We start from the raw sequence: 556388 nt of genomic DNA, 5'->3' as shown, positions 1-556388 counted from the left end.
CATGTAGAAGAAAAAGAAAAGAAAAAGTTGATGATTTAATAATACGTGTAAATCAAAAGCCGAGAACTAAAACCGATGAGAAAAAAGGCCAACTGGTGGATTTGACAGAATTAAGAGCATTGAAAGACAAAAAGGTAATTAAAGTAATTTTAATATTACGAGAATAACATAACATTAAAAATAACTAGAAATTTTATGTTTATTGTTCTTAAATACAGTTCAGAAGTAACACTGTGAAACTTATGATAAATTGCTATATTTAATACATTGCCTGCCATCTATTATGAAGTAGAACTAACTATATAAATTATAAGCAAAGTAAACGCTATAAACTTTATAAAGTTTATTAATCACTACACCAGCTCAAAAAAGAATTCTTTTTAAATAAACAAATAAGTATCAACTTATTAAAAATATATACGACTAAGTGATATAAATGAATAAATTATAATCCATTACTTCATGAATTTTTAGATAAAAGAATTGAAAGATGTTGTTCCATTGCCAAAAGCAGAGAAACCACTGTTGCTAAAGAGAATTTTTCCAGAACCATTGATTCCACAACCAGCAATCAAGCCCGTTATACCATATACAAAAGTTTTTACAGATTTTAAAGAAGATTAAAAATATTTGTTGTCCAAGAAAACAATTTCAAAACTACTGCGACCTACATACATTAGTATAGTTAATAGAGTGACTCGATGCTAAATAATAGTAAATGATATTACACAATCTGTAACATTACCGAGTGTATATATTTAAATAAAATTTGTTATCTGCATCATAATTTGTTTGTTTTAATGTGAACATGAAATCAATCTATTATATGTGATTTGCATTTTATTACACCGTATTTTTGATACAATATTGACTAAGATGTCAACTCTGCTAGTGATATTATAAGTAATAATACATTGATTAAATTAAAACGGTTTATACATAATATGTAGCTGGGAAAATTTAGAATATATAGCAAATGTATAACGTATGGATCTTTTCGCTACATCCTGACATATGTACCTATACGTTGCTCGAATAATAAAATTCAGTTCGGTAGAATTGATGTTTTTATTAGTCTTATGATTTAATGGTATTTAATTTGCAAAATTAGTTTGAAGAGTATTACAGTGACAAAAAAATTTATATATTTATATATATTACTATTCATAATATATTCTTAAACTATATTGTATTCAAAATATTGATTTATCTGCTGAGTAACGAATAATAATGTGTGATTAATTGACTAGACAATTTCTAACTTTTTGCATTCTTTATTTCCGCAAGGATTTATTTATTAGAAATGCTCTAATAAAAGTAAAGGTCACGGTCGAAACTGTACCAAGTAGCCCACCAACATTAGCAAAAAAAAACGAACCAAATCAACTACATTTTTGAGTTACATATTCAATAAACTGGTTATTTGAAATAAAATAAAATAAAATTATATCAACTAAAGTATAATTCTGCAAGGAAATAATGAATTACGAGCATTGTTTGTGGGATTGTCGATATAATACAATACTAGTTTTTTTTTGTTTCATGTTCAATGTTAAATAATGTTGCAAGTTAACACAAACGCAAAGTCCGCATTGAAGAAATACAACCATTCTTCAATCGTTATTTAATGATTTGTTTGAAAATGAAGGTAACGAAGGTAATGAAAATTGGATAAAGCAAAAAAAGTGATTAGAAATAATCTTGCTTACCATGTTTGACTTGATTCACACAGAAGCAAACAAAGAAATTAATGAGTTTCAGAATTATTATCAAGGTTTTCAATCATTGCGTAAGTCAATTCTACTAAAGTAGAGGACTATCACTGAAAATGTATGCACTTGTGAAGGAAATTAACTTTTAAATTGAATTTTGTTTATTATTCCAGATAATTCCAGATTAATCGTCAATCTTTAAGTGCATTTTTAAGAAAAGTATTTTAAGTATGTAAGAAATTTAATTCATTTAATTTAAATGTCGCAATGTGGTTCTCAATCTTTTGAAAACGATCTCTTATTATCACTACGAAGGAATGCACCAGTTGTGATGACGCGCTAAATTTACTACACAGGCAAATATTCGTATCCTGTACGAAGAACTTACCACGCAATTCTATGACGTGCGATGTTAACGCTTTAATCTCCGTACATGCCAAGCCTCGTTCTTCGCATAGCATGTGGCGGAGATTTCGTCGTAACCATAACAAATACGAGTAACAAAATCGAGCGCGGACGCGGACATCACAAGAAAGTAAACTCGCCGCGTCCACGCCCGAAGGTCGCACACTTGAACATACTCCAAAAAACCCTTGCTATAAATACCAAAATTCGACTGGTCAAAAGCATCAGTTCAATTCAGTCGACAAGACAACACAGACCTAAACCAACAAAATCAAAATGTTCAAATTGGTGGTGTTGTCCGCTCTCTTGGCCGTAGCCTCCGCCGGCGTAATTGCCCCAGTGTCATACGCTCACTACGCTGCCCCAGCCGTATCCGTCCCAACTGCCGTCAGCTACCAATCCAGGACCGATGTGCACAGCAAGCCTGTTGTGGCCGCCGTTGCCGCCCCAGTCGCTGCCGTTGCCGCCCCAGTTGCCGCCTACGCTGCCGCCCCAGTTGCCACCTATGCTGCCGCTCCCGCTGTTGCCTACTCTGCCCCAGCTGTTGCCTACTCTGCTCCAGCTGTCTCTGTCCCAACCGCCGTCAGCTATCAGTCCAGGACTGATGTGCACAGCAAGCCAGTCGTCGCCGCTTATGCTGCCCCCGCCGTAGCTGCTTATGCCGCTCCCGCTGTTGCCGCCTATGCTGCTCCAGCTGTTGCTGCTTATTCCGCTCCAATCTCTGCTGCGTACGCCGCCCCAGCTTACGGTTACGGATATGGTTACAACGCGTGGTAAATTCACATACCTGAGGAGGAGTTCGAGTCACTTTAAATTTATTTAAAAAAGAGAGTAATCGACTACTATTGAATGATGCAAAATTTTGATCCATTTTGTAATATATGTAAAGTTTGAAATATGTAAATTAATAAAACAGAAATTAATTTATCTCAATTATGTTTTGCTTATTGCCAAATAACCAAGCTTCCAAAACCTAAAAATTCACAAATTGAGAAAAAATTTAAAAATTAATTAATTTAGAACTGATTTTAACAATTATTGCACAAGATACCTAATAACTGAAGCAGCATTTGATGAATAAATTACCTAAAGCAAACGATGTTAACGAACGTGTAAACGCACAGCTCAACTAAACAATGGTTACCTTCATTCAACCTATAATTTACTAATTCCCAAGAATCATGGTGCTTAGTTATAACACCAGCATATAGCGTTTTTTGCATAAAAGTGTCACAAACACTCACACACACACATTAATAAGGTCACTGCTGAAATTAAATAAACAATGTCTTTATATCAAAATTTCGTAGGTTCTTCTAGCAATGATTACCATCATTATAATCATTTTTCGTATTTATTCGTGTGTGACGTACAATCATCAAAAATCTTTAGAATTCTTTGAATAATCATTGAATCGTTATAAAGTGGCATGTATTTAAATTTGAAGCGCTTAATAAGTAATCAATTTACAGATGGATTAGAGCATGAAATACCAAGTCAATTATTCCAAGGCCCAATGTTAATTGAACGAAATGATGAAACGATCGGTAAAGATATGCGTGCAGGTACAAAATTGAATTAGTTTGGAATCGCGTAAACGTAGTGAACATAAATTGCAGAAGTCAACGCCATTTATGGAGATACATACCATCACTGACAGATTTACTTAGTATGTAGTATATTTAAATTTTTAAGTAGTTAGATGAATATCTATTAAATTTTAAAATGGCAAAATTTCAGGCAATCATTTTGGGATATAAATAGATTTTATTCAATACTTTTCTAATAAATAAAGCCACCACTGCAGTTTGAACAGTTTATCGGTACGTTTAAGATTTGAAGGCAGAGGCTATATTTATGCATACGATCTATTTCATCGATTACATGAACTGCAATTACACGAACGTTGAATTAAACGTGTCCGAGCGTCCAGGCAAGTATGTGAAATACTCGCCAATGCTGTGACCAACAATGCGTGACCACACTTTAGTTTTATTTATTAAAAAAATACTCTACCTAAGCAACACATTCCAAGTTCAAAATTTAAAAATTTTGTAATGAATAATAATGCGCTAACATCGCCTGGCAGAACTACAGACACATTGAACATTTTGAATATAAAATTTGCTCGTTTACTGCCATTGCGAGCGCATTAATTATGAAATAGTTTTGTTGGTGTATTTGGTAACTTGCTCTTGCTCTTGTTTTCGTTCTACTTGCATACCGTGATTTTCACTCGGTCGATGGCAGCGATTACCTTGATTAAATAATGGTCTTGCGTTGCCGCGTCCTCCTGTATAATTTTCACACAATTGCAATATTACTCATTCACAGAGACGCAATTCGTAATTGTGTAATAAACGGTGCCTTGCGTTTCTCACTTCTTTCAGCCGAGGCGTATGCCACAGCCACGCAGCAAAGTATAAATACGAACAGCGAGTGCCCGAAGAGCATTAGTCAGCTATCAGCAATCCAACAACACAAATTCACCCGGCAAAATAAATCAGTAAAAATGTTCAAGTTGGCCGTATTCGTAGCAATGGTGGTCGTTTGCCAGGCTGCTCCCAAACCTGGTTTTCTTCATCACGACTTTGCTTATCCAGTGGCAACAAGTCACAGCTCCAGGATTGACATTCATAGCAAGCCGATTGTGGTCGCTGCCGCTCCAGCCATTGTCCATGCGCCCATCATTCATGCACCCATCGTGAAGGCGTACGCCCCAATTGTGAAAACTATCATCCCTGCGGCAGTGTCCCACAGCTCCAGATATGATGTGCATTCAGCTCCTCTTGTCTCCTACGGTCATGGTTATGGACATGGATACTATGGTCATGGTTTGGGATACGGACATGGTTACGGACTTGGATATGGCCATCATGGACTTTATGGTCATTACGGACATTATTAAAACACAGTGCTATGAGATTGATAAGTTCTCCAGAATTGAATTAGTTTAAGCTACACTGGTCAGCTTGTTTGGCTCAGGCTGAGTAGGTACTTATAGAATTCTGTTCTGGTGGTGTCTGATGTATACATGATCTTGCCGTCCCTTTTTGTATTTATTTGTATAGATATTGTAAATATTCATTTTGTAAAAAGTTTATAAAAAGTATAAAACAATGTGAAAATGTTATAAAAATATACTATGCTGTTTTTATAAAACTAAATATTTTTGTCTTAATTTATTACCTAGTAAAAAATAAATAATTTTATTTCATTATCAACAAAATAATTATAACTTGTAGTTGAAAATATTAAACGTATTTTTTTGCAGTTCAGCAATTGCTACATTATAATTCATTTGTTCGTAAAAATAAAATGTAATAAAATTTAAAACAAGAATTAAGTTTTCGAAAACAAAGATAAAAAATTATTTAATTATTTTAGTTGCATTTTTCAATTTAATTTAAATGTTGTTAAAATTTGTTTGACTTGGGGTGCAAGGGCTGAAAACCATTACATGTAGGTACACTACTTCGTACATAATATAATATGTAGGTAATTAGTTTGAAACAATTTATTATTATCTTGTAAATTCCTTTATATGCAATTATATTTCTGTGAATGCCTGGTTTACTACGCATCTGAAAATAAAACACCCAATAACAATGTTGATTTATTTTTCCTGTTGTTAATAATAAAAACATAACATTTGAGAACATGATAAACCTTGAAAGTCATTGTGATACACTTTTTGCAAATCCAATTATTGCTATAAATGGCATTCATGTTCGAATCACTATTCACATAAATTGTATTAAAAGTTTATAATTAATTACCAAAAACCACCAAACGCCACATGCGTATATAATTATTTAACTAAATACACTTATTCAAATTTATGCAAAAAATAGAATTTATAATTAATTACATTACAAGCCTCGAACCAAAATTGATTATATTAATTGAAGTTCATAATTTTCTCTTAGCGTGATCAGGAAACAAGTTTGTACGGAGTCGATATAAATAAAAATAACTACCAACTACTACAATACGTGCTCAAGTGAACTGAGTTCTGCAAGTTATTGCTGCACGCAAATCTATAAGTAAAAAGCGCTTAATAGAAGCAATACAATCGAATCAGCGGATGTTTATGCACTGAAGGTTGAGTGTATCAGGCAAGGTTGTTCAAATTATGTATGTTGAATTATTTGGTGATTTTAGAGTTGCCGTTTGCATACGCCCAACAGTTTTATGAAGTCGGTTATTAAAAATACGTTAAGAAAAAGGTAACATATAATGACAAAAGTTGTTTTAAATTTTGTCATATCCCTAATTTTGTAAGTTTTGAACACATTCTATATAAAATTAGGCAATTTAAACCAGATGGCAATTTTTTATTGTCTTGCCAAAAAAGTCATTGCTAGCAGTTTTACTGTGACATTTATTACATTTTTTCCATACGGTGTTATATTATAAGCTCCTTTTTTTCATTAATTAATCAGAGTAACAATTTTAATTATCACATAGTATAATGTTGCAACACAATCACACGGTTCACTTTTCATTATTTTCTTATTTTATTTTGTGTCCATAAATTTGCATCACGTAAATAATGCTGTATTTTCTTGGGCTGTCGAACAATAATAATTGCGCTGGATTAAATCGTGTTTACGACGCATTCTTATTTTTTATGTTGTTTAAGTCACTGCGACATTAACTCAGTTCAAAATGTTAAGTACTTTAGTTAATTTTATATTTAATTAAAGAAGATATAGTACTTCATTATAATTTTGTGCAAGACTTATTAGTGTAGTTAATTATAATTTTGAAAAACGCACGGTGTACATTATTATTATTAATATGCACTATCTGCATATAATCTACAGCTAATTCACTAATAAGTAATAGTTTTGGAATCTTAATGCTAATTTTGCGAATCTTAACACACGCTAATAGCTTATCAAGTTTTTAATGTTTAAAAAAATGAATGGTTGCAGTTGTGTAATCAATATGATCTTGGGGCTTCCAGGTCGCGCAGTACGAGTATAGTACATATCTCCTTGCCCGAGAAGACAAGATCACATTAATGTAACGCTCTGATAATCTCTTTGGTTGGTACTTACAAGCATTCAACGCTGATGGTATTACATCTTGGGGCACGGACCAACAAATCATTAATTTAATAAAGCAATCAACATCTGTCAATTTTAATGAAAATAAAATGAAAATAAATTTAACCAATGACTGAAAAATGTTATAAAGTATGCAACAATCATTTCAAGAAATGTGTAAGTGAGGTAGTATAAAATTTTGATAACCTACTGGCAGTGGTTGTAAATTTACCAAATATTTAAATACTGTACTGTGTTTGTTACGAATTCAGTACTGTTTGTTTTTATGTGTTACGCCGCGCGTTTTCCATTTCATTTTCGATGTCACTGATCCACTTATTTCAAGTCGCTTATTATGCACTTCACTAAAACAAAAGCGAATAAAAGTGTGCAATTGCACACTGCTGGTTACATAGGGGTTACATACATTGTAGCGCAGACAAATAATGTGATATTTAAGTTTCAGGTATGCACTTGTCTGTGCTCTGATTTAAATATGTATGTATATTCAAATGATAAACATAAAAAACGTTATCTTTCTTTGCTGTTATTGTTGTTCGTATTCTAATTATGCGCTCGCTGTAACGCACTCAAATATAGTTACAGTTGCGTGAGATATATCAATGCTTATTTAATCTTTTGTTTCTGCGCGTAGTCCGATATGAATACAAGTTGTTTTGTACATTTTGCAATCATAAAAATTAGTGCGTTGTCTGTTGTGTTTGCAGACAACATCTTAAACGGTTTTTAGTCATGTTTAGTAATTATTACAGCTTTTGCTGCGTAATTATGACTAAACAATTCTTAAACGGAACTACTGGAAGTGTATAAAAGTATGCTTTGCTTCAACAGTAGTTACTTTGTTCTTTATGTATTTTTTTACTGCATTAACTTAAAATATACGTTATTTTAAAAGTAAATAAAAAAATGTGATTCAATTTAATAGAAAATACGCGAATTTGCGACTAGTAAAACATTTGATACAATATATGTTAAGAAAACTTTTATTTTAATATGACAGCATATATAATATAATGTTTAGAATATCTTGTTTGCTTTATTTTGTATTGCAGTAAAAATAACCGTTACTGGCGAGTGTTGATCCACAATTTATTACAAAGCGACTATACCAAGGTGCATTTTAAGTTGCATATGTTATAAGTCGGAAAATGATTTAATGGTGCGCTCATTCAAAAAAAGTTGAGTTGTGAAATTTTCAGAATTAAATTGATTAGGACTAATAGCAAAGTGGATTAATAATATAGTTTGAATTTAATTCAAAGTACCTTAATTTGCTATAATACAATCTGATTTTTTTGTTTAGGCACTAAATTACAGCAGGTTATTTGAGATAATGTAATATATACCTCATAATGTAAGTTAAGAAGTACTTATGATTTAATGCAAATTATGTATTAACAAGAAATATTATATTCCATACACAGTTTATTTATCTAGCAAACAAATTTAATATTACTCCAGTATTACTTAATAATTATCAATGTAATATAAACATTTTTATGTGACGATTGACAATCCTCAATGTTGGTTTTGTTCATGCCTACGTAACTTAACACCCAGCCACAATTCAATCGTGCGTTAATCATTTTTAAATCCGTCCAAAACCTGTAGTGTTTGATTTCCGTGAATTGCTCGCAAACGATATCAACACTCGTTTCTTTTCTCCAGTCATCCAATCACAACAATGTGTTATTGCGTGCGTATAGTCCACCACTCGTTAAAAGCGCCTCTCTCGTCAGCTTTCAAGGTGAAAAATAACAACAACAACCAGACTTGGACAAGGAGTCCAAAAACTCGTGAGCATGACGAAAATTTTTGGTATATAAGTTCCAGTTTTCGTCGGTAAGAGCATTCAGTTCTCGTCTCTTCGACAACACAGACCTCAAGCAACAAATTAAAATGTTCAAGTTGGTGGTGTTGTTCGCTCTGATGGCCGTTGCCGCCGCCGCCCCAGGCTACCTCCATGCCCCATTGGCCTACAGCGCCGCTGTTGTTGGTAGCGTGCCCACTTCCGTGAGCCACCAAAGCAGCTCTGTCGTCCACAGCGCCGCTCTTGCAGCTCCAGTTGTACACGCCGCCGTTGCCGCGCCCGTTGTTCATGCTGCCTACGCTGCTCCAGTCGTCCATGCTGCCCCAGCTGTTGCCGCTTACGGCTACGGACTTCACGGCTACGGCTACGGTTACCACGGCCTTTACTAAATTAGATTTCGATAAAGCTTAATCATTATGGCAATTTGTTAAAAATTGGGCAAAATGTACAAAAAAATTACTGTGAAAATATATTAAAATTATAATATTTCGGACTGAATACTTTGATATTTTATTTCATACATGCATTGTAGTTAATAGTTTTTTAGCAAACGCCCTTCGCCCTTACAATTGTTTTTCTTAAAAAAATTTATTAGAACTTAAAGCAAATATACAAATTGGATATGGTAGGATTTGCTATAATAACATTTTGTTGATATTTAATTCTGAAGAAATTCATTAAAATTCACGAATTTCCCTACAAATTAAATCTTGAACACGCATATTATATAATGAACCAAACAACAATTGCAGCTATCTAATTTATATGTGCATACTTTCAACCATGCATTACAAGAATGAAGAAATTTCTCCGGTAACACATGCTGCATTGCATACCTACATTCGTTTAAATGCAAGCAAGGTTCATTTTTGATGTAAGATTCACTTTTGCGTAAGTAGAAAATTGAGGCTAAGGTGAAGGCTGATTTCACGCTTACACTATGTACATACAAAGTCATAAAATATACTTCAACAATTTGACCGCATGCTGCGTCCTGATGAGGTTATTGACTTACGCACGTATTTAATCAACAGTTAAGGTGTAGAAAACGAGATTTTGCTACAAATTCTTAAAATTTAAAAAAATGTAATTACATGAAATATCGAATATCAAATATTTTTTTATATTTTGTATTTATTGATGATCATAATTAAATATGAATATATTTACAATTGCAAACGTAGCTATTTCATTATCAAAATTGTATGCAAAATTAATTTTCAAGTATTAAATAAAATAAAGCAGGTTGAAGAAATTGCTAAGCATAGACCACAGAATTACTAAAGATAAGAAAAAGTATAATGAGGAACTTTGAAAAAGAAGTTTAGATAATGCAAAATGTAAAAAAAATGAACAGAACTGGATGTTTTTACCAACCAGCGTTAAAAGATTGATAAGCCAATAATGGACTGTCATAAGATACGCCGTTAACATTCAATTGAGCAGAGTTTTGAGCGGTGTGACTCCTTGAAACTTGCTGCTTTGGTTGCACACGAGCCACAACGATTTCGGATTCATAATCATCCTCAATATCATCTTCAGCTTCATAGCGCTCTAAGGTTTCCAACCCTCCTTCCTGCTGTTCTTCCTCCTCCTCTTCCGGTTGAGGTTGTGGTTGAACTGGTCGCTTGTAGACACGACGACCAGCATTCACATCTTGAAAATAATATACTACTGGAGTGTACGTGTACTGAATGTCACCAATTTGTGGAAGTTGGACTGTAGCCAGATCAGCATTTTTTGCTTTGGTTTGAGGTGGTGGAGGTTGAACTTGGGTTCTTGCGAGCTTCTGAGGGCGACGAATTTGCGCACGAGGTTTCTGGACAGGCTGAGGTTCTTCTAATTGGATTTGTTGGAATTGATAAGTTTGCAGTGGTTGGTATTCAAAGTGTTGAACAAGGGGTTGAATTTGTGGAATTGGTTCAGGTTGTTCTTGAATTTCCTCAATATGTTGTGGATTTTCAGCATGTTGCACTCTAATTTGATAACTGAACGATTCTGGAGCAGGTTTGTCAATTTTTTGCTTCCGTGTTTGCAGTTGACGTGGCTTGGAAGCTTGTTTTTTGACTACAGGAGCGGCATAGACAAGTGGAGATTCCACAACAGTGGTTGGAGCAGCATAGGATAGAATTTGTTGTTGAGCTACAGGAACCACATGTTCTTCCGTCAAGTATTGTTGAATCACAGGAGAACTTTGAATTTGGGCGGTGTATCCATGATGTAACACACCAGCATTACAACCGACAACGGTAAATACGAACACCAACAACTTGTACATTATATATCAAGTGCTCTGTGTTCGGCTATGCAAAGACTTCAACTGTGATTTAAAATCGGCGACAAATCTCTTTAAATAACTGCAATCTGAATTTTATCAAGGGGAAACGGAATTTTTGGTGCAGTTGCATATGTGACAATCAAGAATCAAACTGAAGGACGGCTAGTGACTTATAGAAATTTCGAGTTCACATTAAAAAAAACAGTAAATTGCAGTAAATATTGTGTGTTAAAAAAAAGATACAAAAACACAGTATTTCTTTCCGATATTAAAATATGCAAATATATAAGCTTATCAGCTTCATTAATAGAAACTACTTTAAATTTGATTACTGCTTGTGTTATTTATATGCGGTTGTTAGATCACTGGCAATTTAGTATTATTCAAACTAAAATAAAATAGCAATCAATATTTAACAACAATTTAACAAAACTATAAACTATAAACTACTATAAATATCTATTTCACTAAAAATGTATCAAAACAATACGTACATTCAAGGTGAGAAATAAATATTCTCACTTCTGATTATAAATATCTGCATTTCTTACGAGGTTTCTTTTTGGATCATAACAAAAGCTTCATCTGAATAGCAAAGTATAAAGAGGACATTTTTCGAATCTCATACAACCATTTTATAAAAGTAATTATCATGAATTCTGATATAAATTTTCATTAATATACTAATTTTGTTAAGGTTCTCGAATTTGATAGACGTCAATTTAGAATATGCAAAATTTTAACAAATTTGTTTCAAATAAACTGTGATATGAAAAAGTTTTCAATGCACATATCTGAAAAATGCTAATGTAGTTATTGCATTCATTATTGCTGAGGAATACATTGTCAAACAAGAACTTTACAAAAAGCAATTTAAACACATTTAAAATTAGTTTTTTGCATGTTTACGACATCTGTTTTTGAAGTTACAACCTAAGTCTATATATCTGTTCATAGAAGCAGATGTCATTTCTTTCTGACACATATAAATATTACATAAATTATTTGTTTGCTGAAAGTAATACTTAAATTTTGAGTTCATTAATAGGAAACAATAGAACAACTGAATTATATCGGGTTCTTGCTCTATTTTGAATGGAGATTTTCAAAAGCGAAAAAGTAGTTTTGGGGGTTACCTATATCAAATTCGTCACAAAGTGGCGGGCGTATTACTTCAATTCACAATTTGCAACCGAGCAATCATGCATTCATGACTATCTCAATTGCTAATTTTCAACTGATTGAGTAATCAATGCTGATCTCCATAATTGAACTGCGCAGTATAACTCGGTGCTTAAATCCGTTCAGAGAACGTTCGTATTTTATCTTATAGTTTGAATAGTCTTTAATTCTTTGGGTAAAATTGCCACAATTGTATATTGAATCATTTTAAAAAATGTATTTCTGAATTTGTTTGATGAAAATTTGCATACATTACTCAAATGTATATAAAAATATTTTAAATTTATTTTTTCAATTATTACTAAACATAATGACCATCTTAATACGTGAAATGTAGATACTTATAGACTTTAGACTTTTAGAAATAAGTTTCTATGATTTTCTTATGATCTGGTCATTCAATACAATGCATCAAATCAATCAATTCACTTAAGCCCACCCCACTCCCCTAACAGGTTTAACCAACTTTGCTGCCGCCCAAATCTCCCACTATTGATAAATATATACTCATCACGCATTCGCCCAGTCCCATATCATCGGTATATGAGGTACCGATATCACCTATACAATAGTAGTTTGAATGAGAAAGAGAAAGAGTGTTTGGTATAAAAGTTATACTTTTCGCTGATAAGGGCATTCAGTTTTTATATCGGCGGCAAGACAGACCAACGCCATCGCACAAAATGCTTAAGTTGTTCCTGGTGTTGTATACTCTGTTGGCTGTTATCTCCGGTTACTTTCCTGGCTACTTTCCAGGTGGCTATGGTGGTTATGGTGGATTTCCGGCCATTCCTCATCATGACATGGTGGTTGGTGGTTACCCAGGTGGTTACCCAGGCATGTTTCATCATCCGGTACCCTTTGGCGGTTATGGAGCTTATGGCACTCCCCTTCATTACGGCGCTGTTTCCGGCGGTGGTACTGTGCATTTTACAACAAAATCAACTGTCAACACCAAGGGAAACTATGTTACCCCCGTTGTTCATGCATCCTATGCTAATCCGTTCGTAACAACTGTGGTGGCTTCAAATGATAATGCCGGGACCAGTCGAAGATCTGGTTAACAATCTGGTAGAGGATATAAATAGTATCCAACAATAACTGACTTATAAATTATATTTTTACAAACCACCATGATTCTGACACGATATAAAACAATGTGCAGATATAAGATAAAACGACAAATATATGAAATACTATAATTAACAGCATGCTTTTATATATTATTTTATGCAAAAATGTGTATGATTAATAAAGTAGTATTTGATTTATAATTGGCAACATTAGTAAATATTTTATTACTTCCTACAGCTGATTTCTATTGAATTGAAATTAGCACCCCTGTTATGTTAATTTTGAACTCTTTTCCTACATTTATGAAATTCAAATTGCTCAAATTACTTAAATTATTATTAATACTATTCTTTAGTGTACATGTGGGCTGACCCAATATCCTTATCAGTGTTGTGACGTAGCTACCGCCCACATCACCACCTTCTGGTTTACGCCAACCCTCTAGCTATTATGCTCCGCCCTAAGTTAAATTGGAGGTAGTAATTCAATACGAATAATAATGGTATATAAGGTCAGGTTTTTGCAAACTGCGGTATTCAGTTTCTAACTTTACAATCAAAATGCTCAAGTTATTGGTGTTGCTGTTTCTGGTAGTTTTCACCGTTGCATACCCCGGCTTATTATATCCAGGCTATGGTTACGGCTATGGCGGTTACGGTGGCTATGATGGTTACGGTGGTTATGGTGGCTACGGTCTTGGTTATGGTGGTTACGGTGGTTACCATCATGCATGGGGTGGTTATCCAGCTTATGGCCATCATACAACAAGCTACGGCTACCCAGGCTATAATGTGCATCATTCGGTATCTTATGGTCCCTCGCATTACGGCTACGGAGGCTATTCGGCTTATCCTCATGCTCCGATGCCCTTGTGACATCCAATTCACTTTTGTGGAAAAATTTCTTTGCATAAAGAGTAAAATTATATGAAAATTATAAGCGGAATAGCTACATTTTATTTTATATTGGTCCAATTCCTTTTTCAGTGCAACTTGGCGGATATAAGTTATAAGTTACATAAGGAAGAAATAAACTTAAAACTGAATTCACAAATGTGCTAAAAATATGTATTTTAAAAGAATATTTCAAATAAAATGTGAGTAGATGAAGTACTTGAATATTTTTTTCCTTTTTACATCGAAATTGCGTTTTACCTCTTCACTGCATTATCTGAATACAAAACTACCTCAAACTCAAGGGCTCATTTCTCAATCACAATCACACAAACAACAAAGGTAGTGTACAGATAAACGAAGAAATGCTTTGCCACGTATAGATATTTTGTCCGTTAGGCATCCTCAGTAACTTCAAAAACTCAAATGAAAATTTGATACAAAATACTAAAGTAATATAATACATGCGACATCTGAAGAGAAATCTTAACGTAACGTAGTCTCTGTATTGATCCATGCAGTTGCAGGTTCCATTTATTTATGTTTCTGTACTTGACGGACAGATGGCCATACCAATTCTACAAATTAAATGATTAATTTTTAAGGTAAATTTACCTTCATTTGTTTACCTTTATTGCAATTGATAAAAACATCATTGCACTTATGTAAAACCACTATAAATTTCATAATATTTAGTCGAAACTTTTAAATTGCATTCGGTTTGAAATTACAAATACATTAGATAATTTGGGGTTTGGAAAAGTAGTACATTGAGAACAAACAGTTCGCAATGCCGTAAAAGAAATAACCAGCCAGTCGTAAGAAGCACTCCTCAGCCTCAAACGCAATTATGATTAGATTTGCATCTTTTTAAAGGAAAGATATTGCATCTAGAAATCTGCAGGTATTTGTATATTTCAATCTAAGTTGAATGAGACATCAGGTTTGGCGTAAAATTGATTCTTGTTTGTTTGGGGTTGCACAAAATGATACGTTTTTGTATTGGTGAAACATGAGAATGTAATCGTAAGAGCAGCAGTAGCTTCCAATAGCAGCTTTACCAATTTCAATTTCTTATTTTCTCGTTCATTTCACATGGCTGCATTAAATTATATAAGAATTGGAAGATAATGGACGTGAATTAAATTCCAAATCTACTGCGGACCATCTTTGCTAAGCCCTGAGATGCTAACATATCAATGCAGTAGCTTGACAAATAATCTTATCGATTACTACTCTTTCATAAATACCCCGATTTTTTTTTTGATTTTCACATTAATTTTAGGAAAAATTGTATCGATCTAGCATATGTACTTTGCCTATAAACATCCAATATCATGTTTTAATTTTTTTTCCGATCAGCAAAGCATGGTTCCACATTATCCGTTTGATTAAAGTGGGTCTTAGCAAAAATGTCTTAAGAAAATATTTAAAAAAGTCTGGAAGTATTGGTAGGTATATTGATTTACTGTATATATTGTAGACGTTCAAAAAGAAAAGAAAATAGAATCAGTTTATGCACGGCACGTTTAACCCTCCATCAAGAATGACCGGTCAGCGGCAAAATCAGCTCAACCTGGGCTACCTATCAATAGGTATCACCTATCAATAAATACCTGCAAGTATCAAACTCAGCTTCCACCGTCCACTTGTTATGCTCCCAGTATTCCACACAATTCCGAGCATCTAGAGTCTCAGGTTGAACCGCAGTGAAATGGAAAGAATTGCAGGTTATATCACAAGACTTACTGATCTTGCAAATATGTGTGATAAGAGCTTTGATCTTTAATCTAATGGGTATCATATCCTTTGTTTAATTTATTGTGCTATTTAACGAAACAAAAAGAAAATTGGTCAATATAAAATGAGAATCTTGAATATAAATTTTGATAAATTACATTATCGATTACGTTATCATCAGATTTTATTTAACTTTATTCCATAACAGAATACGTAGTTATATTGAATCGAAATATACCACACACACCTGCACGTGATTTAGCTTTTTACTTCATGTCTCTTTTACGATTTCCACCTTCTCTTAATTTCATTTAATGGTGAGCAATCGAAAATCTATAAAGTGGCAGTTAATATGTGTTCTTGTTCGCTAAACCCAAAATGGAAATAGTTCAAGCATTTATTTGACCATTACTTGGCTAACCCTGCATGGAATCAATTTCGGTTTAACCTTAATTAAATTACCCCGGCTAAAGATAAACGTCCTTTGTTATTGAAATATTTAACATAAAAGAAAGGTTTTTGCTAATACCATTAACTGACGGTTAGTTTTTCACCCTTGGAATTGCAATATCATAAAGACAGACTAAGAATCAATCGTTTTTCTGCGCTGTGGCTTCTTATTCAATTCAATTTAAGTAATGAAGAGCACCCAATAGCAATAACCACAGTAATTGCAAACGTAATTCTAAATAACCAATTACCTATAAAATGACCTTGCCATTGGATCATAATTGTTACATTGCACTCATGCTGTTCCATCCTCCAATCCGACATCAAACAAGTAACAATTACACACCTGGTGGTCTCGAGGAACGTAAACTTCTTAATTAATCTTCTTATTGTTCGTTTCAATTGACCAGTATTACAGATCTAAAGATAAAACATTCTTAGCTACTATGAAATAGCCTACAACATCAACAACGAATGCTGTGTACAAGAAATACGCTATACGATATAATAAACTTAAAGAAATTAAATTGTCACAGAGTAGCATTTAACCATTTAAAATCATACGTGATGCGAAATCAAAACGACATCTAACTTATTCCTTTCGCTTTCGACGCGATAACCAAACCCTGAATTGTGTAACTTTTTTAGCTTTGGTGGTGCTGAACCCTGGAGCGTCGCCGTTGAGATAAAACAATTTGTGAAACAATTTGTAATGATGAAGACATGTCGTCGACAAGGCAGTCTTGCTGGCTTCGCCGTGGCGCAGTGCTATGGAACGTGCCTAATTCGTTTTTATTACACGCCCTGTCGTCTTAGAACTTGGAGTTGAAGAGGAACCAATTTCGAAGCAATTGTCAAAAAATTCGATACGAACTGCTCGACTTGTCTGTCGGCGAATTCGCGGTCCACATCGTAGATGTTTCGTGCGTTTAAAGCATCTTCAATTGGGGAAACCCTACGTTGTATGTATCATGATACATGACAGTGGACCACTCGGCTGGATAATCGGTTGGAATATAATGAAACCAATATGTTATTGACACGATCAGAATTTCAACAACTTATTTACAAAAGAAACTCGTTTTCAATAAAAAAAAAGTTTATTTTTCTTCTTCGTTTGATAGTTTGATGAGTAATGTGTATACAGAGAGAGCATTTTTAATGGTCTGGAATAAAACAAAAATATTCTGATTAAATGATCACTACAATTAAATTTTACTTAATCTGATAAATTTCAGACGCTATACAACGCTATACAAAAATATGTGTAATGGAGGTTAAAAATAAATTATTTAAAATATTACCCCAATAAATGCATCCATGTCAACTCTATAATGAGCTGCATTAATTTGTTGGGCTTTTTGTGCTCTGAAAATAATGAAGGACAAATCTCTTCGTAAATTTGTTTGTCCTTTTAAATACCATTTGACTTCAAATGCTTTATCGGCGACACTCAAACTCTACAAATAATTTCTGTTAGCGTTGGACAAAAAATGAATAAATTTGATACCTACTTGAGAGTATATTAATGTTCCACCATAGCTATACATGTATATCATCATTACTAAAGAACTTACTAATAAACCATAATTACTAATGTGTTCCTTATCTGGAGGTAACCTATTTGAAAAATATATTGTATTGAGTATCTGAAGGATATTTCGATAACTCCACCACTCACCCATCAATTGTTAACATATACAAGCTAAATATTATTTGTCCTAGTGACGTAGTGAATTTTATTAAAAATATTGTTGATGTTAATGAAGCGTACAATTGGACAAAACTGAAAATTTGTCAATGTTAAACAATTGTACTATTATATACCTACTATCAATGAAACAATATTTATTGGTACCTGATAATCGTATTATGTTGATCCACAATCTCTTTTAACAAATAATGATTTTCTGCTGACAGGGAGCTTTGATCTAAAGCTGCGTTAAGTAGTTCAAAAGCGATGTATAATTGAGTTACAAATGATAAAAACAGCAAATCAAAGCCCATTAGAACTGGCAATTGGGTAAAAATTAAATTCAACAATTGAAATGTTAAATTGCCGATGTAACACACGTCCGTTTGCATATTGCAGAAATCGTATTGGACGTAAGGCAAATTTCGCCCAGGTGTGAGCAATGGGGTCAAAACAATGTTCGTGCAATTTAAGAAGATCATAACAACGAAGCATTTAATTAAAAAATATCCTTTGTTGCTGAATTTTTGAACTCGACTTTCCAAAACCGGTCCGAATTTATCCCATGGCCAAAAGTCGTTCATTATTTCTAAAAGTGCTTTGAAGTCTTTGTGTTTAAGCGAGAATACAACAAATTCCCAGAAAAGCTGAAATAATCGTAAAAACACTCCAACAGGCATGATTTTATAATACAATACTCACAATAAATATTCCTGGTAAATATACAGCTTTAGTCAAACTCTCAATACCTTTCCAGTTGAGTACTATTTCCAAAATCGAGAGTAGCAATAAACTCCCACTGCAGAGTATTCCTACGATGTGAAAAATTTTTGTGAATTTGTTTTGTTTATACGGATTAATGCATCCCAAGGACATAAATTTTTCACCAAATTTATTTGAGGTGGCAACACAATTCTATCGTTTAACCTTGAAACGTCGATAGACATTGCGTTGGTTGTGATTCTTATGATCTAAACGTACTAGGTAAACTGTTTGACTGACAGGATAAAGATCAGTAAATTGGGATATTGATTTTTAGAAATAATTGGAAGCACCTAAATTATCATAAATTACTGTAATTGGACAAAAAATATTTTTAAAGATGGTTCATGAATGCCGAAATTATTTATATGAATCAATAGTCGTAAATGCTTTATTGATTAGTGCATAAAAACCACCTAACTTCATACAACAATTTAAAAAATACATTAGTGCATAAAAACTCAGTAAAAGTGGCGTAAATAATTAACTACGTATAATTTCTTTGGATATTTGTTTAGCCATTATTTCATCAGCAGCTAATGTTGCTAAAAGCCCATATACCGAAAACACATTTTGCATTGCCTGAAAAAAGTCATATTATTTATCAACTAATTATATATATGATGTAAAACAATTACTCTGACGAATGCCTCCATGTTTAAATGAAAATAGCCAGCAGTGAAAAGTTCCGGCTTCTGTGCCCTCAAAATAATGAACGCCACGTCCTTACGTAGCGACGTCTGTCCCTTTTCGTCCCATTTCATGGAGTATGCCGCCTCGGCTACACTCAAACTCTGCGCATGAATTAATTAATCATGTTAGAAGCGCACCTCATTTGATAGAAATATTAGTTTTACTTGATCATAAATAACGGCACCGCCGTAGCAGTACATGTAGGTCATTAGCACCACTGTCACGAAGTGCAGGCCATAAGTTTTTATGTCCATCAGAGAAGGTGGCAATCTGGAATAAATGTATTTTTGATATTTTTCTCAATCAATCATGCAATCCATTTCAACTACCCGTAGATTGTGAGCATGTACAAGGCGCCGATCATTTGGATCATAAATCCCATGTATTTGGCCAAAAATAAATTTGACATCCACGAATCGAGTGATTTTACAAATCTTGAAACAAAACAATATTTTGACGTATAGTTAAGGTATAAATTATTAAATTTATACTTACTCAATGATTACATTATGTTGGTCTACAATGTCCTTAATTAAGTTGCGATTGTAATTTTCCACTTTAGAATCTCGTAGGGCAACTTTGAGTAATTCAAATTGAATAAAAATTTGTGCAGCAAATGCCAAAAAGTACAAATCGAACGCAAATACAACTGGAACGTAGATAAAAACAAGTTGGCCAGCCGATATAATAAAGTTAATGTGGTAGCAAATTGTGTTATTGGCCATATCGCAGTAATCGTACTGATCGAATATGAGGTCTGGCGTGGGCATTAGATATGGTTCTATTATCATTATACTAACATTGCTTGCAATTAACCAAAAGTAAAATCTTATAAAAAAGTACCATTTGTCACTAATGGATTGCATTTTTTGGCCAACTGATGTGCCAAATTTGTCCCATGGCCATAAATTTTCAAGAAGATCAAACGGTTTTTTTATTTTTGCCGTTGCTATCGCATAGAACACAAATTGATAATTTTTCTGAAGATAAAGTTATATTATTTACTCTAGGTAATTATACTTATGATATAAATAAAAGATACTCACTATCAAGATGCACGGTGTAAAACGCATTTTGCCAACAGTTTCAACCCCATTAAAATTCAAAGTTATTTCCATCAAGTGCATTACCACTACGTACGCAGAAATAATAAATGCAATTACTTGATAAACTCGAGTATATATGGTCTGTTTATACGGATTAATTTTTACAAAATCTAAAATTTTTAAAACAAATCCTATTTGCGGCGGCGCTCCCTTCATTTTGATATAAACAGAATCTACTCTAGGATAAAAGTGAATCAAAATATTGTTTGGACAATTTTTTTTGTGAAACTTTATATACGTTCTAATATACATTAATCTTTGATATTAGAATTAAAGTAATAGGTTGATTTTATTTATTTATTTTCTTTGTATAATTTTCTGTCATCATGTTATTAAATTTCTTTCAATTATTGCGAATTAAATCAAATTGAATTGATTCACTACATAAGAAATGTCAAGGTTAGATAATAAAAACAAAAAATTCATTAATATCATAATAATCCTTTCAATATAAAATTTAAATTAAGATGTCATAAAATCCTTACACTAAAATATGTATCATAATATTATAAAATTACTTTACCGACCACCAAAGACTATAGACGTAAATAATAAATTTGATTGCTTCATTAACTTCATTAAACCTGAATCAGTTAATTAAATTTGAATGCATCCCAATTATTGAAGCACGAGCATTATTGAGCAATTGTATATATATGTAGACATATTTAATTAAGTCACATTAATATGTAGATAAAACATACAAAAATAAAATTAACTTATATCAATTTGATTAGAATTTAATTTATTTATAGTATATTAAGTATTACGGGGATAAACGCGAGTTTTAGTCACGATATTGATTATTTAATCGAGTGTTTAATAAAGTTTAGCTACGTGATGCTTACGCTATTTTTCTACTTCCACTCTATTTCCACGTTGAAGTTTTTGTATTTGTATTTATACATGAGTATAAATCTTCGAAATTCGCTTGCATTCTACTAGAAAATGTATGATTATAAAATACTTTAGTCACGGCCTAGCCCATCCGTGTTAAAAAAAAAACAACTTTTTGTGTCTCAAAACCGTAGAAAAACTGTGGCTTTAAAGGTAGAAGTCGAAAAAAATATTTTTCACTTTTTTACTTAATATAACAAATAGATTAAGTGTTTTAGCAAAAACTTGAAACTAATACATAGGCATATTATACTCAACTTTCAACACTTGGTTTAAAAATCTACGCCAACACTGTGCACTATTTATTCTATAGATGCGATAAATTAAACGAATGTGTTTATAATTAACAGTAACGCGCTCCAACTAGAATCTAAAAAAGCCTGGAGATGCACGAAGCATGCGTGCATGCACATCGGAAAAAACGCAAAGCGCTCTGTAATTTCTACACCATGTACCAATGTACTTCCAGGATTACTGTGAATATACGTAATGTTTCCAAATATGCTTTAATTCTGAAATTTAAAACCACTGATATTATTTTACTATATTTTGTTCATGTAAACTCGTACAGAAGCAAAAATTGCGCAAAATTAGAAATAGATAATTCTGTTTATGTTGAGCTTGTCATAAAACTGACTATGTTAGATCCGCACACCCATTATAGATCAAAAACATAAAAATTGCATTTTCAAACTAGAACAAGTAGTTTTAATTGGTACTTATAGTAAATATATCCTAAACTAACACGCATTTGACATCAAAAACATTTTTTGTATTGGTTCTGTTTTTGGTACAATATATTAAATGCACAATATACTATATTACAATATTAATAATATATATTAGAAAAAAAGATTTGTCTAAAATAAAGATAAACATATCAAAAATGTAAAGCGAAACACGTTTATGTATTCCTTTGTATATACTATCCAAAACTTCATGCTCATATGCCGTATAAAATTGCACGTATAAAAGAACGCATGTTATTTTAATTTTCATATTTCACTCATGTGCTGGACTTTGCCGCGCTGGTCGTAGTGGTTGAAAGCCGACCAAAGGCCGGCATGCCCTATTCTTCTATGAAGTTTACCGCAGCACATCATGTAGTACAGGTGTACTCGTTGATAGTAACACAAAGGCAGCGCAAACGCAATACGCAACTTTTCATTACGCCGAGCGCAGTGGCGGACCTACGCAGCAAATACATGGCGAGGTGGCGCACGGGCAAAAGGACTGCGATCAAACCGCAGTGCGTGTACGGGCGTTCGCTTTCTCTCATGATGAATGGCACGTTAACATGCATCCGCTTTTCTATTTTGCCGCGTACCGCTACCACCGGCGCCGCCGTTGCGTTTGGCTTTGTCTGCCCACGATGCGATGCACCTATTTACATGCACCCGTTGTTTATTCGTACATTTGGTATAAAATTTACCAATTTATTTTGTGCACACGTTTGAAAATGTAAACAAATTAATTATCTACGAGGCATGAATTTAATTAGCTTGCGTACCTGCATAATAACGGTCATACGCGCCGAGTTTGGTGATGCAAGAATGTAATTCTTCGTCTGCCACTGTTGTTTCAATTTATATCAATTCAAGCCGTTGTTTGTTCGTACCAGAATTTCGTTACCTTTTGCCGCGAATAAGCCTTGTCTGCTTCGGTTGCAATATTATTTCTACGGAGATGTAAACATTTAACTCTCCTGTTTGCCATGTTAAGCGAAACTGTAATTCCAACAGCAATGGATTTATGTCTGATGGTAACAATCTATTGCTATTTTGCAAAATCTATTTGCTTAACAAAAATTCACGTTATTATTTGTTAGTGTTTTAATATTTTCTCAATTTTTAATTTTTTATAAGTTGGGAACATTCATCAAAAGTACGGATCTGAAGGTGCACGCAGAGTGAGCATTTGTCTGCTTGTTGATTTGTATATCAGCTACGTTCTAAAATTCAAGGTATAGCTATAAACCATGGTCGCGCGTACGTTGAGCACAAACGTAGCCGCAAAACGGCATATATACCTGTTCGTATTTTAATTACGATCTCCTAGGCTCATGGATATACGTGCGGGCATTACCATTGTGGTTATGGGTACAAATGTGAGAGAACAAGATTGATGCACCATAATAAGCGCATACGCACAGGGTTATCGTGTGTAAATGCAAGATGATTCAAAACTCAGTCAGTGAAATTATAGAAAATTGTTAAATTAGCAATTAAAATATTTATACCTATATATTGAGGCATGTTACTGCAAAGAATGGAAAAAAGTAATTTGGTTATGTTAATATTAGAAGTTTTCACAGGCAATTTAATGATTTAAACATTTAAAGAGTTAGTTTTGTTAGTTTTGTTAATAAATTTTGTCCATATTCTATGGACTAAGAAAACATTTTTAACTCAACGTTGAAAGAAGTTAATCTAATAAAATAGAAAAAATGAGAATATTATAAATGTTAAAATCATTGTATCTAAAAGATTTTTTCTTATTTTTTTTTAACTTGGTGGTCCAAGTTTAACCCCATCAGGAGCACATTTACTTAGTCAAAAACACTTGAATAGAAAAATCTTTTAAATGATTATAAATTGTAGATTTACTAGTTAAATTGAGTCATATCATGACATTAAAGCAATCAGTGATACTCTTATTTTTCTAGCACTGAATGAACATTTAAAATAATTACCGGAAAACACTTGGATACGTTTGAATAAATTATTCCTAGATCTCAATTAAATCGAAGAACTCACACGAGTGTCGACAAAAACCAGAATAATAATTCGATGAAATGAGAGATACCTACGTGGGTTCTTCGCTTGAAATAAACGGTTTGGTTTCTTCAAAATACAATTCATTTAACACTAAAACGAAACCGACCCGGTTGGACCACCAGGTTAGATGCACATAAAATCTTTTATTAGTGAATCACTATCGCACTCTGCTACCAATCAAGACGGACTCCACTTACACTAACGGTTGACTCCAAGTGTTTACGCACAAGTTAATCTAGAATATAATCAGAAATATTATTATTGCATTTTATTACCATTTATAAATTGCAATGCCCACCATGATAGTCAGACTGCCTCTGTATGATGTAACTGTAGACTAAATTGACTTAAGTTACGATTGAGTTTTAGTGAATTAATTACAATTCTTGTTTAATTAAGGCAAAAATTTATTAAACTGTATAATTTAAAACTGAAACATGGAAGTTTAAATTGTTTTCTTTAATTGTTAATGAATGCACAAAGACGGTAATAATCGTTAGAGAATTGTAACGATCCGGAAAAGTGTGTCTTCTTTAGCTCTTTGTACCTGATAGCTTAACTCGAGAATACAAAACGCTCGGGCTTGTTAAAGACCATAATTGGCGATTTTATTGTAAGTAGTTTTAGTTCATTATATTCTTGGTTGCCAGCTAAACCTCGGCAAGGTAAACCTCGTGCTACCGTATCATTGGCTTTATTAATTCTATATTCAAAGAAGCATTTACTTTATTTCATTTTGTTTATTTTGTAGATTTGTCTGAGATAAGAAGTGAAAACACACAGTAGCAGTAATTAACAAATTTATACAAGCCAATTAATTATCGAAAACTTTGAACTTTAGCTACGATTGATTAATTAAAGGAAATTATTATTTCTTTTCGATGAATTTCTAAGAAATAAAATTATATGTTATTATACCACATATGATAAGATCATTGTTTATATTTTTTTAAATATCGTTAAGTTTTTGGAACAACTATATCAAGATAATCCTTTACTCTACTTTTTGTTTGTTTAAAGCTGTTATAAGAGTAAAATAAATTGAATTATTGCAAGTACGGTTTTGATTAAGTATAGAGTAAATAATTACTTTGAAAGAAAAATAATTACTTAAAATCGTAATGTATACTTACTCGGTCTATTTTTCTGTGCTTTATAGAAAAATATTTACAGGCAATTCTATTTTAAAGAATCAATGAACATTGACGCACACTTAAGTTTAACTGGTACTGAAGCAATTTATCATACTACCTAGTACCTACCTACTTGCCAGCATTGCAACTGTTTGATTGCAAAACAATTGTATTAATGTGCTTTTATTGAGAGCAAGTTAAATACACACTTTGATTGCATTGTTACCGAGAAAACAAAGTCACAATGGAATATAATTTATGATGTGTTATTAAGTACGTGTTATTGAAATACACTTCATAAATCAATTAAAGTCTGATGGGGAAACTGTATTTTAAACGTTAGCTGTTTTTTATAGTGGTCAAGTAAATAAAAACTACATTGAATAATTCATGTTTTCCCTTTAAGGCGAGAAGAGATTAAGAAATGTTCACACCGAACAAATTGTAAAAATGCTCAAGCCGCGCATGTGTGTTCACACACGCCTAATACACAGGCTAACAGTAAATTATGAGTGGTTTGACGCTAATCCCTTTGAAATCCTAATTTTATAATTTTGTTTGATCCACTGACTTCCATAATTTATAAAAATCCAAATTAATTTAAACCGTCATGTTAATTTTATCTCATTCGTGTAGGAGTTTCATCTCTATTTGCTAAAGGAGGCATACAATATACATGTGTGTATAAAAAAATAAATTAAAACGCTGTCAGATAGGCATTACGTTCATCCGTGTCTTTTTCAAAAAGGATCTACTGTCACATTCTAGTGCTGCGTATTATTCGTCAGTTTTATCTTCTTAAACTCCTGCAAGCTTAGCACTAAGCGCTGCGTTGAGAAAAGTGTCGAACTACTTTTGATAAAATCATAATCATGGACATACTGAAATGTGTAGCGCGTTTATATGTTTTTATAAGTAACGTGAAATAATTGTAATTCGTGACGGTTTCCTTTTTACTGTGCGACCTTTAAGATAATCTGCTCGGCGCTTTTCGGTGCTTAATTTGATTAGATCTGTGGGCCCGTGTCGTAGCGCCTTTGAGCGCATCAACTTTTTGTATAGTATTTAATTTAGAGTTTCGGATTTGTATAAAGAACCTATTATAAGTGAATATTAACAAAAAACATGTTTGGTATAACCGGATATTTATACTGACACGGAAAAAATTCCATAGTCATTCTCTAATCATTTTAATATTTTTAATAAATTTTTGAAAATATTGTCCTGTCATGTTGAATTAGAAGCTCACTATTTTAATATGTAAGCGGGGTAAGCTGAGGCTTTAAAATTTAATGTTTAGTAGATATATTGCAAATTTGACTTCCTGCTCTGCTTTTACTCGGCGAGGCGCGTTGTCGGCAAGCATTTTGCTTGATTAACAACCCACTAAAATTTCAGGGTATTAACAGCACAACATCCTGTACCATTTCCTTCAAGCTTCCGCTTTCAGCTTCCCACTTATGTAAAGAAAATTTGCATCCATCTTTTTTGCAGGGTAATTAAATTACCCACGAGGCCTAATTTATCCTGTAATGTTTTTGAATTTATAATTAGGCAAACATTGTTAGCAAATAAATTAATAAATCAATTTTGTATTTAAGTTATTTAATAAATTGCAGAAGCCGACAAGATTTAAAAGTAATTAAATTAAATTATATACAGTTTGAGTTATTGATTCGGAATACTGTAGTCAATCATTCATATAATTTTATTTTATTTATTCAATTATTCTTAATAAAACATTATAGTTTTAGACATAAAATAGTTTTTGCATATGTGTACATGTATTGTCTGCCGTAGCGATTGCACTCAGGATAAGCTGGCGCATGAAAATAGAGTAGTGGTGGATAAAACAAAAAGCACGGCGCGGGCTGCGTTGATGAGAATTCGAGAATGCGCAATTTGCATCAGAACACAAAACTATCGCGATGACGCGGTAATTAAACGCCCATCCATTTGCCGGCGCGATGCTTGCTGTTCAAGTACTTAATTAAGAAGTTTTCGTTCTTCCGTCTGTGCATACCCCACATCGTTGCATATATTAAATTGTTCTTGTCGATTACACTACCCAATGAAAATTTTACTTGTCATCATAAGAATTGGATTGTCAAAACAATCCTGCCCGAAAGGTTTATTTTATTTATTTATTTTAAGTTTTGTTGAAAAAATTTAATATTATATTACATTAATACATATATCCTTAAGGCATTCGAAAATGAAAGGTTAAAGCACCAAAAACAATGCGCGACGTAGAATAAATATTTAGCAAGCGTATTGTTCGTGATATACTAAATAATATAATTACACACTTTGTAAGTTCATGAGTTTATCTCATATTTACTTATTATTGTTATTTGTTAACAAAACACCTTCAGGGGTAATGAAGCAGTTGGAGCAAACGCGGCTAGAGCTTCTCATTAAATGATGAACAAAATAGAGACTATTATTTAATAATTAATGTTTACTTTTTGTGAGAGTACAGAAAATGAATATTTGAATGGCTTGTTATAATTTAATGTGTATTTAGTTTAACCTCTGGCACTTTGAGTCAAAAACTATCAGCAATAACAGTGTGAACGGTTCAATATACGAGGAAAGAGTATTAATTACAATAATAAACATGTACATACGTAACAATTAATTATGTTAATAAGTACTTGTTTCCATTGTTGAAAATAACATCTACAATATAGTTATACCATATTGATTGATAACTTTAATCTTCCCGGGGCCCGCGCTGGCTCTCGACGGCCCTGCAAATGGCAAAGAAGTCTTTCAGGAATTTCGAAAATATTCAAGAAAGGAAAGTTGTTACGAAATTCGGCAGGGCAGCTAGTCAATCTATAATATCAAAATGAATCGCAAAATTTGATGGTAACCGCATAACTCAATAACGCCTAGGCCAATTTGGCCAATTCTTTTTTTTTTTAAATGTTTGTTTAAGTCCAAGGGTGGTTTTTATGTTGAGATAAATTTGAATAATTGCCAGGAAACTGGGAAAAGCTAAGTTTTCCTTTTTCAACTGATAAACGAAACTGCGGCTTTCCTCGATACATTTTTGTTTGATTGTTTCATTTCGTGTTTTGTGTAAATACTTTACACTTTACAATTCGGGGTGTTTTAGTGAGCCCCACTAATATAATTTGTTCTTGAATGGGTGGACAAAGTTCGTGGAAACGAAGATACTTTGGTCACCCGATTGGGACCCCACACATCGCCCTATCACCAGGGTGACTTCTGTTCAGGAGAAAAAAATGCCACATTCCAAATCTTTTTGACAGAACGAAATCTCTTGAATCCGCTAGTTTAATTAATAAATTTTCAAGACGAAATGTAAATCCAAATATTTCAAGTGCGATTTTGCTAGATTTAAGTGTTTTCTATGTACACTAAACCTTTTCTGTGTATGTGGTCAGGTAGTGGTATTGATAGACTTGCACATCACCTTTACTTGTCGTGTTTGGCTCTGTGACTAAAACATTTATCAGTGTTTGCATACAAACAAATTTTTATCGCGCAAAATTCGTAAAATCGTCGCTAGTCGTCGCTACATTGTCCTCTACGTAGTATTAGTCGTCGTTGTACGGTCGGTTAGTCGATACGCGTTTCACAAGTCGTCTTGTTTGTTAAAATTGTAAATAATTTGGAACATTGCGGTAGATTCGATCAACAATCAAGTGAATTTGGTACTAATGGACACGTTTTATGTTTCGTTTTCAATTTATAACGAGTGGAATTTTCGGGAATGTGCACTTCATATCTGTTGCAAGTGAGTTTCCGTCGGCCGTCGGATATTGAGCGTTATGTTAGTGAGTTTATAATAAAATTACTTAGTGGATAAATCATTCAATCAATTGTAGGGGAAGACTTATTTTTATCACCACGCCTTTGCCGCCCTCGGAAACACCCACAAAATCGGCTTTAAAATTTGACAATTTTTATTATTTTTCATGTTTCGTCGTCGAAATCGGCTCATAGCTCGGGAACGCTTTGCAATTCATTTTTATGTTTGTAAATAATACTTCTATTTCGGAAACAAAATTGTCGCTACGCTGCGCTAGGTGTATCAAAATGTTGTATTTCAGTTTTTTATTTACATCGCGTTCATAGATTGGCCTTGTGTGAAGTAGTGTCTTATCTATGTTTACGTTGTTCATATTCAGCCTTGTCGTGCGCATGTTACTTACTCTTTGCGCGCACGCAGGTATATTCTTACATGATAAGGGGTCAGTTCATTTTTACCGTCGGTTGTTTTGTGTGCTGCGCCTCAGCTCGCCACGATGCTTGGGTATTTCATATAATTCGGTAATTGTGTTTCTTAATACGAGTACAATCGCATACCGCCAGTAATTAGCGGTAACAGAAGTGTATCGAGTTTTCGTAATATCGTGTGAATTCTTAAGCGTGTTTCTGAGGCCATATTCAATTTGTGCGCGCGTGACCTGCCGTCGTCCGACAGCCACCGTATAATTTTCAATTTACGGATTTTTGAATTGGACTCGATGCAATAAAATCCAAGTAACGCTTTGCCCGCCCCTCAAAATGCTACCCAAACACACTAAACTTGACTTCAACATTTGGCAGTTTTCAATTTTGTTCATGTTTCAAGGTTGAAATTGGTTTTTATTTCGGGAACAGTTTTCATTATTGGGGTGTTCACTTTTTAGTTTTGTAGAGGAGTCATTTTATATGAAACGACTTTTCCGCCTCCGGAATTCGGCCGGGAACACCTTCAAAATTGGCTTTAAAATTAAGCATTTTTCAATATTTTTCATGTTTTGTCGAGGAAATTGGCTCATATCGTTTTTTCTTCGTTTTTTATTATTTCAAAAGAAGAGTCATTTAAAACGATGCGTATTTGACACCCTCCAAATTCCGCCGGAAATACCCTCAAAATTGGCGTTTAAATTAGACAGTTATTAATATTTTTCATGTTTTGTCGTGTTAATTGGTTCATATCTTGAGATCGGTTTGCGTTATTGGGGTGTTCTTTTTTCGTTATTGTAGAAGAAGAGTCGTTCAAAAGTCGGAAAGTGGGGTCGAACTTTTTTACTTAAAATTTTTCGGTCGAATGTTTTTGTTGAAGCTTTTTCGGTCGAATTTTTCTGTTACATTTTATTCGGCTGAATTTTTTGTTAAAATTTTTTTGGTCGGCCATTTTTGTTAAATTTTTTTGGTAACATTTTTTCGGATACATTTTTTTCTTAAAATTTTTTTGGTCGAATTTTTTGTCGTGAAAATTGGCTCATATCTCGAGAACGGAATTTTCCAGATTCCATATTCCATGATTTCATTCTTTATCACCTTGTATTTAAATTTATTGCGAGATAATTTATTAATGGGAGTTATATAGAAATTTGTGGATGTGTGCATAATAGTGCAGAATTAAATTGACTTACCTTAAGTTGCCTTTACCGGGGTTTGTGTATAAATAACTTTTTTATCGCTTTGAACTAGTTCCATGCTGGGTACACGGTACGAACGTTCGATCGTTTCAGACTGTTCCTATCAGCACGCGTCGGTCCACCTTTCTTCTTTTCATTTCAATTCAATAAAGTGCATTTTGTTTCAGAGATTAAAGTCAGGACCTAATGATAATAGATGTGCATTGCGTTTTACTATTAATTTGTACGCTGAACATTTACAAAATTCGTGTCTTCATTTGTGTGTTAGTGGTCCGTCGGCCATGGGATTAGTTCGATGCTGAAAATATGAATTGAAATTATTTATACTTCAGTCAAGTACCAGAAGGTGTAATCAACGTCTGCCCTCGTCATAATGTAACATTTTATGTTATATCCATTATATTGCTTGTATTGCGGGACGGACTTTATTAGTACGAAGAGTAGTGCGAGTTCTTATACATATGTTTTGTTTTGTTTCAGTGAATTCCTAAATTACTCGATGCAGGGATAAGTTTGTAAATATTATTACAACATTATTACATTTTGCTTTTTAATCGCGTGTAGTGAAAGTATCGTTATAGGTTAAAATTGTCGCCTGCCGTCGGATACATTTTTGGTCGCGCTGCAGAAAGTTGGTTTTACTATACCTATTCGTCTTAAACTTTTGATTTTCTTTTTGTAACACCCTGTATATCACTTTTCCATTTTGCGATAAATGTGTTATGTTTATTGTTGCAAGTTTCCTTTGCAAACATGTTTTTTGGTAACACCCTGTATATTAGTTTTCCGTGATAAATTATTATTTTCTTGTGCCTATGTGTTACTGTTTATAATTTGGTATATGTCTGTATGTGTGCGATTATGCAGGTCGTAAGACTTGTTCCTAAATGGCGACCTTAATTTTCAATGTATTTTACATGTTTGTATTGAATTTGTAAATAAAGAATTATTAAAGGAGGTTGTGACTGACATCATTTGTGCACACCCTTGTATCATTTCAGGTCCAGGTCAGAACTGGGAAAAATATTTTTAAGTGTCCGCTCTCTTGAGACGACTTTAAACTTAGAAATATTTTAACAAGACCTTATAAGGATTGTCCTTATAAGGAGTTCCCTCTCTCTAGGGGTGATCCCCCACCATAAAATTAGTTGATATGCCTGAGAATCCTGGGGATGAAGCGTAGAGACATCGTAGCTGTAGGCTGGGCCGGGAGCATTGGACGCACCGAAGCCGTCGACCTGTAGACTGTCTTATAACACGTGGCCAAAAAATTTAAAAATCTGATTAGAAATCTGATCCATACATGTTCTATTTCAAATATCTCCTCCTCTTCTCTATTCTTCTCTGCTATTCCTTCTTCTACTTCTCCTATTTCTCTGTTCTCCACTTACTCTTTCTTACTTCTCTTATCGCCTTCACGTGTATTGCAATTTCTCTGATATTATATTTCGTTACATATGCAACCCATTGTTTATATGCAACCCAAATTACCCCTGTTATATTTATATTTGAGAAAAACGCGTTCTGCACGTGAGATTCGATCCGAGTTTACTAGCATGCCAGCAGGTGCATTTATCCACTCGACCACCGAGTGATTTTATCAATGTTATTTGATTCTTCTATTTATGATTCTACTTTATTCAACTTTTTAAAACAACAACAGCTATATATTGTACACGCTCGACGCACTTACGATTTATATGGAATATGATTTAAGACATTAATCCTGCAAACGGCAAAGGGGAAATCAGAAATAAATATGAATGAGTATATATTATTACATTATGTTTTATTTGCAATATTAAAAACTACATACATTTATTTAAAATCGAAAACAGCTCTTAAATCTCCTGAAAGTAAAACTAGTCTTGACTCCTTGTCACAAGTGCTCCTATACTTCTTCAACAGGCATCAACGTTGTTTATTTATACAAATTAAAATACACAACACAAGGTGCAAGCAAAAATTAAAACACGAGCAACTACAACACAATACAAAACATTTACATATAAAAACGAATTCTACGTGGACAGTACAACAAACATGTATGTACACATTAATACATAAGACAATACAGCAAAGTCACAATTACATAATACAAAGAGCAATCAAGGAAATGTGCTCGAGAGAATGACACGTACAAACACAAATCTTCGCGAGTTAAAGCTACACAGCCACAGTGCGGCAACTGCCAAATTCCTTATCGCCTTACTACCAACAAATAAAACGCACGGCAATTAGTCCGACCAGCAATAATACAATACTGTAAAAGTCGTAAGCAATTAAACGTGCAGCACAATGTAAACTCTTGATAGCCTTTTTTATAATGACGTAGAAATATGTACAAGAAGGTGGGTTTTGTGGTAAATGACTGGATGAGTGTAATCCGTCCTTAAATTAACAAATCTTAGTAAGTATCGTTATAAAGAGCCAGCCTATGGCCAGTTTTGCACTGCGTGTTTTGAAAATTGCAAGAAAAGCGGCCATTTTGAGGCAGTTACGACCGACTTTCGCGGTGGTTCAGGGGTGCATCTTAAAGTCTCTTTCTTACCCTATAATAAAATCGAGGAATTGCTAAAATATGACAAAGGGTTCGCGAGATATGGCCAGTTTTCCACCGCGTGTTTTCAAAATTGCAAGAAAAGGGTAAATTTTAGCGGCCATTTTGTGGCAGTTACGACCGAATTTCGCGGGAGTTCAAGGGTGCAACTTAAAAATACACTCTTACCCTATAATACAATCGAGAAATAGCTAAATTATGATAAAGGGTTCCCAAGATATGGCCAGTTTTCCACCGACTGTTTTGAAAATTGGAAGAAAAGGGCAAATTTTAGCGGCTCTTGTGAGGCAGTTACGATCGAATTTCGCGGGAGTTCAAGGGTGCATCTTAAAAATACACTCTTCCCCTATCATACAATCGAGAAATAGCTAAATTATGATAAAGGGTTCCCAAGATATGGCCAGTTTTCCACCGACTGTTATGAATATTGCAAGAAAAGGGCAAACTATAGCGGCTCTTTTGAGGCAGTTACGACCGAATTTCGGGGGGTTCAAGGGTGCATCTTAAAAATGCACTCTTACCCTATAATAAGATTGAGAAATAGCTAAAATATGACAAAGGGTTCCCGAGATAAGGCCAGTTTTCCACCGCGATATAAAGATATAAGCCAATTTTCACGACGATACATGAAAAGTATTGAAAATTGCCTAATTTTGAAGCCAATTTTGAAGGTGTTCCCGGCCGATTTCAAGGGATTATGCCAAACGCGTATCATTTAGATAAACTCTTGTTCTACAAAAATAAAAAAGTACACCCTAATAACGCAAACCGGTCCCGAGATATGAGCCAATTTTCAAAACAAAACGTGGGTGTTCCCGGTCGAATTCCGGGGGTGTCAAATGCATATCGTTTAAAATGACTCTTTTTCTACAATAATAAGAAAAGAAAACCCCAATAACACAAACCATTCTCAAAATATCAGCCCGACCAAACATGAAAAATATTAAAAATTGCCTAATTTTGGAGCCAATTTTAAGAGTGTTCTTGGCCTAATTCCGGGGGTCTCAAATGCGTATCGTTTAAAATGACTCATTTCTACTAGTTCTTTTTGCTAAAAAATTTTGGAAAACAATTCAACCGAAAAATTTTAACAAAACAATTCGACCGAAAACATGTTAAGAAAAAAATTCAACCGAAAAAAATTTAACAAAAAAATTCGCCCGAACATTTTTAAATAAAAATTTCGACCCCGCTTTCCGACCGCAAAATTTCTACACTAAAATTTGACTTTTTTTCCACAATAACAACAAACATGAACACTCGAATAACGCAACCATTGCCGAGATATGAGCCAATTTCCACGACAAAACATGCAAATCATTGAAAATTGCCAAAGTTTGATGCCAATTCTAAGGGTGTTCTCGGCCGAATTCGGGGGGTGTTAAATACGTATCGTTTAAAATGACTCTTCTTCTACAATAACGAAAAAAGTACACCTCAGTAACGCAAACCGTTCCCGAGATATGAGCCAATTTCCCCAACAAAACATGAAAATTATTAATTATTGCCTAAATTCGAAGCCAATTTTGATGGTATTCCCGACCGAATATAGGGGGTGTCGCAGGCGTATCGTTTAAAGTGACTCTTCTTCTACAATAATGCAAAACGAATGCCCCTAACGCTAACCGTTCCCGTGATATGAATCAGTTTAGACGACAAAACATACATATCATTAAAAATTGCCAAAGTTTGAAGCCAATTTTAAGGGTGTTTTCGGGTGAATTTGGGGAGTGTTAATTACGTATTGCTTTAAATGACTCTTTTTCTACAATAACAAAAAAAAACACCGCAGCAGCGCAAACTGCTCCCGAGATAAAAGCCGATTTCCCCGACAATACATGAAAAATATTGAAAATTGCCTAATTTTGAAGTCAAGTTTGAGGCTGTTCTCGGTTGAATTCTGGGGGTGTTAAATGCGTATCGTTTAAAATGACTTTTCCTCTACATTAAGAAAACAAAGTGTTCCCTAATATCGCAAACCGTTCCCGAGATATGAGTCAATTTCTACGACAAAACATGAAAAATATTGATAACCGCCAAATTTTGAAGCCAATTTTGAGGGGGTTTTCAACCGAATTCAGGGGATGTCAAATGCGTGTCGTTTAAAGTGACTTTTCTTCTACAATAACAAAAGAAACACCGCAACAACGCGAACCACTCCCGAGTTATGAGCCAATTTCCACGACAAGACATGAGAAATATTGAAAATTGCCTAACTTTGAAGCCAATTTTGAGGGTGTTCCCCGCTGAATACCAAAGGCGGCAAAGTCGTCTCATATAAAATGACTCTTCCTCTACAAGACTAAAAAGAGAACACCCTAATAATGCAAACTGTAAATAAAAAAAAAATTAAAACCAAATTCAATGATGAAACATGAACAATATTGAAAACTTTCAAATTTTGAAGTCAATTTTTCGTGTGTTTGAGTAGCATTTTGAGGGGCGGCGAAGGCGTTACCTGGATATTATTGCATATATTTGCATATTATTTATTTAATAATCCGTAAATTGAAAATTATACGGTGGTCGTCGGACGACGGCAGGTCACGAGCGCACAAATTGTATATCGCCCCAGAAACACTCGATACACTTTTAATACCGTTAATTACTGGCGGTATGCGATTGTACTCATATTAAGAAACACAATTACCGAGTTAAATTAAATACCCAAGCATCGTGGCAAGCTGAGGCGCAGCACACGACCCAACCGTCGGTAAAAATGAACTGACCTCTTATCATGTAAGAACATACCTGCGTGCGCGCAAAGAGTAACATGCGCACATCAAGGCTGAATATGAACAACGTAAACATAGATAAGACACTACTACACACAAGGTCAATGTACGAACGCGACGTGCAAAGTTTTGATGCACCTAGCGCAGCGTAGCGACAATTTTGTTCTATAAATAGAAGTATTATTTACAAACATAAAAATGAAAGAGGCCTAATATTTTGAACGATGTCATTGATATTAAATTACAAAGCGTTCCCGAGATATGAGTCGATTTCCACGAGAAAACATTAAAAATAATGAAAATTGTCAAATTGCCTATTTTGTGAGTGTTTCCGAGGGCGGCAAAGGCGTGATGTTAAAAATAAGTTTACCCCTACTATTGATTAAATGATTTATTCACTAAATAATTTTATTATAAACTGACTAACATAACGCTCAATATCCGACGGCCGATGGAAACTCACTTGCAACTGATATAAACTGCACATTCCCGAAAGTTCCACTGGTTATAAATCGAAAACAAAACATAAAACGTGTCCATTACCACTAAATGCACTTGATTGTTGATCGAGTCTACCTACTGCAAAAGTCTACTACAATTTTAACAAACAAGACGACTTGTGAAACGGGTATCGACTAACCGACCGTAAAACAACGACTAATACTATGTAGAGGACATTGTTGCAACGACTAGTGACGATTTTACGAATTGTGCGCGATAAAAATTTGTTTGTTTGCAAACACTGATAAACGTTCCAAATAGTCACAGAGCCAAACACGACAAGTAAAGGTGATGTGCAAGTCTATCAACACCACTCGCCGACCACATACCTACCTACATTGAAATGTTTAGTGTACATAGAAAACACACTTAAATCTTGCAAAACCGAACATGAAATGTCAGGATTTACAATTTGTCTTGAATATTAATTAAACTAGCGCATCCAAAAGACTTCATTCTGATTTGGAATGTGGCATTTTTTGTTCCTGCCTGTTTTATAGTCGGCGTTAAAAAATCTCCTGAACAGACCCGTCACCCTGGTGGGCAGTGTGTGGGGTTCCGCTCGGGTGACCCGAGTATCTTTGTTTCCAGGAACTTTGGCAACCCATTCTAGAATAAATTATATAAGTGGGACCCACTAAAACACCCCGAATTGTGTCACATGCAATACTTAGTGATCATAGATAATTCAACATTTTACACAAAACACGAAATGAAACAATCAAACAAAAATGGATCGAAGAAAGCTGCGGAATTTGTTTCGTTTATCAGTTGAAAACAGATAACTTAGCTTTTTCTCGTTTTCCCGGTAATTAATCAAATTTTTCTCGCCGTAAAAACCATCCTTGGACTTTAACAAACATTTTAAAAAAAGAATTAGGCAAATTGGTCTAGGCGTTGCTGAGTTATGCGGCTACCATCAGATTTTGCGATTCATTTTTATATTATAGATTAATAAATAAACATTTTTTTTTAAATGTTGGGAGATTTAATGTTCAACTGTCACAATTTATGTAGTGGCAAAGCAATGGTTTGAATGGTCGTGGTGAATTAAAATTCCTCAGCTATTTGTGTAACTAAATAAGATATTTCCTGTGCATTACTTATTTCTCGTTACTTCTTGTAACTTCTTGCGATACCTTGTTATTAGATACTTACCGAACATGCGACTTCATTATCGTCAATGTTTGTTGCATTGTGTTTGACATTTTTGCCTTCATTGCTTGTACCTGCCTATATCTGAATTATTTTTTGTTTGCTTGTTAACTTTACGCGTATTATGTTTTTGTTGGATTTTTGTAATAAACGTTGAATTGGCAAAAGTAAAGATATACACGAAACTACGAGTTAAAGTTAAAAGAATGAACTTTACGCTGGTAGTACTGTTCTCACAATAAATCATTATTTGACGTTTGTTTTTGCACTTGTACACAGAACACCCGAAGCAATATGTGAATGTAATTGGCGAATCAAAAACCATATTTCTCATATGGTTTTTGTAAAAACATGCATCATGTTATTATCTGTTTATTGCATGAAGAATTCAAATAATAATATAGCAATAACCATCCGTTAAAAAAACAAATATTTTATTCTTTTTTCCTTTGCTGGTATAAAGGTGAATCAAGGCTGAATAAGAATTTGACGGTGTCATAAATATGGACACCGAATGCCCAAATACATGAATAATAAATGTGTTCGCTTGATAATTACGCCCATCCCTTTTTCCGCTTATTAATTGGTCATCCTTTTGATCGTCGTTGCGCTCAACCGCACAGTTATCGTTTCCATCGTTATGGCATTCTGAAAAGCACAATGCTGATGGTGACTAGCAACGCATCAGCTGGTGTCGAATTTAGAATTGAGCTTGAATGGTTGAATGAAAATGGCGTAACGACAACAGATATTAAACAATAAAATTCTGCACAAACGAGACACTTTTACGTGATACTCGTTTGTGGATTGTTAAAGAATAATATCATAAATGTGAATTAATAAATTTCGAAAAAATATTTCATTCCAATTGAAAACTTATTATTGACACATTTTAGGTCCAAGAAACACGAAAATAAAGGTAAAATGAATTTTTACAAAAAAATGCGCAATCGAAATCGAGAGCAAGTTTAGATTAAACATTGATTTAACAATCTAGTAGCAACTTTGGTGGCAGATGGCAGCAGTAGTTTTAAATCGGTGATATTCTTTGTGAATTGAAATTAATTTTAAGATCTAAAATCATTTTCGGATGTGTATGTCAGATAAAATATCAAAAGTTGTAAATTACTAAATTATTTTTCTTTTAAACATTTGCATGCATATTATAAATAAATTTAATTATTTTAACACGCGGAATTTTCGAATGCCGGGCAAGCGAACAGTTGAAAATGTTAATCAACGTTGTTCCGCTTGTGTAGTTTCAATCCTAATTAAATAACTCAATTTGTGTCATTATTATAGTGATAATTTAAATTATCATTCCGCATCCGATGCACGTGCTCATCGCGGCGTACGTCACATGGCATGCCGCCCAAATTTTCATCGCATTCTCTTCTCGCTTCCCTCCACAAATTGACACGAAACGCCCAATGCCCTCATGCCTCCACACAACAGTCATTGCGTATCCACACATAGACCTGATATTCGCAAATTCATTAGCCGTTGTTTTGCGCTCACTCGACGGTTTAATTTGGTGTCGCTTTTCCAAGCGACATTCGTAGGTTGAATTTTTGGAACTGCTTGAGGTAGTTAGTTTGTTTCATTGTTTCAAAGAAGTATATGCACATTTAGGTTATCTATATATGTCTATGTGTCAGTATGTGTTAGAATTTCAGTATATTTTTAGAATTGATGAACTGACAGAGTTTATTATGGAATTTAATTGCTCATATGTTGCTCAAATTTGATGATCCAACGTTGTGATCATATATTGCATCTCAAGCTTATTCACAAGCACATTTATTCAGGTTTACTTCAACTTTTACATAGGTACATAATTCTCTATCATTACAGTAGAATCTTGATAACTCGAACCTTGTTAAGTCGTAATCCTCAGTAAATCGAAAAGATATGCTATTCCCTTCCGCCGAACCCCGAACGACGCAGTAACTCGAATTTTTTAGACTCAGTAACTCGAACAATAAGTTATTTCCCTGTGAGGCATTACTCGTTCATTTTAATACTCAGTACCTCGAACTGCAAATTCCTACCTCAGTAAGTCGAAGTTCATAAAATAAATAAATGTTCTATGAAATTCTGCCTTTTTATGTCGAAATTTGATGAGTCAACTCTTCATATCTCGAAATTCTTGTTAAGTCGAAAACTTGCTATCTCGAATTTTTTTTGGTTTCCCTTGACATTCGAGTTATCAAGATTCTACTGTATAATGTAGGTTCATCACAATCACTTGCTATCACCTTGGCCTTATTGCAAGCTGTCTGCTCCCTTTCCGAGAAATATACTGACACTAAGCCGAGGCATCTGTTTTAGAAGACCCTTTATGTACGTCATTATCTTCATAAAACATGCAAATTTCTAGTTATTTTAACGTGTGGATTTTTATCACTGATATATGGTCACAAAGTTTAAAATTTGGTCTGATTCTTGGGCCTGCATGACCCTATTTCAAAAGTTTGGTGAGTTTTAGAAAGTGATCTCGCAACAATGTGGAAATGTAGAGTCGCACATTTGTGCGGAAGTCGGAATACGTCGTTATATATGAGTGGCTTTTATGAAGCAATTTGTCCAAGGATTTTGGGCGCATATATTTCCCCAGCTACTACAGTTTATGTACTCGTAATAAAAGCTGATGGATTATCCGGACTGCACTCACTCACTGTGTGCTCAACCACTCAGTTACAAGTAGCGTGCTCCAAGCAATCTTGATGCTTCAACTTAACATGCAACCAAATGAACAATGTAACAAACTTTGCATGTATTAAAATACTGTCTTTTAGCTATTGATGTTTTTCAATACAGATATAATAAAGTGCAAATAAAGATCAACGAAAACTTGTCGGTATTATAAAGTAACACTAGACAATCATCAGCGCCTGGCTTCCAGGCAGAGCATCATCTTCATACGGGTGGAGCTTATGACAGCTCGACCCTTAAAGCATACTTCGGTTATAATAATGCGATAATACGAAAGTTTATACGACGCAAGTTTGCGTTAACCCCCAGGACTACATGTAACACGATGTAAAATCAACGCGAGTTATGTTTGGCTGCCACCGACACCGACGGCGAGTGTTGGATGACTATAGACATCATAGTCAGCGCAAACGCGAAGACAAACACACCACCTCGCGCTCGTTTCTTTGCTCCGCAACGAACATCCGGCTCGCCGTGCTCGATCAAACATTTACGCGATATGCTCGCCAAGGTAATATGTACAATAGGGCCCGCTTCATGCCTGCAGCAACACGGCAGATTCCCGTCTCGTTGCCGTATATAATTTATTAATTGGTCCTGCTGTTGATGTATAAATTCAAGTTGGTTGACGAGGGTCCCAGACGCTATCCTACAACACCAGATTGTTCGTCTTTTAAGACAAATTAGTGCTCTAGTTTAATTGTCTGTTTGTACACTTTATACAACGAGACTGTAACTAACAACTCAATTGCATTGTTGTCACTATGCAAACCATAAAGTACGTTTTAATCAACGTGTTTTTAATTCAGCTTTATTCCTCTTGTTTAAAGTTGTAATAACTGCATTCGAACTTAGGTTGCACGGTATTTATAAGAAAAGTTGGGGTTGCATTTATGCAAAGCAAAGTGATAATGTAGAAAACCACATTCGGTTCATTTGCTCGTTATTGAATGACTTATTAAGCTTGCTCGTTGTAGCTGGAGAAGGTTCATCGCACGCAGACGCAAACCGGTCATCTTTAATATCTCCAGCAAGGTTAGATTCACTTGTTCGGACACAAACCCACCTTGTCCGTTTGCACCTGCCGCTCTCAGTCGCATGCGTATAATTCACTACTACAGACGGCAGAAACGCAAGATGTTCAAGTGGGCCGCCAGAGATTCATCAGCATCAGGCAATGGAAAGTTAATGCGCAAGACGAGAAGAAGTCGTTTGCGTCTAGCGAACAAAGTGGCTCTTTAAAACTGGCTCAGCTTCTTCCTGTTGCTGGTTTTGCGATCTTCCAATGCGCTCAGCTTTTGATTTAACATTGCACATCATGTCTAACAAAGCGGCCCTTTGTACAGGAGGCTGCGGTGCCTCTTCTCAATTAGATACGATTGTTAATGGGATTACGACTTGATGCATGATTTTAAATTCGCCTGTACTGGAATTTTAATCCAAACATATCCTATTTGTGATATGAATTTACGTGACTATGAGAAAATGAAAATTGCATTTCTAATTGATATTTTTACTGCATTTTTTGTTTTCAATTTACTACCTTTACTTGAACGCAAATTGCTAAAGAAAAACAAATAATATTATGACTTGTCTGCGAGAAGAGCACTTTGAGACAATCTGTGGGGTACTGTAATCATTGGAACACGCCGTTTCTCTCGCATTCGGTTTTTGAATCAGGATAATGCAAACATTTAAATTGTCAATTAAAAATAATTTACGACAATCGACAATTAACTGCGAGCGACCAATCGATTTTCTCTGTTTTTCTAACCTTGCGAGCGTGCGCGACGCATATTTGGTATGCGCTGGGTTATCTTAATTTAATGGATTTTGAATCAATTTACTTTTCGTATCGGCGTTTAAATTATATGTATATCTTACGGTTATCATAGTAAATGTGCTCCTATTTTTAAATGTATCATCCGCTCCATCTTGTTTGTACGGTTTAGGTGCCTATCTCCCGAAGTACTTTAGCACTTAAATAATTGGTTCTTTTATTTATGTGAATATCTACGCGGGAAAACATTAAATCACTATAAATCTTTAAAGTTAACATTGCGCCTGCGATAAAATAGATGCTTTCGGAAAGTGAAGTAAGCGATGAAAATGCAGAATAAAACAGTCAACAAAACAATTGTGTCAACCTGGTGCGCTTCAGGTTTAATTCAAATTATTTGTTTGCTAAAGTTGTTTTCGTCGGATTCAATTAACATAATGGAAAACAATTTACTGAGAATTGAGTACATATATTCCTAAATCACCTAAACCATAAACATAATGTCAAGCATTCCATTATAATGACATTATAATTATATTAAATGCGGAATAAAAAAGCCTAGAATATTATAGAAAATACTAAACTTTGTCGTATCATCTAAAATTTGCATAATTTACGACCATTAAGTATATTTATACTCAGTATTATATTGGATCATAAAGAATCTAATTGATTGGCCATATCGACAATTTACAATCTGCAACTAAAACCAGTGTGATGCGTAAACTGCCTTTTTATGGATGGAACACTTAGAGCACTACTGAACATGAAGTACACAGCAGTGCAAGCAGGGACTTGAGATTGGTAACTTGATCAAGTATAAATTTCCAATCAAGCTGTGCGTGCATCAACTTTAATTCTGTTCTTTTTTGGTTGTTTGAAATTGCGCACAATGGTTTATTTGTTATTTATATATAAGTTTTACCTTTAATTTGTATGCATCGTAGCAGATATGAAATATATTTAAATGATACAACTTAATCAAATAATGTCTAATTCGTATTATGTTTATAACTAAATATTTATCTGGATTGACTTACTTTTATTAGAATGTAACTGTCTAATATAGACATCTATATACAAAAAAATGTTCGGTTAGATTGTGTATTCATCAAAAACTGGCAAAGTTCTGCACCGATAGAACATAAATTGTACAACAATATTCAAACTTGGTATAAGTAATGTATGAATTTATTTTCCATACCAGTAACATCATTAAAAACTAATGTTTAAGGTTAACAACGTAACAGCAAACGCGTCACCTGTCGGGAGCGAGGGGAATAATTTGAATTGAACCGTCTGTTTGTTCCGGCTAATCTCCGTTTACGTCTGAACAGATTCCGATGGGAGTTGTACTGATAGGTACCTAGGGTTAACAGTTACTAGAATAACTAAGACTTAGGTGATATTCATAAATAAGAAGGTATGAAGGACAAGTAGTGCGTGTGCAGAATTCTAATAATACTTGTAAACAAAGTAAAAATATATTTTGATGCGTATGATTCCACTGAATATTAGTTTTTTCACTAGATTGACAAGTTACTACTAGAATACTGTACAAAGACGTTAAAAATAATATTAAACAAAATTGACTTAAGATACAATAACAAATTGAATGCAAGTAATTTGAAAATTAAAAATAAAGGAAAATAATGAAAAATTAAGAAGCAATTTATACTCAACGTCTTTCTAAAAAAGGTATATACCTAAGCACAAGTCCGGAGCACGCTCTTAAATTAAATTTCAACAAACCGTCAACAAAATTCTGACATATTCAATGCCCACGCCACCAATCCCTTCCAAACAAAATTTCACATAATTCAATCGTAAATATATAACAAATGTGTCCGGAATACGACGAGTCTTCAAAAGGATACATTTGTGATGCCGTTTACTTACCTGCCTTGGGCATCAGCATATCAATCTCCGAAAAATACCAACGCACGGCACGCAAACGAGGCGAGAGTAAAAATGCCGCATTAAGCCCGCCAATTCAGCCTCAGTCCCGTGGAGCCACCCACTACTGATGCAAAACAGAAGCAGCAAGGAAAATATTAGACACCCATACACAAATACAAACCCGAGCGCAAAAAAAACACGCCGACAAAAATACAGTAATAGAAGCATTACAAAAAGAAACGCAAGAAAAATCCATTACAATTGTAACGACTGCAATTCGTTCTTTTCATTTTATGTGAAGGGCATTAATCATTTTTCGTTCCTCGTGCACCTCCCACTTCTCTGCACGGTGGAATATTTAATTTAATAGACAACAATTTCATTCATTTTTCTCGCTTCCCGCCCGCTTTCCTATGCACGTTTGCCCCGTGCGCCATTATTTTTTGTTTGTGTGAACATTTTCAGCTCTGTACCTTGGAGCTTGTTGTTTTTTTCGTAGCGGCGGCGTCTGTTCTTTCACTTTGTGTCATGCCTCTGTTGCCGCTACGTGCCGGGTCATCATTTATTTCTTCATAAAGGTCGTTAAATGAAATTTTAAAAATGCACGCCGGTGGGTACGCAAAAAGAATACAAATAGAAAATCATGCATAATGTAAATTGTGCCTACATGATATAAAATTTCAACCTGTGTTCAAATTCAAAGTCAACAGTAATTACAATTTTACGTTGACTCATTTTCTCTTGATGGTATTTTTTTACAATTTTAAATAGATTATAATAATCATAAATCAGAAAATATTAAATATTTTCATAAATTTTGATGACTTATACCACTTCAATTTGAGTTATAGCTCTGTACACCGGATCCTTCACTGCAGGTTCGCAAATCCAACAGGATTGAAATGTGTCTCCACGCTTTTTATATGCATGATCACATCATTGCAAGTCTGAGACTCAGCGCAAAGCTTGCAATTCGCATTCCACAACTTTGTGTAATTTAATCAACACAAGTAGTAGTTTAGTCGGACGGTCGCTGCCACCATGCGAACATGCCGCCTGCATAAACCACTCTCCAACGAGGGTGCACACCGTCCAAGTAAGAGAATTCTTCTCGCAGAAGGCAAGGCTTCTTGACAGATAAATTTACTTAGTGCCATAATCCTTATTCGTTTCTCCTCACTTTGCTGCCTGCTCACTTGTGAGCCTCGTAATTTTTCTTCGTCGTTCTTTTTTTCACCCACGGCACGGGGAAATGAATGTAAGTAAAAGCAAACTTGCAGTTATATCCTGCGCCGAGTCCTGTAACTAGGAGTCACTCGACGTCAGAGCTTACTTCCCCTTACGTCTTGCGTTTCGCAATAATGCAACGTTCTTTCATCTTTATGGAAATCTTTTTTTATGTTAGTCTAGATTGTCTCATAATTATCTCCAATAAAGTTTATACAATGTGTATAGTGAATTTAAATTGTTAAATACCATTCTAGATATTATTATGAGCCTTGACAGATTTGCTCATGTAGCAAAAATTTTAACGACGAATCAAACGTCAGAATCACATCAAGAAAATAATTATATTCCATTTGGTCGTATTCAGCACTTTTTGATGTCGACCCGGAGAGTGCAGTTTGATCAAAATCGGTTACATATAGCACGTGAAAAAATCCATCAAGTCGACAATCGCCAAAAGCCCTCGATTTTCACGCCTCGTCAACCGCCCGACACTGCAACAAATTAATTGCTTCCATCTTCAATCTTCCGTGCGCCACACGCCCGTTCATCCCCTGTATGTCCGCTTTAGAATATAACAGCGAACAATCAATTTTCCCTCGGCGCCTAAGCGAACGTTCCTCAAACAGTTAAACAGCGCTAATAGTTGTAGTGACGCCTGTATTTGTGACGCCGCTTCCGCCCGACTTCCACAGAATAATCAAGGAATAAGCAATAATAATGCGCACCTCGATTAAAGCAAATGCGAGAAACCGGCGATGAAAGATATGAAACGAGCGGGTGGGTGCAAATAGTCGCGCGGAAGTGAATGTAAAAGTAAGGACGTGCCAGACAGCGCGTCGCAACCTGCTAAGCGAGAGCTCGCGCGGCTCCAATTGGAGCCGTCGTGCATGTCGAGGCGACTAATTCAAAGTCGCACTGATTGCGTCGCCGACAATACGAGCAATTTGCCAGACCATTACCTAATTGACTGCTGACTCCGCCGGCTCCTATTAAATAGTAATTCATCTCGGTGACAATGCTGCCGTTGCTGCTTACATCCAAGCGCTGTCCATGCACCCGGCTCCTTCACCAACAACACCAGCGCCACCCTCGTCATCATCACAAGCAAGAGCGACACAAACTAGTCCTTCGTTATTATAATGAAACTAAACTACTGCAACATTGTCTTGTATAAAAGTTCTTGTTGTTCTTGCTATCCAGACAGTAGACAATTAAATATTTAGGAATTGCGGACAAATGGGCCAATTTTAATTTATTTATCCGCTAATACGAAAACGTGCTCATATCGTTAGTCAATGATGAATAATGCAAAGGGTATGAAATATTTAATGTATAGAAAATGAAGTATCGCAGAAAAGCAAGTACCATGCGTACACTTTGGGAAAATTGCTAAAATAATAAATTAGTAATTTATTAATGAACAACTTTTCGCATGATTTATCACCGCGCCTAGTGGCAACATGCAAAAGCGACCGGAGCGATAACAGGCCATGGTACACTATACCATGTGCCAACAGCTGACACCGGGCTGTGTGTCCTGCCTGCGTGTTTTGGTGCGAAAAGCCGCAAAACCTAAAACAGGAAGCTCAACTTTTGCGTCAGCGTATCGCTAATGCAGATTATGTTTAATGATTTATCAAAACAAGATTGCTCTCATTTGTTATACATTAATATAGTTATTTTAAAGCTAGCGCTGTAAAAATAAATCAAATTACTGTTACTTAATTTCATTTGGAACAAAGGTTGAATTGAGTTTTTATTCGTCCATTAAAAGTAACTGCATTACCTAACAAATCCATTAGGTGCAATTCAGGTTGCATTTCGTCGTGACATCGAAATTTTAAGTGGTGCGACATTAGATTGGTTTTGGTGGTGGCCGTGGTTTTACTAGAATTGTTAATGATTTGGAGGTGATTTTAACTATTCATGAGTGCTGACCGGTCGTACAGAAAAAAAACAGTGACTAAAAATAATTCTAAAAATAGCTGTTTTTACCGCTTTATTTGTCATATATTAGAATCTAATTGAATTCTTTTTCAATTATGATTTTCGAATATATGATCTGTGTTAAATATAAGTTGCATAAGCTGAAAAATATGTTTTTAAATGACTACGGGGACTAAACTTTTAAAAAATATTCAAATTAATAAACATAGAGTATTTTGAGGGAAAATTCTGCCCTAATAAATATTAATAAGTGTAAATTACTGGCAGTACACGCAATGATTTCTAATTTAATTACAAAACAAGTATAAAAACGGTTTTATTGGAAAAAATGAAATTTAATATATTTTCCGAAAAATAAAATACAAAAATTAAATATTCAAATATTTTACTCTCATTTTTTTGTACCATAAAAGTTTTAATTTAATATGCTACTAGATTTTTTGCAATGGTTCATTTATTTTTGTCTTGTAGGGCGCAAAACTTGCAGCACCCATGAAGAAAGCATAACTTGGGAAAGATTTAAGTTGTGAGCGCGGAAGGCGTCATTAAATTGAGATTACGTTTCCGCTTTATCGCCGAATTCAAAATTCTTGGGCGCATTAAGTTTTCAACAATCGAGCAAGGCCGAGAGCGAGGTGTCACACGAAGAACATTAGATTTTGGTTGAAGAAAGTGTCAACACACGTGCACGAATAAGCGGATGCAGTTAAAGATAACTCAACGCATACTTTTTATGTAGAGTACTTGAAGATCGCTTTTGGATCACCATCTAATCACAATAAAACGTGACAGGTTTTAAATGTTCAATTTCATATTATTTTCTGTCTGCCACATACTCTGTTACCAAAACATGTTTCCATCAAATACGCTTGCCAAATCTTACAACTGATTAACTATTAATGGGAAATTCCAACATGTTTCAAAATTCTGCATTCCGAAGTCATGTATTCCACTCGTTGCATCTAATCCTGCCAGGACCCGGATGTACTAGATGACGCAGGAATAATAATGATGAATGAGGTTTTCCTCGAAACGAAGCAACGTTATATATTTCTACCCACAGGTACTTAAGCAGACGAGGTGGGAAACTTAGGACGACTTGGCAAGGAATAAGGCACTCTCAAACAGGTTGCTTGACACATTACGACACTTTGCAGTAATGTGTATGTGCGAACATGCTTAATATACATAACTTCCTTGGCTGGTGTGCGTGTCAAGCATGTTCGTACACAAAACGGTTTCTTTGCTTTGCATTTGTTATAAGACCCGTTGAGTGATACTATCTGGTCCTAGGTAGGCTAGAGATGAGATGGATGACACATGTATATGCAAAGCGCTCGATTCTGGGGCGTCGCTGGCGCAGGTGGGTGAACAAAGCGCCTATACAGGGAGTTTGATCAGGAAGTACATTAATAAGTCATACATTTAAATAACATGCTTCCCAGGGGGAGATTATGGACAGGCATGGTAGGTCAGGCCCATGCATATTTATTATCCTCCCAGTATATTCTCTTTGATTTTGTGTGTTGGTAATGTTCGCACGTCTAACTAATTTATACTTTGGTACAGAAACGGCTTAACATTTGATTAAATTTAATAATTTCTTCATAAAATTTTAAGGAACACCAAAATAAATGCAGTGTTGGTATATTCAATGGAAACCATATGATAATAATTTACACAATGCCTGGAACCAATCCTGCAACCTATTTTTCAAAATGTCGACGACGAAACGACCATTGACATGTAAATCTCAATTGGAGTTATAATGTAGAGGAAATGTTTCGAAATATCTTCAAATCATAGATATGATTGCGTACAAATTGGTTAACTCGCTTTTGTTCACCATAGAAAATGATTATTAAGCATAAAAATTGTTTATTATGAATAGATACGATGAAATGTAGTTTTTGTGATTGTTTCATGGGTAGATTTGGTGAAGTTAATTAAAGTGTTGCTGAATAGTATCTAGGAATTTGCAACAATTATTAAATAATGTTTAATATCACGCCCAGTATTTGCACAATGCGATACACTGATTGCATAACGTAGTAGCCTAACAATGGAGAGAAATCAGCGTATAAAGTTGGCCGTGTTAGTTGCGAATGTTGTAGGGCCAGGAATCCTTTTGTTCCTGCGCGCGACGGTCAATGCGATTGCATTTCCATTAATTATAATTAAATCCAATTCCAACCATAATTAACTTAAATCCTAATTTGATTAAAAATTTGGTTATTCTGTGTTTTCGCACTGTCCGTCGTGTTTTTATTTAATCATCCATTAATTCAATTATATTGTCGATATTGCTGGATTTTGTTTCAACGGGTAGACAAAATCATAAATAATTATTATTATATAGGTATACTCGTATATAAATTTTATTCCCAGTTTAAAATATCAAATTTAGTAAAACGATTATTTATTGCATCCTTGTTTTCGGCTATATTTACATTAACATTATATGCACCAACAGGCAACTTATTATCACACAAAATAACTTATTGCTAATTTATTCATCACTTTTGTTAGTTTTAATGTTAGAAAATTGTCATTTTTTTGTTTGTGTAGCAATTTACTGTAGTTATAAATATTTAATATGGTTGTTTATCACTTAATAAAATTATCTTGTGCAAAGACAAGCTTAATATATTCATATTTTTTATTGATGCAAGCACAACATGCGCCCTATAATAAATCAATTTAATTACCACACCAATCATCAATCAATCAATCCTCACGTTGCAAAAGAGCATTCGCACGCAGAGTCCGCTCCATTGTTAAAATTGTCATTTCTTTTCTTTCATTTTCCATCTTTTCAGCCTCCTTCCCTACGTGCTTCCGCTTTTTTACTTGCGCTCAATATTTTCCATGCAAGAAATTTCCGGATTGAAAGCAGCACATTTTCAAACAGCGGAACAAAAAAGATGCGGAAAAACAGAGACATTGTACTAAAAGCGATAATAACTCATTAAAACCGTGATTCTCTCGCGCTTTCTTTTCAGCGAAATGAGTAATATCAGACCGATCAATGTACGCCTGCAACCCGAACGTGAAAATCAGAGTTTGAAGACGGCAGGCGGCTCGATGATGGGGAGACGGAAAGGTACTTTTTCGGGAAATAGGCCGACCGGTTGGCAGGAATGATTTCGGGCAACCGGAGATTCCGTGACGCTTTTAAGATGGTGATTAATGAGAGACCTATATAGGCGACGTTTGGGGCGATGCTCGGCGCCTTCTCATCATGATACTCGTTAGTTCGTCTCGCACACTGAGAGATTAATAACGGAAGTGTTATTAATTAACTTCTCTCGAACATAGAACGAATACTTTTTTTACATTTTCCCCTTTCCTTTCGTTGTACTTATTATTTTATGCTTTTGAGCTCCCCTTTGATACTAATAAAGTATTTTCACGATTTTACGTTAAATTTTAATTGATATGTTACTTTTAAAACTTGTATTGGACAATAGTCTGAAATATTTGTTGTTTGTTACAATCAATACCGACAGCAAAAATTAATGTGCACTAATTGTAATTTTGATATTAGTTTCAGGAAATTTAACAAACAATTTATTAATATTCATGAATATCCTGATACTTTTGTTAAATTGTTTGTGTAAACTCGAAAAGATTCATTGCAATAAGGTATAACGCATCCGATACATCTCTTCCTTTCTAGATGTACATCCTTAGTAAAACACCTGAATAAGAAAAGTAACTACAATAAAAATTTTATTACCTTAAAATACGCTGACCTAGAATATGGGGCAGTACGTACCTTGACCTGTTTTCGTTCCATAATACAGAATAATTCAGAAAAAAGAAAATGCATTCAAAAAATGTTTCAAGGGTTCTTGGACCAAAGCAACGCATTAACAGATTATATTTAATCATCACTAGGTAAACACAAATATTAGCCAGATTTCCTGGAATAACAATAAATACAATCTCGTGTATTCTAAATTAATTAGTTTTCAAATATTCAAATGTCAATTATTATCAATTACGGAAATGCTATTAAATTGCACTGAATTGCGTTGTTCAAGACAATTGATTTCAGAAATTAGGTTTAATAGTTCCCAGCAACAGATTTAATGACAGTACTGATTTAACGCTCACCTAACGACTCAATTGCAAACTAAAGGCTTGATTTGTTTCGTTGCAATTTGCAATTAACGGATACGGTTACATCGTTTATTGCATATAAATCCGATTCATTTTCCCTCTTCACAGTCCTAACAAACTACATTCACATTCAAAATAATTACAACCAAACCCCGCTATCGTCCATTATTTCACTTTAATTAACTCAAAATTAACATTAACAGCAATCGGAATGTACAATAACTGCAAGCAAAAAAATGAATTATCCCCAAATTTAGTTTACCCGTCAATACAGCAAATTGACCTTAATAGCTTTATGTTAGCTCGTACATTACTCAGCAACTCGTGATATTCATAATCATCTGTTTCACTTGTACCTATTTGTGATCGATTTCATTGAAAGCAAATTGTAAAATACGTAATTAAATCTAAGTGTTTAATCATAAACTGGTTATAATGATCTAGAGCCTGATCGTATATTTCATTACTCACTGGGTCAAATTTTAGTAGGTACCTACATCCAATATGGATAATCATAATTGATAAATCAATTTTGATGTGGTTGTTTTAAGCTTACGCTAGCTTAATACGTGATGCATGTACAAGCATATATTAGTTGTGATTGTTGACAAGTTTGCTGAAACTTTCTTGTAAAGCACTGTGTAAACCGGAAGCACATAAACAATACGGTTTTACAGAACGGCGCGCCGAGCAGGAACGAAATCACTTCTTATTAATTAAATGCAATTACGACCACGACTGCATTTGACATAAATTTCCGCACCACACTTATTGGTTGCATTCGCGGGTTTTGTTTAAGCAGGCAGCCGCTTAAAACCGCAAAGCGTACTGATAACATTCGGAGAAGCGCAGTGCTCTGGCTACAGCGGTGGTGCCGCGACACTCTTGAACACGTCGGCTGCATTTGATACGGCCGTTCGAGATAAAGTTTTAATGCGGTTTTAAATGCCACCCTTATACGCCGAGTGCGCATTTAAAACTTATCGCCAAGGTTTTACCCTACTACGTATTTTGTCGACCTAAAACACCAACCAAATTTTCGAGCTGCTGCTTTCACAATGTCACAACTCGGCTTTTTTTTTTCATTTTAAATAACATTACAATTAAAAGTAAATTGTAAAACTACCTAACAATTGAATTATTTGTACTTGTCTTGTAGACGACTATCTCAAAGCGGATCATCATCGTCAGTTTAGTTTATGTATTAATTATAATCCTAATTAAGTTTCCTTGTTCAGTTATATGCTACTATTAATTCATAACAAAGGTACCAAACCGCTGTTTCATTAGAAATTTGTTAATGAATATTTAAAGCCGCTTCAATGCTAATTAATAGTAGTTAATGTGGTGCACTTATTTTAATTAACAAAAAATCTAACTTTCATTATTCATATTCCATCGCATCCTCATGCCGCCGTATCATCCTTGTAGAACAGTGTCAGACTTCGCTCTGTAGATAATAATGAAGTATAATCAGGTGCTGTCTTATAAATGGTTTTTACATAAAAAGCATTATATTTGTTTTAAAAGAATGAAGGTTTTAGAGATATGAATCTCAGGCAAATAAATCCATCGTAACGCATTGGTGTATGTTATTTCTTTGTTAAGGTTTTTCTGATAAAACCCAGGAGGGAAATATGAAAGAGGGCATCAATCCGGTAAATCCCCTTATTTTCTCTGCTCTTATTTGTAAGCGTCTTCAGTGTTTACTGGACGGTTTAAAACACCCGTTCAAGGCGCCGTTTTGTGCGCGTTGTTATTGTGCAGCCTTGATGATAAAAGATTACCGGCGCATATGCACCGGACGTTGCCAGCGTTGTGCAACTCTTGCAGAAATCGAGTAGAATGACTTGTCGTTCGCGCGCGCACACGTCAGTTTACACGTTGCATTGCGCACGCGGTTTCAGCTTGTTCGAGGCGATGTAGTTTCGTGAAACAAGACGAAGAGAAATGAGCGACTACGAGCGGGAGCAACCTCGGACTGAACTGCATTCCCGTGTGGCAGGTGCAGCCGCAGCTACGTATTTCCACTTCTTTCGCATTACCTTGCTTCACTTGCATTGGTTTGCTAAATTTGCGCAGGAATACACAAAGCACCATGAGAGGGCAAAAAACAATAAAAACAGAAGGTAAAGTGTAATAAAACAGCATAAACACATTTAATCCAGACTTTTCTTTAGAGACTTTTATTTTTGTAATAATACGCACACACACGAACATGTATGAGGTGGTTATGATAACAGTCGCTGTAACTCAATACTCTTTTCTGTATTTACAAGTGTGGGCATAAATAATCGCTGTTAAACATAAAGCGCAATATTTAGTCAATTAGTCAATTGTTTTTCATTTACCATTTTTTCTCTTTCAACAATATTACCCAGCAATAAAAGCAGTACCCCAATGATATTTCGTAATATCAGGTTCATAGCCAAAAATATCACCTACATTGAATCATATTTTTGTAATTATGATAAATATCCTAAACAAAATTAAAGGTGTTTAATAATTACACTTGTACTACTTTATACCGCCGGCATGCTTTGTAGTAGATTCTGGGTCTATGACATAACCATCGAAGTGAAACAAAGTATAAGTTATATCTACAATTAAGAATAATTACAAACCGTAATTAATTCGAACATAAATTAATGATTAACCCATAATCAGATGTAATCGTCGTGCGCATCCACGTGATACAGATCCATAGCTTAATACATTTAATATCCTTTTATGCAGCGTCTCCCGGCTCAACGCTTATCTGCTTAATCCCTGCCAGACTCTTAAGGCTAGTCTTGAATAGGCTGGATTTTTAATCGGCTGTCAAGCTCACCTCGGTACGTCGCAATAAATAAAAATTCTCCACGCAAATCCAAACAAACAAAACTACTTCGGCACCGATATTAAAGATCATTAATGCTAGATAATAGAGAGCAATGGTAATAAAAACCGATAAGCAGGCAATTAATTTCTCTTTTAACATTATTATTGATGCGATTATAATTAGAAGAAGGCCGTCGGTCTTTGGGCGCAAAGATGTGTAACGTATTGGGGAACTGGTACCATTAGAAGTACTTAGGTGGTTGCATGTACCAGTGCAGAAGTATTTTAAGCTGGATTTGTCTATATCTAATGATAGCAGAGTTTGCGGCATTATAATACGCGCTTGAACTTGCGACGCAGATGAACGCATTACACTCATAATTTATTAGATCTAATACAATCTGAAGCTAAACGATTAGTGGCACGGTCGGTTGGCATAATATCGTTGTGCAGGCATTCGAGAGTAAGAAATTACAGTCAAGTGAACAGGCGAGAATTGAAAAATAACAAGGAAGGAGACAATTAATCTTGCATTAAATACGGATTAACTTATAATTTGTAATCAAGTTACCTGTATGATTACAACTTTTTGAATTATTGGCAGAATGCATGCTGGGCAGAGTTGATTTGTCAAGAGTAAGTGTTTTGGTTGGAAATTCATGTAAAGTTTTGCCACCCAAATTGTTCAAGTCTAAGAAACTTGTAACTAACAATGTAAAAATAAAGTACAGAAACGAGAATTATACACAAGAACAATACAATTGCAAAGTGCATATGTGACCTTGAGATGGATATGCATGCAAGGGCATAAAAAGAAACCTCTTCTGAGAGATGTTCGAGGTGCATGAAAATACAACGATAAATCAATTTGCTGATCTGAATAAAGGGAGAAAAGTGGGAAGGAAAGAAATTGGTAAATAAAATAAATTATACAATATAAATCCATGCGTTTCAAGTAAAAATTAAAAATAAAGTTGCAAACATCGCATGGTAGTAGGTCATAACCTACAAAATTGCACCTGACTGGTTTTACCATGCATGCCTTTTCAACAGTTACATGTTTGCCGTCGGTTAACGCTCACCCCAACGACAGTATTTGCAGAAATGTGCGCGGCGCGTACTGCTGAGTTGGTGGTGGTGTGCCCGCCGCGTTAAGACGACGATAAGATGGCAAATGACGGTTATTAAAGCGTCAAAGCGATTTTAATAAGATGAAAAACGGGTGGCAACGTCAACGTAAGTGGTGGCCACCCTCGGGTCGCTTTCGAAGCGCCACTTTAACAAACATACGCCGCACGTAAACGCCGACCAGCCTACGAGGGGTGGCAAGCACGCGGCCATTTCGCAAACTCAACGATAACGCGTGTGATTTAGTTCTCGTTGCTTTTTTTCGGTTACTAACGCTGGATTTATGTAAAAAAATATTTAATATTATAAATAATAAGCACGTTTAGCATGTTTGCGTTTTTTGTGCAAATAAGCGATAATTAAAGTGAGAGGTTGTAATTTATTATTTTTTCACGTACTTTTTCCTTACCACCTACCACCAGTGATTGAAGCGGGAATAACAATTTAATTTCAATGAATTGCATATTTATGCATAATTGAATTTGTTTATTACGCTCAGTTAATTACAGTGACTGTGAAAGTCATGGGCAGGGTGGAGAAAAAGAATGTGAAATGTAATTTAATTAAATGTCACCTTGCCAGCGACGCGAGGGATAAAATAAAATAAAAAAGATTAAAAGAATTTTCGATTAGTGACTTTCCTTTCAGCGCTTTGTGCACAAAGTCGGTTTTAATTTTTCCCGGCTTTTAAAGCTTTTGCATAGATCTCGACGGCGCGTTCATGTAGATAAATACGGGTCTTTAGCGCGGCACCTATTTCAGGTAAGGACCGGCGCGCAATCGATGTTGGCGGCTCTAATACGACGCGCCGCCGCGCCCGCCGAGAATTTGCATAATAAAATCCGACGACGCGCTTATTGCGCTTTAGCATCCCTTCGAAACTATTGACGCTATTTGGGTCGAGCGCATCGCATGCCGAAGCGCCACCCAACGACCAACCGATGACGTCGGCTGCGGCGGCTCTAATCTGCTTCTGATGATACCACCCGATCAAATTGCATTCCAAATAGAGTGCTTAATATTGATTTGATTAGTCGTCATCGTGCGCTCGCCGCCACCGCGCGACATTACGCTCACCGTTGGCGTCGGCGGGCGGGTGTGAGGCGGACGCGTTGGTATGCCTTTGGTAGGCCGCCCTTCGATGCTGTGCTGTCGTCGCAGTTGTGTCACCCAATCATTAGCTTACTAATACCAAATTGGATTTTGCCTCGCGGAATTCCACATTGCTTCGTGCATACATTGCTGTTCTATTGCGGTAAGCAAATTATGTAATTATTCTCTGCACGCACAAAACAAATACTAATGGAGCACATCACATTAATCCCGTTTATTCCATCTAAATTGAGTTAGTTTCAACGAGTTTTTAGTCCTAACAGTGTTAAATTCTGCCTACAATTTACAGTTTACTTAGAAAATTGCTTAAATAGAAATTATAGAAATTATATTAAAAATATCAGAATGTGATCTTTGTTTTTATTCCCCAATACAATATTTTATCAAGCAGCACATGTTCATGGACAATAAAAAGAAAAAGAAAAAAAAGTACGTAAACTCACTCAACTTTAATGCTTTTCAATTAGCTATCCAATGTGCGCGCCCAAACGTACCAGTTTAAATAGCTAATTTTTCTTTTCAATACTCTCCCGGACGATCATCAAGTTTTATGTGTCTGGGCTACTCGAAGCCGGTGAAATTAAATCGTTGGAAGCGCCTTAGCGCCATTCAATGATCACGCACTTTGCCCGCGCAGAAGTCTTTAACGCGCACGATTCACTTACGAAAGTGCTTACAAAAGCTGCCCGGACGAGTAATGTTCACGCAACGACACGCCCCGCCCATAACTATACACATGCGATATTGTTCTGGTCTGATTAACCCGCTACAGAGTTTGCCTAGACGAAATGAGAAACAAGTAAACGATTTTTAGAATTTAATCAAAAAGATCTATTACATGGCCGCCTGGTACAACATACACTGCTTATAATATGCTGCGCTTCAATTAAGTATAGTGTAGCCAATGTACACACACGCTGGTTTTATGTTGCACCTGTCATTACAATAAACCAACATGGCAAGATATCAAATAATGAAGAAGGAGGAGGCGGGGGAATAAAAAATGGTTAATCACTTCCACAAAACTATATGGTGGAGTTTTTCTTCATGAAGAGGAAATATTCGCCACATTAAATATTCTTCATGTCGCTAATGTTTCATTTGTACCATTTTTGTATACATTATACAGTTGGATGTTAAGTAATGTGATATTTTTATGGTTTTATTGATAAAATCTTTGAATTAATGATTTCTTATTTGTACTCACCTACAATGTTCTGCTGGTTATCTTGTTAAAATCTTTGCACATCTTTCTAAAAGGTGTAATTATTTTCGTTGACATTTGCAAATGTTTACAAATGTTAAACGTTAATATAACTAATGAATGAAATTTTACTCATATTTATTTTAAGTAAGGACGTATATTGTATTAAAATCACAAATATATTCTTTAATATAATGTCAATTAATGTCAATTTTTTAATTAAAATAATTTAATTTCGTTTTTAATTATCGAAATTTATTTACATAAATTAAATTGATCTACGCAGATTAATATTTAATTAAATGTTTACGATGCAGAAAATTTGATTGCATTTTTTATTCTTCGCAATATAAATTATTGTAATTATTGAACTAAATATTAAATGTGTATATTTATCAGGATTGTATTTATACTTTTTACTTTTTAATTTAATCGAATTAAATCGACATTTGTAAAAATTTAGATTACCAAACAACGTGTATAAAGCATACGCCTTTGAAGAAATAAAGTTTTGTTTTTCACGTTTTTGCGTTGCAAATATTTACCAAACAGATAAAATAACTCTCCCCCGAAAGAAATAAATATGAAAAATATATATTCCGGGAACCTGTTTAAGCTCCTTCAACACGCCGCATTAAAAAGAAAGCATAAAATGGAAAACGTGTGCAGAACTTTCTTTAATAGTGGCGCGTGTTGGTGCAGGGAAGGAAAAATATGAATAGATTCTTGATGAGTTTGGGACTTTGCAACTTCAAGGAGAACTTTCCAAATGTGCCAAAGCGCCTCGCGAACTCGATATTGCAGGGTGAGGGAAGAATCAAAGAAATGCAATGAATGAATGAAAGAATCAAAAGAGGAACCGCACGTAGAGTGAAAAGAAAGTTAACATCGTGTGCGTATACAAGCAATCGCGAAGAACTTGAGCGAAGAAAATATAATGCTCTTGCTTTAATGGTTGCGCACTTATTTACAGATCCAAGCCTGTGTACAAAGTGTTTGTCAAATGAAGTACAAATTGCGTGAACACTTTGCATTCAGCAAATCTTTATTAAAGCGTGCCTAATAAACCAAAAATCATTTATGAAAAGCAAATTTATCGACATGCCCTACAGAGCACTTGATTTTGATTTATGGATAGTTGTTTTATGCCCTTGTATGCTGCATTAAGAGTTCAGGATAATCTTGTAGTCTGGAGATTTTTTCTGCCGGACTTTTTCTCGTGTTATATTGATGCACAATGCGCTTAATTTTTCATGAAACATCTTCATTAGTGCAGTGAATGCCTTGGGAATGAAGGAAAAATAAATTAAAATATGCAATACATTTTTTGCGGTCTTTTTATGAACATCAATTATGATGTTATTCAAATTTTAGATACAAGAATATTGTAATTTTAGTTATACTTAATAATTGTAAAATCAAAGTTTAAGTGATATTATACTTTAAATTGTTTCGAAAATTCAGTTTTAACAAAAATTAACGCTATAATCAAAATTAATAAACATATATCAATATTTAAAATTTGCAAAATACTGAATCCGTAGTGTTTCTAAATAATTTTAAACTATTATACACTGAATACAAATTTGAAGTTCTTTAGAATTTTCGCTCTGTTTACAGTGCACAATATACTTTTCTCGACTTGCTATTTGTTCTTGATTGTAGTGTAGTTCCTAATGTTTCAAGCGAGAAATAGCAGGTGAATGTTGATGTGCGCCTAAAGTTATACATACATATATAAAATCGTAATTAAAAGTTAAATAAGTTCCCGGCAAGTTTCCGCCAAACGCCGCGGCGGAATTAACTATGGAGGGTATCCGCAGAATCACCAAACTTTAGCATTGCTGCCGTTTGTTATATTGTTGTTTACTCGTTTGCGGAAGTTTATTTTTATCTTTCACTTCTGGGATTGAAACTAAAGGACTACAGTGGATAGTTGTTTTATTTTGCGGTTGGCTTGGTAGTTTGCTACTTGGAATTTGCCATTTTCTGCACCGACACGTAGAAAAGGTTAATTTTTATAAGTGAACTTGTAAGTGTGCTTAATGGATACCTATATCTACTTGAAACGTGTGAGATTATCGCCGCAGTGTTAATGTGGATATCACTGCATATCCCATTATAATCATTGTCATTGACTCTTTTGATGGTGCACCTGCTGCTTTGTTTTTGTATTAAGACCGTTAGGAATTTAATTGGATTCTCGACGAAATTGCAATTGGTGTAATGCAATTTGGGTTTACAGTGAAATTAGATTTTATTTCTTCTACTTACTTTTATAGATTTTTCCATCTTGTTTTACTTATTGTTCAAGAAGTCTTATCAGTTAGTCAATTCTTCTTATGCATTAAAATATTAATGCATAAAGGAAATGCATGAGGAAAATAACCTACATCAATATTTTTGTTTTATAAATTATTACATCATTATTTAAATGATGATAGCTTATATTTCTATAAAGTTTCATATTTCACCTAGAACACCGTTCTGTGCCATATTAACCTACATCCTCCGTAATGGAACGCATCAGCATCAGGATAATAATATTAATTGCATTTTAATCCTCCCGGAATTAATTTGTACTAAGCCGCAGCGATTACTTAAAAGTAATCTACGTATCTACGTAGGTTACGTCATCGTTTGTTATACCTGCCGGAGGTGAGGGGCAAGCGCTATCAGTTGAAAGCGTAAATTGATGAGACATCGCTTAATAGTGTTTCCATAATTTCACAAACGACAATTAACAATTGTTTGATATCGCAATTTACATTTGTAAAGATGCAGTTTTTGTGGCATGAAGTAATAGGTTTTTATTTTGAAGTATTAAAATTTTATAACAATTATCAATCAATCAAAGTTGAATTGACCATATCTACAATAAATTACATTTAAGAATATCATTAATGAAACTACTTAGAATTTAACTCTTTGCCAAGAGCGCCGACTTTGAATTATTTGTTCTTGATTCATTAGGCAATAGAACCGTTTGAGTTAATGTCTGAACTATATTGTTCTATATAACCTGGAACACAAAGGTAATTTAAAGTATATCATTTTCATAGTTGCATGTACTGTCCGTACCGCCGAATTGATCCATAGAAATATAAAATAATTACAATTCTTTAAAACGCTATACGATCTAAAAATCTTTTTTTTTTTCAAAATATGTTTTGCCTCAAGATGAAATATTTAATTGCACTTTTAGTTTGAATGCTGTTTCTATGACATGCAACGAAATTAAAGTTTATAGAATAGCAAACAACTCGAACGGAAGAAGTGCCTCATTAACAAAGAAAGAACTGTAATAAATTAAACTGAAATACCTAAACGTGTATGTGCAAGTAAAAAATCTAAGAAATGTTGCACAGAATGTTCAAGAAATAGTGGAAGTCTGGGTTATTTCCTATGAATGAACTCGCCATCGGTGAAAATGAATCAAGAATCAACAATGTCTGCGCACGTACAAATGCACAAAGCACCGGAAATTAAAGAAGGAATTGACAATGTGAGGTCTCGGAATGTAATTTTGTATAAATGTAATCAAGAAACATATCATGAAGTTCACAAGTAGGTACGTCAAATAAAGGAATTATTTCAATTTCAGTGTTATTAAATTATAACTACCTATATAACCAATCAAGGTTGCCTTTTAATAAGTATTCATTGAGCTGTACGTAGCAAAATAATTATTATATTTTATTAAAAAACAGCTGTTCCTATATTTAGTTAATTATTAACTGTTACAGCAAGGGAATAATTTTGAACGACAAAAATACGACCTATACTTTTGGGAATTTTCAGAATGTCCTGATGTTTTATGCATGGGATTTTATGATTTGTTTTTGTTACTTTTTAATCCAATTTTGTTGCGTAATTTATTAAGCACAAAGAATATCACATTTTGCTGCTACTTTGTGTGTTTGCATCAATTCTCGAGTTTTAAAGTTCACGTGCGAATCGGGCATAAAAGCCGCACATGCAAATTCGCCGTGTATGTTGAAACGTAAAAAGAGAGTACATCACTTTGCCTTCTGAATAATAATTATGGGCGGCGCGTGGCTAATTATGGCCCTCGTAAAAAATAGACCCTTCCGACCCTGTAAAAGTATTAATTACCAGATTTATCATCACGTACCTAGATGAAATGCATACGTTCGGTCTTCATAAAAAAATGGAATCCATACTGAATGTTTTAAATTTGATAATGAATAGCTATAGATACTTGTAAGTAAAATAATGCTATTTTACAAACACTTTGACGTAAAATTAATTTTACGCAAATTTTTATGAACCGGTTTTTATTAATATTTTCATTAAGTACGAAAAAAAATTGAATTTTTATCAGCTATTACCATTATTTGATCATAACTGAAAAGAGCTATTTTAATATGTCGAATTGTTATCACATTATCACATTATTAATATTTTTTGATACTACAGTTACACGATTTTAATTTGACAAAAATTTATTACTAAACTTTATGATCAGGGCAAATTATAATTATTAGCATTCTTAACAAGCAAACAGAAAATGTTTTTTTCATGAAACTTGTAGAAAAATAATTAAGAAATAATTAGTTCAAATCGGACGTTTCCGAGTACGTACCCATGTAATTAGTCCTTCTTTTAATGACAAGTGAACAACATAAGCATTTAAATTGTACTTGCGTATTTTAAATGGGTTTCCTTTTTATATGGTTACCCGTACTATAAAATTTAGTGGTTGTGTAATGACATACATTTTTGCAACGAATTCATTTAACTACTTTGAATTTTATTTTCCTGCGTGGTCATTAGTTTTAAAATTGTGGAATAGCTCTCAACAGTTTTCAGCTGTTGGACAAATGATTGCAAGTGTTGCAGTGAGTACCAACTATGACAAACATAGATTAATTTATTCTAATTTCATAGAAAATATTAATTTCTAGCCAAATTAAAAAGGTGATAATAATAAGAAATTAGCTAATAATTTTAGATCGTAAGTTCTTTAAATGTGTGCGTAAGCAAATAATTTATATTTAGGAAAAATGTTGTTAAATCGGTATTTATGAAATGTGGTTGCCAAATATATATTTGTTGAGAACATACTGTAATAGTAAAACACGTATACACAGCATGCGTTCATTTATAAGGGGCTGCACATTTCGTTTCGCTTCCATCGTCCAGTTGGGCTGAAAAGCAGTTAGACGCTTTTGATGACATGCTAATTGCCCTCATGTGCGCCTCGTAATTTTACGCCAATATTTGCATTTTAACAACTTAGAAAACCAACTCGCCGCCGCGCCGCCGCCGCGAGTGTGTATCGCATGGTGGTGGTGTGTCGGTCTGCATGTGAAACTTTACAACTTCGGGGAGCGAACAACAGTACATATGTTATGAAACGTACGCACACATGTGCATTCCATTCGATACGTTCACGTGCACGTTAGCCCGCGAATGTGATGTAACAACAAAATGCATAACGGTTAATGACTGTAATTAGGGTAAAAAGGAGTACGGCGGATTGCTCATTTCCCTTTACGCGTAGAACCAGCGTCCAGTTTAACGCTCCGCATTCAATACCGACCTAACTAATAGGCATGTAGATTGTATATGCTTGTTTGAAATAAAATTGTGGGACGTTTTTCACTTTTTTTGCGAAATTTTGTTAGCCATGCAGTTTCTTTTACACACGGACGCTCAATGTAAGTAAGTACAAGTTACTATTTGCTGATCTAATTGATATTCGGACCCATTCTCTTTTCCTTGCCTGCTTTGTATTCTGCACGATTGTTCCAGTCAATTGGATAGATACTGCGCGTAGTATTGGCTTGATTATATTAACTATTCTTGCCGATAATACCGAGTTGGACTTGATATTCTTAGAGATTATATTTATACATTGTTGTTAGGTAGTTGTTTACAGTTTCATAAAATTATATGATTTAATTAGTTTATTATGCCTATAAATAAATAATTAAAATTTGATTATGCCATTGATGCGCTATTTATTATTGGACATAAAATTATGTTGAACATTCAGTATGTTAAAGTACATGTATATCATCCAACTTGCATCCAAAGAAAAGTCCGGTTGGCTGTGCCAAAAACATCAGTTGCATGTCCTAGCGTATTGCCTCAATGCAGGAACTTAAAAAACCCTTGATTGCACTGCAGTATGTTAGAACGTGAACAATAAGAAAAAATCAACTCGTTTTAAACGCTCTAAGTACTTGCTTATTCTTGATTTCCATAGGAATTATCCGAATGATTAGTTTTAATTATATTGTATTTTTTCTTGGTTACGACAGGTTGTCAGTATTAAATAAATGTATTCTATTAATGAAATGAAGACGGCATATTTACCAAGCGATGGGAAATGGTGGTTGGGGGTGGAAGCACTTTCTCTAATGGCCGACCGGATGCTCCATCCGCGGGCATCGGATGCGCATTTGACGAGCGATACAAAACCTACAAGCTTGCGTGAGAATCATTAATCAAAAAGCAAAATTATGGGATTTTCTAATTAACGATTAACAGCGCGCACTTTTTTTTAAACAAAGTACTTTATTTTTATTCTGTTCAGTACTAAAATTTAAATAATACTTCTATATGATTATTTTTCTTTATTTTTGAAAGTTCACATTTCAGTTTTAAATGTCCTTACATTAGAACGGCAGTGACGCCGAACGATACACCTTTATTGTTTGGCAAAATCAATTTGTGATACAACTCTAAGCCAAGGGGGAGAGCCTAAATTGGGCTAAATGAAAATTAATCGTTTCGCGTTTAATTGTCGACCTATTAAAAATGGCCAAGCCGGCGCTGGCTCGGTGAGGTTTTTCAGTCCGTATGGTGTCATCGTTTTCGACTCTATACGATTAAATTGAAAACGCTACCGGGCGATGTCGATTATAATTAGTTGAATTTCGTTTTACCATTTTGTGGATTTTGCGGGGGAGCCTGAATTTTTGTTATTTTTACTGTGCGAGCATGCGGCCATTCAGCGTCCGCTCGATCATTAATTACCCGACACATGTGGTCGCAGGGATTATGAAAATCATTAAATAGAACGCATTTATCAGCGGCTGAACTCTTGTGAAGGCTGGTCGAGTTGAAATTATTGATTACTAATTTATTTTATACTTATTGAAATCTGTCGAATTTATGAAATTAGTAAAATACTTTATGGTCAGAACAACCAACACTGTTGCATAATATCGGGAATAGTTTCAATTCAGAACCGTTTTGAGTTTGTGAATCCATATGTTTAAGTACAAACGTATATTGCTATAAACGTGTAAACAATTGAGTATTCTACTTTGGATGTATTTAATTTATACTCACTTCACCGTAACTTTGAAATATTTAGTTGTTAGTTCAAAAAAGTATAAACGTATGTTACATAAATCAAAAAGCGGAAAAATATCTGACAACTTAAAAGCCTTTTGTAGTTAAAGAGTATAAACGCTAGAATTCAGTTTTTTGTTTAATATTCGAGGGCATATACGAAGCAAAGCTTACAGAGAACAAATCCGTGTACAGAGCACTTAACTTTTAACCCAGTAGTTGTAATTTCCATGAAAAGCTGCTAAAATGTATCGTGTATTGCTACACTATTTTCCAAAATCACAATGCAAGTGCCAGAAAAATAGTTGCACAAATAATATTGTACCAAAATACATAACTTTAGATACACATTTATACAATGTTACATTTTCCGTATATGGGTGTATAATTAATCATTTTGTGTTATAGTTAACGGCTTTCTATGACCATTTGAAGGATTCAAGATTGGGGATAAGTGCTGCTTCTAAAAACCGATGGGCACGTTTCGGGCTATTAAATACGTATTTTTCGAGTTTTTTCAGCAGCAATCCCAACATTGGTCTCGCTGGATGGCGGTAGATGTTAGCACCGGTGGACAGCTTCAGCATCAGCAAATTACAATTTTCTGAATAGCGCTCTAAAAGCAACGTCCTTCTTATTACTGTTCTTTCATTCGCATTACCTTAATATAGCTGTAAAAGTTCTCATGGCGGGCGCGTGTGTTGTAATTCGGTGACGCAAAAAGGAGCTGAAAAGAAAACCAGGAGAAGCAATATTTTCCTTGGAGTAGGTAGGGTTGGTTGGTATGTGGACGCCTTAAATGTTTCATGCCACAAATTGAGTGTTCGCACTTAAAACTGGCGTCGGCGCGTTCGGGGTGCGAGATATAGTATGCGGCCATAACAAATGTTGGTAATAAGTTTGTCAATAAAACGACCTCGTAATAATACGTTATTGATCTTAATCGTATATTACGCGCCTTTTTCGATTCCACTACCAATATGGCGAAAGGGTAAGCTAAGCGTTATTATGACGAAATGAAGTTGGCGGAAGAATGTTGCGTCGATAACTGTGCTAGTGGCAAAATTTCACGTTAAAAGGTCACCAATAAATGTGTGACCATTCGTAAGTTTATTCCTTGAATCTCTCATATAGGGTATTTCGTATAATTTTGTATTTAACATAAAAAACGTTAAACCAGTGATTCTGGAATTTACCAAAAATCTCCTATTATTCGACTAATAGAAAGCAATAATCATACCCAGAAAATAAATTCAATCCATATACACATTTTCTTTGCCTTGTTTTACGATCAGCCTGTAAGAATTGGGAGTCCCCTATAAGGGTATCAGATAAATTACGGCCAATTTATATCGCAACCGCTGCTGTTGAAGGAACACTTCGGCGGCGCGCGTACTTTCACGACAATAACCCAAAGATGCTCATACGTCGTCGACTTCGACAAGGGCCGCAATTAAATTGCGAAGGATAGCGGCTAGAACCGCAACCTTACCGCTAACCATTCGACTAGGGCTGCTGCCACTAACGCACCTATTACTAAGCTAACGCTTAATTGTTCCTTATGTTTCTCAATATTGCAGGAATTACTAATAGATCGAAAACGTTTATTTTAAACCAGCATAAAAATTATTCTATTTTTTAAAATATGCTTTTTTGCGAGCTTCCCAATGTTTACAAATTTACTAGATAATCTGAAGCTATTTAGAAATAAATTTTCACTTGTCAGATTTAAAAGAAATAAACATACGCACGCACTTGTGCATACCTACGAAAGTGAAATAAATCGAAAGTATCTAAAATTCTCATCTTTTTTTCACTGGAGGTCTTCTTTCGCCTCCTTAGAGCTCATTCAGTTTTGATATCATAATCTGATGCACAGAAATGGCAGTCCTACATCAAGAATATATTTGTCAATGATTGTTTTATTATAAACGTTTACATCATTTGGGATTGTTACTATCATACCTATTTTTGAAGACAAAATATAACATTCTTCTTGTACATAACCATATCAGTTAAAATGTTGATTTTATGGATACAACGTAAAACTCTGCACCCCACGTTTGTGGTGGCATAGCGTCGTCGCGCGTTCTCGTAACAAATCATAAATAGCGGAGAACATGCAATGTGTCAACCAAATATGAAATTATGTTCTTAGCCCATAAATCACGAACACGCCAAGCCTTTCTCGCTAGTTAGCATGCAGCTCACTGAGGCTTTCTATGCATGCTTCGCGATACACTTTTATATACCGCACCGCAACTCTTTCGTTCAGTAAAGACATGTAGGTACTAGAGACATACCATTCACAAACAAATTAAAAATTATTCAAGTTTCACTATTTTATTTCTATCGCGAAAAATTAGCGAAGGAGAAATACAAAAGTAAATATGAAAAATGTAGAATTTTAGGATAAACTTTGTTGTGACAACAAAAGCAGCTCGTTTATGCCATGGTTTCTCAACGACTTTTCTATCTCACTCCCTCTTTTCTTCCTGTCTCATCTTCAACTTCTACCCTCGTTACCCCAGCACAGGGAAACATTTTATTAATTTCTATAACAGAACTTATCCGCGCAAGTGGAAGAAACAATTTGTGTATTCAATTAAACTTTTTGACAAAAGCAATTTCCTGCTTCACGGCGATGCGTCGCACGAGCTTTCCAGTATCTTTGCGCTTATTATTTATTCGTTATGTTTTGTAACTAATGTTTGCAGCTTTTTCGGCGGTGGTTCGTTCAGCACGGACGTCGACATGATCTTCGTTTAAGGTTTACGCATTTCGCGCGACTCAAATTAAATTTAATTAATTACTTACACTTCTTTAATTTGCTTGCCATTGCTTTGCATTTGTAAACTCTTTTTCTTATTATTTTTATCATTCCAAGCACATTTCTGCATTGTCAACATGCCAGTTATTTTTCGTAGCTTTTAAAAAAATGTTCAATTTTTAAGCGAAGTTTACTTACTTGACATTAAATAATTTTGTTTATCGCCTTGTATATTAGTAGTGCACTGCGGTATTGTTGGCGGTAATGTGAAACTAGTCATCGTCATCCTGCGTCCTCGAACAGTCTGGAAACTCCCAGCAATCGGAGCAGAAATATCCTGGCCGATTGTACTTCGTACGTTTGTTGGCGCAAAGCAATTCGCTGTAATCGCAGCAAACTCGTAGATATTGTCTATGAGAAAATAAAAGAACGACCCGTCCACGTCGTGTGCACTTGTGAGTTGTGGCGGACCACAGCCGGGACGAGGACCACGCGTGTCTGCGGAGAGAATGCACACTGCACTTTGCCCGCTTGCTAAAATGTGTATTGTGCGAAAATTGCGCTGTGGAGATTGCAGGAAAGTCGAATATTCGTTTTCTATATTTCAGCTCTATTCGTATGTGGGCAGAGGCGCTTTTGTTGCCCATTTCAAAACATTACGTTAACGCATTTAGTCAACCAACCAACCAACTCGCCATTGGTCGTTCCGTGCAAAGGGAAACACAATTAATCATTGAGGATCATGGAAAATACGAGTGGGTACGTGCACAATTTATATAATAAAATAATACAACTTTCTAGGTACAATATTTACCAAATTGTTGTGCAAACTGTGCACACTTTCATTATTGATAGCTTATAATCGTAAAGGCTCTAACGTTCCGGATAAAAACTGCAATTTTGTACAATATATTAACTATTGAATGCTAGTAGCTTGTTGTCCTGATATTTTTTGTATGGAAAATAAATAAATTGCAGTTTAGGCTATTGGAAACTCACACATTATATGCCGCTGACTACCTACGAGAGCATAAATGTGACATTGTTAAATAAAATACATGAATACACACAGCAGCGGCATACGATTACGATATTCGGATGATTAATTACCGGCGGGCGCACTTTTACGGTGAAGATAATAAATCATTCGATGATCTTCGCTGTGTGCGCCGCTAATGCGTCCGCCCTTTGGTTGACCAACGAATATATTCACAATCTTTTAGAAATTCACACAATCCATTTTTCGTATACATGCACACCGTAAAATGTGTAATTTCCGATGATTGCGTGAAATAAAATATAAATAATTGATATTGTACTGACTAAAAAATTGTTACTTGCAACATGCTAACTAGTGAATTATTGTGTCATTTTTGTAGTTATCGTCAAGCTGTCCATTTATTAGGTCAAAATGTGACATGTCAATGAACAATGGTAACATAATTTTTTTAAATTGGATAAAATATTATAAATTGTTAATATTCACATTTCAAGCAAGCTTAGTGAAGAAATGGACATTATGGTTATAAAAAAATCACTAGAATCGTACAAATCTTCAAAAAACGGAAAAGCCAAAAATTCGTCTGAATTTTTCTTCTTTTCTTCTAATTTGCATTTGTTTCAATCATGAATTTCAGTGATAATTTTCTGATTTTTTGTTTTAATAAGTATTTTGGAAATTTTCATATCAAAATCTTAAAGACTAATTTTTAAAAAAATTCATATGTTTATTCAGATAATATTATCTGACAATAATAACTGACTAATATTTGATATATTTTCATAATGTCCATCGCTATTTGTGCATTCCAATTTAAATTTTTAATCTATCTGCATAAACCACCTGATGTCAAGATGTGAAGTTTTCTTCGCAAGTTGTAGGTGGTTGGTGCTTGCCGCATGCCGAGTATAAAAATCAAATAAAACATTTAAGATGCCATTTCCGACTCGGCGCTCGCAGGTTGTTTCTTAGCCTCATGAAAAACTACTAGTTATTTATTTTGCTTATCCAACCTGGTGAGAAGGGAGGCAACAAAACGCTGAGCACAATTCTGAGACTGACGGCATCGTCGTCCAATGGGCAGGAAAATGCATACGTCGCCGAAGTGCATTGGCATGCATGTGAAATGTTCGTGCACAGGATAATAATAAGAAATAAAAGTACGACACGTGTACACTGCTGCCACCTTTTTAGAATATTTATTCCATTCTGAAGCCAGTGACACCTTGATGAAAATATAATAACTTGCACGAATGTTTTTTACTCTAATTTGGTTGGTATCATGCACAGACTTAAAATTGATTTCGAATTCATAAATTTATTCCGACGGTATTTTGACGTAGAGTAAAATATTTAACCTTTCAAAGTTTCTTTTATTGGGGTAACTGTTGGAATATGCCTAAAATATTAATTAAGTTGTTACCTCGTAGTCCCTCTGTGTTGGCTTCCTAACTTTCCAACAGACAATGATACATTTCTTCTAGGTTGATAAGATTGCATGAAGAATTAGAATAGAAAAGTTGAATTACAGAGTGTTTGGCGTGTCTGCATGTCTATTTACGCCGTGTAGGTTTTTAAATCGCGACGTGGCGTCGTCAACACGACGGCGGGCAATCGTTGATTATTTCGGGTGGCCGGCCCCCTGTTGACGCGATAATGAACTGTTAGGCGGAAACAAACTGTTAATTAATAGAATTTCAAGCTTTTTACCAACACAATACGCGTTCTTGCGTGTCACAATAGCTTCTTGTTCATGGGTTACATTGTGCGTTCCAAAATGTTTAGATTTTTATCAATTAAGTATTTAAAGTTCCACCATAAATAGAAAATACAAAATTTAAATTATTACGTAGTGTGATTTAATTATTATTCTTTTTAAATTTCTGAATTGTTTAATTAATTCAACCTTAGATCAAAAATTGTAAATCAGTTTATTTTATCGACGTGAATAAAAATCTCTATAATAAAATAAATTTAATAAAAAATATAACCACGTTTATTTATCCGAAACACTAAAAGTACATACTCATATGACGAGCGCTCGCGGAAAGACAAGTAAAACAAGTTCGACGAGATGAACTTTATGCGACTTTAATTAAAATCCATAATTAAAATATAATGGTTCCGCGAGGCTTATGCATTACACATTAATACACCCATATTTTGTGTATTGTGAATATCTGATATCAGCGCGGGGAAGTGTGCAGTGAGTTTTGTTTCCACACGGTTTCCGTAATAAACTTTCTTCCACGACGTAAAACAAACAATTAAACGCCATGACTTTATACGTCCTAGTTTTCATTTGATATTCGCACAGCGAGTATTTTCAGTCGAACCCAGTAGGTGAGCAAAGTTTTCGGTAATTCTAGGGAGCGAACTTGAACTCTTGATGGATTTGCCGCGTCTAGAGACTGCGTGCGCGCGAAGATTATGAATATTGTAATACTTATTGTTTTTTGGATTTAATTAAAACGTCAGAGCGTATTATGTTTTAAATTTTGGTAATTTACTGGGAAGTTTGACAACTTTCCTCATTTTCGCGAATGTTTAGATGGTAATTAATGTAATTAAAATTGGAAAAACTTCATCAAAATAATTTGCATTAAAGAAACTCGTGTCTTAAATCGATATGATCCTAAAATAAAAACATAATTACTTGTACTTAACTGAATAAGTAAATCATTATCTAATGTATATTTCTTAAACTTTGTCAGGCGTAAAAAAATTGATAAATTATGAATCAATTTATTAATTTGTGCAGTAGTACACTTTTCTTGTAGCCAATATTATACAGCGGCTATTACTTAATATTATTCAACTATCCAAATGACCATACTTAATTTATTACATTATACTTGTAACCACCGGGCAAGTTGCACCCGAGCACTAGTAATGTGAGAGTAGCTGTGTTTAAGATAATAACTCTTCACTTCTATTTCATACCTACAAAAATGTATATCATCTCTGTTTTTTCTTCTCCGCTAGCATCATCTTCACTTCTTGCCCGTCGCATTCTTCCACGCGCCATTAATAATCCCAACCGAAAAAACGTAATTAAGCACGCCGCACCATCCAAGGCAGCAGTTATTATTTATTATTAGGTAAACTAATAACTAATTTCTAATTCTAATTTAAACTAAACTTTAACTAATGCTTATTTACTCTGTTAGTACGCAGCCACCTTTGGTATCTCAGGTAGAATCTCCATGGTGCAACGTTGCTAACAAATTAGTTGAAGTGAAAGATGTAAATAAGTAATGAATCCGATGTTCACATAGTCGACAAGTAGCCGAGCGGCTGAAAGGAAGATGGAGATAATAAACACATTTCTATTTATATTTATTATGCTTTTAATAATGAGTACGTGTTCACGGCAAGCGTGAACAAGAAATGGTGTCCGGCAAGGCTGGTGTTTTTTCTTCGGACTATTTAAAAATATTCGGTGATGCTTTGAATTATTTGATACACATTTGCTTGAAAAGCCAATGAATTGCACAATATCTCAATGAGTTTTTTCTATATATTCTATATTTTTTATATAATTTAGTAAAATTATATTTCATTTGTAAGCTTGCAAATAAACCGCTATTGTATACACATTCATTTATTTTTGAGTCCTCCGACCAAATTATTCTAATATGTCTGATTCCTACTCCATGGAAAACCACAGCACGAACGATGCTGTTCCCTGAATGGAGGGTTTTCAAATCTATTGATAGCAGCATTGAGATAAGAAAAGGTCGGACTTTAGACGGACGGCTACACGACGCTCGCTGGGCCTATGTTATTATATTAACTCGCATCCACTGCAATACAAAGTGTTCCATAAATTTATAAACATTGCAGTCGAATTATATTTATTGGTATATTATTAATACCACTCGAACAATTTCTGCTCGCAACCAATACATGTCTTTTGTCCCGCATTAGGCCCGGATCACCCACATTGCGGACCCAAGGGTCACGCCAAAGATATTAAAGGTCCGATTACACTTATAATGCACATAAACGCCATTGGTAAAGTAGGCCTGAACGCGAAACAAAACGCCGGAAAGGATTTAACCAAAATATGGAAATTTGGGAATGAGATACGCAGTGATTACAAATTTCCTAGTAGAAATTTAAAACATCGGAATAACAAACAGAATGAATGAATAATCCATTAAATTTTGACCTTATTTTTTTATTAATATGTAATATGTCTGCGGGCGATGCAAATGATGTACCAATATTTAAGCAAAATTTTCGAAATTTCATTTTTCAATGCTATCAATAATTCCATCAGTGTGTGCGCAATAAGCCCTTGATGTGTTTGTACACGTTACAAGATTACTCGCATATATGCATGGTTCCTAGTGTGGTACATGCATAAGCTACGCATACAATGTGTGTCTGTTATAACGTAATATCGCAACATCAAAATGTCAAATTTCAGATTATTAATGTTCGGCTCTGTTGTGATGCACACACAAGGATGGAATGTAAACATGCGCTAATGTTGTTATGAGTATAACACCCAGGCAGGATGCAGGGAAATAGACAAATATATTTAATTAATATGTTACAAATTGTCAATATATTTGAAACACTTTGTAAACGTAAAGAAACAGAAATCAGGATCCGTAGAATTACATCAATTTTCAAAAATGAATATTAATCTAAATATTGCAATTGCAATTTGATATCCAGGTATTTAACAGATTTCAGGCATATTTAGTGTGCTTATTAATATCTAGTAAACATTTAGAAGATGCATTCCATTTACGAACGATGCGACTAGGTAATCTTCTCTAAGTATAACAATAAGGTATTGCAATGCAGAATCATATGCCCGCATCTCGCGCATTCAGTTTACGAGTAATCGTGAAAAGCGTGTGGTCGAACAGCGTCTAGTTCTACATGCAAATAACTTCTAATGCCTCACAGCCTGCATACCAATAGATTCCTGCGGCTGGTCACCCCTGATGTTCCCGCTTGACTTCGATTATCTTCATGTTCCCATCCGTCCTGCTGCCCACTCCGCCGGGGTTGAATATTTGGTTCAGACATAACGAAGACCATAACATTATGGATAACGCGTATTTCGTACTGCTAAAGTCCACCAAGTCTCCGCAAGTTTTAGTTTCTCGACTTGAACCATAGTTGCTATCCTCTAGCTAACTCGCGCAACTTGGAAGGAACTGTCGGTAAGTTGGTGTTATCCCTTCGGATTGTGTGTGCAGCAGCAACGGCGGAATGTGTGGTGGACGAGTTAGGCAACTTGGGGACATGGCCATGTTGAAGAAGAACGGTTACGTGAGATACACATTGATGCATTTCTATTATATCGCCGTTATCAGGTTTCCTACAGCGCGTATATTTGTTTTAATATTGAATTAGAAGTTTACAGGGCATAGCTAAGATACGTCTCAGTGATAGGGGAAGATGTTTCCTGTTTGAACATTTTCTAAAACAAAAAGATTACTTATTTATAAGTGGGATGACCTGACTCTCAGTCTGATGCTGCGTGTCATCACTTGACTGCCTCCTGTTGTTCCACGGCTTTTATGGATACTTTTATATCCGAAGTAAGACGTTATTTTTTATTGTTACGGCCTATGCTTGGTTGGGTCCACGGCGCAATGACTTCCATCAGAGAGGCAGACACCCGAAGAGCTCCATGACACTCGACGCGAATCTCGAGAGGATGCCTCTCGATACCTATCACTCTTTTGCACTGCTCTCTCAGGTTTCCCAAGTCAAAAAGGTGTTTTTTCGAACGGAAGTCAAGTGCACTCCTACCTTATCGATATATGTGAATACATAGATGCAGAGAAGTATATAAAGCTTTTAAGTCTTTGTCTTTCTTTTGCCACATTTTAACGAAGAAACAAGCACCGCATGCAAACGCGAACAAAAACCAAAGAACTAGAGCAATTCAATGAGAATGAAGGTATAAAATAACAAATTGGGTCAAGATGCTTTCGACTCCAAAAAAGACGAGATGATATCGACAAGTCACTTGGTGCAAAACAACTAATATTGTTTTTAATGAAAATTTGATTTCATACGGAAGCACAAAAAAATATGCAAACGCTTTTACTTCCTGAAAATTGTACCTACTTGTTACTTGCATGAAAAAAGTAGACGCCGCAAACTGACGGACAAATTGAGGTAGCAACAACCGACACAAATGATTCTGGAACGTGTCGTAAACGGTTAAATACGCAACTTTTTTCATCCCGTGTCCATCTTCCTTCCAGTTCGCCTCGACTTCTTCACCTCCTCGTTGGTGGTCTGCGTTCTTGTATTATTTTTCTTTCCGACATCGAGCATCATGCCGCCATTTCGTCCTCTTAGCGGGCGTAGGTGCTGGCGGCACTTTTAACGTCGCACGTCCGCTGCGCGCACACGTTCTGAATCTAGAGTATAACCGGAAACAACTCGCATCGAACATCCAGACACACGTGCACGTTGACGGGACGATTGCGAACAACCACGTGCGATTGTACATATATATACCTATATACACTGACGCCAAGCCTGGGTCGCAAACACTACGAAACCGCTATTCACCCACCCATCCAGTCGAATCGGCAGTGGCAAGTCACGTCGCTAATGTTACGCCACTTCCTTCTCCTTTTAAAGGACGATCACTGTCACATATTCAGGATGCAGCCCACCAACCCCATCCATCTGTCTATCTATTTTGGTACGATTACAAATTACTTCAAATTCGCAGTTGCCAACACTTGTCATTTGACCACAAGGTATAACTCTTGTCGGGTAAACTGAATTAAAACGTTACACTTGTGTTATGAATTAATGACACTAATGTGTCATTTTTTTTTCATATTTAATGCCTACACTTATATCCAAAGTAAACAAAGCAGTTGATTTCTTTCTGCTTAAATGCACGTGTATTTATACATTTCGACTGTAAGCAAAGATAAGAAAAACGCATGCCGTTGTGGTTTTAGCATGCATTCGCGGCACGTTCATGCCCACGGCATGTTTCTGACGCATGCAGAGCGAATATCGTCACGTGAACTCCCAACAAGAAGCCAGTGTTGTGCTACAAATGCGCGTATCTTATTGCAAAAAGTCTTCGATTGTTGCGATTCTGTCGCAAATCGTACATGCGAATTTATACTGACGAATATTTGAACTCGACGAATATGCGGTTTGTTTGCTAATAAGGGATGCTGCATGCACAAGTTCTTGCCGAATGTACCGAATTTAAGCAAATATATACGAACATATAACTCAATAAAATCAACAATTCGACATAACTACACGATTTCAAGTAAATATCCAATTCATATTTCTCTTTTTATATTTTTTTGCGAATAGGACTCTTCTTACTTTCTATTTTTCGCCAAATTTATTGGTTTAGATATATAGTCAATCCAAACGTAACTTGTTTTAAGTTTGAATTAAATTTCAGTCCTTTGAGAGCAGTTTCTACGTTTATTAGACTCATCAAATACGAATATAAAGTCTCATTTTCTTTGGGAAAACTAACCCGCGTGAAAATTAAACAATTATACAGTTTGACAATGGGTACCTTATACTTTCAAACTAATTGAAATATATTAACATACCTATATCTTACATATCTATCGCCTTGGCGCTATATTGCTGTCTATTTTTTTCTTTTTCATTTTAATCTATCTGCATCCGATTATTGGTCCCATGCCAAGTTGTTAATGTATTAGATTGTTGAATTCATGAGGTCGTGCTTTGAAATGCATTTAAATGTTATGCAACACTTTCGTCGATAAATAAGTTAGGCACAGTGAATTATGTATAAACAATTGTCGACAAGGCTTCAAAAGCACTCCGCAGCCGCTAGTTGCTAGCTGGCATTGTGCTAACAACGGAGGTGTGCATTTATTTATTAGGGTAAATGCACCGCTGCTGTAAATGTTCGGTGCATTCACGCAGCGGTATCCGTTGTCCAGCATGGCCGCCGTTGTTGGTCTAACTTTGGCGTCGGATGCGGTCGAATTTGTTCTGATGGCCTGTTCACTTGTATTCTTAACATTAGAATACCCATACAATCAATTTTTTCTGCTAACTTTTAGTTTATATAATTTTTAAGCGTGTTACTTTGGTATCTGTTATTTTATGAGGATAATATGGTAACGTCGCAAGTCGAATTTTGAATAGAGAAAACTTAATTTTCTGGTATCAATTTAAGAAAAACACTTAAACTAAAATTCTTAAAAATGGAGTAGATCAAATATTTCAAACAAATTTATATGATAAGAAATTGGACAAAAATTCTATTCTTGTGAGGTCAACTTTTATATTAGCATTGTAGGGTTAAGGCTTTAGCGCGTGGCCCAGCAGACATTAGAACAGCGACACGTACGTGCGCATTTGTTTAGTTTGCAATAGTGCAGGGAGCTGTTGTTCATATTTGCCCGCCGCGACATGCACACAATGGCGAATCGATTTGTATTTTGTCGTAACATTCATGTACAACCAGCAGTGTATAATTGTGATGGTGTGGCGGGCGAATCGAAGCTCAATCTGTGTTCACCCTCAAATGCATCGCATCACGCCGGTTGCCTGGTGGTGGCGGTGCGTTTCCACCTGCAATGCAGCAAAATTATGTGCAATAGTCACTTTATCCATTTGACTACAGCTAGGAACTGCTAGGAGCAGCAAAACAAATCTAATCTTTAAGAATATTTCGTATTGGCGTGATAATGACATTGGAGCGTTTTTTTTTGTGTGCAAAATTTGAAAAGTGTTAATGCATTCCTCATATGATTTATTTCTGTCGCGCTCAAACAATGATTTATGCGTGAATATTTTGTTCCATTGTCAAAGGTCCATGATGTTCCTGATATGCCCATTAATTTTAGGCGGAATTAATAGGTCGATGATGGTGTTCGTGTTTTTGTTAGCACTTCATTGCCTCGCATTAATCTACTTTAACACATTACAAATACCTTTTGCAAATCCAATAAAAAAGGGCTTTGCACTTAGTTACCTGGTGAGCAGATAGCTATAATAGTTTAAATTACACATCCACATTTCAACATTATGATGATCCCACCGATAATACCACTCCTCATATTTTGAATTATGCGGAATTTGATTAATAGCAACTTGAATTCAACTCAGCACCGTGCGATGCAACTACACGTTAGGCAATAAATACCCCAGTAACAAAGCGGGCGGAATTCACTCATGCACGTCGTATTAACCAACAAATCACGACGATCAATGAAAAGACATTCCGCTACAGAAGGAACCGCTGAATCTGATTCCGTGCCACGCTTGTACTCCGCACGACAACAACACAACTACTTTACTCGCGAATCAACAACATTCGCACTTCTCCACTTTATATTAGGCATTGGGAGCTGACGGCGCGATTTCCGAATCGATACATCTGTAATCTGAAGTTACACATTTGCGCTCAATCGGGCTGTAATTGTAATTAACAATCCTAAATGTTCAACGTTCGATGTCCGATGAAATCAGTTGTGCCTTGTACCAATATTCGGAATAAGTGCAACATGTTTCGTGCAGTACCTAGCGAAAGACAAGGACAGGAGTAGATGATTGCCCCCCAAACAATAGCATGTTGTGTCGATAGGTGAATTGAGTAGATTGAGTTTTGCCCCATCTGATTTTAAATACACATTTGGACAATACATGATAAATTTAAAGATTGATGGATGCTCGGGGAATATAGGTGATGTTGTCGCTTTATTTTTGATTAATGATTAATAGGGGATGTGATATTTCTGCTGTGCTTCTTTCGCAACGTGTTAATTTAGGGTATTTTAACCCTAATGATAAAAACACAAATAATTGACATAAAACTTCTTGAAACCTCTATGAAAAAATATTAAATCATTCACTTTTTATTTCGAGTTATTTTTTTTTTAAATATTAACATTGTGATTTGTGAATGTGGTTTAATTTAAATTAATTTTTATGTGTGCTAAGCTTTGTTTTGTATGCAACGCATACAACAGCGTTAATGCTATTTTTTCATGCGATTGTAAGTGTTTTATTTGTTTTCCCTCTAGCTATCACTAAAATATACGTGTTGGCCACAAAATTCAGGCCTCGGTGTGTGTTTATTTGCAAGATAACAAAAAAAGGGGTTACTACAGAATGTTCCAAACGTTCCAAATATGTCCCAAAATAAACACGCTCCTCACACATTGCGTTAATATATTCATGTCGCCTAGGAAAAGAGTGCGAAATGTATTACTTACAGTCACACCCGCTGGTTTATCTCCATGATTGCGCGGGTTGATGCGATGCGTCCTGAGCAAAGCTAATTTAATTTTTAATTTATGTCAACATGCCTATTTGGTACAAAATTCAATATTGAACTAAAAAAATGTTTAGGATTTATGTGAGTGCACACGAAAAGAAAACGTGGCTGAAGCATTCGTGGGTAGCGCGCACGTATGTGCGTTTGTTAACCACGAGGGCGGGAATAACATTCCGGGCCGCACGTACTGGCCGACGAATACAAATACGCTGATTTGTGAAAATTCTTACGCATGCACGATAATCAATTTCTGGGTCGGCGGGCGGGCATGAACACCGAGGTGAGCGTGTGTTATGGCTTTGGACAAAACAGCTTTGTTTAAGTTGGTTAGACGAAAAATACGGGTGTGAATTGTAGGAAAATCGAATTCTCTTCAAACAAACAGAAATAAAGAGTTTTGTTGGATTTTTTTTTGATAATATTTTTTTGTTGGAATTTTAATGTGGCGAGTAATCAAATCATTTCTGCTACTTATAAATAAATAAATATTCTCTTAAAACATAAATTTGATTTTGTTCCAACATTTTGGTGGCTGAATTAATTCACTTTATCATTCTAATTCGCATATTCTTCTACGTCTCAAAAATAATTCGTTGATTGTCAAATTGTCATCTCGTTGATATAGGACCGAAAAGGACCCGCAGGGAGCCGCAGGATGGGTCCGGCGTCCGCTTCGATCGTTTACTCCATTCCTAACCAATTCAGGGCATGGCGGCGAGCCGGAAGTCTCCGGACGGCCTGTATCCACGGACGGCGTGGATAAGTTGTGCGAAACGAGTGAACCGTCGACGGCGGGAGCGGTAGCAGCGGAAAGTGTCCCTCCTGTGGCCCGGTTCGTGGGTCACAGCAGCACTTCGCTTCTGGCCGGGATTAGAGGCTATTAGTAGAGAATCCATGTTGGAGAGTCCTGTTTGCGTCCGATTTTCACACTCGCGCATATACCGGGCGTGAAGCGCCGAAACTACACCGCCGGCGCATTCGTACATGTGCATTGCGAGAAATTTATGTCACTAGTGAATTATTATAGTCGGATGATAAATGACGTTTTACTAAATACGCATATATCTAACAATTTCGGTATATATATACGGCGTTGCGGAATAGAATCAAGTGCCAATTTAAACTTGTCTAATTAGGATTAATTTTGGTTTGGACTTTTGAGCCACAATGAAACACAAAAAGTTTCACAGCAGAATAGTTTGAATGAGCGTTGCGCCTTATTAATATTTTCGCTCGTATTTGCAATAGTTTGAAGGACGCTGTGTACACGCGGGCGGCAGTTGCAAGCTGGAGAGACACTTTAACAAGTTGACAAGTTGAACGTTATTGCTATTTAATGTTTCCAGCTTTCCACCATTTACAATTTTCGATTCACTTATTACAAGTTGGCGTCGTTCGAAAGCTCGTGATGACGCAAGCTAAGCTTCATTCGATTCGTGTTTGATTGCCAATCGTATCATTAGCACATCTTATTCTACAACAAATTTTTACAGTGCAACTTCTCAGCTTATAAATTCAAGCTATGAAAACATTTTGTAGAGAACATTTGCGCCGTGTGTTCATGCTGCAAGTAAAGGTTACTAAAATAAAATTAATTAAATTTATTAAAATAATTTTGTTTATATTGGCTATAAAATCAAAATATGATAATTCAGGTATATTATTATAAACTAATTATATTTTTACGCAGTATTACAAGAATACTTGCGTCGTTTAATTAACAATGATATTTATGGTTTAAATATAGAGATATCAATTTTATTTTCATAAAAATTGACTCGCAGTTTTATTGTAAAATGCTCGTTGCTGAAAATTCAAGTCAGGTCAATTTTCAGCCTTTTGCGTTCTTTTTCCAAAGGCAATTCTCGTAATAATTAACTGAATAATGAACGCAGCGCCAATATTTCACGCCGATTGTAGCCGTACGTCACGGTATGTGCCGGCGCGAGAAAAGTTCATCCCCGGCAGTGCGCTGCTGGCGGTAGCAGCAGCACCGGCGGTGGCAGCGGCGGAGGCGGCAACGCACCAACCAGCGCTTGCCGAGCAACCACGAGCACTGAACCAACGTAGTACTACGCTCCGAGCATACGGAGAGAAAGGCTTTCCTCATCTTGGCGCGAATGCGCCAGCGCGACTTTTCACCGGGTTTCACCCCGAGCGCCGGCAATGCTCGAATTCAGGCTCCAGTCCGCACTTGGCGTAGGTCCGTGACGGCATTTTTGCGCTACCGTGTCTCGCCAACGACGACGAGCCGCGCTCGAACGTTGTGCATGTGCGAACCGATTAATTAATTACATGCGCATCTAAAAACATGCTCACTGAAACTTAACCATAAAATATTAAACGTATCGTAAACCAAACATATTATAAAGTATCACGTTCGTAACTGCCTAATATCAAATAAATTAATGTTGATAAATATACGCCTAGACTAGATAATCCACAGGGTGTTGATGAAATTTTAAGCAATTGTGTGTCATTTACTAATTAAAACCTAGATAACTACATCAAGTTTGTGCTAATCATTATCAAATAAAATAAAATCAATTATAAAACAAATATCTGCTTACATAATAATATAACAAAATTATCTAAAAATAAATTTTTGAAAATTGTTCGCGTTTTATCGAACAAAACATTTGTGCAAATAAACAAAACATTTCATCAGAAGATAGTTGTTATAAATCAGTAGCAGTTTGTAAAAGCAACAATTCTATTTACTGAAAAAAAAACTTGTTAATATCGAGGTGATTAAATAAACAAATTTGTGTCGTTCGCGCGAACTTTGCATCCAAAACACCGCGGGTGAACACTAAAAGGGAAACTGTGCGAAGCTTGCGACTTTTTCAGTTCACAAAGAAAAGTTAGCGAGAAGTTCCTCGCTCAAAATCAAATGCCCGAGATTTGCGTATAACAAATTTCGAATTCCGAAGTTTTCTTCGCCATTCTGTGTGTCGGGACTTGGACCAACAATATTTGCGCGTTTTTGGTATCACCGTGCCACACAAATCGGGATTACAGTTTGTCACACATCCTTGACATAGGTAAGGGTAAACCATTTGAAGAAATTGATTTTCGGAACACATTTATTTATGTACGGATATGATTGAATTTGTCTTTTACTACATGGATAGACCAGATGTTTTTATGCAGTATCATTTCTTAACCATTATAAATGTTTATTTAATTAAATAGATTTTTGGTTTTATACGTTTTTAGGGATGTCATACAGTGCTCTATATCAAGTTGTTTTTCACGTCGAACTAAAATGTATCCATTGGTAAAGCGCTTTCCGGTCACCATAAACTCATGTATAAATGTGGCAATGTGGAAATGTGGCGATGTAGAAATGCTCCGCGTGCCGCTTAAAAGAGGCGAACGAAACGAACGGTTATTACGTCCATTCGTTCGTTCGTTTAGTTCAAACTAAAGTGTACAAACGAACCACTTCGTTGCCGGGCTGTTAGCAGACTTGTCGGTTGTAAAACTACTAGGAAAACGAGCGCTTGCCCTCCAACGGGGATAGCAATCCGTTTAGTTATTGATTAATCCGTTAACGCTTCCTCAACGCGTATAACTAAACCATACCCTCCACATCTCGCCGATGGTTCGATACTTTTTTCACCCACCGGCGGCGGCTAGACACTTCCGCTCGACGTCGATTCGTCGAATTTATGCATTATTATTACACAGTCGCACTATTATCTAATCGTTTGTTGTGTACATTCAATCATTTTTATTTGCCGCATGCGGAACTCGTACCTACATGTTTTTCCGACACAACAGAAAGTAACAAAAATCAATTATTATGATGAATACGCGTACATGTCCTGAGGTTCGACGCGTTGATGCTGTGTTTGCGTGTGTACAAGTCCTCATATTTTTTCACGTTACGTGTAGGAGAGTGTGTCAGAAGCAACACCTTTTCGCCGGAAACGCAGCCGCCGCCGAAGCGGTGTGATGTGCTTGTTGCGAGGCGAGGAAGTGGCTGGCACATTTTTTAAACTCGTGATACCTCTCGCCTCCGACGCTATGCATCAGGACCAGGGCTCACTCATATATTTGATTAAATTTTTCCCTCCATCGGAAGAAGGAAAACTTATATTGCGAGTTGGCACCGCCACATGTATGGCAGGACCGTACTAAATCATACAAAATTCCATGATATCAGAATATAATTATATATCAGCTAGTTTAAACTCTTCGAACTTGAAACAGCACTAACATAACATGTGTAAAAACTTGTCTATGTGTTGTATTATAACAATATTGTTTATTAATCCTGCCCTTTTGGGTACGGCAAAATTTCTTTGCGTTGTTGGCTAAAGTCAACTTTAGGCGGACTTTTGGCAAAGAACCTCGACACCATCAACTTTCTACTCCACCTACTATGACTTTGCGTGTGACTCGTATCCAACCACAACTTCCATTTTGACTTCGACACCGTCACTTTTTTTGAGTTTGTACAACGGGTATGGCTGGTGACATTTAAAGGCTGGGGTGCCAAAAAAAAAACTCGACTATCTACACATCAGTTGGAAACGTCGTCGTCGTCATAACCTCCTCGTCGCGTGGTGTGGCTTTCAACTTAATTAAAAACTCGCGAAACGAACGAAAAGTTTCCACATGTTAAAACGCGTTTGTTCGTCGGGGAAATTTCCCTATAGGGAACAGGTGGACGTTTAACAAAAAAAAAAGGTTCAATATTAGCAATATGGCCGGGAGCGAGATAGGAAAAAGAGCGGAATGGAGAAAGAGTGCTCATAAAAATTAATTTTTATCACTTCCACTTCATGTTCCTAGTGGCTACTGGGTGTGTGAGAGTGTGTACATACTATTCCATATTCAAGTGTTATGAATAAGGAAACGTGATGTAATAAACGCAAAAAATTCACTCAATATGGTGCCAAATATTATAACCTACAAAAAATCTACATATTGGTTAATTTGCTCAAAAACTTTAATTCTCAATTGCAATCAAGAGAGTTTGTAGTGTAGTTTATAAAAGAGAAAGAATTTATTTTGTCTTAAGTAATTAAGCAACAATTCGTAACTTCTTACTTTAGTTTTTAAAATTCATTAATGTGTACACGTCTCTCCAACCTAGTAGACATTACATTCAATGAATGCAACTAGAGTTCAATATAGTATGTGACTCCCAAGCTTGAAACATGATTGGTACATATCGTATGAAATTGCAACGCCGTTTGCTCGAATAAGCATAATAGAATATTTATGTATGCATTATTCCGGAAATCCTTAGATCCTCATGGAAGAAAATCAAGTATTCCTTTCAATACGCTTTGCATTACTTTTTACTTCTGTTGCACGAGGTTGGAGCAATGCAAGTCGGAAATAGTGATATTCTGCGAGTAGCTTATGACTGCTTATGTTGGTAATGCATATAGAAAAGTTTACATAGGCAATCGTTTGCGGACTATTCAAACAGCTCCATTACATTTTGATCGAGATGGTACGCTGTAAGTTTAAATAACATAATGCATTTATATCAGTGTATTGGATAATATGATAAGGCATATCTCCGTTCATTCGTCAAATTTGTTTTCCTACTTCTACTTTTAAAGCGCCAGTTTTTCCATAGTTTTGAGTGACAAAAAGTGGTGCTTTAAACATAGATTGCCAAGGCCGTGACTAAAGTACTTTAGTTACGGACTTTAGTCACGGGGTGGAGCTTATACCTGCGCACTTTACTTTACTTTAACACCATAGGAAATAATGAAATTTTGTATTATAATTAAAAAACAATTGTTAGTACGCCAACTTTTTAATTTTTGATTAATAATCTACATATATCAGTAGTATAATACGTGATATACGAAAATCTTTACAATTGCTTGGGTTATACAATTTCTTGTTCTCCGGATTTGTTTCATAAATAAGAAAACAAGGTGTTAAATAGTTTGATGTAAATATTACATGTACCTTTAATAGTGTAATTGAAGTACCGGCACTCAATTTGGGTAACAAGACGCTCACAACAATTTGCACCCGAGCAGCAAGCAGCAAACTAAGTGAAAAACGGTCGAACAAACTTCTCCACCACTTCCAATAAGTAAATAACCAAGAAAGGTGGTAATAACGTGAATAAAAGGAACATAAATTGGCGCGCTCGTGTTCCGACCCAAGGTGGGCTAAGAATCGCTTATTATTTCTTATTCGACGCGTGTAAGTACTTGCAGGGGGGCAAGATGCGGTAATGTGCGGTCGGAGCGCACCTTTCTGCGCCCGCCACCGCGCGTGTATTTTCCGAAACGTTTTTCGATCGGAAAACGGCTCGACGCTTCGTGCAGCCGCCGCCGGTCACGCTATTCACTAGCGCGCGGTGGTTAAGCCCACCCACCAAACCGTAATCAATGTATGCGCGCGGCAAGCAGGAACGACCACGGCAAACCATTCACTCAATAACGCTAACTGAAAATTTAGCGATACATCCGAGGTAGAACCTCAAGTTACACTCATATCTAAACCTGTATGTTGTACTGTTTTGTTTCGGTTGATTCATTGCCATCATTAAAATTAAATTAAATGTGAACAAAAAAAATCTCAGCCGCGTCAAGCACGCTGAAATATTTATACCGTAATCATAGATTTTATCGACGACGTCACACGTTTCTACAAACCCGGCGCACAGCTCGAATTGTCATATAGTTAATGTGTTCCGCGTTACATAAAATATGAATTATTATGCGAGCGCCAGGCGACGATTCTAATATTGCAACCATTTTTAATCCGCACCTATGGCCGACGAAGTGGGTGCAACGTGAAAACAAAGAAAAGATCGATAAAAAAGCACGGCGCACGATAACATCGCATAATTTATTCACGTTTTTATTGAAGTCTTCATTAAGTATTCCGTACGTACATGTACATACTCCTCTGGCAGGATACTGCAACGTTGCAGGAGCTTAGTGTATGCGCGAATGTAGTGTTGTGAGTTTGTGCTGCAAATGTCTAGTGTTGCCTGCACAACGCTAGCGCTGTATCTCCAGCTACATATTTGCGGTGAATTATTAAATTTTAATTAGTTTTATTTGCTGTATAAGCTTGATTGTTTATTCTCTTTCTACCTGCTTCTACACTGGAAACATTCATAATACAAACAGTGTTATTTTGTCTCTTATTTTAATATAATTATAGTTCTACAACTACAATCATCTTGTATCACCTTAGATAAATTATCTGATTCATGAGTAGGCACCTGCCATCAACATTTTTCATTTCTTATAATAATATCGTGTTTTTTATTATCCCTCGTTACAGTTATTACACATGTTCCTGTGTGATACACACATGTAGCGGTACTTGCTACCCTTGCTCCCCCGGACGTAGGTAGCAAGTTCGCTTGTTCGTAGCATTCGAGGCGCGATGGCAGGAAAATCCTTGGATCGATAGAAAATAATCTGGAACAACTCGGAAATGTTACGAGCAAAGTTTCGACTTGCACATGGCCACCGCGATCGTGGGAAGCGCAAAGACTAAATTCACTCACCTTCATCTTCTGATCCTCAACATAGACACAGATTTTACAGAAAAAGATATATATTTTTATTTGTAAAATTTACAAATAAAATAAAAATAAAAACATCACCAGATAAAATTTGCTTCACATAATTTAAAAATTTACCACAAGTTTTGGTAAACCGACACCGAAAAGAAAATTGGTTTATTTTGTGTCACCGGGCGAGTACATACATTTAAGTTTCATCTAATTTTTACGATTTGCTTCTCAATTTTGCCTGGGTACATTTTTCACATTCTGCCACCGCATGCATGCATTTTTTACGTTCGCTTTTCGGTCGCCGGGCAGCCTGTTTATATGAAAACTCTTTCAGCATATACTTCGTCCTGTGGTGTGCTCGAGCCACCCGGTCACATTGGTGCACGGTGGGTGCCGTGCTCTCCATCAAAATAAATGTTTCATCGTGTAAGTTATAAGCGTACATGATGAGATTTATTCAAAAGGACGAGATCCCGCGGGTGACATTCGGCGGGTCGCTCCGCACTTTTCTATCCGTGAGCCACATACCGCGGTGGCAGAGCTTTTTGAAATAGCTCCAATGCTCGACGAGCAGCTTTCGCAATCGGTTTTCTGATGTGCTGCATTCCAACATTCTTCAACTTACTTATTCGATTTGCAAAGTCGTATTTTTTTATGTTTTATTGTTGAACTAGGATCTTAATTGATTTAACGGAAGGAAAAATTTCATATAAAATATTTTTTTAGAAAAATCATGGAATGCAGATATAATTTTTTATTATTGAAGTAAATGAGCTAATAAGTAACTCTGAATATTTTAAAATATTTCATGTTACCATGGTTGTAAAGTTTAAATTAAATTTAAAATTTTCTACTTTTTGCACCAACATAAAATTATATATAAAAAACTCAAAACCAATTTGAACTACCAAATAATCCATATTCGCAATATACATATAATAATTTTCCTGAATTGTTGATGCCAAAGTTAAGATGAGTTTGGAAATTTTCATATCTCGCATGTGTGTCCTGAAAACTTTCCGAAAATACGAAATTTCGGCTACCAACGCACGCGTTCAATCATAATAAACATAATAAAGTTTTGATGTTTGGCGAGCTGTGTTGTAAAATAATGGTGTAAAATTCCTTTTAAAAATATTATTACGCGACTGCATCTACATAAAATTGGCGAGCGTGGTTCGATACGCGCTCGCAGTTGTAAAATACAGATGTGTTGGGGACGATGGGGGTATACGCAAAACAATTTGTGTGCTTTGCACTCATACTGGTTGGCTGGGAGTGTTTCAATCGTGCATTGCTCGAGTGCATTAGCGTGTGTGTGCTCCAACATCGACGAAAATGAGAGAATGAAAACATGGCATATTTCGATGCACATTATATTGGATGCACGTTGTACAAGGAAAACGCATCTGGCGACTGGGGGCGCATATTGTTTATTAATCGTTTTGACAAGGAAGGAGGTAGTTTGGATATTGGCAGCATTTTTTATCATTTTAAAATTCACACCTACTCCACAACGAGAAATTGAATGTAAATTGTTCTACAAAAAAAAATATTTTAGTATTAGGAAAACTAGTGCTGATTACGTTAATTGGTTATAATATGGTATGTGGACACAAGCACAGATACTTCACGGACTTCATAAACATGAGTAGGAAGTAATATTGCAATGTCGCGTGCTCATGTCACTCGTGCGATTGGACGTTTGACGACTTCATAAACATTTTTATTCCAGCGTCACTACAGCACAGATCTCAACATTACTTTCATTTTTATGAAGTTGATTAATTAAAATGGTTATGTATCAATCATTTTTTAATATTGTTTCGTATTTCCCTTAGAGATACAACTCTAATGTAAAGTGAAGGGACTACGAAATTGAAACACGTTTCATGCAAGCGCTGCAAGTTTCTGGTGCGCAACCGACGGCGAAATAAATTCATGTTGAATTTAGAAAACAACGCCACTTCGTTAAGTTGCGCCGAGGCAAGTTGTGGCGCAACGGCACCACCGCCGCCGCCACTACCATCGCCGCCATCGCCTTCAAAAGTCATAAATAATAATTAAAACAAACATTTCGCCGCAAGATAAACTCTCCAACGCCAACTATTATTAACTTTTATAGTTAAGTTAGTCGACGGCCGGTGTTACAAAAGTCATAACTTGCAAAAGTACCAAACTCGACATCCCGTTGCACCTAGAATCACAAATATGGAACATGCGCACAAAAAGTTTAACTTAATAGTTAATGGCTTACCATATTTACGCTAGGTTACAAATTGTGGCATTATTTTGTCATAATACAACAAATATTTGAAACAATGAAAAACAACAAAGTGAAAAATAACAAAAAAAAACGGCATAGAATCATAAAATAAAATTGAATACTCAATTTTGACCAGCTGGGGTTCAATTATAATTTAAAAATAACAAAAAAACGCAATCCTAATGCCATTGTTGTTTCATGGTGCTAAAAATACTTATACAGTCATTAATCGTAATAATGAAATCAAACTGTGCGTGCCTTCAATGCTGTTTTGTTTTCTGTCCAATTTTCCTATACTCCACATTCATTAACCACAGCATGGCCGACCATTTCCATATCCTGCGCCTTCTACCCAACACCGTGTCGTGTATGAAATTTAATGACTTAATGACTTCGTTCAACTCCTAAATTATAAACTACCATTAAACCATCCTTTCCAGGTCATTTCTTAATGACCCGGACGATAAAATAGTTTAACAAATTGGATTTGTTGGCGGCGTAACGGCATTTCGTGCGGGACGTCTTATTAACAAATCTAAATTAACATTTGATTCGGCAACAGTGATTTGTTTTGATTTAATTTAATTTCCCATTCGCTTACATGATTCGCTTTCCTGTCGAGATGTACGAGTAGTGTAGTGATTTTCGAAATCGAGTTTACCACTTTCCCGCGCTCACATTTGCTCTCTCGCCTTGCTTCCATCGTTGATTGTGAGAACATTTGTTGTATTGTTTCAATTGGTAGCTGGCGGCGGCAGAAGTCAGGCCGGCGGGGCAGCGGTACATTTTTAACGTCGGGTAATATTGTTAAGAATGTCAGTCGGAGGCAGTGGAAGAAACTCTACACGCCGTACAATACAAAATCAAGTAATAGCGGCGGCCGGGAAAAGTTAAAGAAATTGCTACGATGTTTGGTTCGCGCCGCGTAGACAACGAGCAAAGGAAAAACCTTTGCGTTGAGAACGTAGAAAAAGGGTGGACGCAATCGAGCAGTAGCGACAGCGAGAGCCAAGAGGCTAGCTATAGCGTATAGAGGGAAATAGGTGCAACTGATTTTGATTGTGATCGAAACGAATGAAAGCCGACGCAACGCTGGGAACGAGGCCGATGCAGGGGTTCGTTTGCTTCAATGCGTCCGGTCCGATTAACGCTTCGACGTTTTTCCTTCGGTTCACACACAACCTACACGGCACAGACGCCACCATTGCGCGGCTACGTCGTCGACGACAAACTGACTGGCAAACAATACGTTAAACGTATAACGTATAAAGCTGCAATCCAATAATATTATCGCCAAACAATAAAACTCTCACTCACTCTTTTCAAAACCCAAAGCTTGAAGTAGTCGGCATGGAGTATAAACGATGCGATCGATAATATGGTATGTGCTATTGTTTACTGACCCCGCCATTTCGCTGCGTGACGTTTTCATTAAACCAAATGTGACGAATATTATTCTTAAACAAACATATAAAATTGCAGTTTTTGAGGCGTACATGTTATATAAATGCTTTTAAAATCTGCTTTTGTGAAATTGTTGAAGCGTTAATTTTTTTGATTCTTAAGCAGGAAGCATGGTCAATCTAAGTTTTTTTTTTTGCTTCTAAGTATTCTTAACTAAAACAGGAATGATGTTATTTAATAAAAAAACCTTTCAAGCAAAACGGTAAAAATTACAATTCCAGATTCTTGTCACCGGATAATTACCGGGTTGAAGTACTTTGAGACGCTTTATTGAAATATGACCGCACATGCGAAGCTTTATTAGCTTATTAATATGTAAATTAATAACTTACCAGCGCACCAAAGATAAAGAATAAGGTGTAATTAACAGCACGCACACATTCTGCTGCGTTTATAAAAATAGCATTTTATCACAACAAATCAATGCCAACATCTTCGAAAGCTCACATATAACACACAAAATATGCTAAGGTCACATAATGTCGTAAATCAATTCTACTTACGCAGAAAACGTAAACTTTTTTTGAAGTTTTTTTTTTCATGCTAACAAAATATGAAAATTTCGGCTAGGAGCCGAAGTCAACTCTCCGGAGGATAATGATTTCTAACTCTGCGAAAATGTATTCGCAAACAAAAAGAACAAATATGCTCCAGATCCCACGCTGTATTGTTTGCGTCATTAAAAATTCTTATCGTGCTCCGGTGGCAACAACGGATGATCCTTCACTTTTAAATTTGCCATTATAATTTTCCACCACCACTGACAGCGAAACAGGAACAACAACAACAACCAAGGCAACACAAATAACAACCGTGGAAAAACTTTCGAAAAACTGTCAAGAACATCCTTTCGCATGCGCCCACTCCCGCCTCGGTTTCACCCTTGTTATCCAGCCGCACTTTGTTCTGCCCGCACACGCGCCGACACCGATGCCGGTATTTATTGTTAAACTTGTCCTTATTTATTATCGCCCAGGGTATAAATAAGCTCACTCGGTCTTGGTGCGACCATGCCCGCAGTTTCATATTCTTATCCTTTGAAGTATCAAATTATCTATTGCAAAGCCTTCTTGTTTACGCGAACACCTACCTCGAAATCCAGAGTAGTCGCTGGAGGCTGTGAATATCTCAAAGAGCTTTGAGGAATAACCGGACCAAAATTGATTTTTAAAGTTTTTTTGTTAATTCCATAAACATAGAATACAAAATAACATATAATGTGTGATGATCTAGTGCAACGGACGAAGAAATCACAAGCTCATAATGTTCTTGGATATTTGGGTAATAACCATTAAATTGAGCTTATACGATTCGGTGAAAAGCAGGCAAACAATGTCTATTGTCACATCTTGTGCCCGAATTGTTTGAAGTTCTTTATTATTCGTTTACGTCTTGTTCTTGATGTATCTCCGATTCACCGAGTGTCATTGGAGAGTCAAAATCATCAGAATTGAATTTTAAGTTGCTGCAACACTGTAATTTTTTTGAATTTTTATCAATAATAAAGTGCCTAAAAACATGCCATAGGAAAGTAAGTAATATTTTTACAATGTAACATTTAAATGAAACAGTATCATCCAGAACTGTGCGATTGATCAAATTTCACAACATTTTGAACTCCCTGTGTTGAAAATTTTATTGGCTTGTGCTAAATGGTACGTAGCGAAACGACGTTTATAAATACCTCTTTCGTTTCGGGTTGGTGCTGATGCCAGCTCAGAAAATTGGGAAAATTGGGAGAAAAGGCGAAGAACAAAAACGTCTCTATCACAATGCCATTGCGAGCTCCGCGACGATTGCGAAAATCTTCGCATTCTTCGCCCCACGTTTATCAGTCCAGCTATGTTTAAACAGAATTTTAAGTGGGACATTAAGAAATTATGCTCAGTGTCTTTAGTAGGTTTACAAAACCGGATCCGAACATTTTGTTTCCGTACGATGGAAAAATTGGAAATTGAAATTCTTATATGCTGTAAACGAAATTCTAGCGGAAATGAAGCGTGCATTATGCTATCTTGTTTATTTTTATTATTTGCGTTAAGTTATTTTATATTATTGAAAATAAAATTAAAATATCGCCTTTTATATCAAAGTTATTCCAGTCTTGAAATGATTTGTTATACTGACGGATTGATTTAGAGTTTAGACGTTTTAGAGTTTCGTTTAAACCACATTTCCGAAATCTAGCGGTGCGTGCACATGATTTTGATTTTTCTCCGTTTATTGCATCGCTCCAACTCGGCCGTGCAATCATCCACAAAAATGTGAAAATATTTACGTTTCGTTTTTTGTGTTGCGTTGCGTGTTGTGTTCGCTCCCTTTCCCTTGGTTTGATGCCGCAGAACTCCTTATTCGAATTTAAGAACAAACGATTGTATCACGTGTGTTTTCTTTCGGTTCCGAAGCATTGGTGGCATGGTTGTATTTTGTTTTTAGTCGTTGAAGAAATCATCAAAGCGAATTTTTCCATTAGATTAGACTTTCACCCACTACAGCAGATTTTGCAGATTCGAACAATACCTTTTTGTTGTAATTTTTCTTTTGAGAAAAAAAACTGCAATTATTTTCAAAAATTCTATTTCTGTGATATTTTTTACCTAATACTAATGACGATTTGTTTGGTAAATAACTGATATTAGCTACAATTACATTGTAATGTGAGTATTTTGAAATACCTATCTATGAACAGAATATATTTTTTCTTAATTAAGACGATTCCCAATCATTATCAGCAATACCATCTAATCAAATTAGCAGTTAGCGGGGTAATAACAATGTTTGGGAAAGGGGATAATTACCTGTTTTGCCTGTCCGTTATCGTCTCATTATCATCGTCGGCATCGAATTACTAGTCAGTCCGTGGTGTACATGCACACTGACTTGGATCATATTCGTTTTGTTTCCGAAACAGAACATACGAAGCGTTTACAAGCTGTCTGCACATTTGCCACATTCGTAGGTATTCGTTTTGCAATGAGCGCGCATGCATAAGAGAATGCCGGATGTATAATGGAATTGTTTTAGAAAGCTCGCCCGATGGTGCCGGTTTAATTGCTTGTTTCATGCACCATGACGATGGCAAAGCACGGCAACTGTTTGTTGGCAATTATCGCTATTATCAAATGTTCAAACGTATAAACGTACGAGTGTGCAATAAGAGTAAGGTTTCACAATTTTTATTTGTGTAACATGCAAATTAACATTTATTGAAGCCACTAGAAACATCAATGTCGCATGTATGGGGAAGCGGAAATAACAATGTACTTCCAGCGACCGGAAAAGATCTTATATGTCTGCGCATGCACTTGTAACTGCACTACAATCGTATAGTATATTGGGGTCATACAGTGAAGACGTTATTCTGGTAAACAATTTACTACATTGCAGACTTGTAGATTTTTTTTTACAAAAGTTATTACACTGACATAATATAAAAATATCAACATTAAAATGTCCAAATATGTACCTAAATGTAAAATTATTTGAAGTGGTGAAATCCTTGATTTAATATAATATATAATTTCAAAAGCAATATAAAAATATTTTTAATAGCGTCAGTTTTATTAAATTTTTTAATACACACAAAATGTCAATGATGTACCGGCACCAAACGCCGTGCCAGGACGTCCGCAAACGTTGTATTCAAAGTGTTACACATCACAGTCGTCCGTGTCAAAGAGCCGCCGCGTCGCGTCGAACTAAAACGAAATAGTACTTCCTTCAACGTCGCTTCCTCTCAGGCTATCATGGGAAAACATGGTTGAGCTCGTCGTATTCCCTCGAATCCGGTGTGACGGACGTTGCGAATGTGGATTTGGCCTTTCGCTTTGGCGCTGGGTTTGAAGATGTCGGACAGAGGAAACGTCCAAGCTAATAGCCTCGGTGGTTATTCCGCTTCACTTCGCTCCATTAGCACGCATTTACACGCAGTCGACTAATTTAACAAATTTAATGCCGGGAAAAAAGAAAATTGCTTTGTACAAACGTTATAAACACTAATCAATACGCAAATACTTTGTTCAATAGTAATCGTTCCAATTATTACAAATGATCTCGATTAAAACAGTAATTTTTCCTTTTTTTATTTGCGAGAAAATATGCTTTAAATTTAATGTGGTAAGGTATATAATTTTAGTCTATTTTTGTTTTTATGCAAAACCCTTTTTAATTCGGATTAAATTCGCAATACGTTGGCATTCAGCGTCGCAGGCGTTAACGTTGATGGGCGCCAAACAATCCCCGACGCTGGATTTGGAAAGCAGGCAAATCTCCGCTCTCATTTCGGAATGATCGCCACATCGTACCGCGTCATTTCACACGCAAGATTTCACACGAACATTGTGTCTCTCCGAACGCGCCCAGAACGATGGGATTGTCCCTTGTCGTTTTGTTTATTTGCATGAACGGAAGAACACGTCCATTCAGTAAACTCAGCGAGCTACGAAGGTTTAAACAATCGGAAATAGAAGAAGAATGCAAGTTTCCACAGTTTGTTCAGAAAAATTATTGAAGTGCTTTTTATTTTAAGTCTAGAAGTGTAAATGTGTATGTAACTTTCTAAGGACTACAATAATGTTCTGTTTCTATTAATAATGAAAAGTCATCATTTCAAAATAATGGCCTGTACGCTTGAAAATGTATGCGGATAGTCCCAGTAATTCCGAGATGGTCTTAAAGCGTTTTATAACCAAGATGAACATGCAACAACGGTAATGTATCGGTGACAAATGCTCATAATGCTGTAGTTGACGAGAAACACTAAAGCTTACTTCTCTTCGGATTGGGCGCTGGGTCCTTTGAGTCCGTTTTAGTAAATGCGCTCATATTACGTTGACGGTATAACAGCCTCTCCGCACTCCATACATATGAATGGTCCTGCTTTCGGTAGCCAAGCATCCGACAGGCAGCGCTTTCCTTACCGGCTGCAGCCCGAGCAAAACGAGAAGTGAGAGCTTAATGCAAGGATTATACTCTTGTATACTCTCGACGTCGGACGTACAGCATCGCTCGACGACGCCGCCTCGCCACCGGACTTTTGTCTCTTTGGACGCGTTGGCGACATACATAATTGGGCGTACTCTTGTGTAGTCGTTATGGAGTCTTTAGTTTTCCGGCAACTGTACACAATGGCGAGCAGCGCGCAGAGATTAGAATTGGAAGGATTCCGTGGCGTGGCGTCACTTTTGGACTCTCCCTAAGGAAGACTGAACGTTGCCACAGCTTTGGGCCCGAAAGGGATCTAAAGATCGGAGCGAAGGTTTCATCATGGTTTTGTGTTTAATTATCGGAATTGTCGGCGTATCGTCGGGGATTTCCAGTTTATATACAACCTCTGCATTAGGTATGTGCGCGCACACATCAGCCCGGAATTAAGAGTCAAGGATTTTCGATAGGATTAGTAAGTGGAAACCATTTCTAAAAACACATACTCTTCTATCACAAAAAAAAGGATCTTGTATTGATTTCTACTTTAAAGACAAAAAATATATAGGCACAAATCGGAAATTCCACACCAATTCGTTCTACATTAATATTTTGAAAATCCGATTTTAATAATAACCTCTCATAGTTTTGGTAAAAAAATTGCTATAATTAAATATTTAAGTAACTAATACCGTTATATCAATTTTCGCAAAATTTGGCCTAATTTTATTAGATATTCAGGCTTTTTAATAAAATATTAATGCTCAAACAAACAAGACAATGGAATCATCAAGAAATATATATTTGTTATTTTTAAACTACCATATCTCTTATAGAAAAAGCTACTCAAAGGTCTAGCTGCATAAAATAGCAAAAATAGATTTTTACACCATAAAATATATCATCTGCCACGGAGATAAAGACTATAAGGTGTATACTACGAGTATGTTTAGCCTATTTTCAAAGTAGGACATATTAAATATAGTTAGTAAGTTCGATTAAAGACTGAATTTAATTTATTCTCTTTTCATGAAGTGATGATGTCTTAATCAGTATACCATTTTAGCGTTTGCCAGCTTGCTGATGACAAAAGCTCAAAATGTAATGAACGCGAAAGGATAATAGTTGTCAATGATGTTATCTACGTTGTCATAGCGTTTCAACTTGCTACAGTTGAGTGGCGTCGGCAGGTTAGCATGTCCAGCAACTTGTATTAATCTAAATATAAACCTTTTGGTTACATCATCAGATAAATTTCTTATATAAACTGACTCTCAAATATGTACGCAATTATTTATTAATTATAAATAGTGCGCGTGAGTATTTTAGATAATTTTTAAAATTACATGAAAATTATTACTACGATAACTAAAATACAAATTCAAATATAATATAGCAACACTGATTATTTTGCTAGCTTGTTATTCTTGTCGTAGTATCATGTGTACCAAATAATAAATGTGTGTTTTAAGTTATAACTGAAAATATAATGTTAACAAAAACTTATTTTCATAAAATAATTTACCTTTGTTTGACGTTTTTCCTCATTGTGTAACGCGTAAAAATAATTTGTCTTCCGGAAGAGATTAATAGAAGAAAAATGAACAAATATACGTTGGGGTTGGAATGTGCCGCGTTCGCCAGTTGCTGGGCGCCCTGCTCCAGCCGGAAAGAACGAACAAAAATAAACCGAGTATAATTAATTAATTGTTTGGTCAATCAGTGGCAGTTTCCCTCGAGTGGAGCTGTAATAAATTAATGGACGTAGTGGCTGTCGGTAGACTGCGACCCGCGCTGGCCGGTCAGCCCTGATGCTGTACAGTTTTGGCGGCGCACACACCCCCAGTCGCCTCCTCGTCAGTGAGTTGGTATGTGCGTGTCCGCAACTAGTGCGCCACCAGCATGGCCATCTCCGTCTGGCGGCTTTCTACCCGGCGTGCTACGCTTCGGAACACGACGTGACGTCCACGACGTCAGGGAGGCACATCAGGAACACATTAACGAACTTAACTTCGTTCACAGGACAATAGAAATTTCCAATTTGCAAAAAATAGAAATTTTCAAACTTTCGTGGTTAGTCGGACGTTACATGTCAGAAGAGCAAACTGTTAGAAAATTGCATTTTTTTTCATAACAAATGATCTGAATCAGTGTGAACGAATTCATTTCCTCATTCGTTTACACAATAAAACAGCACATTATTTCCGCATTCACTACATTCGCTCCCGTTTAGATGTGCACATGGCATTGTGCGCATTGTGTGGTGAGCACAACCAAAGGACTTTTTTGACCGCTTTTTTTGCGCATTGTTTTATTTCGACTATATTTCCTTTATTTTCATTTTTCATCCTGCTGTCTGAGCCGTCATGTCGTTTTCGGTCCCACGCAATCAACACAATCAACAACAATCAACGGGGCTTCGATTTCCCACCAGCCCCGGTACGCCTTTATTTTTCCACGTCAAACATCCCAACGCCCATCACAATTCGCATTGGCATACATATGAACATTCATCCCTATTATGCTCTACTAGTGGCCGAGAAGCACTGTTGTGATTTATTTAAAGCTCCATGTTTGTTGATTTGATTCTAATTTATACTCACGCCAACTCGTTATAAACTATATTGGATTAAAAAATAACCTGGTGAATTCCATTTTGCGATGGGAATTACAAACTCATCTATGAAATTTTAAATATAAATATTTGTATAGAAAATTTATGCTGCAATATAAAATGTCTATTAGTACTTGATTTTATTCGATGTGCCAGGCGTGTTGGGAATGCTTCATGTAAAGAAAAGCCTGGCAGGAACAAAGCGTCCGTTTGGTGATATATAGAAATGTCTTTCACTTGCCAACTTCACATATATATTTGCCCTTTCTATCTGCATGTCGCGTCAAGCGAAACGTTTCTGTTATATTGAGTCTTTAGAAGAGTCTTTACTAAGCCTAGTGTAAAGTCCTTTGTGTTTTCTCTCATCTTGCACTAGGCTTAACTTCAACCTACAAACGCGTACTAAACGGATGGTGGACTGTATCATCAATATAATACAATTGGTTTACTACTGGATTGTTAATACATGTTTACATAAATTACTTCTGGTTTTATAATGATATAATAGTATTCTAGTTTTATTATAACGTGTGTAACTACTCTAAAATTACGTCAGCATTGAAGTCGGTTGTGCCAATGCAGATAAACTAAGGAAAAGAACTGAAAAAGAAATGTTGCAATTTTATTGTGATTTTGCATGATCCGATAAGATGAGGCTGAGTCGCGGCGTTGGCGGCTGCTGCTGGCGGAGGCGCCGAGCGCTCTGAACGAATGCCAGGTCGACGTACAGGCGTTCTATCTCCGACAGCCTTCGAGAGTCGGCGGAATGAGTTTGTGTCCTGGCGCAATGCGGTACTGGGAAAGGTAGGCATGCCGCCGCCGAACCGCAGCGCTAAGGAAGCTCTCGCTTTGTAACGCCGGATTCGCCATCCTAATTCACAATACTCGTCTACGTGTGGTTGCCGCCTGGCGTGGCGATGTTCTATCTAACGGCAACACGTATATGTTTTATGAGCAAATAGTTTTTCAGCTGTTTCAAATTATATGTGACTTTTGAAATTAACTGCAGTAAAATAAAGACTTTTAAATGTACAATATATTCACACGTATTTTAGTTTTATAAACCATTTTTGCTCTGCTGATATTTTTATCCCAACTGTGTTTAAAGCAATTCCACTTTGTATATGCAATTCGGTTGGAGTAAACAATGAGCTCCGTTGGTTGCTTGTTTGCCGAAGCACGTCTGAGCATTCTAGATATTTGGCGTGATGCATCTTTCCATAGCGCTTCCTTCCTCTTCGAGAACAACGAGTTGAGAATCATTCGCAAATACATGTGACTATGTGACGATCACTAAGTCGCGACGAAACGCATTTCTCTCGCATCGCGCTTGTCTCACCAACGTTCTGGTATCGAAGCAAAATGCAAATCCTTTAACAAACTTTATCATCTATTACACCGTTTTGAATTGTAAATTTCTTTCCTTATCTCAGTGCTACGCGGTGTTTGGGAATGCAACAGCAAGCGCCAGCCGAGACTACTGCATTCGTATAGCGTCGCATCGTTTGGTAATGTTTTCGCAACAAACTCCCGGCGTATTCTTACACGTAGTTCCGCGGAATGGAAACAAATGTGAAAAAAAGAGAGGGCATGTTGTAATGCTATTAGTATTTCTGCGGCAGTAAAAATGAAACTGCAAACGAAAAAAGCAAAAGTTACTGTCGAAAATTGGATTTGAGTTGCTCGCTAATTGCGGCGCTCAATCAAACTTTCTTTATTACAAATGTTTTACAGGAGGATTTGGTTTCGTTATAATTTTGTAAAGGATCAATATTAGGGGGTATTTTGATTAAACCGTTGACAATTGACATTCTATTAAATTTCACAAAACTTTTCTTTATGTATTAGTCGTTTTAGTATTTGAGAAATGCACTGTAAACTAGTAAACAATTATTGACGTTGACATTTCGGATTGTTGCGGTTCTTGGCATTGCGCGCGCGGTCTTTGGAACCAACATTCTGACGCATAGTTTTGCGTTTACTTGCTCGTTTGCTACCAATCATCTATTTGCCAAACATCCAACTATCTAACGTACAAGATCTGAAGCTTCAAGAAGTTTAGTCAATTGTGTTGGAAATAGTTAAATTGCAACAGCCAGAAGTCGAAAATTTTGACTAAAATTTAAAAATTTCATTTAGAATTATATTCGAAACAAATGTATTAGATTACATTTAATAACCTACAATTATAAATAAATATTAACTATAAAGTCAAGCAAATATGGGCAAAACGGTTCTTTCAATCAAATGTCATTGATTTTGGTCCTTAGTATGGTTTTTACTTTTGCCAACGACCATGCGCCATTAATAGAACTAGGCGGGTTATAATTAATTAAAAGCCACAGAATGACCTGTCACGCGTTTATAATATGAATAATGAAACACTAAACGATATACAAAACGGCTCCGGCGCCTCTCGCGTAACCAGCGCCGTGCAAGAGGACAAAAAAAGGAAAATATTAAATTGTGTAACGGTCAGCAAGGAAAGAGAGTATAGGGTGGAGAGGAAAAAAGCCGGTCGAACAAAAAACAGCTGGGCCTTCGTGCCGTCACGAAAACGTATAGTACAGTGAATTTCCGAAACTATTTTCCCGGCTCGGCCCGGCTTCCATAACTGGTGGGTCGTGCGCCGGTTCCGGGTTGTCGTTGTGCATGAGCGAAATGAAAATGAAAGAATAGCAGCTCAGCAGCCAAACAGCGAATGATGGAGTAAAGGGCTATTTGAAAGGAAGGGATGATGGAATGATGGTTTGTAACAACGGCGAAAAAAGGCCAAGCATTACATGCGTCGCATCCACATACCTTTCGTGCGTATGTGATATAGTGAGCTTTCCACAAAAAATAGAATTTGCTGGTATTTTTTGTAGCTTAACAACATCACATAGTATGACGCGAATGAACTTTAATATAGCCTAGGCTAGTTCTGTTTTTAAATTAATTTAGGATTGTATGTGATTTACAAATTAAAAATGCAGAAATAAATCAATGTTTTTTAAACAATATTCTTTTACTGCCACACTAGGTATATTCTGATTTCCTAGTACACACAAAATATTATACGAATGGCGTGCGTGCATTCGTGCCTTCTTCTCGAGTTAATAAAAAACTCAGCCGGTCTATTCTCATTCTCTCGGGTTGCTGGGTTTGCCATCCAGGATTTTTATCTATGGCCTGGAATGGCATTACAAGCTAAGGCCATAGTATGCATGAAATGAGAATTGAATTATAGTGAACAAATTTCTGAGTAAATTCTTCCAACGGATTCTATTCCATTCCACAGATTTTGCAATCGCTTTCAAATTTGATATATTACCCAGAATAAACTATTTTTCTATACTGGTAGCGGATAGAGTCTAATTTGCCGGTTGGTGAAATGAGTAGCGCTTATTTCACAAATTTGCAACCCTAGCTGACAAGCAAGACGACACAAGCCACACAACCATGCACACTGGGATGTTGCAATTACATATACGTACAAGAGTTTTTGTTTAAGACCGCTAACACTCCAAACCCTGATGATGAAGCGGCATTATAGGGTAGCCTCCTTAAAACAGTTGCAGTTCTTAGGCGCTGTGGAACACAAGGCAGTCGGAAGCAGCTGAATAAGCTGTACAAGACGCTCCGCCGCCGACGTCGCTGCGCGTATGGCAGATAGCGATTTTATGAACGGATTTATGGCGGATTTGGTTAATCTGTGTACACAGGAGTCCCAGATACCGCACCGGCACAGCGTACACAGCCCATCCCCTTCTGAGATGCGGGCTTCTTTACGCCATACCTTTAACTACAGAATTCTGGGCTGAATCTAGCTCACCATCAATTCAATGCAGAAGAAGCTGGCTACATTCACCGTCGTCTCAAATATTCTTGATTCCAAAGCCGGGCATAATGCAGAATTGGCGCATGTTGCACCAACTTCATGCTTACCGCAGCAAGTTTCATATTTATCACCTATTGTATACACACAAATATTTAAACTGAAAATTTAAACAATGTAAGTATGTGTGTGTTTTATTAATTTAAGAATATTCTAGTAAAATAAAAACTGCTGTATATCGTACTAGGTTCCTCCATTTCTTACACACACACATATACACGTATATAATAACGTAACAGTCGGGCACATCTACCTTCTTCCATGCCTTATCCTTTGGTTGCCTTTCACCGCGCCTTTGCTTTGCTCGTATTGTTTTCTTTGTCGGTAGCTTCATTATGGACTTTAGCGATGGCGGCTCGTAAAATGCTTATGATATGGATATGGAAGAAAGCAAGAGAAGAGCGGATTAACTGACTGAGGGCTTCTTCCTTTGCTAATTTAGATTACATTATCCAGGCCATAACTTATGGTTTTCATTTTCATCCTGTTTTATACCGTGCACAAATCTAAGTTTCTGCTTACTCAGGCAACCCCTTTGTCTACAGTCTGAATTGAAAAATTTAAAATTAAAAATTTTTTTTCAATAATATTTAATGCACATTAGTATATACTGTACCTAATTGCTTTCTGTGAATATTTTTTACTCAAATACCACGCAATCCGATGAAAAACATAGAGAAAATAAGTTGGCGTTGTGCAGCAGCACTAAAGTAGAATTTATTTCCGAATTGAAAACAAACAATTGGCTAATAGTCGGATTACCGAGATTCGCTTTATCTTAATCCCGTTGTATTTACGAGTTGTGTACGTGTGCACGCACACACAGGTCGCATGTCCCTGTGATTCAAGTCACAGCGCATTGCCAGCAACAATAGAAGCGAGAAAAGTTAGGCAGAGTGAAAAAATTGTGGCTAGGCAAGGGTGCAAGAGAGGTGACCGTAGAAAAAGTCGATAACTTTTTTTTTCGTAAACTAGCGTATACAAAACACGCCGACAATGAAATTCGAAAGTGCCGGTTTGTTTGTTAGCCGTACTCGAACCAAGTGTGCACATAAAAAATCGATCTCTTTTTAACTCTATTTTTACAAGAAAAAGGAGAAATAAGGCGGACAAGAGGTTTAGTTGAAATTTATTTTTGGCAATTACTCTTTTACAAGTGTTTTGCTAACAATTAATTTATCTACACTAAATACTGTTTTCGTTTAACACTTACACAATCTTAAACGTTTGGAATAAATATTAATACAATTATTTTATTCAATAATCCATTATATGGATTAATTACAATTAATTAATTACAACACGTTTAAAATTGACTTGGTATCAAAAATATTACATATTTCAATAGGAAATTTTGTTGCGCATGCATTATCAAATGAATTAATTCATTATTTGTTATTTAGGCGCTTTAATTACACTGGTAATTTAATTAATTTGCAAAAATCCGGGCTCAAAGCTGATTTGCCGACTAGTTTGATATGGCAACCAAGTAGTGGTTATAATTCGATGAAAAGCTGTAAACGGATTATCTATTCGCGACACTAAATGTTATTTTGTTGCAGTCTATTGATCTGGTCGTTCATTGCCAAAATTTGCAGCAGAATACATAATACTCTTGTTATATTGCTTAAAGTATTTTAAACATAATCACTAGTATATTAATGCACTAATTAATCAGTTATGAAGTTGTACATGTTGATAGATTAGCCAAATAATATAGGCGAGTATACCGATTAGTATATTATAGTTTATAAGTGGTATATAATGGCGACGTTTTGAGTTAATTAGCCAAACGACAGATGATTGTTTTTATGCCGAGCGTTGCTGATCGTATAAAGTGGATGCGAAGTGCGCCGTGAAATTTCGAATCATGGCTGAAACATTTGACGCGTTACAGCGTGAAACGCGCTGAAATAATTACTATACTACCATGCAGAAAATCAATTAATAACAAACAATATTCAATTTATCACAAGAATGCTGAAAAATTAAAATTGCATTTTAAACGTTTCTACACAGAGAATACTAAATATATTGTTAAATGGGAAGTAAAGGGTTGGAAACTTATAATTTTGTCGTTTTCGCACACTTTGAACCATCTTGTATATCAAACGCTTGGCATATGGTGCATGAAGCGTCAAAATTCCAACGCCGAATTTGACAAGACTCCAATTCGTGAATTCCCAAATGAGGATAGGCGGCAAATGTACAATACGTAACCAGGCCTTGCCTGATAGATATAAATTGTTTTGTGTGTCGGGGCGTAGCAGAAGTTGATTGCTCATTTGGCGCGAATTGTTGCCGCGCCGTGCGGGCATAATAATTTTCTTGGGTTTTGTTCATTTCACCCGTCAGCGGGTGAATGTGCGTAATGAACATTGTGTGCAAATATAAAATCCCTCATTGATAATTATCTAATTACGTATATGTTTTGTGTGTTTCAGGTAAGCAATAATTATGCTCAAACCAAAAAAATAGCAAAAATAGGGAACTGATGACGCTGATGAATTCGATGAGTTTGAAGGTATGAAGAAAATTTTTATATTTAAAATTCTCATTTGCATTTACATTTAAATTTGTATTTATTACTGGCGCGCGAATCAGAGTTATATCTGCAACCGCACCGCAATGCAAAAGGTATTTCCATTAATGCGCGTTGCAAACGGTGACACAGGCGCAAAAAAACGTTGAAGAGAAAAATGAATAATTCATAGTGGCTCCTTGGTCGCTTTATTGCAATGTTTGTTGTTTGCAAGATTCCTCCTCATTTGTATAATTGTCAACTGTTTCATATTCACCGCGTCAGTTGTAACTAAAATATTCTTTTTGTTTAATATATATTTTTACGGTATCAGTTTACCGCATGCTCGCGTAATACATTGATCTGAGGCTGATACCGTTTTTCGTTCTACTATATGGCGGTATTGATTGGAATAAATTTATTTGGCAGCCAAACACTCACTCTTAAATAAAAAGAGAAGAGTTCTCGAAAACGAATTCAAACGCATGCGACAATGAACGTATAGACGCTGTTCGGTCGCTTGGAAAAATTGTACGAACGCATCAAACGTTAAATTTAAATGGGCTTCACAATCGAATTCATTTCCATAAAGCACGACGAGGAATGCTTGCATTTAGAATGATGTTTTTATTTCGATGCGTACTCGGCGCAGAGAATACAAAAATGTTATGTTTGCAATTTATTTATGAATGCACTCCACAATAAAACACGGATCAATAAATCGAGCGCGATGAGGGAAATTCATCAGGACATTATTGGAAAACACTGTACAAATGGAAATTCCCATGCAACTTTACAATTCGGTTTTATCATTAGTTGTATACATTTTGTAATATGCTTTAACACTTACACAACTTTAATTAAGCAGAACCTAAAAATTCACGATTATATCCAACACAAAATAAATTAATAGTTCAGAAAAAGTCAAAACAAATTGATATCTTTATTTTTTATCAATATTAAGTTTCAGAGAGATTTATTGATTGTCTTTAGATGCAAATTTTTAAACTGAAATTTTCTGTTTCTTGGTCGTCACTACCAAGTGAACGGAAACAAAAGAAAATATTAAACAATATACGACATGTTAATCTCATAAAATTTTAGGTAGTACTCATAAACATCCAGAGTGCCAAGCCATATTAATGAAATTAAGTTTGCTTGGTAAAAATACTACTGCACTATAACAAACAAACTTTAGGCATAATAAAATAGCGAACAGTGACTACGTGTACACATTAAATTAATAAATGTTTCAGCTATTTAAAACTCCGCCACGTGTAATTATGAAGATTTTAATGAGTTCCCGTCGCATAAAACTTTGCACGCGTCATTATGAGTTATTAAACACTCTTGACAAACATAATAACCCCTAGCAATTTATCCGCCAAGACAGACGTAACATGTGCGCTGTGCGCGGACAATACACAAGCAACGCGAAGTTGCACACATAATTGCAGTTGAATTTTACGACGCTTTACCGGGTCGCATAATACAACAAATCTTAGAAGACATCTCGAGAGTCCTACCAAGTCGTTTATGTGCGCCACGTGAAGATGCATAAACTATACGCTTTCGCGTGCGTCTCTCGCAATTGCACACCCTCCGAACTTTCGGTCATACCTTCCGCCATCGCAATGAGCCGCAAGCTGTAATATATTCGTTTAAATACTCGCGAGCGGGATGTTTGCCATTCGTGCGCCGAGCTTACACTTCACAAACGTTTGTTTGCAGGTATTCGTCGTGTTTACGATACTTGCAGACATAGCAGTCGAAGAATCACCACTTGAGTTGAAGGAGAAAGAGATGATTCTCAAACATGGGCGCCTTGTGGAACAGATGATATTACCACACGTATTGCACGTGAGTGTACACGTGCGAGTTACGTGAGGTTACAAGATGAAGGAAATGCTGCGCCGGCACGGTTCTCCAACGCTGCGAGGACAATGAATATTAAGTGCTATTAATTTCGGGGAAATTATCGTTGTCGCAGTGCACTCGTTGTCGCATTGGGTCGTTGCGAAACGTTAGAGTCTTCGTCGCCGGCGTCGTCGAATAGTCGTTTTGTTGGTTGTTTAATTTATTTAGTCACAGTTAGTTACGCGTACTTCTGCTTCCATAAATACGTCTCGCAAATATGGCTCAGATAATATTTAGTACTTAATGTGACAACAAAATTTATCACTTTCCTTAGTGTCAAAGTTTCAAAAACTTTAACCTACTAGCTTTAGACTTGGTGGAACTATTGTACAATTATTACACGTTCCTAGTTTCAAAATAATTTGGGGGATTTAAGATACTCTTATATATAGATTGTTAATAAAAACGCTGTTTTAATGCCTTGCGACGGAAATATCGATTCTTTGGTTTAATTGGTGTTTTGGTTGTCTAGTCCAGTCGGTAAAATAATGTTTACCCACTTGTGTGCACAACAGTCACGAGACGCAATGTGGCGCCTTGCCCGAGAGCTGTTAATTCGCGGTTGTCGCCTAAAACTCGAAATTCGGTTGACGGGCGCTCCGGTCGGGGCAATTCCTTGCTGGTCGTTCCTCTTTCGCCGACCGCTTTCCAGCTTGATTAATTCCGCCAGTTTTCAGCGTTTCCACACAACGCTGCGTTATATATTGTTGCATTTAATTTCTCGCCGTTTGCCTTATTATTTACGTAGCCGCCAACTATACCAAGTGTCATAAACTGACATGCAGATGATACAGTAACTTAAACATAGAATAGCAGACATATAATTAAGCGAATAAGTAGAGATAGGTTTCACTTAAAAATATGGATTATATTTACACCTATAAAAATAGTTTCTTTTTAAGATTTATTCATTTTGAGGATATTCCATTTTATCATAAATTTGCACAACCAGTGCGACACCCAGTGTTAGTTTGTGGTGCCCTCTGCCCTCTTGTTGGTTTCGTTAGTTTTGGGATACATATTCCAGCTCGAAACCGTTGTTAACGATGCAACCAACAATGAGTTTGCGTCGACCCGTTTTGCACGCGCACCCTTTGCTCACGGCCATTCAAACATGTCCAAACAATTGTTTTATTTGTTGAGAAATTTTGCTCTCCTATAAATGGAAAGAGTCAATTAGTTGTGAAACACGTTGTGTGAACGGTAGTTTTTGAAAATGCACGTTTATTAGTTTTTGCAACAATAACAACAATACGCCGAATTTTAATTAATTTCACACATTCAATTTGTTTTAAAAAATGTTTGGGTATATCTAATATTCCAAAAACAAATTTAGTGCTTCCATAATTTATAGCTTGCTGAACTAGTTGATGCAAAAAAATCAAATAACCCATTATGCCAAATATAAATATCTGATGTTATTAATTCGATTTTCGAATCATAATGATTGGCAAAATGACATAAATTTAAGGAATTTAAGAGAATATGCGAATTTAATTTATATGTTGGGCTGCGTATGTTTAAAAAATATATTTTTGGCATTTTCATATTTTAGACAAGTTATTTTATTGCATATTTCAGTGTTTGGGCAGAAAGGGGATTACACACGGTTCTATATGCATATACATGGCAGTTGCGTTTTTAATTATCCTGCGCTATGCGAATGCCTTCGCTGCATATCGGTTTTGCAAGCATGTCGACTTTTAGAATTTCATAGTTTTGCAGGGCCTTTTTCATTTACCATTACACATTTACCATCGCCGCGGGAAAATGCGGTGCAGATAAAATTTAATTTAAAAATAGTTTGCTCCATTATTTTGCATCACGTGCGTGGTGGGAGGTGAAAATATAGGGTGGAAAAATTGGCTGCGGTTTCGCCACCGACTTGCATGTAAAATGTACATTCAACTCATATTACATGACACTTAAATTGAGGAAAATTTTAACCAAATCTTGCAAAATGCACAAAAATGTCAATACCTTCAATATTATAATATAATTCTAATAATTCAGTTTAGAGACATTAGTAATTACTTAATTACTGTTAATTGTTTTAAGAAACAGATCAATTATATTTTAAAACAAGTTGTTTAGGAAAATGATTTTTTTTTCACTTTTTCCTTGGAGAATTGAATTTTGACTTTTAATTTACTCTTGATTTTAGAATTCATCATTTTTTTCACTTACCTATATCAATTTCCTTAGAATTGTTCGGATTGTTTGGTTTCCGTGTATTTTCATTTCAATTTTTCGCGGCGCATCAGAACGAGTGTTTACTTGGTTTATTTTTGTTTGCCCACGTTTCACCGGCGGGTATATTTATTTTTCAGCTTTATTTATTTATACGCCCGGTTTGCATCCGATGCGGAGCGATGCACCTTCACCAACTGCCAACTATACCTACATTATCGGTGGTACGTGCGCCGCCTGCGCGTTTCATACGACGTGCAAGGGTATGTGCAACCATGCTTGCCATAAAAATGTGGTAAAAGTCCGTAACTCGTTTCGTCTTTGAATATAGGTATACGCCTACACTTGCTTTGGAGGTTCTCTTGTGTGCCGACTTTAGTTATTTGAGAACGTATATTGTTTGCAACAAAGAGATAATTCAGCATGTGTGGTGTCGTAGTGGTCTGTTAAAATTTACGGTTTTGGATTACTTCAGGTTTTTCAATTTTCTAGAACAAGCCCTATAAACTACTTTTGATTCATCCTCACGTAAGCGCCGTATTTATAGAGTTATGAAAAATGCGCAAGATATGTGGGCAAAGGCAATATTTTCCAGCTAGTGCATAGTATCGCTATATAAGGATAGAAAACAATATCACACGAATACAGTTAGATGTAAACAATATACTCGTAATCAAAACTACGATAATAATTTTCTTAAGCAAAAAATATATTCTATAACATAATGCGTTGCCTGAAGATTATTTTTAATTAAATTACAGGTAGCAGAAAGTAGGTTAATTTTTATTCTTATTATTTCTATTATCAATTTTGTGAAAAACATTTTTTGGTGCATTAAATATCCTTTAATTGATTTTACAGTTTTGGGTTTATTATTTCCTTTCAATTTGTCTGCAATCCTCCCATTTAGGGTAGAACCCTAAAAGTTTTTCCTTTGCAAACTTTTTGTTCGCCTTCCTGAAAATATTTAATTCTCTACCAGGCCACGAATGATGGGCAGAAAACATCTTGGACCTGGCGACATTCCGAATCAAAGTTCTATATTTTTATTTCCACGTCCCTTCTTTCCAGCTTGCTTCACTTGGTATTAACGCGATAGCTACAAAGCGAAGTCAGTGCCGATTTTCCAATGAATCTCGCCTGAAACCCAAAAGGAGGTCGGTCGACGGGGCTCACTCCGCAGAGACACTGCGAAATACTTTATTTTTATCGGAATTTGCGCTCGCGGCAATGCCGCAATCGCCGCGAGTGTGTGTAGATGAGCCAACGAGCACGGACGCAAAGTTTGCGTTCTTGCGTCGTTGCCATGCCGTCTTCGTGAGCAAAGCCAGCGCCTTTTGTGTATCCCAATTCGCACACTCACTCACACCCACAAACACACATACATATTAACGCATACATACCGGTAATCGATCAATCTAATATCAATTTAGTTGGAAATTCGATTAGTTTTTCTAGATGAGATAATGTTTTAGCGTAAATCGGTTTTCGCAATGGGCCACGGTCGGGCTGCAGTTTTTTGCCACCTTCTTCTTTCGTTTTTCGCGATTTTTTGTTGCGCGAAAGCCGCATCGACCCAAAACCTCGGTAATTTTTTATCACAAGAGGATTATGTACCGTTGACGCATTGCAAATATTCAAAATGTGGAAAGAAAACGATGGGAATTTAAATGAAATCAGATTGGTTCTTTTCCATTTTATCAGTTTATCCTGCTTAATTCTTTCTACGACCTAATTTCAACCATAAAAAATATACCTTGGTAATTTTTTGATGTTTTTTTAGGAGTAAACTGTAAATTCAATCAAAACTTTAATCAAAACACATTTTTCATTTGTGTTACTTTGCTTTGAACATTTAACAAAACTATTTTGTTAATATTGCTATTGTATATGAATTATGAAAAAATTAATTCTACTGGGTAGCTACCACCAACGCAGATTCTTCGATTACAAAAACGCAAAAGTGGCAAAGTTGGAGGGGAGAACAAAAAATCTGGGTTAATTCCTTCGCGATAAAATTTATAGCACGACGCTTTTCACGGCACAATACGACGTGGCTGGCGATTGCTTCTGCATTTAAATAAATGGAAATAAATTAAAACAATTGAACGTTTCACTCCGGTACTAGATGCATATACAGAACGCCGACCACTTTAGCACGAATGAATTTAAATGATAAAAACGGAACAAAGCGTATACAGATAATTTCACAATCAGTGAATTAAAATCCACAAAATTATGTAATACTTTATTTATTTGTGTGAAAAAATCGGAAACAGAAAATAAGTCTAAATATAGCATACAGTACATTACTTACAACGTCAAAAGCATGCGGAAGAACGGAAGCTCCAATCATGCAATTGCTTCGCACAAGGAATAAAACGCATTCGCAGTTCTATCCGAAATTCCACTGGTTCGTAACACTTGAAACATGCAAGTAGTTACTGTTACGGCTATCGCTTCAGTTAGAAAGGTTGCTTTGAGCATACCTACCAGCAGAGTTCAACGAATTTGAACTTCATTTGCATTGCGTTTAATAATGCAACATCAGCGCAGACACGCAGACTGAGCCTTTGTTAATTTGTTTCGTCCTTTCTAAGTAGCTAATGAATGCAGCTATCCGGCAAAAAAACATCAAACAATGTTGCCAACTTTATAAGCAAAGCCCAAGTTCAGAAAAGAATAGAAAGTAAAAAAATCTGCAATTTCTTGGTTTATTTAAAAGTATTGCTTCATATTTTTTTCATATTTTCAGATGAGGTTGTTGATACTTAAACATCTTTCTCGGGAATATAATGATAATAAATTTGATCCATTAGTGATTGCAATGCGAAGCAGTACGCTGCGTGGGTTTTCCTTTCCGACAACTATTAAATTTGCTGCACATCGTCTTATTTTACCCCCATTCTATGGTCTTTCCTGGCTGGCTCGCAATTGACAACGAAAAGAGGGAAGACGCTGCGGGGCGCATCACAAACAAAACTAATGCCAAATCATCCATCTCTATTAATTCCACATCTTAGTGTGCCGTTATGCTCGACTTGTGCACCACTACCAAGTCGTACTTCTGTAGATTAAGTTTCATAGCTGTTAACTGGAACGTTTAAGATAAAATTACAAACAAAAAATGTTGATTTCAATCGGTATAATACAATTTGTGTCTGTAAGTATACACAATATATGAATATATGAACGAAATTGCAATTTTTGTAGACAGGCAGTGACAAACACCAAATTTAAGAGCCTTAAGACATAACCATACTCGCAAGGTGGTTTGGTTTCTAAATAAACCTATCTACGAAAGCGGCATCGTATGGAACTCCGAGGAGTGAACGCTGTGACATAAGTTTGTCGTGACTTTTATGGCATTGTAAAACATATCTGCGAAATTCATTACCCCAAAAGCTTATATCTTGCGCGGTATAAATTTGGAGACGCGCTCACATGAATGTACCATCGTAACGTACTTACGTCGCCAAGCCCTGCTATGAATCAGATCAGGCGTCGCATTTTCCACAGAATTCTGGCTACTTTTACAGGGATAATGTATATAATGATGTGATTTTGTTTGTAAGAATTACATTCAAATAAGTTCATACTCACATTTTCAGTTTTTAACTTCAACTGCTTGATTATACAATATTTTTGCTTTTAATTGTGGTTTAATGTTGTAATCTTCTTAATCAACTTTATTTTTTCCAATCTTTAATTAAATTAAAACCAAGATGATTAATTTAGTATATCTGCAGCTAGATTAATCCCATGTAGAATACTTTCAGTCGTTCGCGTTTATGCCTCTTGTGATTGAGGACCATTAATCATAAATTACTTGAATTGCGTCGCGCTTAGAGCGCTGATAGTTATCCATAACAAATCGATGAATTTCCTTCTTCAGTCATGTAATCGCAGCAGCACTAACAAGAGCGAGAAGCAAAATGAGCATCACGTTCCCACATGTTGCTGCTGCTACTGCCAGATGGACACGTATGCAGAACCAATACGCCGATAACCGCTCATAAAACGCTTGGTTCGGATATACATCGATAACCGTGTTATAAATGTACATTAAATAAGGGCACACGGGCATGTCAGGAGGAGGAAGCCGGTCGTGAATCAAGTAACCAGACTTCAGCGCTGGCCATAAATGTTTAATGAAAGGCAAACATTATCTTTTAACCCTTTCATTAAGGCCCACCGCGCCGACCCTCCAGACAGGAAAGCTTACCTTGAGCATGTGCTTCGAATTCGAAACTATGAACTTTCCCAAATTTACTTCGAAAATAATTCAAATAAAATAGCTCTTAACAATACATTCACTCTTTTTATTTATTTTTTAACATAATTACATTACTAATATTCTAATATCTTGTGCCAAGATGGCTTAAATATTTGTAAATTTAATTTCTATCTCGAAGTTTGCAGCAGTGCGGCGAACCGAGGTGCCGCTATAATTATGTTTATATTAATTATATCGTTATACGTCTAGCGCCCGCCGTGCTTGCAACTCTCAGTTGCTGTCTCTTTACGATTCTCGCCCGGCTGCAACATTAAAGCTTCACCGTCTGTTACGTGAACAGCGTCGATTGGCGCGAGCGTATCGTCCGCGGCCAGGTAACCGATACGGAGATTAATATTGAATATTAATCGAATGCGCCATTGAGCCCGCGCATGTCCCAAAGCACTGCTGATGTCGGCGCTGGTGTGGAAATGCGGAATGTGGATCGAAACGATGCGATTATATTACGCGTACTGAGCACGTACCCTTCATATTGACTGTGGATGTATGGGCATTTAATATGCCACAATGCACGAGCGTTGCTAAAGCCTCTGCAATGTGAACTGATTATGTTAACGTTAGCGTTGCCATGAGTGTTGAACATGGAGGCGGAGGTGTGCAGCAAGCTGCCGGCGAATGTGAATTCGTCGAGGTTCAATGCGGGTTTGATTGTGGACGTAATGCTATTAACGGTTAACGAAAACGAAAACATTATCTTATAGTTTACTTGATACAAGATCAAAACCTAATCTAAAATGTTGCCTAACCCTTTCTTTAAAAATAAAAAAAAAATACGTTTCAAATTAATTATCTAGAAAATTTGAAATTCAGAGTAAATTTCCATTGTGTACATAAATTTAATTTGAAAGGGTGACAATCGATGAATAAATATGTGCGAATCAAGTGGACCATGCGGCAAAATATACAGCAGCAATCCAAGGCCTTGGTGTGAATGATTGAATGGGAATCCACACACGTGCAAAGCTATGGATCGCTGCATGATCGACCTGCGTGAACCGACGTGAACCCAAATTTATAAAATGTGTCTGAACGTTTGGAGTAATGCGCACATTGACCACCCCTTGCACACCTTATAAAACGAGCCATCGTTTGTTTCACGAAGCTAGCCTGAAAGCTTACATGAGAAAGTAGATTGACCCTAAACAATAGACCTTACATGAATGCAAAAGGACATTTTCAATGCTCGTACACTGAGCGCATGGTTTAACATGAAAATGAAGTTTGTTTCAGTCGTTGCGGTCAATCAAAGTCATGCACTGAAATCGAGAATTCCTGAAATTATTGAAAATTATTGCGAGTTTTGTGATTTAAAAAATGCAATGTTGTTCAAAATGGTGAGAACTGTGACGCAGAATGGCGGCGCTATTGTGTGGCGAGGGTTGTTGATGAATACCGAAGCAGGCAAACAAATGAAAAAATCCAATGAATAATATTCGCGGGTAACAAATCGCTTCTGACGTTTTTCCATTGAGCTTTGTATTTGTCACGCGTCGCAGCATTTTTCTTACCTTTCATTCTTCCATATTTCCACTCGTTTTACTACTTCAATCTGTGTGTTTTCCCTTACCTATTCCGCCATTTCTCGCTCGTATTTGTTCACGAAATTTTCTGCTTTATTCATTCCGCCATTTCGTGATATTTTTCTACGATTTCCGATTTTTATTGTAGATGTCTACGAACGACTAGAATATTTCGATACCACGCGTCGATTTTAGTTATGTTTCTCTATGAATTTTGCGAATAGTTTGACAGATATTGCGAGTGTTTGAGTTTTGGTGGGCTTGTCGCGTGGTGGCGAAGAGTGGGTGTTGCACGTGTGTTTTCTCCTTGCCTCATTTCTTGCATATTTTCGTCGGTTGCCAGATTGGACCCCGCGCGCTATTGTGTGCGACTTTTCTTGCTCGATTTACATAACCCGAAAATTCGAATGCACGCCGATATTTACCTATGGGAATTGAGGCGCCGAGCGCGGCACATTTTTTGTTGTAGCGACATTGTTCCAATTTCTTGACATTTTTGTTCTGCATATATTATACTGGGCGTTGTATCGTATTCTATAAAATAATATGCTAATGTAAGATGCCATATTTTCATTGTTTTACAACAAACTACGGAATATTTCCGTTCTAATACTTTATACGTAGCGAATAATGAAAAAATAAATTACAAAAAGAATAAAATGGAATTTAGCTACAGATTGGGTGGAAACAAATAAAACATAAATAAAAGTGTGAAAAAAGGGGTTGTATTGTATTTGTGGTAGAATTAGGTAGTAGGGTGGATATATAGGGTACGCGTAAGGTAAAACATTTCGTATTTTCAGGAAGATGTAAATGTATAATACGCCATAAGAAAGAAAAGGGGCAACCGCGCATGCCGAACGACCTGCGGCGGCAGCGATGGTGAGGGTGGCAAAGGCGGCAACACGCCGGGGCCCCGAATTAGGGTTTTCCGCGTTTCCGCGTGTTTTGTACGAGTAAGGCATTCTTATCAGGCAATTAGGGCCTGCAAATTCCATAGCATTTCGCTTTCCATCGGCTCATCGCCTTCTACAGTCTCTGCGCTACGCGAAATTAAACAGCTACTATGGGAAAACAACAATATTAAACAATATGAATTAATTTGTTAATCAAGTAAATAGGTAAAGTCAAAGTGCACAAAATGTACGTGCTGAATTAATTCATGTTTCTTAAAATTTGAGTCAAAATAGAATAGTTGTTTGGAACGCCAAGTAGATTATAAGTATAGTCGCTATCTTCTGAACCAGCGCGCTGAGTTTTTAGCTTACACCTAACGCCGAAACTAAAGAAAACTGAAGAATAGCAAACGTGCGAAGATGAGGAAAGCAGTGCGCATCGTTGGTGAGCACAGCTTCTCCTTACGTTACTCCGGTTCGAATTCAGATAATGGCAAAGTAAATCCAGCTTTTGCCTGATTGCACAGCGACTTCTTCAGTTTCAACTTCAACTACCCTTGGCAGCGTTTTACTTTTATAGTTTTATTTGTAGATTGGTATGGAATATATTTAAAATCGCACGTGAACGTCGAGTGGAAACGAAATTAAAATTTAGAGAAAATTCCATTACTATATTTTAACAAATTATTTTTTCTGATTGGATCTATAAATTATTTAAGAATATGGGTAGTAACAAATAAAAGATTGTAGTTTCAAAATGTTGATATATACATATGTTGGTTAATGACTGCGCGAGTCAAATATTGAACGGATATCTAAAGAGCAAAATGCTGCATGAACTCACTAGAGAGGCACAACCGAAGACAGCTGTTGGACGTTTAGATGTCTGCTAATTGGAGTTTTCGCCATCCACCCAATTAAGCTAAGGACCGAATTGCATATTCGCATTTCATATAAATGCATCTGCATAGTTACCGAGAGGGTATTTGCCCTGTTGCAGGTTTTCTGCAGAGTTACCCTTTAATATTTTACCATATTTGTAAACATTTACGAGTACATTTCGCTTGCTATTCATTAGAAAAGTTTGATTTGGGTTACGCTTTAAAATGACAACGAAAGCATTTCAATACTCGTTTAACTTTAATAAGTGTCAGGAATATGTATATGTTTTTCCAAAAGACCCACAATATTTCTTGTTATAATAATGTAATCTAAAATATATACTATTATATATCTTTAATGTATGACAAACATCATTAATTAAATTACCCTCGTAAAGTAGGTAGAGTGGCAAATGATAAAAGCAACTTTAAACTAACTTTTACATTTCGGTTAACAACATAGGTACAGATTGCAATGTAGATTTTATTTATCTAAACCCGTATTATTATATTACTGACATCGAGATAAAATAACAACATAATAATAGGTCATTTTAAATTGAGACATCAAGCAGGAAATTCATATTAGCTGTAATTTCAAACTTAGTTGTTTAAATGTGCCCTATAAAACAAAGTTTCAATGTTCTAACTGCAAAATTTTCATAATGCTTTATTTAACAAAACTAATTTTGTTTATTATAATCAGTATGTTTGAAATAAAATGTATTGAAGTAAATATGATACTAATATGAGTTTCTTGATTAATTTAATCTTATAAACATTTTAGTGGAAAAAACAAACAACTTATTCGGTAAAACTTGAAAGAGTAAATTTGGATAATTATGATCGCCAATATTATCATCTGGTAGAATTCAAGTCGTTCAAAATAAATCGCAAAAACTTCGCTTTCAACTACACCCAACATCTGAAACGTTCTTACAATTGGACAGATAAGGTTTTTCAATTTTATGAAAAGCAATTAATATTGCACTGTCATAAGTTATCAAGTCTAGTTTATTCCCACGGTGGTTGATAAAACAGCATTGATTGTTTTTCGAACCTTTATAGTAATATTAATATATTATTTATATCCTGTAGGTTTCGGTGCATATAAGAGTATTACGTAGTGTGAGTAATGAATACCGACTGAACCTTGTGCATTTGGAATTTCATTATTGTGAAATGATCAAACGAAGGTTTTTCAACGTAATGGAATTGCAGTTTTTGAATGGCACAGAAGTCACATCATGTCCTCTCCAACCAATCCGTTATATAAGCAACAATCAACAATTTCGGGACGATAATTTACCTGCTAATGTGCCTGCTGGTTCTTATAGACTACGATTTATAATTACGTTAGAAAAAAATGAGATTTTAGCATTGAGTGTGTATGGTAGTGTTATAAATAATAAAGCTTGGGATTAAATATTGGAACTAAACGCTTTGTATGTCTTACTAAGCAATACGAGTTAAAAATATAAATTAAGAACAAGAACTTGTAAGTTAATAAGTAACAAAACGAAATATGAAACATTATAAATAAAATAAAAATTACTTTTACATTTACTTTACCCTACTTTATTCACATAAAAAACATTTAAAACATTACTTCCGCAGAAACAGAGCAAACAGGGGCGTAGCTACCGCCGTATTTGCCGTATCAATTATACGGGGCCCCCGGGCCACGGGGGCCCCCAAAGTGTGTAAGGAAAAATATTTACCTCCATATAAGGGCCTCCAAAAAAAATTTTATACGGGGCCCCGACAAGGCACGCTACGCCGCTGAGAGCAAATCACATATTATTTCTTGCAAAATAACAATGGAATAAAATTTTGAGTAGCCAATGTTTTAACAATAATACTAATAATATTTATTTGACGTAAGATTAACAAAATCAAAAATATTCTCAGATGCAAATCTAAATGTCTCACTAAACTATAACCAAGTGTAATATGTATTTAAGTATTAAGTATTGCAGATTGTATCTACCTATATGGTTTAATTATGGTGCTTTACATTTATTATTAGTGTCCCATGACAATGAAACAAATGGTTTATATTATAAACTTTTATACAGGAAATGCAATAGGTTTATAATATCGACTTAAATGGCTACACTGATACTGATCTACATTTGAAAATAATTGCATTTTTTGCAATAAAATAAGTGTAGGTATAAAAACAAATCTTCTATGAATAATAGAATGTATGTGCAAGACAATGGCAAAGTTTACAATACTAATATTTTTGATGTGTTTAATTCTTATTAATAGTCTAGAGGTAAAGACAACGTGATGAACATATCAGTTATACATTGAAAATTTATCTATTTGTAGTGGGGCAAGCAAACTACGTATGATATAATATTTGAACGAGCACAATTAGATGGTTTTGATAGATCAATCTACCATGAAGTGACAGTAACATCGTTTAAAATAAATCGCAAGAATTTTGCGTTTAACTTCACCGAACATCTTAAGCGTTCATTTGAAAAACCTGATAAAGTTGTTGCAATTATATGTGTTTATGTATCAATATATTACTATACTGATTTTAGCTTATGGTTCAAATAGATGTAATACGTTTTGTAAGCAATGAATACCGACTTAAACTACTCCAGTTCAATATGCTTTTCTGTGATTTGCTGAAGCGGAATTTTTACCATGCCTTTGACTTGCGATTTAACAATGGGACCTTGGTCCAGGAATGTCCACTTCTTCCAATTAAATATGGAATTTTCAATCAAGAAATTCGCGCTGACCAATTGCCACCAAATATTCCGGTTGGTTCATATAAATTACGATTTTTGCTAAAACTGGCGAACAAAGAAATAATGGTAATAAGTGGTTTTGGCGAAGTTGTAAATAAAAAAAATTAAACTTAGTGCAATAAGTATATATAAGTACATTTGCTCCATTTTTGTAACTAGTAGCTTGCTATAAAGTAAATAATGTTTTTAATATTTATTACGATAATATATGTATTCACTGGATTTTGATGATCATTAGCTTGATATTACCAGCAAATTTGGCGTTATAAATCAGATAATATTTTTAATATTTATTTAATTGTTGCAAATGTTATTGGGCCAAACTTTGATAATTATAATAATGACTTTAAAATTACGGATCCATCAAATTATTCAAAGTATCAAAATATTTTACTAGTGCTGGTTCCAGTCAAGTACAATGTGAAGTTCTAATAAAAAATTATACATTTCCAGAAAAAATAATAATGTGTAATTTATCAATTATTATTATATTTACTGTTGTTATTATTTCAATTAAAGGTTTGGAGGTAAATAATATGCGCTGGGTATATATTTATTTTACTTTGTTTCATTGTGTGTTTATTTTGTTTGTTTAGTGGGCCAAACAGACAACTTACAATGTAAAATTCGAACGAGCGGAACTGGAAGATTTTGATAATTCTACCTATTACAATGTTACACTCAAATCGTTTAAGATAAATCGCAAAGAATTTGCAGTAAATTTCACTCAACACCTTAAACGCAAAATTGACAAATCTGATAAGGTGAATGAGAGTTTGTGATTCATTAAATAATAAAACTATCTAATATTAAGGTAACTTAATTAATTGATTAATTTGCAGCCTATGGTTCAGATAAAAGTACTGCGACGTGTTAATAATCAATATCGATTAAAACTATTACAAATTGACATGTCACTATGCGAATTGTTTAAAAAACAATTTTACGGCATTGTGAGTTTTCAGGATGTAGATGGGAAAAATGTTACAGATTGCCCATTATATCCGGGCAAATATGTATCTTATAATCAGCGCATTCACGATGAGAATTTTCCGCCAAATATTCCACCTGGTGCATATAAATTGCGCTTGGCATTTTTATTAAATCAAAAACAGATACTAGCATTTAGTGGTTCTGGAGAATTAGTTAACAAGAAAATTTAATGAGGCAAAATTAAGTTTATCACCTTGGGCATTTTAATAATTGGTTAAAGTGAATTCAAATCATTGTTAATAAAATTTAATATATTTTGTTTTTAAAAAAATTGAAGAAAAATTGAAGGTGGTCAAAAATCGCAGATAAGTCACAAAGTGAAAAACATGATGTAATAGGTTTGACTGTTAATTACTACACATTTAGTAATGTCTTACTCACATCAAACTAAATCTTCTTGTATATTTGCTGTTTAAAAAATAGCGTTTTTACCAGATTGTAGTTTATAGTGCAAATAAAGATACACTTACAAAAATCATGTAATTGTATGCAGGACTACCACCTTAGGCGAGGGTACGAAAAAATATGCATACTACCCATTACATCAAACAAAACATTTCTGTTTTTAACATTAATATTTATCTACTTCCAACTTTCCACAGTTTTTAGTTATTATTTATACATTATATTTATATATTGCAGGAAATGTATGTATTTCTATTTTTAATTCTTATTTAATTGCTAAAGATACCTATCGCAGTTGGGTACCAATAATTGCAATTACATTGAAATGAAAAGTATTGGAAATGCATCAACTACATTCAAAAGGAAATATTTTTCTACTATTCCATAACGTCCTTTCAAGCAGTTCAAACATGTTTGTTTTTACGAATTTAATACTTTATTTCATGTTGTATAATCAGATAAAAGGAGTAGAAGTAAATATATTTTTTAAATAAAAATGAATTAGAAGTTTATAACTTATTTTATATTTTAGTGGGGTAAACAAACATCGTACTATGTCAAGTTAGACCGAGCTGAATTGGATAGTTTTGATACTGAAGTATTTCGTGAAGTGGAATTCAAATCGTTTAAAATAAATCGCATCGACTTTGGATTCAACTATACACATCATCTTAGACGTACTTTGGAGAATTCAGACAAAGTTTGCTTTACATCTATATATTTATAATGCATATATTATCTAATATTTATTATTTACTAGGCTATTGTGAGCATAAGCGTTTATCGACGTGTTAGCAATGAATATCGGCTAAAATTGCTGCAGTTTGAGTTGCATTATTGTGAATTGATAAGAAGACATTGTTATCACGTTTTGGAATTGCAGTATACTAATGGTACTGCGGTGACGGACTGTCCACTGTACCCAATACGTTATGTCAGTTATAATCAAAGTTTTCGCGCTGACAATTTTCCGCCAAATGTGCCTGCTGGTACTTATCGATTGAGGTTCGTTTTAAATTTGGATAAAAAAGAAATTTTAGGATTAAGCTTCTATGCTGATGTGGTGAATAATAAGAAAACATAATTTGATAAAGTTGGATTAAAATAAATATTCATATGTTAACACTTCAATTTTCTGTTATCTAATTTAAAAGTTGTGTATTTGTAGTTATCTCAACATTTTTTATTAGTGATTTGCACTGTGAATATATAAATTTCCGGAAAATAATTCGTTTTATGGCTCAATTTTCCTTTCTTCGCGCTCCAACGATTAAACGATGATTTCTTGCATTACAAAGCACCAACTTGTTAACGAGCGTTTTACTAACGCACTTCGGCATCGCTATATTTTCCCCATTTTACAGTGCGCCGACAACGTGCTTGGTTTTCTCTCTTTACATAGCACGGGGCAAACAAACACAATCCGATGATGGGCGCGCGCATAAAACCAGACGCGAATACGCAAGGTGAAGGTAAAGCGCCCAGCTGAAGATACATAATACCTAATTAAATTTCACATGTACAAGGTACTAACATCCCTCGGCATCATCCACCCAATAAACAAACTTACGCCATCCGACGTTTGAAGCTAAGTGGATAAAAGGCTTTCCGCAGTTGGGGAGGTGCGTAAAATTCATTTTGCACAGATTTTCCACGTATAAATAACTAAAATATTATATATGCAAGATATAATTATTTTAACACACAAACAAAAAATATTGTTTTGATGTTACAGCATTCTTATACGCTATAATAATCTTGTTTTTGTTTAACGGGGGTGATTGTGTAAACACCAAGTATGTTGATTGTACATCATTGAGTCATACAAGGGCGGCGAACGTCGGTCGCGCATCGTAATAAAGAACGTAAATTAAGCCATAAATATTTTCCCGTCGAAACTCCGCCCGATAAATCTGAAGATAACCAAGTTTAAAACCGCCGCCGCGTTTTCTATCCTGCACCACGGCCCCACAAGCATCGCTAATATACTCGCCTACCTTGGTGTACATGTGCGGCGGTCGTTTGCGCCGTTTTTAACAACCTGAGCAAAAGGCAGGGGCTGGCGTTTGTTTTTGCATGGACGCACGAAGGCCGAGCGCACTCGAGGCGTAGATTAACTAACTTTCGGCATGGAAGTACCAACAAGAACAACAATCATGAAATGAACGCGCAACCCTTCCAATAAGCGATAAAACATTTTAGTCTATTGAACAACTTTGATAAGACAAAAAGTATGACAAGATTTTCATTGTTCTCACATATTAATTTCTTAGTGTTATTGGTAATCCCACATAATTGTTATCAAATAAACTATCTAATTTAACATAATGCCGATTATAGATGTTGAGCGTAATGTTTACGACATAGCGGAGGGAAGAAACACTACATATACTTTCACATAAACTGAGCAGACGTTTTATACATCTTTGGATTAGTTGTTAAATTTTACCCTTTGCTGTTTATCTAGCGACTTTCGGTGTTCATTAAGCTTAACGATTTCCTAATTAAACAAAATCGAATAGTGAATTTCGAAGTGTTTGCGCTAGTGGCGGCATAGCTGTAAAGGGCTCTTCATCAAACCCGTGAATATAAAAGAGTTTGTGTATTATTTTATGCGTTTTTTTATGTCTACGAATTGGGCCGCGACAACCCAGGACTGTGTCGATTCTTTGCTTTGTAACGTTCGCGACGGGTCATAAAACGTTGAGTTGCTTCGATTTTATGAGCGTCCTCATGGTCTTATTTTGAAAATCAAATCGATAGATTAGGTGTACATATAAATCGCTAACAGAATCAATAAAGCATCGCAGGCGTTCTGCATATACCACCAAAACGACTGCTCAGCGTATTATTTACATAAAACGCGGGACCCCAGCAAAGCGATAACAAATATTTTATATCGGTCATTTGTCTTTTTTATTTGCTTTAAACTTCAATAATGTGAGTACAAATCAATAGAACAGGCCAGCAATAGGAGCAAAAAAGTGTAAAAAATAGAAAGAATACCAGGAATTATTCGGAATGGCAAAAATTCGCTAACTTTGATTGATGCTTATAATTATTGCTTATAGTTCTTATACGTGTTTGGAAGAATTTTGGAAGCATCGCAATGAATTAAGACAATAATGCGATTCCGGCATGCCAGGGCGCATTTGAAAAAACCGTAATCTAGACGGCTCGGAATCGTTTTTGCTTAGAATGTATTAGAAGAAACACTTGAATTCTTCTTCATGATAAGCAAAACATGCGATCGAATGAAAACAGCGATTCGTAAAATTCTTATAAATATTATTTATAAATATTTATATCTTGCATCAATTAATATTTATGATATTGATATTTGACTTGATCGTGCACTATGAGTAAATAATCGTATTTTGATATTTTTCTCAGATGTAATAGTAATCCATTCTCCAAGCGTGGGAAACTTCAATAGTTTTTACCCTATAATAAATCTTGTAATCCCAGTCCACAATACCTCATTTACTTCTTGTTGCCGTCTTACTTTTATAATGCAATTATAGGAAAGACACTCCGAGATAAGCAATGCACAAAAAAGAGAACTTGTATAAACTTTGCGGATACAATCGGGACTCGGGGAATATTGTTAAGTTACAACCTTCATTCCTTATTTCTCTTATTTTCTTTGACTCACCTCCTTTTATTACGGCTTCTCGTTTTTGCGTAGTTTCCTGCGATCATCCGTGGGCAGTAACTTTGCTCGACCTGCTAGAAATACTTTTCTTCAAAGATCAAATAAATACTAACAAGTTATGCGGAAACACGATGCAAAAACGGTGACAAAATACAACCAAGAGTGAATGAACTTTTATATTAGAGTTTTAAAAAAAGTTGGAACAAGAGGAGAACGCCAACGAAACAAGGCAAGTTGAAATTGAAGGAATGCAGCAGGAAGAGAATAAGGAAATATATATGAACATGTATACTTTTAGGCGGGGCAAAAGGAACGCGACAAAAACACTGCACACTCTCGAGGGTGGCTAACGCAACTAGAGAAAGTTGTAATGAGTTTTTGTGTTTTACGGTCAGTACGCTCTCAGTACCTGTATCTCAGGAGAGCATTAATTCACTTCGTAAAAACATGGCTCCTGCTATCATATTCATTTCCACATCAGTAACCACAACAAAAAAAACGCACCTTCATAACTGAGAACTGAGATGCTCGTAACTGAGTTCTTTATTAAGTTATTTGATAATAACATTTCTCCCATGGAATTTGTGGGTTGCGTAACAAATCAATTGGGAAATATCGACGTCAAGAATGTTACCAAAATTAAAATCAGCTTACGAACCAAGGCGTCAAATTTTCGCAATGTCGATTGAATTGAAATTCTTGGTCAGCTCGGCAAATTGCGCGCAAGCCTTTCCAAAGACGAGCAGAACGTTTGCACTCGCTTTGAATAAATATGGAAGATCAAAAAGGAACACTTACACACCGCTGGTCGAGAAACGGCGGAACGCTTGTCCTGGTCGTCAACTTTACTTCTACTTCTTGCTACAATCGGTTCGTCGGCGGCCAATTTATCTTCGTTACACTCACTTCGTGCGCCTCTTCTGTTGTTGCGCTCTTTGCTTCGTCCGCTGGCCGCCGTTCGGTGCGTTACGTGAATTTCATCCTGAATTCCTTCAGATCAATCTAGCGCCAGTTGCATCCCTTGAAGTCTTTTGAGAATCTTTGCGAAAAGAGACGAAAACGACCAGAAGAGTCGGCCAGTGAGCGGAAGAAATTCTTCTTGAACTCGCTGGAAAATCGTTCGTTCTCCGGACGTTTATTACAACGCCAAACACATAACTTTACACAACTTCAGAGATACTACGCCATTCGGCGCTCGGAGAGAGATTCCTCGGCTTGGTGTGTATAACGAGTTGATTGATCAATATTAAGTTTCGAAATTGCTGCCCCAAAATCATCGTAGAGAAAAATAAAAATATTCTTCACTAGACAAACAGGCATTACTTTTCCGAAGAAGAAAAAAATGTATTGAGTAAATTTATCTGTGAATTTAAAACTTAATAAAACTGAAAGGATTAGTCAATCATTTTTTTGCTCGGAAGCTTCTTAAAACTGTGAATATTCACTACCACACTAGAATAATTAGATCAACATTGGCGGCTGTTCTTTGGCAACATCGCAGGACGAGAAAAGGGTGCTAGGTAGAAGACGTTAACTTCCTAGCGTGGCTGAATAAGGCAAAGGCCAGCCGTTAAGATCGTTTAAGACGTCGAAGTAGCGCAAACGAGCGCTCACTCGCTCGACGGCTTGTCAAAGAAATTGAATTATTTAATAATTGGTCGGCCCTTTTTGCTTGCGCCCGCTTGCCTTTTTCAGGCTTTGCTTCGCTGGTAATGCGTTTCGCGAGCAGGACGAGGGACCGCTTTCCTCGACCGTGTTTCCGCACACAGGCTCGTTAGGGCCGACCGTTTTAACCTGCGCTCTTGCCTTTTTGTTTTTCTGCGATTCCGTTTAGTCCTCGACACATCGTATGATTGCTTGCCTCTCAAACAGGTATTCTTCAAACCTTAGTTTTTATATAATTCAATTCAAGCTTAGAACCTTGTTTACTCAGTAACAAGTCACGCAATGTCTTATATTGGAGATAAAACTTTAAAATTTAATTCAAAAATGGGTTTTCTGGAATTCAAGTTCCATTATGCGATTTGTGAGCGTCGTGCATAAATTATTATTCCCGTTTTTAATTAAAATACAAAACACACACATAGGCACGCATTTTCAGGATTGCAAATAAAGGACGCGTTCCACCACCGATGGCGGGCAGCCGCCGGCAAAAGTTCGAAGGCCGATGTGCGAATTGCGAAACCAGGAGGCGGGAGAATTAATTAATCAACGAATAAATTAATCAGAAACTGTGGGCAGAAACGTACTGTATACGATTGGCCGTTTATTCAATTTTTATAATTTCATTAATTAAGTTCGCTTCGTTTATTCAATTGAAAATTCCAAATGCAATGTTTCATAAATTCTTCCTAAGAACACGATATTAGATTAAAAATAAGTCGGTTTTTTTAAAATTAATTTTTAATTAAACACGATAAATTCGATGCTTGCACAAGATAAATTCAATTAATACAACGCAATTAGATGGCACGTAATTCGGATAGCAGCGGAAATCTTATTTGCACAAATTGCAAGACAATTGGAATTTCCTACTGTTCGACAAGTTAGCTAATTGATATATCAACTCGATCAAGTCGCCTCTCCGACGCCAGCGTATCATGATGCTCCTTATTCACATCGGCTCTCAAAATCAATTCAATAGATTCATTCAAGTCGCAAGTTGCATTCTGTCCTGTCCCTCTTTCTCTCAGCGAGAGCCGGGCGACGATGTTCAGTATTTGATGCTTGATTCCTCTTGACGATTTCCACGTATACTTCCGATTCCACTTCACATCATCCGAATGTTATCTGTTCTACGAGCAAGCGTTCTCGAAAGCTTTATCTGAATCTACAATGTATAGTTTACAGTGATAATGTCTCAGAATGAGGACACTTGTGTTTAGCATGTTAACACAAGTGGCTTCTAGTGCATATTTAGCAAACTGTTAGAGAACGATACTTTTCCCAATCAAATCATTTTGCTAATGATCATTTGTATTGCACTTAGTGGCTTAATTTTGTGATATGAATTGCCTACAATTATTCATCAATATATCTAAGCTATTGCATCAATTAGCATCAATTAATTAATCAACGATCAATCTCATCTCAGGTAGCAGTACGTATGGGAACGCGGCGGCATTGTTTGCAAGTTTGCTTACACAGTGTCAGTATATAGGTTATGAATAGACGTGACTTAAATGCTTACCGGATCATGTGATCAAAGTGCAGTGGTTAGTTATCACGGCGGAAGTGGTTTCAATATTATCAGTTTGAGCTTCGTTGATTTTAATTAGCAAATGATTTCACATTTTAATTGATTATTTTATCACAATTTCTATATTGCGTTAATGGGAACGTTTGCAGTGGCTTAGGGATTAACTTATATGAAAGGAAGGTGGACGCTAAAACCAGGACGATTGCCATTGAGAGTATATAAATGTATTGCCTTTCATAAGAATGATAACGGCGGTCATTTTATTGGTCAATATTCTTAGTGGAAAGATATTGGAATGAAAATGTTTACAACGCTTCCTTCTTCCTATTTCAATTCGAAATTGTTTTTTTTGGTATTTTTGAATATTGAAACAGTATTTTGATTTATATTTTTATTTTCACTACGTGCCAGTAAATTTAAAGCATATACAGAATATAGCAGTAATTTTCTTTCATCTTATATTGTCCACTGTCAGCAACAGACAGCGTTGTTTCTTTTACACCGTAATATCTTTGTTCGCTATACATAATATCGATAAGCTCCCTCGTGCCAAAGTCGCAGGCCCAGACACCACTGTGCTTCCCCGTCGGTTTGTTTAAAAACAAACGCGGGCGCTGAGCAAACGAACCAACGAACGCTTTTCCGTTCGACAGGGTTCAGCTCCCAACGCGGCGGTTTTCCTACGAGCATCTCGTTACGTCACCGCCGCCGACGTGCTCGCCGACCTCTACCACTAGCGGCATACACTCGTTTGTTGCTTTTCCAACGCCCGGCCGCCCGACGGTTTCGCCCGTGTTCGGCGTGTAATTTAATTTTCAACAAGGCTTTATGTTTTAATCAATGCGAAATGGGATCCGGAGGCTGGCGGTAAGGTGGCAGCATAGCGGGTCTTCTCTGTGAACCAAAACCTCTTTTTCCCTCAGTGCTCCTGACGCGCCAAAAAAACACATGGCGTTATTAAAAATGTTCGCAATTTATTCATGTCGACATGCAAATACTGCCAACTTTAATGTTACTTCTACGCGAATATTGCGCGCTAGGTCTTGACTTCAATTCTTGTCTAATGGAATTCTCTCTTTTCTAGTTTTTGTTTTTAATATTTTTATTGTCATATTCTCGAGTCGCTCGGTGCAGTGCGCGCGTTCTTGTATGTAGATAAGTACGGAGAGCTTGTAAGAGGAAAAAGAAATTGCGTTCCGACATAAGGTCATGTTTTCCGACTATGCTTCGCCATTCCGGTGCAACCGAAAGAATGTACACAATTGTAGCACCTAGAAGCTTGCGGAACGCGGAATGCAAGGAGCTTACGTTATCCGGGCAACATGCGAAACAAAACGACGCGGGAGAATTTACGAACTAGAACATAGGAACTGGCGAAGTGTTAACAGAAAGTCCACATTGTATAGAACGAATATTAGGCGGATACAATTTCTTATTATGGTTGCATTAGCAGCAAAAACGGTAATACTCGCATTGTGGAATAATAATATTATTATTACCTTGGAATTAAACAACAAAAAACAACGAAAATTTTGTTCTTTAAAAGCATTTAATCCATATATGAAAATAATATCTCTTAGCTCTGGGAGACGAACAGTAACGCAGGTATTAAGCTGGAACAGTTTTATATACTACATCTAAAGTACACAAAATATACAAAGGAATATATATGAGTTTTATCATATATTCCAAACATTTTCCTTTATACTATGTCTGGTAACACTTGATATTCCTTTGTTTTCTTTGTGTACGGTAAATGCATTATAAAAAACTATAAAGTTGATACTGATCGCACTGTGAGTTATAAAATATGAAAATACTAATAACTTAATCTCACACACAACTTTTTCAACTTCCACCTTTAAAGCGCCAGTTTTTCCACGGTTTTTAGTCACAAAAAGTGGTACTTTATCTTCAGACGGCCAAGCCGTGAATAATATTCATTATCTACGGGCATTATGTACGGGACGGAACTTGTGCCTGCGCATTTGCCTACGGAGCAACACAAGCCCATATGAAATTCCGTGCAACTATGTTTGCAAACACTAATTTTTAAATTTTGATTTACAAACCACTACTTGCCCAATAAATGAGTCATTATTGCTTGTTTAATATTGGAAATAGTAGGCAAATGGAACGGATAGTAACCGACTGAATTTGCTGTGGGCGCAAAGGTAAAGATCAATGCGGTTGAATCAAACTGCATCGAAACCAGACAGACTAAGTAAAACGGAAATGGAAATCAATTTAGTTTGTATAATTTAGTCACAATTGACTGAACGAACCGCAACGTGGATATAGAGGTTTGCCCAGAAGCGTTAGCAACACGCAGTTGCTCCACTCGGTTGCTATGTACCCAAAATATAGCACCTAACAACCGTGCGAGAGCGATGCCCACGAGACGCCCTTGGTCGTGGTCACTCACCACTGCAGGAAGTTTTCGTATCGCAGCTTTAAGGCACAACCACAGCGTGATGGCCAGCATCAAGACACTACCACTCAAATCCATCTTCAAAGGATAACCAGATGTATTAATTTAGTCGAATATCCAGGACTCGCCTACGCCTATAGCCTAATCCAGTTCAATCTACTCCCAACCACCATGTTAGCTGATCAGAAAAGCGTCATATGCATAGGAAAACTGTGGATAGCAACGAAGCTCGCAGGGTAGGCCAAACAGATTTAGAAAAACAAGCTTGTGGGATCATAAAAAATCACAGGAAGACGTATATTGCTGGCAAGTGTCTGCCAGGTAAATCTCGAGGATCACGAGCACCAAGAGGAAGGCAAAGCGGCTTTATTCCCGTGCCAGTCGTTCTTCTTCTTCACTCCCAGCGCCACGCTTTTTTTGTTTTCACGTTTTTCTCTCCCGCTTTTAAACAAGCTGTCCTTACGCTCCCTTCGACTCGCTAACTCCTTGCACCTACGAGCAGGGAAATAAATCCACAAGCGCACACCCGAGACTCGCGAAACCCCAGCAAACCAGATGACACTATGCTGCACGGAAAGGAAATGTGGCAATAAAATCGCTACCTGCTTTCTATGTTCGAATAGAATTCTTAGATTCAGTTTGATTGATTTGTCCCTGAGATAATATACAATGCGAAGAAAACATTTATGCGCATGCTAAAAGTCGAAAAAGCATGCTTACAATATAATTTCTTTTAAAATACCAATTTTTCAGGTGGCAACCAATTTGTATAATAACAATTATATGCATTTTTTGAGTAAAGTTAACTGCAAATTACAAGCATAGAAATATAGATTATGCAGGGTCGTATTATTCGACTTTAGTTAATGGCAGAGCATTAATAGCAAAAAAAAGTTGGTTTCATTTTTGTTTTAGCTTTGTTTTAAGATGCTGAATGTGACGCCGATGTGGTGAATCTAACCGTATCATGCGTGTTGCTTCCAAACATGTATAAGATTTATCGAAACGTTTCAGTTTCTCACTTGTTCAGTGTTTGCTTATCGTTTATCGTTCGTAAGTAATGAAGAGAAAAGCGAGGGAATGTAGCATTAATTCAACGATGCATAAGGAATAGTGTTTGCATTGAATTATGATAAAAAAACCTCTTACTATAAGCGAATGAAATTGAATCTCGATGCAGAGTTTGTAAAAGCAACGATAGAGTATACATGAAATCATAGACAATATTAAATTGGAATTTATTAAATTATATTAATAGTAAAGTTTCAGGTTTGAGTAGGAAAGTTGTGCAATGAAGATGGATTAACGATGATGCCATAAATAAATGAAAGGTATACTCATGATAAGAACCCACCGCGGGAATCTAACATCATAATTACAAGTTAAATTAATTATGTTGTCGGGCAATTTGATAAAAAATTCTAGATCATGCTTTCAATTATACTTACTTGACACTTAATGAATTAAAGTGTTATCGGTTTTATTGCTTTATTGTTCATAATTCCTGCCGATTCAATTCTAAAATTTGTATACACAATAAAAATCTACATAAATATCATGTTACAGTAATTCAACGTCTTTTATTTGGTATGTAATGCCTTTATTACTGTAGTGTTTATTAAAAACTGTTTTTTAAGAAATATATTTAAATTGAAAATGGCAGTTAACAGTTAGAAATTTGGCTGATTCAAATTGACTTCATTGCTTTTTTTAATCCTTTTACTTTATGTTCTTCTATTTACCATTGTTTTCTCGTGTGGAGCCTACACATAGGCTACGCTTTATTTTCCATACTTGGTGGACTTCTATTTTTCGCTGCGAATTGGTCTGAAAAGCGTGGCGGCGTCGGTGACACACAAATGGAGAAGTGAACTCAACGTCAGAGTGAAGTGACTGCTAGGCAGCGGCTAGGTGCATTTTGGCATCTCCCCCATTTCCATTGCCGTTTCTTTCATTCTTCTGTGTGATACGCCACTCTATTTTTACCTTTTCGTGCATTTTATGCGAAAAAGCTATAAATCACAATTTTCGTTTGGCGGAGAGCGCGCACTATTCTTGCTCTTAGCACAGCCACTGCCATTGTTTTCAATGTCTTTTTTTATAAACCTCATGCGTATTTCACTCAAATGCAGCACGTTGCTCGAACTGTTTTGTACCTACAAAACGGGCGCTAGGAAATATTCTACAGGGCGATTTTATTTTTTGATACTGCAACAAATTTCAATAATTTGGTAAAAATTTTAAAATATGCTGATTTTCATAAAATTCATATTTTACGAGATTTTTATACATTGGAAGAGATTGTATTTGGCAGCCCGTTTTTCTTTTTACATTAGGTAACCTATCAAAAATTCCAGCAAGTTTTCACTTTAATTTTTTTGGCAAAAAGTTTGTACCAAAATTATACAAATTTTACCGTATCCTCTCCCATAACAATACGAATGGGAGCTTCTATGTTTGTATGTTTGTTTGTGACGTGATCACACCGAAACCACTGTACTACGAATATTTTTGATAAATTTTGCTGCACAGATGTTATCCGCCGTGGAAAACTAAGTAGACTAGTTGTAAAAATATAACGTGCAGTAAAATAAAGAATATTTGAATTTCCTTCATTCAAAATTGAAAATTTTATTGGCGTAGTCGATATATAACATGTCCAGAAAGTAAGAAAAAAATTAGTTTGCTTACTTTTTTATAAAAATCTATACGAGAAACTCGTAGGTAAAAGCTTATACAAAATATTTGAGTGCTATTTTCTGATGTTCATGCAAATATGCAAAATAGGTCTTTTATATCACTTAGAATAAATGTGCACTGTATTTCACAAAAATAGGAATAGTGAATTTGGATTTCTCTTGGGTGTTTCACTCCTCAAGCCCAAGAGTGCACATCAGACCAGCGTTTCATCAAGTGAGAACGCTCGGTTATTTTGATTAATGTGCCGCGCGTCGAAGGCGCCTCCTGACGTTAAAGAATACCTTGTTTCGACCGGATCATTAATCCATTTGCGTGTGAGCCTCGTATTGCGTTCCGGTATTCGCCCCTTCTCGTTCGCTAGTTTTTCATCTTCCTCCACAAATGCCGGCATTGCACGCACAGGCGTACTGCGACATATTGGTTTGGAACTGGACACTAATGAAGAAATCACTCGTTATCTGTCACAATATTTACTTTTATACGGAATACTCTCCGAAATACACGTAATCGCGTTAGAAGAACAAGCACGGATGTTTTGACGATTATTTCTAGATAAACACGAAAATTATAAAAGAAAGCTTGTTCGTGTGACACTGACGAATGTCAGAAATTAAACGCTAAAGGGAATCCATGAAAACACGAAACTTGATATCTTTTTAAAGAGTTTCTGGAAGCAAGAATTAATTTCGAAATTATTCAAAATAAACGACATACAATTAGGCGGTACGGTTTATCGGAGCCAAAACCTGCGGGAATTCTGTATATATACCGCCAGGTGCAATGAGTGATAATAAGGTGTAATCAGGAAGTGTGTTTCTCTATTTAATTTGTACGTATTTTATTTTAAAAAACCCAAGTTAATTATTTTGTGTATTTGACAATGACAATCAATTTGTAATTAGTTTCTGGTGCTTGTGACGACTTGGGATGGCGATTACAAACCTCCCCCGTGTGCCATACGCAATGTGGATATGCACAGCGAGAGACATTTAACGCGCACATACAAAGGCCCTTTGACCGCCAACGCCATTGCCGCAACCGCCGCCGCCACCATCGACCTAATGAAATTACGGCAAATTAGTGAGAGAGCGAGTTGTTAGTTATTATTGAATCAGTTAAATTAAATAATAAGTCAGACACAACGTGAAGTTTCCACGGACTAGCGGCGGGCGGCCAATTGGGGCCGCATACGTGCTTATTGTTTGGTTGGCTCCGCTCTGCTCATACGCTCGTTTGTATGATCATGACATGAATTTATAATTTCCGGCTGGCACATTATCTTCCTGGGTTTTAATTTTAATTCTTGCGCTTGCTCGGTGTCATGCAATGATTCAGATTTGACGATGCTATGGCACACGCCAGATCAAAAGTTTGTTATGTTGACACATGGCAACAAAATATAAATAATTACATATGTTACATTTGCATAATCTAATAACATAACATCAAGAGTGACACAAAATCAATTCAAAATTTAAAAAACAATTACGACAATTAGAAAACATGTTAAAAATATTTGGTGGTCTATATCAATCAAAAATAATGCACTTTATAGGAGTATTCAATTTATATTAAATTATTGCGCTTGCGTTTCACATTCAAAATTTCGATTATTATTATAATGCAATGTTTTGAATGCAGCATCTTATCATAGCTGAAGTTATTAAAGTCATCATCATTATGGTGTCTAGAGAAATATGAATATGTAATAGAAGTGTGTGCATGCGCTACGTTTGCCCTGATTCCAACGACGTCGGCATCGTTCGTTGTTTTAATGAATTTAATTTAATTTCCATTCACCATTAAACGCCCCATGTTTATGTTTAATATATTAAATCAGACGTTCTTCCCTTCGTACGGCCGCGCAATGAAGAGAACTGCTTTTCAATTGTTCTGCATAAAACCAAGTCATCTGTCATCTTTCATGGTGTAAATCAAGAAGTGTTTAGCCCTAGGCTGAGAGCTACTGAGGCATTTATTCTTGAGCTTCTGCATAAAATAATAGTATGGAAATATCAATGCAGTAACGTCTCTGGCGATGTGACGTTGAAAATATAACCGTTAGTTTCATACTTGCTCACGTCAGAACATAATTCAGTTTAATACCGAAGGAAATTATCATTTTGAGCACGGCTCTGTTTAAATTTAAAAGCCATCTAATATCAAAATAATCACTAGCAAGTTAAGCTTGCATTTTAAGATGGTTGTTGATGAGATTTGGATGTTTGAATGTGCATAGAATGAGGTTTTGTGGTGTAACAAGGAGTTGTGATAGTTTGGAAACGAAGGAACGCGGTTACCAAACGGGCCGAGATAATTTATATTCCTTGTTCAACAGCGGTGATTTATCATAATAAAAGCGAATTAGTTCGACGTCAGCACGCACTTACTAATCAGTTAGATACATATATACAAATCAGATGCCGCCCGACGAACGTTGAAGACGAAACTTTATTCCCGCCGTTGAAGCGTAATTGTACTGGATTTTCGATGAACTTCATGTATGGTGTACTCCGCGGCGAGTTGATTTAATTATTTTAAGTTAAAGTCTAACGCTAAATGGATGTAGTTCATAGATTTGTGGTGCTAATTGACGTTTTGATATAATTTTAAATCCATTATGACTTTAGAAATTTAATACACGTCATAGTCTAACACGTTTTTTTCTCAAAACTATTTATTGAATGGAACACATTTTTCTCAGAAATAAAAAGTACTCAAAAAATGTAATTTTTTTCAATAAATCTTAAAACAAAGCAATAAATTATAGTACAAACAAGTTTAAAAGTACCCACTTCATAGCGTATATTATCACGTTGATCGTGGACTTGATATTTATTGCAGTTTTAAACCCTAAACTTCTAGTTACGCACCGACAACGCAGCTAATCTATATTTTATAAACGTGCTTATAGGACATAAAGCAAAACAGAAAAAGGCGGAAGGGCGAAGGACCAAAACCACCGTCACCCATTTAACCAACGGTTACGGTTTCAATACGACTTCGCCTTCATCCTTCTGCGGCACGTAACATGAGCGAAGTGCGCGCAGACTGGCTTCGTCGCACACGTGCATGCCAACAAATTCCATCGCCTCGCCGCCTCCTATATTCGTGCAATATTTACAGCCCTAATGGGACTTTCCCCCAGATAATAATAATTTATAGTAATAGTAATAACATTTTCGTATATTTTCCTTTTAGCACTCGGGGCGCTTTAGCCGTGCGCCCATGTAACTACTAAACTGCGTTTCGTTCTTTTGGAAACGCGCGCCCACACGATTGCTGCCACCACCTACACCGCCGGCGATTACGCGGGCATTTTTGTATTTCCAGCAGGTGAACATTTGGATGTGCGAAAGTTCCTGCAACCAGCGGCAAGTTGACAAATTATTTTCGGAAATGCCCCAAGCTACTTAGCAAAAGTGTCTTGGTACGTTTAAAACTGTAGGTTTTATTTTTGTATAATACTTTATTGCAGTCTAAGAGCCCGTGCATACCTACCTTGTCTATCTTCTAGACCTTTTAGAAGTATCCCAAAACTCTCTATAAAAATTGACATTTTTCAAAAAAATTTAAAGAATGGCATCCTACGCGATCCATATTTTTCTAACCCCCTAATCTTTCCAGAAGTGCCCTAAAAAGCACTTTGAAAATAACCATTTTTGTCTCAAAAATTTCATTTTTGGTCGAATAACAGGGTCAGAAAACTTAAAATACAGGGTGTTTTTCACACCATGTTTTCAAATTCTTTGAAAATTGATAATTTTCAAAAGGCATTTTAAGGCACTTCCGCATGGGCTGGAAGATTGATAATATATGCATTGTATAAAGGGACTCTTGAACTTTAATATGGCGGTGACAAGTTCTAAAAAAATCAATTAGTTTTTTGAAGCACGCCAATTATTGAATAGCATTTTAGGGCACTTTGAGAAGGGCTCGAAAATCAGAAGTGCATGCATCGTGTAGGGAGACTTTCGAGCTTTAAAATAGCGGTGACTAACTTTTAAAAAGTAATTAAATTCGCGAGATACAAGGTGTTTTCCTCACCATGTTTTCAAGTTTTCTGAAAAATGCCATTTTTTAAAGGGCATTTTAGGGCACGTCCGAATGGGTTAGAAAATTGAAAAGGAATGTATTGTGTAGGGAAACTTTTGAACCTTAAAATTGCCTTGACAAACTTTATAAATTCAATTAGTTCGCGAGATACAGGGTGTTTTGCGCAATTTCTAAAGAGAGTTTTGGGGTACTTTTAATGATCATGTAGAGGAACTCTCGAGCTTTAATATGGCGGTGACAAACTGTAAAAATGTCAATTTGTTCACGAGATACAGGGTGTCTTCTACACCATATATACATACTTTTTGACAAATGCTACTTTCTAAAAAACACTTTTGAGATTTTTCAGAAGTTTTCAGGGGGTTGCAAATGTATGCATCGTGTAGGGAAACTCCCCAACTCGAACATTGCGGTGAGAAACTATAAAAAAGTCATATAGTTCGGGAGATACTGGGTGAAATGTTGCAGACCACAATAAAAACAAAATTTTCCAGTATTACGAAAAATCTTTATCAAAAGCAACGTGCCGAAACCAGGGATTGAACCAAATACCTTTAGTCCTTCAGTCTAACGCTATCCCATACAAATAAGAAATTTCGAATTCTGAAATACATTTAAATCAAAGACACTCGAATTATTTTGGTGTGATACGGGATAGCTTCTTTGGTACAGCATTCTTTTAAATTTTTTTGAGAAATGCTAACTTTAGAAAGTTATTTTAGGGCATTTCCAAAGGGTTTTGGGGGTTTTGTGAATAGACATTTTGGAGAGAGTCTCTTGATGGATAATTGGAGGCTGTAAAACTGCAAGAACTTTAATTTTTTTTTTGATTATTAATACAATAGAATCCGTTTATTATGACTCCGCTTATATTGACCAACCGGTTATTATGACGTAACTACACTACGAAGTTTGGTTTTCATATAAAATTCTATATAAAAAAGTCGGATATAATGACTTCTCTTACAGGGACATGTTGATTCCCGACGACGTTCGGCACGTGGCTCGTTTTTGTTTTGAATCTCAGTAAGTAATTAACGCTTGAATATCATGCATTGTTTTTCGTTTATTATTGTGAAAAATAATGTCATCTCAACGACGTAAAGCATTTACAATTGAGGAGAAAGGTGCAATAATATGCAGATTAGAAAATGGAGAATCTAACTCATGTCTCGCAAAGGAATTTGGCGTGGGTCATTCGACAATCTCAATGTTACCCAAGTGTCTAGCTATGAGCAGCGCAGGTTCTATTAACGTTAGGAATAAAATTATTGGTACTTCTTTGTTGGCTATTAACTGCCAAAGGAATCATCCAGGTTTCATAATTGGGGATCGCTCTTTACTGTGTTGGGTACACACATAGAAACATTTTCATCTTTCCTAAAATGACGAAAGTCTGGCCGTCATGGGCTCTTACTCTATAGATCATAACATGTCTATATTTTCTCATTTACTAGATTTACTAGATTAACCTAAATTATTTCAAAAATGTTTTCATGAAAATGTTAAACTGGACAGAACAATCAAAATGATTGAAAGAAAGAAGATTTTAAGTTGATGTGTGTGAATCAAATTTATGTTCAGCATAACAAGCACTAGGGTGCTAACAATTGGAAATGATAAAGAATTGTGTTGCCGAACGCTTTCGTATGCCAGTAGTGCCAGAATTGCCGGTGGCAACATGGCTGTCGATGTAAATCAATTGAAAATTGTTCTGATGACAGACTTACGGGTGCGTAGAGGGCGACTAATGCAAACGTGAAAATATTTTGACAGCACCCTATTGTCCTACAACATTTTTGTAAATCCGATGTGGTAAAAGTAGGATAATAATGTTTTCTCTTTTTATTCAAAATATTTTTTTCATGATGACACTTTAAGTTTTACAAAAGTATAATATACATTTGTGAAGTTTGTTGAATGAATGTATAGTAAAAACATATATAATTGTTAAATCTTGAAAGGTCCTTAAAAGGGTTTTAGTGTATTAAAGCTACCTTACAAGTGCTTTACGTAGATTTATGTGTGGTAAAGTGTTTGAAATTCGACCGAAAGTTGCACGTTACACCTACCAAAGGCGTGTAACTTTGAAATGCGAGCAAACTAAAGAAACTAACTAAAATTTGTTCGCAGTTTTACCTCACCATAGTAAATTATTACCACGAGTTGTTTTACGCCCAATGCAAGAGTTTCGAAAACAAATTATTAGCCAATTGCTTCCTGAGTTCTACATTCAATTCTCAATGCGGTAAATTAAATTTTGTTCCCATAAATTGTAAGAACAAAACCAAAAACTCCTTATATTTGATATCAATTATTAATAATAAACCTAAACAATTCTTTGTGGAATAAAATATTGAAAATACAATTGTCACAACTGTACCCGCAATTTAAGATCATTGCCTGACAGTAAATTGCGTTTATTTCATATTAAGATATAATTTGAATATTTTTATTGAATCAGGATGTACGTGATATCATAACTTTGATTTACAGTTGTAGTAGTTTGGCTTCTGTATGTATTTGGCTGGCAACTAAGAATACTTCTTCGTCGTGCATAGACAGTGCTTTTTTTCGTTTTTCTTTGGGAAAACATAGGGTGGGTGGCAAAAATGGAACGGAAATATAATAAATTTTTGTTTGCTCGTCGTCGGCCTGCTGATCTGCACTCTACGGCTTCGCGTGGCTGGTGTGCTCGTGGTAGGCGGGCAGGCGGAAAGTGAAGAGGCAAGTGGCGCGAGAGGATAAACAATAAATCATTCCTTCGACTCCCGATTCGTGCAGGACCGCCGATGCCTGGGTTAGCTGTCGATGAAAGACTGCCTCGCGATTTCCGAAAGAAACGCGAAACTAAAACCAACGTCCACCGAATGTAACCTAAAAACGCATTGTGATGCAGTTACCTCTAACTGATTAAATAAATAATAAATTTGTTAATAAAAAATATAAAAACTTATTAAATTTAACGTCGATTTTATTAGTCTTTGTCTATGATTTTTTTTGCTTTCCGTCAATTATTCATTACACAGCAATTCATTAAAATTTGTAGCAAGAAATAACATTACTTTTTCGTGAATTTTTGCTAACACTATGTATGGCTAAGTGAAAAACCTCTGTGGCTTATCTTAACAGGATCTCCACGTTCCGCACGGTTTCGACGACGTGGTGTTGTGAAAAACGTTCTAACCATGCCTCTTTTTTCAAAAGTCAGCCCTTGTCTGGGCCGAAGTTTATGTACTCGCACAATCGGTTTTTATTGAATATACTGGGCACTTGACTGCAAGGCGTACGCTAGAAATCGGAAAGACAAAAAATATATCGAAAAAGTTTAATCGGCAGTCTTCACGAAAAAAAATCAAAGAAACTTTATGACTTGCGAGTAACACACAAAAAACAAACGTGCGCGGCGTGTGACACTGCTGAGCTCCTTTTGCAGGTTGAAACTCAGCAAAGAAAACGAAAAAAGGAACATAAAACGAAGATGGCAGTTGTAAAAATCAGGAAATTAAAAAATTCTACAAAATTTTTCCAGAATCACATTTCACAACGTCCGGAGTATGCCCATTTGCCTTTATCAAAAATTGACGTCAGCTAACATTTTCTTCAATTGAGCTGCAAGATTTCATTTGTTCACGCTAATTCCCGAAGACTTAATATATTATGATGTCGTCTTAAAACTTTAAATTTAATTTGGGATTATTTTACCTTGCTAGGATTGAAAATGTCCTGTGTTATTCTGTGTAAGGTATTTGGTTTATTTGCATTCGACGTGAAGAAAAGTCAAATGCGAACAATAAAATTGACGACGGCCTACGAATAGGGGCAAAAAGTGCTGGCGAAAGGGCTAGAAGAGCAGACAAAGCGACAAGAAGTAAGACCAGCAAAGGAATAAATTACAATGAGATTTTTTACTGGCGTAAAAACCGCTTCGTCTTTTTTGTCTTCCTCTTCTAATTTCGAGCGAGGGAATGTTTAAGGTCGAATAAGAAGGAAAATGTTTTAAGGTTCCTCACATCCGGGACGCCCGGCGGTTGCGCTTCTCTTTATTATTTCCGAGAATTCACGGCGTGAATTAAATAACTTTGTACATTCTTCTTTTGTCGTTCCTTTTTTTGGGTATTTATTTTCTCCTTTACTTGATACGAATTGTAGGTAAGGCCAGGTACGAATCAACATTTCTTAAATTTGGTACTTACCTCAGCTAACCAATGCTTTGTTTTTTTCTCCTTGTATTTATTTGTTTGTTTTTCTTTTTGTGGAAGCGGGAAAGATTTTCTTAAATTTTTATAGGAAAAAAGGACAAAAGGTAAAAATCGTTACTCACCGTAAAGGTTCCATCTATACGAATTGGCCATTAAAATCATGTTAGGTGTTGCAAACTGGGGTCGGCCCTTGAATACATATTCAATCCTAGCACTAGTAGGAAGTCGAAAGAAGCCCACGAGAAGAAGCTCGGGCAGTTGGAACCAATTTTAGATTGTGTTCACCCAACTCGTTTATACAGTACGTTTCATGGAATCCAAAACTGCCAAATCATTATTTATTTAAACCGGAAATCACTAACGATTTCATATACAAATAAATTGTGTTAATCAAGATAAGAACATAACAGCAATTGATGTCTTTATGTAATGTCATTGCTTAAAAACTAGTTCATCATTAGTGTTTCAAAAAGGTGCAAATCATCATGATACCGATAATGAAAAACATTCACTGCATTTAAAAATGAATAAAATATTACTTATTGATTTTTTGGATCAGTGAATAAATAACTGTCAGTTGCTGTACATATTCGCTGCCATTCTAAGTTAGAACCTTTAATTTCACTGACTAAAGTTCAATAATCTTTCAAGTGCACAGTTCTTTCGATCTTATCAAAATACGGGAATGAGTTCATATAAAATATTCTATAGTAACATTCAAACGAGTAGATTTGTTGACATCAAAAGCTACTTGATGGCTCGAATAGATATAAGGATGATTTATCTACATTCGAACTATTATGTCACCATTATTCGTCGTTTTCTTAGACGTTAGATTCTATATTAATTTAATATAATATAAATTTAGATATAAATTAAACAATTTCAGCAAAAAAATGAAATGAAAGAAAAAGGTTCAGCAAAACAAAAATTAGAATTTGTGAGGGCTCCCAATTTAAATGACTTGTCTGTCTTTGGGTCCTTGCATTGGATTACACTCCACTTCTGTTTTGTTGTAAATAATAAATATAAGTAATTAAAACAGAACTAGCATTTCAAAAATCCCCTTGTGATTTACTGCGAACAAAAAAGATAAACTTAGATGATAGGTGCACAAACGTTTCTTGTCATAAAACTATTCATAAGCTAGTTGAATGTCCAGTGGAATATGAAGCGCAGATTTTGCTCTGACACATAAAAAAAGTTAAAAGTCAAAGCTGTTTTCGGTTCACTTTGTATGGTGTATTTGTCTGTAAACATATCGCTCCTGTACTTGTGCTACTACGAGCGTTTCTCCTTCTGGTCTAGGGTTCCGGGTTCTTTTTTATAGTTCATCCCTCGAAAGCGAAAGAAAATTCAATTGCGAGGGTCGCGTTTAAATTTAAATTGCAGTTTATATGGAAAATACAAACGCGAATTGGTAGAGGCGTTGCCGTCAGCCCAGAGGTATATCTAACGGACCTTTTCAATACAGTGTGTTCCCAATCGGCAATGAATTATTCCAAAACATATCGTACACTTCGTAGTTCCATGCATTTACTTATAACCAAAAATATTCATTGTTGATGTTGGGTGGCATCATTTATGTGCTCGTAATTGCTGAAAATCTTTTTACTTTCTTGCATGTCAGAAGACTCCAAGTGTGCGCAGAAACATGCCAAAAGGCGATGTGGTAACAGGTCCCAATAAATGCGAGTTGAAAAAGAAATGGGAAAGCTAAAGCCCCATGTGGAGTGTTTTACATTCGCGTCCTTGGCTGCGGTGCGCATATTCCACACGGTTACCGAGAAATGTACGACTTCTTTACAGATATTGAAGGATATGGAAACACAGAAACTAGGAGCGGCGGTGGAAATGTGCGCACGACGGCAGGCAAATAGAGGAAAATAGTATGGAATCGTGGGTGAAACAGTCGAAAAAAGTAACGAAAAAGAAAGGAAATTGCTTCGGATGGATGGACTAAGGTAATATGGAAATGTGCGCATCGAAATGGCCCGAACTTAAAGTGGTGTCATAAAAGTGAGACATTGGGACATTCAAGGCGACGTTTTGGATGCGCGCCGCTGCATGCGACCATCGATATGCTAAAATTGGTTTAATTCAATATTCTTTACAGTCCTTACAGACTTTTCTACTCGTAATAGTTCTACCTGTATGTGCGTCAATATATTTACTTAAGTGCTATTGAAAAGTATTTGCAAATTGTATCTTATTCTTTCATTCCTCCAGTTATTTTCAGTGAATTACAAATGCTGAAAATAAAATTTTCATCGCAATTTTCAATCGAAAAAAATGATTAAATAAATATATAAATTTTATTAATAATTGATTTATAGGTATTAAATAAGTACATTAATATTAATCTTTTTTCATTTGTTTCAGGTAGGTACGGGGTTTTTGCACATTTCCGGATTGCAAAACCAAGATCTTAAAAGTACTCTAAACCAACAGCAAGACTTACTAACGCGGTGAACGTATTAAAAGTTTTTTCCCGGCCCGCCGTCTCAAGATCTTTTATTCCCCCGTGTTCTGTACTTTTACATTTTTATTAATTAACTTATTAAAGTGCTAATGCAATGTTGTGCTTAGATTAAGCCGGATTTCCAGCTAATTATTATGCAAAAACTTTTACGAAGCTTATAATCTTGCCCTCACTTTCTTCGCGCATCTATAATATTCTGATACAGTTCTTCCACGGGCTTTTCTTTTTCCTTCACGCCAAGACAGGTTACACCAGCATTGTCATCGCGCCGGTAAAAGTTGCATTATTAAAGGCAAAAGAAAAGCATGGGGGTTAATAAATGCGTTAGGGCGTCAGATGTGCTCCACGCCATATTCCTGGTTACTTTTTATCGTTTTATGAAAAGGTTAGAATTTTGATTATAAAATGCCATTTAATAATAAGATAACTTTTTTGCCAGTTTGCGTCTGTTCGTGTCTGTATTGTTTTTCCGCTCGGCGCGCACCCGACGAATGGCTGAAGATAAATCCGCGGAAAATTAACTTATATCTGTGAAAGATTCGCTCTGCAAAAATGAGAAGAAAAGGGAAAAGTAAGAGGTTTTCATTTTCATATCTTTGTGCTTCATTATGTCGGATGCGTTTGCCGTCCCAAAGTGCCAGTTGGGCGTTCTTTTATGTGGCGCGAATAATTTGCCTTGATTTGAGATGAGACATCAAGATGCTGGAGGAAATTGTCGGAATTCATTATCTGTCAGGTTATTTTAACCAAATGAGATAAAATGTGGAAAGTATTTCTGTTTTAGTATAAGGTTTATTTTATATCACTTGTATTTCAAACAGTATTGAACTGAGTGGGCACTGTCCGCAAAGAACCGTATTCCGACGCGAATACGGTGGCTGCGATGACAGTTCCCGAGAAGAATTTTCCTCCAAACATCCCTCAAGGGACCTGTTATCCTTAAAGATACCAAATGTTCACTTGTCAAATCTGATTCTTGTTTTTCCCGTTTTGCCTTCTGTCAAAGAAGGATGTCTCGAGATGTGCATTTTCATGTCGCAAGTAAAAAGGAAGCGATAGTCGTAAAGTTAAAGTTAAAACAAGTTGAAATAAAAGGACGTGAGCATGTCTTTCGATATGGTGTGAAGGAATTATCTCGTCCTGCTTTCTTTTCGCACGAGATAAGACAATACAAAGAAGAATAAGAAAGAAATAAAAACCGAAACAAAAAAGGCCCAAAAGCGAAATAAAGGACAAACAAAATTGAATAAGTTGCAACGCAAATGCACGAAGAGCGAATGGAAACTCGGCAGGGCGACATAATAGAAACTGAAATGAAATGAAAAGGTGTTTCTCCGCTTCTGATTTATATAAGAAAATTTGTTGGAATTGCATTGCGTGCGTTGGAATAAATGCGGAAATATGGAGGCAGATAAAATGAAGAATAGTTTTTATGGGCAGAAAATTGCGTTTTTATTGCGATAGAAAAAGGTCAAAGAACTATAAAAACAAACAATCAAATAACAGTTTGCTTTACCTTGCATTATGAATAAAGCACATATATTCAATCAAATCTATCAAATATATACAAAAATAAACAAAAAATCATATATGGTATAATGTGTTTGCAGGTTATACCACATATATATTTAATATAGGTATACCTACATAGTGAAAATTTACTCCGTTGTAGTAAAAAAAATATTCCTGCTGACTGACCAAAACAAATCTCTGCGAAGCTCAAAAAGGGAAATTTTAATATTCCTGTAATAAATATTTTATATTTATGCGTCCTTGTCGCAGAATGAATTTCAACACGTCGCTTAACATGTAAATGCCTTGCCTTCGGTGGCGTTTCCAATATTGAATTTGTATACGACTCTTGGTTAGGTATTGAAATTCGACAGTTTTTTTTACGCGCGCTAGTTTTAATGCGACTTCTGAAGCTCTCCGCCGCCATTCGAAATACTTCGCCAAGCACACTTTACTACTTCTTCGCCGGTCGATGATACAAACAGAGCCGCGGTGCGGCACGGCACGTTTTTCACTCCATTTTTTATGCTTTCTACAAGCGCTGCACGCTGCCGCCGCCGCCTTCGTCAGCAATATAAAAATACTCCTTGTCGTTCGTCGTCCATGTATAATTCGCATGTCGTCGCCGACGCTTTATGCGCCTCGTTTGATCGTAAAAGTTAAGGCACTCGTGCTCGATCCGCGGGAAGCATTACACGCGAAAAGCCGGGCTCTTCGTCCGGGAAAAAGTAAGGAGTGTGCTAAAAATGTATGTGCTGGACTACCTCTATTTGGCAAATGGTATTGAAATTACACATCGCCTACAATTCATTTATTAATATTTCTACCTGGGGCAAGGGAGCCACGCATACGGGATTTGGTAATAAAATATATATTGATTATTTTTTATGTCGTGTTTTTCCTCGCTGGAAATTTGTTAGAGAAATAAATATCAGACAATAAAATTGCTCGAATTGAAACGAACCTATCCAAACACTACTTTTAACACACATTCTTTTTTGATTTACATAATACGTATTGGAATTCAATTAAATTGCTAGAGTTTACTATGAAATTTCCATATAGTTCATTCAATTGTAACGAAATGGATAACCATGATGCTTTGCATATAAATATTTGTTTTGCCTGTTCCTCGTTTCTTGTTTGTTTTTCTTTGTATGCGTTTTGTTCAATTTATTGAATTTATATCGGGGAGTAGACTGCACTAAACAGAATATATTAATTAAAGTCTTTTATGCCGATATTTCAAAGCACTAATAAGTACAAAATCATAAAACCAATTTATCTAGTTGTATTTTTTCTCTGTGGCTGGATGTTGGAAAAGTTTCATATTGAAAAAACGCGCTAGAATCTCGTCGCCACTGTCCCTATTGAAAGCAACCAACATTGCAAGAGAACAAACAAGAACTCACAAGACGAGCACGGCGGCGACGACTTAAGTTTTTTAATTAAGCTGAAAAAGTCTCGAAAAGGACAGACGCAGCATAGACACACACTGCTTTCGAAAAGGGCACCAAGGCGTCAAAGGAGCAACATGCCGGCGGTGGCAAAGCTGCCACGATTGAAGCAAATAAAAGATGAACAAAAAGCAAAAGAACGTGAAGAAATCGTCCGAGATGAAGTACCATAGAAGAACGGCAACTTTGTCGACGTGTTTATTTCACCCATCCTTTGAATTCATAGAATTGCTTGCGCAATTTTTAATTTAAACAATTGAATAGATTTTTATTTTTTATACAGTGTGTACAATATTGTATAAACTGTAAAGTCGTGTAAATTATACGCAGCTTGTAACTCTTAACTAAGTCTGCATAAGTCGTCGACGATGCGGTGTCATACGCTGTGAAATAAAAACAACACCCCCATTAAACCATCAGCAGACATTAAGAGCGCAAAAGTCGTCGCGAACAAGCGCCTCGAGAGGCTTCAAAGGCGTAAGACGCTGAAGGGAGAGGTGATTGCGACTCCAAAAGGAAGACAAAAACGTAGAACAACGGAATAACACTGTAAACAACCCCCACAGACAACTACACGCAAAGATGAACGCCGGCGTTGCGCATGCAAAAGACGACGACGCCGACGCCAGCGGCAACGGCTTGATAATGAATAGTGTCGCGGCAATAAATTAGCCGCTTTATACGGCGGAATAAGGATGTTTTAGGCGCAAAGTGTTTCTAAGCCGTTACACTAGCTGCGCATATTAATACAGAGTGGTCGCAATAATTCCTAACCCATAAAGTGTTCACATGGTAGAAACATTCAAGTTTTGGTTCAACTCCAGTTGATTTTCAGTATAATTGCAAGTACTTTGCAATGGTAAAATTTAACATACCTCATTTTAACACCTATTGAAAAACAATCTAACGTTTTCAGAATTAAAGTATGTTTAAACTATAAATGAAACAAAAATTATATTAAATGTACATGTAACCATTAAAGGTTAATTTTATCATTTTGCACACGCTGTATAGAAAGCAAGAAATTACAAATGAAAACGAATTCTCCGGCTCATAAAGTTTAATGTTTTAGTTTTAGCATTGAAGGAAATTACTCGACCGCCATTTATGCTGTTACCGGCCCGTTTTCTCGTCCCTTATTCTTTGCGCCTTTGCTCAGACGTCAAAGAGCATTCCCGAAAACACGACACATTTCCCCGTATACTACCTGCCCACTTAACCACACCCACGCTTCATTATACACTTATAAGTCAAAATGTTTCAGTGAGTCTATTTAAATGTTAAAGCAACAAGAAATAGAAATAACAAAAATTAACGTATGCTGCAGGTTTACAGTTCACTTAAATCTCTGGAAAATACATCTACTCAGATATCAGAAAATTTTCGTGGATGTAGCTTGCAGAAGTAAACTTAATTGTAATTTAATGTAAAAAATAATTAGATGCAGGACTTGGGCGGAAAATGCAAATTCTCCTCTCTTCGGGGCACGGAGATGCAAAAAGCGGGCGGGTGTAAATTTTAAGTTTGTATAGTTTCTACGCGGAGCTTCCAAAGGAAGTTTTAAAACTGCTCTAAGTTGAAAGTTTTGCGTTATAATTAATTTCAACGTGTTGAAACACCATTCCGCTTGATTAATTTTTATTGCATCAGCGGATGAGATAATCAAGGACAGAGAAGAACTAGGAACCATCGGGTTTTAATTACCACCTCCGCTTTATTTCAATGAACCCTGCAGGTAATACTCTGCTTCAAAGTATCAAGCACCTAAAAAATATGTTTTGTAATTTTAGATTTGTTTAATTCGTTTGTTAACCTCAAAGGTAACAAAATTGGACATTCAAAAATAAATTGCATGCGAAAAAACGTGTTTCCGTGTTTGTTTTAGTTCTTTTTGTAAATGTTTATCGTGAAATTTACATGTGTATGTTTTCTGTTATAGAATCACAACTAATCAATATTGCAAATTACTTTCATTTCACTTGAAAAACAGTGTAACCATGATTAATGGCGACAAATGATGATTCAAAATACGCATTCGTTCATTACGCCATTACACGAGTTGTACAAGGCGATAAAAAAATATCTTCGACATTTAATGCCGATAAAAAAACTCTCGTTTTTATAGGCAATTAAATGAAAATTATAAACCGTCGTAAAGGCAAACACGCTGGCCCCATCTATATAATTTAACAAACACTTGAAGCGTTGTTCGAATCGCCGTAGCTGCGGAAAAATCATCCGAGGATAATTACAAATGTCGAGGCGCGCCAGTCCAAAGTTACGATAAAAATCAAAGCGATATTCCAGTATTGAGGCAATAAAAAAAATCACCTATAATTGATTGTTTCGAACGTATTATCGGCAATTACTCGCTGCCATGCGACTAATTTCTATCGGCAAGCACCACAGCAGCAAACATCGTGGATCGGACAGTAGTAATAGTTCTCTGTTGCAACATAGTAGATATTTACGTTGAAAAACGTATTGGTTACCACTTTTCGAAGTAAATATGGTGTATGATATAGAATTATTGCCGGCGTTATCGGCTATTAGAAAAGAATCCTTGCAGGCGCAGTATCAAATAACAACAATTGAAGATTTAATACGTACTTTAACATGGCTACATTACACACTTCATGTTGGCAACAGAAATACCTCGCTATTTTCCTCAAAAATTTTAAAGTTACTTTATGATTTTCTTGTTACCACATTAAGCACACGACATGTTTTAGTTGCAAATCAACTGTAGAACATATGTGCATTAATTTATGGCAAATTTTATCGAATGGCGTTTACGCAACGCGCTAATTGTTTCCTGTCTACACTTTGCCTTTAAATTAGTATTAACCGCTAGGTGGCTAATCAACTGAGCCTGCTTATAATTTTTGCATATTTATTTAATATATCTGCTAAAGCGGAGCAAGCGCCGGAGAAAAAGTTTTATGTTTATCGCGGTAGAAAAATAAAAGGCCGCAAGTCGCAAACGTATTTCATCAACGGGCGGTGCAACGTGTTTAGTGTTTAAAGAATATTTAATATTGCAAATATTCATTTCAGGCTCCATTAAACAACGTGCGCCGAACAATTAACAAATCGTAAAATTCCAATTGCTTTGGCAATTATCGCACTCATGTTGTTTACTAATATCGAACTCTTTGTATCGTTCCATGTACAAATACGGTTAAACAAAGAAACCAACGTTTCGAATTTATTTTGTGAACAACGACGTACAATTCCCGCTTCTTATGAAAGTATAATATAAGTATAAATTAAAAATCTATTAAAATCTATTTTTTCTACCTCCACCTATAAAACACCAATTTTTCCACGGTTTTTAGACCCACAATCAGGTACTTTATATATACCGACGACGAGTAAAGTACTTTACTCACGGGCATTATCTACGGGGTAGAGCTTGTATCTGCGCATTTGTCTATAATGCAAGAGCAGACCATACGAAATGCCATACTCAGCCAGTCAAACAAGTCAAAGCACATTCGCTCGCTACGTTCGCTCTCAATCAATCTCGTGAGTAAAGCCCTCGCATAGCCATTTGATACTTAATTTACTATTACACAAGGTCATGCTCTATATCTAATAACTAAGTATGTGTTGGATTGGTGCATCCAAATATATGAAAGAGAAGTTTTGCTTAGAGGCGTTTTTTTAATTGTACATCAATTTTTGTGAAAGTAATTATGCGGTGTATATTTAGAAAAGTTATTAAAAACTTTATAACATATTTTATGTGTAATATTTTATAAATTTATGAAAGACATAAGCAAACTTTTAACGGGGGTCTAACAAATATTCTTACTTAAACTTTCTAACTTTGCGCGTCAATTAAAATCGTTTCACGGTGAAGTGAGAGGATGAATGACGAGAGAGCGCTCGTAAAGCTCTCCCCGAAATAATGTGTCACACTAATGTCACTCACTCAGTCTGCGAGGTGCGCGAGCTTAACGTCGAGCATGCTCGTCCTATATTATTACTCCCACCGCCTCATAACTTATCCATGCACTTATGGAAAATAAAACTTTACCGAGTGTTTTCCCCGATCCAAAAGAAAACTAAAATTCGAATTGTTTGGCATTTTAAAAGCAATTATATTACGCAAATTTACTTGATAATTTGATTGTTTATTCAAAATGTCAATGAACAGCAGTTGCATTAAGTTTTGAATCAATAGATGTGAATTTGGATGTGCCTGTAGCTCGAGAATTATATGGCGAATATTGTGGAAAACTGTGTCATAGCTTAATGTCTCCCAAATGTGAAATAACCATCTACACACTGACAACGCACCACGCTGCTATACACTCAGCAACTTACAACTTATCCGGCCGCATCGCAAGCGTACATTTTCCACTTTTGCTCATTACCACATTTAGCATTTAACCCATTCTCGGTGAGTGCGCAAACACGCGCGTTTCAGCGCACTGGACTAAACCGGAAAATGTCCGTATTCGACTATCAAATATGCTCGCAGTGGAACACGATGCTTGTGCGCGTACTTCCTTTTAGTTACCTACCAGCTAGACACTGCTAGACGGTGCCGGCATAAGTAAACTTTGTACTTTGTACTTTGACTTTAACAACATCCAACTTCTACATTTGCCTGGCCCCGGAGCTAGTGTGTGTGCACTTGGTAATGATAATGCAAGCAGTTGGCGGTGCAAGTAACATCCATCGTATTTTACACTTTCACACTTCACGCCTTTACCGTGTAACTTTTCTTCGCATCCTTGATACGATTCAGACGGTTATTTGCATGCTGCGTACCATGCACGCCAACATTTTAGCACTTGAAAGGATTCTTCCTTCTGGTCGATGGAGTAAATTAGGAAGTAAATCTAGGTTGTACCTAAACCTGAGCGTATTTTCTTATATTGCATATATTATATGAAAACATTACGTTAAATATGTTTGCATCAACTTTAAGCTGGTATGTGTTACTCACACGATGGTGGCCTGGTTGGTACAGACGTGACTCGCGACAACGACTCCTCGCGGTCCGGAAAGTTTATACTTTTGATAAACGCTCGTAGTTCGTTTCACATTCGCGACCGGGCCACACGTTTTGCAACCCCTAGAGCGATGTATAACGCAAATGGCAAAGTTAGTCCTGTTGCCATCAGAACGAGAAGTTTTATTAACCCCTAAAATATGCGCGCTTAATACCAAATGTGGACAATTTCATAACACTAATGCACTATTATTACCACGTAAAAGAGTATCTTTTCAAACACTCAGTATATACTTTTTTGTGTGTGTGTAAAATTTCCCTCGACGATTAGAACTTCCTCCCGCAATTCTTAAATGCTTCCCAGCGTATTAATGTCACCGGAATTTCTATGCTTCCGAAAATAGAAAAAGAAAAAAGTTTTTAATTAGTCTACTTTCTGGTCTCAGTTGCAGCGACACGAAGAAAAATAAAATTGATTTAACTATAAGTCAATTCTTGCCGGGCGCTAATCGGCAATAAAACCTTCTAGGGCGCCGGGTGAAAGTCGGCGCAAAGTTTAGAAATTTTGCAAACTTTTCAATTAGAAAAACTTTCCCCTTCGGGGCGTTGTGGCTCGTAGAGGTGTGTGCCCACGGCTCACGAAGGCATAAGTTACTCAAATATCGACGTGCTCGGCGGCGGGTCGGAATATTTACAACTCGGTGAGGGGAACGCAATTTCGCGCGCGACGCTCCAGACCGATTGCCCCAGCTCCGTCACACGCTCAAACAAATATATCTTGGACGAGAAAAGCCGCAAGTTAGACACTCGGCATACGTTTTCTTCACTGGGGCGTTTTTTATTTTCTTTTAAAAGAACAAAACTTTTAGACCTAAAAATACGACAATTTTATTTGTTTAAATTTACAGTGAATACATAATTACTCTTGTCTGCTTTTGATCAAAATATATTTTTTAAGCCGGTTCTGGAAATTGAAACGTTGGTAGCTTTCTTTGACAGGCGCAGGTTTCCGGCAAAGATCTATTGCCATTTGCGCCAAGTTAATTTGTGCCTGCGAACTTGGGTACGCAAATCTGCGCGAGAAATAACGGCGCGGAGAAGCTCTTTAACAAACATTAACTAACTAACGACTCTCCCGATTGAACTCGCGCTAATCTATTGGTTTTCCTTTGTGCCCGTCTTTTTACCTCCACCCGTTGCGGGAACACTAATAACAGTCGAACGCCACCGCCACACTGCGAAGTTTCGATGCCCGGCGTTCCGGCCAGTAAACACTTCGGAAAAGTTCAGCAGCAGCAGCGTTGGTACCGGTGTCGGCGGCGGCGGACGGTGCACGTCGGAGAGTGAAATACGAAGACGTCAGCCTGATTCATTTCCACTACCGGAGACATTAAAAACACGCGGTGGTCGCCGCAGACTAAACGTATGCACCGACCCACCACCACAAGGCACCACTGCGCCGCATCAAGTCCACCGTAGTAATTGCAATTTAAGACGTGCTTCCTTTCGAACACTTGACTAATTCGCCTAGTTCCCATTCTGTCAACTGGCTAAATCAAAGTATCAACAAATCACCGACGAAGTTGCACGTTTTATGATAAGCACTCGTGAATTAAGCTCCGTGAGACTGCTCGATGTTGCGAGACAATTGATTAAACAAATTTACCACCGATTTAACAGCGGAGCACCACGGTGTGTGCAAATTTATATATTTACACTTGGAGATAATGTCTTGATAATTTCGTCGAGAAGCTATAAATATTGCAAGCTGACTCATCAACGTAATTTAAACTTGTGCAAATCAAGCCGTAGACCGGACGTTCGCTCTTTTAAAATACCTCGAAGCACGTCAACTTTAAAAATTGCGTGGCGCGAAAAAAGTCAAGTTGCATTTCGTTTCCATAATAAGTGCGCTTTATTTCAAGCACATTATCTTGCGTTGGACTTGGTTGCACTGGCCGCTTGCTTGGGCGGAGGTGCGGAAAGTCGTAATCGTGATTTCAGTAACATAAGCCAAATGAATTAAATGCATTGTTTTCACAGATCATAAGTTAGCGCCTTCCGCGCCTTGAGGACCACGCGGTTGTAAATTACCGTGTAATCAATGCAACGCAATCAAAATAAAAATGTGGAATAAATTACATAGTTTAAAAGGAAATCAAGAACAATAGACGGTTGAAATTATTTTAGAGGAGTGTTGAAATACTTTGTTCTCAGTACATTTGCTTTGAAAATAAATATTTGATTAATAATGGCTAAGTATATTCGCATGTACAGAACAATGTTTGATGACTAATGAATAACACATTACTTTCACCTTTTTACAACTTAATACATAAATTTATATTGGCGTCGGGTATATTTTGAAGCTGCTTTATAAATAATTCTTATTTGAGCATTAGACACGTTTTATTTTGTCGCTTGGGTATTGATTTTTGTTTTGGTACACCTACGGCTCATGTGTAGTAACAGAAAAAAACAATTTGGTATGTAAAAATTAATAATATTAAAATAAAAAAGAATAAATGTCCACCTCGTAGACAACGGTATTTTAAATACGTATATCATTATCATTCAAAGTAACGATTAGCGTGTATGAAAGCATCTTTAATTTGCAATTTCCCGTTTGTCATTATCGAAATACCAACACTAACACTTACGCTGTTTCGCAGTTTATAAATCAGCTCTTCGATACGTAGTCTTAATTGTTGTGTACTTACTCTAGCAAATTTGTAAAATTATTGATCGCCCTGCAATGTTCTGTTGCAAGCTCTCGCAGTCGTAAACAAGTACGTCGACACCAAAACGTTTCTTCATAACTCTAATATGCATAATATCCAGAGCGTGTGAATAGGTATATGAATCACTTGACACAAGGTCTTTTCCTAGTCATACCTGCCTAGGTGTATCTATCGTATCCACCGCTCCTTCGCATATCTACTAGACTAATGCTAATCCGCTGCGTATGCAACAATTATTCAACTACTCGCATCTGCATATGCTCGTAATACTCTTACATGTAGTAAAACGCCGGCAACGTATATCTTAATAACTATGCACACCAGCCCAGGAATATCTACCGGTGAAATGAACAAGTTAGGAGATGAAGAGTTTTACGTTCGACGATACCACGGCATATGCCTACTCGCTCGCATGTGCTTGCATTGAATTCAGGACTTTTATTCGATCGCGTTTAGCATTTACTGTTATATTCTGAATTGCTTTGCGAATTGCTGCACGAGCACTTTTGAGCGGGGAAAAGGTTGAGACGATGCAGGCGTGTATAAGTTATGAACGATAGACATGTAAGTTGATATAGAGCGTAATGAAGGCATAATACTCATATTAAGGTGGTTAAAAATACACAACAGAATTGCATCTATTATTTGTAGTATTGATTGTTCTATTCTATTGATAGTGTACAGTAGGTATGGAGTAAAATTACCATTTTGTAAATTTGTGATTACCTAAATATAAAATATGGGTTGACAAAATGTGTAGCCATTAATTGAGAATCAATTATTAACAAAATTTTACATATAATATGAAATAACTTAATTTAACTTTAACTGGCAAAGTTGAATTGTAATCAATTAATTAATACGGAAATAGAATAAATATACAATATTATTTAATTAAACCACATTCCTAGCAATTAATAGCAATCGCAATCAATTTTCGTATGAATATTGATAATTTCCTGGTTTGATGACATGCGTCTTAAAAGATATAATCCCAGTGAAAAGTTCATCTCAATACTAAATTCGTGATCAAAACACTTGAGAGGCACATTTAACTTCAAGAAATACGGGCTTCTCATAATTATGAACAGAGGCTTGTGAAGCAGGATGCACCATCATATTATTCGTATTTACCCATCACTAATTTTCATAAAATGAATGAATATACATAATGTCATGTTGTCCGAGTGTATCTGATAGAATATTCTACGTGCTCGGGACACGAAGAATTATTCTATCTAGTGCGCAAGATGCAATTACAAGAACGGTCTGATTATATGCATTGAAATTGAATTAGATGCATTCTGAAATTGAATCACATTTACCTTTTACGTACGACTCTGTATGATAAATTTCTTTATTTCATTGCTTCCCCAATGCGCGCATGTGCCGACTACATGAGTGTGTGTTTAATAACAAACGTGATTACTTTATTAGGCGTCATTATCATTCCGATCCGATCTAGCGGAGTACATCTCAATCACAATCTCGAAACTAAGTAGTAATCGCGCGCCGATGTTGCACGGCATACAGAAGCCAGAAGACATTTATTTAGCCGCGTACCGTGCATCGCCCGCCGATCGTTAATTTACGAATGACACGCTTTATAATTTTTATAACGTTGTGTAATTGTACTGCTGTGTCTAATAATCGTACTCGCATCGGGCGATCGTGGGCAGTCACTTTTCTTGAGCGTTTGATATGTGGAGTGGGTACTGGTAATTTCCGAGCAATCACATTTTCTTCGCTTGAGCGAAACAAAATATTTATGCAATACAGAATGGTCAAAAAAACTTGTTAGAATTATTATTTTTTTACTTTTTTAGTTATTACTTGATTGTACGCTCACTATTTTTAAAATGTTTGATTAAAAATTTTTGATCATATTTTAGAAAATTTAGGTAATACACAGTATGTGTATTTTGCTCTGCTATGTGACGGCAGAAAATTGTCCATAAAGAAATTGACGGCCTATAAAGATAATTCGAATTTTAACTACCGAATTATACAAATTATAAAACGGCGTAATTTTATATTTGAATAAATTGCGAACTTCCATCATAAACGCCATGAACGGAAGCTGGACGTGAGCGCGCGCTCGCGCGTTTCCAAGAGTTTAAGAGGTTGGCCATAAATTTGTTCTAAATAATAAAGTAATTACCACCGTTGCACCAGCGATGGCACCGTCTCTCTGCAACAGCACTAGTAGCAGTTTTCCAATCATATTCAACATGCACCAATAAAATATATTTTCATACGCGTGTTAACCGTGTGTTTGAAAACGGCAGCTATCTGAAGCTATGGTGAAACGTACAATTTTCATATTTAACATATTGAGTAAACACATTTTTGTGCAATGTGTTTGCTTCATTAATTTATTTTATGTAAAGTAATCAATAAAAGTCGAAAATATTGCAAGGATAATATACGCGAGCAAATTTGTTATGCTAATAGTTATTGCAATACGCTTAGTTTGCACTGTATATTAGTTAGGAGATCAATTATAGGTATCGGGTTTTGTTTTGTTCCGTAATTGATATGTTTTCAGACTTATAATTTATATGACAGAATGCTGATTTTCATTGGTGTACATCCATACAAATGCATTTTAAAGTTATGCAGATGGGATCATTTGTTTTAAAACTTGAAAAAAATTTTTTACTTTCACTTTTAAAGTGCCAGTTTTTTTTTCACGATTTTGAGATACAAAAAGTGGTACTTTAAACACGGACGATCAAGGCCGTGACTAAAGTACTTTAAAACAATGAGAATATAAACACACTAACAATTTAGTTGTGGAGAAAACTACGCCACTAGAAAGTGTAAAACAAGAATAAAACCATTTTCACCTCAGAGACTAATCAAAGATCTAGGAAGTCTTCGACGGGTGCCCTCACAATTCCACCGCTTCTGCAGTGGTACGGAGCTTGCATCGAGAATGCTTTTTAGTTACATTGACTCAGAATATCAGTATGAACAGAGTCGGATTATCTCATATTTTATTCTACCCTCACAAAATAATAAAAATCTAATAATCCAAGAAAATTAGAGTTACTTACTTAAATCATTAACTTCAAACCATTTTTGTAAAATAAGAAAATATTATTAGTATTTTTAACGTAAATGTAAAGTTTTTGATATTTGATAACTGGATTTAAATCCGGGCGTCTTTTTAACCATTTAACTTTTGCATAAATACACGAACGGTGTTTATCTTATTTGCTTATTTATATGAAGTCGGGCGTTGTAGATGTAAACGAGTAAATTCACATTGCGACGGCGAAGACTTCATCCGAACATAAAATACTTGCAACATGTAGATCGAAGAACTCGTTATAGGTACGTGCAGCGCCGGCGAAAAAGTAACAGACGCAAAAGGCTACGAGCGGACGAACAACGGTCCTGTATCCGGTGCGAGAGTGGATTGACTTCTTGGATGGACACTAAATATCAAGAAGAAATAATAAAAATTTTCAGACAGTTGATTACTGCAGCAAACTTGATTATTACTTACTTATTGATGCACACTGGAAGTGCATATATGTCAGAACAGATATGATGTGCTACAAGATGAAAAAAGTAGAAAAATGTATTTTTAATGCATATTGCCCCAAGATACTTTAAAATCAGTATTAAAGTATCAGTATTAAACGATATATACTAAATTCCGATTAAATTTTGATTCTAATTAAAGTAACGAGGCGTCAATTGGCAATTACGCTTATAGTTCTGCGCTTCAAGTGAAATGCAGCAATTTTTATGGGAATTTTTATTCAATTTATTATTAGTACACGAGCTGGTCAGGAATGTGAAAATGAGTAATTGATAACTGATTATTATGAATGTTTTGCTGTATACTATAAGTTCAGAGTATAAACGACTTTTTAATTGAACTAACCAATTTATTACACACTCATTATTTATTAAACAAATTACATTTAAAAATAGTTATTTTAAAGTTCGTTTTGATAATTATAATAATATTTGAAACGGTATCTATCTAAATAGTAAACCGCATGTGCAAAAGCACCACATCTGAATTAAGTACTCTTTGTGCTTCGAAATTATTCGGCCGTCTCTATCGCCGTTTGTCCTATTTACCACATTACTCTCTGGCCCCGAATAGCAACTATTATGACATACTATATAAACGGTTTTGTCTCTTGTCATTAATACACCACAGTTGCATTGTTGCTCCGCCAACTGCAAGTGTGCAGCCTGCTGAACTCCATAGGCGGATTAATATGCACATTTCATTGTATAGTTTTGTTCGGACAATTAATCCAGTTTAAACTAAGCGGTGGCGCGCCGCGTCTCGAAACGAGCTGAGTATTTTGCTCATGCTAACAATAAATACTAATAAACCAACAGCCGTAATGAGAATAATGAAAAGGCGTACTGACAATCGGCAATGTTGCAAAACATACAATGCGAATGAACTTAGCGATTGAGATCTTTGTAATCCTAGATTGCTCCATATTAGTGCCGATCGAAATTGTATGTAGTTTTGGTATTGATACAATCAATGTAATTTTGAAATCACTATGTAGGGGCTGACAAAATTGAATTTTAGTTTATCAAATTTGCCTTATACTGGTCGGTACAAAACCTATAAAAACAGACAATTTGAGTAGATTTAATTTTAGTTGTTGATAGCAACAAAAAGTACCTACCAGAGACAAAACTTAAGCTAAAATCTGACTTACATCAATTTCTCTTTATTAGTACCACTATTCGAAGTTTTGTTTTAGATTTTATTCTTCTAACTATGCATCTATCGCATGCAGATGACATATAATTAGGAGAATTTAATTTTCGCCTTACTATAAGAAATATGCAAAGCATACTTCTGTTGCTTTTTTTATAATACATATACCTAATTCTCTGGGACCGTCATTACCACCGCGCACAATGTTATCGTTTGCAATGTTGATTGCAACATTCAACTAAATAAATAACAATATGCGCGAACTGCTTGCCCGCTCACCCATTGTCTCCTCGAGATCTCGTTCTGCCTTTTTCGCCGTCTGCGCTGGCTCCCTGTTAGTCGTGTTCTTGTTTACTTCTTGTTACTTAACCCTTTCGGACTTTTCACCGCGTGCAGCATTTGATTGCCGAGCCGTGTGGCCTAGCAATGCGCGCTTGCTGCTTATTCATACAACGCAAACAAGGAGCACGCTGCATTGCAAACACGCATTACAATAGATGGCAGGAATATATAATTTTATAGATGATAATCTGTTAAATTGTGAGACTTTGCGACCTCCATTCCGACAATCGCGCCAAAACAAGCATTCGCAAGTTTCAACACTTTGAAACTGCTCTCAACTCGAGCACAGGTATAATAATTTTAAAATTGCTGAATATACAATGCCACATTAAACTTTTGCATTACTGCTTGTATAGTTAAGTATGTTTGAGTTAATATTACATTGACATATAAAATTTTGCTCTAGATCTACATTTCTACAGTTATATTATACATTTGTAAAATTTGAATGCAAAACCAAAGAAATAATGACACACATTTAAAAATGCATAACAATCAATCTGAAACTATTGTAAACGCGTATTTTATGCAGTTTATGAGTTAAATCCTGTAACAACGTTTCGACAAATTAATACAATAACACTTTCTAAGTGAACTAATAGATGGCGCTGTATGTTCCGAATAATGCAAATTTATAATATTCCTAAGAGAATAAATGAAAATTTAATTTACAATGCTGGTACCCACCGATTATTTAAAAATTGTCCTAGAGACGAAGTTCTCTGAAAAGAGTAAGCTGGAAGCTGAGTGTCGTGCCTACTAGGGAAACATTTGATGACGCGAATCGAAAAATTTGCACATAAAGTGCGAACGACGTTAACAGTTGCGTTGGTTCGCTTGCTGGCTGTGGTCGGACTAGCCTGCAACCAGGATCCTTGTCCTTTCCGTTTTGGCTCATTGTTTTTTCTTCTCGGCGGCGCGAAGTGCCGCGCCAGCTGAAACCGCGCAACGACTGAAAGGCACCGTAATTGGATAATCTTTGAAATGAAATTGGCACAAATCGGATTAAAATTTGCATATTTTGACTTTTATATTTTACACTTTGCATTTTCTTTTCAAATTATTATGATCATTATATTCACTAGTATATTAGAGCAACCACAATAATCATAAGAATTTCACGCTGGTTCTTACCTTCAACTTCTACAACAATTATCAAATATGAAATTATATCGTTTTACGGTAACTCGTATACATTCCGGCTTTAATTCAAATTCAGAATGGGAGTACCTTCATATAATAAAGTACATATTTGTAAGTACATTAAACGTAATAATCCGTACAATAAATCGTAAAACATTGAAACCCTTTTAGTCGGTTCTAATGCATTCGAGAAATCCTTTATAAACGTTAATAGTCGGTGTAAGAATAAACCTCAACATGAAATACTTGAAGCCTTATGTTTGTTCATTCTATATTGAGACGTTAATAATGCAACACGTTTAAAAGAATAATTATATATGGTCCTGCTGCTTTTAGCATAAATTAACAGCCATTTTAATTATTAATTTATTTCATTTCATTTGCATCTTAAGTTGTGGTTAGAAAAAATTATCTGATTAAAAAAAGGAAAGCGACAAAGACAAAGAGAATTAATTAAGCTATCGGAGATAAAATTTATACTGTTAATCTAATAATCGGCATAATCAATGTCCGCACACCTGATTAATTTACTATTATCTTAATTATTACGTTCGGCATTAAGTAAGTCGACTTAAAGTTCAAGGAAATCCTGTTTAAGTAACTCAGAAGTAAGACGCTAACTAGGCTTTCATTAACCGTGCAAACTTATCGAGCAACCGATTACAAGTAATAATATCTATTTATATTTCAAAATGTGCATGTATAAATGTATAATAAACTTATTGAAATTTACAAATATTGTCATAATTTCTGAAAGAATTTGCAATTTAGAAAATGATATTAATCACTAATTATAACAGTAAAGTTATCAAAGTAAACGGTTTTATGGTCACTGCCTCAACATAGTTGGTTTACAAACAAGTTGTTGTACTTTGCTTCTTGCCATGATCTGCAGAAACCCACACAAAAACCAAAGTACACAACGCAATCGAAGGTGATTTGCATATATGGCAAAAAACCGTTGAACTATCAACAAGCGATCTACCTACGTGCTCCTATTTTTTATATCTCCACTAGTTCCACTTTAATCGACGGGCTTATAACACATAGTCGAATAGATACGCCGAAGATAATAGTGTGCGGAACGAGAAGACAATAAACACAACATCAAAGTGTCTACTTGCAAATCATTGAGGATGCAAATAACTGATTATTAGATGAAACGAAGAAAAGCATTAAATGCCACTAACAAGATCGTCATTTAACAACAAAAAACGTCTAAGCAGGGCTTACGTCTAAGCTGGCATTAACGTACATTGCTTAAGCAGGAATAAAGGCATAAAAAAGAAAGGTTATTACCGCACGCGGAAGCAAGATACATTTTAATGACATGCAAAGCTCTTTGAGACGTACAGAAATAGGCGTCAAAAAATCATTGAACACGCGTGATCGTGCGGATGGACGTAATATATCAATGTCGCATATTAATTACGAATTAATCTCAATCTAGATGCGTGTTCCGATCATGTGTTGACATGTTTCGCGGAATATCATTTGCTTGTGGATGACCACAAACTATTTAATCGACTTTCTCATAATTTCTTTCTAAATGGTTCAAAATATTCACTTCCAACATGTTTTTGTTGCACATTTTATAATGAATTACAACGTATAGCAATATTTTAAGTGTGGGCGTAAAATAATACACCATTGCTAATGCAGTTGAGAGACACTAATGTACAAACAACACAAACACGTCTTAAAGTGTTATTGCGTTAATGTTTGCAGATACGGGCGCAAATAGCTCGGCATACACAATCCTTCGAAGAACTCTTAAAATTGAGCGTAGCAGTGTGGCATATAATTAAACATATTAACTGTTAATGACCTAACAAATGGAACCCAGAGTAAACCGAAGCATGCCGAAGCATTTTCTGCATGGATGCAAGCACTTTCAAAGTATAAATAAATGCACGCACGCCAGTGAATAATATTGCATAAAGTCGACCAAGAATGCCGCGTTGATTGAAGTAATTGTGCAATTAATTAATCGCCTGCCATAATTAACCACAGCCACATGACACTAGACAGTGTGTAAGCTTGGGTAGAAGTAATATATAAGAAATGAAGTTTTCACGCACAATTAAAAATGCTTCTAGTCAGTGAATGTCGATTAATCGATTAATTACTTATTGCTCAATTCCAAACGAATAAATAACTTGACATTTATGAGATCGTATCATTCTGCACAGTGTGCTTGTGGATTTTCCTTCTTTCATAAATAATTTCAACGTAATTTCATATCACATAAATAATATCGATACTTAGGTGCGGAATACTAAATTATTGTCTTGCAGTTATCAGTCGGAATAAGGGGAGTTATACCTTCCCGAAACGATGAAATTTTTTCCTCCTAGAATATATTCTAATCAAACCGCTTGACTTCCCGGTCGTTTTATGATCCACGAGCATAAACTTGCGATGAACAGCTATAACAACGTCGGCGTCGTTGCATTTGCATTGCACTTGTTACTTCTCACCGCGTGCAAGTTCGATTTTTACGACCTTCAACTATTACCGTTTTCTAGTCATCCGATGTTCATCAGCTTGTACTCCGACGGGAATTTCTATTACCATCGAGATCGTATTGAATTGTATCAACTGTAATAAAGAGAGCTGCTTAATGGACCTGGTGTGCACTTGACGTTGGGATAAAGGAAGACGCAGTTTCGGAGAGTTGGTCGTGGGGCAACCGGACGGAGTGTTGGTATACGAGTGCGGATAATAGAGGCGAGCTCGCGATGTAGTGTACGTAAACTCGAATAACTACCTAACTGTAAATATGGACGGAACGAAGTACGCGGCTGCATTTAAATGGGGGCATTCTGCCTCTGGCGAGCTTCTATATGCTTGTGCACGTTCATCGTTCATATATTCAGGAATTGCCAATCTGGTCAGACTGACCATTATGTCAATTCATCAACGTTTATTTGAAGCAAAAATAGTTGTTTCTAAGTGCTCGGATTGACAGAGGGAGGATAATGTTAATCTTTGAGTTACGGTTACCTTCAAAGAAAAAAATTCAATGTATGTGGCAATTTCGAATTGCTGAATGTTGTTCACAATTTTAAAAAAATATTTTCCACTTAATTCCTTATATCCAACTATCACACTGAGTAATAACAATTAAATAACCAGATTTATACTTTTTATAGTTGTCCATAAGTGAATTGATATCTTTCTGTTATTACATTATCTCTTAATATATACCTATCGCCAATCTGTGAACTCTACCACTGTTCGGTTTGTTGGCATTGCCTAAATCTACATATTTGATCGCCAAATATTTGTTAAATGTTCGGCGGTATTTGTTCTTCCCATTTGATCTGTTTGTCTTCTTCCATTCGTCTATATTTCCGTCACATGTTCTCCTATTTGTATCTATGATTTTCTATTTTACGTGGTGTAGCATGTCCAAAACTAAACTCAAACTAAAACATACACTATAATAACATGGCTGTGGCTTTTACTCTCCTGCACGCAAAAGTCTTGCATACATTTAAACAGATGTGTCTTCTGCAAATAACTCTCAAGTATAATTCATATACCGCATATATTATTGCAGGTGTTTTTGAATAAGCATATACATACCTACTTATATCATTTGTGTGATAATAATAGCTTTTTTCAATAAAATGTGTTTATTGTCCGTTTCTCATTTCAATATCAAAGTAGTGAAAAAAGTGAAAAAAGAAAAATATAAATTATGATATCATACACAGTTCACACGTGGAAAAATCGATAAATTAGCTTAATTAATCTAGCACGCATGCATTATTCATTCAGAACCAAAAATAAATATGCATTTCACGCTTAATGCTGGTACTACAAATAAGTGCGTGCATGAATTGCGTTCGAAATTCAATTGGATTCCACCATCGGTTTCCTCATCGATATGCGTTGTTAATACAGAAAATATGTTAAGTAACAACACGTATGCAAGTGTTGTCCGTATGTATCGACAAGTTTCGGAACATGTACGATGTACGGACGTCAACACTCGGCCACGCGGAAAGATTTATACGCTCACTTCTCGCACACGGCATTCCTATCGGATCCGTGGTTTCATTCTTCCACCATCGGCTACATGGTGATTCCATTCCCGCCGTTGTTATGCTTCTAGTTGCGGTTGCGTGTTTTAATTGTTGAAAAGTAGATATAATAAAACGCGCGCTGAATGAAGAACGATGCCTGATCTTCCCAAACTCGGATAAGTGATTCCCGGCTCGAATTAGAAAAATATTAGATTAGTGACCGGCGAAGATATATGGGTCCCGTACAGCGAGGAAAAGAGGATGTAACTTTTTCGAAACGCTACAATGAGAAATGAATGAATATCTAAGCAAGACGCAGAGCAGTCGAATTTAAGAACGGTGCGGCATTTGCATTGGCATCCAGTTAGCCTTAATTTAAATTTGTTCGTTTTGGGTTCTTCTTCTTTGAGCTTAAACTCGAGCCGAGTTCTTTTTCTGATTATCTGATTATTCCTTCGGCGTTCATCGGCTTTAGACTCTCTTCTTGTTTCTCGCTTCGCTCTTATTGCACACTGTCAAGGAGTTAAAATACAGACAGTTTCTTTAAATCCGCACTAAATTAAATGCCACTGATTCATAAAGTATATAAATACAAACACGTACATCAATTGATGTGGAAAAATTTATTACATTGGAAATTTATTCTTGAGAGGTGATTTGATACATTCGGTATATAGGCGTTCGTTATGTCAGTTTTAACTAATAATATTCAGGTCGGAATCGATTTTTATGGCTTCCGCTTTTGGTTATTAAATTACCTTCGCTTGCCGAGCTGCCTTAAAGATTCCTCTTGGCGCTTCTTCATCGTCGCAGTGCAGACTCCAGCACATATAACTGTAATCCATTTATACGATTTTCTACAAATATTTTAACAAACAAAGAATATAGATTGCAACAGATTGATATCTTCTTGATATTAAATCAACATTCTGCGAAACAAATCCAAAACGCAATAAATATAATATACAAACATTTAAAGTTATATTTACGTTTACAAATCAAGGTACCCGCAGATATTAAGATACACATGCAATTAAATAATATGCTTTAGTTGACAATATTACACATAGTCAGTTGGGTTTTGTTATATTCGAAATCAAGCATTTAAATCTTTACGATTTCCCATCGTACAACCACAATATGTGATGTAGAGTGAAGATTGAAGTGTGACGTTGCAATTTTTGTGCCGCTGATTACAGCCACTTTCAACGAAAACGAACACTTTCTTTAAGCTCCACAATGGTTTCAAATAAAAAAGTGATAATGGCTGAATGCACTATGATTATATCTGGAACTTATGCTGGTACCCAGTGCAATATCGTTGCCAAGTGCATAAAGCACAATTATGTTTATGGTGCACAAAGGTAGAACCACACGTATGTAGCATGTCAGGACATTTTCTGAGACTGTAAAAGTCGACAAATAAATAATCAGCGAACCAAGCGAACTCCAGGAATCAACGAACCGACGAGCGCGGACATTATTTCAAAGCTAATGCCCGTGTCCACCGTCGTTCTTTTATTTTTAGAAGATTTTTCTCCAGGGCGGCAAGTTGCAGGTTGCTCTCTAATAAATTATCGCAAGTGGGCATTTAGAATAATCGCTGGAACAATGTGCACAATGTGTGTGATCGCCCGTGTGGTATATGCTTGTCGCCTCGTTTGATTTTATTTATGATAATATTTACTTTTATTGCGTGTGAGTAATAGCCGAGTTGAAGTTTCTGCTATGGTAAAGTGCAAAGTGCTTTTTACTAAATTTAACTTGGTAAAATCGGTTAATTTTTTAAAATGAGATCTTAATCAGTATGAGCTTAAATAATACATTTTTGCACGCTAAATTGAGCTGTCAGTGGAAGTTTTTAATTTAATGATCTAAAAATGACAGTTTTAAGAAGAGTTTCATTTCGAGCCGTTCGTAATTTTAGTCCAAACCAAATAACATGGAAACTTCGTTAGAAGGTCAACAACATCTATATCGAATCAGATAAATATCGTCATCACATCCTCTGCTTCGTCTTCGTCGCCATCGACCTCTTCTTCTTGCTTTTCTTGTTTTTCGCTGCGCGCAGTTAAAACGTGTTCGTCTTCCTGCCTCCGCGTTGAGCTGCTTGCTGGAGTGGATGTTGGGCGAAGTTATATATACGCAGCGTGCATGTTCATCTCGTTTAACGTCTTCACTTGCCCGAACTGCGCATCGGGCATTGCCGGCGTATGTGGCCGGTCGCTTGGTCGTCGTCGTCTTCATCCTTCAATTAATTTCAGCCCAATTAGTTCGTTTATCAAAGTAAATCTCCCAACATATCTCGCGTCCGCCGTCCCAGTACATGGTATCAGAGCTGTTTCTCTTTTTAGGTCTTCTTAGTTGAACATTTTAGGTTCGAACTCGTATACTATCGAAGTTGGCTGATTAGAGTTGCTTGACGGCTTTTCAAGTTTGCTTCTTCTTTTTTCTTTATATTACCTCCGATTTTTTTACATTTTCAGTTTAATATTTAATTTTGGGTAGTAAACATCGATGACTTTTGTATTAAATACTGAAATAAATTCTCGTCACAGTGTCCTCAACACAATTGCAGTCAATCATCTTGTCTTGTCTTGTTCGGTAACACCGTAACAAAATTGCTCAACGACAGGAAGATGTTTATGACATCAGAATTAACATCTCATTCGTACGACTGTTTTTATAAGACCAACAAACTTAAACTTGCAGCGAAACAGAGAATATGTCAAGTACAATATTATCATATGCGTTCATAAAAACTCTTCCTCCACATGCGTTTTTTTCTTTGTACGTGAATTCACCGAATAAAAGAACGTGTGACTGAATCTTTTGTCGTTTGTGATTGTCACTTGCTGATGTTGATGTTGCCTAGGATGAGCTAATGAGATAAAGACTCAGAAAAACGTTAGATCCCACTTCCCGCTCCTAACATCAAATAGTTTACGACTTTTGAATGAGAACACTACTTAAACTGTGTTTTCCTCTTCCGCTTCTAAATCCAAGATTCCTGCGGTACTTCACATTTCACACACTTGACCAACTGAAAATGAAACATAGCAAATTAATTATATGGAATATCCATATAAAAAATAAAATTAGTAATAATCGTATAAGATACGGATTAATTTGGTATTAATCGAAAGTATTCATAACGGCATTTGGGGTTTTCAATAGGCAGGCACGATCAAATGCTCAAACACATTTAGATGTTTATCGTATACTTAATACCTGAGATTTTAGTTGTTTCAGGGCGTCCAGAATTCCATACGTTTTTGACTGTGTCGTGCTTATGCCATTACATCATGACCGCTTGGTAATGAAATCAAAAATCAAATGTGGGTGGCAATGTCACGACTGATTTAATTTACCAAACGAAAATAATTATATTTGGTGAATAAGCCGTTTTATCTAGCCAAATTATTCGAATATCTAGATCTATAAAACTTCCAAATTATACCAGTATCATTTATGTACTACAAATTTTTGTTAAAAATAAAAAAAATCGCTTATAATTAAAAGAAAGAAGATAAGTTTACATGTAATTGTTTAATAATTACAGGTTATTCAGTTTGAATCTTATTAATTAAATGTTGACTACAGTTAGAATTTGCCCATTAACTAAACTTTATAGGTATAAACATGTTCACATAAAAAACGTTTTATTTGGTTAGCAAATTGATGTTCGTGTTTTTATGTGACGCCAAGCGCAATAAATTGTATTTCGTCAATAATTTTGCTTCTTTGTGCACATACGCTAATAATTTTTCATCTTGAGTTCATAACAATATATATTATTTTAAATGGGCACTTGTTGAATACATCGATATTATTCTATACGATTTCCTCTCCTCTGTGTTCGCATTCAAGTTGGATGTTTCCACACACTTCTTATGCATGAGAAATGTGAGAACGGCTTGCCAGGTGAACCATCCAAAAGAGATATACGCATTAATTTAATTAATCGATACCGAAATCAATTTATCATCTTTATAATCGGTTGCCTTTATTATTACTCGCATAAGTTATGCGTGCGCGTACAATCGAAGCGATGACACTACCTACAATTGGAGCCACAAAATATAGTGGGAACAAGAAGTTTTGAGAATAATGATTATCTGATTATTATCGTCAATATCACTATCAAGACACATACTCTGGTATGTGCGGTGTTTCATGTGAATTAAACAATTTTTGTTTAGTCACACAAAAGAGTGACCACATAAATAATGAAGCAATATTAATTCATGATGTTTAATATTTTTATGGCCGTCGTTTGATAATCTGATGACTTAATACACTTTATACAATGTTTCTAGATGCTATCGCCATCACTTTATATTATTTATTATTCATTGCTTGATTTACATTTATGCATCGTAAATATTACTTGGATTAATCACCAAATTATTCAATCATTTATTTCAATTTTAGTTATAATCGGCTACTGTCTAAATTATTGTTGGGATATAAAATTAGACTATAAACTTTTCCTAATAATCTTTTTACGACATTAATCAATACAACAACCATAATTTGCAAAATTGCAACGTTCGAAAGTTAATATAATATTGTATAGTTTTAAAATCCATATTAATATAAAATGTAGCTTTTAATTTTCAATTTCGGTATGTCATTTAATTAATTACCTGAGTTGAAATTATTATAATATTGTCCATATTGTTAGTTAATTGATTTATTCACAACTCCATATCGATGCCTTGATTATTAATTATAAATGATTTGTGTATCGTATGGGCCGGGGATTTTGCAACAGTAACAAATTGTTTTCCGTATTAATAAACATACATCACGTGCTAAACTTTGCACTGCACGAGTTTACATCATTAATTTCGAGCCACACCACCGGAGATAACAATGCAATTTTAATTTACATTTAAATTAAACTTTTTTCATACGCGCAAAGCGTGCGTTCGCATTAGATGGCGCGTATGTTTGTATAATGAGCTCAAGCAGATTTCAATTACGAATATTATAATGCGTTTCTAATAGGTTAAAATATATCGAGCACAAGAAATTAATTACGTTTCCCGAGCGCGAACCATTCATCAATATTTCGTGGCCTATTTCGCTCTGATCAGCTCACTTACCACACAGCCAGACAGAGCGCACCCTACGCCGGAATGATTCAATAAACGCTCTCTTCGTCAGGCTGAGTTTACGTTCCATTTTCGTTCGGTTTTCGTTTAATTTTCGTTTCGTTATGCACGCTGGAGTATAGAAGATGGCGATAGTGATGGCGACGGCGATGCTTCATGCACTCGGCTAGCTCGTTGAATTTTAATCGAATAAGTAATTCGGTTCACGCTGTTTCTACACGATTGCTAACATTATTGGTAACATTACCTCGGCCGGCGTATGCATGACTCACTCGCGTCAATGTTACACCAGTCGAGTTTCTTATTGCTTACCTGATTCTTAAATAAACCTCATTTAAATTGCAAAATTATATACTGACTATGCGTTGCGAATGTTTGATTTCTATTAAAATATTATATTTCCTCCCAATATCACATTAAATAAATGCCCTAGGATTTTTAAAGGCAAAGGAGGTTGTTACCCTATTTTAAAGAAAGTTTGTGATAAAATTTTTTTGACACAAGTCGCAAATTCGCCACTACAGAGCTAAAAATGTAAAAAAACAAAAATTAATTAGCATTGTTTATTGAATGTTACTATAAGATAATGATCAAAGCAGAGCCATATCACATTCCTAAGTTTTTAATATTAATTCAGAGAAATTATAACGAATTCATTTTAACTTTAAAATTATAAGTATATTATTTTAACTACTACTCAAAAGTACAAAATATTGTATGTATTAAATATTTTTATAGCATCACAAACTACCTACCTGTCCAAAAGCATTGATACTTCACACGAAATTGAACAATCTTGTTGACTTTGTAAGTACGCGTTTATTCAAAAATAAATAAGTTGCTGACATTTGTCACCACGCAGGGGGGCAAAACTAATGAACAGCACGCCGTACAATCACCAGTTGAACACTTCCTGAAAAACACTTCAACTAAATTGTGTAACACGGAGTCGACTAGACTATCTAACACGAAGCGTTTTGTTTTAACATGTTCATCCAATAAATTAATAGTAACTATGAAAGCTTGTCCCGCCAGGAAACTTTTACGATTTTAGTTATACATGCATAGAAATATAAAAATAAACTAACAATTATGTAAATGCTAACTCAGTGACAAATAGTTAAAACTGAGCCGTGAACGCATATCCTTTTACAGTCTTCAATTAAAACTCAAAATTAAGATTAGAATTTGATAAATTCCACATAAAAATCAGTAGCCGGTTGTTTACTGTTACGGTGCCGCACGGATGCTACTGGAACTTGTAGTTCTTACGTAAATTTCTATCCTAGCAAACGAAAATTGCTCCATAAAGATATTTGATCATGTTAGGAAACTTGTTTCGTAGAAGCGCTCGATACTTAGAACTTGGGCATTAATGAAGTTTGAATATTTTAATAAAACACATTATGCTTTTAATGCATTTTCTCCAGGCGATTTTAAAAGTCTTATCAATGCGTGTACAACTTGTAGGTATTTTTGTTTCCAACTCAGAGTTTTCAATGTAAAGCAAGACTTAAGATATGCAAAACGTTGCATAATGATGCAAAAACCTGCAGGTTGTAAAGCTTATTAGCAAATGATGATTGAACCTGGCGATCATTTCTTTTAAATTGCAATAGGCAAGCAATTTGGTGCGATGTGCATAATATATCGATGTGCTGTTCACACAGAAGCGCGCATGCAACCATACTGAATAATTTAAATAATTATTTTATACTTAATCTTCTAACGTGTGCAATTCATTTTAGTAATGTAATCGCGTGGCAATCTTGCAATTTCAAGTATACATATATAGGCCTCATCTCAGAATTTTATAGTTTGTTCTTATTTTATCACATTTTGAACGCATGAAGTAAATTAGATTAAAAGTAATTTAAAGCGATTCCAGATTAGTATTTTGATAAACTTAGTTAAAAGTTGCTTCTGAATAACTCAAATGATATGAATCATTAACGTAATCGGGAAATGTTGACGCGGTGCACCTTCCAAGTAGTCATATCTCATCAATTAGATTAGAAAATATGTAAAAAATCTTTGGTACACTTGTGGTATTTCGTTTAATTAACTAAATCGTCTAGTAGCTAAAAAATCTACTTATAAAAGTGTTTGAAGTTCATTAATTTTTAAAGATGGATGTGATTACAGAATATTGCATATTAAATGAAAGGAATACAGCTTTTGAACCCGCCGATTAAAAATTTAACTTTATTAAAATTGGCAGCGGAGAAAGAAAATCTTTGATATATAAAAATGCTCACAATAATACAATTAAATTAATAAATATTTTAATAAATAGATGGCGCTAATGTATTGAAATACCAATTTTTCAGTTTGCTTCTTTTTCTATTATAATGGACTTTAGATCTCCATTATTAAATTATAAATATCACAAAATAAATTACTGGAATTTTACATATTTTTTTGTTTTTGGAGAACATCATTATTGCATTATTTGTTAGCTCCGTTTTGAGCAAAAAATTAAAATGATAACATGTATTTGCCATTACGGTAATTACTTGCTTTACATTTGGTTGCACATGAATAAATGAGTGTCCTTAGTTTGAATTGAAATTTTTGTTTGCTCATTAAACTTCCAACACCTACATCAAACAAAAAGCGCCATAAATAGAATCAGTATAGGTATATATTATCAATTTTTAACAATGAAATGCAATTTGCAATTTAATTTTCAATGTTGGTTTTAAAGAACGGTGTTTAATAAATATGCCAGTACCTACCTATTGCATAAAAACGAATATTTATTGTAATCATAGTTTATTAAGCAACATCATTGATACAATATTTGTATTTTCATAAAACAATTCTGAATTATTTGGTTTTATTAACGTAAATTCTGTGAATAAATAAAAATTAGTTTGGTCATTTGAGGTAATGTTTATTTGCCCTTGGGACAGATTGCGTTTAATGGATACACCACAATAAATTTCATATGTATTTATTTCACTGTAATTCCATTTACGCGTAACTGTTTCCCTGGAATATTTAAATAATCATAAATTTATTGAGTTATAACAAGATTCTAATTCTTATTAAATAAATTATGCATTCATATTTGTACATAATATAATATAATACTTTAATAATTAAAACAGCAAATTAGATTAAATTCTAGTTTATTGTCATTTATTGAACTGCAGCATTTGTTCATTATTAATTAAAATAAGGTAATTTTTATTATTTATTACTTATTATTTATTTATTAATATTATTATTAGTATTATGTTTATTATTATTATTTGTTGTAGTTGTTATTTACATCTTCTAATTTTTGCTTCGCTTGGGAATATTCTGCGAGTGTTCACCAGTATACGATAAGAAACATACGATAACAAACAAGTTTAAAGAAGGCAGTCTACACATTTTGACATGTCCGCAGAATTAGTCAGTACACTACTTTTATTTGTAGACTTCAGTCGCGTGAACTTATGTGCTGAATTATAAGTGTGTGATGTGTGCCTCGGTGATTATCTGTTGTGGACTTCTCGCAGGTATTACCACCAATATTTAAAACTCGGCTATGAAACACAAGTTCATTATGTTTGCTTTTTATTAAGTTAACGTGATCATTGATATTGATTATTTCTATTTTACAACGTGCAGTGTTACAAGTTGATTTGATAATTTGACATGTTGCGTCTTTGTGACATTGTAACACTTGCAACACTTCTCATTGTAAAATGGAAATAAACAAATTAATTACTTGCTGCGTATTGTAACTTTCTGCCTCACTACCAATGCACTAAAAATCGTTATGTCCTTCGTGTTTGTACTTCATTTGTCTCACTGAAATTCTTTTCAAATGCATCCAGTCCAACGCCATGGTATCTAATTTCGAGTAATTTACATTACCAGCACACCACAATTATAGTTAAAATTAGAAGCCACAGCAAAAATGCTCAACACATATTACCAATAGGTGTTTTAAATTTTCTCTGTGGCGCATAATATTATTTTACATTAGGTAACATCTCTAAAAGCATCAAAACATCAAACAAAACTACATGGAACCAGCTCCCAGGTCCATATCGCTATAAGCTAAGCTTAGAGAATTAATTTCTTTGCTTCCATCTACCACACTCATATACCTATCGCTGGTAGCACTCGGTGTATGCAGCGTAATAAGTAATAAGTTGGGTTTCTTTCTTTCAAAAGAATGAAAAATATGCTGCCGTTTGTGGTGTAACGGCCGATATGTGTATTGAGCAATTTAAGTGAATATTAGAGGAAAAGCATTTTGTCTTTGTCCCAGTGAAAAAGAACCCACGTATAAATGCATTTACAAGGATATGAGTGCCGGTTCGTGTTCGTGTACCATCTACGACGGTGTATGTTTAATGCATAAAACAACATGCTTTATGGTTATTCTTTGCCGCTGGTAGCAGGTTGGCCGAAACTGAAGTAGAACCGGAAGCCCTGGGCGCAAAAAATAAAAGCTACATAAGCGGCTTACCCAAAGTGCATTTTTCATATAAATTTGTACAAAGCTTTCTTACTATGAAATTTTAAATGAAAATTTATTCTTAGAAAAAATTAATTAGGACCTATTATAAAAATTGTAATTATTTATTTTTACTTTCAGGGAAATTGGTAGTTCAAGAACTTCCAGATTGACTTAAAAGGGTAAGAATTGTAAATAAAACTGCTTTCATTGCATGAATGATTCAATTTACAAAGCATCTTTGAAATAGTGGATATTATATATTCTACAGTGAACTATTTACGAGTAGTAAAACTAAGAAAAAAAAGATCAAGTGTATTTTCATTTCATTTGTAGCGTATGTTGACGAAACTATGAGCAATAAAAACACTGATTACGTGCTATTTACGCACGTTTGTGTCTCATTTCGTGTCGTAAAATCAATTCATAGCACAATTGACACATAAGTCTGGTTACAGTCCTAAAGTTGCCATGACGTATCCGAGTACAAAGAGCAAAAACAAATTAATCGAAAATAAATGAGCATCGTTCACTTATATCATTTTTCAATTTCGGTTTTACAAGAAGTGGCATTATTACTGTGACCAGGTTAAAAACATGTCAAAAATTTAAGACTCTGTGACACAACATGTTTAATTAAATCCGAAAATAGATATCCACGCAAAATATACGAGTATGCTTTTATTAAAAAAAAAAACATTTAAATTAATTACATAAAAACTTATTTTCCAAATTATGTTTGTCTTAAAAATAAGCTTTGGTATTTTAAATTCGGATCAATGCACCTACTTGTCCTGAAAATAGGTGAAAATACCAAAACACGTGTGCTACTGTAGTCATGGATGTCGTTTTAGGTTTTAGCCTAATTTTGATAGAAATTTATTTGTATCCGTGCCCACAAAGCTAAACAAAATACTAGAAGCACATGTTTACCCTACGATTAGGCGGAGTCTTGAGAGTTTTGTGGTTAGTACAACTATTTATACTTTTCTTTGAGGTTAAAAACACGAATGTAGTCGGGGTTCCTGTAACAAACAAAGTATTAATATTATTTTTAAATAATAAAGTTACGGGCTTTACAAATTTAGTTGCCTATACAAAAGGCTTAACATTTTTGTTAAGTTTTGCAGTTTATTTAAGCCAAAATTACTATGCCAGGAATATTTCCCATTAAAAACCAAGATTAACTATTTGTGTTAATAGAGAAAAGAAAAATGGTAATTCCTGCTTGCTTTAGGCGGAAAGTTCGCGCTAGACTTTCCGGATTCACTTCTGCTGCCACATCTACATCTCTATCTGCATTTACGCAATTGTGTATTGTCTTCCAGCCACGCCGTCTACCTTGAACAATGTATTCACGAACGCTGCTTTCGGCGCACTTTCAACGTTCTATCGCTCTAATCCTTTGGCGAAATTCCCTTAATGCAGACGTTAATTTACTTAACAGCCTTTTGCTACTATTACTCCTTCTCTCATTCTTCGCGCTCTCGTTGTTTCCACTCCTTTCCGCGCACCATGTAAGTATTAGTTTTGGTCCTCTTCTACAGTTTCTAATGCTTGCGCTTGTAACCGTGCTGTTGCTTAGCTGAAAACTCGCAAGCAAGATACATGCAACCGCGGTACCGTGCGCGCATTCTACCCTCGGCGTCAATGTATGTGTGCGTTAAATACTTCCATATACTCGCATTCTATAATGGAGCGCAACGTTTTAACGTAGCGTCGGCCTCTCGTCGGCGGCGGCGATGGCTGTGCGGTTCCATAGATGCGGAGCAAATTGCGGCGCCCTATTAACCTCTCATACGTAGCATTCGCCGAAGGATTCGCGCACAACCTTGCCGCAGCGTTGGGCAGATTAATACTCCTAACGCTATTAGCTAATGGTTAATGGGTACAAGAAAATAAAAAGTCGACAATGGAGTGCACGAAAACTGGGAAGGGGCAAATTGATAAACATCTACTCTCTGCAAACCAAAACAAAAACATTTTCCCAAGGCTAAGTGTATTTTTAATGTGGATTACGATTTCCCATACGCATTACCACACGAATTTGTTAAATTGAAAAATTGCATTTTATTGGTAAACTACGTTTTGTTATTGGGACTCCTAGTATTGTATTTGGAAAAATTGGAAAATTGAATTTATGTTTAAAATTTGGCGATTGTGTCACGTTCCTAGCAAACGTGTGTGCTGCTGAGTATGGTGTAAGTTTTAGATTATCTTACAGTACACAATGGCAAATTGTAGCTCCGGAATAAACAAAACTTTGTTGATTTACCGCGCGCATTCCACTCACCCCTTCATAAAACCTCGACGAGCTTTTCCCCGACCGAACATAACTCCGCGATAAACACACGTCTCCACAGACGTGCGTCCATGCCCCGGCTCACAACAATTCCGATACAGCTCGAAGGGAGCTCCCAGCAGCTCTCAGCCGGCCGGAATCAGTGATGCCCTCGTTGCCGACTTCGGTTTGCGCTTCTTTACGCGCACGCGGCGACAAATAGAATACGGGAGAGCAGTTATCTGCGTTCGGCTCGATGTTTATTTAGACATGTTATTGTCTAGGGCGCATCTTAACCGAAACGAAACGCCAAACCCCAACAGCAAAGCGCCGCGCAACCCGGCGCGGTTCTTCTTCTTCCTGTCGCTTTACGCTCCCGCTTATATTGCTTCCAGCTCCCGGCACCACCAGCCGGCAAAAGCAGAAACTCAAAACGTTTTCGTTTGTGTACTTAAAAGTTATTCGCGCTCGAGTAACGCATCTACGAATACAGGAAGCAACGGCGTGGTGCTGTGGCGGTGCGCAGGCATCTAGATGTGTGACTTAGCGTTGATACGTCGGCTTACGGCATGACATTACACATACATTTATATGAAACAGATATGTGAATCTGATAGATATGCGCGGAGCACACGCGAAGGATGAAAGCGGCTCGGCGCTGCGGGTGCATGCATACATTATGTAAGGGTTGGCAAGACAAATATGCGAGGTTTGTAATTATCTGCGGTGTAATTGTCAAAGTTTGAACAGATTCCGCTGCTGATACATACAGCGCACGCTAACTTATGCCTCGGTTTTATTTGATAGCTGTCATAAATAATAAACATGAATACATTATGTGTGTTTACAAAATATGATTTTTAATATTATGAATTTAATAAAGGGATCTGCAAAGGATTTTGAAGAAACAATTTTAACCTCTAAAGTTGACATTTACGTTGAATGCAGTCCAATAAGTTAAATTCCACTATCAATATTTGAGTATTAGTAAAAGTTTACATATTATCATGTTGTCAAGCAAATCGTGCCAACAAAATCCAAAAATACTAAACTCAAAAATATACTAAATTCATATTAAGTTAAATTATAGAAATTTTTAAATTTTAATAAGCAGATTGCAGTTAAACTAAGGAATAAAGTACATAAATCAATCAGTTTAATTTTAACGTGTTAATTGCTTTTGCTGGGCCGCCTTTTGCCTTCTGCGAAAAGCCGTTGCAAATTTGAATCACAGTTTTCAGAAGTTCTCATAAATACGGTGCCTTATGATTTGTTCGGCAAACAGTAAACAACAATAAAAAATTAAGAACATATATTCTCGAAGGTAATTAGCTGATTCGTAAATTATATTTTGAAGTTACATTGAAGTAACTTCTTGACATTTATTACTAAATACCCTCTTCTGGATTACATGGCAGATACTACCTCATAAACACTAATTTATTTACGGTTGCACTGAAAAATTAATTGAAAATTAAACGCACCGTGCGATTATAAATCATATCTGTGAAAATAAATCAAAGTTGCAATACTTTGAGTACCTTCTTCGATTTTTTTCTCTTTTCTTCCTAAAAGAGGTGGATTTGTTGGTGCAACTCACACCACACAAAAAGATAACACTTCATACAAGTGAGGGCCTTCCCCTTTATTATTGCGAATGGCAGTTTCTAGCTTATATTAGACACCTACTGATGCCCCCTAGTGGATATAGTTGCGACTCCTGTAATAGATTTTAATGTGCGTTTTGTGCGGTTTGATGGGATGAATCTAATCTAAACAGAGGCGAATCTCTATTAAGTACTAAGCTGGCAGTATTTTGATTCTATTAAAAGTGACTGTTCCGCCTTCTACCAGCCACCACTTCCATTACTTTAGGCAATAACAGTAAGACAAAAGCCAAAAGCGTCTAGGGCAAAGTCTAGCTTGCATTCGACGCATCCCCCAATCAGTGTATCGCTTCGGACCGAATTTCACTTCTGGCAACACAACCGGCCTCACTCAAGCGCACCGATGAATCGTAATAAATAACCAGATAAGTCTTATCTAGAAATGCTACACTCACGGATCGACTATCACTCGCAGCGAAATATATAGCATTGGGGGAATTTCTAATTAAGTAATTGAATCGAATCATAGTGCGAAGATTTTGGCCCGAATTTGAAATTATTTTGTATATATTTTTGATTGGTGTCAATATCGACCATTAAATTCGTTTGTGGGATGTATTCAGTGATTTGTAGAGAGATTTAATGGACTCGCAGCAAACCAATTGGGGCCTATCAGCGTAATGCCTTCTACATCCAGTAGAAGACGTTCGATACTTTCAATTAGTTAGATAAATCCACGTCGGGCTAATCTTATCTGTTCCTAGTATTGATAAAACCAGCCAGACACTAAGTAAAATACCTACCTTCTCAATGAGCTAATGTAAAGATACTGTTTAAACGAAAAACAGACGCCATAAACTTTAATTCCGGCGTTTGGTCCAAAACATGAATCTCACGCATTCACGCAAAAAGTGAAAATGATTGATATCAATATAAATGTTTGCTCAAATGATGATCAATGAAGCATCAAAAGTATATAACACAGGATGACGTTAGCAACGCTTAAGTTACTTAAAAGTTAAAATGTATTCTTTTTTAGTATTTCTGGTGTTTCAAAAGAAATAAGTGTCCAAACGTTCAAAGTTTTCAATTGTGAAGTGATAGATTATACTTGAACATTAGAAAGAAGATCCTAGTCATGTCTCGCATAATTAAGCACGATTTATTTTCGGTTTTAAGTTTTTAAGTTTTCAGATTATTTTATTCTATCAATTCGTTGGTCAGTTTGTGTGTCTGTCTCAAATTTAATCATAGGAAGCGAATCACTTTGTTTTTCATTATCTGTTCAGTGTTGGTCATCATTGAAAAATCACTGTAAATAGATTATCCAGTTTTATTTGAAGTGAGTACTTATTTTTCCATGGCTGTTTACACGAAATGCATTTCATCCGGCTTGACAAATAAAACGTTCAGATTACTTTTAAAGTCATTTTATCAAGTAGATACCTACTTATACCTATAAATGGACACAATCGAATAAAATGATTATGTTATAAAGTAGAAGTCGAGAGTAGGTAATGTTTTATACGCAATTACATATTATTTTAAATGCTGTAAATTTTTTTTATTTCACCGACATTCGTTTTATTGCTTTTGATGGCATTTTATTTAATAAAGAACTTAGTTTTTATGAACGTGTTCCATTGCATGTATTGTACTGTGGCAGGAAGAGGCCACACGATGCTTCACATGGACTATAATATTTTATTATGAAGTGGCACTCGCGCAATCACGAATCACGTCCATCGGCCGAACGAAGCGCACCAGTTGAATTTTATTTGTCTCTAGCAATAAAAAGATAATTAACTGAATCAATGACCGCCGCAGAAATAAATAAAAATGAACGTTCATAAACATAAAATATTTACTAATTAAAGAGGCATTATTACTGATTGATCATTATAATATAGACCGGTCACCTCTTACGTTTAATTTCTTCCGAGATCGGTTTAGCATAGCTTTCCTGTGGCTAGAGCTTTGGAAACTTTTGAAAACCGAGGCAAACACGCAATCGTAAAAATCGGATTTAAACTTTTAATTTCTTCTTGTTTCTTCTCGTGCCACACGATGATCCTCTTGTTCGTACCGAACACATTTTTTTTATTTGCGCTCCTGCATAGCCCTCCAATTAAAACTTTAATTACACCAAATATATATGTATAAATAAATTTAATTCGCCTATAAATTACAACCGAAGCTATGACTTTTATTGGAAATAAAATAAATACTTTTGAACTAAATATGATTTTTGTTGTTTTATGTACGCTGCGTCTATGAAAATTAGTCAAAATTAAAATATTTCCCAAGTTTAAATATCTTCAATCAATTAGAAACATTTTTTAGATAAATTAATTACCTAGTAGTTTATTGTTTCATTTAAAAATCAAAGTTCTGAAGTTGTTAATCATAGAAACAGTTATGGATGATTTTTAATTTCACTACGGAGGTAATTAATATTTCTGTATGCACGAACTTTAAATATACAGGCACGTCTTGAAATTTACCCTTTTTACTTTATGAATTAAACATAATTACAAATTTGGCAATAAAATATTTAACATATTTGCCTGATATAAAAATCTAGTATAGTCTAGGTGCTTATTCTGATTATAATTTAAAACATTTCAGCAACCAGTGTTAGCAACTTCAGTATTTTCAATTAGGTGTAACCAAAGTCTTGCGATCGGCATAACAAATGTATGCAATTGCAACGTATTTAACTGCTCTTAGCAATCGTGTTTCGCTGTACCTGCTCTTCACTGCAACTGCAATTGCAGCTGGTTTGCACGCCTGTCGATATTGAACTCGAATTTCATTTTTCTCACATTTCTGCAAGTCTGTATTTCCTCCTTTGGCTTCGCGCGGCAATCCGGCTGACTAATGGTAACATCTCTCTGTGAGCGTATCTAACAAATAAGCATGAACTAGCTGTACGTCCGTGTACTTAGTTGTTAAGCGTGGAGAACTGGTAAAAAGCCGCTAACGCAAATTACACACACACGAGACGTTAGTCTGAGTTAAATGCCAATTCATAGAGGATGTTTTCCAGTGAGTGGCGCCGAAAAAAATTGTTGATTGATGCGTATTCGAATTAAGCGAATTAATTTCCATCATTTGCTTCTTCATACAGATACGTAATTTTAGTTGTAATTTAATAAAGTTCAAATTGATATTACTTTTGGGATTTTGCAGAAGAGGTAGAGGTAGGTAGTTTATATTTCCATATATTCGTTAAAATCTAAATCCAAGGTCTGAGTCTTAGCACTCCAGAACAAAAACATCGTCCGGATGTGGTCAGGGTCTCTCTCTTCTAAGTGTACCTGCGTTTTCGTCTCTAGATAGTTGGTTGGCTTCGGGCTTGTCGGGCCGGTCCGACAGAGTTATTACGCAGGAGTCTGTTGGCTTCTACACTCGCGACCGCGACAATGATCGAGTTCGATTGAAATGAATGCTTCGCGACGTCACTCCGGAGGTCGAAACTTCGGGCCGCGTCCTCACGCGGGCTAGCACCAATCAGATTAGCGACCGAACAGGTTGAACCACTGGACGCCGTCGAATTCGCCTTTTTGTATAATAACATTTTCCAGTTTCGATTAAAAATTAATAAAATCGCCGCATTCATCATTAGTTGTAATGCGTCTCTCGTCTAATACGTCCCAGCAGGGCATCATCTTCGCCGTAAAGATAATTGAATCAAATTGATCCCTTGCCAAGTCACCAGCGCCTGTGCACAAAGAATGAAAAATGGCAAAGCGCTAAAAATTGGTTCATTGCAAGCCTCAACCTAATTGATAGTTAAACACATGTCCTTGGTTTCTCGTCTTTCAGGACCCCGTAGTAATTGGAATCGCAATTGTTGCGCAATTGGTGGTTGCGGTTAATTAGCATCTAATTGAGCCCTCATTGAGCAAACGCTGCACGTATATACAAGTGCACGGGCGCGCGCGTACACACGGACGCAATAATTACATGTTTTTGTTAGCGAGCTTCGACGATGGCGACGAAGTCTGGCGGTTGTTACGCTGTTTGCGCAAATTTTGCACGGTTATTCGTCGTTATGTGCGCGCACTCGCATTACGAGTTGGCAAAAGAAATTCGCGGTTTTCTAGACTGCGCGGTCATCCAGCCTCTGTCGATAAGCATTGAAAAACGGCGTGGAAACAAGAAATTCTGATAATTATTACCTCGGATTTCTGAACTATCAGCTACCTCAGAATCTTAGGAGATTCTAACAGATCATTCAACTATAAACTCTTCATGGGTAATTTTTTTTATCACGTAACTAAAAATATATTAAATTATCAATGATCATTGGTTAATTTCTATATAATTAACATTCAAATACAAACACAATACCGTAATTTATATATAATCAAAAATTTGTGACAAAATTAACAGATTCAGTAAATAAAATTATTTTTTATTTTTAATATTTTAAAATTTAACAGACAATGAATATCTAAAACGATAGCCTGCATAATCTGCTCAAAAAAATATATATGAAGATTTAAAACTAACATCAATGCTAACTTAACGGAAACAACTTCCTTTCTATTCAACTATCAAAAAATCATCAGTTCATCAATAGTCGGATTAATATTCATCGATGTGTTTTCGAATGCTTAAATTGAGCACAGACAACAAACATGCTAAAACATTGTAAACTACAAACACGTTTGTCAAGGAAATTCGTCATATTAAATTTGAACATTTCTATGATTTACATATTACACTATTTTTGTCAGGTTTATACATCTATTGATGCTCGATTGATACATTAATAATACTATCACCACAATGTTGATAATATAGTCATAGAAATGTGGCACAATTTATATTGAGGGTTTTAAATTTAGAGGATGTATTGGTATCCATTGAAAGTGTTGCCATGTCATGGCACTCCCAGTGTTATATTCACCTACTTTGTGTCTCACGACGAAGAGTTGATTGAGCCGTTAAAAACTATCGATGACAGGACGGATGAGCGAAGGAGACCGACACTCTTTCGATTCACATACTCATAGAAACCGTTTAACGTGGTTATTAATAGCGCTGTAGTTTAACATACTTTGAGCCACATTTTTTTTATCCTCACTTTTCGTCTTTACATTATCTATCAGATACGATACGCGCCTAATCATATATTTTTTAGTTCGGTTAGTTCGGGGATATCTGACCGTCCATCTAATAACTGATATTATAGATATTATACTTTAAATCATCTAATAACTAACGATAAAAGCGTGAAAAAATCTGAAATGCAGCGCTTGAATGAACAAGTTGAGTTAATTTTTTTATCGCCGATATTAATAATAATTATACATGTACGAAATGTAAGCGTTAAAGTTAAAGTGTTAATTAATAAGCACTCTCACGCCGATTCGGTGGTGGACCAAATCTATATAATTAAGTTAATTATTTCAAATTTAATAGGGAAGAATATCATGTAAAATGCGTGGCGAGAAACGTTTTATAGTTGCCTTAACGTTTGAATCATGAGATTCAAAATGCAAAAGAATTATTTAGATTAAAAGCAAAAGCAACTTTGAAAACATGAACTAGTTTTATATTGTTAATATAAAGTTTTTTTAAATTTCTGTTGTACCTACAATGTGTCTTATGTCTTTATACGGGTTGCAGTAAATAAATTAAAGTGTCAGTAGAAAAGTTAGAATATTATTTGCTGCCGCAAGGGTAGTCATGAGAAAGGGTATTCGCGCGAGCGTGCAGGATTTCCGGAAAATTAAACATCAAAAGAAAACAACATTCGTCCTTATTGCGAGCGATTTCATGCCCAACACAATCGTAAGTTATAAAAATATCAAGGACAAAGCCCTTCGTCTAATACGGATGGCAAAGCTGTGTGTGTGGGTGGGTGTTTTTTGTTGTTTGTTTTATATTTATAATACTCTATACATGTTGCGATCAAAGTCTTTCAAAGAGATTTTATTTCATTTTGGTGCCCGGCAGGTGAATATCTGATTCAATGTTGCTTTATATTTTTGCTGCTGGCGTACGCTTGAAATAAGTTTTTAATTAAATATTTTTTTCATGTGACAAGTACAACAATTAATTTGGTTTCAATGTAACTAGAATGTGGATGATTTCACTTTTAAATTAAAATACTTTAATTTAAAAAGTAAAATTTTCAAAACATTTTGTGCTTGTTATTGACTGCTAGGCATTCGGCCTAAAAGATATTAATGTATGACTTTTCAAAATTGTAACTTAAACTATTTTTTGTTTTGATATCAGAAAACAATACGCTGAGATTCAAAAACAGAAATAGCTAGTAAACTATTTTCACATTCCAGGCCGTAATATACGTTCAAAATTAACATTCACCCAGTTTTTGTTGTTATGGTAGTTTTCATGTAAAGTTTCACAATATGTACTTGTACTTATATACAAACGTTCAAGTACAAATATTTCAAACCCATTGTTTTCGTTTACACTCTCACGATTATTGTTCCCATCGATTTCTACATCTGCAAAGAACAAACAACAGCACACTGAATGCGACACGCATAACTCATGCTTTCCATAAGTTTGAACTGCTTTCGCATTGGCGGAATGTAGTGGTTATCAAAGAATAGCAAAGGCACCATCGCGAGATCGACACCGAAACACACAACCTTCAAACAACAAGCGCCGACAGCACATTAATGAGACATCAAAGGTGTTTTTCGAAACATCTCTGGTTGATTATGCTTAAAAAAACACCGCACTGAACAACCGCGACAGCAGAAAAAATATAAGAACACTTCAATGAAACTGAAAATGTATGCCTCACATACGTACCTACGTGCAAAACATGTGTTTACCAGCAATTTAAAAAACAAAGGGAAATGAAAAATGCGTTAGTATAGGTGCGTCAGCAATGTGAATGAAAGCCAAACACAGGCGCGACAGTAAATTAGCAAAAACTTGAACAATTTAGCAGCGTAAAAAAATTGGAATGTTTCACATACGGAGAGATGTGATGCTGTGCGAGATGCAATGGGCTGGTGGTCGACTTGGATAGGTCAAGAGCAATCGTTTTTTTTTGTTATAATCGCATTTTGCAGTACCTATGCGTGGCATGCCGGTCGAGTAATGTGCTGAAACAAAGTGCGGCAGTGGTAATTGTATCTACGCTATTGTCTTGAATTACATCGGGCACTATAAGAAGGCAATTTTTCTCACAATTGAGATAGTTATAATACGCATTTTACAAATCGTTCAAAAAAATTTCGTAATTATGTGCATTTTTCACTTACGTGCCATGAACTAAGAATTTTTAGATGTAACTTTCATTTCAACACTATATAAAAATATCTTCCAAAACATTTGAATAAAGCTCCAGCTAAAATTATCCTAATTGGTCGCTGAGTTTAAATTGTACCAGTTTGAACTCGGTTTAAAAGTGAACTCAGACCGAAATTAAATTAATGGCCCATGAATGTGCAATATTTACATTCATAAATGACCATATCTGCACGAGGGGGTACAATGCACACAGAACATTTCGATTGAATGCTTGGATTATGCCTATTTCAAATTTAGCCACGCAATGCATTGCTGCAAACCGCCAGTGCATTCAGTGCGAATTAAGGCAAATACTCTATTTTGTTACTGTTTGTTACGCCCAATGAGTACACAAATTATGGAGAGTTTGTAAAGTAAATAATTAACATTGACTTACGTAATGTTTGCAATTAGTTCGAATGTATGCAATATATAAACATTTTTATTAAGTGTTCAAATTATGACTTAATTTAGAGTATTAAACGATTTTTAGAGGTAAATCGGTTTTACGGTAAAATTAGTAAAGATATTGCAACGTTGTGTAAGCATGTGTTTATTGCTGATGCATTTCCACACAAATCCTATGTATCGAGCAATATCGGGGGTATCAAGCTACAAGCCCATTAAATTAGGCATTTTGCGAACGATAATTGGACGGATTTACGTTTATTAATCGAATAATTTATTATTTATGGCATTAATTGGTATATTAACGCTATTTTTGCAGTTGAATTCATGTATACCAGATTTTAATTCAGTTACGATGTTTCCCTCGTCTTATTCCAGGTTTTTAGATCTTTAATAAATGCGCGTCACGTGTGATTGTTGTCTTGATTAATCAAACCATAATTTTCTTACTTTTTGACAAAATAATCCACCACTGAAGCACTGAAGCAGTTTTCAAGCGAAACGTAATTAAATTATGGCGTATCTGAAAAGTATGAACACCTTTATGGCGTTGTGCTTCTGTAATCTTAATGGTTACCATTAAACAGGTGTAAACCAAATTTTAATTTACTGGCTATATCACGCCTGCTAGAAATAATCTCATCTTTAAATGGCTGAAAACGGATCATATACTTACGTAATATACATTGGGACTGTATTCCTTGTTTCCTAATAGTGCGATTAAGTTGTATTGGCATAGGCCGTAATAGAAGTTTTAAGACGCGCCGCAGACGTGTCAGGTTAGACGTGTTCAAGCCCGTAATAAATTTTATTAGCTTTAGATCATCGCGCATTAAATGACCGAGTATGCTTACATCTCCGCTCACGCGCAGCGTCAGAAAGGAAGGACTTCTCCGGGTTCGGGCTCTCATTATTCGTACATCAACGAACTTTCAGCCGTAACGGCTATAAATGTAACACCGATATGAGAATTTTCACTCCTTCTATTTTTACATCGTTTGCTCATTATTTACGATGATGACGCCGTTGATAGTATGTGCCTCTTGTGATAAAAGACCATTTAGAACACTTGCCATCTAACTCGCCGAGATAGTTGTTCATACATACGAAAGGGATTAAAATAAAAGTGTCGGTAATATATTCGAGCATATTGAGAAGTCATCGAAGCAAGTGATACTCGGCGCATTAAATTTTTATTCAATTAGACGTGAACGTGAAGCGAGCAGGAAAACATCAAAAATCGGCTTGAATTTGGGTGATGAAATTTCAGGCTGCATGTAGATCGTAGGTAATTGGAAACCAATTGAATTTAAGTACATTTAAAAGTAATAGGAGTCAATCGAAAACTGTCCAGTCAAGTGTCGCGTTAGTACCTACAACAGAAGCGTAACTCTCTCTCTCTCTGAGACGCGGCGATATTTGAAATTAAATTCGTTTTTAGGCAATGGTGCGTTGAAAATTGATGCGTTTTAAAATATTATAAGTGTGGGTACATGTCTATCTAATGATAAAATTATCGTGAGTAATATAATAGCATTATAATTTATATCCTACCTTTTGTAAAAAGAATTCTTATGATGAAAATTTAATGTAGATAAAAGCGATAAATGTAATATGCTAAATTACTTTCAATAATTTGTATCAGTATACCTACGTTATTATCATTACTCGCATAATAGCATTTATGCACTACTTCAATCTATTAAACTGTGTAGTACATCGATGGCGTAAAATCCTCTGTGATGCAGGTCATGATATCATGTTAGCACATAAATGTACAAAAATGCGTTTACTACCAATTCCGATTGCCATAAAATCATTTTATGTCTTCAGATTGTGGATACTAAATTGATGATATTAATGTGTAGCAAAATTACAAGAAAGAAATATTATTACTGATTCAAGAAGACAAATATATAATCACATTCTAGGTAAAAGATTTCTGACAGAAAAAAATGTCTCCACACTAGATAACACAACAAATTATATAAAATGTCCATCAGAAAATTCTTAATTGTAATTGTTGTCTAAAATAGCCATGACACAATAAAAATATTTGATGGAAAGTAACACAAACACATCGGAAGAAATTATATATAATAAAATTATTTGCGCTCTGGAATTGCATTCGAATTATTCTTCCCAAGGCGAGCAGGTTACCTTGTGTAACATACATTTCACACTGCAAGCACATTTTACTCTAAGCCTGCCAACGTTCTATTTAAATTTTTATATTAACTTAAACAGTGTGACCAAACTTTTAAATTGTAATCTACAAAGTGTGGCTATACCTGCGCACATTGTATAAACCTTTGTTCTTGCAGAACATTAAAACCACATTTCAATGTTGAATGTTGTATGTTGTATGTCAAATTGTCATGCTGTCACTCAATGCAGCCGAGTTGAATTGCTTCAATTGAATTGCATCGCTTTGTGCTGATCACAAAACGCGCTGCGATAATATATATAATTCGTTTAATGACAATGGCCAAATGATCATTATTGAATAACATAATGTGAATCAATGCGAATCGTATCGATGAAAATCATAGTAAATCTACCGATTTGCAAACTTGAATGCAATGCCACTTGGCACTTGCTTTTCTATCGTGTGTGCAACTTGCACTTCATTAACACTTGTAACTCATGCTTCGCATTGCACCTCCTGAGTGGAATCCTTTGAAATATCATACCAGTTCCTATATTTTCAAATCAGGTTCAAGACGATGGCAGGTAACTGGTAGGTCTAGTCGGGCAGGTCGCTTAAGTCTTCGCATATCATCAAAGTCATCAACGCCATCACTGCGCAAAGCTTAATCCCAATAGTAATGCGTAATTTTTAATAAGTCTATTTATAAAGTCGCATCATTAAATAAAGATGAATCGCGTGCAGTTAGTGTGCACATTGGTGGTTATAGCTCGTAATGGACATCTCGAACGACACATCATCGACTCACGCATTAAGACGTAGGGGCTCGTAAGTGTCAAGAGTGGAGATATATACGCATCGCCGTCGACGCATTTGGAAAGTTGATTCTGAAGCTCTTTTTGCATTTTGCGTGCATAGGCAGTCGGAACAAATGAACGTCGACACATCTTGCAAAAAATTATTAGTATGTAGCGAGGCAGAAATCATTTAAAGACAATGAACCAAGAATAATCTCTTGTTATACGCCTTTTTTTTTTCTATTTTTAGGTTCATATACGACAGGTATGCTCAAAATTTCTTGTACACTCTTCAATTTAATACATCATGAAATAATCATGTATTTATGTTTTTCTGGTTCAACATGTAGACGTAATTTCTGTTTACATTGATCAATAATGCGAAGTGGAAGCTTACAAATTATAATTTTCTATGATATTCAACTTCCCTCTTCCATGAAACGTATCTGCTGGTAGTATTTATTATCGTTACAAATATTATTACTCGGCGGTCTCAGATGGCATTAGCTGATATTCGCATGCGCGTTTGCCAAGCACTCCAGTGTTTTATTTATTGCGCTCACCCAAGACTCCGGTCGGCTCCTTCCCATGTCCACAAATTGCCATCGGTAATCATATACAAACATGAGCCTTGTGTCCGTCTATTATTTGATTATTCCTGCAAGTCAATGATACCCACGTCCATGATGGCATATAACATAAAATGAATTCAATTTGCCGCATGTATTCCTGGAATAAATATCATACTTTTATTTTAAATTAATGTGTGTTGACGTGCGTAACTGATTCGAAAAATTCATTACATACCATTTTAACGACCATTCGCATGGCTCAAATAAAAAAAAACTCCTTTAACTTTTCCCTTTGGTTTGTGTGGTTTGTTAATGTATTAGCGAATGTACTTTGCTTTCGTGATAATAACATTGCAAACTCAAACCGAGCAAACTGGGGATACAAATCAAATAAATAAATAATTAATTGTCGCCAGGAAAAGTTTGTGCTTTATGTTCGCATTCAGAGGTGGAACGAATATTTAACTCGACGTTTTCTGTTCCCTACGATATTGTACAAAGCTTGGTCGAGTGTGGATGGTAGTTGAAAAAGTTTGTACACTGCCACCTTCAATTTCATGTCTTTTGTAATTTTTAGATTTATTCTACGAATTTATTTCTTCCGGCTGTGTTAGTTTTTTCAATCCGATTACATTAAATGTGGTTCGGAAGCAACATACAAATGTATTAATTTGCTCGAACTCAAGTTTGAATTTGTTCTTCAGTTTAATTGGTAGTAGTGCATTTTGCGCTGGTAATCGTAAAAGTTGAGCGTGTTGCATGTCGTCGACGATTCCAGTGAAAGTTCCGCTTCGCTGGGGTCTTTTTAGGGTGCAAATGCAGGGCGGGCGACAGGCACTGTTAATTAAACCGAAAATGTGAATATTTTAAAATCCCATGCATCAGAAAGCATGCATGCGCCCTGCTAACAAATGAACCTAAATGAACCTAAATGCGGTCGGCTCGATGCACACACCATCATGGGGGCTGCGCGTTCCGACTGTTATTGTTTTCTAAACTGTACGAACGCCGCCAAGAGTAATCGCACCATCGCACGCGACTTTCTTTTCATTACGTTCGCTGTTGCATTGACTTTGCATACACGAGTCATTGGTACCTGAAAATTATTGCTAAAGTTCGTTTGCTCAGAGCTTAAAACTTTTTACAAATTACCCCGGTGCAAATAATAAACGCGGGTATCGATTTTGTTGTTTATTTGGCATCCAAACTAACAAACAAGAGCAATTTGCAAAATACATAAAATGTTTGTCATCGGATATTTTATTTTGCTTTTTGTGTACATTTGCCAAAGCAAAAAAAGTTGCTCGCTTCGTTTCATAATAATTGTTGATTTAATTTTTACGACAAATACGATTTGCATGTTAAAGTAAACATGTTTGCTTTTACTTGTAGATATATTTTTGTTTTTATAAATACTAACACAATACATATATGTAGATTTTACTACTGGAACGTGCTGGCTTTTAGTTTCACTGTCTGCTTTTAGGATATAATAATAAAATCCGTGAATTTTGTATTTTTGAAAGTTTTAAAATTTTCAAGGGAATAATTTTTACTTGTCGGATTCCTATCTCATCAAAACTTTCCGCAATCCCTGCCATAATGATAATGATCGGGCTTAAGTCTGTAATTTGGTGTACCTAATCCGCGTCGATAAGAATCGATGATATACTATACCTGACTCCGTGGACCACGTTACCGTGGCGATACCAATCCAGTTGCATCGATGCCACCGCGTCTGAAGATCACCGAAAAAAGAACACCACGATCAGAAAACGAAAACCACCGCACCTCAGACGACGATGCGGCAGTATTTCGATATCGATGTTTATCAAGATCCGCGTTATCGAATCGTATAATAGAAATCGAAATAATGCACGTCGCCGAAAGGGAATCTCAGCGGTAGATGCATCAGCGTTTGCTAATTATTTCACGTACTTCATTATCTTGCGGCCTCCTACTCACGTCCGATTCAGTTCGAAATTAATGAGCAATATAACGCCGTAATATCCATCCAATCAAATTTAAAATATAAAATGTGCTGTATTTTTTGTGTTATTTTTATTTTGTTGTAGAGGTGTGGGTTCTTTAGTTGTTTTTACATTGCGAGCTTAATCCCGAATCAACTATTAAAATTCTAACTGAAGAAATCATTGTCGAATCTTAAAATCTGCACGCATAATTCTTTCTCTGATACGCTTCGCGAAGTAACAGTGAAAGCCAGTTCGAAGTAAGTGTAAACGGAAACGAATGAAAATATCTGCCTTTTGGCGAATGTGCAAGTGGTGAACAGCAATTCCTATTTCCGATTGAAAAGTCGCTCGCCTAACGCGTCCGAAAAGGGTACAGCACCGCCGACAGTGGTGTCTTTACGTTTGTGCTTTGTGTCGACGTTGGGATATCGCTTAGAACGGTGCACGGATCTTTATCCTTTTCATTTCGCGCTGTCACAGATTGATCGCGTTGTTAAGTAGGAACTTTCGACGGATTTCAGCAATTTCCTTGATTTTAAGATATCGACGAACCTTCAACTTCAGTCTTAGAGTTGTTAACTTTATTTGCCGTAACTATTCAGTTAAAACAAAGATTCGATCCAGTGCTGACAAAACTTTTCGATTCTGAATTATGAAGCAATCACCTTAAATTACGCGCAGTGAATCAACGAAACTGGCTAATTTAATAATTAAAAAAATTTGAATAACATTTTTATAGTCTAATTTAATTTTGCTTGACTTAATTAATTAATTAGTTCATTCCGTGCAAACCTGAAACAGTTTCAATGAAATTTTGATTCTCGAAATATATACGAGTACATAAGATTATATAAATTTAAAAGATGACAAGATAGAAAGAGCGTGCGAAGTCATATGTGTTTGGACTTAATTTAAAGCCAAATGGTTGGGTTGTCCAGGTGAACATCTAATAAACGATGAAATTACAAATTCGAATGTGGGACCATTTCGACGCTCTGGAACCAACAATAATTAATTGATTATTAAACCAGTTACGAAATCGGTAATTAACTAGACTTGGATTAATGTTTTCTGCGGTTCTATCCCACCGACCCATTAGACTTCTATGTGTACCGCATGTACAAATACAGCGGCTGTTTACTAAACAATCTCACAACAAGACATCCAGAAGTACAGGTGTTTCTAACACTGGGTATATTCGACATGTAGCTCATTTAAATAAATATGAGAACACTATCCGCGCACTATGAATATTAAACGAGCTAAACGAACTGGACCTGCAAAACCAACCACGAAATCAAATTAATTAAATATTTTTTGTATTTAGTCAAAATTTTTGAATATTTTAGAATAAAAGGAATTTCGTATTAATAGCCTCTTTATATTCATAGCCAAGTCCCTTTTTATATCATTTTTTTTTGTGAAAACAATTTAGTTATTCAATATTTAGCACGAAGTGATTATTTCTATTTAAATATCTCGCTATTGCACCTTCTATAAACTTTAAGTGCGGTAGTAAAATGTGAAAAAATAAATTGTACGGATTATATAGTTTATTACAAATGCTTAGGAACGTTTTTTTGAAAAGTATAATCAGCAAATACTTCACACAAGCTCACTTTGGCCCCAGCGAAATGACCGGGTCAAATGCTTAGTAAACATTATGTATCATTCATCTGATGTACTTTGATTAAGCAGTAAATATTGTAGATGGAATTGAAAGATTTTCTGTAATAGTTATTTAAATTTCAATCAAAGTCTAACTTTAATATGACATTTTCCTAATACATGTTTAATGTTGTGGACTGAAAATTGTCAACTACTAAATAAAATTGCATCACTTAAATCATATTTACGTCCACCAGGTTTCTATAAAGTGCGTCGATCCGTTAAAACATATTCATAAAACCTGTCGTTTCTACATATTATAATTTATAATTTATGTATTTATGCATACGACCTCTGTACGCCAACTAAAACGTAAACTCAATACAAATTTAACTTCAATCCGAATCGACCAATTTCTAAACTCAATACCGATGAAACTGCCAGTACGTAAATGATACAAAGAAACGTGTATATTTATATATGCGTAATTTATTCACGATCAAATTCTTAAGAAATAAAATCAAGACTAACTCGGCTATCTGCCGACTACCGAAGATATCCACACTGATTTGTCACGCTAGATTGTTAACACCAACTGTTTTAATATTCTAAGCCACAAAAACGTTATATTTATGAATATACATGTATTTGTGGTATAAATGAACTTAACACACTGTATATCTGTTTTTTGACTATTCCGAAATTACCAATCTCCGCTTTCAATGGAAATCTAAAGAATGCTTTATAATTCACCAATATTCCGCCGATGATCAAGCTGGTGTCACTATGTGTGTCCACTTAATTATTTTCGATTTATATTTATATTTATTTATTAACTTGACCGTAAACGATTTGGACGACGATAATAGCGGTCCGTAAATTGAGAACTATCAAGACGCGGGGACCGCGAACGCACAGTCCAAGATCAATCTACAAATTTTATTCGATATTGATATTGAATATTCTGGTTTATTTAAGTCGACGACAAATTGAAATCCAATGATTGATCATCGAGTCAACTTTTTAATGCGACTAATAACGTACGCTTCCTTGCAGTTTGAGCCAATTAATTTTATTATATATTGACAATTATAGTTAAAATAGTCTTGATCGTTTAGTTTCAAAACTCACGGCTTCGAATAATCATAGAGTTATTAAATAAACTTTAACCAAACTTTGTATAAAGTTTCATGTGATTCAATAATTAAAACGGTAGAGACTTTGAAAATAAACAATAAATTACGGTTTATTATCAACGGCATTTCTATCAATTAGAGTTTATTAACATCGTGCTATTTATTCGTTAATAAATTTGATACAATAAACGAAAACAGTTTAATTAAGGTCATGCTGACTAAACATAAATAAAGTCACTCAGAATTTCATTAAGTTTTTTTATAAACTTTATTATTTGTTATTTGATGCAATCATTGAACAGGTTCTATCTGGCAGCTATCTAAGAATTTGTATTTAAGCGATTCTGATTACTTTCGTAAAATTACAGCTTTTTTCACCTGCTTTTGTTTGCACGCAAATCTACCTTGCATGTTATGAATCCCTGCGATTTTAATTGCTCATACCGGTTTATTGCACACTGCTGCATGTGGATAGTATACATATATGTACATATAACGACTGTGTAGTTGAAACTGGACCACTTCTGTCAATTATACCCTGCATTACTTAAGTGTTCGTCAACTTCTCCGTTCATCTCCAACGTGCGTTCACGCTCTTCCATGTATGCATCTCGCGCGTGGCTTCCTTGTTCATCACGTTTGCTTTTATTTCAGTTTCAGTTTTAATCATCTCGGACTCCAGTGAGCAAAATCTTTCGTCGTAAAGTTATATAGTCTGTTCCATGTGAGTTTCCTATGCTGCAGATAAAGTTTGTGTTCAGTATATTCTCGTGGAATTAACTGTAGATGCTATGCTGCACTTGGTACTTATTACGTTTTGCTGTTTGCTGGATGCTGCTGGTTGGATATGCACGCCGCGGTCGATTTTCAGCGTACGATTGAACAGTTTATCTCATTTCGACGCGTCTTGCCGGCGCGCACTGCCGCTTTTTACTCGGGTAGATTTTTAGTAAAGAGAGCAAGCAGGCAACGCAAGGCACCGTCCGTAATTACAGCGTGTAGAGACGCGCGTGGAGTTAATAAAGGAAGTTGTTCATTGCCGTAGACGCACACACGGATGCAGATGGAAGCAAACCACAAACGCATTTACACATTGCTTCTGCCTGTGTGTGTGTGTGTGTGTGTGCTGCGAGCGGAAAACAAGTGCAGTCGTGTGGTGGCGGTTTGTATTGGGCTTCGCGGGTCGGCGCGAAGGAATCGGACCAGGGGTCTACGCTTTCGTCCTTTCTCCGGCTTGTTCGCTTCATGAATCGTTTCATCTCTCACCTCGTTTTGCGTGTTGTGCATGTATGAACACACCTAATGCAAACACATACACATAACTGACAGGTATAAAACTGACTTCTGAAGATCAGAGCATGCCATCGGGTTTAGTTGCCCTTGGGCGGTAGTTTTGGTTAATGTTTTATCGTGTGGAAAATCAAAACACAGCAGCATCGAATGTACTAGAACCAATGGTCTCTTTCTAAAACTCCCAATAAGTCATAGCTTAGAATTTGTTTGTTTGAAGTGAGTTGCAAATTAAAATTGGGGATGTATGTGTTATCGTAAATGTGCACATTTGCCAGGTAAATGTACGTATTTTTACTCTAGTAACATCTGCACTCAAAAAATGTGTTTCTTTAAAAACACAAGAGGACACTTCTTAAAACTTTTTGAGAAAACTTTGTACCCCTCCTCCCCAATTTGCCCCATCTTGATTCAGGCTTATTCAATATCCCTCGGTTATCTTATTGTGGAAACTAACATAGTTTAAGGCAAAATGTGATTTTCCACCACAATAATGCCACTACTACATATGCATATCCAAGGTATGAAGCTAAAGTATACTTTGAAATGTATAATGATATGTCAAAGAATAGATCTATGCCTTCACCGATTATGTAACACTCAACAAAAAAGACAACTAATAATACCCTCTACTTTTACTGGCGGCTTCTGTTGCTTTATCCGCAATCGATCTACAAATTATCGGACAGTGCTTTTCTTGTACAACCACGCGTTCCTCCGTCTTCTCTCAGGCACTTACGCTCAACTCTTCGACAGGTCGCCTGCATGACTCTATAGCATTGTGTGACTTCTTGCATCTAATTTCATACCTTTCGCATGCAAAATGCCGGTGTTTAAACTATGCTCAGAGTGGAAATAAGGAAGTAACAAGATTTGCAGACAAAAAAATTGTCTCCGCAGCGTTAATCATCGCTATATAATTTTCCACTGCATTTGAATATTTACTTTGTGAGCTGCTGGCGCGACATTAATGAGGCTTACATCGTTGCATGGAGTACACTTCAAACAGCAAAGCAGAATATAACCGGAATTATTTAAATTATTACACAAAAATGCTAATTATAATAAGGAGGCATTTAAGCAATAAAAATAAAACGTGCCACTGCTGCGCACAGCAGCATTGTGAGCTCACAGCATTATACTAAAGTGAAATTTTAATGGAAAGTGCGTTGTTAATTGTACCACAAGACGCGACACAATTGATGCCAATTAAAATATCGTTATGGGAATTACTTGAGAAAAATTGTGCTGCGCGTTAATAAGTCAAATTGATTAACAAATTAACTGGAAATATTACTACGGGCATGTCACATAGTTTCGTAGTCACACGCGTAAATTATCTTTTTTGAAGTTTTGACTTTGATGCAGATCACATTTCGCATAAACACGCTAAACGTTAAATTCGTGTATTATTAATTGGCTTCGTTTGTCGGCATGTTCGAAATAACTGCGGTGGTCTAGGTAATTAATTATTTTTTTCAAACAAGTAGAATCACATTTAAATATCATATATTTTTAATAACGGCCTATTATTATAATATATTTGACTACTAGTGAAATTACTTTGTTCTTTGCCGCAATCGGAAGTAAAACCGCTTTCGATTTTGCTGCAAATTTCTTCACTAATAGACATCAAGTTTATATTAATTCCTTAGAATTTGATAATTACTGGTCCAATTATTTCATATTATACGCTTGGTCAATTTTGCCGCCCGTGCTCGCTCAGTACGAAGAATTGAAATGCTGAAAGTTTTACTTGCACAAAATGCAAGTTGTTAACGACGATGCTTACGCGATGCCGTATTAGGAGCAACATGCTCCTCGAGGATGCTTGTTGTGAACATAAAACACTGCAGCTCGAATTAGACGGAAGATGCGAACATGAAACATGCGACAAAATACTGAGGCCGAGGATTCATGGGCCCACGAAGCGCACTAAAGTACAGACCAGGCCATAGAGAGCACACCCTTTCGCTAAATGCGCTCTTAATTCCGCCCGGAAACGTTCTACTTAGCTTAACTAGCCATTATAGCGGCAGCTAAGTGTTCCTTATTTCGGCGATAAATAACGCGCGAGCTTAATGAAAATATTCCCAGAGACAAATTGTTTCTCCTGTTCGTCGCCTTCGTTGTTTGTGTAGTTTTTTTTTCGTCAGCGCCGCGTCCACTAGCAACACTTATTTTATATTTTATCTCGTCGGGAGGCGTTCATCGTTTTCTGTTTTGTCATTTTTGTTCCCCAGTTGTAAAAAGAGCTTTTTTACACGCACAAGCATCCTCTTCGTGTATTTTTTTTGCTTGGGAGTTTGGCATTGTCTCAAAGTGTATGAAAAACCGAACAGTGTAAGCCGCTCCATTTGTTCGGCGGAATTTTTTTCTTCCCTTTGGGTTATTATTTTGTCTTGTGAGGCGCGCGCGCGTCGAGCCGTCCATTCGGGTCTTCATCATGTGACATAATTGAACAAAAACTGCCTTTAAGTATTGTTTTCAAACTTCGCTCCTAGTTTTTTACACCGCCGTAATTACTTATACTGCTTATACTTCCAAGTCTATCATCAGTATCGTTTAGGTTCTTAGGTACTTTTATTTGTCATTAGTGTACATAGCTTTACTGTACATTTATTACATATCAAAACTCCAACAACACTTACGCTTAAGCTAAATCTGATTTTACCGTAATTGCTGGGTGATATAAAATATCTAGTAAAGTATTCTTCTTGAAAAATTCCAATAAATAAAGTTTAACCACTTTTTGTTGTTATGGAAGGTTTTTTGTGCGCTCGAGCAACGAAAATTGAGCTTGTTTTATTCATTCCGAGTCGACGAAAAGTCATTTTTTACGCACAGATTTGCCATTAACTCACTACTCAATTCGCAAATCGTGTTTGGCTGCTAGATAGAAGACGCAACCGACTGGTAGTGTGTGATGTACACTGGTTGTTGCCCAAATGTGCCAAAACATTAAAATCCTGTTAATATTGAGCTCTTTAAGGAAGAATCGAACTATTAATAAAAAAATCGAGGATGTGTCATTTAAGCAGACATGAATAATGTGCCAATTAATATTTATGTGTGCTGAATATTCATAAAAGTTGAAACATTGCTTAAACTGCTTATATACCACCGAACCTTTCTGCGGAATCATCAATCACAGGGAGGACTCAGGATAACCTAGGCTTTAGTTAGTATGTATATCCAATGCACACGAGACGCGCGAGTCTTTTTATCACGTAACATACACCAAGAGTGGGTCCTCGTCTCCTGACGTTCTTCGCCTCACTCTTGACAGTGTCTTTTTTTTAGTTACTCGCCCGTCCTATTGACGTTCTCCTGAATTTTAAATTTTATTTGTTAGTTATTGCGCTTGGTGTGAAAAATGTTGGAATAATCATCACCTGCTCAAAATTGTGCGTAGATATGTATTAACGACAAATGTACACGCGTTATCAAAAGTTACGAAAACGTGCTCGACATAAATTGACCTATTTATTGTGGCGCAATAAAAATCCTCCCTAGAGCCGCAAAAAATGCACAAATAATGGATCCTTGAGCACCCAGATTTAGTTTACATTCCTTTGCAAAGTGCTAGCCGTTCAACAAAAGTCAAAGCTAGCAAAAAATGTACTATATGATAACGTATCAGCAATGCGCTTAAAAACTGAATTTCTCGACGAGGATTAGACGGGCCAATACGATAAGTCTTCAGGTGAATAAAAAATATAAACCTTTGCTAGCGAGAGCGATAACAATGGCAAAGAGCTGCAAAAAGCTAAAGAAGGTGAAAATGAACGTGGAGGTCGTAAAGTTCATTGTCTAGACGTGTTTGTTTGCAATTTTCCGAATTAACCAAGACCAATCTAGTAATCGAAATGATTCGCTTTTACAACCAAACCTTTGCCTTCTTAATTCTTTATAGCTTTTGCCTTTTGTTTCGGAGATTTTCGTTGATTAAAATTTAAATGAAGCATTTGCTCGTCAGGTCAAAATTAGACTTTTTTCATATTTAAAGATAACACTTGTGAGGCTGAATTATTTTGTATAAGTATTTTGGAGATTCGTGGGAAATAATTGTCTGGAGCTGGGAATAAAACAACCCTTTATTTGATTTTATTGCACCCAAAGCAATAAAGTAATAAATTAACTTCACATGCGTTTTAAACCGTGCCAAGATTGTGAAAGGTTTAATAAACACGCATTAATTTTAATACTTCAACGCATTCCGCGTGTAATAATTAAATTAATACTTTTAACATGTACTAAGTTGGATTTTAAGCTTCTACTGTCAAATAATACATAGTGTTATTGTGCATAAATATGCGGATATGCTGATAGGTATATAAATAACAATGCTGACTTATATATGAAATATAAAATTTCATTTTATTAAAAATGTGCTTTAGAGAATTCATTTCGTAGGTCCTAGAAGATGAATTGTGTATTGCAATAACCATTTGATGTGTGCGTTTGTTTGCGTCAAGTACAAGCTTCTCGCTTTACGTTCTCGCATCTAGCGTACGAGTTGCATTCGGAAAACGCAACCAGGACTCCCTAAATTCTTCCGGTTACAACGCCGAAACAAGGGCATAACTGGAGCACTGCTGGCAGGGCGGCGCATTCTCGCATCTCCTTCTTTGCGAGCTTCGCGTTTCGCGCTATCTCATCTCACAGAAGCATAACTCGAGAATTAGATGGATTTAATTCCGGCATATTCGAGCAAAACGCAATGTTTTATGAGAGCACTCCGGCACTTGTTACGCGTACCACACCAAGTATGATAAAATATTCATAGAATTTCTTATTTCTTTAAAATAAAAACACTATGTTCTTGTCATTGACCTGTGATGTTACTAAATGTGAATTACTTTGTGGCTCTAAGCATTATTCTGAGAATGATAATATCAAATATGTGATCGGAGATTTCGTTAGTACACTCTGTATACGTGTTAATAGTAAAACGAGCCATTTACGTTCCATTTCGCGTTGTTTTGTTGTATACGAGCAATTGAAAGTGCAGGCAGCGCGCAATAATTTGAGAAATGTTCCCGAGAATCATGGCGGAAAGAGCGAAAAGAGTGAAGGGCCTTTGTTTCGCCGTCTCGCACTCGAATCTGAAGCATGATGAACGAGGTGGCTCAGGAACCTTGGGAAATTGCAGCGAAATGAGTGAAATGAGAATATTTCGTCGCCGAGGATTTCGCATGCGATGTGTGCACTTTCCGGAATTTTCCATGCGAATGGAAGATCTTGGCTGTCCCGAGCGTTCCAAGCGTACACCAGTTTATCACACCATAGACGCCAAAGGTATAGAGGTATCCGATTGCAAAAAGTCTCTCGTTCTAATTGTCGTAATTGTATAATCGTTATCGCCGTAAGCGTTTCTTGCTCTGGAATCTTTAAAATCCTTAGCATTTAAAGTTGTTTTGAGATTTTCTTGCACAGGTATTCACAAACATAAAAGTCACATTTTTTAATCCTATAAAATATAATAATATATAATTTGCATATTTCTAAATTTGCATTAGAACGAATTTATTGCTTTCACAATTAATAATAATTCACATAGTGACAGACTTGACTTTTGGTTAGGTTTGTTTTTAGCACTCTGCTGTGACTCTGCAGCTTTTGAGTGTGTTATTCGGCTGGCCAACAAACAACCAACGCAACAAATCATGTTATATTGCAAATTAATGCAATCCTGACACGCGGATTAGCCGCATCACTGGTGAAACGATATAATTCATATATGATGTCTTCATTTTCCTGCCAGATAAAAGCTTTTAAAAGCTCGCATGAATCATGTAGGTAGTTTAGAATTAAAGATTTTGTCAATTGCACGTTTAAATTTTCAGATTTATTACTCGCTAGTTTATCGTGATTCGATAATGTTGATTACTAAACATGAACCACATATTTATTTTGGCATTTGCTCAGTAATTCTGTGTGAATAAGGAATTATCTATTATTATTAGTCCATTGTATTTTTTGAGTGTATATAAGGTTTCGTATTGATTATTCATTAAACGCATTTCTCATTATTTCAAATTCCAAGCTATACCAAAAAAATGTTGTTCTACTTTGACACAGTTATAACTACAACAATAAGTTCAAAAGAGTATGTTGTGAACACCAGAATAAAGATCAATATGCGTATTATACAAATGACAATCCAAGCAGGTATGATTACACGCATAACAATGGTTTCCACTTCTATAACGTGAACGTATACGGCTTCACATCGAAAACAAAGTATGAATAATCCAAAGGCTAGTAAAGGTAGCTGGTGTAATTAAATTTGCTTTGGCGATATTATTTATCGTGTATCTTACTCAATGCTTCCAACTGTAAAGACCACCTCATATAGAATGCACAAGTCAATTCCTTTAAACACCGTTTACATCTTCTTTCGTAATCCTAATCTGTACCAAGCGATCATTGTTTCTCTGACCGGTGTGTTTTTTCTTGTTATGCCCTTTAATTCGAACGCGCATACATTTCTCGTTCTTTTCGATGGCTTTAATCCGGCCGCACTCGTTCACTTAACTTTCATTCCACGAGGCGGCGGCGGCGGACTGGGTAGAATAATAATTACGAGTGATTTGTGCGTTGTGGAGATAATTACCGGTGGTGGTTCTTTATTATTTGTTACAGAATGCACCAACAGCATCCTGAGCCAGCGCGGTCGAGCTTCTTGACCGACTTGGGCATTTCTTGTTGTGGCACAATTTGCACCAGCAATTCGTAGCTAACTACCAATTTCACCTTCGGCCGGCGACGTGCGACCGCAAGCAACACAGGAAGGTGGATAAGGAAGGTGGAACCAAGCGAGAGATTAATCAAATAATCAGCCGAAGCGAACAGCGCGAGAAGACAACGACACGGGAGCACTTCATCGAGACAAAGGTGATTAATTACATCTAGTTGTATCTTAACCAGGCACAATCATTTAAAGTTCGGAAAAATACGAGTATGTGTGCTGTGAGAGCATTCAGTGACATTTGTCGTTGGTTTTTAACAGTTGCGTTATTTTAAAATCAATTGTTCGGAATTTATTTACAAGTAATTACTGAAGCTGTAGGCATGTTTTGAATCGGATGCATCGCACAGAGTAGTTTTCGAAAGTTGGAACGTCGAAAAACAATTAAATGGAATGAATTATGAACGTTGCGATTGTACTGTTGATGATGTTTGCAGCAAAGCGATACATTATTCCCTTTCGTTTATTATTCGTTCGCCGAACAACAGCAACCAGTTTTGTGATTTTCAATTAGAATCGCGGCACTCATTAGAGATAAAATCAATCGATTTGTTTGTTACCTGACGTATTATATGTACAAATCGCCCCATTCACGAATGCATGCGATTCGTGCATTCAGAAGCGATCAGCGCGTTTTCCGGGCTCGGCAAAGAAGTGTGATAAAACGCAGCGATATTCATTTAAAAACTAATCGAATTCATTATTACTAATTTTTAGTACTGGTTGTCTATAAAACACTACCGCGTATTTGTCCTGGTTACACAAATAAAACTGTACTTTAAAAATTGAAGCATAGGTTGTAATTGTTGACATTTGACAACGAAGAATTTATTTGCTAATCTGACAGTTACCAATCGGACCAATATTTTGTTTTATGAACACGTCAAGGGAAAATTTGTCCTTTGAAATGATTTTTCATAAATTCGAGTAGTTGCCATGTCAAAACAACACTTAATGAGTTAACAATAGATATATATTCCATCTTGATTAATGATTCTATCTCACAGTATTTAAAAGCATTGTTAAATTATAGTTTTACCACCTATACAAAGTGAAAACCATCTTTCCTGTCGTGCAAGTGAATTGAAAAGCCGATCGATTGTCCCTGCAATTGCCAGTAGCCTCCCTTTGTTTGATTAATAGCAGTAATTGATAGTCTGCTTCGCAAGAGAACAATATTAATGGACATCAATTAAAAATAAGAAATATTCTTGACCCATCTTGGAATATCAAAATGAACAAAACATTCTCTTGATGACATTTGCATAAATTACTTACTGATCAAACACTATCAATTAAAATAAAGCTATAAATAATCTGTAAATATAACAAATTGCTCAAATGATTATAAATTAATACATCTATTAATGTCAAAACACATACATGTGAATTGATATTTACGCTTAGCTCATTATGCTACTTCAAATACATTCTCTTAAAATCGTGTGCAAAATCAATGAATGCGCTCTAATTTTAATTTCAACCTGGGTAAATTCAAAATTTCCCAAACAAAAATGAATCATACATAATTTATGAATTAATGCGACGTCCAGGTCCTGGACAATTACAAATTGTTTTGCCAAAATACCATTCATCTATTACATTTACAGATATTTTTGGTAATGATTCGGCACCATTTTGGGTTCATTTAATATAAATATGTAGCTTCATTAATATTGTAAATCATTAAACCCAATTATGATCAATTCATCAATAAAAACACAAATCTCAAGTTTTTATTAAACTTGCAATCGTTCACACTGAAATTTCAATGAAATCAAATGTTGTTTAATATTTGCCTTTGTCAGATTTCAATCTGGGAGTTACCGTTTTGCAATTTAAATATATTCACATTTTAATGATTTTAATAGTGCAATACTATTATGAAAGATCTTGAACATTAAACATAACAGCACTTTTGCACGTAAAATTTGCAAGTCTAACATTATTATAACATTCAATTCACTTTCAAACATTAACATTTCAGTTTTCATTTTTTGCATAATGTTAAAATAATTTTATTGCAATCACAACATGAATAAATAGAATATAACTATGTTTGACCAATACAAATATCAGAGGATAATTCTCATGAACTTTACTCAATTATTATGCACTTTGAAAATTTATGACGCATATGATACAATAATAAGATATTCTTCTTATCGATAATTTCCCCGATTATTTCTCCATTAGTATGTAATTGATAAGTAAAAAATCATGTTCACACGTTGAACACCAATCAAAAATGCCTTTCGTAATGCCGCTGGCATTAGAAGTGTGAATTCTATTAAGTGCGTTCAATTCCGAGACATAAAACACCTACAAGTGCGCGCCGACGCTAAGATTTAAAGAAATGCTCGTCGCACGCCAGAATCATATGTATAGTAAAGGAATCTATAAGAATTTATAGAGTTGTAAATTATATTTTTATGGCGACAACTTCGTGTGTAATGCAGAAAAAGAAGAAAAAACAACTACAGAAGCATCCGTCGCTTCTTTTCTCGTTGAAGTTTATGACTTACTTGGATATTTAAGATTTCTCCGAAAGGCTATTATAAGATCTGAAATGGAGACAAATTGAAGGGTGATTAAGGCTTTGAAAGCAAAATTAAGGTCTATATTTTAAAAATTTCCATGGCTTCAACAAAACATTCGTGATATTTATGACTTTTGGACTTTAATCACGTTACACGCTAACGTCACATGCCATTCATGTTAATTAAAGTGTTGATTCACGTCTTGTTGGTCATGATACAACCATCAATGAAATTAATACCTTATAGTCAATAAAACATATGTGGTCATCTTCGCGGGTAAAAGTGGACGGGAATGCAACAAATATTGAATGATACGATTCAGTTGCGTGTTTTTAACAATCTCCGCATTTGTGGTTTGGGGTTTCCATTAAAAAGTGCAAGAATATTTACTAGTATACATTCTGAGTCGCGACAATCTACAATCCCTGCACGAAAGAAGTAGCTGTGCTTGGAAACCGCAAAAGTGGTGACGACCACAAAATAACGAAATGACGGGACATCAAAGATACACAACCGGATTTTACAACTTGCAACTTTTGAAAATTATCCAGACGCGAGACTTCCAGTTCGAACGAGATCATAAGAGGTAATCTCATCTTCAGTACAAGTTTGAAGGCCTGCAGGGAGTCTGATTATAGAGATCCAACAGGTCACAATGCATGTGGATATATTTTAAATTTAATAAACGTCACTCGAAATGTTCTATAAAATGCGAATTTAATTGTTTACAATGTAAAATTAATTAAATTTTTATTTTTGAAAATTTTTTCATATTTTACTTTTTAATATGCTATTTTGCATATTTTGTTTCATGGTTTCATTCCGGGCTGCGGTTACGAACTCAGTGCAAGTAAAACAGTATGAAAATATGAAGAAAACATTACCTTCGAGTTAATGGCAGCCGGTCTGCATAATAATTATTGGACACGATTTTCTATTTTCTCTATGATTTTATTTTTACCTTTAATGTGATCATCTTTTCAGGTTTTCATGCGGCTAGCGCATTTTTATTCTACCATAACCGTGTGGTTGGTGTTTCATTTGCTTTCATTACTATTTAGACTTATGCTATCTAGGTTTCTACGCGTTTGTTTTTAAGTTGGATTTCCACTTACAAGGTGCCCCAAATGATTCTTACCCACGTTCAAACTTTTTATTAATTTTGGCAAAAGTTCTTAAAATCAATTTCAAGTTTATATTTTGAAGTATTAAATCTTTTAAACCAAGTTAATACAATATAATTAGTACAACACATTATCAGATCACTTGGTGTTTATTTTGATGTATATTTAGTTAGTTTTCTAAGTAAAACGGGTTCTGGTGGTAAATGGAAAAAATAATTTGCGAAACACGCACGCATCGCGAATTGAAAAGCTGTTGCTGCCGCTGAGTGTGGTGGCTGTTGACTAGTGCGAAATAATAAAATTCATTCAGGTTTTACGTGATTCCTATTTAAATTACGTTGGCAACCAATGATTTTTACGTTTTCTGGTGCGTATCAGGTGTATCAACACGAAACCAGTCAGCAAATCAACAAATTCAAGAGGTTTTATAAAGTTATAAACCAGATAGCCACCAAGCCGGATTAAATATTATGTCTTTTTCATTCGCCAATGAATGTTTCTACTACAAAAAATAAGTGATTAGCACAAGTCAGATTTAAATTATTGATTTCATAATATTTTTTCTTGTTTACTTTATACATAATATTGTTTATGTAAATTAAAAAGAGAAATTATTCTCCCTTCATCAGTAAATAATAGCGTAACTCGTATAAACAAAAAATTAAATGAGATATCAAAATTATGCACAACTTTTGCTATTTTAAAACTTAAATAAGTTAGTAATAGTGAACTGTGTAGTATATTTGTAACAATCATATTCCGTGTGTGACGTGTGCGCGGCATTGGTACACTAGTTGTAGATGCTATCATTTAATTAGAATTTTTATCATTAGACCAATTATAAGGCACGTCCTTTATGATTACCACAGTAAACTGTAAACTTTTCTCATATATGTGAATATTGAACCAGCTACAGAACGTTTTCTCCCTCTTTCCTATACGAACTCTCTGATCTCGCCTGCACATTGCCCCAAGTATTGGCAGGAAGGCAGGATCATAATAGGAACGCAATAATAGTTCATATTTACATTCGAAATTAATAACTTGCCCATTCTTATCACCGTCGAATCGCTACCATATGTTTCAATATGTATCAATATTGTATTGTAGATACAATATCGTGACTCGATAAATTGTTGATATTTCCTGCTGGGTACACTCGCACGCTTAGATTCAATATTGTGTTCGCCGATTTTGGACGCGCGATCTCAATCACAGAAAGTTACAAATCAAAAACCAATCGGTTTCGTCGAGCAGAAAATTGTTTTATAAAGTCTATCTATCGGAAGCATTAATATGTCATAATTTATGACGACGGAAATTATCTAATGCCTTGAGGGATCACTGTAATTGTTTTTTTTGTTAAAGTTATTATATGTCCCAAATAATCCATTTAAAGAAAAATGTGAACACAAAATAGTAAAACAGTTTTTTCTAGGTTAGTCAAGAATAGCAACTTTGAAAAATGTTTATTTTTATGTCACCAACTAAATTTACGCTCAACAATCTACTTGTTTACCGCGATTAATATAAATCATAATTATAAAGCTTTTGACACTATGATAAAAACTGAAGGCATAAACTAAGGAAACGTGAATAGTGTTGTTTATCCTGCATTTCTGCACTCGTTGCTACGAAGAAAAGAAACGTTTTTCCGGTGGAGACCTGCGGTCAACACAGCTCATATTTCAAAGTGTTTTGTTTGCAACAATGTGCATCCTCCTGAGACGGGTAAAAATCAGGTTATACCGTTTGCCTGGAAATTTTAATACCACAAACAGAATGTAAATCTAACTCGTACAGCCAGCTGTTTTCTTTAAATCAAATACATCAACTGTATTCGTAACATTCGATTTGCAGTCATAATAATATGCGAGGCTGTGCTTGACTCCTTAGCAGAGTGGCAACAACTGAAGGAAGGTTAAAGTTTCATAGGCTGTTAAATCGGCCTGTACGCGCCAGCGAGAAGGTGGAGGAGAAGGCGGCGAGGCAGGAAACGGCCGAGTTGATTTATGCATTTTTGTGCTTTATAGTCCTTCGGCTTCTTTTTCTGTTGCAATCTATGACTGCCTCTGTTGTGTTGCTGTCTCTTTAAATTACATCGTGCCCGAGTCGCGGTTTAACTGTTTGTTATGTACTTCTGTAGTTCTCTTGTCTGGTAACACCGTTAGCTTGTTACCACTTAACACGATTATATATAAACGAATAAATAAAATTGTTTTATGAATGCAATTGCGATATTTCTTTGTTTGCGATGGCCTTGAAGCCTGAATCTTCTTAATAATTTGGAAACGAAAGATGTTTTAGTGCTTCATGCTTAACGCCTTTCGTTAATAATTCATTTATGGCATAAAATAGAATTTACCACAGTTGGTATTAAATTAGTCATACGCACCATGAATAAGTTGTGTAACGTTGTCGTTGCAATTAAAAGTTGCAACATGTGCTCATTTAGTAACTAAAGAAAATAAACCTGCAATATGCAAAACTCAGTTTTATTGTGCGCTTGATTAATGCACGTGTGTTGAGTGTATTTGCGTTTGCCATATCGAATTGTAGCATTATATATATAAATCATAAACTCATTTGTAATTTAAAATCACCAAGATAACTTACACTCACACACACTGCATTAAAAGTCATAAAATAAGGTTAGGTTTATATCGCCGCATAAAAATACTACTCCTAAATGGGAAAATGCAAAGCTTCCAATTGAAATACGAAAGCGAAACTAAATTGATAAATAATTTCATAACAAGTGAAAGCAAAATTTTGTATGGGTACAAATATAAAGTTAATTACTATGCTAATTCTATTCTTATGTCCGCGTTATGCATTTCAGAATCTCATTTTATAATGGAAGTGAATTTTATTTAATGACGATGAGTAAATTTCGCTTAGGAGATAGGACATGCAACATTGTAGTTGTTAATGTTGATGATCATTAAAAAAATTGTCATCATCTATGACTTAACACTTTTTGTGACAAAAGAATTATAGTTGTCGCAAATTCACACGATAATTAAGATTAGGTTTTTCTATACGGCGGTTAACAACAAATGAAATATTAATTTCATGTTTCTTTTTGTTATAAAATAACAAAGTAGTTGTTAGAAAACAATTTAACTTTCGTTAACTTTTACTCATGCAATTGGACATGCAAATTTATTTTGCATTATTTTTTAAACACTTTTTATTTTTTTCAAATTAAGCACTGTTGTAATAATGGTTGGGTGCTGTTTTTAGAGAAAATACTTGCGCAAGTACTTCACGCGTGGAAATAGATTGTTCACACATACAACGATTACGGATGCTCCGAAAGAATGCATTGCACTGTAAGAATTTGTGAAGTGAAGATAGTTGGGCGCTGATTATTTTTAGCTTCCCCTCGCGTTCAAACTGCCATTCGATACATACGAGTATATTCCACATTCCCGCATCCCGTTGTCGATTTGTGGACAATTCTTGCACACCCTCGGATGCATCAATTATAGGATGTTCGAAAATAGAACACCGGAATTGAATGTGGTTCATTTTAATCTATAAATACGGACTGATGTATCTGATTCATTGAAAGATGGAAAGCTATTATTTTTTATATTAAATCGAAGAATAAAACTTTTCTCATATAGGTCAAGGCCCTTATGAGTTAGGGTTTATACTCAGTGATTGAAAATGGAAATTTTCCGATATCATGATTTTCCTTTTTATTTCATCACCTGAGTTGAGTGAAATATTTATCTTCAATATCAAGGTTTATTTGTTCTTATTCGTTTTCGCGGTAGCGCAAAAATTATTGACGTGGATAATTATTATATTTCGTGTTTTCGTATACTCAATATGAAACTCAATGCTTGATGTCTTGCGGTGAAGTTAACGCGGGGCAGATTGCATGAAATCCAAATCGACCTTATAGTCGTGTCATCGGTTATGATATGTGACACGTGATACTTAACGTGGCGGCACGAATATCGTGGGGTCCACTTTTTAGTCGCGTTTTGTAAAGAGTATGCGGACACAACACGTCGGTTGTGATCACACCACATTCGCAATAATAACGAATATTTTGGGCTCGTTAAGTAAACACAACAACGCAGTAATAATATGGCGGCTGCGCGTACAAATTGCTCGGCCATTTTCTTTAACGTGTCTGCATCAATTTTTGTTTCATTTTTCGTGTCTGAACAATTTGCACGCTTAAAACGATTGCATTTTTTCTACATCAGCATGCTGTGAAGCAAAACAATTTAATAAATAATTTTTTTAATTTAAAAGAGCTGCAGCAAATAATATTTTTCAATTAAACAGCCGAAATACCTAAAAGTAATTAAAGCGTTGTTTAAAATTAAATTGCTGTTCGGAACGTCTGGCGCTGAATTGTATAATATTGTATTTATTATGACTGACATGTTTGTGTAGTAAAATCAATAAACATGTATTTACTCCACTATTGCGCAGGACTTTTAGACTTTATATTTTCGAAGAAATAACAAAATTGCCAGAAATAATAATTTGCGCGTAGAAAGTTGTAAATAAATTGTAAATTCACGTTATACATACCAGGACATTTCAATGAAACACCAACTCTCTAAAATATTATCAATATTGCAGCAAATCACGCGTAACATTTTTTTGACATTTTTAAAATGAATGAAGTCGAAGGGCTGATTTTTTTACTGGTGAGTTCTATATTTAGAGACAAATCTCTCCCCAATCGACACACCGTACATTTTTGTGGGTTTACTTTAACTGTCTTAAGGCATGCGTAAGTGTACAGGAAGTACGTCATGTCTAAAATTAAATCAATCAACTAATTATCGTCTTGATTTAATAATATATTAAAATATGGCGTTTTATATATGCGTATATATGAATTACACTAAACATTGCGGATGAACAGTAATTTTGTGTATCAATAGCTTGAATCTAACGGATTTTAGGTTTATATAAATGTAAATTATATCATAAATGTGTTGATTAATTATGATTTTTCGGCCTAAATAAGTTTGGAAATTAACACTCCATGTGGTTTGTTATTATCAATAACAACTACTATTGCTGATTTCAAACCGCGCTCATAGATAGTGACCTAGATATGTGTCAATTTGGCACGAGTCTACCATCACTATCAATTAAACTCAAAAGGAACAACGTCAAGTCGGTCGGTGGCCTGAGGCCGACCTCAGGATATATAACTTTTGAAATGACAAAACAATTAAAGGTAATGAAACGTTTTTGTCGGCTCATCCGCGCCTGCTAGAAGTAATAAAAGTTTCAAACTTAAAAACTTTAAACTTCCTTAATTTTTTTCAATCCCATCTTAAGTAATACCGAAGTACCTCGCAAGTAACTTTTCTGTTCTTTTCGTTTTACTCACACAACTTACTTTTGGCAGTTTTTGCTTGGTGACGCCTCAGACCGTATCATCAAAGTCAGAAAAAGAACATTTGACGAATCCCACTCATTCTCAGTGCTATTAGTTATAGCAAGACTTTTAAAATTTAAAGCTGTGATCCATTTGTTAGTTTTACGCTGGCCGATCAAAAACGCACGCCGTATTAATGTGTTGTTCAGTCCAGGGTCGGGAATGCCGCCGGTCTCGCGCGTTTAACGGTTCAACAAGCGCAATAAATTTATAATGTGCTCGCATCATACTTTTTGCTCCGAAAACTATCCTCCCGGCGGCGGTCCATTTCATATCCGTCTGACATTGATGATGATGCTTATGCTGCTATTGTGTTACCATTCATTCAGAAGTCGAAATTACTCGTAATGTCCGCACAGCCATTGGACTCGTTGACGGAATATTTGGCTTTGTTTTGACTTCCTGTCGGCTGGATACACTTGAATTGACCATTGCGACACTCGCTTCTTTACTTGTGGTTAATATAAAAGCGTCTGTGGCGTGTGATGAAGCGGCACAAAATAATTGAGAAATTTTTGAAATGAAAACATTTCGCAGCACTATAATCTATTTATTACAACTACCTGGGAAAAACTATAAATTCACTTTAGGATGCGTTTAATTAAAATGTGAGACAAGTTATTAAGTTCGGTTTAAATGGCAAAAATAAATTGGTACAATTTGTCTGCATTCCACTGCGTACGTTTCACTTTCATCATAATTTATAAATATTATTACCAAAAACGCGTTTCGTAGAATGTATTATTGACTCGGATGATTAACTCGACTTGTGTGCAAACAAGTAATCATCTAATAATAATTCGCCTAATTTTATTCCACCTCGTTGGCGCGTTCGCACTTTATTCTTCGGCACACTCACATCGCTCTCTACTAATTCTTCTAAATCGTTTCCACCAGCGCGCAGGCAATCGTCGGAGTCGTCGGTGTCTTTACTTATTTATTAGTACTCGTGCGTTTCACGAAACGCACGTGAAACGCGCTTTCGGCACGCATGGGAATGTTGCTCGCTTATTAGTCATGATTCGTAATTATCACCCGTTTTCTCTAAAGTGCTGCTTTTATTTCACCACTCAAATTCTCACATTCACGTTGTCCCGGTGCTAGCAATAAGCGATAGACAAGGTTGATTTTTATGATTTTACATCGTTTTACACGGAGGCGCTTTGTTTTGTCAATAGCACACTCTAACACTTCTAATACTGCTTGTTCACGTGCGATAAATGTAATGCTCTTGTTTCAACCCATGATTTGGTGTGGCAACGTGGCGAGTCTTATAAGAACAATAGTTTAATAATGGTACTTGAAATAAAGCAAGCGCTCTAAGGATTTAATTTTACACATCAGCATATAGTTTTAAACCAAATTGGTTTTCTCGGTTTTTCTGTTGATTATAATCAATTTTTCTTAAAGAATCTGTAGAATAAATGTCTGGGTTTGACAAAGTACTTTTTTTTTATTCTGTTAATTTCGCATATACTGATTTTTGCAAAGTTCAGCGATAAAATTAATTTTAAAAAAATAACTGCTTCTTACCCGGATATTGTTATAATCACGACCACCGTTTACACAGGATGTTTTTTTACATTCTCTATCGACAAAGTGAGAATTTCTAAAGCGTAATACGGAAACGTAAACTGTCATACGTAATAATAATTAACGACAGTTCAGTTTCCTGTAATTTTCACTGCTTCTAAACATTATTATATACCGGGTGTTAAAGTGCGCTTCAAAGCTTCACAAGTGCCACACGAAAAACGTATATTATTGAGCAATTAATAACGTTTATGGCTTGTGTGTTTAAACTACGGGAGATATTTAATTACTATGCCCATAATATGCAGAAATAATACTCGTATCTTAAAGATACAAAAGATACAACTTGAGAATTTTATGCAACAATTATCGCAAAATAAAAGAGAAAAATAATAAAATTGGGTGATTTTGCAATGATAATTAAATTTATGTCTCTTATACAGATACCTAACAGCAAATAATATATCAGATTTATTTCAAAATTTTATTTTGTAAATTAAAATTTGAGTTCATATAGGTATACATAGGTATTAATATTGCGAATGAAAGGTGTAGTGTTTTGCTGTGTCGCGTGAGTACTTGTACTTATGAGAAATTTAAGACCTATACAATGCACTTTTCAAGTAGCCGAGCGTAAGAGCGCCGCGCAAGCTTTCTTTGCTTTGCATTACTTTAAGAAGATATTTAGGTACTTAATAACAGCGCGGATGGTTGTTTTGGCTGGCAGCGAGACAGGCATACTCCTTGCCGATGGCCAACTTACCTCACAGATTATGGTCACGTTCGGGATAGAAAGACATATTTAGTGCTTCGCTCAATTTGCCAGCGCGTCGACGACGAGAACTAAGCCTCTTATTTCTAAGTTTCTTTCTATCATCGTGCCGCGACACGATGCAATTCTGACCACTTGTTGCGTTCGCCAGGCAGAAAATTTTCATAATTTTCGGCTACCGCAATTGGCAACTCGTGTCGTGCAAGAATTACACCTATTACACACGCGCATCGCATGTCGCAACCTTGGGCTATCCGTGTACCTAGTCAACGAGCATGCATTAACATAATAAGGAGTAACAGTTAGGATATGTTTAATCAATGCGCAACATGTGACAGGCAAGTGAATCCGGCACTAGTTGGGATTGTTTTTAAACGAAGTGATGGCGAATTGAAAGTTTATTTAATAGCTGCAGGAGTGATTTTGGTCGGCGTGGCTTTAATTTAGTTTCTTTCGCAGGTGAAACCAGCATGCAAGCTGTACAAGATGCGCAGTGCATGTTTTAACTATCCGGTTTGATTTGCTCTGTACTCTTTGGTTTCTTTCCTGCGTGATTCTGATGTTGATGCTGGTTTCTTGCACTTGCGAGATGCGCGGAGACGAACGGCAAAGAGACGAAAGCGACCAGGCCAGAATGAAATCGCTTGCACCTGCCGACTGAGAATTTATAAACTTATTATTGCAACAACCAAGAGAGGAGACCAGATACTCCATGCGTGTATTTTATATGATGTAGAACTTTTCCAGCAACTTCTCTGCTTAATATCAACCTACCTTCAAAATATGCTACGGTGATTTTATACAATGTTTATTTAATAAACTGTAACCAGATTTTTTATTGCATCACATAATTTGATTAATTTGAATATTTCCAAAGTAGCAGCGCCATTATTAATAGTTAAACGCTACCGTTTATTAAATTAACATTTAATATTTAAGAATAGTTACACATACCAGTGCTGCAGATGCCGTGGGTCAATCGATTGTTATCTTTCACGGCCGCATGAAGGCAAATAAACAAGTGAGATTTTATTGTATCGTTCCCGACGATCTCCCGAAGACGTAACACACAGTACGCGCACATTATCGTGCTTGAGATGGGAGAAGTAAAAATTTTTTGTCGCATCCGTCTCTGTCTTGAGATGCGGCATAGCCCAAAGCAACAACCAACGCAAACGTAAACATCAGCAGGACCCGAAAAAAATCATAAAATTCGAAAGAAATAATATGCGGCGGATGGCGGCGTCGTAATAACGCTTGTTTTCTCGCTATGTTGATGTTTACAAAAGCGACTTTTGTTCTTTTATGGTGGCCGCGCGTTTTGGAAGCGCCTGCCTACTTGTACATTACGAGGGAATTACGCTTAAGATGCCGCGATGTTGTGACAATCACCGAATTATTACTGTATCCATGAGATACTACTATAAATTTTATCATTAGATTGCCGGCGGTGGCTTTGGAAGCGCTTTTTCTTTAACTTTTAATACGGTGAAGACGACTGACAGTAAACACCGGCAAATTCTTTTGCTATTGTTTGCATTTTACACGTTTTGATTGAGCCAATGTGACAATTTGCGACGTTGTAAATAGTTTTATAAAGTTACATAATTGTAACTTTAAATACATAGAATTTTCACGTCAGAAAGTTCAACCAGTGAAAATATCAATGATAAAGTCACTAATTGCGATGGTGAAATTGCGCAGAAAACAACAATTCGTAAAAGAAAATAAAAAAACACGCACGAGACAGTACTTCGTGTAAGAATACAGCGCGCAATTGAGGACAAGAGCAGATAACTTTTGCAATTTACTTAAATTTGTTCTGCGGTTTTCGTTTTACTCTGCGTGCTTAAAAACGCAGCATGCAATTATAAAATTTAATTAAATTGCAATTTAAGAATAGTTTCAACATTAAATTATTATTTACAAAAATGAAGTAAAATAATTGATTATAAGAGAGATTAGTTCAAAACACAACATGTTTCCCTAATTCGTTTAACGTCTAATGTTTACGACCTGCATTCAATTTTGCACCACAGCATCTCTCCGGAATCCATATCGCCATATGTATAATCTACGAAAGACAAATGTTCTAAACGCGATGCATCTGTAGCGCTGTCTTGCTCTCTGCTCGCCCGTGCGTCGAGTTGGTTAGCAATTAAAGTCGTCTTCCGCTGCCGTGGTTACAGCACTGCTCTCGCTGCCGCAACGACCTGCAGCGCTCGGTAATAAATATTTTATAATCTTACACTCATCAAAATCCTACCACTGCAGTCCTATGCAGTGCTCTGCAAATACTGTGGTGGTGCTTGCGTTGTTCTTTTTTGCCGGTCGATATTTTTAACCAACAATCAGGGCGTAGTGTTTCGTCCCGATGATGTGTTCTGATGGCGCATTGGGGCGAACATGATGAACGAATAGATTTTCTAGTTGTCGTTTAGTTGCACAGCCTGCCATTTTGGCCTCCGGTCTAGTTACCTGCGCGGCGTTAAGGTTACACAATAAATAATCGAATTTACGATTTCGCTTCAACGTCCGCGGTGCAAAGTTTCGTATATTCAATACTAACACCAATGCTATTATAGAGGCTTCAAGCGCCAGTATTTCCTGCACCGCGAATGCGACCGTCGGTTTTTACGATTGCTCATAAAAGCCATTGCTAACGACAAGTGTTTGTTAGCTGCTACTAGCTACTAACATGCAACCAAACATACGCATTCCACATATTTTCTATGATATATTGGACGCGTTTCATTTTCGGTTTGGATATTATTATAGTTTCCAGCTCAATTGCACTATGTAACAAGATATTAGTATTAGTTGTCTTTTTATGCAGCAATAGGAAATCAAAAATCATAATTGGTACTAAAATAACCTCAAAGTGTTTGGCACCTGACTTTAAATTATCCACTTAATATGCAACGGCCGTGTAATTATTTATGAAGTGTCGGTTGCATCAAAAGTTGGATTAACAAATATTCCCTATTAATAGAAAGCTCAAATTAAATTAAGCTCTAACTGGAAGATAATTTCAATCAAGTGTTTCGTCTAGCAAACGCAAAAGAAACACAAAAATTAGTACCTTTTAATAAAACAGAGCAAGGAAGACTGTGCAGAGCTTAATTTCGTTCTTCGCCATGCTTAGGTACCTAACGAAATCGAATACCAGAATTCATCAACTCCCGCGGCGGCATTCCGGATTAGTTTAATTTCCACATTTATTCGATTATCTCATATCTAAATAGCGGTCCCAAACTGGATCAAATAAATTGCTCCAATTTGGATCCGGCCGACCGTTGTGCAACACATAGGGATCCGAACATAAGTCTTTTGATTGTCGTCTAATTAAAAATAAACCGTCAAAGTAAAAGAGTCGGCGGCCTGGCGGTCGGATACAACCACCGCCATCGAAATTCGAACAAATTCCCTTTCCAATAAAACCGCCTCATGTTAATTTATCGTGTCGTTGAATTTGTAGATTTGTAGCTCTTATTTATTTTATTGCTTTTTCACATTATTTTGTCTTTCGGCTCGTGTGTGCATCGGAGGTTGCTTTTATGTATAGCATCATTTGTTCTTATCTAAACTGTTTTGTTGGCTTTTTTCTTCTACGCCGCAACCCTATTCTATTACTAGTTTCGGTAAGCTTGAAGTGTATGATGTGTGTTTGGGCAGCGCTGCTTCGCCCGAACATTAATGCACTCACATTCACCCACTCACACATCGAAAAAATGCCGACAAAGTTATCATTTTTAGTGTTTACGTCGGCATGGGTGTTGATCATTCGGTGGCACTTTGGTTTCTTCCAGTTTATCACTTCTTTACATATTGTCATGCTTGAAAATTTACCTAGGCGTCGCAACTGCAGTACTCGTACATCGTGCAGTATGTAGTGTAATATTTAAATTATAAACGGTTAATTAAATAATTTTCCAGTCAATCGCTTTGTTTTTATAACTTTGCAAAAATGACAATTTTTAAGTTGGTTACCTACTAAATTTGTGTTTATGCAGGCAGCATTGCCTATTGTTGTTTTATCTAATCAACTTCTTAATACGTTTAGATTACAGAATAAATGAAGTTGTTTCTTGAGTTGTAGCAGTTTCTTGTGAGCATTTTACTCACCATCATTAGAATCATGAGTTGCCTGTTTGTTTAATATAATAGTGCCTAATGTTCTTCATGCTTTAATACTCTGCGTATATGCATCGTCTTGTTGTTAACATGTAAAAAGCTATAAATCTGTTAGCTTCTTGCTGTAACGAAGCAAGAAACAAGGAAAACCAACTGGTAATACCAGAAGCTTAACAAAAACTTCAAACGCAATTATTACTTAATTTTATTATCATCGTTCGGCAAAAACAATTGATTTCGTTATTAATACCTAACCTAAAGCCACATTTAGGTTATGTACTGTTGCAGCATTTATTCAGTATCATAAAAATGGTTTCGGCTTGATTCAACTTCTCCGTAGTTGGTTTTAAGTGATCTTAAACTTTAATGGTTTGTTTAACTAACCAAAAGCAGCGCGAGCGTACACTCGTACTCAACATGAATATTTGTTTATGCAACGAAAAATTAAAAACGAGTTGATATAATTATGAGGTGAATTTATTATGCATGATAAAAACCCACATTATAAATATACCGAGCGCATTGTTTAATGTTGTAAGATGCAAACACGCATTAAGCACGCCTGTTATTTGTAGTCTCGTTTGGAAGGTTCTAAAATATGCCGCAGCTATTTTTGAGTCAAAATATTTATGCTTTTCAACGCATTTCTTACCCGAACTAAATATCTCTTTTATAATAGTATGGATTTTCTCTTTGTACTTCTTTTTATTTTGTTATGAACTTTTGTAGTGCATTATGATGCAACTTGTGTTTGAAGTTCAACGGTTTTTGAAAAATGCATCATTTGACTTTAGGAAATAATCTATCCTGCTCATAATGGCAGTGGAAACAGTAATGGACCTAATAACTATTCAAATTTTTCCTGGTTTACTTCTTTCTCTAATTCTGAATCCATTTTATTATAATAAAAGTGCCGCTCTGTGTGTTCGTACAGTTTTTTTCTTAATTTCAGCCGACATGGGTGGGCATCTTGATCTAAATTAACTATATCCTTTACTTTACTTTTTACTTCTCTTTTCTATTACGATTCCTTTGAGCCAGACCGAATTTACCAAAAGTAATTAAGTATCAACTGCGTCACGTTTGAGCCGAATATGTTGGTATTTACAAAACTGTTATTCGAGTTAATAAGTTCTCAATTATTAGCAATAAATTATGTTTATGTTTAATTATTTAATTTTAGTTTTAAATGTTCTGCAAATTAAGTCAATGAAAACAAAACAAAAACGGTTGCATCGATCTGGCGCCATTTTTAAATAACAAATTTGACTTCTTTTAAATATTTGTTTATGATGGTGAAACTGTATTATGTTTAGTTAAGATTTAATTCCCAATTTTAATCAAGTTGATAAAAACCTGCTGAAATCAAAATAAATACTTTGCTGTGTTTTGTTTGGAGTGTGTTCTTATCGCAGTAACGAAACCTCATATTTGCGATTATAAAATTCGGCCGCTTATTTGCGTGCACAATTTTCCGTATTTACTTATTATATTCGTCATATTAAATACGTTTAGTTTAATGCTTGCACAATGAGCATTTGCGTTTTTACCATGGCGTACTTCAGAATACGGTCATAAAATGCGTTTGTTTTCATTTATCAAACCCCGAAGTCGGTTTTTTTATGTTCACCAATATCAAAAACTGATTATCCTCTGATATAACTTAAGTAGTTGCGCGTATAATGCAGTGGATAACTCAATCGAAAGACGCATGTTTGTTGAGCCAATCGGTACAAGAACTATTTACATGCGGGCACCACATGCGACAGTGATGTTTTTCGTGCTCGCACCCAGTTATTCTAACTAAAGAGGGGTGATTTTATGTTCAGCACATACATTCGCGCACTTATAAACTTTTATATGCCTGTCGGCAATTAAATCAGCGCGCATAACATTCGAATATAACTTTTACTATGCACGAATATATATTACTCAGCTCACATGTGTAATTTGATTAAAATACTACGCATATATTTTTATTAAACTGGGCAGAAAAATGGAAATCATATTTCATAGTCTAAATATTCAATATTCATATATTTTTATTTATTTCAGGTATGTGCATACTTCAATTACCCGTTTACACGAGACTGTAAGTATAAAGTATGACTATATTATTACGCATTACGAGAGCAAATCAATTTGGTCTACTTGAATAGATTTCATGGGTATTATGCGTTCCATCAACCCTCTAATTTGTTATTTCAATCGACTGCCATGTAGATCCTTAATTACGTCCACACCTCCTCCAGTCCTCTCCTGATTTCTACAAACAAAGCAGCCTTGGCACTACTGGCTCCCCCATGATGACACTGGTGACGTTTGGACAAACCCTTTTTTTTTTCTTCGAATAAACCCCCAAGTAGTCGTAGGCTGTAATTAAAGTCGGGATCATGACTTTGCAATTATTGCGCGCCCATTGAAAATTGAATTGCGCGAGCACTGCATTAGACTCGGCGAAGAGGGTTGGTTGTTTAGACCCGATGCTGTGCCCAAGGCACAAGTGGCCTCTTGGCCGTACGAGTCATATGCTACTAGAGCACGTCGGCCCGGTCATATGTGCCTTAATTGACACGTGTGTGCGACTACATTATTTTCATTTTTGATTAGTGCCTGCGGACATCCCTTGGCATACGTAGCTAAGCATACGTAATATCCACTATTTATATTTTTAGAAAAATTCGATTTTTATTATTTTAAAAATATCAAGTTTTAAATATCACTTATCTTTTGATACTGCTTAAGATTCAAAACACAGTGTAGTCGCGGGCTTGTTTTCAATGCGAAAAGCGCAAATGGCGGAAGAAGAAAGAATTTCAAAGGGAACTCATTAATTTCACATCAAAAGATGCTCTCAAAGTTCTTGTTTTCTTACTTGACATGCACCATCAAGCAGACACATACGCACATTACAAACGAATTCGAAAAAGATGAAAAACATTAAAAACAAATAATTGTTAGTCAAAGTTTTCACATAAAACAAAAATAAAATAAAAATCTGTTTTTTGCCTAAATTGTGGATTACATAATCCTAAGAAATTTAAGTTTGCATAGAAACTACGATTAATCAAATTTAAATTTTGCAATAATTTGCTTACGTATTTATTATTATCGGTTTGTGATAAAACTTTCCTTTGACTAACAAGATCCAAGTAAATCATAGAAAATAGTTTAAAGCTGAAATCATGTTCGATGATAATCCGCAGTAATTTCTAAATTGTCTGTTTTTGTGGTCCTTCGAAATTGGAGGATTTAAATAAGAGAATTGCGCCGGTCGCTCGTGGGCAACACGTTTAAGTCAACAAATCGACTCCTCCGACTAACTCGGTTTCTAAGTATAGGTATGCGCAGCAGACGCACGCATTCGACAGAACAAAAACGCAAACGAGCCGAAAAAACGTACAATACAATCAAAGTTCACCACATTAAGCTCACTTATATAATCAGCCGCAGAGTCCCCAAGGGAAAACAAAAATCATCGCGAGAATCAAGAAATTAAGAAGGTCCAAGATAAAATAAACGAGATGCTGATTGAGCACACGATTGCCACATGGCGTAGATATGCATGTAGTCTAGAAGAGGAAGGCACGTTATTAACATTCTTCGTGTGAAACATGGATGGTTAAAAAAGGTTTGAGGAAAAAATCGAGACAATGTCAAAGTGGAAGGTATTTTCTAAGACCGAGGCAGTTAGTTAAAAAAGCATTTTCTTATTTTATCTAAAATCTAAAATGATTAATGATTCCGATATGTATAGGGTTTCATTTGCTGCAGAAATAAATACATTCAATCGTTTGCTGATGTTTAATTGAATTAGGGTTGAACGACTCAATAGTTTAGCATATCTTAAATGGTGTGTCTCGAAATGCGCGACTAAAAATACACCGTCCAGACGCATTTAAATCCTCGGAACATGAAAGTATAAGAATGTTATATCCTCTCGCTGTGTGCATGTGCTGTAATGCGCCATGCTCAGACACCAAATCTCCACAAACGCGAACGTACTTAAACTAATAGACTGAAAATTGATTCTTTTTACTTTGAGCGCGTACCTTGCACCGCAGACTCTACATACTTATGTAGTGATCACAACAGAAACGTATTTAGTACAGCAAAAACAGATTTAAACAAATTACAAAATATATTGAACACTCATTATTTATATGACTGTCTAAATTAAATTTCGTTATAAAACACAATAAATGGGAAGGTGATTATTTGTTGTTGGAAGTGTGTAAATGTTTAGTACAGCACTGGTAGTTTGAGAACCGTCACTAGCCTCACAAATTACGATCTAACAAACAAAAAGTTGCCGCACACGCTTCTTTCTAAATCAGTCGAAACCTTACTGTTTCGTTACTGAAACGATCTGTTGCAGGACCATTGCACTCTCGCCGGCGGCGGGCTGTGCGTTGCGTGCGCATCAGTCAGCAATACCTTTTGTTGACCCAGAATAACAAACGGTGTTATTTTAGAAGAAATTAACGGCGCCGACGAGCAATGCCCGCCGACCTGCCGCCAACTAATTTTGAACTTCGATTAAGAGACTTAGAATTTCTGGAAATGACCAACCAGGAATTCAATATATTCGGGAACAAACAGATACTTTTAAATCGACGTACTTATAATGTTTTAGTTTTTTTCTCTTTCATTCGCGGCATTATGATAAAAAAAATGAATAAATTGATAGATGGTGTTTGGAATTTCATACCTGTGTAATTCTGAAACAGCATACATGAAATTATTTAATATTCCTGTCTGGTAATACGCTCATATAGGTGTCAATTTCACAGCGCTGCTATTTTGCTATCCGACATGCCGCATGTTTGTTCACGCAGAAAAAGTGTTAACGTGTAAAAATAATGTGTCATTAGTACATCCACCTTTACATCATCCGCTGCCGATAGCAAACGCGTTGATGATGATGACGGTCCGTTCTTGCACACACGCGGTGCGTGCGTGAATTTCACTATCGCGATGATAGCAGCGATTCGAAATTGAACCAGTCCGGTCCGACGCGCGCCGATATCAATACACAGCGAGGCAGGGGGCAGAGAGCTCGTTGTGCATGCATCCCGTGTCCTTTCGCTGCGGCGGCGTCCACGTCCGCTGGTCGCGCGCATGCATGCCAATTCTGCGCGCTTCACATTTGTCAGGACGCCGCCCGAGTAATAACAATGTATGAACGGTCGTTCGCATGTCTCTCGTGATTCCACAAAACATGCCGTTTTGTTTCACATTTCACACATATGTACGCGCGCGCCAGCAGCAACGTGCGCGAATGTGATGTGCTTTATGGGCTTGCAGTATGATGTGTATTTGTATCTGTGCGTACCTTTGTGCTTTTTGATGCCACGCACGATGTGCCCATGTATTATCGCAGCATTAGGACCTAGGTAGTATAAACGTACGTACACTGCGTACGATGTGTATGAATGACCTCCAATGCTGAACAAATGTTCATTGTATGATATCGCGACGGGGACTGCCGGCGTAATTGTAATAGAAAAATGTGTTGGTCAAAAAATAAAACAGCCGACATGATAAATCTGAACATGTTATGTTTCATTTCATGCATTCGTCCTGTTTTATGGAAAACACTATCCTGTAAAAAATATACGCAAGTTAATAAATAAGTCATTTTCCGAAAACTTAAATCATTGCTATTTAACGCTATGAATTGAAAAGCACATACAGTTTGGTGGAAAAAAATTAGGAAATTAAGAGCAATTTACCAGTAATGAATTACTTTTTTTATATTTTATCATTAGTTCATAGTAGGTAGATATTAATTGAATGTTCATTTTTATTTATTTATTTATTTATAATTATTCCATCAATTTTTATGCCTACAAAACGTTTGCTTTGATACCGTTTACCCTTTTGTTAATATTACTAAAATGTTACTAAATTGCCACAAAACAAATATTATGCTGTTCTTTGTAAATGCCATGTGTTGTTCGTGCCACCTTTGACTGGTATGTTAAACGCTAAATTTACATTTAAACATGTAAATGACACGTGGAACACATCATCATCACGTAATAAAGTAATTAGAGATACTAAAAATTAACACGCAAATCCTCTGTTCGTCAATATCAGATTTAAAAGAAATAATTAAATTTTTGATTTGACAGTGATGTCTTTTAAAATTGCTAATAAGATTCTCCGGAATATACGTGCAGGTAGTAACAAATTTGTTTTCTTTTTAATTCTAAAATTAGTAGAAAATTGTTAAAAAGCGAGGAAACATTTTCCGGAGCGTTTGAATTCACATTACAACCTACAACACAGAGGGTTCAACAATATTGTAGTACGTTAATTGACTGAAATCGCTTTTTAATGCAATTTCGCGGCGTACTCGCCGTTTTTCCCTCGATTCGAAAAATTACGTGCTGTTTTTGTATTCCATTTTCCTCTCAATTTCAGCGTATTCAATGTCCATTCCAGCAAAATGTGTGTTTGTCCTTGCGTAACTCTCTACATTGTGTGAACCTACATTCTGAATTGATTTTTTTGGTCAAATTAACTTCGTAGAGAATAATGAACATACCTACTAGTCTAGTAAATACAACACAAAATGTTAATCAAGAACAACGTGTTGTTGTATAGTTATTATTGTATACGACAACTATAACTATACCTACATATTTTTATATGGATTCATAACATATATTCGTGCATTCACTGCTGAATGCACAATACTAGACAACACAATAACCTAACAAACGAAATAAAAACGAAAAAAAATTACCCTTCAACGTCTGCCTATCTACGAGGACGAGAACGTCTGCACACATGACAACGAGGCGCGAAAAAATTGTGTATTTTAACTCGCCATATAACGGCGCATAACGCATAGAGTGGAAGTGTAATGTTTTCAATTTTCCATCAAGCGCGCATTTTTTCCTGCCATTGAAGCACACATGTGTGCTACATCCTCTCGCCATTATACACTTACTGTTTTAGTCGGTTTCCTCGATGTTTGTAGTAGCATATTTGAATCCGAAAGCTACGTGCTGAAGCATGCCGCATGCAAACAGAACACTTTTTGGAAAATTCATTTCAGGGATAAATTTGAACAACAAAAGCATTCAGATGAATGTGTAGTGCAGATAAATGGAACAATGTGAGGATTGTATTTAACCCACTACAAGAATTTAACATTCACAATAAATATAAATAGCGTTTACGTTTTTGGTTTTATTATCTTCTCATAGAATATTATAAATCAATCATCATTCATATTAAAACATAATTTTTTAACGAATATTGGATTTGAACAATATATGCACTTTAGAAACATGCACCGGCAATAAAAGATTATGTGCATGCATGGGGAAACATCAATGAATATGAACAACGTGCCCCACTAAAGCCGTGAGCCCTAGCCGCCTTCTGCAAGCGCACTGGAATGCAATAAAATTGTTCGACTCATGTTTGCTGGTTGCACATATCGACGCCAGCAGTAATGCCAATATGAAATTTATTTCACGCTTTCCACCCTTCAATTTCAAAACACACCACGTCGCTGCGTAATCCTCACCTAGCAAACACTGAACATTTTAAAATGTGTGAGAAATGGAATAAATCTTTGCCATTTATCAAAAACACTGCGTTTGACGTAGCTGGTACATACTGTAAGCGAGGGCCGTGATATGTGAGGCTATTGCATCCAGACTTGAATGGCTGCAAGGCCTGTACCCACGTTTGGGTGGGTGGATGGTGTAATGCGCACCTGATGTGTTGCCGAAAATTGAATAAATGGTTTCGCTGCAATGAAGTCGACGACGTTTGCATGCTCGCTCGCTTCGTGTGTATTGTATAATGTGTAATAATGCGAATGGAAACCCGCAGCACTCTGAAAGCAAAGGTAGATGGGGTGTAATGCCATGGTACAGAGAAAGAACAGAGTGCGCTTGCGAATGCCGAAAATGGCAAGGATGAGAAGAGCATAATGCGATAAGTGTTATGAGTTTGTACACACATTGTGTGAACAGTACTCTTGCTATGACATTCCGGACGATTTGAATATTGATGTGTAGTGGAATTACGACGGTGGATGTAAAAGCAACGAATGGCTGGAGCATTGGGAAACAAAATTTTTGGATTCAAACCATACGTAACGTAAACTATATTGAACAACAGAACTTATTAAACTTATTAAACAGAACTTATTAAAGTTTTTGAAAAAAATAATTAAAATGATAAATTTAAATTATTTATATTTGTATCAATCAAATAAAAAAAGTAATTTCATGCAAAACGTAATGACATTAAGCCATTACAAAGATCTGTAAAAATAAAGGAATTGTTTAGAAGCTGCAAACAAGCCGGAAATTGATGATATTAAAAGATTCTTCAGGGCTTATTTAATTTGACAGGAAAGCACGCTGCATTGCATTATAAGCAGGATCAGTTACACGTACGAAGGCATTATATTCCAAAGGAGCTTTGGCTTCAGGAAACAAAGGCATACACAAAGAGCCCGAAATAAGAGTTTGAGTATTTTTATCATATTTTTTATTTGGATTTAGCAATGTCCTAGCCTTAATTGCCTGTTGTCAACTGGAAACGTGAATAACAGAATACACACAAACATTTATGCGTTCTCTTCAAAAACGAGTAAAAGCGTGTCCGGTAATAAATATTTTATTAAAACTGCAAACTCCAATGACACAGCAAAAAAAACACACAAACGTTATTAATCCGCATTTTCCTGCTTTGCGATACTGCGAATGAATGTGTGAATAAAACGTCCAATTTATTTTCTGTCATTTTGTTTCATTTAACTCGACTTTAATATATTAAATATGTTTCGGCTTTTCTTCGCCAAACATGTCAAAAAGGCGATGTGAGAATGAAATGGAAAATTTAATTTGGCAACGTGTAGGTTAACAAACGCAAACACACGGCTTACACTTTTCCACAATCGGATGGATGTGCGAGATAATGCGAATTTAAATTTGAATTTGAAATTTCTGCCTGACAAATGAAATATGGCGAAACAAATCAACGCTATCATATCATTTTTTTGTCTTCTAAAATTGTCTCGAACACTTTCACAGTTTGAAATTAGATCTACGCTTTAAATGTTGGGAGAATAATTGATTCTGTTTTCCATTTGCAATCAGCTCCTGAACTCAGCAAAACATTGGCCACTTTTAATTAAATAGTCAAGCTTATATGAATATTATAAATTGATGCCCATTTGACGAGTCATGAATGGACGTGATGGTTTTCGATAACCGTCACTCCACGCGCTAAAATCGAAATCAATCGCAACTGCAATATTTTAACTTCGTTGCAGTCTCAAATTAGTGTTTGCAATTTGCATAGTATTCGCATAAATAAATGAGTTTGGCTATTTCTAATTAAAATCCGCGTGTACGCTCGTTTGATATTCATTTGATACTGTCATACTAATATCGAATTATTCAAAACAATTCAATTTTGCACTAATTATAACTATTTGAAATTTTGACAATTAATATTTCGGTATTGACACGTTGAGGTTTTGGGATATAGTTGCAAATTCTTCATCATAAAATGTTTCATAAATAATTATTTAATATTCATTATAAAATTATTTCATTTATGAAAAATTGAAATGTTTAAGGCTTAGCATGAGGGAAAATAGAAATAATTATGCCTACACTACAGTTTCTATTTTAATTTTACCGAGAAAAATGAAATTGCTTAAAAAGGCAATTCAGCTATATATTTGCCTATTTATGAAGCTGAGGTCTGCACCCGGTGGCGTTGCCAGGGTGGCGAGTATGTTTTCGTTCGTGTTTGCTCGTATTCAAACCAGCGAGCAGTTTCCGGGAGGCGCAGCCAGCCACGGTTAAAGTGCACAGCGTAATAGTAATACAGAATGAACATCAAACGTGAGGCATTGCAGATCATAATGTGCGAAGTGTACGTAGCTTACCACCCGTCCGCGCACACCCACGCGCACCGAGCTGCTGCATGGCGAAATTTGCGAAAACGTATTTCGAGGTCGACGCATGTTAACAAATAATGTAGCGTTTACTGCCTGTGGGGCATTAAGTACGTAGAGCCGTAGAGCAGCGCAATCGAAAAAGCAAGCAGCGCCTCGTTTGTGCTTCCACCGCATTCATTCAGAAATGATCGAGGCAAACGATTCGGAAAATAAGCGCTAATAGCGGTGGCAAATCGTAAAATCCACATGTTACAAGTGGTAAATAAAATGCAATCTTGTTAAGTTGAAATTTACAAAAATTAATTAAAACCCGTTTTTATTTCGCGCGCTAGTTTTCTTTTTGTTTACAGGCTGACGTACTTCGTATATGGCAAAGTTCTCAAGCTGCTCAAACATATTTATACCATAATATTCTCTATGCATAACAAAAAGTTGGTTTTGTGGTTTTACCAAAATGGGGTGTGTGGTTCGGCGCAAGCAATCCCCTCACTAGTTCTCGGCACTGATAGTTTTGGCTGAAGGGGTGCATGTATACGAAATTGAAGCACCGAAAAGCAGACTCGAGCCGAGTGAAGAGACGAAATTCGATTTTAGACTCGTTTCAGCGTCTCCCTGTTTGGCTTGCCGATATATCTTCAACAATTTAGACAACGTGCTATTTGTTCAATCGCTCAAAATATTGCACACATTTTTTTATTCTGAAATTAAATATTACTGCTACTGAAAATTCTTGCAGTTTTACTAAAATTGTGATTGCATGGTTTAAAGCAAATGTGAAATCCTATTTCAGTCAGCCCCCCACATGCGGCACCCGTGGCTCTGGAAAGAATTTTCTCCAGATTAGTTTACAAGTTCGCGTGCATTGCATATATTACTTCACGCCTGTTTTACGCTCTTTGCTGCGAACACACAGGGCAGCGCCCCCCAGCCTGGGGTGTCGAATGTTTATATTCCGTCATGTATTGAACGCGTCTAAATGGAAATGCACCAAAATGAATCGAGTGTGAAAAGCTTGAAAGCATGTCGAAAATGGAGAATTCACGTGCGTTCTATATTTAACCCGATCCGGTAGCAACCCCTAGGATAAACAAATATATTCTCTACCTATTCATGTCATGATCTCATATGATTATTTTATTTAATTATAAGAATTTAAACTTAATTTTTCATTAAATATCAATAAAATATTTTTAATCTTTAGATGAATTATTATTAGAAGAGGAAAAAATTATTTTTATGTAAACGCAAAACCGCTTTCCGCTTCCACGTGTTTATGTATTTATTAAGACATGATTGATGATGTCGATGTGCGGCGCATGGTGCAATATTATTAAGTTCTCAGAGACTGGCGTTTTCATTTCTCTGTGTCGCTCATTGTCACGACGTCGCTTCGACACACTCTGCTCATCTTGGAGAGCTGCAACACAATAACACCGGGCACCCGGTGCTAGGCGAATGGAACTTTCGTGCATTCTTTGCGTGGCAACCGACCGCAAATGCAACTATAATGACGGAAACGACAAAAATGCAATGAAACAAAATAGAAATAACTACAGTAAAGCATCATAAAAGAAAGCTCGGTACCGCGAGGAAGCGAGCAATATGAAAACCATTATTATCTATGCACAGAGAAAACAAGAATACAAAGGATTATTTGATAAATGAATTATTGGACACAGCGCCACCAACATATATACTATTTGATATTTGCGTTGCACAACAAAAATATTAATAAAATGTTAATATCATTGTTCGCATATTGCAATATTGGTGTACACTAACAAAATTGGTTTTATTTTCACATGTGTTCAACTTCAATTTACAGTAGGAATTAACTGAAAATTAAATCCGCTTTTTAATTAATGCGCATATTTAATAATTGCTGGATTTAACAATATCCAAACGTATTAAACACGCAAAATCGCGACATGGCAAATTGGCTGGTCTCTCAGGATAACCCTACATATTTAAAAACGAATATTACGCGAGGTCGTAAATTGGAAATTAATATTTTACTATCAATCAACAATACTCTATGCGTTAACTGTTTATAAAGCATGCAACATACAAGTAAATATTTATTAGATAAATCGATACCTTTTCACATTTTGCACACGAATAACCAATTAATATAATTTGGCTCTTTCGGTGCTATCGTTCCCTTTAAAAATTGTAGGGTTACATATGTCCGCCGTTACATCACACCCTTAAATGTTATTAACTATAAAAATGGAAAACGTTTCAGTGTATGTATGCAATAACTTTTTTTGCATTTAGAAATAAACTATTTCAATTATAAAACGAAGTAAATATTTTATCACACGCAATAGAATAAATAAATAAACCTGATTCGCATTAAATATTTAACGATTGCACAATCAGTTTATTGTTGAGTTTTTGTGAAATGCGAGACAGCGTGCATATGCGCATAGCTATAAAATACTCTATCAAGTAGTAGCTGCGAATCGAAACGAGTGCGGCAGCTATCAACCGGAAATTGAATTCGTTTTAATTATTGATGAACGAATGTTTGATGTTTGGATTAATAATTGAATTAAATTTCCATGGAACATAGGGTAGGTCTAGTAAGGATGCCAGGACGCATTTTTTGCGTTTAAAATAGCTGGTTTTTTAGTATTAGTTTAACGTGAATTATTTGCTGCTTAATATGTTTAATTAGAATTGCACGTAACTATTGAATGAATTCATGAATTTCAGCTGATTCTGCATTGTGTCGGTGAATTCAAAAAGGAACCTTTTCAATCTGTCAATGCGTCATTCATTGAATGTCCATGCATTTTTTTTGTTCATTGTTGCTATTTCGTAAACACACATAATATGTAGTTCTGCGCGATGATGATTGATTAGTTTCTCGCATTGTCGACCGCGCAATTGAATTGCATTATGCATTATGCATCCTATATTGAACGCCCAGTTTGGTACGCAACTTTTATTTGCATTTATTTAGCATTACAAATTGTTTAGAATGAAATTTCTTGTATGGACATGCTGAGTGGTTGACATAAATAAAAAACATGATATCATTTTGAATTAGTTTTATATAGCAAACATGTTTTTCTTTTTTAGAAACAAAAACAACGTTTAGAAAGATAATGAAAGATTCCCATTGGAAATGATCACTGTGTGAGCATGTGAAATGTATAGATAATAGATACATGAATAATTACATATAAATAATGCACATGCAAATTTACAACCTTTTGCTCGTTTGTTCCAAGCTCGAAACTTTCACTATCCAAAGAAAATGAAATAAATTCGATTAAAGTACAGTGCAACTTCACATTATACTCTAGTCTTGAAAGCTTTATACACCAAATTTATAGCAACTAAAGATAGACTCTAGTTCGGAGCAAATACGATCTTGTTAGACTTCTGTTAAGAGTGTGTGTATGAACTTAATGTACCTGAATAAGAACGAGCTGGAATCAAGAACACCAGGGAAATCGACTTGTGAACATACACACCTTTTTAAAAACAAGCAGGATCCTCACATTTGCATGCGTATTTTAAAACGTTGTTTCTTCTCTTTATAATGGCATCAATAATAAGGTACTCAAGTTCTATATTAAATATAAATTGAGAGATATTTTATAATGATAAATATGTCGGAAGTATAATTGTGATCATATTGCGACAAAAAGAAAACAACGAGTTTCCCTTACGAGCGTTTATTTGTGTAAGCCCTGGATGTCGTTTATATATATTCGTGATTCATACGGACTTCGCCCCAAGAAATGAATGCGTGTGTCTGCACGCAGTGCACGGAAATGATTCATCATTACAGGATGTTCACAAATAATTTTATAATGTGTAAATCGTATTTCTATTCGCTTCCTTTAATTCGAATATCTTAAAGATTGTATGGTATTCCAATTTTAAGAAATGTTATTAAACGCGGCAAGAACGGAAACGGAATATGACAAAAGTCACTGATGTTGGTGTCTCTTATGAATTGCGCTTGTGACGTGGGCGCGCGAGAAAATTAAAAATGAAAAATGTAAATTCCAACTGCCAGAGGAAAACCGTCGCGGCAGCAGAAGACCAACGAAACTCTAAATGTTGAAAAATTTAATTCCTCCCGGTATACCTGTGTACTCGGATACATGACTTGCTCTTAAGGGTATATTTACGTGAAACAATGCTCATTAAAATTCCCCTCTTCATTTCGAAACTCCAATGTATGTATGTCTCCGTTGTCTTGTTACTCTCTTCGGCATGACTGTCCCGTCTTGTTCGTTTTGCTCCTTTGTGCGAGTAGTCGTCGGGTCCGTGGCTACTTTCGTCTTCGGTTGGCACCCGAATATGCAAAGACACGACGATACAATAATAAACATAGATCTGGGCCGTTTAGAAAAAATGCGCAAAAGGCGACAGAAAAAGACAAAAACCATCCTGCCGGATAAATTATTATTAAAGAGGCGAGCGCGACGTCGCGTTAAGATGGCAACCAAGGAGAAGAAAATTTAAATATGCAAATGCCCACATAATTTCGCTCTATATTCATCAGTGTCGTGATAAACTCTTTGCCGGCTGGTGTAAGGTGTACTCACCTCGGACGTACTCGACCACTCATCTTGCAGTATTTGTGCCGAAAATCTATTTAAAACAAGAGGAACCGCAAATGTGTTTTTTTTTTCTTTATTGAACCTGCAGCCTAAAAACAAATAACTTCCGCAAATAGATATAATCTAGTAAGCTAATAATTTCAAAATTAATTACAGTGGCGTGTTGCAAAAAACAGCTATGCATTCATATGTTGGAAAGTGAAGAATTACTGAAGGTAACTAGAAAGTTCATTCTAAAAATACCTCACGTTATGCATTGCATCCTGGAAGGTTACTGCGCACTCCATTGGGGCTTTCTCGCTTTCCTCGTGAAGCCCAATATCTTGCAGTTAGGCCAGACGCCGCGAGTGGGACTGCACTTATAGGCTGCTATCTTTAGTATCTGCGGACTTTGGAACAAGGCGCACTACAGCCGTGACATTCATATGGGAATGTCGGGGGAATCCGACCGACAGTTCTGCGCCTGTTAGAACACGAGCGATTTCGGTATGCGTCGAGGCACGCAGCACGACGTCCCCTGAACCCCGCCGAGGCCGTGAGGGAATCGGGACGTTTTCGCGTCTCCCCATTTTTCCATATTTCATCTGCACTCCACGTACACACAATATACACGTGCAGGGGCGCATTGGGGGTGCAGCATACAAGCATCGCCGTCGCAAAGTCATATTCCCTTATTATTGCTATCACTTTGGACATTGCCGACATTATTTCAGCCGTTTCGCCGATAAACCGCTTAGGGTGTAGGAAGGGTGCAAAAATGATGCAGTCATGCCAAAAGAAACCAGTTACAGACACGGTAGTTATAAATTTATAAAATAATATTTGCGAACATGGAAGTAAAATATTTTTATCTTTAAATTTTATTTCCGAAAAATTTAATTTCTCAAAAGCTACATTTGCATATGAGAACAGCAATAATAGGACAGCAATTTAATTACCATACAAAGAACGCACAAAATTAAAAAAAAAATACTACTACACAAATTTGCATCACAATTTTCAGTCTCTTCTACATTTGAGAAATAGTGTATAATTTCTAGCTTTTTTATTTGAGGTGAAGTTATTAGATAAGTGTATTGAACCCTAGGAAAGGGTTTCTTGGGCACACATGTCGGGCGCATCCTCCATCAAACATGTGGTGGCAACATTAATTTTTTGCTTGTTTGGGAGTTTGCTCTTTAACTTTTCACCATGTCGAACGCGCGAGTAGCTTCCCTTCACAGGGGGATCACTCGCAACCCACATCATTCTATTTCATCTTCCCATGATTCCATCATATGGCGCGACACTTTTTTAAGAAGTACATATAATGAAAAAAAACTTTACCAAATTAAATGGACAATATTTAAATGAACTGCTCTTAAAATAACTTAAATTCAAAATGTTTTAAATTGTTTTATCAGTGATCACATATTCTAATGATACATTTATGTTGAAATAACTTATTATCCAAACTTATCAACTTAAATTCAAAGAATTAAAAGTATACGAACTTACGAATGTCGACTGCAACTGTACCAAGATGGGCTATTATTAGAAAATATTTGAAAAGGTTTCAAGGCGTAGCATATCGCGATGCGTCTAGTCTCGTCGAACGTCTGGCCGAATTCTACACAATACATATTCAAATACGACGTGGCACTAGAATGTTACTCGTGGCTGGTAGCGAGAAAAAGTGCACAACTACCATTCCGTAACTATTAGAGTATCTGTGCTTTCGTGCACAAGAATAATGAACGGGAGAGCAAATGTAAAAGTAAAAACTAAAAAAAAAACTAAAATGAATGAGCAACACAACAGAAGGTACTATGGGCTATTAACGAAGAAATTTACGCCCCCAAATGGGAAACATTCGGTAATTCAACTAGTTACCCAAAAGTTTCGTTCACGTTATGCAGACAACTTTGAGCGAGACGAGAAGTAAAAAATGCATAGAAAAACACAGGAATTTCGACATTTTGTTATATTTTAAACTTTTACTTGGAATGATTCAAACGATCTGTAACTAAGAAAACCACGATAATATTTTAGGCGTCATTCCCCTATTTTACCAGCCCTAAGAGATGCTTAAAGGAAAAAAAAACGCTTGCCAACATGAAAAGAATGAAAGAAATCCGAGTGTGGGGGAGTAGTGTGATTTATTTACATAGAAGCATATTTTTCTAGCGTCTTCGCTTGTATTCGCGAAAGAAAAGCATCGCAAATGTGTGCAGACTCGTTGGTTTATCACAACAATAACGGCAATGGCAGTAATAACCGCAGTGATTTCGGATGTTCCGCTAGGGCAGGGTAAGTGTCCTCCGATATGCTAACGCGTATTCCCCCACAGCATTATGGTCCTTACACAAATACAAGATGTTGCTGCGAATTACTTATTTTCGTAGTCACGCATGCACTCAGCGGGATGGCATGTGGTATATAGAGGATGGTGTGACACAACCAGTATACACGAGGTGACACATCGGGCTCACCACACCACACAAAATGTCTCCCAAGGGGCTCGCTAGAACCCTGCCGGGTGGACTTTGTCCACGCCTGCATTACTCATACATTTTATGTATTTACCCTTTTTAATTCGCGGTTTTCGCACAATGAAAAGCTTTTTGCCCCATGTGCACGCCGTAAAACTATTAAAAGCTGTGCGAAAACAATTATAATTAAAGCAACCGAATGCAAACTCCCGCTCATTTACGCGCAAATGGATTAATTTATTTGCGCCAATTTGACTTTGTGTTTGCCTCTGAGGACCTGAATAAACTTGTGAATACACAGAACCATACAAAAAGCGAATAACAAAACTTTTTCTTTTGGTGGAGAACTTCTCCTTTTCTTCTTAGTTATGTGCGATTTCGTTTTTTCCGATTTAAACGCGCATTCGTTTGCGTTCGCTTCAATTTCAAGTCGCGCGGCAGAAGCGCGTTGAAAGAGAGCTTTGCGTACTTATTCAAATCGGCGCTAATATTGATGGCTGTACTTAAAATCCCGGCGCAGTCTAGACACCACACATTTGGCATCGCTTGGTTTTTCCGGCGTCAATCGACGACGATGCGAGCGAACTTTCCAATGCCATTATATTTATAGTGCTATCTTATTCATCGACGAAAACAGAGTGCTTTATAAAATAAAATAAAAAACGCACTTACTTATGCATTGCCCACCGCAACACAAATGGAACTAAACCACTGATTTATTTGTTACAGGTATGACAATTTGACTTTGACCAGCTTGAAAACGTAAGTCTATATTTTTAGTGTCCGAAACAGAATCTTGCGGTTGAAATGTTGTTTGATGGTAGAATGGAAAATTCTGTCTGATCGACGTGGCATGATTAATGCGGGTAAAATGATATTGTTTCGTGTTGTGGTTCTTCAATGATATTTAGTATAATTCGATACGTTTTTGTTGTATCTGCCTATAACACTACTCATGTGTCATGTCGCCGGGTAGGCACAATCAAGCTTCTTGTATATTGACCACCGGGCCAAAGCGCATCATGCAGAAGCAATGTGAAGCCCTTTCCAAGTTCAGTAAGTTAGTACCTACATCTAAAATTACCCCACGTGTTTGGGGAATATCAAAGAGTGACAAAAAACTGTGCGCAACCCTTTGAACAAAATTCTCACGTTAATTTTATGTTTATGGTTTCTTGTGACACAGAACGCCACATGAACAAAATAAATTTAATTACTTCCAACGGTCATAACATGAGATACAATTAATGCCAAACTTTTACTTTTTATGCACAGAAGACAAAATTAGGTGTTTTTGAGATAAAACCATAATATTAGTTATTATGTGCGCACAATCGATAGTTGCAGAAACAATAAACCACTTCTGCTGTTTCAGTATTACTTTTGTCTCGATATTCTTTCATTAAATACAGCAATTTCTGCAGCCGTGGGCACAGTTCGCGCTTGCTGCTTGTGATTCTTGTGAAGCGTGCCGCCTTCTATTCTTTAGCCAGATTTTCAATTCTTTCATTTGCGCGCTGTGCGCCCTGCGCCGAGCGACGAACAAACGATATTGTCGACGCACGTCGCACTGTGCTAATGAAGTTCGCATTTTGCAGAGGGTATGTATTTGTGTACAGAGGTGCTCACTGAGACGAACACGAATCTAAATAATAATGCGATTCATATTGAATGTAGGCAATAAATATGGACAGTGACGCTATTTTCAATAGCGAGGCAGGCATAACAAAAAATTAAAATTCTGTGTTGTTGATGTTGATATATGCAGATGTTTTCTTATAGGTTTGTTATAACATAAGCACAATTGAGATTAAAATACATTGAATGTGGTGTGAAGTGTCATTAAATGTTTACAATGGCAATTCACAAACTGCTCAAACTACAAAGTTGTTTTACACACGTAGACAATAATACCAAAATGTTGATAAACAATAGCATACTGCAGTTTCAAAGAGACCATAATGGTATTTGCAGCCGTCAGATTTATACGACAGTGAACAATAAAGCAAGTGAAACGTGCACGAACATACGTCGATTATAATTATATATTTAATATCGCCTTTCCCGTGCGTGGTCAATCGGTTTGCAATGTTTTTCTGCTTCGTTCGGTTTAGTATCGTTAAAACTTTTGTTTCAGTTTAATTAATACATTATTTCTGTTTACAATTTTCAATGCTTTGTTAAGATCAAACCTGCAGTCATGCCTTGTTTTAATTTGGCGTGGTTTTGCAATCAACATCTGAAATTAGCTGTTTTTATGACAAAAGAACAAAGCTTTAGTTTTTGTCTGTTTAGATTTTGATCTAAAAATTCTTTTTCTTTTGAAATTCTTAATTTGTCTAAATATTTTCCCAAACTAGAATCACCGGCGGAAATGGTATGTAGACCTGGTCGATTTTAGACTGCTCTACTGTCTAATTTGACGCTATATTTTCCTTTCGCAACTTTTCCGTCGTGTGCGCTATTACAGCCTGTTTGAATACAGAACGTACATATTTGCGTACAACCCGAGGAGGCGGCGGGCGATGCTAGAAATTATAATAATAGTAATAATAAACTCGCACTCGTTTCGTTCTCGTTTCGCACATCGCGAGCGAGTTAAGGGTTGTAAAACTCAATTACCGCGCACTTGTTGGGCGTGCTGCACCGGCGTAAAGTAATGTTTTAACCGATACGTGCGAACTTTTCTCGCACACTGTTAATATCATCTTTTCTTATTATTTCCGATGTAAATGTCATTCATTAATCCGGCGGTGGTTAAAATTAGTTACGTTGAAAAGTTTTCACTACTGCATTAAACATTGTTAAGGGCGTTTTATTATTTTTATTTAGGTAATAGCTTTATTAATATAGCAACTTTGTTTGGAGTAATTGAGTCATTGAGGGGTAGTGCGGGTTAAATCTAAGTAGATCAACGGATATATCAGAAAACTTGTAACTCAAAAAGACATGGTTTGAAAGGAGAATTATGGAGGTGATAGACCTCCATAATGACAAAAATTAGATTTACAACAAAAATCACTCTCAAACCCCTGCCAAATAATTAGAAAAATAAACAGAGTCGACGCTTAACTTTCAGAGAAATTTGAACTAAAATTGTCTACATATTAAATTTGCAAGAAATTTTTGTAATTTCATATATATACAAATATTTGAACTTGGAAACTATTATGCAACAATTATTAGTAACTTTTGGATGCAATATAAAATCCAATAAAGAATTAACGACAAAGTATTAAAAAGTAGAAAAATAAGTTAAATATATAGTAGCATCATTTTTGTTTTCTTGCTAATTAACGTGAATGTAAACACTTTGTACATGGCCTGAATATAAAATTCATGTATGCTTATGATATGAAAATATGAGATACATGTTCGTTCAGCTCCAAAGTCCGGGTATACACGAATAAGGAAAATGGAAAAATGTCAACGCTTTTGTTCGCCCTTCGTTAGACTTCTACATCAAGGCGATATTAAATATCATTATGCAATGAAAATGTCGTGTCGAGGTTGATCTCGACAACGGTTACTGGATGTTGGCATAAATATTTGAGCAACGCTGATCATGCAGTGATCATGAACTGATTATTTTGTATGGTTTGTTTGTTGCGTGGTCAAGATGTAGTTGCTCGCCACTGTATTACATTTAATTGATGTTAATATTTAATCTGATTTAACACGTTAATCTTCTCTTTGTTCGATCTTAATTGCTATAAAATATATCATAATATTGTGATAAATGTTGAATTGATTTAATAAAGAAGATTGGCATTAAATTTTCATTAATTTTATCATAAAAAATGATTATAAATATCAAGCAAAAGAGTTCTACTTGTAGTAATGGTTGTTTCTACAGCTTCCAAATCTGTTTTATATTATCTTTTGGATAACATCTTACACAAATCATTAAAAACTGAATTTTATCAAATTTACATTATTTTCAAGCGACATTTTTACATTATAAGTATTATAAGTTTACATTTTTAAGACTTATCACATTTTCTCAGCAGAGGAGACTTGTAAATGCGCCTCACTTTCATAATTTATTGAGTATAAATTATAATAATACACGTTCAATATTTTAGATCGTACACAATTATGACAATGAGTTTAACTTGTTTAGCCATTCATAAAGACTGATAAAACATCTAAAATATAACCAGTACCTATACCAAAATAATAAAATCTATACTTAACATGCAAGAAATAAAAAAAACTTGTCTTCTTTTAATCTTGATCTACAGTAAATTTTAAAGCATGAACATAACATCTACTCGTGTTCCTTTGAAAAGTTAAACCAACAACTGAATGAATTTTCAGACCTTTAGGAGTTGCGTTACCTGTTACGCGTTGCTTTCTGTTCTTACAGAAGCTCGGCAGCAAATAGCAACGGAGTGATAATTACCGCCGTGGGTCACACACATTCATTTTCGCTGCATTATTGTTTATTAGCATTCTGCCGTGTGCAGCGTTGAATATTAAATTGTTTTGCATTCATGCTAGTGAAATCTGAACTCAGTATTTATTTGTTAAGGTTAAATAGAATGAATTATATACTGCACTTCTTTGAAACCACAAAACTAGAGAATAGTCTAGTGCATTGGCTAACAACAATAACAATAAAAAAAACTGTTTAGCATATATAGAAATGTAATTAGTACGGAATAAAATTGAATGCTAATTAAGTTCTAAATGAAGGGAAACATGTTGCATGGAAATATTTTGTAGAAACCGTTTTGCATACGGACTGGTATTCTGCACGTCCGTCGATAGTAATCGATGTTCGCACAGATAGTAAACACGACATGTTGGGAGAAAACACGAACCTAAGGCGAGTGTTTCCCCGAGAGAAATAAAAACTTATAAACATTCGAACTATTCTGACTTTTCAAGCGTTCAGTTGTCAACTGGAAAAATCTTAAATTTTTATGCATATATTCTAGGTTTTCTCAACCGAACTAAACTGTTTTCAATTGATTTTATGCCATTGTGTCATTCAACATTTACAAGCCGTACTTAAATACGCATAAATGTTACTTTGAACGATGGATTGCCAGCCAAATACAAGTCGGAAGGAAGGTATGCAAAGTTTATGGCAGCACTAATTCGACATTTTAAACGTTTCCGACTTAACAACCTAATAACATAGAATTACAGGGATGACATAACATTTACGTGTTTTGCCGTGTTTTTCATATGCCACATTGTGGCCGAACACAATCGGTTCGTGCAACCTTATGGGTGGCGGAAAGATGCACACTAACAATGTGGAAGGTGTAATTACGTGTGAACCACAATGAAAGTAATTAAGTAATATTGGTAACATGTTATTATGTAATTGCAAACAAATACACACAGATTAACAAATATTCTTTATTATGGGTAGCCTAATATTATTTTGAGGCAAATTGGTAAATGTAGATAATACCGATTTAATAAAATTTTAAAAAAATAATTCGGATTCAACATTAATTTGATGAAATTTTGAAGAAATTGTAAAAAAATAGAATAACAATTTGCTTATTTGCTGAGAATGCCAAAATTTATACCTATAGGGGATTAATCATAATTTAATTGTTTAATATTTTAATTAATTTGCCGTTCCTTTAGAGTCTATATTATATTTATAGGTATGCATGGCAAACAACTTGGAATAAACAAGCCAACAACATCAAAACATCAACTTAAGCATTATCAAAATTAGCAATCAGTATTTTTAATATCATCAGTAAAGCGACGATGCTTCCATAGAGTGTATAGCGAGTAACTTTATGAAAATGTGTGTACACAAGTAATGTGCCTGTTGTGATATAATAAAGGACCACGGGTGCGCTTTAACGACGAGATCAAGCCATTTAGTCACCTCCCTTGCCTGCTGAAAGCCTTGATACTACTTCTTGTTTATTTTGCAATTTAATTTAATCATTAACGTTACCGACCGACACCGACACTCTATAACCGCCCTTACCTGAGTCGCGTCGCAGCGTGCGAGGAGTGTTACCGAAATTGTTTGCACATTATTAAATATTTTAGCTGCGCGCCGCAATCATGAAATTTGACACTGACTTCCTGATTTATGACACCTTTCCATTTTTTTTTCTGCCTTGGATTTAATTTTAATATTATCTACAATCCGCAAGCATGTTGGGGAATGTAGGTATTTCGATTTTGTCAAACTCTGTGTAGACGCATGTCGTTAACAAACGCTGATTAATTAATTGCTAATTAATAATTAACGCTAAACATGCCGCTTTCAGGGTAAAAGAGGTGAAAACTTTGTCGACGTTGCTGGCGCGTTTGCTATCGCAGTGCAAAATGCTTTAATGTGTTCTTTACACTTTATATTTATTTAATTACGATGTTGCTTATGCTTACAAGCGACTTTCTAGTTTATTTTTCAGGCTTCGTTAATACGATTTTTATCCTGCTTGGTTGATGCAAATTTTTATGTGCGTAAATTGCATCAATTCTATGGTGTGATTCAATTTCTGTTTTTACGCAGTACCGCAAAAACGTTAAAAGTATCAGTTATTAATACAGGTACACCGATATCATATTTTGGATTTATTCGGATAAGAAGCATCACACTTTTATTCTATTTCGAAACTAAAATGTAGTTTTTTCCATTTTACGATCAAAGAAATGACAATTTGTGCTTGTGTTTATAATTTATGCTTGCAACACTTGAAACGTTGTGGGTACATTGTGTGGAAAACAAATGTAATGGCATTTTCCGTTTTTTCTCGCCTGAACGTACATATTTTCCGAACAGCCAAGCGGCATCAAAACGCGTAGGTGGCGAGGCCGGAGCGAAACGCCCGCCGCGTTAAATTTAATTAGTTTGTTAGTAATTTTAATTATATTTACGTTTTGCAAAGTGTAATGTAATTTTGCTTCACGCCGGCGCACGCTTTTTGCGCCCTCCCTTCTCGGTGACAGCGCCCGCTTTATGCTGCAAAATGTAGCAAAAATGTATACGTTAGCAAAGCAGGAAAATAACAAAACCGTACCAACCGGCATATCATGTGGTGATTTTTTTGCAAGTGTCAGTTCAAAAAATATACAGAATGAATAATATATTCCGGAAATTGTAAAAATTGATTATTGTATAGTCGGGTTTGCGAAACGTGGATATACAGCATTTAATTAAAAATTGATTTGAATTCTTTATTTGACTGTATAAAGATTTCATATGTCAGATTATTGCACACAAAATAATAACAAAAAAAGTAGCATATTTTAAAAAATAGAAGAACTATGTTTTGCGTTAGGTGGTGATGACTTGGGTATATATTCGTTAAGTTGATTATTTCGGTGCGCAATGCAGCAATCATTGTTATTTTTTGATTTTAAAAATTTGTAATATTCACCTTCGTTAAACATGAATATTTTATAAGTCCATATATATAATATTTATCGATTTTGATTAAAGTCTACCCAATTTATTGAAGAATATATGTGATTTAGTAATATCGTATTAAAGTTCCAGCGTTGAAATATTCCGCGTTGCTATTCCGTGGTGGGGAAGTGATAGGATAATTTAATGCATTGCTCACATGCGGCTTGCGTGCCTAGCGTGCAGTTTTCGCCATTCTATATCTATCCATCGTTCGCGCGCGCGCGCCCGCGAGGGGGTAAAACCGTTTTCACCCCATCAGTAGTCACTAGTCAGTCACCCCCACTGGCTAACCTTGAGTGAGTGGTGCTCGCCGCCTTCCGCTCGCGAACTGTATCACCCGCAAGTAATCTAAACGTATGCCGCACGACGCATCGGCGATTAACCGCCACAAGCCAACGTAGATTAATATCGCGGAGTGTTCCACGTGATAATTTACTTTTTTACTTCGCGTTTAATTATTTTATTTCGCGTCCGACGCGACTGCTCGAATAAACGTGGAGTACTCGCGCCACGTTGCCTCGCTAATATGCATAAATGTTTCAATGGAAATTTAATTTAAATGGAAATTACGTGTTAATCCCAGTTCAGGCAATGCTCTGTTTTTGTTTCGGATATATTACACAATTAGCGTTTAAGAAAATTAATGGATGAGAAAAATCATTGTGAGCTTTATGAAAATTTTTAACCAAAGTACCTATATGAAGTACCTATATTAATTTGGGTAAAACATTATGACAATAGATTTTTCCCTTTTAAAATAGTTAACTAGTAGTCATGTATTTAAAATACAAAAACCTATTCGTGACTAAAGAGTAACCCCGTGACTAAAGTACTTTTGCATCACTTTTTTTCTCAAAAACTGGCGCTTTAAAAGTGAAAGTAGAAAAAGATATTTTCGTAATATTTCTTCACTCCATTATGTTGAATATTAATATAATTTTAAATTTGATTAAATATGAATTTAATGAATAGATGTGCATTCTTACATCCCCTCGAGTTTCGAGTCAGAATTTATTACTGTGATTTCATAATCAACATTCATTTTCATCAGTTTCCGAGTTTAAAAAGCAAAACAAAATTGCAGCTCGCCATTCTCTCTCCCACTTTATGTCGAAACTATAAATCTTGCTCCTTTGTGGCGCGCGAGCATGCATATAAAGCGATAAAACGATTGCAATCACAAAATAGCATTCCATTTTGCGCGGAAGATATATGATCAATGCTGTGGGTGCTAGGGTGTTGAAAGCACGTTTTCAAATTAAATACTTTAATGGCGGAATGTTTTAGTGGGTACTTTCGCTTTCGCCCGAATTCTCTTCCCAACCAGTGAACAGTTTCCGAAGCAAGGGGGTATCGCAGTTTTTTTCGCGATGCTGCATCACGTCTCTTGTTGCCCTCTCCATGGCGAGACAAGCTCCCTCGAAGGGTCTAGGGAGGTTAATAAATTGTTGCGTTTTACTTCGCAAGAAGATGAAGAAGACGCTACCGAACAAGGAACGCCTTTTACCACCCTCGAGCATCAATAATGGTCCGTCTTCCTTCTTTAAACCAACCGTTAAACGGTTGAACTTAAATTGTGTAGATGTAGACAATGCGAGACTCTTTTATTCTATTTCTGAACTTTTTTGCACATTTAATTAGTTGTTGGGCAATAAATGTGAGTGGTGATAAACTTGATATTAAAACAAGTCAGCGCGCATGCAACTGCGGATATGACAAAACAGAACACGTTCAGTTTACAATTGTGCTTTTGTTTATTCATGGAGGTGCGCACGTGGCTTGCAATAATCATCAAGTTTCAGGCACGCTTCAAATACTGGTCATCATTTTTAGTCCGTACTGTTTACTCTAACCTGCGCGGAACAAAGAACTGTTTGTTCGGTGCACGGCAGTCGAAGCTGGTGATTTTGAAACGATATTCACAGGAAGTTCGTAAATTTAGCCGATTGTACGTCTGTCTTGTGAATAATGGCGCACCGCGTTTCCAGATAGCAACCGCAACCAGGGCGAATTTTATCTAATGCAGTGGCCAAAGAGCCTTTGATAATAATTTATGTGCAAAATCACGTTTGTTGCGGTGCACATGCTGACATAGCGTAATCTCTTTATTATTATTAATTTTTCATTAACGTACGGCAAACGGCATACATGGTTCCGCACTTTGCGTCTTTCAAAGCGTACTTATACCGAGTGAGAAGAAAAACATGATACACAATACTTGTACTTTTAAATATCACAACATATGTGCGTATTAAAAATGTCACTCGAATGCAAATATTTTAAATAGCACCTTATGCTGTATGATGAATTGCTAATTTAAATTCTCCCTTAGCATTACACTGCGGAGATTTTTGCATGCTTGGGTGCTTTGGTAGCGAGACGAATTCGCGGGTATTATAGGCCGAAATAAGGTGGCTGTATATAATTAATTTTCATTAGTCATGGAGGTATCTGGGTTCTGTTGCGAGGTGGTTGGCTTCGCGTTCATATTATATCAAAATCGTGAGCGTTTTGCTCTTTAGTCTTCGCTCTTGCGGAAAGCAATGGCTGCAATCGGGCCTCGCCTTGCCGAAATGCTTATGATGTACGCGGGCAACACAAAAGGGGTTGAACTGATAGCGCAAAGCTCAAGGGAAACTCTATGCTATGACTAACGTGGGGTTTCTCCTTGCCGTAAGTACCGAAATAAATTAAGGCATAGCAAACACAAGTTTATGATAATTATATTAATATATGAAAATACATTTAACCTCAATGTGAGGTTACTATTTTTTGTGGTTGCTATATTTTCATTGATATTTTTATGAATGAAACCTTGTCATCCCCAATCACGCCTACACCATTTTTTCCTTGTTGTGTCCTCATTTAAAATTAAAAATTGCCGGTCACACGTCATATTTTTGGATTTGCTTCAATTATGTTTGGATTGAGGTCAGCCCCTCATTTCGCTCCTTAAGTTCTTTTGTGCGGCTCGTCATACAAGTAAATACTCGTGTATAAAGTTATAATATGTTGGGCCTGTGTGGAATGAACGCAGGGCAGGCAATGGCGGCCCGGTAAACGGGTGGAACAAGAAAACCTGTACAAGCGACAGGTGGAACACAAAAATCACTTCCTTTCCCACATTCGAGCGGCCTCGCTCACCGAGCTGCCGCTACCGCGACCATCAGTGGTAGGAACGCTACCATTCTCAACCACCTTGCAAGAAATGATTGCTGCATCTCTTACAGCACACGCAACAATCGAGAAATACCTGTTTTTTATATAAATACGAATTTGTTTTCATTCGAAAATTATTTTTTTTACTTGTGTTCTTAATTTTTAGCTACAGGGTGTAGAAAAATATAAACTCCATTACACATTATACATATACAAATTTTTCTTCTTATGTTAGTTTAAACTCCTTGTATATTGAAATTTCAATTAAATTTGGATCGTTGCTCAATTTTTTTGATTCTGGCAGGTAGACGCGTTAAATCACCAAGAAAGTAGCACCCTAAACGCCCGTATCCCCCACAACAATACATTAGGATTTTTTACTCATATTTTTCAACCCGGCCATACCACAAGGTCATATGCAATTAGATACTTTCGGGTGAGTTTTTCGTCATATTTTACTTTTTGTGGGCCTGCCTGATGACTACCAGACGCAATAAATCAACCTTGTACCCCTAAACATAATAACTGAGGATTGGAGCTTAAAGACACACATTATTATTTATTTTCATCTAATGCATGTGCTGCGAAACAAAATAATGCTTCGACTTGTGCACGTGAAGCCTGCGTAACGTGTAATCGACCTTGACTAGACTTGAGAATGTACTAATTTCTATAATTTGCTTCATTAGACATTGTTAGTGTAAAGGGCGCGCATTTTGTCGCATGGGTGCGATGTGTTTTGGCGAAAACATCTAAATTACGTGAACAAATATTTTAGTTGCCCCTTTATGCATGGGTCCTCGGCTTCCATTGGCATAACGTAATTTCATCAAGAATTTTTCAGAATTTTTTAAATTCTTCCGATTTATGTGTGATTTATATGGCGTGAAAATTCAAAAAAAAAATTGCAGCCTGTAAAACAGTTTAAATGCTTTTTAAGCACATACCTATTTATCATTGTCTTTCAATCAAGCCTTTTCTAATAACTCCGACTACTACAATCAGTTGTATTCTTCAAAGAAATAAATTGACTTTTAGTTGCATGACATGGCAACAACTGGTATGCAAAGGACATAGTCCTTGGCATGCACGAGATAACCCAAAATGCAATTCCCTCGCACATCATGTATTCACGTCCGTGCGGTCATGCAGGGATGAAAGGGAAGTCAAGGAAAGCGCCGTCATGGACCTTGGAGAATTGAAAATAGAACGATTACAGCAGGTCCAGCCACGCTAGCGAATTACTGTGAAATGTGTTAAAGTGATACGCACGCAGGAGTGCTTCTGAGTCTCATTAAGATTTGAAGCGGCATTAAATTATGGCGCACTAGTTTTTATGTCTCCTCTGCACTCCACGTGCATTTTTTTTCCACTTTTGCAGTTGTTCTGACGCGCTCCGTGCGTTTCGTTCCACTTTGAGACTTTTTGGTGGCCTTTTTTATTTAGGTAATAATATATTGCCTGGTTGGAAGCCTTAAAAGCGGCTGGGGTATTATTACAGTCGGGATAAAACTGCTTGTTACATGTCCTGCAAGGGGCAATTCGATTCTATCGGTCTGCCCTCATGTCTGGGACGGCGTTTAATAACGTCGATTAGATCATTAAAACTTAAAAACTTTCGCGTCGTCTGAAAATTTATAAAGGTTTGCTTGCAAGCAAGCATGTGTTGTTTTACATGATATCGTGATCAATATTTAATATACAGCATGTTTGCTTATATTTATTGTACCATTTACTGAAACTGCTTAGAATCATATAGATTCTAATTGCTTTGGTTCAATTTAAGCCAAATTATAGTACGATATCACAATTATTATGTATACCTATGTGTTTCAATTAATCATTGTATCAAGGTCAGTTCTTTTCGACCTTCATTGATAAACATCAAAATTACACTATTTCTATTGACACCTAACAGCTATTGTTATTGTGTGGTTATTGTAAACGAATCCTTTATTTATAATTGATTGATGGTTGATTTGCGACTCAATTCCATATAACCTAATCAGAATAGCCATCAGTTGTCTCTATAGCGTTTAATTTTATTTATTTCCGAAATAAAAATTTACAATTCTTTCAAATATCAACACACTAAACTTAATTATGGTGAGAATTTAAGTGTTTCGAACAAAAACGTGAAATAATAAACTAACACGTCTTTGTATTTTATCTGATCTAAACTTGTCACAGGAAAAACGGTACCAGAAACACAATCTCGTCAATTTAAACCAAAATAAATTGATTTTATCACAAAAACAAATTTATGTTGTGAACCTGGTATTTATTTTTGTGCATGATTTGGATCTCGGTAATAAAATAACTGGATAAATTAAATTAACATAAATTATGATTATCTGCAATTATATTCAGTGAGATGATGTTTTATGGGTCACATATTTTTTCTGAAGAAATAAAAGCAATGCAATTAATGTATTTTTTAGTTTAGTCGAATTAAATTTTCAGCTCGCCATATGTCTTCCATTTTTTATGGAAACACTGCGCAGGTATCTTCTTCACATGTTGGTAACGCAACAAAATCCACAACGCCTTCAACTTTGGTACTACGTATTGCAAGTGTTACGAAATGTTAGGCATAAGCACTGGTGACTGGGCTCTCTGGACCAATATTAAACGTACAGTCATACACACTCGTGTTCACAAGCCGGCCACAACCAAACTATACAGCCGCAGTAGAACTTTCCATGGCGCATAAACAACAGTTTGCACCTGCTTGAGATTTCAAATAATTTACAACCCGAAGATACCTGTCAAAGGGTACCTACCTAGACCTACACCAGAACGCACCGCAGCATCGCGTCTGTCGCGTCCGCCAGCAAAGCCGGCCAGCAGCCGCGTCATCCTCAACCTCGGTCGGCGAGAAGACGTAAGGTTTCCGGACCGCTTTCCAAGTCGCTCGCAGTGCCTGCATAATCTCAAACTTGTGGCGAGGTAACGCTCACGTAAGTTATATGCACCTGCCCCGGCATCCGTATTAAATCTGAATCGCTCGCATTTACGTACCTTGTGAGATAAATCTGTATACAAAGCGTAACAAACATATTCACAACAATCCAAGAATTAATTTGGTGTACTTATGTAATATTTTCTTATTTATTCCATTGTACAAGTGCCCACCGATAATTTTCTCTAATGCGCGATAACAAATTCGTTAATTGGTAAATTTTTTTGCGAAAAACAAAATTTTGCTACAAAAACAAAAGTTTGCTTTCAGTATATTTTTCAGTGGTTTATTTACACATATGGTGTCAAAAATGAAACTATTTACGATCGTACAGACATAGCCTAAACAACACAAATAGTGAAAAGTATATGTACCCACAGCAAATATAAATCAGTAGATGGTCGAATCCAATTTAACGAACGTACTTAATGTAGATCTGCCACGGCAGCAGGTAAACAAAGGAAAAGAATCGAGTCGTAAAGAACGCAGCGTCCGAAGATCAGCCAGCGCATTCGATTTCCTGTTGTGTTCGGAAAGGTCGACGCTGATAGTCGCCATCAGAGTCGCTGATGTGATGATGTTGCACGTCGTCTTTCATATACATCCGAGCGCGCACAAAAAACTCAAAGGAATCAGAGTTATTGTGTTGTGAATGCCCGCTGCCTGTATGTGCGCGGTTGATTATGAACGACACGAATCGAATCGGAGCGCAAGATTGCTCCGTATATAGAAGTTTAGGAAAGCGAGCTGGCCGAAGGGTCGCGCGCAATCAAAGAATCAGGTAGTTGTGATTTTTTCCTCGCCGACTCCTCGAGTTTTGCTTTTTTTTATATTCTCTCTGCTTGATTTCTTAATGCCACTTGATTTCTCGATCGGACGCTTTCCACCTGCTCATCAGAACCGAACACAAACAAAGATACATAGTCGAGGGGAATTCTTCGACATGAAGCAGAAGAAGGGACACATGGCATCATCTACTCTTAACTTAAATTTATAATGTTTTACTTTTGATGTGTCTTAACTGTACTTATGATTGAAATTTGAGTCGCGCGCATTTTAATAATTAGCGGTTTTATATTTGAACTTACTATGAAGACTCCTGTGCACGCACACGGTCGGCATAAATAATTATAATTGTAATGAACTTTGATTTGAGCTACAATTTGAACATCGATGTTATAAAAAAAGAGCGCCTAAAGTGTTCAAAGCCAATTTGTCGCCGTCCTAATTATTATCATTAATACACATTCGGCTCGCTTCTGTTTCTGTTTTTCAAGCATTTATAACACGATTACGACACATTTCTTGCTGGTTCATTGCTCGTTCCAATGTTTCGATAACTATTAAATTCTAAAGTGTATTTCGTTGCGCTCGGTCTCTCAAGTTGCGTATTCTTTTCTACATTGCTTGTTTATTATAACACGTATTAGTGTTATTAACTTTTTACATCTACATTATTACCTCTCGAACGCAATGTGTGTCCGACGATTCGATCATAATTTGTATGTAACATATTATTCGTACGCGCACGAATCCGAAAGAAGGCACGATGTGCGTACCGCGCACTTACGTGTTGTTGGTATACCTGAACGATCCATTTATTCATACGACTATTATCTACATAAATATTAATGCACGCATGTGCGACGCACACGAGATGCATTAGTATCTCTCTGAGGTTTGATGAATGCGCGTTGCATAATAACCAATGCTTTTAGCCCCGACTACCGCATACGCGTCATCAGACACATCCAGCAATGACTTGAAATTTGACGACTGATTGATGAAACATTAGAGACATTAAAAACGGCGCATCGGGCAGACAAAATAGACCAGGCCGAAAGCAATTGAATGCAGTAGCATTTTATACCGATTGTTAATGTCCATTAACTCGGATTTTGTTTCTTTTTTCTATCACAATTCTTTGGAAGCATCGAAAGTAACAACCCTAAAAACAGAAACGCACGATATACAAAAAAATTAATACTTTTATGATATCGTGCAGTGAGCGAGTATTTTCGGTGTGCGTTTTTTACACTCCATTACGAAAATTACAAATGCGTGTATTGCTTCGATCTTGTCTCGTCTGAGTTTTTCTATTCACAGTAATATACGATGTTTTCCCGAATAAAAAGCACAAGCGAGAATAGAACTAGTTTAGGTGTGTGTGTGTGTGTATGTGACACAATCCGAGTTTTCGGTGGAACGCAAACCCAAAAACGCCCCATTTATAAATTATTTTATAATTAATGTCTGGTGTATTATCATCATAAACCGAAAAGTTTCCGAAACGCGACGCACGCCGAAAAAGCATGCCTATAGTGTCGGCTGTGCGCACCACAGCGATGTCGGTATGACGGGATGACAAAAAATCAAAAGTAATTTCCACAAAGTTTAAATTAGACGTAATTATCATTCGTGGGTCGTTACCCAGACTGCCGTTGAATTATTTATCTTGGTCATGCAATCTTAACAAACCTTCGAAAGTGACAAAAAATGGTGGAAGCAGTGTTTATTGGTAATGTAAAGTCAACAGATTTCAAGAAAACCTCGAAACCGGGTTGACATTAGAAATACAAAAGTGTATTGTCCTTTTTAGGAAGGTACGCATCGCAACCATGCAGATGAAATGTCAATAAAAAAAATGAGAATGGAGCAAAATCATTTTGTCATTAAAAAAGTTAAAAAATTAATATGTAAGTTTATTTATATAAAAACTGCACTTCGCTTTCAATAAATTTTGTTTTAATATCTTATACACAAGTGCAATAATTTCCCTCAGTATTTTACTCACTTTTTCTCCAGTATAATTACTGTTTATTTGATTTATGCCATAGCAGAATGTGTGTTTAATAATTTTGGTACTTTTATGTGGCATCACTAATGCAAATGACAGGATGCCCTTTCAGAAATACACTCGTTAATCAGATTCTTCTCATCTTATATCGTAGATTTTACTTCACATAAACTTTGAAAAGTATTATTGTAATACAAACTGTACTCACAATGATGTAGTCTTTCAAAACAGGTCATAAGTTACACTTAATGTGCCCTAGTCTAATGTCTTCATAAAAGACATCTGTTGAGTTTATCCAATATCTTGTTCATTTACCAAATTCATTGTCATGATTTTAAAAGTCTTTATCAACTCCTTGCTTTTAAGAAAGATTCAAAGTAGAGACACCAGTTATGACGTTTTAAGTATCTGTTATCATTATTTTCAAAAATCTAACAATGATGAATAGGACAACGATTTTACCTAAGTCGATAATAATTGAGATGGAATGTTTGTTTGTTCAGCGGCATTCAAAATGATCTATGAAATAAAAACCATGTTATCGTGATGTGGATCGCTGCAAATTTCAAGGACGTCTAAATAGACATCGAGTAGAGCTTGAAGATACTTAGCTGCTGAGTATAGTGCGTATAGAAGATTGGAAGGGCAAAAAGTAACTCATTGAGACAGGTACAAAAAATTGGCACACTTTTTAAAAATTTTCAGCTCACAAACCGTTTTTTCCTACATGAATAATATGCGTGTCTACTTTTTTCACTTCTCGTTTGCGAGCATCGAGACCACAGCGAAGCGACGTTCAAGTTCGAGCGACGGTCTAATAATATTCATCCCTATTATAAGCCGGTTGCTCTTTCAAATTGTCTTAATGCGCGTTCATTTATCAACGTGATTGTTTTTATTGTTGGATTTATGTCTGGCGATTAGTTGCCATATGATCTTGTAAAATTAAAATTAGACCAAAAATTTAAAATGCATTTTCTCATCCAACTTATGTTATATTAAACAGGTAAACCTACCTATAGTAGAAAATATTAAATATTTGTAAAAATTTAGCACGAGTTTTCACTTTTAAATCAGAGTCATACTTTTGTACGTCTTCTTCGGCGTGAGCTTTGTTATATTTATAAGCAACATGGGTCAGTTCAGTCAAATCAGTTCGGATCGGAGCATAGTACAAGTGTAGTGATTACGGAGTCGTCCCGACCATTCGAGACGAGCACGCTGATGACTGGAACAGGTATCTTACGGTTGCCACCTGTCTCGATTCCACTTCTCGATTGGTCCAGATTCATTCTTACCTATGTGTAGCGCCCGCGTCCTCGTACTCTTCGGCTTTTTTCCTTCCTCGGATCCGTTGTTGTGCTCTTATTACGGACTACCACACAGGCTTGACTACTGCGGTGGACTCTTATTCATTTATTCGTTTTCTGAGCGCGTAAATGTTACCTGTTGCTAGCGCGCAGATGCAATTGCACATCTACAGGGTACACTCAAGAAATTCTTGGTTTTGTAATAATTCGAAAAAATACTTCTTCGACATATTTTTGTTATAACAATGAATATTGTTAAACAACGGATTGTTTGTTAAGGTATGATTCTAAAGTTGAATTGAAAATGTTGGTTATGTAAGTTTGGTAATAAGTAAATAAAGTCGAAGAAAGAATAACAAGTCGAGGTAAACCGGAGAGACTTTTTATATAAAAAACATCAATAGCTGTTTTTATAAACGTCGCAAGTTCATGAAAGTATCAGAAGTCGTTCATTTATAAGAAAAAATCGTCGCTCCAAGTAGATACTTGGAAAGTAATGTATGTATATCAACACAGTCTGATTCCAAGGTCGTTCACCATTGAAACACCTGCATTGTATAATCTGGTTCATATTAAATGATCGAAGACAACTTTTCTGTTATTTAATATAATAATAATTTTTGTGATCGGAAATAAGTTTATCTATTGTTTCAAATCTATTTTGAGTATGTATTTATTATTTCCTGTTTGAATTTTGAAAATATATTTGATAAACATTGACGTTAACGCCCGAGTCATCGAGTCATTTACGGATGGTTATACTATGAAGCAATGTCGTTAGAGATGAGCGTATTATAAAGTTATTTACTGATGCTTGGCGCTTGCACATAAATATGTAAACTTCCTTGATGCATGTCGGCGCTTTCACGATATCAGGAGTACCCGTGGATTGCACCTTTTTTTATGTTTTACGATCGTCCACTGTCGTATTACATTACAGGTAAGTGTAGGGAGGACAATCACGGCGAAGCATAGTGCAACATGAAGTAAACCCGAAAGCGATAATAAAATATAAGCCATCCTATATAATCGTTGAATAATTTTTCAAATACGCTGCAAAATCTTTAATAGTAGCTCTCGGGTAAAATGCCACTGTTGATGAAAAACTCATAGAATAATGCAACTGTTTTCAGACTGTAAAGTGTCTAAACTTCTTAATCACAAGTACTTTCTCTTGATTTATGAACTATCAAATCCAACACATTTACTCGGCTGGAACAACTATGCAGCTATTATAACTAATCCTAACACATTTGATTATCGAACGATTTTTCCGTAATATCTATGTAGCCGACATGATATATGAGCGTTACTGGCCGCATTCTGCTAAACTTACACTCAAAGTGAGACTGAAACCCAGTGCGATCAAAAAACACTCTCCGCCTTTGGATAGTCGCGTTGAATAGTTCCAAATCGGTTGAGCAAAGTAAAATGAATCACGCTCATAATGCGCCGGACTCTTCTACATAATGGATGAATATTACTGCATACATATGAGTAATTACGATTCGGACATTCCGGGCGCGCAGCATCCACACGGATTGCCGTATGCATGGGAATGATGAATGATCGGATTATAATAGTTAGGCGCTATTATTATCCAATTTATCCACTTATCGGTAGCGTCGAAAAGTGTAAAAGTGCGCTTGCGGTGCTTTTGCACATTGGACTCCACTATAAAAGGGAGTCTTTGTGGATTGTGGTATTCTGGATCTGTCTGATCACGTGGTGAAAATACCAATTGACTGGGGTGGTTAGGTGGTTAGGCGGTTATCAACCGAGCCACCGAGAGTGTGCAAGCGCTATTATTAACTCAAAGACACGAGTGCGCTTTGTTTGGAAACAATTATTACTCTGTAACCGCATTTGCATTCGTTTGATTTTAATTCGTAGAATTTGGATAATTGAAATGTAGATGCAAGTCGAGGCCACATGTCGATGCTCGCTGATCAATTGGATCAATTGCATTAAAACCATGTACAATGTAAACAATACGTTGGAGTATTGGATCAAAGCGAAACAGATAAGTATGCCTTCAAACGCAATTGCCACATGTTTAATGGATTTTGAAGAAAATTGAAAGCGCGCTAAATATACCATACGACATATTATCGGCATGTTAATATATACTAAACTATACCACTATTAAACATCGGAAAGATAGTTTTATGTCATGCAGAGTATCTAGTCGATGGAGACTTAAAATTTGCACTTTGATTAATGCCCGCGCTCTGCGACATCGCTGGAACAAGAAATTTCCATATTATCCTGTGGTGTAACGTGCGTATCAAGCCCAAACCCATCGATTGAATGAATAACGAACCAATCAATAAGCTATAATAAATTACACGTTATTTATAATCCAAGTTTTCCGCTCGAGTTGCTCGCACCGTATTGTGCAGCTTCATCAGCGTGACTTCGAGACATCTTGTGTGGACCAATTAAAACATGTTAAATTAAGTAGTCTTTACTTACATCACTGCCGATATATGCACAGTGCTGTGTTTTAATTTAATCTCTTTTCTTTTATTACAAGATATCAAGATGATTAACAATGCATTATTTTCTCTTAAGTAAATGATTTGTAGGTTATGTAACATACAGCAGGTTTCCTCGAATACTAGGCAACTTCAACGACAAAAACAACTAGTGTCCACTACCCGCATCTAATGTCATTGTGCAAAATTATTTGTATGATAGCTAATCATTACATTTCTACTTAAATTAAAAGGGCTTAAAGTTGTCATATGTTCACGTGAAAACTTAGTAATACAAGATTAATGCACAATGTTCTTGGGTCGATGCTTGGTGGTAAGACAGTATACGTGTTCTGAGCTATAAAAGCATGTACAACTTTGCATCTATGTACTTACATACTTAATAGTCACGGTGGTGGAGTTACATGCGTATTAAGGCCAGCCGAGGCAGGCGTACGTATGTTGTTGCACAGTTTTCATATTGCAGGTTGTTGTTGGTCGGGATAGTTTGTTCCAAAAGTTAATGTTATTATTGGCTGCCTCATGCACTACCAAATGCATAATAACGGGCAACATCATCACTTAAATAATTGAGACAGGATTAGAAACCAAGACTCTCTGGAGAAACGAGTGCAAATGATTGGTGAAAATAGAACGGAAATTGATGTCAAAACAGAAACAAGATTCAATAACAACAAACACAAAGAAAATCTATCAATTTGTTGCGTTACGTAAACTGAATTAAATTCAGTATCGTCATTTACTAGATAGATTTTATACGGTTTACTCTGGCGCCTACTCAAGCCCAGTTCTCGACTCTTGCACAAGCATAATGTGAACGAGAATGCTTGTCTTAAAGCTAGAGACTAAATTAATACCAAAGACTAATCGTACTAAAGAGCAAAGGCAAAAGATTAAAGACGCGATGCTAATAAGCCTAATAAAGTTTTTATACAAGGTGCCGTGAAGCGACGCCAAAAAAGATTATGAGTTTTTTTTTCGCTATCGTCGAGCAGCTCGCAAGTAAACAACTGTGCTAAAATCTTATCAACTCAAGTAAAGTTAATTTCTGAAATAAATTGCTACGATGGGCTTTTCAAGCAGCCACTTCTCGTGAAAATAATAGATTATTGATTTTTTTATAAGCGCTAAACACAAAGAATTATACAATTACCACACATATATTGTGTAAACGTCGCCAAATATGGCATGCGATTGCTTACTCTTTAGTTCATTAGTTTATTAGCAAATCAAAAACATTTTGCTTTGCACGTTTATAAAATACATCTAATGACTAGATTGTTTTTGCTCTCAGCAATGTAGCGGCATGTCCACAACAACAAATAGTTTTCAAATTGTTTCTGCAGGACGTCGTTCTCGTTCTATTTATTCCTGCTGACAGGTGTATAACGAGATATTAGACGAAATTAATTGTTTCACATTTACACACGTTCATATCTCCAGTACTACATTAATGCATTTTTACGTTTCACGTTTGCGTTGCTCGTTCTTCAATCATCCGCTGATGGAATGCTGCGTTAAACATCTCGCGTTATTCCTCCCAAATCGTAATTAGCACTTCGATTTCAATTTTAATTATAATTCGGTATCAAACTTTTTAATCTTCAAATTAATCTCGTTATCGAGACAAGTTGTCCGCCGTCGTATTTTAAGTATCGCTCGGCCGTCGTGTACTTATAGGGTGTACTTACATAATTACCTTTCTTATGGCTTCATTATATACCGTACAGGCCAATTACAAAACATGAAAAACTTCTCCAACACTTTTGACACAATCATTTTATTGTAACTTATTAGGTACCCATGGTACAAATTTAGCATGCTTGAATTCTCGGATGCTCAGTGTCCTTGTAAGCACGTACCAAACATTGTGAGTAAATTTCATCCTTATCTTACCACTTTTATCCAAATTAATGATCTGAATAATGAGGCTAATTAATGCGAGCATGGTGCCTGCGCTCGTTTTTCTTTTCCAACTCGTTCCTACTTAAAACTATCGGGAAGCTACAAATGCACTACATTATGTCCGAGATGAGCAAAGTGGAGGTGAAATAATTAATAACGTAATTATGTTCATATCGTTTGGAGATTTTTACAACCTAGCCGGCGAACACCTTGCAGCACTCGACGCCGCCGTAATGATATAAAATATATTGATTTTCCAAGGTAGCATTGTCATTGTATTAGCGACTAAACAGAGGGGTTAATTTTGTGGTGGTGTAAATAATATAAGGTGTTGAAAAGTGGAATATACTTTTGACATTTAAAGCGTACAAATAAAATCAATATGACATAAAAGCAAAAAGTGTTCAATAGAAAACAATGGTAAGTAAATAGTTTTTTATCCATTATCGATAGGTAAACTTAGCATATTTCTTTTGTCAGGAATATTTTTTCTCAATCTTGCCAATGTGACAGTTGACAGCATGTTAATCATTCAAATAAACACTCAATGAATAATAATTATAGTTCTTCCTTGCAATTTTCCACCCCTGATACACAATATAGCAATAATAATGTATGCTGATAATGATAAATAATCCTTTGTTCGTTGTATTGGTATTAAACCTTGGTGCTTGTGTTGGTAATGATGAACATTGTAAATTTTCAATATCCTCTCGAAAGCGCATCCTCAAAAGCTTCCACAATGTTGGTATAGTTCAGTTCGACGCGCGTACGCCTGATAATCACGGCAGCACGAGTCGGAGTCAAGCATTAACCCGCCAAGTCTTTCAGCTACTTGATCCCGACGGCAGCGTGCAGTTGTAGCCGCTGTAGCAAACGCGAGCAATCGAACATAAGCCATAAGCAAGCGGTTGCCGCGGCGTAGAGAAGAAGCGTTCCTCGCTGCGTGCCCAGCTTCCTCGTCGTCGTCGTCGTCATCTCATCTGATTCTCATCTTCATCTCGCCGCTAAGCAGCTAAGCCGCAACGCGTAGCACAGCGCTCGTTCGCGAGGCTCGATTCTAAATAAACGCGCACGGCGGCGGCAGCAGCGGCGGCGTGTGGCGGTGTTGTATCGCATTGTTACGTGCGTGCGGTGCGCGCGCTGGCCCGACTGATTCTGTATAATTACCGGGCGCGCGACGGCGGCTCGCGGACGCCGGCATCGGCTCTCTCTGTTCGGCGTGATTGATCGTGCGCTCGTCCGTCTCTGTCGGTGCGGACGTCGGCGAGAGAACCAGTCTTCAGTGCGTTCTCGGCTCTCGTGCCGTGCGGTGCTCTTGCTGCTGTCTCTTCGCCGCGCTCCGCATAGGCTCGCTGCGTCGCGCCGCTCGACCTGCCGTCAGTAGTAGTCCTGCGTTGTGGGAGCGCGTTTCGCGTGCCGTTCGTGTGCTAGTGCCTCAGCGCCACCGTGCAATTTGTCGAGTGGAGAGTGTGTCCTACGCACTACCATGCGCACCGCGTGAATCCTCGCGAGTTTCAAAACGCACGTTTTGAGTTATTAAGCTACGCATTTGGAAACATTTGTTAATCTTTCGTGAGTGACTATTCAGCCCTTGACTTTTTGTGTGCTGGAAAATGCTAGACGGCGAGGATCAGCATTTTTGTATAATTTGTCTGTGTTTTTCTACTTTTAAATGTGAGTGTATAAACTGCGGCACAACGAGAAACACGGAAACACGCATATTGCCCCATAAATGTCAGCAAATGCAAATTCGGAATTTGTACATCGATTACATTGGAGAGGCACTCACGCATTGTGTGTTGGATTATGAAAAATAAAATATTGGGTTTTAACAAAAGTGCACAACGCAAGGATTATGATTAGTTGCAACTTTATGTTGAACATAAATTAGTATCGCTGATTAAGTGTTTGGAAACATTCAACGCAGTGCTGTTCGTTTACAACCCTTTGAGCGCGCGCGAAAGAAAAGTTCAAGGATTATTGCATCGATTTTTACATAAAACAAAATCATAATAAGCAACGACTTTGCGTTCAATTTTCGCCTGATTTACTCCGGCTCATGCAGAACGAAATTAAATTTGTGTGTTGTTTAAACTCAGACTTATGTTTGTGATTTTCGTGACTCGCATGCTCGAACAAGTGCTCCAAGGATAATAAGTTCGGCGCATGAGTTTCACATAAATCTTTCGAGGACAGACGAGTGCACCCTGAGACTTTTAATATTTTGTGGATTATTCCGATCAATTTTTAAAACCGTAAGTGCTTTTGTTTATCTCTAAAAGTTTTCAGAAAATATATTAAATTTTGCTGGTCTCGTGCATAATAAACTACAATACGAAATCGTGAATATAAACAGCAATTTATAGGCAAATCTTTTAACATTTTCGTAACTGCGGAAACGCAAAGCATAATTAAAACAGTTTTTCTTCTGAAATTTTCGTTATATTTCAACAAAAACAATAAAAAGAGGCAATTTGCGTTTTATTATTGTGTTTTCATTTTTCTCGCATACACGTTATTTAATGGCTTGCTTATTCAATGTGTGTTTTTTCGTCAAGTCGGCCCTTTTCCGGGCAAGTCCTTCGATCAGCCCGTTGCCGAGTCGGCAGTGATAGGGAAATAAGGAAAATATTTACTCGGCTAGACCTCGCCGAGGTTTTTCTATTGAAAAGTGCCCAAAGGTTTGCGTTCCGTTTTGCTTCTGCACGGCTCGGCGCCACCCTTGTGTTTCGTCCTTTATTTTTCGCTCAACAACGCTTTGCGTTATGTACCAGGCACACTTGCCGCGCATTAGGTATATGAGACGCCGATAAAATCAGTTTCGGCCCATTAAATCTCGTGCTCGCCGGCCGTTATTATAATAACGCTGAGGACGAATAAAATTAAACTTATCACCGTTGTGATAAAATGCAGAATCAAAAAATATAAAGCATAATAACGGACGCGTGCATACGTGGTGGAAAGCTGCCGCAAACGCCGGGGTTAATTCATATTAATACAGTATTAGTGAGAACAATGTTCACACAACGCGCGACGTTGTAAATTTTATTTCCAGACCGCCCTACATTTTACACATATCTTGATTGCTTCAAAGAATATTTTTAATCTGAAAACACACAAGTCTCTTGCAGCAACATTGAAATATTTCGTTTTTTGAAGAAAGTTATTTCAATAATCAATCATTGAGAAAATTTCCTGCTATCTTCAGCTGCATCGAAGTTCGTTCCACTTTCGTGCGCGTATTTTTCGAGTAATAAAAAATTAAAACGATAAAAGTAACTATTTTGATTAAAGATTTCGAAGCAAAACGCGAGTGTTGGCGCTGAAGGAAATGCAAGAATGCACGAGTGAAAAAGATTGATATGAAATTTCGAGCGGCACATAAAAGTTGGAAATAAAACTTTACAACAATCGTGGAATTCCTCAGTCCGCCTTTCATGATAATTTGATCTTAAAGTGGAGGAAATGTTTAATTTAACGACGTTATTGTAGATGATTTTCACATATTTAATATTTATTTTTATGTGCTGCAATTTCGTATTTGTAATTATTTATTTGTGTTTTGGTTTTATGGCATCATACTTCTAGCAAAGTTCAAATTAAAAATACCTTGTGCCATATCTTATAATTGGTACTTTTCGGAGGCTTTCTATTTTTTCGTCCGAATAAGGAAATTGTGGCGTTTTCACTTTTTGCTCAACATCATTTTGCGGCTCGTGCTGCGCACTGAACCCAAACCATATTGTTATTGGTTTTTCGGCCCACGTACGAAATGTAAATCAAATATTTCTGTACGTTCCAACGGAGTTGTACCCATTTCGGATATGTTTTCACATCATTTATGCATGTCGACGATTGGCCAAGCGACTCGTGTCGATATCGCTAATACAAGATAACAGCCTCGACGCGAGCGCACATCCTACGCGCAAATTTATCCCCGCGTGTGTACAAACAATAATGGAAGTTGAAGTTTACGAAACGGCATTAATTATCGGCTAATGGCAAACTGGCGCCTCAACATGGACCGAAACTTTCACAAAGAACAAACTTATATACATATTAATGTTTATTTAGTTTATATGCGCCATCTAACATGGTAATGTTTTAATTTCGTCATTTTCGAGTCAAATTGCAGTGTAATTTCAATGCCTTAATTTGCACCGCAAGCGCGCCTACATGGGCAGACGTAGATGTTTGTTATAATTCAATTTATCACAAAATTCATAGCGCGTCTGATGCATAAAAGCTGAAGGCGAATATAATAATTGCGCTGCTCTAGGGGAGTGATCTTGTATGCGCATATGAGTCTGCAAAGTTTACAATTACTACATTTACATTTTGCTACAGGGCGTACTCATAATTTCAGCGGCTGATCCACTTGAACATTTTTAAAACTGCATCCCGAATGATAAATCTTAATCTCTCGCGTACGCTCGGCTTTCATCAATCTTACGACACTTGTAATTTGCCGTTTAATTAAAACCTTTAGAATTAAAGCATAATTAATAGTTCTTCAAACACTCGAGGGCGCGCTGGCGCTAAATTGAAATTCTAAGAGTCTGGGTGGTATTATCAAGAATTTAAACCTGCGCCCGAGTCACTAGGTTCTGCTTTGCGTTGCTTCGATAAACACATTTAGCCTATTTGCGTTGTTGCGCGACGTGCATACACGCGGTGAGGTGTACATTCGATTAGTTATGGCCTAAAGGTGTAAAGGGCCGAGCGCCGTCTTACACACAACACAAGGCTTTTACATGCCGCTGTGCACACATATTTAGCACGCAAATGCGCCAACCGATTGCGCGTGCTTTCACTCACGAGATGTAGAAAGAAGACCTCAGAGGGTTGGTGTTTCAGACAGGCACCGATTTTGCGTGTGAAAGTGTGGCCGCTTAGCGAAATACTTAGAGGGATGCTTAGTAGTTTCAGAATTAGAAGAGAAACTTGAGGTTTCCAATAATAACAACACAACAATCGAGCCTTCGCAGATGTGTGTAATGATGGAATTTATTTGTGGATTTTGTTTCCAGTATTATTGAATTAAATGGAGCAAACAACATTTTAAATCATTATTTAGTGTGTTCTGCTACACCTACGCCCACCAGACTGCTCATCTGTTTTACAGAATGTACTTTTCAATGGCAAAAGCTTGATAGGACTCGATTTTCTGATATAAATCGGACTGTTTAATGTCACACGGTGGCAACCAAATGAACACAGCGGGCCCTCTAATCGTGTTACGGATTAAATGTCATTGTGATTGGGTTGGTATGAACGCCTCCCATATCAAATGTACGCACATTACTGAGTTACTGAAAGCTTTTATCTACAATTTATGACACTCGTATTTTTTCAACGCGTTAAGACTAATCAAATAAAAATGCTTCGGTATTAAATCAACGTAATCAATTGTGATCCGCACGAATTCAGAAATTTAATTTTATTATAATTACATCTGTTACTTTTATTTCACCTACGCTTTGCCGCAATGTTAAATTTTTGACTATTTTTCCACGTCATTATTCTCTTTTCATGTTTTCTATTAAAGTAAATAAAACGTAGGAGTAAAAAAGAAGCAAAAACTCATCATGATTCGATGAAAAGCGAACATCATTTCATTTCGTTTTTTTTTTATATAATTATTTTAACACCTTTGCACTTATTCCGCCACTCACGCGTGTGTTTTTTATTCAATTCGATTACCTGCGCGGGTGTACGTAACACAATTTTGTTTTCATCCTTCATGTTTATTTTTATTTGCGCTTTATATTGAGGCCTTTCTTTATTCTGCATTTTATTCTCTGCCATTGCCTTCCATATGACATTTTCTTCCTACTCGTGCTTGTCTTCAATTTCACTGTGACCTTAACGGGGCGCCGCGAGCGAATGGGCCGCGTATGATCGAGTGCACGGGAGAACGGAAGATTATTATTACCACCCTCGACTCCCGAAGGTAATAAATGCGCGCGCCTAAGAACCAATAGTCTGACTAATGTGATATTTGCATGACCCGCTGTCGAATGTGTGTGCTCAGCTATTCCACTACTAGCCCTGCAAAGGGCATCACCGACAAACCAAGCCGTAACGAAATAAAATAAAATATTAATTGCGTGCGCCATTGTGTACAAGGAAATTGAAAAGAATTTAACAATAGCCCATGCATTATTCTTTCTCGCTTCGTTCCTAATTCGTATTTGTGTATACGAGTATTGTGGAAGTACTATAACTACACTATTCGAAGTTCTTGAATTCTGGTAATCAAAAAATGTTTTGGAAGTAATAGAATGTGTGCAGGAAATCAGAAAATTTGTTGGGTGTTGATTGCTGGACTATTTTCTAATCTATGCAGTGTCGACAGTTATTCATGCCTTGTGCTTTTGTACTTTACAAATGTATTAAAAATGTACATTAATGACGTGAAAATTATTACGTTAAAGATATAGACCGGCTTTATATCAAAATATCAGTATTGGCAGTGGAACGAAAAATGCCTGTGCGCGCTTCGTTATCGTCGGCGTAATTTGACTCTTTTCCTCGCAGGTAATAAAAACATCTATCAAACGCGATGTCGCTCCCTAAGCACGGCAGTTCAAAATTTACCAATCGTTATTTTCTTTTTCGCTTTCAGCGTTTTATGTTTTCGATTTTCGTTAGGTAGGGAAGCTCTTTTTTACCTTTGCCGTTTTCGGTTTGCGTCAACATGTCCGCATTAGCAATCCTCGCGCATGTAATAAATTGCTTCGATTTGGCACAGCGCGTTTTATTTTCATCGAGTTCATTTGGGTTCGCGCGATGCCTGAAGGCAACGAGTGTAATTTTTCGTTGCGCCTCGATATGATGTCTCTCATTTCATTTGCACGAAATGCACCCGACATGTGATGACAATTTATTAGCGACCAAACAATTGAAACGTCCAGATGAAATAATCACTTCATGAAGATACGAAAAAAAAGCTCCAATGCTTTAATGCATTTATGTGGAAATGAACACAAATTGTTTGATGTCTCAATCACAGGAGCGTAGAGGTTTTTTTTTAAATATAAAAAAAATGATATCCGACTCATCTTTCGTAATAAATGAATCAAAGCACGTTATGCACTGTAGCAGAATTATTATTAATTCGTTTTTTCTTGTTTTTTTTTTCTTTGCTTGATGAAACGAAAATATGATGTGCTTTATTTCTTGTTGTATCTTTTTCCTTCCACGATATTAAATTACGATTTCTGGATTCACGGGAATAACAATTTATGCCTAACATGGTTGTATTTTGCTCAAGTGAATTTTTGGTTACTTTAATAATTTTTCGTTTCCCCAAGGATAAGGTCAAGAGTGTGCAAGTGTGAAATATGCCCGATGGAAATCCGGCCAAATACATCCGCGTCAAATTTATGGTTTCGGCTGGCCGATGCAATCGGAGTAGGAGCAGCAGGTTATTAACTCAGTTTCCTTTCGTACCTAGAAGTCGGACCTGCATACATATACATAATAACTTTGTTTGAATGCGAAGCCGGTTGCGCGAACCTCATCCCCGGGAAGAACTAGACCAAACTGACGATGGCATTCACAGCTATGGCTGTAAATGTTTAACGACTTTACTTCCACATGGTGTTGCCAATCGTTCACATAAACACGCGAATTTACATATGTATCTAAAATGCGCGCCGAATTTCATCGATCGCCCTGTTTGGATACTTTGAATTTTGCCGGCGAGGTGTCTTTTGGGCAATCCGCAGCGAATCGGAATCTAAAACTAGATTACAGGTTTACGGGGCCGAAACTACACACTAAACTCATGCACAAACAACCGCCGTCGCCGATGGTCCGGGGTGTTGATAATTTCCACCAAAGGAAATAAGACAATTTATCATTTACTTATGTCGCTCACACACAATAATAGAATTAGCGGGGGACTAAATTTAGTTTGCGTATTCAATGGGCGTAGTGTGGCAAGGGTGATGTTCGTCGTCGATGCTAACACCGGCGGCTTACCTTTTGCGGGCAGGATGCCCAAGGGCGTGAGGGCGTAGCGAGAACTGCCGCAAATGTATCAATATATAATGCGTCACGATCAAATCTACACCTACACCTAGCCGCGGACCCGAAATAGGTTGGTAGCCTGGTGTAGCGCATTAGTTATGCGGATTTCTTTCTATATCCGGCGGCATTCGCTTCAATGTATGTGTGTGTCTGTCCCTGCTGTTGATTCTGGATCTAATGGAATATTAAACGAATTTGGGTTGATTATTTATTTATGCCCAGACATTTCACATAATTCCTATTCGTAATAAAAGTATAAACTTATTTTCGAATAACTGTAGGGTAGAAGTAATCGGAAAACTTTTCGTGGTCCAAATAATTCTCATATTATTCTAGACATAACTTGGTGGAATATTTTCGGTTGAGTTGCATATGTACTGTAATGGAATCGACATTCGCGTGAACTTTATAAGCCTGAATGTGCTGCTTACTCGCGCCCACCACCTGAATAATATTTAGTTCTGTTAGTTGGGATCTATTGGCCAATAAACACCCTCATGGTTTTCCTCTATCTTCTTCGTTCCCAACAAAGCCAGGCGCACGTACACGCACAAAACAACCCCGGTCATTCTTGTTTCCAGAAGTTTGTATTTCTAATAACCGTAGCCGGCAACGGCGGCAAGCAATTTCGGTTTTAGTTTTGCCAAACCACCGAGCTCAAAACGTTTATTTTCTGTGATTAATTCATCCAGCTGGCGAGGCATACAGAAAGTATATGGCAATAATGCTACACTGTGATATATTATATCGGCAAATTCGGAAGCCGATCGCTAATCTAGTTAAAGGAACAAAATGACGCTGGTCTTGCGCGAATAGGAGGGAACGATTTGCTAATGCATTAATTCGCAATTATCCGTAAACCCCCAAGTCATTAGCAATACATTATCTGAATAAATTTATATAGACGTTAAAAGGATAGGATCGATTGCGTTTTAATGCTACCCACGCGGTTTGAATATGATATTTCTATGCATGAACCCCGCCATTGAGAAAATTCTGTAATTAACTAGTCGTATATCTCAATCACCGAGCAAAGTTTGAAAGGTTTTGTTTCACTCGGTTTTCCCGTGATACAACAAATCCTGCTCTAATATGGACAATTTAAAATTAATCTCGCGTTTGTTTTCGGACATCCTCGTTTCCTGATCTTGGCACGTGTGTTACTGCCGCACATAACGAAAGCGACGGTTGATCTAGCTGACTGTGTTGCTGTATTAACTTTTTGCCGTTTCACGTTTCTATGGTTGAGACTGTTTGCGTGCGTGGTAGAACGACGCTGCTTTTTAAGGCTTAGGGCATCCTCTCGTCGGGGACTTTATTGTAATCTTTTTTTCGTGTGTCGCATCGCGGGAGTGCGGATGAGGCTTCGGGTGGCCATCCTCGGGCCAACCTTCTGTTCCCCCAAAAGGCCTGAAACGTGAATCGCTTTACATTGGTTTATCCTTTTCGACTTTTATATTCATTCGAACAAATTGATGCAGGTCCGCATCAACCCTTTACAAATTGTCTTTTCCATCGTAGTATTTTTAGCATAAAAAATCCTGTTTGCTCTAATTTTCATAATTATAACGATAAGTGAAGAGGAATAAAGTTAGGGTTTGAAATTTTCTGTTTATAGACGACGGTTTACGAGCGAAACATGTTTGTCCGCGCCTCTCCGTTTCTGTTTTAATTCTCACGGCCGCTCGTAAAGTTTCACATTACCGCTAACCCTTGCCTCGCAACTCCCACCCCTACGTGGCACGGAGGATCATAAATATTCCCAATTATACAGGCTGCTTACAAAGGAAGATGCGTGCGTAAAATCTTGAAAATTTTGTGATAATATTGTTTTCAACTACATTCTCGTGCGCCTCACGATCGTCGCGAGCAAGAGTCGCCTGCGGCATCAACAAGATCATGTAAATATCATGCAGACAGTTGAGCACCCCAACCCGTTCTTATTTGGTTCCGCCGCCTGAAAACTAAGAGCCAACGAGCGAACGCAATTCAAGGCAGCGCCCCTGTTCTTGGTTTGACTCAAATGGAAGTCGAAATGGCAGCAGAAATAGAAATAGAACTCAAATAGAGATAGCGTTGCTTGAAACCGAATCTTCTAAATTCATCCGGCATCCTGTTGTAACCATTATATCCGAGCGTTATGAATACTACTCGTTCGTTTACCTCAGGCTTGCTGCTACTAGAAGCATCTCGCGCGCATCTCTCCGCACTTTGCATCGGCGTCCGGACTTAGCTTCCGCCCTGGCGGCGTAACTCTTGCCGTTCCTCGACTGTCTTAAATGTTTGAGCGCATACGTGCATTATCGAGGGCGTTTCGTCGGGCTATTCCGAGGTACACACCCGCCGACAACAACGCGACGCTGCCCGGTGCGCATTCTGACACAAGGTGGAGAAAGGAAACTCAATTATAATAAAATTACTGACCCAAGCGAAAATCACTCGGCCCTGCGGGGGTTGCCTTCATTGTTTTTCCCATTTCGCGTTATTTCCATACACACACGTGCGCGCCCGACTTGGGACGACGACTTTTCGAATGGAAATAAAACCCGTTCGTCCGCCCAGAAAACACTTGCCGACGCCGACGTTATCGTTGATGGCTGGGAGTGCGCTCGAACAGCTTCGGCGACGCGATACCCCGGGAGAAGTCGGGAAGGCTCATTCGAGCGATGGGGTGGCGTGTGGAGTTACTTTTTAGTACTAGTAGCGTGCTAATTTTCATTTTCACTTTTACGCGTTCACCAACCCGAACGTGCCGAGAACACGCGTTTGATGGACTTTTATAGAAGAGTCGATTCGCGATGCAGCCCAGGAACGATGGCTACAATTACGTTCCGAATAGATTTTTTTAATTAACTTTCCAGAGGGGTTTTTAGTGCCCATTTTTTTCCACGTTGTCCGCTCCTCTCCCTCGCTTCCTGCGAAACGCTCGTTCGCTTCATCCGGTCTTATAATGTCTTGTCTTCTAATTCTGGAGCTAATTCTGGCAGCATCGACATAATACGTACGAAGCGCTGTTCGTAAATGTTTGCATTAAAGCTGAGTGCTTATTGTGATGATCTCTAAATTACTTCAAATTATTTTTCTTAATTCACTTAAACATACAATATGTTTGCGCAATATGAAAGTTAAGTAGAAACGCAATTAAAACTTAAAATCACTTTGCTTTGCACATGATGTGATTTGATTTTAAAATACCAATAAACATCAATTGGTTGGTGATTTTCAAGAGCACGTTTTGTTCTAAGAATTAGCCAGGGTCGCTCGAAAAATTGGCCTAATAGATAATTTACGGCATCACTCGTCTCTTGTTTTAAGTCGACGGCTTGCTACTGTTTTGTCGAGATAACTCCGCTCGTTAAGAGTTGTTCGCGTCGAGGAGTTGACGCTGCACTTATTTTTTCCTCTTTCGTGTTCTTTATTGCTTGTGTATTTTTGAAGTTGCGTCGCCGCTTAAACTTAAAAGGATTTCCAGCGCGCATTTTCGCTGTGAGCCACTCTAATTATTGTGCGCGAGATGTTTTCGAAACAAATAACCCGCATCTTTCGTCTTGCGCCCCGCGTGCAGCCGCCACTCGCATCTAAAAGGCTTTTGTTGCTTTCAAGCTCTCTGATTCTCTGATTTCAAGCTTTGCAAAGCAGTTCTGCGTTTGCGTGTTCTATTAGTTTTTTTCTCTTCCTTGCTGCTATGTTTTAGGCAGGGTGTTTTGTTACAAGTGAAAATTACATATTGTTTCAAAGAAATTAACAAGGTGATGTTTTTTATGTTTAATTAAAAATAATGGAGGTGTTGATTAATTCTAGTTTTTAAAGTTCATAGGAAACAAACTGGAAGTTTACAAGTGGAAATTGTCAAGTGTACAGCAAAAACGACAAATTTTCAAAGTGCAGATAAGCCCCTACAAAGCATGGACAAGTTTCCACACTCATGTACACATGAGTGAAGCATGGCTTTTGTGCTAGTTGCCATACTTACGCTCCTTTAATGTGTCAACTTGGTTGTTTCAACCTTTCACGTACCAAGTGTTTCAAAGTAAATGAACACACATTTTGAAAATATTTGTTGCTTTCTATATTTAAAATGATGGTTATCATTTTTTGGTTAAATCATTCTGTATAAGTTTTACGACACATATGCAACACAACACACATGTACATCCATCCGGTCACGTACAAAAAGACTTTCCAAGTCCTCGACACTACCGTCTCAAGATGATGTCCCGTTTGGCCGGTCTCCATGCGTGTAGATACGATGCGAAGAGAACTGCCTTTCCGGCTCCATTTTCTTCTGATATCTGACTTTTGACTTTGTTTGCCATTTTGTGTCCTTCAAGTATTTATGACGGCGTTCTTCCTACTAACCTATGCTTCAATTCACGTGCGACCAAAAACATTTTAGTTTCGTTTTTTAAGAAAGAAATTGAGATCGGTTAAAACGGGCAATGAAGAGGCGAACACAAATGGAAAATGAAAACGGGGGAAAACCATTTATGCTAGCGTAACATTTCTCGGTTAGGGCGGTTAAAGTTGAAGTATATGAAGAGAAATATGTGTGCGGAACAGAAATACGTATTAGCGTCTCTCGGATGTGGCAGAAATATTAAGCAAAAGCGGCGTAGGTCTCGAGGAAAGAAAGAAGCTGAGATAAAAAGTTGCGTAGCGCGAGGCATATTATAAATAAAAGCGTTTATTTTTATTGCGCCCGGGTGCGGGTGTCTACGAGCGATGCTGCTGTGTACGAGTGGGGAGTAATTGCGGTCAATAAATTCTCTCGATGACACACTAGCGCTACACGTATACGTATTTTATTGTTGCGTTACGGGCGAAGAGTTGGGGCGTAACGAGTCGAACTAGGGAAATAATAAAATGCGTGTTTTCCGCTTCCGTGTCGCGCATAGGTGCACTGCGATATAGTATATATTCTATATAATCCAAGATTATGTTTTTAAGCCCCAATTCCTGCATTCCTCTCGCCAGAGGCACGCTGAACAATGCAGGAGATATTTCTCTCATCTATCTTAATTTTCTTCTACACCCTGTAGCGCACTTATTATTTTATTCCTGGGGGTCGCGCCGTGTTGCCGAACATGCGAAAGGTGCCACCGAAATTAGACCCATGTAAAGCGTATAAACAAGTCGCGTAGAATTAAAAGTCAGAACTTTAAAAAGCCCCCGAGCAATTAACTCGTTCGGTATGCCAGGGAGATAGATGATATTCGGATGAGAATTGAAATTTAGGAGGGTGAATGTTGAATGATTCATGGCTTTGTGTGACTGCGGCCATACTTTCAGCTCGAGGCCGAGGAGAAAAATTAATTACAGTACAAAAGTTTAAAAACTTCATTCGTACCTTGGATGAATTTGCTTTTTACATTTCCATACGAATACCATACATACATAAACATAGAGAGGGTGATAAAAAAACCATTTTAACAAATATCTGGTATTAGCTATGTAGATTTTTTCTAATGCTTCTAATTTAATTAATATGTGTTTTGGAAAGATACTGTATACAATCGAAAGGAAATCGACGGAATCGTTGCCAACTGGTGGGAATTCGGAAATTCGGAAAATATGTCTATGACCCCCAAAGGCGAAAACAAGTCGGCTGTGTGCCAGGGCATCATTATTGAACAGCAGCCGACCATAATTGAATTTCGTTTCATTTTTTTTGGTGCCCGCTTTCCTCTGCTTTGGTGGAGGTGCCGGTTATTCGTTATATACACCTACGTATTACCCACGCGTTACGGCATACGCGCTTCATGATAATGTCTCTGTCGGCGTAGTTGGTGTGATATGGCATTATAAACCGTTTTTATTTCAATCAAAATTCGATTGAACGGAAAACACGATTAATTCTCGCGGGACGGGGCGTGCAAACCTAACCGGAAACAGCGCTTGATGCCCAAACAAAAATTGAAAATTATGTTTTTGTATGCAGGGGTGATTTCATTATTTAATTTAATTCAATTTCCTCTTGTAAATATCTCTTCGATAATTTTGGTGTAGTGCTAGAAAAATAAAAAAGGTCTGAATTTTTCAATACACATCGAAACAATAGTTGGTAAAGTTTATCGTGTAGTTTTCGAGTTGTTTCCGCAGAGGGCTTTACTGTCGCAATTTCTGCGGCGGCGTGTCTATAGAATTTTCTATTTTTCTAAGTTTCCAACATCGATTTGCCGATCCGCGGCGGCGGTGTTTTCGTTTTATTTGCGCCGCCACAGTCCTCGGAAATTGATTTTCCGGATATTCACATTCCATAAGAAAATACTTGGCATATTGCAGATAGTGCAAATATTTGCACCGCAAATACTTCAATTAAAACGCGGCCAAATGCGTCAAGTGTGTACTTTATGGCAACATGATTAAAAATTAAAATCAACGAGATGTAAACACCAAATAAAATTCACACTATGGTTTATCTCTTATTCTGAAAAGTTATTTCTTCATCCACTTGAAATTAAACCTTGCCTAGTCGACACCACACTGCCGACAAAAATAATAAACTTTAATAATTCGACCTAGGCGCTGTTTTACGACCAGTTGTGGTCAAAGTGCAAGTGATTAATTATGCAGGAGCTTGTTCAACAAGCGGAAATCTGTGCCAACGACGACCGACGCTGTGGAAAACAATTATTTATTTAAATATACTAATTGGATTTTTTTCACGTTACTTTTACTCGTAACGAATTTTATATTTGGGTAGTTTCATGGTAGTAGTATGGGCGTTGTTTGTATAATAATAAGTAGAAGTTGGATAAATGTTAGCAGTTTACGAATTAATAATTGCTCTCGTTTTCGTTGACGCGCAAGATGAAAGTATTGTCGGAACGTCAGTCTTTCGCGTGTTGCTGACGCGAAAGGTGTAAAATTGTGTCTACTTTACGCGCGCGGGTCTTTGTAACAAACTCTTTAAAGTAAGGAAAGTATTACAGCACGAGAAAAGTAAGTCAAGGTGTAATTTTCAGTTTTATGTTGGGTAATAATGTTTTCGCCCGCCGCACACAGGCTGAGCGTGCAGCGCCGTGGAAAATATTATGTGTACATGCTGCTAAGAAAGTGTCTGCAAACTGAAAATTGTCTTTTTCCCGCGTGGATGGTACGTACTTTATTACGAGGACAAAACATTGAAGAAAGTTAATACGGTTTTGTTTGCATTTCGTCGACACGCTATTTGGATGTTACGTTATACGGACGACATAATTTTAATTTAATAAATTATGAATTTTGACGGTAAATGAGCGAGTAATAATGTGCACACATTTGACAAATAAACACAACCAACGAACCGAAATGTTTGGTTTGGTATTTTCACGAAATCGTTCCTTGACTGTTCAAACACTCACTCCGTCTTGTGCCCTGTTTATAGCTGCTTTGTCTCATTCTAGTGCGTGTGTGCAAGTTTAGTGTTTTGTACTAATGAATTATTTATGTTTTTGTTTCTAGAATGGAGAAGCACCGAAATTGAGGCAAGCATTTTCTCGGTCCCACATCGTACCCGCATTGCATTCACATTCAGGATTCGCCATCCTGGAACTGAACTATTGAGAAGAACGAAAAGGTGAGTTGCATACCTTATTATTGCGCGATGTGTTGTCCGTCCGGTGGTCACTAGAATGCTCATTTCCATTCCGGGCGCCTAGGGCGAAGGGAAACCGGTAGCGTTAACTTACCGAGGTTTTGGCCCTTACTAGTTAATTCATAATCTATAGTAACAACACGCGTTACACTCGCCTATTAATATTACATGCTCAAATTTTAAACCAAGTCACGGATTGACATTTGTGTAAAGATATATAAGACTCAATTTGACGTGCAAATTTTATATGCAGGACTTTTCGTATCGAGTTTGCAGAAAGGGCAAAATGCGCATATGATTTGAGCTTGCAGGTTTTATTTTTTGTTTCTTTAGCTATTTTTTACGGCGTTGATATTTTGCTGACGATGAAGGTATTTATGTGCGCGCGCCGCTTATTGAAATGCGAAACACACTCATGAAAAGAAATCTTGAAAGGTATTGTTAGCTTTTGAAGGAGTATTTAAGGAATTCAACGCACGAGCACAAAGCTTTCGCACGTAGTTTTTGCCAATTTTTCTTTGTACGCATCAATTTTACACATACATTTTTGTAGTAATCAATCGTTCAGGAGAATAATATATTTTGCGTGCAGAAATGCCAAGTATTCAGAATTAAATAAAAAAGCCGAAAAGGGAATTTTCTTGAATAAATTGTATTTTCAGGCAGACAGACAGGACAACTTCACATAAATCAATATGTGATACAAAAGTCCAATTTTTATAGTTGGCTAAGTTTATTTACGTCCATACCATAAATTACTTCAATGAAAATGGGAAATATTGTCGATTTATAACAAAACTCTTGTTTTTGATACGTATCATACAAAGTCTAAAATTATTAAAGCAGGTTTAGAATATTTTGTTCTCCTATCTAATGTTGTTGACTCTACAACACCTTGTATAACATGTGGGTAGTAGTTGAAGCATAAGCAATTTCTAGAATAACCGTGTCGCACCAGGGCGGTCCAGTTTCGAAAGGCTTACGCCCGGCTCCGTAATATTTTTCAATATTAGTCTATTAAAAGTTTTATGATAAAAGTTTTATAAATCTGGTTTCGGCAAGTATCTCTTAACATCCTGGGTGGGGTGATGCGGTGCGATGCCGGCACGTTCGCCTTCTTTTTATTTACGTTTGCACGCCGTAATTTGTAGCCCCCAAAGTGCAATAACACCATGACAATCAAATCAGCGACGAAAAAGGGAAAACAATTTTCGGTGGGGAATATCGATCAACCTAATAAATTTAATAGAGAATACCCCGTAACTTGGTGCGGCAATAATCTTGTCAAAATATAGTGTTCGTGGTTTGAAGTTTAAACGAATTATCTCGTCTCGGTTGCGTTGAATAAAATTATAGTCATTGGATCTATCCATAGGTTTTGTATCAGCGAAAAGTTTAAATGCTTTGATTATACGTTAGGCATGTTTCATTGGCTGGATTTCGAGCTAGTTCTTTTTTGTTTCATTCGAATAGGTGTGGCATTAAATATGAATCCACTTCCTCGATCAGGTGAACTTCGTGTCTATTTTTCTTTAATTGTGGGGTTTTATATTACGGAATTAATGTTCAAGTGTCTTTGCATTGGAGTATTCTGTTTGGAATAGATTCTGAACGCGTGTTCTATTACTTAACTTTTTTTAGTTGAGTTCCATATGGCACGCTCTTTGTGAGCGCATTCGTCGAAATATTTTTGATTATTCTTTCCACTAGAAGTCACGGCAATACTCTTGCTGTACAACCTATCATCAATGCTTGCGTTTAAAGAAACCGTCAATAGAGCTCACGTTTTGTTCTATTGGATAATAGCGCACGCAAGAATAAACTTCAAATATTTTCGATGTTTAGCCGCATGTTATAATAAATTGCTTAACTATATAAATGCGCCGCGTTTGAAATTATTATGATGGCAACTGAAAATTTAAGATTCAGTAGGGCTATCACAGAGGACTTGTCGAAAAATGAACGTACAAAATCAATTATCCCCACAATGGAATGATTTAATGCAATGCGCAAGTGCACAACCATGCGCACTCCATGAGGGATGAAATTTCTCAATGCGCATGCATAGTTTATAAAATATTAGACACTATGTACTTCTCCAGTTTGCACTATATTAAAGCGACAGACGCAAATGGTGGGCCGCATGAATTTATAATTGTGCGCCGTTGCATTATTCATAAAATAATAACGTTTTCGCATACTTGTTCATAAATTTTCGCAATTATACTGTATCACAATTGCATTCCCATAAATTTGCAATACTACGTCGTTGTTTAATGCCTTCACGATTTAAATTGCGAATCAACTTTCAAATCAATACGTTTTCCGCTCATACAGAGAATTTATTTATTGTTGAGGCAGGATGAACGACATTTTTCCTCAAAGTTCTACGAGTGAGACACATTGTATGAAAATTGAAAAGTGTAAAACCTTATTTACTGCTCGCGCGTGAAATTGATGAATTTTTAAACTTGTTTATTGAGTTTTTGGACGGACGACGTCGGAGTGCTTTCCGTTCGCCGACTCTGCGAACCACCCGACGTTTCCGTTTACTGTTTGCATATTTTATCGAAAACGAAATGCGAGTTGAACGTACAGTCAGCTTGTGCATATCTCTAATCCACTGACATACGTTATTCTCTAATGGCAAGCCGATGCATGCACTTTTGAGCGCAATAGGAAACGTCTGAGTTCGATAGTAAAAGTTGTTCAGCAATGAATGGAGCACTTCATTTTTGCAATTTCCTACGCTTTATTGATTTTTTCACGCGGAGTGTATGTTATAAATAGAGCTTGCAAACTTCTATGGTAGGTACATGTTTTTTTTTACAGTGCAGTTGTATAAACGGAGAACAAAAAAGTTGTTAATTGCCGAACACCATTTAATTAAAATGAAAGGGGAAATTGTCAATTTCAGTGTAATTCGAAAGTAGTTTTCACGCGAAATTAATTCAATCGTTTTTTTGTTTTATCGATTTAGTTTGCAAACCAACGAACTGGGCATTGCAAAATTAAAATAGATGTGTTCAAGCGCCAACGTTTTCTTGAATTTCTATAGATAAGATCTGGTCGTTGTTGAATTACTTAATTTCCGCCTTAATTTATAGACATCAATTAATTTCGCTTCGTTGATTGTTCCGTTGATAACGTTTCCGTGTTTTTTACGTTTTTGGTTGCTCTATAAAGAATCTAGCTTTGATATATTTGTAAATCTAGTATTGATTTATTGTTGGTTTTACATCGTATTATGAGTTTTCTAATTGATTGTACGACACGTATTAAATATTGACAAAAGTGTCTAACATGAGTCTGAAATTAAGGCAACCAATAATGTGGCCGTGGCCACATACGGCATACTATTATACTTTAATATCAGAAATCTCCTCGACCATATTCTATTCAATCAAAATTAACTAAACGAATGCCCATGTAACCGGCTTGAAATGATCAAAATCGAAATTTTAATGACACTTGATTATGCTTTTTATGCTCGCACTATTGATGGTCACATCGCAGGCTAACATTAAACGTAATTTAATACCGACACATTTCCTTCCTAGACTTGTCCGCAATTGAAGAATCTTTCATATTATTTATGGATCGTTACAATATACATCTTATAGTTGGTATTTTGATAATACGATGTGCTTGCAATAACTATAAATAAAGTTGCTTGGACAATTTTTATAATTTGTTTTAAGTGCAGTTGCCATCGTTCGAAGTCGATGCTCTGACATGATTTTACGTGAGTAGCGGTATTTAAAGTTGTTCTGCCTGCGCCGAGGTGAAGTGGTGCGATGGCTGGTTAACTGCGGGCTTTTGCCTTCGTGTAGTTCAGTTCTTATTTATTAATAATAATAACACCTTGTCCCAGCTTTCTTGTGGTGCCGTTGCCCGGTGTTCTTATAACTATTCCGTGTGGCTGATGAAGCTCTGATGAGGCATAGCGTTAGCAAGAAACGAAGCGAGATGAAAGGAGCGTTTCGTTTCGGTTCATTACATCCTTGCGCTTCTCGTCGAATCGTCGAAAATAATAAAGCAAAAAGCCCACATTTATGCCCTCATATTCCAGTAATATGGAAATCGTGCGTTCAGTGCAATTGCAGCTGAGAAAAGGGATTTTTAATGGGCGCGGTCATTACGTATCTGTAAATTTTTACCTTACCGACGATCACGTAAAATTGTGGCAATAATACTCGTATACATTGCTGACATAGTTTTTTTCATTGCAATAAGAGATGTAATGGTAGTATGCATAATGCCAAATTCTGATTTCCATATCTAAATTGGTTTGTGCAATTGATTAGAAGGACGATAATAAATTGACCATTGATGAAATTATCGATTTCCCCACTGTTGCTTGTTTTCGTGGAGGGCTTTTCGGCTGGATATCGAACGTGTCTCAGCGCTGCCCGTTACCACCTGAATTTGTATATAAACGCCCAGTCCACTCGCAAGAGTTACGGAAAACGATTGTGTGCCAGCTCGGCGCATCACATCACGTAACTTTGCAGCCAAAACTGAACCTGTTCACTTCGAGTTCTGGCTCACAACAGTCCTCTCGTGATAATGGCATTATACCTCTATCTCTTCGCCTCTTCAGTACGTTACACAACTTCAGCGCTAGACGCGTTGCTCGACACTGTAAATGCGACAATGACATCGGACACAACACACAACCCCTGCAGAAAGGGTCATTCTCTCGGTCGATGTGCATTAGTGCAGTTGCAACTTATACCACGGATACATGTTCTCATTCTACCTGTGCCGACTTTGGCTATTGGGTCCCCTGTATCAAAATATGTGCTGGTTGGAACCCTCTGTGAGATCGTTCTTGTGAACCTGTGAGCGAAATTTCCAGCCAGGCTTTGAGTCCTGGGGCTCCTTCATGTAAATGTATTATTATCATCGCTAATTGACGTCAATGTCCATTAAGGGAATTAGGGGATACTCCACTAATTGAAAGTCGAATTTCGTTATAACTGCTTGCTACCGCTGGTTCTGGACCTCTATCTGCCCTTTGCCATGCTCAGTGGCAAACTGCCCACTGAGAGGTACAAAGTGTTTCACTAAATGCAGCAAGTTACATCGAAAGGTAAGGTTCTTCTCATGTGATGTTTTCTCGAAATACCGCTGCACACAATTCTCTTTGACAATCAGCCCTTTTGGCCAATCATGGGCCGACGAGTGGTCTCGTTTTAACGCAATAACAAAATGTGCTTTTTGGTCGATTTCTGCAGGGTTGCGCAAATGTCGAACGCACATGGCCCTCAAATAAGATCTGAACGGGTGCGGTATGGCTATCGATAATGTAAATGCACAATCGTCATCGTTTTTCGTCCATTCGTTGGTTCATTCGCTTTGATCTGTGATTCGGCTGGCCGGGGGCAGCGCCGCACAACGAATAAGGATCATAAATAATAGCCGCTACCGGTCGCGCCGCATATCTTCCGTGTATATCACGAATTACCGAAACGAAACGACGGCCTTTTGGACTGGAATGGAATATAATCGATCGGCACTCTGGCGCGGTGCAGAGCGGCGCGCGGCTGGTTGTCGAACGGGCGAGCGCCGTGCGACCACATCGGTCACGCTTTTGACGTATCGCATACCTACCCGGGTGTGCCTCCTCTGGTCACGGTCCGGGAGGTCAAATCGGCGGCGATGTTTTATTAAATGTGCAATTTGTAGGAGCTCAACCCGGCGCTCGCTAAGGGCGCGTTCAATATGGGCAACTAATTATTTACAAATGGGGTTCTGCTTTAATTTTAGTTTCTCAGTGGCTTTATTATTACAATTCGTCCTGTGCCTTCTCCATAAAACAAACCAAAATGTATATAGTGTGCGCAGACTCGCGTAATGCAGTTTAGTTATGACGTACTTGGAAATGAACACTGCAATTTATAATTGAATTTTTGATTCGTTTCGTGTAAATATACTTTTTTGTGGACTCGCATTGTATCGCAGTCAAATTAATTTACATCCATGTTTGTCCTCGAAATACGTATTTTTCGGTACGCACGAGGCACAAGGCGTTGCATATTTTAGTAAATTGTAATCACTCGCCCACGCCAAAATGATTACAGCTTTCGCAGGTTGTGTATTGGAAAAGCTGGAAGAAAGTAACGTGATGAACATTATGGAACACTTCCGATCGTAAGATGTGGGTGGCATGCTTTTGTTCATCCTTGGCTTCAGCCGAAGCACAATTATTAAATATGCAAGAAAACATACATAAATAAGAAGGAGTTGTTTCAGTCTGGAGCTAGAGCCGTCGAGAGCATCGACGAAATACGAGCAGCACACTGGAGTAAAAACGTACTTTGGTAGTGGTATAATCTTCGTGCATTTTTGAAATGGATGGGAAATTAAATGTTTGGATTTTCTCATTAATATTGCAATTATAATCCACAGTTGATGCAACCATTTTACAGGTTGTTATCTATTTTCGTTTTTTCGTTTTAATTTTCACATTTGTCGAATTGGGTAGTACCGTCTTGGCAAGAGCATTTGTCAACCTCATTGCTTTTGTGCTGTTAGAGGGTAAAAATCTTTCTGTTTGTCGGTAGGTTATGTTGCCACCGACGGTATAAATTGTAACAAAAGCGAATGAGCGGCGATAAAAAGTTTGAAGGGTTTTCGGAGGGCCGCCTCTTCAAATATATAAGACGGCGACTAGACGATGACAATGCGCGCCGCGGGAAGGAGTTGAATGCGAGGGCGCATTCCGAAATTTTCGCGTGCCGTCGTAGGTTTGAAATTGCACGCAATAAAAACCCTTGTGCGTCGCGTTGCAAGAAAAATAGCGGCGGAAAATGTAAAGTTGCTATTTAAAAAAATAAAACGGGCAACATAATTTTTAAAACGTAGGGTGGCGCGACGAGGACACGTCGTGTTCATGGCGATGGGCGACGCCCCCGTCCGGAACGACGAGGACGTCACCGAACGGCCAGGTTTATTGTGACGCGCGCCTTTATTAAACTCATCCTCGGGATACGTTCCTGTCGCGTGTCGCTCGCGCTAGTGTTGTGCGAACGCTTCTAACTATATGACATAACTAACCAGCCGACAAGAAAAGGAGACGGAAAAGATGTCATCGCGCGCCAGTTTGGGGGGACAATTTTCACAACTCACCAGCCTGCGTCGAAGCGAGAGACGTCGCATGGCTGGCGATATGCTTGATTCGCCCGACAACAACGCGCTCACTGAATGCGCGCTTTGAAAACGAGCGTTTTACACTTGCGAATGAAAAAAGGCGTACTTTTCTGAAAAGAGGGAAATGCTGTCGCAAGGAAATTAAGAATATAACAGCGAATTGCACTGTTACAACGTTGACAATGAAGACAAAATTAAGAAGTGTAATGTACGATCTTAATAAAACTTGAATTTGCAAACGTTGAAATCGGTCAATAAAAGAAAATTGAATGTTTGTTGATAAAGTTACGAATTTATTAGAAAATTCCTCCGTTTGAAATGGACATGGCAATAATTTAGCAGTTAGCCTAATATTTTATCTCCTTAAATAACATTGGGGCTGAAGCCATCATGTATCGGGGCTTACTGTGGGGTGTTTTCGGGTTTGCCTGATGATGATGCGAAGGACGCGTAGAGCTGGCCGCACTGGGCGATTGAGATTTCGGTTAGCGCCACGTTGCAGAGCGAAAATATAGTGAAGACCTTTGGACCTTCGACGATTGTAAATCAGGACGGAGCACGCGGGTAGACCGACTACCACCCTAACGCGAATATATGGCTGTCACGAGTTATATTCCGAGATTGAAATGTCCGAACTGCCGCGACTCGCATGAAGTCGAATAAGAGAAATCGCTAAACTGGAACTGGGACGCAACTGGGGCCGGTTGCATGTAACCAAACTTACCGATTTTGGCAATTTGCGATCGGGGATTTTTGCACGTTCAGCAATATTGCATGTCGATATTGGATGAACTGCAAATTATGCGCAATTTATTTACTTAATATATAATTTTTGCATGGCTTAGTATTTTTTAAATTATTATTATTATGTAACAACGCAATCATGCAAATTAAGTAACAGGTGTTGCGCGATTCGCAAACACTGTCATTGGTGTGCCGTGAACTTGGTGCGCGTCTTAGGTCGGAACGCGCGATCGCATTTCTGCAATTCCAAAGCCTGCTCAGTAAATCGGAGCGGAGCGAAAAGCAGTGCACGGATAACTGTACATTCTCGATGGACATTGGCATTATTACTCCGATTCACTAGCTTGTAAGCGAGCGAGCGGGCGCAAATCAGAAGGAAAGGTGCAAAACCGTTCGAAATGCGATTTCGACCGGACTAAACGTAAAGCGTTACGAGATCGCTTCGATGGAATGGAACGGAATGCTGCCTCGGATATGTTGCAGCAGCATGTTGCGTGTGCGTCTCTTAAAAGATCTTGGAACGCGATCGTCGAGAGGTGACCAAAAAGTGTACGGTACTTCCTGAAGCATAATTCGGAAATCGTTTATGCTGCATTTAAAATATCACTTTGAACAAAATTTATTTCCTACAATATTTATTATCTTTATTCACGCTCATAATTTTAATTAATTGTGTTTAGTGTAATTAGAGTTAAATCACCAATTACAAATTTAAAAAAAGCTGCAAATGTGCTGAATATATCGACACCCGTGTACTTCGGTTGCATTGAAAATTAATTAACCATTTTCGTATTGTCAACAGTGACCAACTTTCAGTACAGTTCTGTTTGTTTGTTGCCGATGTGTGTGCACAAGTCTATATTATGAATTTATGCGGTGGCGAATTGAGTATTATTAATTAATTAATTAATGTCGGTCCTTTAATTCAATTTGCACCCGCGTTCCGCGTCATAGATTGAACCCCGGTCTCTTGCCCCTGCACAATTAGGCGTCGAAGCATATTTCAGGTGTATTAGGAATTCAGCCAACGAACGGCATGTGTGCCCATAACGCCGAGTGCTGCGAAATATTAATTTTAATCACCAGAATGGACGGATCTTATGGCTAAGTGATACCTGATTTTCTAATTAATCAGATCATTAATAAGTCATTTGCCTAATCGCGTTAAATATGTTATGGGTTTAATTGATTTGAATTCAATTATTTTAGAGATTGCAATGAATGTATTTGTAATGTTTCTGTTTTTCTGTTGCAGTTTTTCCACATCGACTGAGAGTGTACCACACAATCACTGTGTTCAAATGCATTGACGACACAGAAATTACTTCACTGCCATTACGACTGCTTTGACTTAAGGTAGGAGGCCGTTTTGATTACTTCAACTTCGTATACGCAAATGGAAAACGTTTTTCCACGCGTTAAAACTGCGCAAACGAATAAAGTCTCATCTCATCCTTATTCGATGCTTTTTGCTAAACATTGGCGGCGTGCACACAAAAAAAACAGCCCCGCCGATCTTACAACGCACGCGTTTGCGCCAGTAAAAACATCTGAAGCACCTACTTGTCAACTGGAAACCGCCGCCGATGTTTTGTTGCGTTTTTGTTTCTCAGTCGCGCCTGTCGCTCTCCGGGCGAATATTTTCAACTTTCTGTTCGTAAGTCGTATTTAGTTTAAGTGTAGGTACACTTGAGCTCGCGAGGTTTTTGCATTTTCCATCGCGCGCGGTCGCCGCAGCACTCGAAACTTTTCTTTCGCTCCACACCGCTTTTACTTTGTATTAGAGTTCGTTTGTGACCCAATCTGTAGGAACTGAGGCATCCATCTATATTCGTGAGCTTCGAACCTTTTCTTTTATTTGAGTTTTTCTTGTTCGTTTTCGGTACCGCCGCCTTATGCAAAATGTAGGGAAACGCGCCCGAGAGCAAACCTTTCACACAGACTGGTAACATCGAGACAAAAACTCGAACCTGAACAAATGCGATGGGAAAATCTGTTCAGTTTCTTTGTCAATGGTGTTACCACTGACTTTGTTGCTATTCGACAATGTTGGCTGTCCACGTTGAGTTTTATTTCGTCCTGAATTTAATTGTGAACTTTTGTGGACACGTGTAAAACTTTTTAATTTGAAACCATATTGTTCGACATTGTTGATGAGCAATATTTATAATTAACAGAACTTTCGCATATCGTAAAGTTGAGTTGAAATTAATATTGAATCGATCATAGTTCGCGATTGTTTGACGGCTTTACAAAATAAAATACCACACCGTTTACAAGCCAAGGGCACTTTAGTTTACGTAAAATGGAAACACTTTGGTGTGTAATAATCGAATAAACTTATTTTCCAAATACGTGTACTAGATAAATAATTAAAATTATACCATGTGTATTATTTTGCTCTTGTAGCTGAAAGTTGTACTCTTTAGGCGCATTTATGTTGTGGTAATGATACATTTTCCCTCCATCTGTGAATTTTATTTCGCAGAAAATTTGGCGTGTATTATTTGGTAATTACACCCAAAAACACACCGTCTGCCCCCGTTTGAACGAGTCGCCCAAAAAGCAAACGTATATAAATTACTCATAAACATGTTTTTTTTTCCTGCAAATTTAAATAAAGCTTTGCGACCATACGCAATTTAAATATGAAAAGAATTGTTATTCTTTTGCGCGGCGAACGTGCAACATGTACATGGGTGGAAAAACACCCGACGAATGAAGAACAAAAAGAAAGAAAGTTTTATTAATTTAAATCCACCTCGAGGTATCATGCTCATTTCCTTGGCGTGTTCCGGAATGCCGTAACGGGAACACCAAAAGCTGGCATCACGACACAGAGCAAACCGAAACATTTTCACCGACAACGTTCTCGCAAAATACCCACATAAATGGACCTGTGTTTGCAGGAAGATGCATACTGCTCGCATTATTTCTACTCACACCGGCGGTCTGTTTTTTTTTCCTGGAATACTTTACGTCTGGAGTCGCTCGGTTTAGATAGAAAATAAGAACGAAAAAGCCGCATTGCACATGTTCGCTTTGCTTACGTGTCGCTGCGCCGAGCTACACTACTGGCAAGCAGCCGGAACGAAACCAAAAATACTAACATTGCTCCCCAATTCCAAACAATTTTAAGTCATTTCAAGGTACCTGAACATTCTTGTAGTTGCAGAATTCTAACTTAAACGAAAAAGCGTTTATTTAACTTTTTGCAAGGGTTATCTCATGGTCAAGATCATATATATTTGTGTTATGAATGCTGTGTCCATGGTTGTCGATTTTTTAGATTGCGCGTTTGTTATGCAACAACAAACACGAATGCTCAGTACTGTGCAAAAAATCGGCACCAAGCTTGGACAGCAATTTCAATTTATAACGAATAAAAGGAAATGTCCAGGCTGCCATGCGCGCGGGTAGGTATGACACAAACACAGCTACACGAATATAACACAAAAGGCTGGATGCTAGCGATAATTTTTACTATCTAGCCCCCTCACAAAACAGCAGAACGAGCAGAGTTTCGAATAATAAATAAATCACGCTGCGATGGTTTATAGTCTTTTGATTGCCCGCGTTTGGGTTGGCCGGGATCTCTCGTGCACGACTTGCTTGCATCCAGCGAATTGCCTAAAAACAAAAAAAAAAGGACGATATAGTCAAATATACAAACATTTTTTGTGTATTCGGTCGGCTGCTGCCGGCGTCGGGTTGTGCCTGGTTTCGCCCGGGTCGTGCGGCTACCCTCGTGTGATGTCTTCCTGTTTTGTTGACCCAAAACGTTCGTAAAATATACGGTAAACCAAGATTTAATATAAACAGCCTCGATGAGCGTTAAACCGATTTTTTTTGTTGATGGTTTATCTTGTGTCTGATATTGGAATGGATTTAAATACTTTATTATTCGTAAAATTTAATGTAAATTGTTATCGAATATTCTCGAACATAAACAATAACCAACTTAATGACTACTCGAAGTGTTAATACCTCCAGTTTACAGTTTTTGTAGTCAACATTTTTAAGTAGACACATCTCAATAAATTATGAATTACAATTTGTTATCCTCCAGGTGTAGTTTTATTAGTATTGCATTAATCCAAGACTATACAAGCTTTCTCGACACTCATCTTTTATTGCCACAGCATACTAATATAATTTTAATTTTTATTGTGGCATTATTTTCGAGTAACATCTTTTCTAGGATATTTTATGGAGCGATTAAATCTTATCGTGCGTCTGGAATCGCCGTTAACAGCTCTTTATTTGTTCTTTTGCCCTTGAAGTGTCTCGTGACGTTTCTTACTAATGCAACACAATGGCTCAATGGACATATTTTTATATATAATTACTAATAATTCATTTTTATTTTGGTTATGCACAGTTTTGATTTTATAAGCGTAGTAGACTTGAGATTCTGCAATTCGACAATTATTAATCTTTATTGGTACATTAGCCAGGCGTATTTGATCCGCATCAAGAGTAAAATGTAGAGGTAGTCAACCAGCAGATGTATGAGCGTGCTGGGAGCACTGGGAAAATAGGCAGGATCTAGTTGGGGTAGAGCGTAAAGATGTATGTACAGCAGATGAAATAAGTCTTAAGCCGAAGGTGGAAAGAAACTCCTTGTTGTAAGCTGGTTGCAGTGCATTCGAGAGTTTCCTGAATGAATCCGTTGTTGGTGAATCTATTTTTCTCCTCCGTTGCTCCCAGAAACAGTACGGAATGGAAATAAATTGTTAATATATTCCACCAACCCCGAAAGTTTTCTGCACACGCAACACCTGATCATGAATCTTAATTTTAGTGCAAGTTTTAGGTTGTCCCCATGTTGATATCTGAGCCCATGCACGAATGTCCCGTATTTTCGAAACACTCTGCTGGGATATTTGTAGATATAGATGAGTTTCAATAGGGTATACCTACTCAGTCCGGGCGACTATGGGTTACGAGGTTCAGGTTCGACGGCGCTTAATGTGCGCAATGTGTCGGTATGTGATGTGGGTAAATATGTGAGGGCGGCGACGGCGGGTAATCCCGGTCTCGTTTCACCGGAAATTGTGAGAGTTATTACGTGAAGAAGGTTTGGGAATACGCTCCGGCTCGCCTGCACAGAGAGCAAGCGCATGTACGCCGGTAGTACTTCCCTGTGCGCCAACCCCCTTTACACTCTGGAGACTTTTGTCTTATCGTTTAGTCTTCTTTCTGTGCTTATTTAGACTGCTTACTCGCGATACTAAAACGCTGACGGGAGAGCTGGGCCCACTGATTGGATCAGGCAAAACATGCGGAAAGGGTTGAGGATAAGACATCGTTCTTAAACCGATGATGTTAATGGCAATCGTAGCATCCGGCTCTTTGTACATCTCATTTAATAAATGAGTGAAGTATGTTTTTAAAAATAAATTTTGATAAAAATTGTATTAAATCAAGAAATTTTCGTTTTTCGTAACATTTTGTTATAACAAACGAGTCGTGTGGTTGTTTTCTTTTGTCTGTGAAAATGTACCATCGTAGCGACGTGAAAATCGATATTAATTAGCACTTACTAATTAATAATGCATTTTTTGCAAGCACGTTGCCCCTCGAAGATGGCGGTTCTGGTATTCACATTTTTGCGTTTATTAAATTAATGTTTGTTCTACGCGAATCCGGCAGTCCGGGCGGGCAATGCACGCGAGTACTCGGAAAAGCACGCCGCAAACCGACAACCAATGGGTAGCATATCTTTTTCATTAATTTTTTTCGCCGGTTGGCTTTTCATTTTTCATTCGCGCCCGCTTTCGTCTTTTCCCCAGACACATTTTTACGCGCGTTTTAATTAATTCCCTTTTAATCTCTTCGAATATTTCGTGATTATGCAGGAATGTATACTCATGTTTCCAAACAGATTGGCGCCCTTTTCCTGTCGTGCATTCACTTTGCGGTTATTTTTCACGACGTGCCTCTTTTGTTTTTCCTTCGAGTTTTTTTTTAAACGCTGCGCCTTCCATTTTCTTTTCAGCACTGTCACATTACCATTCGTTCTTATGATTTCGCGGGGAAGCGACGACGCTAGTTGGCAGCGGTTCCGCTTGAATGTCGATGTGAATCATGCGTTCGCTTTGCTTGCGGCGCGCGGATGGTAGTAGGTAGTCGCATGCACACTTTTGACGATAGTTAATAACGCTATTTATATTCCACCCCCGAACGTTTCGTTGGCGCGCGCGATGCACGGTGCGGCGTGCTCCTCGAGTACATACGCATTTTTCATACCGTGAGTGTGCTTCATGCGTTCCGCTCCTTCGGCTTATTTCAACGTCTGTTGCCGCCATAGAAGTGTGCGCGTCGCGGTGCCAACTGCCATTTTGCGCGCGCGACGGTGTCAACGACGACCTCAAATACCCGTAACGCGCTCGGCACGTCTTTTTCTCCAAATGCGTGCGCGGGATGCGCTTTTACATAGAAGTACTGGCGGGTATGCGGAATCAAAATCGAATCAGGGCCGCACGACAGCATGGCATAACAAGATTTTTGCCACATCCTGTACATGCAGCATCAGAATGATTTTCCGAACACAGTGTGCTCATACTAACACACTAACACCTCCGTCGTTCTCAGGAGAAGACAATGACAGCAGTGAGTTTCTTGTTCTAACCAGAGCAGAAAAACGCTGTGATGTTCCCTACGTTAGCCGCATTCTAATTTTACTATATTTTATCTTGCCAATAACAAAAATTTGCAAATTCCTAAATTTCCGAACATAGACCAGATTTTTACCAAACTACAAATTGATTTTTTTGAAGAAGGGCTCCGAAGAAGCAAAAAACGAAATGCGTGCGTGTGAAATACGTTCGCAGTTCATCGCAGGGTCCTCTCACTCTGCAAAAAACCAGCGCATTCAGAATTTGTTTTGCATATCTCACCATGTAATTATCTACTGTCGCATTATGACGTATTCTCTGCTCTTGAAAGCACTAGGAAAAGTTTGATTAGTTGCAACCAGAAACTGTTTGATGTTTGCCGCAGCATTGTCATCACCACACACTTCTCATAGCCGTAGGTGGGGGTACAACATCACTAGAGCTTTCCGTCTTTCCTTCCTTTCGCACCTCGCCTTTCGTCTATTCGGCGCCGGTTGCTTAGTACACCGGCGTTGTTCAGCGATGCTGCGTGTTTCTTTGTTTAATATTTAAATAGGAGCGGAAGTGCGTAAGCTTTTTGCATAAAGTAACTGAACGTAATGAATATTTGATTATTACACTGCGGCGTTTCTTATTTTCATCGCCGGCCCCAACGCGCGCTTTCCTATTTTTTTGTTCTCTTACATTCTTTACGTCCGTCGGCCCTTGGCGACTGATGCATTCAGTTTCGGATCTGCAAAATTTAACATCGCACAGTTTGTCGTGTATTTTGTTGTGCTGCCATTGTGTCATGTCGCACTGGTCCCGTCCGGAGAGAAAACAGAAAATGACTTGGCGTAACAAGGGAATTTTCACCGGGATTAACTTTCCGCTGCAATAAATATCCAATATTTGTGTACGGTTCGTTCGCTTCGTCAATAATGGCATGAATATTGCCAACGTCGACTACTAGGTGTATCGAGTGCCACTCTGGGAAACTTCTTTCGCGAATCTGCATGATAGAACAAGCAACGCATGCTGCGAGATGCACGATGAATATGCGAGTGCACTCCTAGTTGCAAATGCGAGGCCTCGGTCTGAGAGCAAGGACGAAAGCGCACGTGAAGCGTGCACGCGAGGGCGAAATAAGGCTATTGCACCTGGACAAGCAATTTGAAATTCTCTTTTATGATCTCCCGCGGTCCTTTCTCTTCGCATAATGTCCTTATATAGAATTGAAGCGTTCTTTATTGCCGCGAGTATACGTTCGGTGGTGCAAGTCTATATCTACTTTTTCCGGAGTTTGTCTATATCCCAATCGTAGCTTATTTACATTTGGGCGACTTTTATTGTTCAATTTGCAACAATAATACAAACCTAACGTGTCTTTGTGGTTGGAAAATATTGCGATTGCGAAATTTATTGTCTATAAGCAACAACTTTTAAACAAACATTTTGATTAATGCGATCGCGTTTAAATTTCGTATATAAGTTTCCAGTACGCTGCTTCGAGTTGCATTTATTTATCGGTCACATCAACAAACACTAGGTCTTCATAATATTTTTTCATTTATTTTATATTTTTCCCTTGTTTACTCTTCTCGATTTCATTCTTTTGTTTCCGCGCGCCAAACCGAATATTTTTATTACATGAATAAGCAGTGAAAGGTTTGTATCGGCAAACCGAAGGAGCTTTTTTCGTGAAACGGTGTTTATTGGGGTTGCCTTTCTTGTGATGTTAAAGCGAGAAATATATTTCGAGCAACTTATAAACGGATATCTATATGTTAGAGTTCGCAATGCCAGTCTGCCCCACTGAGCAATCGTACTGATAAGCTTAATGTTAAACAAAATTGAATTTTAACTTTAACTGAGGGAAGCTTTTTTTAAATTTAAAAATGTATAAAAGAATATTGTAGGTCGTTCGATGTGGAGGTTTTTTTCCCGCTTTTGTTGGTCAGTTGAAAAGTGTGCTTGAAATTAGGTAAAAGTTAAAAATTAGAGCTTTTGGGATCGCTCGCGGTTTCCCCTGAATGTGGTTGCATGCCTTGGTTCTTTGCGAAAGCTTCGGCTGAAGGTTTGCAGATAGTTGTGTGCGCGAGTGAGTTAATTAAAGAGATATATACTTTTTCAGTTTAATTGCGCAAAACCCTGGGTACGTTTGAGTATCGACTGGACTTGCCCTACTTGTTGTAATTTTTCAAACGCGAGAGCCACTTTGGAACTGACCATCTCTAAAATACAAGCGGTTGCGGAAATATCTTCGTGTGCATGCGATTTTGCTTAGATAACGGTCACAAACAAAATAGTATAATTTAATTTATTTTGTGTTGTGAGGCAATACGCTTAAGTTGTTTCTTTTTCCGGAGCATATAGTTTTCATTTCTGCAGCGCACTCGTGCATGTGTTTTCTACTGCCACAAATTAGTCGTACCGTTGGTGTAGAATTGTAGATGGTATGCAGCGTTACATTGCTTAATGCTTGCACGTACCGAAAACAAAAATAAAAATACGCTGGGAAACCACTTTAATTACGATTGCAATTTAGACCTTTTTTTTAGCTTCGTTTTGCATTCCTTTTTGTGGGGTTGTTTTTCTTTGCTTCGTGTCAATTTTAAATTAAGTAAAAAAATAATTACACCAACGTAGAAATATTCTGCAACACGCAGAAAAGCGCTTGATTAAATATTTGTGTGCTTTTTATGAGCAAGTCTTTCGCTTGTATTGGTTTTCTTGAAAAAAAATATATACCTTAGTCCTGAAATACTATGTTATGTGATTCTAGGTCTTTTGTCCAGAATGCGCTTTAGTACGTTGTGCGTGCGTTGGTATAAATAACGAAGTCGGTTAGTGTGCGTGCGTTTTTTGTTGTTGTTGTTGCCAACACTAGTAATCGAGCCGTCTGGCGGACTGAATTAAAGATAAAGGCGATAGGAAGGCGACGGCTTCCTTGGAATCCTAAACAGTATCGATTCCTTCTGTTTCGCATTCCTGTCTCAGTTAGGTTTGCGAAACTATGCCCAGCGGCTCTTATATCTTCTATCGTCGGTAAAGTTGGACGCGCTGAACGTGTCCTAACTCTTTCACCCCGTTTTTCTCCGTTGGTTCAATATTCACCAATTGCAAAATTACAACGGCAAAAATCGAACTGCAAATATTATCCAAGCGCTGCTTTCATGCGTACAATTTGCCCGATGGATATTATTACAGGCTCTGCTCGCTCTGCTTGTGTTCATCCTGCTGAGGCGCTCTCTAACTCGCTCTCACATTGTTTTAGACAGCACCAAGTGCATGTATGGATTTTGACCATTCCTTCTACATTGCAAATATTCAATCTATCCACTCTGAGAGCTAGTGAACGCCACTCTAGCCCTTGGAGTAGTTGAAAGTTGTTGGAACTTATTACATATATGAATAGAGTACTTGTACGAGAATCGTTGGTCGGCTAGCAGAACGGCTTAGTCAACAAGAACATGAACGAACATTAGGTGGGAAGGAAGGCACGATGAACAAGTCGGTACATGTAACATACATTCGCGCTCAGCTTCCAGCTAACATCGGGTAGTCGAAGTCAAACAAAACTCAATTCACACATATCTGCCCTTCATGTCTGTGGTGCGCTCATGTACCAAGTTTGTTGCGTCCAAAAATTTTATCATAGTCAACTTACTTCTGTTGTTGCGTTTGTATGTTCTTATGTTGCTTAACAGAGCATTTAACTTCTTCAAATGAAAAAGAAATGTATGTGAACGAGGGAGGTTTTGTTCTATGCGATATTCACACAAGCATCTAGCAAAAAAAAATCTATATTTTTTGTTCTCCGCGGCAGCATAGCGTGGGTGTCACTAACAATACACCCGGAAAATAGGAAACTTGTTCAGAAAACGTATCTGCATACCTCAACCGCACGCACATGCTAACGTCTCCGCCCGATTCTAGTGTAGAGTATGTGAGTGAAACAATCCGTAATAAATGGCTTCCATTACCAAACGCCTCTTTCACCTGGATGTCGTTAGAACGCGTCGTTTTGTACAAAAGGGCGCACAACTTTTTGGGATCTCATGGGTCATGTTAACCCAATTACAAATAATATTTTAAATACTCATGACATTAACGTTTCTCACGCGCATAACACCAACCTTTATATTAGTATTGACTTGTTGAACTCTTAATCTTTGGCGCATGTTGTATATGTCGTGGTGGGTATTGTACATACGATCTTTTGCGACAGAATTGCGGCGTTGATGGGCCCAAGAAAGGAGGATTTTGACGCGAAGCGAAACCCGCGCTGGTTCTGTCAACGCCTGTGAGTTGTAAGCCTCGAACGGGGGTGGCGTGGTGACGAAGGACGAGCGTCAATGTGTATATTTCATTCGGTTCGGAATTACCTGATATATTGGCGTGCGCGCGCGCCGTTGTCGCGCCGCCGGATTTGCGATCACCTTCCGCAGGAATGCGCCGTGGCTGTTTGTTAAATAGACACGGAATCCAATGGAACAACTGATTAATTAGTCAGGACGTTTTGTGTTCATAGCGGAACGTTAACGTGAAGCTGCCACAACCTACACTTAGCTTTCGCAAATTTGTCAAATCATACTGAATGATCCGAGTGTACCTAAGAGTTTTAATTAACATTCCTATTTGGGCAATATTCTGGGTGAGCTTCGATTGCGAGCTGACAAAAAAGAACTCCGCTTAGGTTGTGGTATATGTAATTACTTTAATGCACGCATGCGGTGGAGATTAAAAATGTGATCAATATTATTTCGGTCTGGAATGTTTAGCAATCTCGTAATGGTATTAATTCATTTCGGGTTCAATGGTGTGTGGAAATGTATATAAAAGAAGTCAATCTCGATCGGGTTTTCGTTCGGTCTAATACAGGAATGTGGAGGAATGCCGACGATCTGCTGAAAGACGCGCACAAATATGGAAATCGCGAAAGCGTTTTGCTGTAGGTTAGAAGTGTTGAGGGTGGGCATGTCGTCGATGTGTGGGGAGCGAAGGTAGGACTGCGAAATGCGAGCGAAATAAACTGGAAACTAGGGAGAACGCTGGTGAATGGTGAACGTGGGGAAAAACGACGGTATTATCCCATCAGATTCACAATAACAAAACGTAATCGAACGGAATAAAAAATCGTCAACAGGATTTCGTATTTTTTATATGTATACATTACATATAGAGTGTTGAAAATAAGATTGGCGAACAAATCAAGACTGAAGAGTTTATATTTGCATAATAAATAGCTCTTGGTAATAGATACAACTATCTCGTGAATTTACTTTTAGAATACTTTACAATCATAGATAATCATAGATTATATACGAGGATGTTTTGCTCGTTCTGTGGACCTCTTGTAATAGAATTTTTGCGGTAAATTTACAAGAGAAAATCTACAGTTTCGTCGTTTTTGGCGCACTTATAATTTGTCCTGCGGTCTCCCCGATCGAGATTCATGAATCTGTTTCTACAAACCCGGCGGAGTTAACCGTGCACAACAAAGACTCGAATATAGCTGACAGTTGATATACGAATCGATACCCAAATCAGCAATATTGTCAACTAGTCAACTATAAGGATGAAATTACTTTATTTTTACACTTAACAAACAAATAGTTTTAATTATAAGCGTGAAGTACATATAATGTGAACAAGGATTAATCGGTATACGAGTGTCAAGAGGTGTAGTTCACTTGGTTACTTAAAAAAGATGAATCGACGAGATGATGGCGACGTTATAGTTTAATTAAGATGCTGTTAACCTTAGCCTGAGACTCGACGCGACAGAAGAGCGAGTGCTAGTCGCCGGATTTGTACGCCGTCGACGAGCCTTTGTGTGCAAGGATAATGCAGTACGCCTTGTTTACAACGTCCTTTCTCGACTACCCTCTAACGCTGACAAATGATGTGAAACGCTACATCCAGATTAAACATGTTTCGGGTGTAGCGAACCGTAACTACTACAACTGGAACAGGGCGACACTGCGCTTCCGCCGGCGTGATCGCCGAACGTGCTCCCGGCGCCGCCACTACGCGAACCAAACGGGCGCGTCTCAAGAGGACGCCCGAACGCCCAAAATGTTTGATGTATCGACTGCGGAGGAGGGCGCTTTCGATGAGGGAAGGCCCTTGCGCAAACAGACTTTAATTACTGCCCGCCACCGGACGGTGTTTAACCCCATCGTCGGCGACACCGTGTCCGTGTCGGACATCGGAGCAAACATCGACGGTGTCAGCGGGCGTTTGCTTTCAATTTCCGAGCTTCGCTGTCTTGTCAAAGCTGAGGATGAGGACGATCTCCAGCGGGATGAGACTGATGGGGAGAGCCAATCGTGCGTAGGAAATTCCAGCTTGTCTGTTCATACTCTTTGCGGGCATTATTAGTGTGGTCTTTATAGAATTGATGCCGGTGGGATTTACGCTAGTTTGGGACTTGTTGCGTTGTGCAAATGCTTTGATTCATAAAAAAAGCACTGTGATTGATCACAGCTTTGTCTAAGGTTAATTATTATTTCTCCGTTGATGGGTGATTCTTTGAACAATGCAAGATTAGTCAGCAGAGTGAATAGTCAACGGGTGAGACCACATCAATTATACTCTGATTCAAAGCGAAAGCTTTTTGCATATTATATTCGCGCGTTTTTTTTTGTGTGTGTGTTAAAGTGTGAAAATTTAAATGCGTAGCGACGCGTCGAAAATGTGTCGCGTGTCGTGCCACTTTAAGTAACGCGCAAGATGATGATCCCGATAGCGACAGTTGATGGTGATATAGGGCGAAGATCATGAATAAGTCAGTGAAGTTTCTTTCCCGCCATCGCTCTTTTTCCCTTTTCCTGCGTGCCGACCTCGACGACCCGCCGCTCCGAGTCGAAGCAACGCCCCTCCTGTCAGAATGCATTTCTGCCGCAGGTTCGACACAAATGTAAATAAATATCGATGTGGTGACTGCGGGGTGCAAGGGCAGAAGTGTAACCGTGCACGATCGGTTTGTGATGGTGTACCTAATGTGTGTAATTTCGACTGTAACACCGCCAACAACCCTCCTGCTGGTTTGCTGCTATGTTAGAAGTTGATGCCTGATGCGGGATATCAGATTTAGAAACCAGAAACGGGTAATTCACCGAGCGGAACCGGAAATGTTGAACGCGCGCGCCGCCACGACACGGACGTCGCCGGCGCGCTCCCATATCTTCTTCTAGGCTCGTTACTTGCAACTTGTCGCACCGGAAGTGGGGTGTCTACAACTACATTTCCTCGTAATTTTTGGAGCTAGTTCACGCCATTTTTTACGTAGTGGAAACCTAAAGTGAAAAAATTATTAAAAGTGAGAACAAAATTGCGTGGCATAAATGTGCCGCCTTTATTAACTAATTAGCAATTAGGCACTCCGATGGAGTGACACCGAAAGCGACCAAACCTTTATAAATAAGAGCGAAAGAGTCGAATTTCATTCGATCCGGAACATAGAATCTTTCCAAAGTGTGCGAATCTATCCAATCTACTATTGCCACCGGTGTTACGAAATGAATAAGAAAACGAATACACGGAATGAAGCGGACGTAACCAACGCCGGGAAGAAGAAGGCAGTCGTCGAAGGAGGTTTTCGTCTTCGATAAAACGCGGACGCGAACTCGACTATCTTAATTGGTCTTGCCAGATATACGTTGGAAGTGCATTAAGAACTTGGGAAATAATTTATTTCTCGTGTCCCCGGCGATACCGCTAAAACTGAAGAAACCGCTACGCACCGCCCTTGTATTCTATATCTCCAAGCAGTATATCGGCTTGAATCCGTCTTACCCTCAACCCTGAGTCCTGAGGTTTTATTTAAATTCGTTCCCATTTTTCTCGTCTGTGTTGGTACAGCCGCTTCGGTTTGTTTGCATTTGCATTTCTTCTAAAATTTATCGATTTACTTTAACTGCGCCGGGAGAAAGCGAGAAAAATAATTTTAAATATTGCCGCCGCATCGAACCAGCTTTTTGCATTATAGCGCAGTATGTACCTACATGTTAACATGGCAATGTGACATTTTATTTACATCCACAAACAAAATGAAATTTGTTTAACGTCGAATTAGAGCCGACATGTCGCTATAGATACACGGTGTGATGATATTCATTCTTCATGTCTGCACGTGTGCTGGTGCAAATTATGCTCGCATTTGGCATAAAATATTCAACATTTTCATGCACGTCATTTAACATCTACCTCTATGGCTGCGATGAAAATGACTACAAATGACGTCGTCGTATGTGCAACTGTTCGCACATTTTTCATTTGTTTCAATTTGGCGGTTTGAAATGAATTTTATAAATTGTTTACTTTGTTGCAGAAGTAAAAGGACAATCATCAAAAATGGCTAGTCACACATTTCTCCTGCTGCTGCTGCGAATGAGCGTCCTGCTGGCGGTAGTTACTGGTTACAAGGAGCAAAAGTTTGCGATGCAGCCTCAGGACCAGACGGCGGTTGTCGGCTCCAGAGTCACATTGCCGTGCAGGGTAATCAACAAGGGCGGCATGCTGCAATGGACCAAAGACGACTTTGGTCTTGGCACGCATCGCAATCTAAGCGGATTCGACCGATACATGATGATTGGAAGCGACGAAGAAGGTGAGTGTGTTTCTTTCATTTTGCTTCTTTACTTTGAGCATTTTCTACACCTACACTATGAAAAATCTATGCGCTATTCAAATGTTTGCTGTTTGCTTTTGAAATATCTCGAACGGCATGCGACGCCTTCGAGCGATGTGGCTTTGCGAAAAGCGAACGAAAAAAGTAATGAATTAAAAGTTTCCGGCTTTGGCGCGTCGGCGGCAGACTGCTGCTGGCTTTTCTTTTTATGCGCTTTTTCGTTCTTCGTCTGATGCATTCGAAAGGTACTCGCGACGCGTTTACTGGTGGGGAAAATCGATCGGATAAGGCGCGATCCTTATTAAAAAAGAGGCGCAATATGCTGATGAGACGATAATAATAATATTTTTTGCCGCTCGCCGTACGGCATTCTCATCCGGAATAATCTTTGCCTATACTACTTATGTTGCGCTCCACGCTAGACAATGCAAGACAAATGATATCCATTCGCTAGCGCCCGCGCGAGCACTCTTTGTGCAAGAGGAACGAAACCAAAGGGAGCGAGCGGTAGCGACTATGACGTCTGACGACGGCGAGGAGGCCGATTGTCGTTGTGGTAGTCGCGTCGAGAGGACGCGGGCGATACGCGGCTAGATGCTCTGAGACGCGAAGTGCTTTTTAAGAGTGCACAAGAGCCGAATCCACTTCTCATATATCAAGCACCCTTTAGTGGTTCCTCGGTGACATGTGCCCCCCGTTTGCCACGAGTCGCACAAATACTGAAACGGGCTAGTAGTGTTATATACTGGTGGTGCAGGCGCCGTTCTATAACCAACAAATATAATCATATTAATATGTTCAATCTGGCGTCACGTATTTGATGAAGTTGAAATTATATAAAATGCATGGCGCGCCGGCGGCGTGGTAGCTTTGAATCGTGTAAATTTTCCCTTTGTGGTTAGGGAATGACTCCGCGGGAAAAGCGCATGCACTGTCCGCGTTGAATAAAATATAACATCGCGTATTGCACAATATACGTGTGTAAAAGGGCAAAAAACGTCGCGGCACTACCCAACACTACCGAAGACGGAAATATTGGTGTGCATACTTGATGTCAGTCTGAGGGTCGGGCCGCGCTCGCCGCCCCCAGTGGAATGGGTGCACTTAAAGTTCTTTGTTTCGCATGTCTATATGTCTACTCAAAAGTCTAAAGCTTTAAAACCCTGAGGCATCGCGGCGTGCAAACCTAGCGTAGAGTGGCTGGATGAAAACGAAACACTACTTGCTTGCATTGCGAACGCTTTACGTCAAATTGCAAACGTTTTAATTAAAATATTAGTCTTTTGCTGTGATGCGCGCGCTCACATACAAGGCGCTCTAACGTATAGCGACGGCGGTCGCGGCGCTCGTTTGGAAAACACCGCTCGGAAGTTGTGGAAACGCTAAATTGATTTAAAACTTGTCATATTAGTCGAGTGCATGGAAAAGTTTTGCACTAATGGCCCAAGTTGCCATCGTGCACTGTGAAAAGGAAGCTCAACTGTAACTACCATTTAGTGCAGGATATTTAACTTTTCGATACGGTCTTCGTACATTCATATTCGTCAGGAATCAAATTCATGATGAATTATTTGCAACACAGTAGGTACTGTGAACTTAATTTATTTTCTGCATACTTTCGACAAATACTTTTTATAATAGGAAATCACAGCATTTCTTTTTAATATTTACTTGATAAGGCGTTATAGTTAAATAAAATTATTTTAATCAAATAAATATGTTTGTTGGTGTACATCTCTACATTAGAACGTCAATAATTCAGTTTGACCTGCATTTCCTTAACATTTCAATGTCTCATGATGAATTGATGTAGGTAGATCGAAATTGAAGTTTCTGGGCGATTGAGAATCGTTCTATTTATGCCAGAGTCCCACCTCCATTCGACCAGTTTGCATTCCAGTACTCAACAATACCCGTTGTACTTCTACGTTGACATATCTTTCTTTATTCTTGAGGTGAATAACATTAGACCTCGCAGGAAGCATTACTGAAGTAGTAGTTTTCGAAAGTGCATTTTATAAAGCCTAAATGATTAGTATCGATTTGACGATGAAAATGTTATTTGAAGTGATTTATGAGTGGTACTTTCCAATGATAAAAGTTTTGAACAAAGAACTTTTTAATCACAACTCATTTCTATATGCCATTCACTTATAACGCGTATGATATAGTAAATTTTAAAGCAGTTGCTTTTAATCTTTTTATGCAATAGATATATATTTTGATATAACTGAACGAGGCAAGAAACATATTTACCATGATCAACAACTCGATGAGGTGCGCTCGACGCGAAAAATAAGTTTAACTTGGTTTTATATCCTTAAAACATTAATGAAATTGGTGGTCGGTCATTCGGGGGTGAGTTGAAAAGTTTGCCAACATTATTTTAATTAATGTTTCCAACTATTTTATGTTTCGGTGCTGCTTCTGTCTTAATCTAGCATAGAAAATCAGTGTTTTATATTTCGGTCTTACGACCATCACCAACATGAGCAGAGCACTATCGTTTCGAAAGTTTGAAATTAACACTTTTTTTCGTAATTATTAACTTGAACATACGACCGAAAGAATGCCCGAGGGCAATATACTTCGACAAGACTGTTGGTTCTGTGTTTTTCAAAAATTTAAGGGGCGGGGGAATGGGAAATTGTGTTTATTTTTGAAGGGTGGATATTTCCCAGTGAGCTCTTGTACCTCTTGCAACACTTGCCCACTTACTTCTGCTTGTTTTGTGCTGCTTCCTTCGTTCCATCTTTCCACACCTAAAGTTTTGCAACAACTTCGGTCTGGATATTAGATTAGCTGAAAAACAAATAACTACGAAAGATCTCGGCCGGGTACTTTTAACTTCGTCTCATAATTACTTAAGTACATATAATAGTCCTTCAAACACTTTGTAATTGAATTTCCTCATTTTGCTTGTTCGTCTTTGTTGCAAACCATCATATTGTGGCATAAAACTCAATCTCATTGAAGCAAAAGTATATTAATCTAAAGGAATCTTATACGCAGAAAGTATTATCAACTGGGTTAAAGCACAAAAGATGTCATATTCTATGCTAGCGAAAGTCCTGACACTAGGACTTTAGTATGAATGGAACACATAGTGATGACGAAAACTGAGTTTAATAGAAGATGGACTAGAAAGCAATCGCAAATTGTTGATATTTCCTGTCGTTCGGTAACGCTTGCTTCGCCGCAAGCCAATAATGTTAGACCAACAGGCAGCCTCGTCCTAACCGTCTCGCATCGCCATACTCCACAACAGACAGGCTCCCTGCATAGACACATCTTATGGTAAAATGCCCCCGGAGATATCGAGGTAACGTTCCGCATCGTGGTACATACGTAAACACTGTACGCACGCATGCAGGCTCGACTAGTTTGAACAAGGACTCTGTCGGTGACTCGGGGGGCGGCAGGCGCGCTCGCCTAGGGTTAACCTTTGACACAACATGAGAAAGTTCACGTCCTATCACGATTGTCTTGCTCCTTGCTTTGCGTTCGCTCACAGTTAACATTCCGCTGTGCCCTGTATCCCTTCAGGCAAAATCTCGTGCGTGTAACGTTCAATGTGAACATTTTTTATTCGCACACTCAGCGTCACTGTGGAATCTTGGCTCCCCAGCGAGAATTCTTTTCCATGTCCTGTGTCCGGATGATAGCATAATACACTCAACGAGAATAATCGTCGTATGATTTCCTACAAGCGTATTAACATATAAATAATGTCGTAAAAATTGAATTACCCATTTCAAGAGTCATTGTGTAGGTACCTATTATATTTATTTTTCATGAGGTGTTTTAAATCGTTTGCAGTTTTATTTTTTCCGTTAACACCCGAACGTCCAAAGATGATAGGAATTGAAAGTTTAAAAATGTATTTCTGGTGCGCGCGGTGAGTCAGATTTATAACATAAACGAAAAGATATTAAACCATCACGCTCGTTTTGAATGGTTTGATTATTTCGAATTGGTCATAAAGGAGAATCTTTACTGCCACGTGTGATGCATTTTGTTAAATGATACGGTATAACGCCACGCGCGAGGATAATATTCTTCCATTAAACAATCGTAAACACAATATCTCTTAAAACGGATATCTGCCAGTTTTAAAACGATTCACGCACGTGGAATGCGACTGTAAGGTGGCAGAGAGCATGAACACAAAACACAACCGTTGATTATATAAATATAAACCGCCCTTTAGGGCCTCTTTCGATGGGTGTTTCTCAATAAAGTTGGCAAGTTGTAAAAATGTTCAATTTCAGAAGTTGCAGGGACCATTTAATAACAATTGTTTGATGTGTGACGAAATAGATTACCTATGCATCGACAAAATTCAATAAAAAAGAATATACAATAAATTCTCTGTTTATTTAATAAAAATTTCGACTTCTGTGGGCGAGTGGAAAACTCTACAATGCCACGATAAGGCAAATAGTTTTTGTTGTTGCGCTGCACTGCTACCATTGCTCGCTGGAGGCAGCACACACACTGAGCACATCCCAACCATTACTGTCATCGTTACTCGTGAAACGCTACTCTCGTCGCCCGCGTGCCCTGATGAACGATTACACCGCGAAACTTTGCACGGTGCGAAATTCCGAATAGCATTATGCTTTACACTCTACAACAACGGGTTAGGACGGTGCGAATATAAAGAGAGGAAGTTTAAAATTGCAGCACGGGGGAAATCGGTACATCCACGCGCCGCACGACCAACATTAATCTGAAAAGTTTGCGTCAAGCCAGATAATAATGGAAGCTTGTATTTAATAGCGCTTTCTGATATCGTTTTTAATACGCACTGGTTTACAATGTAACCTGTAACAACATATGCGTAGTGCATAGCGCGTGAATGAGACTGCGCCATGGGGCGAAAAACCCCCGAGGTTTCACCGCGTACAACTTTATGAGCTTCAAATACTTGATGCCGCCGTCAGAGACATAGGACGAACCTACTTTCTCCTGAAACTCTTTTGTTCTGTGCTACTATTTCACTCCGGTACTCGCGATACTCTGCTAGCAACCCACACTGCCAATTACATTGTTTATTCGCTGCCAATAAAATATAAAAGTTTTTGGGCCTATCGTCATACTTTTCGAAATTCGGCAAAGTTCCGAAGACGTAACTCTGGCGACAAAGTAGGGCTCGTATATTTTTGGTTTATTCCTTCGTTCGACGCACCATTTAGCCAAACCGGCATATTTTTTCGGTTCGACGGAATAATTAATGTGGTCGCTGGTAAATGGGTGGATGCTAGGGGCCGGCCGGATGACGGGGGTTACAGGGTTGGAAAATAACATCTCTATTACTATCGATCCCAAGCCGCTGTCGATTTTGAGAGGCAGACCTTCCCAAAGATGAAATGGGAAGGTGTTTATGAGGCGAGATTCATATTAAAATCAATTATGGCGCTAATAAGGGTCGATGTCGAGTGTGTTTCGGTTGTAAAATTTTCTTTTTGGCCGTCGAGATTGGTACTTCGGACCTTATGACCAACGCGACGCACACGCATGTAAACTCAACACACGCGGGAACGGTAAAGCAGTAAGTGGCGCAAGTAAAAGAGAACACCAGTAACGAGTCCATAAAAGAAACAGCTTTATTACGGTCCTCTGAAAACGCTTCGCTACCCCAGGGAATTCCATAAAGGTTAATGTTCACCTATGCGTACTGCAAGGCGTAGGTCTGGCAATTCTTTTACAAATTGCTGAAAAGACAACTATATTAACTATTCTCTTTTATTTTTATGTCATTTTTTCTTTGCGCCCAGTGCTAACATTCAATGTTGCTCCTTGGCATCTTGTATTTTATATGCCGCCCTAAACAGACAGAATACAAACATTTTTACGAGCACATTTATTTTTCCCGTGTCTGATCTGCAGAAGGAGAACAAAACAGCAACCTTCGCCAGTGATAGTAATATATTCTGCGTTCGTTTTCAGGCGATTACTCATTGGATATTTATCCGGTGATGCTCGATGACGACGCTCGATATCAATGTCAAGTGTCCACGGGGAGCGAGGGCGAGCCCGGAATACGAAGTAACTATGCTACGCTTTCTGTACTGGTCCCGCCGGATCCACCAAAAATAGTCCAAGGAGATTATTTGGTCACCACGGAGGATCGCGAGATCGAGCTGGAATGCGTCAGCCACGGTGGCAAGCCAGCAGCCGAAATTACTTGGATTGATGGAATGGGAAGTGTACTCACTGAAGGCATTGACTACATCGTCGACGAGTTGCCAGACGGCAGACGTTACACTGCGAAAAGCATCTTGAAGTTGACGCCTCGCAAGCAACATCACAATACGACGTTCACATGCCAGGCGCAAAATACTGCCGAAAGGACGCACAGATCCGCAAAACTGAAATTAGAGGTACGAAATCAATTTCCTTCGACAATTTATTTTCTGCTCCTCTTTGACAAGCCCTTTCTGCAATGCTATTTCCTCGAATGACAACGACAACGTCCTTTACATTCTGAAAAATACATGGCGCTTTATGTATTTCTTCTTCGTGATTTTGAATGGATCTTTACAGGTGCCGGCTTTCTTTGACTGTTTAGTAAGAGCGACTATAAAATTAATTCCTTTTACAGGGATAAGTAAAATGAGTAAAAATTCGATTCAAGGCGAATTTAATTTTATTATTAAATGCTTCACTACTTTTTGCCGCTTGAACGCATTTCAGATTGCTCAAATTAAAAACGGCGTTTTTTCCATTGAATTCAGAAAGTTCAATTCTTGTTGCACACGCAATTTCAAAGGCTAGATGTTTATTTTTTTATGCGTGACGGTCGCACCACACAATGTGTTCATATTTCTAAAATGTATACTCATAAAAATGAGTATACATTTTATATTTTTATCTTATTATATACGAGCAGTGAATAGATAAAAGCAGGATTTGCGGAGAGTCTTACTAAATTTTATAATGTTCCAGGTAAAATATGCGCCCAAAGTGACTGTGTCCATACTTTCCGGAACAGCGTCCAATGGACGTATTCCCGAAGGCGCCGAAGTGCATTTAGGGTGTAAAGCAGACGCGAATCCACCCGAAGTTACTTACAAATGGTACGTCAACGATCAGCTTCAGATTGGTGACTTTACGACGGAGCTAGTATTGCATAATGCCACTCGGTCACATCACGACGCCATTGTCAAGTGCGAGGTACACAATGCCGTCGGAAAAAGTGAAGAAAGTGAAACGTTGGATATTAGCTGTAAGTTATGCAGTATTGATTATTCGTTTCTGGTACAACTTTTTTTTGTTATGATTATAGATGGCCCACAGTTCAGAACGAAGCCACGCTCACTACAAGCTGATCCTGGTAGCAGTGTGACATTAACCTGTGACGTAGACGGCAATCCATTTCCTGATATTTCCTGGTATCACGAGGATAGCACACGTGTTATCAGCTCTAACACAAACTTGACTTTGCGAGTAGATACCACCAGCGCAGGACGGTACTACTGCAAAGCACACGTGCCTGGTTTTCAAGACATTCACGCTGAAGCCGCCATCTATTTGAAAGGTATGTTGTCTCTTGCTCATTGAAGCGTCCATGCACGTCCTACTTAATTGTAATTGCTTTGTAGGACCTCCGTCCATTGTCAGTCACCGGACGCAGTTTGGCATCGAGGGTGATAATGTAAGGGTCGAATGCACCGCGTTTTCCATACCGGCGCCCCAACACGTCGTGTGGACGTTTAACGGACGTGAAGTTGATCTCGACGATCAGGACTACTCTATACTGGAGGACTTCCTCCCCGACGGCATCAAATCAACTTTAATTATAAGGGAATCGCAAGGCAAACACTTTGGCATGTACAACTGCAGCGTGTCGAATCCGTACGGTGCGGATGTTGTAGAAATTAATCTCATGCCACAAAGTAAGTTTAATTAACAATACTTGACATTAAACGTTGCTGCTTGCTGCAGTGACATTATCTGTTTATAATTAATTCAACATTGGCTGATGCTACTGCGAACGAATAATATTTAATAATTTCATGCTAAATATACTACTAACAATAATAATAATAATGCTAATTTTTAAATGCTAAAGCAACCGAAATTGTTATTCGTTCGAATGTTCATGGATATTAATTTACAAAGAAGTGTTATTTGCAGAAAACATATCATCGACGTTCATTATATTCGGAGGAATTGGAGTCGCCATTTTTGTGCTGATTGTGGTCATTACTATCTATTTGTGCCAATGTCAAAAAAATAAGAAGACACCTCCAGAAGGTAAGTGTCATAAATTCCAATTGGTGACTTTATTACTAATACCATTATATAGGTGGCGATACCAACGTAATTGAAAAACAATGCAAGGAATCTGACCGAAGTTCAAATATCTCCGACTTAAAACTGGACTTGAGAACGGGGTCGTCCAATAGCAATATGCATTGTGAGATGGATTACATACCAGGCGCCGAATCTGAAACCGGTAGTGAATCAGTAATCACTCGCATTGGTGTGCCACTCGCAGGCCCAGTCAATGTTCCAGGCCAGGAAATTTATCGTTATTCCGCAGACTATACGGAGCCCACATTCCCCCCGAAGGTACTTTTGCCATCCAACATTAGGAAATGTGCGCACGAATTAATGTAGTATTTTTCACAGGATGGCCAAAATAACAACGGGTATGTCCCGTATGTTGACTATTCTCGGGACTATAATCCGCCACTGATGCAACCACCGATCACTTCTTCATTGGATCAGAGTCTTCAATCGACGCGACTACAGTTGAACTCGTTACAGAACCATCAAATTCCAGTGTCGGGCACGAGCCTTCCAATGAGCGATCTCACCGACCTGCACATTGTCACCTCGCAGAGCTTGAGCCTCGGCAACGGGTCTATTCCCGGCATCGGTCACATAGACCCACGCTTCAGTGCCACTTATGGAAATCCTTACCTGCGCAATCCAAGCATAGGACTGCCGACGCCGAACACCGCCAATCCGGCTGCGACGCCCGCACCTCCGCCATATTCCAGAGACAGTTCGCGGAACTTAATAAACTCAAGTGGTATGGTGACTGCTAGTGCAAACGTAGTGAACACCGTCCTCGCGAATGGCGCAAACGGTACGCTGCCACAAGTAACGAGACTACCGAATTCGCCCACAAGCCAATACATTGTACCCAACACCAACGTTAACTCGTTGAAACGGGGCACGATGGCCACGCATGTATAATATTTGTAGTTTACTCGTAAGTAGACTTGTTTCCCCTTCCCATATTCATCCTAATGGACTTACTTAAGTGAATTGAGAAATTATGAAGAAATTTATAAAGAAGACTGAGATTTCATTATTTTTACATACGTTTCTAGTTTTCTACTTAAATTATAAAAATGACCCCCCCTGTTAGCAACAACTGCATCGCATTTTAACATGGCGCAGGATTTGTTATGAGACGTACGGTCACGTGTAATTCAGTCATATCTAGAAAATACATATAAAGCATTAATTGAATTGTTGAAAAGACATAATATAAGAAACTACTGGGTCGGAGATTAATATAACTATATTTAAAATTTAATGATACGTACATATAAAAACTCGTGCATATTTATGGTCCCATATCGTTTTTCTATTCAAGATTTTTCACGGCTTACGTAGTATTCTCCAGCTGTACATATCGAGACAACAATATAATGTATTTATTGAATTTAAGAACAAGCAAAAAACGAACTATCAGTGATTATTGTACATCGACATCAATTTTAAAATGTCAATTTGTTATATGAAAATGAAAATATGTTTTCAAAATAACGTGAAACGAAAACTGAGAATACACTTCATATAATTATATGAACGATCATAATATATAAGTTTGTTTTCAATATTCTTATGGTTTATTGAGAATGTATAAAATTGTAAAATTTGTTAACGAGCTTCCAAATGATCTGATACATACATAATTAGTGGAATTCCTAAATTATTTTATTTTCTTTTGTGGCGATTGTTACGTACTATACCAAAGATTTACGATGTTGAAATTAACTTTTGTTTTACCAAATTTTCTAACGTACTTATTATTTTATTAAACAACTCAATTAATTCCTATCATCTACATAATTGAAGACAATATGGTAATCTGTGCGCTAAACTGCAATTATTCGGCGCATGCCTGTGAGCAATGTAAATATTTGAAAGGTCAATCAATTTTAATGTTGTATGTGTTTAATTAATGCATTGAGTCTGTATTGCGTAAACTCCGAGACGTTCTGAGATTTGTACAATTGCTAATTGAATCATATCATCTTTCAATATCTTTTTACTATGTGTACATTGTTGTAAATTATTATTTATAGTTTGTATTATACACTCCAATATGTATTAAAAATTTGTAAATAATTGAACCGTTCCTTTTGGGAAACGCATTTGCCGTCACGACTTGAGAGTCTGTCATCAAAAACTAACAAGAACACATCAAATACCTAATGATTATCATCATATGCTCTTATATCGTATAGTCCCGTATTTTTTATACATACGTATTTTGTTATGAATAATATTTAGTCAATTATACGATTAATTCCATTAAACATACGAAACGTGAAGCAAAAATGAATTGCGGTGATTTATGTAAATTAGAATATTACTTAGTAATTTAGCTCAAGATGTAAATAATAATACATACTGATTTTGAGGACGAAAAGATTCTTACAGTTTTCTATGCTATTAGAAAATACTGTTATATTATTGTGTAATACATTTTTCTTGAAAATAGCAATATAGTATTTGAATTTGTTTCGCGTTTTCCTATAATTACCAAATTTTTATTACATTTTCTATTCCCCAAATGCGGAAGCTAAAAAATCCAGACAAATCCAGTGAAATGAAAAGTAAAAATACAAAATAGAATACGAGAATTAATGCAAAAATGTTGACCAAACAGTTACATGAATTTTAAGAGCATATAAGTTATGTCGCATTATATTTAGAAGACTCTTTGCAGTGTGCAACCTCTCATTAATTTCAATCATCTAAATTCAGGGACTCCGACTTGTATAATTCAGAGATGGCACTAGCGTGAACTAAAAATCATAAAATAGAATTGCATTGTTTATTTCAATATTTATCGGCAGACGTGGGCATTCGGCAAGAGAATTGTGTTTGTTTTGAACACAATTTACTTTCTTATCGCTTCCGCCGCGTAGAATGCAACGCATGAGATTCCCGAGGGTCATCGTTGCAACATATTCTAGTTTAGTTTAGATCGGGGTATTGTAATTCGCGCACAAGGTCGCGAGCCATCGACGCGCCGGTTTTGCGCATCTCTTGCTTTCTTATCGTAAACTGTCACGTCGTTGCTTGCTCGGCTACGACATGCGCTATCGATGATTTGCAACCAGTTTCGTGTCGGTCGCTAGGTAGTTCAGACGTGGTTTGACCAACTCGTATTGTTTGTTCGGTGTTCTGCTTTCTAAATTCACATTATATTCGATCATCAATCCACTATTTAATTGTAACTACTATAGTAGTGTTATTTACTATTTCCGCGTTTAATGTACATTATTGTACAAAATTGGTAGATATTTGATCGCGTTTCGTGTTCATACTTATGCAAGTGACGAGGTTCGGTGTCGGTCGCTAAATGAATTGGATATTGGATGGCTCCTATGTAGATTTATTGATCATTGTCTCTGTGTAAGTAACTTTTAATTCAACAACACATGTTATATCTTATCTTATCTTATCTTATATCTTATGAAATATTTCAACTTCTTTTCTTTTAATTACAGCACTTGCTGTGCTGTGGTGACTGATGCGCATAACAATTCGTAAGTTTATAATTCAATCATATTTCTCCTTCTAATTTACGCGACAAACATTTATTGCTTCATTACGTACAGTGACCGCGAAAGTTATTCGAAATATCGAATATTTCAATACTTGCGGTGGTAAACGATTCATATTTCGCGAATCCTTCGTTATATTTTTTCAGCATATGAGCATACTCGTAATGCGAGTTGTAGAACATGTGGTCTTTCTGTTTCAGTACTTTCTGTGATTACCCGAAACACTAGTAAGTTTGTAAACATTTTCACAATATAATTATATTTTTATCTTAAATTACTTGTATCGAGAGTACTGTAATAACTCAAAATTGATTCGTGCTGTCGGGTGCGTCAGACTCGCTGCAGATTGTAGGGTATTCCATGTCGATCGTCGCTTTAAGAGGGTATTCTACTCTAGAGGCATGAATTTCATGTGATTTTTGAAAGGCCGTAAAAAAAATCAATTAATATTTTTACTATCCATTTTTTTAACACTTATTTATTAATGTTTTGAGAATACAAAAAAAAAATAAAAACTGAAAAAAGTTCAAAATTTTAAATTCCAGCAGGTGATGAAGTGGGAGGTCCCAAAAAATTGGCAGGTGACCGTACCCATGATTTTAGCCCTCCAAGTGATCTGAATTAATCTAGAATAATTAATTATTAATCTAGAATAATGTCGCAATCATATGAACTACGGCCAAGTGAAAAAAAAGTTTTTCACAAAATGGCGACTGTGATTTTTTCACCCTTATTTTTTGATATTCAAAATTGCACTAATTTGTTGTTTCCAAGTGTTTTTCTTCTTGAATTAGTTGTTTTCTTTTGTAGTTGTTTTCTAATGTAGTAATTTCCTGATTATAACACACTGTTTATAATTTTCGTTGATCTTTCAACCCGAATTGAAATAATTTGTTTTATTTTTCTATTTACTTTGGTTGGGTATCTGCCCTATCTTTCTTCCAGCCCTCTAACCATTCCGTGAGTGGCCTAAAATGCCTTTAAAAATTAGTTGCTTTCAAAAAAATAAAACATGCTGTGGAAAACACCCTGTATCTCATGAACTTTCTTGAAGTTTCTTTTCATCATATTAGAGTTCGAGAGATTATCTACACGATACAACCCCCTTTCAATTCTGTAACCCTTCTGGAAGTGCCCTAAATGCCCTTGAAAAATAGCTGTTTTTGTGCCATAAATTTCTGATGCTTTCTTTTTTAAACATAGCATTTCCTTTTTGCAACACCCTGTATATTTATTTTCCTTGGTCCAAACAAAAAATTGACTAAATTTCTTGTTTTTATTGTATTTAATTTTCCGTTTGTTACACCCTGTATATTAATTTTCGTTGATTTTTAATTCAAATTGTGCATGCAGTTTACATTATTTTATTTAATTTAGTTATAAAGAAATGTGAAAACAGATTGTGACTTGTATTATTTGTGTGCACCCCTTCTACCATTTCAAGTACAGGCACTAAAATATTTCTGTTTTGCGGTGGCTCTAATGGAGTCGACACTTAGAAAAATAGAAACGGTACTACGTATTATCCGGCTATATATTCACCCCCTTCACCATACTGGCCGTGGAGAGCGGGAAAGAGGATAGTTTAGCGGACTGCAGCATTTTTTTTTATTTCAATAGTTGCATAGGTATATCATTATTTTTAATATCTGTATCTCGTAAATTGTTTCACTTTTTACCGTTTTTTTTACCGTCATGTTAGAGCGGACGAATTCCTCTACAAGATTCATATACCCCTCCTACCTACCAGCCTTATAGAAAGTGCCCCATAATGCTCTTCAAAAATGAACAATTTTAGGAAAATTTAAAAACATGGTGTGGATAACACTCTGTATCTAGTGAACTAATTGACTTGCTTAAAGTTTCTCCACGCTAGAATGGAATTAGAAAGTTCCTCTACAAGATGCATACCCTACAACCTCTCAACTCTTCCGGAAGTGCCTTAAAATGCCCTTGAAAAATGAGCAATTTTTCGAAAATTTTGAAAACATAGAGTGGAAATCACCCTGTATCTAGTGAACTAATAGGCTTCCTTAGAGTTTCACCACGCCAAAATAGAGTTAGAGAGTTCCTCTACACGATAAATACCCTTTCAACCTTCCAGCCCTTCCAGAAGTGCCTTAAAATGCCCTTCAAAAATCAGAATTTTTAGGAACATTTGCTAAGCTGGGGTGGAAATCACCCTGTACCTCCGAAACTAATTGACGCTCTTGGAGTTTCTCCACGCCAGAATAGAGTCAGGGAGTTTGCCTACACGATGCATACCTTTTTAACCTTCCAGCTCTTTCAGAAGTGCCCTAAAACGTCTTTCAAAAATGAACAATTTAAAAAAAAATTGAAAACAGGGTGGAAAGCACCCTGTATCTCGTAAACAAATTGACTATCTTCTAGTTTTTCCACGCCAGAAGAGAATCAGGGAGTTTGTCTACACGATACATACTCTTTATACCTTCCAGCCCTTTCGGAAGTGCCCTAAAATGCTCTTCCAAAATGAGCAATTTTTGGAAAATTTGAATTGATTTTCTTGAAGTTTCTCAACGTCATGTTAACGTTCGTAACGACGTAATGACGTAAAGGGTATTTTTTACACTATGTATACCTTAACTCTATAAACCCTTTGGAAGTATCTTAAATTCCCATGAAATTTCAGTTTTTGGTCGAATAACAGGGTCGAACTTTATTAATAAATATTTTTCGATCGAAGAACAGGATCGATCTTTTATTCATAAAATTTTTTCGGTTGAATTTTTTTATTAAAATTTTTTCGGTCGGATTTTTTTGTTAAAATTTTTTTGGTCGAAAAACAGGATCGAACTTTTTTACTTCAAATTTTTGGGTCAAAAACAGGATCGAAATTTTTTATTTTTATGTATTTGTTGAAATAAAATATTTCGTCATAAAAAGGCAAAAGATTTCTCCTTTTTATGTCGAAGGCAGTTTTCACTAAAATTTGCAAATAGGGCCTAAACGGTTAATCTTAGGAAAAAAAGTTACTAAAACAATCGATGTAGAATTAAAAGAACAGTTTAAGTATTTATTATTCTAACATTTCATATATTATATAACATAACATATAACATATTCTAACTGCCTTTTAAATTAAACAAGAATTAATCTATAATTTTGATACCGGCGTCCGATTCATAATTTAATCGAAATTAGAAGTTCCATGCATTGTACGAGTACAATTCTTTTCATGTTCTGCATTACCACACTGAATGTATCAGTGTTTACAAACAAACAAGTTTTCTTATCTCGTGCAATTTTTGCACAGTTCGCGACGCGGTTGGCTTGCCTACCACGTCAGTCCCATATTTGTCGTCGCGTAGTCTGCACGCACATTTTCTTCACAATAATTTGAGTTCCTTAATTTCTTCGCGTCATTACGTATTATTTCTAAATGCTCCTTCCATTGTGCGCGAGTGATGTGCGGTGTTCGTTAAATGCGAATTGTTTATACTCAGAGGTAGAACGTGAGTGGGGTTCCGTCGGCCGTTGGATACTCTTTTTGTATGACACGCGTATTTAATCATTTCTACAATGTGCATAATTAAGGTCCTTACAATTTATTGGAATGGCCAAAAGCGCAAAAATTAATTTTGCATCAAGGTATGTTCTCCCATTTCTTAAGCCATTTGAAAATCAAATCCATTATTGCCTTTACTTGTTTTTACTTCAACTGCGTGGTCTTTAAGCCTACAAATAATTTTTGGTCCCTGTTTCAATACCTTTGATTTGCATTACGTATTTGATACCTTGTTTTTTTTTGTTTGATGTACAAATTAAAAAGATTAAGATAGTCGCGTGCCGTCGGCTGCGTTCTTGATCCTCTGGCGGCTTTCTGGGCTGGTCGCTGGTTGTTTTACATAATTTAAAATAAAATTCTGCTTTGTGCTTTATTCTTGTAATATCCAACCCATCACTTTTCCTTCATATCCAGAGAAAATACAATTATTGAAATGTTCTATTTTTATGTTTTCTTACTTTTCACTTTTCTTTGATTTTTGGTGTAAACATTTTGATTTTTTTTAAATTCCTGATGGTTTTCTTCTTATATTATTTTGTTATTGTCGTTTTGTTAATTGTGTCCATCCGTTTTCCGAATTAAATCTTAATTTTTCTTTAGGTATCACCCAGTAGATATATTTTCCTTATAATTTAATAGGCTATATTTATTAGTGTTTGGGCGTTTTACTTTTAAAATTTTGAGTTTTCTTTTTATAACACCCTGTATATTAATTTCCCGTAGTATCAAAAGAGGATAAATATATGTTATCTCATTTAAAATTAAGATTTTCCTTTAAAATATTGTAGTTTTCTTTTTGTATCACCCTGTATTATAATTTTCCGTAATTGGTTTTTGTAACATCCTGTATACTAATTTCCCGTGGTGAATTTGTCAAAAGGGGAAAGATATATGTCATCCTACTTAAACTTAGTAGTTTTATGGTGCTATTCTGAGCAGCACCCGAAGTGCCATCGAACGAACGCAAATTGCGATTCTGAGTGGCCAACGGAGGTCTTTTGGAGGGTTCGGGTCGCCTCAATTTTTCGAGCAGCTTGAGGGTGCCGATAGCCTTCGTAACATATTATACGCATGCGCTGCTCTCTTGGCGTGGGTGAAACTGCCTTACCGCAGCTCTTCGTTCTCACTCGCAACCGCACTCGGTCGTCTGCTGTCTCAGTCTGCCTATTCATCGAAATTGGTAAAGTGGAATATTTTGACGAGCCGTGCGCTCAGCAGATGTGAAAAAAGATGAAGATGACAAGGAATTGTACGCATCGAGTGTATCTGTATTTTTCAAATGCAAAATTCCACGTTTTCAAGCAAAAATTTCAAATAAAAAAAAAACTCGTAAAATCAATAAATTTGAGATGAATATTGTGTCAATTTTTCACAAGTATTTGCTGATAATGAGCCAAATACGTAGCATATAAAAGATTATTTATATTTTTTGATTGTGTTTCTTCAAAGGTAATTTAAAAATCAAAACAATGAACAATAACAACTTTTGATTGCGACTTTTCAAACGTCAGTATAGAACCGAAATAGAAATAATAAGTATTAACTCGCGCGCTTTCTGTCAAATTTTAGGGTGCAGCGAGATTGACTTTAGGTAAAGATTAGATGCGCGCTCAGAATACCACTTAAGGCCGAACCAAAACTTCGCCGTACGAAGCGTCTTGGAGCTTTCGTACGTTTGTTCGTTACGTGGTGAACACAGAATCGCACCATTAGTAGTTTAGTTTTAGATAAATATTTCCCTACTTGAATTTTGCATTTTTTAAAATGTTATTATATTGTTGTTGGAACACCCTGTATAATAGTTTTCCGTAATTGCCGCGAAAATTATGTTAGTATTATAGGTGCTTCTTTGTTATTTTTACCCTTGGTACTTGTCGGCATGTATGGGGTTATACTGCTCTTATAACTAGATTCCAAATGGTGGCGCATATATTGTTTAGTATTATATTTTACAAGTTTTCATTGTATACATGTTTCAATAAAGAAATGTTAAAATTGACTGTACCTCCTATGATTTGTGTCTACCCCTTCTATCATTTGAGATACAGGTCTCTAAGAGAGTTCCCTCTCTCAGGGATGATCCCCACTATAAAAATTGTTAAGGTATCCTGTACGATTTGTGTACTCCATCTTTCATTTCAGATACAGGTCAGAACTTGTAAGAATATTTTTAAGTGTTGCCTGTCTTGAGACGACTTAAAACTTAAAAATATTTTTACAAGTCCTCATAAGGAATGTCCTTAAATGGGGTTCTCCCACTCGGGGGATGATCCCCCACCATAAAAATTGTTGATATGCCTAAGAATCCTGGGGATGAAGCGTAGAGACATCGTAGCTGTAGGATGGGCCGGGAGCAATGGACACATCGACCTGTGGGCTGTCTTATAACGACACGCCGCCAAAAAATTCAAAAATCTGATCCACTCCTGTTCTTTTTCTCCTATCTTCTCCTCTTCTTCTCTGCTCTCTTTCTTCTGCTTCTCTATTCTTCACTGCTATTCCTTCTTCTACTTCTCCTATTTTTCTGTTCTCTGTTTCTCAACTTACTTTCTTACTTCTCTTATTCTTCACTTGTATTGCAATTTCTATTCAATTTCATTTGAGTTTACATATGCAACCCAAATTACACCTCTTATTTTTATATTTGAGAAAAATGCCTTTTATAACTGGGGATCGAACCATCGATCTACGATATAGCAACATGTGCTGCACACCTGAGAGCCACGCGGCTTTCTTATCAAATCTTATTGGTTTCTTCTATTTATGTTTTCATATCTTACAGTAAAATAAAACAACAGCACACATATACTACACTGTACTATACTATGCTATACAATGGTGTAGGCTTAGAGTGCAACACGACTTAATACTAATCCTGAAAACGACTAAGTGAACACTAGGGACACATTGTTTACAAGAATGTAAAATTTCCTTAAAAATATTCTTTATTGACTGAACATTTACAATTATTATAAAGCAATTACATGGTAACTGTAGGATTTTAAAAGTTAAGGTTAAGTTAAGTTTTATTTGATGCTACTTACTCCTTTGTTCATGTATTAAGAAAGAAGTAAAGCGCACAAACACATTTCCGCAAATAGTATGTAGAATTGAAGATACGCACTTCTTTACTATTCCACACGGAGATTCCAAATGTACTCACTTGTACTCACATCAAACACATAAATTTAACTTAAACTCCAGAAAGTATCCATAGTTAACGGAACATACAACGGACGCCACGCGCGCACCGCTAAGAATCACTCAAATCATTCGTTGTGCGCTACACTGGGCTGTTACTACTCAATGCCTCTCATTGTCAATCGAATCTAGAAATGCTATAAAATATCAAGAAACGCAAGAAATCGTCACCATGTTTGATTAATGAAGAAAACATGTGCCCACCACGCACCAGCGCTCAACCGACTAAGCCGAACTATGCAAGCCAGATATGTAATTGGTAACAGACCCGCAGTTGGAGGGGTATTCTTCTATTTGTATACAACAGAAATGTGACTACAAATATATTGCATGTTATCAAGTTATGAGGTGAAGTTTACAAAAAAATATATTTGGCAAAAAGGTTTTTAATTATCAAATAGCAGTTTCTAGGCTTTCCCTAGTATTAAACACAAGTGTTGAATTTTGACAATGGTAAACAACTAGAACACTTAGAATCACATGAACTAATGCTTGTCCTACGACATCGGCTTTGCCCGCTAGACACATAAACAACCGAAAATTAGAGTCAACTGCCTAATTATGCAAATTTTATTATTTCATGTTTTGTTAAACCTAAAAGTTGTGCATAAAACAACAACAAAAATTAAGAATAAATTTAACCCAAATCGATGAAAGCGCCATCTGACCGCGGCGAAACAAAATAAAGTTAAACATCGCCTACTAGAGCCATCTAGTTTTGGGACTTTGAAATAAATCACTCAGAAATCTGTAAAGCATCTACTTATATTAAAAAAACTAATTTAAATCACTTTACACGGTATGAAGAATGAAAATTTACGAAAATGATAAACAAATTTAATACTTACAACTTGATGAAAAAATCGGTGTCCAAGGACATTTTGTCCGCCCGTTAGACACCTAAAACAACAAAAAATTAGCCCATCGAAGCACAAAAATGACATTTTTGCAGGTTTTCCGTGTGATAATCACACAAATTACGTATCAAAATTATGAACAAATTCAATACTTACAATCTGATAAAACAATCGTTGTCGTACGACATTCTGTTCGCCTGCTAGACACCTAAAACAAAAAAATAGCACATCGAAGCACAAAAATGACATTTTTGCAGGTTTCCCGTGTGCTAATCACACAAATTACTTATGAAAATGATAAAAAATTCAATACTTATAATCTGATAAAACAATCGTTGTCGTACGTCATTCTGTTCGCCTGCTAGACACCTAAAACAACAAAAAAATAGCACATCAAAGCACAAAAATGACATTTTTGCAGGTTTCCCGTGTGCTAATCACACAAATTACTTATAAAAATGATAAACAATTTCAATACTTACAATCTGTTGAAAGAATCGTTGTCCAAGGACATTCTGATCGCCTGCTAGACATCAAAACAACAAAAAATTAGCACATCGTTACACAAAAATGACCTTTTTGCAGGTTTTCCGTGTGCTAATCATACAAATTATATATGGTAATGATTAACAAATTTAATACTTATAATCTGATGAAAGAATCGCTGTCCTAGGATATTTCGTTTGCCGGTGAGACACCGAAAACAACCAAAAATTAGCACATCAAAACACAAAAATGACATTTATGCGGGTTTCCCTTGTGATAATAAAACAAATTATTTATGAAAATTATAAATAAATTTAATACTTACAATCTGATGAAAGAATCGCTGACCTAGGATATCTCGTTTGCCCGCGAGACACCTAAAACCACCAAAAATTAGCACATCAAAACACAAAAACTGTTTTTTTGCAGTAATTTGGTGCTCAAAAATGTGGTTGCCTGGAAAGTTGCGAATTTCAATTTTGCCACCTCGTATCTTTGCCGCTTGCGCCGCCATATTAGAAAAATGGCGTCTAAGAACAGTTTTTTGATAATATCTCCTTTCCGACTCATTTTACGATCAAAATCTACTATATAAAAAATTAAACTAGAGAAAATTTCCTATAATTTATGTAACCTTTTTGTTGTAAAATTAACAGTTTTAGCGTACGGGCGCCGCAAAGTCTACTTCAACATTCGTTTTTGAGAAAAACTCATTACACAAGATACGAGGTGGCAAAGTTGTAATTCGTAAAGAGCACATCGAAATCTATAAGATCACCAATTTTCAAAACTCCCGGAAAACTTGCCATGCAAAACTACCACATGAATGGGCTACATGTTAATCATACAAATTATATATGAAAATGATAAACAAATTCAATACTTACTATCTGATAAAAGAATCGTTGCCCTAGGACATTTCGTTCGCCCGCTAGGCACCTAAAACAACCAAAAATTAGCACTTTCTTTGCTTCCACGCAGAACGTTGTCCATGTTCCAATCCACTGTCCAAGTAATATCACAACAAACGTTGAAAGACGTTGCATGCTACCTGTATCTTGCGAACGTGCAGTGTAAACAAGTTGATAGCACGCGGCCATCTTGCAAGGAATGCAAAGAAAATTGCCGATTTTGTAATAAAACACTAAACACGTCAGTAATGGCTAAATGCAGTCGATGAACAATTGAAAAAGAAACGCGATTTACTCAATTACAAACTCAAAATAAAATGATAACAGCCGCGAGAAACACGCCCGACTCAACCAACGACCGACACAAAACTGCGCTGAAAACACCTAACAGCCCAATCTGCAACGGCGCCCAATACACGCGATCACCAAGTATAGATACTATACCCGTATGTTGAATGTGCAATGAATATGACAGTGTACCACGCATAACCTACAAGTTGCCCGTTTCTTCTGCCCGATGTATCGTGTTATTTTTGATTAGAATTTTTATCCTATTCTTTATCTTTAAAAAATGGACGATCCTGATTTAGAAGCTATTAGGAAGCAAAGGTTGGCTCAATTGCAAGCGGGTTACCAGGTAATGGCATTTTATAGATATGTATTCAAGTTTCTTCAGTCTGAACATTAGTTGATGATTAACCACATGTGTTCTCTTTTTGCTCAGGGAGGCGATGCCCAATCGGCAGAATCGAAGGAAAAGCAGGCACAAGCACAACAAGATGCTAAAAATTCAATATTATCACAGATTCTAGACCAATCAGCTAGAGCAAGATGTATGTATGCATTTATATTACAGTAGCTATATTAAAAAGGTTTTTGTAGTAAACACACTATCCCTTGGCAAGCCAGAAAAAGGCAGGATGGTGGAAGATATGCTTGTTCGCATGGCACAATCTGGTCAAATTCGCAATAAAATAAGCGAGTCTGACTTTATTGGAATACTTGAATCCGTGAATGCCCAGTTGCCTCAGCATAACACTTCTGTGAAGTTTGATCGACGTAGAGCCGCGTTGGACTCAGATGATGATGACTTTTGAATTGATACTATCTCAACTATGGAAAACTCACACCATTTTATTGATTGTATTCTATCCACCTAAATTAAATTTACTCCTTTATTAACTTTAGTTCTTAGTAAACACTTCAAATCACATCTAAACATTAATAATTACTCATCAACACAAAGAAATGATTATATGACTAGATTTGTATGGGAGTATTGATTTATTCATGTTTTTCATGTTGTAATTCTGCAACAAATAAACATTAATTAATTGGTTTTCGTGTTATATTTCGTATAATATGCAAGACATTACCTTCTTCTTCTTCATCAGCATCTAAAATGTCTGCACAGCAAATTGAATATAAAATCAAAGACAAGAATCCAAGCGGCAGCCCGAACAGGACTGTGGTGAGGACTGGATTTCCTTGCCACATTGAAGCCAAACCAGTTCTTGTTTCAAAATATGTTCGATATAACGAAACAGTGTAACCGTTGCCACCATACACCTAGGAAATTTAATTAAAATGCTTAAGCTTCGATGTAATATCGGGTGAAATATAAGCTTATTCTAATGTGCGTGATATTATAATTTCAATTACTTATTAAGTTTTGATCCAGTTACTTACAGGCACGCTTTGGTTTTGTACACCTTCAAGGAACACATCTAAAATTTCAGCAGTCAATTGCATCGGCTCATCGTCTAGCATATGATGATGATTTGTCGTCGAATTTAACACAATTAAATTCGGCAAAGGTAAAGTACTCATTGCAATACTATTAGCAAGGTCTGGATTGCCAACCCATCCGAACTGGAAATTCTTATGGTATTTATCTCGCTTTTTCCGTATAACAGATTCGACCATATCTTTAAATTCGATCATTTCTTGTGGCAATTCTTGGAGTTTGTTCTCTTCTAACACAGCCAATACAAGATATTTTTTTGTTTGCATCAACTCATGAATATTTCCCCTTGTGACTTTTGGAAATGTTTCAAACCTTTCCTCATTAATCCAGTTGTATAAGGTAGCATTCAAATGTTCTGCCTCTGATATGGAGTAGCCAGAATCAACAGAGTAAAAATAATGCAGGCTTTCCTTGTAGACAAAAACAGCTGGAAGTTCATCTATATCAACATGTTGTTTTGCTATTTCAGTGCTAGCAGAAAAAAAGAAGCCATGAGCTTGCATTTTAACAGCAGTGGCATAGTAGACATCCCATAGGGGCCCAACATGAGGGCCCACATACATGAAAAATAAACTGTGAAGTGCCTTGATATTGTTCATGCTGTCAGTTCTTGTGAGTTCTTGGACTGGTGGACCTGATAAACGAATGCCAAAATTAACAATATCTTCCTTTGTCCTGTCACCATCAAATGTGAAATCCTCATTTCCCTTGATGCTAGAATAAATACATGTTATATCTAATACTCATAAAATAATGCAAGTAATTCTTACAATTTGATTGTAGGAAAGCCTTGAATTTTAAACTCATGTGCCATTGACGTAAATCTGGTGCAATCAACTTTTCCAACTCTAATATTAGTTTTTGTTAGAGCCTGAGCTACATGTGACCACACAGGTTCTAATCTTTTGCAATGTCCACACCAAGGAGCATAAAACATTACTAACCAATGACCACCATCTTTTCGAACCTCCAAAAATTTATCACTTAATTCCAAAACCTTGGATGCCTGTCCATAGCAGAACACTGCAAAAACATTTAATATATAATGCATGTAGAAAAATGGCACTATTTATTACCTGTGAATATAAAAAATGTAAGGCGCATTTTTTGGTTTAATAGCAACTTTCAAAACGATTTGCACTACTAAATAAGAAAACTGCCACACTTATGCTGTGTGGGCTTAATTAAAGAACATGTTTTTAATTCGATTAAGCACTTTTACTTTTGCTGCTTTTGTTAACGTATTAAAAACATTACCACCGCTTAATTTAATATTATTTGCATTAACTTGTAGTATGCTATGGTATTGATTTGTTGCACTTATATTCGTTTTACTAGCTTTGGAACTTGCAGTAGCTTCAGCAGTTGACAGATCATATATACACTAAGGACTGGAATATATAACATAAGTGGAAAATAAAGTCATTATTATCTTAATTATCATGACATCGTATGTTTTTGCATTACAAAATTGAGATAATAACTACATTCCTACAACAAACAAGGCTTCAGTAACAATATAATAGAGCCCTTTATGTACGTATTTTGTATGTTACGTTTTGTATAATGTTGATCGTACTCCATAGAGGACGCAACCATATCTGTTAATGTTTACCGAATGTTTGAAATTTATAAACTAAATCTCAACAGTAATATTATACCATAGAGATGATCCAAGGTCCAAGGTCCTTAGTTATGCTCTATGTAAAATTAAAACTTTTAATTTATGCCATGAAAATCTTAGTAAGCAAATTTTATTATAAAAAAAGGCAAAACTTTTCATCTTTTCTTTATCACGATTAATTTAAATTTGTAAAGTCTGATTTCAGATTCTGATAACATATTAAAATTTAATTCAAATATTAGATTTATTGATCATTTTAATCATTTTAAACTTATTATTATATTAATAAAACGGTACATCCGCATTTATTTTATGCGTATATTTTTAATAATAATAATAATTACTCACTCGAGAGATAATTTAATACCTTTCGGTTGATGTTAGAACTTCATAGGTAGGAAAGAGTTTTAGAGAGTTTTCTCAAACACAATGCCACTTACTCTAATCAAAATCGTAATTTGACTTTCAAAATTAATTTTTTTACAGATATCAATATCATTACATCACTGGTTTCAAAATGATAAAAATTAAATACCAAGATAATATTTCAAATTTTATAATTTATTCTTATTTACCATACAGACATAAAATAATATTGTGCATAATCGCTTATCGTTATTACTTGAAACGACATAATAAATTATTGTGAATCATCTATAAGACAATAGTATGTATGTATAATGCAGGTATAAAAAAGGAATTACATTTTTAAGAAAACAAGGAGCAAAATATAGACTTGGCGGAGATACCCGCTCCATCTTGCGGGCACAACACCGCTTACACATTACAATATTTGTATGTATACGGATTGATCCGCATGTTTCATCTAAACTGTTAAATTTAACTGTAGCACAACTGTAACTGTACCGATAAACATTATAATTATTGCGTACTGGCTAAAGAGGCTATTTTTATAATTAGTATGTATGCTATGTTATATTTTGCACTAACATCGATCTATATTTTTATGTTTATTTCATTTTACTTATTCATCATGCTTATCCATTGAATTAAATGGTTTAATTTTTGTTACGTTAAATAAAGCTTTGTCCTGAAGTTTTTGGAGTCCTCACAATAGTTTGTTTATAGCTAGTTTAATGTCCAAATTCTCTTCAGCAATTTTTATCATTAATAATTTTAAATTTTGTCTTCTAAAAAATCTAAAATGCCAATTTCACATCACTTTCGCGCAATTTGCTTGTTTCGATTTATGAGTTATCATCAATGTAATAATTTAAGTCATATATGCTTAGATCCCTTAATCGTATTTTTATAAATTGTAATTTTTGTACAGATATGAAACGAAACAAAAAACATGCCATTCAGGGTAATACCACACCGTAACACATCGAAATACATAATTTTGTCATGAGATTCGATTTTTCTCCGTTAATTTACAAATTTAGTAACTCGGTTGACTTATAAGTGGTCACATAGTTTTTTTTCTCATGTTTCATTTTTGGAAGGCACTTACTACTTGACTTTTGAACACATGAAAGCCTAGTCAAAAATTTTCAAACGCAACACATTACTACGCCGAAGTCTAAAATTTCTATAGAACACAAGAAGAGATGAAACTGGGCGTTTTAATTTTGCAGGAGCCAAACATTCAATTTTTCTTGTTAACGCGCTCGATCTATGTCGGAAAGCTCGAAAGCAAAACTTCAAAGGCCACTTTTTTGAAAATACAATTTTGTTTCACATTATCACGACGCCACAATATAATACAATTAAATAAAAGCCTGGTAGACCCTTAAATGGCAGGAAGGCATATAATTTTCTTCATCTCCCCCGCTTGTTTCGACCGTGTGTGTGTTTGTATGTTGCATCTCCTAAGTCTCCTTAATCGTATTTACTAAATTTACAAATTAATTTGTAATGTAAGATAATTAATAAATTTTGTACATTATTTCACATGCTACCTTCATTTGCTCTCTTTTTATCATCTAAACAAATCACAAAAATAATTTAATTCATCGCCTTGTCGCTCTTCGCCTTTCTTGTTCACGAATTTGAATTGCGGTATCTTCATATGTACTTCAAGACTAACATGAAGAAATGTATAGCTGTTCATTATACAGTATCTCGTTACTCAGAGTGCTACGTTTATGTAACTGTATAATTGTTTGTTATTAACAATGTTGTTCAAATGTTCTCACAGTCAGTTGCACTACACTTGTTCTCTTTAAAGTTTTTGTGGTTTTTCTTATCGTTTTACATACACAACACCTACAAGTAGTTTACTATTTGTTACTTGTCGCAACATTATAACATATATGATACATTTGGCATAGCGAAACTAATCTAACATAATAATAATAACTTAATAAAGTCGCAAATTCATTAAACGAATAGGAAAAATCTAAAGCAAACTTGCGCTTCGCTTGGTTATCGATAACGAATTTCCGCCGATTCTCACAAATTTCATTTATATATATTAAGTAATTTTGATTTACAATTAATCGTTTATATTATATGCTCAAAAGGTCAATTGAAATGTCAATACTGAACTGTTCATATCGACCAAACTCGAATATAACACCGAAGCTAATAAAGCGCTATTACAATACTTATGATACAATCGATTTTCTTTCTTAAGCTTCACTTCATATCGAATTAATTTAATTACAATATAATTAATTAGAAACTAAAATAAATATTATGTATACATCTGTTCAGAGACCAGTTGAAATACTGATTAAAAACTGACCTATTTTATTTGTATCCTGCGTTCTTGTTGTACGGTCCTTTCTCAATGATCCGTGTCTTATGCGTTCTCGATTCATTTCACTGAAGGAACAAACGCAGAGTTTTTATACCAATTAATTTATTGCACTAATAAAATGCAGCAATTTATATATTATTTGCATATCGTAATATTATGTTTAATAATAATATATTCTATCTATTTATAGTTTTCATTTGTAATAATCATCATCAATTCATCATCATCATCATCAATGTCGTTCATAATATTTTGTTTTTCAATAATATTTATATTTATACGATCGACACGCCATTACGCTCATTAATTTATGTACAATAATTCAATCGAGTAATGCAATTAATTAATTATAACAGTTGTTAGTATCTATTAAATGTATCTTTATGTTCATTTTCCATCATTTCTGCAACAGTTTTCCGCCAATTAGGCCTCTGCAATTTTCCATTATTCATTTTGTACGTGAGAATTTTATTTTGCACGTGTGATGAAAAATGACTTTGGTGTACTTTCGTATATCAATTTGTTCTCTATATCTCCGTGCAACGCAACAAAATAAAGCATTACTTGATTTGATTTGAAAAATCTACTAGTACGTTTAATAAATAGTTAAGTAAAATGAATCAATTTAGCCTTCAGAACAAGTGGCATCTGTACACTTTCTAAAAAAGCCAGAAAAGGATAATTTAACTAAACTATACACGATAAACAATTGCGTAAAAAATAAACTAAAAAGTAAGAATTTGTATGCTGTGTACAGGTGCTCGTCGCGCGAAGAAAGCTCACTTTAGAATATCGTCATTATTGCATTAATTTGTAATTTATAGCCAGCCATGTTAGTGAATGGTTGTGTCATCTGTTCGTTTTTGTTTTGTAGCGTATTTCGTCTTGTGCCCAATATTCGTCATCTCTAATTATTTACGTACAGTACACTAATAATCTAGAAGCATTCTCTGTACTCAAACCATCTACAGCGTAATACAAAAAGACGATCGTTCCATGATAGATAGTAATAAAAACGTTCAATTGTAATTTGTGTGAAATATGTTTTACTTCAGGATTGTCGTAGAGCGAATGGGGGAATGTTCCTCGTGTTAGGCGTACACGTCCCGATGTTTTAAATGTGATGTGATTCTCGATTCAATTCTCCTTCAATGCAGCATCAGAATTCTTGACGTTCAACGTTTATCTCGTAATAAAATAATTATTAAAATACAGCATTTTTGAAAATATCCACTCTAATTTTGAATTTAGAAAAATTGTATACATATACACAACAGTCTTCTTTTTATACATAGAACTGGCCGAAACTTTGGCTAGATAAATTTCTGTGTTTTTATAAAAGTGTCCAAAAACGTTTTTTCTTCGCACTATTTTCTAAAATTTCGAATACATTAACAAGTAAATTAAAATTAAATGAAGAAATATATTGTTAGACACCATAGAACTTTTAGCACTTCCTCTCGTCAGTGGTCCACCTTTCACCAACAACTGAGTAATGTCCATTAAATTTCGCATTTTTCCAAACCTCACTTTAATGTAATAATTTCGCAACCGTGTGGGTCATTTCGAGCGTTTGTTGTTGGCGAAACATGTGCACAGCTGAGTGGCACGCAAGGGTCGCATATTAATAATAATTTATCACATTACATTTTAAAACGGCTTGCATTCATTCGCCTCGACATTCTGTCATTGGTTCCATTTTAATGGAAGCCATAGCGTCTTTGGGGCGCGATGGTGTGTTTGCGTGAATCGGCTTCACTAGCTCATCGATGTCCTCTTGGAAGAGATTTTCAGGCCGCGGCGACGTAAAATTAGAGCGATTCGGCTTGTACGTCATGCCAGAGCCTATGCCGACTTCCATATTGTTCGGCATTCCAAGATTCAATGCGCCGTCCATGCTGCTGGAAACTGTGAGGCCAAGCGGAGATGCAATAGGACTTTCCAGGCCGGAGCCGGCGGGGCTGATTCGCAGGTCCTGAATGCTGCCGGCCGGCGAAGCCATTCGCATAGAAGTCATATGGCTCATCGATGTCATCTGGTTGATGCTCATCGGCGGGATGCCGTTACTGGGCAGTGACACAGAGCCACAGTGGCCGGCGAGAGCGAGCGAGTTCACGAGACTCGCGACAGGGTTAGTATCGTGCGCCGTGCTAGCGTGCTGTGCCGCCGCTACCATGCTGCACATTTGTTGTCGAAGACCATGGGCGACGGCGGCTACAGCTGCTGCTGCAGCTGCCCCTGGAGAAACATTCGGGTCTGATCCATTGCTGCAATTGTTACTGGGATAGTTCTGGACGCTACTGACTCCGTCCTATAAAACAAAAAACAAAAATTTAATATAAACTACAGATGAACTACAGAATGACAGAAAACCCAGAAGACCAATCAATGACTTACATGAATGCGGGGGTAAGCAATATGGGGTTCTTCCTTGATCTGATGCGAATCTCTGAATACTACTGCTCTGATTACACCACGAATGTGCTCGTCCGGCCAGACACCCAAAAGAATCCTCTGTGGTCGCCCCCGTCCTTTGGGTCTTAAATCTGCTTAAAAGTTCAAATACATTTCATTAGACCTGCAATCCACGTGGTAGGTGGTAATGTTTAGAAATCAATGAAAAAGTTTTATTCTTATTGTTAAATAAAAAATGGTTGTTTGTAAAGTAGGTTTACGATCGAGATGTTTACGTGATAACGTCTTATTGGTGATATAAGTTTTGTTTGTTGCAATTGTTGTAACACTTCACTTGCACTTCACATTTTGTTTTACTGTTAAACATTCAACGAAAACTAAGGCTCCCCGCACACTACAAACTTTTTATCGGCCGATAGTTTGGTCGGGCTTATAATCAGTATGAAGATGTATGCAAGTCCGCATTCTACAACGATTTTGTATCGGCCGATAAACAAGTTTGATGGGCTACCCAACTGCGTTCAAACTAAACTATCGGCCAACCAGGCCAACTATCGGCCGACTGCGATATCAGTATGGAGCTCGTCGCAAGCGCGCACACCTACCGATTGTTTAGTCGGCCGACTTGATCAATTTAGTTCGCTCAGAGTATTGGTGCAGTCGGCCGACTGTTGTCTAGTGTGCGCACTCACCACAAACCCAACTGTTTAGTTGGCGTAGTGTGCGCGCTCACAGCCCAACCCGATCAAAATATCGGCCGATAAAAAGTTTGTAGTGTGCGGGGAGCCTAAGGTTATAACGAGAGGGGGGTATACCTGCGATCGGCCTCGTGAGGCCTCGCGACACAGTTTCTGAACCGGTCACCCGTAAAACGATTTTAAAGACGTTATCACGTCAATAAAAGATTCTATTTTCTATTAGAACTCACCCGAACCTCCATCGGCCGACGGACCTAACATGTTGTGCACACGGTTTGCATATAAAACAAACGTTGGATACGGAATATCGTATTTGCGTGCTGCCTGGGACAGAGACAGTCCTTCCTTCAACACCGAGAAGATCGCCTCAGCCATCGTCTCTGGCCGCCAGGATTTCAGCGGGCCACGTTCGCGGAAGCGCAGATTGTGGACGAGGCTCTGGTTCGTGTTCCAGCATTTCTGCCACATGGACTGCAGCTGGTACTGGTAGCTGTCTGCTGAAAAATTATTTTCAGTTAGTATTCAATTTATAAAACAAACAACACCAATTTAAAATACAAATAAATACAGAAAGCAAATAAGTAAAGTTTTAAAATAAAAATCGATTACCGCAGAGTACGTTGTTAAAATATCTGAAACACACGAAACATGTAAAATTCTCGTCACAAGATGGAATATTGGAAAAGTGATGAGAAAATGACAGTAAAATAATAAATTACAGAAATAATACAATGCAACTATCATGACGCAAGATAATAAATTTGTAATTATTTTAATTACTTTCCTTAATAACACCACTATATCATCATTCAACTTTGTAATTCAATTTTCTTGGTAATGTCATTTTAAATTCATATTAAAACGTAGAAATATAATTCCACTTGCAAGTCAAATTGCAAAAAGCAAATTATAATGATAAACAAAAATATCGAATTAAAATCATCGGGCATAATAATGAATAATTATACAATATTATGAAATATAGTTAAAGAGTACCGGAGTCAACCGAAGGCAAACAATTCTCTAATGTCATGTCATTAGACAAACGGCCAAAGCAAAAAGGCATTTACTTTAGTGTACATACTTTAGTTTATCATTATTCAAAACAATTATTCCGCCGCGACTGATATGTTTCTCAGAATTGTTTTGCAATCATTTATCATTTACTATTTCACCGCACATCAAATTACCACTTTTCCATGCAATATAACGTAGAATATTAATTAAAGCTGTATAATTGACAATATAAACTTAATGGAACAAATAAAAAATTATACATAGTTTATGTGTTTTCTTTTTTCATGGAATGATAATTTATTTTACATTACCAGTTGGTAGCATTTTAGTGTTTCATTGTTTATACAACTCAAAATAAAATTTCTTTACAATTCTAATAATAACAGTTTTGTGTTCAACGTTAACATTCATAATGTTGTACATTATTGCTTATTTACACGTGTGCGTCGCAAACTTAATCGATATTTAAACAATATCAAACTAATTTGTATGCCGAATCTAAAAATTCGCTTTAGTTTAATAGATTTATTAATTGGAATGATATCGTTTTGAGAATATAAATAATGCCAAATTTTTATAGCTTACATATGTTAAAAATTAAAATATTTGTCATACGATTTATCCAAGCAATAGCCTTATAAAGTAATATCCGATTTATTGCGATTGTCGACAAAATTAAACAAAACTTAAAAATACTTTATTACCAAAAACTAATGGTTTCATTGTCAAATGCAATCAAATTGGAATATGCCCGAAGATGTAAACATGCGAACACATGTCAGCTAGTCTGGGCAGAGACAAACATTAGGAACAACTAATAATAAATAATAATTCACTGCCATTATAATAATGACCATCAGCAATAATGAAAGCTATCGGAATTACAGGCAATAGTAAAAAACTAAATGTCATTCTATAATATGTTTCCCTTTTTAGATATTATTTTTATAACTTTTCTATTATTTGTGTACATAGCGCTGGCTTCACTCCGATTGATAGAAATTCGTGTAAATGTATGCGTGGACGTTATTAACGTCGTTTGTCCTGGCAATAATGGTAAATGTATAAATAATAAAGAAAAATTGTTGTAACATGTGTTTCGCTGGCGTTCGGCAATGTCGGCCATGTCAGTGTCAATCGCTAATACGCGTAATGCGAGCGTGTATTTTATGAACATAAAATAATGAGTAAAAATAAATGTAACTAAACTAAACATGTAATACAATATTGCATGTCGGAGAAATGTACAATCGTACACGACACGCAGAGCATTATTAGCTATGTAATTAGATGCATAAATATAGCTCGCATAAATGCGAACGTTATTCGTTTGTTTGAGTATGCTGTGCGTGTTGTGCACATTGCTTTCGGTGTTGGTTGGTGCCTTCGTTTCTTTCGAGTGTGTTGCGCGGGTGCGTTATGAAAACGTTGCGAGCTAGTACAACAATATTATACACACAATAATATTCACCACCGCGAGTTTAGTTGGAGTAATTGTAATTAATAAATGCATGTACAAAACCAACGCCGGAGTGAAATGCTGCGCCCTATAATATTCCAACTAATTTCGCTTATAAAATTATTAATAAACCTAATATTGCGTCATACGTACAAAATGTTGATAGTTTATACTGTGTAGGGTGGAAAATTGCGAGCGCATGTTTAGAGGAAGCACGTTTGATGCGTCCCGAAAGTTATACCGTACAATCTGCACGCAGTTATTATTTAATTGATAAACAAATAACAATTAATGCGGAATGTTTGTAATGTATACTAAATAATTCGCGGGAAGCGACGCATTTTAATGCTTGCCGTTAAATTTATACTTGTATGGTAGTGTTGCATAATAGAATGCAGCTAAACTTGATAACAACTCAAAACTAATAACATTTAATGCGAAAAACACTCCGCTTTATTGCTAAATTGATATTTATAACTTATGTTCAAATTAAACTTCATTGCTTTTGTACTTTGAGTTAATTTAAGCATAATTCAAAAATAATTTTAGGTAATGGTAAAAGCTTCAGCCCCAAAAACGAAATTAAAAGATGAATGCTACTTAAGTTCACTAATATCAAAACTGGAATAGTTAAAGTCAGTCTTATTCGTGGGAATGCCCGAGTCAGACTTTATTGTGCTTATCGTTGCACTCTTTTTTAATGATTTTCACCGGTGACGATTCGCGCGAGGACGTGTAATCGTCGTACTTGTCATTCTTCCCGGGAGAGTCACCGGAGTTCTCGTAGTACAACGAGACGATGCTATGCTTTTTGCAGAACGCCCACCACCAGCGAAAACCCGACAGTCCAGCGAAAATGAATTCAGGATCGCGCGCGCGTCGCAGTCGCTCCACGAATTTCAACACCGCGTGCAGCGACTTTTTCGTGCGTCGATTGTACGGTGACACAGACACATCGCAACAAAACTCGAGCACGTGCTCTTCTTCAGACGGCGTTAAACCAGCTTCCTCTAAAACGGCCATCCGCTTTGTTTTTCCAAGTATATTATCGTACAGCGTACCCTTTGGTATGCCGTACTTTTGTGACGCTTGCGTGAAGCGCATTTTTTGCTTTACAACGGCTTCGATGGCTTCCTTGAGCTGATCCTGCGTCCATGTCGGTGTTTTTAACTTTAATAGAGGATATTCTAATAACAAAAGGTGAAAACAAAATAAAACACAAACCAAAGATGGAAACAAATGAAAATCATAAATTACAAAATAAAAACAATTGAAGAAAAACAAAGCACGTCGAAAGAGTAATAATAAATTAAGAACCAATCGTAATCCCGAAAAGGCGAAGGAAGCGAGGAGAAAGAACAAAAGGAGACGTCGAGGTAAATTATAAAAGTACCGATTTGTATGCACGCACGTCACGAGAGAGCACGCGGGCGGCGCGGCGCGTTGAATAGAAATAAAAATTAATCATGTAAATGTAAATTGAAATGAAGTCGGACGGAGGGGTTTCGAATAACGAGCGGCGAACGCGCCGGCCACCCACAAACTCTACTCTCCCGGCTGCGTATAATAAGTAATAACCAGTCGGGCACACTTACAATGCGCCAAATCAGCCTATAAAATAAAGCTATAAAACGCTGCCGGTGTTGCGCCTCGACGCTGCAAACGTAATATATTTAATAAATAACGCTTGCCCAGAGAGCTTACTATGCCCTTGAGAAGAAAAAGGCACGTTAATCGACGCGTGTATCGAAATTAAAAAGAAGAACAACTTCAAAACAAGCATAAAGCTTAACGAGAAAACTTTGATTTTGTTGGGCGATTTCATTTCAGAGCCGTTGTACTGCAATAATGAAATTTGTTTAAATATTAACAATTTTATTCACTTTCGACATAAAATGATTGGACTGCCTTGTCTAATCCCTACTTCCGAACTGAAATCAAAACAACATAAAACTAACTAAAAAAATTAATTAAATTTATTGATCATCGTTCGACAGAAAGGAGGCCTGATTCAACCGCGCTCGAAATAATTAATACAGCCGAGTCGGGCACCGTCGTCGCCTTGAATAATTTTAATTAAATAGATAATAGTTTTAATTATGCACACAGTGATTATCGTCGGATACGTGATACAAATTCGTACGCAGACCGGTAAACGAGTGGAAAACGCATTGGAACGATTCGTCATTAATGATTCCATTACATGGGGAGACCGTCGGTGCGACCCCGACGCAAACGCGATACTAATTTATTTAACCACTTTGTTATTTGAATTTCATTGTTGTGAAATAATGATATTTTTAATTGTTAATAGAACGGCGGGACGCCACGGCACCGGCTTCATAGGTGGGCTTCGGCGGCCATGTTAATTGGTGTAACAACCAGAGAGGAGCGAATACGATCAGATCAACTTGCTACTTCTTTCTCGGACGGTTCGGAACGGCTTAAAATCGATATAAAAGTAAATTCCATCGTGCATTCAATGTACTCCATCACACAATGTAAAGTCGCAAGTATTGTGACAGGTTATAAGTTATTTTATTTAAAAAATTCATTTTTAATCTTATTACCATGCTGCATTTTTAAGTATTCGAATGCGAAAAGAAAATAAGTTGCACGATTAGCATCAAAACAATCGCATACACGCACGTATATTATTCAGTTATTCAGCAACAATCTATGAATAAAAGAAGCAAGCGTATTAGTTGTAAATTTATAATAATTTGGCCCGCTTGGGGGCCAGAATGCAATTTCCTGCCCCGCAGTTTTATTTTATATTTCACAAACGAACATAACACGCGCTCTCCGCTTTGCACAATGACTGGCGAAAAATTTCCCTGGTCGTTGCGTATTTTTTTCTACGTACAGTAAATAAAAACACTGAATCATCGGCATCCCGGCGGCAGACGCACACAACTTGCAAGATGAAATTAATTATGCACGCACTTTTGCATTAAACGTATAAATAAATTACAGTATGATTAATATTATAAATATTAACGAGAAAATTAAAGATATAAGAATGCTGTCTGATCGGTTAATCTCTGAACTGATGACAATCTTGAAAATGAATATTAATTGAGCGGCGTCGAGAGAGGAAATATAATGTATCAAATAGAAAATTTGTTTGAAGGAATTTTAAATTCATTAATTATAGGCTGGAAATAGGTTGGACAGAAATAATAGACATTTTCAAATTTATATCGAAGAAATTTGAACTTACTAACTATTTTAATACTTACCGGCAATCGATGAAGTTGATGCGCCAAGCCATGCGTGTGAAGATTCCAATAATTTAGCCTGCAAACAATTAAAAAATAAATTAGTGCGATTCGAATCAATCATGCAATAAAATAAAAATGAACATGTTTGCGATTCTCACGAAGAAACAAGTTCCCGAACTTGGCAAAAGAGGGCGCAATATGTACGATTTGAATAAAAAGTTGTACATAATATTAAAATGAAATTTATTTCTATTATCTTAATATGCAACATATTTTAAAACGAAAGACTAAATAAAAATAACTATTTCATGCGTGTCGTATGTAAATTAATTAAGGCTTGGCGTTTGTTACAATAAAAAAGAATTTATTTATAATAGATGTCCAGATACCGTCCAAGGTGTAATTTAATTATTCTGTAATATTTTCTGCGCCGTTCCCAGCTTATCAGTGACAATCTCCAGGCCGAGAAGCACAAAGAAATGTGCCTTCGCCATTAAAGCATATTCCACCAATGTTGCCCTCGTCTATTATAACTCATATAATATACAACCACCATTAAAAAGTTACTATAATAATGCATATAAACTAGTAAAACAGTAAATAAAACGTTTGCATTAATATAATGAATTGCATCACGTCATTTGTTCTATTTTAATCAATATTTGCATTATATGCTTATGTACCCAGCAAATGACTAATTAATTACCAGTTAATAGCAAGACTTTTTAAAAGATGAGTGGGATATTTTAAAATGTTTTCGAAGTATTGGTTCGTCATATAATTTTTTCTTGTACATTGCAGGACAAAAAAATTCATTGTTTTATGTCTAACGTAACAGAAATGTAGAACATTTGACTTTATTTTGGACGGAAATATCTATCATAGTTAAGTCTTCCTGAGTTATTTCGCACACACAAAGAAGCCTGTTTTGCTAAACATATTATACCAACATATTTTTTTCCAAAGAGTGTAAGGTCGTAAGAATATCAACATCTAAATTTTACACATACATTATGCTTAAATAATATAAAATGCCTTGATTTATTGTTATCGGAAGTAATTTAATACAATTTCATGACTGCTAACGTCGTCCTCGCCTTGTTTCGCACTCTCTGACAACAACAAAATGAAACACTCATTTGAATAAATATATGAAGAGAACCGCGAACAAAAACACCTCATAAAAACTTAGGTATTACACGTATATAAATACGAATAATAGTGAAATGAATTAAAACGCTATAATTTTGTTTGATAACCACTAAACTTTGTTAGGATATTCAGTAGAAAAAACATATTTGATAAAACAAAATATTATTAGTCGTTTTGGGGAGCATTTAAGAAATTGAAACAATTGATCTAGAATTCGATTGTAAAAAAATAAGCTATAAAAAATTGGAGCAGACGGGAACGGAATAAAGAGACGAATGGCAAGAAATGTGCCGACCGATTGGGTAAATCGGTAAATTCGAGTTCGTGATGCCACTTAAATACATCACAAACGTCAATAAAGTACGCTCCTAACGAGCTGGCCTCCAGTCGTAAACTCGCGAGGACCTTTGGAGCCGGCGCGCAGATATAGTCATAAACATAACGCGACAAGCGGAGAAATTGTTTTATGCCCATCGTCGACATCGTCGTCTCGTGGTCCCGCAGGCCCTTGCGAGCGCGTTGCTTGAGGTCTTGATCTCTCGCTGCAAGCGCTCTCACGTTACTCATGCGAAATATTTAGCATCGGTAGCAAAGCCCAGCGTGCATTCGGAAAATGTAAATTGTGAATTCAATTTGAAATTGAAATTCTTATTTGGACAATGAACGAATTCGCAAACGATGCGCGGAGAAATATGATTACGACGCGTGTGTTCCTGGCTCCTTTGCTCGCTTATGCGGTTTCCCACATCTCTAAAGACTTACTCGTGGTTAATTTTCATGCGCAATGTGAGTGTGATTTTGTTGAGATTTTGGTGCGGTTTAATTTGTTGGGTGAATCGAGTAGGTTCATGCCAGAGTGGACACGGAGGTGCGGGCCGTGTGTCATGAGCTTTTCACGAGTTTCATGACAAAAAGCGCGGCCCGCATTGTGTGCACGGCCCTCTCGTTTGTTAGCACGTTAGCGCGTTTGGCGCTTGGTGCTTCGGCGTGCGCGAGAATCGGGAGTGTGCTGGCGCGGATGGAACGTATGAAATCGACGCGGTTAACAACAGGTGGGTGAAAACTACACGCGCCGAACGATGAAGCCACCGCCGCAACAGAGCGTATTCCTTCTATTTTTGTTTTATTATTTGCCACTCTGCACAAAACCAAACCAAACAAATTTACACAGAATTCATTTTCACAGAATTCATTTTCACATATATTTATCAATTCATATACCTATGTAAAATTAAAGAAATTATTTTAAATTGCGCCAATTTGACTAAAACATTTCATCACCTCGCAATTTTCTACCAAACAATTAACTAACCCACGATTCCGAGTTTTCCTAACAGAATATAAATATGTCTATTTGATAAAACTTTGCTTTAATTTACATTTGGTAGTTGCATATTTTGCAGTTTCATTTCGACGTCCGTTTCCACTTAAACTCGATGACGACTTTGACGATGACGAGGACGATGTAGAGAAGACTCCTATTATAATACATCAACTTGTCAAAGCCACACGACGATGGCTTTGATATGCATTTCTGTCATCCCGCCGTCATCGCGTCCCATTAAATGCACATCGTCGACTTTACTGACATCGGCGCTAGTAAAAAAAACGTTGCAATTTGTTCATGGAATAAAAATAATTAAACAAACGCACTCTGATTACTTTACAACGACCGTAAATACGCCTATTGTAATGTGAGGTTTTTTATTTTTGTGGCGTATAATATCAAAAAACCGCTTCGCTGATTCGTCTAATAGACATGTATTTTCGTGTTCAGCTTTTCATACACTGTCACAATGCATGAAATCAATTATCGATGGAGTTGCAAGCAACAATAAATTAACTTAGATATTAATGACTCGGCAATTATTCATGTCTAACATTATAAAGAACGCATTTATAATTGTGCATATAATTGCCCGTTAATTTGTTCACAAGAGCATTTAAACATTGTTTTACTAATGTATAGATTTTCGTTAAAAAATGTTAATGCAGACATGAATATCAAATATATACAAGTGAAATAATATGATACTGCTTGTTTTGTAAACATTTCGTATTGTTACAATTCAACTTCGCTTATTCAGTTTTTTCAGCTAGTGATGTAAATAGAATTATGTTATAAAAAAATAAAAATAAAAAGTAATGACGACATGAGTTGAACCCACGAATGCGCCATGATTTCATACACGTTAACGTTAATTTACTGCACAACGTGTACGTGTGCACGTTCGTTATGTTATGATATATTAAGTCACAAATTAATTATACTCGGCTTGCATTCATACTTGCGTTACGCCTGTACACCGCCACCATACGTTGCATGCCGATTGCCCTTATTATTATATATTACAATATAAGTGCAATAAAAAATGTTATTATAAAATAATCATCGCCAGGCATCCGTTCCACCGCCGGCGCCAATCCTTCGCATGCGTTGTAAAAAATACCGCGAAAAAGAACCGAAGACTAAACAAAAGAAATACGAAAATAAAAGAGGTTTTCAATTACATTATGCGAAGATGACAGCCTTTATTTTTATTGTGAATTGAATGCATGCACGAGTTTTGAAAATTGTAATTACAGATGACGTTTACATGTAATTATCGTGTTCTTTTTTTCTTTCCCGTTGTTAATTTATATTTCACATGAACAAGTTTTTTGTTGTTGAATTTTAAGTAAAGTAATTCATGTGGTACTTATAAGTACTATTATGACCGAATTGTACATTGTTCAAGTTCGAACTGTAAACAACACATTAGAAATTTATTGATATTTAAATAAATATGCGATGAGTTTACACGTCGCATATGCGATTTGTAAAATTACAAAAGCAGCAGTCGTGTAGGAGGGCGTTGCTGATGGGTTGAAGTTGGTGTGCCGGGGAGTCAGGATACATTACTATTGATGACGCGATGGCGGCAGCAATGCATACAATCATCACATCGCGTCGTTCGCTGTTTCATTATTAATCTCCTCGTGTGTGTCGCGCTCAAAGAAAATGCTGCTAAATAATTAAGCGCGATTGCACACGATGGAGGCTCCTGCATGTATCGAGTGTTGCTCTGCGGACGTATCAATGCACGGACGCACATCGGCTGCAAGCTGTCGATCGCAAATAAATGTCAAACACAGCTTCCAAATGCGCTAATGCGCGGGTTTGTAAAATTCGAAGCGAAGAGTGCGAAAGATGCCGCGAAGAGGACGGGGAATTCGCACTCGCACAAAGCACGTAATTACCACCGGCAACTGATTCGCACCCGGCGGCGCAGGATGCATTGACGGCTGTCAGTTACACGTACGCGTTCGGCTGTCGCATTTTCGGTTTGTACTTTTGTGGAATATTTGAATATTCGTAATGGAAATCCGTGTTTTGGCCGAAACGGCGGCGGGCCCGCGGAAAATTGCCGCCGATTTATTTAAACCCAAACAAAAACGCGGTTTGCAAAGCTGCTACTCAGTGATTCGGTTGCCTGGTGCATGTAGAGAAAGGCATAAATATGCACTGGATGATAATGTAGGTATACCAGATATCCAGATGTTGTCTCGACAAAACGTGCAACTTTCAAACAATCCGTGCTGTCTGTGCGGTGCTACAGGCCTACGTACTGCTGGTTTGCATGCATGAAGCAAATAAATAACGAATTAAAATATTCCATATTTATGAATATGCGAATGATATGGTTACATGAGTCGTGTGCTAAAATGAAGAATCGCCATTTGCATAATGGAACATAACATTTAATAGCTCATACGTGATTTATTCTTTTCTGACTGAGTGCTGCAAAAATTAATCTCACAAGATGGAACAATTAATGTGTATTAATGCCCATCTGATAACCAGCTTGTTGTGCGCGAGGTGTTCGTGCGTAATCGGTTATCACGGAAGGCATTAGCGCCGCCGACGATTAATCGGCGTGTTCCTTTTTTGTTTTACACGACAGATTTTTAATAGGTCTTTAGCGCAAGTCGGCGTCGGCACGCGAGGCGTTAAAACACTTTAAAACCGCATAACTACATGGCGCGTGCATGCACAACAATGTGCCGCCATAATAAAATATAAACATGCACCACTCGAATTAACGTTTGTTGTGGAGCGTTGTGTGTTTGTGGAAAACCGACAATGCCCTCGTGGAGAAAACCAAACCGAAAACCGAAAGCAAAAGCGTAACAATGCGTCCGAAAATATAAATACAAATTACGCGTCGGCGTTTGCATCCTGGCGTTGCGGGCGCATTATTAAATTCGCATCCGACATTAAAGCTGCGGCTTGCTCGTTCTTTTCGTCGCCAGGCGCGCCGCCCGCTGCTGCTTGAATAAAATAAAGTGTAAACATAATATAATAAAACTGCGCGACGTTCGCGCGTTGGAATTTCTTTGAACTTTCGAGCGCGCCAGCCATTTGCCGACGCAGCGATTGCTCAAAATAAATAATATAATAAGACTATTTGCTATTTGCCCACAGCTAATATTTAACGCTTTGGTTCATATTATGTTAATAATAATTATAAAAACATGAAGTACGCACGCTTAGCGCTTTTATTGCATTTGCATTTTAAATCCTACAAAGCGACAACGTTCTTTGGCGCGTGCTATGAATCATATAAATGCGTTTCAGCGCTAGCGAAAAGAAGTCAGTCGCCGCCACTGGAAATATTTATACAACGAGCGTGCGCACGCTCCCCGTTGAAATAAAATATAAGTACAGATGAATAACGATGAATAACGGCGTATAGCGACTTCAAAATTAAATATAGAGATTTATAAATATCATATATAGAAATTGCAGTAATTGAACGCACGTGTGAATTTATTCACGTATTTTGATTTAAAACACTTTCGCAGTTTCAAACGAAGCCAAAGCCTCACGTTGTGTTGACACAATCTTTTGATTCGGAAATAAGTCAATTACGCACCAACGCGTAAAACACGAAGATTTATTAGTTCACATATTCGTTCATATTTGTTCTAATTTTATAAGTTCATTGTTTTTCATTGAACAAATAAATTTTCTTAACTGTGATATTGGCAACGTGAGAACGAGATTTCTGGAAATGACGTACTTAAAAACTTAAATTGCTAGAATACGCATGGATTTTTACGTATGAATCATAAATGCAGTTCGTTATAATTTTTGTTGTTTTATATCACTACAATAAATCCAATTTGATAATTCAACTCAAGAAATGTAACGGATTGTAGCCAATCGATAATGATTTGGCGATACGAGAGGAGACAAAAGCCACCTTGCACAATCGCCCTAATTAATAAATAAACATGAATTGAAGGCACGTAAAATATAAACTAATTGCAAATAATCAGCAGCACTCGTCAATTCAGGTATTGCAATAGGATAGAGGTGCGCAGAGGCCTAAGTAAGTGATTTGCATATTTTATTAAAGTGATTAATGAAAATTACATCGAAACATGTAATTCACCGTCAGATGTGCGAGTGCCGATCGCCGTAGATAACGCTCGCTCGACGCGGACGGAAACACGTGTGTTTCGATCGAACCCCCTGGCACGTAAGAAGAAGCGAGACGCGACGTCATTGTCGAACGAATGCGACCCATTGTGATGCGAAATTGTAATTAAATATGAATTAGATTCGTTACGATGCATTGCAATTGCAATCGTATTCGCTATCGCGCCGCTTCGAGAATACGTGCGAATATCTATAAGCTCGAGGATCATGTGTATCAAGCTGATTGTTATTATATTCATTATCTACGGATATGGATGTGGCGTATAGCGTGCGCCTTTTTCTTGTTTGCTTAATAGTCATCTTTCACGTAGATTAATGTCGAACTCAGAAACATAAAATCACAAATCTTGTATCAATCATTCTCCGGATTAAAATTACAACCAAGCGCAAAAAAATCTCAATAATCAATGTGTGATTAAAACTGTTTGTTGCATATTTAATAAAATATTTGGTTTGCAATTCGAGGTAAGTAAACTGCAAAACAACATGCGGAATCGATTTGGAATGCACGATCTTCGTGTTAGAGCGTTGGAATTTATAAATTCGTTCTTATCAATCATGCGCACTACGAATGTAGTTGAGTAGCGAATCAAATACAAGTCCGTTGGCGAATTGCAAGAATTGCAGTCATGATATACGACTCCATGTCCGAACAGTAACAGCTTGTTACCGTAACGGTACTGCCGTTGAGTGCTAGTTACACCCAATAATGAAACTTATTACTTAACAATTTTCGATTCGTTCATTCGATTCGCACACGTTATTTTTATTCCACGAAGTCATTCATTTAAAATATGTGTACTTCCCGGTAAGCAATTGCGATTGCGCGTTATAAAAGTTTAGTGTAAAATTTAATTCTCCCGGTGTTTATGACTTATTTCAATAACTCACGTAGTCGCGACAATTTTATGAGCAATTCGTTAGTTGTCTGGGCGTTTGTAAATGGCGGCGTGCGTGAAAAAAGCAGGGCGCGATATAATTTATGTCCACCGGGCTAATTATTATTATAACAAATGTGCGCTACTGTTTCGCGTACGCGATCTGTAAGTGCAGAAGACAAATTTTTATGGTGATTGCGTGTAACAAGCCAAACGATCGTATAAATGATGAATGCGCGCGGCGCGCATACGAACGCAAATGGTCGCCCGCAAATATAAACAAACCAAGACACGGGCTCCCGGGGAACGAGCTGCCCCGTAGAGTCCGTATTTCAAAGTGGTAATGTCCCTCTGCGCTGCTTGCACAACGCGTTTGTCTCCGCACGAATTACTCGCCGCAGAGATATCTCGGCCGCACTCGCCAAACTCCGCAGTCGTGCGCCATTCATTACGTATTTATACTGTCATTTATAATTACTGTTTATTATGGTAATTACCGCTCGAATGGCCGGCGCACCGTGTCGTACACCATAGCGTGTGATATGCGATCACTTTATTCGTCATATCTTTGCATTCGCGGGAGGGCGCGATCGGTAAAACAATCGGACCGCACCTCGATAGAGCAAATCAAGAAATCGACGTGCGCTTGCCCAACTGACCAATTCTATACCACATTTGTTACAAGTTATGCCATGCTGATTGCGCGCTCGGCTGACACGATTCTATTAAGTCCCATTAAGTTATGGCATTATCAATAACAAATATTTGCATGCGGGACGCAGAAAACAACTGAAGGTTATTATAATCGTCGTTATTTCCATGTTTCATGTTTGCATATGAATTATTGGTCATAATAAAAACGCACCCTCTAACAATAAAGCACATAATTTAATTTAGGTAAATAAAAAATATAGAAATAGTAGAAAAGAAATAAACACAATTGAAAAATATTACGAATGATTTTATTTTTAAATCTGTGAAAATTGCAAACTAGCTAGGAAAATCGTTGGTGTAGTTTGTGACCATGTTAGAGCTTGCACTCTCGCCCCGTGAGACGCAACCGATGATTCCGCAGGGAAATCGCTCACTATACACCCACCGACGAGCTTGCAGCACGATGTTAATTATGTATGTCCGTATAACGTACGATTCGCAAAGGGCGATCGATCGCCGCGCATCCGCATGAAACATTCAGGCTAGACGAATATAATGTAAGCGAATTAAAATTAAGTCCGACACGTTCCAATGCCCCATGTGCACGTCTGGAGCTGGGAGGCGGGGGCGAGATTATGACATGCCCTAGCTCAATTCAACTGTCAGCCGGTCGTCTCCTGTGGCGATCCTGGCCACTAGAACAATGCCGAGTTTCGAGTGGCATTAGCCGAAGATGTATCGCACTGAGCAGGCGGCGGTACAGGCAGTAAATAGGTACGTTATCCATCTCCATAAGCGCTCTATAAAGGCCGCAGTAAATGGTGAATCTGAAGCTAAGAAGCGCGTACCCGAAACGCCCGACGTGTTGCTAACAAGTAGCTGTGAGAGAGCGCACGTTGAATGCGCTTCTTGGTAGAAGCTTGCCCAGTGCCACCGATGAGACGGTGGCAGCGAATGCAAATGTGATAGAGAATGCCCGATGCACACACACGGTGCGCTTTGACTCGAAGGTAGGAGAGTTTGATTCGTTGGCTGGCGAGTGCGCATTGTGCGGTGCAATTGTGAGATGATAGAGACGAGACGTGGCGCGACGCGGCGGTTTTCATTGGAAGGCACCGAAATCCGAGGCTACAATTTAATTAGGAATTTCTATAATTATATAACGGCTTTGTCTATTTATCATTGTGTGCGAGGCTAGCCGAATGCCGCCGCGGCACCCCTTGAGCTTGCCGGGTGCACGATCGATGTCTCAAGTAAATTGAATAATGGATGTTTGGATGTGCATTTCAAGGTTCTTCTAGCCACCCTCCACATCGGTCGAACCGACCCTAATGAATATTTAATGTGACGTATTTGTATCGTATCGCACTATTGCCACACGCCAGCGTTAGACATCGATAGGGTAAGAATATTTCTAGATTTGTGGAGGCGCCGGGCTATACAAGAAAAGATGCTGCCGATTTCGTAAAAAAATTATAGAAACATATTCATTCTAAATGCAAGTGGAAAAGTGTCAGCAAATGTCACCAAAACCGACTGGTTGGCAATACATAATCTAATGTAGCATTATAAAATATGCACAGCGCTATAAATCAAAACGAATAAATCTAATCACATGCGTTGTTAACATCAGATTGCAAGTGACGTGTCGCATAAGAATGATTCATTGCGTTTCTTCCTATTTACAGCAGCAGAATATTAAATATGCTTCCAACAACAAACCCTATTTTGAATTTTCTTGACCTTCTCGCAGTTTTAACAATTGTATATACCTAGCGGTCCATGGTACATTTTAAGTGAAACCTAGCATTCTACTTTAATTCGACAAAAGCGGCGTTTGATATGTGTGCGCTGCTGGTGGGTTTTGCCCTGTTTGTGCAAAGTGTTGAAAAGCGAATGTGATACGTGCGAAATGCCTCGAACTGCGGCGTGTCGGGGGCAGGCGCGAGTTATATCAGCGGCCAGAATCTGCTTGCTTTATTTACCATTATTAAAACAATAAATTCTGCCCCGACGTCACATTTCGTATTTTTATTATTTCGCCTGCCGGCCGCGCCGACAACTGATCTGCATTGTAAGCCGGCCGCTCGGCAGTGGCGGCGGCGCGTATTATAAATATCTAAAATAAACTGTTTTAATCTAGAATAAACGCCTGAAATACGCCGCGCCGTTGCAACCGTTTCCGAAGCGGCTTCGGCGCAAAATGCAAAAATGCGCGCACACCAAAAATTGCCGCCATAAATATCGCTTTATTAATTTTCTAATATGTTGCCGAGTGAATTTCATTTACCATTTCGACTCTGTTTCAAACGCCTTGGAAAATTCTATTCGATGCTAACAAAATACGTATATCTTCATTTAAAAAGCTAATATTTTTATTGTGTTGCGATCAGTTTTTAAGTCTTGTGGATATCTGACATGGGCCAAAGTTATTTTAAATGCGATTCACTTATTTATAGAAATAAACTATATATCTATGTACAGGTACAAATTAAATACTTAAGAAATGTTTAGTATAATGATTTTATGCATGAAATATTCGATGCAGAAAATGTTATATAAAATCAGTAGCATTGCCAACTGGTTAGTAATGCTATCCGCACACGCATCCGCTTTATGTCGTAATAAAAATTAGAGGATGCTGGAGTATTTTTCCTGAGCGCACAATGCAGAGACATCCATATCTGCATACCGACGGTGAGTTATTAAATCGTGCACACGATGAACATTTAATGCCTATTCGCATGCTGCTTTCCTTTATAAATAGTTTGCATGTTTAAAGTGCGTTATGCGTCGCTGCGCATTAAGATACAGCAGAATATTCAGTTACAAGCCGTGCAATTTTCAATTTTATGAAAAATGAGTAACGAAAGATTAAAGGTAACCCATTAAGCATGTCGTGCTGGAGTGTTGCCAAGTGTGTAAAATTATAATCACAAAAAACCACGGCTAAAATTCGACTAGGTCACTGGTTTCATTAGCGGACATTAACAATGATAATACGCAAACAGGCAAAAAGCATTATTTTCTTTTCGATTGTCGACACTTACGGAAATAATGCGCAGGGAAAATCATGTGTGGAAAGTGTAACCTGCATGAAGGGCGGCGGCAAACATAACACGGTTGTTAAAGTGATAATGCGACGTGCCATAAAGCCATGCGCGGAGCGCATAGGCAAATATGAATAGAGGAATAGAGGTATGCGTTGGCGATGGATGCGGTGGTCGGGAAGCTCGAGTTTCGAAAATGAGCAATATAAACGTACTTAACGTGTATTTCATCCAATCAAACTAAATTACAATGCAGAAATACATTTCGGTACGTGCGCGGTTTCCAGCGGCCGGCCGCAATGATGGAGGTGGCGGCAACTGGCTACACATCATGATCATCGGTAACATCACACCAGTCTGCATATCATCACCGTGGACATGTTGGGTTGGCGGCCCCTTCCTCGTGTTAGAAACCGTATGCATTCGCAGTAATAGCAATTTAGATTCAGCCAATCGAAATTTTGAGGATTGCCACCACGTAATTAAATTTTCACGACGGTTTATATATGTTATTTCTCTCACTGCGCCCGACTCGCCGCCGCCATATATTCAAATTTCTATTTCTATTATCCAGCGGTCACATCTACGCCCGCTAATCGGACGTACATTTGGATTGAACAATTCTCCGGAATTGCTATTAGTCATCTGCACAGTCGTAGTTAACACTGCCAAGCATTCCTGCGGGACATTTTAGAAGACTTTATTACTCCACTCCTCGTTTAGCAACAAGACAATTAAATCGGTGTCAACTTGTCATTTGATATCGTAATGCTTTTATTTGTTCAGACATTTCGTGTCTGCGCATTTTTTGCAACCCCTCGAGAGAATTGCAAAAATAAGAAAATTAAAATTACATATTTCCAGACGATTAACTCGGCTTTGCATTGTAATTAATTTCGCGGGTGTGCCGATTGCTATCGATTGTCGCCGGGGCAAAAAAAAGTGACAAAACATTACACTCTCGCCTCAGTCTCCCTTTTCTAATTAATAATGAACTTTTATGTGCTTGTTTCGCCTGGTCTGCCGGCAAAATAAAAACATAAATTATATATAAAGCGCGCTTCGGAATAAAAGCGGATTTAAAACAAATTAAATTTAGTGATGCATTTATACATTTATAAACAAGAGAATACATGACAAACAATGACATTAAGAGGAGTGAGACGCGCTCAGAATTGAAAAATTATATGACGACACGCTGTACTCGTTCGCATTTTATAGAGATACGAAATACACTTTAGCGATTGCTGCCAGGCGCGAAGACAAAGACTGCGGGGCCACCATTTTTTTATACCAAAAAGTATTAATAAAAACAATAAAAACAAAATTTACTGCGCGCCGTAAAAAATTAAATTCGCTTTTATTACAAATTACTCGCGCATTGTTTTATTGCCGCTCTTCTATAATGTACGAAACATATAAAATATAAAGCGATTTATATATTTTTTCGTTTCAAATGTATGAAATATAATAAAGCAAAAAAAAAAGTTTTATGGCAAACGCTTTTTTCCCTTAACGACTTGCGTCTCCCCACCTCCTGACGAATGGAAGAAAATTGGTCGATTTGTTCGCAAATTATTCGTATATTCGAAGCGAAAACACTTAACTTTGTCATCGCGACGCATTGGCATGGGCATTAGGTTATAATTGTGTCATCGCGCAGAAGGGCCAACTTCATTGCCGACGACAAGCCCGGCTTTCATTCGACGCGGCTGCATATTGAGTTGTGCAGTGTGTCTCGGATCGAGACACAGCTTTGGCTCGATGCTTTGCCAAACCGCCGGCTGTATTATGAAGTCTGGCACAAAATAATTGCGCGCGCCCGCCGTAATTGAATTGAAATATCAATCAGTCCGGGGTGAATCGAAGTGCTCTTTAATGCATTTCTGTAGGTACACGATCGAGTGAGCGAGGGACCAGCGCCGGTGCAGCGTGGCGACGATGAGTAGCCAAGTGCATGAGGACGGCGTGCTCTTGCCGGGCGCGATGCACTTTGAATAATTTACTAAACATTAGCACTCTCCGTGCGCTCGTCGCGTCTCCTGTCACCGATAGGACACCGGCACGGTAAACGCTCTCGCCGGTGACTCGACGTTTACGCGCGAACAAAGCGGAAGCGCGTGCATCACGCGAGCTTTGATCTCGCGTCCGATATGATAGATGCACTTACTCCATGTGTGTGCAGTGTTGCAGATCCGAAAATATTTGGAAATACGAAAGTTATTGTGGCAAATCTGGCGAATTTCGTTCACAACATAACAGATGGCACCGCCTCAACAGGAATGACAAAAGGTATATAATCTGCGAAATGCAATTTTAAATAATGCGTAGGAATGATTTGGTTCGCACCTCATTTGCACCATAATATGCGTCTGAAACTGTCAGCAGAAATGGTAGACGACACGAATAAATCTTGAAAATACGTGAAAACCGCGTGTAATTATCGTGTTTAGTGATAAAGGTCCTGAGCGACAACTCGACGCGCCCGATTCCGCTGCCGATGAGACATTTTCTCCCTGGGCAATTCTGTGGCGCGGCGCGTAACTATATCGCTCCGCGAAGTCGTCCATCACGCGCGCGCGCCATCGCCGATGTAAATCATTTTAAATAATGCCAACGCCGCCGCCGTATTAATAATTTCCCGGCCGGCCGACCGAAGTGTATAAACTTATAAGCGCCGCCGTTTAATGGGTTGCCCGGCCTGCCTCTTGAGCACTTCCACAACGATTCCCAAAAATAATATTTCACTGTAATTACAGCAGCGCAGCGGCGCATGCACTCCATACTTCAAGCCGCGTTTGCCGGGGCGCATTACGAGTATATATTTATGTGGAAAATAAACTTGTTTATGAAATCTGCGCGGCGCCGCCGCTTAGGGTCAAAAGACCGATACATTTTCTTATTACGTACAAGATTCAAGACTCGCAGGGCCACAGCTCGTAAGACACTCGACGTCGAAGCCGCCCGACAGTCAGCACATCGAAAAATGTAAAGTCTGCGAGCGAGACAAAGGACACAGACTTGTTATTGTTGGTATGTTATACGAATCACACGCGATAAAGTCGGTTTAAATAAAGTACCTTCAATGCACCCCCAAAAAGTGTGCTTTTTCATGTGACGGCGGCGTTTTCGTAAGTGTTTATTCAAATTCGTGTGATCGTTTTGTACCGGCGCGTCGCGGCGCGATAAATTATTTACATCTTCCATGAGTATTTAAAATTTACAAACTCATAAATTCTTTCATTATTTATTCGGCAAGGCTGGCACCGAAACACAATAAAAAAACGGTAAATATCGCCGCTGCATACACAGATACGGGCTGACAGAGTGTGTGCATATTTTCTCGGCTCGCCTCGGCGATAGTGATGCATTGCGGTGCGCGTTTTCCCAGCTTGAGCGCGAACGCGCGCCATTCGAGTAAAATGTAATTTATTAAATTGCGCTCGCCGGCTCCGCATTTATTATGTATACGGTTTTATATCAAAACTATTTAAAGGGACGCGAGGCCCCAAAACGTGATGTTCTTGATGAATAATTGCGCAGGCGCTTTTTGCGCATACAAGTTTCGATATAGAGTATGAGCGCCGCCGTTCGCGATGTAATGTCTACCGTTTATCTTAATCACGACTTTCATAGTGAAACAGAACTATGAAAGAGGTACGGCGATAAAACCACGCAAACAAAACAAACCAAAACGTATGAATGCTGCGAAAACAGAGCGCAACCGCGACCAAACAGGCGAAAAACTTATATAATACTATGCAAATTATAAGAAACTTTGAAGCACCCGAATGCCACGCTTGAAGATTAATTGTATAATTATAGAGAATTAGTTGAAGTTGCGGAGTTATACAAGAGGTCACTTGTTTCTATCGCAGGTTAAACGCTAGCTGTGTTGATTTAATTTTTGAACATTTAGAAAGTACCTCGCCGAATTGGGGCATAAAATGCTAAATTTGAAATATGCCTTACCGAATAGAGTGCACAGAGTCATGCGCAGAATTTTTCATTTCTATGATAAAAATGAGAATTAATCGCGCAATGCATGTACAGGTAAATGTACCTCTCGTAAGACACTCAACCTAGTAATATTCTTGCGAATGTGCAACGAAAGTAGAACGCGTCAGCTTTGATGCGCTCGACCCAATTACGTCGTGCAGATAGAGCACATGCATTGTGGTAAAATCCCTGCTGAATCATGAAAAAATGACTTGGACTTTTTTTTATAATTCTTGTTGTGCATCAATAAATGCGATCTTTATGTTGCAAGTGGTAAGACAAATTATACTAAATAAACTAGGTAAATGTAACAAAAAATACATTCAGCAAATATATTAGAAGTAAAATATTAATGTTTCCGGTGCGACTGGAGCTGCATAAAAATATTCAGTGAAATTACTGCGAAATTATCAGAACCTATCAGTTGAAACTTCCAAGAATCGAAGAAATGCAAAACGTAAAAATACAATCGATAATGGCACAATTTGCGTTATTCCATTAAACAAAGTAAATAATAATGACAAAAGGCAATTTGCAATTTACAATCAGTAATCGGATACTTATTACTTTTTACCCATGATTTTCATTGAAGGTTCACTTATCCTTTTCTCATTCGGAGTTTGTGAAATACGGCACTGAACGGTGTACGCTCCAGTCGCAAATTGAATACCGCGCTGTAGCTGTAATATTCAACATTTGTTCACTCTCTTAATGCATCAACTTATTCACATCGTCTTATTTTCCTCAAAATACATGCGCCCGTGCCGGCCCAGTAGCCTCTTGGCATTGATCACACATTAAAGTGGAACGAAATAGAGTAAATACACATAAACACATTTATATCAAATTCACTATACAGCACACAAGCCCATAGAATTCATGAGAATTGATGAAACTCTACAAGCAGCTACTATGAGCATAGCGTGCACACATAGGTTAGAGTCTGCATGGCTGCCTATCGGCTATTCGATATGCCAGTTATGCGGACGTATTGTGATTAAATTAGAAATCATATTAAAACGATCGTTGTGCGCGATTTTATAGTATCGCGAGTTCTGCCACCCACATCGCTCGCAGACCACGACTCACAGGCAAAGAAAGACGGACGGCCAGCATTGCAGACAGAGAAATACGGTGGTTCGACAATGTGGCGACCATTACCGGTTTGATTCGAGAAAAACAATCGGCAATCGAGACTAATCCATATATACCTTGGTAGCATTCACTTCGCCGCAGTGGAGAATATTTATTTATGTCGGTCGATTTGAATTCTACGATTCGGGAAATTGTTCCCGATGTAGCAGAGAACAATGGCTTGGACTGCACAAAAAAATGTAGTCCGGCACTGTGGTCGTGGTCGAACGGTAGCCGCGTGTATGCAACGGCGCTACTACTTACCGCGCACGACGCGCACATTTATCAACTCTCCAACGTAACAGAACGGTCGTTTATGTCTAAATTGACAATAATGATATGTTGGGAGGCTCGTCTAGAACATCATCGCATCGTCGAAACGAGATGAGGCGCCCACGGGCGATGCGCGGCCGCAGATCGACGTCAGCACGATTGCATCCAATACAAATGTTCGTCGGATGCAGCAAAACAAATCAATTCCATCAAGTCGATCGAGGGGCAATCTTATTATTTCTTATTGCATTGCGGTTTCATATTGTAGCCATCATCTAACTAGGATAAGGACTACCGACCAATAGAGGGCCACAACGATAGTCTGATGCCATCCACGCATTTTAAAAATAATCTTAATGGGTTTAAGTATGATGATCAAAGAAATAACATTTTATGAAACGTGCTCATCCACGCTATTAATTAATTCAATTAACTCGGCGACCGATAAGCGCCTGATGCATCCTGAGGCACTTATAAAGAATTCGTTTTTATTTCGTAAATGCAGCGTTAATTTGCCAGACGCAGTCGTGCACCAATTTCAATTACTTATATTTATTAATCGGGCGAATTAAGCGCGGATATTAAAAGGCGCGCGCCGTTCACTGAACCGCAGCTTGATTGATTGAAATATATTGTTGGCATGATGCAACATGGCGCGAGAAGCGCAACTAGAATTAGTCCAGTCAGCATAATCGGGACCGAAAAACCTGCGAGATGAAATTGCATCCGCCCGCAACTGAAAACACGTAATGTGGCATCGGTTCGTTGGCGCACTTTTCATGCACTTCGTGCGCATTCATTCATTCATTCATTCGCAAGAGAGAGTTTAAACGGTTGCGGACGAGCCGCGCACACAGTTTCTGCTGCTCTGCTGGTGGGAGTCGCAGTCGGAGTTATACAATAAGCGGATTATGGTATTAAATTTATATTATTTCTTTGGCCCTTTCTCGTCCCTACTGTGGCTGAAGCAATAATGGAACCCGACGCGGCGTGCCGACGGTGGGGCGGCAAAAAATTATAAGTCGCGAACGCGCCATCGAAGCGAATTGATAATGCCGAATGCGAATAATATAAATTGCTACCAGTTTCAGTCGATCGTGCAAATTTAATTGCTCACGTTTATTCCACTGTACGCCACAGCTATTGTATACTTAAATGTTATACAAAAATATTACAATAAAATTTAGTTTAGTTTTAAAACCATCATAATAAATCTTCACCTGAGCAAATTTGCATGTGAATCGTTTAAATCTCCGCGACACGAATTTAACAAGTGCGCTGCATATCCGTAATTTCCATCGCAAGTTGGTGATGAATAAATTGTGGGCTTCGTTTATTTTATGTGGTGCTAAAAATAATAATGTGTGTGAGTGCGAGCGCATGTGATACTATAACTATATAAAACAAATAACCCTGCCGCCGCTTGCCTTCGCCCTCCAAAGGCGCACTACATTATGCATGCCGAGGAGAATTTATTCAAATTTAAATTACACGTAATTAGGTTTACATTTACATATAAGTAATTACTATAGCATATTTTAATTATACGGTACTACGTACCGCATACGTTTTGTATTGATCAGGCAATATGTACAACATATATATTTATATATGTATACAATAATAAAACGATGCACTTGTAACTCTTCTATCAACAATGTAACCTAAGCGGAGTCTTTGTGTGCTATTATAGCACACGAGCGAGCGGCGATGACGCCAAGTCATCATTCATTTATGTAATTTCAAATTTACATTACAATTAAAATTAAACTTTCGGTCACGAAATAAGAAAATCGAGCAGTCTCGACGAATGAGAGAGGCAGAGAGATGTTCGAGAGAGGCACTAATCGAAAACTTTCAGGAAAGTTTAATTTATGGACGGGGAATGAATTAAATATTTAAATTCTGTTTGAAGACAAAGTCTATGACGAACCAAATTCATTTTAATGATTTTTTTCATGAATTGGAAATAAATATGATTATATGATTGAAATGCAATGAAATAAAAAAAAATAAAGTTTAGAAATGTGCAGTTAGATCAAATTCTTAATTCGCATTATTGTCTCGACCGGAAATGGAATGTCTCTTTCCAGGCGGACGCCTTCGCCATTTTTGCGATATTTTGTCAACCGGCCAAAGCATTTGCCGCATTATTCTATACAATACACATTATAATATACTTTTGTATTCCACGCTCGGGGTATTTGCCGGCGCGCCGGACGGGATATTCGTTCGCAAAGCTCATTATCATTAGTATATTTAAAAGTTATTCTTTCGCTGCCACCGCCGTCGCGCGAAACTTTCGGCCAGCCCGCACGACGATTAACGAAACTTCCGCGCGAGTTGGTGCGCGAGAACGCAATAAACGCCTCGGGCGTGCAAATATTTAAATATAAATATCAAGCTAGCCGCGTCTCTCTTCGGTGGCGGCGGCATCGTGCGCGCTAATTGCGTTTTATTGCCAACTTTATGTCCCCGCCCTGTGTTCCGCGAGAACAAGAAAAAAATTAAATATTTCTGCGCGTCGCTAGCTGTTCCTGCTCCTAAAATTTAAAAGTTAAAATTGAAGATAGTCGCGAGAGCTGCAATTCCTCCGCGGACGGGGATGGACTTGTCGAAGCACTGAGTGAGCAGGACGACGCGAGGACTTTGACATCGGAACGAAGAGCGCGGCGCGAACGTGATTGAACTAATGAAATTCCCTCGCGTCGTATACATGTCTTGTGGAACGGTTATTGTTATGATTATTGTTATTCGTCGCAGCGGCGTTTACGATTATTGTTATTATTATAGAATATAATAATAATATTAAAGCAACTTTGTTATCGCGACCGCTCGGCGACGTCGAGTCGTTGCGCGCCAAATATTATACAATTCGTAAAGATTAATTGGTCTTCTTGCTTTTATAATGATTATCGCGAAAATAATGATAACGCTCGTATATATACTTCGCTCTTTCGCTTTTATTGGCAGGGTTCGTCGGAAATTATCATGTCTTCACATATGAGCCGAACGACCCGAAGAGTGTATTAAATTTACTATTATCGGTTTTACCGGTCTGGGCCGGTTCGGGCATCGCTATAATTGTCATAATCGTCAATGCTACTACCAACCCAACTCGCTGATACGAACTAATACGAGCGAATGGATGTGTTCATGCATCACCTGCCTATACGCGAGGGCGGCGTGGATCGAGCTCGATTACAATTCTTCAATTTCAACACTTTAACACCATTCAACGCGCGCTGAACCACGTTGTGGAGCACCATAACAAATAACCGAGTGGTGCTAATTGTTTATACAACATATACGAGGTATACAATTTATGAATATTACATGTAAAGTGTAATGCGATTAAAACGTTAAATTTAATTTCCTTAAAAGCACTTTGTGTGCAAATGACTGCTGCATACGCCTTCGGAAATATAAATATACGTTGAGAATGGAAAGGTGTTATCGTAACCGAAATTTATTTTTAAGGGATAATAATCTAGAGACTAAAAATTAATTGCAAAAAATCGTTTCTTAATAAAAAAACCTCGGTGAGATGTTGACAAGAAAATTAATTTCGTGCAATATTTGGCTTATTTTGTAGTTAAGTTAAAGTTAAATATTAAATAATTCTGCTTTACTATTTTAATAATAATATTAAATTTAATTTAACTTTGAAAATAACTAACTTATTTCGTTATTATTTTTCTTCACTCCGCCAGATTCTTCAATACTTAAGCAAAGAGCAAAATTTGTGCGTTATTACACCAAATTAAATATAAATTTTGTTTTCCTTCCCTCTAGTAGCCGGCCGGTACGCAATAAAACACACACTTTAAAAGTTTACTTACGCCCTCGTTCGCCCTGAACGGATTCAAAGGAGCGGAGAGCGCATCGACATCGGGAGTAATAAGCAATAACGCAAAACTTTTCGCAACTCATACCCGCCCATGAGAGTTGGATGTCAGAAGCAAAATTTATGTGCGCTTACCTGTAACAAAAAATAATTTCATTAAAAAAATGCGTGCAATAAAATATAGAATCGTATTTTTCCGTTTTATTTTATTTCGGGCCGCGCCTGTGACTCGTCGAGGGAAAACAAGCGAGATAATTTGTATTATGGTCTCAATGGGAGCCTGATTTACAATATTATACGCATTAAATCACAAACAAAAAAATTAGGGGAAGCATCCGACCGACTCGGAGGAGGCTTGAAAACGGTAAACCACATGTAATAAACAATGTAATCATTATAAAATACAATTTTCGCAAATTGATATTGATATTCACACAATATTCTCGTGTGTGAACACAAAGGTTAATGAATTTATTACAAATCGAATATTAAAAACTTTTGCAGATTATTACGATTAGATGCATTGAAATGCTTTCTAAATCTACTAAATGTTCAAAAATAATTTATGATCAATAATAAATTGCTTATAGGTATATAACGTTTAACGTAATCTAACTTCAGACTGGTACTTCGACAAACCCGAATAAATTTATTGAAATTAGGTATGCAAGGTGTGTAAAACGTGCCCAATGGAAACAAAAAGAATTGGACTGCAATAATCAAGATTAGCCTCTTCAAAGTAGGAAAATTAACAGAACAATAAACGATTGTCCGATCGTCGTTATCAAGTCGACGCGGCGGGCCCGGTGTTTGCGGCGCAAACTTTATTGCAGGAAAAGCGTCGTAAACCATCAAGCACACCACACAACCCAACCGCACTTCTTGCAAGTTTCGCCTCACTGTGTATGCATTTCCTCGCTAGCACATCGCGCAGCGTTACCGCTCACAACTTACGACCTTTTAGCGCGGTTTCTTCCTCCTCGACGCCATTCTGTACAGATCACAATCGCCTCGCACAACTACCGTACCACGAATAAAAAAACGAACACACATACTATGAAACAAAAAAAAACACTACATCGACTAAAATTTCACCTACGGCCGAATAAATACTAAATACTGAATGAAAGATGAAGTAAGGGAGGAAGACGTACGCACTCTAAAAGTGCAGCAACGATAAATTCGATATAAAACAAGCACATCTTTAGCATAAATTAAAATACCACAGGCGGTGTGTGGTTGCGGGGAACGTTTCGTAGTTTTTTTTTTGTTCGTGCACCGGCCGCACATCAACGAGTATTTAATAAATACCTATGGATGAAAAATGAGCGCGAGAAACGTGAATCAAGTGGGCGCCCCCCTTCTGCAAGCACGCCGGAAGTTATAAAACAATTTAATAACATATTTAAGTAATGTCGAACGTGTACTCAGGTACGTGTTGCGTTGATGTTGGAAATCGTGAAATCTAAAACAATGGCAGCAGTTTGCTTTCGACTCTTTTTCGTCTGTAAGCAGATGTCCGAACGTCGGAGCGTCGACTACTTGATTTTTTCGACGTGATGATAAAAAGAGGAAAGGAAATACAAGACGAAAAAAGAAGACGGAAACGCGAAGAGAAGCTGTTTAATATCTCTCGGGCGATGAATAATATAATGCACGGTGTCTGTTACAAGTCGTTCAGGTGAAATAAAAATATTCAGTTATAAGTAATACGTAATAAGGAATTTATTTACGGCGCATTGTTTCGCCGTCGCGAGCAGCGCGTCAGGGAGCGCATAATAAATTATTATTTTATGCGAAAAGGATGTCGGTGCAGAGATATATTATATGTCTAATTCTATATTATTATAAAACACTTTGTTATGGAAATCGACAGCGATCTTTCGCTCCACTCTTCCGTAAATTCTTTTGTTTTATTTTAAACCACAATTAATGCCATCAAATGATATGAAAATATACATTTTTAACATTTGTGACGTGCCTACAGCATGGAACACATGAAGGGTAAGAACATGATGTTGATGTGTATAATTGGTTGCCCGGCTAACGACCAAGCCGACATAAATAATAATATTTAGCCAAGATACGGGCGCGCAAACAACAATTTCGTTGCGCATGCATATAAGATTCACTTGACGTTGAGTTTCGGCTCTGTTCGGTGGCAAAGTCGGCGTTGAAAGGCTTACCCCTAGGCCTAGGTTGCGAGCAAGGCAAACATGACAGTTTGCGATATAACGGGGGGTGGTTTGTGTTTACGTACTCGTGCGCGTTTACGCATAGTGCACCTTTGCACTCTGCACGATTTCGTCCAGAGTGGAATTTGTGGCAGCCGGGCGAAATCCCATATTTATGCGATAGTTAATTACACATACAAATTATATAGAACATAATAAATTACAAACATAAGTACAATTTAATTATACGCCGTCCACCTTTGCTCGCTCGGTTTTATTTGCTTTTCATAAGCGCCCGACGAGCGCAGCAGAGTGCACAGTGCGCACCAGTCGAGTTTTGGTTTTCTTTATATTATATTATTTTATATCGTGCAATGTGGCGATACTGGCGATGCCTATTCTTTGGGCCGCCCGCTTTTTATTCCGCGCCGTTTTCACTGGAATAAACTGAAATAATACATGTTTTATGCGCGCGCGAGTTTTTGAGTCGCACGCGGAGGGTTTATTATATCGCATGCAACGCATTCGCGTCGTTATGGGGCGTCATTAAATTTAATTACGCACATCTATAATGCGTAATGCGGACAACCCGTTTCGAATTATAACTTATGCGTTACTTTATTGCGCTTTACATGCGAGGCTAATTTAACAAAACAACTTCCACTTTGGAAAAAAAAAAACGGTGGATTAAACGTTTTCAAAGTAAATGGTGCAATGCAACATAAATTTATAGAAATGAAATTAACTAAACCAATCTCTTAATTAGTCGCATTCTTTGTATTAGAACCAGATCCGAGGCTTCAAAATACGATAAATAGGAATTGGGCAGAGAATAATTGGAGGTGGATCACTCGCACTGCTAGCAACATAATCTTTTATAAAATGTTTTTAGTACCTTCGATCTACACACACAATCTAATTTCGTAAAAATCATTTCTTAACACAAACGTTTTCATTGAAACTTCAAATTTGACTATTGTGATTGCAAGAAAATTTTCACGCTAAAACATATCATAATCATGATATCATGTCAGAGTTAAAACATTTTCGGAGAAAACAAATGCTGAATTATAAATAGAAGCACGTGAAAACCGACAAATGCGGAAAAACGTTTCGCCCGAGGGCTCAGGGTAAGAATCGCTTAAATCTTAAATGTCGACCGTTTTCGTTCATATTTATGCGCACTGGTAAACTATAAACCGACGATTTGAATTGTGCATTCGTACAATTGCGCACATACACAACGCCGCAAAGAGACACGACATGAACACGCGCGCGCGCGCCAACCTGCTCTCGAGATGTTCAGATCCAGGTTGGCGGATGCATTCCGCATAAATACGATACAATAACATGACTTGGAGCGTGTCGTACACGTACGTGGCACGTCCGTGCTCGTCTCGTAGTTATAGAAATAACTTATTAATATATTCAGAGTGGCGAAGCTGATATCACAGGCATCTCTCCGCGGCCGCAGAGCAGGAGGGTGGCGGGCAGACGTGTATCGTAGGTACGTCGTTTCATTAAAAATTAAGACCGCACTAAGTAACTAGCGCTCTAACATAGACATTTCTGCATTATTGATGCCGAACATTATGCGCGATTATATTACACGCACTGCATTATTAAATAGCTACATAATCTCGCCGCAACGTGCGCGCACACACGCTCACGGGACGCCGGCAATCAAAACACGGTATACCCAACATACGGCTAGCAAACGAGCGAAAAGCGAACGATAAATATTATAAACGCAACGATAAACTATTAATTTTCCATTCGGCCAACAAACAACATCAGCGCGGAATCGTTGTAATCCGATATGTATTATCGAGGTGTGTGCGATGCACATATTCAAATCGTTATTTTCTCATCAATCAGCTAATCATCTTTGTGTGCATTAATGATTAATTAACGTTAACCTATCGTTAAGGTGACACGCAGCAAATTCAAGAAGTTTATATCTAAATTTCACAATGGATTAAAAATGAAATATTTTTCAAAAATTATTTTTTAATTCCAATTTGATTTATCATTTGTGATAAACACATGTTATTCATTATAGCCTTTCCCAACCGCGCAAACATATAAAAATATTTTAATCTTAATCGCTTCAAAAGAGAATTATCACCGAATAAATCCAGTAGCGGTCTCATGCGTTAAATGTACATGTGTTACTTCTTTCAGTTTTCACTCGCCACGTGCGCCAGTGAAAGATTATGAGCGATGAGCAGCCGCGTGAAATTAAGCGAATATTTTCCGAGCGAGGTGAAAACGTGCGAAAACTCAAGCCGGCGGTCGCATTTAAAAGCGTGTGGCGTGTGCATCGTGTGTGTATTTATTAGCGCGTTGATATGTGCAGATTTAATCTAGTTATATAGTTGGTACGCATTGGTACTGTTCGCGCGCGCGTGAAAGGGTTCCGTACCCGTAAAACGCACCTCGCCCGCTACCCGATGAAAGATTAATCGATATTTTAATGTTCATTAACACGCATCCGAATGAACCTTTTAACTATCATTATTTTCTATTCCATGCGCCTATTAAACGTCCGTCACATGTGCACCCAACAACTCTTCGCGTACCTGACACATTACTTGGTTTAATGTCAGAGTAACGTACCTTCATTAAATCGACTGTTTCTAAATATCACATAGGGTAACTGCGTTCAATAAAATTTTATATTAAGATTATGCACATGTCTAATGCTCAGTATGTGAACATTCAGTATAAATCTACACACCAAGTTGTTATTTGTGTACAAAAATAAATCAAACATTTATTGCCGTGTAACACCTGCATGAAGTTAATGCCGTCGAGGGCGCTCGTCGACGCGATGCACGTCGTCGGCTAGCTGTGAAAATGTGAAATTTTCTCTTCTCTTTTGTGCGCCCGAACGTGTAAATAAACTAAATTTTAATATGGAAATATAAAGACCGGCGCGCGTCGAGGTGGTGGTGTGGCGTGCAGAGGTTGGCTGTGTTTACAAGGCGTAAAATTCGTGATTTTATTATTAACTTAACGTTCTCCCAGATCGCTTAACCGTCCCATTTTAAATAAACATCGAAATCATTTTCTCTAAATATAAATTTTACAATATTTACCCAATCGGCGGCGGCGCAGCTCGTAAATCTCACGTAAAATTTCACGCCTCAGCATTACAGCATTAAAGCATTAAAATTACTTTCCGTACGATTTTCAATTATTTTATTTCTAGATTTATTATAGAAGCGATTCGTAGAAAAACATATTCATACAAAATATAAAAAAAAAGTGTAGAGCCTAGAATTGATACCAAAAATAAAATGTTTTAGTTAACTAAATTCGTTACATACGTAATACAATAAAACCATTAATTTATTTGTGTAATAATATAATATATACACACATAGAGAGAGATCTGTATGCTGGATAAATGGTGCGCTCTGCTTTTAATTATCCGTATGATGTTTTGATTATATAAATTGTAGGCAAATAAAGCACGCCACTTTCAGTTAAATAAATAAATAACGCGGCGTTTGCACGCCAACGCGGCGTGAAACTCGGACGCAAACGAGAACGAAAGCGAACCATTTGGACAAACGACCCGAGTACGTACGTATATTTACATTTAATTGAATATTGTTTATATGTATATCGGTTTAATTAAATTAATTCGTGTAGGGATCGCGCGAAATTCGAAACCATGACTAGTGAAAATCGAATGGCCGTATTCACGCACAATACAATATAATAATTAAATAAATATGTATATCGTGTCACCGCTTGCTAATTAACGTCCACCATAAATGATTAATGCGTTGCGAGGCAAAGCGCAAGAGGCGCGACCGTGATTCCTGCGAAATGGTGGTTTAGTCGCGCTGCACCGCTTTCGGTCGGTGGATGTCGCCACCGGGAAACTCTGCAGGATCAACATGACGGTCCGCTAAGGGCGGTGCAATCAACAAGCTAGATATATGCACATAAGTCATCGTTGATGTAATTACGAGCGCGGCACGGGGGCCCACACCGAACGCGGCGCGCAGACGAACGCCGCCGCGCATTGTTGGTTGCATCGTACCGTGCACGTCGATAACAGAACAATGTCAGCGCTTCCGGTGTCAGATGTATGGATCCGGGCGGGCGGACCGCAAACTCCGGAAAGTCGTGTCCATCCTTGCCCCTTGCAGCGCGAGCGAAAATTACTGCCATTCCTGCGGTCGACCGTCGACGGCCAAATCCGGTGAATAAAGCTTAATGACGTTCCTTCTATTATCGTTATTTATATTCATTTGCTCTCCAAATAATGGCCATAAAACATATCACTATAAATTGCAGAATATAGTATAAAACGTGTTGAGTAAATGCTATATACGAGTATTTCCTGTTTGTTGCGTATAGCTCAGAGAAATATACAATTTTTGCTACTTCTTAGTTTTCCACTGTTAAAAATATCAGTAGTGCTCAACGATAGTGGTGAAAATAAATGCGTATTGTGGCTAACACTCCGGTGTCGGTTGGGTGGCAGTGGCGACCGATCACTAAACGAACAATTAATAGGCCACGAATTAAAATGCGTCCGAGCCGCGAGCGGGCGCCGCGCGTTATGCGCCCTTTGCTATTCGGACGGATCGACGTTTTATGAACGCGCACGGGGTAATTTTGCGTGCGCGAATTTCGAGTGCATTGTCACGCGTTTATCGCCCGCCCGCCCGCGCCTGTGTTTACGTTTGGGGTTTTTGTGTTGTTGTTATTTGCGTTCGGCTTGTGTGCGCATTATAGTAGTGCGTGCGTGCGAAAAGTGGGAAAATAGTGGGCCGCCGCACTCGCTGACACCTGTTATTTTCAATTTTCACTCGTTATTTTACCAATCGGCCCGATTGCGGAGTGCCGTCCGAATTACGCGCACGGTTTGATTAATTGTTTTTGTTTATCGTCATAATTACACCTATTTGTTTATCGCGAATTGTTTTCGAAGCGCCACCGCGGCGTTGACATTGAACCCATCCGCAGAATGCGTTTATTAGTTTCGCGACCGATTTGCGCGAATTTTCACTGGCTGAGTACTATTTATATTGGATATAAATTACCCAACCGCAAACGACGGCTATTATTTGTTGTTTCAGATTCTTGCTTTTACTGTCAGAACATCAACATTTGTATTCCAGCGCCATTGAATGTCCGGCAGCATAGGCAACGCGATTATAATTATACGTGTCGACAAGAGTTAATTATATTCCATTTTTCATTAGTGCCGGCGTTTTCATTAAGGTGTCTTGCACGTCCGACCCGAACGAATATGCACGGGGTGATCCTAAACGGCCTAATTAAATTTCACGCAGACCATCTACAACCGTCCATCTTATTCTAACCAACGTTCACGTATCCTCCTCTCGTTCACACATCACTCGAGGAAGCGTGTGGTGTGTTGTAAGATACTGATGCGCGATAACATTCCGACACATTAAAAACATATTTCGTTCCGTTCTTTGACAAAACGTTCCGTTCATGCCACGCTCATTTATCGCCTCGTTTGAATCTGAATCCTCGATCGCTTTACATAACGATCGGTTGATAAATAAACTATTGTATGTTAATTAAACAGTCAGAATGGCGGCGTCCCGTGGCCAACGGGGCCACAAGCAAACAACCATTCCACAAAAAACGAAACTGAATGAAAAAGACTTCCGTGCGTTTATTACACGCGTGTGACGCATGCACGATGCGAGTTTACATCGTTACATGAATGTCAATTTAATGAGCCGATAATGATAGGCAAAAAAATAAGGCATAATCTGGAGGTAAGAACATTTAGTTATTCACAGTGTAAGCTGTGCATATGATCAAATTTATTGCTTATATTTTGATTCAAAACCTATGAAAATCGCAATTTTATTTGCGCACGTTTCAGAAATTCAACGAAAAAAATTGGTAAAAAGCAGTTTTAAACGTGTATAAAAAAAATTATTAATATGTATAAGTCTAATTGAACTTCATCCATCAAATTATAATAATTCTAGAAATTTGGACAACCCGATAAGTGACAATGCGACGGTTTGATTATTACAATCGGTTCAAATATAATTAATCTTTCAGATGATAATTCTATTAGATTCAATTTCGCGGCATACCCAATGGTGAATATTTGGTGCGCTTCCATTATTGCGCTTGTATTATGCATTATGTTTTAATATTGCGTGATTTATTATTCCGAATTAGAACGATATGCGAGCATGTGCAGTGTAATTATCTTCGGTTAGAGGACATAGATTGAATGAGCTCTTCGGACTTCCGACTAATTTTCGATAACGAACATACCCGTGCGCGGCGAAGGATCAACAACGAAACAACGGACAGACGTATAATAAGCAGATTCGTATTAATTCGAATGCACGAGACGAAGAGCGGCCAGCAGCAGTCACAGTTTGGATTGTGTTGCGCGGCGAGCCGGTGCGGGGATAAATCAAAATCGTAGATTGGTAATTATCGACGTGATACAACGTAATATATCAATGCGCGTTCTCGCTGTTCGGCGCGGTAAAGTTGGGCTGTGTTGACTGCTCGGTTCCGCCAGCTGGCGACGAGCGACGAACTTCGACTGCTTACTTGCTTGCGTTCGGGTATAAATCAATTGAATAATGAATGTGCGAATATAATCAACAAATAATCAGTTGTATAATCAGTAGCCTCTCATTGCGAATCTGACTTTCTTCGGGCAGTGCGCGCCGATGTCTACTTCATTATACGCCACGGTTCGCGAATGCATCCAATGAAAACAAAAATGTGGATTGAATCGACAGATGATTTGTAATTTTCTACCGGCGTTTGTGAGACTGGACAATGCCATCGATATGATGCATTGAATGCGGTAAAATTAAAAGCTTTTGCAATTAATTAACGAATTTGGCTCCATCTATTGTCGCATTAAAAACGCATCTTGAAAAGCATAACCTTCAAAGTCTCACGATCAAACATGGCGATACATATATTACGTGGTTATTAATGTTATTAATGTGATTAATGCAAGCTGTTAATTGAATCTTCTTCGCAGATTCGCGCCGTGGTATCGTGAGCGATCTGTTGCAGGAAATATTAATCGTAAAAGGAAATTGTACGTCACATCGAGATGCATTCGGAACATAAAATTCGCTATTCTTTTTCGTTTGCTTCTTGTTGTACATCATTCGTAGGTATGTGAAGTATGCGTAACTGCATATTACATTAATGAAATAAATGATAAATGAACAGGCTCGTAAAATTTAAGTGTTTTTGGTAGATGTAGAGGATGAAGCCAGGAATCGCAAACATAAATATGCACGAATCTTGAAAGCACGCGTGCCGATTGTATCTTGAAATTGGTGTTCGTCTTGCAACTCATAACAAATTCGCACATAATACAAAATAGCGTTCGTTTAATATACGAGCGAATCACAGAATCAATTTCAAGCACCCGATCTCCGGCAGTAGTAGGTTATAGTTCTTCGAAGTGCTTGTAATTTAAATCTTTAAATCGACTTTAATCGCGCCTTGATGATAATGTGTGACAAATGTCGACCGGTTCGATTGGTGGAAGTGCATGTGCCTGCAACTGCTCCCCCTATCGAATAGCCCTGTTATTACCAGACTCGAATGAATCGAATGCAGGCATTTTAAAGTCGTTCATTTGCGCCCAGACTATTAGCACCGTTGACAACGTTACCAAAGCGATAATAAGATGAAGCGTTGCATATTTTGATGCAGAACTTGGTCCGAGTGGGTTTTAATTCTTTCCACGGCGCTAGTAAAACATTTAAATGCCATACAAATTTATACAATTTGCACCCAGCCACGGGTGGGACGAGAAGTCGAGGGTATCCATTTTTAAGAGCGGCGCGTCGAGAGCGATTAAAATACATTATTCGTCTCAACGAACGAGATGCCGCCGCCGCGCCAACCCGGTGGCAACTGTTGAAATGCGATTTTTAAATTTTAATTTTCATAAGTGCTTATCCCGTCATAGATCTCGGCGTGGCGCGAAAGAAAAAATTACCAACGCGGCGCGCGCGCTGTTGATATAAATTACGATGCGAAATTATTTATTATATGCAACCGCTTCGCAACGAAGGCGCACTTTGTATGCAGCGATGTGCAACAGCAAGCGAATTTATTACAATTTATAACGATGGAGCCAGCGCGCGGCAAAAGAAATATTCATTTGTTAATTATAATTTTTAGCATCGCCCAATGGGCGGCGCGCCATGCGAAACAAAACCAGCAATTTACGAGTTTTAAATTGGCCTTATGTTCGCACTTTCACGTGCAATTATGCCTCGCCATACAAAACTATCGAACATCTTGTTCGTTCCATTCAGCGCGGACAATCTTGAATAATTTCATGAATAAAAGCGTCGCATTGTACGACTTCTCTGTTTTCGTAGCGACAGTGTTGTCTTGCACTCTCGTTTCGGGGATTGCTACTTGCGCACATTGTGTGCGCAATTTAAATAATTGAATACATGAATACGCTGATAAGCCACGAAATAATGCATACTGCATGAGAACCGTAAGCAAATTTGATAATAAATAAAAATAAATATCAATATAGACAAGCCGCAAGGCGGAAAGCAATAAATATTTATGATCGCCGCTTCGACCAAGCAAACGCAACTGTATATCGCACGCAGGACGTAGGCAAATTGACATTTATTGACCGGGCGACATTTTATGCGACCGAAATTTCAATGCAATCACAATCGCAATTTATGAGAGAAAATAAACTTTTCACCAATCAGCAATATGTAACTCAGGAGAGATCAACCGCTACTTTTACATGTACCTCTACTTGACGATATAAATGAAAACTCTACAAGGCTACTAGTCGGCAGATAGCGCGTGTGTGTAATAAGCGCTACTTATTATGGCTATCTCCGAATATGATTGAATGACTGAATGGGTAAGTACGTGAAAGTCTAGCGGCGCGAAGCATTTATAGTTGCATTTATGGCCCGTCGAAGCAGCAGGCCGAATCGCGAAATTGCAGGGAGGAGAGAATTTAAAATTTACGATGCCATTTTGTTTACATATTACATTGTTTATAATAGATATTTTACTATCGATAAACTCGGCCGTTAAAGTTTAATAGATATTCCGCGCGTCCGCGTCGTGCTGATATATTTACTTTTGGGCGGCGGCGGGCTGCGAGGTGGGAACTGGTGAGGGGCAAAAGGCCATAACGCACTTATTACAGACGATGTTACATTTTTTAACTGCCCTACGCGGAGGCGACGGGAACATCGTATGCGTAGAATGTCCAATGCGTCATATACGATTGCAAAATGGGAAAGCGGAGGGCGCTGGTGGTTCTTTTCAAATTATATCGTAAGCTCTGCAATGTGGCCTAATAAAAGCGGCAAACTACCCGATATGAGACCATTCACATAACTACTTTTGTTACACTTTTGTTACCGGTTTAAAACCGGCGCAACAAAATAAGCAATATGCCCAAAACATACTATAATTGAATCAATTCTGGTTTATAACTTGCAACAGATATTTATCAACAAAATCTTAGAGTTTAGATAAGCCAATTTAATTTATATATACTCACAAAACGTTGTGTCCATCTCTTAGTTAGTAAATTGGTGGCGTTCGAACAAATGTAGGTACTTACCTGAAACAAAAACACACATTAATTTGAATTCGGTGTAAAACAAAACAAGGTTAAATCCACAGTACAAAGTGCGTTAGGTGTGATTTCGAAAATCCAAAGTATGTAAATTGTCGGCGTAACGAAAGGTGTGAAGCATCAATGTCTCGCGGCAATTGCAAAACTCGCACAACGAAAACCCCGAAAAAGGGTTGTTTCATCCCCTTTCGCATGCAAATAATGTATTTTCCTACGTGGCTTTTCTGTTTTCGCTTCTCCGCTTCGCGGCCATTCCGTTGCGTAGGAGTTGTAGGGTGAACCGTGAGTACAATTAGCCAGCCGTCGACGTAGACTTGCAATTCCCCTCCGAAGCAGTTGTGAGGGCAGCTAATTGAAGCGTTTATACAGAGATTTTTGGTGATTGCGATCTTTACCGAACACCGCTTTATTTGACGTGGCAAAGTTTGAAGTGTCTACAATCTACAAATTAAATTTGCTACAATTCCTTTTGTTCTAACAAGTTAACAGAGAGATTTCTCTGCTTAGCGATCAAATTGTCGATTCAAAGAACTTCTGTGTTTACCTGCGCGATCTATTCAAAAACTAATTTCGAAATATTTGCCGCTTACGGCGTACCGTTTAACTTTGCGGCGATGGTGTTTATAAATTAAATTAAATTCTAGAATTCTAGATGGAAAAAATGTAATGAAATTTGCAATGCGGAAATGTGGTGTGAGGAAAAGAAGACGTCTAGTTTCTCTCTTGGCTGGTTCGTTCCCCGTTGTCGGATTTAATTGCGGCGATCCCCGGCAATTGGATGTAAACGCAATGATAGATCGTTGAGATGCCGTCTGCGGAGAGCGAGCGCGGGATGCTTAATTACTGCCCGTCTTGGATTACTGAGAAATTAATTTCGCCCGGAAGAAGGGCGGCGGGTGGATGCGCGCCGCCGCCAACCCGCACCATGTCTCGCCGATGAGCCGTACACCGCAAAACTGTGCATTCGCATGCCGTGTGTGTGCGTGTGGGCGGCGATAGTCGTCGAATTCGAATGCACACAGCGAAAGCGACACGTCGAAGTGTGCGAAGAGCGAGGATGTGGAAACCCCAAACCAGCTTCGCCGGAAGTTGGAATGGGCCGCTCCCGGTCGCTCCCACACAGTCGTCTCTGTCTTCGTCTTTACTATTATACTATATAATATTAAATATTGCATTATATTAAATTTTCCATCTGGATATTCCCGTTGTGTAATCCTGGACGCGCGCGCCGCCAGCCAGCTATTGAAAGTTTTAGTTCGGCGCTTAGCAAACGCTCGAGATGCTCAAGCGAGCGAACGAACGCTTCGGCTTCGACTACGTAAACGTGAGCAGGACGGGGAGTGCGATTCATTGTGGAAGTTGTTACGAAGCATTTATAATATCTTAAGATAATGGATATCGCTAATGCCACATAAAACCATACTGGGTCATGCCAAAACGGCATTTCCATCAAAATTTCAATTTAGTATCAAGATTTGGTAAAGTACAAATTTTCAGATATTTCGTTTGTCCTTTTCAGGTACAAAATAAAGAAAGCAAATATCAATTATAAAATTAACAGTGTTGTCTATTGTATTATTTTTATGATACACACAGTACGAAGGAAGCGGTGCATCTTATTGTTTAGAAGAGTGTGGCGGGCACACCGCCAACGTTAAGCCAGCCGTGCGCCGCTGCCGTTGGCTAATGTTCGAGGGGTAATTTACAATGCACATACATCACTTAGAAAGTTTACCAGTGTTGCCACCTTAACGTTTGCCGCCGCCGCCGCCACTGCCGCGAGCGTCGCAGCAGATGTAGCCGCATGATTAACTGGCCTCTTTTGCTTACACTTTTCATCAATTAGGTAAGAATGAGACAGCGTAAAACATATATAAAATTTTCCAAAATTTTCAATTTCCGCAGGAATTCACGCGCAAAACACATTTAGCCGATATTGAGTGAAATTTAAATTACTGTCAGTAATGATGAGCGAAGGGATTGATATGTGATGAAACCCACCTGCGTGCTTATGAGGTGATCGACAACTATTTCACCCTTTTCCTCCTTGCGTTCGATGATGACCACACCGCACACCAAATCGTTAAAATCAACTGAAAATTACGCACGTAACAGGTGCTGATGCTTCGTAAACGAAGCAAAATCCCTCTTACGGTCGAATTGGCAACTCATCATTGGGTTAAATTCGTAATTTTAGCGCAACCAGCATGAAAATTGCGTGCTAGTCGCTTGTAAAATTACGATCGACCTTGCTTTTGATGTCAACGTTTATTGAAGGAAAAAATATTCAAGATAGCCGCTTTCAGCGTGCTTGAAAAAAATATGATGCAAGCACAACAGCGTGTAAAGGTGTAAAGACACTGACCGACTCGTGTGAGTCGCACACTATTCATTTCCATCTCCGCCCCCTACTTGCTGCAACCCAGCACTGCTTTGATTCATATTTCATTTCGTATTAATAATGTACGGCAACGGGTTGAGGGTGCACGTTGAGCGTGTGCCTGTGACAAGGATGATACGTGCCATGTTTATGATGTGCCGGTGAGTGCATATTTTCGCATCGAAGTTGTCGGCGCTCGCGTCGCGGCAAAACATGAATCATACATGTTCAATACAGTTCGACACTTTGATAATGAAGCGTCACGATGCGTTTTTTATTCGCCGCGGCACGGAGCTGCGCCTTGCGATCGCATTTTATATTTATATTCTTTTTTGTCCAGCGAACGATATGAATGAATGTGCATAGCACAGTTCGCTGATGGAGAGAGCGGGCCGTTGTTGATGCTGTTTTTTCATATTGCGTATATTTCGTTTATAAAATGTCGATGACTATACGATGAGGGGCGCGCGCAATGGACGCCCGGGTTGAATATTGCGTTTACATATGTATGCACGAGGACGTGGACGATGCATGTTTACTCCAGATTTATGCATCTGATGCACGTGTCATCCGAGCATGTGTAATATAAACATGGGAGTTATTTACACGCTCTTAAATTTTTCTAAAAACGTAAAATCTGATTTGTAATGTAGCAGCCACAGTTACAATGTCAAAGCGTACGCACAAGTTTTTAAATATGTTCCCTTGAAAAATAAATCAAAGTGCTGGACGTTTTACGAAAGCAAAAAAAATATGCACTTTTACGATATGCGTATGTGGAGCACGGAAAAACCGACTTTGTGGCGAGGAAAAAACTCTCAACTCTGACGGAAACGCTAAAGACTAATAGAGAAAAAACACAAGTGCACGTTTGTGCTTCTCGCATGTTATTTTTCTTTGCGTTATTGAGTGACGATGACGTCGCGCGCGAGAGGAAAAGTTCAGAGATTTCGTCGAAAGCGAGGCGCACACCGTCACGTTTCGAGCACAGATGTTTGCCGTAATCTGCACGAGGCGTCGACGGGACATCAAAGGCGCGTAAAGAGGAGTCCTACGGCGCCGGCGACGCTTGTGCAACGACACGACGACACGACGGAAGGCAGGTCAGTGACAAAGCGGAACCGCCACGCTGCGGCTGTGCCGCCACCGCCGCACCACCACCCCACAACAGCATGCGCCCGCGTGTTGCTTTGTCGAGCCGATGTCTTCACTCGCTACACGTTGTTGTGACAAACGCTAGAATGTAGAAAAGAAAGTTAAGTTTACAGGACGAAGGACGAACCTTGGGCGATACTTTCGCATTGATTTTTATTCCCAACCAGCCACAGCGGTTTAAAAAAATGTAAAAAAAAAGTAAAATGATTAATGGCATTAATTATAACCGAAACCGCCAAATTGCGCGAGTCTGAAATTCATATTTTATTCCTCCATGCGAATGTTTCTTATTTCCCATCCAAAGCAGTTCGCATTAAAACGAGAATTTTATACAAGTTTATACAATTTTATGGGCGCGTAAGAAATGTGCACACAAAGTAGACAGAACTGTATTTAATATTTATTTCGCATTTATCAAATTGAACGCGCCACAAGGGAATAGACTCTCCGTATAGTTGGCAACGTTGCATAGTAGTACAAGTTGGTAACTTCGACATCCATTTCCATGGCCGATACGTAAGTATAAATTTGTATTCTATATTTTAAATTAGAATATATGTATGTATACTAGAGGAGATACGCCGGCGAAGCGAGCACATATTTCATGTAAAAATGTATCTTGCGAAAGTTTTGCCAGATAGACTTTGGCTATATCTGCATGGGACGACCGTTTCGAAATTTGCATATTATGTAGAAACTTGCAAATAACTAGCCGGGGAGTGCGTCTCGGAGCGGTCCGAATTCAGGTGAAATGCTGGAATACTCTAAGAATATTTGAAAATAAAGTAGTGCGGCCGCACGGGTTGCCTGCGTAGACGTACCTACTTTATAAATATAACCTCAAACTTTGCAATGGTTCTGACAGATACGGATATCGAGCGGACATGTCCGCCATGCTGCCAATCCGGGGCAAGTGAACCAACCGCGCGCAAATGTACAATTTAGAGTAATTTCGTATAGTAATTAATAGGAGGCTATCTTCGCGACGGCAATTAAAACTTAATTTTCATTATAATATGCGTAATTACCAGTGGCTCTGCACAGGAGACGCTGTAAATAATAACAACAGGCGGGGTGAATTTTCTTCGCTTGCAGTTGAGCCTGTTGAAAATGTGTATTTCTATTTGCAAACAGTTGGCTACACTGGTGCGGCGAGTTGCGGAACTAGAAGCGACGCCATTACACTAAACTAAACTTCGAATGTAATTTAACATTTGGAACACATTCGGGAGCGAGAAACTGTCGCGGGACGGAACAAGACCGTCGCCGTGTAAAGTAATATTACATTTACGCAAGTTATAATTAATGCAAGCTAGGCATCTAGCCGAGACGACAAATGTGCACGTGGTACACGTGGCAGGTAATACGGGCGCGCTGCAGCAAATGATCACACATCACTTGAGATGATTTTCGGCAGTTTGAAGCTGCTTGCTCTGAAAATCAAATCAAATGTGTTTGTTGGAGTTATTTGGATGAATACAAAAAGATGGCTGCCGTTTAATAATGATGTACGATGTGTCATAGGGGCTTGTGTGAAGTTGTAAAAACTGTCTAGGCATGCTAAATGCATGTAATAGTAGCCGCCTAGCATAGCAATTGAAGCAAAGGATTAATTCGACGGAGACAATCGTGGCTGGCAGCATGCGCCGTGGCGTAGTAATGCTTTTCTCTTCTCTTCCTTTTTCCTGCGTTTAACGGCGGTAGCAGCAGCAACTATGAGCTATGAGCTGTTGAGCGGTACTCTGCGCACTGGATATAATATGCGCACATGTCGAGAGATTAACGTAATAATAATAATAGAAAAAAGTTTGCAATGCGGTGCGAGCGTCGAGCGTTCATAACATTGGGGCGGAAAAAAAGCGCCGAGGTAAGTTGCGGATTTTCCATCGCATAATCATTTCATTCATCCGGCCCGTCATCCGCGTTCGCGAACGCTTCCATCGTCATCGTCCTCGTCCTCCTCCACGGCAGTCGTCGCCGTCGTCGTCGACGTTTTCAACAGTTTTGAACGACGATTACGTATGTAATATTCTTTTATACGCGCGCCCGCTCGATCCGACGCTGGAAGCTCGCGAGTTTTTCGCGTAATTGTTTGCTGAAGTATGTACACAATAATGTAAAGTTATAAAACTTGCAACGTAGGTGGTCGTCGTTCGTGCGCGGCCGGTGCACACCGTGCGTTGAATGTGAACGCGGGGAGCTTTTTAGCTCTGAAACAATCCTAGCATAATGAAGTACGAAGGAGAGTGGAATATGCATACATCTTTATCGGAGAACGTTGCAAGTGGAGAGCGAAAAAGCCAGCAGAGAGAATAAACGCGTACACCACCACCACTATATGACAAAACGAATGCAAACTTTAAGGAAAGGCACAAAAAATGCATTTATATTAAGCCTATAAAGCCGTGCGGGCGTACAATAACTCTTTAAGCGCCTCTTCCACAATTCTGACGCAGCTTTCATCAGAGGGTGGCGCATGATTGAGGTTAAGAATGGCAACGCTGCCAGTGGCGCGCTCAAACTGCTACTCACCACTTGACGTCAACCCAACAGTAGTTCTCTGACTCTAGTATTCTTGAAAGAAAATCAATCTCATTGGCATAAATAAATCACACATGCATCAGACATAAAATGCGCCATAAATATGCGATGTCAACTTATGAATGCCACCATCGCCGCGCGCCTCACTCTCCACCCGCGCTTCATCAAGTGCGCCGAGTGCAAGTGCAGCTCCGGCAATACCGACATAAAAGAACCAGTGCATTACGAATAACTGCATACAATGAAGGCTGACGGTTCGCGCAGTTTGCAGAGTGGCACGTTCGGTTGCATATGTCTTCCTTTCTTCTCCGCGTAGAGCACCTCGTGGATGCTCCAGAATGACTACTAGAACCGTACATAAAACATTTACGAAATCGAACATTATTTATTCGCGTGTTATGCATGTTATTTCATATCGTTTCGGTACATATTTCATCGTCAAACTTGCAAGTCGCACAGAAATGCTTTACGAGTGTCATCTCCCGATAAAGCAAAAAAAAAGAGCACTAATAAAAGTTTGTGCCATAATTCGGTTTAATATTGATGGAAATTTGATCGGCGTGTGTATTCGCATTACGAAACTTGTCGCGCCATAGAAAATTTATCAAGCCAATTGATATTATATAAAATGCATTAAAATGCGTTCGGATTTTACCGACGCGACCGGCTCGTTCGCACGCGACCAGCGACACTTTCACGTCATACTTTATTCATTAATTCGCGTCCAGAGCGAATTCGATAATCTCTTCGTGCACAACCGTCAGCGTTTTATCTATTGGTGGCCATTATACATATATAATAACAACCTATAAGGGATAATTTACATGTTGGTCATCGTTGATTGGTCGTGAATTGATATTTAAAATTGTTTGATGCTATGATGATTTAAAAATTTTATTTTCCTACTTATACAAAAATGATCGTCAATTCAACGCTGAATTTGAATGAGAAAGGTTCGTGAAAAACATAAGTGCTTCTGGTTGAATTATAAGCGAGTGTGAGTCACTGTGTAACAGAAAATTAAATTTGTAAATGTACACAGACGTAGCTAATGCACGCGTACTTTAATTAGCCGCTGTAGCTGCATAGTTTTAGATTAAATCAGGTAAATCTTAATTTCTATCAATTTCTGTTACATTAGCGCATCGCACCACAACGGCGCTCGCACACAATTTGTCTGAATTAAAATGGATGAAGCGGTCGGCTCCTAAATTGTGAATTAGATTAATCCACCCCCAATATATTTACACGCGGTAGAACGCGTGTGCACTGCTACCTGCTGACGTTACAACGGCGCCGCCGACACAATTGAAAGCCGAGTTGCTCGCCGCCCGACCGTGTGCATCGTTGCGAGCGCCGTCGACGTCGATGTCGACATTATTGCAACCGATAATTGATTTTAAATAATTACCCAAGCAGCGTTACGACAAGCATTAAAGCGGCTCCGCACGAAATACAATTCGATTTGCTTCTGAGGCACGTTTATAGTGGCTTTTAATGTGAGGTTAGGTTCAGGATTATGAAAAGCTGTAAGATCGCACTCCCACAACATTTTAATTATTGCAAGCTGAATTTTCAATGTCGTGTTTTGTCTCGGAGTTGAATTTACCAAAGGGGACTCTTTTGCACGAGTTTTTCAATTGTGGGGCTTCGCGTCCGCGTGCGCTCCTAGCGTCGCGTCATCCACATGTTGTTTACATCACCTATGTATAATATATACATCTATCTGCGTACCGATAAAAGTTGTATGAGCGCGAAGCCCCTGTCGGGTGCATTATTAAGCAAGGGGTTCGCCGCCCGCCAGCCTCTATCACGCGCCCACCCTTTCCGACTCCTGCACCACACCGCCGCAGCCTGCGAGCGCGTTGAATGCCGAAGCAGGCCCGTACTCGGCAGCGCGTCTTGATTTACGGCGCGTCGTTAATTTTCCGACGTGATGAGCTTACTTAACATCTTACACGCGCATAAATAAAATTAGGATCGGCCGGCGGTTTTCAGGAGGTAGGACCTGAAACCTACCTGCGGCACAAGTGATACCTACTCGACTATTTGTCCCTGCTTCGTCTTCACGAGGCTTGATCAGTTTTCTTCTCGTGAGCATTTACCGAACGTGGTTTTCGGCGCGTCGAAAACGTTTTAACAAAATTCCTGCTAGGCTTTCGGAAGGAAATTGGGTTTTATTACTCGTACATATTTAAATACAATCATCATTATTAGGAGAGCGGACCCGCCTTCCTTAACAGTAAATAATCTGGTTAATTATTCATCGCAGACGCGAGCAAAGTCGAAGGCGGCCTGCGTTCGTTGATTGTGGGCATTAATAATCCGAGCTGTGTGTGCCCTCGTGCAATATGACGCTTGGCAAACCCTGTATGTAGAGACAACCCCAAACACCGAGTGCTATATCGTTAGGCGTATTGGTAACGCGCGATTTAAATGGTTGCCGCTTGCCCTTTTATCGCTGCGCGAAAGCATATTAAACAGTGTATGAATTGCACATTCGCAATTTGTTTTTTGCGCTTTTTGTGACCACATTTGCCCCGCTAATTTATGTCCGTGATATTTTTCTGCAAACGTGCACGGATGGACCACGCGCAAAAGCGGTATTGTTCGAATTTAAAAAGCATTTTGTTCAAATATGCCATGTAAATTACTCGCTTTTTTACTGGTCGGTTGGTGGCGGCAGCGCCACTAGCCCCCGATTGTTGAAAAGCTGGCGGTGCGTGCCGGCCGTGAGCGGATGTGCAATTTGTTGGGAAATTTATATGCATGTCAAGTGTGTTTGTTACGGGGCTCATTTTGCAAATTCGCTATTTATCAAAATAAAACTTGTCCGCGTTTTAGCAAATTACGCGTATCATACTATCTAAAAGTATAACCCTAAATTAAAGATTGCTCACATTCATTTCTCCTGGTAACCATCAGATGGCCCACAAATATAAAACTTGCTAGTATCATGTTAAATTTCTTTACAAACTATGAAGCAAAAAGGTAAAAAAGTTTCTACTTGGAAAAGTAGCGGGGGAGATATACAAATATGAAAAGTAATAAATCACGATTGCTTCTCCCCTATAACGAAGAGTATATCTCTCTGCTGGCGTACAACGGGCGCCCGCTGCACATTTATCAAATGCATAAATGCATCCTTGGGCATGAAGTCATATTTAGTTTTCTACTTACTCGGAAAATAAAGTTTGACGATATTGAATATATTGTAAATAAGAACCAGGAAAAATTGCATCCCTGCCAAACGACTACGCCCGTAAAATAAACATGGCGCAGTAAACATATTTCGGAATGGAGCAAAACATTTTAGAGCGCCATCTGTTATTTTAATTGCAAAAATGGAAGCTTAATTGAGTTGTTTCGGCTCAAAGTCAAGATGCACTGCGTCGTATTTTCCAGCCCATCCTCAACACTCAACTGTATACAGCAAGAAGAGAGGCGCAATCTTGTTTCGTATAATCAGCAATTTATTCGAATGCAACTACTGGCAGCTCTCTCGGAATTTATTGCTGTTGACAGTATGTATAATTTATTTGTTATAGCTGGTGACATTAGCAGTTATCTGCGTACGTTGGGCGGCAGCGGCGGTGAACGGCGTTTTGTAATTCGGCTTGTCGCGAGAGCAGGAGCGCGCGGCAGCAGCAAGTAAAGACACCTTTGAAACGAGTCGTTAAACTCGCAGTTAGAAGCTCGTTAACGTTTTAATTGTTTTGTCGAGTTATCTAAATAAAGCTCGTGCGCGTAAAGCTCTGAGCGCGTCGCGTTCGTTGTTTACATCGCCGCTCCGCATATTCTCGCACATTCGACGCTCTACTACCTCGTACGATTCGGTTCTTTACATGCACGCGTGTTTGCTATTTACGGAGGAGCTGCTGGAGGTGGAGGTGGAGTAAAGTAAAAAATAGTTTGCGCTGTTCGCTGCGCTTGTGCTCCTTCATTTTACTCGTTTGCGACTTGCGACGAATTACGATTAATGAATTTAACTATGCAGCAAGCGCGGAGTGAATTAACGTGAAGAGTCTTAATGTTATTTCTTGAAATTATTGTATGTGCAGCATGTTTTAAGTGAGTATAATTGCAAAACTAATTAAGCTATGACTTCACAACATACTTGAATTATTTATGTCATCATTAATTTTGGTATACTAAATAATATTATATTTTTACAATAAATCGCTACTCAATATCCTTAAAGTTCATCTTTCAATAATATAATATGTTTAGTTCTAGGTAACTACTAGAATCTAAAATTATTGCCTAATTAATTTTAATATTTCATGTGACTCTACTTAGTATTTACCATTGGGCATCAGTGCACGCAATCCATCCAGCAATAAGTAAGTGAAATGATTGAATTGATTGAGCACGGCGCGCACCGCTGAGCCTGATCAAATATATATTACGTCGAGAAAGTAAACAATAATAATACTCGAAAGCTCCGCTCGACGCACCGCAGTGCATCAATAATTCAACGTCAATGAAATTAACGAATGAATAACTTATAAAGTTGATCAGATTATTAATATTAGAGTGGTAATAATCTGCAATCCGTTGTACCGCATGTTGTTCACATGCGCGCCTCTCGTCGTTGCCAATCGTCGGCGCAGCGCGGAGGGTTGTGCGTTGAAGTAGTATATTGTTGATTAGAGTTAATAATGTAAAAGGTAGTTAGAGGGATGTGCTCATGCCTCGACATACTTGCGTTCACACCGGGCTGGTTCGCATAGAGAGGGCGCCACACACCTATGCGTAAATGATATGTGTGTTGCGTGCGCGCCGTGTTTCTGGGGGATGAGAAGTGAGCGTAGTTGTAAACCTTAAATTAGATACATAACCAAATTGGCAGGGGCAGGCGGAGTTGGGTCGGGGAAGGAGGGCGGTTATCGAACAAATCCCAGAACGACGACGAACGAACGGTTATTGCAGATTAACATCGCCGGCGCCAGTGAGCATTGTATTAAATCTGGAAATTATCTGTGTGCGCGTGTAGGTGCACACATGATAGATGCGAGAAAATTTGATTTTAAAATGGTGTCCCTGGCAAATCTCCTCGTTTATTGGATGCGTTCGTTCGCGTTTTACTTAATATACGATGCAACCTAGCGTTTTAGTGATTCGTGTTGCGTTATTACGTGACGAACGGATGGCCTAGCTGTGCGTTGTGCTGGGCTATGCAAGTCGGGCACCAAGAGTGCAGGTATAAAGTGGTGCGCCCCGCGAACGGTGGCAGCGCGGCGGTAACGCGGGTGTTGTGCGCGCCTACTTCTCCTGCCTGCCGCGTGGTCTCCCCCCTAGCCCGCTGAACATGCATACATATGCATGGAAACATTGATTGCCAATTTACAGCTCTAATATATTAGTCCCTGATTGAGTTTTGCTGTAAAATAGGAATAATGCTGACGTACTGCGGTGCTCTCAACGTAACGCGCTCACTCTGATGTGTGTATGTGTGTGTGCTCGCAGGCGTTCGGCGCGCTTCGATTCTCGGCTCGCATTATTACAGAGCTTAAACTTTGATTAATTCGACGACCGAATTGCGACGCACCGTGTTTGCCAGGCCCGGCTTGTATGCGTGCGAACGGCGTGCACGGTACGTACGTCTTCATTTGCACACGAGCCATGAGCTGATTTCGTGCAGAAGGATGGAATGAGCAAATGCGCAGAATGAGAGAGATTGGGTGGAATATTGCCACCTCATCGAGTCCAACCTCCCCGCAGCGTAGACGCCACCCGCCCGCCAAATCCACAAATCTATACAACTGACATGCGAAAATCCAACGATTGTGGTGCGGTAACATCATCAATTCGCAGTCGAAGAACAAGCAAATCCAAGACAAGACGTGATAACTGGTAGCACCTCACAAGCAACAAGCGGAGAGTTCTATAAAACGATAGAAGCAATACACCTAGCAAAACATTAATCTTCGCACCTCATTAAAGTTTCAAACTAATTTTTAAACATAAGGGTGGGGGACGAGGGGTGGTGCACGCATGTGTGTAGGCGGGACCAGGAGGCGTGACCACCAGCATGACGTAAGCGCCACCAGCGAAAAGCACCTCGTCAAATATTTCATAATCACGTCGATTTTGATCCGGGCGATGATGTAGCTAGTGATATACAGCCAATATACGTAATACCAGTGTTGCTAGTGATGCTGGTAATACTGGTGATCGCATTAGTTATAGGACCACCCAACGAGCGAACGTAATCTCTGCCCGTGGACGTCCGCGGTGTGTTAAAACAATTGATTGATGGCCACTGACACAAATACTAAGGATTACTAGAAAAAATATGCACTGCCACCCGAATGACAATATTTTGTATCAAAACCCTCTCTGAATTCAACAAAAAAAGGTTAAATATTGAGTGATGAATAGAACTCGTCTTAAAAATGACTAAAACCTACGATCCTAATCTAGCTCTGGCACCAATAAGTGATGATACAAGCTGATGACACGTAATGAATCGGTCGAACGAGCACCCGCGTGCACCCATTACCGATGAACATGCATTAACGCGAGCACGGCGAACAAGTTACCGAAGAGATAAAATCAACGACCGCATACATGCACACACCAACACAAAATAACGCCGGCACGCCTGACAGTGTACCACCAACGGCATGCATAAACGCGCATCACACCACCTCGTGTGTGGGTTCATGGCGCGAGCCCGTTTTGGGAGTGTTGGAGTGTAGCTGAGAGCTCCACATTTGTGTTGGTGATGTGTGCGTGCCGGTTGACCATAGCACATGTGAGTCCGCGTGCCAGTAGGATACCGCGCCGGCGGTTAATTCGGTAGCCGCTTCGGCAAAACGATCCGATGCGCATTCTGCCTGGCCGGCGGGCCGACAGCCCGGCTAGTGTGTTAAACGATTATGTCACGTTAAGTGCCACCGCTCGTCGTTCCGGGACGTTAAAACATGAAAGAACATGGCACGTCAGCAACGATTAGCATCCTGCGCGCCCGATCTCGACCAAATGTTTGTCGTTTCTTTTCATCTCGTCTTCGAGCCGGGCGCGCGCGTTGGTCGCGTGCGCTAATCGATGGCGCTTCGCTAAGCTCTATATCTGTTGATATCGCGGCGAAGCAACCGGAAATCAGCGAAGGAATACAAAAGGGAGCGATGTGAAGTGGCGCTTGTAACGAGCGAGTTTTCTCCTTCGCTGTGCAAGAAAGGTGTCGCTTAAAGCGGATGTGCCGAGATTTCGTTCTCGTTTTCCAGCGTGCGGGCGAAGAGAGGAAGCAAAGGAAGAAGGCGGCGTTGGGGCGCCAGCCGCATCCGCCGCGAGCGCCGCAACCGGAGCGCGTTATACTTATACGTCTCTAATACCTCGAGATGCCGCGCACCGAGGGCAGGATTATATGACTCGTCGAATCGGCGGAACTGCTATTTTGCATCCGCGCTCTTTACGTCTTCACTTTACCTTCACCAAAGGCCAACTTTTTACTCGACTTGGCTCGACTTATGCGCTCCTCTTTATCTGTTTTTTATTTCGACAATATTGCTGCCGTTTAGACACCATGCACTTGTTGATTGAAGTGATTTCACTTCTACACCACCGTTTCAACATTCTTCAGCCCATCTTAAATGTTGTTTTCTACTAAACTTCATCTTCAAACGATAAAATGTTATTTAGGAAATTAATTTTATCGAACTTTCGATATTCCAATAGCTTTCGCTCCGCAGCAACAGACTCGGATAACGAGCAGCAATAGAATCCGACGACGAATAACAGCCCGGTTGGTAGGAACATCGTGTGTACACAATATGAGCACATTTATAAACAAACGTAATGTAGGACTTTTATTATGTTATATGAAAAGTTTTTATGCGCTGCCTATTGGATGTTTTTCCATTACTCCTACTGCTATTCCTGCGCGGCGAACGGTGATCAGAATTGCGCAGGCCGTATCCGAGTTTATGAGCCCCGTTCGGGCTGTATATTGCTAGCGCTCGCCGCCGCTCGAGAACATTATAAAATGTAAAAACTACCCAACATTGTATTTTTTCTCATGCCGCAGGGAGAAACTGTAGGGTGGGAAGTGGTGGTAGTGAGCAAGAAGAGGAGGCCGCCACAATCGGACTACCACCACGTAGTAATAAATACACATTGCAATAGTTGATGGCAGAAAAGAAGAATGGCAACAATGCATCTTTTATGAGGTATCTCGACTAAGAGTCACTAAAATAAGCGAATGTAGCAATAAACATTTTTTAAAACATAATAAGATAATTTGATGTGCAATGATCAAAGCAAACGTCATATCAAACCAGATAGATCTCAGTTTTAAAATTAAAATGGAATATCAGCCAACGCAAATGGCAACAATGCGCGTTCAAGTTACTTAAAACAATTTACTTTCCTTTGAATTTCAACAATTTGGTTGGTGCCTTTTTTACACTTGTTACTTCTTTTATTACCTAGTCTTTTTTCTCCAGCGGCAATGGCATGATAAAAGAAGCGCAATAATCTAATTTACACATTTGAATTTCATCGACACAAAACGAGAGTTTTGTACGTTCGAATTTACGTAACCGAAATGTATTGAAATATTCGTTCAGCCAAAAAAAAAAAAAAGAAAAGAAAAATTCGAGGGTTTTGTTAAATGTTATTGTACTTCATTGTTCCTTTGAACGCGCCATTCTACATACCAGCAACGGAAGTTATACCCTCGCTTATGTTCATAAATTAAAGTTTTTGTTTAAGCCATTTTCGCGTATTGCTTTTCAATAAATTAATAAATTGAAACAATCCAAATATTAATTTCAATAACTGGTGGGATGTATAGAGGGCGCTCGATTCAAAAAAATATTTCCACATGTCGAACAAGTCGAACTCTCATCGGGAAGCGCTTCACAATAGAGCGGCGCAAAAAATAGTGCCGAAAAACGCGAAAGCATAAAAAATTGTATATCAAAAGCCGAATTATAAATATGTATTTTTACGTTTTCGACTTTCAGTGCGATTTTTTCTGGCACGGACAGGGGGCCGGAGCTTTTTGTTTTTATAATGTTGTTTTTTTCGAAATAGGTGGAGGCGACGGCATTGTGTTACTCGGTGCGCATTTCGCTTACAGTAAAATAAACTGACATTGTTTTTTCTGCGCGCGGTGATGGCGGCCAACGGAGGCGGCCGTGAGTGTTACGGATGAGCATATGCGTGCACCAACATTTGGAGATATTTGATTGAATCGGTTCGGTTCCGATTTTTGCATTGCATAACGCAATACTCGCAAAAATATATAGAAACTATCGTATGTCTATAGTCTATACCTACCAACAAATGCATATGTGATTATTTTTAAAAATCGTACAAAAGTATAGTGAGCGAGTGTAAAGTACGCAAAAACGCACGAAACTGACATGGCAAACATTTGTTTGTTATCAGCGTTTACACGTTCAGTTTCCGATTCAGTTGACGTGTCAGGTAAATTGACGTTCGGAACAAGTGCGGCGCCATTTTTAACTGAAAGCAGACGTTCTTTAAAGTTTACCGGAATATGAGGCAGAGCTATAGCGAGTTTATGAAAAACCAAACTTTTAGGCGTAGGCAGTACAATAATACATGAATAATAACGAAATAAATGATTATAAAAACGCATATCTTTAATCAGAAATTGTCAGAAATAATTTGCGATATATCCCACGATTAATATGCGAATTCCTTTTTCAGATTTTCTCGTCACATTTGTGCATGCATTTCCACTTGCGCCAAGTGCGCAAAACACCATATAAAAACGCAAAGATAAAGCGTTCGCTTCGGTATCGCTTCGTTATTTTGTTGGCTTCGCTTGCTTTAAGTTTAATATCTTATATTTATTACGCCCACGGCATCGTCTTCTCGGTTCTTGGGAGAAACGAAATAATTTAATATTCGCGCGGCAATAAATTTCGGATTAGGGTTTACGGGCGAGCCGAGCGCCTCGCGCTCGCGCCATAAAAATGATAATTTATAACAAAATAACCAAATTCAAAGCACTGCAATGGCGAATTGTTGAGCGAAACTTTCCTTCCGATGAGCATTTTCTATCGTTATGTATATATTCGGCACCAAGGGTGGTTAATAACTTGTAACACAATCGCTAATTAATTACATTTTATATCAGGACATACCGACATAAATAAAACCATGTTGCACAAAACTATTTTCATATTTTTAAATTTGTAGTGGTCGTGATATTAAATATTTTAAACATTCGCTTAAACAGATAAAAAGTCGAAGAGAAACTTGTAAATTCGTTAGCAATCTAAAAACTAAACATTTGATTATTATTATTTTCTTTATGCTTATGGCGTAATTTACTTAGAGTATTCTAATTGAAATTGTTTCTTGGTAGTACCCCTTCAGGTCGAAACACAAATAAGCAAATAAGGGTGTGGACTGACCTGCATATCGTGTTTGTTTTATTATAAATGCGATAGCGATCTTTAATAAAAATTATGACGTGCCCTATGTACTCGGAAGTTCGAGAGTTGTAGATGAATGTGAATGTTAATGTGTATTCGATGTTTGTATATCACACCGCGGGATGGCCCGTCAAACACGAACCGAAGCGGACCGCCCGTAATATATTTTAATTTCGACGTAATTAGCTAAAAAGAAAATTATAACCCGAACACCAATGTACGTGTGAGTGTAACAAGAAGGGCTATTATAAAATCGAACTTGGTGAAATTTAATTTAACTAAGAGGGGCGTCTAATTGTATAGTCGCTTATACTTTGCGATAGGCATTTCTCGATATTATATTTTACTTTGTAATGAAATTGGGTGTGTTTTGCATACGCAAACTGAACGTGGCACGCAACCAAGCAAACAGGAATGAATTACAGATATAAAAAGAACTACTTTGCTCTAAAAATCTGATAAGTCTGTGTCAGTGGGTATAAATTTAATGCAGTTACAACATTTGTTGTTGTTTATTTACTGCCGTAATTACTTCGGCTATATATCAATATTTTTCTGCCGCAGACATTTTTAAGTTTAATTGAATTAAAAATCACAACAAAACTCTTGGCGAGAGGGCAATAAATAAAAAATCGATACCAACCGCATTGTAAAAAGCAGCGAGCGGGCGGTGTAGTACAACCGGAGCAAGCGGCGCGATACGACTGCAATGATTTATTAATAAATCGCTCGGCCCCTGGCCCACCCCCGCCGACGACTACACAGATATACGTTGAGGCCACGGCGGCGCAAGAAAAAGCAAATATAATTCGAAAAGCGTACATTTCCTTCGTTCCACCGACTCACTCTGGGGTTCGACAAGAAAAACAAAAGCACGACTTTTCTTAATGCTCTATTTTCAATTTAATTCACTTGGTCTCGCCGCGCAATAGCCAAACTGGGGTGGGGATGGGGGGCAGCAGCAGTGGGAGTCAGAAAAGAAGAAGCACAAGACATTATTACATGTTTCGCTGCGGACGAGATGAACTTGTTGGATAAACTTGTAACCACGTTAGAGGTTGATAACGTAGAAAATGCTGCTGTAATTGTTGCAATTCTGCTAGTGTTTAAAACGAAAGGCAGGCATGCAAGTCGGAAGAAACATTCACTTTGATTTAATTTAATCTACTGCGAAATATTAGTTTTCCGTGGTATTTCAGCATTTTTAGCAAGATATAAGAACATATTAAACTTTACTACACTACGTAATTAAGTTTTCCTCTTGTGGTTGAACGCTGAGTTTACAATTTATGGCGAAAAGTATAACAGTAAAGCGCATTGAACTTAATATATTTATATTATAATTTATTGTGTTTTGCTTCGTCTTGCGCATTTACTTTTTTGGCTGGTTTACACAAATCTTCCAAACAGACAGACAGTAAGTAATACGCGCCAGCAAGAGCAAAGTAAACAACGACTGCGACCGAGAAAAGTAAAAAAACGCGATAAACAACTCGATAGCTTTCGTTTAACTTTTCGTTTCGTAAATATACTTCAAGTCATTGGTGAGTATAGATTTTATGGAATGGCAATGTCGCCAAGTGATAATTCGTCGGGGGCCACGGCGGATGAGTCGATTTAATTTAAATATATTTGTGCCCCCCAGGGAAAGTGAAGAGAAAGTGCATAAAGCTTTATTCACGTGTCAATAAAAGCAATATCTATTTTCATTACCAGCGAGTAACCACGAATGTTTTTCTACTCTGGGCAGAAGAAGGAATCTTGGAGGGTGTCGGAACATTATTTAGTTAGGGGTGTTTTGATGCTGGCGTTGGTAATAAAAAAGCTCGAGAAAACTTGAAATCCTCCGGTCCGAAATAATGCAGCGTTCGTTCTCATTTCGGGTTTTATTCTAGCTTTAGGTACGCGTCTACGTTCGTTTCTTCACTCTCTAATTTTTCTTAGTAGGCCCTTATCGATTTTTCATTTGCGATCTAAAATATGTAAATTTCTTCATCCACGGCGAGCGGTTCTCACCGCCGAGTTTTCTTTTAAATTTATCTCGCCACGTATAAGATGAGTATTCTAAATTTTACTTACTTTAATCACGAATCACACCGTACGGCCACGTCGCGTCTAATAGAAATTGAAATTTCAGCTTACCTGCAATGAGAAAAATGCGAGACATCAGAAATGAGCACAACGGAAATATTCAAATTTACAGAATTAGAAATGTGACGCGCAGCGTAAAAGAGCGCGGAAATTGTTGCATTATCTTTTCATCCCCTGCGCCGCGCGACTGCAAAACTGGCGCGGGATCGTTATATATCGTACTTTATCAAATATATTACGCGCGCAAACTTAAGCTTTAAACGACTTCTTTTACATAATTTATAAATAAACATTCATAATGCGCATTATATTCCGTGCGCTTGGTCGTCTCGCCAGTGGCAAGATGAGGCGCGGGGGTGGAGAATAATCAGATGCAAATTGTGACGTCAGCGGACGGAATTTAAATTTTAATGTGCTTCCTTCGTCCAATCGACGATGGCCATCTATGTTTCTTATATTCTTAGAATGCTTTAATGTTTTTTGTTTAAGCGTTTTTAATGCAGGAATTATGAATTTCTTCGAATCGTAAATGAATAATTCATTGTTCAACTATAAAATAATCTAATATTGCGTTTGTGCGAAAATAAAGAGCAAATTGCACTGAAGTTAATTCTTCGCCGAGCGTAATGACTGGAAAATAATTCGGAAATTAATAAAAGCGACGCAAACCAAACTACAAAATGCAATATAATAGAATTTTCTTAAAATAAACTGTCATTATTCTTAAAATTACTAATATCTAATAAAATTGATTATACTTTAACTTCCTTGAAACGCGCGTATTATTTCCGTGCACACAACAAAAACGCGCCAAGAATTATTTTCAATTAAGTTAATTAGAGTTGATTTATAGTTAACGATAAAAATATTAAATTAAATTAAAGACGGCAATGAAAAATAAAAACCAACGCCTAGTGTCGACGAGAAAAGCCGAATGTAAGAAACGAAAAATCGTGGCAAGACCGGCTGCGTCGCAAAATTTAGCGCCCTCCCCGAAGTTGGCTAGATGTACGTGCACGGTGGCTGTTCATCATTTAAATTGGATTACGCCGTTAATTATAAAAATTGAACTTTTTGCCTTTCCGATCCGCCAGCGCGCAAGGGCGACGCAAGGGAGTGACGAACAACCTCGTCCGCACCGGTGTGGTGTTGGTGGCGGCGAACAACGCACAAGAGGCGGTACGAAACAGTGCTCGAGAGGCCCGGCTATCAATATCGGATCACATCGCTTTTATTCTCGCTTGCACTCTCACAAAATCGCATCGCGTATAATGAAAAAAAAAATGTAATTAATTTTTGAGATGGATATGTAAAATATTGGAAACGTTCCCATTATTTCTATCTCGCGCCACGCTTGCGTTCATGCGATTCGATTGAAAAATAAATCTATACAGTCGTCGGGTAAAGCTGTGATAAAAGGGTTAGGTGTGTCGACAATGCGTACCACAGTGCATTCACGAACAGAAAATTGCATGAAGTTAATACGCATGAAGTTAGTCGCGTTGTGTTGTTGAAGTTATCGATTCACGCATAAAGTTATACGACAAGTGTCGTCCCTCAGCCACGATACGCGTTGAGTGTACTGAGTGGTGGAATTTTAGAGAGAGGCAGTTTTCGCACTCGCATAACCCGTAGTTTTCCACAATCCTGCACGCATTCATGGGATAGGAGTAAAATGCCCTACTCGTCGAATGCGACACACACATTCGTTCGCCCATCCACTACTTAACTTTGCTTACACATTGTAATGGATGCTAATAAGACTGCAGCGTGGTTTTTATTCAGTCGCATCAGAGTGTGCGAAATTGAGGACGTCAAGCAGCGCGGCGCAAAATATAATTGGCTGGCACGAGCACTAATCATCTCTTTGCGTCCAAGCGTGTGCATCGTCAAGGCATCGAAATCATGATCTGTGCACGAGAAAAGGGTTCAAACACAACCAGTCACCCCTTTTACACTGTCGAAGATGAACGGGTGCGCTTAATCAATACCGGCGGGCAGTAATATAACGCGTGCACAAATTACACGCACCCTGACTCTACCATCCTCTTCTATTACTAATTTAATAGTATGCACCCTATAGAAAATTAAACTTTGAAATAAAATTGCGAATTTGTGTTTAATATCACAATTATTTGAGTTTAGGTTCAGGTTAATCGCTCCGTCGACCCGTGGTATAATAATGGCCAGCATTCGTGAATCGCAGAAAGAGTTTGATTAAATGCGCGATGGTGCTCGTTTTTCAACAAACATGTAATCAAGCAAATTTGAGTTTTCAGCGCGCAATTCTTGAACGGTTTTCAATGACCATTCGCAGGCGGCGTGCACGAAACCGTCCCGCCGCTGATTGTCGAAGGAAGGCATGAGAGCCAAAGTCGAGGACGGCGATCGGGCGGCGTCTTTAAATTTCACATCGGAATCGGAATCATAATAAACACATACTAGCGTAGGCCTGCACGGCCGTGTGGCGCGGAGGGTAATAACTATGCCATTATCAAAATAGCTGCGGGTTTCGCCCGTTTCTATAATTTTATGCGCATTCGAATTTTATGCGAAACACGACGAGGCGCACAAATGCGCGTCGTGCAAGAATACACCAACACACACGCGATAATTTCGAAAAACGAATCAAATATGCAAATAATAGATCTTGGATAAATTCATGTTTAATTTATGAAAGCAATATTTACTTTACTTGATTATTTTTCACCGCCGTTAGCGAGTCGGCGAACAGCGACGTCTGATGCGATTACTCGATGAGTCCGTGAAACAAAACGCAGTGCGCACACACAATGACGATGGCGCTTCGGAAAAAATGAAATGATATAAAATAACGATCGTTGAACACGGAATCCTTTAAACATATTCAATCCATAAATAGGCTCTGGGCAAGCCCCGAAAACATAAATTTATTTGCTTATTCTTAGCGTTAATCAATTCGGGAGGCTTTTCAAGCAGGCCAATAAGTTAAATTAGGGTTAAACCGTCCAGACAAAGAACTAATTTCTCATTCTCATGTGTAATCCGGGGTAATTATGTCGAAACTGCGTGTGGAAAACAATTATTTTAACGCCATAAAAAATATACACTGGAGTTAGCTCCTTGTACTATTGGTATATAATACTTTATCTTCATACTTTCTGTTATTTTTAATCTTTTGACGTCCCACTGCGTAATTTAATTTCTTGAAATATAGTGAAACTTGATATAAATTATCTGACTTTATGTCATATGTATTAATGAGTTCAATTTGTTTCAAAAATACTTTACATATTTCTTTTGTATCCCATTACACTTTATATCCCCAATTACGAGTTACAAAATAAAATTGAATTCGTACGCGATTGCGTAATTTCATAATTGCAAGGCAAAAACTTCGAACGCGCTGAAAGATTGAATCAGCGTGGCGAGAGAAAACGACCGGATATAATAATAAATTTAATCGACGCTGTGCGTTTGCTGGGCTCAGCGCAACAACTTCAATACGAAATACATATCGAGAATAATAAAATAAAATAAATTTCCATTGGCGAATGCTCTCGTCGGTCGGCCGGTCGCAACTTTGTGTACGTTTGCATGTATTCGTATGAATAATGTTCGCTAATAACTACGAAGGAAGGCAAATAATTACAACGTTATGTTGAGAGCCAGCAGACTCCCTTCTTGCTTCTCAGTCAGAATTTTTCGCCGCGTCTCATTCCGTTGGCGTATTTTCCAAAATAAAAGAAAAGCAACATCGACCACGACACGGCCATCAACAAGCAGTAAAAATCCAACGTGCGGTTTAACATTAGCACAAAGTATTATTTGCGTTTGGTGCAGGCAGTGATTTTTCCTGGTTATCAATTAAGTGCGAATAGGGAAAGTGCAACGTGCAATCACGAACGTTTGAACCCTGGCTGGCGGTAGTACGCAATTATACAATCGTAGAATATGATTGCCGTTTTTCGGCAGCGAATGCATAAGAGTTAAAAGTAGCGGTGGCTGGCAATATTACAGACTTTATTAAAGTATGCACAAATGCATAATTTTCGTTTTTCTTTTATTCTATTTCTGATTCTTTTGCTGCATTGCTTCGGCAGCAGCGATTTGCATATTCCGTCTTTGATTGCACACGTCGGTAGGTTTATTGCCGAGTCGTGTGTGCTATCGCGGATTGCATCGCCTCAGCTGTTTATTCGCAATTTAATATTATCTCTGCACATCGCACATGTAATAATCTGCTCCGTTATTACGCACTTTTTAGTTCATTCCGTTAGTGCGGCCGACAATTATGGTAACATTTGAGCGAGAGTGACGACACCTATAGTTTCATCATGAAATACTATCGAAGCTATTTGAACACACGTACCGAACATGTTTTCAAGTACATACTTTGTTATGACAGACATCCGGATGGTACAAAAATACCAAAAATGAAAAGCGTTTTAATTACTCGACGATGACGTCGTGCTTGTTGTTGCACCGCCGGCGTTTCCGTGTCGGAATATTACAGTGTCCGTCAGAATCTTCGCGTCGTTGTCGGCGTGATCGTAGTGAAACTAGTTTTATAATGAGCAGTCTGCAACAAATCGCTTTAACTAGCGTTGCAACTTTTGAATTGGTATCAACGCCATCCGAGAGAGCTTTTGAGCTTTTCTTGTCGGTGCTATGCGACCGAGTCTCGAATCTTTGCACGTGAAAACCTCGGCGAGAAGAAAATCGCTGTGAGCACGACACGCCACCCGGAGCGTTGCGCGGAGAAGAAGTAAAGCACTATTAATTTTTTTCCAGCCCGAAACAAGCGAAGTTAATTAGGCTGCGAGCGCGAAAATAAGTTAAAACTTTGCTAATGATAGTTCTCTGATTGCGCGGCCAAGGCGCGAGCTTGTCAGGCATTTCACGCCGCTTTAAGCGCGGGCACAACTCAAACTCAACGCCCGGCGACAGGAGGCAGACAGCGGAGTGAGGTAAGTCGGCAAAAACACTGAAAGGCCAATTTGGCAAATTCAAATATTTCAACTGCTGATTGTTTTTCTTCGAATAATATGAGTTAAATAACAACATAATAATTATTTGAATATTACTGGAAAAATAAATTCTGAGTGCACTGGAATCTAACCATAACACTCTGTTCACGATTTCGCTAAGAAAACAGGGTGTGTTTGATATACCACGATAGCAGTAAGACATATTAATAGTTATTAGTCAAGGCGATGTGCGGCATTATACGATGCTATTGATTGGGCGCGACTTTGCAGCGCCGAGGTAAACGGGCGATCACGCGAACTCTGCCGCTAAACAAAATCTAAACACACTCTGAAATTAGTTTAGATTAAAGTCGGGTGCCGCCACCACCGTTGCCGCCGTCGAACTAATTACAACTTGCGACTTATAAAAGTCCCGCTGTGCGTGGCGACGACGGCGCCACTCTCGTGCCAAACACAATGTAGGCAATTCGCTTCACACGTGCGCACATACTATGTGCATTTCAACATATTTGCATCGCGTCACGAACACTTCTTTCATTATTTGTGAGCTTGTAACAACCGCGATTTATTTGCATTTTATTACATCCCGGACTCCGCACCGTTCGGCCTTTTGTATAATTAAATAATTAGTCATCTTGCAGTCGTCAACCAGAGCCAATTTCCGTTTTATAATTACCCGGGCCGGCGCCGGCACTTCATTACGACGATGTGTGCGAGAAACCGAAAATCATCGTTTAAAATTGCTTGTAATTGATGATGTTTTACCACTGCCATACAAACACGCCGGGTGCGATTATCAGATCCTGCACAGCCGCGCAGCCATCCATACAATGCATTATTTATTATTGTTTTTATCAGGTAGTCAGTTAGCGGCTGCCGGTGTTTCGAGTGACGGCCGTGTGTTATTATGCGTTTTGTATTTTAATAAATATTAATAAACACAGCCGCAAAGAAATTATTTCAGACGTCGGTAGTCAAAATTTAAATGACTATCATCAAATCCGATCTTCAATGTGAAGATTTTTAATTATAAACGTATACGAAAATACTTCTTACATATGTAAAACTTCAGATTTTATTATTCGATAATTAATTTCGATTTGTTTCATTTACAATTAAGCGATCAAGGATTATTTTAATTATTCATACTAGAAGACGATGAGAATATTCATAACGGATCAGAAATAACAATATTATTATGTACCTACGCGTTTTTATATTAATTTGGTCATGGAATTTGAACCAAAACCAAAAATGTTGCATGAAATGGTGTGTGGCACACGATTTCCGTTATTTTTACGACATGCAAATGAGCTGCTAACAAGTTGGCCGCGACAGCCACAGCAAACCCTTTTCGTCGCCTCACGACCCTTGAAACCCATGAAATCGCCCGTAAAACGCGTCCGACCCTCACAACCACCGACCTCAACTTGACCCTCGCCGCCAAGAACAGCACCCTTCATACTTTCTGTGGTGAATATAAAAATACATCCGTCACTCATACAGCACAAGATAATCTAATCTATTCTAATTAAATTACATTTTTTAGAAAGCGGCTTGATTAAAAACATGGGAAATGTGGTTATTTCCGTCACCTGATAATACACACAAGTCGGATGAATTTGTTACACGTTTTAAATATTGAATTTGATGAGTATACCGGTAAAGCCGCATGATTAAACATTAAATTAACACAATTTAATCCGGAAATGGTAAATATGACGCTGAATAAAACAAACTAGCATGTAATATGCATAAGAGTGTGCACAGACAGAATGAAATATTAAGTGCGAAAGTGCAAAACGAATTCGTGTTACTGTGCTAATACTCGTCCACATACAATACGAGTATACCTATGCTTGTGTGTTGGTTATGTTTGCGTCTGAGCGTGTGTGCATTTAAATTTAAATGTAAAACCGCGGAATTATATGAATATTAAAAAAGTTTAAACGTGTTGAAAATTTCAACTCGATTTGCATATTTGATGAACGCTTTGTATTTTAATTACGGTATAATATTTAATTCAAATTTTCCGTACAATTAAATTCGACCGCGTGAGCTGTCGGCGCACTGCAAGTGCACTCGACGAAGTAACACACAATAAAGTGGCAGATTTTACAATTTTCCAAACACCAGCGTGTTTATAGTCGACGATATCCATGACTGAGCAACTGTGTTGAAAAGCGCCCGCACGCGGTCGCGCCAAACAGGAATTTTCCCTCGTTGCTGCCATCGGGGGTGGCGGTAGAGTGTTAACGCGACTCTCGCTCGCACGAATACACATGTGCGTTGTGAGGTTTTGCACTGTACACACCGCGAGTGGATTTTACTTTCGATTTTATTGTTTTTAATCGAACGTAATTCATCAAATTGTTTAAATTGATGTGCATCGGACGGGCGGGTACGCCCGTTCTGCGGACAATTATTGCTCGTTTGGAAAAACCACAATAACAACACTACGCGTAGCGCAATCGCGCGCGCGTGTGCAAACGTGCGCAAACGCGCGAAAAAGGACAAAATCTGTTGTTGTTTTTTGCATCCGAACGCTAAAATGACTTTTTATCTTGCGCGGAAAATTGTCGCTTTTTTGCGCAAACGAAATCAAACAACAAAATTGCGCACGCAACAAACAAAAACAGCGAAATTGCTAAATCCACTTAACTTTGGTCCGTAAATTGCGTCCTTGTCAACGACCAGAGAGGACAACAGTGTGTAGTAATTTTTGCACTTGTTGCAAGCTTTAGCCAGTAATTTCCAAACGTTAACGAAAAAAATTGCACATGTTATTTGTACAACAATTTGCTTTGGTTTAAAGCAAAATCTTAGTAGGGTGGAATGTTTGAGCAAATTTTCTCGCGCAGGAGGAGATGGCGTTCGCAATTGTCAATTTAATTATAATTTTTTGCGAGCTTCTCGCCTTATGACGAAGCGCCCGATTTCTGTTTGTTTTCTCACCCTTACCGTCTGTTACGTTAGCGGTAAGAAGCACAACGTCTCCGTCGCTGCCACCGCCGCCACCGAAAACATATAGTGAGGAATATATCTATATAGATATATATTATGGAAGGCGAAGCCGCGCTTCAAGATTATTACATTATCCCGAATTAACATTTATGCGAAGAGGCTTTCTGATAACTTGCTGGCGCACTGTGCGGAGTGCCCCAAACTACATTTACATATCTCTATTGTTCAACGGCGGCGGCGGCGAGAGGGCGGTCGTTGCGGGGGAGTGAAGGACGGGGCAAGCGCTGGGATATAGTTTAATTAGTTCATAAGTTTGCCAGGTTTCCTCCGATTCTGGCGGCTGCTTCGCGAGTTTCCCTCACTACCACCCGCCGATCTTCCAGCACCTTTCGCGCGTTAGGTACCAACGCGTCCCGAACTTATCGGATCAATAAGGAATAAGAGCCGAAGCTGGAGCCGCGAGTCTAAAGGAGGAGCGCCCGCACTCCAAGTTTCATGTTTGTTTGATAAACAATCTACTATAATAATATTAACCTGGGCTGGCGCCCTTTGCCGCTCACCCTGCGCCAACGGCGGAGTTAACTCGCTTCCAAGCAGTCATGGTCTAGTACCCTAAGCACCCTTCGCGACTATCTCATCTACTGTCTTATATAATTCCGATTCGAATAGTCTAGATCTCACACCTTGTAACGGCCGAGAGGGATGAGGGCGAGAGTCAAACCGTCGTCCCTCCTCACACTCCCGCACCCGAGTGTATACCGCCCGTCCAAGAAGCAGGTCTTAACTAATGTCTAACATTAATTCGTTAAATAAATACGCGTTGCAAAGCTTTCGCTCCGACTCTTGCACCACGAGCTCTACATTTGTACTAACTTGGTGCGCGTTGAATAAGATTCAATTGTTTTCCTTTTACATTCTCCCGGCTGCTGGGTGCGCGTCGGCCCGAGACCCGGGAAGACCCAAAGAGAATCACAAAACAAACAAGTCTTATTTCTAACATCAATATAACTTACGAACCTCGGTTACAAGTCGCTACCATTTTTAGTTAGCTCGCTCCGGCTGTCAATCGGCACAGGTTGTTTAACCAACATTACATTGCGGGGCCCGTTTCTAAATGCCTCAGACCAATGTTTTAGTGAGAACCGCACACAATGGCTTTTCTATTATTTAAAATAAAGTTTAAAACTTTTCTTATTTTCCTCCTGCAGCGCTCGCCTTCTGTTCGAGCTACTAAATAGTAAATTGCGCAATGTAAACACTGGAAAACAGAGCACTTTTCTACTTCGCCCTGCTCATATAATAATGAAAGTAAATAAGTAAATAAGTTGTATGTTTGTACACCCGGGTGATTGTAATAGCCGTCGTGTCACAGCGACGGAAGGCGGGCAATTACAATGCCAAAGAAGGAAAGCATTGGTAACGTTAAAAGCCATATGGATAAATGACGACGAAAACGATAGAAATGTCGCCTCAACGACGGCGCGCTGATCTTTATAGCCCGCGACATGCGAGGATTCAATTTTCGAGGCAACTCGAGAGGCGGCAAGTCGAAAAGTTGATGTCATTATAGGTGCCTATTATGTTTATTGTTTGTTGGATATGAGAAACTTATTGACCCAAATTTCTTGAGAAACATTCTGAAATTCAACAATACGCCAATTTAAGTTGGCACCATCTATTGAAGTGACTTGAAGTCCTTGGAAAGTGAATTAATATACTTCTGTATTTTATTATGTTATCAAGCAAAATAGTTGGAAGCAGTTGTATAATTCAATGTGACAGTGAACAATTAAGACGCCATCTGCGAATGACTAGTTGCGGAAGTTGAAAGTGTCGCGCGACATGGAAGATCATCTAATAAGACTGCACGGAGATGTGCTTGCAGCTTGTTCGTGGTGCGGTGGGTGCGAAACTACACGCCGCCTAAGTAGATTTCCTGAATTTCCTAGGACAAAATGCAAGAACGACACGCCGCCGTCGCGCCGATCGAGACCGGGATATTCACATTTTCCGGAAAATCTAATTCCACTTACCAACATATCACAGAGCATTAAAATTCGCTCCTCGGTCTGAGTTGCTTACGTCTTGCGAGTTTTCCACTTGCTCGCCGCTCGAGTTGGTATATTTCCAACTGCGGGCGAGTGTAAGTTTGGCGGCTGCATTTACGATCCGGACGAGATAAGAACCGAGGAGGATGCAGGCGACTACCTGCGATGGCGATACAAACAAGCCGGGAGAGCAAATTTAATAAAAGTCATTTTTATTATTTATTACGAATCTTGCAAAACTTCGGCGAAGAGCGCGCAAGCGAGAGAACGACAAAAAAGCGAAACATCAATTGCGGGCGAATCGCAAGTTCCGCAAAACAATTTAAAAACACTTGGCATAGTTTCAAGTTTTCCTCCCGGTAGCGAACGTACACGTTTGGCGTTTAATGTTTCACGTTGAATGGTTGAATGTAGCGATCGCGACTTTTCCAAATGCTAAATTTTTAAATAACGTCCCGAAGTGCAATGGATTTTTTCCTAACGCGCGTTGCGCTGCATATTTCAATTAAGCTAGTACACGATGTAGATAAATAAATTCGTAATTATATATCTACAAGCAGTGATAAAACCATTACAATAATGACATAATAAACTAACGCCGGAGATGCGTTACTCGTCCTTGAATGGCATGCAACCCACATCGCTTGCAAATGTTGCACGAATGGCAGCGGCAAGAACTTGCGCGACTCGTCGCTGAAAAGAGGGAAAGTTTACGACCAAACGTTTTACGACTTTATTCTATACCTACTCTATGTGTGCAATGTGCATGTACCGTACAGCATCGTTGACATTTTCGCGACACACAACGGTTTAAGCACCATGAATTATCTGCTGTTTAACGCGATGCAATTAAACCGTCACATTGTATGCAGCAACAGGACAAAAAACGAACACAAACAGTTCATAAACTTAACCTAGCTTAGTAGCTATATTATCGAAGGTGGAGCCACAAATTGACACCTTTCAAATGCGACTGTTGACATGTGAATGACGTGCCAACCTCATGGAGACACACTCGATTAATATTAATTGACTTGTCGCGTTGGTAATATCCGAATATTTAACATAATAAATGTATAAATAATGTTTTCGGTCGTACCAGCGAGCGAACAAAGCGCGCACACATTTGATCATGCGATTTAATAACGCAAAATCAATACCTCAACCGTAATTATTTTGTCAAATGTAATTGCATTAAAATATAGCTTCCCCCCAACCCAGCTCTCGAAAGCAATTCACAAGCAGATGCAAATGATTCGCGCATAATGCAAGGTGTGTGTATTTGTTTTCAGCAATTTATGCAACCCGCCTGCCCGCCGCGCCGCAAACAGCCCTTTCGCCGGGTCGCGCGCACCTTTTGCGGTGGTAATATTTATATTTATGAATATATATTTTATGAGATATGCGTGGCCGACGCACGCCGCGCGGGTAAAAGATACGAAGGTATGCAAATAACACGTGTGTGTGCTGGTGTGTGCGTTGTTGGTTGTCGGCCGGCCGGTGTTGTATGCTAAATAAGCTGCGAGTCGGTGCGGCGCGCTAAGGACGTAATTACATGTTCGTAACAAATTTATTGTTCAACGCCGAATATATATTTCGCGTTCGGGGAGCGCGTGTGTTGCATTGTCTCGTCGATGCATGTGCATATTCGCGCACGAAACGTTCGCGGCAGCCATATTGCACCGCGCCGACGACGCCTGACGTCTGGCAAGGGGAATTAATTCGTGTACGATATTTTAATTATAGACTTTCGGTCGAGTCCGCCCGTATATTTGAAATTAAGATATCTTCTCGCTACAATTTATGTTTTACACAATACACCCTAAAATCGTAATGTTTATAGCTTAGTTAGCTGCCACAATATAAATGTACTGTGGGCGATAAAATATTTTGTTGAATCCACTTCTGTATAACTCAAAAGATTTATTTTTTTCTGCGAAAGGGTCTCAGTTGCCTTAAATGAATAATAAATGAGAGATGCTTGCGTTCAAAAGTAGAACTTTCCGTAAAACAATCGTTTTTTTTTCCGGCTGTCAGTCACACAGAGAACGAATCTGTCGCGCAGCCCACTGACAATACATAAATCCACCTGTGATCCGCGGATGTGATATGCAAACGCGCCAAGTGTGAATAGTTTATACATACCTTTATACTTTTCCTACTTTTGCCTTAGAAATAATGTGAGACAGCGACTCCCTTCGCAACACATTTTACACAAATTCCGGCGTGCGGCGACAGCACGAAGGAAACTCATTTTAATTACAAAGATTTAAAAAAAATCGTTTAGGACGCGATGAAAGAAACCTCGATACACTGGCACGCATACGGTGTTGTTTCGACGATGCACCTCAGCCATATGCAAATCCTTATGAATAATTCTTCATTCTCTCAAAGTGCCGCGCGCGAACAGAAAAGATGCATCACTTTGAAACTACAAAAGTGAAAATATTCATGTCGTACTGTCGCGCGCACACGCACACATTCCCTGCACCATGATGTGGTGTGCGCTGTTTTACAAATTAAGGTTATGTTTCAACTGCTATCGTTTGTAAACAGCGTAGGCAACCATCAAGGCGTTTCCAGCTCGGAAAAGCGTTCCATGCAAATGAAGTCGACACAAGTCGTCGACGACGCGTAATATATTTCTGGTTAACACTTCGGGCGGGCGTCGGCCCGGCCCGCAGCCCGCTGTTTATATAGTGATATATCACGGGTAATTAGTGACTTACGATGTCAGATTTGGTTATGTATCGTCGGGGATCTCGTGAGCGGACGTGCGAACGCCTCCTTTTTGCGTACACACACCACGCATGCGAGCGAGTGCGCTTCATGTGACGTCTTAAGTGCATGTTATTTATTACGTTCGCATCCATTTCTCACACGAATTGTGCGCCATGCATGCGTACCGAGTATCAATGATTTAAGGTTACCAACGCGTAAAAACACATCGATCTTGGATCTAATATTTTCAGTGCATTCGGAGTATATACGTGGTAGTAGATACCTAGTTATGCAAAGAAGTTACGTTCAACCCAAAGTTTTAATTTATAACCTAGATCAGTGCTGGCGATTAACAACTTTGGTTGACTGTATCCAAGCTATTTTTAGTTGGTTGAATAAAGGGTTGTTTAGATCTTCATTCATTTCGCCAATATTCGTATTGGAAACAATAGGGGTTGTTTTAATGTCTATCGCAAATATAGTTATTACGGCGCATAAGTTTTTGTCTGTCTGCGTTTGTGTGTTCGAACTCGGAGTTTGGAAGGCGGCTGTGGGATGGATCACTTAATGCGTTTCGCATTAATAGAATTGGCACTGCGTGCTCGTGCACTCGTATATCAGCGCCCTCCGACTAGTCGTCACCGCCACTTCCACCGCTGCCGCCGCCAACGCCGCTGACGCGCCGCAATACTATAATAATATAATATGGAAATGATGGATGTATTTGTCAAGAACATGTAATTAAATTCTCCGCATAATGTATAGTCGTAGTATTGTCTTTCGTTTCAGTGCGCTGCCGCGTGCGGCATTATTCAGTTTATATCAAATTCCTGGTGACACATCAATAACGTCCATTGTGCTAATTACAATCGGCTGATTTAGTTGCAGAAGCGCAACCCCGTTCGTTCGTTTGCGCCGCGGTGTGGTGAATCGCGGATGGTCGCCATTGACCCATCCTTTAATTTCCATCATTACGCTTAATGGGCGCGCAACTTAACAGTTGCCGTTACGGGCCACTAATGCCGAACAAACATTGCTACACATTCAAAATGGCCGGTAGGCGGCGGACGAATGCACACATGCATCTTCTTTGCGTCGAGATGTACGATGCATGCATGCAGTTTGTGCTAAGCTATGATGGCAATTTAGGGCTATTGTTTTGATTTAAAATCTAGGCAACCACAAATAAACCACGGTAGCACACGACACAGTCATTTATCAGTGGGAAAAATGTAATTTCTGAGTGCAAATTCCAATTTTCGCTAGAACTATAGATAACGATTCCGTGAAGACGACGACATAAAATTCAGAAAACAAAACAATATTTATTAAAGAAAATTTAATATTTCGATAGCAGACGGCGCGCCGCAGCAGACGTTCAAGCGGTCGCATGGAGACAAACTTTTCACGAAATGCTAAATATACATATTTCCGAGAGTCGCCGGAGTTTATATAAATATAAACTAAACAGATCGCGATATCGACGGAAGTACTCCGCATACTGCCATTCCGTGCGCTCTCAATACAGTATTATTTATTCCGATATTATTTCGCTATATGTACCTATCGACAAAAATAGATGAATGCCAACCACCAACGCAACACAAATGAAACTCAACAATTGGGCGCGAAGCCAATGGACAAAGTTCTTTTTCAATAAATTCCCTGCCTCGGCTAGTATTCCTGCCGTATTGGGAGTTGGCTAAGCCGCAACAACTTTCAGTGCAAATTAAAAAATAATTAAAAATTAAACAATGAATATGCTCCATGTAAACACTGAACATATGAAAATATTTTGCAGCGCGGCGCAGAGGTAACTTATAATTTTGAGCATGTAACGTGTATCGATGTTTGAGTTTTCATGAAAACAGCTTTTTGTTTAATAATCGTGATTAATGCCCGATGCTCTACTACACACTCACCGCGCAGCGGTGAATCGCTGGGAATCTTGCATTTTTTGTAAAACTCGCGAAATCGAATCACGGCGGTACAAGTTTGGTTGGAGTTGTTGGATCGTGATCTTAAATCAGGTGCGATCAAAACGAAACGATGTAATTTACATACGCTTGCACTTCAAGTTACTTCTACACTCTGCTTAAAATTAAAACGAAGGCAGGATAATGATCAAAACATTAATAATATTGTCGGGAATCATGAGTTTACTATCTACTACCTATTAATCATAAATACTTACGAGCAATTTTTAGAAATAAATAATTTTACTTTCAACTAGCACTGAGAAACGCAAAAACACTTTATTTCTTACTAACCCTAACCTCAATACTCAGTTACTGCTGCGCCGACACTGCACTCATATATTGCCTACTTTTATAAATTTCGTCATCGTAGAATCAGACCATTTGCTAATAAAATACTTCTGCAACGTTAAAATTAAAATTAACCATGCGAATATGTGTTGGGATATCACTAGAAAACAAATTAATAATAACTTATGAACGTCTAGCGGGGCGCGAGACTAAGCAAACCAGAAGTTGTGGGTGTATGTAAATGATCCTGAATGCGCTAGCGCGACGTAGACGCTGCTTTAAAGCAAATTATTTAAGTGTTAAATTGTACGTTGCGCGCGCGAAGACAGCGCGTTAAAACATTAAAATTTTAATAGAATTTTATGCGATGCTTGCTTGTGCATGCACATGTCGTGGACACACCTACATGCCGTGTGTTGTGCACCGTAATACGCAGTGAAATATTATATCGTTCGCTCTCAGCGACGCGTCGTAATCGTAATTATTGGACGCCTATTTAAATATGTAATAAAGTCGACCTTGTCTGCTCGCTCCCAACATGAGCCACATTATATTGTGAATGCGCATTTGAATAATTAGCATTTTGTTGTTATTTTTGTAAGCCGTTTAACGTGATTTATATGTTGAAATATTGAATTAACATTCATTCATTCATATTATAATTACCTTACAATGCTTGCGCCTTGTGCAGCTACAAAACGCTGGTTGTAAGTATATTGGGTTGCATAAAGCCGGGAACAAAATAGTAAACAATTAAATTTTAATTTAGTTAGTCGAGCATAATAAAATATGTTACATTTTAAATATGTGCTGTTCGAAAAGCGAGCGCCGCGTAAAAAATAAGTAACGTTAATGACGCATTAACCTTCGTTCCCAATTAACACCCGTAATTGCCGGCCGGGTGCGCGCGGGCGGGCGACGTTCATTTATTTAATGTCACATTATATTCACGAACGAACGACGCGCTCGCACAAAACACTCACCAAAGCACAGGCACGCAGGCTACAACATTATTATTATTATTATTATATAAAATTAAACGCGAGCCGCGAGTTGGAGGCTCGTAACTCGATTTTAAATTTATAATATTTTATAATGCGCTTTTACGCAAGTTGTGACGTTGTGTTTCGAGAGTGACAAAACTCGACGCAAATGACTAAACGATATTATGCATTTTATGCGAATATCATTAAAGGCCTTGTTAATATATTATTATAATGACTTTTCACAACCGAAGAACACACAGACATTAAAACATCGCAAAAGTAATTAGTAAATAATAACAATTTGAAAAGTTTTCGGGGATGTGAATGTATTACTTTTAATTTGACAGTGCTAATTAGAGATTTCTTTGGTTCTCAATATCTTCTAATTATTGGCGCAAAATTAATGAGGACGTTTGAAATTATTTTGTTGATGAAGGGAAGCGAATCATTTTCACATTAATTAATTGAGTCAATTATGCATATTCAACTTGCTTAATTAATCAATTTTAAGAAAATGTTCAATTGTCGTCGTATTTACGCTCAATTGAAATTAATTTAAATTATACAACTCACCGATCTTTAAATGTTAGAAATAACAGCAGTGAAAACGTCAACATGGTTGCCAAGTGGCGAGAAATTAAGCTTGAGAGACTCACCTGAAACAATAAAGGGACAGTTGTTAAAACAAATTGTTATAAATATGTTCTCAAAATAGCTGCGCAAATGTGTTTGCCGTTAAAAAACGCAAAAAATAAAAGTTGCGTTAATTAAATTTTTCGTGTTCGACTGCGTCGCGACGCCCCAGCGACATAAAGTGTGTGCATTTTTAGCTTTCCGCCCGCAAGTGTATGTGTGCGTTTTAATATAGGTATGCAGCATTTTTGTTTTCGTAATTGTTCAGTTTCGGATAGGCGTTGAACTATAAAATATAGGCGATGTAACATTAAACGAAATTTAATTAAACAACTTTTATATCCGCGCTCGCGCTGCCAGCGCGCTATAACGCTATAAAAACGTCCGCGCCGAGCGCAGGAGCTATTATAACAATGTATCGTAAAGAGATATAAATTCCGCTTATTTGATGTGTCGGTTGGCAACATTGTAGCAAAAGGCGCCAACCCGATACGCCGGCGACGACCGCCCGACAATTTCCCTGCAATATTTCTTTTTCTGCCCCTTGGTGCTCCTAAACCCACATTGTAATTTACAATTAATAAAAACTATAAATCATAGGTAAAAATATGGCGCGCAATAAAACCCAAATTATAATAGGTACCTCTGCACATAATAAACACAATATGGAAATAATTGAAATCTAACCTCACTTGAAAGCTACACTATAGACTATCCATTAAATGAACACGATGTTTTTATGCGTTAGATGCACTTACTCTGGAACGAGTTAATCTTCCCAGTTGAAAGTTAAAATAGCATTCGAATCGAATTTATAGGAACATACAACGATTGGTTAGCTTTCGGAGAGCATAAAGGCATATAAAGTGTACGTTTTATTCTAAAATATAACTCCATGCAAGCGATTAATTTAATTTGCACATATATTACCAGTGAATTTATCGACACACGTGCTTTATACTTTCTTTGTAGGTACCAAACGTTACATGTTCGCATCATATTTATGAGTTGTACAATGCTTTACTTTAGTATTAAACGCATTAAAAGCGAATTCAGCGCAGTGCAATGCATCCCGTTGGGGCATGAAAACGTGCGAGATCCTTCGAGAAATAACTTAAATAGCGTATGTGCGATGTTTTTCAAAATCCAACGAATCTATTATCGCATAAAGATGATTTAAGCGCGTTACGGTTTCGGTTTCTCTTCGTGCGGCCGCGATGTTTGTTTCGGCATTCGCGAACAAAGCTGTTCGACGCTCGCACACCGTTATTTTGCCAAGTTTTACGAGGTTTAGCGACGCATAGATAACTTAATACCACCGGAAAGTGCTTATTTACTACTTGTCTCTCCGCGATTTAACCGATTCGAAGAAGATATAACAGCATTAAATACAATTCAATATTTCACTGTAACATTGAAATATAACACTTGCGTCTGCATCTCATCGGTTTCTAGCTCCACAGAAATGAGAATTCGTGTAGGGTTGCCTAATAATGTCTCCTTCACACAATCGTCTAGTGGACAATTAAGGTTAAGTTTCAGAGGTCGGGCGTAACCAAAAGCTTGAGCCGACTGACCTGTAGGTGCTAGGCATAAAGGGACGAAGAGACCTCTGCTTGTTTCTCTCGTTTCGACAGGAATGCGTTGAATGCGCCCGGTCGGCGAGGCTGTTCTGTCGTTATCCCGGCCACATGTTCTGGCTAGCCGCAACCGCAAAGAGCGCCCCGGCCCGTTTCGCTTCGGTTGGACATTCTCCTGTCCGGGACCGTGATTATAATCCCCGGAATGCGGAGGATCAGATACACGATGCAGGGTTTGCGTGTTCGACGGTTGAACGCAAGCAGAAGTCACTTCGCCCCGCGCACTCGACCGGGGTGTGAGCGAAGGTAAATTAGGGATTTCAGAGAGAGACAGACCCCACACAACAGCATCACCATCAGCAAGAGCTATGGGTGTGTGTGCCTGAGCAATGAAATGCTCGAAGCGCATGGCGCGTGCTTCTCTATGCAGAAAGAATCAGTCGGCATCCGAGCGTGTAATTCGAATGAATTGATCCATTCTTCACGCACACACCAGCGATGGACGTAGAGTGGGCGCCGGCACACCGATGCATTCGCGCGCCTAACAAGATACCAATTAGCAACATAGCGTCGCTGTGCTGGCACGGGTTGCATTCCAAATTCCGAACGATGCTCTCTGCGTTGTGAATTTGTTTCACATGCCTCGTGCACTTGTTATCCTAGCACCTCGCAATTTCACGGCTTTTCTGTTTGCCTATCTCTTATCATGCAAACACACCGGATAATAATTTTTCGTTGGGAGTGAAATTTTAAATTTAATCAAAAGCCCCACAGGCTGCAGGGTGAAGTACATCTGCATTTGTGCGTGCGATATGTGTTTACGTGTGCGGCGATGCACGGAAGCGTTGCAAAGTACAATTATCAGCAATTAGTTGATTGAAACTTCTCTCCCAGCGCGTGTGTGTTTACCATCTAACAATCTACGTGTTCGCACTTTCAGCAGTAACACAATTTACAAATGATATATTGGCATCCCGCGATGCACTACTCTTGCAAATACCGAATCATAGAGGTGCACATAATTTTACTTAATCAAATTACTTAAATGTCTACAGCGATTTAAAATTAAACCTAATTTAGCTGTTGTACAAGTATTCACATACAAAATAATCGATGGTAATACGACCGTCTTCTCATTCAATTCGCGTCAAGTTGTGTTTGGTAGCGCGGGCAATTCCTTTCTGATCGTTTCCTCCTTCCCGCTCAGCACTGACAAGCGTCGAGTCAGATCACAACCCCTCAATTCACAATACTTCCTAAGCACGCGCCGAACGCGAACGCAAATAAATGCAAACGGATAGACCGACGACGGATCCACATAAAAGTGCCGGAAGGTGTCATAAAATAAACGCCTTCAAAATCAATTTAGCTTGATATCGCAAGGAAATAAAGGCAAATACGCCACAACATAGTGCTCAACAGTTACTTATTTTCTAAAACTCCAATGTTCACCCTTGCTATTCGCTAAAATTCTCTGAATATGATTTAAGGTGGTAATATCCAGAACTAATATCAGACCCTAGATGTCAAAATGACTAGGACATAACTTGAAGTATGCGCCCTGCCATTTTGTCGAAGATTTCATCCACCTAAGTAACACGCAAATTCGTGAGGGTTGTTTAAAATTGAGGGATGAAAGTTGAGAAAGCCGACGAAGGTGTGAACCGAAATAAGACGTGAACCGTCATTGGTCTGAGCGTTCTCCAGCATGGCCGTGAGACTGATTAGGAAAACGAAATCGGGTTGGCTTTTTCACCCTCCTCGCCACCGGATTTTAAAACTCTCAATGTGACTGAACGAAAAACCCGAACGAAATAGAATTATCATTTCGTATTTTTCTGATTATTTAATTTCGTGTTTATCGCAATGGCTTCTCGCTTCCGATTGTTTTGCCTCTTATTGAGTTGTCCATCCATTCCGGTGGAGGAGCCGGGTGGTATGAGGATGGAAGGTAATTCTGTTTGCTCTGCGTCGAGAGACAACGCTTTGCCGTCGCAGACAACAGTCTTCTAACTACATCCCAGTCAATTTGACAATGAATTAATCGAATTATATGCATTAAACAGCATGTTGCGACTCAGACTCTGGTGGTAGTGGTGGCGAAGAGAAAAAAAAAAACACATGCACACATACAGCACAGTCGCGCGCAATGCATGTGCGCTTTCACAAGGCGCGCTCAGTCAGGATATGGATGCATTTCCGCTTTCAAAGGGGTAGAGCAATTACGGCGCGGCTAATGTGATTAGTGCGTTTCTGCAGCGAAGCTCTCGCGACCAAGAGTAGGCGAGTATGAGCGAGAGACTCGGTGCGCAGTCCATTAGGCCCGCTTCTGTGTGTGCAATAATTTCTCGTGTCGTCGTGTGTTAAAGTTCAAAATTAGACGTAACTTACACGCTCCGTGTGCGCGTTTTGATAAACGTCAAATTTGTACCTGTCAAAACGAGCGCCTCAACGATTGTAAAATATCGATAAATTTGTTCAACATGAATTTCTTACAATTAACGCTCAATACACTTATGAGTAGTTAATAGCGCATGAAACGATATGATGCTTGCGATAGTTGCTGCCCCCGGAGTGACAGTTCCGCACGGATTTTCACGTCGCTACTAATATGCAACTAAACGCAACGACATGCTGGCGCGCGCAAACTTTGTGCGGCTTATAAGTTTATAATTAACGCATCACGCGATTCGTGCGCTCTCATTACTCTTATAACATCGCCACTATTACGCCGCTTTATATATGACTGCGCGCGAAGCCATCAAATCAAATGTACGAGTAATTTATTTATTGGTAATTAAAAATTTTCCTGAAGTAATTACAAGTTTTCCCACATGTTCCGCACTCACGACCTGCTCTTGCTTGACTGACAAGCAAACAGGGTGATTGAAAACAAACTTATCACAACACGCGCCAAATGTTAGGTAAGGATATGAATGTATAAGGTTAATAAAACAGTTGTATGCGCAAAAAGAAGTAGGCATATAGCGTGAGCTCGAAACGTTCTTAAAGGGAGCGTCGAAAACAATTTGTAGAACATTTCGCAAAGGCGTAAAAGCGGCATCGGAGCCTTGCGAAGATTGCTATTATCAATGAAACACGAACACGAAAACGGGCAAGGGCAAGCACGGCGAAAAGATTCGCAGCTTAGTCGCATTTCGTTGGCAGCGGCGGCGACAGCAGAGGGTGAAAAGAGAGCAAAGCGAAAGCAGCGATAAGCTGTTCGCTGCGGGAGAGAGCCTCTTCCCCCAGCGCGCGAGCCAGACGAAAACGTTTTGTCAAAGCGCTTGTCGCGCACGACTCCTGCGGCGTTCGACAGAGGAAGTACGCCGTGCCGAGTCGAGCGGGGGCGCCGACACCGTCTGAGGTTACGCGCATCAAGGTCGGCGGCGTGTCTGCGCCCCCGCAACAGCTGATCGACTCCGAAACGAAAACGAATTTGCAAAGCGTCGCATGAAACGAGTCGAATTGCATTTACATGCAATATTTTGCAAGCGATTGTGAGTTTCCCAGTGGTCTGGTTTAACTTGTCGTGGAACGAGAATTACTTCTTCGAACTGTGTAATGTCCAACATGCAATCTTATGTTTTAATGTCTCATGCTTGTAATGTCAGTATTTCTATATAGAAATGTTTAATTACGTGTGTACTTTAATTAGTCACTAGAGCAAAGCAAACCGAAGAAGTGAGTATGTGCTTGAAGTATTGCGAGTGTATATTTTCTATTCTCTCGCTGGTACGAAGAGAATGGTTCTTGAAAGAACGAAACAGAGAAAATAAGACAAGCATAACTGCATGCGTCAATTGCACCATGCATCGGGGTGGTCCCCTGAATGTTGTTTACAGTGAGCGATATGAGACTACAATAAGTACTCCTGCAGACCATGCCCATGCTCATTACATCGATAAGTAAACCAAGTAAACCGGAGACGGAATAAAAACAAATCGTAAAATATTGCCTGAGCATTGCAGAATTATAGAAATTAATGATATATTTTTATTTCATTTATTTTTACCGTGTGAATTTGAACAATTTGTTATTTCGTGCGCAGATTTTGATTTATCATCGTTGATCAATTTGAACAAATTAAATTAAATAAATTACTCACGCGGCACAAATTGATCGTGTCGTCAATTTATTTCGACAATTTATTTTCCACATCCTCGACATGAAAAACCCAAAAACTGGCCAGCCGCGCAAAAAACATTAAAATTAATTCCATTAAATTCGCGGCATAGCGCTTTAAATTTAACGTAACACGAATATGACACATGTTGAAAGCACGCTGGCAATTTAATAAATAATAACCGAAACCCAGCGTGCGGACGAACGAGCGCAAAATGCGGCCTGTCGTCCAGGTGTCAACCGAATATTATACAAATTCCATATAATTCCGAGACAAATTCGGCATTAATTCCACCAACAGGCCAAAACATATGAGTATATCGCCGTGCGTCCGCCGGGCAGCACTCGTGGACGCACGCCGGACGTAAAAATATTTGGATACATTTAATTATTCCTTCTTTTGTCCATACAATGTCGCACGAATTGCATGAGTGCACACGTCATGCGTGCATAATGCAGATAAATTCAGTAATATGCAAAAAAACCACCTGCACTCACACAACACGATAAATAAATAATTGAAACTATTATCAGGGTTTAAAATGTCATTTCAATTATCGAATTTGTAAAAAAATGTCATTATATGAACAGACGAGCCGAACAAAATCAATAACACAATTTCTCCTTTAAATCCGTGTCTAATCAAAAGTTTCACGCTTTTTCATTCCTTGAATCTGAAAATATTAAACTTGTGCGCTGCGTTGCGGCGGCGGAAATGTGATTAATTTGACCAATTCATAATATAATATAATATCGATCGAACGCACATAACTTGGCATCTATTATGAATAGTTGGGTACGGTTTCGGGAAGGGGACGGTTGGTTCTCTTCGGCTCGGCTGGATGCCGAACAGGCTTATCAGCCTTCGCACAGTGGCGGCGGTGGCTGTGGCGGCCGCTCGCTCTCTCGGCCGGCCCCCGCCGCCAATGTTAATGACTCGGGATTTCAATTAAAACTAATTACAGCAGCCCGGTAGACCAATCAATTGATTAATCATTTAATTAATCAACTAATTAACGAAGCAACGTAACTAATGCGTCTGTGCATCGGCGTTCCGATGCCAGCCTGCCATCCCGTCGATGCGGGCCACAGTATTAGACTAATTGAATACGTTCTATGCGAACGGAGCGTCGATTCTCTATGCGGATATGTCTAAATTGCGCCCCGAACGGCCGCCAATGTCTAATAAAGACGAAACTGGGCCGAAAGTGCATCGGGCCTTTCAAAACTCAAACAAAAGTTTACCATCACTCTCTCTTTCGCTCGCAGCATACAAACACATTCAAAAACCGCGTCGGTGGTTGTTGGATTTCGCGAGGAATTATGATGGCAGTGCGCATTGGTAAATAAGTAATAAAACAAGCGATAGAGTGGCATCTATCGCGCATCGTAATAGAATATTACTATTAGATATCGACACCAGATTAAAACAGATTAGAGCCGGGCGTTTGTAATAGATTTCGGCCGGGCAATAAATTCTCGCTGGCGGACGCCGCCGCCGCGCGAAATAATAATAAATCGAACCTAATCACATAGCGCGCAGGCAACCGTCCAGCCTCCAATGGCGGCAATATCTTGAAATTAACGAACCAGTGTTTGTGCACTCATTGTGTGCTTGCATCGCAGCCGCCGCCGCCCAAACCTGTCTATGTGTGTGCGCATCTGATACATTGGCTACCGATTGTTTGCACGTCCATACAAAGTGAACGCAGCAGCCGCCCGACATGTGTACACCGTTACGTGTCGTTGCATTTCGTAACACTGCCCAAAATGCAACCCAACAACAACCAACAACCAACATGCACTCACATTCGCGTACGTCCAGCACCGGGATTATACATAAATAACTAATTGATTAGCAGGTATCGGTAGTGATCTAATAATGTTACTAACTAATCAGCTAAACAAATAGATAGTGCACGACCATAATTCACGGCATCACCGAGAGAGTAAACGCTTACTCACGCCCTGGCCGGTTGGTTGCATGTGTTCGTGATCAATACGGTATTGAATGCGGTATGCAAATACAAGCTGATACGTGCGTCGCCCCTTTCCACCGCCATCGAAAGATGAGCGCACACATATCTGCCGCGCCAAATTTGCATCGCCGTGTTTGTGCAACGATGTTTCGTTTGTGCGTTCGGGTCTGGTTGGCGGTAGTAGCCCAGGCGGTCCAGACATCCAGATCAAACTGTTCTTGTCCCAGTTCGGGGAATCGTCGAACGCGTTTCTAATGCCGAAGACGAAGCTGGGACACTGTGCAAACGCGTGGGCTGAGGCGCCGCAATGCGATGGTCCCCGCGCATCGGGAACGAGGGACGAGCTGAGCGCGGGGGTATAGTTAACATTGACACAGCGCCGCGCAATGTGACATTACATTACAGCGCAATAATTGCATACACCAACAATGCGCGCACACGCATGCGTCCCTCTGTTGTATACATCTAATGCTAGGGAGCTGTAGCGGCATCACCGCAAACACGGCTAATGTTTGGCCCTCGGATTAGGATCAGACATCAATGCGAGCATGGGAAGCAGGACCCCACCCCCCGGAGACCCCTCTCTTTTGGACCATTTCCTCAAATTACACAATCGTCAATTTAAACAATCTGCCTACTCAAAATGCGTCGCATAGCAATACAATGTATTACCCCAGAAATGAAGTTACTTTTTCAGAAAACAGTGTCATTTTGGCCCATGAACATCCTAAATTAATATAATCATCAAATTTCGTAAGTTCTAGTGTTTGTCCATCATGATCACCTATAAAGTTAATACCACAACTTGCAGGACACTCAACATGGCTTCAATTTCAACAATTCCGTCCAAACATCAAGTCGAGCATGACCACAAACAAATTCAGGTGAACACTTTGGACGAAGAACCACGTGCGCGATACAGATGCAAGCACAATCGAACAGACAACTATACAATATTTCGGACTCAATTACGTGAACTTCAGAATCTTTTACAACTCTCCAAGGAATGTCGCAATACGCTGGATACGTTAGAATGCCCTGACAAAAGCAATGCTGGCGATTCAGAATCAGTTGGTGATAATGAGTATTATGATTATGAATCTGAGAACAGCGAAAAGACATCGGTTTCCACCAGTGCTCATTCATTTCTGATCGACAAGTTGACAGCTGTCAAATACAAAGTTCCAGCTCATCTCCTAGAATTAGATCCCGCCGGAAATCTCATGGAATATAAAGGATGCTATGTGTGTACCAGCGAATTTGTCGAATGGTGGATTAACGATGGTCCAACGCCCAGCAATTCTGGTGTGCAAAAACTGGTCCGATATTTTTACAATCGCAATCACCTTCCTGGTGTTGTCAGCACATCAAGCATTCCCTATCGGACATCAGATGAGTTATTCGAAAAAGAATTATGTATACATGAAAACTATTCCAGCAGTTGTACATCTGTAGAACTATAGCACTTTGTTTAACCTTAAAACCAATATATACAAAAATATACGATGATATGAAGTACCCAACCGACTACTCGATGTGTGATGTAAAAGGTTGGGTCAGGTATGAGAATTGTTGAATATTTCATCGATGTCCATCAATGTTTCAACGAGGAAAGAGGATTTTCACATTTGGTTTTCGCGTTTTCGTCAGTTTCTTTTTCATTCGCGTATATTTTTTTCCTTTACTGTTTTCCACGTTGTCGGTTGTCGAACGCATCCTCTCGTGTTGTAGTTTTGAGGCTTCGCGTCAGGCACACGACAATGGGGCACCGAAAGTTAATTTAATCTACCTGTGCGTCGCGCACGAACGGTCCAGCAAGGGGAGAGGCGAAGGGCGAGATTCGAATGTCGCCGGTTGCGTATACGCGAGTGCGAGGAGGTGCGGGAGTGAGGCGCGATAAATTTTTTGTTGAGCGCCATTCCGCCGCAACATCAGAGCGAAATCGTAGAAAAAATTCATGAAAATGGCCTATCGGCCGGAAATTACGTAAATAATTTAGCAACGTAGATTTTTCATTCTCTTACACACCTACGCCCACATGCACATAGATACAAATCCGTTGTTATTTTACATCGACGGCATATTTTAACGAATGCAAGTCGCTTGACGTCACCTGATTTCAAACGAGAGATGGCATCACTTTACACTAATAAAAGGAGTTCTGGCGCTGCTGAGAAATAGTGAAAATCCGGTAGAATTTTATGTCCACATATAAAATTTAATTAACGCGAAACTAAATAAAGGAATTTCGTCCATCCAATGGTCGCCGGTCGACTAGCAGTCGATGGTCGTCATCGTCTCCCAAGGCATTTCGGGCGCTTGTGTGTTGTACGCAATATGCAATAATAACAGTAATAGCAATAAGTTTGAATTACATATAATAAAAATAATAATAAAAGTAAATGATAACCATAATCATGAGCGTAGTAATAATCGTTGGCCTTCCCGCGCGCGTTTGCCGAGGACGGAACAAGTTTAGACTTCCCTCGTTCACCATCGGCGGCATACCGCGGCTGGTTCACGCGTGTGTGCGGCTGTCGTCTCTTTCGACTTGTGAGTATTCAAAAGCGCGAAAATGCAAGCCGCCGCAGAAACGCCAAATCGCTATATCCAGGACGACACGAGCGTAAACAAATTGCATCTTACGCCTTCCACTCCAGACCGTGTAATGAAATGGTACCATCGTGCTATTGTAAAGGAGCGCATGGCAATAATTATTTATTTGCAAAGTTTTATCCGTTTCAGCGTTCTAATGCCCGCCACGTTTGTGTTCATAAACGACAAAATGTATCTGCATACACATCATTTCGGAGCACATTGAAGGCACTCTCCCAACTCGAAGAGGACGATAGCAAAAGATATGACCCACAGACGCCGATAAACTCGCTCATTGAGGCTGTGGAGATGTGTGCACCTGATGATATCATTAGTTAACGATGACCAATAAAATTCACACTTGTGTATGCGATATCCTTCCCGGCAGTGCAATAAGTGAGAAGCTTAGGCAACCCTTGTTCTTTCATTTGACGCAGTCTTGGTCTCGATTACTCCATTGTATCAGCTATCCACCTCAAATTGTCTCACCAAACAGTAAGCAACCCAATATACTTGGGTTGGGTATAGCCCTGCGATAGCTGACAGGCAAACACACCAACAATAATAATATTATATTATCCCGTAGTTACGTCCGTAACTTACAACATTACAACATGCGCTGGCGGTGGAGATAGATCTAGCTAGTTATGCGTAATAGTAATATCCAAATATCCAATGCGGTACATTTATTACATTACGAGGCCCCGATCTGGGATTACAAATGCGCGCAACGGTGGGGCGGTAAGAGGGTGGTTTTCCAGATAACTTATTGGGGTGGAATTGCAATGCGCGTGAAGGGGGCGCAGCAGCATGCACCATGTGTAAACCCCCGAGATCGCACGAGTGCCGTATGTAAATCGAAATTTCTACGTCTGCCTCCCTGTCAGCCTGTGTGGCGTGGTAGGCTTGAGCTGCGCGGTGGAATGAAGAGACGGCGATAATAATCAACATGATATCGGACGGAGCCATACGCTCTTCTCTTACTCCGTTATTATAAACCCATGACCTCTCTTTCACTCCGCATCGCGTCCAAGTATTGCATTGATTGTATTGATCGCAAGCGAGTGCCGAGCTGCTAATTCGTACGCGCAATAGTTAATATAAGTACTACAATGACGAATAAATTATAACACGAGAAGAACCTAGGAGAAAATTAAACACGAATATCACTATTAGCAATAAAACCAACTAAACTGTAATAAATATAAGTACCTGAACAAAAGCACGTAAATGTCACCTTGCAATAATTTTTCATTATGATCACGTCGAGACCGCGTCAAGCGCCCCACGGTAGGCTCACTAGTGCCGATACGGAGGGTGTACGCGCGGAGGTTAAAGGGTGTCCTAGACATCATACTAAGCGCCCGCCTGTCCCGTGCCTACACGTGTAATATGCACGTATGGAAAAATATGGAGTGGATCAATATAGACAGGCGGGGGTGATATATGCAAAATAAAAAAAAAACTTGAAAAACAACCCTCGCGGGCAACCGATGGCGCGTCTGACGAGAGGGCGCGCGAACGCGATGCGCGAGTTCGCACCCTTCGCTGCCATCGCCGCCGCCAACCTCAGACTCCAACGGTGACAAACAACTGTCGCGCTCCATCCATCTAACGATGATCCGGCATGGAGAGGAGAGGAGCGTGCATATAGCCCTTGTCGCTTTAGCCTCTGGGCGCTAACTTTGATTGTTGACAGCCGCCCTAGACAGACGATACATCCATCCAGTCAGTCATGTTGCCAGCCCAACCCCCTTCGACGCGCGCGCAAAAATTCGCGGCAAGGTGGTCGCATTCAAAACGCCAGACGCCCCCGTCTATGAAGAGAGTTGTTTTATAATTTAGGATAGGCCGGAATTACACGCTTAATAATTAATATCCAGGCTGCAATTTGAGCTGAATTTCTGAGCAAGTTTAAAAAATTGAGATTTTCATTGCAAATTGCACGTATGTGTTTTTTTTTTTTAGATAGGTACAACCGATTAATTTACATTTAGGTTATGCTGCCGAACAGTGTCCTCGGTATCAATAAATAATAAGAGATAATCAAATACGTTTCGAATGGTGCATCAATACGAGTGAACCTTTCGCACACTGCCATCGCTTCACACTCTACAGATTCTATGCACAAACACACTGAAATGTGTTTTCCTATTGCAAAATACGACAGCAAACACAACACACGTATATAAATGTATGCAGTATATCTCGAGCGAATCTACAAACGTCCGATTTTTTGTTTGCCATTATGTCGAACGCGCGTCGTATCGACATTGTGCATCAACGTAACGCCACCTCACCCAACCACCCGCCGATGCGCGGCGATAGCGACGAAGAGGTGGCGCATGATGTATGCAAAAATTCTGGAAAAACATTCAATATGTTATCATTTATTGATTGCTCAATAAATAAAAAGAATAAAAACGAAGCAAATCGTAAAGTCATTTCGGTGGGTGCGTACGCAAAAAAGGTGGAAAGAGCGCGAGCGAATGCAGAGGGGTGGCAGAAGAGCGAAATGCGTCTGCATTGAAATTTCATACGTCCGCTTCTCTCGTGCGCGATTGTGCGATCAACGATGGATCGAACGGACGACGCACAGCGAGTGCATCGAATGCATGTGAGCGGCGGCGAGAGGAGGGAGGCGGAGAGAGAATGCGATGCAAAAATAAAAATCGGGCAACAACAAGCAGCGGCGGCGGCGAGCGGTAGGCAGGTCGACGAATACGAATACGACGAACGCATTTTTCGGGAGGTGGGATAGCGCGGACCTCCATCCGCCACCCGCCGCCGATCGCCCACCCCCACGAGCACACGTCCGTCCGCCTCGTCCGTTCGTCCAGCGAAACGAGAAAAAAGCGCGGCCGTACACACATTTTCCTATACTCATATTTCAAATGGTTATTTTTATTTGTCTGTCAAACTTTTTCCGCATGCCTGAAAAATGTTTAATTATTTTTGCGTTTCGCGGACGTCCAGCGCCGCCGCCGCCACCGCCGAGCTGCGCACATCTATATCACCGATATTTCATTTAAAAAATGTGTCCGAACGAATGAGCGCACGCATATAAGCGCGGGTGGACGCACGCACCACCCGCATCGCAACGGGTCCAAGCCTCCCCCTCACACTCATCGCGAATTTATATTCTCGGCGGACCTCGCGTTTTCCGAAAGCGTTTCAGCTGCAGACGAAAATTCGATGTGATTTTTAAATTTAATGAAACAAAACGAAGTAATCATATATGTAAAGCGTTATTTGTACGCGCATTTTTTACGCTCGTTTTACCGCCAGTGTCGCATTTTTTCACGGCCTACTGTCACTGCCAACCGAGGGTGGTTTTCACACCCTGTGACATCCACTCAATTCCAATACAACACACTACACGCAATTTCAAATTCGAGGCATATAATGCTATCTACGATGTGCAGAAATAAGTTTCAATTGATAAAAAATTACTTTAATAAAGTGCCGCCATCTACCAACAATGTTCAAGCCTACTTGTCATAAACGTTCATTTTCCATGCATATAAGCAAAGAGCTTAGACAACTGCATGTATCAAAAGATAAACATAAAAAATAATGAGTCCAGTCATACTATAAATAATTAATTACCACATAAGCATTGCTTCTAAATGCAAACATAGAAGATGAACCAAGTACAAGAGAATATCAGAAAGTTCGCACGCGTGCACAAAAAGTAAAACACGAAACTCACAGCCAAGCTTTCGACCCCCATTCAAAGTTTTTCCTCCTTAAACGACGCGACATGTAAGCTATTCATATAAATGTAAATAATAAATTACGAGCGTTCATCGCACAGACTGAAGCGTCCTTTGTGCACGCGCCTAATGTGCTGTACGAGTTGCGGTTCGTTGAAACCGGCAGCATTTACATTTACTTACAATTACGTCCCCGAACGGAAGCATCCATTTTAAATCACAAGACCACAAGATGTCCGCGTGCGCGCCACCTTTATGAAGTTATTACTCACCTAAAACAAACACAAGAAATTAGACTCGTACACATTGTTGATTAAATGTCAATTACAGACAGAGTCATGTGCTAATAACTGGTGGCATTAGGCTTCTACGAGCATTTATCAAAAGACATTAATTGACAGAAAGCGATATTGTCGGGTATCATTAGCGCTTGCATGCAAAACGCAATAAGTTCACGTTACATATAAATCTCACAGGCAAAAAGCACGCGCGCGCACGGAATGGTAAAAGCAAAAAAGAACGAAATGCGCGAATAATGTTGTCTTGGGGAATTATTGCATTCGTGCAACGGGTTTGCCTGCGAATGCATGTAGGTAATAATGACGGTGAAGGAAGGAGAGAACTGAATGCAGAAATCGCGCGCCGCTCTCGTTCGCCTGTGTGTTCGGCGACTGTTGCGGTGCGTTATTAAAATGAAATTATTTGTATAATTAAATAAAACCATTAAACATATATTAATGAGTTTTAGATGATACGTGGGAAGAAATTGTGTGCGAGCTTATTTCACGTCGACCCCGACCCGACAAACCGACACCGTCGGGAGCTCCAGTTATATTTCAATAAAACTTTTTTCTGCGAAGAGTCGCGTTCCATATTAGATCATATAATTAATCATGTATTCACAGATGGCCTCTAACAAATATACACCGATTTATGCTGTTTTTCGCTGTTTTAGCATTTTTATGTACAAAACTAGATTTCATATAAAGTGGGAAAAATATCTTGACCAGAAACTTATCTAAAAATAAGAATTGGCAGTATATAATATCGCAGTTAATGTGGAAATAAACTTTTTGTGCGAGTTGCTTGTGATTTTCAGGCTTGCAGAAATGTCTGTAACGAAGGTAATGAACACACGCCGCCGTCATCGTCGTGCGGTCTTTTTCCGTGCACTCGCGCCTCATTGCTATTTAATTTTCCATATAAATCGGAAACGAGTACATTTTCACATGTACGTACCATACACGTAATCGCTCGCGGTCCCAACGCAGTATAATAGTTATTAACTCTCAACCGCCCCGCGCAACGCGTAGTTCCACTTGTGTTTCGACTTGGCGGTTTCAGCGTGCGTTATTAAACGCTAATCTGCGCAATAAACGCAATATAACTACGGCTGGAAGCTTATTTTTTTCGCTATTTTTCGTAACTCTATTCTATTTCGCATGTATACCGAGCCCCTTCTCATTCACGACCAGTTGATTTTTTGCAGCGCAACGAAAAAGTGATTTCGGCGCATGTTTGTGTTTCGTAGGTCCGAAGTTAATAGCTATTTGGTTTGCGTGTAATTAAATTTTTTTCATTGTTAGTTTTTTTTATCATTTATGCACAAAACTAACAAAAGTTTTAAATTTAAGAAGCATTGTGTATTTTATGGCAAATTTTACAATAACATCATAATTTGGGGTTAAACGGTGCAGAAAATTAAACGCAATTAAGCACTTTTCACATTTTGGCGTTAATTTATAATATTCAATTCGGTGGCGTTAAATTAAACGACGATTTTCACATTTTCAATATGCAATTTTTCTATAAACCATGCGATCATTTATCGTAAAACGCCATCGAACGGAACTCGGCATGGCTTTCTGCCTCCAAAAACCCGCATGTATTTTCAACAAATGCAATAAACAAGTGAGCATTTTCAATTAACGCCCGCCGTCCCCTAGCATAATTAATACTTTTAATATTCATTTACATATCGAATGTGCCCGGATAGCGCGCAGCATCGCGTAGTGGCAGCAATATAAATATTATCATATAGATTTTAGGTGCAAATAATAAATAATCGCAAATTGTAACCGCGCGTGTATATTCCACATGTGTGTGAATTTTGCTGTGTATGTCATTAAAATGTGCATTTTCATCACAACGTTTATTTCGCATTTCTGCGGCCGGCTTTTCAGTGATTTTGGGCGATATTCATGAATTCGATAATTTCAATAAATCTCAATCGCCTAACACCTCGAATAGTTACAACAACAGCCAGTATTAGGCCAGCGATTCGATATTAATCATTTGTGTATATTATTACAACACGAACACGTCGATCACACAACACAATATCGCCGTAAAACAATATAAAATATAAACAAACAGCAGTAATATAACAATATATAACTATTTTAAGTGTGTTTCTAAATTACTCATTATGCTTCCACTACAAACGCGCATTGAGTAATAAAAAAATTAATTACTAATTTTTCAAACAAGCGCGACGCAGCCGTTTCTTCGATTTCTAGGAGGATTTTTAGATAATATTATTCATTAAGTGGATATTGTGTTCGGTTGGAGTTTACGATTCCTTTTGCTTGTTTTCTATGTGAGTAATTTAAACTAGCGTTTGATGAATAACATGTATATTCAAACCTCGAGAGACAAAAGCACATCTAACGATTTCAATTTCAATTTATGTTATTCAATGTTCATCAAGAAAACAATCACGCATTAAAGTCACACAGAAATAAATAATTTTGAAAGCACAATAGCAATCAATTCAAATAATCGAAAATAATATTTTGTTAAGTCTAAATAGGAAAGTGCAATAGTTTAAGAAATTTAATCCCGCTACTATAGTAATGGACAAATGGCAAAGAAAATTCAACCAAAAATAATGAAAAACTCTGTAATAGCCGACAAATCAAAAAAATTAAACAAACAAAAATAATTTACTTAATAGCAATTCTCGATGATAATTTTGTTTCAAATAAATAGCGACCATGTGAAGCTTTTCTAAATACCTATATAAATAATCCGTTGATTCAATTTTCATAACTTATGGTAAGAAACTTTATGCGAGTAATTTAAATCATTCATTAATATTAATTACGAGAATTTCGAAATCTGGAAATCCACGAATGCGTCGTCTGTAAATTCACGAATTTCCTCCTGATGCGAGATTACAGCCGGGGAAAATTGAATGCGACGCGCGACAGCATGAAGGGTTAAACTAATTTGGATTTATGCAAATTAATATATTATAATGTGAATTACGCTTATGGTAAATATGTTTGCGTTCGGCCCGCATGCACGTAATAATCTCGATGCGAACGCTACCGCCACCGCCTGCAATCATTTACAGATTCGCGCCATCGCTACCGAGAACATAGCACCTTCGTCGCCAACGTCAACAAACACCAAGCGTGTTGTCAATTGATGATAATACTGACAATTACAACATATTTTCGGTAATAATATGTACTTTAAACAATTAATACTTAGTCCAATTTAGTAGTATTTTAATAGGTATTAAAATTAATAATAAGATTAGGACGATTTTTTTCAATTAATTGTAAGCGCAATTAACGTATTATGTTGAAGTATCAAATATTAATAGAATGTACATTTTTCCAAAATGTTGATATGAAAATGTTTGCTGAAGTGCACCGACAAAGCACCGTTTTACATTCTCAGTGGCGCGTCGACTCCGCGTACTTATCGAATTTCATTTAGCAGTAATGTTCAGGACAATAAAACGTTGGCACCGATATTAAATATAACAAATGTAAATGTCGCGCGGCGCGCGCACACTATTCGCTTTTCGCTAAATTGTGCACGCGCATATTTTGTTATGATCGTTTTGCCATATCGGCCGCCGACACATACGCGCGGTGGCGCAACGTATTGGCGGCGTTTATGATGAAATTCCACTCGTTCCCGCGCGCCGAGAGCACCGGCAGTAAAAGCCGATGATTTCGCAGCCCGGCTGGCACTCGCCGATCCGACGCGCCCGATACGGAGCTGATGGTTTTATCACTAACACTGATTGTGCACCCGCCGCCACCACCGCCGCCGACTCTGCGCGAAATTTCCGCGACCATAAACCTGCTAACCACGAAAATATTCCCCAATGCGATGCTAATAAGCGCGCGATATCGGCCAATGTCGATTCGATCCGTTGATATTTGCTTCCATCCCGTGCAAATTGCCGCAAAAGTATGCACCTGATTGTATCAGAAATGATCGACATCGTTTGAGATATCAAAACATTTGTACGCATTGATGGCAATCTTTAACAAAAAACTTCTTAATGCGTTAACATTCCAGAGTTACACATATTTCTTCTTTTTGTTGAAAATACGAATCAATAAAATAGCTATAAATTCGATTCAAAACAAGAATTTACTTCCATCATGTCTCCAAATGCATACATACAAGTATATATACCTACACACATTAGGAGTAATTTGTTTTGAGCGAATTTAATCTTTTGTTTATTTATGTAGACGCGCGCGAATTAACGCGCGCGTTTCGCGTGCGCAGAGTCGATTTGCCGAGCCGGATAGCTGTAACCGAATAACGCGCACACGGCAGCAGCGATTTCAACCAGCGAATAAAATAAATATAAAATAAAAGACGCAGATTATAATAAAATAACGTATGGCCCATCTCGCGCTCGCTTGCATCTGGCGATCTGACTTGCGCGCAAGAAGAAGCGCTCGGGCAGAGAGCACACGCACGAAAAGCATAAACGACGTTCGGACGGCAACGGCCGCGGCCAGTCCAAAGTTACGAGTACGATCCCCGCATTAACGAGACTTAATTTATTTAATGATATCATTGGCAGGTAATCGTATAGCTCGCTTAAGTATATTTAACAGTCGCCATAAACTCTCTTCCCCGCTTGTTTACGTTGCGTTCGGTACATGCATGTGCCATTCGCAAATGTTAATGTTAATACTCGCGCCAGTAGTCGTACATATAAATGCGTTTATTAACATTAACAGATTCGTTATGCACGAGAATTTGCCATTCGAAGAATGGGCGCAAACGACGAGCTAAAAATGGAGTGCGACTCGAAGATGCCCAACGCATTCGAACACATTGTATGCGAGTGCATCTTTTTCTTGTGCATAAGATTTGCAAGTAGTTGGCCAAGCATGAATAATCTTTCTCTGTCCATACCGCAAAATGTATCACAGATAATGTTCCTAAATGCATAAAATATATATTATTATATTGCAATCATGCGCATTCAGAATTGCCGGCTCGGACGAATATAAAAGTTATAATATTTAATGGTAACGACCGTGAACCCGTTTCTGGTTGGATATTAAAATAATAAAAATAATTACTGTTGCCGTCCGGCGCGCAGGCGGAAAAAAAGAACGAAAACGTGCGCATTACGACTGCATATTGCGCATTCGAAACAACACCAACAGACGACGACCAAGAGAACCTCTCTGCCTACCAAGAAGATATTCGCAGTTTTGTGTGCTTCTTATTAATACTGCGTAATGTATTACATCGAAATGCGCAGCGACAACCAAACCACACAAGCATAACAACTTTTAATAAACATAAAATTTTATGTTTAAGTTTAACAAATCGCCAACAACTGCTGCCGGCGGTCCGATCGTCGCGATAATTATTATATTTAAAACTGGCGACATTAAAATTAACATTTGTTTTCGAAATATTAATGTATTTTAGATCTATCCATTCACAGATGGCGCTGTCATACTGATGTCCAGTTCATGGTACGGCATTCAAACTAGCCATAGTCGAAACATATTCCGGACGAGCGATAACATACACAGCAATAAACAATGCGATACATTTTTAATTGAAAACATAAACCCGCGCCGCGGCAAGCCGCCTCGTATCAATGGGCATTGAATAGTAAATTAACTACTAAAACTGCTATCGTTCGGCGGCAGTAATGCCGCCGTCGCGTCCGCAGCGGGCGCGAACAATCGGGGACGTTTTCTGCGCTTGTTGTTGCGATTCCACCAACATAACGTTTTCGTCATTAAAATATTGTGTTAAGGCCTCGGCCGCGCATTATCTCATACGCATTGAGCATGCAACCGTCATCCCAACGTGCAGTGCAATATGGCTAGGCGTTTAATCGCTTTCTTCTGCGAACGGCACAGGCACAATCGCCATCGGTGAACAAACAGCAAAAGACAACAAAAGTGATGTTGCGCGCGCGCCCGTTCAAAGAACAACGAAGAATTATACCTCATTATTGTGCATCGTTTGTGTGTGCGCTAATCGCGCTTTCATATTGTCTCCGGTCGCCGGCTCTCACTCTGCTGCTGGCTTGATTTCAAGATATTTCGTCTGGCAGCGGAAAGAAAAACAGATTCTCATAAGTCCGCGGCAAACAATACTAGTGCGATACAAAATACGACACTGAAATCACTATAATTCATAATACATACAGAAATACACGGTGTTTCGTAACACATTATTTTGTTGAAAACAAAGCAATGGTTTACATATTAATGTTATATTTTCAGAACTCAATTGATTTATGTAAGCAAAGAATTTTATGGTAAAAAAAAAATTATTAAAACAGGATAGTCATTGCATTGCTATGTATTATATTCGACCGTATAATATGTATTTCGATGAAATATGCATTCGTGCAAGTATTTAGGATAAGAAAAGGCTATTACGATTTTTTGCGCTGCATGGATACTTGTATATTACTTACGATTTCAATATAACAATGTAGTATAATTTATGATTTTACGCTTTGCGTATAATTTATTAATATTTCTTTTTGTCGTTTTCGCACTCGGACTGATCACACTCACAGATACTTACACAAATGCATTACCTTCTCGCATGCATTTGGTCGTTTTTTGCTTGTATCACTGCGAAACGCGTTTGTTTGCAGTTTATTTATACTTTATACACACATCGGCCAAGCAGAACGCATATAATACTTAGCACAACTATTGTGCATTACTTGTTTAAATAATAACAATAAATTGCACGTTGTCTGCTCGCGCGCCCGGAGAGCAAGAAAACCAGTTTCATTTGCATATGTTTATTTTAAAATATTTTAAGCGCATCGCGCGAGAGCGAGACGCGTACCATTGTGCTGATACGGATTTATGAAATATTAAGAAGCGTGGAGGGAAAAAACGAGTAAGGTAAGCCGAGTCCCAAAGTTCGCGGCCTGTCGTAATGAATATTTCTTATTCTTAGCCGAAACGGACGATTAATCTACTCGATGCATACTGGCGGAGATGCACAGCGCAAAAGATTCAAACCAAAGTTACTTAAGTAACCTGATGTGTTGTGGCTTAACAGAAAGATGAGAAGAGTCAAGCAAGTGCAAATTATCTTCTTTTTTCGATTTATGTGGCTTTTGTGCGTGCATACACATATAGTTATATTATGACTGGGAATGATAAATTAGTAATAATAAATGATTTTCATAATGACACTGCAAAAAGTATTCGTGGTAACTTGGGATTTGAGTGACGAAGAATAAAATATAAAAAATTCAAATCGTCCTGAACAATGCCTTTTTTAATTGAGCTGGAAATGAGTGACCAATACAAATCCGCTGCAGCTTCAGTCCTTATTGTCGGCAATGTAATTATGTATATGTTATGATCTATAATTCCATGTCTGGCGGTTGGGATATATAAATTTATAAGGATAACCAACATGCGTACGAGACATATTTGCGTGTGTGCGCGCGCGCGGGATCACCACTCACAACACATTTTTGTTATTACATATTATTACTAAATATATTACGATCTCTAATTTCACGTCTGGCCCTAGCCAATTCGGTGCCGAGACGCGACCACACCACCATCAACCGTCCGCTGATGATTCGAATGAGAAATCTCTTCTCTCGCTTCGCTTCTCCACCTCCTTCTTTCTCCTTCATTCGTCTGCAGCGACTCGAAACCGACTCCAGTCAATAGCATGTAAATTAGAAAAAAATTACCTTCATCTCCTTGTTATTATTATAAATATAAACCGTAAAAACGAGAATGCGAGACTTTGATCGTCGCTCTAATATTTACGATTTTCTTCATCGGATGCGCTCGTAAGCTGGTGTAATCGATTGCGGCAGGCAATCAAGTGAATTGTGATTTTTCAAAACGCCGCGCCGTAATTACAATATATATATATGAAAGAAATCATTAACTTTTTAATATTTATATTTTCTCAGAAATAGCAATCCACAAGAATTTCCAAAATACCGGAAACACGTCCACATTGCTTCAAAAGTCAAATTGTATTGATTAACTCGTGAAACTTTAATTATTTTCTAATTATACATTAAATTTATCGATTCAAGAACACACACGGCCTAAACATGGCATGTGTGTTACTTTTACTAACTTTACATAATTACATCGTAAATAACGAAGGAGAAGATTTGATGATGCGGCGGGCTCCACGCGCGCGCGTTTTTCTCTTAATTAAATTAAATACGAGTACGTGTAGACGGGCGCGTTTCGCCTAAGTATATCTATATAGTTATGATGTGGGAGGGCAATTAATTCCGTTATTGGATATTTCGTGGTGGTCACGTCAATTTTAGGCACGTTTTAATTACAAGCCACAGCGGCGAGCAGTACCGAACGAATACGTGTGCAAGCGCACTCACCGCGCGCGCTCTCGCTTGCCGGTCTTGCACGAAAGCTGGGAGAGTAGGCAAACCCTCGGGCATATTTTAATAGCAATCCGGGTAGCCTCTACTAATAAATTATGATGCGAGTGCCGGTGATGCGTGATAAGCGGAAGGTGGATTGGCTAGTCTACTTTGGATTTTACTATTTCTCGTTTGCGATGTGTATTTGAATAAAAATAAATGATACTCTTATGAATGCCAAGAACTAAACTTGGAGAATGTGCATAAAACAATGTTTCTTGTTCGGGAGGCAACTAAAAAGCCGTAAAAGTCGTATAAAACGAGAGATAAGCCTAATTCATCAAGTTAGCATAAAGTTTTTCTGGACCCTTTTTGGGAAAAGGCGAAGGGTCAATGAATGTCCTGTAAACAAAATGTGGCTTAAAATGAAGATTTACTAGGGTACTGTGCTAATCGTAGACTATGGGTCTATAATAGTTTTATCTGTGGTTTTCTGTCACACAAGAGGTAAGGTTATGTGGCCTAATAAAACTGCGGAACATAAAAGTTGCACGCCATCTATGAACTCACTCAGTTAAGGATATCGTATTTTTTCTCGCATTGTAAACATTTTTAAATTTAAAAACATGCCGTGAAAAAAACATCGCAGTTACAAATCAGCAGTTTTTCAATTGCATATATCCCACCAGGCATCCATCCCGCTCGCCACCAATACTCGATGCTCAATGATTACACGTTCGGTCTGATCAAAAACTTTTTCGCGTTTTTTTTTTTGTATGTTCGGCTGCAGCGCACGGTTTCATTTCTCAATGGAAATGGCATTTTTTTGCGTCGTCCAGATTTTAATCAGAACAAAATGTTTGCGCTTTTATGTCGTTTTGTGCGCCCCGCCGCTGTTTGGCAAAGTTACGTTGTCGGAATTACGTTGAATTATGTTACGCGAGAGTTGTATACAAATAAATCCCCATCCGAATCGAAAACGTCGAAAGCTTTTTCCCCATATTAATGTTTGACTATATTTCAGTATCAATTTTTATTTATTTTCCAAGTATTTCACGCTCGCCGTGTCGATGCATGTGTGCAGTGCGTTTGTATGCGCGGCGGTGGCAGCAGCAAAGGCACATGAACACGGGGAAGTATAAATAATGGCACCCAATATCGGGATAAAAAATCTCTAATTTTATACCGCAATAGATCATAATATGCGGGCGCTACGAAGCAAACCTATCACCGAACTAAAATATATGCAAATCTCGTCACCAGCACGCCGCGAGTTTGCGCCAGAACGAAGCTCATCCAGCAGGACTGGCGGGAATTACGCGGGAACGAAGGAAACGGCGTAAAGATGCGAAGAAAGAGAGACGTGGAGCAATGCGTGGAACTAACTAGCGTCACACGTATACCGGAGCTGCAGCAAAGAAAAAAAATGACGTCCACATGCGCATCGGCAGTGCCACCACGAGATGACTTATCGAACGTTCGACGCGTCGGCAAAATAATGGAGATATATGGGACGGGCGCGTAATTAAAATGCGGGGAATTATTATCCAGCGCGGCGCGATTTAAATCCTTGCCCCCGAGGAGGAAGAATGCACGCCAGTATCCGCACATACACACACGAATGCATAAAATGCCCCAAAGAATGGGCGCCGCACACACACACACGCATGCATCATGCAACGAAACCGCATTCGATACATGAACCTAAACATTATATACATATACGCATAAATCCTGTATGAAACACAAGATGCTTCTCTCGCCGTGAAACGGAGAATTATTTAAAGCGACGGGTGGTACGGACGGCTGTAAATACTCGCATTGCGATGCGCGGCGATGAATGAGAACGAAAATACGAATTGATTATGATGCATAATGCCTTTGCAAATTAAAATAAGAATGAAATGGCATGCAACAAATCGCTGCAAAAACCTCGGATCGCTCGGGCTCGCCGCGCTCTCATCGACATTTAATTTAAATACTTTTTAGTTATAAATTAGTTATAAATGCATAAAACGGCAAGAACTGCCGACGCAAATGGCAGTGAAATAAAACTAAAAACTTTGCTTGAGAGTCTGATAGTCAATCGGCAAGCGCGAATCGAATGCATTCGCAGATAGAATTTCCATCGCGGTGAGCGCTTCGAAGCTTTTTAAAATTATTTATATTCAATTAAGTGATTTTCAGCATTACCCATATGGCGTAATAATGCTCTCGTACTTGGGCGCTATGCTAAGTGTATTTATATTCGCTTTAAACTTCACTATAAATGGGCGACGTGTGTGCGATCATCAAATATCGCTTAAATAAAACGGCCAGAAGCTGACGAACTAATGGACGGAACATATGTTTATGGAATTTATATTAATTGTGCGCATGATTTGTTCGTAAATTTGGTTTAATTGATTCATAAATTTGTTTATTTACATAGCCACCACTCGACTATTCTGCAAATGTAAAATCGGCATCAATCGTAATAATACTATCAAGACTTTTAGGAAAATATGCTTGAACAAAAGTTCATAAAAACAGTAATATAATAATTCAAAAACCGAAAGAATTAAAAGGCAATATAACTAATTGGTGAATAAATAACGTTCCCAAGCGTTTAATTGCGTTTCGTTCCAATTTCTAATGCATTTAGTCCGAGAATATTGCAAGTTGATTTACGACTGAATGGGGTTAACTCACGGCGCGACGGCAACATTCGAAATGCATAATGTAAAATATAAAATAAATACGTAGTAGAGTTAAAAGTGACACGTCTAATATAATATAATTCCATTATAATTATTTTATAATCAACCGCATGCGAATGAATAATAAAATAAGCAATTACAAGCTGGTGAGCTGGTGTGCCGGTGGAGAAGAGTTAAACACTGCGCCGAATGTGTATGTATGAGTAGAAGGCATTAAAATAATAAAATGTGATGTAGGTTGAATTCATTAATTTATGTATAATATGCATGAACGGCGGCGACGATGACGACGTTGGCTACGACTCGGGCGTAGCATAGCTCGGGTCACTTTAAAATGATTATTATTAATAATACATTTTATAAATGTACATCAGACGCATTAGTAAATAATATAAAAGGTTCACGACAGCCCACGAGTGCATGCATCGCGCCGACAACGAAATCGACACATGCCCACAACACGATGCCACGCACACATACACACAACCCGTAGATATTTTATATTATAATAATAAAATGAATAAAATCGCATTATAAATTATGGAGAGACCTATGACTTGGCCGCGATGAAATGTTTAATGAGTCGCGTCGCCTCACCCCTTTCCTGGGCGACGCAGAAGAAAAGAAAAGAAGGAACGCAATCGATAATTCAAAAGTTCCATGAACTTCCCTTTTGGTTTCGCTGGCGGTGAGGCGTTTTATTAGGCAATCGGCTATTTAAAACGGTGAAATAAATAATTATACTTGATTTAGTTTAATTTATAATGGCGCCATCTATCGACAAATAGTTCGCGTGTGTTCCGAACATGTGTAAGCAAGTTTAAATTAATTAAATCGTTTGTGCGTTCCTTTTTTCATCTCGAAGCAAAACACGAATGGATGCAATGCGACGATACGTGTGGGCCGTCGGCGACAAATGAGTGTTGTCAGCGCCGAGTTCGACTTGGAGAGATCTTGTCTAGATGTGCAGCACAACTCGTCGTTTCTCGCTTTCGCGCCTCTCGACTATTTTCATACTGTCGGGCCATCAACGCAAATACAACTTCTCTATTTGTCATATGTTTCGTATTTGTTAACTGCACGACCAATTAATTTCCTTAATGACACTTTGTAATATTTTTAACCAACAATAAATCATTTAATGTGGCTGCAACCACCAAATGAAACCGAATGTCATGATTGAACAATTTAAAGTGTGTAGTTGATTTAGTATATTTATTCGAACACGTCCGACGTGTGCGCACCGATATTTATAAAATAAATAAATATGCAAAATGTAATAGAATATATTCATGTAATCGATTCGCGTTTCCACGTTTCGCCAGGATGTTGTCGCCGCTCTCGGTGAGCGCTTGCAACGAATCGGATTCAATAAATTGTTTAATTTCCCGCGATCTATTACAGTTTCATAATAAATAATGAATCGCATTTAATAATTTCGAACAGATGTCGCACCAATTTATTTAAATGGAATCAATGTATCGCGTCGAGGTTTTCCTCGATTGCCGCCGCGCTGCGCCGTTTCATTCCGGCTAATATAAAATAATCAAACGCGCAACACATTACGTATAAAATTAAATATTTAATTGCCATATTTATTTTCATGCAAAACCGTTTAAATTGTAATAATAAAAAGTCGCGTTTCAAGGATTTCTATTGAAGTTAATAATTCTAGAAACAATTTAACCTACACAACGTTTAGATTTTAATTCAATAAAACGTCTAATCAATCATTTCATGCAACTTCGAAACAAAATCCAACTATAATATAAATTAATTAATGATTCTCAAGGCTAAACCTATGACAATATAAATTATTGTGCTTCAAATAAATAGATGTAAAGACCTGCTGTATACCTATTCCAAAGTTTGATAAAACTTCTAGCAATTAATTAATAATTTCAATATTATTATATAAATAACAGTCTTTTTGGAAACAGCAAAAAAAAACTGCGACACATGTCATGTTAAGTATTTGTTTTGCATTATTTTACGATTTTTAGTAAAATACAGGTTGGGCAGTCAACGTACACTTAATGGAAGCTTGAACGTCTAACATTTTACTATTAGACACATCAAGATACGGCCGTATGCGTGTAAGAAGCCAAGAAATTAAATCGCGACGAGAGGACGACATATGCGAAGTGTAATCTTCATAAATTTCATAAAATTTTAACACATGCGGCGATGGTGCGCGTACGCGGCGTCGTATAAAACGTATAAATGTAAAATCGTCGCTTAATTAACTAATTAATATAGAAGGCTTTATTCAGTTATGGATGGAGATGTTAAGTATTTACGCTAACTGCGAGACCGCGCCGCACTTCAAGGTGAAACCCGTCGGTCCGACCGTCCGAAGTCAAAGCCAATTCATCAGCGATGCAATTCTTTATTATGTAATTTAGTTTTATTATAAAATAAAATAATAATAAAACGTTACAACGCAGTTCCAAGTTAATGCACGCCGCCAATTAAAACATCATTTGAGGAAAAAACACGTACATTCAAATTGTTCGAATATCCCAGAAAGAAAGTTTAATTTCTATTTAATAATTGCGCATGTTGATCGAAATTATTAATATCGATCGCGTCGACGAACACGACACGAACGAGCCGTTCTGCGAACGCGCGACGCTCGGCATATTAGCTTCAAGTTAATTATCGACGATCTTTAATAATGATTAATGCGTATTTGACGTCCATTAGGCGTGATATTAGTTCTGCCAGTTTCTCTGAGTCTTGCTGGGGCTCTCTGGCCGCGTGCGGCTGGTGTGCGTGCGTTATCATTTTGAGTTTGAACATAAACTCTAATAGACGAACGCATTACATTAGATTTGCGGCGATGGCCTCCTCAAGCCTCGATCCGCAAGAGGGAAGAGTTACGACAACGTTGAGAGTCTGCACAACAATGTATTCGAACATGGCACGTTCAGATTGACGAACAAGTTAATTAAACGGATGCGTACAATTTTCATCTGCTGACGGTAATTGAGAAGTTGCATTAAGTAAATTTTTCCTCAGTTCATACCAAAAATGTCATTTCTCAAAATTTAACACCAAATATGAGAGATCCATTTGAAAGAATTCAAAAATCCATTTGAAAATCAAAGAAATGCTTGATTATCCATATCAGAATTATTTATGAAAAGATATTGTAGAATATTTAAGAAATAGAAATTGCTATTTAAGAAAAAAAATGCATCCAAACATAAAAATTGACTTTTTTTAAATAAAAAGCAAATTTTTTTCACTTACCCACATTTTTTACGTCATTAGACTCAAGGCAAAAGAAAAAAGTCGTAAAACTTACCTGAAACAAACAAAAACGAACATTAATTAAGCTGCGCACACTCATAATTCAATTACGCATGTTCGCCATGTTAAAATGTACGTAGAACAATAAAAATATGCATAATGACAAATTATTTAGTTACGGACCGAGGTCGAATTATTTTATGCCCAGCGAGCGTTAGCAATGCGCATGCTGGAATGCCACACAGGATGATGATCGTTACATTTATTTATATTAATTTACCGTAGGCGAAATTATTGTTTCATTTACGACGCACAAATCTTCATTAGCCGTTGCGCGCGCGCCGTGTGCGGATTATGCAATGCGCCGCCGAGGAGCGGAGGAATAATATGCGAGAACGCCACAATTTCGCTCCACAGGAAATTCAATTTCATCATAATCTCGAACGTTGTAAACATTAAAAGCATTAGGAGCATTAAAAACATTGTGATAACTCGTAATAACTCCGATAAGTCATATTATAATCGACGGCGCGACTACTTTTCCGTTATATTCGTGCTTTGTTCTGTGCTTACAGAATAACTGCTTCCTGAGGTATGGTTTCGACAAACAAATAATAAAAGAAATTTACCATCACACCGACACCGATGGAAAGTTCAAGTTCGAAGAATGCGACGATTGGCAATTAAAAACGCTACCTAATAATCACCCGCAAAATTATCCCCCTTTGCGTCAGCGACTAGAAGCAATGATACCTTTTCAGTTTCCTAAGTTTAGTTTCGATTTCTGTCTCGGGACGTTTTCCAAAAGGTAATTACACATTACAGATATTTACGAAGTGTATCGGTGATATTCCAAATTCAGCATTATCTACCTCAATAGACGGGTACGAAAAAATATTAAACACACTGTATGTAACAGAAAAAATAAATATGATATATTACAGGTTCGGATGGCAGAAACAGTGAAACAGAAGTAACGCAATCCTCTCCCTCGACCGAGGCGAACTTTTATAGTCCTTAATAATAGTACATCAATATAATTAAGAATTAATAGCGCAAGTACACACAACTCTTCGACGACTTTTCTACTCGACTTCTGCCATATAGATTAAATAATGACCGCCGTCGCCATGCACTCGGCATAACAAGCCGTCTGTGCGTAATAATAATAAAGAAAAAAACTTCACAATTATTATATTTATACATGCAAAGAAGGTAGCATTACCATTCGTAACTCTAGTTTCTCCGTCTATAAATTCTAATCGATGTCGTGTAAATATGTAAGTATTGTTGAAATGTTATTCTTTATTAGTTTATACAAAATGTTCAGCTCAATAAGTATATTCAACCGTAAGTGACGCCACCTCTTGATAAATAGCACAAAATATATGGTTTGTAACGCTAAGTACAAAATTTTCACAAATGTGAGTAATATTATTTGGTTTGTAACAAGCAGTATTTGTGTTACGCGCCAACGTGCGACGTTATATTAATAACAATAATACAATATGTATTATTGTCCGGCCAATAACAATGCACTTATTATATCGACCTTAATTTATTTATTTATAAGCACGCACACATACGCACTCAGTTTGAAATTACAATTATTACTCGTGTACATTCGGCCTCTTCGTGTGTTAAGGCCGAAGAAGACTTTGCTCAGAAACTTGCGATAGTCCACGTATAAGTTGTGAATGTGTAGTGTAACACCAAATGCAATGCAAGTCTCGCAAGTTGAACTTCTAACGCGTACGCAAACACTCGGAGCGCAAACACGAAAGACGAAATACAAACATTGAGCCCAGCGCCAAGTCGTCGCAAGTAAACTTATTGTTAGTAAATAAAAGTATAAATATATTCCGAGTGTGTGTTGTTCCCTCATGTGCTGTGCGTTCGTGTATGCTGAAGGCAGCACACGAACACTATGGAACTTTTATTATCGTCCCATTTATATTAATAAAGTATTATTGATGTTAATTGAAACATTCGTTATGAATTTATTTAATGACACATTATATTGTTGATGTAACCTTATGTACTCAGTCATGCTTTAACTATAAACTATAAACATCCAGCGATTTGCAATTGCTGTAAAACTGCCATAGAAAAAAATAATATTAACAGTTTTCATAATAACTATTTGTTGTACAATATTTTAATACTGCAATTAAATACATCGTTATAATAAATTGTATGAATTTGACAGAATCAACAGTAATATTTGGAATATTTGTTTCCGGGGCATGAAAATACCTCCGATGGCACTCGTGTGAGGAAAAATGAAAAAAGCCAATGTCGTGCGGTCGGGTGTAGGCGTTTTGTATAGGAACTCTCGCCGAGCAAGCCAAGCGCAAACAAGCAGCGTGAGAGGGTCAATGTCACAGTCTGGCTAGCGTCTAGTGGAGTTTGCCGCGCCGCGCGCAAGGCGTCGTCGTCGCCGGCAAGAAGCGAGAGGAGTCGAACACAACGCGGCGAAATTGCCGCCTGCCCGGGAGGCGAGCGCCGAGATACTCCACAATCCACATCTGTGTCACCAGCCGCGAGATAAAACGACAACGATTTGGAATTCAATCAAACTCAATCAACCAAAAACAAGCAATTGTGGACGTTTGTTTTATTTTTATAATTTCTATCTTCACCTCACATAATTTATTTCCTTGCGCGTCACCCAGGCAGCATAAAATATCATTTAAACTTAAACTTTATACCTTGCTAAGTTGATGTTGCGGCGCATCAGCATGCCCGAGCAATGCAAATATTGTAGAATGCATGCGTTATTCATAGAATATGAATTTACACTTTCGTGTGCGAGCGCACGTTGCGCGTTTGCATCCATTTGCCAACGTTCTCCTGGACCAACAAAGTGTACGAAGAGCGAACGAAGAAGGCGAGAGGGGCGCATGAAAGACAACAAACGCACGAGCTGAATTTCGCCAACCGGGTACCACACAGGTGCATGTGTAGTGTGTTTACGTATACATGAGGGATGAAAGCACATGTACGTAACAAAGCACGAGAAGACGACGCATCTTTTGTTTGCACAAGTCTTTGGCGAATGCGCGAGTGGAGTCTCGTTAACATTTACGTGTTAAATATATAAAATGATAATATTTACGGCGCGGAATGCAAAAAGACGAAATATTTTTCTGTTGTGCTTGAATTTAAACTAAGAGTCACCGCACTTCCCCCTAGTACTCCCACAACTAATGATAAAAAATATCAAAATTATGAATTTTTTGAATTATGGACAGATCCTAAAACATTATGGACTTTCCTACATCCAAAATATCGTAATTGACAATCCCCTAAAACAATAAAAGAAGACTCTAGTTTATAATGAAGAAGTTGAGACGGCATCGGTCTTAGATGTAAGACGCCTGTCCAGAACATGTTAAGATTAATATAAAACTTGTATTATTTACGTTCCCACGATTCGATAGCGTCGAAACTTTGTTTGGATACTTTAACAGCGTGTTTACTTTTGTTATTCTGGTTAGACTAGAACAACAATCAAGAAGAAATTGAAATACATGCATCGCGACGTATCGCGCGCGAAGGGCATCAATATTTCATATTTCCACGGAAGAAAACAAACAATTCACTCATTTGTGTTAATAATGAATCGAGCCCGGGTGGAAAGTGGGCAGCTAGGGTTTTATTCCTAGACAGTGCCTCCGAAATGCGAGCGCGGTGGTCGATCGACAGCTTTCCTTGTATAAATAAGGTAATTTATTTCATTTTTAGGTCGCCCATATAACCAATTAATTACTAATCGATTTCGATGCCAACACACACAAAAATTGAATGAAGTGAAAAGGGGGCATAAAATGACGGTACAATATGTGTGTAATTATACCTACCGGGGAAAAACTATAAGAAATACTGAAATATTGGTTAAATTAAGTTAAAGGTAAAGGAGAAAATTACCTGTCTCATAATTTTACAAACGAAAATGTCGTTGACGACATGAGCAAATGAAGGTTAAAATATAGTCACGTTAGCTTTTAAAGTTCCCATTAATACAATTCATTTGCGTGTAGAATATCATCAAGTTTTTAAGTACTGAGAAGTTGTTACAGAAAAATAGTTTACGTAGTTTCAATAAATTAATAAATTTTTGAGATTTTAAAATTAATACTACCCACATCTTTCACTCGCCAACTACTTGTCATTAATACATTAATAGTTCAAACCCCCAACGTGGTATTACTTTACTCTTGAATAATGAATGCACTCAGAATAAATATTCTAACACCTTGCATGAATAAATTACGCCTAATCGAGCGTTACTTTGAGTTGACTCGTGAATGATTTAATTGTAGACTTTGAATTTTTATGATATTAATGATGCAAAAAGTGCAATAATATTATTTAAAAATAAAAAAGCCGCACTTGCAGTGGTCGAGTGCACTTCATAAATAATTAAATCTCAATAAAACATACATGTGTGCATTACCCGCTATTACAAACAAGCGTCCGCAATACTACGAGAGCGGAACAATTGATTCGAATAAAAATAATAAAATAACACAATCAATCTAAATATTGCTGATACGTGGTACGCCGCATTCGAAATAAATAAATATACATTTTATTATTATAGTTTTGCGCTGCGAGTGCTGTGACCTTGGCGGGCAATTTTCTAAGAAATCAAACTGACGTTTTTCTATGATATGAGTGTGTGTGTTTTTAATAATAATTATTTATTTTTTTCGCTTTGTACGAACGAGCGAATAATGGGTTTCGTTCGGTTTTATATAATAATAAATCTTGATTACAGTTTTTAAATTTCCGTTTTTAACGTTTGTGAAAGAATAAAATTACGAATAACGTCGTTGTTGTTAGTACAAAAAAAACATGTACAGCAGCTCTGTGATTATAATTCTCTATCGTATATGAATATGATTAATAACAATTGAAATAATGGTTATTTCGTTTTTAAGTTTTGAAAAGTAATGTATGTTTGCAATTTATTAATGGCATATTATTTTTTTATGCGGATATAAAAGTAACGACAGCGCATATTATATTCTGTCAACCTTTTCTTTCATTTGAAAATGCAAAATGACCGAAACATAACTGCGGCGTTGACAATCAGTAGAAATCGCAGGATCGGGCGTGAGAGGCTTATATAACGTGAGCGATGTACGAAGAGTGCGTTTTATGCGACATACATCATTCGAATCTGCCTACGCAGGCGTGTTGGGAATCGTGCGAGGCGGCATGTGTGAGGCATGATGGACCCGTGCGGAGTGAGGCACAAGGCCTGCTTGTGTTTAATTAAAAAATGTTTTTTCTATTGATTGGAAAAAAACGCGCGACTGATGAAGTATATTCAACGCCCGCCCCCATGACAAAAAAAACACACACCAAACTCAAACGGGGAGGTGATTTTTTCGTATTTTTTTTTATTTTGAAGCAACGTTGTCCTGTTAAAACATGTTGATTTTATATTTTCACTCGTATTTGATTTGGTGGCAAATGAAATCGTATTTTTGATTTTACGACTAGTGAACGACAGATGGCATTGTGTCCACCCGTCAACTTTCCACGTGCACTTGGTGCATACTAAATTCGATTTCTCCGTGTACTCTGACGAACGATTCAGTTTCGGGCCCACGACGCGCTGGGCCAATAAATTAACCGAGTGGCAGCTCGCGCCATTATTATTTCATAAAATGCAGATATATCATGTTAAATGTATGTAACAGGGATGAGGTGGTGGGTTGCGGGCGACGAGGTGAGGTGCGGCAGTTCCTTCCTAAATAATGCATCTCGCCTTGGCCCCAGCGCCGCGCATCCGTGTCGTGCAACGTTCCCGCTGTTCCTGCTCGCGTCCAGAGCAGCCAGCAGGGCGCGGGCGGGGCGGGCACAATGGATTCGAATCTAAATAATTTATATGCACTCTCCGAAAATATACACTTCGCGTTCATATTTTATGGCATCGAATAAAAAATAATAGAATATTATATTAGTTAATGCCCGCGTCGCTCGCTCGACGCGACCGTACGATTCGCGCGCGCTGCCGCCCCCTGTTCCCCACAGTCGCCCGCCACCGCATGCCGTCACACGCAGTCACACGTTTCGGGCACGGCGGCGCAACCGCCACCGACGCCTCACCTCAGGCAGCACGCTTGCAAAAACCCATCATGACACAACAATTGCTTCGAACACACAAACGCCCTACACGTGCATAAAGCGCGAGATAAAGTGATAATGCAAAAAGAAAGAGGTAAAAAATGCGAGTGTGAAAAAGATGAATTCGCTCGCGCGCCCGTCCGTGTCTGCGGATACAAAAAGTTAGCGTGCTTTGATATTTATTTCGAATTACTTATTCATATTAAATTAGTTTTTCTTCTTGCTTTCTTCAACGCGCCCGGCCCGCTTGAAGCTTTGAGGGAGGCTGAGAAGAAGAAACGCTTGAATTTTAAATTCGGTCACGAGATATATGACTCCCTCACTCACCACACTTCTTCGCTCATCGCTCTTCCTCGCTGCCACGCCAGACGGCAGGACCCAAAGCCGAAGCTAAACAAACTCATTTCGAAAACGAAGGAGGAGGAAAATTTATATCGTAAACTCTTATTATGTGTCCGACGTTATAAAATATTCCTATCCAAATTTAGATTTATCGCCCTCACACTCCATTCCTTGCGCCTCTCTACCCGAGGAGCATAGCATGTCACGTGACATTACCAAATCCGGCAATAACAAAAATTACGTTGCCTTAATCTCGAATTTTCCGCCATTCAAAACCAGAACGATTGTTTAAAATTTTTGGAAAGCACGAAACAATGGTGATTTCTGTATAAAAATGGCAATTGATGCAAATGTAATGCATTTATTTGCAGAGTAATGCCGCAGGAAGTTCATGCAATTATTAATTTATTTAATCAAAAACCTGTTTGCATCGCGCCACGCGCGCTTGTGCAGCGATCACGCGCCAATGTAAACAATAATTAATTATTAATTTATTGCACAATTAATTCTGGATCGCCTTGTGGCGATCGCACTGTGGGAGTGCAAATCTACATCTGTTTTATGCACCAAATTAAAAAAAAAAACGTATTACATACAAGGTTGAAGTGAATTTATGTAAAAAGTACCTTCTAGTTTTTACTTTCTTAGAGCAAAGCAATCTACTTTCCCCAAGGAAACAAAAAAAAAATGAAAAACTAATCCAATCACAAATAAATTGCACAAATCTTAATTTATATAAATTTCATCGCGTTAATATTTCATCATCAGGAGCGCCGAGATATCATGTTGAAATCTAACTTTTTAATCCCCTTCGGAGAAGTTTGAAACGTGCACGAACGATTGAAAAGCAGGAAGCGCAAGTCGAAGCGCAGAAGAATCGGTGGTAACTGTAGTGACGGCAACGGCGGCAGGATCACATTTATTGGAAAATTCTGCTTTCGAATTAAATATTTATGCGCGGGCATCTATTATTCAGACGGGCGGGCGTAAAAAATAGAACAATGCTACGCGGGGCCGATTGTGTTCGAAAATTAAACCCGGGCGAGCAACTCCCGTGCGCGTAAAGCAAACCAAACCAACGTGGAGGTTGGTTTCAGTTGCACACCCTGCCGATGATATGCTTCTGTAAGCTTGCAAGTAACCAATGGCAAAAAAAAAATCGACAAATCTATTTTTTCTCCTTCGAAGAATACTTAATTCAATATAATACGAATTGTATTACGTACGTATCGAGTCGTATCGCTATTGATTTAAATCAATACGAGCTGTGTGTACATTTTTTCATTCGACTGTATGTCTCACTTTACAATATTGCATTCCTCATTGCGTCTCTTTTCTTCAGTCAGCATTGCTCTCGATTTCGCTCTATTCCGACTGTGCGCACACCACGACGTGTAGTAGTACGCAGAGACGGTTTGGTCCCTTTTGTACCACTCGAAATCTAATAAACGACCACTTACGCTTAATTGAACTTTAAATAAGTCAAATTCTCGCTCTTGTTTCACATTTTCGATTGATTTATCGAAAATCCATACTCGCCTGCATACGTATGTAGTGAGTACTCCGAGCAACACGATTAGTTTCATATTTATATAGGTACAATTTCTAGTTAAAATTACACGTTACATATAAATACGACTTCTTATCTTTAATATTGTCTTATAAATGAAACTACACGTGTGAAATAAGAAAATAGCATATTCGAATTTTTAACATACTGTAGATTAAACCTTGATATAAAATAAAATATCAAGTTTTCGGGGTAGAAATATAACATATCTCGAACCAGACAAGCCCGCTCACACTGCTGGCCGCCCCCACAGCCGCCGTTTGCCGCATGTTCCGTGAATTTCTGCGATACAAAATGAAATTTCTTAATTGAATATGAAATACTGAACAGAAGCGAACCAAACATACGCCGCCGTGTGCACAACACATATCGCCAGCAGACCGATTCGCAATATATATTGATAGGCGGTTATTTAATTTATTTTTGTTCGCTCATTTTTTTCCGCTGTCGGGGCTCGCGTGTATTTCATGAAAATTTTATATAAAACGTCAATGAATATATGCGCGCCGAGCAAAGCGGATATACAATTTTTTTCAAATGTACGAATTTTTTGTTTAGTCGCGTTAATTTCCACATCTAGTATGTATAAAAATGCACCCGAGTTCGATTTCACTTCGGCTTCGAGCGAGCGCCCGAAAAAATACTAAATTCTATAAAACATTCCGCATAAAAAATGCGCGCTGGTCGAAAAACGTTATTAATAATGCGCGTATTGGCTAGACAAATAGACTAATACCGAATATCGGTATCGCATACACGCTGATATCCATTATATGTAGGTATGTGAGTATTCATCATATCGTAAGTGTGTATGTTACTGAAAAAATATATATCACTCGTTTTGACCGTCAGTCAGCTTCCTCAATATTGATACGCGATACACTATGTATGCATAGAATATAGATAGATATGTATTAATATAACACCCAGATATTTTATTAAAATCCACACATTCCGAATGAAACATTCAATACGATGATAGCAGAAAAAAGTCATGGACAAAAGTAAAAAGCGATCCATTTCAATCATTCATTTGTTATTCGTAATGACAAGTACATTTTTTATTCGTGTATCACAATTTTAAAAATATAAATTCAACACCTATTGCCACGACCTACACCCTTCGCATTTACTTTAGTTATTGATTAAATATTTAGCAATCGCTCCCGCACGATATTTCAATTTTTCAAATCTTTTTAAATTGATTCCAGATTTTCTTCTTCTTTGCTTCAATCCTTGACACTGAATCAAAATCTGGCGAACAGCTGGACGCATTTGTAGTTCACACACAATAATATCAAGTACTATACGCAGCTGTCTGAACCACCGCTTTAAATGCGTTTAAATAATTTATGTCCAATAAATAATAAATCTTAAATGCGTTGTATATTTATTTCTAAGTTCGGCGGAATATTTATGTGAAGCCTTCCGGAGCTGAAATATCATTCGTTTCTGGTGTTGTATATATTATAAATGCAAGGCGTGTATAAGTTATAAGCTAAACAAAATAAAGCGTTTTAAAATAAGTTTTTATTTATATCTTTTTTCTGTATACCGCGGACCGAGGGGGACAGAGAGCAAAAAACTTCAAGAAGCCTCAGAAGTGGCGCGCACTCGATGGAGTGGAAAGAAAAACCTACAACTTCCAGTGGAAAGAATTTTTAATTTTAAGCGAACGTTAACGTCCCTTCACCTTAGGTTTATAAATATATTCCCGTATATTTACATCTTGGTTTGAACACGTTTAAATATGTTTTTGCTATTATATGAATGATATCATGCTTTAAAAATGATCAAAATGATTTATACGATGCTTACCACAGCCACAGGGTGGTCACAATGTTTATATATAAGTTTCTATGTATTTAACATAAGAGAATTCATTTTTAATCAATCTATGTGATGGATCTGGAAATCACCAGATAGTATTTAAGTCCACTTTGTACCAATGCAAAAATTACTATTGATTATTTAAGAGTAATTAACAAATGCAACAAAAGGAAATAATTATTACTTCCCAAGCGATGCGGTGCAACGCGGTTTATAATTACGCAATATCATAATAGATGTATTCGAATTTATTGCGCAATCTTTGAATAATTAATTCTGAAGTCAGCCGGTGCGAAGTTGCGACTGACCGAGCATGCAAAACTCACAATGCTAATAGTTGCCATTTTTACACCAAACTGTTTGCAATACACGGATACATATGCGTATAGATGCACAACGCAATTTTTTCGCTGACATGGTACGAGTAAGAAGTAGCGAAGTTCATCCATTCATTTGTTTACCAAATTATACGTAGGTATTTATCAATAACTGAATACGAAAACGTGGAATGTTGACTTGGACCGTATAATAAATTAGCAAAAATTATTTATTGGAAATTGTAATATAAAAGAAAATAATTAAATTAAATTAATTAAATTTAATTTTTACTGCACAATCACGGATCCCGATTTTTGAATTTAATAATGTCGAAGATGCTCACAGTTACCAATTAAAAAAATTAAAAAATGCATGTACGACTTTAGATACCCACTGGTTTTGCTACATTTAAATTCTAATTCAAAATAATTTCTGAATTGATTTCTGAAGAATTTCCTGTTTTAAGTGCATTAGCTTATTGTTAATAAATTATTTAGTGTAACTATTAAACTATCATTTTCGCGATAAGTAGAGTTGATGTGACAATATCACATTTACATGAATAATTAAAGATTTTCCCATTTACGCAAATTAAATATCAAGAATTTGTGAATATTCGCCTGAAATGACATCAAAATTACATAGAGTAGACACCATCAGCGAGAATATAGATATTAATACCCGACCTGTGTGCCCCTCAATATTAGATGAGCAAGAATGCATAATGCACCGTCCTGATGGCAATCCAGTCTGGAAATAGTTGTCGAATTATCATTTATGCAGAAAAGCCTTGTTTGGCGTGCTAACCCCACCGCCCGCCGCAATAAAACTTTTATAAAACCTTTTAGATTTACAACAAAACGCTCGTACTGGTACTCGCATCATAACAACCACCACCGTGCTACCGATGTAATATTCATATCGTATTAATATACGGTTTACTATATGTATTTCTATAACGTAGGTACCTATATATATAAAATATACACACGTTCCCTGCTATCTTGGCGCTCATGCATATTTAAGCGGCGGGGTTTGTGCGCTTCCTCTTTTTTATAACGTTATAATAAATGTGATGAATGTAAATCTATCCTATGCTCAGTGAGTGCGCACCTATGAAATGAAACGGTGTTAATGCGACTTTCACAGTAATTCACCAACGCAGGCGTACATTAATATTCGATAAATTTCATTTTAAATGCATTTACCATCAGTGATAGATATTGATATCCATGTATCGATAATAAATTCAGTTTATAAATATATTAAACACCAACATTTCTGATACTTTTCCCAGAAAAAAAATCTGATATCAATTTTGTGTATTTTACGAGTTATGACAACATATTCCAGTCGGTCGCTTATGGACGAGTCTAATTTGATATTTTATGCATAAATGTATTATTTATCATCAGATGATAATAGTAAATGTTAGAAATTGTTTTCCTAATGTATTATTCATTGCGGCTTCGAGTTCAAGACTTTACGAAGAAACTCAATAAAGCGCATTCGTTCATGTTTATCAATAAATGCATCGTATATCGAATGTATTTATATTTTATTATAAAAGTGTAAACGCGTCAATAATTCATAGCAAATTATATTCAACATGCGCGCACAAACAGGTTTAAAATAATGTCCAGTCATAATAAATCCCTAATAGCAATCATGGCGTAGATGGAACAGTCCTGTTACATATTTATATTTGAATTTATTTATTTATTATTGTAGCTATTGTTTTAAAATAACACAATTGACAAACCATTAATTACGTGATAAAATAAATCGGTTATTAAACTGAGTGCACAATTTTTTTGTGGCTGTGTAAAATGTGCCCGTTAACGTCGGAATGGACGTGGTACCATGCCGAAAAGCGGCGTTATAAGCGCCGCTATTATTTATAATCATTTTTTATTTATGTGCAGTCCGCGCGCCGACCGACAAGCATTATTATTGATACGTTACTCAGCGTAAAAATATTTAAATTTTATTTTACATTTAATACAAAATGTATACGAGCTAAACGGCCGCATGATGTTGCGCATCCGCTTGGAAAAATGCTTGTTTGTTATTGCAAAGCGATTGAATTAAATAAATAAATCAATTATGTTTTATTACGTGGCTTTTCATGCACAATCCGCGCGCGCTAGTTGAACGATCGTGTAAATATAACCGGTTTTATTTATAAAATATTTAGATAAAGTTGAAAATTTGAATGGAACATTTAAAAGAGAATTGAATGTGCGGTTTTTTTTTAATAATCATAAAAAAAATCCTGACTTGGGAGTATTACAGATGTATATGACTTAGGTTGACGCTGAAGATAAACTTCGTTGAACTCGTCAAGAGAGGTGCAGTCACCATCTCAATATTTGCTTAACGAATTCTTAACGCTTTCTTAAAACAGGTTGTAGTTATGTCGGTGCATTTGTAACGTAATCCACGGAACAAAATGTGAAACAAATTACTTGTCAAGTACAAATTTCGTCTGTGAATGGAGCTTTTTGCAGCTTTTTTAGTAGGGTATTAGAGATGTAGTGTTGTGCATGAGCAGTCGGAAGATGAAAGTGATATTGGCGGTTTAGCTCGGTTAAGCGCTGTTTAACGCGGTTGGTAAAGTGATAAAAGGCGGCTAAAAAGCGCGTAAAGCGCACTGGAAACCGGGCAAAAGTTGTAAAATCTGGCGGCGCACAACGCGAGCGCGTTCGAACGTTAAACTCCCGTTGCCGGTAGAACGAAGGTCCGCGAAGAACACAAAACAAGCTGTCGCGACGCTACACAACCTGGTTAATATAGCAAGAAGGATCCAGTATCCAGCATCCACCGCGTTTGTGTACGCGTCGCATAGCAACCGACAAATGTCGCGAGTTAAACGGAGCTGAAAGCATGATTCTAAGCTTTTGCCGCTCAGAGTGTGCTATCGGCACACGCGGCGTGGCATCACGGCCCATCATCATAGTTTTACGAGTGAATTTACGGGCTCGTCGGATGCGACGGGTTAAAGTTAAAGTTACGCACGCATCGTGCTCGCACCACGCTGATTTACGGCGTGTTGCGCGAGAGCCACGGCACGCGACGACCCGTCGACACCGACGGACGAGTTATCTATCGGAACAGATCTCGCTCGGTGCACAAAACGTGTGTTCTCCATAGTGAACATATTGTAGGGCTACTGGTACATTGCCGATAAAGCAAACACATTTGTTTTTTGTCCAAATTGTCGGCAGATACCAACTAGCGCCATCTCATGCCCGGCAGGTATTAAAATTCATTACGAAGAATTGCAAGGTATCGGGTCGTCCATATGACGTATGTAGGTTAACATGTCCGTCCGTTCGAATATTCGATGAGGCGTTATGCGGCGCAATGCAACATTCAAACATTCACGTCGTACTTACATCGGCAAGCAATACAATTAATGGAATATGCAAGAAACACTGTGCGGGGGATTACAGCGCGCCTCTAAAGTGTACAAGCTGCCACCATACACCGTATTTCGCTAATGCATAATATAATATGTAACCAGCGCCATGTTGGATGCTCGCTCAATGCGTCAGAATGGTGAGAGCTACCCAAATCGGCGCGCACAAGCCTAGCGCGAGCGACTTAAATCGCTAGTGCTGCATTAAATTGCGAAAACTTGTTACCAACAAATGAACGCAGTAATAATTTAATTTATATCGAGCATTCTAATGAGCTTTATGTTGGATTAGGCGAATTGTCTGGCTGGAAATGTCATTATTAACGTCTATATTCTACAACAAAGCGATAATATACAGACAAGCCAAACGCTGCTATTTACCAAGTCACATTATTCAAACTTGCACTCAAATATTAACATCGCCTGTAACAGAAATGTAGATATACGGCGAGAGTAAGAAGTACATGCATTACAAACAATCTTATTCACACATTTTCGAACTTTCACTTAAGCAAACTTCGACTTGTAAGTTGGCGTTTAATTTCGAACCAAGCACAAACTGAAAAGTACAAACTTAAATAAGTTGATCACACGTCTCTTGCGCAAATATATAGACGCACAATTTACCAACTCTAATGCGCACACCTATCAAATGCACAAGAATAGTTACGGTCCAATCGAAATTATCCAAATGCGCATTTGATGCCTAATCAAATATGCATTCATTGTTTTTATCATTTAAATTTGTTTACTTTCTGCCTGTATGTGTCACAAGGCAATATGATATACTTTGATAAAGTGAACTTACATTAAGTTGGTCATTTTTACGATTTCTACAGCCCAGGTTGATTTCATTTCAGAACCCACAAAAAAACAAACTAATTTATTCAAAGCATAGGCAAAAGCAGCGAGTAATGCGCAAAGTGAGCCGATGAAAAAACGTATTAGCCATCAAAATAATAGAGCTTTGTTTATGTAGACAATGTAATGTTGATTTCATGTAGTTTTTTTCTATTATAGTATAATTTACTAGTTCGATTATAATGTAGAAATCTAAACCGGGTACACAACTTGTTGTTTTCATGTTTCGTATACATAGAATTGAATTTTAATTTAACAAAAAAAAATGTTTCGCGATCTCGTGTCTAAAGGACAACTTTTAAATGTAATATTCAATAACTTTTGAATGTAATGTCTGGAGTTTTATTTACAGCGTTCTGCATTTCTATGTCATACATTTTTTCCTGCACTTGCGAATTACGGTGAGTGATATTTTATATGCGGCAACAACAAAAAAAGATGCGCTGCACGGTAGCAAAGAAATGCGAAAAATGAAAAGAAGCGAGGAGGCGCGAGAAGAACCGAGAAGCAAAACAAAGCACACATTAAAACGCGACGCACGCAGGGTAGTCGTCGCGCATTGTGGATATCTCCCAAGATTAAAAAAGCACAAAGCTTTGTTTACACGAAAAATACAAAAACTGTTCTGCACGCTTCATGCACGCGTGTATTATGCACATGCAAAGCTTCCAGAGTTATGCTGCAAATCAGCATTAAGCATTAAGCAATATGAAAGTATTAAGAAATTAATATTCAGATAAAAATAATTCTCCTGAATATTCAACAAAGCTGCAACAAAATTTAAATCAGCTCCGAAATTGACAGTTTAATAATGTTAAATTACTCAGTTACCTCCACTTGCCGATATTACTTCCCCATTCCGAAGTCAATTTGATGACTATTTCAAATTGAGGTATGAGTAGAATAAGAAAATTCCCCATAAAAGTAGTGGTATTAAATCACAAACGGAAAGTAAATCGAGTAATTTTCAGAATTTCAAACAAATTCACCCATAATATCATGGTAACATTTGAAACATGCAACGAAATCGTATTATGAATATAGTTAAACCAACAACCCTTCCAATTTTTCTACTTTCATAATTTACATTGTCGTAAAGTAAACCGAGCTAAAACGATCAAAGACTAATTGTTTCGTTTTTCAACAATTTACCAATACAATTCATATCTATTTCCGGCATTTTGAATATGCTTTTGTCGTTTTCAGAATATATTGAATTATTTTCTCACCAGTACCTACCACAAGAAAAAAAAACGAAATTAATTTCAGAATAAGAAACATTCTAGTATTAGTTATAAAGTTTTTTTTAAATCAGGTATCGGAATTAGCTTTTATTCTCGGTTGGAATGAATACTAAGCGAAAAAATGTGCTTTATCTTATAATACGTATAATGTGTGTCAGTAGCGCCACCGAACGTAAATTGATCACCACATGCAATCCTTTCATATTACTGCATATGGTGTAATATACTTGGATACGCCACTGACTTAAATAAAAATAATAGGTCCGAACACAGATGTGTGCGCGTCGGAATGATAATTCATAAATTTAGCTTTTATAGATTATAAATGAGCATGTGTGCGTGCGTAGATGAAGACGGAGAGCGAAAGGTTCAAAGTGGTTTTATTTAATTCCGTAGGGTACCCTCCACCCAACATCCAGGTATATTCATTCTTTTACAATATACCGACAAAAAAGACAAGAAACATTAAAGATCACAGCGAAGTGTGAAGTCGCACAATCAAAGATTCACACACGCGCAGACACCAGAACAGGTTTCCAATTGTTAATGACACTTTACGACATATACTAATTCTGCTCCATTACCGGGTTAAAAGTGTGAACATTCCTTGATCATTCAATATACAATCGATAAAAGTAAATACAATATCAGATGCAAAAAAAAAACAATTCGGGGTATTTTTATACCACAGTGTAATAGAAAAGGTGCGCAACGCACCTTTTGTCATCGCGCCCTTTGCCCGATCGACATAATAAACAAATAATAAACTACGATTGTGGCAAATTACCATCGAAGTCTCTATAATTACGTGCGCACAAGCGGAAATTCGTATTTCTTTTTTTCCTTCATCCTGAAACAGCCATCACTCGCCACTCGCATTTAAACCACATCGACGTTATATAATCGTAATGTACATTTTCATAAGTGAATTGGTCATATTACCAACTGTATCATGCGTATACCTTACGAAGTGGAACCCTTTTTCGGCGACGTCCAGTCGTAGATCGGGCCACAACATGCCGCGTCGCGCCGAAAACAATCATTATAATTTTTTTTCCTTTCAGGTGCGTAGGTACGATATATATTTGTAGTGAACGTGAAACGGTAATATAAGAGCACCTGGCATTGAACAGGCAAACATTACTCATATAGTGGTATTCCAGCAATATAGGTAGGTATCAGTTGATATATTCGTCAATACCATGTAGTAGGTATTATGTATTACAACTAATAACTGTTATCATTATTTTAGTTATGCGCGTATTAATATTTTATTACACAAGTGTTGTTTTTTTTTACCACGTTATGCTAAATAATGTTAGCATAACTTTTATTCATGAAAATTACGCGATGTTGCAATGTTTTCTTTGCAATGAAACAACTAATTCTGGGAAAATAAGGACGATTAATATTACACAGACAACGTCTCGATGCCTGCCTGTACGGCGTCAATTATAACTTTATTAATGTCGCCACACATTGCAATTGTGCACGCGCTCGTTGTTTATGCGCCCGGCGGACACTTGAGTAGTCGTCGAGCAAATTACAAAAATCCGAATCTGTACTAAACCGCATTAGAAAGCGATATAAATATGAAATGAATATCATTAATAACTGGCGCGAACAGCGCCAACCGAGTCGAACGCGAAACACGAGATTTTATTGCATTTTATTTTATTTTATTTTATTCGCCGCATTACGAAACGGATGCATAATTAATGGCGAGTACATGTCGGAGAGCGTGCGATAGCCAAGCGGCTAACGGCTGCTCTCGTTTGTCGTTAAATTACATTAAATTACATCGAACGCAATAAAATCACAAATTAATATGCAACTAAATCAAAACTAATAAACCAAATAGAAGCGGAGTCCGCATGCGATAAACATGAATATTTCAACAAATATCTCACTTTCGCAAACGCGCGTAAAAATATTTATAAATATTAATATGAATAATGTTAAAATAGTGTTAATGGGTCGATTTATATCGGATTTTATAAATATTTATATTCGCTGTGTCGCGAGGAATTTTAAACAGAGTGCTGGACGCGATTGTTATTTTTTCCTCTATGCTGCAAAACCGAACATGACAATCGAAATATTTAATTTTAATAGCTAATCCGGCGACAAATGCCGCTATTCTTCCATTCACATGTTATGCCACTGTTTAGTTTTGTTCACTTATTGTTATTCACTTATTCAGTCATTCTCACATTCTCGCTTTCAACATTTTATGGTCTAACATTTTCAAACTACATACCTATCTATCTACTTTCGTGTGTATGTGAAAATAATGATACTTTTTTATTATGTTGGGTCGCTATTTTTGTTTTGTTTGTCTATTATACAAACTATTACTTACTAGGCTTAGAAATATTTGTGTATGTAAACCAAAGTGACGCAACTATAAATATTAATAAATAATTAAAGTTTTTGGAGAAATTTGTGCGTGGTGCGGTCGAAATGACGCAGGAATGATGTATGCATGAGTGCGTGAGTGGCCTTCTCATATATGCAAACTTTCTGTGCGGAAGTTTTAAATTTTTCAAAAGTTTCCCCAGAATTTTTCAACATTTGAGCGAATTTTTGAGTTGCCATGAATGTTCCATGAGCGAGGAAAAAGCAGAAAAATGCTTTGGCCCATGTTTGATTGCCGATCGCGGCATTATCGCCGTGCATTATTGATGTATGCGGCCTGAACCGCAAAGCGTGCTGCGTTTGTTTCTCTTTTTTGTTGAAGGTTTCTATAAAATATAAATACGGATGGAATATTTAGATTTTTTTCGCTCAGCTCTCCCGCTTAGAACGGGGCTGAAAATTCTACGTGGTGGTTACGGCTGTCAGCCAGGAGTCCGAATGCGTTCGACGTGATACAATTGTTTGTGTGTGCGTTGTAAGTTGAAAATAATTTGCTTGCTCCGTCGCGTTCGGAAACAGCAAGTATAATAGCGCTTTATTCAAATATAGCCGTTCACTATTTATATTTTAAGCATAGTATAATAATAAAAGTAATAATTTGTATGTGCTCGGTGCGACGGCAATGGCTCTCTCTTGTACGGCAAAGTCGTTAACGAGATTAAATGTGTACATTGTCGAGAAAACCATTTGGAATGTAAATATTTTTCCAACGTGTTGCCCGCCCGCTCGCGTCCGCCCGGGCTCTCCGCCGGCGTTGTGTACTGTTGTGTTGTACGAACGCGTTTATCCCTTGCAGTCGTAAACTTGGTAATATTCGTGCCTTTATATGTGATATAGAGAAATGTATTTTACTCGGCGCGAGTCAGGAGTGAGCATGAGAGACTAGTTGCTGGAAATAAATGCAGCGGCAAAACGGGCGGACGCGCAGGACAAAGCGCCGACGAAAAAAACGCGACAAAAAGCGAGTGTAAATAAAATTAAGCTTTCTGTGTGAGAGTACAAACGAGCAAAAACAATATAACAAAATAAGTTTACTGTCGTGCAACTATATTTTCTTGGAACCCAGTACAGTTTTGTCTTGACTGCCCACAATATTATCTATCTGAAGAAGTCAAGTGTAAGGCAGACCTCAAAGTACAATAAATTAAAAACATTACACGTCACCTGCTAACATGGGTAAACCGCTAGAAATAATGTGATTTTTCATCCCTGCTCACCATATTTGCAACTCAAACTAGTAAAGAAACCCTGCTCCACGCTTGATCATGCTATAATTTTCCATATGCGGAAACTGTGCACCCTACTCGGTGGGGTTGCACTGGTTGGTCTCTAGAACGAGAGCGAACACTTGTGTCTATTGATTCATATGACCCGAAGTGATACGCGAGACGTGCCCCTCGTGCGCGCCGTGCTTTCCGACCCTGTGTCGCGTCGTCCCGACCACTCCAGATCTCCGGCGCTCGCACCCTGCGTGAACCCGCAGAGACGTGCCGTGTGCGGCGAACAAGTTGACGACATCTGGCAGCATCCGAGAGTGTGTGGCATCCAGACGCGCGCAACAGAACCGACCCGCGACCGCCGCCGACCTCGCGCCGTACCCGTCGTCTTCCGACGTCTTTCGTTCTCTATTCTTCTTTCCCCCGACGCAGCCACTTGGACCGCGCCGCATACACACACGGAAAGCCATCATCGAACCCCAGGTCTATTACTATTACTAGACGCGTGCACACCGCTTAGAATACAATGTTTTCCGTGTTCAACCCTTTCGTTCTAGGTCCTTCGTGATTCTCACTCGAACACGACCACCCCATTTTCAAAATTATCCTCTCCTACCAAATGTGTTATTTTAGTAGAGTTAAAAATTAACTTAAATTATTTTTCTATGAAAAAGCGTAATTAATTTGAAGACTGCAGTTTTAAGAAAAATATTGAAGCATATTTCGATAAATTACTTTTCGTATACACATCGCATATCTTAAAATACTTTGTTTACTTTACAGTTTTCGATGTATTTCAACTTGTTTTTATCTGTTTTTTTAGAATTCCAACCGCATATTTACTCTTTATCGCGCTCTCGGTACGTTTTCTCAGCGCAGTTTTGCTTTATTTTGTTTCACGTCGCCTCTTTGCATTCCTACTAAGACGTGGTCGGTTATTAATCGTGCACGTCTGCTTTATTCCGCATTTAAATTAAGAAACTACATTGTAGGAAGATTCAACGGGTAGCGCATGTGTTATTTGCTAGAATTAATCGTGCAAGGTCATAACAACTCACCCTTTCTTCCTCTCGAATCATCTCCGCGATGCCTGGTTTGATCTCGAGATCGTCGGTGGCGTGGGAAATCTGCGGTTGTGGTGGTAGCGCGGTCATGTTCAGTGGCAGTGGGTCGGCGCTCACTCCACCACCGGCTGAGGAGGCCGGCAGTGGCGTCGCCGGCGGAGCCGGACTCATCTCAACTGAAGCGGGTTGTTCGGGAATGCCAGTACTGGCGCTCTCGGCCGGACTACTGATACTAGAACGCTCGCCAGAAGGACGACGACGTTTCTTTGCCCTTTGACCATTCTCGCCCGCCTGCTGCCCATCGCGGCTTGCAGGCGCGTCGCGTGCTTCCCATTCCGGCCCACTCAACACTGTTGCCGGCGACTGTTTTACCGATGTTCTGGTGCTGGTGATCTCCGGCGAGGCACCGACCACGTCCTGCTCCCCATTGACGTCCGCTAGCCCGCGGATCTTCAATGATTCGGCAACTTTCAGCAGTGGGCCAATCTGTTCCTGCGACACGTTGATCTCGCCCTTATACATGAACTCCACGGCCGCTTTCAATTCGGGCCACTTGATGTCGCGCATAATCACGATCGGATGCTGACACGGATTGTCGAAGAAGAGCGTTTGAAAGTACGGACTGCACGCGGACAGGACCATTTTGTGCGCCTTCACCGAATGTCCATCGCAGGCGAGTGTCACGTCGACGAACGACTCGCTCTGCAGCAGCTGATCGAAGACGTTGGTGAGGTTGCTCTGGTAGTTGTTCCATCGAAGGCAGAATTGCTGCGGTGAATCCGAAACGTGCTGCATCTTCGGTTCGTCGGTTTTCAGGCGCACCTGAAAGTGTCCACAAGAAACCAGAAAACAGAGTTAATCACAGCGCCTCGCACTACAACGGCACACACATTTTGTCAACTTTTCGGCGTGTTAAGTGTTTGAACAAGTGTTGTTGAACTACACAGTTTATATCCAAATGTTTGGTAGTAGTAAGGTTGCACGCGATGCGGGCGAAGTAAACACAGTGGGCGATGTCGCGCGAGCACGTGTTGTACGCACACGAGACTCGGGATGCGCTAACGACTGATGCGGCGGGTGTGCACTCGAGGCGACGACCGACGATGCTCTAGCGTACGCGGCCAACGCGGTACTAACGCCAGCGTGTACCGACGAGTGTGCGGCGCACTCCAACTCGCGGAGGTGGGCACGCGTGCGTGCGGCAGACAGAGAGCACAGGGGGCCGGCCGGTTGTGCCCGCGCGCAGCCCGCGTCGCACCGCAGCGGCCGCGCGGAAGACCGCCTTTCATCCAACCCACACACCCACGAGAACCGCGTGGACGCCGAAACCGCGCCACCGCGCGCGCCGTCTCGCGTACTCGTCGATCACCGCCAGCTAATTATGCGAAATCTATCAACACCTGCACACCCCGCCGCTGCTGAATCTTTTCTTCGTGTTTTCGCTCTTTACACTTTTGCAAAAACTATTACAAAAATACACCCGGCTATTTCGCGGCATATTTATTTACTTTAAATTTATTAACATCACTGCCATTAATGCGTTCAAAGAAAATACATTATAAGAAGTCATTTCGGTGTGTAATTTCCGGAACCTATACTTTTATAAACAGAATGTGGTTGAACTTGGTCGCTTCAAAACGGATCAATCGCCTGCTCCGAAAATTAGCCTCTGTTTATTATTTTATTGTAATGTAATTACCGAGCGCATATGTTAATTAAACGTAAACTCAGCACCAGAATTTTTAGTTTCAAGAACTCGTTTGATGTCACCGCCAACACTCTTCATATTTTCTAATTAATTATCTTAAAACTTGAAAACTACTTCAAATGCGCCAAAAATTTATTCAGTGTATACAAATGCTGTTGTGCTAGCTACTAGAGTAACTAAATTCCATTCGGAAATTAACCCCCGTTAATAGCTGATGTTTGATGCGGTTTCCAGCAAATAGCCGTTGGCTAGTTGCTCTTCTACCTTCAAATACGGGCCTATCAAAACACAATTGGTTTTCAGTTTCCATAAAAAACAACACACACGAGCTCAAAAATAAATAGATATCGAAGAAAAGGTAATCTGTCGCTCAAGGAGTGAAAAATTAATGTTCAAATAATTATCTTTAAAAGATTGCTTATTACATACCTATTTACCTAAATTATTCTTCGCAAATTGCAAAATAAATTTTCCTCTTGAAAAATATTTTCTGTTAAAATTTCATTTCTCCAATATATTCAACTTAGATAAATTCCTAGTGTTCTTACCTTTACTATACCCGAATGTTAATACTCACTAAAAGTTGTGAAATACTTTTATGACTTTAAATAATGTTAACGCAACTCATAATTTGCCTCCCATAAAAGAAAATTATCATAAAGACTCACATATTTACATCTTTTATAATATGTATTTAAAATAATATTCAACTTTAAGATAAAATACTTACACAATGGCATCAAAATAATATGAGAATACGTGTTGAATGGAAATGTTTTATTTCGCCACAAGATTATATCTACATAAATTTCATATTTTATTAGCAATATAATAATAAACCGAGTTACATTTTCATATTTTTGTCGGCACAAAATATTTCGTTTAATCAAACATGGTTAGGCGTCAAAAGCGACAAAACTTTATTGAAGCATCACCCTAGACAAATAAGCTAAAGTAGATTGTTCATAATTTTATCTTAATTTCATACATGAACGTAAATGTTGATAGCTACGGCAACGAGAAGGTAAAGCCAGTGATAAAGTCGACTTTGTTTTCCATCTTGTCGCCACTTTATAAAGCATAGCGATTTCTTTTAACTATTACCTACCTATCTATAGCCGCATATAAAAGAAGTTTTTCTTCATTTAAGGCGATTTTCATGAATGTAATTGAAACGAAACAAAAGTTAATTATGTTTACATAATCCATTGAACGGTAACCCTTAATATTGTATGAATTATATTTTATAAGAGACAAGAACCCGTCCGTCCACTTATAAAGAAGCAGAAGACCAGTGATGATTGAATAATGGCAAGCGACGTGGAAAAACGACGTGGGCTTGCATTTTAATGCATCGTAATCAATTTGCGACAATATTTCAAGAAGTAATTGGAGATTATAAATGCATGCATTTAAAATTCAATGAATAACCATTGTAAATTCTAACCATTTTACCATTTTAAAATTCAGTAAGAGAGAGATTAGGAGTGGCGCCATCTGCGCGAAATAAATATAGTAAATTTGTTCATACAGCGACTTCCAGGTGCCTGAATGAGATTGACAATTTAATTGAATGTTACCTATGCGCTTTATAAACAACCAATTAGGTATAAAAATTGCATTACATTTCCGAATCGAACTTTATAAGCCAGAAAAACAGATAGGTACGGAAGAAAACAAAGATGAGATTTACTAAAACTAACAAGTAGACTTAAGTTGAATAAGTACCTACTGACGTAGAATGGAATATAACAACGATTGTAATTTCCTAATTTAATCCTTTAATTAAACTTTCCATAAAAACGTATTTTTGTGTGTGCCAATGGCGAACCACCGCGTTAATATTATTGACATATACTTAACGAAACAATAGCAACCAATATGTTTAAAATGTAACCAGCGTTCGCAATTCGAAACGCGAATGTCGAATGTATGTTTATTCGTACGAGTAATGCGTAGTAAATGAACAAAATGTATAAAAAACGAGCTGCCGGCCAATTTAAACATGCTGTGGTCCCACGCGTGGTGATATTGTCGTTTTCGCACGTTTTCATAACATGCACAATATTTTTAATAAATATTTTGCTCTACAATATTATTCAGCGCCAAATTGCAGCACTTGTTACTTGCGCGAACGTCCAACGTTCCGACCTTCAGTTATCAGACAGCCACATTATTGTTTGAAAATAAGTTAACTATGAATGTAAGTAATTGAAACCGATTGTTATGTTAAATTTAAGTAATATTCTTTAATTATTAATAGCGACAATGGGCATAACAATGTTGTAATACAATAGAAGTGTCATGGGCTTACAATTCTTGGCATACAAGAGTATCACAGACCTACTAGTCGTTGAATTAATTGCTGATTATCAAAATGTAACGTTAGTAATAACTATCCACGCATAGCTATAGAAATATTAATAGATATCGCATTACCAATGCGCTAACTTAATATATTTTTTAAGAACTTCATTTTCATATCAGGAATTAACAAAAATTTCGTCTTGGCATCTGAAAATAATCTTGAATTGTTTAAGACAGTCCAACAGTCAAAAATACCAAATGCAACTGCGTAACATCTTTATCAAAAATGACTTAAACCGATTTCACATTTTCTCCTGACATTAGAAAAGTCAAGTTGTCAATTTGATCAAAAATTGCAAAGACATGCAATTTTTAAAACATGTGTGATTGATGTACAAAAACGAATATTCCAACAACACTCATTGAAATTTCACTGCATCTACACAAAATTGGCGTATTCGGCCATATTTCCATTTTTGCGATGGAAGGCACATGAAAAAGCAATGACAGTTCGAAAAATGTGCGACGGCTCAATTGAATCGTTTTGGTCAAGTTGAGATGTGCGATGCGTAGGCGTGTCTTTTCGCGTCCACGAGCAACATGGCAAAATGCACCGGAGAACCCACACAGGAACAATGCGCATCCCGGGCATTCTCGTCAACGTTAGTTTTCGTTGGCGGCGGCTGTTTTCGCATCGCGGCGCAGTGCACGTTCGTGTGTTATTATGCTTGTAAAAATAATGGAATTTAATGAAGGTGACAGCGCTGCTTTTCACAATCGACGCGCGGAGTCGCTCGCGTTTTTAAAACAACAGTCAATTAGTAACTCCTCTCCAGGGTCGCGCACCGGACGCCCACCGGACTGACTGGACCGGCGCCGGAGCGTTGTTTTAACGTAAAAAGTAAATGCTTTTTTGCCGCCGCGCTACTTGCTTGCACGTTCACATGGCGCAGCGCGTATTAAATCATAGAGAATACCGGCCGCGGACATGGGAAAAAATCGAAAAAACAGCGCGAGGAAAAAGTTTAAATTGTGTAATGGACGAAAATAACTTAACTTAATGCGAAATGTTTCTAGAATACTAGAAAATCATTTCATTTAATTTGAACCGCAAGTTCACATGTGAAATTACTGCCTCAAAAGTGTTAAAATCAAGTTAAAATAAATGTCCCATTATTTACTTACAGAGAAACTTAAAACTTTAGACAAGTTTAAATTATACTTAACTCATTTATTTAATGCTTCATAGTTTGTTTCGAACGCATTTATTGTGCACGTCTCTGCTTCTGCGCTATCGCACATACTTGAAACTTGATAAAGTCCTGAAATCTAGTTAAATATTGTCAACACGCTGGGTATAAATTTGAGAATAAGAGGCGCAATTAAATTTATCGATTTGCCTTTCTTCTTCTATAACTCTTCGCCGCATACACTTCCATTGGCGTCGTTGGTGCACATGATTTATTAATCCAATTCTCGCAGGATCTAATTTGTCACTAATTAATAAATATTAATTTATCTATGTGGAAAATCGGGTCGGCGGCAATGGCGGCGAAAGCCTAACGCGCCTCATAATTAAAATATCATTTCGCCGCCGCTCCGACAGCGTTGCCGCCGCCATAGACCGTCGTCGAAGCGCAAAGAGTCAAATATTCACGAAATATTCACTCTCTCGAGTTTTCCTGCGTGCACAAGATTTTGCATAGAAGCAAATGACCCTGTATTATTAAAATTAAAATTAAAAGAAAAAATTCGCACTAGCGGCGCCACTTCTAATAATATTTCTAATATGTAACGAAAACATGATTACGACAATCGACGTGACTCATGCTATTGAATAATTAATAGTCACCAAAACAATTGCAAGTTGAAAATAATGAAATGACGAATAACAATGAGCATAACCTGTGAGCCTAAAAGAGCATAGGTTTGTCCGAAGTTCGTACAAAATGTAATAACTTCAAGTTCGGCGATATGCTAAAAAAGTAATTAATAGATTATCAGTTAATTAGATCTCCGGCGAGCGTCGCCCCACTGCCTCGCGTGGTGCGCCGGCCGGCCGATTGAGTTAAGAAACGAAATTAATAAAAATTTAATTAAACGAAAAACATTAGTAAATATGAGCCGCTGAAATGAATATTAATTAGGCAGAATATTATCAATCATATTCCTCATTTCGGAGCGGATAGTTATTGTGGCCAGCATGAAAAATTGATGCCGAGAACAGAATCTAATTTGATCTGAGACACTAACATATTGAAATATTTTACAATAAGCTTTTATATTAGGTGTAATTTTAGTGTTGAATCACCATAGTAGCTATTAATTTGATTAAAAAGTAGAAATCTGCTTCGACAAGCACCGCAGCTCGCACCTACGCACTATTATCATATGCAATAGCATTGCCTCACCCATACGCTCTGCTTCCCTGGACCGAAGTTGCGCGTAAGTGGAAGCAATGGCAGATATAACTAGAAATTACGCTGCTCTCACTCCTCCACCTAGACCAGAACGTAGCTAGTGTTCGAGCCGACACAAGTGCTAGGTAAATGTATATTTTATCGAGCAAAGCAATCTAGCGAATTCAATTAGTTCAAGATTAGTTAGTTGTGCGCTCCGCGAACGCCGGCTGGGCCGACGTTCGGGGGGTGCTAGAATTACAGATTAGGTGTGCGCGATGGATGTTCGGTTTGTTCGCCGCCCGCCCGATTACCCATGCTCCCGTTCGACGCCATGCAAGGTGCATTACGTCGTATTACGCTCACAATTAAGGAATTAACTCTTTTTTTCTGTAAAGAAAGAAAAAATGCAAAATGTGACTTTCGCATTGGGTTAGGTCGGGTCGTAGGAGAAGGAGTCGTGCCAGATGTCGACTGAGCCATTCGGGTGGACTTGGGTAGGTGGAGGCGGATGTGGAAACTGGCGAGCATGCATCAAACAAGTAAGCAAACGACGTAATTCGGAATTCAATTAGTCAACGTGCGACGTTTGCTTGCGACGACGATGGCGACGACGAACACCACATCAAGTAAACACAGTGCAAGCACACAACAATATTGTTGTTTATTTAATTTCCATGTGGAAGGCCAAAGGCTGTACTCCCCTGTTCAAGTGGCAGAATATTATAGAGAAATGTATGTTTTTTCTATGATAAAAACAGCAAAAATTGGCTAAGTTAAAATCTAATTGAAAAATAATTTTCAAAAACAACAGAGTTGAGATATAGGTAGGTAAATGTGTAGATGAAATTCTAGAATAAGTGATATACCTATATTTTAATACACCATCTGTAGTATAAAATATGTACCAATAACAATTTCTCTTTAAAATTTATTGACAAGGTGTTTATCGTTGTCTAATAAAATCATGGAAAAATTGGCAAATATTTTGCACATTTCATATTCATATTTCAATTTGCAGATAATTTACAGACCAAAACCACCAATAATTTAATGAATTAACATTGCGAATGAACACAACTTTTCATATTTTTCCAGCCTTCATTGTAATGTAAATCGAGATAAGTCGCCGTAAATTTTCCGTCCATTTTTCGGACACTTAATTATAATAATTTAAAACATTTCACGACCGGAACGCGCCTGCAAGCGAACCCAGCCGCAGAATACAGTAAAGAAATACGGGCTTTTGACACTTGCACAAACAGACTCTCGATCAAGTGCAAGAAAACCACAATGTGTTCATATGCCAAGATGGTCGTTGCGCACATTAGCATTTATGCGCTTTAACAGGTTTGCGCACCATTCACATTATAATAAAACGCATTGCAAACGAGCACAAGCGAAATGTTTAAGTAGCTCGTTTAATAATAATCGAATAAATTGCGTTTGTTAATGTTCAACAAGATGCACACAATCATAAAGTATTCAGTAAAAGAGAAATATACTGGTTAATTTAAAATTATTATTTGTAACGCTCTACTAGTTTATGGAAGGCGCGAAATTATTGCATAATTATTTCGTTGGAAATCTGTATTGTCATTTTGAGGGCTAATGAAAGGTCATAGAAGTAAAATCCATTACATGGTGAGTACATTACTGTGCAATGCATGTGCGCCGCGTGTGTAATGAGACTTCACAATTAATTTCCATAAATATCCGCGTGCCTTTCGGCCGAGTCGCGGTGGCGTCGACGTCGCTGACATTCCACCGGCCGGTCCTACAAGCGAGCCGCTTTCCGCTCATTTACATGGCAATCAAAATTATTAAGATGTTTAAAAACGGCCCGCGCCAGCTCGCGCTCGGCCACTTAAAATGGTAAACCGAGTAAACTTAACGCTGTGCGCAGTGCGCCAAGTGCCCGACACGGTATTTATTTTATATTAAAAACGAAAATGCTCGTCGAGAGTAAAAAAAAAACGCGCTGGAATAAAATGAAGCGAGAAAGTGAGCGCCGGCCGCGACGCAAAGAGGACGATTACGAACGGTTGGACGCGGGATTTTCGTTACGCTCGTTTTTATTCACTTGCCAGCTTCGTGGGGCTGTGTCGTCCGAAACATAATCGAATTAAACTCGCATTTAAAAACGTGCGCGCTGCGAATATTTTTTTCTCAGCCATAGAGCGCGTGGAATAAATGTAAATGCGGGCGTGTACGCCACCGCGTCGCTACGACCCTTAACAGCCTAACCTCACACGCCGATGACAACGTCAAATGTCGCCACCGTCGCACGGCCGACCCTCAACTTCGCTATATTTGAATTTTATCACGCAGTTGAAATTAAATTTGCGTAGTTCCCCTCCGATCGGACTGTCCGAACAGTTCGTCGCCAGAATCGTGTGCTCTCCATATATGTTTAACGTATTTTTACAGCCATCGGGGCTGATTTAATTAAAAATTATTTCGCGATATTCGAATGGTCCGCGGTCGTCAAAATTTTTGCGCGTTTTATGTGCGGCTGCCGCTGCGGACCGCTATTGTATACAAACGCAACGTAATTTAAATGCAATGTAATGTACAATTATCATTTTTGGCATTTACGAGCGAAGCCCGCTCGAAAATTACAAAAAGTTGCCGCCAGCGCTTCCGTCCGTACCCCGTGATCATTATAAGCGCGCCAACCGATGCTGAACGCTACGCGGATGCGTTCTCTTTATTACGCATTATTGATAACAGTTTTACCGATTTTCAATGCTGAATGCCAGCAAATAATAACAACAAACTGAAGTTCACGTTTGCAAAACATGGCTAAACATCATAAAATTGAAAAATCTAAACCATTTTATTTCACAATGTGAATAATATATAAGTAACCAGGATAAACACAAATTACTGTTTTGGGATTTTGCAATTAATACTTTGATAATAGCCGATGAACATAACAAAACTAACATTGCACAACAGAAAAAACTACAAGAATTAATTTAAAACACGTTTCTTAATCTGTAACAGTAATTTTCCATCATTTAAAAAGAAAATCTGATTCTAAAATGATTTTAAAATATTTGATTCCTGTGAGATATAAAACCAGAGTATGTACTTCCAAACGTTGAAAACGACACAGTCAAATAAGTAATTAACTTATAATACAGGAAACATTCGCCACCCTACGCCAGCGCTGTGCGGCAATAATCTGGGTTATAATTTGCATACATTGTAAACAGTTGGCAATTAAATAGATTTTCCACAATCGCATCGCATTCGTTCGACACTCGCACGCACACACCACCGGCGGTCGCAATGAGTGACTATCTCCCATCCACGCCGTTCGAATATCTACCGATTGTATTTTCATATTGGACATTTCGCGCTGGACGCATCGGCATAATGTTAAAGCACACCGCGCACGAAGCCATCACACAATCAACAAAGTTTTCATTTACTCTCGGGCCAGCCAGCCGGCGAACAGCCAAACGAAGTGCGGGCCAGACTCCGCGCACGCATCATCCACCGCACACTCGATTCCTACATTTCTATTCATATAAACTATAACTATTACGTACAGTGCAAAACATGCATAATGTTACGGCGCGTGTGTACACAGATACCGGTTAAATTGCGAGGTGCATTGCATATTGTGTTGCATATTATGCGATGAACACACGCGATACTCATCGAGATCGGGTTCGATTTCGCATGCGTTTAGGAATTGCTATAATATTTGAATGGCTTCATTTTAGGGCCAGCCGACCTATTCGGGGAGCGCGGACGCAAATTGACAATTTAATAATTGTACAATCAACCTTGCAAATGCACATTTTGTTGCAAATGCAATACAATGTACAGCAATCCACCGACATGCGACAACATTTCGGTACAACGAAAAGTTTAAATGTTTTCTTCATTGCCGACGTCTGCCTAAGTTTGCTCGTAAATAATTCAGCAAAACGACTCATGGGAGATCTTTAGCCCACTCTCGGGGAATAATAATAATAATGGCGCATATGATGATAAATCTAAAATAATAGGACGTTCAACATAAAACAGTTGCAGTAAGTTATTCTAAAAGAGACGTCGCCGTCGTGAAGTCGCGACTCGCGAGCCACCGGCTGCGCCAGGAGAAAACTTCTCGCCGGCTCTTTGTTGTCTGTTTGTCTGCGGCGTGGAGCACGAAAACAGTTTCGGCGGTTTTGCGGTCGCTCGAATGCTGCTACTCAAGTAGCGCACGCACATATCGGCCCGCCACGCGCTGCGCAATACAACTTATAAAATATTTTCAGTTCGAAAATTCCGCGGGCGAGAACAAGAGTCGGGCGCATGTTCTCGCGTATGAAAGCGTGTACCCATAAATATTTTAATTATAAATAAATACCAGAGACAGTGAGTGCGCGCACGCTCTCTTATATGAGCAAATGCGTTCGCCACGCGACTAAAAATAAAATGTGTGTAATTTTTTAAGTGCATTGCTCCCAGCTGTGCGCATACTGCATATTTTCATATGCAGCTTATTAGGTCTAAGTTAAGCCGAGTACCCTTGGATCGAAACGTCTTCATGTGGACAAGAACATAGCAAAAATAAACAAACACGAAATGAATGAAATTTCGATTTTAAATTTGTATACTTTTTAAATTCAAAAAAATATTACTTGATTTTTTAAAATTTCTTGCCTAAGCATGCAAAGAGAAAATAAAGTCGTGCGACGTTTCAATGTCGTGCCGTCACACAATTCTAAATCTTTTCGGAAGTAAATTCCTTGGCGTTCTGGGTCAGTGCTGCCTGATACCGTGATACCGGAGTATCATGATGGCGAAACACTTCACCCGCCGCCCTGCACTCACGGGCGCAGCACTAATGCATTAACAAATTGCAAGGAGTAAGTCTAGGCGATGCGCATAAATAGTTAAGTCGTCGAATCAAACTCGGCGTTAAGACAAGGTGCGCGCGCGCAGCAAGTCAGGAGCCAATCCTTGGCGCTACCATTCTGGCAAATCATAAATATTTCCCTGTGCATTGTAAATAACCCCTAAACGCGCAGACTACAAACTTATGCATTATTTGACTTCATTTATGCAATATTAAGCGCGGCGCGCGCAATTTGAATAGGAACTCAGCCGCACTCCGCGCCGCCTCAGCCTCTCTTCGCGCTATGCCAATCCGTTTGGTAAATAATTGAATTGTTCGAGGAGGAATGCTCTTGCAGCCTGCCGTCGCAGACGCCAATTCGCGGGCTTTACTTGCGTTCACGTTCTTCGCCGCCGCCGCCAACGATTTCAGCTACAAAGTCGACGAAAACCGATCTTAATATTAACGAGCGTTTTTAAACCGGAAAACTACACTACACTTTGGATGCTATTTGAATCAATCCGATTCTTGGAATCTTATCTTTTTTGAATTGGATATATCACATCTTTAAATAGCGCTTGATCCATCTGCAATACCAAGAAGTTAAATAAGTGAAAATAATTTGTTTTATTTTATTAACAATAATTTTCGACATCAAAATATTAGTCAGTTTTGTTTGATAATTGCCAGTGCGCAGCAGCAATGAATATATAAAAATGCATATCATATGAAAATAATCGCCTGAGCTTAAAATAAGATTTGTTGAGATTTTATGGTCATAAATGCGCGAGGTCCTTGATGCAAAGTGCAATAACCCCGCTATCAAAATAAATTCGATTCGTTTTTTGCTCATATTAATCTTGGCATTTTCGTCCGCGCACAGAGAGACGCATAAATAAATATAAATCTCAAATGTTGCATACCGAATGCACGTCATCATCACGTACAAGAAGATGCAAGCGAACGTGTTGTGATAATAGAGCGAAACTGTACAAGCTCAAAAAGAAAACAGCAATTTATTTAATTTGATGTTTTGTAACGCGCTCGCATGGTTTGTTTTGCTTTAAATGCTATTTGCGGAATAATAATATACCTACATATGTATATTAAAAGATTAAAATGTTTCTAAATACGGTGGGAGCATACGGTAGAATCACTTGTTTATATAAACCAGTCTGTTTAAGTCAGATATAGTTTTTAAATTTTCTACTACAAACTAAACCAATTTTTTTAACGTGTTGCGTACAATATATAATTTTTCACATCGACTATTATTAAATTTAAAAAATGATAACAAATTATTACGTTAATAAGATGAAAACTATTATATATTTAAAAAAAATCTGTTTCCTGTCTTCACGTGCAGTAATATTTTTTATTTTTCGAAATAATCTATCACATTTTTCTGACGCCCAATTTGGAAAAATAAATGTTCCCGCCATGCTGGCGCCCTTTTTATGCTGCAGTTGCATCTGATTGATAAAAAATATCATAAAAATTAAAACTAAAGTTAAAGCGCGAAATAGTGCTAAAACTTTATGTTCCGCAATGTTTTAAATAATTTTTAATCGCGTTTGACAACATGACAAAACGTGTGAATACGTGATTAAATTACCCGCTTCGCCGAGGCGCTTTTTGTTGTCGCCGCGATATAAAAATGATGTTTATTCTGGCGCCGCGCGGTGGAAACTAACTTTAAAAACTTTTTAAAGCGCCCGTCGCCGGTTGTCCGCACTATTCGCGCCGCGCTGCATAGTAATAATAATTATTTCGACTATATGCATGCATGTGTCGCTCAAGAGACGCAAAAAAATAAAATAATAAAACAATATAAAAAAGACCTAAGCGGAGGCATACCAAGTGGGGTGGTAATTTAATTTTGTTTGTTTCTGACTGTACACCACTACGCACACTTTGCTCCCAGCATACACCCAGTGGCAACAACTGTTATTTTTACAACCCCTATCGCACACAAAAAGAGTTGTGTGATACGCGCGAATATATTCTATAATTTTTATATTCATCGTCATCATGTGTGTGTGTGTTGGCGAGGATTGTATTTTAATTTTTCTTTTTTTGACATGCTGGGTGCCCCCGCTGCATTTGCATGCGTATGTGTTTATTATATTTGGCGCCCCCTCTTCGCCAAACGCAACCCTACACAATGGTGCGCCGTGTTCCCGCTGTGGAATATCGTCATCATCAGAGATGGGTTTTCGAATCGCAAGTCTTGAAATTTATCGTCCGCAACATTTATACATATTTTTCACTGTATGCAGAACGTACACAACTTTGTCCATAACTGTTTCACAAGTGTGGGTGCAAAGAAATGTTTTTAATTAATGAATCGTTTTTAATTAAAAAGCTTTTTACGATTTTTTTCATTCCGCGTCGACGTGTGAATATGTGTTTGTTGCGCTCTTGTTTTGGTAGTATGTAGTACCTTTGTATTATACAAATGCAAATATCAAATAATATAGATACGGACTGTGCGATGTATGGAAAATGTGTGGGGTGTGGATGTGTGTTTTTTCGGATATTTAAAATTCGCAGCTTTTTAAATTATTGTATGTTGGGCTCTGTGTGAATTCTCGTTCATTAGATATAATTGTGCGTGTTGAAAATGCTGTTAAAATGCTAATGCCCGAAAACCCAACAGGCACCCGCGTGTATTTATTTAATTGCCGACAACATATTTTTAATTAAAATGTTTAAAAAAGCAAAGGTTAATTAGCGTAAATCAACTGTATCCAAAAATCAGTAAACGTTAAAAGTTATATTCACCAATATTCACGGAAATATACCTACATTTTGTAGTTAGTAATGTAAATAATACAATCATAGTTAACATATTTTAAATTAGAATTAAGCTAGGTATAATTATATAGCCTATAATTTAATTAAAAAATCAAATTTAAATTATTCTTTACATTTTTGAATTTCTAGAAAAGCAAATCGTAAAATATGTCGTATGAAATAATCGAAGGTTTTCATACTTTTAATAAAAAGTTTAATATAACTTTAATTACCCAGACTTTGATATAAATTTATTGCGCGATTTAATAATTACATTGAATTTTCCAGGTATATTGAATCTTTATGTGCAAGTTTTTATGACGTAAAGCGTAACATTTTATAGTTTTTAATTAATATTCAGCTATGATTAAAAATCGCAGAAATAACAAAATAACTAAAAGATTGGCATTAAATTGTGGCTAATAAAGCAAATATGTAATTGCTTATGAAATAATGATTGAAGAAAAAATGTAATTTTTGCGGCGGCAAAATTCTGCGTACCTAATATGAATGCGTGAATATGAATTTGTCATCATAATACACGAAGCATTTGATATTAGGTACAATAGTACGTAGCTACTTATCAAATATCGCTCATTATTGCTCAGTCAGATGTGAAATGAAGAAATAAATCAAAACACGTTGAGCTAAATAAGCGATATTCAAAGAATAAACTGAAGCAATTTCAACTGCACACACGCATTCGGCATAAGTAAGAAAGGCATAAGTTGTTTGTTTGATTTGCGAGAAGCGTACGGCTGCGGGGCGGCCATAGGCCTCGTGGGTGGTCATTTTCTGTAATTATAATAGCAAGTATCGCACTCGCGCGCCGCGCGAACCCAACGCTAACGAGAAACACGGCGCGATTCGATTATTAAACGCGCGTTTTATAAGCTCATGCGTTTCGGACACACTGCCGCCGCGAGAAGACGAGAAAACAACGACTGGAAAATCGGCTGCCCCTTAATAGCGCGCAACACAACTCGCGTTTCTGGCGTGCACGTTTCGTAAACTTATAAAATAATTTCGCAGAACGCGTACTTGTATTGGATATAATATGAGAGCAGCGAACAAGAAGAATTAATACCTTCGCGCGTTTGTTGGCACTGCTCCAATTGCACGGAAATCCAACACAATCGCATTACTAATGCGGAAAGATTTTTTTTGGCTCTTGTTGAAATCGAATAAAATATAAACGAATAAGTCGTACATAAAATGTTTCGGAATTGGGCATAAGACTGTAAACATTACTGATTGCCAGCACCGCCAGCACCATCTAGAGGCAACTGAGATACCTAACTATAATTTTGTTAATGCATAAAAAATCATAGAAAATAAGAATAAAACTTTATAATGCGACACTGATTTGTATTATTGAACGCGTAAGTTATTGGCAAAGCATTCTTCGAAGTAAAATTAATAAATTTTAATAAAAATCAAAATTGAAGCCAACTTTAATAAAAACAGACATTTACTTCTATCTTTCCTTGCTGGCAGCTAAAAATTTAGTTTACCCATTCCCTACTGCTCGGATATTCGAGTATTTTTTTGTTTTTTAATTGAGAAATGTTCAGCAAGTTTTTAATTAAATTAAACTGGCGGGAATTATACGAACGGCAAAATCGGTTCGCAAGCAGCGCGAAGGCGAGAAGACGAAAGAAAATTAATTAAAGAAAAACTTAACGTGTTTCCGGGGCGCGTTGTAGTAATATATTATAATCGTTAATAACAAAAATGAATTTCATCGATCCGGCGGCGGTGATTTTCGGCTGGCGTACAAAAAACACCATCGAGGGTGGTGCGCGCATTCTTTATGTGCAAAGTTCGGGCGCGCAGTTTGTTTTCTGTCGACTAGCATTTAAAAAGTTTGCAAGCTTTGTTTTGAGCTTTTCGGCGGGGTGCGCGCGGTAGAAGAACGGGAGAAGTGATTTGCACTTCTTTGCTTTTTGGCGCCGCGCTAACTAGCTCTCCGCAGAAACGCGCAGGATTCGAAATCACTTTCGGAGACTAATGGACCGGATGTGAAAATGGTTGTGTGATCATCGCCAAAAAATCAACGAAATGTCTCAAATGGATAGTTATAACTTACCTTACGTTAAATTATTCATTGGCTATAAGTCACCGCATGCAGACACCCGTAGCGATACAAACGCTCAATCCTTCTCGAAATCCGGTCAGATTCCTATCGTGATTCCTGCGTATCCGTCGTTGGAATGAGTGGAGGTGGTGGGCTTGAGGTTGTCGCCGAGTCTGAAATTAAAACGCACACATTTAGAGTATGCAGCGCAATCAAATATGCGACGTTTTTGCTCGAGTGTTCTCAGAGCCGCGTCGACGTTCCCCTTTTGTGGTTCGATTTAATAAAACACGAATATACCTCTTAAAATAACCAGCAATGACATTAACTGCTCGTCGCACAGCGCGCGTATATTGGATTCGCGGATTTCTTTCCGCGGCGTATTTTATAACGTGCGCGCTCGCAAATGCATACGAAAACAATGTAATAATATTACATTTTTATTAGTTCAACCCCGGTGATACTGCGGCAAGGAAAAAGTATTCGATGTCCTGGACGGGGCATCCTGGCCGGCTCGTACGTGCGGCTACAATTGAATCGCAATAATAAATCTCGCGTATGACACCGAAGCTAGTATTTTCTTTTAATTAAAACTCGTGAATTATGCAAACAATAATTTTTCCAGCGCACACAACGTGACTGTCCCGTGTCCTCGACTTGGAAAAAATCCATAAAAAGTGAATAGCCTTAATGTAAGTGTTTGTTTTGCGTCAAAAAATGTTCGATATTGTTTGTTTGCTAAAATTTTAATTCAATACACAGAGTGTTTTTACGCGCATCCCAAACCAACTTTTATTATTAAAACTTTTTATGACGTAAAAAATTTCTTAAAAATCAAAAAGTGAATACTTAAGCATGCAATGCATGTCGGATATAAAACACCTGTGAAAATAGCTCAGGTGTGTCGCCGCGACGTCGCTTAAACACTCCGCGTTCGCGCTCCCACATTGCACATTCATAAATATGATGAATAATGTAATGTTTAAAAAGTACGGCTGTATTTCACTCGGGCACCATTATTGGTTTCGGCCGGTAATCCCACTCGTAAATTCTACAAGCCGGTTAATTTAGAAAAAACACATTCGCAACACACCACTACGAGCGACGCAAAACAAACAAAGCATTTCGACGCCTGGCGGCGGTGAGAGGCGGGAAATTTCACAAAGCGGCAGCCAATAAATTTGCTCGTTAGAATAAGACCCGCCGCCGAAATGTACACTTTTCGAGTAAAAAACAATAACAAAAATTCGCCCGCAAACCAAAGTGTTCTCAAAAGCGTTCACGCCTATAAATAATACAAAAACGGCGAAAACTTTTCGACTTTGTGACCGAATGGTAAACCACAGCGACAACCCAAAGCATAGATTTTACCGCCACCATAGCGGCGCGTGTAAGTGCAATATTTTTATTTTTGCATGTTTTAACTTAAAGTTAAAATGCGCGTCGCTCTGCTAATGGCATTGCTTTTCTTCGCTTGCATTTACCAGTCGGCGACGAAAACACGCGGTTAACTGGTTCTCTCCAGCAGGAAATAAATTCCGCTGCGCCCCCCGAATTATTGTAAAAGCGTGCCCACCGCACGCAAAAACCGTATTCGCCGGGGGTTGCTTTGAAAGACGCAGTTTGTTTCGATTTCTAGCTTGTTTTTAAGGCAATTTTAAGACCACGCGACGTGCGCGCGAATGGAATGATGTATATTTTAATTTCAAAACTAACGGCCTCTTTTTGCCGCCGTCGTGCATTGAACGCCATAAAAACGTAACACACACACTCGCCGGGAGTGAATGCAAAACGGCCGAAGCGGCGGCGTTTAGTGGTGGAAAATTAAAAATGTCATAATTTACATCCCTTTTTTGTCGCTCGCCGGTTTTTCCGCGCTGTAAAGTAAACACTTAGCCGAAAGCAGCTAAGAAGGCGAGTCAAGACTAAGGAGAGCGAGAAAGAAGATGAATTGCGTGAAGCAAAGGCGAAACGAAACAACGAACGAAAAATCCGTCCGGACGTAAATCTCCGCGCACGACTCCATTTCGCGCGGTGCGCCTCGGCGAAGAGTTTATATTAAAAAAATATACAATATTTTAATGCAATTAAAACATTCTTTTGCGCGCACGGTGCGGAGAGCGCGGAGCGCGAAGTTAATTCAGCGTTGACGACGACGTCGAGTCTACGCCCGCCTCGGCGCCTTTCTTTCGACTTTTTTCTTTTTCGCTCTGTTTTGGTGTATGCGTAATCAGCGTAAGGAACAACTTTTTTTTACCATCAGTACACCTATCACTTGTCATGATAAACTAATATTTTAGTTTCGTCATTCCATGGTTAATTCAAACTAAAACTATGTAATTTTTTTATTTTTCATAAAAAAAAATTAGTAAAGTTTTTGGATATAAGTAGCGAAAACCCAAATTTAGTCTTCTCCAGCCAACCCTGACTAGAAGAAAAGGCAAGAAAGAAAGTCGTCGACGAGCGGCACAAAAAATGCGAGTTTAAATTGCATTATATATGTATTAGAGAATAAAAACGTATATTTTAATGAAACGCCGGGATTTTCCCTTCAGGTTATATTTAAATTTCTTTTAATTTAAATCGGTAATCTCGCTGAATCTGCGTGCGAACGTGAACGACTAGCAGTCAGCGGCAGGCCAAGGAAGAAAATGAAACGAAATGAGATGCCAGCTGAACGTGGAAAAATACAAATCATTATGAAAAATAATAATAAAAGAATGTTTTAATTTATGTGGCCACGTTTTAATATCAGGCGGTTTTCTGTAAATGATTTAATTTTCAAACTTTCATTCATTTTCGTTTTGGTAAATAAACACAATATGAATAAATATGCAAATATATTACATGGACGTTTAAATATAAAAATATTGAACTTTTACTATGGCTGTACTAATCAAAAAAATATTGCATATTTGCTTTGTAAACGGCGACGGTGCCCCTGCCCGGCACCGCCACCTTTTGCCTATGACGCACAACGTGTTTTTTTTTACAAACTCACGGATACATCACAGATACGTTGTGATGTATCCACATTCCCGCAAAAATCGCGTGTATAAAATCACGTACGTGCAGAGCGCGTCGCTGCACATGCATGCGTTCTACCGTCCTAGGAAAAAATTACATTCGTAGCAAATAAATCTAAACGATTCGCGTTTGTTTTAAATTAAAAGTCCGATTTACTTTGCAAATATTAAAAACGCGGAAACGAAATAAATAACACGCGGGCACGGACTGGTAGCGAAAAACAAAACGAAAAACCCCGCGATGCACGTGCAGTGTTCAGTGCATATTTGAAAAGCTCACACTCGTCGCCACCATCACCACTACCACCACAGCGCCACCGAGGCAAACCCTACTTTACACCAACAAAACGAAAACGTACAAAAAAATCTCCTTCACTCGCAAAAAATAATCGCCTGTGAACCTACTGTTACTGCACACATAGACAGCAGCTAGTAGTAGATAGGGAGGTGGTGAGAGGAGCGAAAAAAATTATATAAATGGCATCGGGTGAATCTATGCGCGCGCCCGCATTTGGTCTGTATGTAATCGCAATTGCTAATGCGTACGAAATGCATATGATCCACAATTAAACAAGGAACTCGTTGCTTTTTGCAAAAACGGCTTTTTACGCATGCAAAGTCTCATCACTTTTGTGGAATTCATTTGAAATTGCGCATAAGCTTATTTAATTAAAAAATAACTTTTTGTGATACTGTTTACTCAGGCAAATCGTCGAGTTCGTATAAAAGATTCAATGACATGAAGAGGCAAGGATGCAAACGCAATGATGAAATAAAAGCTTTGAAAATTCAGTTACTAATTAAAATTAGCACAACAATCATAGAAAGATAAAATCCAAAAGGTCTAAGAATCAAATTATTTTTTTCATTCTTATCTAACACTACCTTTTGCCCGCGACTTCGTCAGGGTAGTATTTAATAAAAATATAATTTGTTTTTACTCTCTTGTTCTAGACATAGTTTGTGTCAATTCGATCAAGAAAGTTCGCAATTTTATTTGAAAAAAATTAATTATATAAAAGCATTGCTAATAATGCACTTCAGTGTGCCATCTCGGATTCAATTTTTATCCTATAGAAAAGTGCCGTTTTTAGGGTTTTTCCAGCAATAATTCGAATTTTTCTCGCCGTAAAATCCACCCTTGAACTTTAAAGAACATTTAAAAAAAAGAATTGGCCAAATTGGTCTAAGGGTTGTTGAGTTATGCGCTTACCAACAGATTTTGCGATTCATTTTTATATTATAGATTAACTTCAGGCTCTTCAAATAGTCCAAGAATCACATATGTGTTGACTCATATGACAGCAATAGAACAAATTAAATTGTTAATAATTCCACGAAGAATTACTAAAAACAGCACGTGCACAAAGCTGCCACAATAAATCACTAGTAAAATAATAAATAAAGCTTAAATAAGTATAAATATCTTCATGAAAGTTACAAACCAATTAACACAATTTTTAATTCCAGAACATAAATGTTTGCGCACGCTTACATTTGTGGCCACTTCACACAACGAACACAATGTTCCATACATAATTAGTTATAAACATCTGCATCTGCATGCGTGGCTAATATATTAATTTATTATAATAGCACCATTAACGGGCTCGTGAGTGGCGCATGCCGCAACTCTCCTAAAGAGAGAGAGAAGCAAAGAGAGAGCTTTCCTCCAGCATGCATTCGCGTCCGAGTTCTCGTGTTCTAACGCGCTGCACACAATCAATCTCTGCTTCTGATTGTGCTCGTGGCGGTTGTGTACCACACAACGAAATCGAGTTTGAATAGCCATGCGGCGGCGCTACTGCAATGCGCGTGCATCTCATCTCGCAGCGGCAAGTCAAGTGCCGAGTGCTTCGGTAGCTTCGGGCGGAGAAGAGCGGCATGTGTGGACGCTTAATCATTGACAATTAACAAAACACAGCTACCAGATGACGCGGTCGCGACGCTTCTAACGTAAATATAACTGGCCCCGCAACCGAGCCGTCCGAGAGAGGAGTAATGCGCATGCAAACAACACGTGTTTGTTCAGTCGAATATGTTTTGCATTCGATCATTAATCCCTGCGTGTTAGCGTCGATATTTGAAAAGATTTCTGCCCGCCCCGAAGCGCCCTCAAGGGAGTAGCAATTGAAATTATATTAGGTAAGAATAAATTCGTATTGTTTCGTAAATTGTAGGTATTCGCATCTCTTTCGCAATTTTGTTTTATTATTGTAATTGCAAGCCGAAAGGCCGAATGCAAAACGAGAAGTAAAACAATTCAAGTCATCCAGCAGATGATATCAAAACATGCCGGAAATTACTAACTACATCACCGACACTGTACACACGTACGCCAACTTTTACCGCCGTTGTGTAACAATAAGTAACTTAAAAAAACAAATTTCATATACAATGAACAATAAAATAATGATGAATCGTCAAAAAAAGCAAGCGGAGAGTCGGTTGCTGCCGCCCGCCCGCGGCGAGAGCGAAAATAATTAAAACAAGCATGTTTTACTGTGTTACATATTTATGAAAGTTCCGCATTCGAATCCTCACTCCGTTCGCGTTTTTCTGCTATTTCTAAGAAAATGTGAGTTGGTGTATGAAGTACGATGGAGATGGACGATGAATCAAATTCACATTCCTTCATTGAGTGATGATATCGAATAATGTTTACGCGAAACAAACCAACAAAGCGTCATTATGCAAATTACAAACGATGCAAAATTATTAACCAAATTACTTTTCCAAAAAGGATTTTAGAAATGAAATAATGAATATTACGTACGGCTTGGCCGTCCGTATATAAAGTACCACTTTTTGTGTCTAAAGACCGTGGAAAAACTGGCGCTTTATAGGTGGAAGTAGAAAAAATTGTATTTTTATAATAATTATAACCGCATTTGTCAAATTTTACAACAAACGCAAACTTGCTTTACTTTGCGTCACCTCATGGGTCGAAAACATGCAATTTAAACACTGCATAAACGAAATACAATTACCATATAAAAATATAGTTAACACATAATCGATGACTTAAACTTTTGAGCTCGAGCTTAAAAAGGATAAACTGTAAAATTTTCCAAACTGTAACTTCTGTCCACCGTCTAACTTAGCATGCAATACTTGTAAATGTAAATTGTAACTATGCGCGGTACTAGCAGAACGTGATATCGGCATATTTATTACTTGCAAGCCTTCCCCAACAACGAGGAAAAAGTCCACATCGAAGCTTGTTCGCATATGAAAATTTATTTTATTGACCTTTTATTATTCCACGTTTTTCACCTTAGTTGTACGTTAAGTAAACTTAGCATCTTACAAGCGTCTTAAATTTTTACATTTGGACATTTACACGGCTGCAGTTTAAAGCTCAAATTATTCACCGAATGAATATTTTAAAGAGGAAACACCTCAATAATCCACATTTAATTTTATAGTACTTTTTACTCATTTAATTTAGTGCAAACGCTCACTCGTAAAATTGTGTAACGGCAACATAAGCGTAGGTGGCTATTGTGGCTATTTATGATGCTGCGAAGTGGAAAACAATGGACTTCTCTTCGTTTACATTCAACACGGCGCGTCGTAACATTTTATAAAACAATTTATATTATTAACGTATTATAAATATATCAGATGCAAAGTGCGGATTGCAGAGCTGAATTGTGGGCCGGAATTAGCATAACAGCGCATCGGACGCACACCGGAAGAGGAATTTCAATAAGAATAGCAATAAAGTAATAAAGAACAAGGAGGCCACACCGCCGGCTGCATCACGCTGTCTTAGAATTATTGCACATCCAGGAATAGTAAACTTTGTTGCTCCATTTGCATGTTTATCAACGTTTTCGAGCAGAAATACGTGCAGTTAAAACCTTTGAAAATAATAAGATATATTTAATGGCAAACGTGGTCAACGGAGCGTGCAAATTCTTAACGTAGTGTAATTATTTGCCTTTTGGTGGCAGTTGTGGGAGTTGATTAGCCATAAACTTCTCAACAGCTTAGTTTAATTAAATTCGTATTAATAGATTAATATTTACTATGGCGTGTAGGTGTCCTTTGAAGGATCGAATGATAAATGTATCAAAATGTAAAAGTCGCGTGGAAAATGTGAAATAATTACGCAACAACCATTCCCGTGACTTTGTTTTACATGACAACAAACATTAAATTCATCACGGCGTCCTTCGTACACCTAGCCGCCTGCTGATAGGTGATTATCACCGAAGCACGCAGCGCACGTAATTGTTAATCCCGTCAGTCACAGGACAACAAAAAAATGCAACACATAAAACTCACGCAAAGTCTGCTCAAAACAAAAGAAACAAATAAAGAAATGTCATTACTCAATATTAGGCAACAGTAGTGCCTGGGTGTGCGACTGGTGGTCTAGTCTACGTGAATCCTGCGTAATGTAGGTTGCATTAAGCCACTAATACGTGATTATCAGCTATCGATTGCATGGGAAAACATTTGTTTTTCATCGAAACAGTGCGGCTGCATGGAAAACCCAAAGATGCATCATTTTGTCAACTCGTCGCGGGCGCGCGTCACGTGTGTTGGCGGCGGCGGGTGGTAATTGACATGCTCGACCGGTGCAAACTGGCGCCCAGAGGCTTTCAGCTGGCCGTTTAAAACGAACACTCGGCCAGCCCCCGCGTGTACCGGTTGCATTCGCATTATCCACGGTCGCGGCGCCAACCGCGTGTTGAAAATGCACGCGGCACAATAATACACCGGCAGAGTGACGCGCCAGACGGCCGTGTGTGTTGGCGGCGTGGTTGTGTAACGCTTGTTGCCGCCCCATGCGAGAGATACACTTTTAACGTGGTTTATTTGAAAACTCGTGTAAATCGCGGCTACCACATAATACCTATTCCCGGGTAGTGTACACTGTATTCTAGGCCTAGTAGTCACTAGTGTATACTACAAATAATAGACTGGCATTGCTTTTGAACTGTTTTCCTGTATCCGCATTTGGGACAGTGTTTGAATTAAGTTAAAAATTATACAATTTAACAGATCTACACAAACTATTTCGAACTTCTGAAAGTATAAATCACATCAATAGCCTTTGTTTACTTTTCTGCGACTTACTTCATATTTACATTTGAATAAATTATTCGACAAACTACGGAAATCTCGCATTTCTAACAGGAAAGAAGTGGGTGTATGGAGTCCATTCATTATGAACGTTTAACGTAAATACTTGTTCGTATATAATTAATTGTTTTCGTTAAAGTTGTAAACAATCCATCGTAGGATATAATAGCAGCCCTCACTTATTAACCGCAATTAATAAATATATGCCATATTATTGCATCACGTCGGCGGAAGAAAGAACGATCTACAAAGTGTTACCACGTACAAAATAAACAACCAGAGTCAATAGAAACAAGTTAAACTTTCGTACATCGCATAGTACAAACTGAAATGAGCAAAAACAATAGTAACATTGATGTGCCAGTGTGTTAGTATGCGATGATAATAACGGCAATAGCAAAGGACGGTGCACATTTAAAGAAAAGGTAATTACACGTTTACGGTACCCCGGTTTATACCCGCGCATCGACCTGAGACGGCGGAGATGTTTTTAATTGCGTGTTTCTATAATTTATACAAGCCATTTAACAAATTAACATATCATATACACCTTGCTTTATTTCTGCCGACAACCGCTCGGGCTTAACAGGCAGCATGCTGACGTGCACTAGTGTCGACAGTAGAAATTTCGAATGGGGGAAAGCAAAATAAAAGACAAGGTAATGAAATGAACCTTATCATCACAATAATAAGTACTATAAGCAAAAAATGGGTCAGTTTATTATATTCCTAAGTGATAGTAAATTCAACGCAGTTTCAACCCAGGATACGCGAAACGCAAACAGATATTTGCTTTTTAGTCTCTTCGTAAACCTTTCGCCGTCTGTAAGCTACTTTTATGATATTATTATATTACACGCTGAAATATCGCTTTTTCAACTCGTGAATTTATGAATAATACAAATCCTTCTCCACCGCAGCGGTTTACACAAATAACATTTCGCGCCTCCTAATAAATTCCACTTTACTGGTGTGTACTTGACACGTGAATTACATATTCATAATTTTGGATTCACCCACGGCGTACACTAGAATATAATAACGTAATATGTTAAGTTTAACAATTCGTTTCGTAAACTATAATTTTCCCTCATGAAGAAGTATGAATTAATAAATCCTTCATTCAATGCCAACCAGCAAAACGGATGTCTTGTTTATACGAAATCAAGCATGTGAAAACGTATGAAAAATATTTATAAAATACCACTAATAATTACGAAGCATAATTTTGTATTTGTATTTGTCTGGTTTTAAAATACACGTAGGAAGTCGTCTAATATTAATTTTCAGTATTTTTGTAGCCTTTCAATAAAAACAAAATAAATATTTTAAAAGGGGTAGAGGGTTGAACTCCGTGTTCAATTTGTCTATTGCACCAGCATAAAAATTTAATCGCAGCAAAACAGGAAACAAAACCGTCTTTGGCTTGCCGGCGAACAATCCTCTTGTTTTTCGTGCTGTTGATTCTTTTCGACGACTTTGTCTACTACCCCATACCAATGTCTTTTTATTTCGGTGTTTGCCTTCGCGCCTTTGATGTGCCTAGCGCTTTGCCTGACATACCCTTGCATTTTGTAGCATTTTATACAATCGCATTTGTTTTATTTATCACAAACACACAACATTCACATTGCGCAAGCGGCACATCGTTAAATATTCACGTCGCAATTTTCTTCAAATTCGTTTTGTAAACGTTAATGCAAGATGCATATGCATACACGAATTTTTTATAGCATTTGTTAATTTAAATAAGGTGCAAGGATATTTTTTCGATTAAAAAGTTTTCAACTGGAAACACACAAAAAAATGTTACGCCGAAAACAATAACGAGCAATTGAAAATGTCAAATAATAACAATGAAAAATAAGGGAGTTGAATGCGAATGAGTGCTGGTGTAAAGAGAGAAAAAGAAGACAAGAAAGCAAAATAATAAAGGAAGTAAAAATAATATAACATAAAATTTAATAAGGCCCGGAAATCTGGTTAGTCCTTCTAAATGAACTTTAAAATACTTGAATGAACTCGAATCGCAATCGGCCGAGGCCCGGATTCTAATAAAAGTTGCGCACACGACACACCAACATCCTCAGCCGCGCGGGCCCAACCCGGCAAACTTTCGAAACAATTAAGAACTTTTTCTGCTTGTTTTTGCGCCTCGTCTTCTTCTTCACCACTCCACCACGCTTTGTATACGCCTGATATAATATACATATAAAACGACCGTTTGAAAGGACAACGAGAGGGCAATCTTGAGCGTGGACAGGATGAATGTTTGTAAAAAAAAGCCACCACCGCATCCAGCACGACCAACAAAAAGTAAGATGGCGCCTTACTAGCCCTGACTCTCACCCTCATCATTCGTGATGCGCTGACGTACCACTAAGTTTTTTTTTATATATTATGCCACCTTTTTCTCATCCGGAAAAGCGTTGTTGAACTCGGCAACAATTTTCGCAACTTTCGCCGTTGGTTTCGAGATTTATATTAAAATAAGAAAATAATAATGCGGCGCGTCGCGCGGAATTAAAATTTCAAATTAAAATTTACATACATAGTGAGAGAGAGCTGCGGCGCGTTGTGTCGAGCCGCGATGAAGGAAAGTGTAAATTAAATTTCGCCATGCGCCCTAGCCCTGCAGTAATATACAATATACAATAGTATTACATTTTATATAACGACCACCTTACTCATGGAACATACTACTCATTTTAGTGTTGGGATAAAATTTTAAACCAAGGTTATAAATTACTGTTAACGTTAATGTTAACTTTCAACCACAGAAAGTTAACTATTTAGTTTTGATGTTGTTTCTTTACGATAGAAAATAAATTCTCAAAACATAAAAAAATATCTTTCTCACCGAAAATTTAGATTTACCGCATGATTTTTCAGGACCCTGCATTTTCAACCAGCTGGTAAAATTGTTACCAAAGTAGGATAGTACTTAGATAATAGGCATATACCTATCAAAAATCGAAGAAAGTTAAGTAGAGAGTTGGGAGAATAACAGAAAAGGTTAAAAAGTAAAAAAGAAAGCAAACACATCGGTCGCCGCGCCCGTATATCGCACGCTTTTATAATCGATATAGTTATTAATTTAGAAAAACAATACCGAGAAGTGGATTCGCCATCAATTATTCATTGCGTGCACTTAACGATAAAAACGAATCGGAGTCATCGTCGTCATCATCGGCGTCGTCGATTGCGCCCTGTTGTGTGTATTCGAAGCGCGACGCGACGCCGTTTTGTTGTGTGTTTGTCTGTTTTCGTCCGCTCGCGCTCAAGCCCACGCCGTGTTTTCAATACTTTGTGTTTTCCCAGCGACTTTTTCCTTCCACGCCTTTTTCGTCTCTTTCTGCAACAACTTGGCAGAAATGTACACATAAACCGATAACATTCGTGTTATTTTTAAAATGTATTTTTCAGAAATCGATGTGGCGTGGGCAAGACCGGAATGGAATTGATTTCAGACACATATTAATAATAAATTTTTACCGGTGTCAAGTTTATGATTTTGATTAAAGCAAAGCCAAAGTAAAATCAATAATAAGTATTAAGTATGCCTACCAAAATTGTAGCCAACAAAAATAAATATTTCTATATCTATAAGTGTTAAACATACAGTACATAAATTTAAACTTGTCTTAATCTAGAAAAATAATAAATGCACAATGAATTTAACGTGATAATCCTTTAATTCAAATGTCATACAAACGCTTTACGTAGAAAAATCGCTTCATATTCACCAGCATCAGACATATATTAAAAGCCGTCTGATTGCGATAAGCGAATAAAAGCGAAACGTTAAAATAACTAACTTTCTGTAGTTTGTTTCGCCGTGTGACATCCAACGAGGGAATGGGGGCTCAGAGTGTTGATGGTGGATGCAGCGGACCACTCACACCACCGCCAACGGCCGCCGCGTACTTTTATAATTAAATTTTATACAAAATCTTTTCCGCGCCGTTGTTTTAATTAGATTTTATCTAAATGAAATAATAAAATAAGTCGTCGGCGCCCGAGCGCCAGAAAAAGCCCGCGCGCGACTCAACGAAGCTGTCCGGCTGTGGTGCCTGCCTCTTCAAAAAAGGGTTGAAATTTCCTCGGCACCACAACTTTCAACGAATGCCCACTTTTCCCCCCACAACTTTTCATATTTCCATATAAACGTTGGATGCTGGCAGTTGGAAGTTTTTGAGGAAAAGCGTTTTTTTTTTGCAACCGCCGGCGTATTTATGCACGCTTAATTTAAAAATTACAAAATTACAAAATCACAAGCATGACACTGCATTAAAGAGTGCTTCAAGCGTGGCTCTCATCACCGGTTTATTTTATAATTATATAAGCTTAATGTAAACGCCGCATATGTCGCTTTATTAGTGAGTCTCTGTGCGGCTCTTCCTGGAATTAAAAATAAAGTTATTCGCGTAAATCGCGATGCGGACGCCGCCGGCGGACATCAGATGAAATTCAATTCTTCGTTTTATTAAGTTACAACGTTGCATACTCGTGCGGCTCTCTCATACTGCCCTAATCTTTCCAGCATTGTAAAACCTAAAATTCTGACTTGTCGTTTACAGTCAAGCAACCACATCCCTTGGTGCATTTTATTTCGTCGGGTGTGAGTGTGTACGAAGCGGCTCGTTAGCCGCGCAGGCCACATGTTTACATTTATGTTATGTCCGCTGCTTTTATTTGAGGGCGAAAGCAATTTATATTACTTTGGTATTCTTTGACTTTGTTTCGACTTGAGAGAGACCAGCTTGAATCAAATTACGAATGTCCGAACTTTACTGATGGAGAGACAAAATATAAAATTATGAATGCGCACAAACGGATGTATGGGGTTGAAAGAGTACTGCATGCGAATCGAGATTTATATTTGGACAAACGTTTGCAATTTTCCATTTTCGGGTCAAACAATTCGATTTGCTCTGTGTACTTTGTCAATCACTAGGTACATTAGTGAAATAATGATTAGATTTTGTCAACATTTAAAATATAAATATTCAAATTATTAAGATGCAAAAAGATGATAAGTGTCAAAAATTAAGTTTTAATTATTTATGCGTTATATAATTCACTTTTTTCTTTTTAAAGAAGTGGTTACGTTAAAAAGACTATGTTTCACCTCCCTGAAAGTGATAAATAGCAAAGTGTGAAGGCAGAATACAATTAGAAGCAAGATGCATTATTCCGCGATTTTATTACGCCTAGACATAAAATCTATACAATATAACGAAGGCCTACCACCTAACGTAGAAACGGCTCAACCGCACAATCCTCCACTCCCTTCCACCGACGCAAGAAAACACGAAGGAAAAGCGCAAGCAAAAAACACCAAGTTTAATATTAAATAATTAATTTTAATACAGCGCCGCACGGGGGGTTATAAATTCGTAAGCGTCGTAAATATTTAATGTCGCAAAGCAAAGGCAAACCGAGCACGTTCGCGCTGGAACGCCGCGGCGGCTCGGTGTGAAGACGACCGAAGGGCCGAAGCAATGCAGCGCGATGCCAAAGACGTCGACGGCGAAACCGAACTCTGCGCCGCACCATCGCCATGCTTCTGAGGCTTCGGGCTCCACCACGTCCACATCGCGCACAATGTAGGCGCGTACGAGAGAATTTCGCGCGCGCGCGAGAACTCCTCGCCCCCGTTTTCATAAGTAATAACGCTTCGCATGCAATAATCATTTAGTTGCGAAGTAATTTGCACTCCACGCCCGCCGCCGTCCCGCGTCCTTCTTGCTGGGCGCGCGGCAACGTGCTTCTGGCAGTAGGTAAACAGCTTTATAACAACAAACACATGTTATATGCATGCCTATGTATGTTAGACTTACTCTAAATAATTATATTCGAGCCCAGCCCGCCCTTGATGATTCTCTCCGGCCGTTTCTCACACACTTTGGGCGCTGGCGCGTTTAAACAACGTTAATGAAACACATTTTAACAATGCAGTAACATTTTGTCTCGCGCTAACGAGATGCTAACAATTAACAGTTTAATGAAAAATTTATTATTGCATTAAAATAATCGCCATGAAGTAATTTAATTTTAAATTAAATAAATAGGAAACAACAAATTTTTGAAAACGTTTTAAATCAGAAAAAAAATTTCTGCGCAATTCATAGAAATTACGTATATCCTATTGAAAGCTAATCGTAATAATCTAGAAATCCAGATGCATTAATAAATACTCGTAATGTGGTTGAAGAAAAAAAGCAGGTAATCGGAATGCAAGTAAGTAATAGCGTAGTGACGTTCCACGTGCGCGGACGATAAATTAAAGAGCGCCATCTTCGTCATCCGTGCAATATTTATTATTTATATTGCGGGGTTATGATTACGCGCTCGAGCGTATATGCAAGTCGAATGCTAATAGAGTTGCGTCGCCGCCGCCACGCCGCCGCAGCCCAGCGCAGCATTGCGTATATCATTATTATGTCAACGGAAAGTTAATTACAAAGAACAAACAAGCATGCCACGCATACCGTGCCCGCGTCTGAGCGCGCCGCCACGCATGTACGAGCATATGTTTAATTGTTGATGACAAATAATAAATACGTGCGATTTGCACAGCTCTTCGCAGGAGGTTGGCGAGCGACGAAAGAATGCGACGCGTCCTCGTGCGGCCCGCATTAATCTGCATAACTTAGTGGACGTCTATATCATTTACATCTTTTATGCAGTCATCGCAGAAAGGAGGATTTTATCAATGCACACAAAAAATCTGTTAGATTTAAATGCATGTATATTTATTGATTTGTAAACGTGTAATGAAACTGTCATAAAATATGCAAATTTATAATCTGTTCCACACAATTCGAGCAATAAAAATTTATTCATACAAATGATGCAATTTGCATTCGGATAAAAGCCGAAAATCCCATAATGATAATAATAATTAATATCACCGTTAATTTTTCGCCATTTACCACCCAATTTTTGGCGTGCCATTAAACGCATTTGCGACGCGCGAAATGTGTAAAAACGCACAATTTGTTATTTATAATTTTAATTGAAACGAAACGACCGTACGCCGCGTAATTAAACATTGCGCGCGCCAACGAAATTTAATAAATTTAAATATTTTATGTTAAAAGTAATCGAGTTGTGCGACGCTGTTGGCGGGCGAGTGAAAATTACGATTTGTCACGTCCCCCAATTAATATCAAAATATTACCGGCCAACAATGAGTGTCAGTCGGTCGGTTTGTCGATTGCACTGCAACCGGCGACGGACTCTCGCGGCGGCGATCTCACCCACACACACACACACACCACCCGCCGTCGGGACACACAGGGAGGAAATTCATTTCGGGGCGGTAATTGAATGGAATCGCGCGCATTTGCATATTATATTTTCCGCGGACGCGCCGCCGTCGCGTTATTATTTTTAGTTTACATTTATTGCTCGCGCGAGGCGCGATTAAATTTTATACAATATAATTGAATGCAAAACGTGCCACGATTCGAGCGCATTATGGCCGCACAAAATTTAATTTTTATTGCCGTAAATCGTATGAACATTCGCCGAAGGGTTATAAACAAATAGTTTCCGAATCGTACAATTTTCACGATTTAACTCTATGCCTCTGTTGTCGTTCCATTAATAATTAAGTATAAAAGTAAGTAACCTGTTCATTATATGCATAATTAATGAAAAAATATACAACTGGATGGTATTATTTCGTGCAGCTAGAGAAACACCGACATGATCGCAAACCAACTACTGGCCGAAACTAGGAAACAATCGAAATAATACATGACCCACAAGTTTATAGTTAATTATACTATAACCAACGTAATAAATAATTAATCGACCGCAAGCAGCGCAACTCGCTGACCCCGCGCGCGCTCGCGCCCGTACACAAACTCGAATTACACAAAAAGTTTCGCTCATCACTAATTCATGCCAGCCGGCCTGTGGCAGCGTCGGCGGCGGGGCATAGAGTTATTAGTTCTCTTATGGCCGTACTATCAATCCGAAATTTCTTCATATATAGGTATATTCGTATGACTCGTTAATATTTCAAACTTTTTTCATGTTGATATTGATGGCGAATTAACTACATACAAATATTAATTTTACTAAATTGACGTACCTATTCGAATTGTATTAGTTTTGAAGGAAATTATTCCCTGGCGGCCGATGTTTAGGACCAAAAAATGTCATGACAAATGAATTATAAACAAACCGAAATTCGATAGCAATTTATCAAAAATTGATTCGTGGTTAACGACAATTAACAAAGAAATAAGACAGGAAACAAGCAAATATTTACCAGCATAAATTTTAACTAATAAAAAGTTGTAAATTTAAATTTAAAACAATTTTCTATCGAAACTTAAAATAAAAAGAAAATAAATCAGTAATAAACACAAGCACAAACATAGCAATCCTAGTAGTGGATACAAATGTAAAAAGGGTTCATAAATATAATCCACTCTAGCAAATTAGTTGAAATTCGGTCAGTCGCGCCCGGATTGAATTAGTTTTAATCATTCGAAAATTATTCGTGCACACACATCCATCACCTGTGTGTATTCGCGTGCGAGCCGAAGCGTGAGTGGGCCATTTTCAGTCGGCGGGTCATTCGTACAACGCGCGTCCCATTGTTTCGTTCTTTTGTTGCGAACGCTTCGTGACGTTCGGACTTTGCGGCGCGCACAATATCCGTATTTACATGACAATAAAGTGTAAATAAAACAGATCATCGTTTACCTCAGTCGTTGTGCGTGCGCGTTCGCAATAGCACGCCCGCCACCACCGCAAAAATAACATTTAAAATCACATCGAATTATGTGAAATATTATCCCAGCGGAGAACAGCCAAATACGATTGAAATGAAAACCAGGATCGCATCGGACGAAAAGGATTTGCGCATAAAATGTTTGCAATCACACTGAAACGAACTATTCATTAGGATATAAATAAACATTCGTTATTACATTAATAATACAGCGTGTCGAAGCCGATCGGTACACGCATCCAGTGTGTATTTGTAAATATTATTATTCGCTCTCCGATGGGGCGGGAAGGTGGGTAATAATATGAAATACAAATAAGGGGCGGCAATTTAATTTAATACCGGCAAGCGATCATACAAATAAATTAAATAATTAATTAAGCCTGCATGCGCCACGATTTCCGGGTACGCCAGGAGCAGCAGCATGTAATATTTATATGTTAAGTATAATTTCATTTCGATGTTACTCGACCGAGTAATGAAATCGCGTTGTTTGTTATATTTGCAATTTCATTTTAATATAATAATACGAATATCGATGATCGATGCATGCTCATTTCTATTTGCACAATACCTACATACTCAAATATGTTATACTGGGTTACTACTTAAAACAAATAAAAATAGAATTTCTATAACGATTTTTAATTATTCACAAGTTAGACGTAAAATTTTATCCGCGATAGAATTTCACTAAATTAATCAACGATGGCAATCCGTTTATCATCCGTTTGTTGTCTATTATTTGTCAATTCGCTGGAATTCTCCACATTAGCGGATACCCGTCGGCATGAGTACGAATGAAATTAAATTGCAAGTGCAATCAGTTTCGTCCACGCGGCGATGCATTTTACGGTGACAACTGTAAAAGAGTCGTCTAGCGCAGGACTCTCCGGCCCAGCGTCAGCGCTCACCATCGGAGGGTAATATGCAAATGTAATAAATAATTACACAATGCATATAATTACCAAACTGCGGCGCAAAGCGGGTGTCGGGTGCGGGGCAGGGGTGGCGTCGTTGCAAAATATAATAACGCGATTCGTGCGATTATGTTAATTAACACCGTTGTTTATTATTATTTTGCATTAAATTACAAACAACGCTACGTCCCTCTGGTGGTTCGCAAGTTGGTCGCTGCGGTCATCAGACACCAAGCGACAGGGTACAAAGCAGCATCGGATTTGACAATTTTTCTTATATCAGTCAATCATCTCTTCCCTATTTCATAAAACAATTATCGTAAGTTTGGATAAAATTTGACAATATACTAATCTAATTTATTGGCTACTTGCCTCCAGATGGCGTAAGTACACACCTGTTTTCTTTTCGAAAACAAAGCAAAACTGGCGACAAACGCACACGATAAACACTTTAACAACGCACACATAATGCATGCGCGTAAAACGGGAGCGCGGCGCAACATAATAAATGTTTAATTTAATGGCCTAAGAGTTTATTAAAGTTCGTCGAGCATAATTAACTTGCCGCCGAACATATAAATAAGTTTAATTCACGCACTCTGTATGCGTTCGCTTACATTATAGTTATTGTTCGTATTCCATAAAAATGCGGTGGACAATTGTTTTGGGTATTTTTCTGACGCTTCGCGTGACTTTCTAATTTATTGTGACAAGCAGGTAAAAATATAATTTACTTTTTGTATTTAAATTTTCGTAGAACAATACCGTGATTGCCATTATAGTCACAACAAAATGAATAAGTTTGTATATTCAAATGCATTACGTCTTTAAATAAATTGAGAAATAAATTACATCACAAGCGAAAAATTGAGACGCAATATCCAACGGATTTGGACCAGAACAGTACCAGACAAAATGCCCATTCGAAAATAGAGATAACAAACCGATGCGGTCGCAAATATTCAAATATATTCGACACAAAATTAATATATCGATATATAGATATATAAAGTAGATTATCCAAATTTATTACTATAAACTACATAATATTCACCGCCGATATTCCATTATTATCCGGCGTAATATTGATCATAAAATATGCAATTTACGATGATAATATTATCATATAAATTACAATATTTTACGATTAAATACATTAAATTGCGTGGAGCGGAGCGCAACTAAATAATGCACATTGTTCGTTACATCTCGCCTCTCTCTCTCGCGTGTGCGTGGTTTAATAAACTGCCAAAACTTGATTTCGGCGCGCATCGCACTATCGCACTGCCATTTCGGCGCAGACCCCACGAACATAATAATTTCCAAGTTTTAATGTGTCTAACAAGAATAAATCTAGATAATTTGGATATTTCGTATCATGTCATATATTCTATAAATAATACCCAACTATAATTTTGTATTATTAATGTTTGTACCAGCGCAATATCACTATTAAGACATCGAAATTAGTTTGTAAAATACTTCCCAGGGCATAAAATATTAGTATGCGTATATTCCTGCTATTTTATCCTAATATAAATTGGGCAATTCAAATTTTCGTCGAATTTTCGTGCTATGTTACTGTCACAAGAATATAAACGTCAAAATAAATAGAAAGAATGGAAATGCGGTAGCTAGAAGGGCGCTGCTTGCGAGAAGTGGTGTCACTGAGTGTCAGCGAGCAAAAGTGTCAAAATGATTAGTAGCGGCGCACTCGAGAATCGACGAACACTTCTTCCAACTGGCAGATAACACGCGAACGCACCCGCAAAGAGCAGCTTTACACGCGACTGTTCCACAAAGTTACCCAACCAAATTTAGATATCGCATGTTTTTCGTGTTATTGTGACATTTGAAAATTTTTGGCTTTAATACAATTGTTTCGGTGATAAAAAAATAAAAGGAAAGAATATTCACTTTCCACCAATCTACACATTTAATAAAATTTCCTGCGTTTTCAAAACCAATTTTGGCCAATTTCTTTTCTTCAATATATAAATATTTAGTGTTTCTTAGGTCCCATGGAGGAAAATCATAAATTAAATTGCTTGAGAAGTTTTTGTTGTTTTTCCTACACCTATCCTGCAATACGTTATGAAGACTAAAATTATCCATACGAAACAAGGCACACAATAATAGCGTACATTTGAAATTCCTATTTGTTGATTTATTCCCTAATTCCTGCGTTCCACTTATACGTCGTCTCCGCTTATACCTCTCGCAAGTGTTATAACGACGCGTAGATAGGCCGTCCTGTCCGGCTCGCGTAAAACGATAAATTTGACTTTTCGACTTTCGTGGTCAGTTATGACCTAACTAGTAATAATATTGGCCGCGCGCGTTGGCCGGTTCATCCGCACCTCCATATTCATCCTCATCCTTAACACACATTATAATATTTTATGTGCTGTGTTGTGTTGGGGGAAAAGGGCTGGCAATACCTGGCTTCGCTGGTTGTTGGCTACGCCATCCACTGCGAACGCATCCATATCCTCACGTGTGTATATTCATATATTCATATAGTATTGTACGGACGCGTATTATTCATATAAATCAATAACATCCATAAATCAAAGTCCCACCTAGTTCTCGTCGTCGTCGCGGCGGAGGGTGCGCGAGAGCGAGCGAGCGAACGCGCCGGCACGACATTCGACCATATTTCAAAAACATCAAACCATTATTCTAATTACTGCCGTTGTATTATACGAATATACGAATGTGCGCGCGAGCCGAGGATACGAAATACGCGGAGACCGGAGAGACGCCTCGGATGGATGCACGTAATGCATATAATGCACGATTTAAATAATATTCGAGGCGTTATGAATTATGTCGAGGAATGAATTCTTGCGCTTTCATGTCTATGCACGCGTATTTTCCGATAACATTCCAAATTGTTTATAGATGAATGTGCATTACATCATACTTATTATTAACAATAAAAGTCATATTATGACTAAAAATTGATACTCAACTTATTTATCTACTATAATTACAGATGTATCAAATACTTGCCATATAATCAAGAACAAAAAAATTTCTGAAACTTCTCGATAATTAGCTGGAAATAAAAATCAGATATTCACCCAATTACCTTATTAAAAAAAGTAATTGGTGTTGTAAATACAGGAAAAACTCTTTTAAAAGATTTTTCTACAATTTAGACGGGTTTTTATCTGATTCGGACAAAAAATAAATAAAAATCAATACAAATAAAACGATTTTTGAAGAAATTAGCATTTTTCTATTTAAAATAATATTTTCCCCATCTCAAGTAAAATTGACACAAAAATATTTTTATAAATCAAGTGTCAATTAAGTTCGATATTTATAACACACTCTTCAAATAGTTGAATGATATTGAAAAACTGAATGTAAAATAATAAATCATAAAATTGTTGAAAAATTAAATCAATTAGTCGTCCACCACCGAATAATGAAAAATATCCCCAGCTTAATTTAATTAATTAGTTATTATTTATTTGCGCAAATAAATAACACCGGTAACCAATGTGTCGCGCGCCGACGCTCGCTAATTAATTAATGTGTTCAAATATAATTTTTGCGCAAATCCTAATGAGATGTTAAAGTTTGATTATATTACACCAAACGGACGCTGCACATTGTCGATTGCATTATATATAAATATAAATTTGTACTCTGAGTGTGTACGTGCACGCGACGCCACCGTGTGGCGTACAAGCGCGTATAATAAATTATGCACAGTTATTAATGACACATCGGGCCGTGATAGCGGCGCCAGCGACTCGTGCCACCCGGATAAAACAATATACCTATGTATATATATTTTATTCATTTTATTGGAAATATATTACGTCCAATTACAACGAAAGCATTTTAACGACGCACGAATAGCGGTGATTTAGTTCGATTACATTCCATCGGTCGCCACCACCGAACGGGATCAAATTTAATCTTACTCTCGATTTATTTTACAATTTATATTTTATTTTATAGATGATTTATGAACGTAATATATCGCATAAAAATTGTAAACAAGGGTGAGAGTGTTTATTACAAGATGTTTGCACCGTCTGTCGACGGCAATTAATAAAGCTTTACATCACGGCCGCGTACTCGACGTCACACAAGAATTATATACATATATTCGGAATAAATTGGTACCGTTCGCCGCGTACTCGAACATTTCATGACGTCTCTTCTTCTTCGCACACGCACACAACGCCTGGCGCAATGTGCGAGTGTACATGCACTCCATCCACCCGATTTTAATTGTGCCCCATCATTAATCATGCCATTGATGTATTTAAATAAAGCAGACAGCAGCTCCGCACAATAAATAATAAATATCCTTTCGCCATACGAACGCGCTCCTCTTCTCGCTCGCCACGAACAGCGGAGGGCATTTCTTTCCCGAAAATATGCCATCCACGCATGTACTGGACAGCATCGGCCACTGGTAAAAAAAATACGCGACGAACAGGAATTAATTATACTCGTTACATTCGTAATTATACACGAATGATGTATGACTTTCGTTTTTCGTTCGTTTCTTCCGCTTTTCGTTTTAGGCTTTTTATTATAAAAATTTCACGTTGGCTTCAATATTGAATGCCGATTGTTTGAATGTTCAATGCTGAACAAACGTGATCGAGCGAGGAACATGTGAACAATGGCCAAAAAATCAAACACGGCGTTCGATCGCGTTTTCTCGTTGTAACGAAATTGAGTTATTATTTCCTTTTTTCGGTAACATGTCATTTGGTTTGGCTTAATGTACACATAATACGGATACGCCTCTCCGCCCAACACATGTCACGACTGCCTAATATAAGTAATAGTTGTCAACGGTATTATCGTATACAGTATTTCAATGTAAACTTGCTGATGAGAAATAATTAACTACCTATCAAAAAACTAGCAAAAATACTGATCCAGTTCTCCAGAATATACAAAAAATATATTTTTCAACTTTTTTTTGTTTTTAGGCACAAAAAGTGGTACTTTATATACGGACGGCCAAGCCGTACATAATATTCAATAAACACAGTGCAGGCTTTATAAAATTGCGACGTCTGGTGTCAGAAAGCGACATTACGCGAGGCGAGGTAAAAAAATTCAAAATGTCAAAAATATACATTATTTAATTTAGTAATATATCATACTGATATTGACCGAATCTAAATTTGACATTAGAATTAACTCAATAATGTATAACGGGTACAGAAAGTTAGTCCATTTAAAATTCATAAACAGTGATATTTTCCTTGATAGGCAAAGAAAATAAATGTGGTTATTGTTCCCTCGAGTCTCTTTAAATGAAAATATTGACTTAAACAAAAGCAAGCGATGTTCATAACGTACAATTGCGCATTTCGTTAGAACAAAGTCAGCGGACAAAAAATAAAACGGCAGCGACCAAGAAAAAATGTGTTATTTTTTAATGTTGCTTTAATGTCGATGTGAAAACCCGCTAAACGACATCGCCCACAAACCGCCACCAACACAGGCAATGCACACACACACCTTCAGCAACAATAACAAAATCAACTGCAACCACGCCGCGCTAAAAGAATTCCCTCTGTAAATGTAAATATAAAATACGTTTTCGGTCATTTTTATCATCAATCATCCGGCCGCTTTTCGCCCGCTGCCGGGCACACACGCTCTGAAAAATAAAACTATAGTTATACTATGATATATATAAAATGTGCGGAAAGGACGAAACGTTTTTATAATCCCCGGCACGTCACACATCGGTCGCTGCGTGCCGGCCGGCCGACCGGCGTGCTCGAGAGTGTTATAATTGTTTTAATGTTTTAATGCCATTTTCACTATTATACAACAACGAATGCACGACATATAAACATATAGCTCGATAGTTTAAAACGTGGTTGAAACCGTTAAAGCTCCCACCGAACGTGTTTGCGCTCCACAGGCGCTCAACAAGTGTGATGGAAAGTGAAAATTATCTCTTGTTGAATTGTGATTTACCACTATAAAATAAACAAAAACATTTTAGCCTAAAATATAGGACAACATCATGAAAAAAAAGTTACTTTTGATATTATTTTTCGATGACAATAATTCAATTTTCCTAATAAAATTAGCTTTTCAACAAATGCAAATTTTGATGAAATACAAAAATGGAATTAAAAAATTAACGAAACACAACGAATATAAATCGGCGCGGCCCGAATACTTAATCTAATAAATGTGCGCACACACAAAGAGAATGGTACAAAGAGCAAGCGCATGAACATCGCATGAAAAAAAAGTGATTTGTTCCGTTTATATAATTCAAATTCAGCGGCTGGCGAACTGGCGACCCGGCGGCGATACAAAAACCGATGACGTCCTCTTTTTGTTCAGCCATCATCATCGCCCTGCATGTCTCTCGTTTGATATTCATTAAATTAACAAAAAAAATTTAATCTGTCAAACGGCATTCATTAGTCAACCGTATTCGTGATGCTCGCACGCGCGGCATTCATCATGCAGTCGCAAAACAAACGAGAGACAGAACGCAATGATAACTCAGCTCCAAATTACTAATATTTTAAATGGAAGAGAATGCAAACAACGACGCGGCGAACAATGTTAACGTCGAAAACGACACACAGCGAATAGGTAACCTTCCGATTCGTGTGTTTTTGTTTCGCGACGTTGTCACAATTCGCGCACGCTGCTTTTATTATTATTAAATAATCGCGTTATGCAAGCGCATAAAGACAATCGGCGGACGAGCCGGACAGGTTGTTGTTTGTCTGATCAAACGTTTTGTATAACGCAGATGCGGACAGATGATACGAAGGCGAGAGAGGAAGTCGCGTTTTGCCTAATTAGATTTGGTTATATAAAATAATTGCGCTTATTATACATCGGTGCCCCTGCGCGGGCACGGACTATGACTGCAATCAGCAAATAAATTGTAATTCAAATTAACATTATTGTATAAGGCATCTGTACCTGTATTCACATTTACACGATACTTTGCTAGCTTTCATGCGCGTCGTCTCCCAACGTGACTTATTACGCAGCTATAAATTAAAAGTGTTGTTAAAACTGAAAATGACCACGCGAATTGTGAATGAATGCAGCATGCGCTCGTAGGAATGAAATGGTGAATGAATGAATGCATTAATGAATGATATTCGAGCGTGGATCGGATGAGCGGCTTCGACAAAAAGTGGTATTTTATTAAGGCAAATAACGAGGTAACTCATTACAGAATAACTAATGCCATGCGGTTTTTTATGATAATTAATCGGCGTAGGTCTAATCAACGCGTTCATGGCTGGAAGAGTGGCTGGTTACGCGCACTGGAGACATTTGAAAAATGTGTAATTTGTAGGTTCGTTTGTTATTTAATCCGTAATTTATACATTTCATTGAAGGTTGTCGTTTCTTTTACGTTTGAACAAATTCTAGCGGAAATAATGATTCTATTTGTCATTTGCGTTTGAATTTAAGACAAAAAATTTATTTTCAAAAAATTAAAAACTGTAATAAGCTTAATAAATAAATAAATTAAATTATAATTATTTTGACTTATTTGATTCACTTCAAAGCAAAACCAGGTTATTTTTACACCAGCACTTAGATTCTTATCTTCTAACACGGTGTTTCTAATTTGATTAATACATGTAACACATGCCCCTGCTTGTTTGAACGATTTCGAAAGTGTGAATGATTAAAACAAGCAGCGCGAAGCAAGTGGCGAGAAACAAGCGTTCGCCAAAATTTCGTCATTAATCACTTTTCTAGCAGCACTCTACTCAGGTGCACGAACAGGTAGCTAACACCACACACATCGCCTGGAATATTATATGGAGTTACAAATTATACGTATTGAATTAAAAATGTGTACAGCCCTACCGCGAAATGCGATGATTAATGAAGAGGCCAACTTTCATTTATTAACTTATTAAATGTAATAATAATAATAAGCAAAAGCATAGTATTTATTTGATGTTATTGTTGTATTCACTTTAATTTTTACACAAAAAATCAATGTTAAAACTTTAATCAAAAAGTTCGCACGTGAAGCATGCTCTTTTGAGTGCATGTCAATTTGTTGACAGTGAGTCCATCATGCATCACATTACTGACGCCATCTCATGGTATAAATAAGTGGTAACCACTTTTACATTGCATGGTTTATCCATTAGGTAGGTGAAAAATACAACGTACAATTAGTAAAATTAAATTTTGCAAATAAAAGTTCGATCCTATTCAATCTGGAATACTATTTACGAAATAATAAAAGCTCTTGTTTTCGAACAAAAATCGAGTTGTTTGACCGACCGAATGTGAACTTAATTAAGAAAAAAGTACACAACAAACAATAATAATATATATTTACATTCGAAGCCGGAAAAAATGAATAAAAAAATGTAACAAGCAATAACATCAAACCGTAATAATATAGCATATATGTGGCAGTGGTTACTGTAGATATTACACATGCACCTCTCACTCTTGCCTACTATTGAGTATGCTCGTGTGCGTACGTGAAAAGTCTTTTTTGTGTGGCATTTTGTGCAGCGGCAGCGCAGAGCGCGCGCGGCTTTATGAATAATTAAAGTGCGCGCAGGTAGATATTTTTTTCAGGTTTTGTTTATAATTAACACTCTCCATTGAAACGTGGAAACGAATACATGAGCGAACGCGCGCGCGCGGCGACGGTATTGGCGGCGCTGCGGCGCGCTGCCTTTTTATTCTCTTTTTGTACAATATTAATTCGGTTTCCTTTTATCGAAAGGCCACTCGCACTGATCGCCCCGCGCTGCCAGCGCCATTTCGCGAAATGAAGCGATTTCGGACACGGCTTTGCGCTCCGGCTCGTGGCATACACATAGTGCCAACGCAGCACCAGCAGCGGCCGTTCTACCGAACGGCAATGAATAATTAATTTAATTTTCGTATATTTTTCTCCTCATATCTATACTCCTACACTTGCACTCACACGTGCGAGGTACACACGTCAAGCGCGCATTTTTTAATCTTCGTTTTGTCGTTTGGGGATTTTTCACACGAGGCGAAAAGAGATGGGCGAGAGCGAAACGTAAAAATAAAATCGCCGAAATCGCCATCCATTACAATAATTAGAGAGAAATTTGCCTCCCCGCCGCCCCCGCGTCCTGAAGCGCATGTGATCGGGGTTGACTGAATTACTAAGGGGCGCAGAGTGGAGGGCAATTTTTGGCTGCAAAAAAAAACGCGCGATACGAACCGTGCCTACGCCCAAGTATGGGCGGCGTACGTGCGCACTTTTTGTAATTTCATATCCATACTCCCCGATATGAAAATATGAACGCGCTGGCCCTCCACCTAGCCGCCATCTGATCGCGGCGGCGAATCGACGCGAAGAGGAGCGAACAGAGAGGACATGTGAGGGCTAGTAACATTCAGTGCTGCCCCACGATTCGGAGGATTCGCGGACTTACGCGGTATGAGGTCGTCAAAAATTGGAGAGCGGGCATGTCAATTTATTTCATGGTAATTGGAAAAAATTTAAATTTTTTCTGCCGAGCATGCATGCGTATGTAAATCGGGGTTGCTTCCGTATTTTTTACACATCCTCGATATATCAAAGTAGATGTAACGTCAGTAGCTCTACAAACTGAATCACAATGTACGTGACGCACTTTTCTGATTTGGTTGCACAGCACCAAAGATTAACTTTGTTCTTATTTGGCAAGTTATGATTCGGCGTATTTTTCCGGGTCAGCATATAATGGGCGCGCATTTTCCGTGTGACATTTTTCGGCATTGTGCGCGTCTCTTATCACACATTTAAAAACGAAACCGAAATTATGTCATTCTCATATATTTGCCCCTTTTTTTTGCGGCGCTCATGCGTCGTTCCACAACATTCATTTCGAAGCGTCATGCTGTGAGCTCGAGCATACACGCTACATATTTTAGGGGGCGGGGGCGTTCGGGGTGTTGAATGCGCGCCGAAATATTGTTGAAAATATTTCCGCTGTTCACACCGCCTGCGTGTATGTGCGTGTGAGAGTGCCAACAACGCCGCAAAAAAAAATAATTTCATCATCTAGAGAAAAATACATAAATTATTCAGCCGAAACGAAAAAAGTACTTTGTGTGTTAAACCCGAAGCGCGCGTGATAACATCCAATGTGGAGTGTGCGGGAGGCACACAGGACTACAAATATGTAATGACACAACGTGAAAATGCAAAACATTACAACGCAAAATAACATGAAAAAAAAACGCAGGGCCTAAATTAAAAATTCACAAACTCTCGAAATTGAGTTACTTACTTAATTCCAGTGTGCAATGTTTGAATCAAATAGAAAAACTAGATGGCACGTGCCACAAAACACAAGTGTTGCACCATGTGAAAGTGGTGCAAACGTGACCCCTGTGACCTCTCCTCTCGCAACTGAAACGATTTTCTAACGGGCTACTAATAGGTCATCATGGTGTGATGGTGTACTGTTCACGCAGTAGACAAGAGGGGCTGTACGCTAGAAACCGCCGAGGGTGGCATCGCGCCCGCCCCGAGCTTGGTTGCACTATGAAAACGAACCCTTTGTACGAAACAAAAATGATATTAAAGAGCGCGTGCAGCGCGAAACTAGGCTCCCGCTAGCCAATCGCCAACGGAACGCGCCGCTAAAGTAATCTCCGGATGGCGCAGAATTATTTTATCCATAGACAATATTCCGATATTCAATTAGGCATTACGGGAAGGGAATTTAATGCGATTATACTTTGAAAATTTCGATTTTTGCCTGCGTTGCACTGCGCTCTACACGTTTCGAAACGAAACTGTAACTTCGTATAGATTCTTTCATGTCCTCTTTGAATGTCACGCGAAAGAGACGATAATGGAATTAAAATTCGTCATTTTTCCATTTTCATCGTGTCGCGCTTCTTGCGAACCCAACACAAGATTTAATTAACATCGTGATAACGCTGTAATACGAATAAGTTTGAATAAGAGGTTATGTACAACATCAAGCGGTGCGGTCCGGAAATGTCAACATTTGCGCGCAAAGTATTACAAATGTTCATTCTTATAAAGTGTAAAAAAATAAATAAATCACATCTGATAATCCGTATTATTTCGCTGATGAATGTTTGATTAATACTTGGGCATTAAATATTTTGACAATGTAAAGCACCGTCCGATGTGTCTAGGGTGGTCGGTAGGTGACGTTAAGAAAAATGCCATCCGTTTTGAAGTTCAATTGTACATGGTAATTGCAAAATTTGTTGTAATTCATCATGCGTCCACCAACAACGCAACCAAATTTCGGGTCAATCGGTGCTGATTTATCAGCACAAAGCGAGTGCGTATCTTCGACGCCAGCGCCCTGCGGGCTGCCGCCGGGTTAAATCAGTACATCGCGTCCGCCCGCTAAACATATAGCGGTTTTTTTAGATTTTAAATTGAACGACAGAATGAAATGAAGCCGTGACTAATTTATCACCCCGGCCACAACCGCGCGCCGCCGCCCACCACCCGCCCCGCAATGACAATGCTTTTGTTTCGAATAAAACATTCATATTTTTTATTTCGCCACACGCATACGCAAATATGACGGCAGAGTGTGGCCAAAGGGTGGTGGATGTCCGACGGCCTCTCGCATTGTCGCTCTCCTCTCGCCACGAAAAATAACAAACGTCCAAATATTTCCCACTTATCAGGTGGGGTACAATGTATCCGTGGCGGTTACAACGCTTTTCGGCACAGAGATACACGCAGAGATATATCTGTCCGAATGACGTTTATAATAATCCAAAAATATATTTTCGAAAAACCCGAGCGCTTTTTGTTTTTTCAGCGGGGGCGAGCGCGTGCGGTCTCGCGGGTGGGAGTCGTCGACGGTCCCCCCACGACTCGTCACCGCGAGCTTTTCACATGAAGGCAAAGCCCTCCCTTTGTTATTTGCACGCGCACCCACACACACACACAAACACACATGTCGTGGATCCGCAACACGGGAAAAAATACATACATTCATTATTCATGCAAAAGTGGGGGACGAGTGTAATCAAAACAAATCGCGTTTCGCACAGCAGACCCACTGCCCTAGCAGGAGCGCGGCGAGTTCAGTAATAACTGCCCTCGCCGTTTCGGCCGGCGGCGTATCCCTCAAACCATGCCCTGCCCTGACGCACGATGGCGTTGGGTGTATGGGCCTCACACTGACCACCAGAGTCGGCGCGTGTACACTTGCAAACGTATGCACGGCGCAGGACCTTAATGCGAAGGGATTCGCGTCCTCGACGAATCGGTTGACGTGGCCAGTATGCAGGCCACAAGTTCATCCCTGGCCTTTTTGCCGTTGCTGCGGTGTGGCAAAACTAATACAACTAATTTCATTATGGATTCAAATCCAGACAAATGAGTAACGTGCGAGGCAATGACCTTAAAATCACAGCACGTGCCTAGGAAGCGATTTTTTCAATTTTCTCAATTATAAAAAATCAATCACTTTCTCAAACTAGTAAACCTAAAACTTTTGATGTGGCCCCGTCCCAGGTTATAAAAATTTAAATTATTTTGATAAATTTTACAAAATTATCTCAAAATAGAGGGAAATCAATTTGTTTAATACTTACATTTTGTACTAGAATTTTGTGGAAGTTCACAATCTGAAAAATAGAAAAGAAAAAGTTCTGGTTAGTTTATTTATCTATTTTTTACTCAAGACGAAATAACAGAATTAGCAAGTATTTAAAAATGAAATATAATAGCGATAAAAACCACTGTTACAGTTAATATGTAGTTTTACAACACCTTCATAATAACTTGATGCCCCTAAGTAAAAACTACATTCGTGAAGCATACACCTGAACTTATGACATGGTTCCAGAACCGTTGGTCTGTTTCTACTACTATTCATTGTGGCAGCAATAACACCGTAGCCTCCATCTCACATGAAAAAATTAGGAGTTGACATGATCAGCAGTGGTAAAATGGAAACGTTATGAGTTTTCGCTCGGTTTCGCATACTTGTGCGCCGCGCGAATAGGAAGGAAGCACTCCAAGCGACCGCGCGCGCCACAGCCACGGCGTGCGATTTCGATTGAACCCCCACGGGGGCGCCGGGCGGCCGGATTGACAATTTGTATCCATTATATTTATGTATTTTTAGTAAGCCGGAGGTTTGAGCGCGACTCGATTGCAGGGTGGGCCGCTTTTTGATATTTGGGAATAACGCTCAAGGCCCCAAGGCTTGATTGAGTGCCCCCTCGTACTCACACTCGTGCCGCGCCGCCTCCATCTAGCGACCAATACCCGGACGGCGGGGACAAATCGCCACATCGCGCTCAACTTGCGAAATGGAAAATATTACTAAACGTATTTCGAATTTTGCGTTTCCTCTTCGACGTTTTCACATACACCGCGCACCAACCGGATGCACAATGTGCGCATTCAATGGCGGCATCAAATCTTAGTTCGAGAACACATTGTATGCATGTGAATTTTTTTGTTTGTATAAATTCGTGTCCGATGGTGGGTGGGGCGTTGTGTGTGCATTGCGACGAACGGGGCTGAACGGGGTATTTGTTGCTCACCGCTCCCATTCGCCGGAGTTGTTCCGATGGCTTCGGTTCGAAATGAAAATTACAAAAAAATAAATTGCCGCCGCGCAATGCATACACATACATACACGCGCGGGCGTGCACACAGTAGGACGGTTTTTAATTTTTAAATTCCGAATATGCGCCGGACTTTCGCCCGTCCGGGTCGCGGCTTCGCGTCGCCGTGAACGCGGAACCTTCGGAGACCTGAATTTTTTACGAAATCGAATTTCAATTTTACCATTTCATCAAGCCACACACAAATCGCCCCTACCACTCGCCGCTCCTCCAGTCACCCGCCCGACACTACGCATTGCACCGCGCCGCCCCGCGCCTACACTTAATTGAATTAACAGGAATGCGCAATAAAAGTTGAAAAATTAAAAAGACGAAAATTCCACCCTAGCTCGCATAATTTGCACTTTTCCACACCTTCGCAGCGTTTTTCTCTTCTTGATTAATTTAATAATTAATGGCGTGCCATTGACTGCGTTCAAATTTCCCCCTCTTTTTGGGTATTCTACAAAATATTCGTGGTGAAGAAAAAAATAAAGATTTCGCGAGGTAAACTTTAATTAATTCCAACTTGGTGAATGCACGCATGTGCGCACAACGGTAACATGTACGCACTCTCAACCCCTCGCGCAATATCAGCCGCCCTCCTTCAGGTTACGCTGAAATATCAAAAGCAAACTTACTTATTAATTATTATACGCCGTTACGCAGTCGTAGGCGAATTAAATATTTATTCGTCGAATTTAATAATTAATGCGAAGGCGAAAATTAAAAAAAGAACGTCAGCGGCTCTTCCTGGTATCAACTAACTTTAAACATAGAGTTAAAGTTGCAATAAAAATTCTAGGTACAGCTACCACAAAGATACATATGCACCGTATAATTAAAAATATCCCAACAAACACTTGACGATTTCCTTACAGTTGTATTATATCCGATGGTGTTGTTAACAAGCTGAAATTTTATTAAACTCAAAAAAGAGCTTTATGTTTTTTTGTGTTTACTCTGGCAGCGAATGTTCCGACACCCCTCGACCGCAAAAAGCGCGAATGGCAAGCACTCAATATAAAATATACAAACACGAAAAAGCAAATATCGTAAAAATAAATTAATATTAAAATGCGGCCGGTCGATGAGTGGCAAGAGCGGAAAGAAACACGGATCTTTTTTTTAAATTTTTGAGTGACTGCGAATACGCAAATGCCAAACGGGAGCGATGAGTTGTCGAAATGGAAAAATTGCGTTAGGCGAGCAACAAAAGTCACCGTCCGCATCGACATCAAAGCTAAAAGCCGCATTAAAAGCCCACAAATCATATAAATGCCATTAATATTAATACTTCTAGTCTAAAACGTAAAATAATACAACTGTAAGTGCGCGACATTGACGTTTTGTATAAGGGCATGTTATTTGAGTTGCCTATACCTACGCCCATTTATGCGTCATCTACGATTGAGGTTAACATACGTAACAGAATAAAAATTTCGACGCTGACTTTTTAAATTAAATTTTTATTGTACGAGCATGAAAAAAATAACACAGGCGCGCTTAAAAAGATCAATTTTATATCTAAATTTATTGGCATTAAAAATAGAATCGAAAAATTAATTAAAAATACAGATTTACAATCACGTTTTATGCACGCGCGCGTATTTTTTTCAATTTTAATGCCGGCCGGTCACAACTCGCATGTTATTTTCGATAAAAATGTACTGCTGTCGGTTTATACATTGGCAATATAAATAATTTTTCATCGAAGCACACTAACAAATATTTTGAATTCAATTTGGGTTTAGAGCGGTTTATATTTATTCAATTTCAACGCCGACGAATGCGTGAGCATGTACGCGCACCTCGGCGCTCTTTTTAATAGTTTAAAAATTAATAAAATAACACGAAACGAAATAAATCAAATTAATAATTGGATTTAATTTCACGGAACGCCGTTGCAATTGCTTATTACGCTGCGCCGTGGATTGGAACACCGCATGTAATTTCAATACGTTTTATTACATTTTATATTTTCGAATCAAAACACTGCGCAGGCAGTGGTTTGAGAAAACAATTTAAATATAAATAGTAATATTGTACAAATCTGATTAAAAACGCATCAAAATTTTATTGCTATTAATTCCATCCATTCGAATCCATCATGAAAATCATTAAATTTATTGTTTTTTACGACTGCGGCCGCGCATTTCACGCTGCGAATTATAGCATTAACCTCAAAACAAATCTACTCGTGCTGTGGCGCGGAAAACTGAGAAATTAATTAATAAGCCGGCGTAATATTCAAATCTTCACATCAGACCACCAACACGTATTTTATCTAGCTGTGAAGTGCCACACAAATCGACTGTGTGCGATGCACACAGGTGTTAACTGTTGTTGTTTTTTAACCGTCGCTTTGTTAACCTCGCACGCGTCGTTTACACTTAACAATAGATAATAGAAACCGTTCACACTCGTGCATGAAATATAAAATAAATGTGATATAAATACCCCGATCGGTGGATCGTAATGCTAGAATGGAGAGACAAATTGTTTCCGCACAATTCGATGCAAATGCACGTTAGTGGAACATGACATGACACACAATACACGGTGCACGTATCATGTTATAATTGTTATAGAATTGTGGCATAATCAACAATAAGCTATAAATAGTGTTATATTATTGATTGTTTTGGTATGTATTACTTACTTCTGTTGGAAAGTGAGAAATATTTGATTAAATTAATTCATGCCGAAAACATGCTTCAGGGTATTGTGACTAATGGCGCCAACTATGGAACAATAGCGCCATTAAATTCCAAGCTGGTCGCACACGAAGTTCCGTAGTTGCAAATTGGAACAGTAAAAGTAGATGTAGTTCTACAAACTGCAATCTAAAATTTTCAGAAAACAATCATGTACATTACTTGTTTTTAATTTTCAGTGTTGTAGTTTTTACAGTTTTTAGTTAAACCAACGAATTTCATATAATTGTTCGTGTAACGATTTCGACACAGTCGTGAATTCATAGTGATAACATACACGCGCACCGTACGAGTCAAATATGTTTTTCCGTGCCTCTATAATAATGCGTTTATTCCATAACTAATATTACAATTATAATAAGGGCCCCCGGCGCATAGTGCCATTGTTGTATAATAGTTATGCAATAGCCCATTATGTGCAACGGTGTTGTCAACTTGCGAATTTTGTTTAATAAGCGTCGATAAAGAATAATATACCACACACATCGTTAAAAATTCACACGGATTCGGTCTTTCAACGTAATGTTTGTTTTGATTCCACGGCGCCCACGCGAATATGATTATTTTTACAATATTTCGACATCTTCAAATTGAAACGATACTTTCCGAGTGTGGGAAACAGCAGAAATCACACTGAAAATAGCCCCGATGCATTCTAGCGTACTAATTAAACCCGCTGAAACATTAACGTGCTACCCAACTACTTATGCCCGCTCCTTCCTTCCTCGTAGGCATTGGGGTAGTTGGGCGGCAGTTTGGTTGCAGCGGCAACGGCAATCAATAGATACAACCCTAACTAAACTAAACTAAATATGCATCGTTCGTACGATCCGGCCTTGTAACACGGTGAAACATGCCGAACGTACGAAATGTAGTACTAAACGTAAGTGCTCGCCGCCGCCGCCGCTGCCACCGCGCTTAGGCCGATTTCGAATCTTGGTGTTAGTGCGTGCACAGCAAACGTAGAAACCCACCGCCGCCGTGCACTCGCTTGATCACTGTGTGTGCGCGGACGTACATATTTCGAACGTGTTCTGCTTAATTTATTTCGGATAAATACTATATAAGCTTTAATTATAGTTGAGCGAGAATTATAATTACCGCCCAAGATTTGTGGCCCGTATAGGAAATGTGTGGCAACATTAATAATGATGAGAAATACGCTCGGCTACCACCTTCCTCCTTCGCCGACGGCCGCGCCGCACCAACAGATATAAATATCGAACAATATCTCTAATGTCTTCCACTGCTAAGTGATAGTTTAAGTTAAATCTAAATCTTTAAAGAGAGCGCGACGAACAATAGAAAACAAAACCAGCAGCGACGAAAGAAGACGGAAAATCACAACAGATGAATAGAACAAGAGCGAGGAAAATTACTTAACTACCGAGTGAAGAAATTATGATCAGTGCGGTGCTACTATATTTTAATATTCGGGTGTGCTGAGTGTAATTAATCTTAGAGCTTGCCTGACAGCAGAAAAGAACAATTTTCTAGATTTCACAACAATGAATACATTTTGAATTCTTTTGCCATAAATATTTAATTTGGAATTCGAAGAAATGGATGTACCGCAAAGGCAAAATAAAGTAATGTGTAATTTGCGAGTTGTAACTGCATATTGGCAAACGTTTCGCCATGGTTGTAAGCATAGCGAAACGAGACATTAAAATTTTACATTCCAATCATGACCAATTATTATACCTTAACTATTTGCTTGGTATTTGCGATTATTTACAATTTACAATTGTGTAACTCGCTAATCTGCATATCGTTTTTCCCATGCGGCACTATTTCGCTTTATTGCTGACGCACGGTCGATTGTTGTTGCTAAAATTATCAAATTATAATGCAAACCAAGCGAAGCATTCAGAGCTCCAAACGAAGAATTTATTAAATCCGTCTGGAATATAATTTACTTTAATTTACTTTTCAAACACACATTTGGCATTTAATCTTTTCGAAATTCACGTCTGAATTTTATTTCGTCGTTGCTTTCTTTGGCTATAATTAGCCTCGATAAATAATCTCGCAGTCGACGCGATTTGACGACTTAATTGACCCTTTTTCAACGTCGGAATTACATGTGCGCCAAGCGTAAGTTTCCCGAATATAACGAATATAATGATAAATAATAAATATAAAAATAATTATTCGGGCGGTGGGGAGCTTGGCTGCCATCGCTGCCGCATATTATTCCTATAAAACATTTCCATCTTGCGGCGGACAATCAAAATCGAATCGAAGAAAGCATGCATGGAGGGCCGGGCAGCAGCAGCCACCGCGGTCGTCGTGCAATTCAATTAATTACAGTTGTCTCACCGCACGCCCAACGCAACGACGACGTGCAAGATTAATGAATCTGAGAACGCTAAACTATAACAATTATATTTAAATACGGCCGATTTATTTCTACGTGTGCGAGGCGTACCTATACGCTTGATTTTTATATCGTGCCGCCTCTCCAGGGGAGTATGACTGCTTTTTTTCATTAATTTTCATTTGTCAGATTTCTCATTTTACTAGTTTTTCTTTTACATGTCTATACATTCGCAGTAATAAGTATAAAACAATTCATGATTAAAAATATCAAAGAAAAACTAATTCAAGTCCATTCTCTCTTAACTTGTACTTTATTTGCTGAATGTTTAATGCACATCGTTCATTCTCGTTTCGTTTTCAGCTCCGAAAATCGCACGTGGTGAAACGTTTTCGTGAACAACTACAAGTGTAGCAAACGATGTTTTTTATTTATAAAACGCGGGGATGCGGAGCGTCCGTTTGCCAAAGAAATTATCCACTCGTCTTATATTTGCTCTACGCCTCTCGCACTACCCGACGACTGCTGCCTTTGTGCGCTCGGCGTTTTCGACGATGCAATTTGTGCAATTGTTAATCTTGCTTCTTGTCCGGACAACTCTCCTTTTATTATAAATTCTTATTGTAGAGATATACTAAAAGAATACACAAACGCGCAAAGATATGCATAAATGCGAACGTATCGTCTCGTCTCGTTCGCGGGTAAATGTAAAATGTTTGATAATGAGTTTAAATATTAATTCGCGGGACTTTTTCTTGGCAAATATATAGTACCCAACCCTATTGAAACTTTTCCGTCGTTTTTCTAAATTTTAAATAATTTTTTTTATTTCATCGCTCTTCCCATTGGAATTAAATAAATTCTATCATAAATAATTCATCATACCCAAATAGTTATAAAATATTTCTTCAATCCCAAAGATATCTGATGTTCTTCCATATTTTATTTGCCGTATAATCATGATTTGACGTTTTATCGGTATAGGTTAAGCATAAATCGGCCTCAATACTATGTATCCGGCGCATAATCCCAATAATGTACAACGTAAGACAAGAAAAGAGGCGTCGACATTACTTTCCCATGTTTCAACCGGCCACCGTGTTGCGTGCAGGGGCAGAAACTAAACTCCAGATTAGCACATAATACTTATAAAACATAACGCAATTCACCTCCATGCCCTCCAGATACTTTGTTCGAAACGGTAGCGCAAGAAAGACAGAATATTATGCAACATTATCATGAAGGCATCAGATGCATCGGTGTTGAAAGGCTGTCTGGACGATGGTCGTGGAGAGGCTTTCGTGTCAATTATCAATCGTCGACGACCGAGCGCGCCGCGAATCTGCATTATTATTGCGTATAAACGCGAGCGCGCCGACCAGCGAATAATATGCCTTATGTCTGCATGTTACCAACCCAAGAACAAAACGAAGCAGCGAGTGAGACAGCGAATGCAAATAATAATAAGCGACCGGGGTTACACACACGCGGGCCGAACAAACGGGCCAATCCGATTCCAGCACGCGGAGTCAAACGAGCATTTATATTTATTAAATTATTATGCACCGGCTTATCCTTCATAAAATGTGTAAGCAAGTTGCAATTTCTCGTTATTACCTGATGTTGCGGGGCGGGATGACGTTATGGTGTGGCGTTGCCCCCGCCTCGCCGATGTTTGTTTCGGCTCGACGAGTTAACTAATCATTACCTACCTGCCTATGCAAAATCATTTCGTGCGCGAATACTATAAACACATACGCCGCGCGCGCGATTGGGGCTTATTAAGTTTGCGTACGGTTTGCGTTCGGCGCGACGGAAAGTTTAATTTTGCATTCATTCGATGTACACGTATCGAAAGATGGGACGCGTTCGATGCGCGTCGCGCGCTCATGCTGCGAACCGTAATGAGTAATTACAGAACGGAATGACAGTCATTTCCTTTTGTCTTCGACACACATATATGACAATTATTGAATGAAACATTGATGCATGCAAGTTTGCCGCGTCGGTTTGATAATTGCAAATTGCAAAATATTGGAAAATTGTCAATTAGCACTGTAAATTTAACGTTTTCGACAAAAGCGTTGGTTAGTATTTTAGCTCAAAACGTAGTTTCTGCTATTTATAAAAAAACAAACAAACTGCAATCAAAAAATTTGTTATCAGTTTCGCCTTTTATTACATTTGTTGCACCATTGTTTAAAGACAGAAATTTATTAGTATTTTGAGTAATTAAATTATATCGCATTGGAGGTAGGTATATATTACGAATTCAGTGGAATATGTAATGAAGTACTCTTTGACTTTGTTACGAATATATTTTTATTACTGACTGATATTTCTTAATATATCAACTTTGCTTAACAATGTTCGGTTTGTTAAAGTTGAAAAATAAAAATTACATTTTGATTTAACTATGATAATTTTATTTATTTACTTGCCGTAACAACGTGCCCCGAAGGTATAACAACCGGCCCCAAATCGGTGGAAAGTTGTTACAATTGACTATTTAATTAAATTACCCATTGTGAAAAGAATATATAATAAATTTTGAGCAATATTTTACAAGCAGAATAGTTATCTTACCAATAAAAAACATGCAATGCATAAATGATAAAGAATTTGATAAGCTTTATCACATTGTCAATTATCTAGAAATTGTAACAATGTGTTCCTCCAGTAGGTATAATAGATTGCCAAAATAAAAATAATTGTAATTGCAACAATTCTTAAAACTTGGAAACAAATAAGGCTTTGGAATGAATATCAGAAAATATGAAAACATTGATTAAAACAGCAGACTCATAAAATAGTTAAGGATTTGAAACTAATTACAGTTTTCTTAACATTCCAGGAATGTGCGCATGTTTAATATTTAATTACAATTAGTAGTCGCATTTCAAATACGCTTTACAATACCGTTGGTGCTAACAAACGACAACTGAAGGCATGCATGCCAGGACGGCCGAGCTCTAATTATGAATAAACACAAATGAATTATTTAGTCTAATTTGTATATGCATGTATCGATTCGTGTGCTCGTCCGTCCGCTGCGGTTGGGATTCAATTACGTGAATTATTACATAATATTGATATTCATTTTAATATCAACAAACACGACGGGGCGACGCGACCGCTCCACGAGCGCGCAACGCGCCGCACAAAAGGTAACTAATTATTAATTGCGAAATGTTAATATTAAATTTCTTGTTTGCCAACAAATTGCCGTGCACACAACGACCGTAACAATTCATGCCCGAGAGTGTCCGACAGCACAAAGCAATAAATAATAAATTAAAGCAAATTGTGGAATTGATAGAATTAAATCTCCGGTCTCGAATGTGTGAGATTTTCGATAGCTGATACATTTTTTTGCAGTTGCGTTTCATATCGAAAATGTGATTTTTTTCTGACGGCCGCGCGTGCGGCACAAACGAATTTAAGTCACTTGACGGCATAAATCTCGACAGCAATCGACGGAATCATACAATCGAACGAACGCGCCGCACGGAAAAAAATATCGCAATTTTTGATTTAATCGGATTACATTTCGGAGAGCGCCTCGCAGGATTTTTCGATTGCTATTTGAATAATTTAAAGTAGAACGGACTTCGGACGCAAACGTATTTATTATTTGAGGCATCGGAAGTGAACGCGGCAGTCCATTAAAGCATCATACATGGCGATGTACAAATGTAAAATTCATCAATTTCCACACAACAAAATAAAAACGCAATCCTTAAATATCCCACACGAGTAAATATTAATAAAAACTACCTCAATGTGCGATAATCCTTGAATTATTGCGTTTTCTGATTATATTTGACTCTTTAGGTCTTTAGAGAATCATTCGGTGGAAAAATAATATCAGAAAGCTTAATATTGACATTTTTAAACGCCGCACACACATGCAGAGCAGTTACGTTATCAACTCGCATCCATTTCGGCTAAAACATTACGGAAAGTGTATTTTTCCCGAACGCTACGCGAACCTATCGGCATCTATTATAAAATATCTTGAATAAATTAAAACCGATCGAACGCACTCTGCGCTTTGCTCGCCCACACATCGCGAGCATTACCTGTTAGTGCGCTTTATTATCAGCGCACATCCGCGCACTTCCCCCACAGCACACACACACACACACTCATCCACATGCGTGAGTAATAAAAACACTTTGGATCGTCCGCGCGCGCAGAGAAAAAAAATGCATTTCGTAAATAAATTCCCGGACGTCAAATTATCGTCAATAAAAAAGTAATGAGTAAATGTAATCGCGAACGAACGGACATCGTACCACCGCCTCTCTAATACGCTTTTTTGTGCCGTTCTGATGCGGAGCCCTCGCGCAAGGGCGAGAGCGCGTACACACATGACGACGACACAATATTACTTTATTATCTGCATTGATAAACGCGCTCGAAATGTGCGCGTAGATTGCTGGGGCATATGCGAGGAGAGCGCGGGAGTAAAAACGTACATTACGCGTGCGTTTTTTTTTCTGCGCGCTGCCACCAAGTGTCAAAAGCTCTTAGTCGACTTTTAAATCGATTTATGATTTTGTAATTTCGTAAATTTCCCATTCCTAATGCATTAAAAATTAAAAGTCCATGGATCAAATACGCATTAATGCCCTCGGATCTCGATGTCAAAAGTTATACATTTGTCCTGATTTTACTGTTTTACTTTTTGATGCTGCGAAATGGTAATCAAAAAATGTGTGAGAAAATAAAAACTCATAACTTAAATTTAAACTCAATATTCGAAAAAACTTAAAAAACAAAATTTAATAAAAAATTAATAATTTATAAGAGTTATGCTACTTCAACCCTGGTAAAACAGGCGCATTCAATTTAAATAAATTGCAGTTACAGCAACACTTGCAACATAATTGTGAGAAATAACTTTTGAACAAATTCACACCTGATTATAGATGGCTCGATAAAAATTACAGACGTAAGCGATAGATAAAGATCAATCGATGATTTATTAATTCGTATCGCAAGCACCATGGTTGCCGCTACTGTTGCACGCCCCCCCGCATGCGGTGAATAAATGTTGTAATTACTAGACGAGTGCCAATTTTGATTTTATTTCGTTATTGCTCGTCCGGCTCGGTCGCGAGGCGCTAATCGCGTCCGACAATTTGCGGCCTGAATAAATAATAAATATGCACACACGCGGCGGTGGCGTGGTAGTCATGCACATGCACAAAAAATATGTTTGGCGACAATTAAAACGCTTCATGAAAAATGCAAAAATTCGCGATATTTGCGCCCGGCCGACACATTTTATCGTGCGTCCAACGAGTGACACGCGCGACTCGCATATAAAACATATAAAACTAAAAAGACCCGCCGCGCAACAAAACGTATATTCATAGTATAAACACAACAGTTCGAAAATTAATTCCTGAATAATTGTTCGGGCACCGCACAATCACGCACGCAGCAAACGCGCGTGCACCTACGCGCAGCATGGGTGTGTATTTCACCCAATGTATGAAATAGGCGTAAAACAAAATTCGGTACGCACTTAACGAGGCAATATGCGCGCTTTTTGCACCAGCGGCGTCGAACGGGCGGACCATGCACCATTGTTGCAATTGTCATATAAATATGCACGTATTTTATATTTATTTTTTTCCGGGGCACAACGTGTGCACTATGTTTTCGGCGGTTGTTACGCGTGCACATATTAATTAATTTAATAGTGTGCCCCCCTCGCGTTTCGTCCGACTAATTTGTCGCAATCGGCGGGTGCGCGCAGTATTTGCAAAAAATTATGTTGTTGCCATTGGCATGCGATTTTTACAATTGTAACTAGCGTTTTCGATGTTTTGTGCACAGGAAATTTGCATTTTGATTGCCGACTTACAGTTCAACCATTTTGATTGCTGACTTTTTTAGAAGATGTAATTTTTAGAATAAGTACCGGGCGATTTCCAAGATAAACAGTATAATCATTAAACTCCAACTAAACCAACAACCAATTAAAAATGCTATAATTACACAATTGATGAATTCCGTTGACATAAAAAATGTTAAATTATCAAACATATTTATTCCAAAGTTATGACCAAGTTGATCTATACGCACATCGTATAACTTGCACTTGATTCGTTTTCAGCTTTAGATTTACAAAATAATAACCCAAATTGCAATCACGATAACTCTTTCGCTTCTTTCCCCTTGCGTGCTGCGCGTACTATCAATTATTGTGTTGGAGCCGTAATCGTCAAAATGCAAACATGCCGAATCAAAATAAGTTTGATAATGCCACCGCGCATCGTCCGCCCTAATGCTACTAGTTTTACAGGCGCGATCGGCGATCGAACGATCGACATAATGCGTAATTAGTTGTTGCGCGCACAGTAGCCGGATCGAAACGCCCTAAGGATACGACCGCAAAAAATAAAAATGCATAATTATCAGCACCGCCGTCTCGGACATAGTGGGCAGCCGACGAAATAAATAAACTGCAAGCGTCGATACCGAATGGTATAATCATGAGTACGCACGCGGTGATATTTTACAGAGATATCAATCCGCGCCTGCAGATTTTACTTTTTAGCTATACATTATTTTATTATGCGAGTGGCGAGACAGCCGTCTGCGTGTGTAATTTTCTTTTGGATTTGTAAGTTTATTTAGCTACAATACGTAATTTAGTGTTTCGCGTATTTCTTGGAAAGTCAAATGAATGAACTGAAACATTGAAAATCATATGTTTACCACTTCTGCACCGAAAATTAAAATTTATGCATAAACTCTTCAGTTATTAACTGTAAACATCATATTACTGCATTTTTTACTATTTTCAATTCTCGAAAGTAGGCCTATAATAATATTTTGGAGAACAAAAACCATAACGTGTTTATTGAAATTAAACATTGACAGATAACAAATTATACTAGAAATATGAATTTACTAACAACTCGCATCAATCAAAATTAATAATTAGTTACCTTTGTTCGATGGTGCGCTGGTTTGTTACATTAAAATATCAATATATTATTATGTAATAAGTAATAATTCAGTTAATTGAATCAAAACCACAAATTGCAGAATCAATACAATTAAATAATCAATTGAAGCGTGTTAGCATGGCGCAATATACAAACGTTTGTTCATGCACACCGCATACAAGCATAGATCGACGCCACAACATGAATTTCGGTTATTTATAATAAACGTTATGTTATGCGAAGTACTCCGATGTAATGCAACATAATAATCATTTTCGTACATTGCGCGTAATAACAAACGCGCCAAATTCCACAATGCACAACGCGTTGTTAACTTTGAAGAATCTCACCGTCACAATTACATTGAGAGTGGCGGCAAAGTTTATCTGGCATGCCGTTCGTGATGGCTGAAGGCAGTTGCTGGGTGGTTTGCTCGTTTAATGCTTGTTGCAGGATGAAACAAGCGGATATTTTCATTTGATTGAATTAATAACTAAATTTGACATTTATCTTCAAACAAAAATTGAAGACTATTCATACTGTTTTTTCCCTAGTTCCCTAGTTGTTTTCCTTTGTATTCGAGCAATTTGCAGGTTAACTTTTCATTTTTTCACATAATTCATAATTAGTAAAAGTTATAAATATTTTTACGATATTTTAAAAACCAGTCGGTGGTAGCTCGTCGCATCCATCATTGGGTTCTTGCATGCAAATAAAACTTTTATTAAGTGGACTTTTCCACAAGCGCACGTGTAGTTTCACGAGCAGCAGCTTTCGCAGATACAAAACGCGGCATTATAATTTTTTTATACATAATTACGATTAATTAAAAACTTGAAACTGAATTCATATCTCGTAATTATTACATATAAATCTGCGAGTTGAAATTGCGAGCGCCTCGAAGCGGCCCCTGCGCGCCGAACTCGATTTTAATTATATATTATAAAAGTTCGCCTGCAAACTTTAATTATTTAATTATTTTTTAATTTGATGTTATTGCGACGCCCGTATTTCGTTCCCGCCGCGTGCATTTTCTATATCTATGGACGGCGCAGTGCGGCGCTTTTCTAGCAGCGTGCCTACCTGAAAGTTTTATTACTTTTACGTTTTTGTTTAATTAAAAATTTTATTAGAGGAAATGCAGTTAATTGATGCACATACCGCGTCGGTCCCCCCGAACCATCCCCCCGTAGCGTGGAAGCACATGGAAGTGCTTTTTTTCTCAACGGCGGGTGCATATCGCGCGTTTTGTGTACCTATATACATATCGTGGGTTTTCAATTTTCTCTACGCCCAAAAATCTAGCAGAGAAGCACCGGACGTGGGAGAAAATTCGCGAGTGAATGTTTTCGATTGCGTTTTTTTTTTTCGCTGTTAATAACGAGAATGCGTCGTTATCGATTCAGCTGCATTTTATTCAAGGAAAAAAAGCCAAATTGCTATTACAACGAATATTTGCCTATCAAGTAAAGTGAAATTTCAAAAACAAATATAGGTATAACTCACGTCATACAGAATATATTTTTTCACTCAAAGAAAAAAGGTGCGACTCAATAATATGTTGCATGCAATGAAACCCTTAATCAAATTTATATTTGTTGCAGAGGATCGTGCATAATATCTGTGATCATACTAAGGAATAATTTCAACAGTCAGATAATATTTTATAATGGTTATGATTATGGATTACCTCTCAACCCCGACACGACCCTGCCTTGCCATCTCTGACCCTGCGACAATCAACTAAACCCAGTATTCACGCATCAGCAAAAAAAAGTGCTAGACACACAGCATGCTCTGTTATTATTCAGATTGTACGTTTGTTCAGCTTAGGTGAAAGAAGCTGCGCAACAACTGAAAGAATATGTTGGTAATAAACCGCAGCGACAATTCCAATAGAGCACATTGCAATTTGCAATCATATATGATGACGCACGCGTAAAAAAAAACTCTACAAGCCAGAGATGCAAAAATCGTCAAGCGAGAACGTGCCATTTGACCTCCTTCGTGCTCTGCGCCGAGGAATATTCATAGGGTACTTCTGGTGCACCGAGTTGCGAGCACTTTTCGCCGCAATTTAATCCGCAATCCTCAATAGCGTCGAGTCGCAGAGCACAGTCACCGCAAACAATTATTAAACTTCCTCTCGCTTCACTTCTGCGACGGCAGGCGAGACGACAGCGTGACAATGCGGCCAATGAAAACATTTACGTATTTTATGCGAAGTCGGTCGTATTTGTATTTGTCATATGTGTGTGTGTATTTGATGTGCGGAAGCAGCAAATGCGGACAAGTGCGCAAATACCAATTAATTAACTAACACACATTAGGCATTAACGTATGCCTGTTCTATATTTAGTTGCTAGGTTCATGTCTACAAGAAATTAATTAAGATATAAACGTCAATTGTTATGTGGAAATACTATCAAGAATTCTATTAAACTTTTTTCCTTTGAATGCTACAAATTCCTATAATTTGAATACGTAATAAGACATATCGAAAAACTTGCCAACACATAGGTACCACTCAAAGAAGAAAAGAAAAACAACATAAATATGCTGTCATTAAATCATTATCCATAATAAAGCTCCATGAATAATTCTCAGCTATACAGTATTTACAAATTTCAACTCGTAAATAGTCCTATCATTGTGATCTAAATTTATTTGTCTATACGTTCAACTAACGCAAAGAAAAAAATTGCTACCTGTCCCGCAGCTGGATACAAATAAGTAATAATTGAAAACTTTTATGCGCAGTTATTATTTTCGCTCATGCAGACCGTCGAAGTAGATAGTAGATGAGGAGTTTCAACTGGAGTTTACTTACTTTTACGTAGTTTATTTACATTGTTGTTTATATATTCTACTTTCCATATTCCAGGCGACGTTTCCATTCGCTCCACATACTCGCCGCACATATTGAGCAAGTGGAAGAAGTTAGTTGAAAGAAACATTTTCTCATCCGCGCCCCATCCCACCCCAGCTGACGAGCGTGGCGCGCGCGTAAAGAGCTCGAGGGGGTGGTATATTATAAAATGATATATGATTATGTAAGCATGCAAAGAGAAAAAATAAGAATAGAATAACTATGAGTTATAAGTATCCCGACTTGAAACTCTCTCCGCGCGTCCAAAGCATATAGACATAGTGGAGCGGCTAAGTACGTGGAACGATTTACATTTTAAAATGTTTATGATGTAAGTATAACCAATTTACGTTCGCGTTATAGATATAATTTTTCCATATATCACCGTTCGTGAATACGAAATGCGCCTTTTCCCGGTCGAGGCGCACCGCGATATTAAATAAAGTGCTATCATATACAGCTCTGTAAAAACTATTCAACTTTTTCAAATACAAAACCATACCAACAACTAAATTATTCTCCAACTAGTACATATATTACACTGTAAATTTATTTATTGTAAAAATTTCAATAAATATATGATTTATTAAATGTTAAAAATTTATTTTAGTAAAGAAACTGTCAATATATGTTCACAATTCCAATAAAGTTATACAATATTGCAAGTGTCGTTTCCAACTTTATAAGGTCTGCATTGATTTGCTATCAGATTGATATATACCTCAAATAATAGACAGATTTCGTGAAATAAACATTTGTAATCATTCTTTCCCAGATAGTTAAGTGCACGCTTGTATTAAGCCGAAGCAATTTAGCGATGTTTACATTACAGCCTATGAATGACTTATGTGCATTTCGCCTTTATTGAATAATTTTACTGTAAGCGAAGCGGTAAATTGTCCTCTAACATTCTTCAACGTTGACGATTTAACGCCGAACTAAAAGGTAGATTCGGCGTTTCAAACGCTTGCAGTGCATGTGAGCGCGCTTGCGATGGGCAATAATAATAAGTAATAAATCGTGAAAAAGAAACCCGGTCGTTATTAGTAATAACTTATTTATATGGATGGCGGGCGAGCGTTCGATCTTCGCTCTCGTTCGAAATTATAGTGCGTTTCAATAATATATCACGAGATTTTATACTTGCGTTTGATCGCGATGTTCGTCATTGTAAATTCTTAAACATATTTCTACTTAAATATAGGTGGATTTTTCTTGCATTATTGAGTATCGGAGTGAAGAAAAATCGTTGATAATTATGTGAACGTCAACAAATTTCAAACGTTAATAAATCCCAGTCATGTACGTACATATTAACTAATTATATTGTGTGTTCGCTGTGATTTTGTTGAAAATAAAAATGCCTCACAAGTTGTGTAGTACTACATATTTTGTATATTCAGTGTGTAAAATTATAGTTTTACAAACAATTTTATTAAAAAAAATGCGTTAAATGTGTTGTTCATATTTCGTATCATTCCTAATATTGGGGAGGATGTCATCGATTGACATTTTCATTATGTCCTATCAATGTATTTACGATTTAAGATGGCGATTCGGTAAATAATTCATAAGACATGGGAGCCGAAAGGTAAGTAAGCACCGTCGTGATCATTACGCGAAAGCAACGTACAAATAAATTTCCTATCCGAGTCGACATTCGGTCGTCGGTCAAGCCATAATCATGACCGAAGTCTTCTCGAAAAAACTACACAATATACGAGTAACACAGAAACGTGGACATCGAATCCGTTCGTACGATTCGCACAGAAGCGAGAGACAGAAAATATAAACATCTACGACATACACGGCGTGTACGATTCATTTCGTACAATGCAAATGGCAGACCGGGAATGCCAAAACCGAAGGCAGGCCAAAGGCAGTCAGCGCACGGCGACTAATAAAACAATGGCAAGTAATATTTGTGAAAAATATACATCACTTTCGTGAACGGAAAATAATGTATACGATTGAAATTTAATTCACGTGCTCACGAGAACGTGAATATTTCAATAATTTTTTACGTTTTCGTTTCGCGTACGTTTGAGCGGGAACACGACGACGTTTCTGCGCTACTCACTGGCACGTATGTGACCGTGCGTACATGCGCCCGTCGCCGCTACTGCCCACCGTACACTCGCTTGTTCGTTTGCTAAATATTCCAATTGTTTTTTATTATTCCGACTCACACACGTTAGAATTTCCATCCGCCACTCACACACTTCTATATGACGATCGCACATTTTTCCGTATTTTTATTTTGTAGCTTCGCGAACGTTTCATATTTCTATGTATGTATAAAAATCGAACGATTGGACGACGCGATCGTGGGACGGCAAAAACGTATCCTTTTCTCTCTCGCCAGGAGGAAGGCGAGTCCAGAGCGGCGCGCACTGAGCGCGCACTCGCAACTTGGAAGAATAATATATTGTCAACAATATCACAATGTAACGTTTTTTTTTCGCCATCGTACGATTGTTTCGTTGCGTTTCATTCGATTTGGAAGAATAGACGTTTTTATGACGCGGTGGTATGTTGCTTTCAACTGGCGTCGCGATGCAAGTATTGTTTGCGATGCAAACTCCCAACCAAAATTAATTAATACCCATGCAAAATGTGAAAGTAATAAAATTTAAAAACACAGTTTATATTGCGTATTTAAAACGACATAATCAAATTTTATTTAATTTATTTCCTCCCCGGATGAAAGAAAACAAACGTGCAAAGCACAAACGCAATAAAATAAATTTATAAATTCAGTCGTGCGAGTTGAAGTAATTAGAGAAAGGACGCGCATACGCAGCCCTTTCGTCGTCTATTTGATTTCGTCGTTTCGCGCGCGACTTTACCAGTTTTAACAGTAATTAATTTTATTTACAAATTATATTTAACATATTAATATGAAAGGGAAAAGGGTGTGCTAATTAATTATATAAAATATGGGTAAACTGTAGCCGACGGCGAGGCGACTCGATGGTCGGCGCACACAGTACACACATGCATAAATAAGCAAGCGGTGCGATGCCGACATTTTCGCAACTCCGACTAATTAGGATGTGGAGGAAAATGAAATTAAATCAAATTATCATCCGGCCTACGAGGCGGCGCACGCGAACGCGCACAATTAATCGCTTTTATCCCTTAATAAATTAATAAATTTAATAAATTAATAAGATGAATCTCTTTCCCCTCGTTGATATTCAACGGATGTACTCGTAAGTTGCAAATGTTACACGGACCGATAAAAATATCCTTTATAGATAAACCAGCGACATCTTTAGAAGTGCCAATTTGACAAGTGGCGGTTAAACTCAATGAGGTCCCCAAAAGCCGCAACACTCAAAGCTTTGGTTGCTCCTGCGACACTTAACAAACCGCCCTTTTCGAAGCACCAGTAAGAACCCTTCACGTTGCTTCACTTCGCATCGAACTTGAACCTAAACCTGCTTACATCTGCCGATCAGCACCAATACGACGGTTATGTCGGGCAAATAGACTGCACTTGCCTTCGCATGAAAATCCCCTTGTCGAACATTGCCGCGCGCGCGTATGCAGTGAGCAATGAGTGACGATGCACCGAGAGCGCCGAAAGCAACGAAAGCAAACGCACAAAAGCGAAGTTGTTATGCGGCGAGCGTCAATCATCAATCGTTTCTGAATCGAAACGAATATCAATCTAAGGGGCCACCCACCATGCGGCGTGGCGCGCGCCCAGCCGGCGCATGACTGTGTGTGGTGTGCCCTTTCTTACTTCTGACTCCTAATACATTATGCTATGAGCATTTATGAGTGGCTATGTCATACGAGATGCTATGCGATCGCGTACATTACTGAACATTCCGCTCGCGGTTAAGTAATGTGCAGTCGGTACATTTGCGAACTGATAAATATGCAACCAAGTAAACTTTTTACACAAAATCAGTTTAATGGAATTACAATTTATTTTCCGCTATCAAAATAACAATTTTAGTTATATAAGTCATCATCAATAGTAAGCAAACCTTGAAATTTAAAAATATAACTGTGTTAAAAGAAAAAATATGCTAAATGTAAATAGTAAATAGTAAAAGAATTAATAAGTTTATCGAATATTTATACGTTTGGCATTCGAATGCAAATTGCATGCGGGTATACTCGAGGTGCAAATGCGGAAGAAATGAGACGCAAATCAAATGATGGCACACGATTCCGACGTTTCGCTGTTGGATGTTAATGATGCGATAACGAAATGTATGCACATTTGAAGGGTGGGTGCTGAATACGACCATAAGTGCAATCGAAATCAAACTAAATTACACAAACACATTCACATTCACAGATATTGCACATACGGCCAAAGCGAATAAAAATTTACATTAACTCAACTTAAAATTTCACATTAAATATAAAGTTTTTTTTCATATTTCCTACCTGTCAATAAATACCTATACGACGAATTAGTGCCACATTATTTGTAGCCGACCCTGAAGTATTTTAATTGAAGATAAATGCATATTATAAAGGACCGGCAGGGCCTACGCATTCCAAAAGAGGTAATATAAACAAAACGCCATACTAAATAGCTTTTTCATGGAATCAATTTACGATGTTTGAATGCTTCGAAAACAAAGGGGGATGCTGGGTGCGACCATATTTAATACGCGCCTTGGCGGTGCCATTAGGCATTTCGCACGAACGCGCTCGCGTACAGCCGGAATCTCAAATTTGCAAGTAAAAATAATTACATTGCAAATTGATACGAATGTGTTCGCGAAAATGCATTTCAATCACATGCATGGCCGCCGAATGCGTACGCGGCTCGACAACGCGCACTCGAGGGCTCGTTGGAGTATATTATTTAGATATGCATGCGGTCGCGTTCGCTGAATCAGCGATTGTTTTTACGATGCAATTAAGTACGATTGCGCATTGACCACCTCGGACGCACCGAAACCCATTATGCAAACCAACGCAATGTCAACAATAACGAAATTATTTTTGTTTTATATTTTTTAACATCGTTCGGTTCCAAACCGAGGCGAAGGGAGCGATTTTATTGAATTGAGTGCATTGCTGCGAATGTCTCATGCATATTTGAATTAAAATCGCGAATGTTTGCATGAGGCACAGCCACGACGACGATCGGCGAGTGCATGACAAATGATGAGAACTCGCGCAGATTTACCGCGCCAAGAGTTGACCGCCTTATTTTCTTCAATCTAGCCACAATCAAATATTTAAATACCTCGCCAATTATTCCCATTTGCATTTCGCATTCGCGTCTGTTTGTCAATAATAGAAGATTTGCGGCGACGACCACCAATCGAAACATGCATTGATGCATTGATTGAATTCGCATTATCCGCAAGGCTGAAACCTCCGATATTGAATTCTTCGCAACGAACGAAGACACAATACACACATCTTCGGCACACAGCTACAACCAAATGACTTCATGCGCATTTTAATTTTAGCAAACGTACACGGGCGCATCGAGACAAAGACATATTTGCACATAAATTAGAAACGCAAGGAGAGCGCTTGCGCTGCGCACCACGACGAATTGCATTGCAAATGATGCGCTGGAGCAAACGTATACATAATTGCATAATTATCGTAATTATCTTGTTGGAGAATTACCAGTTGCGCATTCGTTGTATACTAGGTGCATCGTGTTTTCGCGATGACCGAACATTTCTTTCAGTCATATCACGTCTACAAGGCAGTTATCAATGTCCAAATTCAGGAAATTTTGAATTTCGCGCCCAAAAAGTACCTGGAAAAATACTGCCTTGCATAATATTAATGGTTCTCCTGTAATAACACGTAATCACAACTTGCAATTCCTGCAGAGAACAATTGTCTTTATTAATTTAGAGAATTTATGAGCGTCATGCTGGTGTAAATTTGCAATGGGTTTCGATCATCAATTGCAAAACGCACACACGAGTTTAGATCGATGGTCACTGCTTGCTTGCACAGTGCGACATCTAAATAGTCCTGCAGAAGAGCAAGTCCCGCACGCAAGCTGTGCATATATTACACTTTCCGGCCGCTATCTCGCTTCCATCTCGTCGTTCATTTCTATAACCAATGCGACGGTATGCGGCACATTCGCGCGCGCATGCCTGTTTGTTATTTATTGTATTGTATCGAATATTGCGCAAATTATACGCCATAATATGGTTTATTGAAATGATTTATCATCGATCGGGCGCGCGAAAGCATTCCACACCATTATTGTAAATCTCGCGCCGGCGGGATGTGCGAGTGTGCGTATAGCGCACACATCGCATCCGCACAATCAATTTCGATTCGAAATACGTACATCGTTATTGTCCACCCCCGAAGCCTGGGTGGCCCTTTGGTCGCCGTAAGTTCGGTAAGTTATTAGTGGCGGCAGCAACGGCATTTCGCAATGAGCGCGCGCGCGCGGTGTGTGCGGAGAGTGCTATTTTACTAATTTACTTATTGATTATTAATGAGGGGGCAAATATGCTAAAATTACAAGATAGAGGAACGAATTTGTTGGCGCTGTCATTATTTACTAACCGCCGCACTGGCCGTGATGCGATTGCGAGTTGACAATGCCATTTTCCGATTGAAATATGCGCGCCCGATATGATTTCGTATTCACTTTATAATACAAATAGCAATTTGGCATGCAAATTGCATGAATATGTGAAATGACATTACAAATCCACCTTCAATGTTTAAAGAAAATTGAGGCGACAAAAGAATGGGTATCTATCTATCGAAGCATTGTGGTTCCTTTTTGCAAACAAGTTTATCGTAAAAAAATTAAGATTTTTCTATAGAATATTCTCAAGCATCTATTTATAAAATAAATTCCAATTCGTTTGAAATAGTGATGAAATGCTTCTGTTCGCTTCAATGGATATTGCAAAAATATGATAACAAAATAAAATAAATCACTAATTGCGTAGGTTTTACACATTTCGCACGCTGAATGAACGAAACACGCGCTAAATGCAATGCAGAAAAACGTCGATCGTTAACGAAGGCGACACAATAAAAGAATAATAAATTGTTTTAATTGGCGATGATTTTATTGCGCTTTATTGTGTTCCACTTTGCCTCATTGTGCGATTCACAAAAGACGCGAAACCAATTAATAATTCCCGATCGGCGCCGAATTCAGCGAACACTGGGCATGTAGAATCCTTGACTGAGATGTATGTACCTTGTTCATCGCACTGAGTTATAAGCAAACGCGCGAGATGCGAGAGATAAAAGAGATACGGATGCAGAGCAGATAGACGTATCGATATATCCACGCACTCAGGTAGGCGGAGGTAATTTGTAACGGACGGCTAAGCATTACTCCATTAGTCACCAAAGGGTTTGTCCCTTTTATCATTTCTCTTCGATAAAGCATCATATTCATCAAAATGTACAGAAAAAAGGTCGAGATTTACACTCGACAAGTGTTTGAAACAATAATTTAACAGGATAATATTAATTCGAATATTCTATTTTTATGTTTGCTGGAATTGTACGTAATTATTAATTGTCGCATCTACTCGTAATTACATTTGCTCAAATCGCACAACTATAAAACTTGAATTCATAAATTCATAATTTCTGCATTTTCCAGGTTTTATTCGACCAAAACTTACAATTTTTTCAATTGCATATTATTCTCAAATATAAATTAAATTATTTGTATTTGTAATGTAATCGTCTGCAACTGTAGCCAGTCGAATAAATAACATTAAATGTATAACTAACAAGTCACTCGTCTGCAAAGTTGTCTATTATTCCGCGCCAAGTTCATTGTTTATGCTCAAGCCTCCACCAACCAGCTCGCACCTACTCGGAACGAATGTGAACATCACCAGAATGAAGAACGCATGCATTCATTAAACCTGCCCATTTAAACGTAGTAGGAGTATATTTTAATCTCATAAGTGATGCACAAGAGTGCATGAATAACGCGCATCCTCGCGTACAACTCCTGTCTGCATATCCTTGCCACTCTCTTGCCACTCAGTAGACGCAAACACACGTCTCAATTGTGCTCCAAGCACATAGTTTCCATGCGCATATAATCATAAACGTGGTGCTCATGTAGGTGTTAGTTTTTTCTATTATTAAATTCTTAATTTGAATAAATGCTAAATGCTGCAACTACTCCTGAATTTCGCCGACGACCGTAATGAATGGCGAGCGGCTTAGTCCACCCTTTCAGGAGGACGTTCGTCCGAGCAGAGCAGAGCGCGCACAGCACCCGCACGAGCGCAAGGGTGAAAATGTGAGTTTCGTGTAAAATTTAATAGAATTAAATATATAAATATTAATCTTCATGCAGTTAGCGCCAACGCGAGCCCGGCGTTCGTTCCAGACTTTAGAATAATGGATATGCGAGAGGAAACACCGGCGAGATGCGGCAAGGCGTTGGGATGAGAACACGAAGAGCGTGCCAAACTTAGGGGATGCAGACGGAACAAGGCCAAGTTTAATTTAATTCCTGAGCTACGCCGGACTCCACCATCTCCAGAGCCAAGTTTTAGATTTTGTATAATATTTAATTTTTTTTGCGAAAAATATTTTTAAAACGCGTATTGGTTTATATTAAAATTATTATGAAAACAAATATTAGTAAAGCAGAAACCCATCTAATAATTTTAATAATAATGTAATTGTTTAATGCTCATACCGTTTTAATTTCGTTGATATTATTCTGATTTACGTCCAAATTAATAACATATTAATTAAATTGAAACCTTTCAATTAATTAATATAAATATTGTACGAGAGTAATGCATGTTAAGCTAATTTAATTAAAATTTGTTGAATCAATTTACACGAAATCCTGTATTTTATTAATATTTAGCTTTTACAACTAATGAAAATTTGAGGCAAAACATAAAATTGCTACTTTTTTCGTTGCAAAGAATATTAAATACCTTAAGTATCTTACATCCCCGAGGAAAAACTAAACTATGGTTGAAACTTGGCAATTTTGAGAAATAAAACAAACAGTGAAGACGCGCGTTTAAGTAATACCTACAGCATATCAAACAAATTCGAGATATCGCAGCATTGCAAAGTAGATTGCGTTTTACTTTTTTAGTCTTGTTTTGTTCGTTCGGCCCGGTTAGGCGAGAAGATGCATGCATAATGTCATGGACATTAACTCGAAGTAAGTGCGATAGACATCGCTTCCAGTCGTAAAAGTTATGATGTGCTCCTCCTTCATATACTAAACTTCGAATTGTATATTTCTACATTTCTTACACATTTCGCGTACATTTCTTACGCGCTCGTAGGCCGTTTTACAACTGCCCGGCATCGATACGAAGATGAAGATATAAATGTGCACCGGTGGGGCACAAACACAAATATACACATTTATGTAAATTATATTTCCGCTTCCGGCCAACCCGCCATCGCCTCGACCCTTAAAATCTACGGCTGGACGTGTGCGTGTAAGGTGTTCTTCTGGCCGGTGCTGTGTTCTTCTTCGACACTTGCAGCAGCACACAAATGGCGATGCAATAACGTATGAATGTAAAAACGAAGCGTATTCGTAATGCATGCGGGCGGTGCGGACTTTATGTATTCCGACGAAATGGTTGTCGGCTGCTCCTGTTGTGAGAGCGCCTGGAAATAGCAAACAAGCGCGTCGCTGCGGCTCCGGAGCAGCTGCAGGGCGAGCACCGCGGCGGGTGGATGGGGCATGAGGAGCGCGATGGCGATGGCGGCGGCAGCGGCGTCGGCATAGAATAATATTACTCCCAATAGATCTACATTTGAAGCCGTTAACGAAATTGTAATTGCTTTCCGGCGCGCATATACGGACGCGTTGTCGAGCCGCCGCCGCCGCCGCCACTATTGCCGCCATGCGCCCTGTGTACACGATGCATTCGCGCACCCCGCACTCGTCGTCAGGCATCCCGCGTGCAAAAGTACGAGCGAGTCATTTCAATAATTGATTAGATGCATTCGACGCTATTAACTATTCCGTTGATCAAATATGGATTTTTGCGGACTTTTCCCATTTATCGCTTTCTTTCAATTTTCCATACGTGAGTAGCTAGAATTGGCGCAAATAAAATTCAATTCATCCAAAATGCCCATTTATTATCTAGCATTTAACAACGTTTAAACTGTCCACAAACATTTTTATTCTCAATTTAAAGATCTAAGATCTTTTTTTGTAAACAGCAGAACCAAAAAGAAGTAGGTACTTATTGACGTACTTGTATAAAGGAAAGAAAATCACGTCGCAAGTGAATCATTGGTTAAACGTGTTCATCCGATTGTCAACCCGCAAAAAAGCCAAACAATAGGTCGATTCGAGGTTGAGAGATCAGAGGTTAAAGAGGGTATTTCAGTTCCCTGCCGGAAAACATTCCGGCGCGAACACTTTATGCGCGCTTCCTTTCAACTTGTAGGATCGTGCATGTGAAAGCGGCGTGAGTGTGAGAAGCGCCCGGAGTGTATTCGCACTTTCCACAGTTCGGGCGCTTTTCAGGCGATTTTCGAAGGTTTGCGGAGGGACGAGACTGCGGCGGCGAACGCTCTCGTCCCCGTGACGGCTCGTAATTGTCATTGGATTTCCGTCGGCGGCACACTCTCGGCACGCCGTACATAAAGCCGTAAAGGCTACGAACGTAAACGGCAAGCAAAGGGTTGGTATTTTTGGCGTGTCGGACTCGGGATCCGGACCGCCACCACCACCGTCGTTCGTTATCGTAGCGGCGAAATGCAACCGGAATATGAGCGCAGTTCGTACACCGCTTTTCGTTGGTTCGCCGGTCGGTCAAGCCGCATTCAACTGGTGGTCTTTCCCTCGGTATGTGCGATAAAAACCTCCCTGCGTTAGGAAAAACCTTTTCTTTTGTATGCTCCAGTTGAACGACGGGACGATCCTTCGACAAATGGCCCTTTGCTACTTTTTTTCAAACCCACAAACACTACGCGACAATTCCTAATGTACATTCACCGCAGACAGAAATTGGCAGTCATCGTGACATGATATAAAAGTTCGACGTTTTCAATAAGCTTCAATAAGCGCAGGCGGAAACCAAAAGAGGAGATTTTTATTAAAAAATCAAATTTTGTCCCGCTCCACATATCTCTATATGCGCCTGAGCGCACCACTACGAATACAATAAACATTTCCTTTGTTTTCGAGGCCAAACAAAAAAATTGAAAAAAAGTCATCCGTCTGGTTGGACTCCGCGAATAGCTGAGCATCGTGGGGCAAAATATACACACACAAAAAACTAAACTTTTCGTTTTTGCACATTTTTCATTCGACCCTCACCCACCCCAATATTCCGATTGCGTCCGGCCTGTACGTCTCACGCGCCCGAACGGAAAAATATTGAAAACATCGGCGGACGCGAAAAAATGCACGCGCGACCGAACGGCAACAAACACTATTCGGACCGTTCCCAGTGTTCGACGTTCGAAACCCCGTTTATTAAAAAAGTGTGTGCTCTGTGCTCACAAACACGCGCAGAGTTCAAGCCGTTTCTATAGATTTCGCGCGGGTGCCGATGCACAAATATGTAAGTATTGTCTTTGTCTATGCACGCCATGCACATAAGTATTGTCTGGACGTTCTGAATATGGATGTGTGCATGCGGTGCGCGTGTATGATTTTTTCCCCCGCGACGCCATCGGGGGCCGTGGGCATAAAGCAATATGACGTCATCGAACATTTATTTTCCGAGTGGAAATCTCTGGAGATTGAGCGATTGTAAAAATGCGGACCAGTAATTTTGTGCGCGCACCACCACCACCATCACACCACCGACGAATGCAGCAATCGCGCAAGTGTACGGAAAGTACGCATACACGCGTCATCGACATCGCGGTATAAAAGGACGTAAAACTCGACAACACAGTTGTAAATTATTGATCTAGGACCGACTCCCCTTTATTTATTTTAGCCACCCTAATTTATATTCGTACGCGTTGGTCGTCGGACGGCGCTTAGCCGAGGATTTTAAGAATCAATGCGATGATGGATTTTATTAACATTTTTCATATGGCAAACCTTATGAAATATGCGGTGGGGACAATATTTTTGTTTTTCAACATAACAAAATTTAAATTGTATCCATAAAACGCGTTGAAAAATAAATACACATCTTGATTATACAATAAAATAAAGTGTTTTAAATATAGCGTAACATTTGCAAATCTAATAAAATAGAAACCAAATAAAATGAATCCAAAATGATTTGTTCGGTTTAAAAATTTTTGAAATATATAAAATTTCCGACAGTTTATACAAACTTAATTTTCTTACGACTCGCTGATATACGAAAAATAAGAAATGAAAGCATTGGTAGCAGCATCTAGGTGCATAGCCCGAATACTAAGCTAGCGTAGACTAAGCTGCCACCTGTGGTTGAACACTACAACGACACTGCGCAAACCTGCTTAACCGACCAAGAGCGCGGAATTCAAATTTCAACACATTTCAAAACACATAATAAAAAAAAACAACTTTTAAATAATATGTTTTAAAATAACTCACCAGAAATGTAAGAATTGAATTATTTGAATAATCACTGGAAATGGTTTAAACACTAAAATAAAAATAAATGAATTAATTTAAAATAAAATATAAGTAAACAAAACAAAAACACAAATTCAATAATACAAAAAATAAATAAATAAGCTGAAATTTTAATTCAAACTTTTAGTAATATTAATGGGATCTAATAAGAACTTTGTTAATGACTTATAAATAAGATACTTGATAAATCAAGTTAAATCATTGTTGGAAATAATATACATTTTATTATTATTATTAAAGTAAAATAGTTTGTTAGTATTGTTATAAGATTTGCATTTTCCAGTTGGTCCGCGAGAGCTGAAAGTATACCTAACCTCACAAAACAAATGTAAAAACAATGTAAATAATAGCGATAGCGCCGTGATTTCATCGCAGAGTTGCGATTTTTCGTAGCAAATCGCTGGCGATTATACTCCGCTCGCCGAGACTCGTTCGACATGTTTTCCAGACGATTACGCCTGGCCGACGCCTGGCGTCCTATGACCTTAACTCAAAACAATGTCGCCGTCGAGTCCCCGCCGTTGCGAAAACACAAACGGCAGGCGTCGATTATGACAAGCGCGACGCTGGAGAAAAAAAAAACAACGCAAAGAAAATGTGCTCACCTCGTGTGAACGCGAAATAAGGCACAAACTGAAAAAACAATCGACACGTCCGATGATAAGTTGCACGCGAGCGAAAAACTTAAAATGCGACGTCGTCCCGAGACTCGTACAGGAATGCTGCGCGTGTTTGCTGCACGAACGTCTCCGTCGTCTCGTCGCTGGGTCGGTCGAGTCGGCGTGTGCCTGCAAACAGGTGGACGGCGCGTCGTGGCGCGGACAACGTCGCAACTTGCGGCGCTCTCGTCGCGGCGCTCGCTCGCCACACTTGTTGAACGCCGTCGGCGCAGCGGCGCATCCGTGCGTCGTCGCCGGATGGCAAACTGCTCAGCCGCCGAGCGCCGGCCCACGCAGCCACAACCACTACATGATTTTTCGTTTATTACTTTGATGAAATCGTTCAGAAAGGGATATTGCAGAACGACGCACTTCGAGGAGTTGAAGAGTTTTGAAAAGTTTCAAACTCTGTGTAATAGACGAGTGTGAATGTTTGTAAACACGACGTTGCGCTTAGGTTGGTTGGTTTGAATTTTATTCTACGAATATATCCGATATTACACGAAGTTATATACGTTGGCAACACGAGCAAAAGTGAATATTGCAAGACAGTAACTACTTTATGTCAAGTTTATGCGTAAATTAAAGTAACTTCTTTATGTTGTCTTGTAATTATGGACGTTTGGTAAACAAGTGGACAAATGTTCGGATTTGGTTTTATCATATTGGAATTGCAAACATTAAACTTCTATCTGTGGTATGTGGTGATTATATTTTACTTTACATTGTTTTTCAATGATGTGCTGTTGGTTTTAGTTTTTCATATGTGTATTTTAATTAATAGCAGCACACAAATCACAAGGTTTATTAAAATTGATTATAACAGATTCAAAAAGAGGTAATTGATTATCTATTTATTTCACTCATAATATAAATTTTCCTCAAAAAGATTCTATGGCATATTACAAAATGATATATAAACCCCCAATTAGTGTTTTCTAAGTACATAATAAATTTCTTGTTGTAAATTTATATAAAAACTACATTCTACTAACTTTCAAAATGCATTTCCTTTCTAAGGTATTGAAAATATTACCCCTGTTTATTGAATGTATAAAGTATAAATGAATAATTTAATAGAATTAGCTTCCTTCATGAACATAACGTTATCACCCTAAAGAGTTACTGTTCATCCTTATCAGTAGCTCCATGCTTAAGAATGCGAGTGAATTCAACATAATCAAATAATCCATTTTTAATCGGAGCCTCACGATACATTTCATCGACTTCGTCGTCAGTGAAACGATCTCCCATTGTCGTCAAAAGTTCGCGCAAACGTTCTTCATTCATTACGCCCATGTTTTCCTCATCAAAGCAACCAAAGGCATTCTTGATGACATCTTCCGGATCAGTGCCTTGTAAACGTTCACCAAACAATGTCAGGAACATAGTAAAGTTGATAGGACCTGGTGCTTCATTCATCATGCCATCCAAATAATCATCAGTAGGGTTCTTGCCCAGTGAGGCCAGCATGTCATGCAGATCTTCCTTGTCTACAAAACCATCATGGTTTTGGTCAATCATGTTGAAGGCCTCCTTGAATTCAGCAATCTGTGCCTGATCAAACATAGCAAATACATTCGATGTAGCACGTTGTGCGCGTTTCTTGGCAGTGCCACGACGAGGTCCTGTTTTGCGGGAAGACATTCTAAAAAATGAAATTTGTGTTAGATAAAGCAAACAACAAAGGGAATGAAAATTTTTGACGCCCAAAATACAGTCGAGAGGTTAGAATTTGGAACTGGGCGTAAAGTAATTGTAATTGGATAAAAACACAACTTACTTCTTTAGTTATTGATGTGCACTAAGCTGTACAATAAAACTTCGCTTCTTAGTCAACTGATATCCTGCGACGTCAGTCAGAGACGAATTCGTGTTAGTGTGAATCACCAAAGGAGTTATCACCACCACACCTAAAAAACGTCCCCACTACTTAATGGCGTTTAAAAGCGGTAAATACGAATTCCAACAAATGACAACAGACTACGCAGAAAAAACTGTTAAAATGAGTGTTTGGCGATGGTACAATGAGTTTATATTATGTTGTATTATCGAGTATTGGTGAACAATAAGGTAATTAACGAAAATGTTTAACAGTTGCTCTGATATCTTGCCGGCACGATTACCAAACGCAAACGAGGTCGAGGCGAATCAACACGCAAAACTTTTGTACAGCAATGAAAGTAAACTTGACGAGCAAAGCAATACCATATATGGGTGCTTTTTGTACTGGTTTTACTAGCACAACAACCGCGTAACCAAATCTCGATTTTTGTATTGCATTATTATAGTAAACAAAACTAATATTAATTAAAAATTTATACACGTTTGCATTGTACACATGTGTATCGTTTTTATAGTATTGTTAGTGATGTTATTGATTAAACAAGTGTTTCAAAATGGCCGAGAAACTTAATAGAAAATTCCAAAATTATGTTCAAAAAGATGGAGTCATGTAAGTTATAACATTTTGGTTTTTATTATTGTATTCATATTTGTTTTATGTTCTTAGCAAGGAAGTTGTGAGTATGTATAAGAAGCTAGAGGACAGGGGACAATGGAACTATTATGATTTAAACAAGGTGTGATTTTGCATTTTCCCACACTTTTTGTCAGATTATTCTTATCTCATCATTATTTTAGATGTGTTTGGAAGTTGCCCTGAATGAAGGTATAAGCGAAAATGAATATAGGAATCTTATACGTGATACAAAAACTGAAAATAAATCTGATTTTATTAACTGGAAACTTACTACAAGAAAGGATTGTCCAAAAACAACAGCAGGTAATCAAATAAATACTATACATTGGGATCATTATGTCCAATGCTTATTTGTAAAGGTGAGGTAGGTTGGAGGCATCAACCAGGGAATCACAACTTGGAACTTTATGGACCTCTGTACAAGTCTCCTAAATTAACGATGGTGCCCCTTTATGAACCTGTTAACGTAATCTTTCTTGGCTAATGTCTTTGCTAAGAATTTAAACAATTGTAAAAATGGTCTTAAATTTCGTCAAACGCTGATGCGGTTCATGAATATTTGAATATTTGTGGGAACATTTTGATCCAATACTCGATCAAAACGTACTTCGCAATAAGCCCCGTCACGACATAAATGGATAACAAAGAAAATTTGTTGGCCGGCCGCTATATTCATCAAAACTACACTGAAATTCGGAAGAGAAATGGGCTTAAGTAGAAAATATTATAAAGATAGAACGATAAAACAAACATAGTGATTAAATAATAACAGTATAGTAGTTTATTATTGGCGATATTCAAGAATTTTTGTACTATTTTGTTCCGAATGTATTCTGCTTGAAGCCAGGTGGTAATTGCTCCAGGAATGACAAAGGACTCACCTCAACCGCCACCAATTCATTATCAGACAATACACCTAAATGAAGAAGATGCTAAAAAGTAAAGTCACAAGGAAACATTAAAATTAAAGCAAATTTCGAAATAGTAGAAGGTTACCTTATACTTTTTAATAGCATTTATAGATAATATCGGGTCTTCTTTATCCACGTTGACCACTTTCGCACGTTTTGGGGTATTTGGCGCAGCTTTCTAGAATAAAATAACATTAATCACAGATATTAACCAAAGTAATGCTTCGGAATAACACCCACTTTCTTTCTGTTAATTATTTGAATATTACTATCATCATGTAACAGAACTGTATCATTTGGTGGGCAATGTAGAATGTTACGAATTGCAAAGTTTTTCGTAAATAATTTATTATTTTTGTCCTGTACTTCGGCCGAAAATTCGGCAAGTTTACAAGACGCCAAGTTAAACTCTGATATCTAAAATAAAAATAATTTAGTATTCGTCATGCAAATGCATTAATAACGTTTTCACTCACTTTATGATCGGCATATGCAATCAATAAATTCATTGAATTAGCTTGCACACTAATTGCTGTTGGACTACACGAATGTCTTGGCAGTTTGAAATAGAATTCCCAAGGTTTGTAATTTGAGCTTGTTCTTTTCCAAACAGCAATGTTTGATTCAGGATCAGTGGCAATTAAATATTGGCCGCATGGTGAAAACCTTAAGAATGTAATTGTGTCGTGAATATCTGAAAAATATGTAAAAAATAAAAACTGCTGACAACTCAAAGAATTCCACTTGCATTTATCTGTAGGTATAGTTTGTGCCCTCGTCGCTTGATTGTTAAGAATATTTAATACTTCCAAGCCTCCTTCCTGGGGTGCAACAATTAATTGATTGCCCTCTGGTGAAAACATCATATTAACACATGGATTGTCAAAGGGCAACTCGCACTGCGTCAAAGTTGGTTTGTTATTCATATAGTCAAACCGGAACAGCCTAAGTGCACTCATTGTGCTAAACGCAATGTATTTTCCAGTGGAATTAATAGTGCTAGAAAGGATTCCTTCTCGCTTAACACCAATATCGGTTTTGACTTGTCGTTGCAAAACCAGCAATTTTACTGGTTTCTTCTTGATGGGCAGCATCGCGCCGAACTTCACTTTCTTTTCTTGCTCAGCCTCCTCACCCATTGACCATAATTCCACAGACTTTGGATATTTTAGTAGAATATATCTAGCTTTGCTTGCAATTTCAGCACAATTATTTGGATGTGATGATACTGGTGGATACTTTAATAAAGTTTTAGGTGGGTAATAACTGCATGCCAGATATCCATCTACACCACCAGAATACAAATATTTCTTGTTCATGACCAACGCGCGTACATCATGATCATGGACCTTTCTCTGCACACTCTTTACCCACTTATGCAAATCACCTCTTACCGCAATATTCCTATAGGTAATAATGTTTGCATCAATGCCGGCGCAGTGTACCTCATTATCATCATCTGTTAAGCATAATGTCAGAACATCAGCTTTGTGGGATTGATAGCTTTCAGTTTGTGCACCAACAGTACCATCCCAAAATGATAACTTGCCTCTGGAATCACCAGTGATTATTGTCATATTTTTTGTTACAGCAATGCACCAAACAATTGTAGCTTTATTTGCTGCTGATCGACCAGTTGTCATCTTATGGATTGCATGACCAGTTTTAACATTCCACACTCTAATTGTGTCCATGCTACCAGATGCAATAAATTCGCCAGTATGATCATATTTCAGGCACAAAATGCGACCTTCCTGCTTATCCAAGAATTTCTCAAAAACCAACTCATCTTCAACAATTGAAAATATATTTAAGTACCCTTGCTCAGTACCAACTGCTATTCTGGTTTCTTGCCTATTTACATCTAAACAAAAGGCTGTCTGACCAGTGACACTTGTTTGGCTTTTGATACTCAACTGTTTCAAATCATATTCACATAATAGTGCATGCAGACCAACTGTGAATAATCTATGACCAGACCATGCCAAACCTTCAATGCTGAAGTTCTTTATGGATGATGGTAAATATTTTTCCATTACAGGACTGTCTTTTAGATTCCATATTTCTATAGATGCATCTGACCTAAAAAAAAACACACAAAATTGTAAATTGCTATAATGATATTGTTCAATTTTATTTATTGCATAGTAAACATACCTGGAAAGAGCTAGTTTCTGTGTTTTCTTATTAAACGACATACAATAAATTGCCTTGGCTTTGGGTTTGTAGAAGCGCACATTATGAATCTTGCAATTAGACATTTTTATTTCAATGATTTAATCGTCACTGTTTAATATTTAATAAATCGGTTTAATATTTGTTATTTTATTTGAAAGTCTTGAACCACATGGCCGGACTAAAATAACCAACAAACCGAGGTGTTTAAATTGAACCGATAGATGGTGCAATACTCGAATTTTTCAAAAACTTTACAAACTTAGAAGGAAAATTTACACATAGATAGCACTAGTATTTAAAATAAATTAGAGTAATTTGTAAGTAAACATAACTTATATTGTGATATAATTTAGTTAAATTAGATCTATGTAGTGAATATTTACGATATTAATTATTTGTGCTAAAAAACGAAGATTCCTACAGAATCACCAGTTTTGCCAGTTGCAGAGGTAGGCTTTGCTCTGTGGTCGCCGTTGCGATTAAAGCCTTCCACTCGACCTCGGACCAAACTCGACGGTGTCATCTTGGCGTTGTAGGTGTTTTTTTCACCGATGGTTTGCTCCGGGTGCGCTGCCTACAAGTGTGGAGTGCGGCGCGATTGCCAGTCGCGCCAGACGCACTCACACACTTCCACAAGCACGCGCACTCACACCGGGTCGCGACCGCGTTCGAACGCGTCTACTCCACACCGTCTATGCGTTCCAAGCTCCTCGCAGCAGCGCGCGGCCAACGAGCGCAAGTGAGCGCAAGTCCATTACGCGCGTTACACAGCGATGTGTAATACGCGCATTCGTCGGTCGTCTCTTGACGAGACAGACCGAACCGGCCTCGGCTTTTCGTCTGGCGGTACCGAGAGTACACCGTCTGGCGGAGACGTCAGTATGTGACGACATAGCGTTGTGGGTTGTTGCATCAATTTTCATTACATCGATTTACTGAAAAAGAAAATAGACCAAAGCGAGTAGAAACTGGTCATCTCCCCCAACCGCGTTCTGTTGTTCATGAATCGTTTCCGAACCGCAATCGAGATTCAAGACTGCGCCACCCGGATGTAAGCGAACTTGCAGTAGTTTTGCCTTTGATTCCCCAGTAACAAAGTTCATCAACCATTCAATAAGCGTAATAAACAAACATTGCAGTGAAATAAATTCTCGTGTCACCATCAATCCGCTGCGGCTATCGTCTCTCGCCTGTCCGGGGCGCTTATCGGCGCGCGCGACTTGAAATAATTTCGCGTTTTTTCTTGGTTAATTCATTCAAAGGACCGAAAATTGGACTGTTTATTATTGGTGTGTGAATGTATATTTGACTTGGATATTGCGCTTTGGCCGGGCTCTTTTTGGCGAGGAGAACTACTAGTTGCTAGAGACCGCGATTCACGAACCTCAAATTTTAACAGCTACAATTTCTGTGCGGTGCTTGGATACGTGTGTAAAATATCATTGTGCTTCGCAATAAAATCTAGTGCTTACGACACATACTGTCCACCGCATTCTCGACGCACTACCGCCCCAAGAATCCCGTTTTGCCAGTGAACTTCTCAACGGTATAATCTCTCAAAGGGCCAAGTACGTATTTTCATGCCGTAGATTTCCTAACAACTCATATTTAATGATCGCGTCTGCAACGCGCCTTGCAATGAAGCCGAATCGAACTCTTTTCAAACAGCCATTGTCACCATTGCGATGACATTCGAATTACATAGTCGACCTTGAGACGCTCAGACACAATCCATTATATGCATAACGTTTACATGTTTTTTATGCACGAGAGTACAGTCTTAATTATTATGAACACAGCTAGACGAGACTGAAATTATTTGTTAAATAAACAGCTACGACCATGTTTGTTTAGCAAATAATTACGCACAGATTGCATGCATTTCGGAATTTCAACTGTATTTATATCGCGCGAATATTGTTTTACTATCGGTCTCATTCGAGGAGGTGCAGTGCCGAGGTCAACGGTTGATTGGCGATTCTATAATTATATTTACGCTTGATGCAACAATAAAATATGCTTTAAAAGTGATCATTCCGAAAATGTAGTCCATTGGCTCCCAATTTGTTAGGAGCTTATGGCATATCGGCAGCACGAGCGGCACCAGACGGTAGCAAATAGGTATTTTTAACTCGAGAACTATTCGCTTCTTTGCTGCCAAAAAGTTTGAACTATGGCAAATAGTTTAGGTTCGTTTACTACAGAAATGTCCCCACATTTTCGATCACAAATCAATCATTGCGCATGACACGAAAACATCATTACTGCACCCGATCATTGCAAGCTGGTAATAATAAATTACACATCAAGAAATATCAGTACGGCATGCGTGCGGCAGTAGTGTGCGGTGAGGAATTTAATGTTGCACTCAGAAACATTAGCAAATGAATGCTCGCTTGGTTGTTGAAATTTTTAAAGATTTGGAAGAAGGAGCGTAGCAGCACGTTGACACTGCGATACCGCGTGTGTGTATGAATGTATTCGGTATGGCGAACATGCAGGCCCAGACCTGGGATCCGATGCAAACACGCGAGCGAACATAGCCAGAAAATCAGCGAGATAGAGCGTGTATTTGTTCGGACGAAAGTGGCGAAACAAATGGTGGACGTTCGAACGGACGGGTGGATTCCAGAGGTGTGTGCGCTGACGAACACATGCGCCACGCGGACTTTTGGGCCGGTGCCAGCATCACTTTTAGAACACCAGCTCTAGACTGCTCAGTTTTCGCGTCTCGTTGTATTTCTTCCATACGACACAATCAAAAACGCGAAGCCACACACTCGCATTGTAATATTCAATTAGAATTCGTGTGCATTCGCATCGCATCATTATTATTAACCTATTAATTTCGCCAGCTGTCCGCAGCCAGCCGCTTTAATTGTGAGCGCCCTTCCCGAAACGATTTGCCTAACGAGATATTATCAATGTTATCCGCACGTTTGATTTCAGATGCGACTGCAGGAAGGACGAAACTCAGGAGCGTTGCTGAACCGATGAAGATTATGGTGCATTCGGTGACGAGGAAGAAATTTGAAGCATTTGTTATACGCGCTGACAGTGCTATTAGTCCAGTGATTGCTAGTCGTCTAGGAGTCACAGCAGCGCGCTTGTACCAAGATGGTTTTGGGTACATTGGTGGTGATATGCAATGTTTATGCACATATTGATCGGAGATCTGATATTGCTGTCGCCGAGTGGGATCCTACGCGCGAACCTCATATCCGGTAGATTTCTGGACGTATTGCCGATAGCTGGATTGAATGACAGTGACATATTTCGTGAACCACGAGATCTTTCGCAATCAGCAATTACAATCGACAAAACCAATACGCTTCTCGATGCTTCGTGGTTGCAACAATCCTCAGGCGTCCAACATGTACTGAGATCCTATCTGCATTCATCGTCTTGGGTTGAGATTGATTGCTGGAAATTGATACACCAATTTGCCCTTCTGTTGATTATTCTGGCAGCCGTCTTCGGGAAGCTTAACGTCAACTATGCGCATAAGCATTGCCGACTAATTCTGCAGAGTTGTGCTTCGATAAGTGTGCTTCTGTCTACGACGTCTGGACTACTAGTGGTTTTTGTTCATGTTGTGCTTCTATCAGCGACCTGCCGTTTGATACAGCGCAGTCGCTCGAACCTTAAATGTGCGGCGAGTGAATCGAGTTGTTTTTTTGACGTTACCTGTTTTGTACAGTTCACAGTGCGTACGTTATATGCAGGGACCTTGGTCGGCTATCAGACCACGGCCCCTCGTCAGCAGCCATCCTGTCGAAATTATTTCCACCGTCAGTCACATCGTGCAATCCTGCTGGCCGCCCTGTTTCTCGTCCTTGCCACTGTGACGATAGCGGCAAGGTGCCATGTGTCCACAAGCACGGCGGATTCGATAGTTCAATTGTCCCCGAATTCCCTTTCGTACATCGCCTCTGATGTACGCTCAACGACCACCTATAATAGTCCAATTTATCCGCGAACGCATCGTCAGCACTATTCCACTTCCCAATTGCAAACTTCCAGTATAGTATTAAGTAGTTTGTTTACAAAGCCTCGTGCAAACAATTTACCAAGTGATATTAGCATAATTGACAAATCATATTCTAAACTATACAGTACCAATCAAAACAATCGAATACAGGAGAGTGATTATTCTACGCATAAGAGACCACCACCTCGAGCGAGCAAAAGACGAATTGCGCGATCCACCCGTCGCCTGGAAGACAGCAAGATAAAGGACAAGTATGGCGGCGATGTAGACGCAAATCAAATTTCCACTTTCCGTCTCATCAACTGGAGCAACCACACAAAACCCAATAAGCACCTCGTTTATCCGACCCGTCGTCACCCGGTGAACATTGACAGAGACAATGTTTACTCAACACCACCGTCGACGGCAATAGCGAACAAACAAGTTACAATTCCGCGCCTCAGAGGCATCACGAATAAAACAACCGTGCCGCCGGTCGTCTTTAGTTTCGCAAGTCTTCAAAACAACAGTGCAATTAACAATCGTTCATACGTGCCAGTGTACGAATCTACGTTTATCGTTGGACAGCAGCACGCCAGCAGTGACACTTTGGAAGGCGCATCGACTGCCATCAACACTGATTATAATCAGCACAGACATTCGTTGACACCACCGGACAAACGGCCGATGCCACCTGAGGACGTCTACACCAAGGACTTATGTAAGTTCAAAACAATTTATTATTCAAATGGGGAAGCTTATTTCTGCGCTACTCGTTGTTGTGATGTGTTGGAACCAGTTATCTTTGAACGTAGGTATTGCGTGATATACTTTCGGAATCTATTTGCAAGCAAACATACCTTTCTTATGCATGAATAGTTGTATCCCCAGTGGTGATGCAGGTATATTCTACTAAATATTTAAAATATGTTATATGAAATATATGAATCGTTTCTGTAAAGTGTAAACCTTGTTCATGGTCGTGCGCGTGTATGGCTAGAGTGCATGCGCTTAACGTCGCAGAGACGAGTTGCTGGTCAGCTATCGGACGATGACCTGAGTAAGGCCAAGTGATGCTCGACTCACTGTGCAACGTTGCACGTGTATATCCATATGAAACCGGGAATAATTTTATTTCTATTTTATAATATCGTGGAAATTTGTTTGGTTTTACTCGTCAGTGATCAGAAAATTTCACTTACCACCCATAAATGGGATATGATCTACTTGTTTGTGGAGTTGTTGTGGACCTGCATGTTATTATCAATTGTCTCCCCTATATACAATCATTATGTGTATTCGCAATTGGATGTTTTATATGAAGGTAATCAACAAAGTGATATTCTCTTTATTCGAAATGGCGAATTTGTGATATAATATTTGTAATACGTATATAATCTGTATTACAATGTTGCCAAATTTGTTATACCTGGGGGCTAATTAAATTTGATAAGCGTGGATTACCTGCTTTAATAACATTTACGTAAAGGTTAATTATAAATTTGCCACAGATATTCCTAGAATTAAAAAATTTATTCTGATGTAGAAGGAAAACAGAACATTCGAAAAAAGACGATATTTTTGCAATTTGTGTTTAACATCGGTTTAATCGCGGATTAGAAACAAAAAAATGTTTGTTATAGATGTCCAATGAAATCCAATTAAATTTGAAGAGTGATACCGAATAAGCGGATTTTTGGTTTAACTAGATTACCTATGCGGTTTTTCGAATATTTACGAAAGAAACGTGTATGGAAAATTTGCATTGCCAGCCAGATTTAACCATTACGTTTTTAATTAAGGCACATTGCAAACAGAACAAAGAGACGACCCGTTGTCTGGCGGTGCTTCCAATTTTTATTCGTCGTCACTGGTCTAGGCAATCGCAGGGATTACTTCTTCAGATTGCGTTCGCACATCGCACCACATCACAATTGAAACTAAATTACTGTCATAATACGGTGCACTGCTTGCTTCATGGGGGGACAACGAGTAATGCGGCATAAAATTCTCGCATTACAACCGCGCTGGAAGTCTGAAAGACAAGCGACATGCGCGCCTCGCGACTGAAACCTTTATGATCGGTGTCATGGACTAGACGGCGACCTAATACAATTACCAGTTGCATTTCATCTAATTGTCTGTAACCTTTGGTCTAAGTGTTTGTGATAATTAACTTAAGTATATACAATAATATACCAGGCGCCATAAATGGTCAAGTTGATTGGTATTTTCTGAACGCAGTAGCTTGGGGGACACTTATTAAAAAAATTAAACATTGCATGATAGCGACATTTGCTTTTTTGCGTCATATTTTCAACTCTACGGGATATTTGGTGTAATGAAATGTTGTAATATACCACTATAAAATAACCCAAGATACTGCTTCCTATTTAATCAAATTATCTAATATGTATTACTATATAGATTAACTTTTTATAGTTTCCTCCATGAATTCACTTTGATGCAATAACGAACACATGAACAAGGAATTTGCAAATGTTATATTTTACTATCGAAACTAATTTTTCAACTAACCCAGCAAATAGATGTTATGTTACCCAGTTTTACATTTGGGAAACTAGCTGATTTCATTCACTGAAATGCACATGCTTTCAACTGCGATGAAAACATTCCCACTTAATTTCTAGGTGTAAACATTTCGTACCAAATAAACCAAAAGTCCGACGCTGAAAAACAATCAATCGCTTTGCAAATATGCACGTGATGATTGTACTTCCATAAAGTTGGTATGTGGGAAAACACAGCCACCATATGGTAATAGTGGCTGTAAACGGTAGCCGTAAGTTTCGGAGCGACGACTCATCGAGAAAGTGAGAGAACGAAAATCGTGTTGTAGCGTCTAGACGTTGTCTGAGTGTAATCCGTGAGACAGAATTAGCCTGTTTATCGTTGTTATGGACACATTCTTCTTTCGGCTTGCGAGCAATGCATGTATGTTGGCGGCTGCTACACATACACCCATACTGCTACAGCTACAACGAGAAGGCAAATTGCCGAAACTCAGGAGCGCGTGTGTTTGTATTCCGTTTCGGTAGAGTCGGGCAGACAGACGTGAGTTCTATATTTGTATGTTTTTTCGGCGGACTGAATTTTTTCCAACGTAAAGTTTTGTTTGTTGTCGACACATCGAACTTAAAAATCAAATATTTTGGAGCCGACGACGACTGTCACGGTGCGTTGCGATCGTGGAACCTGCAGTAGCACAATTCGGAAATATCTAAGGCCTTATAATAATAAAGACACGAAATGTGCGAGTGAATATTAATCTATGATAATTACTAAGATCTCCGGTCGCATCAAGTAATGTCTTAAAAGATTACCTTGAATAAGAATGAAATTAAGAAGCTTTTCTGCGTTAACATTGAAAGGCTAATGTTATAGGCCCTGGTTAAATCAAATTTAAGCTCTACATTTTTTTGCAAGTACGGAAATAAAATCAATATTTACTTTATTTAAAATAAAATCCACCCCTTGCCGCTTAGGGATAAATTTATTTTAACATCCAATTGAAGTAAAGTGTCCTTGACGGTGCTATCGTGAATGAATGAATTGAAAATTTCGCCCCGACGCTTCTACGTCACACACGCGTCCTTCGGTGTGCAGCTGTTGGTGCGGCGTATTGATTATGTCTACGAGACTTCTGCCCAGTCTGCAACACTATTGACTTCTTTGCGCACGCATTCTTGAATTCGCCGTTGTGAGCGCGCGCGTGCCAAATTAGGTCATATGCAAGATATGACTGTGTGTGCGAGGGGGTATGTGTGGGTGTGCGGCTGGGGACAGCGATGGAAAAAAAGCAAATTAGATTATTTGTCAGATTAGTTTCTCTTGACGATAGTAGTCGCATTATACCTTGCAGTAATCTCCTTGAAGAGTCTTTTTAATTTTTTCATGCTCGATTAAAACGTTGGTGGCATCACGTTTTGAAAGTTCACTTCAGCACGAATATTTCCATTGTGAAGCTTTTCAATGCGAATTAATTAGGAAGATGTGTTCGTCTCTTTAGTGGCTAAGTTGGTATTGTTATGTAACAATGGACTTACTGGCCAAGTTCATTATCAAACATGAAAATTATTCCAAAGGAAACGCATTTAAAAAGCTCTTAAGATCTTGAATTACATTTAAAAGCAATGCTTCTAAAAATAATCTTCAATTTTCAAATTAAATTAAACACATTTAAACTTCTTATAAATTTAATCGTGCCTTCCTGATGTAAATTACAGTATTTTTATGTTTCTTATTAATAAAACCTGATTCTGCATCCATTGAATGTGTGTGCAGGTATACAGACGCGTATGTTTTTTTTTTCTTTATATAGTTTTATTCGAAATCGTATTGTTTCAGTAAATATTATTCGGGTGTGACATTGAACTGTTGTTGTTTTCACCAATATCGTCGGGGCGTCGCTGATTGTTGTATAGTCATCGTCAAGCGATGAACTGGCGCAACACGTCTGAAGAAATTTTATTTTTGACATGCGGGTCGGCGCGCACGGAATGGTGATTTAATTTACGCAAATGGTGTCTGCAAATAATGCAATTTAGCTTATTGGGTGATGAGGAATTCATTCACACATATCTGCACTGTGCTGTGCGCAAGCTTTTTTTTCTACATGTCGTGTATTTTTCTACTTCCAGTGAAGGAAAGTGGCGGCCTGCTGGTGCTGGTGGCGGCTTGTTTGCTGCTAACGCTAGCGCTGGGGCTCGTCACGTGCGTATTGAGCCATTACCGCGGTGGCATCCTTGCCGATTCGCCCAACGTCGCGCAAACACCGGCCACTGCACCCGTAAGTAAAGAATTTCAATCGTTTTGGTTGTTTGGCATGTCAGTAAATGAAATAATCACGGATTGGTTTGTATCTACTAATATATTTCTATTAGTGTGGTTATAATCTCTTAATCTTTATGCGCCAGCTTAGTCATCTATTATTTAAATTTATATGATTCGTACACTGGTAGATTTTCCAGTTTTTAATTACTGTCAATTTTAACTATTTAAACAGGATATAAGCCGACTCCGTTTAAATAATCAAAAAATGGATTATTTACGATTTAAACAATCAAATTATTTATTTGTTAACAGATTAAATTCAGTAGCAAGCTATTCAAACTTTTCAATTGCCTATCTAAATTCGTATCTCGAGAGGTTTCAAGTTTCATTTCGAAGAAGTTCGGAATTTGATTAAAGTATTTATAAATAAAAACGTTTAATGAATTTCTGACAATTGCAAATTAATGAATAATTTTAAGTTTTCGAGATATTGGCTTAATTTAGCAGAACGCCATCTATCTATTGATCAGCTTAACCTGAATCACACTGTTATCTGAGATCTGGAGTGATTTCATATTTTATAAGGTATAATTCATATATGTATTAGTCATGATCGCATTAGTCATATCAGTATGTCTGGCACTCAAACTGCAAATGGAGCCGCATAAAAGTCAGGCTCCACCGTTTTCACGCATCTGATTGCGCTGGTAGATGCATTGTTAGATGTTTGGGTAATATCCCAAAAGTTTTAGTGTTCATCAATTTAATATTTCGTCTTATGGTATAAAACGAATAAAGACTATTTCTCATTATTATTTCTAAATCTATTTTTGTAGAATTCAAGTAGGAAATCCTGGGGTCACGTACGTTAGTATTGGAAGCGTATTTTCCAAAATTTTGAATGAAATGAGAAATTTAGTAGTAGGTACCCATTTAAGAAATTCATGCGAATGCAAAATCAACCAAGATTGAAATTAAATTAAAATTTAACTAGCCCATGACGCCCATCATTATCAAGAATATGTGTATATAGGCGTGCTAATTATACGCACCGAGTGAAACAAACAGAAAGGCGATAAGGACAAGCACTGTAATGGTCGTTATAATTATCAATTAATTTGATTCAGCAGCTGGTGTATTTTTCTTGCGCCTATAAAAATATGCACACGTAGACTGTGTAAGCACGTCGAGAGGAATCAAGAGCAGGTAGAAAATATTATTACGGGTGTGTATGACGAATGCAAAATATCGTCCTTTATAACTGCACTGTGTTGTTGCACTTAGGCCGACCGAACAAGGCTGTCTGTGTCGTTTGTGTAAATTGTTCTTGCATGTCCAGACAAAACAACTGTACGATACCAATATCAACAGCGTGCGGTTTATAAAATATACGATTCTTGGTTGCGCACTCCCCGGTCTGGGCGATCGCATATCGCCGGTTAGGTACGCGACCTCAATGCATGCATTATAACACAATATCATTTATTTACTGGCGGCCAGCCGGGCGGTACGTACCGAGAGTACGCGCGCAAGTAGAGAAGGAGTTCTTTGCACTGCGTAATGGAATTTTACTATAATAAAGCCAATTCGATGTGGAATACGATGGGAATCAAGTAATTTCTACAACATTCGATAAGTTATTTCATAAATGGACAGAAAACGGCCTGACCGTTAACTTGTTGCGGCATGCCGAAATCATTTTTAATTCAATATGCTACATCGCATCTTTAATTATTATCTCTATTTAATAGGTTATTTGACCTTCCATTAATCAGAGGATGGTTTAATATTGAATCACTCTAGATACAAATGACTGGCCAATTCTAAGCATTCTTGACAAAGTCCAAATTTTCTTAATTATTACATCCGCGTAATGTGCACTCACTGGACGTGCATGTTCATCAAACAGGTGCAGTCTTAAATTGTTGCGGTATTTTTTTTGGCTGTGGTAATATCAATTTGACTTGTCGTCCGGAGGGGAAATGACGTGGAGCTGGCTAGACGGTTTGCGACCTCGGGCGATATAGACGCCGACTTCTGGCGCAAGCCGCCACCCTCGGTGTTGTTTTTGCAAGCGTGCCGTTGCATTGTTTTTGCACGTTGGCTACCTAAAATCAATCCTAACTGTAGGTATACTGATCTTGGCAAAATTCTCCGAACGCCAACTTCTCAAAGGGCGAATGTATTTGAGACTTTCATCATAAAATACTAAATCCACGACCTACAAATTGGCAATGTAATCATCTATAGACAAAACAAATTCTAACTCCAATTTTTTTTTCACATTTATTTTATGATGAAATTTACTGCAAGTGTTCGTCAAAGTTGATAGATTTTTTTGAGGAGAAAATGTGGATGATAAATTTGAATTTCTAGTGGTATGTTTACCATAAAATATTAATCATGATATGTATCATTAGGTCAATGTCATAAAATAGCAACGCAGTGGTAGCGATGATAATTAATTTGTGATTTAATTAAATACTGATCATGGATCATCCATTGCACTATGGACTAAGCAAATAAAATGTGTTTGGATGTTTTAGAATCAATCATCAGCCGGTTTCCGGGCAATGTCAATATTGGTATTAAATATTATTTGCAAGCACACATTTCGACACGTGCGTCACCCGCGTTATGTACTCTTAATTAGTTGTAGGCGATAAGTACGTGAGTTTCTGCATCGAATTAAAAAATCCCGGATTTCACGCATCTTGTCCAATCTCGTTGACCTACATTCATAATTTTAATTTGTTCCGATGCGCATTGATGAATCCACGGTGGGTTCGCGATCGCGCCGGTAGCCGCACTCTCCAGACGATCAAAGCCGAAAATACTTCCACACGTTGTCGTCGTGTGGGATTCGAAACGCGGGAGGGTTCCATGTTTTGGTCGGCCATGAGTCATTGCGTCTACGTCGGGAGCCTGCCTGGGTGCATCATTGACCGGCTCGCTCCCGACTTTCACTCTCAACCGTCGCGACGCCGTTCCCGCGTTAATCGCACAACCTCTCCGAGAGTCCCGTGCGCTCTCTAGCCACTCACAATCAATCGCGCACACACACGGCTGGTCGGCGCGCGCGGCGCAGACAACCAGACGGTGGTGGCTCATCTCACGTTTTTTTTTTGCGCCTCGATTCTATTCACCCTCCATTATTGCTCCGCAGCTACTGGCGGTGACGCGCTTGAGTCACCGTCGCGCGGCGCGTTTTTTTACGTACGTCGTCGCGTCGCATCGACAAGTCGTCGTGTTTATTCAATGGTATTCGACGATTCTACGCCTTGGCGGCTCGTGTCGACTTTGTGCCGCTTAATTATTTTATAAACACACACTATGTAACGTGAAATTACGCGACACATTTTAATCTTATCATCGCTAGCGCGACTCGAGTTCAAATTCGCGCAGATAAACATACAGGTTTTATTATTTTGCGTGCGCCGGCGAAAAAATCGCCAGTTCTCAAGGCCGCCAGACAGACTGAAATGATGTCATCATTCTATTTTACAGTTTTAGATCAATTATCCACTTCCATTGCGACACGTGACTTATTATTGTGTTTCACCGTGTAGTGTACACCAGCCAAGCGCAATGCCAGAGAAAAGTGCGGTTTCGTATGATAACGCGACGCGCTTTGTATCGGCGCGCGTCTGACGCGCGGTGAACGGTGCGGATTTTTGCGCTCAGGCGGCGTGCATTAATCATTCGCTCATTACAAATAAAATGCACACTTCAAAGCCCAATAACATGCGCAATCGCGGTCGCGGCTACGTTGCGCGCTTTGTGGCCGATCTCGCATGCCCAGACAGAGAGCAGCGTTTCATTATTGCCGGCGTGATAATGCGACGTTATCGCTGGCGATATTATTAATTTATGCTGACGTACGGACGTCTATCTAAATATAATTATGACTTCCTTATTATTTATATCTTTCAACGACTAATTGCACGGCTATTATGCGAACCATGCGCGTACAAAGAAAACCGATTGCACTTCCAACTTGTTGTTTGTTTGCCATGTAAATTTTGGCAACGCGCAAACAGACTGTCTGACGGCAATAATTCGAGCTGTAGGTGTCGGGGAATAAAAGTTATGTATTTTTGCAAGTTGTGTTTTCCATTCTCGATTACAGTGCGTCTGTAAAAAGCGGTGACCTGAATGAATGTCTCATGTTCTAGGAATTATAATATTACTGGAACGTCGCGCCGTCGCGCGCGTCTAACTATTTCCACGAGTATATCCGACGGCACTTATCAGTCATTCGGCGTTGAGTAATGATAGCGTGCGAGCGCGTATTTTGTAACTCGAAGTATTAACCTGTGTGTGTGTGTGTTGCATCTGCAATCGGACTCAGACTGCTGGCTGCCACTTGCAAATACGAAAGAAACGTACATTTGTTTTGATTACATCTCGCTTTGTTTTAAATCCGCTACATTTCTGGGAAATTATGAAATTTGTTTTCACATTTGTATTTGCAAATCCTGATATTAAAAATGAATATTTTCAGATGATTTATGCAAATACTGGAATAATATATATAGATGACTTAATATATTTATTGTAAAATATTGAAATCGCTCTTGTTTCAAGTTGTATTAGAAAAACTGATTTTCCACCGCGTGTTGTTTGAGAAATGGTAAGATTTTCTTGAAACTGCGATGATGTATTCGGCGCAGGGTCCAGCGCTAGCCAGTCTGGTGCAGCGCGTGAGGCGGTGGATTTGTTTGTCGCTGCTCTGGCCTGCTGCATCAGGTCTTTCGCGCGGCGGTGTGAGTGCGGCGCGGCGCGTCTGTATGCGTTATCAAAATGGTCGGGCGGCCGCGCGGCGGGGGAATGATAGTCTGTCTAGACAGGACAGCTCACGTTTGCGGCTGGCTACGTTACGGCAACTCAACACTGGCGAGAGCCAACGGACACACACACGCACACAGCCGCGAGCGCGTCGCGTCGCGCCGCTGTGTCCTTGTCGCGCGCGCACCCGCCCGAGCGACGCGCCTTGTCGCTCCTCCACCGTCCGCACGTAACACGCGGCGGGACGGAGTGCCATGCACGAGGAGCGCTCTCGTCAGTGCGCTGCATGTTGGAAATGTACATGCGGCGGCGCGCGCGCGGCGGTACTCGCATGCGAGCCAGTCGTGTCTGCCTGCCCGTCGGAGTTTGTGCGTTGTGCCGGCTGGTTGTGTAGAGTGCAGGCGTCGTGTGTCGCGCGCAGTGGGCTTGATTACAAAGACGCGTCCGTGTGTCGCACAGTCTGGGCCGAGTACTGTAAATGACGGTTGATAGCGTGCGCTACGCTCGCCACTTCTTCAAGCGAGCAATACGAAAGTGCCTTGCGACAATGAGACAAAAACTGAGCGCCAACAAGAAGGTACTAGCCAAGTTTCATTCTATTTCACTATTGTTTACCGAAAAGTGAGCGAGTACAAACTCGACGACCAGTGCTGTTGTGTGATCCAACGATTTTAACAGACGGAATACGAAACCTTGGATTGGCGGTATTAATTTTTGTAATACTTAGCGTAAGTTTGTTGCCATTTGACGAGATTATTTTTGCGACTTCTTTACTGTTTCGATCCTGGTGTTTACGTCTCTTATCGTTCAGCAAGTAGATTTGTAAACTGCGTGTTGAGTGGACAAATAATTATTTGAAAATTATAATTATTCGTAGCACAGAGCAAATCTATAAGTTCGCATAGCAAGCATAATCATTTTCGCGTTACCGTGCGCAGTTGTCGCAGTTGCTATTTCAAAAGTAATAATATTTATAGCAATCGTATACCATTGTTTTAAAATAAACATGTGCTTATTTTATTATTGCGTAAGTAATAATAAACTGCAATTGTGTTGTGTCTATAGTTTCGCTGTTATTGAAGATTACAAAACGCGGTGCATGCCCATTGTTTGCTGCGACAGATTAAACTTTCCGCTGTGAAGTAATTTCGCCGTGTTAACTGGGAGCGGTGAATTATTTCGCTGTTCGCCCCTTCAAAAGAATCGTGTTTTGGTCGCGACGCGGGATGATTGTAGCAAAAGTTCGTCGCGCGCGCGGTGGGAGAAAGCCAGACAGAGCCAAACGTTTCCAACATTTTTAAACCGTTGTTTTCAAATCATGCGAGCGCGTGTCGACCGGGCAGACACCTGTACAGGCGGGCCGGGCACACGGCGGTACTCTACGGTCAGTCTCGAATATATGTCCAGCAAACTGGCAGGCAAAAAGCGACCGGCGTTTAACTTGTCTGCGCTTTAAATACGCCACGCGAACGCTCCGTCTGCAAGCGCAAGCCGTAGGGCGACTCTCGCTAGACTGCTGGCAGACAGAGCCAAGGACGCGTCGCGCGTAGGCCGTCTGGCCCCCTCCCTTATTTAAGATTCAATGTGACCCCTTTAGGGCGAATGCGTGCGCCAGTATTTGTAATCACTTACACCGTGTGGCTTTTTTGTTGAGACTACTCGGATATAAATATTTACGCGAGTGTTAAGGGCCCGCGCGCGAATGCCCCGCACTGTTTTATCTGGCATTTCAAGTCTCACCGAAAAAATCGTCTATGAACACGTTATTATTCAATATCGATACTAGAACTTTTACCATACGAAGACGCTGTGACGCTTCAGACTTGATTCGATTTCATGCGTTCGCCGGTTTCTAAACAAACTATGGTACAAAGTGCCCGTAGAAGAGGTCGCAGACATTCACATTCAGTCAAATCAATAATTGCTAAACTCGTTTGGGTGCATGGAATCCACGTAAGTAATTTGTATCGAGATGATCAATTACATCTTGCACTTGCCCAAGCAGCTCAAATTTGAAAGCCAAAACGAATGACTAATTATGCGCAGCCACGAGTGCACTCCCTCATTCGTACAGGTCATCGACCTAACACCTGCTGATCGCGACGCTGTTCCATGGAACGCTGCGAGGTCTTACACGAATATCCGATACGTTATTTGCCATTATCGAAAGTGTCTTTTGTAAAGCCAGAGCTGAAGACATCGCACGAGCGCATTCTAATTGTGTTACATATTAAGTCATCCTGCGGGAATTTTATTTAAGACCGAAGCAACAGGTTACTTCTTTGAACGCATTACAGTTTGCTTAAATATTAACGCAGAATTGTAAAAATGAAATTAAGACAAATGCATCAATAAACCATTAAAATTGAGCACATTAATTAATAACTGGGGACAAGTTATTGAAATAATTACATATATTGTATTAGAGAATAATTACCCCATAATTTGGAATTTAATTTGACACGTAGTTGCAATGTTTTTCTAACTTTCAACGTGCGGAAAATTTCTTCTGCCACGGTGTGTTTACAACACGTTTTGGTGATTGCATTTTCTATATTTAGTCTCTAGTATGACATAAATATTTATACTCGGCTTTGTTGGTTTAACTGCCTGCACACGGAACCGCGCTTATTTTCTTTTGCAATATTGTTATGAAATTGTTTAATTGCGAATAACATGTCTGGAGTGAAATACAGTTGTCCATATCAACATACGGTTGGAGACATGCAATACTGCAGTGTTATTTCAAGCGAATATAAACGGTTGTTTGATGAGTACACAGTTAGAATAATTCTTATTGTGTTTCAGATGCTGTCGGTGGTAAGCGCCGGCGCCACGGCGGGGGTGGGCGGTATGGACCGGTTACGTGGTCGTGGGGCGGCTAGAGACCTGACAGCGAGTAGTAGAGATCATCAAGTGCGATTGCATACAGTTCACACAGACATTGCCATTAACCTGCCGCCCAGTATATCACTCCCTGACGGAGAGGAACATCCATTTAGTTCTAGGCTACATCTTAGGGATACAGAACAGGTAAGAGTAGAGTTAGACGCGCTGTCCGCCAACTCGACCACTAATTCCTCGCTTGTCCTCATTGCAGGAGTCTGAAATATATCAAAAATGTATAAGACCTCCGCCGAACCGAACAGCTTTAGAATCGGAATCGCCACCACCATATAGATCCAGTTCGGCTGGCCTACTCGGTTCCATCGGGGGCAGCAGTTTCGGAAGCAGTACCGATTGGTCGGGTGGCAGCGCGCCGCTGGTAGTGCGCTGCCATTCGATGTCGGCGTCGTCGGCATCGTCGATGAAACGTCCGGATGCTGCTGGATCCAGCAGCCCAAAGACTGATTTTATACAAAAGACTGTTAAAATATTAACTGGCAAAAAAAGTCAGCCGTCACCTGCGCCAACGTTACCACCTGTTATCGTTCCGACACGAACGCGACGAACTCCCGATCAACACCCGCATCTCAATCACAATCATTGTCAGCAACTGAATAGTTGTCCCAACGCTCATCAGCCGGAACAGCAACAACAGAACAATGCGACATTGGGCTGCTGTCCCAACTCAAATGTCTGACAGCACGCTTCAAGACATAGGTGACATTGTGAATGAATTAATACTGACTGTAATACAATTAGCAAAGCGATTCCATATTCACTCATATTTTAAAGTATATATGTTAATTATTAAATACGAGAAGAATTATTCTATCAACGAATGACGGAAGAAATGGACTTTTATGTTTGACCCGAATTCAAGCCACTGTCTGTAGTATTGGATGGCGGAAACGACACAAGAACTCGGTGCTGAAGAAAATAATGTAACTTGCAAAGAAAACTCATAGTAAATTATAAAAATACATCATCTTAATTTAATTGGTGCCAAGTATTTAAGTCGCCTGTCTAGTTTTATGTACTGTGTACATACTCTTTCTACTCCCAAGATATAACGATTAGCAAAATTTTAAACTAATTTCCTAGTGCAGTAATAAAATAATGAATCAGAATTGATCGAGAATTTGAATTATTTCGACGATCTCGTTAATGCGAGACATATAAACAATATAATGATTAATGAACAAACTGAAACTAATATTTGGCATCAAGCGGCCAACATAATGTAATATTTACTAGGAACCTATGCTGTTAGCTAAATAAAATCTAAAACAGTAGAATATCGTTCTGTTTTAAAAAGTTTATATCAAAATACGAAGCCATAAAAAGGAATATCATATTATTTAATCAATTAACGGACGGCATTGCATTGGCCAGAAATGAGATTTCTTATACGATACAATATACTTGCAAACACATTATAATGAGTTGTTCATCTGCTGGAAGCGTGTTTAGGTATATATTTATAGTTTATAAATATACCTTCGATGTACATAATATTTCGCCAACAGATTCATGACAGGTGACAACTGCAGCGAATATCAATCTTCTTTAAGACACAAGAGCAACCCAACAAAATGTTGTATTAACATTTATTTGAATTCAGTTTTCTGGAATTTTTATTATATTTTGTATTGATTATCACATCAATTTGTACATATTTCAAGTTTTGACGCCAATTTGTATTTTTTAAATTGAAAGCAAATAAAAGTTTTGTAACAATTTGCCTATTTAAAATAATCGGTAACAGAAAACTCATCAACTAAGATCTAGGAGGATGCAAAATGAATTGCTGCTGTACTTATGTGAATATTATGTACATCTTTGAGCTAGAGACAATCTATCTCCATATAAATAATTTATTTAATTCAATATAGCAAGTAAAACTTTAACAACTGTCAAGTTTATAAAATATATATACAAATTCCTGTTTGTTAATAGTTTAAACGAAAACGATGACTTACATTCTAGGTTTATTGTTTTCATTCAAACGAAGTAGGCGAATTTATGAATTACGTTTGTGCAATTCTAGCACGCAGTTGTGTACCTTTATCATGAAAACCAACACGCACGAAAGAAAAGGTCATCATCTTTATTAGCAACAAAACAATGAAATTAGAAAGATTACGAAGAGAAATAAGAAAATTTTCTGTGATATTACTCACAATTCGCTTTATTTTTTATATGTCTCAATGAAACGATGAATGTAAAGGATTGAAACAAAAAATATTAAATATAACAAACAAGAATCATATTATCAGTCTCCTCTTTTCCACTGCACTACATATTAAGACTATAGTAGAAATGTGACTATTTTACAATGGGCAAGAACTTGTAGCAAATTTTTGTAACATGTATTTATCCAACAGACATGTGTTTTTGTCGAGAGCATTCAGGATACTGAAGTGGAAACCCGAACGTTGAAAGTAAAATGTGATTATAATAAATAATTTTATTACTATAATGAAATAATAAAGCAAAAAATAAAATATTTGTTTCCATTTTAGATATAGGTACGATTATGATGGTTGGTCAGAACGATTGAAATAGTCAACCATTCATATTTAGTATTGCAATGAAGAATACTTTCCTATGTCGTTTTTTTAAGTTATTTTGAATCGCTAGATCAAATTAGTCGAATCGCTTCAGCTGTGGCTCATAAGATGTTTGTTTCATGCGAATTCTTTAAAACTTTTAGTCTAATCTTCTCCTAATTCTTTAAGAAGGGATAAATTAATATCTATATGCATGCGAAACAAAATAAGAAAGTTATTCAGTCAATTCATGGTTTCGAAGAGATATTATTGGCGACTACTAATTTCACAAACAAAAATTTAGTTACAACCGCCACAATTTGAAAGTAATGATCTTTTCACAGATGACTTGAAGACTCTGTCACAAGATATAGTTATTTCATCGCTTTGCTCGATCGATCGGACATAGATATCAAAGTTTTTAAATCCTAAAATTTAACAAAGTTAATAAATAATTCTGAGCGAATAATCATTACAGAATTATTTAAAACAGAATACATTTTTCTTAGAATTGAAAACTAAATTGTATTTACCTCGGAAGTTTGCTTCCAGAAGATACTGCTGTAAACCACGTACATTAAAGATTCTGCCACTTAGTTCCATCCATCTAAGTTTCGGGCATTCTTGAACAGCAAATTGTATAAATTCATTCAAATAGTACTCCTTCATTACTAGTTTAACAAATTCTATAAATCAGTGAAAATAAGGAAATAACAGTATTGTTCATTTACGTTGCATTATATCCATCTTACCTATTGAATTCGAATACTTTCTGAAGCTATTCTGCACGACATCTTTAAGAAGAAATCCATCACTTACCCATGCAATTGAGAACAACGGAATAGATCTGGTCAGGATATTGTCAATACAACTGTACTCATAAACAATGTTATCTATATTAATGTTACGTAGTTATTCGCCGCAATATGATTATTCACTTACAGAAAATCATAGATACTTTCAGGAATGGCAGTTTCTTTTTCAAATTCAACCAGATACTATTGTGATATAATTTAGAATTTGACACATTTATTAAGTCATGATCGGCAATCCTTATGTCCAAATGTTCTAAATGCTTACATCCGTGGTTGAGTATTCCATTTAATACGTTGTTGTTTATCATAGATTGGAAGTCAATTCTTAAGACCAGCAAGTGTTCAATGCTTGTGATACAAATGATTAGTTGACTTGCAAGAACATTGAATTGGTTTGGCATTGTCAAATATTCACTTTCACAATAGCAGTTTTGCATATCTAAATACTCGATGCTTTTGTTGTTTGTACTGAGGGAGCTAGTCAGAAGTTTAATAAACGACTTTTTAGTGAAAAAGGATCCGTTAAAACTGATTACACGGATTTTGCATTGTGATCTGTAAATTGACGCAAATGAAACTATATCTGAATCAATATAAACCTTTGGTTTTACCTCAAAAACATGGTCAAGTAGTAAAGTATTTTCTTTGCTTTGTAAAAAACGCAGAAATTGTTAAAAATCAATTTCTTAATCTGTCGGTTCTTGTTGACAAATATGGATAAAAATCTGTATGTTCGTTTTGTGATGTCCAGCATTTTATGATTGATCCATTGTATTGGTTCGTCTGAATACTCAAATCGCAATTCCAGCGATTTGATGTATTTGCAAAATTCGATGGTCAACTGTATAGTACTTACCTCTAAAGATTGATTTTTAATGCTTTTATTGTAACAAAAATAAATTTGATGTAATTACCGAAAAAATCTGTATCCAATCGAACGATCATGTGTTTCCATAAAGAGGGTACGTCCATTGCTTCCCTCCACCTGGGGCACACACACATGCATACAAAACGGTCTCGCCTCGGTAGATACGTGAAGATTTTGGTCCATAGTTCCAAAGGAATATTAAAAACGTTATTTATTGGGTCCATGAGAAAAACACAAGATTAATTTTGCTGGGCGTTTGTTGTAGCTCGTTAATGAAAAGTCCTCTTCGTTGTGAATAGCTCGTAGCTATTTGCCCCTAGGATCGCTACACGAAACAACCTGTTTTTATTTTTGTAGTTTTTGAAAAATTGTTCCCTTTTTTATATTCGCCCCATTTAAATGTCTATCAAATAGTGATGTCTATTTGACAACTGTCAAAAACCGTAGCTATAGTTATTATCGACAATCTCACAAACCTCCTCATCCTTCAAAAAGTTTTAAATGATTTTTTTGGGTGTATTATTATGTATTTGGAGCAAAAAGCCTTAGTCATTTTTTTTATCGGAAAGTAATAATGTTAAAAATGGATTTACTTAAGTTTGTTCATGCCATAACAAGAATCTAAAAAATGGCAGATTTAGTGTCTTAATTTTCTAAAGTCACCTGATTGATTAGGTACTTTCAGATAAAATTACATCGGAAAATAAAAATGGTATATTTGTTTTTTTTACTTTGATAAAATTTGATTATCAAAGAATTTGATATTTTTTAATTTATTAAAATTAGGAAAAAACGTTATAAATTGTAGTTATCTTCTCTATCTATATATATCTATACTAGCTGACCCGGCAAACTTTGTTCCGCCTCGCTTTGCTCTTGTGATTGAGAAGCACGAAGTCGAGTCAAACTAACACGGCGCTTTTCACGTGCAATTTTTTGTTCTTCTTCAGTCCTTTCATTCGCAATCCTTCGAATCCTAGTTGGATTACGGCTTTGTCGGATAAGATTTGATCGTTTTGGTCGCTGCATGTTGAGTGGCGAAGCTACGAAGCATCGCACAAAGAAGAGACGGAAAAAACTCGTTTAGTATCTTCCAAAGAAGTTTTCACTTCAAAAAGTATTAAAAAAAGTATCCTACACTTACTAAATCTTATCCAAACAAACCCATCAACCGGGCAACTTTAACCAACTCGTACAAACACACACACACACACGTCTATGCTTAGGGGGAAGCTATGAAGCATCGCATAAAGAGGAGACGGAGATAATAGAAAACATTGTATTTGTGTGCTCTTTTTCTCCCGTAGGCTAAACCATATGAGCGAATATGTTTGTTTCCATTTAGTGTCGTTTAGTGTTCTCTAAAGGAGTTTTCACTTCAAAAAGTATCCTAGTAACATTCTCCAAACAAAAACATCAACCGGTCAACTTCAACCCACACGTACACACATACACACGTCTATGCTTATGGGGGAAGCTATGAAGCATCGCACAAAGAGGAGACGGGGATAATATAAAACTTTGTATTTGCGTTCTCTTATTCTCCCGCAAGATAATCCATATACGCAAATATGTTTGTCTCTTTTTAGTGTCGTTTAGTGCCCTTTTAGAAAAGTTTTCACTTCAAAAAGTATCCTATTACCTTCTCCTGGCCCTAAGCTACCTCTCCACCAATTTTTAGCTAAATTGGATTAGCCGTTCTTTAGTTATAAAGGAGTTAACCAACACGACTTTCTATATATATATCTATATGAGGAGCTGATTTTCAAAAGGGTATCTTTTCATTATTTAGATTTTAAAAATATAAATAAAAAACTGTTTACTTCAAGCTATGATTTTTTTATCAATTTTATTTTATTCCTTGGCATAATGCTTGGGGTGATAAAGTTCTGATTTAACTTTCATGAAAAAAACTTAAAAAGTATCAGTGTAATCAATATTTCAAATTTAAAAAAGTACCCTTTTGGTCCAAAGTGATAAAAAAGTACCCTTCTGATCCAAAGTGATAAAAAAGTACCCTTCTGATCCAAAGTGATAAAAAAAGTACTCTTTTGATTCCAAGTACTAAAAAATTTTTTAGACGTATTTGAAAAAATAATTACCTAATGATATTTTTTTATTGATTTTAATAATAATAAATTAATCTAAATAAAAAAACTGAAAAATTTTGAATTATTTATCAAACTTTACAAAAAGATCTCCTTCTGATCCGAAATGTAAATTTTATTATTTTTTTATACCGAAAAAAATTTTAATTAATGAAATTTAATGAAATATATCACTGGAACTTGAGGTTTTCTACCAGATTCTAAAAAAAAAAAACGATAATTTATCAAAAGAAAAATTTGAATAATTTCCGGGAAAACGGGGAAAAGCTAAGTTTTCTTTTTTCAACTGATAAACGAAACAAATTCCGCAGCCTTCTTCGATTTATTTTTGATTCATTGTTTTATATTGTGTTTTACGTTAAGTGTTTTTTACAGAGTTTTCTCTTGTCAACTGATAAACGAAACAAATTCCGCAGTTTTCTTTGATTCATTTTTGTTTGATTGTTTCATTTCGTGTTTTGTGTAAAGTGTTTAATTATCTATGATCACTAACTATTGCATGTGGCACAATTTGGGATGTTTTAGTGGGTCCCACTAATAAAATTTGTTCTTTAATGGGTGGCCAATGTTCGTGGAAACGAAGATACTTTGGTCACCCGAGCGGAACCCCACACCCCGCCCTATCACCAGGGTGACGGTTCTGTCCTGGAGATTTTTTTGCGCCGACTATAAAATAGGCAGGAACAAAAAATGCCACATTCCAAATCAGAACAAAGTCTGTCGGGCCCGCTAATTTAATTAATAAATATTCAAGACGAATTGTAAATCCTGACATTTCATGTGCGGTTTTGCTAGATTTAAGTGTTTTCTATGTACACTAAATCTTTTCTGGGTATGTGGTCAGGTAGTGGTGTTGATAGACTTGCACATCACCTTCACTTGTCGTGTTTGGCTCTAAAAACAAGTTTTTATCGGGCACAATTCGTAAAATCGTCGCAAGTCGTCGCTACAATGTCCTCAATTAGTTGTCGTTCTACGGTCGGTTAGTCGATACGCGTTTCACAAGTCGTCTTGTTTGTTAAAATTGTAAATAATTTGGAACATTGTGGTAGATTTGATCAACAATCAAGTGCATATAGTGGTAATGGACACGTTTTAGATTTTGTTTTCAATTTATAAAGAGTGGAACTTTCGGGAATATGCACTTCATATCTGTTGCATGTGAGTTTCCGTCGGCCGTCGGATATTGAGCGTTATGTTGGTGAGTTTATAATAAAATTATTTTGTAGAATCAAATGATTCAAATGTTGGGGAAGACTTATTTTTAACACCACCCCTTTGCCGCCTTCGGAAACACCCACAAAATCGGCTTTAAAATTTGACAATTTTCATTATATTTCATATTTTGTCGTGGAAATCGGCTCATATCTCGGGAACGCTTTGCAATTTAATATAAATGACATTGTTCAAAATAATTATTTTATTCCACTTTCATTTTTATCTTTGTAAATAATACTTCTATTTATAAAGCAAAATTGTCGCTACGCCGCGCTAGGTGCATCAAAATGACGTGTTCATACATTGTGCGTTCATACATTGGTCTTGTGTGAAGTAGTGTCTTATCTATGTTTATTTTGATCATATTCAGCCTTAACGTGCGCATGTTACTTTGTCTTTGCGCGCACGCAGGTATATACTTACAAGATAAGAGGTCAGTTCATTTTTACCGTCGGTTGGTTCGTGTGCTGCGCCTCAGCTTGCCACGATGCTTGGGTATTTAATTTAATTCGGTAATTGTGTTTCTTAATACGAGTACAATCGCATACCGGCAGTACTTAGCGGTAACAAAAGTGTATCGAGTTTTCGTAAATTCGTGTGTATTCTTAAGCGTGTTTCTAAGGCGATCTTCAATTTGTGCACTCGTGACCTACCGGGCTCAGTTCTCGTCTCGGAAAAGCGAGACGATACCGAGACGAGACGTGTTTCAACAATTTCTCGGCGATACCGAGAATACTGTGCCGCACAGTACAATATTTAATTTACAGATTATTGAATAGGACACGATGCACTAAAATCCAGGTAACGCCATTGCCGTCCCTCAAAATGCTACCCAAACACACTAAAAATGTGGCAGTTTTCAATATTGTTCATGTTTCATCGTGGAAATAAGTTCTTATTTTGGGAACGGTTTGCATTCTTAAGGTATTCTCTTTGAAGAGGAAGAGTTGTTTTATATGAGTCGTCTTCAAAATTGGCTTCGAAATTAGGCAATTTTCGATATTTTCAATGTATCGTTTTAGAAATTGGCCCATATCTCGGGAACAGTTTGCGTTATTGCAGTGTTTTTTTTTTGTTACTGAAGAAAAAATACCATTTTATATGATTTGACACCCCCTGAATTCGGCCGGAAACACCCTTAAAATTGGCATCAAAATTAGGCAATTTCAATATTTTCATGTTTTGTGTTGGAAATTGCCTCATATTTCGGGAACGGTTTGCGTTATTGGGGTGTTCTTTTTTTGTTATTGTAGAAGAAGAGTCATTTTAAACGATACGCATTTGACACCCCTTGAATTCGGCCTGGAACATCCTCAAAATTGGCTTCAAAATAAGACAATTTTCAATATTTTGCATGTATCGTCGTGGAAATTGGCGCATATCGCGGAAACGGTTTGCTATATCGGGGTGTTCCTTTCTTATTATTATAGAGAAAGAGTTTATTTAAATGATACGCATTTGACATCTCTTGAATTCGGCAGGAAACACCCTCAAAATTAGCTTCAAGTTTAGGCAATTATCAATATTTTTCATGTTTTGTTGGGGAAATTGGCTCATATCTCGGGAAAGGTTTGTGTTATTGGGTTGTTCTTTTTTTTATTATTGTAGAAGAAGAGTCACTTTAAACGATACGCCTGCAATTCGGGCGGAAGTTTGCTCACTTCTTGCAATTTTCAAAACACGCGGTGGAAAACTGGCATCATCTAGGAAACCTTTGGTCATATTTTAGCTATTTCCCGATTTTATTATAGGGTAAGAAAAAATTTTTAAGATGCACTCCTGAACCACCGCGAAATTCGGTCGTAACTGCATCAAAATGGCTACTAAAGTTTCCTCTTTTCTTGTAATTTTTAAAACACGCGGTGGAAAACTGGCCATATTTTGGGAATCCTTTGTCATATTTTAGCTAGTTCTCGATTTTATTATAGGGTAAGGGTGCATTTTTAAGGTGCACCCCTGAACCCCAACGAAATTCGGTCGTAACTGCCTCAAAATGGCCGTTAAAGTTTGCTCTTTTCTTGCAATTTCCAAAACACGCGGTGGAAAACTGGCCATATCTCGGGAACCTTTGGTCATATTTTAGCTATTTCTCGATTTTATTATAGCGTAAGAGTGCATTTCTAAAATGCACCTTCGAACCCCCGCGAATTTTAGTCGTAACTGCCTCAAAATGGCCGCTAAAGTTTGCTCTTTTCTTGAAATTTTCAAAACACACGGTTGAAAACTGGCCATATCTCGGGAACCCTTTGTCATATTTTAGCTATTTCTCGATTTTATTATACGGTAAGAGTGCATTTTTAAGATGCACCCCTGAACCCTAACGAAATTCGGTCATAACTGACTCAAAATGGCCGCTAACGTTTGTTCTTTTCTTGCAATTTTCAAAACACGCGGTGGAAAACTGGCCATATCTCGAGAACACTTTGTCGTATTTTAGTTATTTATCGATACCCTGAACCCCTGCAAAATTTGATTGTAATTGCCTTAAAATGGCCGTTAAAGTTTGCCCTTCTTTTGCAAACTAATTGAATTCTCCGAGTTGACTATTCTGCATGCGACCTTGTTCGTTGCAAATAGTGACTTATCGCGTGTTCTAGCGTGCCGCCTCTGATTGTGTTGCGCGGTGTCCTCAACGCAGTTTTGTGCCGGTCGTTCGTTGGCTCGGACGTGTTCCTCGCGGCTGTTATCGTTTTATTTTGAGTTTATTATTCCGTAAATCGCGTTCATTTCGATCGCCCATCGATTACATTTAGTTATTATTATCCTGTTTAGTGTTTTATTAATAGGCAATCCGGTGTGGAATATACAAAATCGTTAATTTTATTTGCGGTCATTGTGCGTGTTTCAAGATGGGCGCGTGTTATCAACTTGTTTACACATCATGCTCGCGAGATGCAGGTAGCATGAACCTGCAACGTCTTGCAGCAGTTTTGAGATTTTATTTCGATTAATTACATGCCGTTCGTTGTCAAAGGTCCTTAAATATATACAGTGGAATCCCAGTAATTCGACAATCACGTTGCAGGGCAGTGTCGGATGAGCGAATTTGTCGGATTATAGAAAAGTGCCTAAGACCCCTTACAATCCGGAATTTTTTACAGAAGAGTACATTGTAATCCGACAAATTACAAATCCTAAAGTACCAACCTATGGCATATGACCATGTCGGATTACAAGGCACTTATATATTTATATTTATTTGTATATATTTGGGGACCTTTGACATTTAATTTGATGAATGCTTGTGGAATAACATACAGTGTAAACGCTTTATAACGATACTTACTAAGTTTTGTTGATTTAAGGACGGATTTCACTCATCCAGTCATTTACCACAAAACCAACCTTCTTGAACATATTTCTACGTCATTATAAAAAAGGTTATCAAGAGTTTACATTGTGTTGCACATTTAATCGCTTACGACTTTTACTGTATTGTATTATTGCTTGTCGGACTAATTGCCGTGCGTTTTATTTGTTGGTAGTAAGGCGATAAGGTATTTGGCCGCTTCCGCACTGTCGTTGTTTAGCTTTAACTCGCGAAGATTTGTGTTTGTGCGTGTCATCCTCTGGAGCACATTTTCTTGATTGCTCTTTGTGTTATGTAATTGTGTATATGACTTTGCTGTATTGTCTTATGTATTAATGTGTACATACGTACTCGTACATGTTTGTTGTACTGTCCACGTAGAATTCGTTTTTATATGTAAATGTTTTGTATTGTGTTGTAGTTGTTTGTGTTTTAATGTTTGCTTGCACCTTGTGTTGAGTGTTTTAATTTGTATAAATAAACAACGTTGATGCCTGTTGAAGAAGTTTAGGAGCACTTGTGCCAAGGAGTCAAGGCAAGTTTTACTTTCAGGAGATTTGTATATGATTTTCGATTTTAAATAAATGTACGTAGTTTTTAATGTTGCTAATAAAACATAATGTAATATTATATACTTCTTCATATTTATTTCTGATTTCCCCTTTGCTGTTTGCAGGATTTATGTTTTAAATCATATTCCATATAAATCTTAAGTGCGTCGAGCGTGTACAATATATAGCTGTTGTTTGTGTTGTGTTGTTGTTTTTTAAAAGTTGAATAGTGTAGAATCATAAATAGAAGAATCAAATAACAATGATAAAATCACTCGGTGGTCGGGTGTATACGTGCACCTGCTGGCATGTTAGTAGACACGGATCGAATCTCAGGTATAGAAGGCATTTTTCTTAAAT

General features: G+C 37.8%; 13 protein-coding genes and 9 long non-coding RNA genes across 41 annotated transcripts; 13 read left to right on the top strand and 9 right to left on the bottom strand.

The window, feature by feature from the left end:
• Window positions 1-2337: 2337 nt before the first annotated feature.
• Window positions 2338-9500, top strand: LOC135794543 (uncharacterized). Its single transcript, XM_065305854.1, has 4 exons — window positions 2338-2892; window positions 3590-3682; window positions 4508-5022; window positions 9026-9500. The coding sequence occupies exons 1-4, from the start codon at window positions 2394-2396 to the stop codon at window positions 9389-9391; spliced, it is 1473 nt and encodes a 490-aa protein (XP_065161926.1). The 5' UTR covers window positions 2338-2393; the 3' UTR covers window positions 9392-9500.
• Window positions 9501-14096: 4596 nt separating this feature from the next.
• On the top strand, window positions 14097-14411 carry LOC135794524 (prisilkin-39-like). Its single transcript, XM_065305833.1, has one exon. It carries the CDS (start codon window positions 14097-14099, stop codon window positions 14409-14411), a length of 315 nt encoding a protein of 104 aa, XP_065161905.1.
• Window positions 14412-18064: 3653 nt separating this feature from the next.
• On the bottom strand, window positions 18065-18330 carry LOC135793496 (uncharacterized). Its single transcript, XR_010548640.1, has 3 exons — window positions 18301-18330; window positions 18134-18239; window positions 18065-18079 (listed from the first exon to the last, which is right to left on the bottom strand). It is a non-coding gene; the product is annotated as an uncharacterized lncRNA (long non-coding RNA).
• Window positions 18331-19451: 1121 nt separating this feature from the next.
• Window positions 19452-25828, bottom strand: LOC135794028 (odorant receptor 45b-like). Its single transcript, XM_065305157.1, has 6 exons — window positions 25810-25828; window positions 20263-20416; window positions 20097-20201; window positions 19932-20037; window positions 19713-19868; window positions 19452-19656 (listed from the first exon to the last, which is right to left on the bottom strand). Exons 3-6 carry the CDS (start codon window positions 20174-20176, stop codon window positions 19558-19560), a joined length of 441 nt encoding a protein of 146 aa, XP_065161229.1. The 5' UTR covers window positions 20177-20201; window positions 20263-20416; window positions 25810-25828; the 3' UTR covers window positions 19452-19557.
• Window positions 22521-25613, bottom strand: LOC135793901 (uncharacterized). The gene is made up of 2 exons (XR_010548744.1): window positions 23281-25613; window positions 22521-23153 (listed from the first exon to the last, which is right to left on the bottom strand). It is a non-coding gene; the product is annotated as an uncharacterized lncRNA (long non-coding RNA).
• A 56172-nt stretch (window positions 25829-82000) lies between the features above and the next one.
• rst (irregular chiasm C-roughest) lies at window positions 82001-305593 on the top strand. Of its 7 annotated transcripts, none has more exons than XM_065304214.1 (13): window positions 82001-82428; window positions 173787-173827; window positions 201402-201653; window positions 271552-271666; window positions 280839-280939; window positions 294521-294799; window positions 300773-301206; window positions 301772-302051; window positions 302112-302363; window positions 302428-302721; window positions 302948-303082; window positions 303135-303400; window positions 303449-305593. In XM_065304214.1, exons 6-13 carry the CDS (start codon window positions 294544-294546, stop codon window positions 304031-304033), a joined length of 2502 nt encoding a protein of 833 aa, XP_065160286.1. In that variant the 5' UTR covers window positions 82001-82428; window positions 173787-173827; window positions 201402-201653; window positions 271552-271666; window positions 280839-280939; window positions 294521-294543; the 3' UTR covers window positions 304034-305593. The 7 variants fall into 7 exon arrangements, with proteins under 7 accessions (XP_065160286.1, XP_065160287.1, XP_065160290.1 ...); XM_065304215.1 differs by lacking the exon at window positions 82001-82428 and adding an exon at window positions 172617-172695; XM_065304218.1 differs by lacking the exons at window positions 82001-82428; window positions 173787-173827; window positions 201402-201653 and adding an exon at window positions 257370-258326 and having other exon boundaries at window positions 302963-303082.
• LOC135794790 (uncharacterized) lies at window positions 116799-117574 on the top strand. The gene is made up of 3 exons (XR_010548948.1): window positions 116799-117000; window positions 117057-117224; window positions 117368-117574. It is a non-coding gene; the product is annotated as an uncharacterized lncRNA (long non-coding RNA).
• On the top strand, window positions 118476-119054 carry LOC135794744 (uncharacterized). Its single transcript, XR_010548947.1, has 3 exons — window positions 118476-118550; window positions 118607-118774; window positions 118828-119054. It is a non-coding gene; the product is annotated as an uncharacterized lncRNA (long non-coding RNA).
• Window positions 120781-121512, top strand: LOC135794717 (uncharacterized). Its single transcript, XR_010548938.1, has 3 exons — window positions 120781-120911; window positions 120971-121138; window positions 121199-121512. It is a non-coding gene; the product is annotated as an uncharacterized lncRNA (long non-coding RNA).
• LOC135793313 (uncharacterized) lies at window positions 283082-316009 on the bottom strand. Of its 9 annotated transcripts, none has more exons than XM_065304225.1 (6): window positions 315603-316009; window positions 315041-315092; window positions 314712-314755; window positions 314386-314437; window positions 314221-314272; window positions 283082-283213 (listed from the first exon to the last, which is right to left on the bottom strand). In XM_065304225.1, the coding sequence occupies exons 1-5, from the start codon at window positions 315813-315815 to the stop codon at window positions 314265-314267; spliced, it is 369 nt and encodes a 122-aa protein (XP_065160297.1). In that variant the 5' UTR covers window positions 315816-316009; the 3' UTR covers window positions 283082-283213; window positions 314221-314264. The 9 variants fall into 9 exon arrangements, 3 of the variants coding, with proteins under 3 accessions (XP_065160297.1, XP_065160296.1, XP_065160295.1); XR_010548605.1 differs by lacking the exon at window positions 283082-283213 and adding an exon at window positions 314543-314598 and having other exon boundaries at window positions 313683-314272; window positions 314872-315092; XR_010548601.1 differs by lacking the exon at window positions 283082-283213 and adding an exon at window positions 314543-314598 and having other exon boundaries at window positions 313683-314272.
• On the top strand, window positions 306064-311479 carry LOC135794143 (uncharacterized). Its single transcript, XR_010548818.1, has 2 exons — window positions 306064-306493; window positions 306589-311479. It is a non-coding gene; the product is annotated as an uncharacterized lncRNA (long non-coding RNA).
• Window positions 316010-316059: 50 nt separating the features above from the next.
• On the top strand, window positions 316060-316965 carry PDCD-5 (programmed cell death 5). The gene is made up of 3 exons (XM_065304222.1): window positions 316060-316263; window positions 316351-316459; window positions 316509-316965. Exons 1-3 carry the CDS (start codon window positions 316198-316200, stop codon window positions 316721-316723), a joined length of 390 nt encoding a protein of 129 aa, XP_065160294.1. The 5' UTR covers window positions 316060-316197; the 3' UTR covers window positions 316724-316965.
• Window positions 316788-318758, bottom strand: Tmx3 (Thioredoxin-related transmembrane protein 3). Its single transcript, XM_065304221.1, has 5 exons — window positions 318450-318758; window positions 318144-318396; window positions 317316-318087; window positions 317003-317195; window positions 316788-316936 (listed from the first exon to the last, which is right to left on the bottom strand). The coding sequence occupies exons 1-5, from the start codon at window positions 318475-318477 to the stop codon at window positions 316911-316913; spliced, it is 1272 nt and encodes a 423-aa protein (XP_065160293.1). The 5' UTR covers window positions 318478-318758; the 3' UTR covers window positions 316788-316910.
• A 779-nt stretch (window positions 318759-319537) lies between these two features.
• Window positions 319538-522754, bottom strand: LOC135793208 (protein bric-a-brac 1-like). Of its 2 annotated transcripts, none has more exons than XM_065304067.1 (9): window positions 522547-522754; window positions 521900-521951; window positions 493504-493536; window positions 463139-463299; window positions 446994-447821; window positions 330554-330611; window positions 325066-325332; window positions 324120-324271; window positions 319538-324033 (listed from the first exon to the last, which is right to left on the bottom strand). In XM_065304067.1, the coding sequence occupies exons 5-9, from the start codon at window positions 447792-447794 to the stop codon at window positions 323389-323391; spliced, it is 1923 nt and encodes a 640-aa protein (XP_065160139.1). In that variant the 5' UTR covers window positions 447795-447821; window positions 463139-463299; window positions 493504-493536; window positions 521900-521951; window positions 522547-522754; the 3' UTR covers window positions 319538-323388. The 2 variants fall into 2 exon arrangements, with proteins under 2 accessions (XP_065160139.1, XP_065160140.1); XM_065304068.1 differs by having other exon boundaries at window positions 324120-324268.
• LOC135793211 (uncharacterized) lies at window positions 324223-325595 on the top strand. The gene is made up of 2 exons (XR_010548561.1): window positions 324223-324314; window positions 325059-325595. It is a non-coding gene; the product is annotated as an uncharacterized lncRNA (long non-coding RNA).
• LOC135793210 (uncharacterized) lies at window positions 328176-330012 on the top strand. Its single transcript, XR_010548560.1, has 2 exons — window positions 328176-328687; window positions 329626-330012. It is a non-coding gene; the product is annotated as an uncharacterized lncRNA (long non-coding RNA).
• LOC135793786 (uncharacterized) lies at window positions 405998-407197 on the top strand. The gene is made up of 2 exons (XR_010548714.1): window positions 405998-406432; window positions 406491-407197. It is a non-coding gene; the product is annotated as an uncharacterized lncRNA (long non-coding RNA).
• Window positions 522755-523159: 405 nt separating the features above from the next.
• LOC135794824 (uncharacterized) lies at window positions 523160-526731 on the top strand. Of its 3 annotated transcripts, XM_065306259.1 has the most exons (5): window positions 523160-523297; window positions 524961-525055; window positions 525113-525182; window positions 525244-525385; window positions 525442-526731. In XM_065306259.1, the coding sequence occupies exons 2-5, from the start codon at window positions 525000-525002 to the stop codon at window positions 525564-525566; spliced, it is 393 nt and encodes a 130-aa protein (XP_065162331.1). In that variant the 5' UTR covers window positions 523160-523297; window positions 524961-524999; the 3' UTR covers window positions 525567-526731. The 3 variants fall into 3 exon arrangements, with proteins under 3 accessions (XP_065162331.1, XP_065162332.1, XP_065162330.1); XM_065306260.1 differs by lacking the exon at window positions 523160-523297 and having other exon boundaries at window positions 524648-525055; window positions 525451-526731; XM_065306258.1 differs by lacking the exon at window positions 523160-523297 and having other exon boundaries at window positions 524648-525055.
• Window positions 523440-524539, bottom strand: sqh (Myosin regulatory light chain sqh). The gene is made up of 2 exons (XM_065306257.1): window positions 524384-524539; window positions 523440-524248 (listed from the first exon to the last, which is right to left on the bottom strand). The coding sequence occupies exon 2, from the start codon at window positions 524245-524247 to the stop codon at window positions 523723-523725; it is 525 nt and encodes a 174-aa protein (XP_065162329.1). The 5' UTR covers window position 524248; window positions 524384-524539; the 3' UTR covers window positions 523440-523722.
• Window positions 525841-528891, bottom strand: l(3)72Dn (UTP4 small subunit processome component l(3)72Dn). Its single transcript, XM_065306255.1, has 6 exons — window positions 528151-528891; window positions 526742-528075; window positions 526470-526687; window positions 526234-526410; window positions 526079-526171; window positions 525841-526014 (listed from the first exon to the last, which is right to left on the bottom strand). The coding sequence occupies exons 1-6, from the start codon at window positions 528252-528254 to the stop codon at window positions 525895-525897; spliced, it is 2046 nt and encodes a 681-aa protein (XP_065162327.1). The 5' UTR covers window positions 528255-528891; the 3' UTR covers window positions 525841-525894.
• Window positions 528892-528942: 51 nt separating this feature from the next.
• On the top strand, window positions 528943-547113 carry LOC135794820 (uncharacterized). Of its 2 annotated transcripts, none has more exons than XM_065306254.1 (5): window positions 528943-529222; window positions 531121-532862; window positions 536803-536951; window positions 544532-544756; window positions 544824-547113. In XM_065306254.1, the coding sequence occupies exons 2-5, from the start codon at window positions 531320-531322 to the stop codon at window positions 545304-545306; spliced, it is 2400 nt and encodes a 799-aa protein (XP_065162326.1). In that variant the 5' UTR covers window positions 528943-529222; window positions 531121-531319; the 3' UTR covers window positions 545307-547113. The 2 variants fall into 2 exon arrangements, with proteins under 2 accessions (XP_065162326.1, XP_065162325.1); XM_065306253.1 differs by having other exon boundaries at window positions 528943-529739.
• A 292-nt stretch (window positions 547114-547405) lies between these two features.
• Window positions 547406-549282, bottom strand: LOC135794822 (uncharacterized). 2 transcript variants are annotated; one of them, XR_010548958.1, is made up of 6 exons: window positions 548888-549282; window positions 548585-548831; window positions 548101-548528; window positions 547911-548029; window positions 547692-547844; window positions 547406-547586 (listed from the first exon to the last, which is right to left on the bottom strand). XR_010548958.1 is itself a non-coding variant. In XM_065306256.1 (6 exons), exons 1-6 carry the CDS (start codon window positions 549063-549065, stop codon window positions 547459-547461), a joined length of 1275 nt encoding a protein of 424 aa, XP_065162328.1. In that variant the 5' UTR covers window positions 549066-549282; the 3' UTR covers window positions 547406-547458. The 2 variants fall into 2 exon arrangements, 1 of the variants encoding a protein (XP_065162328.1); XM_065306256.1 differs by having other exon boundaries at window positions 547911-548051.
• Window positions 549283-556388: the final 7106 nt, after the last annotated feature.

Source organism: Atheta coriaria, unplaced genomic scaffold (genome assembly GCF_025399875.1).
Source record: "Atheta coriaria isolate IRGN ID8LTWV9N9 unplaced genomic scaffold, Caltech_Dcor_3.1 hic_scaffold_6_pilon, whole genome shotgun sequence".
Classification (NCBI taxonomy): Eukaryota; Metazoa; Arthropoda; class Insecta; order Coleoptera; family Staphylinidae; genus Dalotia; species Dalotia coriaria.
This window is presented reverse-complemented; position numbering and strand designations above follow the sequence as displayed.

Bases quoted from the DNA above. Each gene is read 5' to 3' on its own strand.
- LOC135794543 (XM_065305854.1), top strand. From the start codon at position 2,394: ATGTTCAAATTGGTGGTGTTGTCCGCTCTCTTGGCCGTAGCCTCCGCC. The intron at 2,893-3,589 runs AAATTCACATAC...ATCAATTTACAG, and splicing joins ATATGGTTACAACGCGTGGT to ATGGATTAGAGCATGAAATA. The intron at 5,023-9,025 runs TAAAACACAGTG...TATAAGTTCCAG, and splicing joins ATGGTCATTACGGACATTAT to TTTTCGTCGGTAAGAGCATT.
- LOC135794524 (XM_065305833.1), top strand. From the start codon at position 14,097: ATGCTCAAGTTATTGGTGTTGCTGTTTCTGGTAGTTTTCACCGTTGCA.
- LOC135794028 (XM_065305157.1), bottom strand. From the start codon at position 20,176: ATGTCAAATTTATTTTTGGCCAAATACATGGGATTTATGATCCAAATG. The intron at 20,038-20,096 runs GTAGTTGAAATG...CATTTATTCCAG, and splicing joins TACATGCTCACAATCTACGG to ATTGCCACCTTCTCTGATGG. The intron at 19,657-19,712 runs GTAATTGTTTTA...GACTTTTTTCAG, and splicing joins ACATGGAGGCATTCGTCAGA to GCAATGCAAAATGTGTTTTC.
- rst (XM_065304214.1), top strand. From the start codon at position 294,544: ATGGCTAGTCACACATTTCTCCTGCTGCTGCTGCGAATGAGCGTCCTG. The intron at 302,722-302,947 runs GTAAGTTTAATT...TAATTTACAAAG, and splicing joins AATTAATCTCATGCCACAAA to AAGTGTTATTTGCAGAAAAC. The intron at 303,083-303,134 runs GTAAGTGTCATA...ACCATTATATAG, and splicing joins TAAGAAGACACCTCCAGAAG to GTGGCGATACCAACGTAATT.
- LOC135793313 (XM_065304223.1), bottom strand. From the start codon at position 315,815: ATGGCCGCGTGCTATCAACTTGTTTACACTGCACGTTCGCAAGATACA. The intron at 314,756-315,040 runs GTAAGTATTAAA...TTTGATGTCTAG, and splicing joins AGCGATTCTTTCATCAGATT to CAGGCGATCAGAATGTCCTT. The intron at 314,438-314,711 runs GTAAGTATTGAA...TTTTTGTTTTAG, and splicing joins AACGATTCTTTCAACAGATT to GTGTCTAGCAGGCGAACAGA.
- PDCD-5 (XM_065304222.1), top strand. From the start codon at position 316,198: ATGGACGATCCTGATTTAGAAGCTATTAGGAAGCAAAGGTTGGCTCAA. The intron at 316,264-316,350 runs GTAATGGCATTT...CTTTTTGCTCAG, and splicing joins AATTGCAAGCGGGTTACCAG to GGAGGCGATGCCCAATCGGC. The intron at 316,460-316,508 runs GTATGTATGCAT...AGGTTTTTGTAG, and splicing joins CCAATCAGCTAGAGCAAGAT to TAAACACACTATCCCTTGGC.
- Tmx3 (XM_065304221.1), bottom strand. From the start codon at position 318,477: ATGCGCCTTACATTTTTTATATTCACAG. The intron at 317,196-317,315 runs GTAAGTAACTGG...TAAATTTCCTAG, and splicing joins TACAAAACCAAAGCGTGCCT to GTGTATGGTGGCAACGGTTA. The intron at 316,937-317,002 runs GTAATGTCTTGC...TATTTGTTGCAG, and splicing joins TGCTGATGAAGAAGAAGAAG to AATTACAACATGAAAAACAT.
- LOC135793208 (XM_065304067.1), bottom strand. From the start codon at position 447,794: ATGCAGCACGTTTCGGATTCACCGCAGCAATTCTGCCTTCGATGGAAC. The intron at 325,333-330,553 runs GTAAGTATTAAA...ATAATTTTTCAG, and splicing joins ATCAACTTCATCGATTGCCG to CAGACAGCTACCAGTACCAG. The intron at 324,034-324,119 runs GTAAGTCATTGA...TTTGTTTTATAG, and splicing joins TTGCTTACCCCCGCATTCAT to GACGGAGTCAGTAGCGTCCA.
- sqh (XM_065306257.1), bottom strand. From the start codon at position 524,247: ATGTCTTCCCGCAAAACAGGACCTCGTCGTGGCACTGCCAAGAAACGC.
- LOC135794824 (XM_065306259.1), top strand. From the start codon at position 525,000: ATGGCCGAGAAACTTAATAGAAAATTCCAAAATTATGTTCAAAAAGAT. The intron at 525,056-525,112 runs GTAAGTTATAAC...TTATGTTCTTAG, and splicing joins GTTCAAAAAGATGGAGTCAT to CAAGGAAGTTGTGAGTATGT. The intron at 525,386-525,441 runs GTAATCAAATAA...TTATTTGTAAAG, and splicing joins TTGTCCAAAAACAACAGCAG to GTGAGGTAGGTTGGAGGCAT.
- LOC135794820 (XM_065306254.1), top strand. From the start codon at position 531,320: ATGTTTATGCACATATTGATCGGAGATCTGATATTGCTGTCGCCGAGT. The intron at 532,863-536,802 runs GTAAGTTCAAAA...TTCTACTTCCAG, and splicing joins CGTCTACACCAAGGACTTAT to TGAAGGAAAGTGGCGGCCTG. The intron at 536,952-544,531 runs GTAAGTAAAGAA...ATTGTGTTTCAG, and splicing joins AAACACCGGCCACTGCACCC to ATGCTGTCGGTGGTAAGCGC.
- LOC135794822 (XM_065306256.1), bottom strand. From the start codon at position 549,065: ATGGACCCAATAAATAACGTTTTTAATATTCCTTTGGAACTATGGACC. The intron at 547,845-547,910 runs GTAAGATGGATA...ACTGATTTATAG, and splicing joins AAAGTATTCGAATTCAATAG to AATTTGTTAAACTAGTAATG. The intron at 547,587-547,691 runs GTAAATACAATT...GTTAAATTTTAG, and splicing joins TCTGGAAGCAAACTTCCGAG to GATTTAAAAACTTTGATATC.